Source organism: Pelodiscus sinensis, chromosome 7, assembly GCF_052426305.1.
Source record: "Pelodiscus sinensis isolate ZL-2025 chromosome 7, ASM5242630v1, whole genome shotgun sequence".
Lineage (NCBI taxonomy): Eukaryota > Metazoa > Chordata > Testudines > Trionychidae > Pelodiscus > Pelodiscus sinensis.
Genome location: NC_143058.1, coordinates 59,090,929 through 59,565,100, shown reverse-complemented (window position 1 = coordinate 59,565,100; position 474,172 = coordinate 59,090,929). Strand labels below are relative to the sequence as shown.

General features: G+C 46.2%; 1 protein-coding gene and 5 long non-coding RNA genes across 37 annotated transcripts; all 6 read right to left on the bottom strand.

The window, feature by feature from the left end:
• Positions 1 to 11,819: 11,819 nt before the first annotated feature.
• On the bottom strand, positions 11,820 to 343,509 carry MAP2 (microtubule associated protein 2). 16 transcript variants are annotated; one of them, XM_089779819.1, is made up of 19 exons: positions 343,386 to 343,509; positions 276,009 to 276,067; positions 193,374 to 193,441; positions 143,230 to 143,302; positions 114,957 to 115,229; positions 75,932 to 76,045; positions 73,851 to 73,928; positions 56,810 to 57,055; positions 50,600 to 54,394; positions 50,160 to 50,366; positions 49,653 to 49,787; positions 45,402 to 45,463; positions 38,658 to 38,843; positions 35,595 to 35,748; positions 31,156 to 31,499; positions 21,865 to 21,957; positions 19,693 to 19,774; positions 17,240 to 17,352; positions 11,820 to 15,879 (listed from the first exon to the last, which is right to left on the bottom strand). In XM_089779819.1, the coding sequence occupies exons 5-19, from the start codon at positions 115,207 to 115,209 to the stop codon at positions 15,664 to 15,666; spliced, it is 6,078 nt and encodes a 2,025-aa protein (XP_089635945.1). In that variant the 5' UTR covers positions 115,210 to 115,229; positions 143,230 to 143,302; positions 193,374 to 193,441; positions 276,009 to 276,067; positions 343,386 to 343,509; the 3' UTR covers positions 11,820 to 15,663. The 16 variants fall into 16 exon arrangements, with proteins under 16 accessions (XP_089635945.1, XP_075790010.2, XP_075790011.2 ...); XM_075933895.2 differs by lacking the exon at positions 56,810 to 57,055 and having other exon boundaries at positions 50,600 to 54,382; XM_075933896.2 differs by lacking the exon at positions 56,810 to 57,055 and having other exon boundaries at positions 50,600 to 54,382; positions 73,851 to 73,925.
• Positions 343,510 to 385,043: 41,534 nt separating this feature from the next.
• Positions 385,044 to 393,470, bottom strand: LOC142830230 (uncharacterized). Its single transcript, XR_012905314.2, has 6 exons — positions 393,426 to 393,470; positions 393,158 to 393,290; positions 392,921 to 393,052; positions 392,690 to 392,799; positions 392,453 to 392,557; positions 385,044 to 388,124 (listed from the first exon to the last, which is right to left on the bottom strand). It is a non-coding gene; the product is annotated as an uncharacterized LOC142830230 (long non-coding RNA).
• A 4-nt stretch (positions 393,471 to 393,474) lies between these two features.
• On the bottom strand, positions 393,475 to 441,411 carry LOC142830223 (uncharacterized). 17 transcript variants are annotated; one of them, XR_016350073.1, is made up of 61 exons: positions 440,931 to 441,411; positions 438,306 to 438,472; positions 438,069 to 438,200; positions 437,838 to 437,947; positions 437,601 to 437,705; positions 434,311 to 434,439; positions 434,062 to 434,214; positions 433,794 to 433,926; positions 433,557 to 433,688; positions 433,326 to 433,435; positions 433,089 to 433,193; positions 429,801 to 429,929; positions 429,552 to 429,704; positions 429,284 to 429,416; positions 429,047 to 429,178; positions 428,816 to 428,925; positions 428,579 to 428,683; positions 425,288 to 425,416; positions 425,039 to 425,191; positions 424,771 to 424,903; positions 424,534 to 424,665; positions 424,303 to 424,412; positions 424,066 to 424,170; positions 420,771 to 420,899; positions 420,522 to 420,674; positions 420,254 to 420,386; positions 420,017 to 420,148; positions 419,786 to 419,895; positions 419,549 to 419,653; positions 416,252 to 416,380; positions 416,003 to 416,155; positions 415,735 to 415,867; positions 415,498 to 415,629; positions 415,267 to 415,376; positions 415,030 to 415,134; positions 411,741 to 411,869; positions 411,492 to 411,644; positions 411,224 to 411,356; positions 410,987 to 411,118; positions 410,756 to 410,865; positions 410,519 to 410,623; positions 407,221 to 407,349; positions 406,972 to 407,124; positions 406,704 to 406,836; positions 406,467 to 406,598; positions 406,236 to 406,345; positions 405,999 to 406,103; positions 402,704 to 402,832; positions 402,455 to 402,607; positions 402,187 to 402,319; positions 401,950 to 402,081; positions 401,719 to 401,828; positions 401,482 to 401,586; positions 398,189 to 398,317; positions 397,940 to 398,092; positions 397,672 to 397,804; positions 397,435 to 397,566; positions 397,204 to 397,313; positions 396,967 to 397,071; positions 393,675 to 393,803; positions 393,475 to 393,578 (listed from the first exon to the last, which is right to left on the bottom strand). It is a non-coding gene; the product is annotated as an uncharacterized LOC142830223 (long non-coding RNA). The 17 variants fall into 17 exon arrangements; XR_016350081.1 differs by having other exon boundaries at positions 397,470 to 397,566; XR_016350086.1 differs by having other exon boundaries at positions 401,985 to 402,081.
• Positions 441,412 to 448,075, bottom strand: LOC102450425 (uncharacterized). Its single transcript, XR_016350091.1, has 3 exons — positions 447,841 to 448,075; positions 447,249 to 447,447; positions 441,412 to 441,678 (listed from the first exon to the last, which is right to left on the bottom strand). It is a non-coding gene; the product is annotated as an uncharacterized LOC102450425 (long non-coding RNA).
• Positions 448,076 to 448,079: 4 nt separating this feature from the next.
• On the bottom strand, positions 448,080 to 452,358 carry LOC149524081 (uncharacterized). Its single transcript, XR_016350090.1, has 3 exons — positions 451,810 to 452,358; positions 451,387 to 451,490; positions 448,080 to 451,177 (listed from the first exon to the last, which is right to left on the bottom strand). It is a non-coding gene; the product is annotated as an uncharacterized LOC149524081 (long non-coding RNA).
• A 16,305-nt stretch (positions 452,359 to 468,663) lies between these two features.
• On the bottom strand, positions 468,664 to 471,608 carry LOC112547519 (uncharacterized). The gene is made up of 4 exons (XR_016350129.1): positions 471,446 to 471,608; positions 469,614 to 469,701; positions 469,180 to 469,281; positions 468,664 to 468,745 (listed from the first exon to the last, which is right to left on the bottom strand). It is a non-coding gene; the product is annotated as an uncharacterized LOC112547519 (long non-coding RNA).
• Between the last annotated feature and the right edge of the window lie 2,564 nt (positions 471,609 to 474,172).

Below are 474,172 nucleotides of genomic sequence, written 5' to 3'. Positions count from 1 at the left end.
CGGATTTCTCTTTCGAAAGATCCGCCTGCAGTCTAGACGCGATCTTTCGAAAGAGGCTCTTTCGAAAGAAACCTGCAGTCTAGACAGCCAACAAGGGGCACCTATTTCGGCATCCCGCGGGTTAAGGGATGTCTGGGAATAGCTTTATTTCGAAATGTGGTGCAGTGTAGACAGCCCCAAATTTCAAAATAGCCTGTTTTGAAATAAGCTACGCAATTTGCAGTGCAGCGTAGACATAGCCTGAGAGCCTGCTGGCTTGAAGCTCATGTCCTGGATTCTAGTCCCAGGTTGGAGTCCACTTGCAGACGACTGGGGTCTGTGGGTGTTACACATACACGCCCCCCCTCAAGGGTGCTTGCTGGGTAACTACCAAAAAAGAAGTGCGATATATGAATCCTCACACTTGGGGGGGGGCATCAATAGGTGTGTGGGAGTCTTTTGGCTGGAAGAGGCAGGGGACTCAACTTGCTGTTGCAGTAAGGGATGAAAGGGAGGTCATCCCAGTTCTATATAGAGCAGTGGTCCCCAACCTTTCGTGGCTGCCGGGCACCCAGGGGCGGGGCCACTCACGTGCCGGGTGTCCGGGGGCGGGGCCGTTTACGCGCCACGTTTCCGGGGGTGGGGCCACACATTGCATGTGCTGCATGCCCAGGGCAGGGGCCGCCCATGAGCCATATGCCCAGGGCTGGCACCACGCATGTGCCTCACACTGGGGGCGGGGCCAGCCCAGATGTTTCGGCGGGTGCACATAAATGCCCCGTCGGGCACCATGGCGCCCGCAGGCACTGCGTTGGGGACCACTGATATAGAGCATGTTGTTTTCTGTTGTTTATAGAGCAGGGGAAGGAAGGGAATAATGACTTACTTTCCTGTTCCTTAACAACCATGCTTGCAAGCAGAGGTCTGCTCAACAAGTTTTTGGTGGCCCCTGAGTGCGGTCACTAACTCTTGCTGGTAAGGCAGCAGTGGTATGGGTGATAGTGGGTGACTTAGGGGCCTCAGTCCAAAGCCATACAGCCACAGGATGGAACCTGCTGAATTTTGTTACCTTCCCCTCCCCCCCACACACACTTCTCTTAAATGCCAGGGATTGCAGAGATAGTGTATAATATAAATCAGCAGAGTCCTAGCACTGGCTGGACTTACTAAGGAGTCCAACTGATCTGTGACCAAGAGGGCGTATTCTGAAATATTTTTGTATTAATCCTAGTCAGGCCTCAGTTTCCCTCTGTACAGTGCATTTCTATGATGTTGATGTAAAAGCGTTAACATGGTTCTTGAGACAGTTCAGGAGATATGTGTGTGAATTAACAGGATCACTGAAGAACTGGCTCAAACCAATAGAGGGTCCAAAAAGGCAAAAACATCCCAGTGACTGAACAATCAACAGCAAGAAACCCCAGCAAGGTGGGCTGTGGGAACAAGATATGTGGAAGAAGTGTAGTCCTTTTGAAGGGACTCTGGAGCCTGGACCTGTGGGAAAAGAAAGAAAGGAGGAACAGGGAGGGAGAACCAGAGATGAAATCCGTCACAGCATGGCTGGCTCCTAATGATACTAGTTTGACCAGGCAAACTGTGGTTTAACTTCTGCCCCTCTGTGTTAACCTAGAGACTCAGATTCAGATACCAGGTGACTAGTAAAAGGTTACCTTGTTTTGTAAAGGATGCCCATGTTACTGCAAAAACTCAGAGGGGCACAGAAGGATTTGCTGCAGGGAGCCATGGCGAGAGAAAGGGGGAAGACCCAGTCTTAGAGATCCTTAGGGGCAGGCCTCTTACCTCTGTGGGTGCTGGCACCTGGAAGGGATCACTCCCAAGAGACTGGTGACAGGCTGGGGCGTATACTGGATCTTGTAATGGGATCTGTCACATTCTCAGAGGCTCAGGATGATATAAAGCATACGTGGAAACCATTCTGAGTAGCCAGTCAGTCTCACCATTGAGATTAGGGATGTAAAAGTTAACCGGTAAGATGATGCTTATTGGGTTCTGTTACGGGTTAAACTCTGCTCCCTCCCAGTGAGCCAGCTTTGTTCCCATGAGCCAGCTGCCCTGCTCTCTGGGCTCTGCAGGATCACGTTGGCTATGCTCCTGGGGAGCCAGCTGCTGCTCTGTGCTTGCCAGCACCCTGGGAAGTACGGTTTGCAGAGCCCACAGCGTGGGGCCGGCGACATGGGACATCCCAGGAGCAGCTGTGGGGGCACCCTTCCAGCCTCCAACATCCTTCTCTCCCTGCTGCATCCACAGCAGGCCCCTGCAAGGCTCCCACTGGTTAACTGGCACCACTATCACCCATTAAAGGTGATGCTTCCCAGTTAACAGGTTAACCTTTCACATCCCAAAAGAGTATTGAACACCGGTGATTGGTGCTATGGCCTTGAGAGTCTCCACAGCTGAGAATGGCCAAGGGTCTTGGAAGAGAAGAGACTTCTGCTCAATAAAGCTTTTGAACACTTTTCCACAGGCCTGCCAGATGCAAGAGGTACAGACCAACTGAAATGGACAAAACTCTTTAGGATCAGAATTTGAGTAGATCAGGATGAATGATGAGGCTAGTGAAGAATCTGGAGCTGTAACTTGCTACAAACATTAGTTCTCATTTAAAGAGAGATGAAGGTCGACAATAAGTGTCCTGTTTCTTTAAAAGTGTGACAGCAAGCCAGGAGGGTGAGGGCTGTGGAAATTTCTAGGCAAAGGCAGAGAAGCTGCAGGAACAATATTATGTTCGTGGTTTAGTGTTAGCTAGTCTTTGCATTGTCACATGACAGCACTCAAGAAGACAATACAGAAGAATTGTAACAGACTTCCTCAAGCAGGGAGTCAGACAGAGCCTGTATCACCAAATCTTTTCCCTGACCCATCCACACTGAACAGTGTGGAGAGAACTGAGACAACCTGGCTGATCTCAACTGTCTTGGCAGACAAGATACCTCTTGCCAGAGGGAAAGACTTAAAGTATTTAAGCCTAATATATGGCTGGCTAATTAACCTAAGAGACTGGATGAATTCTCCAGGCAAACTATTTAAAGAGACCAGGTCAATACAAAAACTGACTAGTTGCAAAAGCCAGTTGAAGAAGCTAATGAAAGGGTTAATTGTGCAGTTTGTGTTCCAAAATTATTAACACAACTTTGACACTTTGGGCTAGCTACTCAGCTGGTATAAACTGTTGCAGCTGTTGTCTGCAATGGAGCTGTGCCAATTATGCCAGCTATTTGGCAGGTTTCCCCTGTGCAAACTTGTAAAGTTTCTACTACCTGTTCTACCCTACTTGCCATTTTAAGTACAGGGAATCTCAAGCCAATGGAAGAAGACTGAAGTGTCAGCATAAAGAGAGGATTTTAAAACATGGAGATTCCTAGATGCTAGTGCAAAAGCAACAGCGAGGAAGATGAGTTTCAGAGGACAATAACAGTGGATCTCAGATCTAGGTAAAGAATCTCTGGTCTGGCCAAACTGTAATTAGACCTAACAGACTTAACAGCATCCAGGAGCATAGCCCTAAATCAGACCAAAACCCCAAATAAATCCATCTTACGCTGTATAAAAGCTTTACACAGAGAAAGCTCATAAATTCAATCTCTTTATTAATGAGAGATATGTACAGATGCTGTTCCTCCCAGGTAACATTTATTTACACTGGGTTTGCTTCCCATCCTTTAAACAGAATTTCCCAGGGGCGGGAACTCTTTGTTCAAGTCTCCCTCATCTGTGGAAGAATAAAAACTTCAAGATGGATTCCAGCACCAGGTGGCATGGTCACCTGTCTTTATAGGACCAAGCACAATCCAGGCTTACAGGAAATACAAGACTATTCACAGAGCATTGCCTTGAGCACCAGGCCATTAAATTCCTTAAGTCCCACTAATGGCTTTCACTAGAAGACCTAGATGACTAAACTGGTTTACACTTCATATTTCTAACTTCATTTACAAGAGAGATACATACATATGAGTAGAATATAAACATTAAAGGACTAACAAGCGGTTGCATGATAAGTTACTTGTCTTGTTTTGCATAAAGCCAGGGAGGCTGACAGATTTGCCAGGCCTCTGGGCAAGATGAGGGGCCTGGATCCTTGCTCCTGGAAGGGGTGGAGCCTTGGGTGGCTGGAAAAGAGCTGGGCACAGCCAGTCCGCAGGGCTACCTGGAGTGTACCTTGCCCCCCTTTCCCCAGACAGCCCGCAGAGCCACCCAGAGCGGGCCACACAGTGTTCTGGGGTTGATTTAATGGGCCCAGGGTTTTGGCCACTGCCTCAGTAGCAGTGGCCAGGAACTCCTAGGCCCTTATGACTTGCAAAGCCCCAGACAAGATGCCCCTTCTCCCCACCCCCAGCGGGCCTGTATAAAGCATATTTGAGTTATGCATACTTATATGTGAAAACATATTTTCATAAAATATATGGGGACACTGTGTCACAATGTGGTTCCTCCATCCTGGAGCGGCTGCAGCCCAATTTGGTTCCTGCTACAATTTAACAGTAGCTGCTGTTCGGCAGGGATACCCTGGTTGGGAACAAAGGAGCCTGGGAAGAATGGGTCACTAAGAGGAGAGAATCAGATTCCAATTTAGGAAGATGTTTTCCATTAACCTTCTCCTATTTGTATTGGTTAATCAAAGCCACTGCTCACAGCTGAGGCTTTCACTCTCACTACCAGACACCACTTGGGTGCAGTTACATGCTAACAATAAGATGCTGCTCCAATATCTCATCGGGCCACCACAGTTTTCCTTGACAGCCGGTATCAGTTTTCTTCTTGATTAAAAAAAAAAAGGCAGTGACTCAGCTCAATAGATGTCAGTGATTAAATATCTAGAAAGAGCTCTGAATTAAGGGAAAAGCTTGTTTCCCCAGTTGCCTTTATACATCAGGGAGTATTTTTCTCTTGTGCTGCCTTGCAGCTTAGACATACAGGAAACAAATCAGAACAAAGTGACATGCAGTTGCTATGATACCTACCTGTGTTTTATGGCACAGTCACAGTAAATAGTCAGGATCAACCCGCATAATTTGAGCACGCAAGAGACACAGCTATAGAATAGATGAGTAAATCTGTTACATGGAGTGTCATGGCATAATACACTGAGCAGTCTAATAGCGTCATAAGCTGATAGGCTAGTGACCTGTTGTAAAAATGTACTCTTTTTGGCTATGTCTACACTGCCAGCTTTTGCTGGCGGAGAGTATACAAATGGGCAATGTCTAGACTGGCATGATTTTCCGGAAATGCTTTTAACGGAAAAGTTTTCCGTTAAAAGCATTTTCAGAACAGAGCGTCTAGATTGGCAAGGATGCTTTTCCGCAAAAGCACTTTTTGCGGAAAAGCGTCTGTGGCCAATCTAGATGCGCTTTTCCTCAAAAAAGCCCCAATCGCCATTTTCGTGATCGGGGCTTTTTTGCGGAAAACAAATCTGAGCTGTCTACACTGGCCCTTTTGTGCAAACGTTTTGCACAAAAGGACTTTTACCCGAATGGAAGCAGCATAGTATTTCCGCAAGAACACCGACAATCTTACATGAGATCGTCAGTGCTTTTGCGGAAATTCAAGCGGCCAGTGTAGACAGCTGGCAAGTTTTTCTGGAAAAGCGGCTGATGAAGTGCTGATTAGCATTTTGCCATGCTTCATTTGCATAATCGATTCAAGCTGGTTTTGCGCAAAAGCAAGCAGTGCAGATGTTTCCTTTTAGTCCCTCCTCGCCCCCAATTGGTTGATTTCTTCCTAGCCACCTGGAGGACTTCTCCATGGCCCTTTTGGCCTTATCCCTCTAACACAAGGCTCTTCCTCAGGATCACCGGCACTCCCACCCCACACTGCTGCTGAAAGTACCATTCAGACAAATTCTGAGGCACGCAGGCAGGGGGGAGAAGGAAGGGTTCTCCATTGTCTGCTCTCTTGCATAGCAGTGGTGTTGTGCTATTAGGGCCTTCCATGCAAGTGTGCCCTAGTCCAAAAAAGGTTGAGAACCACTGGCTTAAGGGATATCACTATATACTATTAAAAGGATGAAAGGGAATCACTAACTGAAGTAGCTAGCTAATCATTTCTCCTCATCTAACAGTGCCAAGACAGACTCTCCCCATCTTTCTCAGGGATTGCTTTAGCTGCTTCTGCTTAAAGTAGGATTTTTTCCCTCATTCACTGTTTTTTCCCCCCAGCGCTGATCTCTTCATTGGGGATGCTTCAGCTGTGTGAAAACATTCCCTCTTCCATTCAGTAGATGATTAACACCTCTGTGTGCAGGGCAATTCAGAGTAACACCTTCTAGTGAATGAGTGTTCAGCAGCCCACTTTAAGTCCTTCATGTCTACGATGCAGAATCATGGCTTCTATAGGTATGTCTACACTTGAATTTGCTTTGGTTGCTACCCCCCAGTAGCACAGACAGAACACGGTGGCAACAGAGCTCATAAGCTGCTTCTCTAATCCTGCTCAGAGCCAGCCTACACAACACACACAAAAACATTTTAAACACTGGGAGGCGTTTGCAAGGCTGTAGAGTAGAGTTTTGTGGAAAGATCAGTCTCTCAGACTCTCCCATCTTTATCTTGGTGACAATATACTTAGCTTGGAGTTATTGCTATATCATGTTGACCCCCCCCCCCACTTCCCTTTTGTATGCTTAAGTTTCCTTAAGATCACTAAGCAACTCTCAGGCAAGCACTGACATCTAATCGTCTATTGATTAAATAAGGATTTAAAAGAGTTCAAATTACAGGCATTTAAATCACTCAGTGTAGTAAAAAGAGGATTTAGGAATTATTGTGACTCCTTCCCTCCACCCCCCTCCCCCCCCTCCCGAACTCTACAACCATCTGGACAGCTGCAAGCAAAAGGCAAATAAGAGACTGCTTTGGAGTCTGAGGCATTCCAAAGTGATATCTAATGCTTTACAAGGCACTATATACAGTTGAAGCTCTGTTATCTGGCACTCAGTTAACCAGCATTTCTAGTATCTCCCAATACAAATCTTTAGTCTAGTAAATGGGACTAGTACACTGCCCAGCATGTTATGCACTTGCACACTCTGCACTCCTTTGCAAAAGAGGCAGAAGACAAGTAACCAAGGTGAAATCAGGGGATTTATTCAAAAAAGCAGCTTCCAGAGCTGGGCTGAATCTGTAAGGATTTCATCTCCTGAACCTTCTACATGTGCAATGATCACTGATGTTGATAATAACAACACTGTGGCACTGCAAGACCCTGAAGTGCCTTCTGAATCAAAGGAAGATTAAATTATGTTCAGTATAGTTTGGGTGTTGTGTATTTTTAGTGATCTGGGTGTAGGCCATGTACTGGCCATAGTGAGAGGCAGCGTCACTAGATAATCGACTGTATAGAGAACTTTACCTGTATACATGTAAGTGCTTCAAGAAACCAACCACTCTGCAGTGCAGTACCACTACTGGCTTGGGGGTGTACCTATATACCATTTTATACTTTATTCTAATCCTTTGAAAGCTGGTATTCCATCAGTAAAGCAGAACTCTCAATCAACCAGAATATTTAATTAACCAGCACCCTCCAACATGCTAAATAACTGAGCTTTTACTATACTAAGGGACTAGAGTACTCAGTTCAATTTCGGTCCCTATTTTAGGCAAAGGCTATGAGTGCTTTAGAGCCAGAACAAAGCTGGCGATCCCATGTTAAAGGACAGCAGTTACAAAGCAAAGCTAAAGCAGCAGCTGAATTTTTTCTTACTAGGAGCTAGGTGTACGGGGTGGGGGGGAATAAACTTCATTAGCAATCTAAAGAACAGATGAGGCCCTTTTTGCCCTTAGGAAGCTAGAGCTGAACAGGAAAATAGAAATGTCACCACAGATCAATTAACCATATGGCGCTCCTGAGGCCTCGATCCTGTAGGCCTCTCTAATGCCTCACAAAAGTGAGACTCTGCCTGTTATCAGTGTATGTTCAGGAGGATAGGGGCCCACATTAGGCCATCCAGGCAAATGGCTGACAGGAAGCAAGGAGATCCATTTTTATTATGAAGAGAGCAGCTGCTGTAGATACGGATGCAGCAGGGAAGTGGGCATGGGCCCTGCCTGCAAGGGACAAGCCAGTAGGCTCTGGTAGCTTGCATGTGTCTAGTAATTCCTAATGCAGGTCCATGCTTCCTGGTTACGTGTGCTCACACCTAGCCAGGGCAGTGAACAACATGGCTCACCACTGCCTAGAGCCAGCCGCTGTTCCCCTGCCTCATGGCTGAACAAGGAGCAATGGGCTCAAGTTACAGTGGGAGAGGTCCAGGTTGGGATTTTTTCCCTAGGAGGGTGGGGAAGCACTGGGATGGGTTCCCTAGGGAGGGGGTGGAATCTCCATCCTTAGAGGTGTTTACGTCTCGGCTTGACAAAGCCCTGGCTGGGTTGAGTTAGTTGGGATTGGTCCTGCCTTGGGCAGGGGACTGGACTCGGTGACCTCCCGAGGTCTCCTCCAGCCCAAAGATTCTCTGATTCTCATCCAGAGCAAGCCCACAGAGGCCAAGGGGTTCACAGTGCCCCTCTACACAGCTGCTTCAGGCAAAGAGGGGTAGGGAGGGCATTGGCCAGAAAAGTATCGGACTCCTCCTCCAGCTGCAGCCGAGCAGCTGTAGAAGAGGTCTCTGGCACCCTCCACAACACTCACGCCGTGGTGGGTTCTTTTAACAAACCACGGGGGTGTTGTTCAGTCCCTCTCAATTCTCCTCCTGCAGCCAGGGATCCCCCTGCCCAGATCACTCTACTGGGCCAGGGTATTTTCCTCAGTGACTTCACTGCTCCCGAAGGCTTCCCCCCCTCCGGCTCCCTTTGACTCAGCCACTTACCCAGCAGGAGAGGTGCTTTCTTTTGCTCCGTCAACCAGAGTCACAAAGACCAGGTGTAGGCCCAAGAGCAAAGCACAGGAACTCAGGCAGAGTAACAGCCAGATTCGAGTGTACTTTCCTTTCCTGCCTGCCAGCTTTTCTCTTCCCTTAGCGGCCTAAACTTTGCAGGGGCTCAGTGCTCCATCCACCCTCAGGCCTCCAGCCTGTCGCACTGAGGAGGGAAGGAGGGCAAAAGCTGCAGAAGGCAAGACAAGTCATGCCCATGTATTCCTCTGGCACTAGGATGACCAGACAGCAAGTGTGAAAAATTGGGCCACGGGGTGGGGGCAATAGGTGCCTATATAAGACAAAGCCCTTTAAAATCAGGACATCTGATCCCCCTATCTGGCATTCTCCTGGTGGGTTATGCTTCCAGCCTGGTTTTTAAACATGAATACTCCCCTCTGGGTTTGTCTCCCCTCTCTCTTACACTGTTGACTTCCGTGGAGTTGTTCCTGATTTGCACTGGATGCAAAGGGAGAATCAAGTCTTAATTCCCAAACATCCTCATTTGACTCTCCTTCGAGTCTAGGGGCTGACATCCAAGGCAGCTGGCAGACTTTCCACCCCTAGCGTTTTATGAGCTAACGGGCACTAAAAGGAGGGCAGTGGCTCCTCCCTGTCTTTGTTTATTGTGTTAGTAAAGTTTGTGTGTTGTTTCCCCCTCTCAAAAGCCAGAGGCTTCCATACTCTTCCCTTTGCTATTTAAAAACATTCCCTGTGCTAGCCACTCTGGGCAGGAATGGTGTCCCTAGCCTCTGTTTGTCCGGGGCTGGAAATGGGTGACCGGAGAGGGATCACGAGACAATTACAAATTTTGGTCAGTCCCTTTGGGGCACCTGGCATTGGTCACTCTTGGCTGACAGGCTACTGGGCTAGATGGACCTTCTAAGGTCTCTTACAGCTCTATGGTTCTATGATTCTATGACCTAGTTTGGCCGTTCTTATGTAACATCCCAACAAACCCAGGAGTACGCTCAAGGAAGGCAAAATAATTTGGGAGCAGATCTGTGTGATCTGATGGCAGAGGCAGGGAGGGGGAGGGGAATCCCTTCACTCATGACTCACACCGAAGATAGGCTCAGCCAGCTCTACAGCACCATCTTCCCTCTTCCTCCAAGCTGCACCAATGGCTTTCTACAGATTGGTGGCTCTGTGCGTGGAAGGGAGAAGGTCGTGGGTTTGGAGAGTGGTGGAAGGGCCAGGAACTCAGCGAGGACAGGATGCATTCCAGCACTACCGCTGCACTCCTTTAGAAAGGTAACAGCCCCGGCTTCCTGCTGTTGCCCCTTTATGAGGGAGATCCGCCTTTCGGGCGTCCACAGGGCAAGCTCCAGCTGATAAGGCTCAGAAGGGGGAGTTTTGTGGGATCTGTGCTGGTGGCCCAGAGGCAGCCAGACACTGATTCTCTCTGGTCCTTGCTTTCAAATGCTCCCCCAAGATTGTGAAGGCAGGACATGTGGTTTAATCTGGAGAGTGTTATCCAAGCCCCTCCCACAATGGAGAGTACCAATTTGAGTCAGGAAATTATGGAGATTTCTGTTCCTTTAGCCCTCTCCTGTGTGATTTTTTCCCCTATAGGAGCAGTTGGGATCTCAGTAAGAAAATAGATTTCAGTTGTGGGATGTGAGGAAGCTATCTTCAGTATTCTTCCTCAGTTCCATATGTGGAACTCACCCCTCTCTGTATCTTCTTCCTGAGAAAAAATTCCACCTGCGGAGCTGGGTAAGTAAACCTGCAGGATGTCTTGTTGCCCAGCTGGCTGTGTGCCTGCCATTCATGGTGTGCAAAAAAACCATGCTTAAACAGTTGGGAGGGTTTTCTTTCTTCTTCCCTCCAATCCAAGATGGGCAAGCTTCAGTGTGGAGTTGGAATAAGGCTGAGATCTAAATAAACAAACCAAGAATTCATGAGGGGTTGAGGGTTCCACTAAGGGCACATTTATAATTGGGCTTTTCTTCTCAACCAACCATCGCAGGGCCCCATTGACATTACTTTGTAAAGAAATTTGATGTATAGAATGTGTTAACAGTTCTCCATCCAGTTCCCGGCGGGCAAGTGTGCATAGGATGATTGGGTTCCAAAGAGAAATGGGCAAGTTAATGGAGGATAGGTCCATCAGTAGCTATTAGCCAAGAAGGTCAAGGATGCAACATCATGCTTGCGATGACCCTAGACCTCTACACCATCACCCTGCACTCCCCAGGCCAATGCCCTATCCCCCAGTCCACTCCAGAGTGGAAAACAGGCATGGATCACTTAATAATTACCCTGTTCTATATAGTCTCTCTGGGCCATTGTCAGAGACAGGATACTGGGCAAGATGGACTATGGTCTGACCCACTAGGACAACTCTTACATTCTTATAGAATAAAAAATACCATGCTGCTTGGAACTAATATATGCCTTTGGCAAAGACACCATGGGTTAAAAGGATTAGAGATGGAATGTATCCATTCTTCCCTACAGATGTTTTTTTCCAAATCAGGATTGAAATACTAGAGGGGAAGTATGGGGAAATCTGTAAAGCCACTGTCTGTGGCGTACATGTTTTGGGGTGCAATAGATGACTTCAACCTCCAGGGACATCTTCAAAAGTATTAAAGTCAGTCTAAAATATTTGAAGAATAGAGGAAAGCTGATTTACTCATAAGATCAGTTATTTATCTTGGGAGTCTAACAGTTCAATCCACAGTCAAGTCAATGAGCTAGAACTCCAATATAAACAAGAAAATAACTCATTCACGTGAAGCAGAGAAATATTTCCCTAAAGGCTGATGTGCTGGCTGTAAACTGGGTACTTGGGGGCAAGAAATAATGGAGAATAATGAAGAGCCACTACTTCAGCTGCTTTGACTCATCTTTACAAGACTGACTCTATGCATTGCTAGTATTGCTTTTATGAAAATATAAAATGATGCGCAGTGAGTGGATGGGGAAATGCTTTGCATTACAAATAAAAAATACAAGCGGCTAGAGGACAAGCAATTTTATTTTGCAAAACAATCACTATACAGCAACAAATACAATTGCAAATTGGATTGAAAAACATGAACTAACTACCACCAGCCATTCAAGAAATGTCTCTTTACGGTAACAGGCTCTAGAATTATCAGAGAAAACACAGATTTGTTACAGCAGTCTGTATTTCTCCAAATCCCAGCATACAGAATGTGATTGATTGGTTTTGTTTCTTTTTTTTTCTCTTTGCTAAAGTTGAAGTGGCTTTTTTGCCTGAACCTTCCAAGTCTGAAAGTAAATAATTTTTCCGCAGAGGGAATTGCTTGAGTAGGATGACTAGCGAGCGCGCGCTACACACACCTAGGCTAAAATCCTATATGCTTCATTTTATGTAACAAAAGTGATCTACACTTAAAGACATGTGTCTCTGAAGGGATGCTCATACTTGATTTTTTATTTCAGAAAATATTTTGGTCCAGCCCAGCAAAATCTTTTCTCATATACAGTAGTCCACATAGACTGCCTTTCAACGCCCTTTGGGTTGTGTAGTTAGGCTGGCTTATATATATATTTGCAAGCAGTCGTAATGAGGAAAGAAATGATGCTACTGTACATTAATATAGTGCTATCTGGCTAATCCCATTTACTGCTGTACAGTGAAAATATGTGTTGTCTAATGGACACAGGAGTATCCTCATCATTATTAAGTTCCTTCATTGTTGCTGAATGAATGAACCTGCTCAACTTTTACTGGATTTCTTTCTGCCTAGGATTACATAGAAACAGATATTTGCAGATGTAGAGACACCTAACGTGCCTTTTCCACTGTCCTATCACTCAACAAATATACTCAGCTTAGATTCTCCCATGACTATCCAATCTGACATAATTTTTCTATGTATTCACTGTTACAAATAGAGAGAAGTTGGCTTTTAGATGTCACTGACTGGCTAAGCCTGCCAATAGAATATAACTGTTAAAGATGTAAGATCCAGAAAACTAAGTGCTTGCAATGTTTTTAAACTGACACTCTTCTTGAAAAGTTAAGATTCTTATGAGCTTTTTCAGTGAACATCTAGGATTGCGTAACGTAACTCACATTTTATTTAACACAAACTCTTGGTTTCTTTTATCTTCATCTAGCTCCACAAAAGTTCTAGAACTCTTTCTATGGAAGGGCAATGATTAATTACCAGGACTTTGCTTGAATTAAGATAAGAAAGCTCATTTTGATGCACAAAGTAAATGACTTGGTGTGTTACACCAGCTGGACTTGGGATGTGTATGTGCAATAACAAAACTTCACCATCTAGATAATAATAATAATATTTTTTTAAAAGCTGGATAAAAAGTACTTGAGTCACAGGTTAAATACTGTTCTGACCAGCTTTGTTCAACTTCAGTGAAGCTCAGACTCAGTTGTACCTTAGGCTCTTCCTAACATTGGCAAAGGCATAATAAAAACACTGCAAGGCTAATTTTATTGATGGAGAGCAACGTGATCAGAAACACTGTTCCTCCTCCTTGTCTTGTTTTTCTTAAACAATGGCAAGAAATTGTTATGGACCACACCAAACATTATTTCCATGTAAATTTCCATTGGTTATTCTAAGCAAAAATACAGCAATTAGAAGGCAGAAATCAGAATCCTCTTGATGCACTTAACATGGTTGCTACACTCACATTTGTATAAAATAACTGACTGACAATCAGCTATAGCTTGAAAAAGCTTTTTGCAGAGTTGAAGTGTGGTGTATGGGGCTATTTAGGAATTGATTTTCAGTAAGGTGCATGGAGTTTAAGCCATATAATAATTCATCTTAATGCCACTTGGAACAACTGCTTAGTCAAATTTTTGATTCACCACACTGAAGATTTACTTTTTAGTATTTGTACAGTTTAATAGTGTGAATTTAATTTGGTGGACTCCTCTACTGTTAATTATAAGAAACTTCTGCCTAAACACAATGATATTTTCAGATCAGCTCCCAACACATAAACACGCATCAAGTAAAAAGAACAGATCGAGTACTCAAAAGCTTCCAATACACAAGGCTGACTTAATACACAGTTAATGTATATCGAACACAGTTCACTGTGTAAAGATTAGCTAGAAATTTCAAAAGAAAGAGAGCCAACAATCTGTAAGTGTGTCAATTTTGTGTCATTTTATAATGTATACTGTACATAACATCAGCAGATTTATTATCCACTGATGAGTAAAACAACCATATGACCTTCAGCAGTGTTTTCTTAGTGTCCATAATGGTCTGTTGGAGTTCTCACAAGTAACTCCTTTAGATCTGATGTTTATGTATCTTTGCAAGCCTAAGCACACTTTTCTTATACTTTTTATAGACAACATATTCTTGCTCCTTCTTTGTTGAGATTTAAAGATGTCCTACTTATCTATTTAGTCACCTTGGTGATCCAAGCTATTTATTTATTTATCTATTTAATTTATTAATTATAAGGTATTGGCATCTCTATAGCATGTACTGCCATATTACCAGAGTGCCTGAATGTACACATAAGACACTACTGAAGATATAGAATGACACCCAAATACTTTTTCCGTGTTTCAACTTTAGCAAAAGAAAAAAGAACCAATAAAATAAATCCAACATTCATTATCACTACAGAAATTTTTTTAAAAAAAAGTTAAAATCAAACTCTTTTTGATGAAAAAAAATCCAGAATCTAAAACCACCTCATTGGAAATCTTTTTTCTAAACATCTGGACCTCACAAAATCAGTCTTGGGAGGAAAAGGAGGATGGGGAAAAGGAATAATTTTTCTAGCATCACAGAAAAGACTTGCATCTGACACTAAAACAGGGCCACGGCTTTTAGTTGTTACAGAAAGCAATTCATGCTAAACGTTTTTGTCTTTTTATGTATTTTTTTCTGAATAGGGAAAAAAACCCTGCTAACATCTACTTTACATACCTAAAATTGCAACACCAAAGGGTGCAAGGGACACAGATACTGTGAATAAAGAAGTATAATATTCAAGTATATGAGGGCGTATCACAAATGGCCACAGAGAAATATATATATCTATAATACTGTATCAAACAGATGGAAAGGATGAGAAACCGGTAGTGTATACACAAATCTAGCCGCTGAACCGACATTCTAATCAGACACAAGCCCATTAAAGTAGAAGTGCTCCCTTTCAATAGTGTTTTTGTTTTAAAAATGCCACTTCCTCAAGCACAATTCAAATGGTTCTCAACTACTATTTTTAGTTATCAGTTAAATAATTTATTGGCATCAGCATTACACTGGCATAATTATCCAGGCCCCAAAATGTTAATAACTTAATTCAGTCTTTCTCCTTCTGTCCATTTATACAAAATAATACTTTTTTAAATTAAACTTGATTTCCTTTATATGCCCTTCCCATCCAGTAACTAGACTGTTCAGTATAATTTAACCTGTAATAAGTTAGAATGGGTGACTGCCCCCTAACCCCATGAACAGAACCCTGAAATGAGCAACTTGGGATAGTAACAAGTCAGAAAGAGGTGTATGGCCCTCAGGCACATGGAAAGGTAAAAATAGTACGGTACTCCATGCAAGACAGAGCAGAGCAACAATAATCGTCCAATGTCATACACTGCAATTGCATACCCATGGAAAGCCAGTGTCTTCCTGCTGTAAATGGAGATCAGGCCAATTTTTGCATCTATTTAATTATTTTGGGATTTTTTTATTGTATGGTTGCTACAGTCTTGGGAGGTGACTTAATTTTAGACATGGTAAAGAATGAATGCAACACCTGCTCTGAGCCCATTTTTGCCAAGAGCTCGTGTCTAAATATTATTACTTCATACACTGCTAAATGGAGCAAATTCATAAGCCCTGCTTAGCAAAGGCAGCCGTGACATCTTCAGCAAGGGTAGCAAGCTGAGGGGATTCCAGCAAGTTGATGCTTCCGGAGGAGGAGACGTTGCTGAGTCGGCGTGGTGAAGGCACGCTGGACCTGCCTGGCGACTGCGTAATGATCTCAGCGCCGTGATCTACACGGGCTTTAGCATGCTCTCTGAAGTTTAGCTTCTGGCTGTCAATCTGTTCAAGAAAAACAATGCATTTAGACCTTTGCTTTTAAGTAATGACCCCCAGCCCTTCTGTTGCAGATGTGATTCTCAACTCTTGTCTTGTGTCGTGATTCTCTTTCCTGTTCACACACCATCCCATCTTTTCAGAACTCTGTCCTTCCCACACAGGACCCTGGTCATATGGTGGTGAACACCCTCAGTTCCTGAAGTCAGTGGGGTTACGTCTACACAGTGGAGATATTTCAAGATACCAAGGTATCCCAAAATAGCTGCCTTAGAAACGTGCATGTTATTTCAAAATATTTTTCGAAATAATGAGTGTGCTATTTCACCATCCCTGGAAACCTTGTGGCACGAGGGTTATGGGCTGGTTCAAAATAGCCTATTTTGAAATAGACTATTTCGAGGGTGTTGTGTAGATGCACCCTTCGAGTGGCGAGGACCCAGCCTCACAGCACTGGACTCCAGAGTCAATCGCCATCTTTGCCTGGGTCACTTCCTCTAGCAGATGGGCTCTGCCAATGATTCCCACTGAGGTGAAAGCATTTTTTTTGGTCTGAAATGTCTTTTAAAAAACTCATGAGGATTGAATGTGAGTGTCTCTCTGTGACTATTCAGTATTTGTAATGGGGAAAATCCACCCTTATGAAGAGCACCAGCCTAAGGCTTTAAGTGTTACTTGAGTGGCAGCGTCGCATGGAGCCTAGGGTACAGGCTCTGTGTGGCACTGCCGCTTTGAAATGCCATGGTGACGTTTCAAAGGGGCAGCACCGCACAGCTGATCCTGGGCTCTTTTTCAAAGGAGGAATGCAGAAGTGCCTATCAACAAGTCGAGTAGCCGATGGAAATGCCATCGACTACTCAACTAGTAAATTAATCAATATTTATCATCCTTACTAGAAAATAAACAGATCCTGCTAGTCTGCCTTCTGTTTTCAAATTTCATTCACTTTCACTTGTTGTGATTCTACACTTCTACTTACTCAGAGAACCCTGGAAGAAGGGAGATTTGAAGACAAGATCAGGATTACTAGACTGACTGAAACCTCACTGTGGATTTGAAATAGCAGCAAAAGGAGAGGGCTGGAGGAAAACCAGAAGTTCAGCTGGGGAAAGGGAAAAGCACTGGGCTTCAGAAGAAGACTAGGAGTCACTGGTTTCAGGCTGAGAGGATCTATCACAGAACAGTAACCTGTTCTTGCTTGTTTTCCTGCTGCACTCTCCTCTCAATCTGCTGTGCGTAAGTTACACTTGTTTTTCTGCTCCATGTATAGTGGCAGTGTAATTTACACCGCAAGTCATCTCATTGCTAGCCAGGCTGCCATGCGTTCTGCAACGGATAGGCTCATTTCATCAGGCGGATTTCTTACCTTCACATTGCCACCTCCAGGTGTATGGTGGGCATTTTCAAGTGAACCAACTTTAGCCTGAGCTTTTTCTTTGAAATCCAGTTTTACACTCTCAATTTTCACACGTCCTCCACCTATGCCAGCAAAAAAATATAAAATAAAATAAAAAGTAAGCAGATAAAATAGTGCACTTCCGAAACTGCAAATACAGCTATTTACATGTAGGAGAGCTGGACACTGGGGCACTGCCTTTCCTGATGTGTCTAATTCTGGGGTGCTACCTGCATGCTACAGTTCCATTACCTTCAGTGAGATTTAAACACCTGTTTGTGTACTTTGCTGAAGAGGGATGGGCTCAAAATCTGTATTAATGGTTTAGATAATGGCACAGGGTGAACACTTACAAAGTTTGTGGATGATTTCCAAAGTGCTTTGGTGGATAGGATTAGCATTCAAAATGATCTGGACAAACTGGAGACATGGTCTGAAGTAAATAGGATGAAAGTCAAAAAGGACAAATGCAAAATGATTCCACTTAGGAAGGAAAAATCAGTTGCACACACACAAAATGGGAAATGGCTCCCTAAGAACGAAAACTACAGAATGGCTTCTGGAGCTCATAGTGGATTAATAGTGTAATACTGTGTCAAAAACAAAAGCAAACATCATTCTAGGATGTATTAGCAAGAGTGTCGTAAGCAGGACATAAGAATGTTTCTGCTCTATTCAGTGCTGATAAGGTCTCTGCTGGAGTATTGTGTCAGGTTCTGGGCACCACATTTCAGGAAAGATGTGGACAAATTGGAGAAAATCCAGAGAACAACAACAATGATTTAAGGCCTAGAAAACATGACCTATGAGAGAAGACTGAAAAAAAATAGGTTTGTTTAGTCTGGGGAGGAGATCAAAAGGGGTCGTGATAACAGTTTTCAAGTACATAAAAAGTTGCTACACAAAAGAGGAAGAAAAAATGTCCCCTCTAACCTCTGAGGACAGGACAAGAAGCAATGGGCTTAAATAACAATAAAGGCAGTTGAGAACATTTGACATTCGGAAGAACTTCCTAACTGTCAAGGTGGTTAAGCCCTGGAATAAATTGCCTCGGGAGGTTATGGAATTTCTATTATTGGAGATTTTAAAGAGCAGGTTAGACAAACAGCTGTGAGGGATGCTTTAGTTAATATTTAGTCCTGCCATGAAAGCAGGGGGTCTGAATTAGATGAACCTTGAAGTGAGGCTCAGTGGAGAACTTGTAACTCCCACTTAGGTCAATGGTATAGTGTGGTAATAGGTTCCACAGATTAAATTTGAGCTGTGTACCGAGAATTGTTATCTAGCAGTTTAAACAGTGTCCCCCTTGTATTTGTATTATGAGAACAATTAAATAGGTGCATCTGTGTGGCACTAGTTTATATCTCTCTCTCATGTATTAATCTCACCTCTAAATGATCTCATCTCTAAATTAAGCAGTCCCAAACTTCATCAATCACATGAAACACTTCTGGCGATTTGTACTTGGATTATTTATTAAGAGAAGATTAGTGACTACGATCTTTCTTTTGCAGATGAACAAACTCCACATGTGGAGACTTGTAACATATTCATTGGACTTGAAGTCTCTAGGATCACATGGGATTTGCATCTCAATATATGTGTTAGCTTACATATGTGAAATAACACACAGGCACACACACGTGTGTGTGTGTGTGTAACCACTGAGTTCTTTATTGACTGACCATCTGAAACTTGTGTACACTAGATATTCCAGTACACTGAGTATGTGAAATATTTCATGTTCTGGTTTCAGACAGGAGCGAGTATGTAAATAGCTAGGCTCAAATTCAGATTTGGTGTAAGGCAGTCCGCTGACCTCTATCTCTGATTTTAATCCCTACTTATGTGTAAGGGCAAAAACTTCCCATGTGAGGGAATCATGCACCATTTTCATCATTTTGAGCATATCCAATGTCTATTTATTGGATCTAGGTAATGCACTTTCTAGTGAAGAAAAGCTTTGCATGGAGGATGCTTGCTGATCAAATACTATTTCTGAGATTATGTATTTATAATTATAAAACTGGAAAGGAGTTCATAATGTTCCAGAATGTTGTCACTTAATAATTAGCTCATAATAGACTTCAAGCCTCTTTATCATTTCTTCAAGCACCTACCAATTAGGATTTTGAACTGTGGGTCTGAGCATGCATTGCTCAACACTCTAGCCTTGAATCAGCAACGCATGTAAACACATGCTGAATTTTAAGAATGTGAGGGTTTATCTAGATTAGGCCAGAGTGCTTAGCTCCTTGCAGGACCCAGCCCCGAAGAAGTAGGTTGCATTAGAGAAACTCCACTTATCCTGCTCACAATACTTGCACGAATAGCAGCTTGCTTCAGTGGGTCTATTCACATGAGATAGGCAAACAGGATTTGACCCTACTAGGCCACGTTAACCCAAATAACTCCTCCATTACCTGGTCTATGACGGATGTTCTTCAGAGAGCCACATTTTGAAGTGACATGGCTCAAATCAATTTTCTTGGTTACAATTTGTACCTGTTGAAAGCAAAATACATTTTAGGAAGGAAAAAAGGCAGAGAGGAAGAGTGCTAGCTTCAAAAAACACTGGAAAAGAAGAAATAGTTAACAGAGAACAGAGCATGCCAGAAAGGTGGTAAACATCTGAATTAATGGAGCAAGCTTCCATTCCACCCAGGAACCTGACAGCAGTGTGGTAAGTCTTCTCATTAGTAAAGTAAAGGAGAGAATCAAGAAGATAAACCAGGGTTATTTTCTGGGATGCTTCTGAGCTTTCCTCTTGTGATGAAAGGCCATGTCTCTCTTCATTGTATGTAACATGATACATATTGTTATTCCAGTCTTTGCTCCTTTATTGAATACTTATTTCTTTGTTCCTTTATTGAATACTTATTTCCTGGGAATTAGGTTTATAATACAGTCCCTTTCACATGGCTCATCCTGACTTTCAGATTCAAATCTCTTCCAATGTCCCTCTGCTCTGTCCCAAGAAGTAGTGTAAACACTGAGGGTATGTCTAGACTGCATCCCTCTGTCAGCAGAGGGATGCAGATTAGGCAGGTTGACATTACAAATGAGGCAGGGATTTAAATACCCCGTGCCTAATTTGCATAAAAATGGCCATCACGTTTTGCCGACTCAGCACTTTGTCCGCAAACAGCGGCAGTCTAGAGGGGGAATCTGCCGAGAAAGAAAGTCTTTTTCGACAGATCCTGTAAACCTCCTTGCAGGTGGCATACGGGATCTGTTGAAAAAGGCTGTTTGCCAACAAAGTGCTGAGTCGGCACAGTCTAGACATACCCTGAATGTGATTCACTACTGAATTACTCCAGATTTAGGGTACATCTATACTGCACACTTATTTCAAAATAAGCTATTCCAGAAGAAATACTCTGAAATAGCTTATTTCAAAATAGCACATCTACACTATAGGGAAGCCTCAAAATTAGTCTGAGGCAGGCTCCCGTAATGTGGACGTGCTACCTCGACTACTACTAACTACTTCCAATGGCCCTGGGGAGGAGCTATTTTGAAATAGCTGCAGTGGAGCATCCACACTACGGCTAATCCGAAATAGCTATTTCAGAATAGGCGTTATTCCTCGTGGAATGAGGTTTACAGAAGCTGGAATAAGCCCTCCGTTATTTCTAATTTATTTTGAAAAAGCAGAATTGCTATGTAGATGCTCATATTGTTATTTCAGAATAATGGAGATTATTCCGAAATAACGCTGCTGTGTAGACCCACCCTTATTTATATCTGACTAAATAGGGTTATGCTGCATAAAGCAGGAGTCTCATGATGGCTAATCAGAACTTCTGTCTGCATTCTCTTTATCTTGGCATTGTGTTTCTTGTATCTGTCCCTGTCTGTTATCGAACTCTGTTAATTTTATATAGTCTTGAGAGAGAAAGACTGACTCTGGGATAGAGGAACATACCCAACCTTGAATGACAGATGGGATTCCTTTCAGTCTGTTACTTTGTCTGAGATGACCTAAAGAAGGCAAATGTACAGATACGCCCGATAGCCAGGCGAGGCTTCTCCTGGTATTTGCAAAAAATTGAATGCCTGCCTTCTTAGGAGCTGCGAGCAACTTGGAATGAAGCCACACGACAGCAATGTTCATCAAGGCAGTCTGGCTTTTTTACCGGGGAGCGAGGGAGACAAAGTATGCAGTGTCAGAACAATGCAATACGTGAATTGTGTGTTTGTCACTTCCTTGAAATTAGTCACTTTGGGCCAGATCATGTGAGTGCTGAGCAATCTCAGCCCTCCTTGGGCACCTGTTCTTGGGGTACGTGAAAGCTGTAACCACTTAGCACCCCAAGGGGTACTCAGCTCCTTTCAGGATTAACCCCACAGCTGCAAAGACCCATCTGCTTCCTCCCTTTCTCGGCTGGGTCCTAAGCATTTGCTGTGGTCTGTGGGGAAGGATCAGAAGCCCACCACCGAACACACAGGGTTGACAGACTACCAGACCAAGCTAGCATGTGAAACATAAGCAAGAAGGAAAATAGTGCTTGGAAGGAGGGGAGACAGAGGACTGGCTGTGCAAGGTAAGGTATCGCAGTCAGGACGTCTTCTGAGACAACGCCACTACTTACATTTCCTCCCCCTGCAGAATGTTTGATGTTATCCTTGGAACCACATCTGGATTGAATATCGCTAAAATCGATCTTCTTGTTTAAAATCCTAACCTAAAAGGAATTGGAGGTAACTTACTATGCTGCACATGTGTTAATTCAGTCTTCTGGTTAGAGGACCCAGGATCCTGAGTGCTACTGTTGGTGTGGACAATTAGGTTTAAATGTTGGCTGAATGGATACTGCCAACGATGGGGAAAAAAACGCTCAATATTAAAATAAATCTATTGCTTTTTTCCCCTCCTCCCAAGCTGGATGCTGAAATATAATCAGCAATTATTATATTCTGGGACTTCTCCCTGTTAGTCCTAAAAGGATCTGGGTTTGTCTCCAAGTCATATAGCCATTAACCTTCCTTGCTGAGAAAGACGGTCGTAGATCCTCTTGGGAGGTTGCCAACACCCCTTTTAAGTTGGCTAGAGGGAGTCCATGTGGAGAAACCTGGGACAAACTATTGTGCCTCCTGGACAACAGCCTCAGATCCAGCCAGTGCAGGGAGCATGCAGGCAGGAGTTGGATTCTAGTCTCCTGCTTAGCCCTCAGTTTGTTTACAGGTGTGACCAGTGATAGCTATCGCCATTTTACAGATGGGAAAACTGAGGATGATGGGGCCCTTACACATGTCAACAGATTAAACTGTGACAGGGAAGAGGACATGGTGCAGCACCTGACCTGGGAGATTATTACCTTTGTCACAATTTCCTGGTCACTGGGAGGAGAACGGCCGCCAGTGAGATTTCTTACACCTATATAAAGCGTAACCAGTGCTGCCTCGCTATCTGGATAAGACTTCTGTGGCCACAGCAGGTGCTCCTCTGTGCTCCCCATAATTGGCAGCCTCATACCTGGGGCCAAAGAGCTCTTTGTACCTTTCTCCTCACACACTCAATTGACCATCATTTGTCCCTGTGTGTCACACCCCACGCCAATAAGCCAGCGACAGAGACAGAATTAGAATCCAGATCTCCAAACACCCAGCTGCACATTCAGCCTCTAGATGACAGCTGCCCCAATCATATGCCTCCCCCCACTACAGCAGCATTTCCATCTGGCAAAAGGAGGAGCTTGTCGGGGCACCAATAATTTTGCTTTGGTAATTGTGCTTCTGTTTTTCCAATAAACAATGCAGGGCAAAATTGTGGGGGCCCCTGCCCAGAGGAGGGTGCAGGCTCCATCCTGGACTTGTTCCCTGGCAACATTATGCTTGGCTATTCCTGCATAGTCATTATGTCTCCAGCCACAACCACCCAGCCCCAGTAGTGCAGCCTCTGCTCACACAAGCTGTACGCACCCCGGAGCATCTGAAACAAAGCACTACGAGTAAGATGACAACAAAGAGTCCGGTCACACACAGGCCTTCGATATTATAGTAAATTACGGCCTCAGACAGACGGATAGATCAGAGAATCAGAGAATCCCAGAATTCTAGAACTGGAAGGGACCTCGAGGGGTCATTGAGTCCAGTCCCCTGCCCTCACGGCAGAACCAAGCACTTCTAGATCATCCCTGTCTAGATGAGATAAGATGGATGGTATCCACCACGGAAGATCCAGCTGGTGCAGTGGAAAAGAAGAGTTGGAGTCTATGAAATCAGGAATATGAGAAGATGGCTGACTTACTGCCAGTAAAAGAAAGAAGATGTTAGGAGAAGTGGAAGGGGTGGAGGGTCCACTGGAAGAACAGGCAAGAACCACACACGTGAGGCTGAGACAGGACATGTGTCATCTGTGACTCACGTTTGCAATCCAGGAGTTTTATTACATGCAAGGCTGCTCTTGGAGCACCCAATAACAGCTGTAGCCAAAAAGGCAAGAGCATTTCCATCAGCACCTGGCTAGGACAATGCAACCTTTCCTTTCACATGTCCGCTGGTAGCTTAATCCACACCTCTCACCTCCAGAGGGGGAAATTGCAAGGAGATCTACTTGGGACCCCCCTCTGGGACCTCTCCGAAGCTTATGCTGACTGCAGCTGAGCCTGAGCCATCACACAGGGAGTGTACTGCACTACTGCTCCCCCGGAGCTGCACCGGATCAAGGCACTGATGGAATCTATAAAGCCCTACCTCATCTGGGATCTGGGTATATGAGGAAACTCCTTTCTACTGGGGTCAAACTGCCACATTTGCCTAGCATAGTGTTTCTTAAACTGTGTTCCGAGGCAGTCAGCGGTGTGCCGCGGAGAACAATATTGTTCAAAATGGCCGCCCTTAAAGGGGAAAGCGACTTTTTTTCCTCAATATCTCCCCCCCCCCCCCCCCCACACACACACCAACCCTTTTTTTTGGTCAATAACTTTTCCCCACCTCTTCCCTCCCCTCCACTCCCCCCCTTTTGTTGCTCAATAAAAAATCTTTGATGTTCCTCATTAACAGGGCTTGACAAACCGTGGTGAAATCCACTCGCCAGCCCTACACTGCTCATGCACCAAGACCCGCATTGCACATGTGTGTGCCGCTGGTGAACGGGGCGACCGGCTGAAATCTACTCGCCACGGGTGAGTAGATACACTGATCACGCAAAAATCACGTCCATATTGGAAATGTGGAGATTGGGGGGAAAAACATGCGTGTGGCCAGACTCTTTCCTGACTCATGGTAGCTCTGACATGAACCAAACTAGCTCACTGCATGGTTCTCCCACCTAACCACCACATACCCACATTTTATCTTTGCATCCCAGTGGTGGCTAGAACTCTGTGTTGGGTCTCAGTGGAGCAGTGCTGTCATAGCCTTTGTTACGTTTTGCTCTCTAACCAGATTCTCAGCCGGGATAAATCAGAGTCACTGCACTGACTTCAATGCCAATAGAAAACAACTGAGCGGCCCCAGTGAGGGATTTCTGCTTAAAAAACTGAATTCATAATGTAGCCCAATATCATTCCTTGGAGCCACCTCCCAAGGTCTTTTAATCAAATATTGCATGATTTTTATTCAACTAGGCCGCAGTAAAATAAGGACCTCAGGATCTGGCTTGCGAATACTGACATATTGTGAATTTGCAACGTCTTTCCATGCAAGATTTACATATTGGAAGGCTTGCTGATAGACATTTCCAGATCACTCTGCAACACGGCATTCATCACAGTCATGTCTATCATGTAGCTGAAAGGCAGAATAGGAAACTCTCTGGTGACTGACTGACATTTAGAAGGAAGAGAGAGGGTGGGAGAGGGGAGGGCAACTAAAATGATCAGAGGTTTGGAACAGGTCCCATATGAAGAGAGGCTAAAGAGACTGGGACTTTTCAGCTTAGAAAAGAGGAGACTGAGGGGGGATAGGATAGAGGTCTATAAAAGCATGAGTGGGATGGAGAGGGTGCATCAAGAAAAGTTCTTCATTAGTTCCCATAATAGAAGGACTAGAGGACACCAAAGGAAAGGAATGGGTAACAGGCTTCAAACTAATAACATAAAGTTGTTCTTCACAAAGCAAAGAGTCAACCTGTGGAACTGCTTGCTGCAGGAGGCTGTGAAGGCTAACGTCCGTTAGTTCGAATTAACTTTGTAGTGTAGACATACCCTGACTTTCAAATTAAAAAAAGCTCTCGGATTCAGATATCATTTCCAAGTTTCAGTCTGAAATGAATCTGTCCAGTTATTTTCTTAATTCACAAAAACAGATTCTTAAGGATGGAAATTGTGATTGGGTGATCCAATCTCACTATTATAAACATGCAAACAGAGACAGTTGAGCTAATGTCTAATTAAATGGACAAAATTGCCTTATAGTAACATGCTAGTTAAGTACTTTGGTCATAGTTATGTTTCAGAGTAGGATTATACCCTTCAAAATTTTCCTGTGGTGTCTCTGATTCAGCAACGCACTTACTCACAACTTTAAGCACATACTTAAACATATACATCATACATTCTCCTGAATCGAGGTCCAGAGGGTTATGTCTCAATGATGTCTCCCAGAGCCAGAGGGGGTTGGTAGGGGTAAAAGGCGAAGAAGATTTATGCCTGGGTAGAGCACAAACAGGTATAAAGGGCCAGATTATGCTCTGAATGGTAGAAGAACATAAGAACGGCCATACTGGGTCAGACCAAAGGTCCATCTAGCCCAGTGTCCTATCAGCTGACAGTGGCAATACCAGATGCCCCAGAGGGAGGGAACACAACAGGGAAACATCACGTGATCCCTCCCCTGTCATCTATTTCCAGACAAAAAGAGGCTAGAGACAACATTCCTACCCATCCTGGCTAATAGCCATTGATGGACCTAACCTCTATGAATCTATCTAGCTCTATTTTGAACCCTGTTAAAATCATAGTCTTCACCACATCCTCTGGCAAGGAGTTCCACAGGTTGACTGTGAGCTGAGTGAAGAAAGACTTCCATTTTCCATCTTCTTTACTGTTTTCAGTGGACTTATGTTGATGCAATGGAAAGTTTGAATCTAGCATATTGGCGCCATTGATGGGGGCTCTAAGGAACACACTCATCTATAGCCATAGCCACAACCCATCCAGATATACCCATTATACTTGGAGAGTCCCAGCTGCAGGACTGTTTCCTGTATGGGGGTTCTCTGCACATGCCTCACCTACTAGCACATTAATGCTGAAGCAGCAGGTAAATTGCTTTTCTCCTGTCATTAGTGCATGTTCAGACTCACCTCAGGGGCCATACTCCTCGTCACTAATGTGCATACACCTCAATGACGATGCAGCCCCTGATTCTGACATCCTTATGCACTCATAGCTCCTCCTGAAGTAAAAAGGACTGGGCACAATAAAGAACAGCAATTCTGTGTGGCAGGATAGAACCCTTAATGTACACAGCCTCTCCCTATCAATTCTGCGATGCTTAGTTACATCAGACCTCCTTCTCTACAGTCAACACTGTATCACTTGTGAGCATACCAATATTCCTTTTCATACAATTCCCATGGTTTCTGGGCAGGTTTTACCCTCAATTGAATGTGGGCATGTAATAGGGATAGCCACCTCAACCAGGCTCCCTCATTGACAGAACTCTTCCTGACTCTTTTGGATCAACAAGGAAAACTGGAAAAGGCTGAGTTTCCAGTCCAATAACAGCCTCTCTTGGAGTTCCGGTTTCACTAGGACAAAGTTTCAAAATAACCATGAAAAGGTGTTCCATCCCAACCTTACACTGGGCACAGCCTCACCTCCCTGAGGAACTCTCTTCCTCTGTTCTCTAAGGCCTTGTCTCCACTTACCAGAAGATCGATGCTGCAGAGATTAATCTCCCTGAGGTCGATTGAGCAGGTCTAATAAGGACCCACTAAACTGACCACTGATCATGCCCCCATCAACTCCAGTGGGTTGCGAGGAGTAAGGGAAGTCAATGGAAGAATTTCTCCTGTCAACCTCCTACACTGGGGATATGGCAGAAAATCAAACTAAGGTTTGCCAACTCCAGCTATGCTATTCACGTAGTTCAGCTTTGTGTCCTAGTGTAGACCTGGCTTAAGTCTCTGGAGAAAAGCCAAGGCCAGGCCTGCCTTCTTTGCTGTGTTCCCAAAAGGAAACCAAAACATACAGCTGGGCCTTTCCATCCAGGCCCCCGTTTTCCCCAGGGATTGCTGGAGACTGACAGTCTGTCTCAGTCTCTCTCTCGCAAACTCTACCATTTCACTCTGAAGTCCCCCTGGGCTATCCTCAGGCCTCTGTTTTTCTAACCCTGCAGATACCTGCTTACCCTGTCATGTGACTGATTTCCTTCTCTCCATCTGAGGATGCAAATCAGCTACAGGATAGGGGGGCTGAGACCACTATCTCCCTTTTAAAAGGTCCGTCAGCCTATAACATGGTACCATATTTATACTGAAACATGGCTAAAAGCAATTTGTCCTTGGGCAAACAATGAATTCCTGTCTTGATCTGCAAAAGAGCTTCTTCAGAAACTCCATTCCATTGGAACGTAAGAGGGGCCATAGTGGGTCAGACCAAAGGTCCATCTAGTCCAGTATCCTGTCTGCCAACAGTGGCCAGTGCCAGATGCCCCAGAGGGAGGGATCACAACAGGTGATTGATCCCTCTCCTGTCACCCACCTCCAGAGAAACAGAGGCTAGGGACACCATTCCTACCCATCCTGGCTAATAGCCATTGATGGACCTAACCTCCATGCATCTATCTAGCTCTTTTTTGAACCCTGTTAAAGTCCTAGCCTTCACCACATCCTCTAGCAAGGAGTATTCATACTGGGTTTGGATACACACTTTTTTCTATTTGCCACATTGCTCGTTACCAATGACTTTGCTATACCTGAAGTTAGTGATGCTAGTACATACTTAGGACCAAATTCTCAATTCAGGTAAATCTGTGTAATACAATTGACTTCACTAAAATGTTGCTGATTCACACCAATGAGGATCTGGCCTGTGACTTGGATTTGACTCCAGCACTTTACAAATTTATTTGTAAACATTTGGATTTGATACATTTTTGGATTTGTCATTGATTGCTGCCATGTGGCGCTTAACATATATTCCATGTCAGCAATGTTATCAATGTTCTTTGGTACACTAAGTATGTTCACAAATATCTTCTCACATCCATGGTTAGAATGTCAAGAAGAATACTTACAAATAGCAAAAACAGAATTGATATCTGTAAGAGAATTTCCCCCCATTCTTCCCTAAGGCCATCTTAGAAAGAATATACGCAAATTAGTTTCTTCTGAAAACACAGTATTTCCTTCATGGCTGAGGCAGCGCTAAAATCCACTCAAACCCAAAAGACGTACCGCTTGCAAGCTGTGTCTGAGCTCTGCCAAAAATGATATAGTTCATAATACTTTTGTATAAAAAGAGAAAACTACCTAGTAGTTAACCTCACAGAGCACAGGGCCCCCTCAGTTCTCAGTACTGCCAACCACCCATTAACTACTTCTCATACTGCATGCTACTAGTAGAAACCTACCAAGTTGCTGCATGAACCTACCAAGTTGCAGCAGTATGTTTTTTCTGTCCTAGAAAGCCGCTTTCCTTTTTTTTTAAGGGTGAACCAGAGCTGAATTTAAATGAATCTGTTGGCTGATGAGCTTCTAAAGAGATTCAGGGCTGAAACTCTGTGTTTCTTTCTTGATTTATTTAACATTCAAACACCTCATGCTTCTTCCATGATACACATCAAATGCTGGCACTGTTGCAATGCAACTGCTGTCCCTAGGATTGCTGGAAGCTAAAAGAATGGACTTTGCGTTAGGTTAACCTATGCCTCTGGTGAAACGAAAGATGATGTCTTTAAGTGACACTTTAGGGTTGCATATCTTTACTCTTGATGTAATTTTCCTGTCATGTTTGGTTACTTGCCCAGACTGTTTTTCTGCTATCAGTAGTGAAACTCCAGGTCAAGTTATAAAGCTAAAGCTGCCTTCTATTTGTTTCATACATCATCAGTAAGAGCAGGGAGCAGAACATTTCAGCCACTGTAATGTAACACTGCTAGACATGATATAGGAAGACATCAACAAAGAAAAATAAATTTGTGTTCACATCGTTCCATGACAGGCTGACACTGTAAGACTGAACAATGGAAAAGTAAAGAAAAAACCCCAAACTCTAGTCTAGACAGAAGGATGATCTAGAGAAAGCACAAAGGAAATACTCCATGAGTCATTCTCTTTGCTCAAGCCACTTAAAATGGTTACAAACTACTGAGGAAGAACGTATCTGAATACTTTTGTTTCAATCGTATTTTTTATATTCATCTGTTACATTTCCCCTGTGATCACCAGCTGCTGTATATTACTAAAGGATTACTTTGAAAAAAATCTTAGCATATGTGGGCCACAATATCTGGCAGAAAAAAAGCCAAAATTGTAAAGGTGTGTACAATACTATCAGAAACACCCCTATACATCAAAAACTGTAAACCCTGGTGAGTCTCATGGTGTTAATCCACAAATCCGGTTTAATTTTTCATAATAACAAAGAGAAAAACAACTACTTTCAGAGCCCTTACAGGTTAGGAAAGATTTTTTGCTACATAAAATTTGCTAGAAGTCAAAGTTTGTTAGGGTGCTATACTGAGGTGTTGGACAGCTTTTATAACATGTACCACCAAACATGTATGAAGAGAGATGAAATATTGTCAGAAATAATCAAAAAGATGTGTCAAAATAAACAAAGAAAAACATTTGGTGATGCATTATCCTTATTGGGCTTCTTTGACTAGTTGGTTCCAAGCCCAGTCTTGCTAGTAGCTGATCACCGTAAAAGCATGTGACAGGATCAGAGGCTACATACTGAAAGCTGCGCTATGATCTATTACATCAGTAAGCATATTTTCACTCCCAAATATCTGCAACGAATGGATAAAATGATAAGATCCAACTTTTCTTTATAATTCACAAAAGGTGAACCTGAGTGTTTTGTAGGTTTGGATAAATATCCCAAAGCTTGGATATTCCCCCTTCTGACTGACAAATGTTCTGACTCTGCATGTGTTTCCAAGCTGCGGAACTGGTCTCAGAGTCCAAAGGAGCGATAGACACTCAGTGTGCTGTTTGATAAGGTGCTGAGCACCCTCTGCTTCTAATGAAGCCAATGGGAACTAAGGCTGCATGTAGAGTACTTTGTGGGGAGCAGTCAGACCCTTGCAGATTTTGATCATATGTCAACATGAAGTGTGGGTGAACATTTTGTAATACATACACAAATGAATCACATTTTTACAACCTCAAAAGGAAGCTTAATTTGATCCATGATTTGGGCAAATATCTGAGTTGGTTTCAGTTTTACTGATCCAGCTTGTCCAGTCCTATACAAAACTGATTTCTGAAACAATATATCAGTAATTAAAACAAACCTAATCAAACTGATTGTCATCGCCTCTAAGTTACAAGATAACACAACGGCCTTTTGGGAGTGGAAAGCTTGCTTCCTTGCAAATAATTCCGGCCTCTACTGATGTATGAACAGACATTTCCACGTGCCACAAAAGGAGATAAGGAACAGGAGTAGCTGTTGCTAGGGCATCGTAAGAGCTACACAGTCCAATCTCTGACCAAAGGTTATAGCTATTGGAAAGCAAAGTGTGAGGTAGCAACATGTGCATTAGTAAAAGGGAATTAGAGACTACACTCTGTCTAGGAATATAGAAATTACCAGGCTGACCTAGCCCTAAGATCTATCTAGTCCTGTAGCTGTGGCCTGTATCAGGTGCTTCAGAGGAAGGTATAAGGGCACCACACAACAGATGTCTGTTTATGAAGCATCTCAATTTGACTGCCTTCCCAGCACATTAACGTTCACCAGGCATTTAGAGTAAATCCTTACCTGTCCCCCTTTAGGCTGGTATCTGATGTTGTCTGTCGACCCAATTTTGGACCTGACATTCTTGAGGTCCGGCAGAGGCTGGTTAATAAGTCGTAGCTGCTTAGGTGTGGCTGGAGATTTTGGAGGCGTGCGTATGATGGCAACTTTCTTCTCAGTGGGCACCAGTATAGCAGACTTGGGAGTGCCTGGAGTATGAGGGGTTCTGGAATAGCTTGGGGTCCCAGGAGTACCAGGGGTACGGGAGGAGTAGCTTGGTGGAGTACCAGGAGTGATAGCCGTGGATCCAGGGGTTGTGGGCGTCGAAGTGCCACTCCTTCCTGTCCTGCTGCGAATCGGCTCCGATCCTATATTGACGAGACAACGGCATTAAAACCACACACACAAATCTCTCTTTTCTTCATATTGTGACTCCAGATTGTGGCACCTCCAACTATAAGTATTCCTCAGTGAAACATTTAAAGCCTGAAGTGAAGCCCACCAACTCAATGGAAAGACCCTGACTGACCTCGGCGGGCTTTTGGATTAGGCATTTAGTCTACATAGTGAAGACGGGTTTGATCATACATTTTTGAACTGTAGATTCCAAAAGCCTAGTTGCTTTTGGTCATGTACCATAGCTAGTAGCCTTGTATCTACAGTAGAATCCAGAAGGTACATGCTCCATTTGTCCACTGACTTCAAAAGAGCTATGATCATCCATGTATGGACCTGTCTCCAGGTGATTATTGTTTCATTGGAGGGGCGGGGGGCAGGACAGGAATCGGCCTGCTAAGCCACCAGATCTGTCCTGTGGCTGTCTAGCCGAAATCCTTACCTTAGAGCAGCTCATGCTACTTTAAACATCTGGCTGCTCTCAGCTCTGGATGCTGGGGAGGGAGGAGGGAGACTTTGCGCTGTCCCTGAATCCCCTCCCAGCAAAATCTCTCAGCACCCCTTGGCCGGTTTCCAGCCAACAGGAGCTAAGAAATTTTGCTGGGGACAGGGGCAGTGTGCAAAGCCTCCTTCCTCCCTCCTGCCACTCCTGCTCAGAGCCACGTGGAGCAACCAGCCATTTTGACCAGTCTGAGATTATAGCAGACAGGAAGGGAGCCCATCTCAGGTTCCTGCAGGGCTGCTGGCTGGGAGCCACCTAGGTAAGCACCTCCCAGCCAGAACCTGCCTCTGGTACCCCAGCCCCTCTCCCCCCCCCCAAAATAACTGCTCCAGGCCACCACCCAAACCCTCTGTACCCCTTCTGTCCCCTTCTCCAGGACACAACTCCCTCCCAGAACCTGCACCCCATCCTAACCCCTTCCCCAGGCCAGAATCCTCCCCAAGCCCCTGCCCCAGATCACAATCCCCTCCTTCACCCAAACTCCCTCTCAGACCCCACACCTCTTCTGCACCCTAGTCCCCTACTGCAAACTACCTTCTGCACCCAACCTCCATTCCAGACCCTGCACCCCCTCCATAGATGTGCACCCTTGACAACTTACTAAAATCTTGGAGTGGCCCCAATCAAAATTATTGCCCACCCCTGCATTAGGGCAACTAAAGAAAGTAATTATAGCAAGAATACCTCAATTATTATTTACCTCAATTATTCTTTAATCTATACTCAGAATAGGTGTCGTATTCAGATTACGTCCACATCTGGATGAAACATTTTGGAGGGTTTCTGCCAAGTGCTAAATGCACGCCCAGTCCTTTCCGACATGAAAAGACCTTTCTCTCAGAGAATCCTTGTACCCACACATGCCGGCTGTGTCTACACTGGCATGGATTTCCGGAAGTGCTTAAAACGCAATACTATTCCATTTTAAGTTTTTCCGGAAAAGGAGCATCTACATTGGCAGGCTGCTTTTCCGGAAAAGCCTTTTTTCCGGAAAAGCATCTGTGGCCAATGTAGACGCGCTTTTCCGGAAAAGAGACCCGATCGTCATTTTCGCGATCGGGGCTTTTTTCCGGAAAAGACTACTGGGCTGTCTACACTGGCCCTTTTCCGGAACGGTGTTCCGGAATAAGGACTTATGCCTGAGCGGGAGCAGCGTAGCTTTTCCAGAATAGTGGCTGATTTTGTACAGTAGAGCGTCATTGCTTTTCCGGAAATTCAAGGGCCAAACAGCTCGCAGCTTATTCCGGAAAAGCGGCTGATTTTCTGGAATAAGTGGCCCAGTGTAGACACAGCCGCCCTGTTAAGCCCAGCCTTGAAGAAAGTTGCCTGAAGGCAATACAAAGAGCAGCAGCCACAGTGTGAAGTGTGTCCCCCTTTCACTGCGATAAAATGTTCACTTCACAGCTTAGTCAAGACGATTTTAATTCTAAAATTATTAAACCTGGGGAAAAAACTGGAGTGGAGTCAGAGGTCTACATTGTATTCCCTCTCCTTGCTGTAGGGAAGCGCTTTCTTGGCTTCCATTGAGTTCTGAGGGGGAACGGTAAACCTCCTGGGCCTACTCTGCTCAAAGGGGACACAAGAATGCCCAGAGAAGTCAATGAGAATCGTTCCATTTATTTCACTGGGACTGGATGAGACCCAAAGCATGGGTGCTTCTGGGGTTAAGGAGAAAGTCTCTTTGCTGAACACGACATATTGAAGGGATTTTACTCTCAACTCCACTTTTTCCTGACTGGACTCTTTCTTTCTCAGCCAACCATCAATCAAGCTTCTTCTCTCTCAGAAACTGGCTATGCAGGAAGGAGAATGGGATTTTCCTGCCTCCCTGCATCCTTTATTTTTTATTCCTCAGGCTTCCACCCTTTTGGCAGGCACATTCTGGTATGCAGCTGCCCTAGCTGGAAGGATGAAGTTGTTCATTTGCTACTGTGCCAGCCCGGGGTCACTGTGAACGGAGAGGGGCTACACTTTGCCCCACTGGAACTGAAGCTGCAATTTTCAAAGGATTTTCAGTGGGATTTGGGTACCTAACTCCCTTCACATAACACAGCAACCAGGGACACCTCAATGCACTTACCAGGTGGCAAGTTTAAAAGAAACGTAAGGTAGCACCTTCCTCATGCAACACACAGTCACCCAGTAGAACACATTCCCAGGGGACATTGTGAAAGCTGAACATATAACTCGGTTCTTAAAATAATTAGGTCATGAAGGACAGGACCATCAATGGTAACTAGCCAAGAGGATCAGGGACACAACCCCATGCCCGGGGTATCCCTAAACCTTTGGCTGCCAGATGCTGGGATTGGACAGCAGGGAATGGATCACTCAAACTTGCCCTGTTCTGTTCTTTTCATCTGAAGCATTTGGCAGTGGCCAGTGTCAGATACAGGATACAGGGCTACACCGACCATTGGCCTGGCCCAGTATACCTGTTCTTATGTCCGGAGCCTTCTTTAAAAAGGCTTGTCGGAATGGCTTCTGAAGAGGCGGGGACAGAAAAATTCCCATGGGACAGGAGAGTACGAAGTCTAGGTTCTACAGCTTGGGCTGAATGCCACACCAACAAGGGAGATGTCTAAGATCCCTGGTCTCAGGGTAATTTGTTTAGATTTGTGGTTTTATAGATTTGCTCCTGTGAAAACTGGTCCCCCCTTTACATCACAAATACCTTCCATTAGGGTACTTTCACTAATTCTCTTTATTATTGCTTTCTCCCTTGGGCTCCAGGTATAACATAAACATGGGGGAGCAGCTAGAAGAAGCCCGCTTTCCAGCTCATTGGCTCAGTCTTTTATACAGCTTGCTTTCTTCTCTCTGCTATCCTGCTGGAGAGCTCAAGACCACATTAGGTTCTCTACAGATATAAGTGCTCTTTTTTAACCTTCCAAACGTTCTTTGACTTTAACCACCCCCAGTACACCGGGTACTAAGTGTTGGCTTTTCTAATGCTCTATTTATAGCTGCTAAAAGCACTGTCGCATCGTGATAAAAAGACCTTGCTGAGTCTTTCTTCTGATGAGTGACCCTAACAACTTACATGGAACTATTTTTAGGTAAAGCTTCTTTCTGGTTTGGCATTAACTAACCACCAGGTAACATTAAACCAAAGCAACAAATTAACAATTCTTGGTATTTATTAGGTAAGCCTCCCGTTTTCCTGAGATCATCAGAATTTTTTTTTTAATTATGCTACTCACATTAAGTATGTTTCTTTTTCCTGTTGGTTTATAAATGGCCCATATTAAATATGTCACACAACTAAAAACCCATATGAAGGGATAGTTTGTTTAGACAAGGGTCTCAAATGCAGCCATTAGTGTGAATATCCCTGACTTTGGGGAAAATTAATTCCGTATCTGAAATGAAACTTTTGTCTCTATACTGCACCCTCTATGTGAACTTGGCCAAATTTTGGGTGCAGATTTCTGGTCCTAGCATTACAACTCAGGTCTATTTCCTACATGCAAAGGAAAGATAGGGATGGATTTAGCAAGTATGTGAAATTCATAACAAGGGTGGGTGAAGGCACCAGAAATGTTAAGGTTGTAGAGAAACATACGCGTAGTCCGTCGTAGTGAAGAGGAGATGGAGCTATTGAGGGAGAAAGAATTCTCATCTCTGTCTCGGTCTCCTGATACACCCCTCCGAGTGGGGATGATAGAGGAAGGTCTTGGTAGAGAGGAACGCTTTTCGGGACTCTTGGTTACTCCATCCTGATTGGTGCAAAAAGGAAAAAATCGGCTTTGTTTGTAAAACATCGAAAACATATTGGTAATTATCCAGACTAACACCAGTGAGATTCCATGGTAGTCCCTGATTCACCCCAGTGCAACTGAGATCATATGATGCCCATTTCTGTTATGTTTCATGCAGGGAGCTCTGATGGCTGCCCAGCTCTGATGTATCATTTAACTTCCTTGGGATTTACTGAATACCGTAGATTTTCAGTTTGCCTAAGACAATCCAACAAACTCACTTTTACAAAGCTCCTTAAATGTCTATTGCCTACTAAACTCCTCCTCTATTTCCTAACTTATCTGAAAATAGTTTCACTGATATGACCAAAAATGTATCAAGGCTTGTTTCCACTCCCACTGAAGTCAACGGCAAAACCCAACGTAAAAGAGGAGTTTTGGTCAGCAAGTCATGAAACAAGAAATACTCAAAGACTATTTAGTATAATGGGCTTTGTTATGCAAAGATCCAGGGCCCAATCCTGAAGTCCCATGGGATTCCACCTGCAGAAGAATCACAAGATCAGCCCCCTCCCCGGATGTTTCACGCTCCACATTATTAGAGAACAGGAGGGCTGAAATGCCTTTTGAGGCACTGAAGGTGCATTACATTTTCCCCAAAAATGAGATATGTATAGAATTTAGACTGCTGATTACATTTTCAAAGGAGGGATATTAGTCACTGGACCCTTAGCCTATTTTCTTCTGTACCGATCTTGTCTATGTTTGATTCAGTTTGTTTCTGCTTCTCTATCTCATTTAGATCAGAGCACATCTGAGTATGTGCAAATATTTGCTAGGACCAATATGGCTATGACAGCCCTGCAAAACCCATAAGTTGTACTTGTGGGGCCAGACCACCCTTGGTGAAATGGACAGTGCTCTCCTGACTTCAATAGGGTTGTGTCTATCTACCAAAGTAGAGGATCTAACCCTGGACGTAAATTGGTCATAAAATAAATGTAGGTGACTAAAGACACCAGCACCAATTTGCCTTTCGGTAAGTTTGTAACCCATTTAGTATTCTCTGGGGACCAGATGCAATCCCTAGCATAAGAGGACACAACTCTGAAGGAAAGCTTAGCCCAGTTACATCAGGGGCAAAATTAGCCCTACAGGTTTAGAGGGTGCTGCATGATATATTGCAGGAAGAGGAGTTTTCTATGTCTTAATGATGGCTTTCTCTTCCAGTCCCCCCATGTATACATTTTACTTGGTTTACACACCCACTGAAGGCCAAGTTGGTGAATTTAGCCACTGTGCCCCACTTACAACCATTTTCTGACCAACCCACACCAGATGTTTTTTGCACCAGTTTGGATAATTTTTGAAATTGGATTTGGGAGATACCGGCGTATGCCAGGCGGCATTTGGCTACTAGTCTCACAAGGAGAGACAGGAAATATCTTTTCTGAGACCAATTCCTGTCGGTGAGAAAGAGCTACCCAAGAGCGCTTCTTTTAAGTCTGGGAAAGATACTTAAGAGTGTCACAGCCAAAGATTAGGTGGAAAAGATAAGGAGTTGCAAGAGACCATTCAAAGTGAAGTGGGCAGTTAACACCTCAGCTGTCACAGGATAAAAGAGAGTTGAGTTATCCTCCTGAAAAATTGGTAACAATCTCCTTTGTTTCTAGACATCTTGGCTGTGTCTACATTGGCACCCCTTTTGGAAAAGGGATGCTAATGTAGCACTTTGGAATAGGCAAATCCACAGGGGATTTAAATATCCCCCACGGTATTTGCATTAACATGGCTGCCGCTTTTTTCCGGCTTGGGGAAAAGCCGGAGAAAAGCGCCAGTCTAGACGTTATTCTCCGGAAAATAAAGCCTTTTCCGGAGGATTTCTTATTCCTACTTGAAAAGGCTTTATTTTCCGGAGAATAACGTCTAGACTGGCGCTTTTCTCCGGCTTTTCCCCAAGCCGGAAAAAAAGCGGCAGCCATTTTAATGCAAATATCGCGGGGGATATTTAAATCCCCCGCGGATTTGCCTATTCCAAAGTGCTACATTAGCATCCCTTTTCCGAAAGGGGTGCCAATGTAGACACAGCCCCCGTCTCCAAAGCTAGTCTATAGCCTGGATCCCATGTCTCCTTCCACGGGATAAGAGTAGCTCTCCAAGTATCTTCACTGAGGCTTTGTCTACACTCACACTTTTGTTGGTAAAGCCTGAACCACTGAGCAACATAGTCATACCAGCCTAACTCCCAGGGTAGACAGCACAATGTCCATGGCAGAGCTTCTCCTTTTGACATAATTATTGCCTCTCTGGGGAAGTGGATTAACTACACCAATGGGAGAAGCTCTTCACCAAGTGCTGCAGCTGTGCGACTGTATGTGATGACAAACCCAAGTAACTTCACTGAGGGTGCGTCTACACTGCACCGTTATTTCAAGATAACAAGTGTTTTTTCAAAATGACAATGTGAGCGTCTACACAAGCATTCCATTATTTCAAACTAATTTTGAAATAACGGATGGCTTATTCTGAAATCGGTAAACTTCATTCTAGGGGGAATAATGCCTATTCCAAAATAGCTACTTTGAAATAAGACGCGTGTAGATGCTCCACTGCTTCTATTTCAAAATAGCCCCTCCCCAGGGCCATTCTAAGTTAATCCACCCCAGTGCCTCCTGGGGCTCTAAATCAAGATAGCACGTCTACATTAGGGAAGCCTGCCTCGGACTGATTTTGAGGCTCCCCTGCAGTGTAGACATGCTATTTTGAAATAAGCTGTTTCGGAATAACTATTCTGGAATAACTTATTTTGGAATTAGCATGCAGTGTAGACGTACCCTGAGATTTGCTCAGCTGTAGCAGTGAGAAAATAAGATCCATGGAATTCACTTGTGCACCTCTCTGAGCTACCTCTAACTCAACTACCTTACCTTAGCATCTGATTTTGAGTATGGAAAGTAGTCTCTTGGGCCCGCTGAGGAGGGCCGTACAAAGTAACTGTCTGTATCGAGAAAAGCAGCCCTTTTAGTAGTTAGTGAGCAAGCTGAGCTGGGTCTTGGAGGAAGTAATGACTTCGCTCTAGACTTTGAGGCAGGAATCTTTGACAAAGAGGCAGTCTAGTGATGACAAAACAAACAAAAGAAACATGACATAAAGGTGGATGAGGAGATGAAAGGAAAACACAGGCAACATGGATCAATGAAAAAAATACCAACTATGAACAAAACTTCCATTTTCCAGCTGGAACATGTACTATTCTACAACACACATGCAAGTAGGTATTGGGTTGCTGAAACGCAGCTGTGGCTCTGAGAGAGCAACTTACTCTCTGGGTGCATCCACATCGCAGATGAGAAATAATTTCCAGCTCAGGTACATGTACCTCCGTTCAAGCTTGTGCCTAAAAACAGCATTGTATGTGCAGTGGTTCAGGCTAGCTGTCTCACTATGCATCCTGGGAGCCGAGTGGGATTGTCCTCAGGTGGCTAGCCTGAACTGCTACCTGTGCCACCAATATACCCTGGCAGAGCTCGTGTGTGTTCGTCTACCCAAGCTGGAAATCACGTCATCAATGCTGTGTCGATGTCCCCTAAGAAGGGCCTCCATACAGCCCTCCTTTTCTGCACAGGCAAGTTTGTCTCCTCTAATAACCGCAGATGCAAAGGCTGCCTCGTGAGCACTTACTGTAGGTGGAAATTTACAGGACCAGAGATAGAGCCTGCTTTTTAAAAATCAAGTTTTGTATATGAAGTATCTCCCTGTCTGGGAATAGTCCACAAATATGTTAGTACGGGGGTGGACAATAAAATGGTGGCAGTTCACCAGGGTTACCCCAGGCGAACTACCACCACTACATTTACATGTGCCTCCAAAGGTACAGGCAATTGCAGCTCTGATTGGCTGTGGATCACCATTCCCAGCCAACGGGAGCTGTAGGAAGTGGTGTACCTGTCCGTGCTGCTTCCCAAAGCTCCCATTGGCTGGGAATGGCAATCCATGGACAATGGGAGGTGGATTGACCAGTATCTATGGAGGCGCAGGTACATATAGCAGCATTGGCCTGCCAGGTGCTAACCCTGGGGAATTAGATCTGGCCCACGAGGTGGTATTTACCCACCCCTGTGTTAGTAGGAGACTTAGAAAAAAATGTGGCTATAACATGATAATGACACCTCTTCTATCTTATTTACACTTAAGAATCCAGCATAAAATGCAATTTTATACTCTGTTTGAAATATTTTCAAATCATTATGGGCCAGATTACAAACCCCATACTGGCCCCGGCAAGCAACTATTACCAGAGCTAGTTCTACTGATGACACTAGGACTACTTGGGCCCTTAAGTAACGTAAGGGGTTTACAATCTGGCTCTCATTTTTTTTCCTTACAGCGTATAAGATATAATGAAAAAGAATAATTGGAAGCTAGTATCTTGGCAAAGAAGGCTTGATTTTGCAACACTTTACTCGCATAGGGTATGTCTACACTACCCCGCTAGTTCGAACTAGCGGGGTAATGTATGCATACCGCACTTGCTAATGAAGCCCGGGATTTGAATTTCCCGGGCTTCATTAGCATAAGCGGGGAGCCGCCATTTTTAAATCCCCGCTGCTTCGAACCCCGTGCAGCGCGGCTACACGGGGCTCAAACTAGGTAGTTCGGACTAGGTTCCTATTCCGAACTACCGTTACTCCTCGTGAAATGAGGTGAACTGGTAGTTCGGAATAGGCACCCTAGTCCGAACTACCTAGTTCGAGCCCCATGTAGCCGCGCTGCACGGGGTTCGAAGCAGCGGGGATTTAAAAATGGCGGCTCCCCGCTTATGCTAATGAAGCCCGGGAAATTCAAATCCCGGGCTTCATTAGCAAGTGCGGTATGCATACATTACCCCGCTAGTTCGAACTGTAGTGTAGACATACCCATAGAGATGAAATTGCTCATGCAAGTAGCTACAATAGGACTATGTATGTGTAAAAATGACTCGGCACAAGCAAGAGCTGCAGGATTGGGCTGTTAACAATGCATAGTAGCGCTGAAAAAATCCACACTGTCGACACTACGCAGAATCAGGGTACTGAACATTTTCACTTATGAAACATTGAGCCTAATCTCTTTGCCCTGCTCTAGTTGTATACTGATGTAGCTCCATCGATGATAGCAGAGTTGATCCCAATTTATGCCACATTAAAAGAGATCAGAATTGGGCACATCAACACTGCTTAAAACAATTTTTAAATTGTGAAGTGAAATAAAGGCATTCCCGTGTGGCTTGGGAAGGTTCTAAATTCTAATGCTTTCTTTCCGGCCTACTGCATTGTTAGACTGGGCCTCTGTAGAAAATATTGTTCATTTTGGAGCCTCTATTGTGGGAAACAAGCTCCGTTCAATGACTAGAGACACTTTAATATTGCAAGAGTTTATTTCTAAAAACCCTCCGCTTTTATGGCCACATATTATTGATTGCCAAATATTTATTATTTTGCTATCTAAAATACAGGGAGGCATATAACTGATTGTAGTAAGATGAGGGCCTGAAACAAAAGTTCATGTAGCACAAGCCTGATTTGAGGCCTGAGGCCTGAGACTTAGCTAACAATGGACAAAACATGGCTAACATAAAGGACAGGAAAGCCAAGCTGTGAGCAAGAGGCAGGCCCTGCTCACAGAATTTGGCAGGATCAGGGCTGAGAGTGCAAAACACTAACTGGTATTAGGCCCAGGTGTAGAACAGTAATTGGGACTGGTCATAAGTAGAAAGAACATTCCAAAAGGATGATACCACCAGCTCATTAAAAAAGACCTTGGTACCCACACTCCCCACAGATACCAACCCAGGTTCGGGAAATGGTCTAAAATGACAGCATGATGGATAGAGATGATCTAATCAGACCATGAGGTGCAGGGTGATGGGGAGTATGTAAGTAGTGTCAGAGGGTGGCAACCTGACACATCAGGAGTGATGGGTAACTTGTGTGCAGTGTCTATAAAGTTGTGTTGTGGAGGGACTGTTTTTATCTGGCCTAGGGGACAGTGGGACCTCCCACTGACTGAGCTGAGTCCATTGTTATGGGGTACAAATGCATAGTGCAGGGGTGGGGAACCTCAGATCCAGGGGCCAGATGGGGTCTGTGGCTTGCATGGATCCAGCCCCTAAGTCTCAGAGCTCTGCCCCCCCAGCATTGGGGAGCCTGCACAGGCACTCAGACCCACCACCATCCCCCCACAGGGCTGGAGCACACAAAATCTACTAGCCTGGCCCCCCAGCCTCTGGTGTGCTTTCTCATTCTCAATCAGGGGCCACACAGGTTGTTTTGTTTCTTTGTTTGTTTGGTATTTTGCTTCTCACTTGCTGATTTTTTCTCTAGGTCAGTGGCTCCTGACCCAAAATAGGCTCCCCAGCCCTGGCATAGTGATTCATTAGCATCTACTGACCACTACTACTGAACTTCGCTTAACAATAAACCTGGCTGGGCGCCTTCGATCCTTATCTGATTTGTGGTCTTTGGGGGCTCTCTCAGAGTCTGCTGTGTTGACGAATTGCACAAGTCAACATGGCCCACATCACTGAGCACACACGCACACAGCCTTTTGGTTCTCATCCTTGATGGAGCAGGCGGGCTGTCAGGACACCATGGCAGTAAATCCTGACCCACTACACTGACCAATGGTGAGTCCACTTGAAATAATTTTCATAAAACTGTGCCATTTTAAACGTTCACCTAGTCTGGCCTGCCTCCATCTTCAGGTGCCCAACCTTGGGCTGGATTTCAAAGGATGTTTAGGTGCTGTGGGATGCAGAAAGTCAGTGGGAATTAGGTACCTAATGCACCTGGGCACTTTTGTAAAGCCAGTATCTGTCTGCCCATATCTTTAGGCATCTAAATACCTTTGCAAATCTGCACCGAATTTTGAGAGGGCTGAGAACCAGCAATTTGGTGGCTACAATCTAATTAAGTGCTTTGATACCCTCCATATCACAGTAGTATCTGAGCACCTCGTTAAAAACAAATGAATTTATTCTCACAATACCCTTAGTAGGAAAGGTATTACCGATGGGGAACGAAGGCACAAAGCGGCAGAGGCTGCCTCTCATACTTAAATTGAGTAGTATCTCACTCCATGAGTACCTGCATTGTATAAAAAGCACATCTAGTTTGGGTCCCAACACAGCCAGGACAAAATAGCTTCCTGTCTTTCACAGGGCGCAGTTAAGGAGAAAGGATGATCTTGTGGTTGATGAATCACTCTTGGAAGTATGTGATGGAGTCCAACCTATCCTTAACTGTGCCCTTTTCAAGATGGGAAGATATTTTGCAAAATCCTGTCCTATCTGTGTTTTTAGGGCCAAACTACATGTGCTACTACTTTCAAACAAATGCCCATTGAGGGCCATATGCTACCATCAGTTTCCATCTGAACTCCCTCTGCTGCAAAGGCAGGCAGCTTATGCAGGACCGAGCCTTATCTAGCACTTACAATAAGAATCAGGGCTTGCAGTGGTTGAGAGACTACTCAAGATGAAACATGAAAACTTCATTTTATTTCACGAGCTAGCTAGAAAGCAGGCACAGTGTGTCCTCCCTGATATGAATTAGCCAATGTTCTTAATGCACAGCTGGGATGAGGACACGATCCTCCCCAGCAGGGTAGAACTGCTTAGCTTTTCCTGAGTTCTGTTTAGAAGTACAACAGGTACGTTGCAGTCAGGTACTAATGCTCTGCAAATGAGTGATGAGTGTAATCAGGCACAATGTGACCCAATGCCACAGCTGGAATGGAGTAGGGGGACTGCTATGAGAATGTCTCTTCGGGTGGATGGAGCAGGACAATACATAACAAAGTTGGAGGGAATGCAACAGTAATAGGGGATAGGTGCTTGAAAGTTCAGAATATGGACTGCCCCAGGGAATTAGGAGAAAAGGTAGAAGGAGAAAGGATGTTTCTGGAAGGGGATGCACGAGGATGATAGAATCATAGAATAGTAGGGTTGGAAGAGACATTATGAGGCCATCAAGTTCAACCCCCTTCTAAAAGCAGGAATTGAGAAGGAAGACAAAAGTGAGAGCAAGAAGAGACTAGATTTCAGGTCCTTGCCCTAAAACAATTGACAGGAAGAATAAAGAAGATAAAAGACAGGCGACAGACCTAGCAGAAGAATGCACACTGCTTGTTTATGTGTCATGCTCCAAGAGCACTTAAGACTTTGGCAACAAGCAGATACTAAATTCTGCTAAGGTGAACTGACCTCAGAGGAAAATGACGCTTGCTATTGACCCACACAGGAAGTCAATATATGCACCTGCCTCCTATACCTCTGAATATTTTACTGAGAAATATCTACAGATCTCTCAGCTATAGCTAGAGATGGGCCAGAATTGTAGCACCAGATCACATGCTCCCTTTGGGGGAATTCAGATCTGGATTTGGATCTAAAGAGGCACAGCACTCATGATGACAGCTAATTACTTACGTTGCTGCCATCAACATTATTGATTATTCAGAAATATAATCTATTACTGTTGGCTAAGTGTTGACAAGATGTTTAACGCATTACATGGTCCTTTGGTCTACTCAGACAGGCAAAACAAATTGGGCTTAATACACAATGGAAGATGCAGAAAAATGGTTGAACTTAGAAAACTTTGTGGGGTCTTGTTGGTTGGTAATGGATTAGTCACCACAATGATACAGTTGTGAGCTAGCATGTGTGGGCTTCTTGGAAAAAGAGTTACACAGTGGGGTTTGAAGGAAAACAAGTCAGGTGCTTGGAGTGCTTGGATGGGAGAGGTATATGGGTAACATGGGAGAAGGGGCTGGACAGAAAGCAAGACTAACGGGAAGGTGGGCAATACTCACTGATGGGTTTGTAGGGTATCAGAGGTGTGGCGTGGAAGACAGCAGAGATGTAAGTGGTAGTGTAGGCTGAGCTGAACCTTGAAGGTGAGGACAGGAAGTTTGAAAATTTTGTTTAAACCTAACGTTCTAAGGTGGAGAGAGGTCCGGGACATGACCTCAGCTAAGCTAATTGGGGGGCATATTTGCATATGAGATGTCATTGGTTAACATTTTCCAGAACTCCGTGACCTCTGAGGAGGAAAGCAACAGAAATGCAATGAATCGCCACAAGACTCTTTTCATCCAATCTTGAGGCAGGATTTCCTTCTTGTATGTAACAATCCAACACAAGATGACACCCACAGCCAGATCATCAGATTGTGTAAATTAGTGCAGCTTTGGGGGCTCCAATGGAGCTGTGCCCATTCACACCAGCTGAGGGCCTGGCCTTAAACGTTTAACAACACTAAATGTTATTGCAACTCAGAGGCTGTGTGTAAACTGTGAATTGAGGGACTGTCTTTTGTTGTGTGCTTGTACAGTGCCTAGCACAACGGGATCCTTGTCCATGACTGGGGCTCCTAGATGATGCAACAATACACATAAATAAATAAATAAATAAATAAATAAATAATAATAATAAACCACAATCAAAGTCTCTATATACTTATTTTTGTAATTCAGAAGCTACACAGGGACAGTGGCTGTAATAAAAATTAATATGACAAATGAATTCTAAAGGGAAGGCACAGTTATTTACTGAAATTAAAATAAAAGCACTCAAGACAGGACAAAAAGAGTTTTTGAAAGATAAATGACAAGAGGATTAGTTTACTCACTGAAAGTTTTTCCTTTGCTTGTTTAAATACACCGGGAGCCTGGTTTGTTTCACCACCTGCCGCTGTTAAACCCCAAAAAGAAAATCCTGATGGTTAAAAATAATCATTTTGATTTTCTGAACACCTTTAGTATAATCAATTGTCTTTTAAGCACCGTGCAAAGCAATGATGTGGTGAATTACTGTATGCAGTATATGCAGCTGCCTTAAGAAATAAAAGAATACATTGTTACAATATTTGTTACCATATTTGTGATAGTTCCAGTTAATTCATGAATTTTAGACAACAAATCAGAATTTTGCCCTTCTCTTCTTAGTGGTCTAGGATTAAGAGCCAAGATTTTGAAGAGAGACTTGTGATATTGGGAGCCCAACATGAGACATCCCAGTTTCTTAATGTTCAGAAAATGCTGAAGTTGCCCTCTGAATATCATGCCCCTTTAAGGAATCTCAAGCAATCTCACTAGCCACTTTTCAAAATCTTGGCCAAGAACCCTAACTGAAAAGAAACTGATTCGCTGCTGCGAATTCACTCCAATTTGTGCTGCTGTAATTCCACTCACGTCAATACAGTCACACTGGTATAAAAGTGGAGTAACGCAGATGTCAATAAAACCCTCAGACTTTAGTTTAATATCTTATTATTCAAGCTGCTGGCACCCATGATAGTTACCATTTTCTTTTAGTCATTTGAATTTCATTTGAGGTGAGCTGGATATCGTGTGACTTGGACTCCATCCTAGGAGAAACACTAGAAACTGAAAAGCTTTTCAGAAATGCATGTACTAAGTATTCGCTATGCTGTTGTGCAGGAAGCTGTGTGATATATGAAATCTAGCTACTTAGGACTTTGAGTGGGTACAGAAGGAAGGTTGAGTGGTCAAGGCTGAGTTCATTTAGCTACTGTCCCAACTATGTTCATCTGTGAACCCAACGGCAAAACTATGTCCAGCAATGATGGCTTTCCACTGGGCCTTGCCAGTTGTCCCAACACATCCCCTTGCTGGGATTAAATCCTGGCATTCTGCAATCGATCTCCATTGTGAACAAGGCTGCCTTTCCCACTCGATACTTTTGCCCTCTTAACTAATGTTCTTGCCTTGTTCTTTTTCTTTGATTGTAACTTGAGGGAGTAGGAGAGAAAACTTGAGATCAGAGAGCTGACAGTTTAAGTCTGCATGTATTAACACGTTCAGTAAAAGCCTCCTGCATTACATTTTACCACATCTGTTACTGCTGTTTGTTGTTTTTTAAATCTTCCTTCCCTCCCCTTTGGTACTGAACTCCAGTTGCCTGTGGCTATGAGGTAAAGAGCACAGTTGTGTTTCTGTGACTGACTTACCTGACAGCATAACAACTCCTCCATCTGAGCAAAATACCTGGATCATGACGTCACACTGTCCTTTCGTGCTCTGCTACCAGCTTAATCACACAGTAAACATATTTAAGACAAGGAAGACAAACCTAATGCATGTTTGCCCAGTTCAAAGGCTAAGCAACTGTGCTGGCCTATCCTATGACATCCATGATGTGATGTCACAAAGGCAGCAGTGTCTTCTAACTTCAGCCAATCAGACAACACAATGAAAACTAGCATAAAGGTCAGATAATCAAATAAAACTGTCTTTTCCTTCTGCCTTCTTCCTCTTTTCATGCTCCAAGGAAGGCGTGTCCTTTAACAATTATAATTACTGAGAATCCCATTCTTGAAGAGATTGTGGTTGCCATTAAAACAGCTCCTGCCTACGGTTACTACACAGTGACATCGGAATTATTTTCGATATGTTGGAAAATCCTGTGACATCGCCTTCATGGTCTCCCTGCATGGTCAATGTGGACACATTTTGACTTTTTAATGGAGACATTTGTATCCCGCAAGACTGCTCTTTGGATGCGTTTCATTTTTAAAGTATAGATAAGGCTAACAGATTTTTTGCTGCTGAGAATGTGCTCAGAGTTATACAGAATATACTCTGGGGGCACTTCTGGATAGGCACCTAATTTGGCACTCCCTGAAACCAGAAGGAAAGCTCACACTGACTTACATGAGAATAGACACCGGCTTCAGACGAATTGTTTTATAGTCAACATAAGGAAGAATGGAAATCATCCTTTTGGTTTACAGCATTCAGCTAGGAAAATATATGTCCTCATGTTCCCTGCTCCTCAACATGCCTGGGGTGGTTCCAGTCCCTGTATTGGCTAAGTCCACCACAGGGGTATGCATATTTAATCCTGGATACCTACACCCCAAAGGGCAATTCTACGAGATATCCATCCATGTCCCCTTACCCGCCACAGCTGCACTGATATAGAAAAGGGGAGAAAGAAGAAAATCACCTTGTGATTTTTCCTCCCCAGCTCTCTTGAAGATGTCCCAATGTTAGGTTGTGGAGACTTTCTGTTCATTCAGTGATTTGGTTCAGAACAGACTTAAAGTTCGGTTCCAGACCAAAATGTTCTCAAATTTCAGATTCAGCATTTTGGTTCAACCATTTATAAAGGCCACAACTTTTTTAATCTGATTCAGAGCTCTCTCAGTCTGTGGATGTTTTGGGTGAGGTGTTTTTCATTTGTCTCAGCTCCTGTAGTGTGAATAAACTTGGGGTATGTCCTTAAATTATATTTTCTACTTTGGCTACTTATTGGGCTTATTTTTAATGTGAGTGAACTCCTCTATATATTATGGAGAGGGGCAGGCAATGGCCAGTATAAATGTCTCTAAGGCAGCAATGGGCAGATTTCCTCAGGTTTTTCCACTGGCACAAGTGAATTCTGACTAGAAGGCCATAGGAAGCAAAAAAATGCAGAGGGTTAGAAATAGTTCATGTGAGGAAATAATAGCTAAGCAAGAGACGAAGATATTAGTCTTCATGGCCTAAAGCTAGTGCTTTAGGCCATGAAGATGCACTTCACTGTTTTAGCCCTAAGCTTCCTTAAGTTGCAATCAAATCATGCCAAATAGCTAAAAATAATCTTGTATGACCATTGCAGAATACGAAACCTGATCTGCAAAGGTGAAGGACAAGAGCATTAAACCAACTTGCGCCATGTCGTCCCTAATCCCACAGCACACTTTGGGTTCTCTGAATAATCTTTGACTTTACGGGTAACAGCTTCTGGTCACATTAAGCCGTGTTTGGTGAAAGATGGGAGGGAGTGGGGAGATAAATTGGTTTAAGCCACCTTTACTCTCCTTTCTCTTAAGGTTGGGAGCTGGTTGGAGAACACTGGAGGCTACTCTAATTTACATCTAACTTGTTGACCAAAGTAATAAACATAGCTTTTAACTTCTGAGCCAAGAAACATACATTTTAGAATGCTGTACCCTGAATTTAAACTAGTGAAGTCTGGTTCTTTTCTCACTCTCTCTGGTATAAATAAGGGACAACTGCACTGCAGTACACAGAAGTGTCAAACTTTGTTATAGGAAAATCATGCCTCAACTCCTTTTTCAAAAAATAAATAGCCAAGCCCAATACTGATCTTTCCACCCTGATCTGACCATTAAGAATAATGCCATAAGACTGGAGTGAAAATGTTTTAATTCTGAATAATGACATATCTATTTAGATATAGAGAGAGCCACTGGTTTTTCCTTCTCTCATCTTCCCCTATCAAATACTAAGATTTTGAAAACCGGTTTTGCTCGAAATGCATTCGTCGACTAACCCCAAATTTCTTCTCTCTCAGCATCGTACTCCGCATTCCAGATTCGCCCTGTGGGTTTTGGCTTGAAGGCATAAACATCAGTAACAGATTTGGAAGTGCCAATGCAGATAAGTATTTAATGAGCAACATACAAGTCTTGTTATTATGCATGAGAGGAAGAAAAAGCAAAATCATGGATATGCATACCGTGGTTTGAGCTGTCAACACTTTCCCAGCATAGAAATTCACCACAAAAATAAACAAACAAACGGATAAATAAATAAATAAATAATTTGAGAGGTTCCTACAACACCACATTCAAACACAATGCCAAGATACAATGACGGCACTTGGAGGGCCGAGCAATGACAAGCATCCATGATCATGGTCTCTGTTAAATAAATAAATAAAGGAAGACCGAAAAAGACGAATGATACGAAACACTGAAAATATTGTTCATGAAGGCTGATATTCTTGCAGGAAAAATTTAAAAAAATAAATAAATAAAAAAAGAGAGAGAAGCTACTGTAGCAATGAGATTTAAACAAAAAAGTGTCTATGTTTGCCAGCCACATTGCATAACTGAACACCGCACAGTCACCTGTCTGCTTCCGTTTAACACAGGAGAGATGAGTTGGTCTAGTATATTTGATAGCAGGTTTTAAAATGATTTTCCTGGAAGGAGAGTGGGTCTGAACTTCAGATTTTTTAGCAAGTTCAGCTTTCTTATACACTGCTATGGACAAGAAAACACAAAAGCACACAATCAGGAAAAAAGCCCAAACAGCTTGATATGACAATAAATCAACCAGGGGCCAGACCGACTGCTCTCTTACTCCAATTTGATGCTTTCGGACTGAATTAATGAGTTAATTAATTGGCAGAGGCAAAGGACTAATCCATTCACACTCAGCTGTGCTGCCTCGCCCACTATCTGAGCATGAAGCTGGAGTAAACAGTGGTGATCTTAGCACCTTGTTTTATATGTAATTGTACAATGTCTGATTAAATAGTATTAGTACTATCACCATATTCAACTTCTACAATAGAGTAACCGTACAGTACGGTACAACAGCAAAAATAAGGTAATAGTGAGTGTTAAATGAACCTTTTTTCCTTCTCACTTCATCTCTGGAGAGTGTGCTAGGTTCCTTTTTAGCTATTTTTCTTTCAGGAGTAGAAATCCTGCCTCTCCCAGTTTTAAAAGGTTTCTCTTTTTTATGCTTATCGAGAGATGATCTTCGCAATTCTTTCTCTGCCTTCTCCTCTTTAGGAACAGTCTCTAACTGTTCTGTCATGATGCTCCTATCATCATCTGTAGGGTCAGAGCAAATTGTAACAACAAACAGAAAATTAGTAACAAATGTTAACAACACTTTGATGGAGGGAAAAGCAATTTGAACACACAGCATAGGGTCTAAAATAAATTGCAGATTATTGTATATCATTTCTGAAATGTATTGAAATTATGATTACTATATTATTATTATTATTGATATTATTATTGTTTGTTGGGAAACATTTAAAAAAAAAACGGATAATGCACACCTTGAGTGTCTGCCCACAGGCTGTCTGTGTCCATGATGGAGTCATCGATGGTTGTTTCATCTTTGTAATCATCGTATGTCTCTGTCTTGTAATCGGTGAGCAGGATCTCCTCCTTCTCGGGTGAAGCGGGAGCTTCGGGCGAGCCCTCTTTGGGCTCTGCCTGACCGTCACTGGGCTCCTCCACCTCCATCTCCACTTCCTCTTCAGGCAGGAAGTCCCCTCTTTCCAGCTCTCCCTGCTGCGGGGCTGCAAAGCGCACGCTGTGAGAGGCCAATTCGCCCTCATCCACCGTCGTCTGCACCACTGTGATGAAGTCGTCCTCAATTGTCACAACAGACTCGATAACTCCTTTCAGTTCAGGCATTTCCTCAGGGCCAGACTCAGTCAGCACCTCTTCTGCTGCTTCTAACTCTGTTTCTTGGGGTGGTTCTGACATGAGTTGATGCTTCTCATCTTCTTTTTCTTCTTTTTCTTTTTCTTCTACATGCTCTTTGACTTGTACAGACTCATGGGTTACATCATGCACTGGCTGCTCTGTGGTTTCTGCAGGTCCCACGACCATGTCTGGTGTCGTCTCTTTCACTTCTTCTTCAGGGTGTGGTATGATCTCCATTTGGATATCAGCTGCCTCCTCCTGCACAGAATCGGGTTTTGAAACAGCAAGCGGGATGGAAGGTTCTCCCACTGGTAATTGTGATGTAGTCTCTTCTTCTGAGACAGGTGGTTTTTGAGGTTCTATTTTGCTGTCATCGGGTTTCAAAGATTCTCCATTTAATTCTTCTTGTATTTGATCATGTTCCCCACTAGACTCATAAGATTCTTCTTTATCTACTGCTTCCTGATGCACCAGATCAGGCTTAGTCACCTTCTCCTTAATTTCAGTGTCAGATACTTTGGTGCTGTCCTTCATTTGACTAGGCTCAGTCCTTGAAGGAACATCAGCCTCCTTTGGTTCTTTGGGCTGCTGAGGTTCTTGGGTGTCGGGCTCTGCGGTTTTTACAGAATCTGTGTCCTGCTTTAAACCAGCTTCCGCAAACTCACTGATCTCAGTATGTGTCCGAGTCTGGTATTCTTGTTCAGCTTGCCTGGCAGCAACATCCATATCATGTTTTATAGCATCGTAGTCTGGCTTGTGGGGTGATTCTATCTTGGCTTCCTTTGGAGCAATGCTAAGAGGCTTTTCCTCCTTTTCAGTCAATAAAGAAACAACGTCTTTTTCTTTCGATGCCTCTTTTGCTAATGCTTTGTCATGTGTGGTATCAACCTCAGGCCCAGCCACGTAAAGTTTATCAATGGCACCGTCTTCTTTTCTTTCCAAAATTGCATCGGGCATCTTTTTTTCATGTTTTGTATCTTCAAGGGAATAGGCTTCTTTGGAATCGACCTGCTCTTCACATTTTTCTAGCACAGTATCTAGCTTATCAGAGCCCCTTTTCTCCAGTTCAAACTCCCTTCCCAGAACTGTTGGGTCACTAGAGATGTTTGGACTCAAGTCTCTTTCACTAAATTCTTTAGACTTTTCAGCTGCTGCCAACTTCACTTCTATCAGAGAGAGGTCAGCTACCAGACCTCTTCTCATTTTTTCATCCTTGCCTTCATAAAAGGGGCAGGTTTCACCTGTTAAGCTCTCGCTGTCCTGCACTGGGGAAGGCAGTGGCACTGTGTACTTATTGAAAACACAGTAGCCTAAGTCTTCTAGCTGACTTTCAGCTTTTAGGGTTATATGGTTTTCATCAGTCAAAGGGGTCAGGGGTGCCCCACTGTCTTCTGCATCAGCATCAGAAGGAAGAGATTTTCTTTGTGCCACCTCTGCGTCAGTGCTCACAGAATCTAATCTAGACCTCGTGCCTGCCAGGTCTAACATTTCAGGCAAATCAGGGGCCATAACTGCCCCATTTTTGTAATAATCTTTAGCCAGGAAGGGTGACTCACATAAGGATTCAACTGGCATATTTTCTTCTTCCATTGCTTTTTCCTCCTCGATGATTTCTTCTTCCTCTTTGCTCTCTATAGGGAAACAGGGAGCTCTCTCAAATGCTGGGGTGGTTGCTGGCAAGTAATCATCTCCTTCATCCATGCTCCCACTAGTGTTTGTTAGAATATCTGAAGCAAGGGGGGAGAGATCCTGAGCACGGCCAAAGCTGAACCCGAGTGCTATAGAATCTAGACAGGACATTGGCAGGTTAATTGACATACTCCTCTGTTCTATTGCAGATCTTCCCCCTAGTCCTAAGCTCCTACTCAGAGTCAAATCATCTTTATTTTTACTATGGATTTCTCTCTTATCCCCATACACTTTGGGATCAATCGTGAACATCCTTTCCTGTGGAGAGCTAGGTTCCTCAGGCTTATCGGATGGAAAACTCTGAGCAAGAGTACTATATCCTATCTCATGACCAGGGACACTGGATGGTTGATCTGTTTCTGGTGGGAATTTCTTGTCTTCCATTTTAGATATTAGAGGATCTGCAGGATAACGTTCATACATACTTTCCTTAGTATCACTTAGTTCATAATAATCACTGCCTGGCGGTTGCATGTCACTTTTTATTGCTTCCTCTTTCAAAGCAGATGTTTCAAAATAAGTGGACATTCCTGACCTATCTTCCTCTACCTGTATTTCACGTGTAGCTGTATCTGAGATATGGAATGTTTCCTCCTCAGACTTCTTTTCAATATCTCTGTCCTGAGAAAGTTCGTGAGTTGGGCCCTTCTCGCTTGTTAACCTTGGCGCATCAGGAGTTTTTTCTGTTTTAGATAGCTGGGCTGTATCTATTGATATTTTTGCTTCCTCAGAAAATGAGTCATGGCTTAACTCGCCAGTGGGGGTTTCTGTGCTCTGCTGCTCTTCCTTTTTGACATCTAATACTGCTGAAACCCCAGTTCGATCAGTCTCTTCTTCTGTTCTGAGAACATCAGAGGGCTTTTTAGTTTCACTAACAATTGCTTTATCTGGAACAATTCTTTTATCTTCCTGCTCTGTATAAAGTTGACTATCATCAACTGCTTTGGAAGGCTGCCAATCCAGGAAGCCATACCTTTCCTCCTCATCGCTCTCATCCCTTGTCATGTCCTTTTCTTCCCCCCATGTAGAAACTTTCTGGGTGAGTGTTTCCCCTGTAGTAGGTTTGGGGGCATGTGCAGCCATTGCAGCAACTTCCTCTCCCACTGGCTTTTCTGTGTTGTCTTTGTGGATCTTTTCATCTTTTGAAAGCTCTTTGGCAGCCTCTGTGTCAGTGGGCTCATGACTTGTTTTGCAGCTGTCTTCAAGCTGCAATTTCTGTGGGACACTCACAGGAATTTCTGAAGGAGTTTCCCTTGGATCAGCACCAGATACGTCCATTCTAAACTCTGAAGGCAATGAAGCAAGATGACTTTTCTGGGTATCTGTAAAGTCATCTTTATATTTTAGGGGTATAGCTTGGCTGGATGGTATCTGGGTATCTGTACTCCTTCCATCTGTTCTACTCTCCTTCAGCAGGTCAACTGACAGGTCCCTGTGTCCTTGAGATATAAGAGGCTCTGCCAAACTTACTTCCCCTTTCTTTTGCAGATCTGCATCCAAAATCTGTCCTGACACGGTTGGACTTATTTTCTCTTCTTCTTTGCCCCATGAGTCCTTTTTAGCTAGAGTCTCAGTTTTTGCTGGCTGTGGAACTAAGGCATCATGTTTAGGTTGCTCACCGGTCTTACTGTCTTTCTCTGACTTATGCTCCTTTGTGTCTAACGGTTCAGCTGTGAAAGGGCCTTTGCCCTCCTGGTCACGGATTTCCATCTTCGAGGCTGTAAGTAAATCTGAAGTAGTTTGGTTGGGTTTTATGACAAATCATATAAAGCACTTACAGGCAGTCATTTAGCTTACAATGAAATCTTGATATGATTAATGGAAGGCAGAGTGGAAAATATGCAACCATGCAGCAAGGCTATTCAGTTAGCAATTTGTTTCAAAGTGTTGTGCTCTCCTCTCCTCTTGATGCACAAAGTGTTACAAGTGCATTAATGACAACGTGAGTTACACATGTAAATCTGTCTCCACTGGTATGAGAGACACACCCTTTTGTTTCATGTGACTTCTTCTCACTCATTACTTGTAACTGTATCATTGCAATATATCCCTCAATTAGTATTTAAATACTTTGCTAGACTCTGAAATCAATACAAATTTTGCTTTAGAAAGGTCTGCAAGATTTGGCCAAGTAACAGTATCCTTGTAGATGTGCTCAAAATATACAATGTATGTATTTACATAATACTCCATCTCTATTTAAACTATGAGGTTTTGTGTAATCAAAGGAAATATTAAAATATGCAGCATATGGACTAAGTATAGAATGAGGAAGTTCATTTACTAATATTACTGATATTTTATATTTTTAGAAAAAAAGCAGAAAGTGGGTTATTCTCATGAAACTGACCTCATACGACTCTGTGGACCTGTTCATATTTCCAAAGCGGGGGGAGAAAGGGGTCTGGTTTTCAGAAACGCAGAGCACTCACAGATTCAAATGAAGTCAATGGAAATCAAAGGGGTTCAGCATCTCTGAAAAGGGGGCCCTGGATTATTTTAAAATTGAACTGAAATGTTACTCTTACATCTCTAGCTGCTATATTCTTAGCATAGTTAATATTCTTTGGTAACATTTTTTTACATAATTTATAGGTGATTTATTAGTAATTAATAGATTGATCTTTCCTTAATGAATTACAAGACAAGGAAAACAAAATCTATGCTAGAATGTGTTAGAACATTGTCTAATCGGATTTTAGTTTTTTAATGCATGTTTCTAAAACATGCTGTAGCAGATCGTGGGCAAATAAATTTGGAGCTCCATCCTCACAGTTGAACACAATGATACCATTTATGTGAATGCGGCACACAGGTCTGGGCCCTTTATTCTTTTTAAAGGAATTTGAATGAATCTGTTCATCATTATTCAAATAGCTATATATTTAGCTTAAAATATTAACTATTCTTCTGAACATTGTGAGTGGCATGTAAAAACATCCACACCTGCTCTGCTTTTTCTTCTGCTTTTTAAAGATTTTGTGGGTGTTATAGCAGTGGTGGTGGTGATTATTCACAACTTATATAAAGTGCAAAAGGAACACCCATTAGCTACTTTAACTGTGGTTTCATTGAGAATAACTAGCTAAATGCTGTCTCTCTTCGCTAAACTATTGCATCTCGGATGGAGATGCTGATGCACATATCAGAAAATTTTAGCAGACACAATACCAAAGGCATTTCATCTTGCTCCACTAGGCCAAATTGGGTGTAAACCCAAGCCTCTCACACCCCAAATCTCTTCATTCGGAAAGATATGGCTCATCATTACCTCATACTAAATGCAGTCTATGTTTCCCTCTGAAACAACGGATGAGAAATACTGTCAAAAGGACAAAAGCTGAAGACTTACTTAATTCTTACTCAAGCAAAACTACTGATTTCAATTTATCAAAGCTATTGAGTCTTGCCTAAGTAAGCACTTTAGGATTTTACTCTAAGTGCTTCACTTCCACACTTCATTACAAAGGCAAAAACCCCATTGAGATCGATGGGGAACTGTGCCTGAACAGGTACTTCGTGTCGGGCCATCAACTTGTAAGAAGCTAAAATAAATGAAAACTCAAAGTTCTGGCAATGATCAAGGAGAGAAGGGGGTTGATTGCAATGAATGGCGAATATATGGCATAAGAAGCAATAGCCTTACAGAAACAAAACCGGAATGCACTGAAGCATAAACAAATAAATAATACTGCACATTGCAAGCAAAAGTAGTTCTATGGTGAAAGCTTCTTTATGTCATAGGCTAAGTCAATAAACATCCCTTTTTGCAAGAAAAGCAGATGGGCCTCTGCACCAAAACGAAAAAAAAGTATATACATTGAGTAGCAATGTGACTGGCAAACACATCGGAGATGGGGAAAACAGACTGATGCAGCAGTAACAGCTTAACTGCAAAGCACATTGTATCATGGCAAAGTAAACAAAAAAAATAATAATCAAGAATCAGCTGCAGCGGTGGGATACTATTTGTTATATAGCATCTATGCAACCTGGGTTACCCGACACAGACTCATCGAGCATTATAACAAGAGCCATCAGAATAATAAACTACAAGAGTAGGAAATGGGGCAGCCTTGGAAAGCACTGGAGAAAGCAGGAGAACTCATTTGCAGCCAACACATGCAATCCGAAGGCGGACACACCTTCCTCGGCCAAGGAAGGTGGTTTTGCTTTCTGAGGCACCTCCTGGACAACTGTTACGCTTTTCCCGCCGGGTGCCACATTTAGTACACTGTCTTCATGAGACACTTTGGCCTCTGAACCAGAATCCAGCTGGCCTGCGGCCTGTTCTGAAGGCTCAGCAGGCCCACTCTCTTTCGCCAGCACCTTTCCAGGAAGAGCTGCTGGTTTCTCTTCTTCAGTCATTGGATTCTCTACTGTGTCTTCTTCTTGGGGGGATGGAAAAGGAGGTGACATCAACACCAGCACACAACACAACGTACAAAGTTCAACAGGACTGTTCTTACAGCAACACTTTCAGCTCTCTACATGGGTTAGATTGCCAATCTCATGGCCGTGTCAGCTTCATAACAACATAAGAATGGCCATACTGGGTCAGACCAAAGGTCCATCCATCCCAGTACTCTGTCTGCTGACAGCAACCAATGCCAGGTGTCCTAGAGGGAGTGAATCAAACAGGTAATGATCAAGCGATCTCTCTCCTGCCATCCATCTCCACCTTCTGACTAACAGAAGCTAGGGACACCATTCCTTACCCATCCTGGCTAATTTCAGGTACTGGGGAGTGAATCTGCCTTAGAACAAAAAAGGATGTGTTGTTTTCTGGTTGCCAAATTGAGCTCTGCATGGTAACACTTAACAGCATCGTTTTTCTCCTTGAGAAGCATGTGTAGGTTGTAAAATCAGAGCTGAAAGTGTTTTACAGACCTGCCCTTCCAACATGGGGATGACTGTAGATCGAACAGCTTGAATACTTGTTGGAAATGGGGATTGTACCGGGTGACAGATAGCCATGTAAAGGCTAATGCATCAACATGCTCACAAAGGCCACACAAGATTATTGTAGGGGAAGGGGATTGTGGTGCTGCTACCCTTACTTGTGCTGCCTCCAGAGCTGGGCAGTGGGAGGACAATGGCTGGTGGCCAAGAGTCCAGCTCTGAAGGCTGAGTGGCTGCCAGCAGCAGTGCAGAAGTAAGGATGGCACAGGATGGTATCGACACTCTTCTGCATTGCTGCTTGCACTGAACCCTCAGCACCTCAGTCAGCTGCCGCCGCTGCTGCCTTGACTTGTGCATGGCTGCTGGTGAGGTGCTGCCTTCAAAGCTGGGTACTTGGCCACCAGCTGCCACGCTGCAGCTGACCTGTTCTGAAGGCAATGCCCATGTACAGGTGGCAATAGTGCCACCCCATTACAATAACCTTGTGGCCCCTTGCAACTCCCTTTTGGGTCAGGACCTCTGATCTGAGAAACTCTGGACTCCCCTGTGAAATCTGGGTAGTGTAGGGCAAAAACACACAAAAAACCAGATTTCACATAAGACAGGGATCAGAATTCATAGGGGTGAGGGCCAGATTTCATGGTCCAAGATGCAATTTTCACGGCAGGGAATTTGGTACGGCCCTATTCATGGAGATCAAAGAGAAAGATTCTCTCTCTCTCTGAAATGTCTCCAGATAGGCCACAGTATGGCCATTTCCAAACATATGCATATGGAAGCCACTCAGCATGACGCTAATGTAATTATAGCAAAGTTAAGCATATTTTTTGTTCTTCTCTTACCACAGCAGAAGGCTAACGAACAATTAATGACATGTGCCTTACGGGCTGAACACCGGCACTCTTCCTCAGGCTGAATAGCACCTGACCCCATGAGTCGGGCTACGATTTTGGAATGGAGGTCCTGGATTCCGTGATCTCTGTGAATTCCAGCCTCTTGCAGCAGTGGGGCTTGGGCACGCAGCCCCCCTGAGCAACAGAGCAATGTCTGTCAGCCTGGGGTGCCAGGGCTCCATACGGTGGGGCAGAGGATTCTGTTATGTCTTGTTTATTGCCCAAGTCCTGCCTGTGAATGTTAATAAAATCTTGACCTTACCCAGGAACACTGCCTATGATAGCAACTGAGAGTTCAGTGCAGTAAGGTCCTTAAACACATGCGTAGTAGTCCCACTGAAATCAACAAGAGTACTTGGGTGCGGTCAGGTGCTATTGAACCTGAATAACAATGGCTGTAAATGGCCCTGAGTTATTGATTATGATAATGGTATGTTTGTCAGCCCTATACTGAGAAAATAATTATTCAAGGTACAGCATTTTTTATTAAAATGTAAACATGAAATTACATTTACCTAACCATCTCAACAGAAGCCCAAAGATTCAGAATTAGTGCTGTAAGTGTGTCTTTCACCCAATCCTGCTGCCTGTGTGTTGCAGGGATCTTTAAGCTCAGGTGAATATAATCTAACATGGAAATGTAATACACTGGCAAAATAGGGTATGCTAATGATGGTGTTCAATGACAAAATCTTTATTTCCTTGCTTAAATACGTCACTTAACTTTTTTGCTTGGTTGTCTTTTGCATTTGTGTATCTCTCTAAAATTGAAGGTAAAAAAATGCATAGGACCCAATTCTCTACTCCATTATGGGCTGGTGTAATTACATTGCTATTGCTGAAATAACATGGCTGTAGAATAGATGGAACAAAGTGAACAATTTGGTTCAAAGGAAGAATAATTAGCTCAATGTTGTAAATAAATGTCAACAATATAAATCATAATGGCTCCTTCAGTATTATTACAGCCCATCATACCAATATTATTTTGAGAACATAGTTAAAAAAGAAACACTATCAAAAATGGTTACATGAAATATCTTCTTGTATGCAATCTTTTTTACATTGAGGGGGAAAATACCCTACTCCACCAAGATCATAGAATTTTGCTTTACTAGTGAGCAAAGTTTTATCATTGGGTTACAATCTCCAAAACATGAGGTTTATAATGGAAACATGTATATAGCCTTCATTATAGCTGCACTATTGGGTATGTCTATACCTGTAGAGGAAAAAAAAGATTTTCTACTAGAATGAACAATATATCTTCAGATATACATAACTATGCATACAAAAGTCAAATACTAGTTCCACCTAAAATATATATTGAAACATCTGACTTTTTTATTAATTTCCCCCCTTTCTAAGAAATATATTTACCTATCTGACCTGCTGAAATTATAATATTAATTCCACTCTTCAATATCAAGATAAATTTTCCCGTGTGGTAACCTCTTCTTTGACATGATATCCTCTGTTCTTTTCAGAGGTTTCACTCAACAATTACAGGTACTCAGGTATATTCTCCGGTGGCCTAAACCTCTGCAGAATGTTGTATTGTCACCATCCTTCAGATCCAGTTTAAGCCCAAGGTTGATTTAGCACAACAGAGTTGCGTGTGACATTGTCTATTTGGTCTTGGCTAAGAAGCCAGCACTCTTTTCACAATATGGAATAGGAACTGATGCCACAAAATTCATCCCATTATTATTTTCTGTTGTATTAACAACAGGCTTAGCTGAGGTATCAAATGACCACCATGCTTCCCACACCTTCTCTGGCAGGGATCCCATTACAAAAGGAGAAGGATGCTTCTTGTAATAAGCTGGTCCTTTCACTGCAATATGCGAAGCCATTTTACTGCAAATTATGGACTGACTCCAACTCTGGCGGGTGTGGGAGCTTTGATGCTGGCCACCATGGAGTCGGGTCTGTTTACAGCCATGCTGCGTGTGACTCTAATGCTGCCAGCCTTCCTTTGGGGCATGTGGGTTCCTGAGAAATTCTGAGATTTCTCCATGTGGAAAAAAATCCCAACGGCTCCCACAGAAGCAAGTTACACTGAGGCACAATAATGGGATGAATATCATGGAGCAGGACCAAAAGGAGGAAGAACAAAGAGGGACCATGCTTGGTTCACCTTCATCATGGCCTAGCAAGGCATCTACACTCTGCACAGTAGCACTGGAGAATTAGCCCACTCTGCACTGGACAAAGGCTGTTCATAGTGCTCTTTGTTTGAATGGAAGGGATCTTCACTGGGCAGAGACACTGAATTGGAGGGGGCTAGGTGTTTGTGCCTCTCCCCACTGGCAGCAGAGCCACAGCATGGTCAGCTGTGTAGAGGACTCCTCTTTTCCTCTGCCCCTTCATCTACAGACAGACACACAGGCTGTGTCTATACTGGGCCACTTATTCCGGAAAAACAGTCGCTTTTCCGGAATAAGCTGCGAGCTGTCTACACGGGCCCATGAATTTCCGGAATAGCAACGATGCTCTACTGTACAAAATCAGCTGCTATACCGGAAAAACTATTCTGCTCCCACTTGGGCATAAGTCCTTATTCCGGAACACTTTTCCGGAAAAGGGCCAGTGTAGACAGCCCAGTAGTCTTTTCCGGAAAAAAGCCCCGATCGTGAAAATGGCGATCGAGGCTCTTTTCCGGAAAAGCGCGTCTACATTGGCCACAGACGCTTTTCCGGAAAAAGGGCTTTTCCGGAAAAGCAGCCTGCCAATGTAGACGCTCCTTTTCCAGAAAAACTGAAAACGGAATAGTATTCCGTTTTAAGCAGTTCCGGAAATTCATGCCAGTGTAGACACAGCCACACAGAGGAAGAAACTGCCGGGAGAACTGGACAGACAAAGGTCAGATAAGACAGACGGACAGGTGCGTGGACACATCAAGCTACAAGGTCGGTGGTTTTCAATCCTTTTTCCATGTGTAGACTCTTAAAAATTTTGTGAATTGAGGTGCAGATTCATGAAGAAATCGTTGACATCCTCTGAGGGCCCCCAGCGAGCCACAGACCACAGGTTGAAACCCACTGAACCATGCCAGACAATGAAGTGGATGAAACCAGCCATGCTAAACAATGGAAGACATGAGGTTTACATTAATTTAAGGTATTGTTTATGTATTTATTTCCTGTCACTTTTAATGCTTATAATAACAGTACCCAAGCATCATACATATATGTGAATTCAAAATGCATTCTTAGTTCATAGAATCATAGAATCATAGGACTGGAAGGGACCTCGAGAAGTCATCGAGTCCAGCCCCCCGCCCCCAAGGCAGGACCAAGCTCCGTCTACACCATCCCTGACAGATGTCTATCTAACCTGTTCTTAAATATCTCCAGAGAGGGAGATTCCCTTGGCAATTTATTCCAATATTTGACCACCCTGACAGTTAGGAATTTTTTCCTAATGTCCAATCTAAACCTCCCTTGCTGTACTTTAAGCCCATTACTCCTTGTCCTGTCCTCAGAAACCAAGAGGAACAAATTTTCTCCTTCCTCCTTGTGACACCCTTTTAGATATTTGAAAACCGCTATCATGTCCCTCCTTAATCTTCTTTTTTCCAAACTAAACAAGCCCAGTTCATGAAGCCTGGCTTCATAGGTCATGTTCTCTAGACCTTTAATCATTCTTGTTGCTCTTCTCTGTACCCTTTCCAATTTCTCCACATCTTTCTTGAAATGTGGCGCCCAGAACTAGACACAGTACTCCAGCTGAGGCCTAACTAGTGCAGAGTAGAGCGGCAGAATGACTTCACGAGTTTTGCTTACAACACACCTGTTGATACAACCTAGAATCATATTTGCTTTTTTTGCAACAGCATCACACTGTTGACTCATATTCAACTTGTGGTCCACTATGACCCCGAGATCCCTTTCCGCCATGCTCCTTCCTAGACAGTCGCTTCCCATCTTGTATGTATAGAACTGATTGTTCCTTCCTAAGTGGAGCACTTTGCATTTCTCTTTATTAAACTTCATCCTGTTTACCTCTGACCATTTCTCTAACTTGCTAAGGTCATTTTGAATTATGTCCCTATCCTCCAAAGAAGTTGCAACCCCACCCAGTTTGGTATCATCTGCAAACTTAATAAGCGTACTCTCTATCCCAATATCTACGTCATTGATGAAGATATCCCTTTCCAGCAGGATTTAGCACCGCTAACTACAACTCTCTGACTACGGTTATCCAGCCAATTATGCACCCACCTTATCGTGGCCCTATCTAAGTTATATTTGCCTAGTTTATCAATAAGAATATCATGCGAGACTGTATCAAATGCCTTACTAAAGTCTAGGTATATGACATCCACCGCTTCTCCCTTATCCACAAGGCTCGTTATCCTATCAAAGAAAGCTATCAGATTAGTTTGGCATGACTTGTTCTTCACAAACCCATGCTGGCTACAGTGAGCCCTCGCTACTTCGCGGTTCGACCATCGCGGATTCACGACTTCGCGGACTTTTTTCATTACGTATGTATATATTATAAAAGAATTATATCGCGGATTTTTTTAATATTTGTGCCTGTTTTAGTTTAAGGTACTGTAGTACATGCATTAAGTGTTCTGTACATTAAAGGGTGGTTTGTTAACAGTACTACGTAAAGGGAGGGTTTTAAAAGTCTGAATATACATGTTAAATAAATACGTAAATATGGTGTCCCTACTTCGCGGATTTTCAGCTATCGCGGTCGGGTTTGGAACCTATCTACCGCGATAAACGAGGGTTCACTGTATTCCCTATCACTTTATTACCTTCCAAGTGTGTGCATATGATTTCCTTATAGAAGGGCTATCTGCTACACTCAGTTCACAATTCGCAACTTGTATGGGAGTCAATGGAAGTTACAAGCATAGAGAGTAGAGAGTAACCCCAGTGTATCCCAGTTCCAAGTTGTATAAGCCCTTCAAAAATAGTGGAAACTTTTGAAAGTACAAAATCAAAAAAAGCTATTTTCATTTAAAAAAATCAATTCCCTGTGCTTTGGTAGCTATTGTGTTTGTTTTTGAAACCTCTCCGCACATCAATACATGACAACTTAACCCAAAGAAAGAAGCTTGTTTTAAAAGCTGGAGACTCTCTTTCCTGTGTTAAAATACTCCTATGTACAGCTGCCTTTAAGCAATTTCTTTTAGTATCTATTCCTGCCCTTATTTTGCATTGCCACGTTCCTATAGCTGACCTGGATCTCTGCTGGGAGTTTTCCAATGCACTGGAATGAAGGGGTTAGTCATCCCCCTGTGAAACATTAGAGCAGTGGCTCTTAACCTGCGTTTTTTTTCTGGTGAGAAATAAAATAATTTTGATGAGATTTAAATACAGCAATTTTTTTCTTTGTTATTTATGACTTCGGAGATTTAAATGAGCATGCACCTTGAGGGATAATTTAGCATATTTCAGGAGGTAATAAGTTTAAAATACAATAGGTTCTCAATTTGGTTCAACATAATGTATGAGAAAACGAAATACAATGAAATGATTAATCATAATTTTCTTGTTGTCTATTGCCATTTTAAAAAGGAGGAGGCGGTAATTTTGGTTTATTGGTTAAGCTTAAGGGGTAACAGGGCCAATGAGGTTAAAAACCACTGCATTAGAACAGTGTATCCTCTCAGCTACTGATATCAGGAGGAGTTTTTAGTAACACAGGTTAACGAATAAAGCAGCTGCAATAAAATAAATAGCCAACTATCAAACGTATTAAATAGAACAAGTGTGATCTGAGATTTCACATTGTTTATGGTGCACACTGAACTTTAGTGATCTCACGAGGAACTCAAATTTTAGTTTTCTCACTACTAGAATTGAGTCTAAGGTTGACCATTCCTCGAGTGTGATAACTAGTGACTAGTTAACCACTTTATACATAGGATGTACTCTTCAGTCACTATCTGTAACTGTTTATTACTCGTTGGCTTTTCTGCCAGCATGACACTTGCAAAAACAATTTTTCTTTTGTCTCCTTCTTTGATATAGGGTCCTGAACCCAACCCCACCCCATTTCTGCAATGAAGAAATTAAGCAAACCAGTTAAAGTTTAGCATTTTTCTAACAGTCGTGTACAAACATTGTTCTCAGTTCCAAATGGGTGAGAAAGCAAGCTAGCTGCCCACCAAAGTCATCCAGATCTGTGTTCTGGAGCACGCCATGGGCCTTATTAACTTCAGTGGGTCTGCTACCATAAGGGAGGCTCAGTGATGTAAAGCAGGATTGAATAATCTAGCACTAAAGAGATTTCGAGAGAGTATCCAGGCAGGTGTAAGCCACAGGTTAACGGGAAAAATATGATGCTTTGCACAAAGAGAATCCGGGTTTTGACCAACCATAAATGTCCTCATTTTTGCAAATGAAATAAGTCATTATTTAAAGTGCATTTGTGGTGTTTGTCATATGCGCCCTCCCTCCATTTGGCAACAAACTACTGATCTCATCTGATGTGCACTTAAAAAGTCTTGGATGGACCAAGACCCCCTGCATCCAGACCCCCGTTCCTCCACCTAGACCATTCTAGGAGTGGAGGTGGAGCTGGGACAGAGCAGGTGAGAAAATAGGTGGCGTGGGGCCTGTGGCAGAGCAGGGGCTATCTCAGACCCAACACTGCCCTAGGGATGACCCTGCACACAGCTCTGGAGGAGGTTTCACCAGTGCCTTGTAAAACAATAATAATACTTTACTGTCTCCACTCTCCTTTAGTCTTTTAGGATTGCAATAGGTTTTTTCATGGTTGCATCCATTTAGCAGCTTATCGTCATCTTGTGATCAGCCAGTACACCCAGGTCTCTCTCCTCCTCTGGGGCATCCATCTGATAAACTCTCAGATTATAATACAATTTCTTCTTGTTAATTCCTAAATGCCGGATCTTGCATTTTGCACTAGTAAATTTTATCCTACTTCTATTAAGCAATTTTTCAAGGTCGTTCAAATCTCACTTTTTTACCATATGGGTGATTTATCTCACAGCATTAAAGAAGTAATCTCATGCAAAAACTGTCGTCAATAAAGGAGGAGGAGAACTTGTGTTGACATTAACTGTACCATTCCTGTGACTCTCTAAGCAAGTGTTCTATGATGGGGAGGCTACCATTGCTTATTTAAGAGATGCCTATTCCTGATCAAATGACAGCAAAAGCACATGATTAACTGCTGCAGCTACTATCTCAACATGCAACTATAGCCACATAAGGGGAATATGGGACAAAATATCATTGAATATTATAGGCTGAGTAAAGAGAAATCTCTAAAGATAACGCAGGCTAATATTCTGTTGTTTTTTTAGAAGAGGATGACACATTTTCTGCTTACTACAAAAAATAAAACGATACTTTGTGTGTGCCTGTGTACATATGTAAGATATATCTACATGCAAATACACAAGCTTTGTAAGCACATGAAAATGTATGATTTATTATTAATTATTATTATTTCCTAGTTTTTATATAGCATTTTCCCACCAAATATATATATGTCAGGGATTATTAGTAGCACCATTAAGGTCATAATAATAAAATATGATGGTTTCCATTTATAATGGCTCTCGGTTTTTTCATAGCAAGTAGTAGGCAGTTTTAAATTAATCTTCAGGCTTTAGGATCCTAATTAGTCATTTGGCTTAAGTTCCTCAGTTGATTTGCAGATTTCAAATGGTGACCTGTATTTAAAATTCTTGAATATTTTTTGCAGATACATGTATAAACATAATGGAACAAACTGTATATATAAGAACTATGTCATGCAACCTGCACTTCACTTACAATTATACGCTCTGGTTCTCCAGATACTTACTTGCCTGCTTAAGCACTGGCAGGTTTGGGGATTTAGATTCTGAGCAAGGTCTCCAATGTCTTTCCTTGTCTTCATAAACTTATATTTTGCATCCATCTATATTAATTTTCCAAGCATGGGTTTTTGAAATGTATGTGCAGCTGAAGAATCTCTTTGCTAGTAAACATTTTAGGCATTAAAAATGCATTCACATGCAGGATTCATTTTACAGTACACCACGAGAACCCAACCTCTATTATTTTTAATTAGATGCTTTTTGCTTTCTGCAGCAAAGTGGTAGCAACTGACTTGTGATATAATGATATTTATTCCTTCCTGCTGCAGGAAGAATGCAGCATGTGGGCCTACAATGGGAGCACAAACTATTAATTAGCCACAATACCATTAGCTCCAATCTGCAGTATTTTGCTTTAGAAAGGAAGATTATCCAAAGTTAAGATTCTGAGTCATACTGTTTTATATCATTTCTGTCCACAAAATAATGTCTGGTTATGTGCAGTGTGCAAAGTCTCTGTTGAGACTATATCTATCAGTATCCCACAGTGTTTGCTTTAAATGGACCATTTTAACACAGGGCAAACAGGTTATCAGCATCAACAGTGGGGTAAAATGTTTAGGATTCTTTTGCTGCTTATTCTTTTAAAAGTATTTCCTACTAATAAATTACTCCGAGTATGCAAAATGCTGTAAGATCCTGCAAGTATCTATGTGTTAATCCACTGGCAGGTCACATTCATGTAGGCCTTCTGCTGTAAGTCTGTTGAGTGACATCAATGATGAATATGGAGCAAGATGGCTATGTGACGGACGTTAACGACTGCTCTTTTCAAAACTGCCTCCCCCACTGAAGAAAAAATCTGAATGAGCTTCAGGAAAATCAACTTTCCAAAGAAACGTTACATCCAATGATCAAAACATCAGCAGGGATGGCGGGCTGTGCTACTTGCTTGGAAAACGACTTTTCGAATTGGTGATCTGTGCCAAGGTTATGTCAAAAGAGGATGTATGGATAGCACAATCAGTAAGAGGCGCTCAGGTCCAAGCCGCCACATCTGGAGTATTGTGTCCAGTTCTGGGCCCCCCACTACAAAAAGGACGTGGACGCATTGGAGAGGGTCCACCGGAGGGCAACCAAAATGATTAGGGGGTTGGAGCATATGACCTATGAGGAGAGGCTGAGGGAGTTGGGTCTGTTTAGTCTGCAGAAGCAAATAGTGAGGGGGTATTTGATAGCAGCCTTCAACTTCCTGAAGGGAGGTTCCAAAGAGGCTGGAGAGAGGCTGTTCTCAGTAGTGACGGATGGCTGAACAAGGAGCAATGGTCTCAAGTTGCGGTGGGAGAGGTCCAGGTTGGATATTAGGAAAAACTATTTCACTAGGAGGGTGGTGAAGCACTGGAATGGGTTACCTAGGAAAGTAGTGGAGTCTCCATCCCTAGAGGTGTTTAAGTCTCAGCTTGACAAAGCCCTGGCTGGGTTGATTTAGTTGGGATTGGTCCTACCTAGACCAGAGGGCTGGACTTGATGACCTTCTGAGGTCTTTTCCAGCTGTATGATTCTATGATAGGAACTAATGACAATTCTAGGTTTCTGTAGGTTTCCAAAGCTTTCAAATGAAACAAAGAACAAATAGGTTTGATGCCTTTACAAAGGCTTTCTTGCATGTTGGGAAAGGATGCCGCTAATGTACACTAATCAGGGACTTGTGATGTGTATATTAATTGAATTGCTAAGACAGCTAATTCACTCGCTAATTTCCTGTTCATTTTAGTATTTTGATTAAAGTCTCAATTGAAGAAAGCATTATTATTCACGAGTATTGTTAAGTATGTGCTTAAGTTTGAACTGAAGTCCAGTCAAAGTTAAGTATGTGCTTCATTGCTTTCGCTACCGTAATAGGGAGGTATAGAAGTGAATGTGTGATAGAAGTTTTTATGAATCGGGTATAACTAAAACCTTATGGGTTATTATGCAAGTTAACCAGATTTTCACTGCTGTAACAACTGATGATGTTCAAAAACCAGCACACTTGATAAAGGCCATGGAGCCAAATAGATGAAATGTCATTTGCGACTATAGTTCAGTAATATTTGTTAAATTCTTTTTCAGTGATAAATATATTTAGTTAAATATTCAGATAATGTTTTGCTCTTACTTTCTCTTCAAGAGGTAGATTCTGAGAAGATAAATGATATTTCAGTGATAAGAAACAGATAGATGGAGGAGACTGACATTGCTAAATCTAAGCTCATTAGTCATGTGATTTTAGATCACAGGTTGAGATGCTAGGTACTGAACTTGTACTGAATGTCAATGGAAGATGATTGCCTAACTCCCTCATGCTCCTTTGACAATACAGGTTGAACCTCCCTAGTCTGGCACTATCTGCTCCTGCAACATCCATGGTCCAGCATGATTTTAGTTAGCCAGATGTCCACTTATCATGGGTGTGGCCACATTTCCCGCGGTCCCATAAAGTTTGCTTACAGCCACCAGTCCTGGCTTTCAGAGTTTTGTGCTGTTGTTTAGTTCTAACTTACCCCTAAATATCTTCTAAGAGCCTAGTAAACAGTGGAAGTCTTGGTAATGCTGCTAGACAATATTTACCTCCCATGGTTCGGAAAATTCTCTGATTCATAAGAATGGTCATGCTGGGTCAGACCAAAGGTCCATCTAGCCCGGTATCCTATCTGCTGACAGTGGCCAATGCCAGATGCCCCAGAGGGAGTGAACAGAAACAGTAAATCATCAAGTCATCCCTTTTCCTGTCATCCATTTCCAACCCCTGATAAGCAGAAGCTAAGGACAATATTCCTACACCAGCCTGGCTAATTAGTATTGATGGGCCTAACCTCCATGAATTTATCTTGATCTTTCTAGAACTCTGTTAAAGTCCTGGTCTTCACAATCTCCTCTGGCAAGGAGTTCCACAGGTTGATTGTGTGCTGCATGAAGTAAAACTTCCTTGTGTTTGTTTAAACCTGCCACCTATTAATTTAATTTGGTGACCCCTAGTTCTGAGGGTGCCAGACTAGAGAGGTTCAACCTCTACCAGACATAAGTCTTTACTGCAGAAGTTCTCAAACAGTGATCCTCATTGTACTTAACAGCTAAAACGCATGAAAGGCACCAAAGAAAATACATTAAAAGGCATGTTTGTCAGAAATGCTCAGCATGTGTCTGACTTCACTCTCAGTGAAGTCAATAGTAAAATTTCCACAGGAGCAGTTAGGTGGGTGCTGAGAACTGCTGACTTACCAAACAATTCCTAATACTATTTTTCTATGTAAGGAATCCCTATAGAATCATAGAACTGGACGAGACCTCAGGAGGTCATCAAGTCCAGCCTCCTGCCCAAGGCAGGACTAATCGCAACTAGCAGGTAGTTACCACCCAGGGTTGTTACATCATCACGAATGGGAAGGGAAGAGGCCTGCAGGACCACAAAGTAATGTGGGAGGGCATGGTCCAGGTGACTATTTGTCTGTTAAAAATGAAGACATCAGAGAACATCTACCCACTTCAAACGTTGTTAACTGCCTATAGCCAAGAAAATACAGGCCCTGCTCTCTGAAATATGAATGGAACTACCGTTTTATCAAAGTCTGTAATGACTTATATTGTTGTTTTTGTGTTTTAGTTTTAGGTTTTTTGTAGAGCTGTATTGTTCACTCATAACAGCTTTAGTAAAGATATTTTTAAAAATTATCACAGGACAATTTCTTAAGAAGGGAAATAATGTTTTTAAATGCTAATCTGATTTATTTGCTTTCTTAATTATTTCTTAACAAGAATGTAATCTTCCTTATTTTGGTCTCTTCTAAACAATTCCCTTTCACCTTAATGCTCAGGCAAAAAGATAATATATTTTAAAGTCTATGATAATTTTTTTTTACCCAAAGGCTAATTCAGTTTTAGCTTATGGGTTTCTTTTGAAAACAGTTTAGAAAGTCCCCTTTAGCTGGAAATAATCTGTTTACAGTACTTGGTTCCTTTCAATTTGTAAAATATACATATTTTGGTTTAAAAAAGCTTATTCCAAAATACATACTTTAAAATGTGGGCTAGTCTATCAAAAGCATTTAGATTCATTTGTTACATAGGACAACAATACAAAGCAGCAATAGTAGCAGCAGCACTGTTTGTCCAACTCCTTTTGATAAAACAATTGGACAGCGCTTGGTAAAATTTCAACTTCTGGAAAAAAAATCACATTAGAATATTTACCATCACCAAAATAATTTCAGTAAGAGTGAATTAGTTATCTTACCTCCAGCAGTACTGCAAAGAGACCTGCTCATCTGAATGTTTATCTGTGGCTGAATGAAAGAATCTACCCTCATTCACTGACTCTTTTCTCTCCTGAAGTATATGTGACCCAGAAATCTCTCTCCCTTTCTCTTTTCTCTTTCTTTTTTTTTTTTAATTTGTGTTTGCTGCATGGCTGGCCACATCTACCTTTGTCATGTCTACAATGCAGTGATTTCAACCCTGATATGACGAAAGGAATCTTTTTTGGTTTCCAAGCAATGCAACGCAATGACAACAGCATTTGCAAAACATTCAAAAGGAAAATAACAACAACAACAGCAAAAGGAAAAGGAAGGTATATACACAGAGCTACCAGATGGGTTTATCATTTTTGTTCAACAATTTCAGAACTGAATTAATTTTGTAACTATCACTGCATTCCACAGAGCAGACAGACAGAAAAAAGATTCACACAGACAACTGTGTAGCAGTAGGTCCTGAGGGTTTAAAGAGGTACTATCCACAACGGGTCAAACCTTGCAGTCTTCACTCATACAAAGTTCCCATTAAAGTCCATAGGAGCTTTGCTTGATTAATTGGTGCATCCTTTGGTTTATTAGTCGTTAACATTATCAAGCAATCCCGACTTCGGGCAACAAAAGTTCAATATAGCTATAAAGCCTAGATCAATAGAACAGGTGAATAAGAGATTTGCTAAATCAAGGCCTACTGCACAGAAAGATGTACAAAACAATATTATGTAGAGCTATTTGAAACTTTTCAGCTTTCAATGGAAAACTAGACAAAATTTGTGGTGACAATTTTTTTACAAGCATTTCCGCTGGGTTTTTTCCTGCCAACTAACTCTTATATGAACCACCTCCCAAGAGCCCAACATAAATGAGGAGCTTGTATTATTTAGGAGCTCTGTCAATATTTCCCTTATAAACCTGTGTTTTCAGGAGGTTATAGAGAAGTACAATGAAAATGGAAAGTTAGCAGAAAAATTTGTCAAGAAACATTTTTTTAAAACCAACCTTTAAAGCAAACAACATGAATGTAGCAAGTATATAATGCATTACATCTTCCAACCACTCTACAGTCATTGACTCTATAGTCCTCACAACACCCCTGTGAGGTAGGGAAGCAAGCTGCATTATCTCATTTTTACATAGGAGGAAAAAGAAACACAAGGAAGTTAAGTGATTTTCTGAGTCATTTGCAGAACTGGGTCTACTAGATCAAAGAGACTTGTTCTGTCACTTCCTTGCATTGATACAACTAACAAAATGATTTCCATTTAAAAGACATTTGGCAAGAGATTAACCCATAACATTCTGTCAATTTTTTTAATGTATAAATCCCTCAAAGTAATAAGCAATAATATGGTGAATGAAAATGGTGCAAAGCCAGTTCCAAACCCAGCACAAAGTTGGGATATTAAAATTGATCTGAAGCCTTTCATTCTGTTACCAAAAATCCAAAAGCACACCCCTGAACAGTAAGATAATCAAATAAATCAACACAAAAAGAGCATTGAAATAATCAAAATTCCCCTAACAATTCTAAAAACCTTTGCCAGCGTTTAATAATAATAGGGTGGTTTTTTTTTGTTCTGATGGCTTTTATTTGATTACCATTACCTGTGAGCAGTGTGTTGAGCTGACATTGTAACATGTGGTTAGCACCAGGAATGTGAATGTTATGATAACAAGGACCAAGAAATCAAAGTGTATCTATTGGTTATGGCACATGCCCGGTAAGTATTTTCAATACAAAGTACCTAAAGATGTGACATTTGGCAATGTATTTAGGAGATGGATTGACTCAAAACTCATGGAGTTTGGGTATAAAAAAGTGCCTAATTTCAGAATGCCACATTAAACTCAGAGCTAGCACATATAACATCACACAAAGAATACACATTTCCAACACTAGTACAGATTATAGGTTATATCACACATGGCATGTATTCAACAGACAGTAACAGCGTATTTCCATGACACAGTAATTTTCAAGATATTCATTTTAATAAAATGAAAAGATAGTTGATATATAAAAACTATATTAATATCATGATACTGCCAAATGTTTCATTTAGTTCACGAAGACAAGAGAATTCACAGGGCCAAATTCTTCAGATCCATATGGTAGGGCTCAGAAGTAATATTCTACTCTTCCTCTGCTAAGATTAATGGGAGAATCAGGGTGTGTCTAGACTGCAGGGTTTTTTCGGAAAAACGGCCATTTTTCTGAAAACTTCATTTAAGTCCACACTGCTATTGCATTGTTTTGAAAGAAAATTGAAAGAATGCAGGGGTTTTTCTGACACTGGTAAACCTCATTCTATGAGGAAGAATGCCTTTTCTGAAAGAGCTCTTTCAGAAAAAGGTGTGTGTGGATGCAGAAGAGGGAGTTTTTTGAAATAAGAGGCCTCCAGGAAAAAGCACAGGTGCCCTGGTGGCCACTCCATCCATAGTAATTGCAGCTTACATGCGAGAGAACGTCCAATGAGTGTGGACGCTATCTTTCAAAAAAGCAGATCGCTTTTTCGATGCGCTTTTGAAGTGCGGACGCTCTCGTTCAGAAGAAGTTTTTTCGGAAGATCTCTTCCAAAAGAGCTTCCTTCAAAAGAAGCTTGCAGTGTAGATGTACTCTCAGATACACAGGCCCTGATTCAGCAGGCCACCCCTATTCAGCAAAACATATAATCATGGCCTTATTGTTAGGCATGTCACTTCTGTGGGGGTTAAGCACATGAGTATTTGCTTTCTGAATTATGGCTTCAGCATCAGCAGAATGTGGGTTACTGAAGATGAGTACTACTGTGTGGATCAGAGAGTATAATTTGTTTTTAGACTAAAAATGTCATGTTGGCCCCTTTGTATAGAATCCCCAGATACACCAAGGCACAGAAATATGAGTTAAAGCTGGAAAGCAGAAGGAATCATCTAACTCTGAATCTCCTTGCTTGCATGGACTTGGATTGTGAGACAACATTAATGCTGGTTAATTTTCAACTACACGCATCTTAACAGACTATGGTAATCAATATTTTAACACCATGTTCAGTGCCCACACTTGGAAAATCTCACTAGTTAGACAACTTGGCTTTTAACATCTATTAATGGTTATTTTTTGTGTATATGTAAGTATCTCATTTGTGTGTCACACACAGTTTCCAGAGGGCACTTCATTGCTGGAGAATGCTTACTTTTTAAGCTGCAGCTGGCAAGAAGTATTTCTGCTTATTATTGCGTGCCTCCTCTCCCTTCCCCCATATGAGTGGTTGTTCCCTTCCTTAACAGACATTCTCTGAAAAGTCCCGTGGACACTTACCGTCCTCCAGGGTTCCCATCTGTTCTGAGGCTGGTGATGGAGGTGGGGAAGGAGGGAGATTAGCTGCTTCTTCAACTGCTAGAGATTGAACAATGGAAATGAGAAAATGAGATACAGAAATTAATTTCTGCGCGACCATTAGAGGCTGAGTACAAGCTGCAATTCTGGCCTGTTCGGAGAATACTTCAATGGAGGTTGTGCCTCATGGATTTTCACTTATAATGCCTTTTTCCAATGCATTATCTCAGGACCATAATCAAAGGAAAACCTTGCAATACATTCGAGTCTGGTACCAGGGTACAACAGATATAAAATAAAATATAAAATTATCACTCCTTTGTGTTTGTGTCCCATCTGTTAGCCAGATCAATACTATTGTTCATACATGCTCTTGAGAAAGCTTCATTCACAATATGATGGCAACATGTTTAAATAACAGATTTCATAGGTTTGTGTTGATAAACTGGAGAAGGGAGAAATAGTCACCCAATCCCATGCTTAATTTACCTTTCGAAAGCTGGACTAACAGCACTTTGCTGAGTTCTTACATGATTAGAACCTGGATTTTTATTTTTTTAAATTTCTGCTGTGTTCACGGCTAGCTACATAATATATGCAAATGTTCCTTCTAAAAGTATGAAAGCTACCAGCTGAACGCATCGCTAAGCAAGGAACACAACAGGGAACTTCTGTCAACCATCTGATCATGGTATTTAATCAGAGAAAGTCACTGTATAGAAGTCTAATCTTCTAAGGTTTAGATTAATTCCCAATTAAGGGTCTTATTCTGTTTCCACTGAAGTCAGAGGAAGTTTTGTCACTGGCTTTATGGGCAGCAAGATTAAGCCCTAACTAAGGTAACTCTTAAATATATCTGCATCTGCATCTGCATCTGTATCTGATGTCACATAAATAGTGTGTATTTCTTTAGAGTCAGCACTAGAATCTACCAGATTTTCAGAACTTATGCCACAGTATTTCCTGGGCTGAAAACGATTCCAGCAGGTAACTAGGCTAACTAGCTCTCAATTTATGATGTAGGGCTTGATCCCCCAGACCAATTAAATAAAGGAAAAGACTAGTTGACATCAATGATTTTGGACCAGACCTAGTCCTTCAAATATTGCCTCTTGAGACTGGCTTTTTCGATTACCATACAAGATGAACCTCCCTAGACCAGAACACTCTGGTCCAGTAACATCCGTGGTCCAGCATGATTTTAGTTAGCTGGATGTCCACTTTTATCGTGGGTGAGGCCAAGTTTGCCGCGGTACCATAAAGTTTGTTTACAGCCACCAGTCTCTCAGTGTTCTGTGCTGTTATCTGTTAGCTCTAATTTACCCCAAATGTCTTCTAAGAGCCCAGTAAGCAGTGGAAGTGCTAGGAACACTGATAGACAATAATGCCCTTCCACGGTTCGGCAATTTCTCTGGTTCAGCACCAGTCAGGTCCTAAGAATGCCTGACTAGAGAGGTTCAACCTGTACAGACCATACAACCACATGTAAATAACTCACCGACACACTTTCATACCTGCAGCCACTGTAACAGAACTCATTGCACATATTATGTTGTTTCTCAGAGGATGCTGAAGAATGTCTCAACATACAGGATGCTTGCTTAGTTCTGCCCTCACTTAGTCCCAACTCAGGAAAGGAGTTGAGTGCATGCTTAAATTCCATTGATCCCAATGGGGCTTAGGCACATGCTTAAAATCGGGCATGTGCCAAGTGCTTTTGCTGAAGGAGGCAAAATTGCAACTCAGTGAACAAGCCGCTACCATAATAAACACATTAATAGCAATGGTTGAAGATGCTCAGAGAATGTAATACAGACCTGGTGTGAGATGGATTTGTGAGGAGCGGGCCAGTGAGGGCAGTCAAAGGAACATGTTAAATGAGGGAAGTGTGGAATTTTATTTATTGCCTGGTGACAGAATTTATCTCAGGGTTCTATACTTAATCCATTAATATCAGCACATCTATATGCATTATATATTGTGACTTGATATTAATAGCTCTATTTATATACATTGGCACATACGGAGATACCTTCACCACTCTTGCAAATGCCTTGTTTTACCTAAAGGTAATGGTCCAGGCTGATCTTTGTGCTGTGCTTCTTTTTCCTGTTCACCTTTCAGGACTGCTACAGCTTCAGCTGTTACTACTTGGACTATCCTTGCAGACACTTCCTCTGTGATAGGAGCAAAATTAACAAACCAAAAAAATATGTATTAAGAGAGAGATTTTAAAAACCGAAATATAGTCTGGCTCAAACATCCAGAGCCAGAAGATCTCAGGAACAGCCCTCCCTCAGAGTGAACTGCTGGGTGTTGAGAATCTAGAAATGTAAAAGTCATTCTAAATCCAGGGAGCGAGGACAGCATTCGACATTCCTGTTAATCATGGCTTCTCATTTCTGATATGGAAGATAGATGTAGGAATTGCAGAATTTTAAAGTAGTAATTTATTAACTGTCCAGGAAGATTTTTCATGGGCAATTTTGCAAGCATGGTATTTTCATGGCCAGGATGACAAGCTGAGATGGATTTTCTAGCCTCTAATATACTGACTTATCTGTATTTTTACAAGCACTTTTGATTGTATTTTCTTTTATTAGCATACAGTTGGTATGCTCCAAGGTCACTGAACCTAAAGACATTGATGGATATGTTGATGTGGGACTTAAAGACGAGCTAATGACTTTTCAACAACACAGAAATGTATAATTTCTCCAAGCTGCAACCTACAGGCCACCCGATATTGAAATTGCAAATCTGAGCTCATGCAAATATTCTCCATTTGATACCACTGTCTGGGATGATGGAGGTTCATCGCAATGTGTGCAAGGTGCAGATTGTGCCTCCCGCCCACTCAGTCCTGCCATTGAAGCTCAGCCAAAAGCAAAAGTCTGTGCAGAATGATACTGCCCCCCAGAGGAGCAGATTCGTGTCGAGGGGTGCTGAGGTAGGGTCATGACCCCACTTCTCCCCACTCCCTTCGGAATGTTGTCTACCAGTGGAGGAGCACAGAGGGAGGAGTCACTTTGCTCTCCTTAGTGCTAGGAATGCAATTGATTTTGATCCTTACATATGCCGGAAATCTCTGCATCCTCCTTCCCGCTCCTGCGCATCTTTTTAATGTGGCCAACATGCCCCTAGTTCAGGGACCGATCCAAAGCCCAGTGACGTCAACAGAAGTCTTTTCACTGGAAAGGGCTTTGGTTCAGAATCTTATTCCACTCTGAATGCCCCGTATGGTTTCACATCCAGCACATTCATTTTGATGGAACTGCCAATGCTATCAGCAGATGAAGATCACTGAAGAGAAATTAGTTGGATACTGTTGAAGCGCAGCATCTATTGCTTTGTACGACACAGCAACGAGAAAATGGTGAAGAAATCCATTCTGTGCTACTTACAACATGGACATCTTGTTTGCTTTTAGTTACTGAGGATGGGATTTTCAAGACATTTTGGGATTTGGATACCAGATTTTAAAGGTATTTAGGCACCTAAATCCCACTGAGATAAATTAAAATTAGGTGCCTAAATATATTTAAAAATCCGGTCTTTAGAAAAGCAGTAAATTGGATAGTTCATGTATCCAATAACAGAGCTATTTACAAAATAGATACACATTTGTCTTTTCTCCCATGCAGTCCTCCCATTTGGGAGGGGCTCCCGGAAACAACTGCAAAGCTAATTTACTACCCTCTTTCAAAACCCTCTTGGAAACTTGACTTCACCATGAGCCCGAAAAGAATTGGAGAATGTTTTGGCTTCTGGTGTGCTGACCACAGAGCTTCCACCTTGGCCAATACTATCTCATTGGTTCTTTGTACTTCTTAACTCTCTCTTTCCAGCTCTATCTCTATTTTGTCCTATACTTAGATTGTAAATACTTTAGGACAGAGACTGTCTTCTTGTTCTGTGTGTGTACAGCGTCTAGCACGGGGGGTCTAGGTGAGACAAAAATACAGTCAGTCACGCAAGCAAGCACTCAACATTCAGAGAACAGTCGTGGGTTCCACATCTGCTTATCTATCTACACTCCCTGGCTCATCAACATCCATACTCCTTTCTACTCCCAGCCATAATGAATGTATATAAACGCTCTATTTCCCACTATTCCTGTCAGCAGGTGAGACTTACTTTTGGACACTGAGGCCAATTCTACATGGCTAACTGGTTACATCCATAAGAACATAAGAACGGCCGTACTGGGTCAGACCAAAGGTCCATCTAGCCCAGTATCCTGTCTGCCGACAGTGGCCAGCACCAGGTGCCCCAGAGAGGGTGGACTGAAGACAATGATCAAGCGATTTGTCTCCTGCCATCCCACTCCAGCCTCTGACAAACAGAGGCCAAGGACACCATTTTATCCCCTGGCTAATAGCCTTTTATGGACCTAACCTCCAAGAAATTATCTAGCTTCTCTTTAAACTCTATTAGAGTCCTTATGTTCTTATGTTATGTACATCATGCCAGCATCATGGAAGCTTTGAGTCTTCAGAAATTTCCTGCTCTCTCCCCCCTACCACCTGTTTAACTGCAAACATATTGTCTTCCTTTTTTTTTTGCCACTGAAATGACAGCAGCAGGTACTGAGTGTCTCAACATGAGTTTCTTGAAGGCACTACAGATTCCAGATACACGTAACATTCTTTAAACTTCAAATCAGAAACACCTCCTGATAAAAACAAAACATCAACAAAGGAATGAGCCCCAGGAATGTAGGGAGGAGGGGTTTAGATTTATTAGGAACTGGGGAGACTTTTGGGAAAGGGGGAGCCTACACAGGAAGGATGGGCTCCACCTAAACCAAAATGGTACCAGATTGCTGGCACTTAACATTACAAAGGTCATAGAGCAGTTTTTAAACTAAGGGCTGGGAGAAAGCCAACAGTGCAGAGGAGCACATGGTTCATACAGAGACATACCTTAGGGGAAGAGCTATTGATGAAGATGTTCTATGTCCTAGTAAGGAAGAGAGGATGGAAGATGGTAAAATACAGACCGTATCTAATGAGAAACAGTCAAACAAACCACAGTAGCTGTCTGCCATTCAGTTACATGTAATATCACATGTCATATAATGGCTGACAGCTAAAAAGTTAAAAGTTTTTAAAAGTGTTTATATACCAATGTGCTACCCTGGATAAACTACAAAGTGAAAGAAGCAGTCAGAGGGAAAAGGGCATCCTTTAAAAAGGGTAAGTTAAATCCTAGTAAGGAAAATAGAAAGGAGCATAAACTCTGGCAAGTGAAGGGTAGAAATATAATTAGGAAGGTCAAAAAGAATGTGAAGGCCAGCAAAGACTCAGAAAGTAAGAGCAAATTTGTTAAGTACATCAAAAATAGGAAGCTGGCTAAACAGTTGGTGGGGCCACTGAACAGTCAAGCCGCTAAAAGGAGCTCTCAAGGGCTGTGTCTACACTGGGCCACTTATTCTGGAAAATCAGCCGCTTTTCCGGAATAAGCTGCGAGCTGTCTACACTGGCCCTTGAATTTCCGGAATAGCAACGATGCTCTACTGTACAAAATCAGCCGCTATTCCGGAAAAGCTATTCTGATCCCACTCGGGCATAAGTCCTTATTCCGGAACACTGTTCCGGAAAAGGGCCAGTGTAGACAGCCCAGTAGTCTTTTCCGGAAGAAAGCCCTAATCGCAAAAATGGCGATTGGGACTCTTCCGGAAAAGCGCGTCTACATTGGCCACAGACGCTTTTCCGGAAAAAGGGCTTTTCCGGAAAAGCAGCCTGCCAATGTAGACACTCCTTTTCCAGAAAAACTGAAAACGGCATAGTATTCCGTTTTAAGCATTTCCGGAAATTCATGCCAGTGTAGACACAGCCAAGGAGAATACGGCCACTGTGGAGAAACTAAATGAATCCGCTGCACTGGTCTTCACAGCTGAGGATGTGAGGCAGATTCCCAAACCTGGGCTGTTCTAACCGAGTGCCAGGCCTGGGCCTCTGACGTCTCACTGCATCATGGGTAACTTGGGGAGGGATGGTGACTCAGCGACACACAATCCTTCCCACAGCAGTAGAGTTCACGGTTCCGAGCAAACCGACCAGGCTGCGAGTAGCCATGTCTCCTAATGTTCTTTGTGCGGCGGGGGTGGAGAAGGGGAGTGTTGTGTGCCTGTGAGGAGCATAGTGGGAGCAATCCCAGCTTCCCCACAAAAAGAGAGACTGCAGTTGCGTCAGGCCCTCTTGCAAACCATGTAAGGGGGGGGGGGGAGCTATTCCCATGCCCTCAATCTCCAAGCACCCTTGAATGAAATGTTGCAATCCAACCCAGAGGTTTTCTGTGTACATTTTGGCAAGCACTGAAACATAGTGGGCCCAGTCAAAGATCTTGGGGCCCAGTCAAAGTAGCTCAAGAGGGACCCAATGAAAAGTTGGCTTTTACATCACTCTGTCTTGACCCTGGGCTCCTGGAGCAGTCCTCTGGAATGTGACAGAGAGCAAGGGCTGACTGCGCCCCACCCCCACCAGGGCTCTGCCAGCATTTAACTTTAACCAAGGTTAGGAACATCCCTGCCATTTCCTCCGCACCATCAGAAGATTCCCCTGCATGGAGAGAGAGGCTACTTCTAGATTGCAGCGCTTTTCTGGGATACCGGAGGCAGTGCTAAAATCACCGTCCTGCATCCGACACCCATCTAAATGGGCAACACAACTTTAATGGGGTTACACCTATGAGTCTGGTGCACTGATTTCAGTCATAAAGATGTTGATGCCATGGGAAGGAGCCTTTTTGTGCTAAAAGCCAATTCAACATCCAAAGTGAAGGATGATGTGAAGTCTGACAGGGATGTCTGCCTGAGATGGGGATGGAGAATATTGGTTTAGAGATGGAAAAGGAATGTTAGATCACTGAACCCACTCTGGTGGAAATGCAACCTGCCGTCTCCTGATAGAGGACACATCACAGAAGACCTAGGTACTGGACTGGGCCATTCGGTGTCTTTTCTATACCAATACAACCTATCTGTGGAAGTGGTTTTCAAACCACAGGTCATGACTGAATACGGGATCATGGAATGCTGGGTATTGGGTCTCGTTGTTGCAGGTGACCAGCTAAGGGAGCTCCCTGCCTGTCCTGGCACTGCTGACTGTGCTGTGCCATAGAAGTGGCCAGTAGCAGGCTCAGCTCCTAGATGTGGGGTGGGGGAGGGGCCCACAGGGCTCCGTACACTGCCCCTGCCCTGAGCACAAACGCTGCACTCCCATTGGCTGGGAACCTGCTGCTGGCTGGCCCTGACCCTCCCTCTCTCCTACACTCCACAGCTCTCATCCTCAGCCCCACCCCGGAGCCCACACTCCGGTCACATTCTGTTGAATTACAGGCATCAACAATTTTCTTCAGCTGGGTCATTAAAAAAAAAAAAGTTTGAAAACCGCTGCGCTATGGTACGGGCAGAAGTTTAGCTGCAAGGCACAATGAATGCTCCAGGAAGAACTTGGAAGGGAGGGATGCTAGCAAGGGGAATTTAGGGGAAAAATGATCTAAGGAAAGAGACAGAGGTCTGAGTCCGATAGCACATGTATTCACAAGCCATTAACAGTGATTTGGATGCAAGTGAAAGAGAATTCATGCTGATAATTTGCAAGCAGAAATTAAAATAGGGTTAAGGAAAGATACAAATAGCTCCAAAGGGGAAAACAACAGCCCCCCTCCCAAGTTTAGTTGGGGTTGGTCCTGCCTTCGGCAGGGGGCTGGACTCGGTGACCTCCTGAGGTCTCTTCCATCCCTAGGATTCTATGATTCTATGAATTTTGCTACATTTTAGGCAAACACAAGAAAGGCATGGTGAAGAAATGAGCTGCATGTGTGCTCCTGGAATGGGGAAAACAAAACCATTTCACACAGAACAGCTCCTGTCAGGAATCTCAAGAGTGCAGAACGGTTTCCTAGGCAACCAACGCTAATTGGTGCCAACGTGGAAATAAGCCAATAATGAAGACGACGAGTAGGTGGCAGTTCTCAGCTAAACAAACATCCTCAATAAATTCCTTGAACAAGGGGAAGAAGAAAAGTTGCTATTTGTTGTCTGTGACTGACTTGCAATGCAAACGGGGCTTGGGGAATTTCTGTTTTGCTGCACTGCAATTCTCAGTGAAGGCATGAAGACCAGATAGCCACCCTGTTTTTGAGAGGAGCATTTGCCGACAGGAAATAGGAGTCACAAGCCAGGCCTCTGCTGCTGCGAGGTAGCCTAGCTTTGCTGACTTGAAAAGAGCAGTGCTGAGCTAACCAGACTCCAGTGGTGCATCTGGCCCCATGCCTCAGTCTATTTGGTCATGTAAAATAAAACACGGGGTGCAAAAAATTTTACCCCTGCCCAGCATCTTGTGCTATTAAATATCCCAGTGCAAACTGGGTGTAAAATGTCACCAAAATCAGGATGGTAACCAATATTCCCTGTAATCTGTGTGCTTGGGTGGCCACCTAGTAGAGATTTATATGCCACCCAGCTGATTGGCAGAGTGCCCATCGCTGGCAGCATGTGTTTCTATTGGTGATGCACATCCACACATGGTTCAGTGCACATAACAAAAAGTATTCTGCACATGGATAGAAAAAATTAGAGGGAACATTGATGGTAATACCTGGTGAAAGCTCTCATATCAGAAGAAAAACTTCATCACCAGAGTAGCCAAGAACTGACCGGGGCAGAGACTGAACTAGCTTCTCATTCCTAAAGGCACTGTCCATTGAGCTAGGCATATCAGCAGGGTATGGTGGGAAAGGCAGCACACTTGTGCTGTGGATAAATATAGGGCTCCAGACGTCTTGGGTCCCCCCCCCCCCCCACCTTAAGGACAAAATCCTCTCCCCTATGATAATCCAAAGTAAATAGGTTTAGCAAGGGGGTGTTCATCATGGGATGTAATCCGTTTTCTCCTCAGGCTTTGAAGTGCCTGCAATGTCACTTCTCCTGTAAGCTCTGCAACTCTGCTCAGTTCCTATGACAACTGATTTTGTCCTGTTGGGAATTCAGCATCCCTGTATCTTCAGAGTAAATGCAACAGTGAACCCCTCCCCCTCCTCCCACATACTCACTGCCCTGCTGGAATTTCAAATAAAGAACTCTCCTTTCACTTGTAATCCTTCTGCCTTGACCCTCCTGGCCTGTAGGAAGTCACCCTAACATGCATTTTTCTCTCTTCAGCAGTCACTGCACCGAGCCTTGCCCAACAAGGCTGATTTTAGCACAAATGCCTTTCCAGCTAATTGATTTTAAACGCTATTTTTCCCTTAAAAATGAGGGATAATGTTAGGAATTAGATATCTGGCATATCATGCCCTGCTCTAGAGAAAAAAAGAAACCATCAACTCCTCCAGCAGAGGGCAGACAGCAGGCAAAAGAATGCCACAGGCAGGAAGTAGAGAGTGAAACATGAAAATTAAGAATTCACCAGACTTATGTGACAGACTACCCAATAGACAGTTTTACCCCTGTATCTTTTGTCTGTGGAGGCACATCTCCATTGCAGGGCAAAAGTCGGATTAAGCTATGAAACTTGGGCTATGTCAACTGCGTAGCTGAAGTCAAACTATCTTAATTCAGCATTTGGCGCTGTCTATATCGCAGGAAGTTGAAGGAAGAACACTTCCTCCAACGTCCCTTGCTCCTCGTGAAATGAGGGTTACAAGAGTTGGTGTAAGCAGTCCTCCATGTCGACAAGATGTCGAAATAACATCAGTTATTCCGAAATTATGCTGCTGTGTAGACGTGCCCTGGGTGTGCAATACTTAGCCCTTTTCATTCAGAGATCACAAAGCCAGGAAATATTACCCGAGTGTAACAGCTCAGGAAATGGAGGTGCTAGGAGATTAAGGACAAAAGAGGCCACTAATTCTAGGCAGCTCAGTTTCTGACAGAGACACTTTGAGCCTGATTTTCATTAATGTGGAGTTCCCAACACTAAAAGTAAAGGCAACAGAACTGGCAGATTAGGTGCTGTGTGCCTCTGAAGAACATGTCCCAAGGCGGCTCAAACTGAGCACTCAAAAATCAAGGCATTCGTAATCAGTGGTCACGTCTGAAAATTTCATAGTGAGTGACTAACTTAGAAAACCAATGGTAAATCCAGGAATAAAACACAGACCTCCTGACTTCCATTCCTGGACTCTCATCAAAATAAATAACCAAACAAGCACACAAAAGAAACACCTTGTAATGTGTTTATGAAACAAATCCTAGAATGCCGTGATTTATTGTATTCAGATTGCAACACCACAAATCTTAGTAGCCCTATTGGGGTTGCTATATCTGAAATTAAAAACTAATTCTACCCTTGACTCTGTAATCACTTATACCAGTGCAAATGGAATACAAACTAGGTGCTACCATCATGGTTTTGATTACATTTTATACCCATCTTGCACGGGGATATTTGACAGCACAAGGTGCAAGGCAATGGTGAAACTTTTTGCACCTCACGTTTTATTTTACAGTTTTTCATGGGAGGAACTGGATGGCTTCCCCAAGGCTTTTGAGTGTATTTGTAAGAAGAACCTGGTGGAAATTCTTCTGCTTTGGAACATGTGTCTATCGCGCCGTTTAGACCCGGAAATAGCAACGTAACAATTTTCACATGACACAGCATTTCTAAAAGGATGATTGTGTTTCTCATTCGAGGGAGGTATCAACGTACTGCTCTTCACAGTTCTTGGCCCTTGTCAATAAATTTAATATTTTGCAATTGACTGAGGTGAAAGCTTCAAGCAGTTTTATTGGACAGCTTGAATTTTATTTCCTGAGGCTGAGAGACTGTGATTCCCCGAGGAAAGATTCTTGACCCAAACTTTCTCTCCTTATGATCTTAATCATCTTTATTTGTGGGATCAATGCCTAAAAAGCTCCAGTCTTCCCAGAGTCTTGGGCCTTCAGTCTCTCTCTCTTGCTAGATTCATCTCCTGGTCCATTGCAGGCCTGGTCTTAGGGCAAGGCGAGCAAGGTGGTTGCCTTGGGCCCTGAGCCTTCAGGGCCCCACGCTGCCCGGTGCCTGCCCACCCAGCTGCTCACTCATTGCCCTGGCTGGGAGCTGCCCAGCCACCGGGTGCAGCCAACCACAACATGCTGCCTTGGGCCCCGCAAACTCTTTGACCGGACTTAGTCCATTGATCTCCTTTCCTCTTCAGTCTGTTCCTGCCCGGTTCTCCATCTCCCACACACTATCTCCTCTCCCAGTGTCTATCCTTTACCCACCACTTCACTTTCTCTCTTTTAGGTATGTCCTGGGCTACACTCACAGACTCATTTCCTGTCTTTTAGTCTACTGTTTAGTGTATCCTAGCTTCTGTTCCAGAATCTTCCTTCCGTTCCTTCTCACCTGCCACCTGTCTTCAATTCTAGCTGTTCAGTTCTGCCCCCTCCTTCAACTGGATCTCTCTGTGATCATAGTTCTCCACTGTTTCTCCTTGGTTTGGCTCCATCACCATCTATTGGCTCTTCTCAGTATGACTTACAGCTTAATTTCCCTCCAGTGTTTTTCCCTGATCCCTGTCAGACTCTTGAGTGGTTATTTTAAGGTTGTCCATCAAAAATTCCAAATCTCAAAGACACACAAGCGGCCAAATACACAAAAGACAACTTCTCTTGTGGTCCAGGAGCCATCTCGAAAGCTTTGAGTAACCATGCCTACCATCTCCCCAAAGACACACAAGGTAGGTCCGTTAATCAAACATGATCTGTTGCAGTGGTTTTCAAAATAGGGGTCGCAACCCAGGACTGGAGCGTGGAATGTTGGGCGCTGGGTCGCATTGTTGCAGGGGGATCAGATGAGCCGTGGGGGAGGCTAAGGCAGCTGCCTGCCTGTCCTGGCACCACAGACTGTGCTGTGCCCCAGAAACGGCCGACAGCAGGCCCAGCTCCTAGGTAGGGGGAAACGGGAAGCCTACAAAGCTCCATGCACTGCCCCTGTCCTGAGCACCAGCTCCACAGTCCCATTGTCTGGGAACCTGCTGCTGGCTGCTTTTGAGGGGCAGCACGGTCTGCTGTGCCAAGAGAAGCAGGAAGTTGCCTTAGCACCTTTACTGAACTGCTCAATGGGAGCTGCTCAAGATAAGCTCCTCCTGTCCCAGTCCTGACCCCCACCCTAAACCCAGAGCCCCCTCCTACACCCAAAGTTCTCCTCCTCAGCCCTACCCCAGAGCCCACACTCCAGTCAAATTATGTTGGGTTGCGAGCATCAGCAATTTTCTTCAACTGGGTCATGAGAAACAAAGTTTGAAAACCCCTGCGCCATTGGCTGCAAAACAGAGCATCGTCAAGCTTATTCCTTAACCATCTCCTTAAAATAAAAAGGTCAAATAAATGTTAAATAAAATGATGCTTTAGAAATAGCTCCTCATTACTGTACATATTTGGCTCTCTGTGTCCTCTCAGTCACATCTTCTTAAGTTTATTGTCTATAACCCTGCAGAGCCAATACAGAGGCAGGAAAAACAAGCTGTATTTTATTCCTGTCTAATGCATCATCAACACAATTTCCACCTAATGTGTGATCTCCAAAGCACTGCAGGCCAGATCTTCAGCAATCACAAACCAGCACAGCTCCATGGACTTCAACAGAACGATGTTGATTTATGACTGCTAATCGTGAGATTAATACACAGGTTGAACCTCTCTAGTCCGGGACCCTTGAGACCTGAGCAGTGCCAAACCAAAGAATTTGCCGGACCACGGAAGTTTAGCAGCATTGCCAACACTTCCACTGCTTACCGGGATGTTAGAAAACATTTAGGAGGAAATCAGAGCTAAATAACAGCACAGAACACTGAGAGCCAAGACTGGGACTACAGAAACTTGGCCACACCTGCGGTAAGTGGACATCCAGCTATCAAAAATCATTCTGGACATAGATGTTGCTGGACCAGAGAGGTTCAATCTGTATAAGAAAACAGTTATATTTTTCTATTCCAAATCGAGGCTTCAGTACTCACAGAGGTAAAAATGCTTTGACTTCAAAACAGCAAATCTGATATAGAGTTTGAATCCTTTGAGGGAGATTAAATATGGGAAAACCAACATCTTGCTTTTACTCTTACTTTTCGGATCCACAATGCATTTTAATGCTTTTAAATAAACAGAGTTCTAGGGCCAAACTCTCTGCCAATGCATATGGATGAACCACAATTGAAGTCACTGGACTTGCCCTTTACCCAAGCAGATTATTTGACCCTCAAAGCTCCATTTCATCATCCTGCATAGATAATTTTAATTACATTTCATGGAGTTTCCTGCAAGCTTTTTAAAAATACATCTACAAAAGAATGTCACACAAGCCAGGGAACATGAACATTAATGCCCAGCCTGCGTGGTTTATTGTTATCCCTTATTTCCGAGACTGAAAACAATGTTCTGTCTATGCAGCTTAATTCCTACACTTCTCACTAGAGGCACAGTAAAATGCAGTAGTAGAATGCCCTTTTCCCCTGAAGATTCACCCTACAAGTCAGACAGTGCTTAAACAACTAGCCCTGCAATGCAGCACCAGCTGCACAACTAATCGGCTCTGAGCATTAATTCCCAAAGTACTACCCTGACTGCATCAAGCCAGACGTCCCTTTCTTACTGATTGCAAGGAATGATGCTGCATATTTATATGCCTGCACAGAGGGCACATCCAACAGAGCAGATTCCATCAGAATTTTGTGTACAAATAGTTGGAAGCCCAAGGCAGACTCCAAAGACACAAGGTGTTAGATACGTTTTTAGAACAATTTTTCTCCCTTCTGAGGTTTCTGTCCTGCTCATGTTTTTTTGTACGGCCTCTGTGTGGGCGCTGTTCGCTCAAGACAGGACTCATTAAGGAGCCTTACCTGCTAGGTCATTAGTCAGGATGCAATAGTATAATTGATTAGCCAATTAGCCGATAAGCAAAAGCTTATAGGTTACTTTCCCCCCCTCCCCTGTCAGTACATTTTTTAGCAGTCTGGCCAGCAGTCCGGCTCAGTCCTGGCTCATGCCAGGTCTGGGACCCACCCCTGCTACAGCTCTGCATTTAAAGTGTATTAGGGGGCAGGCAGCCCAGCTCAGTTCTAGCTGGTGTCAGGTTTGGGAACTCAGACCTCCCCTGGACAGGGGCTGCTGCTACCCTACGCTGCTGCCTCTGTATAAGAGGCAGCAGCACAGGGTGACAGGCAGCCGGTCTGCGAGGGAAGCTGGATTTTAAACTTGCCCCCCTATCGATCAGCTCTTGCCTGGCACCCCATCCTGCTGCCGCTCATACAGAGGCATCAGTGCGGCATGGCAGGAGGATCCTCAGGAGTGGGGCTGGAGCACACTGGCTGCCGGCCTCACCCCCGGGGACTAGAGAATAGTCGAGTAACCAATAAGAATTCATGAGGGTAATCGACTATTCAATTAACAAATATTTAACATCCCTAGTTATTATCCCTGACCCAGATTGGATTCCTGACCATTTCCAATGTCATTTCCCACCCCAGCCCCCACCTGAGTACAATCAATGCCCATCCCCTTCCTCCGAAAAAAAGGATCAGAGAAGATTAAAACGGATGTAAAGGGACCTTAAGATACACTTTTTGATCCTCATTCAATAAAAGGATTCTGTATGGCTAATGAAGGGGAAATGGGCTATTATCCAATCTCTTCCATTTAAAACTATGTGTCAAGGCAATAATAAAAGCAACACTGCACCAAATTCTGAGCTGGTTTAATCTGGAAGTCTGTAGCACATAAAACACCATAGAATCATAGGGCTGGAAGAGACCTCAGGACCAACCCCAACTAACCCATCCCAGCTAGGTCTTTGTCAAGGGAGACTTAAAACACTAAGGGATGGAGATTCCACCACCACCCTAGGGAACCCATCCCAGTGCTTCCCCACCCTCCTAGTGACATCATTTGTCCTAATATCCAACCTAGACCTCCCCCACTGTAACTTGAGACCATAGCTCCTTGTTCTGCCATCTGTCACCACTGAGAACAGCCTCTCTTCAAGCTCTTTGGAACCTCCCTTCAGGTAGTTGAAGGCTGCTATCAAATCTCCCCTCACTCTTCTGTAGCCCAAATCCCTCAGCCTCTCATCATAAGTCATGTGCTCCAGCCCCTTCATCATTTTAGTTGCCCTCCGCTGGACTCTCTCCATTGCATCCACGTCCTTTCTATAGTGGGGGCCCAGAACTGGATGCAATACTCCAGATTTGGCCTCACTAGTGCTGAGTGCAGGGGAATAAGAACTTTCCTAGATCTGCTGGCAATACTCCTACTAATGTATCCCAATGTGCCATTAGCCTTCTTGGCTACAAGGGCACTCTGTTGGCTCATATCCAGCTTCTCATCCACTGTAGTCTTCTGGCCCTTTTCTACCTAATTGCTGCTTAGCCAGTCAGTCCCCAGCCTGTAGCAGTGCTAGAAATTTTTCTGTCCCAAGTGCAGGTCTCTGCACTTGTCCTTGTCCATGTCACTAGCTTCCCACACTGTCAATTGATCCTGAAGAGAACCACGACCAGTATGGAAAAAGGCAAGAAATACATGCAAACACACACACACGTCACTACTCTAAGCAACTCTGCATGCATCTCAAGCAGAACCTTTTCCTCCATACACCCAGGGACATACCATAAAAAAGTGAGGAAAAGCTACGAAAGGACCTGTGAAAGAATTGGGTTTGTTTAGTCTGGTAAAGAGAAGCCTGAGAGGAGACATAAAAGCTTTCAAGTACCTAACAGGGTGTTACATGGAGGAGGGAAAAAAATTATTGTCCTTAACTTTTAATGATAGGACAAGAAGCAATGAGCTTAAATTGCAGCAAGGTCTTTTTCATGAGTCTATGAAAGCCCAAAGGTGTGGAGGGAAGGGGAGAGGGGAGCAATGGATGATGAAGGAGATGCAACTAGAACAATGAGAGAACACGGAATATAGCTATAGGAAACGTTAGTGAAAACTGACAGGAAAATAAAAGAATGAGGAACTGACACAACAATCAACTAAAATATCAATATATATTTAAATAAAAGGGGGGGGATCGTAGCAAGAGAATAGCTAGGTAAGAACAGTTTCTCCTGTCTTGTTTATCTTAACATCACAACTGACCATCAGTGAGCATGGGCACCATTGCAATGGGCTCAGCACTGACATTAGGCCATTACTAGTGGTTGGACCTGCCCCTTTTCTAGCATCGAGTATAACACATCATTGCACTAATGAAATCAGTCTCGATGTCAGCGTGGTACAGGCAGCAAAAATTGCTGTTCTTTATTAATCCTAGAATCATAGAATCGTAGGGCTGGAAGAGTCCTCAGGAGATCAGAGTCCAACCTTCTGCTGAAAGCAGGACCAATCCCAAATAAATCATTCCAGCCATGGCTATGCCAAACCAGGACTTAAAAACCTCTAGGGATGGAGATTCCACCAGCTCCCTAGGGAACCCATCCCAGTGCTTCCCCACCCGCCTAGGGAAATGGTTTTTCCTAATATCCAACCTAGACCTCCCGCACTGCAACTTGAGACCATTGCTCCTTGTTCTGTCATCTGCCACTGCTGTGGACAGCCTCTCTCCATCCTCCTTAAAAAAACCCTTCAGGTAGTTGAAGGGTGCTATCAAATCCCTCTTCACTTGTCTCTTCTGCAGACTAAATAAGGCCAATTCCTTCAGCATCTCCTCTTAAATCATGTGTTCCAGCCTTTTAATCATTTTCATTGCTCTCCACTGGACTCTTTCCAATTTATCCATATATTTTCTGCAGTGGGGAGACCAAAACCAAATGCAAATACTCCAGATGTGACCTCACCAGTGCTGAATAGAGGGGAAATAATAATTTCCCTCGACCTGCTGGCAATGCTCCTACTAATGCACCCCAATATGCTGTTAGCCTCCGTGGCTACAAGGGCACACTGTTGCCTCATATCCAGCTTCTCACCCACTGCAACTTGAGACCGTTGCTCCTCACTCTGTCATCTCTCACCACTGAGAACAGCCTCTCTCCAGCCTCTTTGGAACCTCTGTTCAGGTAAGTTGAAGACTGCTCTCAAATCCCCCCTCACTCCTCTCTTCTGTAGACTAAATATGCCCAAATCCTTCAGCTTCTGCTCATATGTCATGTGCTCCTGCCCCCTAATCATTTTCCCTGCCCTCTGCTGCACTGTCTCCAATTTGTCTTCAATTGTTTCTATAAGCGTAAGAACATAAGAACGTAAGCATAAATTATGTGGAAGCCGGAGACTGAAGTTAGTTGTATCAACACTTTAGACAGAATGGTGCTTGAAATCTGCATCACGCAGACCATGCAGTGGCAGGGATCAGTCTCGAGGAATGAAATGTCACCTGTTTCTTCCCCCCACCTTGCTAAAATACACACTGGTTCTGACTGAAACTTAGTGCCAAGTGAAAATGACTTTCTGAAAATAGCTGTCAGGTTTCCTTGGCTCAGAGATAATGATATATCATGATCACTTTCCACCCCCTTTGTGTGGCTGCCTGCAGATTGTGTTTCCAAAGACTGGAAGAGATTCATTCACACAATCTGATTTGTACCATTGTGGTGCAGTATCTTCATTTTGTGCGCATCAATAAACATTTCCTCGCATTTGACAGTTATTTTGCACAAATCTGCTATATATTTGACAGAGTGTGTGTGTGTTTGTGTGTGTGCCTCTGTCTGTGAGTCAAGAACTTCCCGTAAACAATACACCTTGATCCTTTCTAGGGAGTTATTTTGAGATAACCCCCCTTATTTCGAAATAGCATTAGTGTGGAATCTCTGCTGCTGCTATTTTGAAATAACTACTCCCCAGACTAATTTGAAGTAATTACTCCCCAGCGGTTCCTGGGGCTCTAAGTGAGGTAGCGCGTCCACATTAACAGAGCCTGCCATGGACTAATTTTGAGGCTTCCCCATAGCGTGAACATGCAATTTCAATTTTGTTATTTCAGGAGTTATTAAATCAATTTTAGTTATTTCAAAATAGTTTCCTAGTGCAGACATGCCCTAAGAGTTACTACCATCACATTTGGTAGGCAGCTTCCTCTTAAGACAACTTAAAGCCAGGTCAGGGTTTCGTTGAGCCAGGACAATGAGATGTGTCTGGAATCTGATCAAACAGAAAGGGAGGGCTCTGATAGCAGAGACAGTAACACCCCAGAATGACCACAGGAGGGCAGCAAGCACTCCCGCCCTGGACAGCAGTCATGGGTTGGGCAGCGCAGCCTCTGCTGCTCTGACCTGCCCTGGCATTGGGGAACAGCTGCCGGCCAGGCAGGAGTGGCCCCTGTGATCCTAGGCTGGCCCAAGGGAGCAGCCACCAGCTGGGCGGCCCGTCTCCTGCCACCTGGGATAGTCCCAGGGAGCAATCACCAGATGCCCCCACCCCCTGCTTTGACTCCTGCACCCTCCACACCCTGCCCTGACTCTCGCACCCCACATTCTATCTTGAGCCCCCTCCCCCCACACCTTCCAAAGTCCTGCCCTGACTTCTGCATCTCCATCATCCCCACCCCCTACCCTAAGACTCCCACCCCCTGCTCTAAGGCCCCCTCCCCATTCAACCTCCTGCCCTGACTCCTGCACCCCCAACATTTCTGCTCTGAGCCCCACACCCCCTGCCCTGACTCCTGATTCCTCCACCCCCTGCCCGGAGCCCCTTTTCATTCCCCATCCCTGTCTCCCCCTCCACCACATTCCCAGCCCCCTGCCCTGATCACTGGGTAAATCTTGTAGTGGAATAACAATAAATAAATCAAGACTTTGCATTTCTGTAGTGTCTGACCTGCAATGTGCTTTACAAACACAGCTAATCTAGCCTCAGAACAATTCTGAGAGGAAAATGCCCTTATTGCCATTTTACAGACGAGAAACCAATGTACAGAGAGATTTAAATGACTTGCTCAAGGTCACACAAGGAGTCAGTGGCAGAGTCAGAAACAGAATCCAGAACTTCTGGCTCAGCGTCAACTTTTTTCCAAGATGGCAAGGGGAGGGACAACTAATTTAAGGTAGCCATGTCTCATTTCATGCCAGATTGTTTGCATGTGCTGTCACTCCTTCAGTTTCCAAAGGCGTGCCAAACTTTTATGAAGTATCAGTTCATTAAAAATAATGTGTTCTTTCAGCACTGAAGGATCGACACAAAACAAATCAAAAAATCACCGCATTCCCAATTCTGCAGTGTTTCAGGAAAAACCTCCTAGGGACTTCCTATGTATCCTGACTCCCCTAACCTTGTGGAGCGAGTGTTGAAAAAAGGTCACACTTCCTTTGACAGTCCGTCTGATTCTGGCTCAGAACCTTTGCAGAGAGACTGTTCGGCTTGCAGCGGCTCCACTTCTGAATGCTAAATAAGCTCCCAGACTACCTCCTTGCTCTCAACGGAGCTTAAAAAGAAATCTCAGACAGTGCACCGAGATGTTGGCATGGCAACGTGGAAGAGAAAAATCTGCACCCTCTGGCATTCTTAGAGGCAACAGCAGCTTGTTTATATGACTTGTTATTTTTCAAACGATTTGATGTCAGCTCTCTTTGCTTGGGGATAGTGGGGAGCATATCCTTGCATTAATCTGTGCATGGTACCTGCATTTAACCAGACATACATCTGGGGTGGGGCCGAGGAAGCATGTGCAGCTGGTGGTGCTGGAGAGAGGCTGGTCTAACTCACATGCCTGCCTTTGGACTTGTGATTGTGGTTAGCAATGAATGACTAGCGTGTCAAATCTCGACCCCTCCCCCCCAGACATTAGTTTCCATAAAAGGAAAATGAGAGAAAGTGATTCGAAATGAACATATTGGTTACTCGGTTAATGACTAGCACAGGGATGGTGGTAAACACTGGCAGAGCCTCCCCGCACCAGGATCCTCGGGGAACACAAAGCTCTTAACTGCCCATGGCTGCTAGAAAAGGACACAAAGGCATCAAAATGAGACAAGCAATAAATACCAAATCCTCTTGGGGCCCAGTCAGCCTTCGCAGCCAGTGGAGTTACTCCTAGGATGAATTTGCCTGATTCTTCAGAAGGAGACATAAAGGAAAACCTGCAAAAATTCACCCACCTAGCCATTTTAACTCAAATTCTAACAAGCACTGCCAGAACCACTGCAAAGCAAACCTTTAAGGTTTGCTAACTGACAGTTAACCAAATCCTCTGGCCACCGACCTGCACTTGAATGGGAGATTATACCCTTACACGGCCCAAGATGATAATGAAGCTTAATGATAATCTAAAGATCCTCCCTGCTGAACTCTGAGAGATAGCCTGGCATTTTTGCCATGCTGCCAAGCAAACAGGTTTTGTTCTGCTTGAATGAGAGACACAAAAGAGAAACTGCCCTTGATAGAGCAGGGTGTGTCATGAAGGCTATGTCTGCTTTGTGAGCCAGCTGTGTCGTTTAGAGCCACCGGCAGCCATCAATTGAACTACATCAGACAGAAAACTTCAGCTTCTCTCAGCAGCACGCTGTGAATGCTAAATCAGCTAGAATGGCCATAAGAAAAAGGGTCACGTCATTTTGTTCCCCAACAACTTATGTGCATGGCCCCTGATTCAGGAAGGGCCCTTAAAGCACCTGCTTATCTTTGATGCCAATGGGACTTGATAACAGAGTTAATGTTAAGCACATGCTTATGTGTCCTTCCAAAATAGGGTTGCTTTCCAGAACCAGGGCCACACCTTTTCTCTCCTGTTCTTGTGTCTCCTACTCTAACTTAGGGCACGTCTACACAGCAGGGCTAAAGCCAAAATAAGCTACACAACTTGAGCTACGTCAATTGTGGAGCTTAAGTAGAAATAGTGTCTTTTGGCGCTCTGCCTCCGACTTCCCTTGCCCCTCGTAGAATGAGGGTTACGGGAGTTGGAGTAAGAAGTCCTCTGGCTCGACATTATATCGAAATAGTGGCTTGCTGGGTAGACGCAGTTATTCCAAACTAACGCTGCTGTGTAGACATAGCTGTAGACTGCAAGTGCTTCAGGGAGGGAGACAGTATTTTCCTATGTGTTTTATGATGCACAGCACAAAGGGGATCTCTGACTAGCCCAGCTGCACTAGGGACTGGGTGCTGCTATGATGCAACTTAAAAAAAATTATGACCTTCTCAGCCTTCTTTATGCAAGTGAAGAATCAGGTGGTATGCAGGAGATGCTGAGTCAGAGCATCATCAGCTCTCCTGCTCCAGGGTCATTTGCTCTCAGGTGATGAGCGGAGGGGGTTGAGAAGGGAGACAGGTGCAACCTTTAATAGTACCAATGTTCTTGGCATCACACAAGCTCACAAAGGAGCATGCTCTTGGCCTCAGAGGATGAGCAAGACAGTTGCAGGAGACTGAGATATGCCTCTTATGGAGGGACAGTGTGACCCAGCATATGGGCCACTGGGAGTCTGGAAGCTATTTCTGGCCCAGCCACTGTTCTGCTGTTCAGCCCTGGGCAAGTCACTTCATCTCTCTGTGTTGCAATTTTCCCTTCCTCTCTTTGTGGGGCTTGTCTATCCAGATTACAGTCTTTAGGGCAGGAACTGTCTGTTACCATGTGTTTGTACAGCCTCTAACACAATGAACCCTGATTTTGATTAAAGCCTGAAGACACTACTGTAATATTAATCAGACTCCTTCTTACACTCTAGTAATGGAGGAAACAGATTGGTCCATTACAAGGAATGAGGAGAGAGTGTCAAAACTCCAACTGGACCAGCTACGAAGGTGGGACAGAAACAGTAATGCTGGAACACAAAGTTCTGTCTGAAGATGGAGACAGGGATTATCAGAAATAAATAAATCAGCCCTCAACTGTGACTATGGGCAAGGTCTGCCTCTTTGTTGAGTACACTGTAATTGACAGGTTGTTCCTCCTTCACAGGAGAAGGATGAAGCACAGAATTAAAAGCAGCAGTGATCTGTCGGTTTCATGTCATCCCAGTTGAAGCTGCCTATGCCACCATAATAAGAGACATTTTAAAAAGCCAGTTTTTGGGAGTACAGGTGTTAGGCTATATCATGCATTAATAACGTGGTTGGAATTATAGGTTGTCGATGTCTTTTTATGTGTATATACACACGGATTCCACCCTTGCTATTCCAGTTGTTAAATCAAAGGTTTCTCCAATGCCGTTATTGATGATGTTGTCCGGGAACATCAACTGCAACACGTTAGCCTTCGGGTTGCCATGACTATGCAGTTAGTGGTATTCTGCTCGCATCTCTACCCTTAAAGAGTCTTAGCTATTTATGTCTGGTTCTCTTCTAACATTATAAGAAATGTGCCTCAGTGAAACTTCCATGGAGTTATTGCACGAAGGCTGGTTCAAGAAGAGATTGTCAAAAGTGCCTCTGAGTGACTGGAAGGACAGACTGGAATTTTTGAAATAGTTTTATGGCGTTGGATGAGTAACAAGTGAATTTCAATGCCGAACTCCGTAGGCATCTTTGAAACCCCAGACACATAAATATTTGTGCTGTTAAGTCACTTAAGAGCTTTGGAAACCAGAGGCGTATCCATGGGTGAGCCTGAGTAGGCCACGGCATCCAGGCCCACCTAAAGCCCGCAAATCCACAGCTGGCCGCATTGCTCTCAGGATTAGCAGAGCACAACCAGCAGCATGTATGTTGCTAGGTCTCGCTGCTGCTGCTCCAGAGACTTTCACCGAAGCTGTTCAGGAGTGCTGCTGTCCGGGTGTCCCCCTGCCTCTGCACCCCGTCTCTGACAAGGAGAGAGGGTACAGACATGGCCGCTGAGGAGGACTCAGAACTTGCCGTGTGCAGTCTGGGGTGAGCTGGGTGAGTGCCTGCCTACCTTGCTTGATTTACATTCGCTGTCTGTTCTAACAACGAGGAGTCCTGTGGCACTTCAGAGACTGACAGATTTAGTAGGGCATAGGCCTTCGTGGGTAAAACCCATTCATCTCTCTGTCCTGTTTGTCTCCTCCGCCCTACAGACACTTTCCCCCTGACACAGTGTCCTCTCCCTCTGTCACACACACAAAATACTGTCCTTTCTGTGTCATACACACACACGCACACAATCCTATCTCACTCTCTCTCTCTCTCTCACACACACACACATACATACACACGGAACAGCTACAGTGCTGCACTAGTTCGGGATACTTCCGAAATAGCTATTCTGCGTCTTGATAGCACATCCGTTATTTGAAATATCTTTCAAAATAACAGGCACGCTATTCTGACATCCCTCCAAACCTCATTCCATGAGGATTAAGGTACGTTTTGGAATAGAAGTTTATTTTAAAATTTGGCGCTGTGTAAACAACGCCAAATTACCAAATAAGCTATTTCGAAATTAACTCAAAATAAGCTATGCAATCTGAAGAAGTGGGTTGTACCCATGAAAGCTCATACCACCATCTACATGTTTTGTTAGTCTTTAAAGCACTACCAGACTATTTGTTGTTGTTGTTTTAAGTTTTTCCTGTTACAGACTAACTCGGCTACCCCTCTGAAGATTCTAGGTAATGTTATTCTTTTCAAGTGTGCTGTTTTAGGGTTTTTCACTGGTCTATACATTTCACCTTTTTATTTCTCTTACATGTTACATTTAATTCTTTGAGTAGTGAGTTCTAAAATGCCCCAGCTGTCCTGGCTGGAGTAATTATCCCTCATCTGCACGTACCTTGGTGCACATACAATGTATTGCTCACAAAATGAGAATAACTAGGGAAATTGCCAGAAGCGCTGCTGGCAGCTGTTTGCAGAGAGACAGCAGTGCAGGTGCAACTTCGTCCAAATGTCAGGGTCCTTGTTCTTCCCACCCCTCTTGCCATGGCCCTGGATCCCTTCTGCACCCTCTCCCCTTCTGCCCCTCTCCCCAAGGCATCAGTCCCTTCCTACCTCCTGCCTTTCCTGCCCCTCTCTCCAGAACCCTGCTTCTCCTGCACACCCAATCCACCCTGCCGCCCCCCCCACCAGGGGCCTCCACCCCTCTCTTCACCCCCTATTATTGTCCACCCACCTGAAAGCTGGGCCCATCCACTTTTCCTATCCTTGCTGTGCCTCTGTTGGAAACCCTTCCACTGGGCATTCATGGACAGACTTTCCAGAGGTGTCAGTACCTACACTGGGGCCAGATTTCTAAAGACCTCAGTTCCCATTTAGGAATGGAAGCACCCAGATTTTCCAAGGCGTTCATCACACGGTGGCTCTCTCTGCTCTCAACAGGAGCTATTGGGTGCTGGGGAGTTTGGCAAACGTGACCATTTCCTGATGGGTCCTGAACTCTTCGAAAGAGTCTGGCTGCGGATTTTCAAAAATCTGCTTCCTTGCGTTACTACACATTGAAGCAGACAAAGAGTCAGCATCCAGGCATCCTGACAGCCTTGTCAGCTCAGAGAAGAGACAGGATCGTAAAAGCTGCACTCGGTGATGAAAAGGGGTGGCAGAGAGATGAAATACTACAAGAGACAAAAAACAGGACTATGTAGCACTTTAAAGACTAACAAGATGGTTTATTAGATGATGAGCTTTCATGGGCCAGACCCACTTCCTCAGATCAAATAGTGGAAGAAAATAGTCACAACCATATATACCAAAGGATACAGTCTTAAAAAATGAACACATATGAAATGGACAAATCAAATTTCAGAACAGAAGGGTGATCATAGAATCATAGGATTGGAAGGGACCTCGAGAGGTCATAGAGTCCAGCCCCCCGCCCCCAAGGCAGGACCAAGCTCAGTCTACACCATCCCTGACAGATGTCTATCTAACCTGTTCTTAAATATTTCCAGAGAGGGAGATTCCACCACCTCCCTTGGCATTTTATTCCAATATTTGACCACCCTGACAGTTAGGAATTTTTTCCTAATGTCCAATCTAAACCTCCCCTGCTGCACTTTAAGCCCATTACTCCTTGTCCTGTCCTCAGAAACCAAGAGGAACAAATTTTCTCCTTCCTCCTTGTGACATCCTTTTAGATATTTGAAAACCGCTATCATGTCCCCCCTTAATCTTCTTTTTTCCAAACTAAACAAGCCCAGTTCATGAAGCCTGGCTTCATAGGTCATGTTCTCTAGACCTTTAATCATTCTTGTCGCTCTTCTCTGTACCCTTTCCAATTTCTCCACATCTTTCTTGAAATGTGGCGCCCAGAACTGGACACAGTACTCCAGCTGAGGCCTAACTAGTGCAGAGTAGAGCGGCAGAATGACTTCACGAGTTTTGCTTACAACACACCTGTTGATACAACCTAGAATCATATTTGCTTTTTTTGCAACAGCATCACATTGTTGACTCTCATTCAACTTGTGGTCCACTATGACCCCTCGATCCCTTTCCGCCATGCTCCTTCCTAGACAGTCGCTTCCCATCTTGTATGTATGGAACTGATTGTTCCTTCCTAAGTGGAGCACTTTGCATTTCTCTTTATTAAACCTCATCCTGTTTACCTCTGACCATTTCTCTGAGGGTACGTCTACACTACAGAGTTAGTTCGAACTAACTTAGTTCGAATTAGTTAATTCGAACTAAGCTAATTCGAACTAACGCGTCTAGAACTAAAAACTAATTCGAATTAGTGTTTTGCTAATTCGAACTAGCATGTCCACATTAAGTGGACCCTGAACAGGGCTTAAGGATGGCCGGAAGCTGTGCCGGCAGGGCATCAGAGGAGGACTCAGAGCGTGGAGATGCTGTCTCAGGCTAGCCGAGGGCTCTGCTTAAAGGGACCCGACCCCCACCCCGGACAGACAGTTCTCAGGGGTGCCCCGCTTGAAAACCAGTCCTGGCTTGGAGTGCCCGGAGTGCCCACACTGGGCACATCACACCACTCGGCCATCAGCCCGGCTGTACTTGCCGCAGGCTGCCATCTGGGGAGAGGGGACAATTGGGGGGCTGCAGGAGAGCTTCCACCTCCAGAAGCCAGCAGTGCCAGCCCAGTCCTCCCCATTGGTGGTGCTTACCCCATTCCTCCCTCACCTCCTTCCACTTACCCTTCCCTAGCCCCTTTTCTTGATGTACAAAATAAAGGACAATTGTGGTCAAAAATGGAATCTGTCTTTATTGAACAAGGGAGACTGGGAAAAGGAGGTGGGAGAGGGGAAGAGAGAGGCTGGGAGAGGGGAGGGCAACTACAATGATCAGGGGTTGGGAACAGGTCCCATATCAAGAGAGGCTAACGAAACTGGGACTTCTCAGCTTAGAAAAGAGGAGACGGAGGGGGGACAGGATGGAGGTCTCTAAAAGCAGGAGTTGGGTGGAGAGGGTGCATACAGAAAAGTTCTTCATTAGTTCCCATAAAGAAGGACTAGAGGACACCAAAGGAAAGGAATGGGTAGCAGGCTTCAAACTAGTAACAGAAAGTTGTTCTTCAGAAAGCAAAGAGTCAACCTGTGGAACTCCTTGCTGCAGGAGGCTGTGAAGGCTAGAACTAGAACAGAGTTTAAAGGGAAGTGAGATCAAGTCATGGAGGCTGGGTCCATGGAGTGGTATTAGCCAGGGGGTAGGAGTGGTGTCCCTGCCCAAGGTTTGTGGAAGGCTGGAGAGGGATGGCACGAGACAAATGGCTTGGTCACTGTCTTCGGTCCATCCCCTCCAGGATCCCTAGGGTTGGCCGCTGTCGGCAGACAGGCTACTGGGCTAGATGGACCTTTGGTCTGAACCAGGACAGCCATTGTAAGCTCAGGGTTCAGGGTCGGGGGTCTCAGTGGACCCCCTTGATTTTCATGCACACCTGCTCCTCGGTGGCCAGGCTGGCAGCTCTCCTGCCCAAGCCGGCCACTTTCCTGTGCCTAGTGCGGAGATCGTGGACAAGGTCCACGATCTCCGCACTAGCCCAGGCGGGTGCCCGCCTCTTGCAGTCCCGGGCAAGCTCCTGGGAGCCGCCAGGCTGGTCCCGGGAAGAGGGGGAGGGCTGGGGAGCATCGGGTGGCTGGCTCGAGCCGTGCCAGGTGCAGGGTCTGCTGGCTGGGTGCTGGCAGGCTTGCACCTGGCACGGGCACCGTAGCCAGCCCGTGCCCCTTTAAGTGCTCCGGGGCCGGGAGGGGGGCATAGAGTTTCCCTGGTGTTGGCCAGAGTGGCCACCAGGGAAACCTGGGGAGGGCTAGCCTCCCACTAGTTTGAATTAAGGGTCTACACAGCCCTTAATTCGAACTAGCTAGTTCGAACTAGGCTTAATCCTCGTAAAATGAGGTTTACCTAGTTCGAACTAAGCGCTCCGCTAGTTTGAATTAAGTTCGAACTAGCGGAGCGCTAGTGTAGCGCCTGTCAAAGTTAGTTCGAACTAACCTCCGTTAGTTCGAACTAACTCTGTAGTGTAGACATACCCTAACTTGTTAAGGTCATTTTGAATTATGTGCCTATCCTCCAAAGAAGTTGCAACCCCACCCAGTTTGGTATCATCTGCAAACTTAATAAGTGTACTCTCTATCCCAATATCTACATCATTGATGAAGATATTGAACAGTACAGGTCCCAAAACAGACCCTTGCGGAACTCCACTTGTTATCCCTTTCCAGCAGGATTTAGCACCGTTAACAACAACTCTCTGACTACGGTCATCCAGCCAATTATGCACCCACCTTATCGTGGCCCTATCTAAGTTATATTTGCCTAGTTTATCAATAAGAATATCATGCGAGACCATATCAAATGCCTTACTAAAGTCTAGGTATATGACATCCACCGCTTCTCCCTTATCCACAAGGCTCGTTATCCTATCAAAGAAAGCTATCAGATTAGTTTGGCATGACTTGTTCTTCACAAACCCATGCTGGCTATTCCCTATCACTTTATTACCTTCCAAGTGTTTGCATATGATTTCCTTAATTACCTGCTCCATTATCTTCCCTGGGACAGACGTTAAACTGACCGGTCTGTAGTTTCCTGGGTTGTTCTTATTCCCCTTTTTATAGATGGGCACAATATTTGCCCTTTTCCAGTCTTCTGGAATCTCCCCTGTCTTCCATGATTTTTCAAAGATCATGGCTAAAGGCTCAGATACCTCCTCTATCAGCTCCTTGAGTATCCTGGGATGCATTTCATCAGGACCTGGTGACTTGCTGACATCTAACTTTCCTAAGTGATTTTTAACTTGCTCTTTGTTTATTCCATCTTCTAAACTTACCCTCTCTCCGCTTGTATTCACTACGTTAGGCACACTTCCAGACTTCTCGGTGAAGACCGAAACAAAGAAGTCATTGAGCATCTCTGCCATTTCCAAGTTTCCTGTTACTGCTTCTCCCTCCTCACTGAGCAGTGGGCCTACCCTGTCCTTGGTCTTCCTCTTGCTTTTAATGTATTTATAAAAGGTCTTCTTGTTTCCCTTTATGCCTATAGCTAGTCTGAGCTTATTTTGTTCCTTTGCCTTTCTAATCTTGCCCCTGCATTCCCGTGTTACTTGCCTATATTCATCCTTTGTTATTTGTCCTAGTTTCCATTTTTTATATGACTCCTTTTTTATTTTGAGATCATGCAAGATCTCCTTGTTAAGCCAAGCTGGTCTTTTGCCATATTTCCTATCTTTCCTACACAGCGGAATTGTTTGCTTTTGGACCCTTAAAAATACTCTTTGGGCTCTTTGAAATACTTCCAACTCTCCTCAGTTGTTTTTCCCTTCAGTCTTGCTTCCCATGGGACCTTACCTACAAGTTCTCTGAGCTTATCAAAATCTGCCTTCCTGAAATCCATTACCTCAATTGTGCTGGTCTCCCTTCTACCTTTCCTTAAGATCATGAACTCTATTATTTCATGATCACTATCCCCCATACTGTCTTCCACTTTCAAGTTCTCAACTAGTTCCTCCCTATTTGTTAAAATCAAATCCAGAACAGCTTCTCCTCTGGTAGCTTTTTCAACCTTCTGAAACAGAAACTTGTCTCCAATGCAGTCCAGAAACTTATTGGATAGCCTGTGCCCCGCTGTCTAGCCTGTAGTAGACTCCTAGCATAACATCACCCTCATTTTTTCCCCCTTTTAGCTTAACCCAGAGACTCTCTACACAGCTATCTCCTACGTTCATCTCCACTTCAGTCCAAGTCTGTACATTTTTAATATACAAGGCAACCCCTCCTCCCTTTTTTCCCTGTCCTTCCTGAGCAAGCCGTACCCTTCCATACCAACATTCCAATCATGCGTCCCATCCCACCAGGTTTCTGTAATACCAGATGGGCGGGGGGAAGGTAAATGTCTGTGAGCTAATGATATTAGAGGTGATAATTGGGGAAGCTATCTTTGTAATGGGTAAGATAATTAATGTCTTTGTTTAAACTTAGGCGTAAAGTGTCGAATTTAAGCATGAATGACAGGTCAGAGGATTCTCTTTCAAGACCTTTTCAGACCACACTTGAAAGAGAATCCTCTGAACTGTCATTCATGCTTAAATTTGACACTTTACGCCTAAGTTTAAACAAAGACATTAATTATCTTACCCATTACAAAGATAGCTTCCCCAATTATCACCTCTAGACTCATAGACTTTAAGGTCAGAAGGGATCATTATGATCATCTAGTCTGACCCCCTGCACAGTGCAGGCCACAGAATCTCACCCACCCCTCTTAGAATAATCCTCTCACCTATATCTCAGATATTGAAGTCTTCAAATACTTTGAAGGCCCCAAGATACAGGGAATCCTCCAGCTGTGATCTGTGCCCCATGCTACAGAGGAAGGCAAAAAACCTCCAGGGCCTCTGCTAATCTATCCTGGAGGAAAATTCCTTCCCGACCCCAAATATGGCGATCAGCTAAACCCTGAGCATGTGGGCAAGACTCACCAGCCAGAAAGTTCTCTATAGTAACACCTTTCATTCCTCCATTGACCTATTTCCCACTGATAATGAATGGTCAATTAGTTACCAAGATCATGTTATCTCATCAAACCATCCCCTTATCACAGAATCATAGAACTGGAAGAGACACCAGAATGTCATCAAGTCCAGCCCCCTGCTCTAGGCAGGACCAATCCCAACTAAATCAACCCAGCCAGGGCTTTGTCAAGCCGAGACTTAAACACCTCTAGGGATGGAGACTCCACTACTTCCCTAGGTAACCCATTCCAGTGCTTCACCACCCTCCTAGTGAAATAGTTTTTCCTAATATCCATCCTGGACCTCTCCCACCACAACTTGAGACCATTGCTCCTTGTTCTGCCATCTGTCACTACTGAGAACAGCCTCTCTCCATCCTCTTTGTAACCTCCCTTCAGGAAGTTGAAGGCTGCTATCAAATCCCCCCTCACTCTTCGCTTCTGTGAACTAAACAGACCCAAGTCCCTCAGCCTCTCCTCGTAAGTCATATGCTCCAGCCCACTAATCATTTTGGTTGCCCTCCACTGGACCCTCTCCAATGCGTCCGCATCCTTTTTGTAGTGGGGGGCCCAGAACTGGACACAATACTCCAGATGTGGCCTCACCAAAGCTGAATAAAGGGGAATGATGACATCTCTGGATCTGCTGGCAATGCTCCTCTTAATGCAACCTAATATGCCATTAGCCTTCTTGGCTACAAGGGCACATTGTTGACTCATATCCAGCTTCTCATCCACTGTAACCCCCAGGTCCTTTTCTGCAGAACTACTACTTAACCGGTTGGTCCCCAGCTTGTAACTATGCTTGGGATTCTTCGGTCCCAAGTGCAGGACTCTACACTTGTCCTTGTTGAACCTCATCAGATTTCGAGTGGCCCAATCCTCCAATTTGTCTAAGTCACTTTGGACCCTATCTCTTGCCTCAAGCGTATCTACCTCTCCCCCTAGCTTAGTGTCATCCGCAAACTTGCTGAGGGTGCAATCCATCCCCTCATCCAGGTCATTAATAAAGATATTGAACAAAAGCGGCCCTAGAACTGAACCTTGGGGCACTCCGCTAGAAACCGACCGCCATCCTGACATTGAACCGTTGATCACTACTCGCTGGGCTCAGCCTTCTAGCTATCTTTCTATCCATCATACCGTCCATTTATCCAATCCACATTCCCTTAACTTGCTAGTAAGAAGAGACCGTACCAAAAGCCTTGCTAAAGTCAAGGTATATCACATCCACTGACTTTCCCATATCCACCGAGCCAGTTACCTCATCATAGAAGCTAATCAGATTGGTCAGGTACGACTTTCCCTTTGTGAATCCATGCTGACTATTCTTAATCAATTTTCTCTCATCCAAGTGCCTCAAAATGGATTCCTTAAGGATCCCTTCCATGATTTTTCCAGGAACCGAGGTAAGACTGACCGGCCTATAGTTCCCTGGATCGTTCTTCTTCCCTTTTTTGAAGATGGGCACTACATTTGCCTTTTTCCAATCATCCGGGATTTCTCCCGATCTCCATGACTTTTCAAAGATAATAGCCAAAGGCTCCTCAATGACATTTGCCAACTCCCTCAGTACCCTCGGGTGCATTAAGTCCGGACCCATGGATTTGTGTATGTTTAGCTTTTCTAAATAGTTCCTAACCTGTTCTTTACCCACCAAGGGCTGTCCATCTTCATCCCATCTTGCGTCACTTAGCTCAGAAGTCCAGGAGCCGACCTTTTCCGTGAATACAGAGGCAAAGAAAGCATTGAGTACTTCAGCTTTCCCCATATCATTTGACACTAGGTTACCTCCTCATCCATTAGGGGCCACACACCCTCTCTGATCATCTTCTTCTTGTTAACATGCCTGTAGAAACCTTTCTTGTTATCCTTCACATCCTTAGCCAGTCGCAATTCCATTTGTGCTTTCGCCTTCCTGATAACCCCCCGGCATTCTCGAGCTATACATTTAAACTCCTCCCTAGTCATTTGTCCAAGTTTCCACTTTTTGTAACCTTCCTTTTTGTGCTTAAGTTCACCAAGGATTTCCCCTGTAAGCCAATTCAGTCTCCTACCATGTTTGCTTCTCTTGCTATGCGTCGGGATGGTTTCTTTCTGTGCCTTCAATAAGGCTTCTTTAAAATACTGCCAGCTGTCCTCGACTCCTTTCCCCTTCATGTTAGCATCCCAGGGGATTCTGCCCATCAGATCTCTGAGGGAGTCAAAATCTGCTTTTTTGAAGTCTAAGGTGTGTATTTTACTACTCTCTCTTTCCTTCCTTTGGTCAGGATCCTGAAACCTACCATCTCATGATCACTGCTTCCCAGGTTGTCACCCACCTCCACTTCCCCTATTAGTTCCTCCCTGTTTGTGAGCAGAAGGTCAAGCTGCGCATGGCCCCTGGTCGGATCCTTCAGCACTTGTGACAAGAAGTTATCCCCAACTTTCTCCAAAAACTTCCTGGATTGCCTGTATACTGCCGTATTGGTTTCCCAACAGATGTCTAATATCATTAGCTCACAGACATTTACCTTCCCCCCACCCATCCCCCTTCTGTTCTGAAATTTGATTTGTCCTTTTCATATGTGTTCATTTTTTTAATTGTATCCTTTGGTATATATGGTTGTGACTATTTTCTTCCACTATTTGATCTGAGGAAGTGGGTCTGGCCCACGAAAGCTCATCACCTAATAAATCATCTTGTTAGTCTTTAAAGTGTTACATAATCCTGTTTTTTGTTTCAGCTACACCAGACTAACACGGCTACATTTCTATCACTATTCTACAAGAGACAGTGACTGATTTATGAAATTCCTCAGATGGAGGGGGAAACCCACACCCAGCTGAGAATGAGCTGAATCGAATATCTACCAAAGTTAACGAACGATCCTGTAAGCCACAGAAAAACCCATTCGTAGCCATTATTAAACAAACAGGGCCAAGGAACAGCCATTTCAGACAGTGGGATGGAGAATTTCCCAGGCCTCATTCCCAGCTGCCTCCAAATGAACCATAGGAGAAGGAGCTATCCAGGAGTCTTAACTGAGAAAAACATTGCCCAGGGACTACAGCAAGGAGCTTGTATTCTACAGCTTCTCTCTAAGCCTTCTCCAACAGCACAATCTGATCGGCTGTGTCTACACTGGCATGAATTTCCGGAACTGCTTAAAACGGAATACTATTCCGTTTTCAGTTTTTCCGGAAAAGGAGCGTCTACATTGGCAGGCTGCTTTTCTGGAAAAGCCCTTTTTCCGGAAAAGCGCCTGTGGCCAATGTAAACGCGCTTTTCCGGAAAAGACTACTGGGTTGTCTACACTGGCCCTTTTCCGGAACAGTGTTCCGGAATAAGGACTTATGCCCGAGCGGGAGCAGAATAGTTTTTCCGGAATAGCGGCTGATTTTGTACAGTAGCGCATCGTTGCTTTTCCGGAAATTCAAGGGCCAGTGTAGACAGCTTGCAGCTTATTCTGGAAAAGCGGCTGATTTTCCAGAATAAGTGGCCCAGTGTAGACACAGCCATCATGTCTTCATATATTCAGATATCTCTGAGAAGGAGATTCGTGTTACTTCTAACAGGCAATGCATGCATTGCAGATCTGTGAAATGCAATGAATGTTGCTTGTGTCTATCAGTAAGCAAAATGAACAGCACACAGTAATTACAAAATCGTCATTCCCCAGGGAAAAGGAGGGAGACTGGCAGGCTTAATTAAAGCTCTGTCCCTATGGGACTAACCCGTGAAGCAATAAGAAGCATTCTTGGAACGTGGTAAAAATAATGAATGAAAGATAAATGAAATTTGTCTTTAGATCTCACTGATTTTCCTTCTTCCGAGCTCTTTCCTTCGCTGCTCCTGCCTCTTGCACTTTATTCTAAATGTATCCCAATGGAAAATGCACGCTGGAAACAAAAGGCAGGGAGGTTTCTCCTGCATGCCAGACACGATACAAGTCACTTAAGTCTATTAAAAGCAATGTCAGCTTCAGAACTGCAAGGACTGGGGTGCAGTGTGAGCAGCTGAACAAAGAGGAGAAACGCTGCAGTATCACAGGCATTGCCAAAATCATCCTCTCCCTCTGCCCAACATCCCTTAGAGTGCAGAATGGTGCTGCCAGAATCATTATTAGTACCAGCTCTGTGTGTGTGTGTGTGTGTGTGTGTGTGTGTGTGTGTGTGTGTGTGAGAGAGAGAGAGAGAGAGAGAGAGAGAGAGAGAGAGAGTAGGAGGGGGGTGTGTGTGGGAGAGAGAGAGAGTAGGAGGGGTGTACGTGTTTGTGTGTGAGAAAGACAGAGAGAGAGAAAGAGCAGGAGGGGGTTGTGTGTGTGAGAGAGAGAGAGAGTAAGAGAAAGGAAGATTAAATTAGGGAAGTGATCGGAGGGAAAAAGGTCTGAATGTATAGAAGGACAAACTGATTACCAGGCTGAGGCTGGTGTGCTCATCCCACACATCCCACTGTACTCATGACACGGCAGTTCAGCCTCTAGACTCTCCTAATTAGGCCTAACAAACACAGCCACTTTTGGAAGTAGGTGTGCAGATGCCCAGGAGGCACAGCGGGGAGAGGGCGCTCTGGCTCTCTGGGAAGCTGCTGGCCTGGTCAATGGAAGGTCAATGGAAGGTTTCCTCATTGGTTTTTAGTGGGAGCTGGCTCAGGCCTAGCCGACCAATAAGCGCTAGAAAAGATGATCCAGACTCTGAATCGCCTGACCAGCACAAGCTGAATCGCTGCAGAGTCAGCACAAGCAATTGAGCACAAGTGCTCTACCTGCCTGGGCGCAGACTCTGTTGGCAGGGCCATATGTCCGCATCACCCTGAGGCAGACTGCAGGGCTTATAAGGAGGGAGTGCAGGTGCCAAACAACTTGGGTTGCCAGATGGTTTAACCAAAAAAATTGAACATCCCTCCCTGCCCACCACCAAAAAAACCCAACCCAAACCACTGGGGAAAAAATTCTGTTGAGAAAAAAAAGGGGGGAGATCAAAGTTGAGCAATAAACAAACAAACAAACAAACAAAAAACAGCATGGCCCCTTTAAGAAATGCTTCTGAAGCTTTTTGGCCCTAACATTTTAGGTATTCGGTATTTTCTGAATTTTTTTACTGGATGGGAGGTGAAAATACTGGACTGTCCGGGTCAATACCGGATACCAGGAAACCCTACAAACACCAGAATGAGAGCAAACCCCTGCGTTTTACTTGGTTTTACTGCAGCACTATCATAGCTGACCCACGGAGGACAGTGTCCTCAAAGGCTGTGGAGACACAGCCCTCAGCAGAGCTTCCCCCAGCCCCGGCTGACCGTGGCTGTGTCGACAACCCTTTGAACCACTCCACAGCCCTGTTCATTCTCCTTAGCCAATTGGGAAGCGTACGCAGCTGCGGACAGGGTGCAGGAAACCAGTTGTGTGGCCGGAGAGCTTTGTCCACCTGGCACTGTGTGGTGGCTCAAGTGAGTGCGAGCTTGCTCTCCCTCATCATCTCTCTTCTTGGGTCATGACAGACTCAAAGCCAACTTTACAGGCCCAGGGCAGCCCTTCAGCACCGCTTCTTTGGAGACAGTTAATGGCTGTTTATAGAGAAGTGGATCATGGAAGAGTTTTGTAAACCTATTTCTTAAACGTCCCCTGGGGAGCTCGGCTGAACAAATCAGCAGTGAGCATGATAAAATAAACAGCTCCATCAGGCAGTATGTTAATTCAGAGGACTTGCTTCTCCCCAGGTTTCTTTTCCAGCCCTTCTCCCGTTACTGCCCTGAATTTGCTCCCCTGAGGCATTGCACACTGTCACACAGGATGTGCTGTGTCTAGCAAGGTGCTTTCATCCCTTTCTTTCTACCTCTTTTTTGTGTGTCTCCTTTTCTCTACCATTTTCTGCCTCTTCCTGGCCCCCTCACTCTGCCACTTAACTCTTTCTCTCTTTTTTACTTTCATGCCCTTTCCCTCACCTCAGCCTCTGTATCCCTCAACATCCTTTTCAGCCTCTCTGCTTGAACCCTAAATTCCTTCCCAACTCCCATTACCTCCCTAATTTCCAGTATAAGTTCTACATTTCCCATCCTACTGCCCAGGTTTTACCACTCTCTGGACCCACCCACATACGATATACCCCCACCGCAGGGACACCCGTCTATCATGTGTTCCCTTCCACACACCTCTCTAGTGGATTTATATTTTCTTGAGAGGGAGGCTGAGCTAGTCATCTCACTGCTGGGCCATGGTGTTTGCAACAATTTTTCAACAGAGTGGGGACTCTTTCAGCTCTCTCGCATTGTTAGCCAGTAATTCATCAGGTAACTACATAAGTAATGCAAACCCCCAGCCTACGTCCTATCCCTGTCTGTAAACTGGGGCTCCGCCATCTTGCCTGCCAGCACATCGGTAAGTAGGGTTGTCAGGTGTCTGGTATTCTACAGGACAGTCCGGTATTTGCGCTTTTTGTCCGGTAAAAAAAATCAGAGAATACTGGACATGTGCGATGTGCAATGATTTTTCTGATTTTTCCGGCTGCACACCGGGCAGAAGCCTGGCGTGGGCGGGGGGAGTGGCTGGAAGGCGGGGACATGATCGGCGCTGGGAGCCTGTGATTGTGCGGAAGTCAGGGGAGACAGACTCCCAGCCACTTCCTCCACCCCCGCCAGGCTCCTGCGCAATCACAGGCTCCCAGCACCGATGGAGGCCCCGCCTCCCAGCCTGGGAGTCCCAGCTGGGAGACGGGGCCACAATCGCCGCTCTGGGCATCCCAGAATGGGGGGCTTATTATCCCGCGATCCTTTTTTTTTTTTTTTTGCTTGACCAAAAAATACCACGTATCCAGTATTTTTTGGGAGACCATCTGGCAACCCTATTGGTAAGTAGCCTCCCTGCCTCCTTCCCCCGCTCCCAGGCCTTAGCCACAGTGAAGGATCCAGGCTACACCGGGCAAATCTTCTAGTTAGATATGTAATGAAACAAGCGATTAACTGAGTCATTATACATAATGACACATTAAAACTTCTTATGAGAAAAGATTTTACAATGATTCCAGCTATTTTTACCTCCAATTATAAAAATTGGACAGGTTAGTCATCACAACACTGTATGTTAAAAAAGAGAAATTCAATAGCACATACATTTTAAACATACCAAACAAGGGTCTGCTGACATGTTTGTACTTATACTTTCAGGTCAGATATTTTTCATTTTTGTCCTGTACTTCTAGACAACACCAGCAGTGTTTCTTCTGGTTTATGTTATAGTGGTTGCCCCCAGGTAAAAGCTCTATAAATCTGAAGCCCCAGTTTGGTTTAATTAAGGAGTTTTGTTGGAAGGTCAGAATTCACCTCCCTGCTCTGCCATAGATTTCCTGTATGACCTGGGACAAGTCACTTAGGGTACGTCTACACTGCATGGCTATAGCTACCCTGTGTCTACACAAGCCGCCCGTTATTTCAAAATATTTTTCTAAATAACTTTGACTCCTTGTGCACTTTCTCCTCAGATGTTTAAATCCAGACCCAACTTTAGCTTCTTAGAAGAGTATTGTATTTTAGGTTTTTATTAATTATTTGTATTACAGTAGCACCTAGAAGGCCTGTCTGAGTTCAGGGCTCCATTGCGCTAGAAACGGTCGATACACATAATAACAAACAGTCACTGACTCAGAGCGCTTGCAATGTAAATTTAAGATAAGAGAGAGCGTGGGAGGGCAAACAGAGGTGCAGAGAAGTACAGCAGCCCATCCAACCTCACACAGTGGCAGAAAGAGGAATTGAATCCAAGTCTCTTTACCCCTAGTCTAATGCCCAGGCCAATGAATTATACTGCTTCACCTTCAAATGGCTTATTGGCCAATTCTTTGCCTCAGAAAAATCACCTAAATTACTAAAGGTGTTTGCTGATCTGCACTGCCAGAACTTTGCCCTATCTCATTCTCCATCTTTCTACTGTACACTTAGATTATAAGGCCTATTTTGGGTACTTATATGGCTCCCATCACTGTAGCATCTGAGTACCTCATGCTCTTCAGTGTGTTTCTTCTCATGATCCTTCCTCCCTGCACACACATACAGTGAGGCAGAACAGTGGTACTGTCCACATTATATAGATGGGGAATTGAGGCCCAGAGAGACTAAGGGTATTGTCTACACAGCACCCTAAACTGAAAATAAGATACGGAATTTGCGCTACGCAAATTGCGTATATTATTTCAAAACGATTCTGAAATACAGGCAGTCCCCGGGTTACGTACAAGATAGGGACTGTAGGTTTGTTCTTAAGTTGAATCTGTATGTAAGTTGGAACTGGCATCCAGATTCAGCCTCTGCTGAAACTGATCAGTTTCAACAGCGGCTGAATCTGGACACCAGTTCCGACTTACATACAGATTCAACTTAAGAACACCAGGCGTCCCCAAGTCAGCTGCTGCTGAAACTGATCAGCAGCTGATTCCAGGAAGCCCGGGGCAGAGCAACTCTGCCTCGGGCTTCCTGTAGTCAGCTGCTGGTCAGTTTCAGCAGCAGCTGACTTGGGGACGCCTGGGGCAGAGCAGCTCGAGTGCTGCTGGGTTGGTCCAGTAGCATGGCCGCTCCTCGGCGCTACTGGACCAACCCAGCAGCACCCCAGCTGCTCTGCCCCAGGCGTCCTGATTCAGCCGCTGCTCAAACTGATCAGAAGCAGCTGAATCAGGACTCCTGGGGCAGAGCAGCTGGGGTGCTGCTGGGTTGGTCCAGTAGCGCCAAGGAGTGGTGCTGCGGGACCAACCGGCAGTGCCCCACCTGCTCTACCACAGGCCCCGGGCTTTGCTCCATGTCTCCCTGGTCTGCTGGGGGGGGGGGGGCACTAGCTGCGTCCCCCCCTAGCAGACCAGGGAGATGCGGAGCAAAGCGGCGGAGGACCCAGGCCGGATCGCGGCGCTTCCAGATCAGCGCCGCGATCCGGCCCGGGTCCTTCGCCACTTTGCTCAGCATCTCCCTGGTCTGCAGACCAGGGAGACGCTGAGTAAAGCGGTGGAGGACCCGGGGCCGGACCCCCGGCACTTCCAGATCAGCACTTTCAGATCAGCGCCGCGGGTCCGGCCCGGGTCCTCCGCCGCTTTGCTCCCCGTCTCCCTGGTCTGCTGGCTCCCCCAGCAGACCAGGGAGACGGGGAGCAGCTTTTCTCGCCCCGAGGAGGCGGGCGGCGGGACCAGGTGTCCCGCCGCTCCAGTCCTCCGGGGCGAGAAAATCCCCGTTCGTAACTGCGGATCCGACATAAGTCGGATCCGTGTAACTCGGGGACTGCCTGTAGCTTATTTTGAAATCTGGCACATATACACAGCCCCAAATGTCGAAATAATGTGCTATTTCAAGCCATCCCTTAACTCCTGGGCAACGAGGTTTACCGGGATGGCAAAATAGCGCGACCGTTATTTCGAAAAATATTTTGAAATAACAGGCGGCTTGTGTAGACGCAGGGTAGCTATAGCCGTGCAGTGTAGATGTACCCTAAGTGACTTGCCCCAGGACATACAGGAAATCTATGGCAGAGTAGGGAAGTGAATTCTGACCTCCCGACAAAACATAAGACTGAGGGAACCTTTGAAAACAGCCTCTGAATAGATATAATGTTGTTATAAGGGGCTGGTGATTAATTGTTCTCCATGTTCACCAAGGGCAGGACATAAATTACTCAGTTTAACTTGCAGCAAGATAGATTTAGGTTAGATATTAGAAAAAACTATCCTACTATTAGGCTGGCTTAGCACTGACCTAGGCTTTCAAAGGAGGCTGTGGAATTCCACCATTAAAGGTTTTTAAGAGCAGGTTAGATGAACACCTGTCAGGGATCATCTTCCTGCCTCATTGCATGGGGCTGGCTTCCAGCCCTACATTTTTATAATTCTATGTCTCAGGATGGATCTGTAACCACTGGACCATCCTTCCTCTCCTACTTAGAAAGTGCCTATCATACAATATAATAATACATAATGAGCTGAGAATGTGGCCATTTGTGGTTCAGTACAGAAAGAAGTTGTATGATTGGGAAGAAAAAGGGATCGTTCTACTCGAAGGACAACCGAGAACATGCCTGCACTAGTGCTCAAACATTGGGTTTGCTTTATTTCTGGGCTCTTGAATTGTTGCTATCCACAAGAATAATCTTTCAACATTACATAGACCTGTCATTTCCAGCACACTCTCTTATGAAACTACAGGGCCACAGATTTAGAACTGTCCAATTGCTGAGAAATTAAGGGTGGTATAAAGTACTGCCAATGGCCAGTAAATAGTGCTAAAATAATTCTCCTTGCATGCATGAATGCATGCATCTAGAGCAGCAATGTCTGTAAGAGAGAGAAATTCCCCTTGCATTGTGCTCTGGGGTCTTAAATTGAGAGTTTTGCAAAGGAAAGTGTGACCATTACTTCTAAAATAAGAATCTCGTCCTTCATATTTCATTAATTTAGACATAAGAAGTTTTTTTTCCCCATCAGGCCAGATCCTAAAGTTTTATTCAGTTTATACACTGATGAAGCTCCCAATGTTTGCAAAGGGATATATGCCTATATAAAGTTACAAAAACCTCACAGAAGGACAGAATATGGCATATTTAGGGTATGTTTACATTTGCACTTGATCGACAAAACTTTTGGTGTTCACAGGTGCTTAACACACCCTGCTCACGTGAACAATGGAATTTTGCTGTGGCAAGCGAAAGTATAAATGCTACAAAATCCCGTTATGGGGGGGTGGATGTATTTTGTTGGCAAAAGTGCAGACAAACAGCATTCACACAAGCTGACTTTTAGCGACAAAGCAGCGTCAGCTTTGTAAGCTCTGTTGCTAACATCTGCACAGTGTAGACCTACTCGTATGCATGGGAGTAATGCCTTTCCCCATGAGTGATCCCACGGATTTCAATGAGATACTACTCAGTGGAATATGGTAGAATCTGGCCCTGAGAAAAGACTTCGGGATTTGTCCTAGCAAAAGAAAAAGGGCTTTCCTTTTCTGATTGCTTCATGATATCGCAACAGGCCTGACTCTCATCTCCCCTCCCTCTGAATTTCCACCGAGCTCCTTGCGGAGCTGAATGTCACCAGTCAGAAACCAGGCTCAATATCAGATGTTATTTAAAGCTTACATTAGCATATTGCCAGCTGGCCTGAAGCAGGAACAGGGCCCCGCTGTGGGGAGCATGGTACCTACACAGATGAAGATATGGTCCTTGCCATATAGGGTTAGGACATAAGTTACTTGTTTGCAGTGGAACCACTGAAAGGATAGCCCAGGAAGTACTTAAAAGCCGACACCGGGGCTTTGCTCTTTGAGCGCTAGTACCGCACATGTGTGACAATGCAAGGTGCTCACCCGCAGACCCCAAGGACTTCAAAGCAAGACATTAAGGGGAAGGGGAGGGTGGGCTGGAGTGCGGCGTTATCACCTGCTGTTTCTCTATCTCCTGTGGACAGCTCGCCATTGATCCCATTCTCTTTGGTTCTAGAGTACGTGCCCTGTTGCCCATATCCTGCTTCCTCGTCCTCTCTGTAGGGAAATCCATTGGCACTTCTGACCAGTCCGGCACCTGCGCCAGCTTGCTCCTTAATTTCAGGAGAATGCGGGTGTGACGATGCCTCCGTTAGCTGACTTGAAGTCCAGTGCGGTGCCTTGGCTTCATCTTTCCTGTTATCGGCCATCTTCCCTTTTTGTCTCTCTCCTGTAACGACAGCAGGTAAGATCAATCAGCCGCGATCAAGGGATGGTTTCCCGGGCTCGCGCTTCACAACTCTAGCACAACACATATGCATTTCCCAACCACATTGCCAAGGGATCCCAGATGACAGCCAGGAAAAGGGTCTAAAAGCAAATCAAAGTTCACGCAGCACGAACTTAAAAAAAAAATCTTCACATTTATCAGACAGATTCAGATTGACTTCAATAGATTACACAGATTTCTGCCACTCCTTTCTTGATGGCAGATCTTTCAAGTTTTTGTTGCAGTGATTTATTTTAGAAATTGGACACAAATAATGGCAAATGAATCATTCCTCGTGGAAACAATGACATCACCTGGTGATGAAGGAGGAGAATGTGATAGTGACTCTTCTGCTACAGTTATTATTAATTATTAGTGGTAATGCAGTACCACTTAGCAGCTCCCGTCATGAACCAAACAAAAAGATGCCCCCTCACGCCAAAGGGCTGATACTATACTGATAGACATGGTAGAAACAATATTTGTGAATATTCATTTGGATTCTGAACCTATGTTTGTTTTTACCACATTTAGATCCTTTCTTAGTCACGATTTTCAAACATCCCCCCCCTCCTTTTTTTTTTCTTTTTTTGTTCAATAAATGTTTTGGGAATAGTTACTCTTCATGCAGCCCAATTGGAAATAAAGGTATTTATGCATGAACACCAATAATATATCGCTATTTCTCATCTGCTATTCTCCTATTCAAAGTGTGTCAGTTCATCCCATCTGGAATGGGAAAGCACCATGGGACTTTGGCTTTGTCTCACTGCACAAAAAAGTGGGATTTTGTATCAAGAGTTAGAGGTCTTAATGGACAGTCCTAGTAGAGACAAGGTATTGTAGTTTTTACTAAGGAAGACATAGGGTTGATCTTGATTAATTAACTAGCTATGTAAAAGCTAAACATTACTTATACCTTGTTTCTTAGTTTAAAAAAAAAGTGTTTCTAGCATCAGTTAAGACAAAGACAGAGTTGGCCAATCACAAAGAGCAAACAGTCTAAGAAAGGAGTTTGTGAACAACTGGAAATTCCTTGTTAAAACTATTCTGTAGATAATTAGGATAAACAATGCGTTCACAGATATCAGGATCAGTTTGCACCTGGCTTTCAAACAGAACAAAAGGCGAAATGTATCTGATAATGTATACACAACAAATAATTTCAACCACTATTCATACACTGGCACTCTGAGTTATTAATTTTTCTTTTAATGAAAAATCATGTTGAAATAAGAATATTAGTGTTCATTTACAATAACAAAAATCAGTCACTAGTTTTAAACCCCATATAAAAATGACTAACGTGTATACTCACCTGCAGAAATGTAACACCATACATTAGGTACTAGATAGCATATGTCAGCGGGGAACATTGATTCAGTAAAGACCTATAATATTTTCGCTTTGCTGTAGTGAAAATGGGAAGCTTAGGAAAAACACATGGTGCATTTCAGATAAACAAAGGGACTTATGCAGCAAGTCAGCACAGAAATATGATATTGTTTTATATTAAATAGAACTTGCCCTATGCTTTCTCACAGAGCCAATGCTAGGCCTAAGCGGACTAAGCATTCTAGGGGAGCCCCCTATTTGCTTTGTATTATTATTATTTTCATAAGAACTTGGCTGTTTCACAACTTTCTCCTCCTCCTTTATTCTCTATTGTAAGTCACACCAAATTAGGTTTCTTGTTGAAGAGATTTCAGCTCACACGACGAGTGCCACAAAGCCATGATGCAGTCATCACAAGATAAGCAGCACCCTGGAAAATGTTATTGGTGGCATTAACAAAGAGAACATACAAGCAGGAGCCCTTCTGTATTTGAGACAGTCCTCTGCCTTTAATTCTTTTCACAATATGAAATTACAAACATTTTGTGATCAAAGCTCTTTCCAGAAACATGAGCATATAAGGCAAAGTCTTCCCTGTGGAGATAACACATTAACATGTGGCAAAAATCAATGGAGTTCAGTAAGGAGGGTCATGTATCTGAGGGCAGCATGTAGCCTGTTCTGTTAAAAAATACAAACTCAGCTGTGTTCCTTTATTAAAATGAACAAAAGCTAACAGAAATATTGACTCAAAGATTTCATCCATCCATCCATGGTACTTAGGGGAAGATCCAAAGCCCTTTGGGGTTAATGAGAGTCTTTCCATTGAATTCAAAGAGCTTTGGATCTGACCTATGTATCACATTCTACTCCAAGAGGTTATTGTCTAGAAAAGTGAACATAATATCAAGAATCATCATGTCAAGAAAGGGTTTACACAATAGCAAATACAGGGGAAGAGTTTCTGACCATCATTTTAATAAAGGTAATGGTTACAGTCGCAATTCTAATGCTATTCTCTCTGAGTGTCCTTTCCCCTTCAAGTTTTACACAGTTTTCATTCCCTTCAGTTTCTGTGGGAAGGGTATTTGCATTCTTATCCGTGCTACAGAGAGTCCTCTCTGAAAGTAACAGAAGTGCTTTCATCTTTACAAGTAAATACAGTGGGTGGGTTTCAATGGGAATTATCTGTATCTGGGGGCAGAACTTGGCTCAGTGTGCATAATAGATGGTTAGAGAGTGAAACATGGATGAATTCATTCTAGACTCTGTTATTCATAAAGTGCTCTTACAGTTTATAATGCTAGTAGAAACACTGGGAGTGAGTCACAATACTTCTTTGTATTCACTTCAGGGACGACTACAACCCTCAATGTACAAAATGCATCCCTTATACAAATGGATAGACTCAGAGCGCAGGAGGCATCTTGTCATGCCCACGTGCACTTTTTATCGTGCTATGTTTTTGCTATTGAATTGATTTAATTCGATAGCAAATTAATTAATCAATGAGTTAATTCAATTAGTAACACAGGAAAAATGCAAAGCGGTTAATCATGGTGGCAGTGTTTAAATAATTTTCTGTAAATATATGAAAAGAATAAAAGGGACCATCAATCATATAGTTAAAACACATCATTAGTAGAGATTTTTAAAGGCAGTTTGCCTTTTACACTATAGTTTTCTGTTGCCTTTCTGAACTCCTATGAAAGCATGTGAAAATTACAAAACCAGACAGCGCATCCCTTGAAATGTCGTTTCCATGGTTAAAATGAATTGTGACATTTATCACCCCTCACTGTTCTCTGATTCCCATGTTAGCTAATTAGGAAGTACAATCTTAAGGGCATATTCTCTCCCTTCTTTGTGCAAGTGCCCAGGTCTGGCCGGGTTAGGAGAGGAGACTCAGAGGCCTCCCACCAGCGCTCCCTGGGCCTGGCGATGCGGGGAGAGTCCAGGGCTGTGTTGCCCGGCCCTGATGGTGCCCCAGGGGAGGAATGTGGTAGTGGGGTTTCCACACACACCCTGGGCAAGTACAGGGGGCGAAGGCCAGAGGTGAAGGGTTTTGGGTATGGGGGCCACTTACCTGGGCCGGTGGTCAGCAAGATGATGAGCCCCATCCCCGTCTGGCCATTCCCTTCCTGATATGGCTGCCCCAAGTAGTATCTCAGCAGCGTAACTATCCCTGCCCCTTGCTACCCCCAGAGGTGACTATCGCATCCCTCTGATCAGTCCCCTCCCTTGTCATGTTACAGAAAACAATCAGATTCCAGGCACCTCCCATTCTCCTGCCACAACCAAATCCTTGCCTTGCTTTAAGTTAGGAGAAGAGGAATCTACATACCAAATTTGAGGGTCCTAGCTGTTACTGTTTAGGAGGAAAAACTATAGCTCATCCTCGCTAAAAGTCCAAGATACGTTCCAAAAAATTTGGACTTATAGTGAAACAACTTAAAGTGGGGAATTTTTTTTCCCACAGCTGACTTCCAGTTGCATAATTTTTTTGCGTGCGACTTAATAGTGGGGAATGGGAGGACTTATAACGCATCAGTTCCTACGAACGTTGACTTTAGTGCGGAACAGATGTATACCGGGGCGACATAACAGGGACGCCCTGTATTTCCCTAGGAGGGTGGTGAGGCACTGGGATGGGTTCCCTAGGGAGGGGGTGGAATCTCCATCCCTAGAGGTTTTTAAGTCCCTGGCTGGGATGATTTAGTTGGGGTTGGTCCTGCTTTGGGCAGGGGGGGTTTATGATTCCATGAATGTAGTGATAGTGGGAGAGTCTGTATTGACAGAATTAGCTATACAAGCCCTCTGCTTACCTACAGAATAGCCATCCGGGAGAGGAGTCAGTGGTGAAGTAGCAATGACACTGGACTGAGACATGAGAGCGCTCAGTTCACATCCCTGCTCAGTCACATTCCCCGTCCTGGGACCAAGCACTTTATTGCTCTGTGACTCAATTCTCCAGTCTTAGAATGGAGGTAATTTCATGCCCTTTCTCTCTCTCGTCTATTTAAAAGGTAAGCTCTTGAGGACAAGGATTCTCTTGTGCTAGTGTATGTACAGCACTTAGCCCAGTGGGGCCCTATCTCACCGGGACTCTCTGGGCACTACTATATTACATCTACATGACCTGGAATAGGTACAGTCCTATCAAAACATTGCTCTGAACCCTTGTACCTTTAACAATACAAGGTAATGAAACCACACTGTGCAAAGCCAGAAATAACTCTGGGGTTAATTCTTTCTGATGTTAACTCTCCTGCAATGTGTTCTGTGATCACATTTCTAAAAATTTTTTCAAATATGAGATTTCTCAAAAGCACACAGAATTAGCCCAACACTGCTCATGATCCAGAAGAAGCAAGTTAATTAACAAAATTACCAGTTGATTGTAAAGTTAGAGGATGCCTCGACTCTATGAAGAAATATGTTTCAGGGTAGATTTATTCATTGCTCAGTCATAATCATCTCAAGTATCACAGGAACAAACTAACTCCCATAGTCACATACACCATACTTTTTTCTCCTCACTGTTCAAACTGCTAATTTGCAATTAGTTCTCTCTTTCTTTACAATAACTGCAAGATTATGTACCTAAATATAATTTCTTATTTGTAAAACCTGCACAGAATGTTTATGTTAGTCACATTTATGATCATTTCTTTGAGAGTTTTGTCCAAATAAATTGTAAATGTTAGCCAATTGCTGTGAATTTCTCATAGACTATTTTGCGTTTCAAATATTCTCTATTTTCACTGTTCCTCTGTCTACAAAATAGATGGAAAAACCCCACGAAGGAGCTTGAATTGTTAGCTGAAGAAAAGAACTTCACTATGAGTATTTGCGGCAATCTGTATCCTTATCCGAGCTGAAAACCAAGAATGGCTTAATTCTCCCAGGTGGTTTATGAGACCTATAAATTGGCATTGCAGTGAGCAATTAGGAAGGCAAGCAAATTGCTGCTCATTTTCTAGTATCCCCTTAGTGCATCTTAAGCTTTAAAACCTTCCCTACGTTTGCTATCTTCTGGTCTAGAAAGCAGTGCATGAAGAGGGGAAGAAGATGCAGGAAGGGGTGTCACATGCATCTTTCTAGCTATGTTGTCTGCATATCCATGGGCTAGGGGTGTGGGAATTGTTATACTCTTCTGGCTTGGAGTCAGACTTTTACCTTTTAAAAAGAAAGAAATAGTTAATATAAGCCAAAGGAAAACCAATCACACTGCTTAAAAAAAAAAGTCTGATTAAATGGGTTTTGGACATACCAGTTCACTCTTGGTTGATCTTTTGCTGAGCTGGAGAATTTAATTACTGTGCAGTGTGTTTGCTCTACTTCCCATAATCTACTGTTTTCCATGTGCTTAGTTAGAAACAATCAGAGGTCTTCTTTTAGCCTAGATATTCTGCCTTTCCATCAAGTACGAAGGGCTGAATCCAAAGTCCACTGAAGCCCAAATAAAGATTCTTACTGAGCATTGGGTGAGGCCCAAACGGAGTCTACAGACAAGAACAACAATGGAAACCAGGAAACCAAAAATTATAATCTAGGCAAATTGTCAAAGATTCCTGCTGAATCACAAACTTAAAGGCACAAAATTGGAGATCTTATTTGATTTTTCCCATTACAGACGATCCTTCAAATCTAAGGACTAGGGGTTACTAAATAAAATTAATAAGTAGCAGGTTTAAAACAAACAAAAGGAAGTTTTTCTTCACGCAGCAAGCAGTCAACCTGTGGAACTCCTTGCCAGAGGATGTTGTGAAGACCAGGATTTTAACAGGGTTCAAAAAAGAGCTACATAAATTCATGGAGGTTAGATTCATCAATACTTGTGAGTCAGGATGGGTAGGAATGATGTCCCTAGCCTCTGTTTGTCAGAGGCTGGAAATGGATGACAGGAGAGGAATCACTTGATGATCACCTGCTCTGTTCACTCCCTCTGGGCATCTGGCATTTGCCACTGTCAGAAGACAGGATATTGAGCTAGATGAACCTCTGGTCTGACCCAGTATGGCCGTTCTTATTACGAGGGGCCTTATTCTGATTTCACACTAGTTTTACAACACGGTAATTCCATTAACATCAGTGGAGTTGCTATCGATTAACTGTGGTATAAAAGCAGAATCTGGCTCTTTGATTCTTGGAGTCTGTGATTCACCATTTATGCTGCCAGTAGTGCAAACAGGAATCAGAACTGCACGTATGCATGGCTTGCCTACTTATTGTTGATGGTGGAAATATCAGGTGTAATGAGCGAGCACCTTCCATAGAGATTTGCTTGCTCAAAAAGTGGAGCCCATAAAAACTACAAATTCTAAGTGATTCAGGAATTATTAAAGTAAGAACTCCGGACAGGGTGTTGACATAGACTGATATTATCTGGAATATCCTTTCCAGATGATCTCTAAGAGTCAGTGCTTGGTGGTAACTGCAACCCTTCAATAGCAGCCTGACCCTCTTTTGAAATACCGGATGACTGCAACCAAACTGTTCTTCCCGTGTGACGGTAGTGGGCTGGCAGTTCCAGAGGCATCCAGTGAGGCCCTTAACTGGCCTTCTGAAGCCATGGCCTGCAATGCATTGCTGGTCTCTTGAGGAACTTCTCAGCCCATTGTACAACCTCATCCCGCTGCATAAAATCATCCTAAGCCAACAAAGTGCGATAATTGACCCTACAAAAAACCACAACGTAGCAGTTTCTCACCAGCAGATTCACCTGCCATCCAAATGGAAGAGGTTGAGGTTCCACAGAGGCTAACAGGGCCACATCTGTGCCCCATAAGAGAATGGCCAAATGATACCATGAAGACAGGAACCAGGGAGAGCGAAGCGTGAGGTCTATAGGAATAGGAACTTCCTTCAGGGACACACTCAAGGATTAGTCTAGGTGAAGGTGGTGACCTCCTAGAAGAACTCTTATTACCATAGAGAGATGAGGATGTCAATACCCAAAATTCCTATGACTAAGAAGTACATCTCTGAGATATCGGACAAAAGAACCTCGGATTTTACATGAGAGGTAGCCACCAGTCTTGTCCAGGTTAGACAGATATTTTCTTCTGCAATTCTGTGGATTCCCATGCCCGGCAGCGTCCTGGATAGAGCAAACAAAGGAGAGGTATCTGACAATGGGGACTCTGGTTCCAGAGTAAGTGTAAGCCTTGTAGGACATACCAAAAAGGTCTTAGCAGAGAAAAGTGGCAATTCAAACCATGATGACCAGCACCGATTCTAGAGTCCCAGAAAAAGACAAGCCCAGATGCAGCGCTGACAGCTATAGGGTATATAGTACCAATGCAGTACCAGTACAGTGATGCTGCCCACCAAAGTTTCAGAATGCAGTACCACCTCTGAGGAACACAATATCACCATTTCAGAAGACTCGTGGAACTGATGCTATTTCAAAGGAGACTGTCATCATAACAACTCTCAGCCTTCTTCTTGGTCACTACTGGGGAGGGTGATCAGTGCTGAGCCCTTCCTGGAAATCTTTATTTTTTTCCCCTGCCTTGGGCAGGTGGGGCCACTGACTGACTGGGAGAAAGCTGATGAGAAGGGTTTGCTAACAGCATGAGGTCTCTCACAGCAGGGGTTTTCAAACTATTTTCCTCATGACCCAATTGAAGAAAATTGTCGATGCCCATGACCCAGAAGCGGCCAGCAGCAGGTCCGGCTACTAGGTGGAAGCATTCAAGCAGCTCTGTGCGCTGCTCTCACCCGCAGGCACTGCCCCCAGCTCCCATTGGCTGGGAACTGGCCAACAGCAGTGCGGAGCTGGTCCTTGAGGTATGGACAGCTGGACCTGCTGTTGGCCACTTCTGGGGTGCAGTGTGGTGCACGGACAAGCAGGAAGCCTGCCTTAGCACTTGCAGTGGTCACCTGGTCACCCTTGAGCAAGGCGACCCAGTGTCTTGGAATTCCATAATGCAGCATTGGGTCGCAACCCGGAGTTTGAAAACCCCTAGATTCATACCAGATATAGATCTGGCCATACATGCACACGTCCAAACAATTTCAAACAAAAGACTCAGTCTAGGTTGGTTTCAAATTCAGGGAAAGATTCGTAGGTTAGTTCTTAGTTAATATGAACTTGCTCATCATCCTTGCTACAACATCTGAATTCCAATAGTGACTCAGACCTCCAGGGATGCATCAAGACGCCGCTTTGTGTTAGGGACTGCACAAACACAAGAACAAGGTTACTTATTATTAACTGAAATGGGAGAGGAGCTTTCTTTACCAATTTGCTACCTAGTCCTGCTCAGCCAGAAAGTGACTAGAAGCCCAGAAGAGAACTTTCCTATTAGAAATACACTAGCATTCTTTGTGTAACTCCCCACGGCCAGCTTGCCTGTCTTTAATTTTACTGGAATAATCTAACTGGAAATTAAATCTTTCTACATAGTACATTTTGGTTCTTGCACAGGATGAATAAATGGAGATTTTCAAATCTGCATTAAAGTCTTAGTTAAATATGCATCTGTCCTGATGACTTAGTCCTTATTTGCATTTTTATGGTCTGGCTATTTTTCACTACTAATGTAATTATAAAGGATTCCTGCCCCCACATTCAAAAAACAGGAAAGTACAAGAAAAACCCCTTCACTTAAGCAGATTTACCAGTTTCCGGAAAGAAAGATCCAAATAGTTCAATTGGGGTATGTCTAGACTGTGGCGCTATTTCAGGACATTTCCAGTATCCCAAAATAGCAACATGACGTCTTTAAATGCTCCCACTATTTCCCGAAATAACAGGCGTGCTATTCTGGCATCCCTGTAACCTTCGTTCCATGAGGGTTAAGGGATTTGTCAGAATAGTGCCTTATTTTGAAATTTGGCGCTGTCTACACAGTACCAAATTTCAAAATAAGCTCTTTCGACCTAGACTCAGAAGAAGCTATGCCATTTGCGTAGCGCAAATTGTGTCGCTTATTCCGACAGAAGGGTGCTGTCTAGACGCACTCTTACAGAGCATGTTGCCACGCCATTTGTGCCCTGTTGTTTTCCACAAGGCCACTGTAGAACATTGGCAAGGAGAAACTCTACTTTCCATTACAATGTCACACAAGTACAGTATCCTTGAGAGTGGGATTTGCAAGATAAAAGAAAACAACCTGCATCTTTACTGCCCTTGAAATTGGGGATGGTCAATTAACCAATAAGCCAAAGCTTAGAGGTTAATGCTATAGACTACACGCATTTCCCCACAATCCCATGCCAGTAAATTTTTTAGCAGCCTGGCCAGCAGCCCAGCTCAATCTCGGCTTGCACTGGACCTACCCCCACTGCAGCTTTGCATTTAAAGTGTATTAGAAGCCAGGTGGGCAGGCAGCCTGGCTCAGTTCCAGCTCATGCCAGGTTGGGAGCTCAGACTCCTGTCCCCCTCTCCTCCGCCGGACAGGGGCTGCCCAGGGACTATAGACTAGTCGACTAGGTTAATCGCCTATTCAACTAACTGATATTTAACATCCCTACTTTCAATAAGCATAAGGCTTGCCCCTTTCACCACAGAAATAAACCTGGGCGTCAGGGGAGGGGAAATCTAGACTCGAGCACGAAAAAGCAAAGGTATGTTGGTACGAGGAGGGCTCATTCTCTGTTGCCAGAGAAAACTGATATTCAACTGCAGATCTCTGTGGGTGAAACTCACCTTCTTATCCTTCCCACATGAACTTGTCCTAAAGCCTGACGAGGATTCAAGAAAGAATTCAACATAACGTGCAGCTGATACTGCTCTCAAAGAGAGTCAATGAGAAAACTTTTCAGTGGCAAAACTTGACAGCTGCAGGAACAGCACTGGGATCTGTCTAAGAGCAATGCTGGCAAGAAGCTAGCCCGGCACTATGTGACATTCAGCGATGGTGCATTCTCTTGCTCTTCATCAACGTGATGAAGCATTTTACACTTTGGGAGAAACGCTCAGCTGGTTCAAACTGTAAAAATTCCACCCACTGTAATGGATCCGTGACAATTAGCACCAGCTCAGGATCTGCCTCTTTTTTTTTAAGTGAACTGATTAACTCCATAACAAATTAAATGGACAGCCACTGTTTCATAAAAGGCAGTATCCCAAAAGCCGACATCAAATTCTTTTGGGGGCCTAATGCATTGTCCATTGAAATCAACAGAAAACCCATTCAAGAGTCTAAAAATCATGGAAACCAATGGGCTTTGGATCATGCCCTGTATTTGGATGGGGTTTCATATATCTCCTGTTAATTATCCTGTATTAGGTGACATTTAGCACCATTTTAGAAATATTGATAAATACTTTCCACTTAAGAATACCAGCAGCAAAACATTTTGTCTGGCTTCCAAGAGCTCAGCATTTGTGCCAGCTGAAATCCTGCCTGAAACAAACATTGGCTTGTTAAGAAACAGTGAATATAAATTGGGTTTTTAAAAAGTATCTTTTTTATTACAATCTTTCATGGGAATGCAGAGCTTGTGAAAGCTGCAGTACTGACAGCCCTGGTGACATCACAGTTCTCTATTTATTCCAGATGGGTACAGGGGGCACGAATTGTACTGTGCTGGGAACAGTCTACCACCTGCTAACATTCAGGTCCACAACCATGGTCTCTGAAACTGGGCCGACAAAATTGTGCTTACATTTGGATGTGCATGTGAGCTAAATAGCTGGGCACCCTCACAATTTACGTATCTGTAAATGCTGATTTGTGAAGATGGGGCATGGGAGGGAGAGTTTGAACTATTGCTAGGGTAACATTTTAGAAAACCCTCTTGAAAAGTTGACTTTCATTGTTTTTTGACCTGTTTTGTCAGGCATGTTGACTTGGTTTTGTGTCTTTTCCCTCAAAAGGGCTCTCTGATCCATAGCAGCTAGGATTTGGTTGCTGGGAACATGTTTAATTGAACTCATGTATATTCTCCAGTGACCGTTCCCTTCCTGCAGAGCAGGAGTAACTCTTACTAAGTTCAGTGCCCTGGGAGGTATTCCTATCTTGGGAACAGCAGGCTCTTGGAGCAGATGTGCTGCATACTCTATCGGTAAGCAAATGCTCAAAACGAGGCCATTAATGATACTAAAAGGTATTATCCAAACCCCTGTTCATGCGAATTAATATATTTTATTTTGTTCAATGAAAACTGAAAAAAATTGTTGAAAAGGAGTAACTCCACATATACATAGATTTGTATTTTTGGCTTGTGAAGAGCCCGTTTTATTTTAAAATAACTGATTCCTTCCACAGCCCTGCAAAATACAAACAAACAAACAAAAAAAAACCACTTTGAAAAGATCCCAGGCACTTTCTTATGATGATCTTCACAGCTCTCACAAAGTCAAACACTTTACAGAAGAAACATACATGCCTAGGGACACAGCCAGGCTGCCTTTTCCATGTAAGCACATGCCACGAAATAAACAACCCCGAGCAGAATTCTGATGTGCAACTTTTTTCTCATTCCAGAATCTCCAGGCGAACTCACAGATCTTACACTCCACAAATCCCCTGGCAGCTGGACTGCCATGGGATATTGTGCAAGTGGTCTGAATTGAGAGCATTTTTGATCAATTCTCCCTGATTTAACCCCTCCCCCCCCACCGCAAATTACTTCTCCTCTTCGGAGGAACACTTTGTGGGATGTGGAGAGACTCTGCAGGCATGAGACAGTAGCTGGTTAGGAAAGAGGTTCACATTGCTGCTGCTTTTGCACCATAAATATATGCATGTCTCTGGGTTTAGAGGGGAGAAGGCCTGAAGGAAAATGCTGGAAAAAATATTTTGAATTATTTCTTCTATGTGAAAGTGTCACCATACTCAATGGAATCCAGGTGATCTATTGGCCATGAAATTAATTAGGCTTAGGAGCCAATTCATATATATATTATTATAATGTTTGAAACATTTTTAGAGGGCAACACATTTCCAATAGGGATGTGAGTGGTTAACTAATCGGTTAACCAGTAAACCTCACTCTCAACGGGTTCTGGTTAATTAGTAGCGACTGGAGCAGATGAGAAGGGGGCTGTTCCAGGCAAAGGCTGCTCCGGCCAGTCGGCGCAACCTTTGCCCACGGCGGTGGGGGGGAGCAACCTGCCCCCTTTTAATTGGTTAACTGGTTAAGTGGGATTTTACATCCCTAATCTCCAACCCTTTCAACAGTTAGGACTCCCCTCACACCTCTGGCAGGTTACCTCCGTTGAGAGCCACCGCAGACTTTAGAAAAGTGAGCATCAACACATGGATTTAAACAGCAGATGGCCTTGAACATAATTCACAGTGTCACATTCTTGATTAAAATCCAAGATGGCAACACTGAAAAGCAGAGAGAGCACCAGGCCTTGCTCAGTTGTCTTTTGTAACTTAGACTCGTTCCTGAATTTCATTTTGCAACTGCCAAACACACAATTGCCATGAGACGTCTCTCAGTCTGTGCACACAAGGTATGTCTTCCCTGCAGTTAGCTCAGGTTCATGCTATGGACACATGGTACAATTACATTGTTAAACCTGTTAACTGAGGTCTCCCCATTGGGCCAGCACAGGGCAAATGGGGCAGGGGTCCCACCAGGGCTGTGGAGCTGGCTGTGGTCCTTCCAGCCAGGTGTAACGGGGGCTGCACCAGGTTGGCCTGCCTGCCATGCACAGGGCTGGGGCCGCTCCAGCCTGCCTGCCCAGCTCACCACAGCCAGGTTCCCGCTGGCCAGGCTGTCCAGCTGCCGGGGTTCGGGAAAGGTCTGGTTCACCAGTAAGCATTCTGGTCAGCCTAATGCTTGCCAGTTAACCTTTTATGCCCCTAGTACATACTTGGGGTGTCCCTAGTGCCCCTCTCTTCTACACACACAAACCTCTCACCTGAGTTGGGTGGGGCTTTCAACCTGACCTCACTGGCACAACGCGCGGGGTGGGAGAGACCCTGGATTCTACTCTCACTCGGGATGATCATGCGCCTCCCTCATTTTGCTGTGACGACACAGGCAAGGCTGGCAGGTTTGCAGACATTTTGATGGTGCCCCAAATGCCCAGGGCTCTCCCCTTGCCCCCACTCAAACTGCCTCTCCACCCACTCGCCTGAGGCTCTGAGAGGGAGTTTGGGTGCGGCATGGGAGCAGGCTCTGGGCTGCAGTCCAGGCAGGGGTGGGGCTAAGGGGCTTGGGTGGAGGCGGGAGGTCTGGGGACTGGGGTGCAGGAGAGGAGCTGGCTCTGAGAGGGAGTTTGGGGGCTGGAGAGGGGGAGTTTGGGGTCAGTGTGGGGGACTGTGTATAGGCTCTGGTGGGAGTGGGGTGCACAAGGGATCCCTCTGGATGGGGCAAAGGTCTCCAAGTGCTGCTGCCCACCTGCTGTCCCTGCATGCCCCCCCTCGTGTCCCTCGTCCCTGTCTGCTGCCGATGGGAGACTTAAAATGCCCCAGGGGGCCCCCCCACCACCCCTGGCAGTGCAGCAAGACCAGAGCTGCTTCCTGCTGCCTGCTCCCAGTAGGGTCGGGGAGGGGTGTCTCCATGCCGTGTGGTGCACAGAGTCCCTTTCACCCAGCCACGGGGATGCACATGCTAATATCCCCTCCCCTGAACAACGTGGCCAGAGGAGCACAGCAAGCTGGGGCCATTGCTCTGCTCACCCCACCACTGCCAGTGAGTGTGGAGGGGGCCGGACCCCTGCTCTGGGCATCAGACAACCTCCCCACTAGTCCCCCCAGCTGCAGCGTTTGGGGGGCAGGTGCCGCCTGTGCCGTGAAAGGTGGTGAATTCAAAGCGCTCTCTGCCCCAGTAATTCACCTAGGCATGTATAAATAGAGGTGGCTTTGACATGTGCTTTGGGAGGCGCTATGGGCCTAGATTGTTTCAAACAAGTTCTAAAGACCACACCAAGCAGCTGGCCGCCGTAGTACAAGGACTCTGCTCATGCTGGAGGTTTTATTCTATCTGCTTCTTTCCACAAGAGTTTCAGCCACTTTAATGTTTTGGTTTAAGTCTTAAGAGACCTAAAGTATTATGGTAAAATGACTGTGATTGGGCCAAATACTAAGCTATGCTGCTCCTCTCATGGCTCACTTTCCAGTGAATTATACACACCCGTTGTGAGACATGCCGTGTGACTTTAGCCGTGGTCAGTAGAGCCGAGTAATACAGCAGCAATTACAGAGGGCTTAGTGCCCAGTTACAGTAAGTCCCTTTTACCTGGCCAGCACAAGCTTAATGAGAGCCAGGCATTGAATTTATGCCTGTGAGTAGACAGGACACTGGCCATGGGCCAATCATGTCCCGTTTCATGCCTCAGTTTCCCCTCCCACTGTTTGTCGGTCTTGGCATTTATAGAAGAAGGGCACTTTATAGACTTTATTCCCTTGCTTGAGTTCCAGCCAGCAGGCCTAGCCCGGGGGCACTCACTGCGAGCAGGCACGACAGTGAGCTGCAGACACAGCTCGTGCCCACCCTGTTAAAATGTTACATGCCATACAAGGCAGCACTGTGGGAGTTGATTGGTTGGGCATATTACAAAAAAAATCAGCTGATAAAACAAATGTCTTTTGCAAAGAGAAAAAGCACGAGGAGCTAGGTAGACAGATGGGCAAGAGACACTTCCAGGAGGCCCAGGGGATGCACTCCTGGCTGCGGCTTGCAAGAGACGTGTGAGGAGACACTAAAATGCTAATGCTTTATATCTTTATAAAAGCCTGAAGCTGCAGCAGCGGCAGCGGAGACTTGTGTATTTTCTTTTTTCATTGAGTCAGAAGCTCTGCCCTCTCAATGACCTCAACAGGGACCCCGAAGGACTGTCTGGTTCAAAGATGATTCATGCACTCCGTTAGCTGAGTGGGATGAATAGGCAGAATTCTGACTGCAGAGCACTTATCAACTGGGAGTCCCTTAAAAACTCAGGTTCGACATGACTGGGTCAGTGAACACGCGCTTTTGTTCCTATCTCCTTGCACAGAAATGTCTCTTTGCATCCTTCAGTGCTTCCCACAAATCAGGTCGATTTTTATGGCTTGCTAATTATTACTGCTCTAGACTTCTGCTGGCTTTCAGAGTGAGATGGAGAGTTTTCTTGAAGGCTCTGGGCACAAAACTTGCAAAATTAATCACCATCTAGTAGGCAGCAGCAAATGCCCAGCTGTGGTAATCATTTAAATTTGCAAATGTGCCCAGTGTTACACTTTATGTCTTCAGTGTTACACTCATCTGAAGAAGTGAGCTGTGCCCACGAAAGCTCATGATACCATCTACATGTTTTATCAGTCTTTAAAGTGCTACCAGACTATTTGTTCTTTTTTAAGTTTATTCAGTTATAAAAGAAAATATTTGCTACCCTTTTTGTTGATCAGGAACATTAAGGACAAGCATTAATGTAAAAATATATTTCTTCTTACTATTAGTTGACTTCTGCCCAGAGATATATAGACATATATTACACTCAAAAGACTATGTTAAAAGAACATGATTCAGATTTCAAAGTCAGGCACTCGAAAATTAGGAAATGCTAGAATTCAGGTTGTCTATGAAACCCTAATTTAACCACTTTGTGTGTATGCATTATGATACAGTCTTTAATTGCATGGTCACATGCTATTTTTTCTATAGAATACCTGTCTTATTCAGTGCACAGGATGGGCAGTGTTCATTTAATGTGTAGCTAATAATCTGTTTTCACATTCTTGTACAGTCTTTGGCTTCAGGCATTACTTCCTGCACAGTATCTGAATCCTGCAGACGTAGTTATTAATTTCCTCCTGGGATTTTCTATGATTCGTACAGTATCTGAGGGCTTCACAAATAATGACCAATTTATTTTTACAACACCCATGTGAGATGAAAGGATAGTATTATCAGCATTTGACAGGTGAGGGGCTGAGGCAGGGAAAGATTAACATCAAAAGTATCCACTAATTTTGGGTACCAAATGTGGGACACCTAGGATTAGATTTTGCAGCGTACTTAGCATTATGAGTACTTTTAGGCTGTGTCTACATTGGCACCTTTTTCCGTAAAAGGGATGCTAATGAGACACTTCGGAATTGCAAATTCCACAGGGGATTTATATATCCCCCGCGGCATTTGCATGAACATGGCTGCCACTTTTTTCCGGCTCGGGATTTTGCCAGAGAAAAGCGCCAGTCTAGACGGGATCTTGCGGAAAATAAAGCCTTTTCCGAAAGATCCCTTATTCCTACTTTCAAGGGGCTCTTGCTCTTCTTTGTTCACATCTCGGCAGCCTGGCTGTCTCCGCGCCCCTGGTGGCTGATGGATAGCTGAGGTAGGTGCTCTGGTTCCTTTTCCCGTCCATTGCCTTTTGTGGAAGGATGGCTAGGTAAGCACCATAGGTGCCTTGGGCTGTCTGGGCTCCCCTCACAGGGAGGAAAATGTTATTTACTTCTATCCTACCCTACACAGAGCTATCATGAGGCTTCATCCCCTCCAGTTGCTACAGCAGCCAGCTCTTTCCCTTCCCCCAATCACTGTGATTACTCAATGCCCAGCGCTGGGTGGTCCTAGACATGCACACATCATTCTTGGCTTGCAACTGGCTCTTCTGCCATAGCCATCGGGCTTCAGGTGTGGCAACTCTTCTTTCTCTTCTCTGGCCAAGCCCCCAAGGGTTGTGTGGGTCTCAGTCACTCAGCCCAGGTAGATATTTGATCTCCTAAGGGTGCCTCCATTGTGAAGCCTCCTCCTTCAGGGGTGCCAGGCTAATATTTTAATTGCAGTTTTACTTTCTCGGGTGGTGCATTCCCTAAGACCTCAAATTAGTGGGGGAACTGCCTCTACAGGAAACAATCTGAGCACAAGCTGATGGCTGAAAAGCAATCCACCATCGAAAAATCAGAAGCAAGGAATTTGTTTGCCATCGCATTACAAAGGGGAGGAGACGGCTAAATTAGTCAATAAACTGTTGTCTGGGAACAGTTTGCTAGGCTCTACCACTTGTATTTCAGGACTGAAAGTCTCACACTCCTCAAACGCAAGTGGTTATAGGCACAAATCCTATAACCATTTGCTAGGCCTGGCACTGTATTCACTCAAGAGCAGATGTTGCAGTCCTCAAGGACAATGTGAGGTTCTTTGTAAGACTTGGTGGTACGGAAGACAGACCCCCTCCATCCCCACAGCCCATTGTTTTTAGATAGCAGACTCTTTGAAAGTACAAAAGAACTTTTTAGCTCTATGAAAAAAATGCTGACGATTGTTACAGCTATATCCATCCTGGAATATGAGAGCGAGAAGGTGGGTGAGCTTTTATTGAACCACCATTTTGTTGAATTTTATTGAATTCCTGGTCCTCTGCTCAAACTACTAAATCACTGATTGTCAGACGGTGGCCTCCGAAAAGCTGGCTGGTCCATGGCGTTCACTCGTTTCTTTGTCTTCGCCATTAACACCGGCTAAAATGTATTACATGTTTTTCCTAATATAAGTGTTCCATTTGGGTGATTGCTGTAGGTCCCTCAGGGAAGTTCCTTTTCCATTCATGGTCAAGTAAGGGTCTGTGAAACAATCTTTCCATGAAGATGTGGGCCACAATATGAAGAACGTCAGAACCTTGCCACTAGCCCATCCCCAAACAGACAACAAAGGCGAAAACTGAAAAGGAGAAGGAGTGGCATGGGAATTCCCACTTAACTATTTAAAAAATAAAGATTTTCTCTGGAGCAGGAAGTTCTAAAAAGTGTGCGTGAAGCTACAGAGGCAGAACAGAACAGACAGGGCTCTTCAGGAGGGAGGGCCCGCCTCCCTTGCCTGTGATTGACAGGTCTGGTTCTGCCTCATGAGTCACAGGAAGATGACCCCTGGTAATGGATTACTCATGCTGCACAGAAGAAAAGTGGTTTATTTGCGACGCAGGAGCCCAAGAAAAGTGGTAGAAGCTACATTCCTCGAATTCGAGGTACAGTTGGTCCTCTCCTTACCCTAATCAGCTGAACGCCATACTTGTGTGTCCTTATACAGAGTTGCCAGATGGCTTAGAAAAAAATACCGGACACACTTGATCTCAGATGGGGAGGGGGCGGAACCGGCCATGCGGGGGAGTGAGGCTGGTCTGGAGGGGGTCGGAGGGAGTGGGGCTGGCCAGGGAAATTGGGAGGGAGAGGGGAAACTAGCCAGCAGGGAGCAGGGCTGGCCAGGAGGAGGTCAGGGGAGTAGGATTGGCCGAGGGAAAAGAGCGGGGAGGAACCGGCCAGCGGGAAGTGGGGCTTGCCTGGGCGCACGCAGATCCAAGGGCGCTGCCCATACCGTGCATGGTCCCAGCGGAGCGCACAGGCGAGTCCAGCCCCGGAGATTCCATCCCGCCCAGGTCCCGCCTTCCCCTCTACTGCGTAGTTGCATACTGATACTCATGATAATAATAAAACTTAACTAAAAATACCGGACATTTATATTATATGTCCAGTATTTTCTCAATTTGTTTCCTGGACAGAAAGCTCAAAACTGGACACTTGGCAACCCTAGTGTCCTAATATCTTTGTAAATCCCATATATGGTCATTTTCTGACTTTGTCCTCACTGCCAAAAGGGGCATGTTTTCACTGCAAGATAAATCATGTGCATTAGCTATCCAGCTATAAAATCCTCACAGAGACAAGGCACCTGTAAACTCACCATGAGGTCAACTCCGTGAGGTCAGTCATGGACAATTTTTACAGCACTGACCTCGTCTACCTGCCTCAGCAGGATAGGTAATGTGTGCTAGTTATCCTGCTATTAAAAAACACCCTTTTTTTGCAGTTAAGACAAAGCCATAGACCTTGATCCTGCAAATACCTAGGCCCCACATGAGATGATTCACCTGCATACAGTTACCCATTAGCAAATTTGTAGCATCACAGAGTGGCCGAGATTTATTAGGTGTTTAACCCCTTCCCACTAAGCATAAAGAACAGAATGTCATTTAACACATGCATAGTGTGTGCTGCAAAGGAAGAGACACCAGCTAAAGAGCATGTACTCTCCTAACTGCCATATGCAGCACCCATGCTTAACTATTCTGATATTTCAAATGTATTTACAAATAAAGGGGAAGCAGCCACTTCTGAAACGCCTGCTCTAGTGTCTTATTTTTTTTAAACAGTTCACAGTTCAATTTGCTTCTGTCTGCAAACAGAAAAAAAATGACCTTCTTTAGTAGGGTTCCCCATTTCCAAGCTTTTCCATATTACTTTTGATGAGTGCCCATATTTTCAAGGCATGAACAAAAATACCACTGCCTGTGCTAGCAGTTAAAAGACATGACATGATCTTCTGTATGTTGTACCTGCAGGAACCATTTAAAAGACTTAAGTACCACAAAGTTTTATTTTTAATCACTTGCTCTTTTAAAAATGTGTGAAAATAAGACCTGGTGAAGAGATTATCCAGATTTTCTGCATTCAATAAACACTTTATTCCATTTTCCTTTTCTCATCATCTCTGTACCAGATATGCCAAAATAACCAACACTCACTTAACACCCACTTTAAACCCACATTGGAAAAGACTAATTTTCTGTTGGATCCAGCACTTTTAAATTATGTTTGTTACCATGAGAACTCGATTAAAAATGTCACCCACATGCTTGCAGAGAAAACAAACAAACAACAAAAATCCATTTTTAACCTTTCAGGAAAAGCCAGTGATAGTATGCCTGCTGCATTGCAGTATTTTTATAAAGTCCAAAACATTCCTCAGTAACCAGCAGTAGAAATGCCCAGACAGATTTATTTTGCTGAATACCTTCTTCTGGAAAATATTTAGCCGACAGAACAGCTTTCATCCAATGCTGTCACACAATATTCCATTCAAGAGGCATAGACACAGAAAGGCACTTTTCATTCCATACTAATACAGGATACGGCTTGAAAATAAAAGGGCTACTGCTCATGTTCTCAAATCTTGCAGTTAGTCAGAATGGCACAGGTAGATTTTTTTGGCAATGTGAAAGATGTGTCATAGGTATGATACAGTCTAGTCTATTTGCTTATTTTTCTGTGGTGGATTTGGTTTTTTTTTAGAGCATAGTATTGTATTAGTGAACAGCTTTCTAAAACCTACACACTATGAAATAATGAGAACTCTTTAAATGAGGCAAAATAATAAACTATGCAGGTAAGAGAACATTTTTAACCCTTTCACTCTCACTCTTAGAATGCACTAAGCTCTAGGATCAGATTTTCCATGGGGGTAAATCAATGCAGCTTCAGTGAAGGTGATAGAACTATCCTGATTTACATGATCTTAGAATCTGAATCCAGGTTACTTCCTGTAAAACTACAGGATCGGCCCAATTTTGCCCTCAAATTACACCTGGGTGTAAAGCCTTTGATGTCAGGACATTTTACTTACGTGTAGCTGAGGGCAAAATTGGGCCCTATCAACATAAGCAAAACTTGATTCAGTGCCTTCTGAAATCAGTGCGAGTTATCCTATTGACTTCAATGAGAACTGGATCAGACTCTTATTAGGTTAACAATAGGTAGGAGAATGTTAAATCTCCCATGGCCTCAGAGTGTTTAAAAACAACCCTTTCTCTTTTGTGTTCAAGAAATAAAACTCGACTTTTTTGGCGGGGGGCATGGAGACTAATGACATTAAAGCACTCACGAGAGACTGTGTCTAACAAGATTGCCCCTTTGTTATCGCTGCATGGCTGAGAATATGATTGTGTCATCTCTCGGCCAGACTACTGTCATTTATTGGTAATTCGCCTTCTTCCCTTAGGAAAGCTACATGTAATTGACCAAAATTGGCCAAAGGATTCACAGAGAACTGACCATTTTCGTCTCTGCTGAAAGTGCTGCACCTATTAGACGGATTTCAAGATTGCCCCTTTTCAATAGAAAGCTTATGCGGCTGTATATTTACTGTATTCATCCATACAGTATAAGCACTCCTTAGAAAAGGAAGGATAAACTTAGGGTCAAAGCCCTGCCACAGGAGGATGTGGGTTAAGTTCCTGGTTCAGATACTAACCTGTTGTGTCACTTGAGCCAATCACTGAGAGCTTCTCTGCACAAACATTTATGGGTATGTCTACACTACCCCGCTAGTTCGAACTAGCGGGGTAATGTATGCATACCGAACTTGCTAATGAAGCCCGGGATTTGAATTTCCTGGGCTTCATTAGCATAAAGCCGGCGCCGCCATTTTTAAAAGCCGGCTAGTGCAAACCCCGTGCCGCGCAGCTACACGCGGCACGGGCTAGATAGTTCGAACTACGTAGCCATTCTGAACTATCTGTACTCCTCGTTCCACGGATAGTTCGGATAGTTCGGAATGGCTACGTAGTTCGAACTATCTAGCCCGTGCCGCGTGTAGCCGCGCGGCACGGGGTTCGCACTAGCCGGCTTTTAAAAATGGCGGCACCGGCTTTATGCTTATGAAGCCCGGGAAATTCAAATCCCGGGCTTCATTAGCAAGTTCGGTATGCATACATTACCCCGCTAGTTCGAACTAGCGGGGTTGTGTAGACATACCCTATGTTAGCAGCAAGCAGGGGAGTGAATCCACCCCCCCTTAAAACTCCACTAAACTTCCACGTGCATTAACAGTTTGTTAATGTCTCTGAAACAAGTCTAGAGCAAAGTGCATTAACAAACTGTTAATGTACATCAGCAGGGTGCACACTGACAGCTAGCGCGCAGGGCACTTGTGAAGGGTAGATTTCCATGCTTGCTTTGAACTGAACATTCAAGTAGACAAGCCCTATGTGTCTGTGTGCCTCAGTCTGTCATCTGAGGCAATGCAGATAATAATGCTTCATTTGTCCGTCTCGCCTCTTAGATGATCAGCTCTAAGGGGGAGGGGCTGTCTCTTACCGTGTGTATGAGGGCTCCCATTTGAGACCTCTAGATGTTACCAGAATATAAATCAATAATAAGTTCCATCTCAAGGAGGAAGGATATTTTTGACTGGGATCAAGACCCACTGGTATATTCCATTTGCATTGTCTCTACAGAACATTTCCTTTTGCCACAATTATATAATAGGCCTTCAAAGTTTGCTCATCGCATTAGATAGGATTAGAAATGGCAGTTGATTTGCTCCATGATCTATAGGTTTTTGGACATACAAGGAGTTCGGCGCTATCTGTTCAAAAATATTGCAGCCAAACTCGCATTTTAAAAAGTTGCACTTTTGCACCATCATCTGAAAGGATGAGCTACGTTCAAACCGGATTTGAAACCAAGCTGAAGGCTCAGGCATTCAACAGCCCAGATGTTTATCTGCAAGAGGCACAAATTCACCTGACTATCTTTGGGCAAGAATGTAGGTTGAAAGAATCATTCTGTTGAGATTTTCTCATGACATTACCGATACTGTCACTACCAACGTTTTATGTAAGCCAGAAATAGGATGAAACTTAAAAAAATATATGACTCAAATATTGGGCTACTGTTTGGGTTGGTTTATAACGGATTTGAGCTATGTTGCCCAACTGGTCAATATGTGATAATAATTGTTTCATTGCTACATTAGACCAAATTAATCCCTGAGGTAACTCCATTCGAGACATCTCTGGGTACATCTACACTGCAGAGGAAGATTGAAGCTGCTGCTGTCGATCTTCCAGGTTTCAAATTAGCGGTCCAGTTAAGATAGGTAATTCGGAGTGAGAGGGCGCTATGGCCGATGCTGGTAACCCTGCTTTCACGAGGAGTAAGGGAAGTTGAAAGGAGACTGTTCTTCCTTCGACTTCCTTCAGTGTATATAGCGCCAAAAGCCAAGTTAAGCTATTTTGACTTCGGCTATGCAATTAACATAGCTGAAGTTGTGTATCTTAATTTGACTTTGTCCCATAGTGTAGACTCACCCTCTGTGGCCAGCTGTTGTCTCTTGCCTTATATTTTGACTATAAGCTCTTTGGAGCAGGGACTCTTTTTTTATTCTGTCTGTTCAGCACCTGGCACAGGCGGGTCCTGTTGAATGACTGGGGTTCCTAGGTGCTATGCGTACTTGAATAAATACCGTATTTTCCGGCATATAAGACAACTGCTTATGCTAAAAAACATCCCCCAAAAATCGGGGGTCGTCTTATACGGTGGGTATACAGGCAGTCCCCAACTTGCAGGTAGGAACGGGGCATTTCTCGCCCCGGAGGACACAGACTGCGGGACCTCGTGGTCCCGCCGCCCGTGTACTCCGGGGCGAGAAAAGCTGCTCCGCGTCTCCCTGGTCTGCAGACCAGGAAGACGCGGAGCAAAGCCGCGGAGGGGCTCCGGCAGCGGGGCAGCCCAGACGCGCCGCAGCTGTCCTGCTGCCGGCGTCCTCAGAGGCTTTGCTCCCGCTGCTGTGGCTTTGCTCCCGGTGCTTCTGGTCTGCTGGGGACCGTCTCCAGCAGACCAGGGACACCGGGAGCAAAGCCGCAGCTGTGGCGGGGTCCCACGCCTCTGAGGCTTTGCCAGAGCAAAGCCTCAGAAGCACGGCACCCCGCCGCTGCTTCGGCTTTGCTCCCGGTGCCCCTGGTCTGCTGGGGACCGTCTCCCTATTTCCATCGTTTGGTGAATGTGATGGTCACTTAGCCTACTATGTAACGTTCTGATCACTATAATTGTTATTATATATTAGCATCAGCACACAAAGGCACTCCTCCCCTCGGCCGCTCAGCAACTATGAGGGCATGTCTACACTGTTATTTCAAAATAACAAGGTGAGCCTCCATACTGCCAAGCCTGTTATTTCGAAATAGAAACTCTTGCTTGTGAAGAGGAATGAGCTTATTTCGAAATAGTTATTTCAGGAGTTATTATTTCGAAATAAGTTATTTCTAAATAGCCTGGTAGCACAGACATAGTCTGAGTGATTCCTTCTCAAAAGCCAGCAGGTGGGCTAGTAGCTACTGAATAGACGTAACACATGTCAGATGCTTACGGCAGCCTGTTATAGGATGGACTTCAGACATGTAGGGTGGAGGGAAATGCATGAAAAAAGTTGGCAGCACAAACTTAGCCTCGTGCTGTTCTGGAGCAGAATATCTTTTGCTAATAATTTTCTGTCGGTGTCCCTATAAATCTAATACTCAGCAAGACAGGAACAAAGATATGCATGTATAAGCAAATGCATTTAAAAAAGGATAATCCCTTCCAAAGACATTAGCAGCATCAAGTTGACATAGCTTTGGAGAGTGCTATAAGTCTTTGTGTTATCTTGAAATGGTTTACAGGCAGCGAGGTACCTGATCCACATTTAGGTAAGTAAGTTGTCATTCTATGTGAAATCCTTCACCCCTGTCTACTGAGGAAAGCCTTGATCCTTTTTCATGAGAAATTGACTCTGCTTAGAGGCTCGATGCTGAAAGTTCTATGCCCTAACAAGACACTTAAGTTTCTGCTGTTGCCATGTTTTCCCCTATTTTGCTATCACTCAACAGCTGGGTTATCCTCCCACAATATCCAAATAGATACTTTCCTTTCTTTGGGTATTTAACTTCTTTTCCAGTGTTACCCAAGTACCTGCCTCTAAGATACTGTCTCCATTGTCAGGACTAAAATAACTACTGCAGGAACAAAAGATACCTAAGACACTGCACAATTTTAAACATAACTAAAAAAGATGTTTAGGGAGATTAAATTGGTCTGATAATTTCCTCAGTGAGATCTCAGCTGCTATAAAATGCCATTATTTCTTCTTTAACACTGCCACAGTGACCTGTGCAAAAAGATAAGTGCTGTGCCATTGTTCTTCCCACGGTTTGAAAAGCGAATGTGTACTATTTAAATTACCTCTTGTTATGGCACCTTTTTGCAAGGAGAATGCGAAGGGAGACCAGCAATACCTCCTCCGCATTCCAGACTAGAAATTCAGAGCAATCATTTAGTATCTGAAGAGCCATCTTTAGGTTTATATATGAGCTCCAGTGTGCACTGGAATGAGACACCTTTGGCGTTTATTTTATTTCAGGTGGATTATTAGCAATGGAAGAAGAGTACTGGAAATGAACCTGCTTGGTCTTTAATACCAAGACGTACAGGCAGATTCTGGCTTTCATCCCAGCCCCTATACACTGCTCCAGTGATGGGACCTGCCAGGGCTCGGAAGAATTGCCATGGACAGGAACAGGATAAGCAACTCTATGCTGCCCCTAACCCTGACAGATGGTTTATGGGAATTCTAAGCTGGAAATAGTCCACTTGGCAGCACAGGGGGACTCAGAAATGAGAGCTTCTGCTGAGAACAGTTCCTGCCGCCGTTTCTGCGGCAACCCGGAATCCAGAGGGTACATCTCCCCTCCTGCTGGTTCGGGCTTTCTCTGCTGCTTCTCTCAGGAGTTGTCCCACCAATTCTTCCCAGTAGCAGAAAAATGAAAGAGCCCTAGAACCTGGGACACAGCATATGCTGGTATCAAAACAAAGCCAGGGCTAGATTGTGCCAGGTAAGTGCAGGTGCATGTGGTGTCATGTTGCACTGCTTTACAGGAAGCTCCTGCAGGGATTGACACCAGGAGGCAGGGCTGGATGGTGCAGAGGGTGTCTGAAGCCACTGCCTCATTTTGTGTGGGTTAAGTGCCAGTGGCTGCCCAGAGGGAGGAGTCAGGGAATGCAGAGTAAGAGTTTGACTTTGCATTATGCATCAGTTCAATAAATCCCTGAATACCTACATGAGCCAAATTTGTGCCCTGATGTCAACGATGGACTTGTAAGGATGAGAGTGGGTCAAAAAACCAACAACATGCAAAGGGGGCTCACCCCTCTTGTTTAAAAATAGCTGGATTTGTGTGTTGAACATGGTGTCATGTCAAGTTGACTCCTCTCTCTCTCGCTTGCGCAGCTCTTATGCTATTAAAGCTTTTCCCCTCCTTTTCGTCAACTAAGAGCCTCGTATTTTTCTAATGCAGGGGTTGATGTTTGCCATTTTTAATCTTTAATTCTCTTAGTAGTCTGAAAAGTAGGGCATGGATTACTTACAGGGGAGTAGGAGAGCATTATTTCAGTCACCAGCGAGCAGACAAAACTTGCAAGATATAAAATACTCCATAACCCTAGGGTCCCTTGAATAACTCCTCGATAATGTGTTACGTTTATCTCACAAAGAGATGTCAACTGTTCTGAGTTGGGTCATCAGCTGGACCAAATGGGCATAACTCTACCATTGTAAATGCCACTCCGACTATTTCACTAGCTGAAGATCAGACTCTCTCTTTTAAAGAGGCTTTTTAAAGTGTAAGTTACCGTGCACAGTTTTCTAACCTTCCTGAGCAAAGACAAAACGCATTAGGAATAGAAAAGGACCAACCAGCCTTTGAATCATTCTATGTTTCTGCTTGCCCCAACATGCCCAAGCGCCCTTCTTTGGGTATCTCTCAAACTCCTCTATAACCTGCCCTGGTCCTGCTTCTCCATTGCCAGGCACCTTGTGAAACACCTGCATGAAACAAGGGCAACAGGGGTTTAAAATGCTACTGAAACAGAATGGGAGCCCTTCACACCTGCTCTGCACAGGTGCACATGGCTGTTCCTTCAGTCCGAATCCTCTTCCACTTCCTAAAATTAAATATTCTGCCCCTTGGGTTCTGATGCCATTTGCACGCATGGATAAAGCCTCTCTCTGGACATACTCTACACCAGGGCTACTCAACTTTGGAAGCCCCGGGGGCCACCGTGATACAGCACACGCCGAGGGCCACAACTTAAGTGTGGCTGCATGTACATGCAAATACATATGCAAATATATGCAAATAACTTCTTTCACGCTGACAGGCATGAATACAAAGCACTTCCCACAATTCCCCAGCGCTCCCAGCACCTCCTCCCTAGAGGCTAGAAACACCAACACCTTGTGCCCATCTGTTCCAGCCAGCCCGTTCACTTGCATCTATCAGTGTTCACCCTGTCTGGAAGATGCCTCACCATTGTGGCACGTGTTCAGAGTGGAGGCCATGTTCAAAGGAGCCCACCTGCGGGCCACGTGTTGAGCCCCATGTAAACCCAAACCGCACCGCAGGCCGCAAACAAACAGGCTGCGGGCCACGTGTTGAGTAGCCCTGCTCCACACTGACCTGAGAGGCATGGAGGGTGGCAGCACTAGAAATCTAATGTCTTTAGTTACCTCTGGAACACGTGCAGCATGGGAGGTATATTCATAATCCTAAAAACTGGCCTCCTCCAAGTTTTCCAAGGAGGAGAATAAGTACAGCTCATTCAATTAGCGTCATTATTTCAACTCTTGAGATGAGGTAACATCACAGTTACCCTAGCTCTGCTCTCTCCAGATCATCAATGTCCTTTCTGTGGGGCAACTGGTCTCTACAGGCTGCTCCAGATCGGGTCAAACAGTGTCCCAGGCAACAACAGTATCTCCTCCCCCTTTGCATTCTATCCCCGCGTGACTAAAGGTGTCTCGTGTTGTCTTGCCGCAGATCTGTAAACTAGGTTGTGGCAGGCTGAGGGACGTGTTCAGACTGCAGCGGGCGGGACACCTCCCACCCACAAGATATAAAAGGCCCACAAAGTAAAACAAAACGAAGGGGGCAGAGAGGCAGGAATTAAGCAATGTAAAATAAAATAAGCCAGATGGTGGCGGGAGGAGTTTTCTCTCGCCTCCTTCCCCAAATTCTCCCTTCCCGTGAAATCAGACCAAACGTGAGGGGCATTAGCCCCATCACCCACGTGCTAATGGAAGCCACTCATGGGCCTATCGTGATGAGGACAGTGGGACTCCCAATTGACAAGTGAAAAGGCCTTACCTGTTTAAGCCGAGGGTAGAGTTTCAAGGCTGCTGTGTCCTATGGTTAAAGAACCAGGAAGGCTCTCTGGCTCCTGTGAAGAAATCCACAGCAATAAATGCCATTTAGTCTCAGATGATATCACAGATGATACAAACTTAATAATGTCCCTCGCCTGGTCATTTCCCCATCAGCATTTTCAAGCATTGGTCACTTAAGACACAATAATCCAGATCCTCTGAATGCAGCAGACGGGGTAGCACTGAGGTGCTGTTTGTAGACTGTCCACGGGAGAGACTGTTTTAAACAAAGCCAGTTGGTAACGTCCCCAAAAAGACATTTATTGGATGGGGGCTGCTAGAGCACAGCCTGCTCCAGCCATGCCTTCTACACTGGGGAGCCTACCCTGTCTGAGGACTTCTCCATTTCGGAGGAATTTCAAGCAGTGGAGAGGCAGCCGGTTAGGGTGCAGAAGGAAAGTACTGGCAGAGGGCAAGAACCTGACCTGATATTTTAGAATCTCTCAGAATCCTGAGGCTCACTCTTCCTTGACAATCCTCCATTCACAACATCACCAGCTGGCCGACAAGGGCTGGATAGGGTTCCCACTGCAGTCCAGCCTCCCACACAGCAAAGGAGGAGACGGATCAGGCTGAGGTCTCAGATTCAGATAACCCCCATTGGTGCAGACTGTCCTACTAGAAGGTCACTAGGGACTGGCCACAACCCTAGTGCATTTTATCTTTAGTATCTCACTCATTGCATTTTGCCAGGTACATTATTAAACTGGAAGTGTAAACTCCCTGGATGGGTTTGCTACTCCTGAAGATCCTGTTGTTTTTAAATACGTCCATGAACTTGACACGGGGTACATCTACACTGAACGGCTATTTCGAAATAAGCTATTCCGGGATAGTTCTATTCCCTGCAGTGTGACCTTGAGCAAGTCAGTGTAGTCCTGTGCCTCTGTTTTTCTTACACTGCAGGGAAGCCTCAACATGAGTCCGAGGCAGGCTTCCCTAATGTAGATGCACTATCTCGATGTGGAGCCCCAGGAGGCACCGGGGAGGAGAATGGCCCTGGGGAGGGGCTATTTTGAAAGAGCAGCAGTGGAGCATCTACATGCGCCTTATTTTGAAATAGCTATTTTGGAGTAGGCGTTATTCCCCGTAGAATGAGGTTTACCGATTTCGGAATAAGCCATCCGTTATTTTGAAATTATTTTGAAACAACAGAATGGCTGTGTAGGTGCTCACATTGTTATTTCAAAATAATGCTAGTGATCTCGAAATAACAGTGCAGCCTAGACACACCCTTAATCTTCTTCCTGGAACCCTTTCTGTCCCACCCCATCCCTTTGTCCATCTATTCCCTGCTTCTTCTCTGTCCCTTGCTACTATCTCACCGCTATTAGGTTACCCACTTCTACTCTGCAGCTCCTAGCATTGGGGCAGCTTTTCTGTTTGTTTGTTTTGGGGTTTTTTGCCTATTGACATTCTGGGCCATACATCAGCTGGTGCCTAACACTTCCTATTAGGAGATCCTGCTTTTAATTGCTTATAACTTTATTAAATGATTCAGGCTATAAATTTTTTTACACTCAATCATAATAGATAAGGGGACTGAAATAAAGTTACAGGGGCAGCTTAAATTTGGTTGCTTCCTAACTTTTCAATGCTTGACTACATTTTACAATGTACTTTTACATCGAGGTTTTATGTCTGGTGGTGTCTCATATTCTTGGCACAGGTCTCTGCTGTACACCAATTTGTCTCATTCATTTTTAGCTTTGTTCTCCAGCAGCTGACAGATTTTGTTTCTTAACTTTTATACCTGGAAGAGGACGGTTTCATAAAACTTTGGCAGCAAGTTAATATCAAGGGACTGCTCGGTTCGACTGAGCAAATCCCACCATTCACCTCTCTGCAGTAATTAGTGACAGTGCAATTAGCACAGTGGAAACAAGGCTCCGGCCTGCATTGATTTTACCCACCCGCTGGATGCAGAGGAATTTTATAATAAACTAATTAAATTAGCTCTGGCCCTGCAGAACAATCAATGCTTTGGAGACAGATGAGCATTTTCAGCCCTTACAGCCCCACTAGGCATTCTGACGCTGGGCGGATGCAAACTAATGCTCCAAGCTGTGCTCCGGGGGAAGGGAAATAGAGCTATAAACATCAGACTGAGATTTTAGACATGGATACAAACAAAATCAGGGACAGATCTGAATTGTGTAAATTGAGTCACTGGGTGACAGTAATAAGAAAATGAGTTTTGCCAGTGAACAGGTTTTTGTTTTCAATAACTAGCATTTTCCAGCTGTCCCCTAAGGCCAAGGTTCGACATATGCTCTAATGTGCCCTAAGCTGTATGAAGCCCTATTTTTTCTTGATACTTGTAAATATTTACTGCATTGATGAACTGTGGAACAGTGGAAATCCTAGGTGCAAAAATATACCAGGCTAGAATTTACCACCCGCTCTTCCTTATACCCACATCATCCTCTGTGGCTCAGACCCTCCACCACCGAGCTGTGACAACGTACACCAGCTCATGATCCACCCAGAGCCTTTGTCCCTACGACTTTGAAAAAGAAAACTTCCTTTATCTTCCTTCAACTTCCTTTATCATTTTACCACCACTGTCCTGAGGCAGACAGATATGCTCACTTACCACAATGAAATAACTTTCTATTTGTACACTGAGCAGATTATTTTATGTGCCTGTAAAGCATAGCAGTGAATGAGGAGTGTTGCCTAATAGCAAGAACATTGGACCAGTTCTAAAGAAACACACGTTCTGGTCATGTGGCCTTGGGCAAGTCAGTGTAGTCCTGTGCCTCAGTTTTTCCATCTGTAAAGTGGGAATAATGATCCATCCTTCCTAATACAGTGTTGTTATATCAATCTCTATCCTCAAAGATGAGCTGTACACTTTCAAAATATGCACCTCAGAAATTAAATACATCACTGCAGCTAGACAATAACAATCATGGACTGAACATCCTCAGAATTTATAGTTTATTACAACAACCTGTAACCCACTGATCCCCTTTTTGTCCTATGATAGCAGAGGTGTTAATAGGCCAGGCTACTTCAAATGGTCCCTTAAAATATGTGCTAACTGCTTAGCTAAACAATCTGTTCCATCCAGGGCATGATTAACACTTCTGGGGTCTCAGAGCTATTCGATTACGTGGGGTTCAGCGTGCAGGAGGTGGATGCAGGTTGAGGCAGGAGGAGGGGGCTCCAGGTTGGGGCCAGGGGGATTGGTGTGTGGGAGCAGGCACAGAACAGGAAACTGTATGTGGGTGCAGAGGGATAGCTCAGTGTTTGAACATTGGCTTGCTAAACCCAGGGTTGTGAGTTCAATCCTTTTGGAGGCCATTTGGGGCAAAAATTTGTCAGGGATGGTACTTGGTCCTGCTGTGAAGGCAGGGGGCTGGACTTGATGATCTTTCAAGGTCCCTTCCAGCTCTAGGAGATAGACAATCTCCATTAATTTTTTTTGAGAGTCTGGGAGGAAGTTAGGAAGCAGGAGAGGGTTCAAGGCAGGGGTAAAAGTTCAGGTGTAGGGTCCGAGAGGGAGTTAGGGTGGAGGAGGGGTCTCAAAGGAGCAGGTTGGAGTGCACAGTCTGGGAGGGAGTTAGGCTGTGAGAGGGGGCTCAGGGCTGGGGTGGGGGAGGAGGCTGGGGAGCTTATCTGGAACAGATCCTGTCGGGGGGGGGGGGTCAGGTGGCACTAAGCGGCCCCATGCTTTCCTGCAGGCACCGACCCCGGCAGCTCCCATTGGTCAGGAATTGTGGCCAATGGGAGCTGTGGTGGCAGAGCCACCAGGCGAGGGCAGTGCTGGGGCAGAGTTTCCCAGCACTCATGGTGATGCAGCTCCAGCTTGGGATGGAAAAAGGGGAGAAACAGCAGTGCATGGAGCCACCTCTCCCTCTTCCCTGCCAGTAAGGGACAGCCCAGAACACAGGGGCTCTAGTGGCTGCAGGCCCAAGCGCCAGGCTAAGGGCCCCACAAACCTCTTTCTTACTGCGGCCCTGGTTCCACCTTGCATGTAGGCGTGACACTCAGAATACCTCCCCCAAACCTGAAGAAGAGCTCTGTGTGGTTTGAAAGCTTGACAGACAGCAGAAGCTGGTCCAATAAGAGAGACAGCCTCACCCACCTTGCCTCTCTAATTTCCTTTCTAAGGCACTTAGACATCCTCTGATGTGGTCATTCAATATAGAGGTGCATCCATCTTTTGCTACTGATATTTAACACGCTTTTTTTAAAAAAATTCTACCATTGTAACACCCCCTTCAAGCAAATACACTGAGACCCTCATCCTGCAAGCTGCTCCATGCGGCTGGATCTCTGCATTCTTGCAGAGCCCCATTAACTGCACAGAGGTGCCTGCAGTCTGCCGGGAGATTAGGACTGTAAATGCCTCTTGGCTGGGACCTTGTCTCTGTCTTCCTGCAGACAAATACAAACAAGTAACAATGCAAAATGAAATTACTCCCCCTTATTTTACAGCTTTTTTTTTTAACCAACAATACTTCATAAACAATACTTCATTAAACTCCATTAACACAGAAGCTTTCATCATATTTTCCCCATTCAATAGACAGACTGCAATGGGCTACTGTTTTTCTTCACTGTAGCAGAGATCTTAGCTCCAGATGCAAAACTTCCATTTCAAACAGACTGTAAGAACCTTTCTATACCTGGGAGACACCACGCAGGGATACACTGTTATTCTTAATTCATTTGCCAAGCGCACCAAAATGAAGGTCAATCACATCTGAATTTTAGATGGTGCTGATGAGAGCTTCACCAAAAGGCTAAGATCTTAGAGTCCCAATAATGAGGTTCACGTGAATCCCAATAAACGAGTCCCAATTAATCGAGGTTTAAACGAAATTGAGGGAGTTACACAGATTTACACTACTTGAGAAGCAGGGCTTGAGTTTTAGAAAAGTTTTGCAAAGTGGTTCTACTTCCGAACCACCCTCAGGTCTCAGAAAATCAGATCTAAAAGGAAACTATTGTCACATATTTGCTGAACAAATATATTCTATTGGTGTATGATGAGTTTATAATTCAGTGTACTTCTGCTTGCTACCAACATTTCTGCCTCTGAGAGCTGGATCATTAACACTGTTGGAAAATACTCACTATCCAGCTAATCTATTCAAACACTAACACTCCAAAAACAAGCAGCACACGACTTGCCAACACAACTCTGTTTATTTTAAAAGCTATTAAATTATTTCTAGGGTTGGAACGACTAGCTGACTCAAACACTTTTTAATTCCCAGTGGTTATAGAGCAGCACTTGTGCAATGACATGAAAAAGAGACATTAAAAATCTTCTTTACCCTCTAGCAGGGCTACTCAACATGCAGCCCATGGGCCATTTGTTTGTAGCCCATGGTGGAATTTGGGTTTGCGCGGGGCTCAACACGTGGCCGGCGGGTGGGAGCCAAAACAAAAAAGTAGTCAATATAATGATTGTCTGTTGAGATGCATTTTAGTAGTTAAATTCCTGGACTGTTGTTACTCATTAAAAGTGCTGTCATATGCATGGAAATCGGGTTAATGTTGCATTTTATTAATATCAGCAGAACTGACTTAAATGGGGCCCGTGTGTTGTGCAGTCTTGCCTTAATATTTGTATTCATGCCTGTCAGTGTGAAAGAAGCTATTTGCATATATTTGCATATAGATTTGCATGTATATGCAACCACTCTTAAGCTGTGGCCCTGGGCATGTGCTGGCAGTATCATTGTGGGTCCCGGGGCTTCCAACGTTGAGTAGCCCTGACATAGAGTAACCCATGTCAAATTCTTCACCAAACAAGACCCTGGAGAAAAACGTGCTGGTGTGAAAAGACCTCTCCTCCCCACAAGGATTCATTTGAACACACCGTGTCTGAGATGCCACGACGGAGACTGAGGCAGGGTTTGGCTTGCCATGGTATGGAAGAGATACAACTTTCTCAGTATCCAAACAGCCCTCAGCTGCCGTCTCAGTTCCTGCTAAGTTGGGCGGCTGTGCAGCTTCCCATTCAGCCCTGTGCAGGGGCTCAGAGTGGCAGTGGGAAGAGATGACTGTTCCCAAGCCCCTAAACTGCTATGGCCAGTGTGTGTGTGGGGGGGGGCACCTCTCCCAGCCAGCCGCAGCAGAGAGCAGCCTCGGCTGGGGCCAACTGTGCGGGGCCTCTCTCCCCCAGCTGAGGCTGCTCCCTGCCCCGGCCAGCAGGGAAACAGCCAGTGCAGCAGGTCCTGTTCCTAGATGTGAGGATCACGGGGCTCCACTCGCTGAAGAGCCTCATGCCCCTCCCCGCAGGAGCTGGACCCACTGGCTGCTTCCAGGGCACAGGGCAGTGCACCAGGCAGCCTTCCTTAGTGCCGCTGGCCAGGAGCTGCTCAGGTGAGCCCAAGCCCCAAGCCCCACAGCACCCTGATCCCCCTCAACCCAAAGCTATTACTTGCATTCCAGGCCAAAGCCTGTTCCCCCTCCTGCAGCCCTGAGCCCCTCCTGCATCCCAACCCCTCATCCTTAGAGCCCTTGCACCCTAACCCTCTGTCCCAGCCCTAAGCCTATCATCCCCAGCCCCCACCGGAGCCCACACCCCCACCAAAGTGCTCATGCCCCTGCAACTTTGAGCCCCCTCCCACACTCAGAACCCCACCACATAAATTTTTGTACGTGCATCAATATGAAGGTGATGTGTCGCACATAGCCTCTGTGTGGCACATCACCTGCACGATGGTGCACGCAACAAAATTCATTCCGCTCAGGGTTGGGAAAAACGAGAGGGAAATATATACTGCAGGCAGCAGACAGTGTTTCACCATTTGTCAAATAGAGCTGTCTTTGGGGAACAACCTTCTCAGCCTTTTGGCAGGAAATAACTTTGCTATATTAGTGGGAACCCATGAGAAAGTAGCAAAGAAATGAAATGGAGAAGAAAGAAGATGGCAAGAGTAAAATGAGTATATTAAATTTTTTTCACAGCTTGCTTGAACTGCCCAGCTAGTACCCAGAGGGGACTGGAGTTTCAGGAAAAACACTCACTGTTTTATAGAGACTCAGACAACTGCTGCAGTTGATGGAACTATAAGGTGTCTGCTTTCTACAAATGGCATATCCGTTTCTATAATGAGGAGCCAGGGAAATTGTAAAGATGATAATAGTATTGATGTACTAGCACATTTCTGCAGGGTATCACACGGTAGATGTGCCATTAACATTCCATCTCTTTTAACTACAATTTTCCCCCCTTTGTAGCCAGTCTGGGACTGTTTTCCAAATGTTGTCAAGAGGAATTTTAATACATTGCTTGAAAAATACGCTGCTTGCCATTTTATTTCTTTAATGTATTGTATAACGAATGCCTATAAATTCCTATGGTAGCTTAAGAGACTAGTAAAATGAAACTGCTGACTTTTTGCTCTGTTCATCGGCAAACCCGGAACAGATCAGGTCAATTTTAGCACTTGGTCACAGGTATAGTAATTTTTCACTAGCAACCCTAATATATGTTTGGTCTCTCAGAGCAAAGTATAAGCTTGTTACTGCCACTGAAGTGCCACTGCTGATACATAAGTGGATTGCAATTTTTTGCCATTCACTCCTAGGTGTTTCAGCCTCCTTGAGATAGCCATTAAATCAGTAGCATCTATCGGGGGAAGAGGAAAACGAGTCAAGGATACAAAAAAACCCCATAAACTTTCATATTCCCTGACCAGGAAACACAGATTGTACTGTGGAAACCTCACAGGAAAGCACATTTCCATAGTGTGAAAGAGAAAATTCCTTGGAAATGCCTTTTCAGAAAGAGTCTGAGGGTATGTCTACACTACATGCCTCCGTCGAAGGAGGCATGTAGTCTAGACACACCCAAAGAGTCTGAGGGTATGTCTACACTACCCCGCTAGTTCGAACTAGCGGGGTAATGTAGGCATACCGCACTTGCAAATGAAGCCCGGGATTTGAATTTCCCGGGCTTCGTTTGCATAAGCGGGGAGCCGCCATTTTTAAAACCCCGCTGGTTCGAACCGCGTGCAGCGCGGCTACACGGGGCACGAACTAGGTAGTTCGAACTAGGCTTCCTAGTTCGAACTACCGTTACTCCTCGTGAAATGAGGAGTAACTACCTAGTTCGTGCCCCGTGTAGCCGCGCTGCACGGGGTTCGAACCAGCAGGGTTTTAAAAATGGCGGCTCCCCACTTATGCAAACGAAGCCCGGGAAATTCAAATCCCGGGCTTCATTTGCAAGTGCAGTATGCCTACATTACCCCCCTAGTTCGAACTAGGAGGGTAGTGTAGACATACCCAGCGAGACCTAAAATGAGTCCCTTGGTAAGATGGAGAACCACAAAGCCAGCCTTCCCTGCATTTAACACTTCATCTACATCAAAACCTAAGTATGGGACACTTCCAGCCCTCTCAATTAGCCTCATTAGCACTGGTCCTACAATTGACAGGTATCTTCCCCCCCCCCCCTTTTCTGTTATGAATTCTGGGATCCTGTTATTTCCACTCCGGCTCATCTGAGGAAGTGGGTTTTGCCCACAAAAGCTCATGACACTAGACATATTTTTGTTAGTCTCTAAGGTGCCACAGGACTACTTGTAGTTTTCATAGTAGTGCTGTAGACTGGCGTTTAAAGTGAGCTGAACTCTTTTTGGTTTGCTGAGGAACAGAGGAAAAAAAGAGTGAAATTCATTCTATTAGATGCTTAAGCTACATAGGAATTACATAGGCATTTCCTCTACAATAAATTATAAAACTAAACTAGCAGGTGGCACATCTTTCAAATAACATTCAGATTCCTCTTCACAGCATCAGGAAGAGGCTGTGATTATCTGAAGACTGCACCATCAAGAGACACTTGGGTAATCATTATCATTCCATTTCTACAGACTGAAATCCCATCGCAGTTCTGTGAGCATTCCTCATGTCTGGCCACTCAGTACTGAATCCTCCCAAAATTCCAGTGCCAAGAGGGTTATGAGACATGAGTGCATACATGTCCCATTTGTCATGGAAGACCAGAGAGATACCAGAATACTGGGAAAGGGTAAACAGAGTCCTTGTGTATAAAAAGGACAGCCCAGGAAACTACAGGTCAGTTAGCTTAACTTCTGTGCAAGGAAAGATAATAGATCAAATAATTAATGAATCAGTTTGCAAATATCTAGAAGACGTTACTTTCTTTCAGATAACTAGGAAAATACAATTTAGATGGGTCTTCTATAAGTATGGTGACCATTTTTTCTGAACAAAAATTAGGGACACGTTAGCCATCCCCCCGACCTGTTAGCCATGCCTGCTCCCACAATACGTCCCACCCCTGGAGGTAGTATTCCCAGGGGTCAAGATGGGCACATGACCAGAAGTAAAGGGTGTCATATGACCCCTCTAAGAACTCCACTGTCCTCCTACCAATAGGGATGAGTTTGCCCCCCCCCCCCAGGATCCCCCAGGCAACTAGCCTGCAATTGCATGAACCCAGCTTGCATTGCATTAACTCAGGGGAGAGGCTGTGGGAAGTGTCCCTCTCAGATTTTCTGCCCATGAGCGGAGTGAATTTTGTCTTGTGCACCAGTGCTGAGTTCATGTGTCTTGTTTGGATGTGCCACTGTGGCACCCAAGTTATTTATAAATCTCTTATAACCCTCTCCCTTTTCCCTCTGCTGCCATGTCCCCTCCCTTCACCCCATCTGCTCCCCTGGTGCCTGCTGCTGCTCCTCACCCCGCTCCTCCTCTGCTGTCCTGGCTCCTGCCCTTCTCACTCCCTTCACCCCTTTGGGGACCTGCTCCCCTCCCCTGTACCAGCCCTTCTCTAGCCCCATTCTATCATGTGTAACTACTCCTCCCCATCCCCTCTTAACACCTCCCTCGCCTCTCTCTCCTCTGGTGCCCATCCCTCCTCTCCATGGGTCTGCCCTTTTGCTTTACCCCCACAGTCCCCTGGCACCTTCCCTTACCCCTGCACCTTCCTGGTGCCTCCCCTTCCCTCATTGTCCCTGCCCTCCTTGCCCTTTTTCTCCCTGGTGCTCACCCCCTCACCACCCTCTGCCCCAGTCCTCCTCATGCCCCACCGCTCCCTCACACGACTTGCTTCGTCCCCCACCTTCCTCATGCCCACCCCTCCTTTCAACTCCTCTTCTCCTGGGACCCACTCCTCCCCTCTCTTCTTCCTCTCTCTTGCCTCCACTGCCCCTCCTGTCTCCTCTCCCAGCATCACCCTGTCCCACTCCCTTCTCCCACCCCCCTTGCCACCTTCCCTCCTCTCTCCTCCCCCCTCCTGACCTTTTCTTCATTGTCTGCTCTTGGCCACATGGCATTTATCTCTCCTCCACCCTGCCCCTGGTGCCTTCCCCTTTCTTCTCCTGCCCTGCCCCCTTTCTCCCCTCCCCTCAGCGTGAGCCCCTTCCTCCCTTCAACTTCACCTCTCCCTTAGTTCTCCCCTTGAGCCTTCCCTCACCTTTCTGGGATATTTCACTACTCGATGGAACACCGGGACAAAGTATTTAAATTCAGGACAGTCACAGAAAAATCGGGAAGTATGGTCAGTATAAGTATAAGGTGGATGCATAAATGGCTGAATAACCATTCCAAGAGAGTAACAGTTCACAATCATACTAGAAGGACATAAGTGTGGTTTCGCAGGGATTCATTTTGGGACCAGTTTTCCGTTCAATATTGTCATCAATGATTTAGATCAATGTTTCTCAATCAGTGGTACGAGTAGCCTCCGGGGTACTCAAGATAAGTCTGGGGGAGTACGTCAACACAACTGAAATTTGAAGAAAACTGAATTTTTGTTTTAAGTTTTGCAGAATTTTATTATTTTTGTACTTTTTACACCTAAAAATTTCATCAAACGCCCGGCTACCAGTAAATTGTTTAAACAAATGTGTTGCAATGATAGAAAAAAAATGTTGTAGATCTGAAAACTGTAGGTACTGGGGGTACTTTATATATATATATATGGGGGTACTTACAATTTTTTTTTTTGAAAGGGGGTATTTTATAAAAAAAGATTGAGAAACACTAATTTAGGTAATGGCATACAGAGTACACTAATAAAGTTTGCAGCTGATACCAAACTGGGTGGGGTTGCAAGTGCTTTCGAGAATATAATTCAAAATTATCTGGGCAAACTGGAGAATCAGTCTGAGGTAAACAAGGACAAATGCAAAGTACTCCATTTAGGAAGGAACAATCAGTTTCACAAATACAAAATGGGAATCGACTATCTAGGAAGGAGTACTGCAGAAAGTGATCTAAGGGTCATACTGGACTATAAGCTACAGATGAGTCAATAGTGTGCTTTTTTTTTTTTTGCAACAGTTTCACATTGCTGACCCATATTTAACAAACATCATTCTGGGATGCATTAACAGGAGTGTTGTAAGAAAGACACGAGAAGTAATTTTTCTGCTCTACTCTGTGCTGATTAAGCCTCAGCTGAAAAACTGTGTCCAGTTCTGGGTGTCACATTTCAAGAAAAGATGCGGACAAATTGGAAAAGAGCAACAAACATGATTAAAGTTCTAGACAACATGACCTCTGAGGGAAGATGGAAAGAATTGGGGTTGTTTAGTCTGAAAAAAAGAAGACTGAGAGAGGACATGATAACAGCTTTCATGTACCTAAAAAATTGTTACAAGGAGGAGGAAGAAAAATTGCTCTCCTTACCCTCTGACGAAAGGACAAGAAGCAATGGGCTTAAACTGCAGCAAGGGAGGTTTAGGTTGGACATTAGGAAATACTTCCTATCTGGGTGGTTGAATAAATTGCCTGCAGAGTTTATGGAATTATTCTCCTTACCTCTGATGACAGGAAAAGAAGTATTGGGCTTAAACCAGAGGTAAAAGTAACTTACATTTCTTAAAGGTACTGTCATTTTGAACCTCCCGGGGAGACAGGGGTCAGGGCAGGAGGTTGGGGGCAGGGGGAGAAAGTTGTGGTATGATAGTACCTGTAAGAAAGTTAAGTGTTGGTAGAGTGCAGTGGGTTCAGGATACTGGGCTGGGAGGGGGTTCTGGGCAGGAGTTGAAGATGTGGGGTGGGGGTGCAGGAGTCAGGGCAGAATCTTAGGGTGTGGGGGCTCAGAGCAGGAGTCAGGGTTGGAAGCTTGGGAGGCTCAGGACACAGGATTGGAGTGTGTTGGGGTGCAGTAATCAGGGCTGGGGGTGAGGAGGGTTTCAGAGCAGAGGACTGGGGTGGGGGTGCAGAAGTCAGGGCTGGGAGCTGTGGGGAAGTCAGGATAAGGGGATGGGGCATGTGGAGGGATGCAGGAGTCAGGGCTGGGGATGTGGGGAGCTCAGGGCAGGGGGCTGGAGGTGCAGGAATTGGGGTTGGGAGTGTGAGGAGGGGCTCAGGAAGCTGGTTGGGAGTGCATCGTGCCACCTCCTGCAGCCGAGAGCCCCAGCCAGCAGGCTCCTTTCTGGCGCAGCACACTGGGGCACACCACCTTACTTGGACTTCTCGGCTTAAACTGCAGCAAGGGAGGTTTAGGTTGGACGTTGGGAAAAACTTCTTGCCTGTCAGGGGGGTTAAGCACTGGAATAAGTTGCCTGGGAGGCTGTGGAATCTCCATCTCTGGCGATATTTAAGAGCAGGGCCAGCCCGAGCCATTTTGGCGTCCCAGACTCGGGCGCATGGCGCTGCCCCTGGGCGCACGGTGCATGCTTGGGCCTGCCCCCCTAGGGTGCACGGGCCCGCCCCCCCTAGGGGGCACAGGCCCGCCCCCGGGGCAGACGGTGCATGCGCTGCCCAGCCCGGCCTGGCCACCGCTACTGGCGCACAGCCCGGGGCGGGCTGCGCCTGGCCGTGCAGGGCCCCACAGCCATGGGGGAAAGGCGCTGCTGACCGGCGCCGCGGGGATGGGGGGGCGACGCTGCGGGAGCTGGGCGCGTGGTGCCTGATGGCTGCTATAAAGGACACCGCACGCCTCTTACAGCTGCCATCAGGCACCCCCAATCGGTTGGCGCCCCAGGCAGCTTCCCGGCTCGCCCACCCCTTAGTCCAACCCTCTTTAAGAGCAGGTTAGACAGACACCTGTCAGGGGTGATCTAGACAGTGCTTGGTCCTGCTGTGAGGTTCCCTCCAGTTCTGTAATTCTAGAAAGCTGCGATGCACCAGGGCTCTCACTGGCTCAGCCGTGAGTGATATTATCCCGAGCAAAGAAAACGCACCAGCCTCTCCCACTTCCTGACGGTGCAGCAGCCGTTAAAACAGTTGGTCAGTCTAGGGAGTTTTGACATCAACAGCACCATTTCCCGGGGCTCAGGTAACAGCAGGAGACACCGGCGGGTTGTGCTGCAGCTGGCAATGAAAGAGGCGGTACTGTGGGGACACAGAGACAGGGAACCCACCTGGGGAACAGTGCTGGGAATCAGGAAGGATGTAGGGTTAGGAAGAAATGAATGGGGACTTCCGGGCAGAGGCACTCTCGGCCTTTCCTCCCATCTAGCTGGAAATCACTCACCCATGTCCTTGAAGAAGTGCAAAGGAACAGCTATACAGCAGCCATCTTGGGAACCAGAGCTACAGACGGGGTGACCCGTCTCTCGGTGCCAGAGCCTGAGACCAATCACCCACAGAGCTCTTGTACAGCGCTGTAGAGTGAGCCCCAGATGGAGGCCCAGACACTGAGAAGGGCTTCTGCAGGATCCTACTGGTGGGGCAGACCTGCCCTGTAACACTGGCTCCCTTTCCAGCTTTTGAGGGTCCTGCCTCTGACTCATACAGGGAAGCAGTCCCATAAATCCAACTGCAGAGCCTGGGGCTGAAATACTGTAAAACAGAGAGCCAGCTGGTTTAAAAGAAACCCTAGAAAATCCCCAGTTTAGCATTCTCACATATTCTCAGACCCACTGGAAGAGAATCAGTAGCATTGTCAATCTCTGGCCACGCAGGAGGCCCTCCAGGAAAATTGGGGGTGTGGTCTCATTTCACAGCAGAAAGGCGGCGGCTGCTGCTGCTTCTGGGGGAGAAAGGAAAAAAAGAGAAAAAGGCCAGACAGAGGGGAAAGACAGAAGCTTCACTGTCTTGGCTCCTCCCCCCCAAGGATCCTTTTGTTTTTTTCCCTTCAGAGATTCCTGTGGTCTGACTGTCACGGTAGGCCTTTTCTCTTAAGATCATTGCATGCCAAATTGAGAACAATATTTCGGTGATCGGACAGACGGGCCAAATACCAAGACATGCTAAAAATACTTTGTACTTCCACAGATGCTTTTATGTTAATTAGAAGGATCCCACAGCAATGTAAAAGAGCTAAATAATTAATTAAGACCCACAAGAGGATTATAATGAAAACATGACAACGCCCATTTTATGGGCAAGAACACTGAGAAAATTTCCGTGATTTGCCCTCACTCACAGTGAGTTACTGTCTGAGTCAGGGCTAGAATCAAGATCTCCTGACACCAAGTTGCCTGCTCTAATCACTAGGCTCACATGCACAACTCCAGTTACTTCTTGCGCTTTGTGATGTACAAATCTGAACTCAGTCTTTTCTGGCATGTGCATTAATGCAAACTGCATTTTATGAAGAGGGGAATACAGAATGCTATAGAGTTAAGCATTTACGTGGTAGTTTTAATGTGTTTGGAAATATATTTGGGAAAGCTACATTAGGGAATATTTAGAGGGTTTGGGTTTTTTTAATCAGCTGGCTAAGTCTTTTTGCTCACCCTAAGGCCCGTGCAGTTGGATTTATGGTAACTCAGTCTTGTATACACAAATATTAGCCCCCACTGTAAAACCAGGGCGAGCTTCAAGTCAGCAAACAGCACGGCAGCATTGTTACCCACATTCACATGTTTGTTCTGCTGCAGGTATACTTATGACCTCAGACCCCCAGCTTAGAGGTAGAGGAACATGAAGAGGGTTCTGAGGTCCCCACACAGCCTCTTAAAGTGTGGATGGTAGAGCAGTAATAACATTCGCAATAGCATCTAAGTTCCTATTTCTGTAAAATGTGTGGCAGATGCAGAGCGCTCTGTGGTGTGCCACACGAGTTTTACTGGGTTCACCAGAAAGGAACTACATAACTTACTCATTGCGTAGCACATCATGCCAACATATAGTACCTACAGAGAAAATAGCAACTGCCGCTGAGAGCTGCTAAATCCCTGAGCTTGTAAATCACCTTTCAGCTGTTTATCTCTGTTAGCAATCTGGCAGGCGGAAGTGGCTCTACCAAGGGACAAAGCAGAGGTAATCAAGGGAAAGGATCTTGAGAGCCTTCTGGGTTTTGCCTCCAGGTTTGTACATCCGTCCCATAGTGTCTCAAGATATCGCCTCCCTCCTTTTCCTCTGTGATACAGCATTGCCTGAATTTTCTGAGCTTTTAGAAATCCGATCCTCTTACATCTGTAACACCCAGCAAGCTACGGCACCAGACAAAAGACAGCAGGCTGTATCTTCTGCTGATATGCATCCATTCCATGTATCTCCACTGATATCAGTAGAGTTGGGCCAAGTTACCCGAGTTGAGGACTTGTCCAAGTGTGTCTCACCTTTTGTAAGAATGGGCATCCTAGTACACACAATTTTAAGCATGTCAGAAACCTTCAGAGACGCTTCTGGAGTGGAGAGATTTCCCAAACGATGTCTCGGCTCTCAGACTTGGAGTATTCTCCTTTATACTGGGGTGGACTGCCTGGCTGAGGAACTGCATAAAGTTTCTTCCCGGTGCGTGATTCTGAAGCAATCTAGGACCTGTTGGCAACCCCTCACCTCCTCTGAACTTTTCTTCACAATGCTTCATTACAGAACCATGGAAGGCAGCAGGTAAGAATTTGACAGAAGGAGTTTGGTGACATTGTTGTATGATAGGTTGAAAAATCAATGTTTGCATTAGATAAAAAGAGCACCCGACTCATTCGAGACACTGTGAGCAGACCAGATTGGCCTTAACATAAAAGATCTCTTTGACCTACCAACCATGCTTCGAGGGGCTGTGTGGGGACCTCACAACCATCAGAGGCCCCAAAGCTGTGATTGCTTCATAGCATCAGAAGAGTGTGCCCAAGTGAGAATGCTTCATGGGAGAAACAACCCAGAATGGGGTGGAGAGAGGAGAAATATAGTTGGCCTAGAGGAGGCAAGTGTGGCTGTGGCACTGATGTCTGGAGAAGAGGAGGTGGCCTTAGTTTCCAAAGTCTCGGCCCATGGCAAAAGCAAGAGAAAGGCAGCCAGATGCAGGGCAGCCATCAGACACAGGACACACTACTGAGATGTTAAATTTAGTTTAATCAACTAATTGACAAGTCGATGGAATTTCTATCCATTAATCGATAAGCGGGGGAGCCACAGCAGGGTTAGCTCCCAGCCCGGGAGCTAACACTGCTGCGGCTCTGCCTTTTAGTTGTATTAAGAGCCAGCAGGCTCCCCTCAGCACCGGCTCCTGCTCCTGCTGCCTCTGATAGGCACTTGTCAAAAGGCACGTGCTCTGTTGCTGACTCTGCTAAGGAACTTCCGCAGTGCTCTGTGCAGCTGAGGAAACCGACAGGAGTGGGTGTGAAGCATCTTCCTCATCTGGGCAAGGGGAGCACCAAAAAGCCTCCCTCTCCCATGTGAGTGTGTCAGCAGTCTGCTGACAGGACACCCCCCCACAATGAAATTCCTCCCAACATCAATCCAATAGACATGTGGCGAGAGGGATGTTTTGAGAGCTTTTGCCAATGAAAGTCTCGCCACCTGCGTGTAAGAGTGTGGCTCCAAGCGCTCACCAGTGGCAGCCACACACACGATGTGAAACAGGCAGAGGTAATGGAGTGCTCATTTGATCTTAGTTACATAGGCCTAGCAAGCAGGGACAACATTTGTCCAACCTCAGGCATTTGGACTGAAATGCAGATTTTTAGGGGATTTCTCAGATACTGCTGCCAAAAATTTCTAGACTTTTATAGGCACCGTAGTTGTGGGGTCTGAATTGCCACTGTACCTAGGTAAGTGATTAGGGCTGCCAGAAGGTTGAAACAAAAATACCAAACACTCCCCCTCACCCCAAAAAAAAACCACCAGCAAAAAGGTCTGTTGAAGGGAACAAGAAAAAGATGGTTTGCTCAGCAAAAAAAGTTGCTCAGCAAAAAAAAAAAAGGACTCCAAAAAAGGACTTAAGCCAAAAAAAAAAAAAAAACCAGCATTAAAACAGCATGTCCCCTTTCAGAGTGAGTGCAGGGATAGGGACAGGGGAATGGTTGAGTGCTAAGACCCAGGGGAAAGCATTGCTTCCCCTAGGTCTTTTGGACGGCAGCCATTTTGTGCCAGCAGCCTTGGGGAACCAGGTAAGCATGGGGGCTGGGGTCGGGGAGGGGGGCTGGGGATGTGGGGGCTCGGGCACTGAGTGTGTGTAGGGTTGCCAGGTGCCCGGCATTTTTGCCTCCTGGGCGGGGAAAAATTCAGAAAATACCCGACATCTCAGGTGTCCAGTATTCTCTGAATTTTTTTACTGGACAGGAGGCGAAAATACCGGAAACCTGGGAACCTTATAAGTGATGCTGAGGGAGAAAAGAGGTGAGCAGAGGCATAGCGAGGGTGTTATGAGCCCGGGAGCAAAGGCAAAATTTGTGTCCTTCCACCCCCCGCCGTGCGGCAGGGCCCCGAACCTGGTGCACAGCTGAGCCCGACTCTGGGAGGAGTGGGGGGAGCTTGTACTGCATCTTCCCCGGCCCCCTCCAGTTTGGGGCTGGGCTCCCGCACACACTAACCCGCCAGTGGAGTTAGAGGAGGGTTGGGCTGGGGGCAGCGGAGAAGCGGGGAGGAGGCTCCAGCCGGTGACAAGCTGAGGGATGACAGGGGGAGAGGAGGGGAACTAAATTGGTTCCTCCCCCCCCCCCCCCCCACGTGGTGCCTGGGGACAACTGTTGCCTCTCTACCCTCCTCTTCACTATGCCACTGGAGGTGAGCTCTGTACACACAGGCTGCAACAAGACAGTAATTGAATCCTTGAGACCCACCTGGGCCTGAATCCATGTAAAATGGAGCCTTGTTTGAATGTTCATGATTTGAAACCCAATGCTGGCAATCAGATTTCCCCCAAATGGCCACGGAGGCTGACACGAAGCTTGAGATTTTCCTGGGTTCCCAGTGTAGGCAGGTAGAGGAGGAATGAAACAAAGCTATAAATATCCCGGCAGGATCGGACAGAATTCTGCGGCAAAATGGGATTGCGAACTGGGGCTAGCGCCTCCAGACCAGTCACACAGCTTTGGGGAGGCTTGCAACCAAGCGCTTGGATTTCCCCTGTCCAATACACACCCATCCAATGCACTGTGTAGCAGGTTGAACATTTATTGATTGGCTCATCAGCCTCAGTGAGATTCAGACACGTATGGTTCTTTTATTCAAAGACTTTGTTCAAAGGCAATTACAGTCACCCAATCTGATCTCCTGTAAAAACACTGGCCACAAGAAAGGATCCGTGTCCCAGTTCAGCACAGGCACCTCTGTCTCTTCCCTTTCCTCACCGTGCTCGTGGAGCCAAACACATTAATTCCTCACTACATCTAGTCCTCATGAGTCCTGGGAGCTGCAGACTCAACCCATTCTTTGAACCCCAGAGCTCATGCAGAGCACTGCAGCAGAGGGGTGTGTTAATCAGCAACACTGCCATCACTGTAAGTGGCTCAGAGGGACACGCTTACAGCAGGGAAATGACAAAAGCCCTTCCCGGCTGTGTTTTGCTTTTGTGGGCACTTGGACATGCATTCTACCCTCACTCCGCTCTTGCCGTCCGCTCCGTTCTCATGAGTGATCCTTGCTTGTATTTCATGCACAGGATGGAGCAGGCAGACAATCCACACAGAGGGAGACCATGATGGGTCCACAAATAAACCTACCAACCTGGATTTGCTGCTATCAAGTTGCCTAAAAGCAAAATGCAAAATTTAATAACATTGCTGCCCTGTTATTTTTCTCTTTCTTAGGCATCTCTGGCTTTGATATCTAAGAGTATGTCTACACTACAAAGTTAGTTCGAACTAACATCCGTTAGTTCGAACTAACTTTCATAGGCGCTACACTAGCGCTCCGTTAGTTCGAATTTAATTCGAACTAACGGAGCGCTTAGTTCGAACTAGGTAATCCTCATTCCACGAAGATTAAGCCAAGTTCGAACTTACTAGTTCGAATTAAGGGCTGTGTAGACCCTTAATTCGAACTAGTGGGAGGCTAGCCCTCCCCAGCTTTCCCTGGTGGCCACTCTGGTCAACACCAGGGAAACTCGTATGCCCCCCTCCCAGCTCCGGACCCCTTAAAGAGGCACGGGCTGGCTACGGTGCCCGTGCCAGGTGCAAGCCTGCCAGCACCCAGCCAGCAGACCCTGCACCTGGCACGGATCAAGCCACCCATCCGATGCCCCCCAGCCCTCCCCCTCTTCCTGGGACCAGGCTGGCGGCTCCTGGGAGCTTGCCCGGGACCGCAAGAGGCGGGCACCCACCTGGGATAGTACAGACATCATGGACCTCGTCCACGATCTCCGCACTAGGCACAGGAAAGTGGCCAGCTATGGCAGGAGAGCTGCCAGCCTGGCCACCCAGGAGCAGGTGTGCATGAAAATCAAGGGGGTCCACTGAGACCCCCGACCCTGAGCCCTGAGCTTACAATGGCCGTCCTGAGTCAGACCAAAGGTCCATCTAGCCCAGTAGCCTGTCTGCCGACAGCGGCCAACCCTAGGGATCCTGGAGGGGATGGACCGAAGACAGTGACCAAGCCATTTGTCTCATGCCATCCCTCTCCAGCCTTCCACAAACCTTGGGCAGGAACACCTCTCCTACCCCTTAGCTAAGACTACTCCATGGACCCAGCCTCCATGACTTGATCTCACTTCCCTTTAAACTCTGTTCTTGTTCTAGCCTTCACAGCCTCCTGCAGCAAGGAGTTCCACAGGTTGACTCTTTGCTTTGTGAAGAACAACTTTCTGTTACTAGTTTGAAGCCTGCTACCCATTCATTTCCTTTGGTGTCCTCTAGTCCTTCTATTATGGGAACTAATGAAGAACTTTTCTGTATGCACCCTCTCCACACCCCTCATCATTGTAGTTGCCCTCCCCTCTCCCACCCTCTCTCTTCCCCTCTCCCACCTCCTTTTCCCAGTCTCCCCCAGTTTTGTTCAATAAAGAGAGATTCTATTTTTGACCACACGTGTCCTTTATTTTGTACATCAGGAAGGGGAGTTAGGGAGGGGTAAGTGGAAGGAGGTGAGGGAGAAATGGGGTACGAGCCCCCGATGGGGAGGACTGGGCTGGCTCTGCGGAATTCTGGGGGTGGAACCTCTCCTGAAGCCCCCCAATTGCCTCCTCTCCCCAGATGGCAGCCTGCGGCAAATGCAGCCAGGCTGATGGCTGAGTGGTGTGATGTGCCCAGTGTGGGTACTCCGGGCACTCCAAGCCAGGACTGCTTTGCAAACGGGGCACCCCTGAGAACTGTCTGTCCGGGGTAGGTGTCGGGACCCTTTAAGCGCAGCCCTCGGCTAGCCTGAGACAGCATCTCCACGCTCTAAGTTCTCCTCTGATGCCCTGCCGGCACTGCTTCCGGCCATCCTTAAGCCCGGTTCAGGGTCCACTTAATGTGGACATGCTAGTTCAAATTAGCAAAACACTAATTCAAACTAGTTTTTAGTTCTAGACGCGTTAGTTCAAATTAGCTTAGTTCGAATTAACTAATTCGAACTAAGTTAGTTCGAATTAGTGCTGTAGTGTAGACATACCCTAAGTGCTCATGAGTGGATACATATTTCCTTCCAGAATATTACATGATTTCTATACTGGTTCATTTGGATGTTAAATTTCCATCGACTACTCGATTAGTCGATAAGTGGAGGCATAGTGGGGAATCCCTGCAGTCCCTGCTCGAACCAGATTCCCCTCTGCACCTCTGGCAGGTGGCTCTTACTACATTTTAAAGGGAGAGGCACAGCAGTCGGTACCTGGGGTGGGTGGGAACTGCTTCAGTCCTACGTGTGTCGGGTTCCCTGCTGTGCCTCTGCCTCCCCTGTTTCCACCCTCCTCACTGCGGGGACAGTGCTGGGGGGGATCTGGCTTTTAAGCTCAGCACTGGCTTCTGCTTCCCCCCACACTTGCTTCCTCTGATACAGAGGCAGCAAACGGGGGTGCGGAGGGAATACAAGTATTCAACTTGACTACCTGATAAGCCTAGACTTATCCGGTAGATGACTACTCTTTTACATCCCTATTTAGAACTACAGGTTGGACGTCTCTGCTCTGGCACCCTTGACACCTGAGCTGTCCTAAACCAGGGAGTTTGCTGGACCAGGGGAGGAGAGGGTGGACTTCTGACTCAGTTTCTCAACTTTTACCCCCAACACTGGTTTCCGTAGGAGAGTATGAGTCCAAGACACCTTACTGTAACTTAAGGGTCTTGGAGTTTGAGACCTACCTGGGTATTTAATAAGGCTTGGGAGGTTATAAGGAGTAGTGCCTCTGGCCTCCAACCACGGTGTTGTCAAACACTCAGAAAACTAAGCTCTCGTAAATCATAATGGAAGCATATGTTAATATAATCTCCTATGGAGGCAAATTGGATAAAAAAAGTTTTAGCCAAGAAAGAGCCTAGAGATATGGTGGAAAAAAACTTTTAAGAGTAATGTTGTGAACAAGAACACAAAACTACTCATAATAATTAAGTCCAAAGTTATCTATGAAGAATTAGAAGGGGACTTCACAAAACTGGGAGAGTAGGCTACAAAATGGAAGATGAAATTCGATGTTAATAAATGCAACGTAGTGCATATTGGAAAACATAATCGCAACTTGATGTACGAAAGGATGATAGAGCCTAAAGTAGTTGTTACCACTCAAGAGATTTTGGTGTCATTGTGGATAATTCTCTGAAAACATCTTCTGAATGTGCTGTGGAAGTCAAAAAAAGCTAACCAAATATTATAAACTATTAGGAAGGGCATAGATAAAACAGAAAATATCATAATCCCACTATATAAACTCATGGTAGGCACACACTTTGAATACTGTGCACAGTTCTGGTCATCGAATCTCAAAACAAAAACTAAATTTGGAAAAAATTCAGAGAAGGGCAACAAAAATGGGGTATGGAGCAGCTTCAAAATGAGAAGACATTAAAGAGACTGGGACGAATAAACTTAGACAAGTGACAATTAAGGTGTGGAGGAAGTGAAAAAGGAAATGTTATTTACCCCTTTAGATAGTACAAGAACTAGGAGTCACTGAATAAAATTAACAGCCAGCCAATTAAAAACAAACATGAAGGTGCATTTCTTAATTCCATGCACAAACATCTTTCCAGAAGATGTTGTGAAGGCCAAAATTATAAACAGGTTCAAAAACAAATTAGACAAGTTAATGGAGGAAAAGTGCATCAATGGCTACTAATCAAGGATGAAAGCACATGCCCAGGGTGTTCCTAAACCTCTGAAGCTGAGACTGGATGGATCGCTTGATAAATTAACTTGTACTCTGAAGCATCTGGCACCCGCCTTTGTCAGAAGACAGTCTACATCATATTGGGCTAGATAGACCATTGACCTGACCCAGAATGACTATTCTTATGCTAATAAGAAATATAAAGACTCCCAAGAAAAGGGATTGTGTGTGAAATTACATATGTAGTGGTTTGTTGCAGTGGGACAAATTAAAGAATTAATTAAAGGAGTTAAAGAATTCTGCAGACAAAGGCTGCGCGACCAATGACCAGGTGACAGCCATAATATTTGCTCTCAATAAAAATCACTACGCTGTTTCACTGAGAAACTAAAAGCAATTCAGAATATGCAGTTGTTGGACAACAAAACACCTGGTGATACGAACACAACCACAAAGGGCAAGCAAACTAGAAAAATTGAAGGAAATGTAAAAGCACTTGGCACTACTGTGGATTTGCCTTATCAGTATCTTTCAGCAGACAGTAACGGCTAGCCTGTTTGTATTCCTGCTCTCTCCCACAAACTCCCATGCCAAAATAATGCCATTGCTAATGTTCTTGGCCTGTTATGTTGAGAGTTTTGTGTTAAATCCTGGAAGGTACTGGATGTGACTCACCATTAGGATCTATACAAGTATGCCTGTTAAGTGTTTGTGCTACAAACAGAGAAAAATGATTGAGTGAAACTGCTGTTCAGAAGAGTGAGCACCTTAAATAAGTCAGCATCTGCAAAATACAAAGAAAAATCTCCCAGAAACATCAAACCCCAATTCAAGGGGAAGGTATGTGTACAATAATTTTCAAAGAATTCCACAAAAATCCATTTACTTTAATTGTCAAAGAGTTAAATTCTGTCATGTTTTTAGACACGTAAATTGCAAATATGTTAAATTGCTCATAGTAGTTGTACTTTAGAAAAACTCTAGTTCTACCTGCCTATTCTTATTGCTTAGGTATATTCCACAGTTTGATTTTTATTTATGTTGATTCAGTTTTCCAACTTCCCCCCTCTGAGCAAATAGGATTATATGGTAAGTAAGTTAAATCTCTTTTATATTTGGTCCTAGTTTAAAAACTAACAAGGAACAGTGAAAACTCGCTGGGAAGCAGGTATCATACTGTGGCACACTGGTCAAGAAAAAAAAATGTAGAAAAAAGCAAGTATAAAATTATTTAAATCTGAAAATAAAGTACTAACTAGATAAGTTTTCTGAACCATTTGTTTTATAGTTTTTGTTGTTTACAGGGGTTCCAAAAAACCAGGATCCTGGATAAACTTCAGCTAAAGAGCGCATATTAACTCAAACAGGTTTTTTTACTCCTCTTTTAGAAATCAGCTGCTTGTTACAGCTGACTTACATGTTTCTCCAGATTCCTCCCGCCTCCATTAACTTTTCTATATTTCTCACTCAGCTTGATATGATAAATTGTTCATAGTAGTACTTTAGAAAAACTCTAGCTCTACCTGCCTGTTCTTATTGTTTAGGTATGTTCCACAGTTCGATTTTTATTTATGTTGATTCAGTTTTCCAACTTCCCCCTCTGAGCAAATGGGATTATATGGTGAGGTGGTCTGAGGAGTTCTCTTCTAGTCCTATGTTCCTATGTCCTAACACAGATAGCCAGTAAAAATATATTGTGTGCTTGTTGAACTGTTGGCAATTTCCCCCCTTGTCTCATATTATGGTGTTCTGTAGTAGCTCCTTCTCTTTGTATTCAGTTCAAAAGTGTTCTGTTATTACAATTTAAGTGATTTACAGTTAAGCAAAAACACATATATCTATGATGACAAGAACCTGAGGCACCAAGAAGTGGAAAGCATTATAACCCTTTATCTCCCCCCTCAAAAAAACCAGAATTGCATAGTAAATCTGAACAATCAAAATGAGTGGCGAGCTAACAAAGAATGTAGGGTAAAGACAGATTTCTAAATGATCTCATATAAAGCACTCCATGGACAATTCTTTTTCCGTAGCACCATTGTGTGCTGCTGATTTGTATCAGAATACATTAATATAATGTTGCTTTTACTAGGATGTCCAAAAGATAGGTAATTGATGAGTTAAGGCTGGAAGTTGTACTCAACTGGCCTGGTTCTGCCTATGTAACGAGCTGTCTTGTACCTTTTCACTGCATTGTTTTCTCCGACAGATGACAATGCTGATGGTAGTATTTGCATGTAGATGGAACAAGGTGAGTCAAAAATAGCATTTTGATCTTGAGAAGATGAATATCTTCCCTCATAGGTCAAGCATTTATTTAGTCAATTCTTAAAATTTGTATGTAAGTACTTTGAGAAATATGTTACATTTACCCAATGAACTCTAACATCTTTTTCCAAGCTATTATGATCTATAATGTAAATCATAAAGGAATTTTTTTTAAATAGAAGCTTTTTACTCAGAAAGGCAAAATAGCTCCTTTAGAAACACTGCACTGTATTGTATACATCCCTGTGAAGGGATTTTTTAAAAAGTCCAGATTACTGACCTGTCTATCCATAGGGTTCTGTCTTACAGAGCTCTTAGGCACTCTTTAGATCAAATGTCTAGCAGTCCCCTATAGGACAAAAAGTCCTCAGAAAATATCAGTTCTTCGAGAGTCTGCAGATGCTTCTCCAAGATACCTGGATGTGTTTTAATTCTCACTATGCAAATGGATCGGAAACACAGAATTCACATGTAACTGAGGCCCATTTGATTTAATACATTGACATATAGCAGTGACATTTAAGGAAACCAAACAACTCCCCCACCTTGGATTTCGGTGACAGAGAGAAATATAATAGAGCTCAGATTTCAGTCAGGATTTTTAAAGGCAAAGATAAATGTTTCGAAAATAAGTGTAAAATGAAAATGGTTGGTGAACCTTTAACATAGCAGAATAAAATGCAATGTTTAAGTGACAGAAGCAGGATCCCTTCAATATGGGTGCATTTTCCTGGGGAAGACCTTTCTGCATAGCCCTACCCTTTTGATAGAGTCTGAATGCCCACAGGTACTGACTAGGGCAAGGAGCAGCTGCTTGGTGCGAAAATAATGAAATAAAGCCACCGAAGATTAGTATCTGACTATTTAGGGCTAGATTCTCATGACTTTATTTACTCTCACCTCACTCCATTATTAGATCTACTGAATCCATGGGATCATTCATGGAGTAAAATGCTCTTCAACATGAGTAAGGGTCACAGAGCATGGCCACACCTTTTAGGAAGCAGAGGCCAATATTTCTTTTATAACACAAGTTGAGTCAAAGAGCTAAAGATGACTAGTTTAATCTATCTTAACTTGCCAGCATCTGCCTACTGCCAGTACATCTTCAATGGAAATAGAAAAAAATTCTGTTCTTCGCATCCTGAAAATTAACGAAATAGGCACGCGCCCATCTCCATAATTATTAAATGCAACCGCACTCTTGGCATGTCCTAAAATCTGAGTGGTTCACTTTGCAACTTTCATCATGTCCTTTTAATGCAGGGTGGGAATGGATTATTATGTATTACAGAGAATAGTAGAACAAGCAACAGCCTAAATTCAGGGAAGGGAAAGGATGAGCCACATAATTATCATGAGACTGTGTCATTGTCATTGCCATTGAAAGCAGTGGGGATGTTAAGGATTCATCCCATTCGTCCGTTAGTTCGAATTAACTTTGTAGTGTAGACATACCCATATATATTTACAAGAGCTAGTCATGACTTTCCTTCTGCAAGGTTCAGTTTGTGTGTTCACTTCCCATGAACATTCTCATGATGATCTAGTTTTATAAGACAATAGAGGGTCTCAGAAAGTGAATATAAAAATCATATTTGTGATAATACATGACTTACCTGTCCAGTCCCAATATACCAACAAAGCTTGGACAGTTAACACTGACTCAGGGTGACTGAGTACAAGGGCATTGGTCACATAACCACCCCCCAACCCAGGGAAGGACCAGGACCATCCCCCTTACCCCACGTCCCGCCTCTCCCCCCTGCTCCATCCCCACCCCACCTCTTCCCTCAGCCCTTTTCCCCAAGAGATGCAGCTCAAGAGACTAGCAGGGTCAGGGGACTGGCAGCAGTGGTCCAGCCTCAGCGGCAGGAGAAGCGGAGCTACATGGCTCCCCCAGCCACGTCACTGCTTCCCACCGGTGAACGCAGAGCAGTCCCGTACCTCCCCTGCGTGATGCGCCAGGAAAGCAAAGCAAACTGGGGTACTCTGCTTCCCCCCACCCTACTGCTGGGGAATGCTGAGACCTTCGGCAGGTGTCTTAGGGTGTGTCTAGACTACTGAGTTTTGTCAACAAAAGTGGACTTTTGTCAACAAAACTATACCTGCGTCTACACTACCGCTGAGTTCTGTCAACATAACTTCGACAGAACTCAGCAGTTTTGTCGACTCTGGTAAACTTCATTTTACGAGGCATAACACCTTCTGTCGACAGAGTTCAGTCGACAGAAGGTGTTATTGCCTGTAGGGTTGCGTCTAGACTACAGGGTTTTGTCGACAAAGCAGCTTGCTTTGTCGACAGAACTGAATGTGTCTAGACACTCTATGTCGACAGAAGTTTTGTCGACAGTATCTGTCGACAAAACTTCCGTCGACAAAACCCTGTAGTCTAGACGTACCCTTAGTCCATTGGATGGAATGTTTGTTGTGAAATATTCATTCAGCTTGGATTCCTACTAAGAAAAATAACTCAGACAGTGAAAGTTCACTTGGAGATTGAGGCGCAATGACTTGTGGGGGAAATTCATTCATCCTGAATTCATTCCCCTCATCAAAGGAACCTTGGCCAGTAAAAAAGGCCAAATCTTGCTCTGGATTGGAGGTGTGTTGTAGGAGTTATGGGCAGCCTCTTTCTTCGTATAGCACTCGGGATTATAGTATAGATAGTCTTCCGGGCATTATGGCAATGGAGGGCCTACAAATCCCTTGGAGAAAGATACACGGAGGGGCACCTACCTGGTGTTTCAGAGGGCCACTGTTACCACATCACAGGCCCCAGGAGCATGGCTAGGTGCCTAGCTCGTTCCCTTTAGTGCGTGCTGTCTGTTTAGCACAATGGGATTGCTCCTGTTCTGCCCAGCTAAACCCGTTGCAGTAGAGGAGGTCGAGAAGATTGCCTCTGAACTACACTGGCATCATGCCCAGGGCAAAGGGCCCTCCACCGAGAGGGACTACTAGAATATGACTGTTCACTGGTGTCATTATTATTATTATTATTATTTGCAGATGCTAATGACAAATGAGAGAGGGACACAAACCCTTTGCAAGGCAGCGACTGGATTGGTAATGGAGCTACTCTCCCAGCGCCCAGGGAATTTAAATGGGCCCAGGGCATTTAATCCCTTAGGGGAGAGTAAATTCCACCGTGTGTGAAAGTCTTGCTGCAGTCCCGCCATCCTATCCTCACACCGATGGATGACCTAATGCGGATCGATCCTACCTAATTTCTATGCTATGATCCTAAATGCATTTAACCCCTCTCAAAGCCAGCTCCAAAACAAATACTGTGTGTTCCCTGTGTTTGCGAGATTGGGAACACGTGTTCACTGCCCCCGGGGGGCCTACTCCTCGCTGGACACAGCATTGCAGGGGATTTGGGCTCTCCCAAGCCTTCTAGTGGCTACTTTTTCAGCCACAGAGACCACTCCCAACTCCCACTGGAGACATCCTGTGGCTTGATTCCCCTAACCAAGTCACATCAAATTCAAACCCCGCCTGGGGTACCAAAGCCAAGTGCAAATAAAGATGCGAACTAGCAGCACATTAACAGCCCTTCTGCCTCTCCCAAGCTTGATAGAGTCCCCTTTGTCCCCTTTTTGGTGTCCTGGCTGTTAAGCACAAGCCCCGGGTTTCTCTCCATCTCTGCCTGTCTCCCGGGCAGTCTTTCCACATCTGAGCTCCCTTAGGCCAACATCTGCAATTAGCTACTCCCCGCTGCAGTGTGGAGCTAGGTGCTTTGCCCTGTCTTGCAGCTGAGCCCCCGGACAGAGAGCCGAGTTGGATGAGACCCCACATCCCAGGTGGGCTTTATGGGAACATACGAAGAGACGAATGTCGATGGGATTTCCAACAACAGGAGTAAACAATGAGCTGCACTATAGGACATGTCGCCTCCCTTTTGGTGGCATATGTTCTAATGCACCGCTTGTGCCCAGACAATAAGACCCCGCAAATCTGTTTTAACGTAGCTCAAATTCTAAGTCTGTGCCCACACAGTTTGCTGGCGGTTACTGAACAATAAAGGAGAAAACGTGTGCTTTAATTTTTTCCCCAGCCAGCCGTTTTTGTATTTGTGGCCCTTTCATTTTAAACGGTAAACATTTTGCAAAGTGTATTACAGCTTCCTGCATAATAACTCTAATTATAACAATGCAAAGCATTAGTAGGGAACCTTTCACCCCAAAACGCGTGTCTGACTATATACATACACAGCACCGCCAGTACATTTAGCTACCAGTAGGGTGGGTGCTATGCCTATTGACCCCAGCTGAGTAGCTAGGCCTACAAAGGGTTTACAATATTTGGAACTGGTTTCACCTTTCTGAAATCTGCAAAGTTGCGGGTTCTTTGCCTCTGTGGGTTTTATTAGAGCAGTGGTCACCAATCAGTAGATCGGGATCTACTGGTAGATCTTGGGACATTCACGCAGCTGGAGTCACATACCTTAGTTCAAATTTGTCCCCTAGTGTAGACCTGGACTAAGAAATGCAAAAAAACTGTCAGAGATTTATCATCCTCACACAGGACTCCTCGTCGCATCCTTACACTAGTTAATCAGAAGAGGAATTTTACTGGCTAAAATTGAACAGTAAAATGTTTGGTATTGCCAACATCATGAAGCGTGTCAGAAAGCTACAAAACTACCACCAGTTGCAATCGGCTCTGAAGTGACCATTTTAATTAACTTTCTTCCAACACATCCGGCAGTTCACAGTAGCACCCATTAAAAATACATTTTATGGTGTCTTGTTTCAGAATATGATCCTGAAACAACATAGGGAAGATTTCTTCTTCGTCAAGTGGGTCACATCATCTCAGCTTTGTCTGTCTGATACTGGGCCTGGGCGCTGCTGGAACAGAGATACCAACCTACCTTTTGTCCTTGAGGAACGCTGCCTCTCTTAGCAGTGCCAATGAGTTCATAAAGCAGTCGTTTTCCTGCCCGGGATTGGTATCACAGCAGAATACAATCTTCTGTAGTACTAATTACCCTTCGCCTTATTGGACAAGCCTTTCCTAAATCAAAGCACCCTTTCCTTCCTGCTTAAAACAGCTCGCCAGGAACTTGGTGCAAAGACCATTGAAGTCCACAGACTTCTTTGGGCTTTGGATCTGGCACTATGATACCTGTTTGGGCCAGATTCTTTGCTCCGGATGCACTTTGTTCAATGTAAGACCAAGAGAAGGAGATAGACGGTGGCTTTAAGCTACCCTTCAGTTTCTGATGCAGCCCCTGACTTGCTTGGATCCAGCCCTCAAGGCTCAGGGCCCACTCCCCAGCATTGGGGAGCCCACGCTAGCACTCCAGTCTCACTGCTGACTCCTGCAGGGCTGGAACACACAAACTCTACTAAGCTGGGCCCCACTAGACTCTGGTGTGTGAGGGGAATGTCATTCTCCTCAGTCGGGGACCACGTTAGTGAGGGTTTGTGGGGGTTTTTTTGCTTCTCACTTCTGTGTGGTCCCCATTGATTTTTCTGTGGGGCAGTGACCCCCAACCCAAAAAGGTTCCCCGCCCTTGTCTTAGTGGATGCCCAGCTCTCCGCCCCAGAGGGCCATTATAGCATTGCGGGATTGCCAGGGCACAAAGACACACTAGCTGCTGACCAGTGTGTGGGGATTATGCTTAGTGAATTTTCAGAGGGTCCAATCTGTTGCCTTTCTGGTTGGCTTGCTCCACTGCAACAGAACACAGCAGCTGCCGGGGGGGCTGAGAATCAGTCCCCGCAGTCAGAAACAATGGAGCTCTTCTCCAATCAGTGCACAGGTATGCCTCCTGCTGGCAGTCACTGGAGTTACTATTAGGGCACGTTGATGCTACGGGGAAGATAGATGCTGCCACAGTCGATCTTCCGGGGCTCAATTTAGTGGGTCTGGTGAAGACCCGCTAAATCGAACTCCGAGGGTGCCCCCAGTGGCGCCAGTACTCCCGATCCTTGCCAGGAGTACGGGAAGCTGATGAGAGCAGTTGCTCCCATGAACTTCCCACTGCATGGACGGTGATTTAAGATATATGTCAACTCCAGCTACACAATTAACATAGCTGGAATGGCATATCTTAGGTCGACCTTCCACTCGAGTGTAGACCAGGCCTGACTTATCAAAGGGAAAATACACTCTCAGACATAACATCCCAATCAGGAACTCAAACAACAGCACGAAGATAACTTTGTCCTGAGTAACTCCACAGGGTGGAAAGGAATAAAGGGGAAATGTGCTCTAGAAGGAAGGAAACTTCAGGGTCTCTGGAATCACAGAGCAAAGAGAACCTGTATCGCTCATCCTAGGGCAGGTTACCATGGCAGGACCCAACCATGATAATGTTAGACACAGTTGTTGTGTGTAATTTTCACCAAGGGGTGGGGAGAGGGTAACCCGCACAGATTTTTAACACCAATCCTACAGATGGCAGAACGTATGTGCCTCCCACCTAACATGACTGCTGCAGAGGTGACTTCTTCACAAACAACCACTCCTTCCCCGCCCATCTCCATCTAGAACAAAACGAATGTCAATTTAACAGGGGCGATGACTCAGCAGAATAGAGGAGAGCGCTCAAATTGTGAGATTGCTCTGCTGAGAGAAATACTGTGCATGAATCACAGCCATGATCTCAGGCACTGTGGGGTAAATAAAGAGCTGAGTATATGTTAGACTCCCTCACGCTCCCCTGCCACCTACTTAGCCCCACTCTGCCAATAATGGAAGGGAGTTGGTGTCACTTAGGGTATGTCTACACTACCCCGCTAGTTCGAACTAGCGGGGTAATGTATGCATACCGAACGTGCAAATGAAGCCCAGGATTTGAATTTCCCGGGCTTCATTTGCATAAGCCGGCCGGCGCCATTTTTAAACGCTGGCTTGTTCGAACCCCGTGCCGCGTGTAGCCACGAGGTGTACAGATAGTTCGGAATGGCTTGCTAGTTCGAACTATCTAGCCCATGCTGTGTGTAGCCGCGCGGCACGGGGTTCGAACAAGCCGGCATTTAAAAATGGCGCCGGCCGGCTTATGCAAATGAAGCCCGGGAAATTCAAATCCCGGGCTTCATTTGCACGTTCGGTATGCATACATTACCCCGCTAGTTCGAACTAGCGGGGTAGTGTAGACATACCCTTACTCCTTTTTCTAGTTAGTGTGGAAGTTAAATTCAGGCTATGTCACCTCTGGCAGATGCAACGCACTGGTAGTTACAGTGCTGCTCACAAAGCACTGCAGGGAAACTGCGGTTGTCCATCCACGCTGTGCTCCTGGGGGTGGAGGGGGAGGCAGCATGTCCACATTAGCGGCTCTTGCAGTACCACAGAGAGCAGTGCATTGTAGGAACTAACCCACTGTGCATCTGGCTGCAGGGTACTTTGGGAAGGGTTTGCAATGCCGCACGGGGCAGGCAGCATCACATGATGCAGGTTTCCCAGTCCCATTGCTCCAGGGTCATCCTACTACACCAACAGCTGCTTTTCAACACAAGTCCAGAGGAAGGCGGGGGACTGCGACAGGGAGTATGTGGGAGGAAGGAGAGTGCGGAGGGAAACAGTGGGTTTCACTGGCGGTCAGAATGCAGAGGCAAGGGGAGGGAGAAATCCCAACATCTCAGCTCCTCCCCCATGTCCCTTCCCATCTCATTGCATGGCAATCTGTCTCTCTCTCTCACACACACATACACACACACACACACACACCTCTGCCTCGGTGTTCAACAGCAGAAATATTGCACTTGAACGGTTTGTTCTGTGTCTCACAGCAAATCAACACAGCCTGCCGGCTGGCCAAAAAAAAGAGCTCTGAAAGGAGATTTGTGCATGCCTATAGGGCAGACACACAAGTTCCAAACAAAGAACAGAGGTGACTTGCGGGATTATGGGCCATTCCTGAAGGTCAGTCACAATGCAACAAACAATGCAAGAGTTCACACTGCCCTACCCAGTGCTGTATCCAGAGTGCAGCAAGCTCTACACATCTCATCAAAGTGGCTCACCTAAGAGCTCAGCAAGCAACTCTGGAGCTAGTGTGCACTAAGTGCCTTGCCTGTGTGGACACCTTGGGAGCTACAAAGTTGGAAGCTGATTTACTGCATTATAATTTGCCCGAGTAGACCTGGGCTTAGTGACATGAGTGTAATCTCCTTTGCACACCGGTAACGTGATAATAAGTAGCACTCAGAGGAGCAAGGCCAGGACTACACATAATTTTTACACCATTCTAACTATTTGGGTCAGAAGGTGATTTTTACCACACTAGCTGTGCCATTACAACCCTTAGTGTAAGCAGCTATACTGGTATAAAGGTGCCTTCTATCAGTACAGCTTCCCGCATGGGTTATATGTGGCCTGTGGGACAGATGCAGTTCACCAGGGTTTGCCTCTGGCAGGTTGTCAGACGTTTGCAGCTCCCGTTGGACACAGTGTGCTGTTCCCAGCCAATGGGAGCCAGGGGAAGAAGAGCAGGCTGGGCCAACTAATATCGGGGAGAGGGCCCACCTTCCTGAAAGGCCACAGTTCTGATAGACGGCGGCACCATGAGCTCATTTTCTGGAACCCAGGTCTTGACTGTGTGCACAAACTAGAAATATTTTTTCCCATGTCAGCAGTGAGTATGAACAACTTTTATTTATTGTGCCAGGAAACTACTAACTGCAGACATCCTGGCAACTCTGCTTTTCCTTTTAAAGTGATTAAACCCCCAAATAAGATCCACCTTTGAAGTGGTTTTCCTCACAGCTTTAAGAGCCAAGATGCCAGCGAGCATTTTAATATAACCGACACTGTACAACAGTTCTTCAGCAGGTTTTGAACTGGTGCTTTTACAGCAGCTATCAATGAATTAAACTGCTCTCACATTTATTAGGTAAGGTACTAAAAAGAAAATTGGCTATTTCTTTTCCAAGTGCTTCCTAACAAACTCATCCAAATGCTGCTGCTCGTAGTGATTCATTTGCAAAGCATGCTGTTTTAATTATTTTTCTTTGCATTTACTCTATCCCTGGCTCAGTCACACAGTGATAGCTTTAGCGTCTGGACTCCTTCGAAGGGAAAACTGCAGACAGCTTTGAAATCATGAAAAGGGGCTGGCCCACTCACCATGGGGAAGCGTAAGATTTGGGTAAGTGCATTAATACTTAGCATTTACATTCAGCAGTTTTCTTCCACGCCCCTGAAGGCCACTTACAAAATAAAGGGTATTGTTACCTCAGTTTTACAGCTGAGGAAATGTGACCATAGAGCGGTTACGCATGGGTGGCAGGTAGACTAGGCCAGGGGAGGCCTGGCCTCGCTCACACTGCAACCTCTCCCCGAAGTTGGCAGCAGCTCACCTCCAGCCGGAGATTAGCAGGTGGCTGTGGCCAGCCGGCAGCCCATTGCTGAGGCTGGCTGGCGGCCCATGGGTGTTCAGCCAGGGCTTCTCCGGCCCAGTGAAGAGGGTGGTGCTCGGGACTTTGATGGGCAGAGCTCCAGTGGAGCTGTGAGTCTAGCCTCTCTGAAAAGGAGGCTCCCGTGCCTGCCAGGAGGTTAAGTGACCTGTCCCAAGTCACAAAGCAATCAACAGGAGCCCTGGGATCAGAAGCTGGGTCTCCTGCTACCCTCTTCCACAGTACAAGGCTGCCTCTCTTGCTGTCATGTTTATTAACAATTTGCACTATGGTAGCACCTAGAGATGAGACTGGACACACACACCCCATTGTGCAAGGCACTAAGGGTACGCCTACGCAGCAGGCAGTTATTTCAAAATAATGTTGAAATACTGTCAAGCAGGAATTCTTACTCCAACTCCTATAACCCTCATTGTACAAGGAGTAAGGAAAGTCTGAGGAAGATAGGCTTGCCAGATGCTTTCGTTCTGAACATGGCAGGAAAAAAACTTGGTTGAGCCAAAACAAACAAACAAACAAACAAACAAACAAACAAACAAACAAACAAAAACGGGAGATCAAACTTATTGAGGGGGGGAAAAACCCAGGAGACGAAAGTTGTCGAGCAAAAAAAAAAAAAGGTCGCTTCTATCCAAGAAAAACATTTTTCATGTCCAATATTTTCTGTTGTTTTTTACCAGACTGGGGCCAGAAATAACAGACTGTCTGGGCGAAAACCGGACAGCTGGCAACTCTCGAGGAAATGCGCTCTATCTCAAAATAAGTGCTGTGAAGATGATCCCAATTTCAAAATAAGCTTGCAGAAATTTCGTAGCAGAATGATCAGAGCAATGGTTGGCAAATGTTGGATTAGTTTAATAATTGTTGTTTAATATTAGTTTTATTTTTACCTTTTTTTTGTTTAGTGGCGTGGGTCTGGGGGTTTGTTTATAACGAGTGACTTAGTGACAGCACAAGGAAAAGGCATCAGGAGCTGGTTGGAACCAACACACCAAAGAGTTACAACAACCAGATATTTCTATAAATCACACATGGATATTTGAGCTTTTCTGAGGAACTATCCAATTTTATGAGCTTCACAGTCTTTCAGAGTAAAGCTTATAGAACTGTCCCCCATCATCAATGCTCTCATAAGTCCCTCTACAAACTCTTCTTCTAATACATATCTTTACAGTGGGAAACTTCACAATAAATAAGGATGTGACAAATAGTGATTGTGCCTATATTTGTTATAACTTTCAAAATAAATTCTCTGTATGTTGAAAAAATCATTTTACCAGAAGGAATATATTTCCCCTTTATTCTTTGGGTAACCATCATATTTCAAAGTGCTACCCTTTTACTACATCCCTTAGCACCTGCAGTCATTTTTCTACCAATTTATTTTTCAAATATAAAAAAATATATTTTGACTCTCAATTCCATTTGGAATAATTCAGACAGCTGCACCGAATAAAATTTCTATACACTATGATTCAGAAAAAAACATTAAATCTCAATGAAAAACTAAGCACTCGCTTATAAGATCTGCTGAATACGGATGGTTTAAGCATGTTCTAAGTGGTTTTCTGATGGTGCAAGGTCGTGTGGAAACAAGGGGCCCATGTACAACAGGGAGACATTATTTTCTGTCAAAAAATGTACAGTTATTTTATCCAGCAAGGGATGTGTACTTGCCAAAGATTAAGAAGCACAATAAGATGTGGTTTTTTTAAAAAAAGTTAAGTGATTCTGCATGAAAGAGGGCAGATGGCAGCCACACAATAGCCATCAACTTTATTTAAACAGATAAGCATCCTCACTGCTGCTGTAGATGAGTTAAAATAAACACATGCTCTCTGTGCACAGAACCTTCTGACCTTCTGAGGAAGGTGCAAGGGCATGCCGCCTCCTTCCACTTTATCATTTACCATTTGTCTATTCTGTCTGACAAGCCAAAAGTAACAAAAGCTTCTAACGGCTGCCTTCCACTGGTTACAATAAAAAATGCATCCATTTTGATTGCCTTCCAAGCATATGGACGAGAGCTCCGTGACTAAGGGAGGCAGGTCGTAAGAGGCAGAACAGCGTGGAGGTAGACGGCAGATTCCTGTCTCAATACATTCAATGTTTTGTCAAGATATTTCTGAGTCACAAAGGAGACAGCTGCCATGTGGAAGGCAGGGCCATATGAATTACTGCAGACCTAGTCCCCATTTCAAAGATGCAGACTTTCCCAAAGCAGAGTTCCTGTGCAGAGGAAGAAGGAAACAGGCCAGAAAAAGAGAGGAAGAAACAGAAAACTACAGACCTTGCTATCTCGGCCTAGGATGGGGGGAGTGGACAGATTGTGGTGAATTTTGAATGGTTGATGTGCATAATAAATGAAATACTTAAGCCCCACTAAGCAGCTAAGGAATCTGGATTCCGGGTTGATTTCAGTGCTATTTCTGTTGTTAGATGAATCACCGCTGTCTAAAGGTACTGATCTCGCTGAGAAATCAGAAGCCAGGGACAGCTGGATAATCTGGGGGACAGGAGAGGGCAAAGAGCTGAGAGAGGAATAACAGGAGAGATTCCATCAGCAAGTCATCGTTCTTACCCCCACACTGCAGTGCGCAGGCCCTCCCCCGGAGACACGCAGAAAGACTGTGGCTTTTCGTATTCCTAGGACCACTTCACTTCACTGGCTTAACTTTCCTAGCAAAACTTCACAGAACACGAGGGCTACTGCCTCACTGCTGCCCAATCAGCAGGACTAGACATCAGCTCCAGCCTGATAAGTTCAGCATTTCAGGAACTTCTAGCCACTAATTGTTTCAGCTAGTCCTACCCATGTGATTTATATTTCACACTTCTTAATCTTTATATATCCATTTTCCTAGGATCTCGGCAGACAGCATACCTGGGAAATGAAAGCACTTGGCCTTTCCATCATATAAACAAACAAGGCAGCAAACCCAGACAGGCCTTCTGAGTTAAAACACATGGCTTTCCTTCACAAGATGTGGGTAACTTATGGTGTAATTTCTTCTTATTTCTTTTACAGGACTTTGTTAAAAGGAGGACCGCAAAGACAGCAATGCCGAGGGACCACTTTCCTTTGGGCAGCACAAAAGAAATATTTTCAGACAACAGTAGCTGTGCTGGAGGGATTCTGACAATCAACTATGCCCTCCTATTGAGGACTGTAAATTAAATAAACAGTGGCACAGATGTGAAGAGGCTTGGTCCAAGAAGGGGGTCACTGGTGGGCCCCATCCACAACCTGGTGAAACTAAAGGGAGCAGTTTCATTGAATTGTATCAGGCCCAACGGAACCTACGTCATGACTTTTTAATCACTTTTATTTCAGGAGTAATATTTTACTCCACTGACAAACATTCCCTTGGGAGCGCAGTTTAAAAAAAGAACTAGTCTGTATTTAAACAGAGCAAAAGTGCAGGATGAATGACAAAAAGTGCATTCAGGTTATTAAAATATTATTTCAATTTAGTGATTTAATTTTCAATATAAAATGACAAGATATGGATTTAAAATAGACCTGCAAATCCATATCATAGAGGACACATACACACACAAAGATTGGACCTAAGTCATCGCTCACTATTGAAGTCAGCTGAGTTACCTCAGGAATGAATTTTCCCCATGATTTTTATCCTGACAATATCCTTTGAAACAATCATTTTAATTCCAATGTTGTTCTATTTTTGATCAGGATCAAGAGTTTATGTTTATATGTTCCCTGACTGTTTTAATACCCCAGAAAGGCATTTTGTAGGGAAATCAGAGTTTTAGTACAGGCTCATAAAATGCTACTGGGGGCATAAAAAGAGTCCTGAGAAATGTAAACATAAATGCTAATAAAATACACAGAAAGCAAATACTTGGCCACAGACATAATGTTTGATGGTGGATATATTTGAAATTCTCTATTTTTTCATGGATTTATTTGGAGTTTGGTGAATACTGGGAAGGAAAATCTCTTGCAAACACTCTGGCAAAGGGAAAACCACATTTCAATGCACTGTGTATCTTTGTTTGCCCTTTCGTAAAGGAGATAATGGAAGAAAAATTTTGTTTATTTGACTGGTCATAGGAAATGAATTTCAGGGCCCACAGACAAAATTTGTTTTTGATAAGCAACAAGATTCACTTATTGGTCACATTTCAAAATGTCAGCGAGATGTGGGTCTTTCTAAAAATCGAGATATAGACGGTCCCCGAGTTATGAATGGTCGATTTACAACCGTTCGTACTTACAACCAAACCTCCCATTAAGCGGTCATAAAGGCGGTTCCTGAGTTACGAACGTGACCCGCACTTACAAACAGCGTGGTCGCATGTAAATGAATAGGGTCCAAGTTACGAACACTTCGAGTTACGACCAGTGTTTGGTCCGTAACTCGTTCATAAGTCGGGGACCGGCTGTAATTAACTTCCTTCTCCCATCCTCTGTTTTGTAAGCTCTTCTATGCAGGGAATGTCTTTTTTGTGTGTGTGAACTGTGCCTACCCCAATGGGACACGATCCTGGTTGGGGCCTTTAGATCAGTGTTTCTCAATCTTTCCCAGACTACTGTACCCCTTTCAGGAATTTGATTTGTCTTGTGTTACCCCAAATTACACCTCACTTAAAAATGACTTGCTTACAAAATCAGACAAAAATGTACAGAAGTATCACGAGGCTATGTCTACACTGTACGATTATTTTGGGATCAGCTATTCCGGAAGAAATACTGTGAAATAGTTTATTTTGAAATAGCATGTCTATACTACAGGGAAGCCACAAAATTAGTCCGAGGCAAGCTCCCCTAATGTGACGTGATACCTCGATTTAGAGCCCCAGCAAGCACTGGGAAGTAATTATGTTGAATGGCCTGGGGGAGGAGCTATTTTGAAATAGCAGCAGTCCACATTACTACTATTCCAAAATAGCTGTTTCGGCAGAGGCATTATTCCTCATGGAATGAGGTTTACAAACGCCGAAATAAGCTGCCTGTTATTTCAAAATAATGGGTTAGCCGTGTAGACACTCACACTGTTATTTTGGAATAACAAATTTTATTCCAAAATAATAATGCTGTGTAGACGTCCTTCACAGTACACCGGGGCGGGCAATAAAACAGCAGCGGTTCACCGGGTTCCTGAGAAAAAGCCTTCCCCCTGCTTCACAAAACAGCTTTTCTTGACATTGACACATTTTGGAAATGTTGTTTGTTGTTTTTTGTGGACAGATAGAGATGAAGGCTGAGGTGAATGCACTAGGGTCTCAAAAGCTTGAGAATGACCTCAACACAACACATGCAAGTCAAATTACAGTACTATTAGTCAGGCAGGTATGCTGCATGGAGCCCAAAGACTCCCGGACCAAAAAGAATATATGGCGCGTGAGCAGAATGAGACCAAGGGGTTGAAAGCTAGCTATACTTCACAGCTCCTGGACAGCTCAAGAAACATTCTAGCCCCTCAAAAGCTAAATAGTTCCCAAGCACTGAGAGTTCAAATCCAAGGTAGGCAGAAATGTGAAATAAAATGAGATATCTTGCTATATCTGCCTCTCACCAACGGTGTTTTTTATTTTGCATAAAAGGAAATAAATCAGACATGCAAATGCTCGCTGGGAGGGGGGAGGGCAATCGGAGATGAAAGTGGAGGCGAGAATAAGGAGAAAAAGTCTGGGGGACAGCAAGGAAAGGGGCCATTATATGAAGGGACAAATGAGGATGGCCAGGTAAAAAGGGGGGGCATGGAAAGGGAGACATGTGGAAAACAAGGAGAATAGGGAAAAGGGGGGGTCTCTCATCATTTCTTCCTCCTTTGGTGGGTCTGAGCACCTCCCCCCTACCTGTCTGTGTGCACCATGTGTGACCAAAGGCTCTTGTGTAAACTACATTGTCATGGGATAAGAGGGTCCTTTCATGGACTGAGAAATGGTTGGAAGACAGGAAACAAAGGGTAGGAATAAATGGTAAATTTTCAGAATGGAGAAGGGTAACTAGTGGTGTCCCCCAAGGGTTAGTCCTAGGACCAATCCTATTCAACTTATTCATAAATGATCTAGAGAAAGGGGCAAGCAGTGAGGTAGTAAAGTTTGCGGATGATACTAAACTGTTCAAGATAGTCAAGACAGAAGCAGACTGTGACAAACATCAAAAAGATCTCAAAAAACTAAGTGATTGGGCAACAAAATGGCAAATGAAGTTTAATGTGGATAAGTGTAAAATAATGCATGTTGGAAAAAATAACCCCAACAATACATATAGTATGATGGGGGCTAATATGGCTACGACAAATCAGGAAAGAGATCTTGGAGTTATCATGGATAGTTCTCTGAAAACGTCCACACGGTGTGCTTTGGTGGTCAAAAAGGTAAATAGAATGTTAGGAATTATTAAGAAAGGGATAGAAAATAAGACACAGAATATCTTACTGCCCCTGTATAAAACTATGGTACACCCACATCTTGAGTACAGGCAGTCCCCGAGTTACGCGGATCCGACTTATGTCGGATCCGCAGTTACAAACGGGGCCCTCTCCCTGGTCTCCAGTAGACCAGGGAGAGGAAGCAAAGCGGCAGAGCACGCGGGCAGCGGACAGCCCAGACGCGCGTCTGGGCTGTCTGCTGCCCACGTGTTCCGCTGCTTTGCTCCCCGTCCTTCTGGTCTGCAGACCAAGGGGACGGGGAGCAAAGCAGAGCAAAGCCGCGGAGCTCGAGGGCAGCAGGACAGCCACGGTGCGTCTGGGCTGTCCCGCTGCCCCCATGCTCCGCGGCTTTGCTCCAGATGCCTGTAGTACAGCAGCTGGGGCGCTGCCGGTTGGTCCTATAGCGCAGCTCTGGGCGCTACTGGACCAACCTGGCAGCACCCCAGCTGCTCTGCCCCAGGCGTCCTGATTCAGCCACTGCTGGTCAGTTTCAGCAGCGGCTGAATCAGGACGCCTGGGCAGAGCAGCTGGGGTGCTGCTGGGTTGGTCCAGTAGCGCCGAGGAGCGGCGGCGCTACTGGACCAACCCAGCAGCTCCCCAGCTGCTCTGCCCCAGGCATCCCCAAGTCAGCCGCTGCTGAAACTGACCAGTGGCTGACTGCAGGAAGCCCCTGCCCCGGGCTTCCTGGAATCAGCCGCTGATCAGTTTCAGCAGCAGCTGTCTTGGGGACGCCTGGGGTTCTTAAGTTGAATCTGTATGTAAGTCGGAACTGGCATCCAGATTCAGCCGCTGTTGAAACTGATCAGTTTCAGCAGCGGCTGAATCTGGACGCCAGTTCCGACTTACATACAGATTCAACTTAAGAACAAACCTACAGTCCCTATCTTGTACGTAACCCGGGGACTGCCTGTACTGTGTACAAATATGGTCTCACCTCAAAAAAGATATTTTGGCCTTGGAAAAGGTTCAGAAAAGGACAACTAAAATGATTAGGGGTTTGGAACGGGTCCCATATGAAGAGAGGCTAAAGAGACTGGGACTTTTCAGCTTAGAAAAGAGGAGATGGTGGGGGGATACGAAAATCATGAGTGGTGTGGAGAGGGTGCATACAGGGTCTATAAAATCATGAGTGGTGTGGAGAGGGTGCATACAGAAAAGTTCTTCATTAGTTCTCATAATATAAGGACTAGAGGACATCAAATGAAATTAATGGGTAGCAGGTTTAAAACAAATAAGCGAAAGTTCTTCTTCACACAGCACATAGTCAACCTGTGGAACTCCTTGCCAGAAGAGGCTGGGAAGGGAAAGTGTGAAGCCCTTTCTGCATGGGGAAGGCAGTGTAATGGCAGATGATGTGGAAAAAGCCAACACACTCAATGGTTTTTTCTACCTTCACCTTCACAGACAAGATCAGCTCCTAGACTGCTGCACAGGGCAGCACAGGATGGGAAGGAAGTGACCAGCCCTCTCTTGTGAAAAACAGGTTAAGGATTATGTAGAAAAGCTGGACACGCACAAGTCCATAGAGTCGGATCAAATGCATTCAAGGGTGCTGAGAGGCTTGGTTCTTCTTTGAGCTGAGGGTTGGACTAGATGACTTCCAGAGGTCTCTTCCAACTCTAATCTTCTATAATTCTATACTGAATAGGAGCTACCTATATATGAACAACGCTGAGCCCACACCACAGAAAACATCCCCTCTAAGTTTTACAACTCCCTCAGCAACTTTCACAACCTCCTCAGACTTATTCACAGGATATCAAACACTGTACTTTCCACTTACCCGTCCTTAAACCACACATCTCACAAACCACAGCTGCTGACAACCTCCAGGGCAAGAAACCCTAGTGTCCAGGTCGTAACGCCACCTAGACAACACAGCAACAAAATGAAGCACATGGGATTTCCCAAGGTTCATACACTTCTTTCCTTTGATCACCCACACAGGGATCAGGGAGAGCGGCTCACTCCCACTGTAGCCCCCAAGATCACTATTCCAACCCTAACTCTTTCAAGAGGCTCCCACTTCTTCCTCCACCATTCAGTACACCTACACCTAACAGAGTATGCAGCAGAAATGCAATGCAGATAATTCCCAGTGGCTATTGCTGGTTCCAGGGAGCAGAAGGGCAGGCAGAGTTAAGGTTGTGTGGGCAAGTATCTTAACTCTGCATTTCCTGATTTTACGAGTTTGAGTTTTGCTGAACTTGACATTAAGGAAGGGCACAAACTATCACCAGGCAACGTTAAGTGAATCAACGAAAGCCAAAGGGTCTCCAGTAAGAACCCACCATCTGTTTGCCTTGTAAACAAAATCATCTCTGGCAGGTTGCTCTGAAAAAGCAAACTGCTGAAAGGCTGTGGCAAGTTATCAAAGAGTGTTTCCATCTCTACCTCTTCCCTCGCATCCCTGTCTTCTGCAACGCAACTCTCATGTTCATTCCTCATGCTGCTGCTTCTCTTTCGCAGAGTAACTGGGCACCAGTATCATTACCACCTTTCGCAAGAACAAACCTACAAGTGAACATTCTTCAGATGCCCTGACCTCATGTCCCTGTGATTGGACAAAAGCCTGTACCACATCTATTGTTCTCCACTCACCATTCCCAGCGACTTTCTGTGCCTAGTTAAAGGGCTTAGCTCTGCAGTCACTGCTAACTTCCAGATCCAATATTTCAGTGCAGTACATGGCTGTGAGCTGGCTCTAGCAGACGTACCTTCGGATGCTAGTGGTGCCAATATTTGGATTACCCCCTGCTACGTGCACAAGGCGTAAATGTGTGTTTTTGGCATACCTCCTCCTCCCACTACTACCGCCTGTTCACTGTGCATGTTGATAACCAGCAAAGTCAATTTAAAAAACAACACAAGGCAGCAAGAGAGGTTTTCTAAGCTGTTTCCCTTTGAACCGAAGCTCTGCTTTTCCAAATCAGGATTATGAACAGACATGCAGGCCACAATTACTAATTTCTTAGTGACTAGAACTATTGTGAATTAAAAGTAGTAGAGGCAGAAAACTGAAGACCAGTAAAGTGTAAAAAAGCCCTTCACAGAGATAAATATTGCTGTGTATGGGATGAGACACAACAGCATGCTACAGGCACTAAGGGTATGTCTAGACTGCATCCCTCTGTCGGCAGAGGGATGCAGATTAGGCAGGTCGACATTGCAAATGAGGCAGGGATTTAAATATCCTGTGCCTAATTTGCATAAAAATGGCTGCTGCATTTTGCCGACTCAGCACTTTGTCGGCAAAAAGTGGCAGTCTAGAGGGGGATCTGTCGAGAAAGAAAGTCTTTTTCCACAGATCCTGTAAATCTCCTTGCAGGAGGCATAAGGGGCTAATGGCAATCCAAAATTCATATTGCTGTTGGTTAGCTGCAGTTTGACATTTGCTTTGAAGTGGTCCCATGACCGAGCATTAGAGCCAAACATTAACTTTTCATGAACATTTCCACTGGGAAAAATGTACCTGAAAGTAAGTTTGTGGAAAGCAAACAGAAAAGCAGTAAGAACACGGTTCTAGTGCAGACACTGAAGACTCAAGTGAATATTTGCAGAAATGCTTGTTGTATTTGCCCAGCTCTGATCTCTAGATGTTGCAGGACATATAACTGTAGGATCTACTTCTGCAAGCCTTCTGTGGCTGCTGTTCCTGTTAGTACTTACTGGTGTTAATGCAGTGCCTCAGGACCGCCATTCATGGGAAAGGGCCCCTTTGTTCTAAGCTTTGTAAATGCAAGGAATGGCTATATTGTCAAAAAATGTAGAAACAAACACACAAACCAACCCTGCTGCAGTAAGTCTCAGGCCTAGGCCTACAGACTGCAGCTTGAGCTATGGCATCAAAAACAGCCATGTCATTCTTCCAGGCTTGAGAGTCTTTGCTCCAACCCAAGCTGGAATATCTACATGGCTACTTTTAACATTCTAGTGCAAACTCAAGGCTCCAGATCCCGTCTCTGAGACAGGCTGCCATAGGGCTTTCACATCTCTCTTTTTTAGAGTGTGGAATAATTTGGGAGAGTTTGCCAAGGGCTATGGTGGATTCTCCATCATTTACCATTTTTAAATCAAGATTGGATTTAATTAGATGGAGACATTTTTCCAAAAGATCTGCTCTAGGAATTATTTTTAGGAAGCTCTATGCCCTTTGCTATATAGGAGGTCAGACTAGATGATCACAGTGGGACTACTGAATCTGTAAATCAGTAAGTCTAAAGCTCTTTTAGATGTATGTTAATAAATCCAGTACAGGTTGAACCTCCATAGTCCAGCTCCCTTGGGACCTGGCCGATGCTGAACCATAGAATTTGCTGAACCATGGGAGTTCAATATAGCCTAGCAGCATTCTCAACACTTCCACTGCTTACTGGGCTGTTAGAAGACATTTTGGGGTAAATTAGAGCTGAACAACAGCACTGAACACTGAGAGCCAGGGCTAGTGGCTGTAAACTTTATGGGACCGCAGGAAACTTGGCCACACCCAGCTATCTAAAATCGTGCTGGACCATGGAAGTTGCCAGACCAGACAGTGCCAACTAGAGAGATTTAACCTGTATAATTTAACAGCAGTTCTGTGTTTTGTCTTAAAGGATACATTGCAACAGCTGAATGCTTCAAATGCACGTTAACAGCATGTATTCCAGATTATGACTCCATAACAAACTTTATGCAAGAACATTTTATTATTGTAATATTAAAAAATCATGTATCTAGCTGTACACATTTACATGATTGTCATATGAAATCAATGATAACATTCTCTTTAACTTCTGTGAGAGCACAAAAAGACATGAGACTGTAAATGCATTTGGGAAGGAAATATGCAAGAAGCTAAGGCCTGATCCTGAGATGTGTTAGGTACGCCCTCACCCCGAGAAGACCAACCCACCCTACAGTATGCAGCACCCATGCAGCATCTTGCAGAATCAGGCCTTGTGAGTAATGACATGTCTGTTTAATAACAGCAGCTTAACAAGAGGCGCAATTTAAAATTGTTTAAATCAGCACAAATAGTTGCGTGGACACCCTTGAGTCAATGTAAACATGGCTTATGGAGAGTTAAATTGATTAGGAACATCTTGAAGCTAAATAAAAACAAGCCCTCTTGACTCATATGAGGACAATCTGAGCAGAGTTTTGCAACTGGTTTGACTTGAGGGTAGACAAATCCTAAATCACGTTGCCCAACCCTAAAGAATTTACAATCCAATGATTTAGTTCTCCTCTAAGTGAAGTCAAATAGAAAGTTGCCATTGATGTCAAGGGGAACAGATGGGGTGCTTTGTCTTCAAAGGGAGGTTACAATGTGTTTATTTGTGTAAATGTGTACCTGCTGAAATTTTACACATGTTTACACATGGGGCAGCAGCATGGAGGATGGAGGGAGGGGCAGGTGGCTCCACTTTTAAACCGGCTCCTAGGGAATGCTGTCCCCCTCCCCTCCCCACTGCCTCTGTGGGAGCCAATGGGGGAGGGGTGACAGGAGGTTCATGGGAGCTGGGATAAAATCCGGCTCCCCATGTGCATTGGCTCCTCCCTCCTCCCCCCGCTCCCCGCTGCTTCTGATACAGAGGAGGGGGGTGGTGCATGTAACCAAGAGATGAGTAAAGGCTCATTGGTTAACCATGTACTTGGCTACATGTTCATGTTCCTGCTTCAAACACATTCACAAGCAGAGCCAAAACCGTTTTCAAAAAGATTGCCCATTTGTCTGTGGTAATACTACATGGACAGGAAGTATTTTGTATTTCAAATTTCCTGATATGACCACATGGCTCTGAGGGAGTCCAGGGATAGAATTTGTCCCTTTACACAAATGCACTCCAACAACTTTTCAAATCTTTATAGTTCTACCATTTTTCTCCCTACCAGACATTCTCTTATATGGCTCCATCCTACATCTCTCCGCATGTGACAAACTTTTAAGACAAGAAAGGCTTCAAACCACCATTGAATCAAAATAAGGTCAACACTCCTTCTTTTCCCCATTCTGCTAAGCAGCATAGAAATTACAACAAAATACTATTAGTACATTTGTGCATTCATAAAAAACCCCACAAAATACAATTGCAAGAGAAAAGTGATCAACAGTCAATTTATGGCTCAAAATTTCAGGACCCAATTCTGGTAAAACGATTTTGATTTGTACCTAACTTTCCACATTGTGAATTGCCAATGGGCCAGCTCATGAGACATAAAGAAAGACACATGCATAAATCTGTGCAAGATCCATGTGTTAAATCACACGCTTGAGTCTGGGTCTGAGGTGATGCAGCATAGCTCTGTGGTTTGCAATGGAGCGAGGCTCATTACACCAGACCAGCACCTGGCAGTACACTTTTGCGCTGTCGTGTCACGTCACCCGTGTAAACAGTTATGGTGGCAAATCATTCTAAATTATCCTAAGCCTGATCCTGATCAGATCCCTTTTGCAGTCTAACAAAAATAATGGACACGTTGGAGCCAAGAGGTATTTTTGCAACTGCCTCCTTTTATTCCAGTACTTTGGAGAATGTCAATGATCATAAACGATCAGGAGATGAAAGACACTGACTAGAGGTCGATAACTGAGTATCTTGCCACATGGCTGTGTTACGGACTCTGAACCCTAACTAATGGCTCATCTCGGAATGAGCAACATGGTCATGGGAGCAGACAGAAGAGAAAGAATGATATAAAACACTGTAGAGTACCCTAGCTCTGAATGAACTGGAGATCTAATTTTCCAGCTGTCCTCCCCAATGCTTCCCTTTCTAGCTATGCGCCACATCAAACCATTTTGTTCCACGCATACAATTCCCATCAATATGCCTCTGAACTTTGCACAAAGGCTGGGGTAATATTTTCAGAAGTAAGAGATATGAGTATCCAACTACTTTTGAAAATTTTAGAATTCGAGGATCTCTGCTCTGTCCCATGTTCCTTTCCCATCAAGCGGACTCATTTTTGTTTAATGCAATCAAGCGGCATTTTAATATTTTCAAGCTGCCAGAATCAACAAACTAACTGGATTCAACAGTCACAGGCACCTAGTCACCTCCTTGCAAAAACTGTGATGACTCAGAAAATGCTTTTAGAGCAGACTGTCACCCAATGTACTAAAATAGATTGCCCACAATTTCTCACAAGCTCTGCAATAATTTACTACTAAACTGGCACTGAAAATGCTGCATTGCACAACTATTCAGAGGTTTCTTTTAGTGGCAGTCAAGTGAACGGTCTTCTGACAATAAGAGCAATTGGAAGAAGGGCTGAGCTTTCCTACCTAGCTTTTAGAGAATGTCACAGATTTTTGAATTATGAGTCAGCTGTATTCTTTACTTGTTCCTGCCGGCGCAATCCCTTTTTGGCTTTCCTAGCTCCCACATACTAAGCTAATGTATCTCTGACAGCACAAGCACCTTCGCAAGTAAGCAAAAATATCTTGTACAACATGGGAATAGACTCACTTCTATATATCATGTGTACCTGAAACTCACTCAATACTGTGGAATCACCACGTATGTAATTTACTGTGAAAGGAACCTTATATGGAGCCAAGTCATTCACCAGTAGATTCCCAGGAAAATAAAATTTCAGCCTCGTGTATTTGTACCATTAATTAATTAATTATTATTATTACTAGTACACCCAATTCTAAGATCAATGCAATATATGGACTCCCATTATTGTGATATTTAGGTGCCTTAATTCAACTTTACATTTACATAGTTCCCGTTGCCTGAGGATTTCAGAGTTTTTTATAAACTTTAGGACTTCAGCTCCCCATAGAGACAGACAAGTGTTACCACCCTGCTTTTTCAGGGTGAGAAAAGTCCAGCACAGACACATGCAGTGATGTTTCAAAAGACAAGGAGCAGCCTGCAGCAGTAGAAGTCAGGCCTGTGGCCTTAATCACCTTTCTTTTCTAGTTAATGGTGCCTGGGTTTAGCTCGTGAACCAGTCTCACATGTTAGTTGAGAGTAAAGATCCACAACTTTCATTTGGTTTACATGTTTTTCTGACATCCTAATATGTGGCACCTGGAAATTTTACTGGAAATCTCAGGACACTGTTTTTTTCACAAAGTTTCCAATATTCCTGCTTTTACCAGACTGGTAATACCAAAAGCACTCCCTTTCCTGCTGATTTTGGGTAGGGGGAGAAAAGAAGAATTGGAGAGCTTCTGATATCTCCCGAAGACACCATGAAACAGAACAACAAAGACATACGTGAAGTGTGGGCCTTAACTTTAAACACACACACACACACACACACACACACACACACACACACACACACACACACAATTAATTCTAAGTACATGAGTAACACCATCAGACAATTAATTTTAAAAGTAAGTTGAACTTTTCTGAATTCTAAATTGATTTAGGGTCTGGGTTTTTGGGGGAGGGGCAGATTTTTATCATTTCTTATTTCAGTCATTCAGTCCGCACTGATATTGGCATAACCAGTCTCTTAACATCTAAAAAAACAAGGTGTAGAGATTACGTGAATGAAATCCCATTGCTTCTAGGAAGCTACTGTAGGTTGAGAGACATGACTGCAGAAGTTAAGCAAAATTAACACACTTCTGAATTTGTGTTGGGCTGTTGGAGTTCCCCATAACATCTGTTTGTTTGTTTTTTAAGATATTCATAGAGACTTGACAAAGCCCGATCAATTTCCTGACAACTGAAAGGCAGCCCATTTGGAGGTTTGGCTTGCTAGAAGCTGGGAGAAGTATGGCACATAAGGGGTTAACAAATGGTGATCATACATAGTATCTCCACAAAGACAGAGAGGCAATTTTGACCAAAAAACCCCATTACAAGTGATTTAGGAACGTGAGTGCCACTGAAGAAAATCCATGTGGCTTGTGCTCCTAAAACACTTTGATCCTTCCAAAAACATCACCCAGTTTTCAAGCGCCATCACAGAAGCGCTCCTTACCCCCAGTGGCTTCCCAAGAAAGCCTCTAATGCCACACAGAGTGTCTCAAAGGTTTAGAGACATGAAAGAAAAGGAGAATATATTTCTCATTTATGTTTCAGAAAAAAAAACTTAAAAAATAGCAGATTCTGCTGTTTTTGTAGCCACGTGTAGGAAGAGTCTCTTGTGTGCTAAATGATGTACTTCATAAATACAGGGAATGTGCTCCTTTAGTGTTGCCTCATATTAAAATTCCATGCACCAAAACCGAAGCTGAAGCACATGCATTTTCTGGCCACAAGGTGCCTGTTACCAGCAATTTCCCCTCCCCGAAAATGATACAGTATTAAGCCATCCATATGATTCCAGTTCTAAGTTCTGTGATAATTCATTAGCCAGGTAAAATCTAACCCTTTTCTTAGTATCATATAAAGCTTTCAGTTCCCTATTTAAAACCCCTCTCCTGCCCCGTTTCTAATGCTATTAACTTTCAGTGCGGATGGAGGATTCTGAACAGCTTTCATAGGGGTTCTAAATCCACAGAACAGGTAAACAGACATTAGAATTCACCCTTTAGTGGCCACTGTGGTTGAAATGACTGATCTGAGGAGGTAGTCACCAAAGATGAAGCCGTCTAAGCTTATACCTACATATTAAAAGTAAATTACAGTCTGCAGTGAGATCAGATTGAATGCCAGACTAAAGCTGTAACGTAGCAGGCTATGACAGAATGAAGCAGCACATACATTTCTAGACTATCTTAGGAGTATTAACCCCACAAGCCTACTTGTTTATAAATATATTAAAATATAACGTGCCTTACCTTTTTTGATCTGTGAAATAAGTAGATCCTAATCTGGGCACCACGTCAGAGACAACAGGATGGAGAATCTATTAAAAGGAGTGAAAATATTTCATTTTTGATCCAACAAGATATTTTCTACAGCTAATGGGGGGGAAGGGGTAAACCTAGTTGTTTTTGTTCTACTAACCTGGATAGATAGATAGATAGATAGATAGATAGATAGATAGATAGATAGATAGATAGATAGATAGATAGATAGATAGATAGATAGATAGATAGATAGATAGATAGATAGATAGATAAGCATGTGCTATAGACACATCTTGAATTGATCCAATGTGCACAAATGCAGCACTTAATATCCGGCAGACTGAATTTGGTATGCTGCAACACAATGGTGGTTTTCTTTTAATTTGCTGAAATCACACCACGCTGACATTCTAAAGAGAAAATCATTACCGGCTCATCGGCTGCCACACCACAAAAACCTGTCCTTAAATAACTGCTGTCTAATCAGTCTCCCGGAGCATTGCGACCCGTCCGCTCGCTGCCGATCTCCAGACAGACACAATCTGCAAGCCACCAGCTTGTCTCAACCATGTGTAGGTTGGGAAAAGGAAAGCGGCGAATTAGAAAAAGTCCCCGCAGTGGTGAAAAGGAAAAGAGGGCGAGTGGGAGAGGAAGAGGGAGCTCACTGTCCGTGGAATTTTCCAGAATGATGACAAGGCAGCCAGCACCGCCATCATGTACTTACAATAGGATACTGCGTTTGCGTCTGCTTGAGCAGTCTGTCAAGGGGTTTCTGGTATCAAATGCCTGACAGGCATTTTAATTGCATTCAGCCAAGTGTGTCCTCACGACTCAGGCCTCTAATCCTATGAATTTCATCAAAGGGCTTCCTTTGCGGCACTGCCAAACACACACACGTGCACCCACTACACACGGACAGCAGCATGCGGTGTCTCTGTAGCTATACTCATCCAAATCCTACTCGGGTTTTACATACTGTACATGCTGGAAAGGAGGTCTCATGTGCTGCGTGATGGAGTGGGAGTGTTTTAATTTTCCTGCTTTATTTTTCTATTCAGCATTTCTGTTGGTGTTTCATTTACTCAGTTATTTGAGCTGCAGCTTTGACAGAGAAAGACGAGGAATTCTCACCAGAGCTAAAATGTTGTCAGTAGGCACCTTTTTTGCCAGTATTTCTCATTAATAGTCCAGAAGTCCAATTTTGCTACCACTGCCCTATAGTTTACATGTTGGGCTCAAAATCTGTATGTTAGAAGTGTGTATCAGAAGCTAGCATAGTTGTTGTTTTTAAAGCTACATTTGAACAAAATCAGATTAGATTCTTCTGAATTATTACACCCTATACACTGAAGAAAAAAAAGAGTTAATTTGTCAAACTTGTTTTCAAGATGGGGAGAGGAACTTCCTAGCAAAAAAAGGACAAAAGAAGAGCTCCAACTCGGGGTATTTCTATACTACAAAGGTTTTGTCGAAGAAACTGCTGTTGACGTGCAGAGGTCACCAAAATAAGGTGCCAAAGCATGTTTACACTTGCTCCCTCTGTCAACAGATTGCGTCCACATCATTAGCTCCCTGTCGACAGCAATGCATTGTGGGTATGTAAAAAGTGCCTGACAAGCCCATCTGTTGCTAGGTGTTATGGGATCATGGAACAGAGCGCAGGGCATCTGGGGACTGTGCAAAACACATTCCCTCTGCTTTCTTCTGCACCCAGGAGCTGTTCCAAGTGCCCAGAGCTGGCCTTAAGAATGGGCAACTGTGGCAGTTGTCAAAGGAACTTAGGGGAGGTTCAAAATGTTTCCCCTCATGAGTGACAAAACACCTAGGGGCCAGGCCTTCCTGGAAGCCCTTCTTCCTCACCAATCACCACACCCCCAGTGAAAGGGAGGCACAACAAAACGGAGGAAGCTGGTTTGAGGAGGGCACGCGTGGGACTGGAGTTATGGAGAGCATGAGGAGATGGGGTGGAGCAGGTGTCTTGCTGGCAGTTACAGGGGACGGAGGATCTGGGATGATTGAGTTGGGGTTGGTCCTGCTTTGGGCAGAGGGCTGGACCTGATGACCTCCTGAGGTCTCTTCCAACTCTGGGATTCTATGGTTCAATGTGAGAAGCAAGGAAAGCGACAGGACTCTCCCAGCAAGCCTCCTGTGTCTCATCCAAAGGGAGTCTAGTCTCATGGCTGCCAGCTAGAGGAGGTTTACCATCTGCAGAAGCCAGGGAGGGTCCAATACGTTGCTGCCTTCACCTGAAGCATGGAGCTGCTCTTCTGCTCCTCCACCTTGGCTAGTAGCAGTACCCTCATGGTCCTCCAATTGCTCCCACAGCTCCACTCCTCTAAAGACTCCCTCAAAGCTTCTAGTGCTTTGGGGGAGCCCATAAACATAAAACATGGAGAGCAAGGGTCAATGCATCTCCACAGATGATCCTTGCATCCCAATCTTACAAGGTGTGGGCAAATCAGATTTCCCTTCTTCAGGCTTCAGGAAATCAAGCAGCCTATAACTTCCTTAGTTCCTGAGTTCCAGATCAGAACTATTACAAAAAATTATGAACTTTTGTGCATAGGAAGCTAAAGCTGTAAGCCCAGATCAACAGTAAGTGTACACTACCTTTAGGGAAAATTAGAGATCAGACTATAAGCCCAGGAAAAGCAGAAACGAGGTTGCTTCTCAAACCAGCCACCCAAACTACTTCAACTCTGCCCATGAAACGATGTCTTGAGAAAAAACAAGCCATGGAATCTGTCCACAGAAAACAATTTCATTGCATCAGTCTTCACAAAAACCTGAGTGCCTGACTCAGAAAGCATGTGACACTCCAACTTTCCTTAAGATCATAAATGCACGTAAGCAAAAATTTCACAAATTCCTGACCCGACAGAGAACATCCTCCAATGCAATTGATATGGACCTGATCCTGTCAGATGCTGAGGGCGTTCAGCATATGATCAGCACCCCCGATCGCCTGGCAGAATCCAGCTTTATGATGCACATTTCTAGCAGCTCTCCAAGTATCATTGGACATAAAGCTAGCTTGTCTCCACAGACAATCCTTGCATCCCAAGTTAATGAAACTAGAGTGCTTAAAGGTTAGCAAGACAACGAATCCTCCTCCTTTCACTGGAGGTCCATATTTGTGAAGCAAGTCATAAAACCTAAGTTCTGCTGCATAGGGATGTTAAATATCGGTTAACTGAATAGTCGAGTAACTTCATGAATTCTCACCAGTTAGTCGACTATTCTATAGTTCCCAGGGGCGAGGCCAGCAGCCAGCATGCCTCAGCCTCACTCCGGAGGAGCCTCCTGCCACTCCATGCTGCTGCCTCTGAATCAGAGGCAGCAGCGCGGGGTGCCAGGTGGGAGCTGGTCTGCAAGGGGATCCAGTTTAAAAAACAGCTTCCCTCATGGACCGACTGCCTGTCACCCTGTTCTGCTGACTCTGATACAGAGGCAGCAGCATGGAGGCAGCAGCACAGGGTGGCATGGCTGCTGGCCAACCTGCTAAAAATTTACTGGCGGGCGGGGGGAAATGCGTGTAGTCTATAGCATTAAGCTATACATTTTTGCTTATCGGCTAATTGGTTAATCGACTACACTATTACATCCCTACTGCTGTATACATTTCCTATACCCTACCCATAGAGAAGGGAGAAAGGGAGACTAAAATATATGGGTGCGTCTACACGGTATCTGGAATGGTGCTTTCCAGCACAGGCAGAAAGATGCATGCTAGCTCTGCTCGAGATAGTATATGACAGCATGTCCTGACTACAGTCCTCTCCAAACAGACATAGTCTGCAAGCCACCACCCATATCCACATGGCTATTTTTAGCACACTAGCTCAAGCAGAGCATGTGTGTGCGTCTACTCAAGCACCCTCCCAGCTGCAATGCAGACTTACCCCAGATAGGGACAAGAAAGTGAGTCTCCCTTGTCTTCTTTGCTCAGTGAAGTCTTAATTCTGCATCTTCTGGGTTGTTAGGTTTGAGATGAGGCACCCACCCACACTGGCACCTAAAGGGTTAACCTCAACAGGGCGCAGGGCAGGGGAGTCCTCTGAGTGGCCGAAAGAGGCTGCATGAGGCACAGCCAATCAGGGAGGACGTGCAGGGAATAACCAATCAGGGCCTGTCAGACTCAGGTAAGAGAAGCTTTAGGACAGGGCTGGCTCAGTTGCTGTTGGAAGCGCAAAGTGTGAGGAGACAGACCCTCCTGAGCTGGGACCTGGAATAGTGGGTGGGCCTGAGTCCCCCTCCCCACTTGCCATGGGGAAGTGGCATGATTATGGGACGGATACACTAACTCCAGAATATGGAAATAAGCATGGTAGTATGGCTGGTGGTTCCTGAGGTTGAGAGAGGGGCTACAGGCAGACAAGGGGGACAGACCAGAGGCATCCAAACAACAAGAGGGAGGGCATTAGCCTTGAGCTAATCCCAAGAGTAACTAGGAGGAGGTACTGGACCAGCAGGAAGTGACACGCCTTGTGGCAAGCTTTTTTTAAATTTAGTTAATTTTTATTATTGTTTCTAGAACTGTAGATTAGGGTGCCAGTAGAGTATCACCCTCATTTTAGAGACAGCATCTAGAGGCAAGGAATGATTAAATGACTTCCCCCAAGGTCACACAAGAAGTCAGTGGCAGAGGCAAGAATTGCATCAGTTTGATAAAATTACCACTAGACTATGCTATGCAAATGACTGCTCTCTGCCTGCAACAATCCTTTAATCTTGACAAAAGGGGTTTCAAACGGAGGTGTGTGTGTGTGTGTGTGTGTGTGTGTGTGTGTGTGTGTGCGTGCGCCTGGTTAACAGTTTGTGGTGCCTAAAGTGGCATCTAATATGATCTTGACTGTAAATTAAAAGGTGCCTTGTGAATACAAAATGTACGTTCACAAGGCACCCAAAGGCCAGACTATTTTGTTTTCAAACTAGGGATATGAATAGTTAACTGGTTAAATGGTAAGCAGTGCCCTTATTGAGTGATGCTTACCGGTTACAGTTAACCCCGGGGACTGGAGCAGCCCCCCAGCTAGTGCAGGCAAGGGGTGCTCCAGCCCCACTAGAGCACCTCCCGCCCACGGTGGGTGGGGGTCTGTTCCAGCCCCCAGCAGTTAACCATAAACGGTAAGCATCACCTGGTAAGAAGCGGTACATCACAGGTAGTGGCACTCTAGCCCAGCCAGAGCTGCCTCCATCTGCCCCCGTGTAAGTGGTTAACCAGTGAAACATAACGTTTAACTGGTTACCTGACTTTGTATCCCTGTCTCATACCTCCTTGTTTGATCATTTTAAGCAGTAATGGAAGGATGGCCACAAGACCTTTTTTCAGCCCTAAAGCTGCAGGGTGCAGCTGGAATCCCATCATTGTCAGTTTGTCGACCATAGTCAGAAGCATCAGAATATGCCAAATTTGACAGTGCCCTGCCAGGAGGCCAGCCTGGGGGAAGATCTGGGATCCTCTCTCTTTCCTTTGTCCAAGGAAACAAAACTCAATGAATTGTGCGAGGCATTTGCATGCCCGGTACTGTCAGCGCCTAAGCCTCTCAAAGGGGCTCCGCAGCAAGGAACGTTGAGACAGGAATCAGCAGCATCACTATTGCCATGGTTACTGGTACAGCATAGATTAAATAAATGGGATGTGAGATGAGGAGCCAGGAAAAGCTGCAGCCTCCATTACCAGCGGCCTCCTTTGACAGCTCCACTTTCGATAAAAATGAAACCTTGAATCAATCTCCCTCTGCATATATTAGAGTGTGTCTGTCAGTCTGTCTGTGCCTCCGTTTGTTCAAGAACGTCTCCTACACGGAAGGAGCCAGGGCCACCAAATTTGGAAGGCAGCTTCCTCTGCTCCTAACTTAACGCAAGCCCAGGATTGGGTTGTGCCAGGAGACCCAGAAGCCCCAAGGAAGGGGCAGATTTCCATGACATGCAAAGGGAGGAAGGGCTGCTGTTCGCAGGGACGAGATATGAGAGAGGCCAGTGGAGGCAGCGAACCCACAGAGGGGAGCTATCCTGCTCAGCGCCCACTGGGGGCAGCCGCACCACCAGGGGAGAGGCCAGCAGGGTTGGGGCTCCACCCCCTTGCCTGCCAGCACCCTGAGTAAATAGCCCCCTACCCTAAACCCCAAAGCCACAGCACGGGGGGAGAGAACAGGCCACTGGCAGGCGGCAGGGGACAGGGAGAGTGAACAGGCCCCTGGTGAGCTGGAGGGGACTGGGGCAGAAGAGAACAGGCCCCGGCAGGTGGAAAGACCTAGAGGGGAGAAGCAAACAGGTCCCTGGCCCCCAGCTTCCTCCCCTCCCCCCTCCCCACACACACACCCCTGAAGGACCCAGGCAATGCCGGGTAAGTCTGCTAGTTTTACGTGACTTATGGTCACAGTTTCTCTGAACCCTCAGAGACAGGATTCTGGAGTCAGGACATCATGAAATGTGTGTGAAATATCTGCCAACCACCTGCAATATCATGCCGGCTAGCATGGGGGCTTCAAGACTGTCTGGTGTCATTTCACCTGAGGCTGGAGGACATATGTAAAAGACAGGAGTTAATTCCTTTTATGTTGTCTCTTTTCTCTCGGGGAGGCAAAGTTACATAGGCTCACATTACAGCAGAAGTAAAGGACTGGGAGACTCAGCCCTTGGCATGCAGCCCATCAGGGTAATCTGCTGGCAGGACACGAGACAGTTTGTTTATGTTGAGAGTCTGCAGGCGTGGATCCTGCAGCCACCAGTGGTCACGATTCACTGTTGTCAGCCTGCGCCACTTCCCACAGCCCCCATTGGCTGGGAACACAGAACGGGGAGATGAGAGGGTCAAGCCTGCGGAGTGGTCGTGCCACTAGGAGTTGTGGGGGTCATGCCTGCGGACGCTCAACATAAACAAACTGTCTTGCAGCCAGCCAGCAGATAACCCTGACAGGCTGCATGCCAAGGGCTGCCAAAAGCCGACCACTCATTTAGCTAATCCCATTCCAACAAAACCTCTCCACAAACTCACTTTTAATAACCCAGACAGAAAACAAAATGTTGGCAACTCCCATGACACTCGCAGACCATCACCATCTCGACGCTGTTCATCTGTTACCTCCCTTTCCCCTTAACCCTTTGCCTGTTTTGTCTCTTAAGATGTTAAAATCTTTAAAGCAGGAACAGTCTCTTATTTTATGTTTGTACAACGCCAAGTACAATGGGATCCAATACCAGTTGGATACTCCAAGTGCTACCAAATACTACTAATTAGCACCAATAGACGGATGCTCTCACAATCAACTGAGATACCTTCAAGGGATCCAATCTGCAGAAAGCATTGAGCACCCATCGTCTGCCAATGAGGTGTCTCAAATTAGGCACCCAAAACCTGAGGCATCCAAAAGTCATTACAGGAAACCCCCCACCTTATGATGGCCCGAGTTGTGACCCCCTGCACTTACAACCATTTTTGTAAGTGCGGAAGGGGCCGAAACCCCCCGACTTATGTCCTCCATCTGCATTTACAATGGCCAATCAGATTTCACACGGCAATTAAAAACTAATACAGGCAGTCCCCGAGTTACGCGGATCCGGCTTATGTCGGATCCGTAGTTACGAATGGGGCTTTTCTCGCCCCGGAGGATGTGAGCGGCGGGACGCCCAGATGCGCTGCGGTCCCACCGCCCGCGTCCTCCAGGGTGAGAAAAGCTGCTCCCCGTCTCCCTGGTCTGCTGGGGGGAGCCCCCCCCCAGCAGACCAGGGAGACGGGGAGCAAAGCCTCGGAGGACGCCGGCAGCGGGACAGTCTCCCCCCCCCCCCAGCAGACCAGGGAGACGGGGAGCAAAGCCTCGGAGGACGCCGGCAGCGGGACAGTCTCCCCCCCCCCCCCCAGCAGACCAGGGAGACGCGGAGCAAAGCCGCGGAGGACGCCGGCCGCGAGAACGCGGCACGTCTCGGCAGTCCCGCCACCCGTGTCTCCCTGGTCTGCTGGGGGGGGGGGGCGCACTAGCCCCCCAGCAGACCAGGCTTTTCTCGCCGACGACACCTGGGGTAGAGCAGCTGGGGCGCTGCCGGGTTGGTCCTGCAGCGCCGCTCCTCGGCATTACTGGACCAACCCGGCAGCACCCCAGCTGCTCTGCCCCAGGTGTCCCCAAGTCAGCCGCTGCTGAAACTGACCAGCGGCTGACTACAGGAAGCCCGAGGCAGAGTTGCTCTGCCCCGGGCTTCCTGGAATCAGCCGCTGATCAGTTTCAGCAGAGGCTGACTTGGGGACACCTGGGGTAGAGCAGCTGGGGTGCTGCCGGGTTGGTCCCTGCAGCGTTGAGGTGCGGCGCTGCGGGGACCTACCCGGCAGCGCCCCAGCTGCTCTGTCCCAGGCGTCCAAATTCAGCCGCTGTTGAAACTGATCAGTGGCTGATTGCAGGAGCCCAGGGCAGAGAAACTCTGCCTTGGGCTTCCTGTAGTCAGCCGCTGGTCAGTTTCAGCAGTGGCTGAATCTGGACGCCAGTTCCGACTTACATACAAATTCAACTTAAGAACAAACCTACAGTCCCTATCTTGTATGTAACCCGGGGACTGCCTGTACTTTAGCTTATTTGACCTTAAATAGGTGCTGATCAAGAAGTCCAATGCAAAATATACGTTTTCTCTTCTACTCTGTCCCCAGGTCCATGACAGCATTTAGATATGTACTTTATGTCCGTCCCTGTTCTGGCCAGCTATAAGCATGTATTTAAATTCCATTTACTTAATGGACATTATGGGACTTAGCACACGTTGAAGGGCAGAATGCTTTTCTGAATTGGAGACTATATTGTAAGCGCCTCATGGTATTCGGTCTTGCAGTGAATTATGCCAATAAACCAGTGTAAGCTAGCAACCTCTACTCAGCAGCTGAGAATGTTAGTTGCAAAGTTCTCCACTGTTTTTAAATTACGCTTTTTTCAGAGTCAGTAGCTAGCTTGGGTAGTTAAGCATTTTCTTCCATATCCACCCGCTCCCTCAAGAGATTAAAAACATGTGGTGGTTCATCTAACTTGTGACTTATTTGATAGGGAAACCAAGTAAACCAGCAAATGAAAATGAAATAACATGTAGTACCATCTACTTGAATTAGTGTGAACAATTCCTCACTTAGCAAACCTTTATGTAACACAGGCAATCCAGTAGAAACCCATGCAAGAATAAAATTGACTGTGTAAGAAGAGAAGGCTACAACTCGGAAATAAAAGAGCATCACTACTATTTCGTGGGGAGACTGCAGCAAAGAAAGGACAAGTAACCAGGCAAAAATCACACACCAGGTCAAAATTAGAGATATAAGGTAGCGAAGCATGTTTCTAAGGTTAAGGACCTGAATAGTCCCATCAACTTCAATGGGTCTGCTCAGGTCCTTAATGTCATGTAAAAGCGACGAGGAGTCCTGTGGCACCTTATAGACTAACTGAAGTGTAGGAGCATGTCATATAGGTAATCAAGTTCCTCTGCTGAATTGGAGCCCAGTCTCCTGTCTTAATACAGTGCCTTATTTGATGGACCAAGCTGCCTGCTTCCCTTTCTCCACAGATCTCGAACTTCCCTTTTAAAAATGAGCATGCCAGCAATGTCAGCACTCTACTATCTGGAAAGATAAATCATAATTTTCCCTATTTCTTCGTTAATGAGTTCATTTTAGGATGTGGTGTTTTCTAGAATCATTTGCTAATATCAATTTCCACCTAGAGTCAATAGTTCTGCCTGAGGCTCCAGGCCACTAAAGAAAGAGGTGCCTAAAAATCTCTGGAATGTCAATACACAGAGGCATGTCTACTGAGAACTCTACAAGTAGACAATAAACAAGAGAGGCCCTCTATCCCTTGAAAAAGATGGTGCCTGCTGCTGAGGACAGTGTGTCCATGATGGCCTTGCTGAAGAAAGCTGTTGTAATCATAGAGACCACCGCTAAACACAACTACATCTTACCTCAATTAACACCTTTCCGTGAGTGTTGACAGCATAGGTGAATGAAGCAGAAAGGAAAAATCTGGAGTGGAAGATGAGGTACAAGGGCTCCCTGCCCATGTGCAGAGATGCCTCACTGATTCATCTTCTCAAATTTGAAGTGGCAGGCCCACAGGTCTCACCATAATAATGTGAGAATGGTCAGAGCACCTGAAAGAGCAGAGAAAGGGAAGCCCCTAGGATCCCCAGGCTCCTTTCAGAAATGCTTGGTGACAGAACACATAGGCCCCTGGTTTCTAAGTATCAAACCTGACTGTCAAATGTATCAGATTTACTGTAAAAGAAAAAAATAAGAGAGCTAGCTCCTGGCAGAAAATGTTTATTCCTCAAAAAATGAGGTTTACAGGATCTTGCGCAAAATGGTTTTTTTCCGACAAATGGCCCTGTCTATGCAGGGCTTATTAACACAAAAACCTCTTCCACAAAAAGGATCAGAAGAAAATATGCAAATGAAAGCACGAGATTTGCAAACGAGCACTCCATTTGCATTTCCTCTTCCAACAAATTGCCGCAGTGTTGACATAGCCCAAGTTTCCTTCCCAGTTATGTCTGCCTTACCTGCCCTTATGAACCTATCCAATTACCGTAACTAACCTGCCTACTTGGGCTAAGGCTTCTGCTCCATGCTCACATTTTACTAACTTTTGGGATGTGTATATATCAGTTCTTATCTAAGGACTGAGTGTGAAATGCCCCAGCGGGGAAATTAAGTGAACACCTCATCCCAAACGGATATCACTGACTGTGGAAAGTATTTATTTAAATAGTTTGCTCCTGTATTAGTGCTGGGGAATTAATGAAACATTTGATGATCTCTCACCTAGACAGATCAGCATGAACCATTCGTTTGTGACTATACGAAGCTGGTGTGCTAAGAGACCACTGGGGCCTCTCCATGGCTCTGTAGAAATGTGAGGTTTCCAATGCCACTTTTAAAACCTGGTGCTAAAGGCTGTGCCACCATGCCTTAGTGCAAGGCGGCTTTGAAGCACAGCACCTCGATCTCCCCTGTGCTGGAAGTGGGAGAGGCGGCTCTCCTCCCTTTAAGACATCATGCAAAGTTTGGCAGCCATTGGTCATCATCCCATAGTTTCATAACTATGCGGTTCCATCAGTCTGTGCTTGTTTCCCGGTCCAGAATCGGCGTTCCACTGTATCAGCATGCCCGATGGCTGCCAGTATATGCCAATTGCTCCATTCCATGGGTTCCTCCGCGTCTGTATGGGGGGCCTCCTCGCATTCTTCCTCGCACCCGCAGCTCCAGGCTAAGCTCTGGACAAACTGCAGAATAACATGCAAGTTGTTTGCAGTGCGTGCCACAGCCGCATGCAGCTGAGCAGGGTCCATGCTTGCTATGTTATGCATCTGCATGGATAACCGGGGGGAGGGGGATGAAGGGAAGGGTGTGAAACGACCGTTTGCCATTGCTTTCAAGCAGGGAGGGAGGACAGAGATCAGAGCATCACGGGAGGCTAATGACACGTATCCAGAACCACCCGTGATAATGGTTTTGTTCCATCAAGGAGTGGTATCCTCACCCAGAATTCAAATTGGCAGCAGGAACTGTGGAATGGCTACCCACAGAGCATCACTGTTGGAGTTGAGGGTAGCCCCGGTAGCGTGGGCACACTCCATTGACCTCATGTACCTAGCAAAGACCTTGTAAAATTGTCTGCTAAAATGTCAACCTTTTCAAATTCGATCGAATTTCATAGTGTAGACATAATTGTAGAGTACCATGAAAAATTATTGCCAAGCTATTTGTGCACAAGTATGACTTCACCTGCCTCTGGAACATCGTTGCCTCTGGGTGAAAAGCAGCAGCTGTTTAATTGCACAATGTAACACTATACCAGAGTTTTGGGTCGGAAGTGAAGAATGTCCTAGCAAATTGAAATGAATAGGGATATTTTAGGAAGGTAAAAAATAACAAAGTCAAACCTCATTAATCAGAAAGGGATGGGAGCCATGCAAGCAATTAGGATAAATGAGGTTCTGGACAAGTGAGGGACTTTTGAATGTATTTGATACTCCTCAGTGGACATAATCTTTTTTTAGGCTAAAGAAGTCCTTTGGCTAATTGAGGCTTGGATAAAGGACCCAGAGCTAAATACTGTCAGGATACTAGAACTAGCACTCCCACATGTTCAAAAATTGTCATGAGATCTCTTACTAGTAAAACTGGCCTGGATATTGGTTTTAATTGTATTCAAAAGAGAGTACCCTATAGCTGAATAATGACCTCTATAACTACGCAAGAACTGGCTGAATAATGATGCAGAGATAAGAGGGGAGAGAAACCTTCTGAATGACTAATTCCACCTCTTGCAGTACTGCACAAGGGATTGCCTTAGAAACCTTCCCTCCGGACACTGACCAAAGAAAGGAATGGAGCAGCTGGTACATTATAGCTCTAAAGACCTCAAGGTAGATTCTATGCCGGACTCCTGAGAGGCACAGAACACAGCCCAGGCGAAGGGGGTCCACTCCAGAGGTGGCATTAAGACAATCTTTGCACAATCCAGATTCTGTCTGTTATGTGCAGTGGTGTTGCCTTCAGCAGAACTTCAGAGCAGCCTTAGAAGTTATTCCCATTTACAGAAACCAATGGGCTGTTCTGAAATGGAGAATCTGAAACCATGGCACTGGGGTCACTCCCCAGAGCCCCCCAGAACTACACTGGGGACTTGGGAAGGGGGCAGCATCAGATAGCCTGGCAGCCCTAGCAGCAATTTCATCCAAGAACTTTCCTCCTGGCTGTTGTGCCCCATTTTTCACACCAGAGCACAGTACAGGGCCTAGCTCTAGCCCCTGGTTTTCCAGAGTGTCACAGAGACACCAAGTGCAGATGAGGCAGCATGACTATGACACTCATGTGGCAATCTCCCCATCTAGCCAATCCAGGTTGCGGGACTGATGCTGTTTTGGTGAAGACCGTGTGCCCATTCGGGTACAAGATGAACATGTTGTTCCACCCCTCATGAGGTAAATTTCAGAAAGGGGAACTACACACAAATGAGGAGGTTAGGTAAACAGAAATTAAAAGGTACAGTGCCAAGACTAAAATCTCAGCAAGCTGCATGGAAACATTTCAAAGACCCCATAATAAAGGCTCAACTTAAATGTATACCCCACATTCAAAACCATAATAAGAGAAACAGAAAAGTGCCAACGTGGTTTAACAACCATGTAAAAGAAGCAATAAGACATAAAAAGGCATTGTTTAAAAAGTGGAAGTTAAATCCTAGCGAGGAAAACAGAAAGGAGTGCAAATACTGTCAAAGGAAGTGTAAAATTATAATTAGGAAGGCAAAAAAGGAATTTGAAGAACAGCTAGCCAAAAACTCAAAAAGTAATAGCAAAAAAAATGTAAAATGTCAGAAGCAGGAAGCCTTCTAAACAACCAGTGTGGGCCAATGTTGATCCAGATACTAAAGGATCACTCAAGGACAATAAGATTATTGTGGAGAAACTAATGAATTCTTTGCATCAGGCTTCATGACTGAGGATGAGAAAGTGATTCCCAAACATGAGCCATTCTTTTTAGGTGACAAATCTGAGGAACTGTCCCAGATTGAGCTGTCATCAGAGGAGACTTTGGAATAAATTAGTAAACAAAACAGTAATGAGTCACCAGGACCAGATGGCATTCACCCAAGAATTCTGAAAAAACTCAAATGTGAAATTGCAGAACTAATAACCATGGTTTGTAATCTATCCTTTAAATCATCTTCTGTAAGGAGGATAGCTAATGTGATACCAATTTTTAAAAAGGGCTCTAAAGGAGATTCTGGGAATCATAGTCCAGCAGGTGTAACTTCAGTACTGGACAAACTGGTTGAAACAGAATTTTCAGACACATAGATGAACATAATTTGTTGGGAAAAAGTCAACACCGTTTCTATAAAGGAAAATCATGCTTCGCCTATCTACTAGAGTTCTTTGAGGGAGACAACAAGCATTTGGACAAGAGAGAGCCAGTGGATATAGATTTCCAGAATGCCTTGACAAGGACCCTCACTCTAAAGCAAAGTAGGCTGTCATGAGATAAGAGAGAACATCCTCTTATGGACTGATAACTGGTTAAAAAGATAGGAAGCAAAGGATAAGAATAAATGGTCAGTTTTCAGAAGAGGTAACTAGTGGTATCCCCCAGCAAAAGGAGTAAACAGTGAGGTGACAAAATTTGCACATGATACAAAACTGCTCGAGATAGTTAAGTCCAAAGTAGACTGTGAAGAGCTTCAAAAGGATCTCACAAAACTAGATAATTGGGCAACAAAATGCCGCAATGCAAAGTAATACATATTGGAAAACATAATCCCAACTATATGCATAATATGATGTGGGACTAAATTAGCTGTAACCACTCAAGAAAGAGACCTTGGAGTCATTGTGGAGAGTTCTCTGAAAACATCCCCTTAATGTGCAGCAGCGATCAAAAAAGCAAACAGAATGTTAGGCATCATTAAGAAAGGGATAGAAAATGAGATAGATAATATCTTAATGCCTCTATATAACTCTATGGTACGCCCACACCTTGAATACTGTGTGCACATGTGGTCACTTTATCTCAAAAATGATATCTTGGCATTGGGAAAAAGTTCAGAAAAGGGCAATAAAAATGATTAGGGATATAGAATGGATGAGGAGAGATTAATAAGACTGGGTTTTTTCAACTGGAAAATAGATGATTGAGGGGTGATATGATAGAGGTCTATATAACCATGATTGGTGTGGAAAAAGTGAATAAAGAAGAGTTATTTATTCTTTCCTATAACACAAGAACTAGGGGTCACCAAATGAAATTAATAGGTAGCCAGTTTAAAATAAACAAAAGTACTTCTTCACACAACACACAGTCAACCTGTGAAACTCCTTGCCAGAGGATATTGTGAAGGTCAAGACTATAACAGAGTTTAAAGAAGAGCTACATTAATGGAGGATAGGTCCATCAATGGCTATTAGCCAGGATGGGCAAGAATGGTGTTTGTCAGAATGGTGTTTGTCAGCCACAGTTTGTCAGAAGCTGGAAATGGATGACAGGGCATGGATCACATGAGAATTCCCTGTTCTATTCATTCCCTCTGGGGCACCTGACTTTGGCCACTGTCAGAAGACAGGATACTGGGGTAGATAGACCTTTGGTCTGACACGGTGTGGCCATTCTTATGGTAAAATGGTGTAAGGCTGTGATTTTTCAAATGGATCTAAGAGATGTAGGCACCCATTTCTTTACGATAGGACCGGAGTGCCAAATTCCCAATGGTCCTTGCAGAAATCCCACCTTAAATGAGTAAATAAAGTGCAAGGCAAGACAGAATGAAATGCAAACAAAACCACACCTCATCATTCTTTAACATTTACATTTCAAGAGCCCCTAAAGGCCACAGGTAGGTCATGACCCCATTGTGCTAGGTGCTGCACAGACATATAATAATTGACAGCCTTAACCTCAAAAGAGCTTACAATCTTACTGCGGCCAGGTATTAATAAGTAAAGATAGAAGAATCTGGTCCCAAACAAAATTAGAGAGAGGAAAGATGGTCCAGTGGTTAGGATACTGTGACTTGGAAGACCTGGGCTTCATTCCCTGCTCCACCACAGACTCTGTGTGACCTTGGACAAGTCTTACCATGCTTCAGTTTATCATCTATAAACTAGGAGTAAAGAAGCACTATTCTCCCCCTGAGGTGCGAGGAAGATGAATATGTAAGAGTCTATGACATGCTTAGAAATGATCATAACATCCTAGGGTTGAAAAAGTCACTGAGTCCAACTCCCTGCCCAAAGCAGGACCAACCCCAAGTAAATCATCCCGGTTATCTGAAGAAGTGAGCTGTGCCCACAGAAGCTCATGATACCACAAAAAAAGCGACATGTTTTGTTAGTCTAGAAAGTGCTACCAGAGCATTTGTTGTTTCTGAAGTTTATCACCATGTAAGTGTAAGGGGACTGTTACCCCTTACTAAAACTCTGTGGGAGTTTTTTGATTTACCAGTTTCAGAAGGGGAAGGGTTCATGAGACTGACAGACCCCAGAGACAATGGAAAGCAGTCAACACTCCAGCTCAGCCTGACTGACAGGTTGTAAGTGAGGATTGTTCTGGCTCTGTCTCTGAACAAACAAGCTGTGTGCAGAAGAGGTCCTGCAAAGACAGAGAGCTGAAAGAGGAGGACAAGAAGAAGTCCTGCAGCGACAGAACCAGACACAGACAGGCCAAGCAGTGCAGACCCTGTGTTGAGCAGCAGACTGGCAGTGCTCAGAAAGCCAAAAGGAACAGAGAAGCAACACAAGGAGCTGGAACAGCCAAGCAGCACAGCCTGCAGCTGGATGTGGTGAGCTACTGGGACCTGCAAAGTGTGGGGAAAGGCTCTGGACTGGGAGAGGGGTCTGGCCACTTAGAGACTGAGGCTGTGTGGTCACTGCCAGTGCAAGCGTGTCCAGCCTGCAGCCCCTTGCAGCACATCCAGGGCTTCTAAGGAAGAGACTGTGAACTGTCCTTACACTCTGCAGACTGCTGTGTTGATGTCCCTGTGCTACAGAGCAGGGCTGTGTGTTCTCATTTAACCATTCTCATTGTTTCTTATTCTATTCTCTTTAATCAGTTGATGTTTAATAAATTGTATTTGCTTTGAACCTTATGAAGTGATCACTGGGCCAAGAAGGCCTGCAGTGTAAAGAGAGCACCTCGGAGTGGGGACACCCTAACTCCTGCCCCTAGTGACTACAAGGTCAGGGATTAAGCCCCAGGAAACCTGGGCCCAGCCTTGTTGGGGTTTCAAGGGCTCTGCTACTCAGGAGAGTGGAGGGGGAGCCCTCAGGATCAGGGAGCCGTGGGGTAAAGGAAGTGGGAGCGGGGACTCAGATTTCGCTGGTTCATTTCACCGGGGTGTATAGAAGCCAGGAAAGTTCCCCACAAGAGCGGGACCATTCCCCCGCTTACATAAGTACACAGATAATAACGTACCTGATCTATATACACGAAGGACTGCAAAACAGGGCAGGTTCTTCGCTCATTGAAAACAAAATACTGAAATGAGGCTCGGGACAAGAGAATGGCTTTTACATACACAAAGCAACATGCAAACCCTACTGGATGTGGCTTGCTCAGTCCACTGAGAGAGAATTCACATTGGGGGAAACTGTGTGAGCCTTTGCTAAGGTTTAATATTATTCCAGGGCATTTGATTCTTTTCTGTAAGATGTCATCTGTGTAGAGCACCAAGGCATGGGGAATTCTAGAAATAACTCATTCTAAGTGTTTCTGAATCTGTGTCCACTGTTTATATCTTGGCAGTAGAAATCCAGTCATCTGTGTTCAACCCTTTGTGGCACTGTGAAACACTCTTTGCTCTTCTTTTGTTCTTCAAAGCCTCTCTCCTCTCCAACAAATACTGATTCCCTTCTCGCTGCCAATTCTTCTTCTCCAACTTACAAGATCTACCCCTCCCAGCTCTCAGATTAACCCCTCTCTGATCACCATCTCTATAGCAAATTCTCTCCCCCCACTCCCTGCTACCTGCATCCACATCCACATCTCATACCTTGCTTCAGTTCCCTGAGTCCAGCTCCAATCGCAGGGAGGCAGGACACATGAGGAGCCACAATTGGTGAGGAAGAATCAAGTAGGAAGCACATGGTTTGGGGAACTTATTCCAAGCAAGAGTGAGCTGCCAAAACACCTTGCTGATCCCAAAGGTAACATCTCTTACAAAGCCCCCTTCCAACAGAGTGAATGATAGTTTTTCCCTATGAGCTAATGCACTTTAAAAATGTAATATAAAATCCAATCTGCTGCTTCTTTCAATGTTTAAAAAATAATGAACTTTCAGATCAGACTTGCTTATCTTCTTCCCCCCACTTTCCATTTCCTGATGGATCTTACAGAGAAGACACTGGCTTAGTAGCTACTGTACTGGGATACAGGATCAAGTCCCTTTGCCAAACTCCTCTGTGGCGCCAGCTTATGTATTAGCCCTCCAGGAGTCTCCGGCAGGACAGGACTCATGGAGGACCCTCAGGAATACCTCTAGCCAAAATTGGCAACCTTTAAAGAACTCTTTCTGTAGGATTCCATTTTTATTTTTAGACCATTCACGATCTCCTGATTAAGCTAAGGTGTGCTTTTGCCATACATCCTATCTTTCCTACGCAACAGAGTAGTTTCCTCACATACTCTTAATAATATCTCTCTGAAAAATAGCCAACTGTCTTCAGTTGTTTTTCCTCTTAGACTCGCTTCCCATGGGATCTTTCCCACCAACTCACTGAGTTTGCTAACGTCTGCCTTCCTGAAATCCATAGTCTTTATTCTGCCATTCTCTCTCCTACTATTCCTTATCATCATGAACTCTGTCACTTCAGGATCACTTTCACCCACATCTACGTGTGCTAGTGAAGGCACATACCCAAGTTGGGAGGCTTCCCAACATGTGAGAAAAAATATTATTAGAACTACTGTTAGGGTAAGAAATTGGATGTAACAAGTTTCATAGAGTATTAAGCTTGGCTGGAGTGTTTTATTTTATTTTGCTTAGTAACTGACTTCGATCTGTCTGCTGTTATTGCAACTGCTTAAATTGCTTTTGTTTATTATTAAACCCTGTGCAAATAATTGTTAACAGGAGCAACAGCTGTGCATATCTCTCTTTCGTTGATAAAGGGGGCAAGCAGCTTATGAAGTCACACTGGATAAACTTTATGCACAGTGAGATGGATTTATTTGAGGTTTTGCTCTCATTGGAACCGGGCACCCGGGTGCTGTGTCAAATCCTCTGACTGAGGAGCTGCTTTCAGTGTCTGTGTTACTCTGCTGTAAGCTGTGACCCCAACTCTGTGCCTTCAGTGGGGGAGACCAGAGATTCTGACTCAGGAGGACAAGGGGACGGGGCACCCTAGAGGGCAGGTAGGCAGATTCAGTGGTATGATTAGCCCATTAGGGGGATCTCTGTGACTAAGCCCATCACATCCTACTTCCTCTCCTCACACTGGGTAGCCCACAGCCAAGCTCTCAGGAGTGGAGCAAATGATTAGGAGGACCAGGTCCAAAGCCGCTGCTGCTGAAGCCTTGGGCAGAGGAGCAAACTCTGCCCTACAGGCAGCCAGCTGGGAATGGGGAGGAGCAGGCAGGGGGAGTGCTACCTAGCGGCTGGGAAAGGCTCTCCAAGCGACACGGTTACAACAGGTGGATTCTGCTTTCCGGAGCTGCAGGCTACAGACAACAGGCACCGTTGTTATAACAATTGAGAAAAGAAAATGAGTCTGGAACAGACTTGTGGTAACTTCAGGTAACAATGGTCTCCCATGGAGATTGGCCGTGTACCCTCTGCATACGCTCAGGCATGAGAGGACACTGTCAGATGTCACTAGTAACGCCAGTGTCCACCATCCGCTCCTGCTCAGCATGTAGCCCCTCAGGGACTCTAGGGAGAACACTGACACCACTGCCCAGAAGATCAGAGGCACAAAGTATGTGTGGGAGATGGGGAGCTGGGTGCTTGTTTTGCTATCCATCAAGCTATGTGTGTGAAGATTTCCAGGTGAATGGGGTACATCCGTGTGTGTGGAGGAGGATGGCATTGGAGAACTACAGGCGACTGGGGGAGGCTTTGGAGTATCTGATTCAAAGAAAATATCTCACAGAATCTGAAATTCCCAGGAAAGCTCCCAGGTTGGACCTTCCAATGGACCCGGCTGTTTCAGTTCACACAATGCAGCTGAACAGACACCTACCTCATTTTCTCCAGCATTCAAACCCTGACCTAACAAGGACACTTGGGTTCTGTCTCTACCTCGCTATGTGGCATTGGCCATTATCCTTAGCCTATCTGTTTGTACCAGGAAGGCTGGCAAAGCAGAGGAGTTCAAGAATAAGCAGCTAAAATGAATAGGGGATATAAGGGATGATCTGATGAGGGAAAATTAAAGAGATAAATATGTGCCAGATGCCTGGGCTAAGTAACAGCAGTGGGAGAAGATGGCTGGAAGTATTTGCAAAGTATAAATGCTAAGGAGAGATGGAGGGGAGGCCAAAAGAGGCGGGAAAGGTAAAAATAAAAACAATGGGTTGGAACTGAGGAAGGGTTTTTGTAGGCTGACTAGCAGGGAAATCCTCCCAAATTTTAGGCTATGCAATACTCCCCCTAGAAAGACAGTGGAAGTGTGGGTTTTTTTAAAGAACATTTAATAAAGCCATAAAAAGAGTCATATAGGGAACAACCCACCGCAGGCCGGGGAATCTGGCAGCTGAACTAATAGGTTTCCTGTCTCTCTAGTTTCTTTGGTTCTGTGACTTAGTTTACCTCCACATGGCTATAACACCCACTTAGCCATCTCACAAGGGTGCTGTGAGGCAGCTAATTATTGCTTTATAAATCAATTTTAGAGCCTCAGATGAAAGGTTCTACATATGCACCATGTCCTGTGAATGTAACTGCCTTCAAAAATAACCAGCAGAGAACACAAAGAAGCTAGTACTCACTACTCCTTTGAATGGCTGCGGAAAGATTTAAACACGCATTTTCAGAAAGAACTTACAATAAAAATATTACCTCCTTTTTCTTCTTGCCACCCATTCCACCCTCCCTTCCCCCTCCCCCCTTTTATTTTTGTAAATGCTACTCAATCTTGACTGACTCTATCTTGTAACCAAGGGAGCAGGATGCAGCATTTTTGAATGCAAGTCATTTTACACCTCAGGAACCTGCAAGACAACTAATTGTGACCAACTCATCCATTCCACCCTCAGAGATGATTTGTCAAACGCAGTTACAGTGATAATAGGAGGATACCACCTGGAGACAAAAGTCTCCTGACAGCCTGTCCCCAATTTCCAAGCACAGAGCAGGTGCTTACCATCTGATAAAGCAAACAACGAGCTAGATCAGATGAAAAAGCTTAAGGCCTTTTCTCAGTCTAATTTTATTTTTATTCACCACATCTCCATATGTTGCTATTTAATTTCATGGCTCAACATTTTGTTTAAAAAATCATTTTTGCATTAATTTTGCATTTCTGGGAAGCGCTGACTCTCCCTGTGTATCAAGAGGGAAAATAAAACAAAGGGCTGTGACAGGTAATTTTCCATGCTGCCCAGTCAATTATTATTATTTATTTATATTACTGAGTCCTAGAGACCACAGATGAGTTTAGGGTGTCATTGTGCTAGGCGCTGTACAAATATATACAAGGAGACACTTAGTGCCCCGAAAAGCTTACCATCTGAATATACAAGACAGAGGATGGGATTGGAAACAAGTTCAGAAAGGGGAGGTGACTTGCCCAAGGTCATTTAACAGGTCAGTGGCAGAGCTAAGAATTAAACCACAAGTCCAACACCCCATTTGAGTAGATCATGATTTCTCCCTAAGCTGTCTCCCAGTCAGTGGAAGTGCCACTTCCAGGGGCTGAAAAAGACATCTATTTTCCATGCCTGAGTCATCCATTTTCCAGTTCTTCACCACTCTGCTGAAACTTCCAGGAAAATTGCCAGTAGTGCTGGTGGGTTTCGTTATTATTTATATTGCAGTAGCACTCATGAGCCCTAGATCAGGTCTCTATTGTGCTAGGCACTGACAACCACAGAACAAAAAGACAGTCCTTGGCCCAAAGAGTTTAAAATCTAAGGGCTTGTCGCCACTACAGGGTGAATCAGCACTGCAGCGACTGATCCACCAGCAGTTCATTTAGTGAGTCTAGTCAAGATCCACTAAATTGACCACCTGATTGCTCCCTTATCAGCTCCGGTTTTCCAGCGGAATGAGATGAGTAAGGCGAATCAAAGGAAGAATTTTTTCTGTTGAGCTCCCACAAGTATGAACTCTGCAGTAAGTAGATCTAAACTATATCGATTTGTGTTACACTATTAACATAACTCAAATTATGTAGCTTAAATCAACTTGTCCTTGCAGCGCAGACCTGCCCTAAGTGTCAGAGAAGCAACAATAAGTGGATACAGACAGATGGGGGGAGTACAAAAAAACAATACTAATCAACATGATAAGTAATGATCTCAGAACTCTGGGAAGCCACTGTCGAGTTTTTGGTAGGGATCATAGCAGAAGGAGTTTTATGGAGGGATCTGAAGCAATTTTCCTTCTAACCTTTTCCATCCATGTGCAGATTTTTTCCATCCATATGCGGAATAATTTTATGCCGAGGTATGTGCATGTACACCACCAACAGAAACAAAAAAACCTAGCTATGAATGCTTGGCTAATCAGCTAGGTGGCATTTGAATTTCTCCTGAGCATCTGCACAAGCCCCAGTTTACAGAGAACATTGATTTGAACCACAGTGAGGCAGTTCTACAGATGTTTGTGGGGGGAAGGGGTTTCTCCCCATCCATTGGGATAGCACAGCAGAAAGCCCAAACATGCTTGCTTGAAATTTTGCGTATGGACACCTATGCACTGAGAACTGGACAAATCCCAAAACAATTTCCGAGACAACTGAAGAGTGAGAAGATGCAAACAACCCTCAGCCACTATCCAAGGCGGCTGGTTTTGAACTACTTGCCATTACCAATCCCTCAGTCAGCCAGTCCCTCTCTAGTCTATCAGATTACAAACTAGAGTACAGCATGCTTTTCTAAAAAGCCCTTTTAACAGCACAGTCACTCCTCAGACACACACATTTGTAAGGCAACAAAGAAATGGACCGATAAAAGAGCTGAATCCTGCAGTCGTTGATCAGCAGCACTCATCAGTGGAAGTTTGGCCTGGGGAAGGACCAGTGGCTGCCCAAGAGATGTACACAATACACATGTAGAGCATGGACATGGGCAGCCCCTTTCGAGCAGAGATAAACAGCAGTGCAGACAATAAGGCCATGCTTCGGTGAGTAAAGATCTTGCATGACGCTGTGGGGAGATACTTGTGTTGACATCCACACTAGGGATGTTTCGTACCGGTTAACTGAATAGTCGAGTAACCTCAAGAATTCTCACCAGTTAGTCAACTAGTCTATAGTCCCTGGGGGTGGGGGCCGGCAGCCAGTGCGCTCCAGCCTGACTCTTGAAGAGCCCCATGCCTCTCTATCTGAGGCAGCAGCGCAGGGTGCCAGACGGGAGCTGGTCTGTGAGGGGAGCCAATTTAAAAACCAGTTCCCCTCATGAACCAGCTGCCTGTTGCTCTGTGCTGCTGCCTCTGAAAAAGAGGCAGCATCGCGGCATGGCAGCAGCCCCTGTCTAGTGGGGGTCTGAGTTCTCAGACTCGGTGTAAGCCGGGCTGCCTGCCTGCCTGCCTGCCTGGCTCCTATTTTAAATGCAGAGCTGCAGCGGGGGAAGGTCCCAGACCCGTCACAAGCCAGGACTGAGCCAGACTGCTAAAAAATTTACTGGCAAGTGGGGGAGGGGGAATGCATGTAATCTATAGCATTAACCTATAAGCATCAGTTAATCGACTACACTATTACATCCCTAATGCACACAGCTCTCTACTCTCTCTAAGCAGTGCATCCTGCTGCCTTCGCCGCAAGGAAAGGCCCCTGTAGCAGGGAGCTGCTGAAGCCTTTTCCCACTGCCTTCTCCTGAGAGAGGTTTTCCACTGGCCCCTGTAGCTATATAACGCGGCATGGCTGGAGCTTGCTTTTCACCGGGGCATGTAGCTACACAGACCCTACACATACTGTGTAGATGCAGGCTGACTCTGTACACCCTTCTCTATGTACAGGCTATGGACGGGGGATTCTTACTACAGGGTGAGGGCTCTCTCATCTGAATGCGCTGGGACTGCTTGAGTAACAGCCCCCTAACGAGAGTAGGGATTCCACAATCACACCCGCAGACCCTTTAAATACCACCTATTGGTATTCGTGGGAGCCCTTGCCATGGGCCAGCAGCCCCCGGCACTGCACACTGGACAAAGAGAACACAAAGCTAGCCTTGGCCCAAAGAGTTGAGGAGCATGCTGAGATTTCTATGTGGAGAGCTTACTTGACAGATGGGAGATTTGAAGGGAAGTCGGAAGAGGGCTGAGTGCTGCATCAGGAGCAGAACACTTGTGAGTGCTGTGTTATTTGTATTCCAGTCACACAAAAGTTCCCAGGCAGGCGGGGGTCCCACTGGAGCAAGATAAGAATCCAGCCCTCTGCATTCAATCCCGTAAGTGTATCTGCAGAATTCCAGGCATCAAACAGAGAGGCTGGAAACCAGAAACGGAGCAGTCCAGAGGGAACTCTCTCGTTTTGTTCTTGGTCACAAAACAAAACTCCAGCTCCCAGCTGCCCCTTGCACAAAGGATGAATCGCCCATTTCTTCCCTCCGCCCCCCCCCCCCCCACACACACACTTGTGCACCTGCTCCAGGCAGCCGGAATTCTGGAGCACCACGTCCTCCCACTACAGCTGTCACTTACCCCCTCCGGCGGCGGGTCCGCCACAAGCAGAGCACATCTGCCCTCTGCCCCTTCTCACACCAGACGGGGGCTGGTAATGCCTCGATCTAGCACGGGGGAATCAAGTGCCAGAGATCGTCCATCTGTGAAACAGCCATCTGTTCACACTGAGGTGCTTCACCCATAGTGAATTCAATGAAGTGAAGAGGCAGGAGAAGCTGGATCTGGCAGGGTATCTTTCCCCCTCCCACCTTAGTCTCACTCTACCAGACAGAATGCCATGCAAATTCCTGAACAGATCATAATGCAACAGATCTCGTTTTAAACACAGATTAAGGGAAAGTGACGATTCCATGGCACAGTGTTAACTTGGTCTGAAAAACATGGACCTTCACTACTACTGGCAAGCCAGTTTCCAGCCCTGGCATCTATCCTTAAACTCCATTACACTTATGTACACACTGAAATAAATCTCAGTTTCCTTTGGAGTCACTCAGTGATACTTTGCGAAGAACGTGTCACATCTGAGTTACCAATTCGCAGTTTTCACCCCCACTGCTATTGTTCTGGAGTGCGACTTAGCTGTATGACTGCTAAGTAGGGTGTCTGGGTTTCATTTTCATGCTCATAAAAGCTTTCTTTTTAATTGCACGTGGAGTGTCATTAATTTGAACCTTCATGATGAAGAAAATGGACAAAGGAAACTTCAGTGACAGGCTCATAAATCATATGCTGCCCCGAGAAATATAGAGGAGAATCCATACACATTTTTGTTCTCTTGTATCAAGAACGAGTGCCTGGTTTTATTTCCAAACAATTCCTTTATCCTCTTGAACCCAATTACATAATAGTGGAATCCTGTTATAAGAAATGACTTGGACAATCTGGTTTGATTGTATCATCATAAACACTAACTTTTGACCCACAAGACATTTTCAAACTAGACACACACAGAGAGAAGCAAAATCTTCATCTTGCAAGAATACAGAAAGCTTTGCTAGGCATTGAAAAACCAAGGTAGATCAGGTAGGCTATTAGCAGCTCTCAATCCATTAGCTTTAGCATTCTTTACTTGTAGCTATGTGGTTCAAGACGTTTTTCCCCTCTACCTTTGAAAATCAAAGAAACTATTTCTAATCTGATCTTTACAACCACATGCTCACTTAAAAACGCCCTTTCAATTCATTGGACTTTGAATCAGGCCCTATAATTTTGGAGCGCACACATCAAATGCCACTGAAGAGTAATATTCTTTAACCTATAAAGGCAAATTGTCACTAAAATCAAACTCCGCTGCGTCTTTTTCCAGCTTTAATTTAATAATTACAGGAACAGCAAAATATGCACACAGAGGCATGTATGGTTTTCAAACCAGCTCATAAAATTGTGTCCACAATTACTTTTTTGACTTTACCATGGAGATGTAGATACCAGTTATGCAAAAATGAGAAATGTGAAACAACTCAGCATTCCCAACCATGGCTGCAAGGATGAATAAACCTGTAGCTCCCAGAGGTCCCGGAAGAAAGGTTGTGTGCACTTGGGCAACCTGGGAAACAGCTTTTAAAGTGTTTAACAAGGGCAGAAACCGTAACTGATGGGTCACAAAACAGTATCAATTACCATGAAACGGCTACTTCGTTTGACTATGCAATCTATCTAAGGCTGTCTCCCTCGTGTAAAGATTGCATATACAGAACCGAGGGCTATAACAGTTATGCCATAGCACTGCAAGCAGTTAAGGACCTCACATTTCCAAGTTTGTATAGATCCAAATAATCTCTAGCTATGCTGTCATGAACATTCTCTGTGGGGTCAGTAACTTTTGAAAAACTCTGGTGGCTTTTCCCGGAACTCCGAAGTTCTGCAGGGTTCTGTCGTATCTTCCGCATGCTCCTCATATCAAGTGTCCATCTCTTCATAGCTGACTGAGGGAGTGGGGGCAGGGGGCGCAAAAGGGGCAGCTGCCTTGGGGCCTGGCAATTCCAAGGGGACTGGAGCTCCCAGCTGCTGCTGTAGTGGTGGCGGCTACCAAAGCCCCGGGGCCCTTTAAATCACTGCTGGAGCACTGTGCTCCAGAGCCCCAGGCAGTATGCTCCTGACAGCTCTGACAGCTGGGGGCATAGGTGGGGGCATGGTGTGATCCTGGCGATGCTGAGAACTGGCTGCCCACCCCCCCATCATGCGGAGCCATCCCCACACACACCTTGCCTGGCAAAGCAGTCGGCTCCCCTGCTGTTACCCCATGTTCTTCCATCGCTAGGTGCTGAAGACTTGTTTTTATTTTCTTGGAAATAACAGCAGCTCAATGGGTCTGAATGTTTTTAAAGGGGGCAAGGCCGTGACATGGATTATGTGCCCCCACAGAGGGAGCAAGAACCTCCCTTTATACTCCTCCCTAGGTAACCTGGACCTTGGATCAAGGCATAATGAGAAAGCCGGGCTACCCATCTGCTACTCTTCCACCTGATCAGCTCGGTGGGAATGGACAGAGGTAGATTCCCCTGGCTGCTAGCCAGAGTAGCTGAGCTTGTTCAGGGGGTAATGAGAAGATACTTGTTTGTTCCCAGGGAAGGCCAGTAGCAAATTAACGCCTCCTGGAAACAGGAAAAATTGTCACACAGAGAGGTGTCAGGCACAGCACCTCCAAGGGTTACATTTAGATTAGTCCCGCTTACTGAGAGCTGTGCCTAAAGTCAAAGTGGGGCACTTTGTTAGGTCTAGCAAAGCCTTGTAGAGGCCATATGTTCCTTTGGCTCACTGAGTACTCGGCTCATTCCTTTGCTTAGCCGAAAAAAGAAGGGGTGGAGGGCTGAATACATTCAGAAGCTCTTGGCAGGCTCGCATGCCTTCTGATGCCATCTCCCCAGTATCAAAATAAAGACACAAGCTCTACAGATGTAGCTATTGGGCTGCTAACTGACGTGGTTTAGTGTCGATTTGGCCCTCTTCTATTATTATGAGCGTTTTGTGAAAGTATTCAGGAAATACCGCACGGGTGACGCATGCTTCCTCAGCCAGATTTAGCTTGGAAAGCTGAATGACTGACAGTGGGAAAAAAGGGGGGAAATTTCAGCATCCCACATGCACCCAGTTTAAACAGCATTTCAGGAGGGGTTATTACTATCTGATGGGAAGAAACAGGTCTAGAAATAATCCCCTCTCTCCCCCCCTCCCCCGCGTGAACATTGTCTCTGTGGCTTTTTACTGGAATTAAAGAAATATGCTGTTCAAGTGAAAGAAAAGTTGTTTTTATGTAATGGGGAAAACCTTCTGTTCACATACAGGCCTAATATAGAACTCACCACCTCCCCGCCCCCTCCACACACACAAAATTAGATTCAATGATTAACGAAAAGTGACACTCCTGAGTCCTACTACTCCACCATAGGACACGCATAACCCTCAGTGATGTCCATGTGAGTTACTTCTATAGGCAAGTGCTGGAGGGGGGACTGAAATATGCTTGGGTCAAGCAAAATAAATCTCTTTTAAGGGGTTCACCACCATATTAAAATAAATCAGCGCACTGAACAAGTTCTGGGACAGATTACACGTCCTCGGTCATTTAATTAATCATCTCCCCAGTTTCCCCTTTTCCCCAGTCTGAGTGCTGGAGTTGACTTACATAAAGAATCCATGTGCAGTGGATCGCAAACATAACTATTATATAAATGATACATACATCCTAGTGGTGGCTTGTCTAGGATGGATGTGTCAGGTCCAAAAACTAGGTCTATACTCTTGATCTTATGGGACAAATCAAGATTGAATGCCTTTCCACAACAGATGCTTTATCATGATGAACTTCTATGGCCTGTTTTGTAGAGAGACAAAATAGATGATCTTCCAGCCTTAAAATCTTAGCATGCTGTAGTTGGTAGCAGAAGCAGGCCCTATATCTTCTGTTGTGAGGTACTGGAGAATACCATGTACTCACTCATGTACACGAAGCTAGCATATTACATTCTCTCCATCAGTTAGACAAAGCTTAGGTTGAACATTTGAGGTTCACATTTCAAACACAGGTGCCAATCTAATGAATAAATATCTGTGAACACAAGGCACAATTCTCTCTCTCTCTCTCACAAACATCCCCCCCCCCCCCCACAAAAGTCGGGACTGGCAACCCAGGTTGTTGTTCTCCAGAAACTCAAGGCTTTACTACTTCAGGTAAAGGAGAGCTTCAGCAGCTGCTTGCATTAGGTTATCCTCCTCCCTACAGGTCCCTCGACCTGTTACTCTTATAGCCAGTACAATACTCTACCCAGGGCTGGCAACAGACTTCTCTGGGCCCTGTGTGAGGGGGCATGAGGTCTCATCTCCTGGCTCCTTGGAAGGGATGGGGCCTCAGGCAGAAGTGCCAGCCAGCCCTCAGTGCCATACAGGGCTCCAGCAGCAATTTAAGGCCTGGGACTCCAGCCACTGCTGTTGCCACAGTAGTAGTGTCAGCGGCAGCTCGGAGCCTCTGGCCTTTTTCAGTCACCAGGCCCTGGGGCAACTGTCTCCTTTGCCCTCTCAACCCTGACTCTGCCCTCGATGTCTCTCATTTCTTCAACACCTGTAGTGTGATAATGCTCTTTTTTAGCTCTTCCACAATTACCTGCAAACTATTAGCTGCTATTTAGGGTACACACGGCTCTCTACATGAGAACAGCCATACAGGGTCAGACCAAAGATCCATGTAGCCCACTGTCCTGTCCTCCGACAGTGGCCAGTGCTAGGTATTTCAGAGGGAATGAATGGAGCAGGTAATCCTCAAGTGATCCCTCCCCTCTTGCCCATGATCACTTCATTACATATTGCATGACAAACTCGCTCTCTCAGAGGGATTTAAGCTCTATGTTTCATAGATATCGATTTTTTTTACTGCTACTAATCATTGTAGTATCTGAGTGTCCTCTGTGCAAAATCCATCACAACAGGAAGTCCTTATTACATATAAACACTGCATCAGATATAGCTAGAATTTGATGTGCAGTTCTGGACCCCCACTATAGAAAGGATGTGCAAGTATTGAAGAGGATCCCACAGAGGGCAACAAAAATGTTTAGGAGGCTGAAGCACACGACTGAGGGATTTGGGCTTATTTAGTCTGCAGAAGAGAAGCAGGAGGGGGGATTTAATAGCAGCCTTCACCTACCTGAAGGGATGTTCCAAAGAGGATGGAGAGAGGCTGGTCTCAGTAGTGCTGGATGGCAGAACAAGAAGCAATGGCCTCAAATTACAGTGGGGAAGGTCTAGGTTGGATGTTAGGAAAAACTATTTCACTAGGAGGGTGGGGAAGCACTGGAATGGGTTCCCTAGGGAAGTAGTGGAGTCTCCATCCCTAGAGGTTTTTAAGTCTCAGCTTGACAAAGCCCTGGCTGGGATGATTTAGTTGAGGTTGGTCCTGCTTTGGCCAGGGGGCTGGACTTGATGACCTTCCAAGGTGTTTTCCAGCCCTAGGATGGCCCCCAACTTGCGATGCTATTGGTTCCGGGGGAAGCATCGCGAGTCGGGGGCGTCATAACTTGAACCCTCATTTATGATAGGTGCTGTGTGCCATCGTATGAGTGGGCTGAGGATGTAAGTCGGGGGTTGTCGGCCCCTTCTGCACTTACAAAAATGGTTGTAAGTGTGAGGGGCCGGAACTCAGGTGGTTGCAAATCGGGGGTCTCCTGTATGTACATAGGTTCTCAATTTTAAGATTTCCTGAACTAAATAATTGAATGCAAGAGCTGTTTAAGAGTGCTTAATTGTTTGAAAATTAGTATTATGTGGTTTATTGGTTACATTCCTGATCCGCTCCAGTCTAATGTTTTATGAACCACTTTACTGTCACACTTTCTTATACTCTCATAAATCCTCAGCTGAAACAAAACCCTGTTAATCATCCACTCATGGTTTGTTATTTCATTTCTCAAGACTTCCTTATGCCTTTGCTCAGTGCCAAGGTGGATAGAAACCACAGGTGCATGCTACATGTGGATTTGGGAACTGCAAGATTTACAGTCATTACTAAACCACATAAATTAATGTGTGGATCTGGAAACATGCTATATTATACCATGAGGCCAAATACATCTGTTGCTAACACAGAAATACAAGGAACACAGAACAGTTATCCAGTTTTTCAGAAATAAATACGGCAAAGATTCTGCCGATGGGATATTGCTGCTTATAATTCTTTGAAGTCTAATGTCACAGAATTGGTGTCAAATACAGTGAATTACTAAGTGTAATCTCGAAGAAACGAGCATCCATCACCATATTCGCTGTCACACAACTCAGCATTTTGAGCACCAGAGACGTGCTGCATTTCTCTGACTTGCAGACTGGGAGGATGAATTGCTATAGAAACACAGAGGACCAGGCCCCCAACCTGTGGAAACAGGCACAATGCGACTGCAGTAGCTTGCACCAGCTGAAGCTCTGACTCAGAGAAAACTGCATGCTAAAGTCACAGCAAGGTATCCTTAGCAATTTCCCTGCCACCCCAATAGCTGGGGAGCAAGAGAACCTATTGTTTACCTAGAAAGCAAAACAATAAGGCTATGTCTACACTGGGCCACTTATTCCGGAAAATCAGCCGCTTTTCCGGAATAAGCTGCGAGCTGTCTACACTGGCCCTTGAATTTCCGGAAAAGCAACGATGCTCTACTGTACAAAATCAGCCGCTATTCCGGAAAAACTATTCTGCTCCCACTCGGGCATAAGTCCTTATTCCGGAACACTGTTCCGGAAAAGGGCCAGTGTAGACAACCCAGTAGTCTTTTCCGGAAAAAAGCCCCAATCGCAAAAATGGCGATCGGGGCTCTTTTCCGGAAAAGCGCGTCTACATTGGCCACAGACACTTTTCCGGAAAAAGGGTTTTTCCGGAAAAGCAGCCTGCCAATGTAGACGCTCCTTTTCCGGAAAAACTGAAAATGGAATAGTATTCCGTTTTAAGCAGTTCCGGAAATTCATGCCAGTGTAAACACAGCCTAAGTGAATAGAATCTGAAAATGTAATTCTAATATCAACTCAAGGTCAGTTCAACATTGAATTAACTAGCTCCTTTGGTTGCTGTGATAGTAGAACTGCACATTTAGATACAGTTGCTAGTTAAGACTCCAGACACACACACACAAAACCTACCACTTGCAATCCTGCCTTTTAAAGCTCCATGGACCTTCGCCTGTATGACAGAGATTTAACACTAGAGTCCAGCTAACTTCGTTATATGGGAGGAAGAGTTGTGCTCTTGTTTCTACACAATGACAAAGCTCTTGATGCTCTTGAATCATTTATTCATTCATTTGTATGTCTGCCAGAATAGGATCCCAGAATTGTAACAGCCATGTTACAAGGAAAGGCAGTTTAGAATAAATTACTGTAGTTGCTTTAAATTAAACATGATAATTTATCTCCCTCTTTCCCACCCAGCCTAGACACAAAAGTTCCCATTTGACAGAAACAAACCTAGGACAAGCACATATTATTCACCACCCAGAAAATCTGGCTTCTAAATCAGGAGTGGCTGAAGATTTAATTCTCCAAGACAATTTGTTCCAAGTTGAGATAAAGCTGACACCAGGGAATAAACAGCTCAGATTTAAGCAATCACTTAGCTGTTAAAGTGAACATACCTTCAGATGCAACTTAAAACATTATGGGATATTATTTGGTTTCATTGCTGCCCATGTAGGTGCATCCCACACACCATGCAGTTGAGAGAGAGAGAGAGAGAGAGAGAGATAATATTATGAGCTTTTGTGGGCAAAACCCACTTCTTCAGATGATCTTGAGTGGAGAAAAAAGGGGGACTCTAAGAATTCTAACAGAAAAAAAAAGGAGAGGGAAAAAATATGTCTATCCATTGTAGTACCAGTGCTAAGAAGGCTAATTGAGTGGGCTGGAAGTATCCCATACTTACCTTTTGATGTCAATGATATAGGCAGATAAGACTTACTAGGAAGAGAAAAGAAAACTTAAAAATGTTTAAAGAAACTTTGGAAAACCCACAAAACTTTTATGAGGCATTTTCTTTGCCGTTGCCCATGTGAAGGGTTGCTAGATTCTGCTAGTTTCCATCTGCATGTTTTCCTACAGGCAGTACTAAGGCGACACACACGTAAACCAAGGACATGTGAAGTGAAGTGCGTGCTGATTGCAAACAGCATGGACTGTGCACTCCCTCTGCACCGAATCGAAACGCTACTACGGTTCAGTCTGCACCCTCCTCCCTCAAAAAATTCTAGGCATGCAAGAGCGGTTAGCAAAACTATCCTATCCTGGGCAACTGTCTTGGTTATGACGGTCTTGTGGCCCACTGAGGTGAAGGAGGCCACTCACTAACCTACACCCTAAAATTTAAAACCAACAGAGAGAGAAAAAAATCGGAATGAATACAAAAGTATAGAGTGCATTTCCATTCACACATCCGCAGTGCTTGGGCCGGGTGCAGAGCCTAACCTGATCGTGTTTAACACCATCCCCTCCTGTGTGATAGGAATCATCATCTGGGGTGTGCAACCCAGATACCCGAAGCCATACTCTTTTGCAATAGTGGGGCACTGCTAAATAATAAGGTCTTTGTCTTGGTCACAGTACTCGGCTGTTAACTGAAGTGACGGAGGGCCTGATTCTTCACCATGCTTTGGCAGTGTTACGCTGGTGTAACAACTGAAAGTAATGCCACGACCCCAGCATAAAATGGGATTAACATTGCAGTGACTCCATTAACGGGGGTATGTTATCACATCATCATCTTGATAGCCCTACATTTTAAGCCATTTGTATTTGCTCAAAGTTGAGGTTACTTTAAAAGCTTGCTCTCTGTTGTGGTACCAATGCCATGTTACATAAGCTCCTTGAAAGTTTTGACAGAGGACCCATTCAACATGCTAGTATCCTCTCCACCCCTCCTCCCAGCAATGGGTTTAATGAAGGCTGTTTTCCAGCAGGGTTAGATGGCAAACAATTCTCTCTTTTAGTTCTGTGAACACATAAATCAGTTGAAAAAGGGGAGGGGGTAGAGATGGAGTGGAGAGGAGGAAATGGGAATGTGTATTTTTTTTCTGAATGTTCCTCTGAAATGTTGGTAACTAATCAAGTACAAGGGAAATGTGATGGGAGCTGGAAAAATCTGAAGAGAAAATGCACATCATTTGAATTTAAGTCTTTTTTTCCCCTCTGAACCCAAGACATTTCAGTGAAACTAAGACAGTTATTTCTGAACAATCGCTTTCTTCCCTGAAACTGTGCATACTGAGCTAATCAAACAGACACAAAGAACCTTTTTTGAAGGGGCTAAGGATTTCCTCAAAGGAGAAAATTTGAAGTTGCTCTATTGGCTGCAGATGAGGACTTGCCCTATTGGATCCATACTTACCGAACAGCATTCCCTGTTAGCTGAGCACCTGGGTGGTTGCCCAGGAGAGATTCAGGGGCTGCCCAGCTGATTAGTGGCGCTCCCACCGCCAGCAGCATGTGCTTCTACTGATGGTGCACATCCCCACATGCCTTGGTGCACATAACAAAATGTATTCTGCACATGATGGACACTATCCCTGGCAAACCTCTTCCAGCCCACAGGCCAGGTATTGCCCACCCCTGCTCTAAGCAAACAATCTAGCATCCCATCATTTGCATGGAACGTTAGCCACCAGAGCATCCAAGAAGGAGCTATATGTTATAGCTGCCACAGTGTCTCCGTAGTATGACATCGTGCTATGCATAATTTTCCTTCATTGCTAGGAAGGCCAGAAGCACAGAAGAGACAGAGGATCTCCATTTTATCAAGGTTTTTACAGCACTGCTCTGAGTTTTAAATGTTAGTGCAACAATACACTGTACAATTCCATTGAAAGTTGTAACTCTGCTGAAACTGACACCCCCCCAGAGTGCATATTGCCAGTCAGAATGGTCACGAGGGATGGATCATAAATGAGATTTCCATGGAGAACTCTGCTTCCTACTTTACCACCTAACCATTCATTTTACTGAGGCAGAGACAATGTTAATGACTTGTCAGGATTGATGGCCTAGAAAATTCCATCCACCTGCAGAGTAAACCCATGCTGCATTTTTAAGCCACCAGAATTCAAAAAATCCTTAAAAAAAAAATAGGCAAGAGCCCCTGCTATTCACAACATTTCAGGGGCGAAACACTGCCAGTTTGGTAACACACCAAGAGCATTCTTTTTATGGCTTGACAATAAGAAGTGCCTAGTGACTTACAGGATCAAGCCCATAAATACCAATTTATAAAGCACTATACCCATCCTTAACTTCAAGCACTTGCTTAAGCCCATCCCTATTCAGCAAAGCACTTACAGCTAAGAACATGATTAAGAGCTTTGCTGATTCAAAACCTTAATTCTACTTCCTTTTGGCTACATCTTCCTCAAACTGTATTCATTAAACAGTGTGTGGCATAGGCAGATTCACAGTAAATTTCGCCTTCCTTTCTGAAAATAAATGGTTAAAAAAACAGAGTATTATATACCATACATCTCTCACATGAAGTACATAAAAGGTGTTGATTGGGATCAGATGTTGGCAGCTGCTAGTGAGCTGGTGTTAAAAAGAAATGTTTATATACATAATCTTATTTAGAAGTTCTCACTCATTCAGGAAAAAGCCACTTAATATGCTGGGGGGAGGAAATGGTGAACAAAAGTCCTGCCTAGTTTGAAGGCAGATGTATATTATTAATTAATGACAGCAGCAGGTACAATGCTGTGCATCCGTATACTTACTATGTGCAATGCTAGACCCTCTTGTTCTGGCACACTTTTTAATTATGTATTAGTTCTTCCTTTCATGCCCATCCCTATTGTTTAGGTTGTGTGGTTTGGTTTTATTTGGGTTCTCTCTTTTCTGTAAGTGAGTTTTTTGTGGCATTCGTGCTCTGTTCTCAGCAGGCACTGAGGTTTGTGGTTTATCTTCACTTCTGAGGATGAGTTCCTGATACTTGTATAAAAAAAATGTATATAAGAGGCCTGGTCCAAAGACTGACTTCCCAGTGGTTTGTTGACTTTGAACAAGCCCATTTTGCTGACAGTTGTGCCCACTGCCTTTCCTCCAACATCTGCCTCCTAATCTGACCTGAGAGCTTGAGCTCCTGGGTCAGCAACCATGCCTTCACGAGTGTCTGGAAGGGACCTTGCACACACAGGGTGTGTTAGCATAGACAAACTAACAACAACGGCCCTGATTCAGGAGCTACTTAAGAACCTGGGGGTGCTTTCGGGAGTCGGGGCTGAAAAAACGCATAAAAATACAACAAACAATAAATCAAATGATAAAATCATGTGTGTGCGATGGGCTGAGAGCTCCATCTCACAGGCACTGTCTCAGCAGGCTGTAGCAGACATGGGAGGTCGCGACCACCTAGTATGAGGTTGTGCCTCATGGACCTCAAGACAATCCCATGGACAGCTTTGAAGATGAGGACTGAAACCCTGACTCTGAACTGGAAACCAGCGAAGAGGGCCCAGTACGGTCCTGGCAGCAGCTTGTGCTGGGTTCTGAACCCAGCTGCTAGGTTCTGAGCCCAGGGTAGCATTGCTGAGACTGGCAACGTCTTACTTAAGCACAGGAAATTACAACAATCCAACCTGGAGGTCACGTGTATGTGAACTACCGTGGCCAAGCTGGAACATGACAAGAGAGGGATGAATCTCCCCCCAGCCAGTGGCAGCCACTAATGGGAAAGAGGCATTTGACATGGCCTTGATCCAGCAAGGGATCCAAGAGAGTCCAGAGTCTTGACAATGTGAAAGCAGACAGCTTCTTCCTCAGTAGGGAAGAGATTTCTAAGGATGGAGAGTTCTTTGGAGAGCTTCCATTTTCCCACCAGCCTTCCTAGCTTTGAGCTTCATCCAGTTGCTGATCTCAGCCTTAGGTGACACCCCACTGGATTGGTAGTACTAGGTTTGTTGATAGAGATCTTTACTGAGTAAAGAGTAATGGGTAACTGCTATGGTATTGATTGGCAAGCCACTGGCAGCTTAACCCCCCAACTCTATTTAAGTCAAACAAAAACTGTACTCTGTGCAGAATTGTAAACAGATGGTCTATGTTAAAGGAACATTATTAAGGCTGCAATGTCAAGTACTCCAAAAATAGGAAAAGCCAGCATTAAGGCTGCAGTATTTACCACACCTTACTCACACCCTGCTCTGAATTATTAATTTCACCCTGGACTTATTGAGGGAGCCCATCACTCTAGTACGGGGGTGGGCAATAAAAAAACCGCAGGGTTAGTCCCTGGAGGGCCACCGCCACTGTGTTTACCTGCACCTGTGGAGGATCGTATCAGAGGGATAGCCGTGTTAGTCTGATTCTGCAAAAGTGGCGAGGAGTCCTGTGGCACCTTATAGACTAACCAGAGTGTTGGAGCATAAGCTTTCATGGACAGGGGCAGATGACCATTTTGCAGGGCCCGGGGCAGCATAATTCCACAGGGCCCCCCCTTTGCCACGGCACATGCGCGGGGCTTTCTGAAGCGCGAGGCCCAGGGCGGCTGCCCCGTTCACCCTGCCGTATATCCGCCCCTGTTCATGGACAAAGACAAGACCACAAAAGCTTATGTGTTGCATCTGACGAAGTGGGTCTTTGCCCACGAAAGCTTATGCTCCAACACTTCAGTTAGTCTATAAGGTGCCACAGGACTCCTCGCCGCTTCTGTGGAGGATCGTAGCTCTGGTTGGCCACAAATTGCCATTTGTGGCCAATGCGAGTGGCAGGAATCACCACGGACCGGGACACTGCTTGCATTGGCCGCAAACAACGATTTGCAGCCAACCAGAGCTGTGATCCTCTGATACCTGCGGAGGCGCAGGTAAACATGGAGGTGGGAGCCCACCTGGGACTAACCCTATGGACCGGATCCAGCCCACAGGCCAAAATTTGCCCATCCCTGGTCTAGTACCTGAATTCTTCAGGCCACTAATGAATTTACCTTCACCACACCTCTTTAAAGTAAGGGACAGTATCATCGCTATTTTACAAATGCAGGAAACAAGGCAGAGAGAGGTTGATTTCAAAAGCGTCCACTTATTTTGGGTTCCCACTGCGAGATGCAGAGGACCTCACTTTTCAGCGTTCTCACCACCCTCTAGCACCTCACATGTTTAAAGCACAGTTCCCACATTCCCACTGACTTCAGTTCCAGTTGGGGTGCTCACATACTTCTCTACGTCAGACCCCTGCAGGGGATTTACAGCAAATCCCCCCTCCCCAATAATCTGTCCATTTCCAGATGAAAATGTCGCTTTTGCAAAGCGAGAGCTGCTTTATTTTTGTTTTTTTCCCCAATGTCCACTACCACCATGTGAGACTGCAGGGGAGAGGCTTCATTGTCAATGGTTCACATTCCACACACCCATCAACACACCCATGACGACAGAACTGTTCTTCAAAGGGCACCTGGACCAATGGGATAAGCAGCAATGGAAGAGCAACACAGGACATTAAAAGGGCCAGACCTTGACCAGAGGACATGAGTGAATTAATGTAAAAGAGATTCTTCTTGGTGGCCCCCAGAAACAAGATAACCGCATTTGGGGAAAAACTTTTCCCAACTCACATGGGATCAGGCCACAGAACAAGGGGCAGATGAAGAAAAGAATGGGATGAGAGGTCATGGCTTTTAGGACTGTAAATGTAGCCAATTTACTTCATTATCCATCGCTGTATTTTATTATTACATACCAGACAAGCTACTTCATAAAACATTAATACGCACATGGATCTTAGCTGATTTTTTCCACAAAGTAAAATTTTGGTCAAGTTAAATTAAACACTGAATAAATAAAACCTACTTCAGAATTTTACTCTGGCACTGCACTTAATAGCAGAGCTAGATCATGACAATTTAAAATAGTTAGCGACCTCTGGCCTCTATAATGTGCCAAAAGAAATCCCTGGATCTGAAGCCCTCTAAGCAAAAGCTGGATTCAGATCTGAATTTGGTATTTGGGGAACATCTCTGATACAGTCAGGAGAATGCTGGAAGAGCTTTGCTGTAACTAGTGATTGAATGAGTGACTCAGCACTCGGTGTGAGAGAGTCTCCTCTGCTCACTCAGACACGTGTAAATCAGGAAAATCAATCAACTCCCCAGAAAAATCAATCAACTAAGTCTCTGCAAAGAAAAAAACCTGAGAGAATCGGGCCCATTGAATGGAAAATGCCCTCACTTGATGGGTTATGCCTTATATAAAACGTTAAAGCTCTTTATAGGTTCATAAAAACTTGTGTTTTGTATCCTCATTCAGTAGTGTTTGCTGTCCAAATAAAAAAGGGACACAAACAGGGCAGATGATAGAAATGTCACACACAAATAGGAACGGAGATGGTTTTAGAATTCACACTAAGTTCAGTGAGCATTAAAGAAAGGATCAGAAAGATCGGAGCTGATGAAGGGAACAGACGATACAGATGGGGAAATACGAGTTGCAGAGCAGAGAGGAAAACAGGCATACAAAGATATTGGTACAGTCACAAAGGCTGATTCTGTCACAATTTACTTCATTTTCCATCTCTGTATTTTATTATTAAATACCAAACAAGCCACGTCATACAACATGAATACATACATGCATCTTAGCTGATTTTTCCATAAATTGTACCATACAAAGTAAGATGTTGATCAAGTTAAATTAGACACTGATGGAATGAAACACACTTCAGAATGTTACCCTGACCTGGCATTCAATAGCAGTGGTAGGCCGTGACAAATTGAAATAGCTGACTCTGGCCTCTATAATATGCCAGAGGGGGCACAGTCTGCTTGCAGCTGACCAATCAGGAATTCTCTCATCAAGGATTCTTGGCTGAGGTAAAGCCAACAAAGGCAGCTACTTTGCCAATGGTCCGTGTCTTCCCTGCAAAGAGAACTGGTCGCTAGGCCAGACCAGGCCTGGCCTGAAGAAAGTCCCTCTACCATCCCACCCCTGGTGGATCGGGGGGATTCCTTTATGCACAGCCCAGCTACTCTTCCCTGCTGCAGCCGTGCAGTTCTCCTTCCTGTGAAGGACTCGAAGCAGCACAGAGGAGCACCGCAGCTAATCAGCAGGCCTCTCCCTACTGATACATCTCCTCCAGTCATGCTCAGAGAGAGGAGACCAGAAGGCTTCTTTGAATGCTCTGGTTAGGGGATGGGAAGCTGCCAGCTGCATGGTACAAATGCAGTGAAGGAGGCAACTGACGGGCTACTAGAGGGCTGATAGTACTGGTGAACTGGCAAGTCGTTGGCTGAAGACTGGGTATTGGGTAAAGCCGCCCATAATTCAGATTGCCATCATGGCTTTGGCTGGTTCCTGCTACTGGCTCTGACTAGGACTGCCTCCTCAAGCTGCTGGGAACCTCAAAGGGTTTGCCCCGATTGCTCGTAGCTGAAGGAGCACTAGTATAGACAGCCCTGTGTGAATTTGTATGATGGGCTGCCACCCACACGAGGGCCTATAAAGAGGTGCCCTTTACTTTGCTGATGCATTACATGGGTTATAGACCTGTTCTGAGTGTAATCAGGTCTTTGCACACATCATCCTCACGCCTTCATTCGTGCTTTTTACACACTGCAGATAGGTTAGGATGTTAATAAAATGCCACACAGAAGAATCTCTTTCAGAGAAAGTAGCTGGAGAAAAGAAGAGTAAAAATAGAACTGGCTGAAAACCAGAAACCACAAGAGTTCACTTACAGGAAACGGCATTAACCAATTACCACACTGGTAATTTTTTCCCCCGCATATATTACTGAGGCAAAGCAAACCTCTGTAAATGAAAGGAATACCACATCACAAATGAATCTAGTTTGCAGACTGTATTGCTAGAATAGGTGTTTTCCTAATAAGCAAAGCAAGATCCTTTGGGTAGTTAGGTTCTCAAGCTGGATTTTATGGGGGCATCTTGTAAAGTTATTGCAACAAACGATCATCCAATATGAGGCTCTGGTAAGAAAAACCCTGAGTTATATACTCATACTCTTAACTCATATACTCATAACTCTTAACTAAAGGTCCCATTGATTTCAGCAGCAGTATTGATGTAAATGAACCATATTTATGTTAGTAATGGTTTGCACGCTCAGGCCCTAACACGAATATTAAACATACTTTTGCTCTGTCATCCCTATGACGCTTAAAAGCATATTATTTAACCTGGTTTGTGACTAAAGGCATACCTTGCCTATTCTACCTATCTCATGGAACTGGAAGGGACCCTGAGAGGTCATCCAGTTCAGTCCCCTGCCCTCACAGCAGGACCAAGTACCATCCCTGACAGATTTGCCCCAGATCCCTAAATGGCCTCTTCAAGGATTGAACTCACAACCCTGGGTTTAGCAAACCAATGCTCAAACCACTGAACTATCCCTGCCCTATTTATTGTCTTAATATAAAAAGTTATAGTATCAACAGGATAGAAAATCAGCTTTTTCCCAGGAATAGTTATATTTTGCATGGGGATTAACAACACTATTTTCTCAATACTGTATCTAAGACACAGATGACTACAAATCTGGCAACGGCTAAATTCCCCGCCATGCACCCCACAACAGAGAACTTTTGTGACACAGACAGTCCCAGTGTGGCACAGCTCCTACTAGTTTTTCTGTGACCTGTTTCAGCGCTACCTGTACAATAAATTGTGGGCTTCCATCGAGGATTTTGAACTGCAATTTGCAATTCAAATACATCAGAAAATATTATTATTTACAGGAGCAATAAAGAATAATAGTAGAGAAAAAGAAGAAAAAGGAAAAAGAAGAAGAAAAGAAAAGGAACGGGAAAAAAAGAAAAAGTCATCATCCAACCACTTACCAATAGCACTCCAACCATGTATCTGGATTATGGTATAAGTATAATTTAGTAATAAATTAATAACTAATCATAATAATAAATGATAAAATAAATATCAAATTAATAGCTTAGTAATAAACAAGTAAGTAAGTATACTTTAGGGATGTAAAAACTGCCTAAAATAGTTAACCAATTAAGTGATTTGTTTAACAGGTTAGCCACCGGCAACAGGCAGGAGGCTGCTTCGGCTCTGGCTCGTCACTGCCGCAGGTGGCAGGGGCCGCTCTGGCCCTACTGGCCCACTGCACCTGGAGTCCTGCTGGGGTCTGGGTAACTGTTTAACCTTTTACATCCCTAGTATAGTTCCCCCTGATTTACAGAGGGGAACATGGTGGCACAGAAGAAATGAAGTTGCTCAAGGTTGTCCATTAAATCAATGGCAGAGTAAGACCTTGAACCAAGTTTCCTGATTCTCATTTTCCGGTCCTCTCTACTGAGCATGCATAAAGATACAGCACTACATCATGTCATGAGCTATGGGATTAATCCAAAGCCCAAAGTCCAAAGGAACACGTCAACTGATTTTGGACCAAGCCCTATTTTATAATAGTAAAAGGTCACCCAGCAACAAGTGTTTTCAATCATGCTGCAAATGTCCATAACAATATCCATTCCTTTGAGGCTCATTCTACTTATATCTATTCCTCTCTAGGTAGTCAGTTATTGTTCAGCTTTGGAGTGAAAAGTTAATTCCTCCTTCCCATCCACTCTCAACCAATGACAGATTTTCAGCTAAGTTTTATTATTGGTTGGTTTTCTTTAGTTTCTAAGGTTCCATCATCCTTACTCACGGTGAATACTAGAACTGGAAGGGACCTCGAGAGATCGAGTCTAGTCCCCTGCCCGCAGGGCAGGACCAAGCACCTTCTAGATCATCCCTGGCAGATGCCTGTCTAACCTGCCCTTAAATATTTCCAGAGATGGAGATTCCACAAGCTTCCTAAGCAATTTGTTCCAGTGTTTAACCACCCTGACAATTAGGATTTTTTTCCTAATGTCCAACCTAAACCTCCCTTGCTGCAGTTTAAGCCCATTGCTTCTTGTCCTATTCTCAGAAGCCTAGGAGAACAATTTTTCTCCCTCCTCCCTGTGACACCCTTTTGGATACTTGAAAACAGCTATCATGTCCCTTCTCAGTCTTCTCTTTCCCAAACTAAACAAGCCCAATTCTTTTAGTCTTCCCTCATAGCTCATGTTTTCTAGGCCTCTCATAATTGTTGTTCTTCTCTGGACCTTCTCTAAGTCTTTCTTGAAATGTGGTGTCCAGAACTGGACACAATACTCCAAATGAGACAATCAGTGCAGAGTAGAGCGGAAGAATGACTTCTCATATCTTGCTCACAACTCTCCTGTTAATGTATCCCAAAATCATGTTTGCTTTTTTTTTTTGCAACAGTGTCACACTGTTGACTCATATTTAGCTTATGGTCCGCTATAACCCCTAGATCCTTTTCTGAGGTACTCCTTCCTGACAGTTACTTCTCATTCTGTATGTGTGAAACTGATTGTTCCTTCCTAAGTGGAAAACTTTGCATTTCTCCTTATTTAAACATCATCCTATTTACCTCAGACCACTTCTCCAGTTTGTCCAGATCACTTTGAATTATGACCCTCTCCTCCAAAGCACTTGCAACCCCTCCCCACTTGATATCATCTGCAAATTTAATAAGCGGACTTTCTATACCAATGTCTAAATCATTGATGAAGACATTGAACAGAACTGGTCCCAAAACAGACCCCTGCAGAACCCCACTTGTTATGCTCTTCCAGCATGACTACTCTCGGAGAACAGCTGTCAAGCCAGTTATGCAACTACCTTACAGTAGCCCCATCCAGGTTGCATTTCCCTAGTTTATTGATAAGAATGTCATGTAAGAGCGCATCAAATGCTTTTACTGAAGTCTAAGTATACCATGTCCACTGCTTCTCCTCTATCCACTAGACTTGTTATTTTATCAAAGAAAGTTATCAGATTGATTTGACATGATTTGTTCTTTACAAATCCATGGTGGCTGTTACCAATCACCATATTATCTTTCCGATGTTTGCAGATGAATTCCTTATTACTTGCTCCATTATCTTCCCTGGCACAGAAGTTAAACTGACTGATCTGTAGTTTCTTGGGTTGTTTTTATTTCCATTTTTATAGATGGGCACTATATTTGTCCTTTTCCAGTCTTATGGATTATTTTTTAAATATGCTAGCTAAGGCTCAGATACCCCCTCAATCAGCTCCTTGAGTATTCTAGTACCTTACTTGGTGAATAGTCCCATTGGCTTAAATGAAATCACTCACAGGGTAGTGATAGCAGAAATCTGGTTTTATAATCATAGAATCCTAGAGCTGGAAGAGACCTCAGGAGGTCATCGAGTCCAGCCCCCTGCCCAAAGCAGGACCAACCCTCCCATATTTTCCTTCTTCCACCCCCCTTCCCTTCTCCCCTATTTATTTGGTCCTGGACATCGAACACTCTCGTCATCTGAAGAAGTGGGCTATGCCCATGAAAGCTCATGATACCATCTACATGTTTTGTTAGTTTTTAAAGTGCTACCAAACTATTTGTTGTTTTTTTAAGTTTATCCTGCACAGACTAACTCGGCTACCCTCTGAAACTGTATAACTCTGTATAATTCTACATGGACTAGAATAAAAACAACAGAGGACCAAGACTAGCTCTGATTCAGCTTCAGGGAAGTTAATTGAATGGCATTCACTTAAACCGGGGTTGAATTTTGCCCATAACAACAGATTTGTTTGTGAATAGAGGGAGAAGTCACATGGAATTTTGCTGTATTTTATTTATGCATAATGTTAAGTGTATACTAAACAAAGCAAATGGATAAGTACATGAGCCAGGATGCACAGCTCTGAGATCTAAGCCTGCATGAGTGCATAGCAAACACAGAGTATCCAAACCTCGCTCTTTCGCTTGCATCAGAGCAGATCTGACAGCTAATTTTTTTAAGCAAAAATCTTTTAATCTATATCTGAAAAAAAAAAAAAAACTTTCAGAGAAAAACCCACCACTAAGGGGAACCCACTAATTATAAAGTACATATTAAAGCCTGTGGAGATATAATCAGATCAGAACCCTTTTGCTAATGAAATTTTTTATATTCCATCAATCAGCACACAAACTGTGTGATCTAGGGGTTTCCAATGCCATTGGAAATTCCGCAGTGGTTTGGGTTCTGGATACTTGAGAGGCTGCCTGTCTCTTTGCACTGTATCTGGAGCACTGCCGCCAGCTGCAATGCTTGAGCTAGCCCCCGTCACCTCCTCCTGTTTTAATCAAGATGAGCCTTTGAGAATAATTTTCCTCTTTGATCCACTAGAGCTGGAATTTGGTGACTCTCACAACATGCCGCAAAGCTCAGTTGTTTCCCAGATCATCTTCTGAGTGTTGTCAGTTTGGCAGGGCCGGCCGGGTGGGTTCCTGCTCCTGGCGGTACCAACCTTTTAGAATGTGCTTTCAAGTTATGACCAGTACCAAATACTGTTTTACAATTGGTACCTAGTGCCAATGACTGTTCTACACCCGGGCCTAGTTTTACACACTCAGCCTTGTTTGTGCCAAATTCTGGGAGCAGGAGCCTGACTCTTGCTCTCAGCTTAGCTTTGCTTTACATTAGCCAAGCATTGTCCATTGTTAGCTAGGCCTCAAACCAGGACTGTGCTACATGGGCTTTTGTTTTAGGCCTTTATCTTACTACACTGGGGAAAGGAGTGATAGGTAAAACGAGAGAGTATTTAGTTCTATACACAAATTTGTTTCCAGGGGATTGATTTTCTAGCATGAACAAGACTTGGGGAGACTTACTTCTTCCTATATCCTATATAGACTCATAGGACCAGAAAGGACCTTGAGAGGTCATCTAGTCCAACCCCCCGCATTCCCGGCAGAACCAATGTGCGAGGCCATCCCTGACAGGTGTCTGTCTAGTCTGCTCTGTAGTCAGATATCCTCAATGTGGTGTCCTGACAGGTATCGTGCTCTGTCCAATGATGAGAACCGTGAGTAGGGTTGCCAGGTGTCCGGTTTTCGCCTGGACAGTCCGGTAATTGTGTCTTCTGTCCGGTAAAAAAACCCCAGAAAATATCAGACATGCAAAATGTCTGGTATTTTCTGTTTTTCTCAGACAGAAGGCCGGTGGGGTCATTTTTCCCCTGCTGCGTCTGGCAGGGGAGGGGGCAGGGCATCCCTGGAGCCACTTAAAAAACTTCCCCCAGCCTCCCCTGCTGCATGGCCAGATACTTCCGGTTCCTCTCCTGCACGTGGGAGAGGCCGCACAGGAGATCTGGCCCGAGGGAGAAGCTCCAGGCTGCCACTGCTTCCCAGGCTCAGGAGGCTGCCAGCAAAACTCCTTTTGCCGTGAGCAGAATAAGAGGAGAGGGAGGGGATCCATTCCCAGAGTGGGAGGGAAGGGAAGCCCCATAGCCCCTTCCCTGCATGGGGCACCTTTTGGAACTAAGGGGAATCCACAGCAGGGCCAGCTTCTCCCCTTTCCCCCCCCCCCCCCTTCCCTGAATAGGCTGGCTAGCCTCTGGCAGACTGGAGCCTTACCAATTAAGGAGGCATGCAGGATGGGAGGGAAGGAGCGGAGGGGAGGTGGGGGATACCTTGCAGGAGTGGGAAGGAAGAGAATCACTCCCAGCCCCTTCCCTGCATGGGGTGCACTTAGGGAGGAAGGGGTGGCCACACCTGGGCAAGCCCCAGACCTCCTTCCCCGCAACAGGCTGGCTGCAGCAAGGAGCAGTGTCTTGTAGCCCTAGCTAGCCCTACACTGGCCGCAATGCCTCCTTAACAGTTAAGGAACCTGAAGGAAAGGCTGGGGGGGAAGAGGGGAGAGAGGAATCCCTTGCAAGAGGGGGAGGGAAGGGAAGCCCCCTCCCCCTTCCCTGCACAGGGTTAGGGTTGCCAGGTGTGCGGTTTTCACCTGGACAGTCCGGCAATTGTGTCTTTGTCCGGCCTAACATCCCCCCACCCCAAAATACCGGTATTTTCTGTTTTTCTTGGATGGAAGGCTGGTGGGGATATTTTTCCCCTGCTGTATCTGGCGGGTCCTTTTTTTGTTTGTTTGTTTGTTCAACCAAATTTTTTCCCCATGTTCGGTATTTTTTGTGAAACTATCTGGCAGCCTTAACCGAGAGGCTGTGGGCGTGTGCTCCCCCTGTTCGCTACACTTGCTCTGCACAGGGAGCCAGCACAGCAGACGCCGAGAGAACCCCCGAAGACCACAACATTAGATAAGGGACAAAGGCACCAGGTTTATTATCACTGAAGCACGGTCCTAGTATCCAGCAGACTCTACCAGACCACTAACACATGTATGGAACAGCTCAATCAGTGGCAGGACTTTCTGCTGCCCCTTGGGCCTGACACAGACAAATCCCTCAGGGTACATTTTTACACGTAGGTAAAAATAAGTTTTTGACATACCAGGGTGCCATTGTCTGACATTATCTGTGTAACCACCCGTTATCTTGTATATGCTGTTTCCATCAAAACACTGCTACCCACCATGACCTTTGAAGGAAGGCTGAAAGAATTGGGTTTGTTTAGTTTGGAAAAGAGAAGACTGAGGGGGGACATGCTAGCCGTTTTCAGGTACAGTATCTAAAAGGGTGTCATAAGGAGAAGGGAGAAAACTTGTTCATCTTGGCCTCTGAGAATAGAACAAGAAGCAATGGGCTTAAACTGCAGCAAGGGAGGTTTAGATTGGACATTAGGCAAAAGTTCCTAACTGTCAGGGTGATTAAACACTGGAATAAATTGCCCAGGGAGGTTGTGGAATCCCCATCTGTGGAGATATTTAAGAGTAGGTTAGATAAATGTCTATCAGGGATGGTCTAGACAGTATTTGGTCCTGCCGTGAGGGCAGGGGACTGGACTCTATGTCCTCTCGAGGTCCCTTCCAGTCCTAGTATTCTATGATCATTTTAGACCATGTTCTGAATCTGGGTCCACATCTCCCAGTGTGTGGGTACCAAGATGTTTCTAAATGAGATGTGCCATTATCATCCCATTCAGTCCCACCACAGCTGTCCAGTACCACCCACAGATCCTCACTGCATAGCACCACAGCACACAGATCTCCCCACCTCCCACTCTCCTGCATCCTTCCCCAGAGCATCACCACCACAACCACAGCACCTCATGCAGACTCCCACTGCCTAGCACCCCAAAATACACAGACCTCTCCCACAACCCACACATCCAAGCATCACTCACCCAGACCCACGCCCCCACACCCTACCCCAGGCTCTAATGAGCCAGTGCAGAGCATGTATCCCTCCTCCCAGGGGGCAGGACAGTGGAAATTTGGGAGCAGAGAGGGACCCCATACTCCAGAGCCCTACCAGCCATACTCGCCTGGCGCTGGTGCTCACAGTGGAGAAGGTGTTTCATGGCCGGGGGGAGGGAGCAGCCTCCAACTTTCCCAGCCTGCTGCTACCAGAGAAGCAGGGAAAGGTAAGCCCCGTCCCCAGGGACTCCAAAGCTAGACAGTCACAGATCTAGAGCAGCAGCAGCTGAGAGTTCCTCCCTGTGCCTCCTTCCTCCCCGGAAGTCTGCTGGGTGGCAGGAGCAGAGAAGAGCCCTCAACCAGCCACCAGCCAAAAGCAGCAAGCAGCGGGCAGGGGGAAGGATCAGGACTGGGGAGAGAAGCCCTGGCCCAGCTAGGCAAGAGGAGCAAGTGGCAGTGAGGAGAAGCAGAGGAGTGGAGAGGAGCTGGCTGCTCTGGGTGCAGCACAAGTGAATGGGCCGGGCTGGGGCCCCTTTTGCATGGGCCTGGTGCCATGCCACTAGCAGCACCATTATGACTCCAGTACTGATTGTTCCTTCCTAAGCAGAGTCCTTTGCATTAGTCCTGATTGATTTTCATCCTATTTACCTGAGGCCATTTCTCCAGTCTGTCCAGATCATTTTGAAGTTTAAGCCAATCCGCCAAAGCACTTGCAACCCCTCCTAACTTGGTACCGTCCACAGACTTTATGAGCATGCTTTCTCTGCCATCATCTTGCGAACAGGTGAGTGTAACAGGGAGTTTAGAGAGGGAGTTCTCCAGGTAATGGAGAGGCAGATACAGGATTCTTGAGGGAAGTGTGTGTTGTTATTGGGGCTCTCTAACTGTGTGCTGAGCTTGTGTGTGAGAGTGAGGGTTGGTGTGTGGGTTTTGTTTGTTTGTTTGTTTTTTCCCCTGTGTTTGAGAGTGAGGCTTTTTTTTTCCCACTTCCCCTTTGCCCTCCCCCTCCCCTTCATGGAGTGTGTTCTGTGATTGGCAGGAGGAAACTGTTGACTTCTAATTAAAGTTTGAATTCTAAAAGCCTCTGCTGATTGGCTGAGCCTTGGTAGGGGGAGGGACTTTCAGGCACTCCAGGTCTTTATAAGGCAGTGGGCAAGCGACCAAGAAGCTTGCGAACAGGTGAGTGCTAACAGGGAGTTTAGAGAGGGAGTTGGGAAGGGCGGGAGGGTCTCTTGCCTTTCTTTCTTTTTAAATCCCTTCTCCAGGACAACAGCGATGGATGGTGATAGGTTTGCTGTTATTACCTGCACGGAGTGTACCATGTTTGTCTTCCTCCCAGAAGAAAGAATGGATTTCATCTGCACTAAGTGCAAGCTGGTCGCCATTTTGAAAGAAAAAATTAGAGGACTGGAGGCCCAAGTGTCGACCCTACACTCGATCATAGAGGATGAAGACTTCTTTGATAGAAGGCAGCGTTTAGTCCTTCAAGCACAGTAGGTGGAAGAACCAGAGAGGGAAGTACGGTACCAGGAAGAGAACTGGCAGCATGTAACTTCTAGAAAGGGAAAAAGGCCAGCATGGGAATCCCCCAATGCTATAGAGGTGAGTAATCACTTACAAGCTCTCTCCACAGCCTCTGCAGTGCTGAAAGCTCTGGAAGGGACCTCACAAGGAAGAAATCGGAAGGGAACACCATCTACTGGAAGGCATGGGATGTGCAGTCCTAGGGATGGGGGTTCCACGGCCACCACCCCCAAAAGAAAACGACGGGTGGTGGTGGTCAGGGACTCCCTCCTAAGAGGGACTGAGCCATCCCTCTGCCATCTGGACCTGGAATCTCGAGAGGTGTGCTGCTTACCGGGAGCTCGCTTTCAGGATGTCACTGAGAGGCTTACCAAGCTGATCAAACCTTCAGATCGCTACCCCTTCCTGCTTCTCCACGTGGGAACTAATGACACGGCCAAGAATGACCTTAAGCATGTTACTGCAGATTACGTAGCGCTGGGAAGAAGGATCCAAGAATTCGGAGTGCAAGTGGTATTCTCCTCCATCCTCCCTGTTGAAGGGAAAGGACTGGGCAGGGATTGTCGAATTGAGGACGTAAATGCGTGGTTGTGCAGGTGGTGTCGCAGAGAGGGCTTTGGTTTCTTCGACCATGGGACTCTGTTCCGGGCACAAGGATTGTTAGGAAGAGATGGGATCCACCTAACGAAGAGAGGAAGGAGCATCTTCGCGGGCAGGCTTGAAAACCTAGTGAGAAGGGCTTTAAACTAGGTTCATCGGGGGACGGTGACCAAAACCCTGAGATGAGAGGGAAAGTCGGGTACCGGGAAGAAATGCAGAGAGGAACGAGCAAGAAAGGAGGACCCCTGTCTCGAATGGAGAAGATAGGGCAATCAACTGGTTACCTGAAAGTGTTTGTACACTAATGTGAGAAGCCTGGGCAACAAACAGGAAGAACTGGAGGCCAGGGCCAAGAAATATGACTTAATTGGGATAACAGAGATTTGGTGGGATGACTCGCCTGACTGGAGCGCTGTCATGGAAGGGTATAGACTGTTCAGGAAGAACAGGCAGGAGAGAAATGGAGGAGGAGTTGAGCTATATGTAAGAGAGCACTACGATTGCTCTGAACTCCAGTATAAAGAGGGAGAAAAACCTGTTGAGAGTCTATGGGTTAAGTTTAAAGGAGCAAACAACAGCATTGATGTTGTGGTTGGTGTCTGCTATAGGCCACCGAATCAGGTGGATGAGGTAGATGAGGTTTTCTTTGGACAACTGAGTGAAGCTGCCAGATCGCAGGCCCTGATTCTCGTGGGGGACTTTACTCACCCTGACATTTTCTGGGAAACCAATACGGCAGTACACAGGCAATCCAGGAAGTTTTTGGAGAATGTTGGGGGTAACTTCTTGACACAAGTGCTGAAGGATCCGACCAGGGGCCGTGCGCAGCTTGACCTTCTGCTCACAAACAGGGAGGAACTAATAGGGGAAGTAGAGGTGAGTGACAACCTGGGAAGCAGTGATCATGAGATGGTAGATTTCAGGATCCTGACCAAAGGAAGAAAAGAGAGTAGTAAAATACACACCTTGGACTTCAAAAAGCAGAATTTGACTCCCTCGGAGACCTGATGGGCAGAATCCCATGGGATGCTAACATGAAGGGGAAAGGAGTCCAAGACAGCTGGCAGTATTTTAAAGAAGCCTTATTGAAGGCACAGAAAGTAACCATCCCGACGCGTAGCAAGAGAGGCAAACATGGTAGGAGACCGGATTGGCTTACAGGGGAAATCCTTGGTGAACTTAAAGGAAGCTTACAAAAAGTGGAAACTTGGACAAATGACCAGGGAGGGGTTTAAATGTATAGCTCGAGAATGCCGGGGGATTATCAGGAAGGTGAAAGCGCAAATGGAATTGCGACTGGCTAAGGATGTGAAGGATAACAAGAAACGTTTCTACAGACTTGTTAACAAGAACAAGGTGATCAGAGAGGGTGTGCGGCCCCTACTGGATGAAGGAGGTAACCTAGTGACAGATGATGTGGGAAAAGCTGAAGTACTCTATGCTTTCTTTGCCTCTGTATTCACGGACAAGGTGGGCTCCCGGACTAATGCGCTAAGTGATGCAAGATGGGATGAAGATGAACAGCCCTTGGTGGGTAAAGAACAGGTTAGGAACTATTTAGAAAAGCTAAACATACACAAATCCATGGGTCCGGACTTAATGCATCCGAGGGTACTGAGGGAGTTGGCAAATGTCATGGAGGAGCCTTTGGCCATTATCTTTGAAAAGTCGTGGAGATCGGGAGAAATCCCGGATGACTGGAAAAAGGCAAATGTAGTGCCCATCTTCAAAAAAGGGAAGAAAGACGATACAGGGAACGATAGGCCGGTCAGTCTTACCTTGGATCCTGGAAAAATCATGGAAGGGATCCTTAAGCAATCCATTTTGAGGCATTTGGAAGAGAAGGAAATGATTAGGAATAGTCAGCATGGATTCACAAAGGGAAAGTCGTACCTGACCAATCTGATTAGCTTCTATGATGAGGTAGCTTTGTGGACGTGGGGAAGTCAGTGGATGTTATATACCTTGACTTTAGCAAGGCTTTTGATATGGTCTCCCACAATATTCTTGCCAGCAAGTTTAGGGAATGTGGATTGGATAAATGGACAGTAAGATGGATAGAAAGCTGGCTAGAAGTCCAGGCCCAGAGGGTAGTGATCAACGGCTCAATGTCAAGATGGTGGTCAGTTTCTAGCGGAGTGCCTCAAGGTTCGGTTCGAGGACCGGTTTTGTTCAATATCTTTATTAATGACCTGGATGAGGGGATGGATTGCACCCTCAGCAAGTTTGTGGATGACACTAAGCTAGGGGGAGAGGTAGTTACACTTGAGGGCAGAGATAGGGTCCAGAGTGACTTAGACAAATTGGAGGATTGGGCCACAAGAAATCTGATGAGGTTCAACAGGGACATGTGCAGAGTCCTGCACTTGGGACGGAAGAATCCCAAGCATAGTTACAAGCTGGGGACCAACCACTGAAGTAGTAGTTCTGCAGAAAAGGACCTGGGGGTTACAGTGGATGAGAAGCTGGATATGAGTCAACAGTGTGCCCTTGTAGCCAAGAAAGCTAATGGCATATTAGGTTGCATTAAGAGGAGCATTGCCAGCAGATCCAGAGATGTCGTCATTCCCCTTTATTTGGCTCTGGTGAGGCCACATCTGGAGTATTGTGTCCAGTTCTGGGCCCCCCACTATAGGAAGGATGTGGACACATTGGAGAGGGTCCAGCAGAGGGCAACCAAAATGATTAGGAGGCTGGAGCACATGACCTATGAGGAGAGGCTGAGGGACTTGGGTCTGTTTAGTCTGCAGAAGCGAAGAGTGAGGGGGGGATTTGATAGCAGCCTTCAACTTCCTGAAGGGAGGTTCCAAAGAGGATGGAGAGAGGCTCTTCTCAGTAGTGACAGATGGCAGAACAAGGAGCAATGGTCTCAAGTTGTGGTGGGAGAGGTCCAGGTTGGATATTAGGAAAAACTATTTCACTAGGAGGGTGGTGAAGCCCTGGAATGGGTTACCTAGGGAAGTAGTGGAGTCTCCATCCCTAGAGGTGTTTAAGTCTTGGCTTGACAAAGCCCTGGCCGTGTTGATTTAGTTGGGATTGGTCCTGCCTAGAGCAGGGGGCTGGATTTGATGATCTTCTGAGGTCTCTTCCAGTTCTATTGTTCTATGATTCTATGATCTACATCCTTGGTGAAAGTATTGAACAGAACCAGACCCAGAACTGATCCCTGTGGCACATTATCAGCTAACACATACACACATCAGTGTAGGACCGATAAAAAAAATGAAGTGTCCTGGTATATCATTCAACGGTGCTTTTTAAACAGTGTCTTGTACAAACCATTAAGAGTGGCAACTCCTGTAGAGGAAATATGTGAGAGTAGACACCTGTTAAAGGTTTGACATTGGGCAAGCTTATCATCCCCATTAATTCAAATAATATGCACAAAAAGTCTCCTCATCAGGCTCTTAAAAGAGAGACATTACCTGTGGAATCCTGATACCCGAGGGGATACCTGAGACACCCACTGTTCTGTGGTATGGTTCATGTACCCCTGTCTATACAATAGCCTCATGATTGTTTAACTTTGGTTGTCTCTCCCTCTCTACAATTTTTACTACCTCTTCCCCCTGATCCAACCTCATAATGGTTAACGGTCACAGTCTGTGGCTAGGGGCATGTGGAGCATTTGTGTACACTGCCCCGATTTAGCAGTATTTTCCTTGCCTTTGCTGTTCCAAATTATATCCCATCTCCGCATCACTGTGATCTCTCATTTCTTTTCTTCTTTGTCCATTCCACCCCATTTCCTGGGCAGCACCAAATTCTTCCCTATTGAGACTTCTATAGGCTTCCAAAAGAGAATTTTTATGCACCAGCAGCTTTGCTACAATTCACTGATTTCTTCAAAAAGGAGTCTAACAGCAAAAACACAACTCCACAGTGACGACCACATGCTCTGATGCCTTCCCGTTGACAACCCCTGCAAGCCTCCTTGGGCAAAGTTCCTGAAGTTTGAAAGCATATTTTGGGATGTCTGAGGAGAACTTCTATATGTGAGACCAGGCTTAGACCAGCAACCGGGGTGTGCAGAGATTCAGGGCCTCAAAGATGACGTGCTTGGTCTCTGCACGATGGGACGGGATGTGTGAGGTGATGAACCAGCAAATGTAACAGGCATCTTCTGCTGACTCAGCAATGTATCTGGGGGCAGTCTTAGGGAAGGCTGTCCCGTCCGGACTGCCCTGCTAGAGAAAGGGCTCCTGTGGAAGTGATATTTTAATCTAGGGGGAAGCAAAAAGCTCTCTATGCAGGCCCACTGACAGGGGAGGGGGGAAACAGGGGCAACTGCCCTGGGGCTTGGTGATTTAAAGGGGCCTAGAACTCCTGGCCTTCAGCACTGCTATTGCTGCAGCAACTCCCTTGGCGAGGCAGTGTTAACAGTGCACTGAGGCAGGGCTGAGAAAGCCACACCCCTTCCGCCTCCCTGGGCATGTTCCAGCGGCACAGGGAAATACAGACACATCCCCACCCAGTCTGAAGTTGAGAAGCTCCCAGAGGCCTCCTGGGGTCCGGAGACACCAAGAAGTAGACAAATTGCAGAGCAGGGAGAGAGACAGAGACTGCACTGCAGCTGGGGGGCCAGCGGCAGGAAGTAGCCCAGGGGAAGGCGACGTCTAACAGGGGAGTGAGCCGACACCGGGAGTCAGTGTGTTTCGGTGGGAGATTTCCCCCCTAACTCAGTGGCTGGAGCTACAGCTACTAATAGGGCCTTGGTCTGAGGTCCAGTGGAAAGAGAGGGCCTGGACCCTGCCAGGGGATGTAATAACACTCCCTCCCCAGCTCCTCCCTCTAACCAGAGAGCTACCCGGCCCTGTGAACTGGGGCAAGCATTGATTCTGGCTGTTGGGTCACGCTGCCCTCCCAACTGGGGCGAACTTACTGACTTTGGCCAGCGGGCCTCCCTGCCCTGCAGACCGGGGCAAGACTACTGACTTTGGCCAGTGAGCCACATGCCTGTGGGTGGAGCTATCGACACGGGCTGGAGAGAGCAAACCAGGGAACTACACGCACGCTCCACAAGGGTGACAGGCGTACTCACCCGCACTGGGTGTAGTCTTCCCCAACCGCATCACAAGCCGACATTATGCATGAGACAGGCTCATGTTGTGCTGTTTAATTACTTAACGCACACCCACTGCAGACCACCAGAGATTATGGCTGTGGCCCTTTCTAACTGTTGTTAACAGGACTCCCAAAGCCCTTCCCTCACCTCTACCCCCCCCCCCCAACCCCCAAGGCTCCACACCCTGCTCCATGTCTTCCTCCAAGTCCTTGCTCTCAGCAGTCACTCCTCTTCCTCCTTCGCACTGGATCATCTTCTCCTACCTCTCCTCCCTTCCCCCCACCCCCGACCCTGCAGCTGGATTTTCTCCGCTCCAGGGAGGGACAGGAGCTGCTGCCACCTGGGAAGAACCCTGCTTGCAGATAGGAGGCAGCCCTGGCTGAGCAGGGGCAGGCATGAGTTAACGACCCGGTGCCTCTCTCATGCTGTGGTAACTGGGCTTTTGGTGTCTGGTCAGTACACCTGACGGGACACTGCCAGGTCCCCGAGTCAACCGCACTTCACTGTCAAAAACTGCAAACCTGGCAACCCTAAATGGCACCCAGACACAAACAGAGAAAGCCAGGCTGGAAGGATAAAACCCGGACAGGTGCCAACCCTACTAAAGATGGGTTGAAATGAGACCCTCAAAACCGAAACACTTCACATGAGAGGATGTAGAGGGAACAATACAAGGTGCTGAGTTTGAATCTGCCCCTTGGGCCTACTTTCTGATCCTTGATGAGATGCTGATGAAATCTCATGAAAGTGTTTGATCTTGTGAGGTTTCTCCCACTGTGGGGCCACAAAATTCTGATGGGAAAAGCCTGCTGCATTTCTGTACCTAACAATGCAAACCAAAAGCCAACCACTCACACCCCACATGCTAGCTTAAGGGGACTCTAGATCTGAACTCTTAACTGCTCAGCCAATTACTACATGCCAGCACCGCTGCCTAATCTAGAGGGACACTTCTGTATGGTATTAAGGCTAATGACATGTTAATCCTCTTTTAACCCTACTGTGGAAGTGCAGGCACACTGCCTTGGCCATACTCTCAAGGCAGACTACCCTCTGGGGGTATGTCTACACTAGAAAGTTAGTTCGAACTAACGGACGTTAGTTCGAACTAACTTTCCTATGCGCTACACTAGCGCTCCGCTAGTTCGAATTTGAATCGAACTAGCGGAGCGCTTAGTTCGAACTAGGTAAACCTCATTTTACGAGGACTAACGCCTAGTTCGAACTAGCTAGTTCGAACTAAGGGCTGTGTAGCCCTTTAGTTCGAACTAGTGGGAGGCTAGCCCTCCCCAGGTTTCCCTGGTGGCCACTCTGGCCAACACCAGGGAAACTCTATGCCCCCCTCCCGGCCCCGGACCCCTTAAAGGGGCACGGGCTGGCTACGGTGCCCGTGCCAGGTGCAAGCCTGCCAGCACCCAGCTAGCAGACCCTGCACCTGGCACGGCACAGAGCCACCCACCCGATGCCCCCCAGCCCACCCCCTCTTGCCGGGACCAGGCTGGCGGCTCCCGGGAGCTTGCCCTGGACCGCAAGAGGCGGGCACCTTCCTGGGCTAGTGCGGACATCGTGGACCTTGTCCACGATCTCCGCACTAGGCACAGGAAAGTGGCCGTCTAGGGCAGGAGAGCTGCCAGCCTGGCCACCCAGGACCAGGTGTGCATGAAAATCAAGGGGGTCCACTGAGACCCCCGACACTGAGCCCTGAGCTTACAATGGCCATCCTGGGTCAGACCAAAGGTCCATCTAGCCCAGTAGCCTGTCTGCCCACAGCGGCCAACCCTAGGGACCCTGGAGGGGATGGACCGAAGACAATGACCAAGCCATTTGTCTCGTGCCATCCCTCTCCAGCCTTCCACAAACTTTGGGCAGGGACACCACTCCTACCCTCTGGCTAATAGGACTCCATGGACCCAACCTCCATGACTTGATCTCACTTCCCTTTAAACTCTGTTCTAGTTGTAGCCTTCACAGCCTCCTGCAGCAAGGAGTTCCACAGGTTAACTATTTGCTTTGTCAAGAACAACAACTTTCTCTTACTAGTTTCAAGCCTGATACCCATTCCTTTCCTTTGCTGTCCTCTAGTCCTTCTTTATGGGATCTCAGGAAGAACTTTTCTGAATGCACCCTCTCCACCCAACCCCTGCTTTTACAGACTTCTATCCTGTCCCCCCTCCGTCTCCTCTTTTCTAAGCTGAACAGTCCCAGTCTCTGTAGCCTCTCTTCATCTGGGACCTGTTCCCAACCCCTGATCATGTTAGTTGCCCTCCCCTCTCCCAGCCTTTCTCTTCCCCTCTCCCACCTCCTTTTCCCAGTCTCCCCCAGTTTTTTTCAATAAAGACAGAGTCAATGTTGGAAGAAACGTTATCTTTATTTTGTACATCAAGAAGAAGGGGGGCTAAGGAAGGGTAAGTGGAAGGAGGTGAGGGAGGAATGGGGTACGAGCCCCCGATGGGGAGGACTGGGCTGGCTCTGCGGGCTTCTGGGGGTGGAAGCTCTCCTGCAGCCCCCCAATTACTCCCTCTCCCCAGATGGCAGCCTGCGGCAAGTGCAGCCGGGCTGATGGCCGAGTGGTGTGATGTGCCCAGTGTGGGCACTCAGGGCACTCCAAGCCAGAACTTCTTTGCAAGCGGGGCACCCCTTAGAACTGTGTGTCCGGGGTGGGGGTCGGGACCCTTTAAGCGCAGCCCTCGGCTAGCCTGAGACAGTATCTCCATGCTCTAAGTCCTCCTTTTATGCCCTGCCGGCACTGCTTCCGGCCATCCTTAAGCCCTGTTCAGAGTCCACTCAATGTGGACTTACTAGTTCGAACTAGCAAAACGCTAGTTCGAACTAGTTTTTAGTTCTAGATGCGTTAGTTCGAACTAGCTTAGTTCGAATTAACTAATTCGAACTAAGTTAGTTCGAACTAGCGCTGTAGTGTAGACGTACCCTGGATTAGTTATAATGTAAAACTTTCATCCTCGGCTCCTGCCTCACAAGCTGCTGTGTGGAGCTTTATTTCATCATGTGATCCCTCTACTTTTATCCATTTCCAGACAGAGGCTAGGTACACCATTCCTACCCATCCTAGCTAATAGCCATTGATGGACCTAACCTCCATCAATTTGTCTAGCTCTTTTTTGAACCCTGTTAAAGTCCTAGTCTTCACAACATCCTCTGGCAAGGAGTTCCACAGCTTGACTGTGTACTGTGTGAAGACAAACTTCCTTCTGTTTGTTTTAAACCTGCTGCCTATTAATTTCAATTGGTGACCCCTAGTTCTTATGTTATGGAAACAAGTAAATAACTTTTCCTTATTCACTTTTTCCATACCAGTCATGATTTTATAGACCTATCCCCCCTTAGTCTCCTCTTTTCTCAGCTGAAAAGTCCAAGTCTTTTTAATTTCTTTAAAGAAATAGTAAAGAGACCTTCCATTAGAAATACGACCATTATTTCTAGACACATATGGCAAATGCATGTATAATGCACACAGTTTCAACCAATGATTGTGATTGTGCTGATCAAATGGACAACCAACCTTTCTTGTGGGGGTTCAAACAAGAGGCTCCAAAAATGCTGCTACAAACAGCATGACATCTTAGAAACATCACATGATCAAGAAGAGTCTTGGCACTAGGGATGTTAAATATCGGTTAACTGAATAGTCGAGTAACCTCGTGATTTTTTATTGGTTACTCGACTATTCTATAGTCCCTGGTGGTGGGTCCAGCAGTCCCTGTGCTCCGGCTTCATTCCCAAGGAACCTCCTGCCACTTCATGCTGCTGCCTTTGTATCAGAGGCAGCAGCGTGGGGTGCTAGGCAGGAGCTGGTCCACAAGAGAAGCCAGTTTAAAAACTAACTCTCCCTTCATGGACTGGGTCCCTGTCGCCCCGCACTGCAGCCTCCAATATAGAGGTGGCAGCAGCTCCTGTTGGGAGGGTGGTCTGAGCTCCTGGCGTGAGCCAGAACTGAGCCAGGCTGTTTGCCCGCCTACCTCTGAATAACACTTTAAATGCAGAGCCACCATGAGAATAGGTCCTGGGCCCATTGCAAGCCAGGACTGAGACAGGCTCTTGACCAGCCTGCTAAAAAGTTTACTGGTGAGGAGGAGGGGGAAAATTCATGTAGTCTGTAGCATTAACCTATAAGCTTTTGCTTATCAGTTAATTGGTTAATTTACTACACTATTACATCCCTATTTGGCACACAAAACACACAAGTTTGAACTGTCACTCAACACTTCCAAAAAAGACAGAAAGATGGATGAATGCAATACAACCACTTTTTCTGCAAAGCAATCGTTTTTAAAATATTGGCTTAGTTCTGAAGTCCATTAACATTCTTATTTGCGCTGCCTTTGGTGAGCACCTACTGCAAATGTAACTGTATAAAAAGCAAGCAAACAGCTGCAAGAGGTTGGGCCAGTGTTTTCCAAAGCGGCGAGTGATTTTTGGATGCCTCAAATTTTGAGTGCCCAGTCTGAAACCCCTTACGTCCAGCAGGCAGGTATTCAGCATATTGACACTCAAGTCCTTTACAGAGGTTTCTGGTGGAGTACTCAAAAATCACTGATCATTTTGGAAATTTTAGGCCAGTCATTGATCATGCACATACATTTCTGTGTTCTATTCTTAGCCTGGTTGACACTTGGCTTCCCTTTCCACAGGAGCAAGTTTTGCACCCACAAAATGAAATGAGGCCATAAAGATGACTAACTCTGCCTCTAAGCAATTGTTTCAAGCCCACAGGATGGTTGTCAGATATAAATACTCAGCGTTGCACCCACTGCAAAAAAGCAGGGGCAAGTTGCAATCTCGTCTTTCTATAGATGTATCCCCTATGCAAATCTCCCTATGCTTTTCCTCCTCCAAATCAATCCGTTCAACACACGTAAACCAATACAAAACCAATTCACTCTCAGAAGTCTACAGGTTTCTTCTTGGCATTTATGCATACAGTATTCTGTCCTTCTATATGCAAACATACATCCATGCAAAAATATGTCCTATTGGGATTCTGGAAAAAAAAACAACACGTCACTAATAATAGTCCTGATCAGTTTATAACTGGCAGATGCTTGCTCAGGGTGTAACAGTGAAAGAGCTCTCGGAAAGCTTACAGTTATAATAAGCGAAATCACGTGATTTAGTTACATGACCCAGCTAGAGAAGCAGATGGCATTATATTAGCATTTGAATAAGCCCAAAGAGTTCTCCCTTGAAAAAGACATGCTATAAGTACTCCAATGGCCAGCCAATGCAATTTGTCAAATACTGACCTTAAGGAGCTGGTTTAGGCCTTGCTAGAGGGCACGGTCTTCAACAAACAACACAAGTATCTTCTTTGCTAACTAAAGCAACTCTCTTACTCCTCTGAAGCAGCTAAGGGAGCTGCCAAGAAAGAGAAACACGACTGGCCAAGGTAGCAACTGTTACACATTAGTATTCCTATGATTAAATATATATGCCTTCGATACTACATCACTACCACCACTATGCATTGGTGTAATTCCAAATCAACCTGGTAGCAGCAATGCAAAGGTAGATAATTTGTGTGGCCTGGAATGAAACCCACAGGAGAGAACTAATTCAATGGCGTTCATCTCCCTCCCCCACAGTAAGCAGACTGGGAGGCCTGTCCTCAAACTGGGCACAGCGATTAGCGGCCCACTCTCTTAGGAGGCATCTACACTGCATCCTTACCTCAAAATAAGCTACGCAATTTGCGCTACACGAATTGTGTAGCTTATTTCGAGGTAATTTCGAAATAGCTTATTTCAAAATTTGGGTCCTTCTCCCCCAATTTCGAAATAAAGCACTATTCCGAAAGGTCCCTTAACCCTTGTGGAACAAGAGTGACAGGGACACCAGAATAGCACGCCTGTTATTTCAAAACATATTTCGAAATAACAGGCTGCTTGAAAGACGTGGAATAGCTATTTTGGGATACTTCTGATATCCCAAAATAGCTCCGCGGTGTAGACATAGCCTCGCAATGCTGTCTCAATTAGACCTACTCCCCCACACCAACTACAGAAGCCCTGGTGGCATCTCCATATGAAAGAGGTATAGACCCACAATGTATTATTTGTTCTGAAGCGGAGAAGGTGAGGCCATCATAGACTCCTGACGCATTTTTATTACCTGTTTGTGTGTTTCAGCATCTGATAGGATGCCCACAAAGCTGCAGTGTGTGAAATTCTCAGTAAGATACCTTTACACTGTTCCTTTGGCTTTTTATAAAAGGAATCTTTGGAGGGTGGGGGGGGGAAACCACTTGATCTCTGTGTCTCTGCTTTCCCATCCAGTAATGGGAATAATGTTGCTGACTTCTTTGTAAAGCATTTTGAGAGCGACACATGAAGAGTGCTAGGGGTAAGTATCTATAATACACAGAGCTATGCCATACTCAAGGTTTTGTGGTGCTACGTGCTGAAAAAACAAACATGGGGAGAAAATCTTTGTATCACAGAACTTATTATTTGAATAGGTCAGATAAAGGGTGGAAGAAAAATGTTGTGATCCCCATTTTCAAGATACACCGAGAGTGGAAAGACGACAAAGAATATAGAGAATGAATGGGAAGAAGTGGTATCCAGAAGCTAAATTATGACAATGAGCATCAGAAAGACCTGGTGGTATAAATCGCACAACTGGAATTAGGGATCTAAAGGGGTAACTGGTTACCAGGTAAGCATCTGGGTTGGAGCAGTCCCCTACCTGCAGTGCAATGCGGGCAGGCCCGGTGGGGCTGAAGCAACCCCTCACACACAGCATGGTGGGCCCAGCTTGCCCCCCCCCACACACTTGTGACACACTGAGGCAAGCTCGGCCTGGCCCAAAATGCCCCCGCCCATGGCGCAATGGGCTCACACCAGCCTGGCCGGAACAGCACAAGTGTGCCGTGGGCGGGGGGAGAAGGGCTACTTCACAGTTAACCAATTAAACTTAGTGTTTAACCGGTTAACTTTTGAAATGACCATTTACATCCTTGACTGGAGCATTGGTATTAGAGGGGACAGCTTGTTCAGGAAGGACAGAGCAAGGAAGACAAGGAAGATGTTGCATTATACATCGGAAACACGCACAACACTTTGCTGAGCTCCAGGAGAAGAGGAGATGCAGACCAGTTGGCAATCTTTGGGTTGGGGGCAACATGGGGGGGCATAAAGGGTCATGTGCCTCCCACGTTGGGGGGGGAAAGGGCCAGCAAGCTGAACCATCCCCTCCATTGGATGACGTGATGGTTTGGTGGGCCCCATGGGGCCAAGGACTAGCAAGGAGTCTGGCACCAGTAATAGGAGTCTCCCGCCCTCCACTTCCCACTCTCACTGGTGGCAGGAAGTGGTACAACCCAGCCCCAGCCCGCTCTGCTCCCCTGGCTCCCAGCCACATCACTCGGGGGAGGAGCCTCAGGGAAAGAGGCAGGACCCCGCCCCGCCCCTGCACTTACTGGTGGCAGGAAGGGGCATGATCCCACTGAGAGCCGGAGGAACAGAGAGGGCTGGGACTGGGCCGCTCCACTTCCTGCCACCATTAATGAGTGTGGAGAGGCTGACATGACAGTTCCATGAGGTTTAACTGTTAATTCGAACTAAGGGGTTTATCTCGGAATCGTGCTTCTCTGCTGCGTGTAGAAGTGGGCAGTTACTTCGGGCTAGTCAGTTTCCAAAATGGTGACTGGCCAGGAATATGCTAATCAAGCGCAGGATATTTAAATCCCGTGCTTCATTATCAATTTCGGTTGCCCTCATTAGCCTCCCTAGTTCAAACTAGGGGGCTAGTGTAGACATACCCTGTCTTATTTTCTATCCCTTTCTTAATAATTCCTAACATTTTGTTGCCCAATCACTTAGTTTTGTGAGATCTTTCTGAAGTTCTCCACAGTCAGATTCTGTCTTTACTATCTTGAATAGTTTAGCATCATCCTCATAGGTCATATGCTCCAGCCCCTTAATCATTTTGGTCGCCCTCTGCTGGACAACGTATTTATTTTTTTAAGCAGTCTTTCGCAAGCCCAGAAGTGGCAGGCAAGGTCCTAAGGGAAGAAAATGTAAAGGGATAGAAGTTCAGAAGAGCTGGCAGTTTCTCATGGATAAAATATCAAAGCTGCAACAGCAAACTATTCTGATGCAAAAGCAAGGTGGGAAGAATAAGCAGCAGCCAATACGCCCTCAGGAGCTTTCTTTATAAATTTAAATGTTACAGTATCGGATGGCAACAGACCCCTTTTTATGCACTGTGCTGACAGCAGAGACCTTGGCGGCCCCGCCATGGACCAAAGCAGAGAAGATGCAACGGAGAAGAAAGTAGGAGGAAACAGGGAGGATTTGTTTTGTGAAGTGCTTAATCAGCGAGCGAGCGCGCGTGTCGGGGACAGCACTTTGAATGGGAGCCGCACAATCGCAGAGACAACCAGGCCTTGGCCCACTAGGGAGGCCACAGAATGCATGGTCAGTGAGGGAGGAACAGACTGAGTCAAGCAGAACAGCCGCCAGCATATGTTCATCCAGCCCCAGCCGACTCAAACTTCTATGTCCAGCAATCACCCCTCCCACCCACCTGCCTTTACGTCCAACACATTCCTCCCCCCCTCAACGTTCCCTGTAAGCGGAGCACTTGGGGAGAGTCAAATGCTGCTGGTTGTGAGCGCTCTGCTCATCAGCGGGGCAGCATGTGTTTCTACTGGTGGTGCACATCTGCACAGGTATTGATCCCCATTAAATTTATTCTGTCCATGGATGGAAAAAATTAGAGGGAACATTGTGTGGGAGTACTCCCACCTCCCACCTCTGGTTATGATACCTGGACCGCCACACGTTTGTGAGTTATAAAACTTTGCCAGCACCTCCCTTACTGGCTGTCAGGGGTTCTTGAACATAAGAACGGCCGTACTGAGTCAGACCAAAGGTCCATCCAGCCCAGTAATCTGTCTGCCGACAGTGGCCAGTGCCAGGTGTCCCAGAGGGAGTGAATCGAACAGGTAACGATCATGTGATCTCTCTCCTGCCATCCATCTCCATCCTCCGACAAACAGAGGCTAGGGACACCATTCCTTACCCATCCTGTCTAATAGCCATTTATGGACTTAACCTCCATGAATTTATCTAGTTCTCTTTTAAACCTTGTTATAGTCCTAGCCTTCACAACCTCCTCAGGCAAGGAGTTCCACAGATTGACTACGCACTCTGTGAAGAACTACTTTTGGTGCACTGTTTTCTGATGAATAAAGTCACACTTTTATAAGTGTTTCAATGTTTTTATTTACTGCTCAGGCATCTCACAGACCAATCACTGTAATCCCAGGTGCAGGCTTTAACAGCATGTTCTTGGCTCTGTGTTGCATAGGATGGGGCTGGAAGCAACTGTAAACGAGGTTGATATCAGTACCTCTCATTTTCAAAGTGCGCCCTCAAAACCTCCCTGATGTTAACAGCAGCCCTGTGCGTTCTTCTGAAAGCTCTTGTGTCTGGCTGCTCAAACTTGCAGCCTAGCATTGTGCAAATGATTCCCCCTTAGAGTCACACCAATTATGCAATGTGCATCAAGCTGCGATAACCATGGGAACATTGTCCTCGGTGAGGGATAGCCTGCCAGAGAGACCCCGCCCTTTAGACTTCAATCGCCCAAGGGCGCATTCAACCACCATGCAGCACCTACCAAGCCTGTTTTTAAAAAACTCCTTACTGAAGTTTAGGTGCCCGGTGTGCGGTTTTATGAGCCAGGGCTGCAAGGGATAAGCCGGATCTCTCAGAATCACAATGGGCATTTCCACATCCCTCACTGTAATCTTGTGGTCTGGAAAGAAAGTCCCCACCTGCAGTTGTCTGTACAGGCCAACGTTGCTGAAGATGCGTGCATCATGCACCTTTCCAGAGCCCCCCGCACCGATGTCTGTGAAACACCCCCAGTGACCACACAAGTGCTTACAGCAACATTGAGAAGGATCCCTTCCTGCTGCTGTACTCGGCAGCAAGATGGGACGGTGCTATAATCAAAATATGTGTATGTCATCTATTGCCTCCTCCCCCCCCCCCCCACACACACACAATTGGGAAATCCCATGTCCACAAATCCAGCCACTATGTCACTCACATTTCCCAGAGTCACAGCCCTCCACAGCAGAATGCAACGTATTGCCCCACATGCTTGCAGCAGTACAGCCCCAACAGCCGACTTCCCCCCGCCAAACTGATCTGTGACGGATCGGTAGCCACTGGGCATCTCCAGCTTCCAAAGAGCAATGGCCACACGTTCTTAACCAAGAGGACAGCTCTCGTTCGAGTGTCTTCGTGTGCAGATTGGGGGCCAGCCCAGACCAGCGCTCCAGGAAGGTTGCCTTACGCATCCAAAAGTTCTGTAGCCCCTGCTCTTCCTCCCACACCCGCGTGACGATGCGATCCGACCACTTGGCGTGGGTTTCTCTAGTCCAAACGTAGCCAGTGACTGCCGAATGCAACAACAGGTTCTCGCCATCCATGTCACGCACCCTGTCGGGCTCCTCTAAGTCTCCTCGCCACGGTTAACAGAGCATGTGAGAGGAGAGAGGGATCCATTCTCTCTCGCTGCAGATTTCGGCGGGCACAGCAGAGTGGTAGTTAGAAAAAAGGTGCAAATGAGGCTGGAAGCCCCTGAACAAAGAGGTGCCTGATGGGACATGTTGCATGGTCCCAGATACCCCATGCTCTGTTCCACAGTCCCACAACAGGTAGTGACAGATGGTGTCGCCAGGCACTTTGGGATACCTACCCATAGTGCTCTGTTCCCACTGTTGACAGGGGAGCTAAAGATGTGGACACAATCTGTCACCAGAGGGAGCAAGTGTAAACCCGCTTTGACACCATTTTTGTGTGTGTGTGTGACTTCTACATATCAACGGTGGTTTCTGTAACAATTTGGTAGCATGGACATACTCTAAGGAAGACTCCGACACAAAATGAGGCTATGGTTGTTACTGCAGTTGTGCAGCTCCCTTGCCAAGCATTGCTCCCAACATCTGCAAATCAGTCGCTGCCTGATTTCGCATTTTGCAACGCGAACCCTCCCTGAGTTTTAGGGCACTTGCTTACCTGTTGCAGCTCTCTGACGTAGTCCATCAAGTCCTAGATTGTAGCATTGCATGTACACGCCCCTTTCCCACCACTTCCTCTCACTTTCACACTGACCCTTGCAAGGAATGCATCTGGCAAACACCAGAACCATGGTGACGGGGTGGAGGTAGCAACTCTCAGAAACACAGCCAACCCCCCCTTCCCCAACACACACTTTCCCAGGCCCTCAGCCCTGCATTCCAGAAGTCACAGCCACTTTCCCTGTGTCTCTTCCCCTGCTTCCTGGTCCAGGGAAAGTAGCTGCTCGGACTATGTCCACAGCAATGGAAACCAGTTCCTGGTTGCCAGAGTCACCCCACAACCCCATGGAGAGCCCCTGGTCCTTGTCTCCCTCAACCTCTTTATCTACAATTTCATCCTCCAGGTTAGTCCTGCTGCACACTACCTCTATGCCCCCTGAAGTATCCATGTGGCTCTTGGCAGGGGAGATGGGGTCACAGCCCAGGAGAGCAGTCAGCTCCTTACAGAAACAGCAGGTTTTTGGTGAAGCACTGGTTCCCTTCATGGGCCTTATGATATTCAGCGTCCCGGTTCGTGCCACTTCCCGCAGTTGCCATTGGCCAGGAACGGTGATCTCTGACCAATGGGAGCCGCAAGTAGCCATACCTGCGGGCACCGAGGCAAATAAAGTGCTGGCAGCCCATAAGGGGCTAACTGTGGCAAACCATCTCTGATTTATTACCCACCCCAACCCAGGGGATAATGTAATTATCAGGAATATCAACATGGATACGTCAAAAACAAATCACGCCAAGCCAACCTGAAGGAGCAGCACTTAGACGTGATATACTATGAGTTTAATAAAGTTTTTGACAGTCCCACGTGACATTCTCATAAACAAATCAGGGAAACATCATTTAGGTGAACCTGCTTTGGGTATGAGAATGTCACTTTATTATAAAGTGGGTGCACAACTGGTTGAAAGTCCTATTCAAAGAACAGTAATCAATGAATCACTGTCAAATGGGGAAAGCATGTCCAGTTGGCTCCCACAGGGGTCAGTCCTGCATTCAGTAGTAGTCAATTTTAGAGAGTATGCTTATAAAATCTACAGATGATACCAAGCTGAGCGAAGATTATTAGGATTCAAAGTGATCTTAAGTTAGAGAATTGGTCTGAATTCAAGAAGACGAAATTCAGTAAAGATACGTGCCAAGTACTCCATAAAAGAAGGAACAAAATCCCAAAGCCAAATGCTCAACTACAAAAATGTGAAATAATTGGCTATGTGGTAGCGAGGTTCAAGAGGATCTGGGGGCTATAGTGGATCACAAACTGAATATGTCAACAACTTAGCATAGCTGCAAAGAAAGGACTAGTAACATTCCAGGAGCATTATATGCACCACACAGGAGATAAGCATCCTGGCTCCTCTCACCACGGCTGCAGCCTCGGCTGGTGTCCAGTAGTGGGTTCTGCACTGGAGGAAAGATGTGGATACATTGGAGAGAGGCCATAGAACAATAACGATGATTAAATGTTTGGAAAACCTGATCTACACGGGAAATCTGGTGACAGCCACAGAACTGGCCCATTAAATTTAGGCACATCCATTTCTGCTAGGAAGGGGAAGAATTTGATAGCGTGATCTGAACCCCCACTCAAAATTCACAGAAATAAAAGATCAAATGAAAAAACAGACCCATGAGGCAACAACAGTGCTTCTTTATAAACAGTTGCATGTTTCCCCACTTACTATCTTTATAAACATTGACTTCTGTGGGAATAGAGTGAGTCCTGCAGTAAAATAACAGTCATCCTTGGGCAACGCTCATTTACATAAACTGTATGTGCCCTCTTCATTTTTGTGTTTCACTTTCATTGACAAGAACATGCCGCGTGGCTTCATTTGACATGCAACAGAACTCTCTCCCCCTCCACCTGATTTCATTCATCGTTGGAGTTCTGGACTCTGGAGAACATGGGGAAAATAGGGTCAACATTTCCCTATGTTGCAGATTTCATTTCATTTTGCTAAATTGAAGTACAGTCAAAACAGGCATTCAAAAAACTGACTCAGACCCAGATGCTGGTTGCAGCTAGACACAATCGGTAGCTACTCTCCCTTCTACTTCACTGAAAAAGAATGTCATTTATTTATTTTATTTGTTTGTTTATTATAGTAGGTACCAGAAAACGTACCAAAAAAAAAAAAAAAAATAGAGACTCAGCGTAGGGGGGGAAGAAACCTCCCACAATCCCAACCCACCATAATTTTTACTAAACTTCCTTGAATCGGTCTCACACTTTCTTTCATGTGAACACCAACAACTATTTTGCATTTTTTAAGCAGATGAGACAGCTAAGTTGGAGTAGCACCTTGGAGAAATCTGGAAATATGGTATGTTACAACCCTAAGAGCTGCACATAGAGTAAAATACAATATGTCTTTGAGATATCTGCCTGGTTTTGCACTTGATCCACTCATATAACTAAGCATATAGCAGCTAAGTTTAATTAATTTGATTCGTTTGTGGGTGACTGTCAGACAAGACAAAATATACAGGCTAGATCATCAGTAGTGTGGCACTAATTTACACCAGCTGAGAATTAGGCTCCACGGTTCGTGCACATCATACAGACTGCTCATATTTAATTACTGTTCTCTCAGCCCCTTGTGGCTAACTCTTCTCTGTGTGAATACGCACTTCACTTTGGAAGAGGGGTGGAAAGGAAATGGTTGCACTAGAATCAAAGGCCCTGCGTTGAGATCAAAGTGTAACACAGTGAAACCCTGCTGCATTCACATTCACAGCAATGGCGCAGCTGAATACCAACTCACTAATGGCAATACTCTGTGAAGTCAAGTCTGCCTAGACAGAACAAACAACTTTGAATGCCCTATTTTAACACTGAATGTGTGTCCCCAACAAAAGGGGGCAAGCCTAAAAAATCTCCATAAAGATCGGTGGGAAATTTCTCATTGACCTCAATGGGGCCAGAGTTCCACCCAAGAGGTGGAAGCAAGTCATGAAGGATAGATCTCTCTGATCCTTTCATCATTCTTATTTATCCATCTGGATCAGGGTAGAGGTCTTTGTGATGTTACACTACATATTCTGTATGGAAATATGGCTATGAATATGAATATGACATAACCCAAATATGCTTTATGCAAAGTACTTCATTAACATACCATTTTAAAAGTTATAATCTACTGAGATACAATCTGCTGAGAAATTGTGTTACCCTGCCCCCACCCTCCAGCAAAATCTCTCAGCTCGCATTGGCTGGTTTTCAGCCAATAGGAGCTGAGAGATTTTGCTGGGGGTGGTGGTAGTGCGAGAAGCCTTCCCCCTCCCTCGACAGTTCAGAGAGCCACAGAGAGCAGCCGGCCACTTTGACCAGCGCTGCTCTGTGCCACAGGGGCAGGCGGGCCGGATTAAAAGCATTTGACAAGTCAGATCTGGCCCTTGGGCTTCATCTTGCCCACCCTGATCTAGTCATCCTGTAAGCTCGTCAGAGGCAGGAACTGCTGGAAGTAGGGTTGCCAGATCGTTTCAACAAACATTCTGGACACACTTGACATTACATCACAATCTACATTGCATCTTATTTAGAAAATACCGGACATTTCTATTTTCTCAGTTTGTTTCCCGAACAGAAAACTCAAATACTGGACTGTTCAGTTCAAAACTGGACACCTGGCAACCCTAGCAGGAAGGAAGAGAGAGGAGGTGCTCTGGAGGTGATGGAGCTCATATAGGTATGGCAGTTTTATAAACAAAAAGAGAGACAACCCCACACCATTTTAAAAGACGTTTTCATTTTTAAAGTTTTTAAATTAGTGTCTATTAATCTCTAAGATGTTTCTACAAAGATTTCAGGACAATTTTGTCAATTTACTCCTAACAGTTTGTCTCTTGTATTTAAGAGTTTTCAGGGACAAACAAAATAACTAAAATAATCAAACATTTGTGTGCAGGGTGGCAATACTTAAGTCAATGCACAGCACGTTAACAACATTCTTCATTCAAGAGTGTATTGTTGTGTAAAGAAAAACACCAACTAGTAATTCATTCCATGCAGTCTGGAATCTAAAATTATTGTATTTTGATGCAGATTATTCTTGAATTGAGCAAAAGTAATTTTTTTCCAACCTTTGGTCTTAATGCAACATATGATGTTCTTCAGTGTCACTATGCAAAGATTAATCCATAGTTTTTTTCTTTTTTTTTTTTTTTAACTGAGGTGCCTAAAGACACCTAAGTAACGGTGTCCTGATTTTCTGAAGAGCTGACCACTTGCAGCAATCACTAAAGACAGTGATAGCTTATCAACAAGCTAGAGTACTTTGCTTTATGTCACTCCCCCCCCCGAGCCCAATTTAGGCAGTTGGGTCTGTAAGTTTTGCCCTAAAACTTTTAAGCAGTTAAGATAAAGTGGGTTTCCCATGCAACCACAAACCAAACATGAGAATCTGAAGGAAAATACTTTCCAGTAAGGAGGGCAGTTCCACCTTAATCTAATAAAAGTAATACAGTATTTGCATCATTACCTAGTTTGTATTTTATAATTATAGCCTCTTAAGGATACTCTTAGCTATTTCTCTAAAGCGAGGAGGAATCACACTGCCAGACAATTTAACAATCTTTGCAAGAATGCCCCCAGGGAGTTTTGCTGAAAAGAAAACAGACCCTCCACTGTAGGATCATTACTGAAGCTAACTTACAATACCAGCAGTGATAAAATGCTTGTTGAGGCTTCTCTGTTGCTATGTTACCAGTGCTGCTTTGCACTTCCTGCATTTCTAGAGATCAGGGGACAGATTCTCTCAGCTGGGACTACAGTGGAGTGGGATCAATTGTGGCCAGATGAGGATCTGGCTCCAGTGCTTCAAGCTGCCAAAAACAATCCCATGGCAATTGTATGAAATGCTCGCCTTGAGCAGAGAGAACAGTACCCGGTACTCAGGCCTCTCTTGCCCACTAGGAAAACGTTGGCATTTAAAACTTGTTGCAGACAGAAGAGGAGTCTGAACTGCATTTACGATTCTGTATTTTCCTGGACCAATCCTGCACTAAGTAACACCGGAGTTTCATCTGAACGCAAATGGGTATTTCTGCCTGTGCATAGGCTGTCATGGGGGTGGAGGGAGGAACGACAACGCATGGAGCCGCCTCCATCTGCTCTGTCCCCCACCAGGATGGGCTGGCCTAGAACATAGGGGCTTTAAGAAACTTCTTTCTTAAGTCAGCCCTGCCAGTTGGAGCCCTCACCCCACACCCACCCTCCTGCCTCAGCCCACAGCCCCCCCTTGCACGCTGAGCCCCTCATTTTTGGCCTCACAGGCTTGGAGGTCCCACAAAATCTTACCACCCCGAGCCTCCAAAAGAGATAATCCAGCTCTGAGACATGGGCTTTTCCAACTCCTAGCCAGAGCAATTTGCATTTTCAGCAGAGAAGAGCAGCAACACCTCTTCGTTTAAGGCAGGGGTGGGCCATAGTTTTTGAGGGGAGGGGCATTCCAAGATTTTGGACAGTGGTCGAGGGCCGCACTCTTCCAGGACATTAATGGAGGAATTCCGGGGCCTAGGTTGGGTGCAGAAGGGAGCTTTGTATAAGGGATTGGGGTGCAGGAGGGAGAATGGGGTCTGGGAGGGAGGTTGGGTGAAGGAGGTGGCTGTGGCCTGGGGCAGGGAACAGAGGTACAGGGTTTTGGGATGTGACCTAGGGTAGGAGGGAATTGTGATCTGGAGCCGGAGATTGGGGTTCGAGATTTGAGCGGGAGTATGGGTACGAGAGGGGGCAGAGAGCTAGGGAAGGGAGGGGCTGGGGTGCCAGAGGCAGGCTGTGGCTGAGAGAGGCTTACTAGCAGAAACCTGAGGCAGACTGTCTGCTGCAGGCTGCTCGCTGCTCCATGTGGCTCTGTGCCAGGCATGAGAGGGAGGGGTGGGGAAAGAAGGAGGGAGGGAGAAGGCTTCCCTGCCCAGCAAACCTTCTCAGCTCCTATTGGCTGGAAACTGAGAGATTGGCCAATGGGAGCAAAGAGATTTTGCTCAGGAGTTTGGGGGGGGGGCAGGAACAGCATGAGAAGTCTCCCTTCTCCCTCCCCAGCTGTCCAGAACAGAGAACAGCTGGCTTTTTAAAGCGAGAGCTGTTCTCTACCTAAGGGTTCTGGCAAGGCAGCCATGGGACAGATCTGGTGGCTTCGCGGGCTGGATTCGGCCCGCTGGCAGCCTCTTACCGACCCCTGATCTAAGGGAATATTTCCCTGGGTGACGGGTGTGAAAGTAGAAATAATTATACTGTAAGAGACAGATGAATTGTGCTGTAATAATTGAATAAGTTGAAGGAATTCTGTTTGTCTTTTAAGAGGAAGAAGAAAAGTATGTTAATGTTGATTGTAGGTATGCAGATCAACGTGCTAGCCAGATGGGCCTGAGTTAACAGGAAAAGGAACATTAGGTGTTAGGCAGAAAGCTATTCGAGATAATCAGGGAGATATGGACAGGAGATTGCTGTGTGCTTGATATTGAAATGAAGATACTTAACCACACTAATAATGTGAAGTTTTGCCCCTCTTTTTGATCCTGTTAACTTGGCTTTTTTTTGACTGTATAAATCAAGGGGTTTGAACCTTGTATGGTGCTCACATTTTCTGGATGCATTTTAGCAGAGCTTTGCTGAATAAACAGAGCGGTCTGACAAATCTGTGAGTCCTGTCTGACTTTGACACGGGTTATGTACCTATGTGTACTTATCCTCAAAACTTTAGTGGTAGTCACAGGCATGTCCTCATGTTCTAGTTAGGAACTGTAAAAGAGTTCTCTATTTGCAACCCACTTTGCTGTTCTGAAAAGGTACCGGGCTAATTAGCAGTTGTTACCTCAGGATAATATATTCATTAAATGGGATGGTGCAAATTGGCACTTTGAGAGCACTTGGGAGACCTGGGTTCACTTGCTGATTCTGCCACAGACTCCTGTATAGTGTTCCCTGTAAGCTGAGTGCTTGGGCGGCCATCTAGATGAGATTCTAGTGCCACTCAGCTGATTAGCCGAGCGCCCAAGACCAATGGTATGTGTTTCTACTGGTGGTGCACATCCACAAATGCCTTGGTGCACATCATAAAATGTATTCCACACATGGAAAAAACAGATGGAACACTGTCTGTGTGGATTTTATTCAGGCCCAGATCCCCAGAGGTTTTCACTCACCAAACTGCCATTGAGTCTCGGGTTCAGTGACTCTTTCCTAAAGGTTGGGGGCGGGGGGGGGGGTATTTAGATGCCAATGGGCTTGCGCCCTCCAGCCTCCTGGAGTTTTCAAGGCAGCCATTGATTTCAATGGAAAGGAGGAGCTAAAACACCTCCGAGGACTATGAGACTGACACACCTGGAAAACGACTAGAATCCACAAACCCCACGTTTCCAGCTGAGACTTCCTTTACAATGAATGGGGAGAGAGGATCCTCAGAATGGGATCTGTGAAAGACAGCATGCTAGGTGAGCAGCCACTCAAGCCAACCAATAGAAGATGCTAACAAGAAGGGTGTGTCCTTAGCTCCGCCCCTTCCAGAATCTTTTCCAAAAGGGAGATTGCACAAAAGTGCTTGCCATACTTTATTAACTAAGGGAATAATTAGGGCTGAGGCATCATATTTTGAATGCACTACAACGATACAACAAAGAACGCCAGTTCTGGGCTTTTTTATCAGAATATCCGAAAAAAACAGCTACTTGTTCCATAACTGATATTTGAGAAGTTTTGCTTATGTCCATTCCACAACAGGTATGCGTTTTCACCACGGGCAGGGTACTGAACAATTTTCCCCCAGCAGTATCCATAGGGGAGCACCTCTAGTGACCCCCTAGAGTGACACTTCCCTGCTGTGGTATAAAGGGCGCTGCCCTCATCCAGGAGAGTCTTAAAGTATTTTCTAGCTGCCTCTGGGAGGGAGTTTTCGAACTTGGACATATTCTGCCACAGGTTGAAGTCAGGCCTCCCCAAGAGAAGTTGGTGGTTTACCACTGAAAACTGTAGGATGAATAAATTTCTGACCAAAGAGGTGTAGCATCCTGGAGTCTTTATTTGTAGGGGTCACTGCCGCTTCCCTGAAATCCGCCGTCAAGGAGCTGGAGGCCCGAGGGGAGTAAATCTACTCATGACCGATTAATGGGACAAAACACTTGCATTCTGCCTAGAGTCAGGAGAGAGGAGGGTTGCCACAGGGCCTGCATGCCATCCATTGAACAGGGTTGTGGTGGGAGACCACCCCCTTCAGCAGTTCTTGGTGTCTTCCTGAGGCACCAGGAGGGACATGATCACCTTGTCCAAGGAGGAGGAGGAAGAAGGCTCTGCTACTGGTGCCTCGTCTGGCAACATGGGCACCGATGCTGGTGCCTGCTCTTCCTGTGGGTCCCATTACCAGAGCATCCAAGCACTTCCATTCTTTAAGCTATTTATCCTCCCAAAGCCCTTAGGTGGTGAGCAGGATTATGCCCATTTTACTGATGAGACACTGAAGCACAGAGAGGCTAAATGAGTTGCCCAGGATAACACAGGAAATCTGGGACAGAGCAGGGACATAAAGGCTGACTTGCCCATGACAGAATTTGAACCGGCAGTTCTCAGCAGCCTAGGTACTTCAAACCCGTGATTATCACAACTGAACGGATCCCTCGGCTCTACGCATACAAACAGATTCAGCAGGCTATTTGTATGTTCTCCAAGACATGGATGTTTAGTTCTTTTAATTTTTAAAATAACCAGATGGCAACAGTATCGAAAAGGCAAACCCATTCACAAGGAAAGATATTTTTAACTGACTGTTTACAGAAAAAGTAGAATTTCCGCTTAAAACCATGGCTTTGTGCACTGAGCTGTCAGGAGCGGCTAGTCAGCACTACTTCTTCCAGGCTAGGGCATAGGAATTTGGTGTGCTACTCCTACCAACATGTGCAATTCCCCATGCACCCAAGTGAGAGTCTTCCCATTACAAGTCACCATCACACCTCTTTGTGGTGATGCATTTTTACGCCTGTACCCATTAACAGCTGACAGTAAGAAAAATAAAAATAGCCAACTCTCCCTTTAATTGTCATCACATTTTTCCTTTTCTGTCTGATGTGTTTTCATCTTGTGAAACTTAATAGACTTTACAGACTTGCAGTATGGAAAATCTGATATTCCCTCTAGACTGCTGACCCAGAAACCTCCCTATTCTACCCTAGCGGGTCCCTCATATAGCTTAGAGCCCAATCCTACTGAAGTCAAGAGAAAGACTTCCATTGTCTTCAAAGGGAGCAGCTTTGTATAGGTTGGTCATTGGGGTTGCTTAGGTATATGTTGGTCATTGGGGTTGTTCTTTTAAAAGTTTTCTCTGCATGAAAACATGGAGGACAAATCTTTCGTCTATGTAGAAGAAGTAAATAAGTCTGAATTGGTTGTAAGTCCCAGAAAAGCCTCCAACTGTGAGCTAACACCTGATATTGAAATGTTCTCTCCCCATTAATTCAATCTACACATTTCATGCTGGACTTAGTTACGATGTCTCTTCCTTAATATTGTCCCATTGCACTTTATGTAAGATGGCAGTATTGCCTAGTAGACAAAGCATTGGAGGAGACCAGGATTTTCCTCCCAGTTCTGCTACTAGCTGGATGAGTGACCTTGCACAAGTCACATTACTGCTCTGTGCCTCAGTTTCCCCTCTATAAAATAGGGGGGATGATACTAACCTTTCAAAAAAAAAGTGCTTTGAGATCTACTGATGAAGAAAGATTTATTATAGGAGGATTTATTCTATTTTTTAAAAAGTCATTGTCTTAGGTAACATCTACACTGCACGCTTATTCCAAAATAGTTTATTTGAAAGCCTCAAAATTAGTCCGAGGCAGGCTTCCCTAACGTAGACATGCTATCTCGATTTAGAGCCCCAGGAGGCCCTGGGGAGGAATAACTTAGACTGGTCCTAGTGAGGGGCTATTTCGAAATAGTAGCAGTGGAGCATCTACACACGCCTTATTTCTAAATAGCTATTTCAGAAGAAGCATTATTCCTTGTAGAATAAGGTTTACAGATTTCAGAATAAGCCGTCCGTTATTTTGAAATTATTTTTAAATAATCGAATGGCTGTGTAGACGCTCACATTGTTATTTCAAAATAACGCTAGTTATCTCGAAATAACAGTGCAGTATAGAGGCATCCTAAGTCCTATTGCCATTTGAGTCAATTGCACAACTCCCATTGATAACTCTAGTGCAGGGTAAACTGCCTTTACATGTTATCCTTCTGCCCACCAGACTGCTGGTATGGCACATGGCATTCCACACAGGGTATCTTCCATCCCTAATGAGCAAGTATAGTAAGGGGAAAGTAGCATCAATACAAGACCCTAATGATCTCTCCTGTAAAGTATTCACGACCCCATACAAACCCCATCAAAGCTTAGCTTTTACACTGAGCCTTAACTGGCAGCAGATGGTTTGACTTTGGCAATACGTTGTTTCCTTTTCAAAGCCTTGTACCACCTGCTCCTTTTGCTCATTGTTTCTGCTTGAAGAAGTTGCCGGCAATGGAGCGTGCCATCACAAAAATCTAGAACACAGACTGTGAAGTAGCCAGCACAAAGGAGCAGCGGGCCTGGCCTTGAAATGGAGAGTTCAAAGGCTTGCCCTCAACAACATATTTCTGGGCCTGCCTCTGGGTTCCCCGATCTAGCAATCAGATGTGGCGTCTGACTTTCATTTCAGCCTTTGCTCTGACCCTCAGAACGCTACTCCACTATGTAATTTAGAGCAGGCGTAGTCAATAGGCAGGGTGCATGCCAAATCCATCCCACCAGGCACTTTTGAATGGTTCCCAATGTCTTTTTATTTACTTCTCATTCTTGTGATTTATTTGTATTATTTCTACTGGACCTTCACTATACTTTGACCTAGAAATCTGGATTGTGACCAAAAAAAAAATGTTGATTGCCCATGGTTTAGATCAGAGGTTCTCAAACCATTCTGTGGGCCCATTTCAGGAAAGCCGCTAGCAGGTCCACGCCAGTTTGTTTACCTAAAAGCTCCATAGCCACAAAGCCTCATGGCTCCTATTGGCTCCGGTTCACCGTTTCCAGCCAAGGAGCGCTGCGGGAAGCAACTATTTCCGTCTGCTCTTAGAACTTTAAAATGGCCAATCAGGGTTCGGCCACTTCATCGATTCCAAAACCAGAGGGGGTCACTGTGACCATCTAGTCTGACCGCCTGTTGGAACGCAGACCACTGAACTTCCAAAATCATTCCTAGAACAGGTATTTTAGAAAAACATCCAATCTCAGTTTAAAAAAATTGCCATCCATATGACCCTTGGTAAACTGTGCCAGTGGATAGTTACCCTTTTAAAACACGTACGCCTTATTTCCTGTCCAAATGTATCCTGCTTCAGTTCCCAGTCATTACATCATGTTCTACCTCTCTTAGCTAGACTGAGGAGCCCATTATTCAATATTTGTTTCCTATGTAGGTATTTATAGACTCATCAAGTCACCCTTTAATCTTCTCTTTATTAAGCTAAATAGATTGAGCTCCTTGAGTCTACCACAGTGAGGTGGGTTTTCTAATCTTTTAATTGCCCACAGCTCTTCTCTGAACCCTCCCCAATTTACTGACATCCTGCTTTAATAGTTGACACCAGAACTGGACACGATTGCAGCGATTGCACAGTGCCAAATCTTCTGTATTTCTACTTCAGTTTCCCTGTTTGTGCTTGTGCAAACAAAGAGCTATAGTCCATTTCCAGCTAAGGTACATAGCAGCCCCCCCCCTCCACTCCCATTACCACAGTACTGAGTACACAGTACTCGGTTTTAGTGCATATAGCCACACAATATCCCCTTCACTTCAATATCCCCGTGAAGTGAGGAAGTGCTATTGTCACCATTTTAATGATGGAGAACAGAGAGACCATGGCCCAGATCTTTAAAGCTATTTAGGTGTTTCTGTGTTCAGCATCATGATGCCAAATGGATTTAGGAACCTAAAATTCTTTTTCAAAATGCATTTAGGAATCTAACGTCTCATGACTCACCCAAGGGCAAACAGGAGCCTGCTGCAGAGCAAGGATCTGAACCCAGATCTCCCCAAGTTCTAGGCTAGCACACTTTGCCTTTGCGCTTTGTCCTCACCGCCTCATAAATGGTAGTCACAACTAGGGTTGCCAGATGGTTTAGCCAAAAATACTGAACAACCCACCCCTCCCCCAAAAAAAGAAAACATGGGGAAAAAATTCTGTTGAGGAAAAAAAAGGGGGGGGGGGAGACCAAAGTTGTTGAGCAAAAAAAAAAACCCAGCAGTTATTAACCAAAAAATAAATAAATAACAGAATAAAGAAATTAAGGAGTAAGGGAAGCTGACAGGAGATTTTCTCCCAGTGGCCTCCCATTACAAAGACACTGCCAAAGACAATTTGTCTTAAGGTAAGCTGACTCCAGCTACGTATCCTACGTAGCTGGCGTTGCGTACCTTAAGCTGAGCTGCTGGGTCTAGTATAGACCTGGCCTCAGAGAAATCAAAGGCTATCAGGAACATCTCAGAAGACATCAAACTTATATGTAAACAAATGCCTTTAAAAATAATGCAACTGTTAATTCTTGGATCCTTATAAAACAGAAACAGATACAATTACCAATTGCATTAAAAAAAGATAAAACACAATCTGAATCATTGTGCATAATAATCTAGCACAGACTATATTTTTAATTATTACTGCATATTAACATATAAAATATAGACATTATCATTAAAAACAGAATAAGTGAGACAGTATTACTTTTGTTTGAGACAATGAATTACACCGCAGATGAATTTTGTTGGCACTGTATTACCTGAGAAAAGTGAACTACTATTCTGTGGTGGGATGAGGATGCTCCACAGCTAGACGACAGAGCAAGTTCTAGTTATTGCTAAGCTCTGTCTGGGAGCCAGCCGCTCTCTGACCATCAATAGGACTTAAACAAGGAATAGTCTCTGCAGCACCTTAGAGACTAACAAAATACAGGACTATGTAGCACTTTAAAGACTAACAAGATGGTTTATTAGATGATGAGCTTTCGAGGGCCAGACCCACTTCCTCAGATCAAATAGTGGAAGAAAATAGTCACAACCATATATACCAAAAGATACAATTAAAAAAAATGAACACATATGAAAAGGACAAATCACATTTCAGAACAGAGGAGGGATGGGGGGGGGGGGAGGGGAAGGAAGGTGAATGCCTCCTGTGAGTTAATGATATTAGAGGTGGGGAAGGGTAGATGTCTGTGAGTTAATAGTATTAGAGGTGATAATTGGGGAAGCTATCTTTGTAATGGGTAAGATAGCTGGGGTCTTTGTTCACTATTTGATCTGAGGAAGTAGGTCTGGCCCACGAAAGCTCATCATCTAATAAACCATCTTGTTAGTCTTTAAAGTGCTACATAGTCCTGTATTTTGTTTCAGCTACACCAGACTAACACGGCTACATTTATATCACTATTCTTAGAGACTAACAAAAACTGTAGCTGATATCATGAGCTTTTGTGGGCACAACCCAGTTCTTCACCCCACAAAAGCTCATGATACCATCTACATTTTTTGTTAGTCTCTAAGGGTATGTCTACACTACCCTCCTAGTTTGAACTAGGAGGGTAATGTAGGCATACCACACTTGCAAATGAAGCCCGGGATTTGAATTTCCCGGGCTTCATTTGCATAAGCGGGGATTTTTTTAATCTTCATTTTTAAATCCCCGCTAGTTCGAACCCCGTGAAACGAGGTGTACCGGTAGTTCGGAATAGGCACCCTAGTCCGAACTACCTAGTTCGAGCCCCATGTAGCCGCGCTGCACGGGGTTCGAACCAGCGGGGATTTAAAAATGGCGGCTCCCCGCTTATGCAAATGAAGCCCGGGAAATTCAAATCCCGGGCTTCATTTGCAAGTGCGGTATGCCTACATTACCCCGCTAGTTCGAACTAGCGGGGTAGTGTAGACATACCCTTTGGTACTGCAGGATTATTCAGTGTTTTTAAAGTTTTTTTCTATTACAGACTAACACGGCAACCCCTCTGAATCAATAGGATTAATTGTTTTTGGCTTGGGCCTTGTGGAAGTTACAAGGAGCCAGAGATAATCAGGAAATGCTATTCCCCTTCCTCACTGAGAAATGCTGATAAAAAATATTTTAGTCCAAGTTTTTTCAATGAAAATTTCCAAAGAAAAACACAAAACCAAAAAAACAAAAATTACGTTTAAAAATGACTTTACAGGTTTCAGTTATCTGTTTTTTTGATTACATGGAAATTTGAACAGAAAAAGTTGAGTTTTCGTGATAATATATCACATTTTCATAGACAAACCAAACATTTTCCTTATTCAAAATGTTCAATCAACCTTATAGAAAGTTTTTAGGAGTGACCTGGATGGCTTGGTGAACTGGGTGGGGATGTTCCAAGCAAAGGGGTTACATAGAAAAAGGCACCCAAGTTGCTGCACTGAAATTCATTGCTGGTAGAGGACAGAGGTGAGAAAAATGCAGTGATATGAGTTTTGATAAACAGATCAGAAAGAAGCATTGAAGCTTACAAAATGTAACCTCCATGGACTTCGGGCAAGAGGGAGCTAGCCAGCACAGATATCCACAAAATGGTGAAACAGGGTCAGATTAACAGAAAAAGAAAATAATTTTTGTAGCTGGTATAGGTAGGGAGTAAGGCTGCAGTAATGCAGGTGATAACAATCAAGGCAGAGACATATTATTCACCAGTCAAAAACAGAAGCGGATAGCTGAAGTTTTGTGTGTATCACAAAGATGGAAACAGCAGGATTTGAACATGGCCTGGATCGTAGGGAAGGAGAGGAGAGGAGAAAAAAGACAAGGAGTTGGGCAACTGATAAAATTTCGACTGAAAATTTTTCATTTGGTCTTGCACGGTGTCTGCCCTTGGCAAATAGACAGAAATTGCTGTTCTGGTTTACTAAAATGCAATTCAAATAACTGATTACTACATTTAATTAAGATACATTTTTTTCTTCCTTCTGTGCAGAGAGCAAAACTTCTCCACGTAGTCAACCATCTGGATGCAATCAGATCAAGCATAGTCTATGATGTAGCTAACTGGACAGTGTCACTAGGTTAATAGCAAACGTCAGAAAACTGAATCAACATTCTTCTGAAAACATCTTGGGGAAACACAGTCCATCCTTTAAAAGTTCACTTAACAGCTCATCAACCTGTACGAACCATAGTGCAGCAGCACCTGTATGGTTCCATGTACCTTGGTCATAAGCAATCTTTACTGCATCATTCAAATTAGGAAATGCACCATGAAAATTCATGGTCTCATGTGCATGTGTGCATGCCCATGTGAATGCATTAAGTGGAACAAAAGGAGCTAAAGACGACAGTCCACTGCCAGATACTCCGAAATGTTCTGCACATCTCTCTCCAAAATTAGAAAATCTTGGCTCCTCATTTAAATGCTTACAGGCTACCTGAGCACTTCTGAAAATCTTACACCACCTATGGGATCGAAGATCTTCTGAAAAATCTGGCCTATATATGCAGGAGGGTTTCTGGAAACATTCAAGTATTTTCGTTTCTATTGACTTAAGTTAGAGTGTGGTAGAATTAAGTCTGCAAAAACCAATTTCAAAGACACTGTTTCCTAAGGAAGCCAGGCTTAGCAGATCAATGTATGATCTTTGGGCTAAGGATTCTCTCATACTACAGGTTGAACCTTTCTCATCCAGCATTATCTGGTCCGGCAACTTCCATGGTCCAGTATGATTTTAGTTAGCCACAGTCCTATAAAGTTTGTTTAGAGCCATCAGTCCTGCTATTTAGCACTAATGTAACCCCAAAATGCCTTCTAAGAGCCCAGTGAGCAGCGGAAATGTTGGTAATGCTGATGGACAATATTGAGTTTCCATGGTCTGGCAAATTCTCTGGTTTAGCCCGATCAGGTTCTTAAAAATGTGGGTGTCAACGTGCACACTTGTTTAAACAATGTAAAAGGCAAAACTCTGGTTTCAACAGTGCACTTTTAAAGGTGCATCCAGTGAAACAGAGTACCCTAGTTTTTAGGGGCAGATCCTTAGTTCACATACGGACATACCTCCACTAAAATAATTGCCACTGCAGACAAGTTCCCCTTTGCCACACAGTGACTAAAGTTCAGTCCACTGAACAATTTTAACTGAACATGTGCAAGTCAGCAATGAGATGCTGTGAAAGGAAAAAAAAATCATGCCTGCTTATTCTTCTATCGAAGTCATGCAGAGTTTTGCCGTGGATGTAGAGGCCTGAGGATCAGACCTAATGGCTTGCAGGAATTTTAACAACCTCTTTCCCATCATTCAGTGGAACCCATTTATTCATCTAGTTGGGTACATCTACACAGCAGCGCATACCTCAAAATAAGCTACACAATTTGAGCTATGCAAATTGTGTTGCTTATTTCAAATAGCTTATTTTGAAATTTGGTGCTAATTTCAAAATAAATCGCTATTCCAGAGTCTTCCTTAATCCTCGTGCAAAGAGGTTTACAGAAAGCTGGAAGAAGAAGCCTGTTATTTTGAATGTATTTCGAAATAACGGGCATGCAGTTACGATGTGCAGAGTGCTATTTTGGGATAACAGATATTATCCCGCAATAGCGCCGCTGTGTAGATGTGCCCGTTGAAGCTAGGACAAGATAAGATCATCAAAGATCGGCAAATTCACTATGCATTTTTGCTTTCATTAGAGTTTCCTCTGTTTCAGAAACCCATTCACTATAAGGCTGAGTAAATGTGCTTATTTCATTTAAAACACCACTAAAATACACGTGTGCACACATACACAGAACTTTATGAGAAAAAAAACCTTAACGTTACTCGGGTGGCCATAGTTATTGGCTATGACCAAACATAGTAAATTTGGGGATATACCGTGCTGTCCAAACTCTGGAATGAGGGAATCTTAGACCAATAAAAACAGAACACACACCTCTTATTATAGCTGAGAAGTCGTCAGTCACAGGACAGTGTAGATCAGGTTTCCAGAGTCTGAAACAAAGCGAATACCCCAGTCAGTTACAGCTACTAAAGAAAAAGGCCTTTCAATATTCAACAGTCATTTAAAGCAGTTGAGGTAACGGAGGTGTCTTGCGAAGTGGGTGCTTTATTTTGGTGCAAAGCATCCCTGGAAGGGGCACAGCCAGCTATTACAGAAAGAACCCATAAATATAGGGTGGCCTAGCTGTGAAGTGAAGCCCGTGTTGTAGCTCCTGACACCAGCCCCTTGGTTGCCAATGCAGACGAGGTGGTCCAGGCTTTCCCCATTGAGACGGTTGGCAGGAAGTGCAAGTCAGAGCAGCTCCACCTTACGCAGCACTGGCTCATGGCAGGGAACTGCAGATCCAGGATTGGGGGAGCACAAATGGTTTAAAGCCACCTTCACGTATCTACTCTCCCTTCTGAATTGCTGCTCACTCCTTATCCAGAGCTAAGGGCTTGGGTCAATCTGGTTTTTGTGGGGAGTGAGAGAGAATCCCTTAGTTATGTTCTCACTGGATAAAACATTTGTGACTCTATAGGTAAGAAAAGAAAAATGCCGGCAATTACAACACGAGTCAACTAAGTGAATTAATAGCTGTATTACAGCAGCCTCTACAGTCCAATAAACAGAGGCCCCATTGTGCTAGGCCATGTACAGACTCCCCAGCGACAGACTCTGCCAAGAAGAGCTCTTATTAAGCAAAGGATGAGAGGGGAGGTGAAATGACCTGCAGGTCTCCATCCAATAACCTACCCACTGGACCACACTGCCTCTCTGAAGTAATTTTTCAGGGCCCATTTAGAAGCGGTTCATTTTCTCTGTGCAATGTCCAGAGCTATTTCCTTCTCAGAGGAGCAGCCTTTCCCCCTGGCTACTAGGGACTGGTCCAATAATGGAGCATAGGTCTGAAAGGATTTAGATTTGAAGATACTTAAAGTTTGGCTTCCAGGCAAGTCCTTAGAAAATTAGAGTTTATTGCTGGTCGAATCATTATTAAATTAATAATAATGGGGTAAAATGCAGGACTATGTAGCACTTTAAAGACTAACAAGATGGTTTATTAGATGATGAGCTTTCGTGGGCCAGACCGCAACGCCCCCGCGGCTTTGCTCCGGGTCTCCCTGGTCTGCTGGGGTGGGGGTGCAGCTAGTGCGCCCCCCCTCCCAGCAGACCAGGCTTTTGTTGTGGACGCCTGGGGTAGAGCAGCTGGGGTGCTGCCGGGTTGGTCCTGGGGGGACCTACCTGGCAGCGCCCCAGCTGTTCTGTGCCAGGCTCCAGATTCAGCCGCTGTTGAAACTGATCAGTGGCTGATTCCAGGAAGCTGGGGGCAGAGCAACTCTGCCTCGGGCTTCCCGTAGTCAGCCCCTGGTCAGTTTCAGCAGCAGCGGCTGAATCTGGAGCCAGTTCCGACTTACGTACAAATTCAACTTAAGAACAAACCTATAGTCCCTATCTTGTACGTAACCCGGGGACTGCCTGTATACCAAAGGATACAATTTAAAAAAATGAACACATATGAAAAGGACAAATCACATTTCAGAACAGAAGGGGGATGCGGGGGGGGGGGGAAGAAGGTAAGTGTCTGCGTGTTAATGATATTAGAGGTGGGGAAAGGTAGGTGTCTGTGAGCTAATGGTATTAGAGGTGATAATTGGGGAAGCTATCTTTGTAATGGGTAAGGTAGTTGGATGAAGGACTAAAACATAAGACCATGCAGCACAGAGGCCTAAGGCCTAGCTAACAATGGCTAAAACATGGCTAACAAAGCAAAGCTAAGTTACGAGCAAGAGGCAGGCCCTGCTCACAGAACTTGGGAGGAACAGGGTTGAGAGTGCAAAACACTAATTGGTAAGAGGCCCAGGTGCGGAACAATAATTGGTGGTCATAAGTGGAAATCACATAGCACCACCAGCTCATTAAAATAGACCTTGGTACCCACTCCTCACAGATACAGACCCAGGTTCAGGAAAGGGTCTAAAATGACAGCATGATGGACAGAGATGATCTAATCAAACCACGAGGTACAGGGTGATGGGTGGTATCTAAGTAGCATCAGAGGGTGGCAACAGTCACCAGTGACTGTCAGCAGTGATGTCTGATTTGTTTGTACCTGTAAAGTCGTGTCTTGGGGGACAGCTTTTGTATGACCTGGAAATTTCCCACCGATTGAGTCATTCCATTGTTATGGGGCACATATGCATCATGGTTCAGTAGAGTCCACTGACAACTATTACTGTACTTCACTTAACAATAAACCTGGCCTAGCGCCTTCGATACTTATCTGGTTTGTGGTCTTTGTGGGCTCTCTTGGGGTCTGCTGTGGAGACTAAGTGCACAAGTCGACACGCACACATCACTGAGCACACACACAAGCAGCCTTCTGGTTCTCAGCATCAACAGAGCCAGAGACCTGTGAGGACACCTCAGCAGGAAATCCTGACCGCCTCCTTAATAATGGCAAGCACCAATGTATGGTACCATCTAAACAACAAACTGATCGCTTTCCTCGCTTCGGATAACATCAGTAGTTTAAAACCTGCCTAACAACAAGGGCTAGGTCATCCCTTCTCACCCTAACCCATCCTTTCACAGGTATCCCACCATACTCTCTCTTCCACTCCTGGGAGGGACCACAAGGCCTTCCCTCAGCCAGGCAGATCCCCAGGAAACCGGAGCCCACAAGAGTTCCACCTCCTGCTATTCTAGCTCTATCAAGCTACAATCCCAGGGGTTCTCGCAGGCCATGGTCACCCTCAGAAAATTGCTTTAAAAAGACAGTGCTGCCTCAGGCGACGTCCCTTTCTGCCTCAGGGATTCTCTATGATCATTTTCTACACCTCCACCCACGCCGCCCTTTGCTCTGCTCAGTCTCCTCCCTCCTCACTAGATCTGGACCTATGAGGTCTGGAGATGGGCAAGGACAGCACTGGGGGGAAATAAGCAAAGCCTCTCCCTTCCACACGGAGGAGAGGAGACCTATGCATAGGTGGTCTCCATCACAGGGCATAGCTGCTGACTGTAGGTCAGCAAACACTCTGTACCTCAGTTCCCCTTCAGCTGGGTTTCCTGCACCTCCCAGGCATTCCTGTGGCTCTGCCCTCCTGCTGGGTCACTCACAGTCCAATTCCCTTCCAGAGTATCACAAGTTTTTTCCACCCAGCTTGGGCTCCTCTTCAACCCGTCTGCTGATCTCAGCTCCCTGCTTTCACTCTCTGCTCTGGGATGCAGCACCAACTTCCAGTCACGTCACAAACCTACCTTGCTCCCTGGAGCCTCTCTTTCAAACTCTGTTTTCTCATCCCTTTTCATCACCTGTATTGAAGGTCAGTGAATGAAGAAAAATGTGGCTAAAATGGCCGTCTGGACTGACCACTCTACTGCCCATGGATTCATCTCAGGGAATTCTATGGGTAATAATGTGACAAGGCCTAGTACAGAGTCTGCTCCTTCATGCTCATCCGATAGCAGTGCCACAGAATATCTTTAAGGAAGTGGTCAGAAGAGAGACTGGGAGTCAGGACTTCTAAGAGCATTTCTGGGGCTCTACAACTAACCTGTTGTGTGACCTTGAGGAAGACATGTAAGATCTTTGTGTCGTGGTCCCCTCCCCCCCCTGCCCATGTTAAATGGGTACAGTAATACCTACCACGCCACATGAGTATCATGAGGCTTTGCAGTTCTTGGAAGGAAAGTAGCTACTATCCATATAAGCAACAGGTTAAGTAGCGTTATTTACTAGCATTACCCGCCCCGCTGTGACGGTAGACGTACATGTGGCCTCCCTCCACACTGGTCCCGGGGCGGGGGGGTTGGGCCTGTTCATCCTCTTTCCTTCCCGCTGCTCAGATGCGCTCTTCCCCTCCCTGCAGAGGGGGAGGGGCTATAGGTGGGGCTGGGAACCTGCCTCCCCCTAGAAACCTCTCAAGTCTTCTCAAATGTTCTCTGAGACAGACAGCGTGAGGGATGCCTCCCCTTTTATCACAGGATAGATATAGATGCATTGTCTCGCATTTCACTGACTACGTTTCCCTTTCCAGCTTGAAGCCAAGAACAGCAGGTGGCATAACAGGAATGCCCACAGCTGCACTGCCGTCCAGATGACTAACCACTGCCAGAAAGTGCCCGTGGCAAAAACATCTCTGCTATCCAGTCATCTTGACTGAACAAAAACATATTAAAAAATACTCATCGCTATGCACAGGAGGGGTGAGAACAGACAAGATGACCAATATTAACTGGAACAAAAATTCTCTCCTCCTCCATCCAACTCTTTAAAGCTGTTACGTCTCACAATACTCTAGGGAGGGAGAGATGATTATAGCTCCATTTTATAAAGGGATCCGATGGGAGTAGAAGATAGGATACGTGGCTGGCCAGGGAAAGCGACAGACTTGCCACGCCCAGGGGCAAGGTGGGGCGGGCACCGACTCCATGCTTTTGGAAGGGGCGGAGCCTCCAGCAGAAGGGGTGTGGCTAAACCTGGCAGCCCTCAGCACCGTGCCGCACGATTTAAAGGGCCTAGGACAACGGGCTTTAATCATTAGACAACACTCTTAAAAGAGAAACAGGCCATTTCATGTGTCAATTATATCAATATTACTTATGAGCGAATGCAAGGGTTGAGGCATAATCAAGAGGGGGAAAAACCTGCTGATCTGCCTCCTCCCTCCTCTCGGTATCAACCAATGAAAAATCAGTCTCCGCAACATGTCAGTTGGGAGGGACCCGATTATCATTGTTTAACTCCATATGCTGACAAGGAAATCAGCTCTAATCCTGTCCGACTCGTTACAGATGTGTCTCCAACAGCTTTACTGGCCCCACCTTACGAGGCAGTACTGGATGCTGAAGATTTGAAGATCTTAATCAAGGCTGCTTCTTGTCCTGAAACATTCAGTTGCACCAGTGAAGAAATGCTGTCTGTTAACTTGTCTCTAACTTTCCTTTCCTGGGCAAGATGGGTGAGCTTACAATGGACAACCCTTTTCCAGAACCCATGCCCTGTGCCCGTATCTCAGACCCCTCCCAGTCAGGTTCAGAAGAGGAGCTGGCTGTTGAGCCCGAGTTGACTGTCTCCTGGTGTAATTTTCTTGCACTTTGGTCAGACACAAAGTAGACAACATGGAGATATAATTGAAGAGGCTCCAATATATATGAATTGACCGTATCTTTTAGGCACAATCCACACCAACATGTTTGCTCATGGACAAAGACAAACACGTAGGCTAATTGTGTGGGATCTGCTAGAATTTTGACCCCCTCAGTCCTGAGATGTTGCTGATAGGGTGAGGTCAGACCACAGAATTCATGGAATTTTGGAAGTCTTGATATACTATGGTTATGAACACAGTATACAAAAAAAATAAAAATAAAAAGGCAGGCACCTGTATGCCTGTCTTCTTCATTTACAGTAACTAAACTCTTCCACTTGTTTTACCGCCTCAAGGGCTTTAAGAATTACAGGCCTTACTCACTGGTTTTTTATGCACGCCCAGTGCAAATTTAGGAAACGACTCCTAATAAACAGAGCTACGCCAATGTCTCTGACTCAGAGCAAAACAATTAGCAACTCTTGTGTGTTGGCATTTTTCTCCACACCTGGTGACTAATAAAATGAGAGGTGTTTTTAAAAGACGCACCTATACTGGATTCTTACCCTCCTTTCCCTAAATCAAATTGGGCAATGCTATCATTTTGGTGTGAACAGCAAGGGAGAGGTGAGAACGACAGCTCTGGTGGTTGAAGACTTCCATCTATCCAGCATTGGCAACGACAGTGCACGATTCTCCCAAGCCAATAAGGACCATCGGTGGGTCTCAGCCAAGCTCTGGAGAGGATACCTGAACATTTTCCATGCTAGAAAGATGGACAAATACTGGACAATTTGTAACAGATGTGGAGATAAGATCAGCAAAGCAGACCATAGCAACTGGACTGAGACCACCCTGCATTTCTCAGAGACACTGCAATGTGCCTCCTGCTAGTTGTGGAAATGTCTAAGTCAGCTTTGTCCCATGACACTCTCAGTCAAACAACAAAGTGAGACAATGAGAGACTGTTCTCCAAAGACCCTTCCCTAGGAAACCCACAGGGCTAATTCACAAGATTCATGTCTGACCAAGGAGCATGTCTGAAGCCCATTGTGACAGCCAGGCATACTCAGAGTTCTATGTGGAGATAAAATAAATGCAACTTCTGTTACTTTTTTAAACCAGAATTTCCTTGGAAGCACAACTGTATTTCTGTTTGGGGGAAGGAGATTCTCAATTGCTTTAATATTTTCTTTAGCCTCTCTGAGGCACTCAAACAAGAGTTTTACACGTGGCAAAGAATTTAAAGAACAAATTTGGACTTTTCACACTCTAGGAGCAAAAACTGAATGGTGGAGTGTATCCAAAATAATTAATTGAGATTCCTTACAGTTACTCACAAGCTCTGATCTGGCACCCTTAAAAAAAAAAATCAATGGCAGGTTTGCTATTAAATGAAATGGGAACCTTAAAGAATATACAACACCAAACAATTAAATGAATGAAATATAACTCTGAAAAGTGTGCGCACTAGGTAAGAATGACATTTTCTGACTCAATAGATCTGCTCCCTGAAAGTATTAAAGGTGCTATTTATTGACTTTAGTGAGGGGGAAAAAAGTTTTTATTCCTGTTCTAGATGGCTTCAATTCACAACCTATATTGTATTTATCTTCAGGACACCCTTGAAAGGTAGGGAAATGCTATCATCACCATTTATACGTGATTAGCTGAGAAAAGGAGAGACAAAGGCTCAGATCCAGGCTCTTATCCCCAGTGAAAGAGAAGAGATTAATTAGAGTGGGACTTTTCAGTTTGGAAAATAGATAACTAAGGGGGGATATAAGAGAGATCTATAAAATCATGAGAAGTGTGGAAAGAAGTCAATAAAAATAAAGACGAGTTATTAACTCCTTCCCATAAACACAAGAACTAGAGGTTGCCACATAAATTACTAGGTAGCAGGTTTTGAACTAACAAAAGGAAGTCCTTTTTCACAGTTAACCTGCACAGGTAATCTGTGGAACTCCTTGTCAGAGGATGTTGTGAAGACCAGGACTTTAACAGGGTTAAAAAAAAGAGATAGATAAATTCATGGAGGATAGGCCCATCAGTGGCTATTAGCCAGGATGGGCAGAGAGGGTGTCCCTAGCTTCTGTTTGTCGGAAACTGGGAATGGGCAATAAGGAATAGCTCACTTGATAATTGTTTGTTCTGTTCAGCCACCTTACACTGGCCACTACTAAAAAACCAGGATACTGGGGTAGACCCACTCTGGCCATTCTTATGTTCCTTTGAAATCAATGGGAATTAGGCACCTGAATACCTTTGAATATCTGGACATAAGTGACTTCTCCTATTTCTATGTCTATGCGCCACAGTAGTGCCTGAACTAGGTCATCCTTCCTCTTCTACAGAAGAAAGAGAGCTTCAGTATGTTTGGAAATGACACATTACCACGTGAATTTTTCCTACTTTTTAAAGGTGAAGTTTTCTACACCTCTGGGAAATCCAACATGGAACTTCAGTGAAACAAGGTGAGTGATTTTAATGTGAGTCAACCACCTCTATTTTGAAAATATTACCCTAACGTACTAAGCAAGGGGTGGGGAACCTCCAACCTGGGGGGACGCATGCAGTTTATTAGGGCTAGCCACTGGTGAACTGCCAGATGGTTTGTTTGCCTGTGTGTCTGCAGGCATGAAGCCCCACAACTCCCAGCACCCATGTTCCCAGCCAATGGGAGCTGCAGGAAGCGGTCATCCAGCCTGTGATGCTTCCCGCAGCTCCCTTTGGCCAGTAATGGTGACTGGACGGAGATTCCCCACCTCTCGTCTATGAAGCTAGCTGCTGGAACAATTATTCATCTTATAAATAAAACAAATTCATGCCAGAACCTGCAAACTTTTATGCATGAAAAAAAAAATCCCCCCTCACATCAGCAATCCTATTAGTTTCAAGATAAGGGCTTGCCAGACTGATACCTCAGTCCCTAACAAAGAAAAATGAAGTTTTGCACCCAAATTACGGAATACATCATTTTATTTACAATGGTGCATAACACTTTCAGTTTCCTACACAGGCCCTGCAGAATAATCTCTTTGGAAGTACGGTTTTTAATAGGTTTGGGGTGAAAAGGGTTAGAAGCAGCATGTGTAACAGGAATATTAACAAAATTGTACGATAATTAAAGAAATTACAGAAGATGTATTGAGTCAAGTCACAGAAGCCTTCTGACAGGGCAAATGGCACTCACCCATGGGGGCAGAGGAACGAAAGACGCACACAGGCTGAGGCAATTTGAAGTGATTACGTAACAGCACCCATGTCAAAGAGCACAGGGTTTATGTGAAAACTATAAATTGTTAGATTCATAATCCTTTCCCTTTACAATTACTAACAGATTAAATAAAGGGAGGAGAATTCCTGGAGCAAACTGTGCTAAGGGTATCTTTAAAATAAAATAACTTGAGAATTAATCATCCAGCTCTCCAGGTACTCTGGAATCACTATGTAGTTCCAACACTGTCGCAAGCATATTCCTTACCCTGCTCCAAACACAACAGACACTTCTAGAGAGTGAAAATGATATCGATCTCGTTCCTCGGCCGACGTAAATCAGTGTGATGCTCTGCTGATTTACCCCAGTTGAGTGTTTTGCCCCTTATTTCTCCTTTTAAGAACAGGCTGATGGACATTCTGCACCTTTGATAACTCTGAGGGTTCGATCTTCAGTGGTGGTTTGGGGTGCGCCAACGTCTCTCTCAGAAGGCCAAATAATGTCCACATGGCACATTGCTGCTCATAGCTTCCAGTAGCACTGAATCAAGCCAATGAGCGGCATGTCACGGTACTGCTTATGCTGACACCATGTAAATCAGGAAACATTTTGTTCATCTCATTAAGTTTGATGAGTCTTATCTATCATGGGGTTTGCTATAATTATAGGTTTCAGCAAGTAGTGAAAAAAAAACCAGTAAGATTATTATTACCATAATGTCATGGGGGATGGCATAAAAAAGAAAGAAAATTCTATTGCTATTTCAATGAAAAGTCCATATGCAAAATTCTAATCTTCTTCACCAACTTGTAGCTAAGCCCTACAGTTGTGTTATGCCTACAAGTTGGAGAGGCCTAAACTTGGGCACCCAAACTACTGTTACTGGCATCTAAACTCTTATTGTGTGTCCAAATTATTGAATGCCCAAAAACAGCTATTTAAGACCCTAAATATTGATCAAGGCACTTACATTTATACACCCAACCCTAAAAATTTACCTCTAAGTTCTTTTGAGACTGAAACTTTGATACAAGTAACTGTTCAGCTTTTCACCTTCACTGACCTTCAAGCCAAGTTGAACTGTTAAAAAAAACAGTGTCCATACATGATCCCTTATGAAACTTTATTTTAATGATATTGCAATGCAATGTCACTGTACCCTTAACTTTATTAACTATCCTTCCTGATTTACGATTAGCTTACACATAAATAAGCAAACACTCTTGCAGATAGGGCCATAAGCCCTGATCCTCAACAGCATTTCATTTCAATGAAAGTTGGGCACCTTTGAGCATCTGGGCCGTCTCATTGTTAAGGGTCATTCTGGTGACCTTTTCCTGCCACCTAACTCTAAATCTACCTAGTTGCACCTACAATGTATTTGTATCTTTCAGTTTACCTCCTGCTCCCAAGAGAATCCAAGTGAGTCGCGTCCTGCTGCCTGCCATCAATGATTTGTTTGACCAAACCCATTCACAATGAGCTCATGCTGCCAAGAGCCTAAAACTCTGTTTCATCTGGGCCACACCTTTGCCATCCCTAATAATACCTCAGATTTCTCCCTCAGGTGGAAATTCAACTTCCTAGTCTGTAATTACCAGCCGCTCCCATCTCCATTAGTGCTATATTAGTACCGCCTTCCTACTACAGTCTTCAAATGCCTTTTCCCATACCAAGCGACTCTGGCCAGCTTTTCAACAGCATTATAGACAAATGTAGTCTGGTTCTTCAAACATTTCTTCACTGCTTTCAAAATCCCTACCAAACTCGCAGGCCTGGTGTTATGACAATGGGTGGTGGTGAGCACATGACACAGTGGATGAAATGTGAACATGGTTTTCTATATTTTTTTTTTGAAGTTACGACTGGCAACATTTTACCTCAAGAGTTTCAAGTTACAAAGCTCAAGATGCACAGTCCGATATCTCTGATGTACGGATGCCTCTCCTTGGGAACTGATCACAATAGCACATTTACTCTGACAAGCGACACCTGCCGATTCTAGACTGTAGGCGGGCATGTGATAAATTGAACAGTGATAAGTTCTTTCTCGGCTGTCCTCCTGTAAAACTCTCAGTGCACAGCTATTTCACTGAATTAATGAAGATTACTCAAAGCAGGACATTCCTGTACTTGACCACGAAGGAAAAAAAAAAGAAGAGTCCAAGAGAGTAAATATCCAGATAATAAGCAAAAAAACCCAGAAATCATGGGATGATTTTAATATTGATATTAATCAAATTCAGTTATAATTACATGCACGGAGATACCCGCAGGGCCTGTATGGAGGACAAAAGGAGAAGGAAGAAGAACCGTGACCCCTCAGCACCTATCCCGGATCAGACCTATATTTGCAGCCGTTGTGGCAGGACCTGCCTGTCCCACATAGGCCTCGTCAGCTACCAGCGTGCCTGCAGAAGACGTGGATTTCCTTCCTAGATCTTCGTTCGCGAAGTCAAGCCATGATGACATGCACGGATACATCAAGCTGATACATGTATTTAAGGGTAGCACTTATTTGGGACTCTCTAACTTAAAGGCAATCCACATGACAGTGAGAGTAATTGAACTGTAACTGGGTCATTCTCCCCAAAGAGGAAAAACTATAGCAAGGAGCGCAGTCAGCAGAAGGAAAGATCTGATATACGAACTGGCCTCACTACCACCAAGCATTTTGATCATCTCGCTTCAAGTAGGAATAAGAGATCCTCCAGAATAGGGCTTTATTCCGGAGGATCACGCCAGTCTGGATGCTCTTTTCCGGCTTTTCCCCAAGCTGGAAAAAAAGCGGCGGCCATGTTTATTTAAATCCCGCGGGGGATATTTAAATCCCCTGCGGATTTCCCTATTCCAAAGTTCGAAATTAGCATGCCTATTCCGGAGAAGGGGCCAGTGTAGACGTAGCCTGTACAGAGTCAGTGGCACCTTTTAAACAGTTTGGTAAACAGGTACTTTTTTCAAAATTTTACCCTGAGGCACTGGGAAAGTGACTAGCGTTTCAGCACCTAAATCATGTTTCTGCTTTTGAAAAATTTATCTTCAGGCCATTAGTCCTATAAAAAAAATTACACAATTGAATTAAAAGAAAAAAATGCTTCAAAATGTATTTCTAAGACATCTGTCGCTTTGGTAACTGGGTCTTACAAACAGGACAGTATCGGTACTGCATAGTTTCTGGATGTTTGTATTCTCAAAAGAACAGGGCAAGATGTTTAAGGCAAATGGTATTGTCAGTACAGGAGATATAACTGTGTTACAGGTAACAGGAAATCTAATCAATGTTAAAGTACAGCAACCATGACATCTTAGGTTAAAACTGATACGAAAAAAACTTTTTATGTGCCAGGAATTGAGTCCAGGACAGGGCTCTAAGTTTCTCCTACGTAGTTAACAGCATCATTCAGCTATAATGAACCAGACCTCTGTATTCCTTTCACAGTTTTAAGAGCTGCTGATGTCATCAGCTGTTGCGTAAGAAATAGAACCCTTGTCAATTAAGTACAGTGCCAACATCCATCAAAGCACCTAACCTTGTGCTTAATTTTAAGCTGTGAGTAGTCCTAGCAACTTCAGTAGGACTACTCACAAATTCAATATTAATCACAAGCTTTATTTTGCTGAATTGCAACCTAAATAAATTACATTCCAAATGTTGGGTTTTTAAGTGCAAATTTAGCAAACCAATCTTTTTATACATGTTAACACACTAATATAATATATAAAACTCACCTGTGTGTGTTATTTGGATATGCTGTGTACACACAGGGTATGTCTAAACTGCATTCCTCTGTCCTCTGTCCGCAGAGAGATGCAGATTAGGCAGGTCGACATTGCAAATGAGGCAGGGATTTAAATATCCCGAGCCTAATTTGCATAAGGGCTGAGAAAGCCTTTGTTGAGAAAGAAAGCCTTTGTCGACAGATCCTTCATGCCTCCTTGCAAGAAGGTTTACAGGATCTGTCAAAAAAGACTTTCTTTCATGGACAGATCCCCCTCTAGACTGCCGCTTTTTGCCGACAAAGTGCTGAGTTGGCAAAATGTGGTGGCCATTTTTATGCAAATTAGGCATGGGGTATTTAAATCCCTGCCTCATTTGCAATGTCAACCTGCCTACTCTGCATCCCTCTGCCGACAGAGGGATACAGTCTAGACAACCCCCCCCCCCCCCACACACACACACACATATATATTTCCTTCCTAAATTTCAGCTTGGCAAGTTAGGAGTGGTTCAGACAAGGATCTTTTTTATCCAGCTACCAAGAACTGGGAGCCAGGAAGAGAATATATGGTACCACGATAATAATTCTGGCACCATTTCTACTCAAAATGGGATCTAAATTTGTAGTATTAATCTGATTCCTTGTGAACTTTACACTGATAATTCATCCAATAGAGACTAAATTCCACTGTGGCTATCCTACTTTCATGTTCTACTCTAGATCTAATGGCGGGGGGGAAAAGTCACCCATCTAATAATATGCAACTGAGTTCTTTCCCCACAGATGCAAGTGCTGGATTTTCCCCTACACTTGGAAAATCTCAGTGGGACACCTGCATTCAGGGCTGTTTACATCAATCTAGAGTTGTCTACAAAGTCCCTCAGTTAGATGCCAGATGTGTTCAGTGAGTTCCTGGTCATGCCAACTGTGAATGGAAGGGAGACAAAGAGGAGACAGGATAAAAAATATGAGCAGAATTGTTGTGTTTGTATATTTAGTGAACTTGGTTGCCCAGTTAAACACGTGGAACAGATTAGAAGGCCCGCCAACATGTCTCTGCCAGGGCCTTTGTAATGAGGGAGATATCTTGAATCCCCAGGAAATCAAAGCGTTAAGCTAGATCCACAACAAAGCTATGCAGATTTTCACCAGCTGAGGTTCTTGCCATCATTTCAGTGAACACAAAGCAGCTGGAGTGTGAGAAGTAAATAGCATACTTATATGGGCGGGAGGGGGAGCCTCATGACCTGGGAGCCACCTATGCCTGCAGGTGTGGCAGGCTTGTTTGGACTAGCCCTGCTGGAAGTAGACATAGACCTGAAAGAGATGACTTAGATCAGGCTCGTGGGAACGAACAGCATTCTCTGTGTAGTAAGGGTTGGTTGGTTTGTTTGATTTTTTTTAAAAGAAAAATGTAAAAGGCTAGCTGGCCTCACTAATGCAGTGGGCTAAGCAGCTCTTTGATGGCTGAAAAACAGTTTTGTGGAAATTTTCGAAAAGATGTTGACAAAAAGTTGGTTTTTCTTCTAAATTTTGTAGATTTTTTTTAAAAATTTTGAAACAATAGAATGAAAGCCCAGATATATCAATGAATATTCCTGAGGCACCTTAGAGACTGGAGAGAAAGAGAATTAACCATGAGATTTCATGGGCAAAACCCACTTCTTCAAGATCATCTCATCTGAAGAAAGGTGTAGTACACCTCAGCTACCAAGATGCTCTCCCCAAAAGGCAGTGTGCAGGTACGTCAGTGAGTAAGCACAAGTTTTGTTTCACAACTAATAGGAGAAGTGCGTCTGCTTTTTCTGTGCTACTTCCAAAGACAAATTATTTTGTACAGCGAAGTTTAAACACTTGGTTAAGAGAGAACAATTTAAATAAATTAACATATTTGGGTGAGCACTGCGGTCTGAGGAGAAACGGGGAGTTTCAATCATATTGATACGGTTTCTTGTTTGAGAAATAAAACCTTCCATGGTGTCCACCCAGCCTGTAAAGAGTAAACAGCATTTATTTCTGTTCTTATTATGCATGGAAACTGCCCTGGAGAAAAGGTGCATTTATAAAGTGCTTCAGATTCTGCTTAGGTCCTGGCAAGAAGGAAAAGACATTTCATAAGTTGCTACCTCCGTTACAGTACATTCACTGCAAGACAATTACTGGGACCCCCTTGCATTATGCCACTGCTTGTAATACTGCCATTTTGCTCCTATGCAACAGCAATCTAACAATCATTTACTATGGGGCACAAGAGAATTATTAGCCTAGAGCAAGGGGGAAGCAATGAAAGAGCCATAACTCATTCTGTGGGATGCTCCGGGGTGGTTTGGTAACAGGATCCCTAAAGGCTATGTCCTTGTGCCACAATATATGTATGAAATGCAACTAAGAGGGGAAATGAAGGTGGGAAGTCTCTGGCTGCCTTCTCTAAGAAATCTCTAAAAAGGGATTTAAATAATTTCTAAATGGGCATGTCACTTGGGGTAGGAAAATAACACAGATCGGTTTTCTTTTTCAAAGACACTTTTATTTCCCTGACCACTTCAGATAGATCCACTGTCAGATGTGCAGAGTAGAATCAGTTACAATTTTTAGAAAATCCATTTTGGGGGAATTTTTCATAACATTTCAAATTTTGACCCAAGCCCAACTAATTTTAATGATTTTTTTTTTAAGTTTTCTCATCGGCAATAAAGTTCAATCAATTTTAAAACTAGATACAAAGAAACTGACGACTTTTTGACTTTTGAAAAAAATACGACAATTTTCTGGAAATTGTTTCCCCCAGTTTCAAGAGCAGCTCTAATTCATAATTTGAGGGTCTCATAATGCAGATCCACCCCGTCAAAAAGCAGAGGTGCTCAAATATTTATAAATAGACTTTACTACATATATTGTAACATGAATGGAAAGCAAGTATACAGCAGGGTTAACATACGTGGTTCGAGCACTCCTTGGTTTTCTGTACAATAACTACCATCATAAGATATGTGTCAATAATGGTAAGAGCATAATGCCAGGGAGAGAAACATTTAGATAATGAGAGAGTGAAAACTCTTAGGATACTGCTTTTGAAAGACAAATGCCTCTGTTGTATCCATGTTTTAAGTGATATCCTAGATTTTGTATGGCAAACTGAGCTGTCTAATAAAACCCTAGATGTTTGAGAAGCAATAGAATTATTCACATTCAAGTTACAGTAGTGCTTTAATTTAATATGTTTTCTGTTCACATGTATGTTTGGGGTTGTTAATATCTTTATTTTCACTTTTGAAATACTGTCCTTGATGCCGGAATCCCTGAGATCTTTATTTCCCTTATAAAATTCACTCCGTTTCGCTGTCATATAAAATAAAGGGCTTAAATGGAGGCTCTGTGTGCCAACGTTGTAAACATGAGTCATTTTCTATGGAAATTAAGCTCTACTGGGGAAGAATTTCATTCCTTCTGATATTATCACTCCGGTGGCAATTATATTAAACTCATCATCATCTAGTGTTGACAATCTTCCCATTTTCTGTCCCTGAGATACCTTTTGAAACTAGAAATAACATTGGTTTACCTTATTTCTTCCTTATGTATACTTGCAGCATAGTGTATATTAGTGTAACAGTAAGGCTGACTATCATTTAATAATAAAATAGATACCGTAAATATTTGGGGGTCCGTGTATGATGAGGGAAAGGGGGTCAAAAGCAGCTTTAAACCACCTTTGCATTCCCCTACCGGGGACTGCCAAGGTGCCAGCCAAATCCCTGGTGTAAATCAGAGAAGCCTAAAGGTTGCTCTAATTTTGGATAGATTGTACGCAGGCCTAAGGGACCATTCCAAAAGCTGGGGACTGCTGGGGCTTAAGGGTGCCCTGAGTACACCTTTGGTCCCGGGAACACTCCTACTGGTGAGAGCAAAGCAGAGCAAGATGCACCTCCAAAGGTTTATTTTTATATAACGGGGAATCACTGGAGCTGCTCAAAACAGCCATCACACAGCAAAGAATCTGGCCCCTCTCTCCTTTCCATTCTAAAATGAGAATTACTATATGAAGAGAGAGAATGCCATTTAAATACAGAAAATGGTGCCCACACATGCCGCTGGGAGATAGCACTAAACAAGCATTCTGAGTGTAAAAACACATCAAGCCGGCTGCATTGTTTGGGCAGGATATGTATGTGAAACGCTGTCTGGGTGTTTGTTTAGCGGTCTCTCTTATGTTGGCCTATGGTAGCCAGCACCATTTTATTCTAAGCACTGAGAAACCAGCATTCGTATTGTACAGTCCTTTTTAATTGCTCCATTGTGTTTTGTACTCTGTATTTTTCAGAACTTTGGTCACCTTTCTTTTGAGTTGGCCTCATCTGTGCACTCTCAGTCAAATCACTGGTACAACCTTTCACTCAACCTTTCACTTAGCAGCAGTATCACATGAGTTTTTACCCTTGCTCCTCATCATGTTAGCAGCAGTATTCTTTGAGAAGCCCATTCTAAGGTTAGCGTCATATCAGGCTTCACTTCAAATCACTTTTTCTTTCAACCCAGGAACACCAAATTGCGGATTGACCTACACGTTTCGCTTGGATTGTTCTCCAAGTCTAAGTCAGACACCTCTGAAAACGATCTGGAATAGTTTGATGTAGACATGCCAAAGCTACAGTAGCTATATTGGCCCAAGAGGGCACCACCTTGATCCTAAAAGAAGCAAAAAGTCAGATACCCAGCTGTTGCCAGTTACTGATGCAATATGACTCAAAGGCGGATTTATACCAATTTAGGTTCTGGTCCTTTATTTAGGTACTTAGATACTTAATCACCATATATCGGAGGGCCAGAATTAGAATCATAGAACGCTAGAACTGGAAGGGGCCTTGAGAGGTCGAGTCTAGTCCCCCGCCCTCACAGCAGGACCAAGCACCATCTAGACCATCCCTCTCAGATGTCTATCTAACCTGCTCTTAAATATCTCCAATGCTGGAGATTCCACAACCTCCCTGGGCAATTTATTCCAGTGTTTAGCCATCCTGACAGCTAGGAAGTTTTTCCTAATGTCCAACCTAAACCTCTCTTGCTGCAGTTTAAGCCCATTGCTTCTTGTCCTATCTTCAGAGGCCAAGGAGAACAATTTTTCTCCCTCCTCCAGTGTTTAGACAACTTCCTAATCTTACTAGCCTTCCTCATAGGAAAATTACATGTTTTCCCATCCAGTTTACACTGCCATAAAAACAAGGACAAAGGGATTAAAGTGCAGCTGTCTCTTTGCTATTATTTCCCCCCTAAAATATAAATACCAAGCTGGCCTGATTTGTACAGAAAATCCCTGCCTACAGACATTTAGCACTTTGGAGGACATCAAGCAGCGTATACCATCCAAGAGTGTCTCTGAGAAAACTGAATGCAAAAGCTTACAAAAAGGGAAACCCGCCCCTCCCCAACAAACAGAAACATACAAAACAATTTAAATAAAAATATTTTGGCCCAATTTAGCATAGTTAAAATACTGCAAGCATTCTCTTTGGTGTCCGCTGCTGTCGGACATACTTAAGCTAATGAGCATCATTTATTACTAAAGCTGGCCTCTCTTTTCAAGTGACTGCCACCGCATATTAACCCTCACATCCCTGTGGGAATGACGGGAAGAGGTGGGATTCAACTGATGAGACTAAAAGTGAGAGAAAAGAAATTATGAACATTGCAGGAAAGAGAGAGAAAGAGGGTGGGAGAGGAATAGAAAGAGTGTGAAAGATGGAGGAATCTTGCTACCAAAATATCTAATGCAAAGTAGAAATAACTCATCAGTTCTTTAGGCAAGAAAAGTCTGTTCTTTCAGTAAGAACACATGCTGCAAGAATTCAGTTTCAGATAGAGCCTGAAACGGTACAGGGAGTAGCTGGTACAGCATACAGCATCGTACCTTGGCAGCCACAAAGGCTGGCAAGAACACATGACACCTGGATCCCTATTTGCTTCTGAGCTCAGAGTTCTCTCCCTAATCAATGAGGCCCTGGGGGCCTGATTTTTCAAAGAGGAAATTAGTAAAAACTCTAGGCACGCAGTCCTTTTGAGTCAGGACATTCATGGATTGGACCTGCCTAACTCGGAGCGCAAATGACTGTCTGTGATCCTTCACAACAGCTACACGCTACAGCAAAGATACAGCTGGACAGACAAGTCCAGGTTATCAGGCAGAGATAGCGTGGTGAGCATGACGCGGGACCAGGAATCAGTGGATCTGAGATCTATTCCTAGCTCTAACCCTGACCTAGTCAGAACACAAGAACTGCCACAGTGGGCCAAACCAGTGGCCCATCTAGCATGGTGGCATGCACCAGAGCTTCAGTGCAGAGAACAGAGCAACTGGAGGGATTCACCTGTCCTCACCTGCTCACAGTCAAAGGTTGAGAGTGGCTCTGACAGAGCTGCATCCCTGCCTATATTGGCTAGCAGCTCCATGAACTTATCCAATTCTTATTTGAACACAGCGACAGTTTTGGCACCATCACCTGGCAACATGGTGCACAGTTGGACCCTGTGTTGCATGAAGCAGCACTTCCTTTGTTTTAAACTTGCTGCCTGCTCATTTCATTCGGTGACACCTGGTCCTTGTGTTACATAAAAGGGTTAATAATATTTCCTTATGCACTTGCACCATTCCATTCCTGAGCTTACAGACCCATCATATCCCCCCCTTACTTGTCTCCTCTTAGCTGATCAATCCTAATCTTTTTTGTCTCTCTGCATCAGCAAGACATTCGATGCACCCGGTCAACTTTGTTGCCCTTCTTTAAACCTTTCCCAGGATCACTATCTCCTTTTTGACATGGGGCAACCAGGCCTGCACATAGTCTTCCATGTCTCAGCATAGAGCGGTTTTATAAAAAGCCTGTTGTGTGACGTTGGTCAAGTATTTGTCTCTGTTTCCTCTTCCACACTTAAACTCTCTAACAAGTTTTTCAGAATAGCAACTGTGTCTTACTGTGTGTTTGTTCAGAGCCTAATTCACACAGCCTCAACTTTCAGATGGGGCTTATCTGTGTTACTGTAACGAAAATAATTTTACAGCTAACATTTTTTTAAAAGGTGACTTCAGAGCCAAAGTCCCATTTTCAAAAGTCCCTTGGAAGCGTCCATCTCATTGAAGGATACTGGGCTCATCGACCGGAATCTCTGCACACTTGGAATTCCATCTGATAACATTTGTCTTTTCTTGTTTTGGCTTAAAAGAGTTTCTTCTGGTTTCTGGAGCTAAGCAACATCTTCAGACTCTGCAGTGTTTAACCATGAAAGAAAACTGCACCTTGGCAACATCAAAACTGTGCTACAATACCATTGTTGAATTCCCAAGCAGAAATGCCCTTGTTGTCTTGTCCTAAATAAGCGGCTGAACTCCAACGTGTATTTCTTCTCCATTCTCTCAGCTTGCTGACAGCCCCATTACATCTCCTCATTTATTTCCGTCTCATGCCTTCTCAGATGGGCAAATCATCATGGCTTTTTTTATTATTATTATTTCTTCTCTACTTGTTCTTTTCCTCACCGCGAGAAGGCTCTTCAGAAGGATTAACAACTTTCTCACTTGACATGCAAGCTGCTTCTATGCTTTTTTATCTTTTTAAAACAGAACAAGTTTATTGATTTATGACTAACAACTGTGTTCCAGTTTCCTTTTCGGGAAATACGTTATTTTCTCATCTACTGTCAGAATTATGCCCCTTAACACGATTGAGAACTGACTCCATGGACTGCAGTTTGGAAAAGAACACACACCAAGCCACAGAACCAAATGTAACTGCAAGTTGAACCTCTCTCATCCAGAACTCTCTTATTCAGAAATATCCGTCGTCCAGAATGAGTATAGTTAGCCAGATGTCCACTTTTCATGGGTGTGAACACGTTTCCTGGGGCCCCATAAAGTTTGTTTACAGCTACCAGTCCTAGCTCTCAGTGTTCTGTGCTGTTATTTAGCTCTAATTCACCCCTAAATGTCCTATATGAAGAGAAACAATAGGAACACTTTGAATAGGGTTTGTCTGAAGTGTCCATAACATATTTGATGTTTGAGTCTCAATAGAAAATCTTTAGATATTCTTTTAACTATTGATCATCAAATGGGCAGAAATCTTTCCTGCTTTATAATGATCAATAAAGATCTACGAGGGTTTTATCCTTTAAAAAAAAAAAAAAAAAACTCCAGTCCTCGCATTAACAAACAATAAATGGAAGCAAAATGGATCATAGTTGGTTATTTCTCACTTTCATCCACACAAACATTTCCTTCTCAATAAGAATGAATAATTAATGGCAGTAAATGGTTAGCAAATCAACTGTAGTTTAGCAACTGAAGAAATACTTGGTTTAAATGTTACTGTATACAGCTTAAATAAAGTACTGTTACATTCAAAACTGAGTCCAGCTGAAGGTACATACAAAAGCACTTACTACGTGCAATGCATTTGTTACCTTTGCCATAACAATACGTACCAGAGGAAAACAATTTATCCCCATGCTGAGACATCATATATAACTTTAGACCTCATACAACATTTAGAGCTGTGTCATTACCCATAGCACAGCATATATGAGAAAAATAATGGTAGTGCCTGCAGGTACCAACTGAGATCAAGGCCCTAATGAGTGAGTTAGGACACATCTCCATTTATCACACTGGAGATCAATCTTCTGATGTCTGATTTAGATGGTCTAGTTAAGACCTGCTAAATCGAATGCTGAGGGCAGCTCTGGCTGGTGCCAATACTTCTGGTCATCACAAGAAGTAAGGGAAGCCAATGGGAGCAATCAACCAAGCTCAGCTTCAGGTAAGCCAACTCCAGCTATGTATTTTATATAGCTGGAATTGCATAAGCAAGCAGCTAAACGGAGCTGCTGCCTACTTGAAACAGAGCAGGTCCCAGAGCAGGTCAAGGGAGATAAGAGAGAATAAGTGGCTGGGGGAGGGAGGGAGTGAGTCAGAGGGGAGGAGAGATTGGGGAGTCCCATTTATGTGAGGAAAGGCAGAAACTCAGCACTCTCAAGCCTCCTGGGAAGGGGGAGGTAAGGGGCTGACTGTATGGGGTAAGTTGGGGAGAGAGCGGGTGGATGGGTGCTGGCATCTGTGCAGTGAGGTGAAGGCAGGGGGTGTTTGAGGTGTCGGACTCACTTGCTGCAGTGCTCTCTGTCTGACTTGGCTGGGGGGAAGCAGGCTGTATGAGGACATCGGCATGATTGCATTTCAAACAAAGTTTACATAGGCATTAATGGCTTAAGGTAAGAAAAAAAAGATTCTTTTAACAGAATTTTTTTTTGAAATATTGCACATATCTAAAACTGACCTTAATGATTTTTTAAAATCCCATGTTACTAATTAATACATGGTATATTGTATTGCATTGAGGCCAGATTTTTGCTATGTGGTAGAGTTCTAGCTCTTATGAGTCAGAAGTAGCTACTACTAGCTGTGATGCTAGTGGGTTTGTAGGATGAAGCCTTATTTGCAAGATTTTTGAAACAGGCATCTGTCTACAAACCCTGAAGCCATATGTTAATTTGTTCTGGGGCTTCTACTCTGCGTTTTGTTATTCTCTAAGGTGCTGCAGGACCAGTCATTGTTTTTTAAATTTTTTCAGTTACAGACTAAGACGGCTACTCCTCTGAGTCTGAGTTGGTGACACACATAAGGTGAAAGTTTCAAATCAGGAGAACTTTTATCTGTTTTTATAGCATGGATCCTAAACATTCCCCAGATAAATGTATAAGTCTTAGTGAATGCTTTTTACTCTCCTTTCAAGTGTCAGTAAATATTGTACTAGTCATGTTCCCCTTGCAAATACTATTTCTAGTTGACTCATAGATTTGTTTAGCAACTTAAAGCTGAGTTGTGTGGGGATAATATACATTTTGGTGTATTTCCTTACTTGAGTTGTACTTCAAGGGTAGTGTTAATTTTGTTTTTTATTTGATTTCATATTAAATAACAAAGAGCAATGCTTATGATAACTATCCCTTGTTTTAATATATTTTATTCCACATATGGACTGCTTAAAGTAAGTGTGTGTGGGGGAGGGGAGAGAGAGGACACAGTCAGGGTTCCCCTGATCCTGCACCTCTGTAGCAGCAAGAACAGATTTCACCAGCAGTAGAATAGCGAGGTTTTATTGCTCCTCCAGGATACAGCACAGCATAGACGTGGTGTGTTTACAGGATCCGGGGCCAGGGTGTTTCAGACCCCTTGTGTTAGGGGTTTATCACCCCTAGCCCTCAGCCCCAGCAACCTCAGTCTGTCTCCCTCACAGTTCCAGCCCTAGACTGCCACTGCCCCTTCACCCAAAACCTGGTGTTGGTCTCTGCCTCCCTGCCTTTGTCTCTCTCCCTGGGAGGCTGAGCCTACGTGTCTGGGTTAATACACATTTGGATGAGTCAGTGAGAATCTCACATCACAGTGCAGGGAGACACGGGGTTACAGAGCAGACAGCTCCCCGTTATGCCACATCATGTATATATGTGTGTGTGTGTGTATTTTGTTTGTATTGGTGGTGCAAAGCCACACTATACTACCTCAATATTGGGGTTGCACATAGGAAATTTCAACCTGCCCAAAAGAAAATTCAACTCACTCAAGGATAGAAAATGTTAGGGGAAACACTGTTTCAGACCCATCAGTTAGCCAATTTTTAATTCATTTAGTGTGTGTTATGTTAATTATCTCTTTCTTGTTTCTTAATCAACATGTAGTGCAATACCAAGTCAAATGCCTTACAGAATGCTCAGTATATATTATGTCAACACCATTACTTTTACCAATCAAAGATGTAATCTCATCCAAAAAAAGGTATCAAGTAACTCTGACAGGTTGTTTTCTATAAAACTATATTGATTGGCATATGTTATATTATCTTTTATTCTTTATTGAGTCCCATATCCACTGCTCCATTGTCTTGGCCCACTATCAATATTAGACTGACAGATCTATAATTACCAAGATCATCCCACTTACCCTTTTAAACAATGGCATAATGTTAGCTTTCCTCCTTAGGTGTCATACTGCCACTAGCATCAGTGCATGAAGTCTGCCTCTTTAGATGCTTAAATACTTTTTCAAGTCTGGCCACTAAGGCCCTAAATCATTCTAGAACTTTTGAAAATTCTACCCGATAAACAATTCATTTTACTCTAACAAGGCACAGCCCAGAAATGCCTTTTCCCCCTTTCAAGTTGTCAGTTTCTGCAGCACAGAGATGAATCTGAAAACGATAAAATTTGTGAGGGGGTGGAGGAAACAGGGGGAATAGTTTAAAAAAAAATTCTCTCAATCTAAAAATAAACAAGTTGATTTTTTGAATGTAGTTAAACAAAGTCCTGTCCTAGGCTGACATATTTGAAGCCAATTTAACTCACTGCACATTTTTTTTTTATTGCCAAGATTTTATAATCCTGTAATCCCTAGAGACCTTTATAATGGAAACACAGGCTTAACTACAGAGAAATAATATTCTTATAGTCCAACATGTAAATTACATATTTTTTAAACTGATGTCCTATGCAAAATAGTTCTCCTTTCCAGTTTTCCTGACACTGCAAATCCTTGAGTGTCAGACAACCCTGTGCTCTGAAAAATAAAAACTCCAAAACTTACCATAACAGGTGGTTTCCACAAGTAGAACTACCTGATCTGGGAATCAAGCCAAAGCAGTTTTACACTAAATCAACATTTATTAAACAAAACGTTTTGCTTTTTAACAGAACAGAAACTGATGTCAGAGAAAAAACACTGTGCCAATCTTCTTGCATCCTTATAATGAAGTCAGAAATGTGAACAGGGGTGATATATGCAGACCAATTTAATTAGCATTAGAAAAAACTTAATAGAGCAATAAGCCTGCAAAAGTGCACATCTATCCTCCCGAACTTAAAAGAGCTTACAAATTGTTTTGCTTATTATAGCTCGTAAACTGAAATCTTGCCTGGTCTCTCATGAGCTAACATTCAGCTCATTTATGCCTGATTCTGCATTACCAATGTCAGTGTGCATTTGACTTCAATGGGAGCTGAGTCGAACCCTAATCCTGCAAATTATTCTGGGCCCTATGTGACAGTGCCTATCCAATTGTAGGATCTGAACCCTCCTTAATGCACCCACTGGGCCTCATTTTCTAACCCCATAGGCCTTGTACAGTCTACTCACAACAGGGCAAAGTGTATTTGAAAGGAAGCATTTTATACCCACTCTGCTCTCCCTCAGCACTATGTGCACCTGGCTACATAAAGTTCAGGAAAACAGATTAGACGTGCATAAGATTAGCATTTAGTCAGGGAGGGGTCAAAGATTCCCACTGAATTCAATGGACTTTGCAAGCCTAATTCCCTTTGGCCTTGTGTACGAAAGGTTTAGGTCACGGGGCACAGATGCGAAGCCACACTATGTTAGGCTGCCATGCACTGACTGTCCAATGTAGAACCTGCTCGTGCGGGTTAATGGCTTACCACCATGCTTTGATCTAAGCTTCTTTGAAATAGGACAAATCAAAACATACTAAGGAACTGCTAGCATGCATCAGCAGTGTCCACACAGACAGCTAGTGTATGGTAAACCAGTGCATGGCAGATTTACATCCCCACTTACTACAAACTAAATATGCACACTAGCCCTTCGCTGCCTATGAGAATCCCAGCCTTACATATTTTGTCCAATTTATTTATAGGTATACAGTGAGCAGATCTGGGGCCACATTTCTACCTGCTAGAGAATCAATGCTCTGGTGATCAATCCTCTGCGGTTTGATTTAGTGAGTCTAGTAAAGACCCATTAAATTGAACACTGAGGGCACCTCCATCAGTGCCAGTACTTCTCGCGAAGAGAAAGGGATGTCTACAAGTGCATTTCTCCCATCCATCTCCCATTGTGGGGCCACCCCAGAAAATCAGTACAAGGTATGTAGACTCCAGCTATGCAATTCATGTAGCTGAAATTGCCTTCCATTGATTTTTCACGCCTGTGTAGACCTGGTCTGGGTGTTTACAAAAAAAAAAAAAAAAATCAAACTTCAAGTCTCACATAAGGAAAGCTCATATGAACCAGGGGCATGAACATGTAAGTTGTTACTATTATTGTAATAAAAACCTGGAGTTCACATAGCTGTTACTTCTGTTCTGAACTGTGTATGCAGTTATTTTGATTTTTTCAATGGTATTTTGCACCTCCTTGTGCTATTAGCTACACAATAAGTCAGTCAAGCAGAGAGTTCACGCAGAGTTAATTATAAAGCAAAAACCAAAGACCGACAAATGGGAAACCGAGAACAAACTCTCCTGAACTTCAAGCTTCCTAGCATCACAGTAGTTTTGACTTGAGCACGTTATTGTGTCACACTGAATTCATCACTTACCAGTAGTTCTACGCTACTGGTATGAGAGATTACGCAGTTATTCCAAGCACTGGGAAAATCCATAGGCTCGTGTACTCCTGGAAGAATAAAACATGGTCGTCATGTATTTATTTCCACCCTTATAATGATGTCAGAAATGAGAAGTGGGGGATGATACATGCGGACCAATTAATCATACCAGATCAGTAAGACTCCTGCTCAAAAACAAAGCATTACAGATGTATTTGGGAGGAGACCCTGAGCTTAGGGCCCCATTTTTGTCAGCCCTTCTTACTCACATTAGTCTCACTGATTTCAAAAGGGACCACTCGTGTGAGTAAAGCAAGCAAGATTTATCCTACTATCGCTGAATGGAGCAACAGTGAGTGAGAATAAGCGGTTTTCATTGCCACGATCCACAGCTCTAACAGCAGTAGCCCAACAGAATAAAATGTTTGCATTGCGCATGACCCCATACTAGGAAGATAGGTCCTCACTTTACAGATGCAGGAAAAGGCAAAGAGAAACATCTTCCTTAGCTATGGCTCCACTTTATTGAGTTAGTAGCTCTGTTTAAGTTCCATTTTCCCCCATTAATGGAAAAATGCAATTTAACTAGAGACTCTGCGGGAACATGTACAGTCCATTCAGAGGTAAATGAAACAACTTTTTTTCTGCTTTGTTTCAGGGCTGTAGGGCAGGTTGCCATAAGTGCCTGAATTAGGTCATTCTTTTTGTGCTTCAATACTTCCACTACATGCTAAGTGTGTAACTCCACATTTTAAGCAGACTGTACTTGAGGCAAGCCATAAAACATCTTTACAAGGGCCTTTGCTATTCAATGTGTCACAAAAAATACCTAGAATAAAGATACATAAAATGAAAACCAGTTTCTAAACACCACGAGGAGTCTTAGTGTCTCAAGCCTATTATATTATTAATCATTTACTAGTGGGCTGTGCCCTCTGCTCGCTACGCTTGCCTACCCCCCTATCTCCGGCCACTTTCACTTTGCTGAGAGAGCCTGTTGACACCAATGACATGATGATGTCATCCTGTCACCCGGCAGGAACATTCTGTTGTCCATCAGGAAAAAGCTTTTTTATATAGAGAGAGATACTGAGGTCACATCTAGCATGACCTCCATCCAGTCCGGGTCCCACTGTGTGTGACAGGCCCTCCTTTTGTAAGAGACCAACACAGACCATGAAAAGAGCAAAGAGCCAGAATATGCACAGATAAGGACATAATGTCCTGTGCTGCTCATAGGACCTCTGGCTTGGAAGGCACGTGGAGATGCCGAGGACACCCACCACTATTCAGGGCAGCAGGTGGGGAATAGGCTGGGCTACTCTGCTCAGCTTGAGCCGGGACCATCACGCTCCGCTGAGGTGAAGAACTGCCTGATACAGAGCCTTGATCTCCCCCAAGATTTGTCCTTTCCCTGATGGAACACTGGAGATCTTCTTCTCCCCATCTTCTTAAGGTTCTTCATTGGAGCTGGTTCAGGGCTGATAGTATCTGCAGGGCATTGCGCACCAAAGCCACGGTGCTTGTGTGGCATCCGAGCACTCCTCCAGCAAAAGGGCCAGGGCAGACTCTGTAAGAAGAGCTTTGAGCTGAATGTCTCTCCCCTTCTTTGTCCTGGGCCTGAAGGATTTGCAAATTCTACACTTACCAGTGATGTGTCCTTTGCCCAAACATTGTAAAAAACTACTGTGTAGATTGCTTCATGGGCATTGGCCTCCTGCAGCGATGACAAGGTTTAAAGCCTGGGAACCAGGGCATGCCCTGTCCTGAGGCAAATTAGCAACGGGGAAGCTAACAAGTCACTAAGTACTATGGGTTTTTGAATGACAAGAGATGGAAACTACAAACAACTGAAGAACAAGATCAAGGAGAAGTGACAGCAGTAGCTGCAGTAACACGGTACCAAGCTCTGTCACTGGCAGCAAGATGAAACAGAGTGGGGGAAGCTGGTGGCACCCTATACCACAGCACGTGTGTGACACTCCAAAGAGCACTCGAGCTGGTCCCCTACAGATGCTGCAGAGGGAAAAACCTTCTGGCCCTGGTGCATGTGGCAAGCACACATGTCCAAGTTGACGGGACATGAGTAAGCACTCAAAAGAGGACTAAAACCTATCTTCCAATCATGGTCACATGAAGAAAACTGGGCTGGTCAGTATTGCATGCAGAGGAAGAGTGGAACCAAATGCCTTCCCTAGAAAGGGGAGCAAGCTGAAGGTATATTTTGACTCATTCTTCCCTGGCACACCTCACGGAAGGCACAGAGTTCTGCCAAAGATGATTTGCACCCAACAATCCTGTTTCCCCCAGGGCACCATTTACGGGGAATTTGAGCCCCTCCTAGGTGTCCATCTCCTGCCTCCCTTCCAGCCAGGAGTGAGAGCAATGCAGGCAGCTTTCTTGGTTTACTCCTCTCCCCATCCCTGGAGTGAGAGGACTGCAGGCTCACCTCAAGCACAGCAAAAGGCCCAGACCAGGCCAAGTGCTGCTTGGCGCCCGGCTGAAATGAGGAGCAGCTGGATTAGACTCAGAGCTCCTGGGATACTGGTTCCATTCTTGGCCAGAACAGAACTGCAGCAGCAAAATGGAGATGCAAAGATGAGCAGTCATGGCGCTTGCTGGCCTCCTTTGGCTCACTCTTCTCTCCTCCCCTGCCAGCCCAAACCTGCCAATGCAGCTGTTCCTCTCCACACACGCCCTCAGCCACGCGGACGGAAAAGCTAGTTCCCTCTCCTCTCCCCTTCCCCACGGTTCGTTATTCTTTGCTCTCCTCACAGGAATGCAGAGGAGTGTCTGGCAGATCCAACAGCTGGGAGCTTCTGCAGCCATTTTAAAAATCCATTGAAACAAGCAGGCTCAGGGAGTGGTAGGTGGGGAAGGAGTTCATCATGCTCTGGCCCCACAGGTCACTATGTTATAAAGGCTGGGAGGAGCAAGCCCCTTGTGAAGCCAGCAGACACACTGCTGCTCAGGCAGGAGATGGGGCTGCTGCTCCAGGCACGTCCAAGTTAGCCCAGCTTGGGATGTTTCAGTGCTTCACTGCAAGAGCAGCCAAGCTAAAGAATGACCTTCTGGGATCTCCCCCTGCTGTCAAAAAACAAACATGAGCTGTCAGAGCACAAACATGGCTTCAGTTACGTGTCAAACTTTCTCTTTTTTTCCAACTCTCCAATGTTGGGGGGATGGCAATACCCCAGGGCAGCCATCCTATTCTTCTATTTAGTCCCACTTGTCTGTGAGTCTTTCCTTTGACTCCAGTGGGCCCTGGGTCAGGTTACCAAGTAGGGCTCATTCACATACGTTGATTCCACAGTAGGCTGCAACTGCACTTTTTAATTCTAAGGGTTTTTCCCAGAACACCTTCCAAAAACTGCTGGTTTTTTACATGTGCTGCCCTATACAGCCTGTGTCTGCTATGCTGTAAGCCCTTCTCTTCCAACTGGTAAGTCTCCTGTTGACTTACTCTTCAATATTTCTGAGGGTGGCAGAGTCTCACAAACTTCAGTACCTTCAGTGAATGTAATAGAGGTGATGTTTACTCTCAAATCCTCAGAGCAACACACTAAGGACCTCCTTCCAATCTAGAGGGTTGTCTGCTTTTTTCAGTCATTTATTTACTTTTAAATGGTCCCGCAAGAAATTAACTCTCTCATTCTCCTCCTCAAAATGTGGACTATAAGACATTTAAAAAATAACAACAAGAACATTAAAAAAAACCCAATACAAAATAATTCTATTTCTCTCTACTAAAGATAGCGTACAAAGTACCATACTTGTGGTAAGGCTCCACAACTGACATCTCAGGATTTGGGATTGGAAATATCTTGCTGTTGATTGTTCCAAATTCACAAATAAACTTAAAATATGGCTTTAATTGTCATTTGTTATATATTTTTTTCTTTATATAAGAATTAGGAACACTGTTCCTGGCAGTTAATTTCTAAGCTATCGCTTGCAAAAAAAAACAAAAAACAAAAAACAGTAGTTTTCAGGTGTCTGTGTAGACTCTGGAATTGAATCATGGTTAAAAGCCACCTCCCCCTACCAAAATCTGAAATGTCACCCCTGCCTCCCTCTACCTAAAACAAGGGTGGGGAACCTTTTTTCCACTCAGGGGCTACTGACCCACAGAAAAATCAGTCGAGGGCCACACACAAGGAAAAAAAAAACCTACTCACCCACTCCCAAGAGAGAAATAAAAAAAAACACTCACTACTGCCTGCTCCCAGTGTAGGAAGCAAAAACGAAAAACAAACAAAACCAAACCACTCCCCCTCATTCACACTTACTTCGGCATGTGCTGTGCTCCAGCTTTGCTTCTGGCCATGGGCTGTAGGTTCCCTACCGCTGACTAAAAGATATAGTCCTAAAATAGGCTACAAAACCCAGGAAGCGTTTCTCTTATAGAAAATAGTGACCTCCAGAAAGTTGTATGCTTTTAACTTAAATTTTAATCTTTGCATGTTCCCCAACATTGTGCAATACAACTGTATTCAAAAAAGTATCTGAAAAACTGCTTCTTGTGCTTTGATGCGTCAGTGCGGAATACACGAACATGCTGTTTAAACCCAAGAATTAATCAGAGTAATTTTGCTGGGACTTCTGGGTAAAAGGCAGAATGGCTTGTGGAATCTTCCAACTGATTAATGTAAGCACGTGGTCCTGACAGTAACACACAACTTGCATAAACATGACAAAAATAGCTCAATTACAAAGGTAATGAAGGAAATGACACTTCGGCCACAATACTCTTCATGCTGCATTTACATCCTTGGAGATGATGCACCTTGTCTGTTCTTTTCCTTGCAAACAGAAGCAAAGTATTCCTAAGAATCAGGAATGCCTACTTTATGTTCTCTTCCACCTACCTTCCTCTGGCAGCATGGCCAGGCTATTTTGTACTGTCTGTGTTGAAAAACCTGTAGCACATAGCCTTGGGGATTGAGAGAGTGTCAAAATCATCAAACCATTTAGGGGCTGCTTCTACTCACAGAGAAGGCAATGCCTTACTGCCTTCCAGGGGATGATGGACCACCAATTCAGCAAATCAATGGGACTGCTCATAAGTTTCATGAGAGGCACAAGCACACGTACACTGCTCATTCAGGACCTGAATATGAGATAATATGATTAATTTGGTGATTTTTCTTTTACAGAAGACACAAAACCAGTGGGCTGGATGGCTTAAAAGATTTTAGGGCTTTATATACCAAAGAGAGGGGAATACACTCCTATCCATAGATCCTAATGGAGACCTATGAAGAAACCGGCCAGAACTTTGTGGAGTGTCACCTCATCCAGCAGAATTTTCTCCTGCCACTCCAGAGGAGAGAAGGTGCAGACTTCTGCAACGAGAGATATGGCGGACATGGCTGTTCTCTACATCAGCATCCCCCTGATGCTGAGCCATTTGCAAATATCTTCTGTGGCGTTTCCTTGTGCTCCGAGAAAACTCGATTCCCCCAGAATGGTTTCTGGGCAGATGCCAGCAGAGATACAGTATGGTGCCACGTGGCCAGGGGAGAAATATAGAAGCCCAATGCAAATACACCTGTCTTCCAAGGGTACCTTGAGATAAGCACTATTCCCTTAGGGATGTAGGAGCCATGCTTAGGTTTGACAGGTCATACTGCCTCCACTGAACACAATGGGACTGTGCATGGGTCTGTACAAATAGGTTGCTTTAGAGGATCAAAGCCTCTGTAGTCAAAACTGTAAATAAACCCAATGTGATTTATATTAACAGATATAAATTAGTTAATTTAGGTATGGCACTTCATTAATGAAGGTATGAGTAGATTAAAAACTAACTAACAAGTTCAGGCGTGAACTTCACTTGTAGCTAAAGAGTAAGTAAGTCTTCTTAAATAACATTCAAGTAAAGGGTCTTGTGAGCAAAAATATATTTTGGCTATGCTCGGGAATATTGCACCAACCTATTCACAATAAAGATTCTAATGGCTGCAGGGTAAACTGAGTAATCCTTTGCCTCTCCTTAGTACACTGTAAAAAAAATTACGATCCCCAAACATCTATTAACATTGAAACTATTTGACCAGATTCTCAGCTGGAGTAAACTGATCTTGCTCTGATTTGTTACAAGAAGCATTTAGATGCAAGAATGCATAAACGAATCCTAAGCATTCATCGTTAGCATGGATCACATGAGTAAGGAAGAGGCTAAGTATACTACTTAATGTGGTGTGACATTTAAACACTGGTGAGCTGGAGTATGATGTTGACAAAGATTTCAGCTTTCTTTTCTACACTCCCCTTTCAAAGAAAGATGCTCTCAGGGAGCCCAATCTAAAACTAATGCACTGAAAATTTACCCATGCAACTGCTCTTTGTGTTAATGGGAATAACTTTCATAAATCCACAGACATTAATGAACAAGTAATCTTTTGTAGGGATAGCTAGGGATTTGTATCATGCTGAAGTTGTAACTCCAGGTTGGCTTGGCTGGTCAGAAATGGCCAATTTGCCATGACTCACACGGGCAAAAATACTGAAAATCACTAGTAATTTCGGCTACCCCTTTATTGCACCTTTCATTGGTTTTGTAGAGCATAAATGCAAATTGCAGTCTGTATCAATGTATCAGATATATTCTAGTGGGCCTAATATTTTTTCCATTTGTGGCTGTTCTTTAAAAGAATTTCCTTTATTTTTCCAAAGCCCACTTGTAGAGTATGTCTCAGTGAGCAAATGATTGTGCGATGGTTTAAATATTGTTCTCATAAAAAACATAAGATCAACTGGAATAGCCAAGTTGTTTTCTAAAGCTCAGAGAGAGAGAAAGAAAAGTAGCAGAAGTGACACCTGTCAATTGCAGGACCCATATTAACAAGGCTAATTAATGAGGCTGGATGTGTCCCGTTCGTCACTTTTGATGTGAAAATGGGGATGTTAAAGGCAGGAGAAATTGGTTTTGTAATCCGCCAACCTGTTAATGTCAAGCCCAGGGTAACAATGTTGAAGTGTAGATCTGAGGAAGTGGGTTTTGCTCACGACAGTTCATGACACTATACATCTATTTTTGTTAGTCTCTAGGGTGCTATAGGACTACTTGTTTCTTTAAAAGGTACAGACTAACATGGCTACTCTTCTGAGACTTTTACATTTGTAGATGGATTCTGCTGTCTCTCTGTAATTGGTTAGTCAATCTTGGATTTAAAAGTAGCCATTCTTCTACAAAGGAATTTCACTAACCAATTACAAGTGTCATTGGTAAAGCTTTACATTTAGGGTTCTTCTATAGATATCAGATGTACAGCTATTGTCCAAGTAAAGTGAATGTAAAATGCAAAAAGAAGTACAGTCAGCCACTGACATCCAAACAAAATGTAACAAAATGACATTGATAATAGAGAGGTAATTATATTTCAGGAAAATTCCCAGGGGGATGGATTTGGCGCATCAATGGCATTCTTTTACTGTGTGCTGCTGAAGTAAAAGCCGTTTGTGACAAAAGCAGTTTGTTCCCAGCAGCATGGTTCTACAGTTAGATCCTAATCCTGCAAACACTTGTGTGTGTAGTACCATTCATCACAATGGGGCTACAGATGTGCCTAACGTGACTCGTGTGTGTGCTTACAGGATGAGGGGGTCAGCGAAGAGATTTTGGAAGAGAAATAAGACATCTGTTCATCTCCATTCTGGAAAAGTCTTGTAGTGCTCAGCAGACTTGACTCTAAAATCCTATGGAATTTAATATAAAATGGGATTCTTTCTACAGAGGCTTTTAAACCAACCTATAGAATTGTAGAACAGGGATCTAATTCTCCTGTATATTCTATAGCTTGTTTTATAATGGTTACAGTAAGCCAATTATTCTCCACAGAACTTTCCCATAATCCTCAGTCCCCTCAACCCCAACTTTCCTCCATTCCCTCCCTCTCCCACCAAAAATAAAAAAGCTGAGTCACAGCTCAGGATTCATCAAGAGAGGATTTAAAGTAAATAGTTGTGTCTCCAGCAGACTTTTGAAAATATGAAAGCTGCTGAGAATAAAGCATAGGGTTAGCCCAGCCAGACTTTTCCCAACAACACTGACATTTTATGCAGATGTACTTTTCTGTCTGACAAATGGACTTTCAAGGATTGTCTTGATAAAAATCAAATAGAAAAATACACATTTTTTAAAAGTCAGAAGATACGATTTAAAACAAATATGTTTGCAATGCTATGTTCTGTGGACACATGCACTACAAAAAATGCCATAATTCAATCAAACCTACAATACCAAAAAAAGCTAACTGTCTTCAGGTGGTCATTGTCATGTCCACGTCGAGTCTCAAGTCACTACAAGTCTCAAGTCAAGTCTCGAGTCCCTAAAGTCACTTTCGAGTCAAGTCCCAAGTCCAGTCTCAAGTCTTAATTTAAAAAATGTCAAGTCACTTTTGTACAAGCCATCAATATTGGCATTTTTGGACAATTTTTTCATCAAGTCGATTTAACAAAATTAGCAAATCTCAAGTCGAGTCTCAAGTCACAAACAACGAACCTGAGTCGAGTCTCAAGTCAAGTCACCTAGGCGACTTAAGTCGGACTTGAGTTCAAGTCGTGGTACTCGAGTCAGCAACTCTGCTAGCTGCCCCTTTGTCACCTAACATGCATTTTTTCTTTGAATGTATACATAGGTAATAGCCATGAGGTAACTGTTACAGAATTATCATCCACTTTGATTGACCATTTTCTAGTAATCCCTGATATTGGTCTCATTGAAGAAAACAGCACAACCTCTCGTTCACTTGAACATGACTGGACTGAGGATTTTCCAACAATTTTCCAAAAATTTCCCAGTCCAAAAATAGCCATTAAGCTGCAGTTACACGAGTTCATGGATGTCAATTAAAATTACAGATATAAATAATATCATATAAATATACTATCTGGATATAAACAGATGTTAACATCTCTGAAAGCCTGGAAATTCAAATGAGACAAGGTGGATGAGGTAATGTAATTGATCGGTCCAATTTCTGTTGATGAACGAGAAAAGCTTTCAAGCTCTGAACAGCATGTCTCTTTCCCCAACAGAAGTTGATCCTGTCAGCCAATGATAATACTTCATCCACTTTGTCACTCTCATATCCTGGGACCAATACGGCTAGAACAACATTGGAAAATCAATCATGCTGAAGTTTTTTAATTATGGCCACTTAAAGTTAAGGCTCCAGTATTTTAACAATGATGTCATCTCAGTGCCCACCTTGATAGCAAGGTGTTAGAGAGTACCAGATGCCTTTACCTGAGGAGGCCCTCTATATCGCCCTTTAAAGAGAGCCAGGGAATTTGAGTTTGACAATGACCTATGCATGGATTCAGCTAATCTGGTTCCTAACATGAGGCCAGCCAACTCTGAGGAGACTAAATGAATGTGTTATTTTTAAATGTGATTCTAACATTGTTTGTCTCAGTTTGTCCGAGTCAGGTGGAATTTAGGTAGAACCATGTCTAACCTAAATCTAACTGTTCTCTAAGGCCATATCCCCACTAGCCACACCAGAAATCTATCTTCAGGCATTTGATTTAGCAGGTCTAATTAAGAGCTGCTAAATCAAACACTGTCATGAGGCATAAGGGAAGCTGACAGGAGCATTTGCTCCCATCAACCTCCCAGTGTGAAGATGGCACCAAGTTCGGCGTAAGGTAAACAGACTCCAATTATGTATTTGACATAGCTAGAGTTGCTTACCCCAACCTTCCAAGTCGAGCATAGACCTGGTCTGACTCAGTTCAAAAGCCAGTAAAACAGATCTTTTCTACTTGATAAAACAAGAGGCTGGTATTAATAGTAGCAGTTAGATTAAAAATCTCAAGTTACTTCAATATCTGTTTAGATCACCAGTGTCTATATGGGTATGTCTACACTACAAAGTTAATTCGAACTAACGGACGTTAGTTCGAATTAACTTTGATAGGTGCTACACTAGCGCTCCGCTAGTTCGAACTTAATTCGAACTAGCGGAGCACTTAGTTCGAACTAGGTAAAACTCGTTGTAAGAGGACTAAGCCTAGTTCGAACTTACTAGTTCGAATTAAGGGGTGTGTAGCCCCTTAATTCGAACTAGTGGGAGGCTAGCCCTCCCCAGCTTTCCCTGGTGGCCACTCTGGCCAACACCAGGGAAACTCTATTGCCTCCCTCCCGGCCCCCTTAAAGTGGCACATGCTAGCTACAGTGCCCATGCCAGGTGCAAGCCTGCCAGCCCCCAGCTAGCAGACCCTGCACCTGGAACGGCTCGAGCCAGCCACCCGATGCCCCCCAGCCCTCCCCCTCTTCCCGGGATCAGGCTGGCGGCTCCCGGGAGCTTGCACGGGACCGCAAGAGGCGGACACCCGCCTGGTCTAGTGAGGACATCGTGGACCTCGTCCACGACCTCCGCAGTAGGCACAGAAAAGTGGCCATCTAGGGCAGGAGAGCTGCCAGCCTGGCCACCCAGGAGAAGGTGTGCATGAAAATCAAGGTGGTCCACTGAGACCCCCGACCCTGAGCCCTGAGCTTACAATGGCCATACTGGGTCGGACCAAAGGTCCATCTAGCCCAGTATGCTGTCTGCCGACAGCGGCCAACCCTAGGGACACTGGAGGGGATGGACCGAAGATAGTGACCAAGCCATTTGTCTCGTGCCATCCCTCTCCAGCCTTCCACAAACTTTGGGCAGGGACACCACTCATACCCCCTGGCTAATACCACTCCATGGACCCAACTTCCATCACTTTCATCTCACTTCTCTTTAAACTCTGTTCTATTTCTAGCCTTCACAGCCTCCTGCAGCAAGGAGTTCCACAGGTTGACTCTTTGCTTTGTGAAGAACAACTTTCTGTTACTAGTTTGAAGCCTGCTACCCATTCCTTTCCTTTGGTGTCCTCTAGTCCTTCTATTATGGGACTAATGAAGAACTTTTCTTGATGCACCCTCTCCACCCCACTCATGCTTTTATAGACCTCTATCCTATCCCCCCTCAGTCTCCTCTTTTCTAAACTGAAAAGTCCCAGTCTCTTTAGCCTCTCTTCATATGGGACCTGTTCCAAACCTCTGATCATTTTAGTTGCCCTCCCCTCTCCCACCCTCCCTCTTCCTGTCTCCCACCTCCTTTTCCCAGTCTCCCCGAGTTTTGTTCAATAAAGAGAGTTTCTATTTTTGACCACACGTTTTCTTTATTTTGTACATCAGGAAGGGGGGCTAGGGAAGGGTAAGTGGAAGGAGGTGAGGGAGGAATGGGGTACGAGCCCCCGATGGGGAGGACTGGGCTGGCTCTGTGGGCTTCTGGGGGTGGAACCTCTCCTGCATCCCCCCAATTGTCCCCTCTCCCCAGATGGCAGCCTGCGGCAAGTGCAGCCAGGCTGATGGCCAAATGCTGTGATGTGCCCACTGTGGGCACTCAGAGCACTCCAAGCCAGGACTGCTTTGCAAGCGGGGAACCCCTGAGAACTGTCTGTCCGGGGTGGAAGTCGGGTCCCTTTAAGCACAGCCCTCGGCTAGCCTGAGGCAGCAGCTCCACGCTCTAAGTCCTCATGTGTCTGTTCTGGCGGCTGGGACCGGGACCTGCAACATGGTTGGGGGGGGGGGGGGGAGAGGTTCTGCTCCAGTAGTTGGGAATGTGTGTGTGTGTGTATTAATAAATTAGGTGCCATGGTGGCACCCATCCAAATCAGCTCACATGACCTCAATACTGATACACAAGCCAAAACCCTCTCCGCTCATGGCTGCCGGCACTTCTTCTGGCCAGCCTTAACCCCGGTTCAGGGTCCACTTAATGTGGACATGCTAGTTCGAATTAGCAAAATGCTAATTCAAACTAGTTTTTTAGTCCAGATCCGTTAGTTCGAATTAGCTTAGTTCGAATTAACTAATTAATTTAGTTTGAATTAGTGCTGTAGTGTAGACATACCCTATCAGCCCTAGCAGAAGAGGGCCCAGCACTCTGTTACACCAATGGGATGCAGCAATACAAAATAATTACCAACAGAAAATGGTGGAAATAAGATGACTGGTCTCCATGGTGAGTTAAATGGTGAATATTTTCATTCCATGTACCAGAATCAACATGCAATTTGATGCAAGAGTGTCTCCGTAAGAGAAAATCAGAAGCAGAATAGCAGGAAGGTTGAGAAGACCTGAGCTGAATTGGCAGACGTGCTGGAGGTGCCAAACACCCAAAACTCCACCCCCATTCCATAGCACCATGACTATTCTCAGCACTGCGGCCATAGTTTCTGCTAAGGTGTGCGCTCATGCACAAAAACAATTCTTCCCCCACCCATCTCCTCTGGAGAGCCATGTGGCAAGCAGCTGCTCTGGCGGGTGGGGCCAGCTGAAATGGCATGGTGAGGGAGCCGCTAGGATGGAGGCCTGGGGCCTGCTGCAGCCACATGGCGGGGGGGTGTATGTGGAATACCTGCTCCAGTGGCTGGGGATGCCACTTGGCGGGGGGACCAGAGCCTGTTCTGGCAGTTGGGGCTGGGAATGGGACCTGCTGCATGATGGTGGGGGGGGGTCCTACTCCAGCAGCTGAGAATGTGACATGGTGCATGGCGCGGGAGGTGTCTGTTCTGGCGGCTGGGACCGGGACCTGCAACATGGTTGGGGGAGGGGAGGGGGGAGAGGTTCTGCTCCAGTAGTTGGGAATGTGTGTGTGTGTGTGTGTGTATTAATAAATTAGGTGCCATGGTGGCACCCATCCAAATCAGCTCACATGACTTCAATATTGATACACAAGCCAAAACCCTCTCCGCTCATGGCTGGAAATTCTTAGAGGAAACACTGCACTGAGACAGTTTGTGCTGTCCAGTGAGTGGTGAATTCCTAACCAAACTGGCACATTTCCACGCTCTTTTCTTTTTCTTCCAGCAAATGTCTATCTTCACAAGGGGCATAAAGTCAATTGAAAGACTCCCATTGACATGAATGGGCTTTGGATCAGACCTCATGGCCCTGATTAATCAAGGAACTTAAGCATGTGACTCTCCATTTTGATTTGCAAAGCCATACGCAATTACAGCACAATTCACATCAACATCTGGGACTCACTCTACACTGATGTGGTACTGGGACAGTCATTCTTTAAACCCACAGGCACAAGTCAACAGCAGCTTTTGATTTGGGGCAAGTCTACACTAACCCCTGCTGTCAATCTCATTGATGAGACTTCAGCTCCTCAAATAGCATGGCTGAAGTTGACATACTTACTGCGGCATCTTGAGTACGGTAAGGTCAGTGAGGTCGACAAGGGCTGGTCTCCCATCAACACCGGCTACTCTTCCCAACCTGGTGGAGTACCAGCATTGGTGGGAGAGCACTTGGAAATTTATTTATCACATCTAAGCAGATGCAACAAATCAACAGCCAGTGGATCGATTGCTGGAGTGTCGATTCCCGGCATAGTGAGGACAAGCCCTTAGTAACAGCAGAAATGGTAGGGATTAAAAAAAAAAAAAAAGACAATATCCTTGTTCTATTCCCTCCTTGTCTCAGTCTCCCCATGAATTCTTTCTGCATGCACTTGTGATTCCATACCTCCCCACCCTGGTTCAGCAGTCGACTATTTCTGTGCTGATATAACTGGGGTAGGCAAGGTAGAGTCCACGGGCCAGCTCCAACTCACCAAGTAGCCCTGCTGCTCCACCACCCCCAGATCAATTGAGACCAGGGGATGGGGAAGCACCCAAAGCCCAGGAGCAGCAGAGGCAGCTGATTCGGGAGCTCTGCGACTGACCCTTGGCCCCAATGGGGGAAGGGGAAACGACAGCGGGCGGCACCCCCCAGGCGCCGATCCGCCTGACCAAGATAAGTACCTTGGACGACCCGGAGGCCTACTTGGTGACATTTGAGCAGGTGGCGGCGGCGGCCTGATGGCCCAAAGAACAGTGGGCGACCATGCTGGCACCCTACCTTAAGGGCCCAGCCCAGCTCGTGTACCGTGGCCTGTCGGCAAAGGACGCACTCCATTACCACTGGGTCAAAGAGGCTATTCTGGACCAGCCGGGTGTCACCCCGGAGACCCAGCGGCAGAAGTTCCGGGACGTGCGATATGCCGACAGGGCCCGCCCCCGGGCGGTGGCGCAACGGATCCAGGAGGCGGGGAGCCGTTGGCTTGATCCGGAGGGTAAGACCGGTCCTCAAGTTGCCTAAATGATGTACTTGGAGCAGTTCACCCACATACTCCCGCCAGAAGGGCAGCGGTGGGTCCACCGACACCATCCGGGGTCCCTCGACGAAGCGGTGGGCCTCATGGAAGACTTCCTCGCCACCGAGGGGATTGACGAGCCCGGGAGACCATGGACAGGGACCCCGCGCTCCACGCAGCCGAACATGGGGACACGGAGGGCGAAGGAGGGACCCGCGAGAGAAAGCGCAACATCCAAGGGGGGAGACGAGAAGAGGCATCTAGCCCCGGTATGGCCCCGGCCAGCCCCGAAGGATCCCACCAGCCGGGGAGGGGGGCCGCCCCTGGAGGCCCCGCGCCACTCCGACCCCGAGCCCAAGAAAAACCTCTGCTTTGAGTGCGGGCAGGAGGGGCACTTCTGGCGAGACTGCCCATTTATGGACTGCTCCTTCGGACAGGCACTCACTACGTTCCAGGGAGTACCCGAGGGGAACTCCCAATTGACGGTCCAGATCCGCCTCGGCGCCATCCAGGTAGAAGCCCTTGTCGACACCGGGAGTAGCCAGACCCTTGTCCGAGAGGACCTCGTGGACCCTGCGAATCTGAGGGGACCCCTGGTGAGGATGCAATGCGTCCATGGGGATGTCCGCGAGTACCCCACGGCCTGGGTGAACCTGACCGACGGGGGGGGAGGGGGAACCCGGTGACTGGTGGCCTTAGCGCCGCGGCTGCCCTACCCCGCGATATTGGGACGCGACTGGAGGGGGTTCAAACGCCTGTAGCCGACGTGGCGACAACCCGAAGGGGCCAAGCCTGCGTGGCTGAACCCGCAACCCTTGAGGCCCCCACCACTACAGACGCCACCCAACGGATCGACCGAGGCGCCGAGGGGTGGTGGCTACCAACGACAGAGGGGGTCCTCGAGGGGAGGGACTTTGTTGAGACCCAGCGGGCCGATGCCTCCCTCCGGTGAGCCTGGGAATACGCCACCGACAGGACAACAGACGACCCCGACGGCGGACGAGACGGACCCCAGTTCGAGGTACATGCAGACCGGCTCTATCGCGCTTTTAGGGACCCGGTAGGCAGGGGGGAACAGAGACAGCTACTCATCCCGACCACCCATAGAAAAGCAGTCCTGGAGTTGGCCCACGACAATCCGTGGGCAGGGCACCTGGGGACGGAAAAGACCCTCCAGAGAATCCCGCAGAGGTTCTACTGGCCCGGGGTGTATAGGGAGGTATGAGACTTCTGCCAGTCCTGTGAGGTTTGCCAGCGGACAGCGTTGGGGAGGGTGCCTAGGGCCCATCTAGTACCCATGCCACTAGTGAGTGAACCATTCGAGCGGATTGCCCTCGACCTAGTGGGGCCACTCAAGCGTTCAAAAATCAGGAACAAGTACATTATGGTGGTCATAGATTACGCCACATGGTACCCCGAGGCGGTCCCACTAAGGAACACCACCGCCCCTACCCTCGCCACCGAACTGGTGAGAATATTCGCAAGGGTGGGGATCCCCAAGGAGATCCTGACGGACCAGGGCACTAATGTAACCTCCCGTTTAATGGCCGAGCTGGGTAAGCTGATAGACATCAAACTCCTCAGAATATCGGCCTACCACCCCCAGGCTGATGGCCTGGTAGAACATTTTAATCGGACACTGAAAGCGATGCTCCACCGGTTTGTGGACAAGGACTCCAGCAGGTGGGACACCCTCCTCCCCGCCTTGCTGTTCGCGATCTGGGAGGTCCTGCAGGCGTCCACGGGGTATTCCCCCTTTGAGCTCCTGTACGGGCGAAGACCCCGAGGGATACTGGATATCCTGAGGGAAACCTGGGAAGAGCAGAGCCCGAGGGGAACGAGCATGGTCTGCTACATCGTACAACTCAGGGAGAGGTTGCAAAGGTTGGCCGAGTTCACCAGGGTTAACCTTATCCGGGCGCAGGAGAAACAGGCCCGGAACTACAACCAGGGCACCGAACGGAGGAGCTTCGCGAACGGGGACCAGGTGCTGGTGCTCCTCCCCTCCCAGGAATCAAAGTTGCTGGCCAAATGGCAGGGCCCATTTAAGATTGTTCGTAGGATCGGGGAAGTACACTATGAGGTACGGCGGGAAGGGAAGAGATGGACCACACAGATTTACCATGTGAACCTGTTGAAAAGGTGACAGGTCCGTGAGGAACTTCTGGTTGTCCCGGAGGACCGCGAGGTGGACCTGGGACCGTGGGCCAGAGACCTAGCCCCTGCCACGCCGGGGCGGATGGACACGACACTAACGCAGGAACAGCAAGCCAACCTGCGCACCCTGCTCCAGCGGTTCCCGACAGTACTATTGAGTATGCCGGGAAGGACAGCGGTGACAAGCCATCACATCGCGATCACACCCGGTAAGAAGGTCTGCGACGCGATTTGGCCCCTCCCGTGAAAGATGTGGGATACCATACGGGGGGAGTTCCAGGCGATGCTCGAACTAGGGGTGGTGGAAGAATCCCATAGCGAATGGAAGAGTTCCAATTGTCCTCGTCCCCAAACCCGACGGAACACTCAGGTTCTGCATAGATTTTAGAAAGGTTAACGCCCTCTCCCGGTTCGACGCGTACCCCATGCCACGGGTAGATGAATTGCTGGCCCGATTAGGGGGAGCGCAGTATATCTTGACCCTCGATTTGACCAAGGGGTACTGGCAGATCTCCCTTACACCCGCCTCGAAGAGGAAGACAGCATTCTACACCCCTTTCGGGTTATTTCTGTTTGTGACAATGCCCTTCGGCCTGCACGGCGCTGCGGCCACCTTCCAAAGGCTTATGGACAAGGTGCTACAAGCAATACGCAACGGCCTACATTGACGATATAGCCGTCTTTAGTAGGTTGTGGGCGGACCACTTTCGGCACCTCGAGGCTGTCCTGAAGGCCCTGCAGGGAGCCGGGCTGGCGGCCAACCCCAAAAAATGTTAGTTCGGGAGGCAAGAAGTCACCTACCTCGGGTACACAGTCGGGGGAAGGACGCTGAAGCCACTCGTAGATAAGATCGAGGCACTGAGGGACTACCCAGCTCCTAAGACAAAGAAACAGGTCCGCCAGGTACTTGGGCTGGCTAGATACTACCGCTGGTTTGTGCCGGACTTCGCAGCCATAGCCGGCCCCTTGACGGACCTGACAAAAAAAGACCAACCGACGAAGGTAAGATGGACCCCCCCAGTGCGACAGGGCCTTGCAGGTGCTGAAGGAACGACTGACACATGCGCCAGCCCTAAGACACCCGGACTTCGCCAAGCCCTTCATAGTCCAGACAGAGGCCTCCGAGGGGGGGTTGGGAGCCATCCTTTCACAGGAGGTGGACGGGAGCAAACACCCCATACTTTATCTAAGTAGGAAGTTGGTAGCCGGGGAGCGGAATTACGCCACTATAGAAAAGGAGGCGCTGGCGGTGAGATGGGCGGTTGACTCGCTAAGATATTATCTTGTAGGCAACAAGTTCCAGCTCGTGACAGATCATGCACCGCTCAGATGGATGAACTCAATGAAGGACAACACCACAAGGGTCATGCGGTGGTACCTCGCCCTACAGCCTTACCAGTTTGAGATCGTGCACCGGCCTGGTAAGGCACACGAGAACGCAGACTTTTTTTCCCGGGTACACGAAATAACAGACATGGAGGAGGGACCAGAGCCAAGGGGGGGGGGATGTGTGGCGGGGCAGCCTCCGTGCCCCGCACTAACCGGGCACTGTCCCTCACATGCTGGGGCGAAGCGGCGGCTCCGCACCGGCTCCTGCCCTGCGCGGCTTGTTCTGCCGCGGGCAGGGCCGAGCGGGGGACCCGACCAGCTACGCCTGGCTGCTCCCACCACGGCCCTGACCGGGCAGGAACACCGGGGAGCCGACACTGCCCCGCGGCGCCGACCGGCGCAGGCGCCCTGGTGAGGCAACTCCCTCCGGCGGAGGAGGCGTCCCCGCCCCACCATGGAGGACATCATTGTGGTGGGACACTCAAAAGGAGCGCCGCTGCCAGAACAGAGGGGAGGAAGATGCGCAGACAGATGGCGGGCGAACCAACAGAGGCATCTTGGACCCCGACTGCGGAGATCCTCGGGACCAAGCCGTCACGGTGATGCGGCAAGGGAGGTAGGAAGCGACCCAGGACAGGGGGTTAGTGTGTTTAGGGGACTCCCTCCCCCACCAACCAGGGCTGAGGGGGTCAGCGCATCCCCCCCCAGACCTTAGGGCCCTGGGTCGGGGCTCGGAGTGAGGGCAGGCCCGAGCCCCCCTACCTCCCCACGCTGACGTGAATGACACTAACACTCGACTGAGCGTGGACCGACCCTGCCAGACTCGGGGCAGGGCTCCTGGGTGATCAGGGAACACGAGGGGAAGAGACCTCGGGTGAGGGAAACCCGAGGGGACGGGGTAGGGGGGACCCTGCATGGCCCTAAGAGAGGGTAGCGCCGACCCCGCGCCCCTCCACAGGGCCAAATTCTGCCCCAATATTTGGTTTCAACAAGGCTGCATAAATCAGGAGCAGCAGGTTTCCACAGGCAGCTCTTCCAAAAACAAGTGCAAAATATTTACGGCTGTGGCAGATGTCAAAACTAATCAGGGCTCAGGATATTAAACTCTGTGCTACAGGAGTGGGGGTTGTTTTTTAATTTGTGTTTATTGACATTTTGTAGCAAAATATATTTGGTACAGAGCAAGTCAAAACTATAGACAGCACAGCGCGCTCCATTAGTGGAAGCAGTAATATTCTTTTGCAGAATGGCCTCCCTCCTGCTCCCTCTGGAGAGATTTTATGACGATATTAGTGGATCTAGTGCCTCTTCACCTTCACTAATTGTCTACATAAATTGTTGAGTGGAAAAAAAAAAGAAGACAGTTGACTTGTGGGGTTTGTTAGGAAAGCGAAGTAAGAATGTCCCAAAGGACACTGTCACAATTCAGGCAATGGGATATGTTTCACCCATTATCAATCAGCTGTTGAAAGGGGTTGGCTGCTATTACTTTCAACCCTCTATTTAGAGGATGCACAATATTATCTTTTGTTAATAGCAGAATAATGGCAACGTAACGACTCCTTTAAACCTCCTTAGGTTGCTGTGCATGTTTCCAAAAAGGGGTGACAAGTACTGGTGTCAAGTACAGCCACAGGATTTCCATAGTCTAGTTTTGGGTTTTAATCCCGTGAGACAGCTAAAAGCTAGATTGTGCCTTTTAGACACAGCACCGGGTAGCTGCAACACGGAGCCACACAAATAAATAAGCACTACGTAACTCTAACAGCGCTTTTCATTAGTGGCTCTCAAAGTGAGTCAACAGGGTGCTCTTGCAGCCAAGAAGGCTAATAGCGCATTGGGGTGCCTTAGTAGGAGAGCACTGTGATTATTCCCCTTTATTCGGCCCTGGTGAGGTCACATGTGGAGTATTGCATCCCATTCTGGGCCCTCCATTACAGGAAGGATGTGGACATATTGGAGAAAGTTCAGCAGAAGGCAACAGAAATGATGAGGGGGCTGGAACACATGACCTATGAGGAGAGGCTGAGGGATTTGGGACTTGTTTGGTCTGCAGAAGCGAAGAGTGAGGGGGGATTTGATAGCAGCCTTCAGCTACCTGAAGGGGGTTCCAAAGAGGATGGAAAGAGGCTGTTCTCAGTGATGGCAGATGGCAGAACAAGGAGCAATGGTCTCAAGTTGCAGTGTGGGAGGTCTAGGTTGGCTATTAGGAAAACCCATTTCCCTAAAGAGGGTGGTGAAGCCCTGGAATGGGTTCCAGAATCGCCATCTGTCAAGAAGGCTCCCCACTCAGGGACTTCGAGTACAGAAGGTGCCCCGGCCCCCCGAGACTTTAAAAATACCTTGCCTCTATAGGCTTCTGCCTAAAAACTTCCTAGTGTACCACAGATTTCAGGGAATCTGTGGTACGCTGCCACCACCCACGTGCACCGCTGCACTCCAATCCCCTATCCTGATCTCCTTTCCGCACCGACCTTCTAAGATAGGGATGTGAAATCCCATTTAAACATTGTCTAACTAGTTAACTACTAAAGGGGGCATGAGTGAGGCCAGGCCCTGTCTGTGGGGCACCCCTGCCCACAGTGGGCTGCTCCATTCCCCACTGGTTAATGATTAACCAGAACCAGTAAGCATCACTCTTAACCTTTCACATCCCTTGTCCAGGACTCTGCACCCTCTCCATTAATATCATAGAATAGTGCAGCCCTGGACCACTCACCAGATTCTTGGATTGGCTCCCCACCAAAAATTACTGCCTACCCTTGAGCAAGTGACTGATCAGCAACATGAGACACTCTTAATCTGGCCCTAAGGGTCTACCCAATCCTTCCCAGACTCCAAAGATTCTCAATACTGACCATTTAAAAACATCCCGAGTTCATCCTTTAGGGTCACAGACATATTGGGAGGAAACAAATGACAGACAGAATGTTGCCACACGAGACCGGGGTAAACAAACATCAATCATGGTACAAAATGGATGGCTCTGCCTTAGCCAATGGTCAAAGTCAGGATATTTATCTGCATCACAAGCGAACAGTCCACACAATGCTGGTCACACCCTTGGGATCCCACGTTATTACTGTGGCTAGCAACTCCCACTTCACTCCAGCCCCCCTACCTCCTCCCTGCTGCGATTCTTTTGAGCTGCTTTGTGCATCCAACTGACATGCACAGGGGCTCTGTTTTATGCATAGAAAACATTGTTCTAGCCTTGCACAGTAATCATCTCTGAGCCTTAACATTTCAAGCACCTCTCATTCCGATTCTGGCTCACACCTATCACTCAGTCCCTTGTCCTCTAAAAATAACTCGGGTTTAACAGTAACTGGCTGCAATTTTCTAATTCTTTACAACCCCAAACCTCAGTCTAAAACCATTACCCAGAGAAAGCCACCATAATCCTTAATGAGGGTGTGGGTCCAGTAAAAAAATGCTAATAGCCATCTGCTTGCCAGGTGCTTTCTGGCTTAGCTCCTGTCGCATACCCCCTCTCCCTTCCCCTCTTATTCCAAGGAAGGCAATTTCCACACCAGGACACTGAGGTGTTAAAGATACAGGCAATGTCCTTTTTTTCAAATGTCAAATTATCCTAAGCCAGTCAGCAGCTGGGCCCAGCACTTCAAAACCTGCTGGGCAAAGGCAGCTTCTGATTGTGTTGTCATCCCCATCTGACTGGATTCCCATTATTGCACCAAAACAAGCCTTTCCATGGATGGTCCTTCGTTTATAAGGCCAGGTGTGACTCTTCAGTTCAGCCTCCGACCGTGTTTCTCAGTCACTGCTCACAGCACACAAGGTAATTTATAGATTTAAGGCTGATTTGGGAAAAAAAAAACAACAACAATGGGCCATATCCTTAAGCCGGTGTAAATCAGTAACTTCAAGGGACCTGAGTGCTGATTTTCACCAACATCACATTGGCCCACTGTTTGCTGTTAAAGGATACTGCCAACTTGTTCAGAATCCTTACCATAAGACAAGGTAAAATCTCATGCCTCGAGAAAAACATAAGGCTCACCAGACTGGATCTAGTCCAGTAGACGATCTTTGACAGGAACTCTGCTGCAGCTACAGGTCCTGCTTTAGGCAGGGGGCTGGACTTGATGATCTCCTGAGGTCTCTTCCAGCCCTGAGATTCTAGGATTCTTTGATTCTAAGCTACAAGAAACCATGTACAAAAGCTTCAGAGGGGTAGCTGAGTTAGTAACAGAAAAACTTAAAAAAAACCCAAATAGTCTAGTAGCACCTTAAAGACTAACAAAACATTTAGATGATATCATGAGATTTCACGGGCACAACCCACTTCTTTAGGTGACTGGAGTATAATAAATCCAGATTCAAGAATAAATAAGGGAAGGGGGGGGGGAAGAGAAGGAAAAAGGGGAGAGGAGGCGAGGGGAAGGGAAGGGAGGAGAGAAAGAAAAAGAGAGACAGTGAGTAGATAGTTCAAATAGTTACAAGTGTAGTAAGCAGTTATGGGATATCCGAATATCCAGGACACAGCCTGGTGGGGCTACTGAGGAGAGTAATTGCTAACCCATGCCAGCAACGGGTTCACCCCCATCTAGCCCTGCAGCAGCAAAATTATTAGAGCCACCAAGTTGTGCCTTGTCATCAAGCGCACCTGGAGGAGAAAGCAGCTTTCTGAAAGCAAAACTTTCAGGTGCTAAGTTTTTAATCCTTATTGCAACAATTCTGGATAGCCTCAGTATTCATCTGGTCTGCTCTCCTGACATGTTCCCCTATGAGCTTCCTCCCCCCCACACACACACATCGTGCTGATACTGTTACTGGGAGTTTGTACACGTACAAGAGAGAACAGCGTGCCAGAGCAGATATCCATCGTAGGGATCTCCAAGGAGCGTTTTGCCGTATATTCAAGTTGTGGCAGAGCCAGAGAGTAATAGGGATCTATTCTGCTGCCCTTATACCGAGCTAGTAGGCTGGAAGAAAACAGAAACATGCCAGCTCCCATGGAAGAGAAACTGAAAGGGCTTTTACTAGGAGGCAGATTTAATTTGCAGAAACCACTCATTTCCCATCCCTAGCAGGGTGGAAGGCTGCACTATTTGCAGTTTCTTTGTGTTCTGTTCTGGGAACAGAAATTGATTATGTAAAAGAAAGGCTGTATTTATATTCAAATGTGAAAGGCATTTATAGGGAAAGTTGAACACCCTAATCTAATGGCAGGGACACTCAGATTGGATAGGGAGAAGAACCAGGCAGACTCTGCCCCTAAGGGCCTGACACAAAACCCACTGGGACTTCTTCTCTTGACTTCAGTGTTTTTGGATCAAGACCAAAGTGGCTTAGCCCAACTGAAGAGGGAGTCACCTCTCAGATGGAATCCCTTTCTACCAAATTTGTGCTTAGCCTACTAGGCCACACTGCCTCTTATGCTGTACAACAGTCTTACTTGTCAAAGAGCACTGGGAATACTCCACAAGGGAGTAGCTCATAATTACAAAGACAGGTACAATGGGAGAATATCAGTTCTTGTTCTGTGGTTTCTTTTAATTATTTTGCAATTTAATTCTGTGACTTTCATGATGGGCTTCTTATCTATGTTGAATTTTCCACAAAGCTGTGCTTAAATTTAAAATTTAAAAAAATTTAAAATTAAGGTCTACATGCTGATGTGCACTAGGCAACTCTTAATGCCCAACAGCAGTGTAGGGTCTACATGGACCAATAACTGCACTTCAGAAATCAACCTCCCCGTTAGCACGCATTGGTGTGTTGCGAAGACACGCCTGGAAAGCACCGCGGGAACATGATGGAGGCCTGAATGGAACATGACTTAAATTAGCCTAAACCTACACTACAATTAAGCATTCTCTTTAGAGTTCAAACATGAGTCCACACCGGAACTAGGCCAAATACTTGACCTTTGTGGTTCTCGCTTGCTTGCTTGATTATATGCACATGCTGAAACCTCCTCGAAATAAAGTTTTGGCCTGACATTACTTTTTTTGCAGTTCATGAAAATTCACCAAAGAGCCATTCGTCTGCTTACTAAACAGGTAGTTGTCACTAACATAAGAGTTTGGCTCAGTGCAAATTGTGCTCTGCCCCACAATTAAATGAGAGAGAGAGAGAGAGAGAGAGATTTACAAAGGTAAATTTAAGTTTTGTGTACTGGGATCAATTTAAAGGGGGAAAAACAGACAGCTGCTCCTTTATCTCAAGTACAACAGTTCCTGGGAATCCTGGAGATATAAATTCTACTCCCACTGTTGAGTCAACTCTGAAAATAAACATACCAATCAATGATCAAACATCCATACTCAGAGCTAGCCAGTTTTTCAGCTGAAATGGGAATCTGTGCATAATAACTCTTCCATTGCCTATTTAGAGCTCAGCTGCCCCCTGGAGGAAACTTGACTCTCCCCTGGAGCCAGAGAACGGAAAAAGCCAATGAGTTTGCTGGAGTAGACACAAAAGCAGGCTATTTTAAAATAAACAAACTCATTGTGCACTGTACGATGGGATATATTTTCTGTCAACGTTCCAAGAAGGGTAGAAGGATGACTATGGGAGAAAACCCTCTTCCTTCTGCCAGGATTTTGACAGATCATTTACCCTATCACACACTGGAATAGACAATGTTGCTCTAGCTGATTTGCAAATAACCTAGAGTGTCGAAGAAATTTTGCCCTCTTTTCAAAGGCAGGCATATAGATGTGCTAGGGGAATGTCTATCCTAATTCATACAATAGAATACACTGAAAGAATGAATAACAAAATTATGCAACCTTGAATAAGGTAAAGCTAACTATAGAAACCTCAGGACTTCTGAAACTCACCAGAGAATTGTAATAAACTCCTTAATATTCAAGGTGGTTAACTACAATTGTACTTTTGTAAAACATCTGAGGGCTGTGATAACTTTGGGAGGACACTGTCAAACCTTAGCAGGAACAAATTATTTGATTAATTTAAAATACCAAGACACTTGTACTGGAAAATCCTTAACTACATCAGAAGATCATTCCATCAGGAATGATACAGATTGTGTGCCAAATCCCAATTTACGTGCAGCAAAAATGCATGACCATGACAACTCTCCACCAAGTCTTAGGCAGAAGATTGTTCCTGGTGTCTGGGCTATTCTTTGAAAGGGGGGCAAGCAAGCCCCAACGAAGATGAAACAAAGACAAAAGTTTGTCAACCCCCAGCCATCACAATTCAAGGCATCTTCTAGCATGGGTCTGGTTTTCCCTGAGGAGAGCTCACATAGGTGGCAAGGTCCTTGCCACTGTTAGTCCCTGTTTAACCTTAGGCCTCAAGTCTCCCACTTCTATTTCCAGAGAACTCATTCCAGCTCTGAGATGAAATACATAGCAGATGGAGCACCCCAGACGCACCTTTTGTGAGGTCTTATGTTGTTCTCTCTCATGCTGGAGTTACAGAATATAGGTAGAGCTGGCAATCCTGATTGGCCCAGATTTCAATGAGGCTCCAAAAGGGTGTGGTTATTAAAATATGCCAGACAAGTTGTTATTTTAATATTTTTGTTGGTCACTCCTCTGCACTCACCCATGAGTTGAGAGGAAGCACACAAAGCCCAGAAAGGGAGCACAGAGAATGTCAGGCCAAAACAGATAAATGGTGGGTTTTGCCCTTTTTGGCAGATGCGTCATTCAGAGGAAGGCAAGTTACCCTTTTGTCCCTTAATGCAAACTAAATGAGACTTCCGGACCGCAACTGTTGTTCACAGTATGCCCTAAAGCATCAAGACGGAGGACCTTTATAATGTTAGCTTTGGCTGCTTAGCTGCAGATGTTGTTCATATGCAGGAATCCCAGAAATCTTCTTTCAAAACTTAACAAGGGATTTGATTCCTTGGGGAGAACCCCCACAGCCTTTGGGCTTCCTTTTAATGGATTTAAAACACTCAAAAAAGCTAAATTTAGATACATCTAAATACAGCTTCCATGATGGCCCAACCACTTGGAGAACCCAACAAAAGAGCAATCCTAAAACTGAGAGAACTCTTGTCTGTTGATTAGCTCAAGGAGAGTCCTAGCACAGCACTAGTCCTACTCAGAACAGTTAATACAGGCCCGATCACAGAACAGCTACCGGTCAACATCACCATACTCAACCCCTTAAAAAAGAATCCCTGACAATCAAGAGATTCCCATGGCAGGTCAATTGATGGAATCACACATACAGAGAGAAAGGAATTTAAGTAACGACTGTATAACTCTTCTCAGCACTTCTGAACCCAGTGCGTACAAAAACTCAGTGGCAAGAAGATTGTGATGATTAGCTAGTAGAAAACAGGGATTAGCCCTAAGAAATACATACCAGAAAACCAAAGCAAACCTCAATAGCACAACACAGACAATTCTCAGTAACAGAAGTTGCATTTCTATTCCCAGTATGCCATCACAAGAAAAACCCAAGGAGCTTTCCAAATACATAAAAGGAAGACAATTTTCTAAAGCTCTACAATGAAATTATTCTTAACAATAAACACATCAATTTGGAGCAAAGAATGGAAATCACCATCAATACCATTCCATGCTATCTAAGGACCAATATTACAGTGTTATACATACATGTAACTGCACATTCCATGGGGGTGGATGATGTGAAAAGGTTTATCAACTTGTCAGCCCATTTTCAAGATGGAGGCCAGATCCTCAGCTGATGTAAATCTCCATTAGCTCTACTGAAATCAATTTACACAAGCTGGGAATCTGGCTCAAAATTCCAAACAAAAGCACAATCTCAACTAAGCAACTGGTGACTCAATCTAGTTGCCTTTATGATATGTGGACGCACTAAGGCTATGTCTACACTGCACCCTTATTTTGAAATAACTCGTTATTTCAAAATAACAGAGTGCACGTCCACACGGCAAGCCCGTTATTTCAAAATAATGGGTTTCTTACTCCAACTCCTATAACAAGGAGTAAGGCAGAGGCGTAGTGAGGGGGGGCAGAGGGAAGCAGTTGCCCACGGGCGCCATGCTGGGGGAGGAAGGGCACCAAAATTTAGTCCCCTTCCGTTCCCCCTATCATCTCTCAGCTAGCCTGATCCTCCTCCGCCTGTAGCCTCCTCCCCGCCTCTCCACCCCCAGCCTGACCCTCCTCCATCTCCACCAGCAGGTTAGTGCATGTGCGGGCCCGGCCCCAAACTGGAGGGGGTGGGGAAAGACGCGGTACAAGCCCCTACCCCGCCCCGGGTCAGGCTCTGCCGTGCGCCTGGTTCGGGACCCCGCTGCACAGTGGCAGCTGGAGGAAGGGCACAAATTTTGCCTTTGCCCCCAGGCGCATAACAGCTTTGCTACACCTCTGGAGTAAGGGAAGTCAAAGCTGCAGTGTAGGCAGCGCTAAAAGCCGAATTAAGGTACTTCGACTTTGGCGACGCAATTAACGTAGCAGAAGTTGCGTAGCTTAACTCGACTTTAGCTCGCAGGGTAGACGTGCCCAAAGAGATAGAAATATTAATATTTCTATCTAAGTGGCATGCAAATGCTGACTACTTAATTGAGCCTCAAAAAGTATTATTAGCCCCACTTTTTAATGGAAAGCACAGAGATGGAATGCTGGGGCAAAGGGATTCAGAGACTTATAGACTCATAGACTTTAAGGTCAGAAGGGACCATTATGATCATCTAGTCTGACCCCCTGCACAGTGCAGGCCACAAAATCTCACCCACCCCTCCTAGAATAATCCTCTTACCTATATCTCAGATATTGAAGCCTTCAAATACTTTGAAGATCCCAAGACGCAGAGAATCCTCTAGCTGTGATCTGTACCCCATGCTACAGAGGAAGGCGAAAAACCTCCAGGGCCTCTGCCAATCTACCCTGGAGGAAAATTCCTTCCCGACTGCAAATATGGCGATCAGCTAAACCCTGAGCATGTGGGCAAGACTCATCAGCCAGACACCCAGAAAGTTCTCTGTAGTAACTCCTATCATCCCTCCATTGACCTATTTCCCACTGATAATCAATAGCCAATTAGTTACCAAGATCATGTTATCTCATCAAACCATCCCCTTCATAAACCCATCTAGTTTAATCTTGAAACCAGATAGATCTTTTGCCCCCACTACTTCCCTTGGAAGGCCGTTCCAGAACCTCACTCCTCTAATGGTTAGAAACCTTTGTCTAATCTCAAGTCTCAACTTCCTACTAGCCAGCTTATATCCATTTGTTCTTGTGTCCACATAGGTATTAAACTTAAATAATTCCTCTCCCTCCCTGGTATTTATCCCTCTAATATATTTAAAAAGTGCAATCATGTCCCCCCTCAGCCTTCTTTTGGTTAAAGTAAACAAGCCAAGCTCCTTGAGTCTCCTTTCATAAGACAGGTTTTCCATTCCTCAGATCATCCTAGTGGCCCTTCTTTGTACCTGTTCCAGTTTGAATTCATCCTTCTTAAACATGGGAGACCAGAACTGCACACAGTATTCCAAATGGGGTCTCACCAATGCCTCGTATAATGGCACTAACACCTCCTTATCCCTACTGGAAATACCTCGCCTAATACATCCCAAGATCGTATTAGCCTTTTTCATGGCCATGTCACAATGGCGGCTCATAGTCATTCTATAATCAACCAGGACTCCGAGGTCCTTCTCCTCCTCCGTTACTTCCAACTGATGTGTCCCCAGCTTATAACTAAAATTCTTGTTATTAATCCCTAAATGCATAACCTTACACTTCTCACTATTAAATTTCATCCTATTGCTATCACTCCAATTTACAAGATCATCCTGATCTTCCTGTATGATATCCCGATCCTTTTCTGAATTGGCAATAGCTCCCAACTTTGTGTCACCTGCAAATTTTATTAGGACACTTCCACTTTTGGTGCCAAGATCAGCAATAAAAAGATTAAATAAAATTGGCCCCAAAACTTGTCCAAACACAAAAAAGGAATCAATACCCAAAACTGGGACTAGAATTCAGGAAATTCTGGCTTCCAGCCCTTTGCTCAGGCCACTAGTCTACAAAATCGGTTTCACACTAGGGATGTCAACGTGTAGAGATGCTTTTGGCTCTCTGCACGTGCCAGCTCTACGGACCTGCAACCCCCCCTACAGAGGCAGCAAGTAGGGGCGGGCAGGAGCCAGTGATGTGGGGGGAGCCACTTAATAGCTGGTTCCCCCCAGCACCAGATCTCCAGTGCCACCTGCCCCCCACTTCTATGCAACTGCCTCTATTAGAGGTGGCCAGAGGTAGGCTACCACGAAGCAGCCTCTGTCCGCGGTGGCCCGGGCTCACCGTGGACATCTGCATCCCATGGAGCAGTCTCTGTCCACTGGGAACTTGGACCCACCCTGGAAAGGGCTGCTGCCTCTGTATCAGAGGTAGCTATGGGGGAACTGGTTTTTAAACTGGCTCCCCTCGCGGACCAGCTCCACCTGCCACCCTGAGCTGCTGTCTCTGATACAGTGGCAGCAGCATGGGTGGCAGGGGTTCCCCGGGAGTGCACTGGCTGCCAGCCCTGCCCCCAGGGACTACTGAATAGTCATGTAACCGATAAGATTTCCATGCGATTACATGACTATTCAATTACACTAAATCTAACACCGCTATTTCACACTGCACATTATTTCTGTACGGATAAATTTTTATTATATACAAATATTTCTGAATCTAGTTCACAAATACGTTAATTATACATTGAGCAAGAGGAACATTTTTATGAAAATGCTACTAAATCACGTGTTCCAATTACTGCCAGTATTGTAAATAGCATTCAGTGCTATGCCATTTTAAACATTGATCTAAAAAATGTTAATGCTACTATATATAAATCACTGCTGCTAATTTTGGCAAACTATGCGGAATTTAAAATTATAGATATTAAATTTGTCATGTTACTCAAAACATCTTTTATTCAAACTCACAGACAGAATTTTATCACATCTCTTTAATGGATACCACTGAGTAGTCACAAGCATACACATTCAATATTTTGCTAAGCCTTGTGCAAAAAAAAAAAAAAAAAAAAAAAAAAAAAAAGCCTCTTCTATTGCCCCAAAAGCTTAATTCTAGAGAACACCAGATGACAAATGCTCCTTATTTTCTCCAATAGCCTTTGCTCTTCAGCATGAATAATATTTTTTAATTCAGATTTTTTTCCTTGGGGATTTCAGCCAAATTACCTTTACAATACAGCAAAGTATGTATTTTTGATCTTCCTAAAATAGCAGAAATAAGTTTATATACAAAATTTTCCTATTGATTTATGGATTTTTATATCATTGCCCTCATGGCAATTTTCTTTAGGAGACATCTAATCCAGAGATTTCAACCTGGGGATACACAATGTATTTTGGTTGGGGGCAGTGAGAAAAAAAAAAAGTGTTGAACACATTCAGATCTGGGTGGCTAGAGAGCAGCAGCTGCCAGTCAAGCTCCCAGTTCTGAAGGCAGCGCTGCTGTCAGCAGCACCACACAAGCAGGAGTGGTACTACCACACCACTTTACATCTGTGCTGCTGCTGCTGCTGCTGGAAGTGGCACTGCTGTTGCTCTCTGCTCTGCCTTCAGAGCTGTGTGGCCGGACAGCATTGGCTGCTGGTTGGGTGCCCCAGGGGACATAAACTACTACAAACACAAAGGAGGAAGGTGTGGACAAGTAGGTTTGAGAACCACAAATCTAATCAATCCCTCTGAAAAGCAGTGACTATAATGAATAAACCAAAAAGCCAAAACAAAATGCCAAATAAAAACTTTGGGCTCAAGTCTGTCCTCTTGCTTGTAAAGGGAGTAACTCCCCCCCATCAGTGAACCATCCCAATGCATCTGCACACCTTTCACACACACACCAGTGTAAATCAGGAGTAACTCTGTATGGACGATTGGATTCTCCTCTCGTTTACACCAGAGAGCTCCCTCTGCTTTCACAGCAGCCTACAACTAGGTTCAACAACCAGGAGGGAGTTACCAATACAGTTCATTACATGCTCAATTCCACATTTTGGGCTTGTTGTTAGTGGAATTTGGCTTACCATTTTGTTTTTTGGGTCACTTATTGCTTGGTTTTGGGGTTTCTTGAGCTCTTTAAATAACTTGTTGTAGTCCTGCGCTTGGAACAGAAGAATCCCAAGCACTGTTACAGGCTGGGGACCGAGTGGCTAAACAGCAGTTCAGCAGAAAAGGACCTGGGGGTTACAGTGGATGAGAAGCTGGATATGAGCCAACAGTGCGCCCTTGTAGCCAAGAACGCTAATGGTATATGGAGCATTGCCAGCAGATCTAGGGAAGTGATTATTCCCCTTTATTCAGCACTGGTGAGGCCACATTTGGAGTACTGCATCCAATCCTGGGCCCCCCATTACAGAAAGTATGTTGATGCATTGGAGAAAATCCCGAGGAGGGCATAAAAAATGATGAGGGGTCTGGAGCACATGACACAGAATCATAGAGCTGGAAAGGACCTCTTTTTATAGATGGACACTATATTTGCTCTTTTCCAGTCTTCTGGAATTTTATGAGAGCTGCGAATCCGGTTCAAAATTCCAAACAAGAGCACAGACTACTCTAAGCAACTGATGAATCAATAGTGTGGCCTTTATGAGATATAGACACTAAGGCTATGTCTACACTGCACGCTTATTTAAAAACAACTCTGGTTATTTCAAAATAATATTGTGCGAGTCTACACAGCAAGCCCGTTATTTCATTTCAAAATAATGGGTTTCTTACTCTGACTCCTGTAACCCTTATTTTACAAGGAGTAAGGGATAATATATCCCTACAGCTATATTCTTACTATTGGAGCATAGAACTACTATCCATAGAGATTCTATGGAACATTTTGGCTCATGTAAGATTTTTACTTCGTTTGATTCTACACTTTCTTTCACGTATAGTGCCACTCCCCCACCAGCATGACCTGTCCTGTTCTTCCAATATGTTTTGTACCATGGTTACATTAAGCACTACCAAGTTTCCTGTTATTGTTTCTCCCTCTTCACTGAGCAACGAGGAGCAGCTGAGAGTTTGAAGCCTATTTAGTCTACAGAACCAAAGAATGAGGGGCAATTTGATATGAGCCTTCAACTACTTGAAGGGAGGTTCCAAAGAGGATGGAGAGAAGCTGTTCTCAGTGGTGTCAGATGACAGAACGAGGACCAATGTTCTCAAGTTGCAGTAGGGTTGAGGGGGAGATCTAGGCTGGATATTAGGAAAAACTGTCACTAGGAAGGTGGTGAATGGGTTACCTGGGGAGGTGGTAGAATCTCCATCCCTACAGGTTTTTAAACCTTGGCTTGACTGGCTGGAATGATTTAGTTGGGATTGATCCTTCTTTTAGCAGGGGGCTGGACTTGAAGACCTCCTGAGGCCTCTTCCAATTCTATGATTCTATGTTGCTTCTTTTGGGCTTCCTGTGTTGCTTCAACATTTTTTTTTTAATTTCCCAGTAGACAGCATGATTGGCTGGCTCCTGGAGAGACAATCCTTCCACCCAAAAGAAAGGTCCTGGAGGACACTGTAGATTGACCATCCCCAGGGCCAGTGGGGAAAAGCCAATGTTTTAAATCAGCCTGATTGACAGGAAACAATAAGACAATGAAGGAAAGGATTCTGGGAACCAAGAGCCATCAGAGGAGGGAGAGGTGTGACTCTCAGGATGCATTTTTTGCCAGTCAGTCTCCATGCTGCTTTTTTTTTCTGATGTCTCAGAGTCAGACTCACACAGGGAAGACTCAGGCTGAGGCAGGACTCATTCCTCCCTACCCCCAAGGAGCTATGTGAGGCAGAGCAGTGGACAGGGGAGAGCGTGTGGTTGGGAGTTGCTTGTTGGTTTGGTCAGTTCGGGGGAGGGGTTGGTTTGGGAGGGACTGTGTCTGCTCACTGCTTTGTGTCTGAAATTTAAAAAACAAATCCCTTTTGAAGTATGGCTTGTTTGAGGCTTATTTGAGTTATGCCAACCTAAAAGGGAATTTGGCTTGTTTGTTGCCAAGCAAAAATGGACGAGGCTCATTTTGGACTTGTTTTGAGAGAGAGTGTTTGTCTGTCTGTCTGGTTTCACTTCTTTAAACTCATGAGAGCTGGCATCGGACACTAGACCTTCACAGATCTGCTAAGTCCTCTATTATAATTGATAGTTAATTTAGCCAAGATTGGGGGGCTTTGGAAAGACGAAGCCAGCCTTGAAATTCAGAGCCAACTACGCTTCCCTAAAGTTCAAGGGTCTTTAGATCTAGAGCTTTGGTTTGGCACCATCTCTGCTCAGACACAGTCTTCAAACTCCATGCTGCAGCACCATGTTAACCAGTGCAGTGCCTATTACTTCCCGTCAGAGCCTAGAGTAACCTGAGGGGCCTACAATTCACATTACATACACCTATTGCATAGATTGAGGAAGAGCGGAGAAGAACTAGGCCCGGTTCCTCCTAAGGCCCAGCTTTGTTTCTTTTCTCCCGAGTGACTGATTTTTGCGGGGGGACAATCAGTTGTGAAGACTGGCTTACATTTATTCCAAGCAAGACTGCTTTTCAGCCTGAGAAGTACCACACAGAGGAGCTCTTTCAAGAGAGATCCGCAGGCACCTTTGCTGTTCATCTCAGTACCAAGCTGGGCTTTGAGGCTGGAATTCTCAAAAGCATTAAGCAACGGGCTAGCTCTGCTCCCACTGATATAAGTAAGTGGTTGGGTCAATTAACATGATTTATGACATTCCGTGCCTCAGTTTCTATCTTTCCCATATTTTCTATAACCCCTCAATCAGAAATGTTCAGACGTTTCACCACACTGTAATGGTGCAGAACACCATCACAAAGATAACCGTTTTCATGAATGAGATACAAAACTTCTGACCGGGTTTTGAGCCACAAAACCAGCTGCTACCAATCTCTGGAGAAACTGAAGTACAACAGCAGGGCTCATTAAATCATTATAATTGATAGTTAATTGATGAGACTGGACTATTGAAAACAGGTGGTGGTTTTGGGGTGGGTTTTTTTAATTACTGTTCATTCAGCTGAACAAAAGAACTTCCAATATCTCAAATTGATCCTGGAAACTTAAAGAAAAAATACAGATTGTCCACATTAATACTCAACTGAAATGGGTGGAATATAAAAGACATTTATCATCAGTACACAGACAGGTGGGTTCACTCTTTTTCTTGAGAACAACAGATCTCCTGAACAGAGGAGGGGGTTTTCATAGACTTGCCTGGCTGAAAGCAATTAAGATCTAATTGCATTACTGTCACTGGTGCTGATCCTATGAGATTCTCCCTATGCCTTTGTGGGGCTTAACATTCCCCTGACTGCACCCCCTCAACTCCCGTGGGCTTCAATGGAAGGGCAGGCTGCTGAGTACTATGTACAAGGGCGTAGCACGTTGTAATCATAAGCACAGAGCCTGAAGCCAAATCGGTTTGCTTTAAAAGCACAGGTAGCCTTACTGACCACTGGGAATACGTCTGCCTGTATAAGGGGAGTGAGATTTAGAACATGTGCTAAACTCACTCTCTGCATTCATCATATCTAAACTGATCATGTCCATGAACTGGAAAGCACACTATATTTTAAAAAAATTAGAAAACGGTATCGGCTAGCTTCCCATCTGGTATAAATTCACACAGTTTCACTGAAATCAATGGGGCCTCAGTGATTTACACCAGTGAAGGATCTGGCCTTTAATACACTCACTGTCTATATTTATTTCCAGACATTTGAAAGTGTTTGTTTTAAAAAACCACATATTTATTACAGCCCAGCCACATTACAGCGCCAAAACAAGAAACAAACAAGAAAAGAGGCTACATTTCACAAGCACCAGTACAGCTGTAACAGTACCAGTCTGTCTCAGACACTAAATGGAAAGAAAGATCTGATAAATCTTACAATGATTTGTGCTTAACTGAGGTCATTCAAATCTCACCTTTTTGCAATACTCTCTTGCAACTAAGCACACGAACAAGCAGAATAACACAATCAATGCACTGACATTGGGACCCCCCAGCCTGTTATTTGGAAGGAAGAGTTATTCTCTGATCACATAAAGGAAGAGGGATTGGTTTTGTTTGTGGGATGTCCCTGGAAAAACATTAAATGGGTATAAAAACTGTGCAGAACAACAGCATTAGCTCATCTGTTCTTAACAAAGCAGCAAACAATTAGCATTTAGGGAAAATGGGTCAATAAAGACCTCAAATCTTCTTAACAGCTAGCACAATCACCCCATGTGACAACAGCAATCTCAATTAACACCAGAGAGATGTTAGTTCTTTCTTCCGAAATCTAAAAAGCAATTACAAATGTCACATCGAATCTCATTTTAAAACACTGTCCCGCAGTTTAGCAGGGTAGCCTGTAATTAGCCTATCTTCCCCCACTATTCCCCCCACCGAAGCTTTTTACTCTGCTGCGGCAGATGGCTTTGGAAACCACCCCCTTATTCATATCCCAGTCGTTCTAAACCTGCTCCACTCTATGTAAATCCAACCCATGATGTTTAGCTTAGCATCTTGGTGCACTAAGGATCTTCTAGACCCCCTTTTTTTATTATTATTATTTATTTAGATCCTTTGCACAAGTCAAAGAATTAACCAGCCCAGAGCCCCAACTTATAGGGCTCCATCCTGCAAAGCAATAAATGCCCTCACATCCCGCTGACATCACTGGAAGGGGCCTGTGCTCAGGGCCTCACAAGTGTACGTAGCACCTTCCAGGAATGAACCTTGAGTGAGCTACACCTTCGTTCAGAAACCCATCCCTATTCAGGAAAGCAATAACCACATGCTTTGTTTCAAGCATGTTGCTTAAATCCTGCCGGTGTTGGGACTCAAGCACCTGGTTGACCTGCCATGGACTAGACACACACATTTAACTGCTTGGCTGAACTGTGGCCCTGATGGCCGCACCCCAACCCTGCTCACAAATAAGCCACATATTACTTTCCTCAAGTGAATAACACCATTGACTTTAAAGGAACATGAAGTTACTCCTGTGCTTCATTATTTGCAGGATCTGGCCCCAAGTATAAATTTGCCAGTTCTTGGACTTCTGTCTGTTCCATCTGGCTGTACCTCCTTCATATGCATTTAAATGCAGCATTCTCTGACTGCTTTTTAACTATGACCCTTATCCTGCAATGAACTCCCTATGGACAAGACCCTGGATCTCATGCGAAATGGGAATGCATACACAGGGGGATCTTGAGTAGGAGCAGAGAGGCTATTTCACCTCTGAATTTAGCACTCGTATGATCACTACTGGAATACTATGGCCAGTTCTGGTGCCCACCATTCAAGAAGGACTTCGATGAATTGGAAAGGGTTCAGAGAAGATCCATGAGAAGGATTTAAAAAACCCCTACTTTGTGGTGACAGACTTAAAAATTTGACTTGATTACAGTCTATAAGCATCTACATGGGGAACATTTAACCTAAGGCTCTTCAGTCTAACAGAGAAAGACATAACATGATCTAATTGGTAAATATCTTGCAACAAATGAACCATAAACTTATAACAATGAGGGTAATTAACCACAAATCAGGACCGTGATGAATTCTCCACCACTTGCTATTATGTCAGGGTGGTTAAACACTGGAATAAGTTGCCCAGGGAGGTTGTGGAATCTCCATCTCTAGAGATATTTAAGAGCAGGTTAGACAGACATCTGTCAGGGATGGTCTAGACAGTACTGGGTCCTGCCATGAGCAACGGCGGATTTGGGGCAGGGCAAGCGGGGCGGCTGCCCCGAGCCCCGCGCATGCACTGTGTCAAAGGGGGGGGGGCATGAAAGTGTGCTGCCTGGAGCCCCGCGGCACTCTCATCCGCCCCGGCCATGATGGCAGAGGACTGGACTCGATGACCTCTCAAGGTCCCTTCCAGTTCTAGTGTTCTAGGATTCTATGAAGCCTAGACCAGATGGTTTTCTAAAAGACCTGCTATGTTATGCAAGAGATCAGACTCCACAATCACGTGGCCTTGGAATCTATGGCTCTGTGAAACTAGATAAAGCCCAAATAGGGCTCTGTGAGGGTGTGGGCAGCTGCTTAATTGCAGGTAATTGCAAAATCAGGGTCTGCCCGATTAAAAGGCATGGAGAGGAATAATTTCCCAGTGGAATTGTATAGGCTCATTATCCCAGATGAAATCTTTTTTGAGCTGCTCAAAGCCTTTTGAAGTCAATAGAATAGCTGCTATTTACTTAAAAGGCCTCTGCATCAGGTCCAAAATATATAAATGCCGTGTATCACCGTCAGGGCTCTCTCTCCCTCTTCTTAATCTAATTTGTTCGTACTAATCTCTTCATACTTATATGGTAGATCAGATTCCAGACTACACAGATGCTGCCTTTGTGCACACCGTTTTGTCAGTAGCTTTCTGAGGCTATAAAAATCAAATGCAGATCACATACCGAAAGTCATTTTCATGTCATCCTTTTGTGCTGGATTTGTGTTTTTCTTGAAGAAAAATCTCTCTCTGCCATTGTATTTTAAATACTCCAGTGAGATTGAATGGGATACATCACAACCCCAGGCTGTTTCAATACCATCCGTTTGATTCTTCCATTGAAGTCACAATGGGCTTGATTCTTGACTCACTCACACCACTGTTTATGCCAGTGTAACTTCATTTATTTGGGAGTTACTCCAGATGTAACAGCGCCATGAGGAGGAAATCAGGCCAAATGGCTCCAGTGTAAGTGCACCTGGAAGATAGTGAATCCGGGTGCAATAAGTTTTGGGAGCATTCATGCAGCATGGCACCGACTGAACAGAAAAGCATGGTTCTGAAAAGAATTCTCTTATGACCAAGAAGTTAAGTCACAAACTGTATCAGCTTATTTAGGAGCCATTATAATCATTCATGTCCATGCACTTTAGCCGATGGCCTTTACATGAGGACTTCTTCTGTGATGTCAGTGTGTATTTAACAAGCATTAAGAATATAACAGCCACCATACTGGGTCAGACCAATGCCAACAAGTGGCCAATACCAGATGCCCCAGAGGGAGGGATCACAACAGGTAAACCTCACGTGAACCCTCCCCTGCCACCCACCTCTGGAGAAACAGAGGCTAGGGACACCATTCCTACCCATCCAGGCTAATAGCCATTGATGGACCTAACCTCCATCAATTTATCTAGCTCTTTTTTGAACCGTTAAAGTCCTAGCTTTCACCACATCCTCTGGCAAGGAGTTCCACAGATTGACTGTGCGCTGAGTGAAGAAAAACATGTTCATTTTAAACCCTACTGCCTATTAATTTCATTTGATGATGCCCCAGTTCTTATATTGCAGGAATAAGTAAATAACTTTTCCTTACTTGCTTTTTCCACACCACTTCTATCATATCCCCCCTTAGTCTCCTCTTTTCCAAGCTGAAAAGTCCTAGCCTCTTTAATCTCTCCTTATATGGGACCCGTTCCAAACGCCTAATCATTTTTGTTGCCCTTTTCTGAACGTTTTTCAGTGCCAATATATCTTTTTTGAGATGAGACGACCACATCTGTATGCAGTATTCAAGATGTGGGCATAGCGTAGTTTTATACAAAGGCATTAAGATATTCCCTATCCCTTTTTAAATTATTCCTAACATTGTTTGCTTTCTTGACTGCCGCTGCACACAGAGTGGATGTTTTCTGAGAACTATCCACAATGACTCCAAGATCTCTCTCGAGTAGTTGTAGTTAAATTAGCCCCCATCATACTGTACATATAGTTGGGATTATTTTTTCCAATGTGCATTACTTTACATTTATCAACATTAAATTTCATTTGCCATTTTGTTGCCCACTCACTCAGTTTGGTGAGATCTTTTTAAAGCTCTTCACAGTTTGCTTTGGTCTTAACTATCTTGAGCAGTTTGGTGTCATCTGCACATTTTGCCACCTCCCTGTTTACCCCTTTCCCTAGATCATTTATAAATAAGTCAAATAGGTTGTTGAATAGGACCCATTGCTGCCTGGGTACTGACAATAACATCCCACAATTACTTCAGAGCCTTTCAAATCTAGGGAGTGAATGGGAGCTTGCATGACAATAACCAGGGCTCACCAAACAGCGGCGAACCCCTCTTGCCAGCTGCGCGGTTCTGCGCTCTGCGCATGTGCAGATCGCTCTGCGCTGGCTCTTCCGGGTTGTAATCTACTGGCCACAGGCGAGTCGATTACATTATTTGTTGAGCCCTGAGAATAACAAACCACTTTTGCTTGCCAAATATACTATGCTGCACCTTGTGCAGTAAAGAAGTCCACAGACATTCTTTACCGAAAAGCAAATTACTTTATATGTGCACTAACGGTACTTTAACTCTATCACAGCTGGTTTGTTTGGACTGATATACAAAGGAAGTCACCCATACCACAGAACAATGACTTGCAGAATTTCACTGACCAAACCCAGCTCATCTCATTCTCATAAATAAAGATGATAGCGGACCCAGTGTTTAAGCTAACCCCATCCCTGTTTGCACAGGGAACCTTTCCGAACCTTTCCTGCCTGTTCAGACAAAGACTTAGGGACACTACAAAACTAGAGATAGAGATGTAGCCGTGTTTTTGTTTCAACTACAAAACTACATTGACCTAATTTACATCGACACACAGCCACCACAGTAATAAAAATCACTTCTGCATTTCCCCATTATGCTCACTGTGTTGGTGGTGCACCTCCTTGAACCCACTGAGCTGGCAGTGTTGGGCATTATGGTGCAGCGTCTGCAAGCCTGCAACAGTCGACGTAAGCAATGGGGCGTCTACAGTGACAACTATCAACCTGGGTTGACCTAAGTGCTACTCTGTTCAAGGAGGTGGAGTTATTAAGTAAGTATAGTAGACAGGCTACCTTGGTGGGAGTGACACTTTACTGTAGACCAGCAGTTCTCAAACTGTGGGTTGGGACCCCAAAATGGGTTGCAACCCCATCTTAATGGGGTCGCCCAGGATAGCATTTTGTCTCCCTCCTGTGGTCATGTAGTAATTTTTGCAGTCCTTCTCACCATAGTTTAAGAACTCCTGGTGTCGATGCTTAAAGGACTTAGATCAACATAAGCTGACTAGACTTGACCTACAGAGCCTTGCAAATCCATGAATAGCTGCTTCATATTGTGGGTATTTGCATCCAGCCACAGCTCATTTTTGCAGATACAAATTTTGTATCTAGAACCCTGTGAATCTGTGGATATCCCTGTGATGAAGGGGACCACTTTATATCAGCAGGTATTGCAAATATCCATGGCTCATCTTTGCAGATACAGATGCTGATACAATTTTTGTATATGCACAGGGCTCTAACGGATTCTCTCTGTAGTGCAGACCAGGGCTTATTCTTGTGCTTACCTTTATGCACTGGTTTCAGTGACTACTTACAGCATTCAAAATTCAGCACATGTAAATCTTTGCCGGACTGGAGCCTCTACTCCTTGGTGTCGGTACAGGATTCATTTTGAGTCTTGTGTAGCACTAAACTCATTGTCAGCACTTTATACATTAGTTTAAAAAAAAAAAATCACAATTCTAGGTAAGGAATTGAATTGCTCCCGGACTCAACAGCTCCTGCCAACTTCGATTTTAATGCATCCATTTTTAATAACAAGCCCCCTAAAAATAAACATTAGTGGCAGAAATGGTAGTGCAAGCACAAGCTCTGCTGGTTGTTTCTATAATAGCGTTGAGGGATGATGCCCAGTCTTGTTATTTGTGAGACACCTCTCATAGCGACCTATGAAGTAATGACAATGCCAGTTTCAGTAAGTAATGCTCTCTCAGCACTTTCTATCTTCCCAGCACCAGCTGAGACGATGTGATCACGTCATCTGTTGGGGAGGGAACAGAGAGCGGCTTCAGAAAACAAGTCAGTCCTGCAGCTGCGTCTCCTCCTAGATGCATTGGCTCTGAAGGCTGCTGTCTAGACGTAGCTACAAGTTTAAACCAGCGCAGGTGCAAGAAACACCTTTCACAGGGAGACTATTGGGAGTAGGGAGAAAAAAGAAAATGGAAATGCACTCAAAACAGGTGAGAAAAATCCTTTCTGAAAACAAAAAGGACACTTCTTCTGAACTGTAAGCCACACAGTTCCCTGTTAAATGACCTTTTTTTTTTTTTTTAAGAAAGGGGTTGGGGAAACAAGCCAATGATGGGAAAAATACGAAAAAACTGTGAAATAGGATAGTGAGATCCAAAGTAAATAATCCACATTGAAATCTGACACGTAAAAATTAACCCAAAAGGCATGCACACATAACCACGCCTCCATATATATATATATATATATATATATATATATATATATATATATATATATATATACACACACTACTTTACAGAAAGAAACATAATTAAATAAAAATTCACCAGTAATCCAAAAGGGATCTTTATTTGAAAGAGAAACGAAAATTCCAGCATCTCTTACAACCCATACACCCACCTTGTTCCATAAAACCTGCCTCATCAAATGGCAGGTCATCAGTTGTACCAAACATCTAGGCAATGCATCCAGTCAAGCAGTCTTTATTTGGTAGCTCACATTCGATGCAACACTCTACCTGCAGCAGCTCGAGCTTGGCACATTTTGCATCACTCTCTCTTCTAGGAAAAGTCTTTGTTCTCCACCGCCCCACTGCGGCTGTAAGCCCCCTCTCTCTGTTTGCAGTTGGTTCCTCTCCACTGCTGATCTTTTCAACACCGAGTTTTTTTTCTCCAATGCAAATTAAAATTGCTGGCTCCCCCTCACACCCCCACTTTGAACAATGCTCTTTGTCCATCCGTACAGAGCCTTTTAAAGGCTCTTAAGGGTGTGGGGGGACATCTGTGGTGGTCCAAAGAGGCTGGAAATCCTAAAATGAGTTGACAAAAAGTATCCCCTGCCTATTAAGGTGAACACAATGGCTAGAGGATGGGGCTTGTGCTACTCCCCAGGGCTCTGCAAGGAGGGGCGCACCAGAAGGCTCTTGACACCCTTAGGAGGGGCTGTTCCGTGTGCCGAAGCTGATTGCCCCCTTGCCCACAGGGAGGAACCACGCCCAGCGGATTGCCCCTGCTGCCAGGCGGAGCGCGAGAGAGACCGAGCTTAGCCCGGTCCCCGCATCCTCGCTCTCTTGCAATGTCCATCCGTAAGCCAAAGCGGGGCTGCATTGCAGGCGGCCCTGCCAAGGAGCCGGGGGGGGGGGGGGGGGAGGGGAGCTTTGGCTTCTGAAGCCTCCCAAACCTCACAAGAGCACGGGGGGGGGGGGGTTCCCAGCTGCCCGCTCCCCTTCTTCTGGGGCTGCAAACTGGGGCCCGCGCGGGGAGCCTCCGTCCCCAGTTTGCAGCGCGAGGCCAGGACCCCCGGGGCGGGGCGAGGCGGGGACGCGCTTACCTGGGCGCCGGGACAGGAGGGCGCGAGGCTGCCGAGGCTGCGGCGGGCGCTGCGAATGCTCCGCGGCTCCCCCGCCGCCCGGCTGCGGTGAAGCGCGCCCCGCCTCCGGCCCCGCCCAGCCCCGGCCCCCGCACCCGCCCCGCCGCCCTGCCCAGCGCCGCGAGCAGCAGCACGCACGTGTGCTCGAGCACAGGGGGTGTACAAGAGATGGGGGAGCAGAGGGGTGTGCACAGAGCACAGGGGGTGTGCAAGAGATGGGGGAGCAGAGGGATGTGCACACAGCAGAGGGGGTGTGCAAGAGATGGGGGAGCAGAGGGGTGTGCACAGAGCACAGGGGGTGTGCAAGAGATGGGGGAGCAGAGGGGTGTGCACACAGCAGAGGGGGTGTGCAAGAGATGGGGGAGCAGAGGGGTGTGAGCACAGCAGAGGGGGCGTGCAAGAGGTGGGGGAGCAGAGGGGTGTGAGCACAGCAGAGGGGGTGTGCAAGAGGTAGGGGAGCAGAGGGGTGTGCACAGAGCACATGGGGTGTGCAAGAGATGGGGGAGCAGAGGGATGTGCACACAGCACAGGGGGTGTGCAAGAGATGGGGGAGCAGAGGGGTGTGAGCACAGCAGAGGGGGTGTGCAAGAGGTGGGGGAGCAGAGGGGTGTGAGCACAGCAGAGGGGGTGTGCAAGAGGTGGGGGAGCAGAGGGGTGTGCACAGAGCACAGGGGGCGTGCAAGAGATGGGGGAGCAGAGGGATGTGCACACAGCACAGGGGGTGTGCAAGAGATGGGGGAGCAGAGGGGTGTGAGCACAGCACAGGGGTTGTGCAAGAGATGGGGGAGCAGAGGGGGTGTGCAAGAGATGGGGAGCAGAGAGGTGTGAGCATAGCAGAGGGGGTGTGCAAGAGGTGGGGGAGCAGAGGGGTGTGCACAGAGCACAGGGGGTTTGCAAGAGATGGTGAGCAGAGGGAGTGTGCACAAAGCAGAGGGGGTGTACAAGCGATGGGGGAGCAGAGTGGGTGCGCTCAAAGCAGAGGGGGTGTGCAAGTGATGGGGGATCAGAGGGATGTGCCCGAGCACAGGGGGTGTGCAAGAGATGGGGGAGCAGAGGGATGTGCACACAGCACAGGGGGTGTGCAAGAGATGGGGGAGCAGAGGGATGTGCCCGAGCACAGGGGGTGTGCAAGAGATGGGGGAGCAGAGGGATGTGCACACAGCACAGGGGGTGTGCAAGAGATGGGGGAGCAGAGGGATGTGCCCGAGCACAGGGGGTGTGCAAGAGATGGGGGAGCAGAGGAGGTGTGCACACAGCAGAGGGGGTGTGCAAGAGATGGGGGAGCAGAGGGGGTGTGCACACAGCACAGGGGGTGTGCAAGATATGGGGGAGTAGAGGGGTTTGCACAGAGCACAGGGTATGTACAAGAGATGGGGGAGCAGTGGGGGTGTGCAAGAGATGGGGGACTAGAGGGGTGTGCACACAGCAGAGGGGGTGTGCAAGAGATGGGGAGCAGAGGAGTGTGTGCACAGCAGAGGGGGTGTGCAAGAGGTGGGGAAGCAGAGGGGTGTGCACAGAGCACAGGGGGTGTGTAAGTGATGGGGAGCAGACGGGTGTGTACACAAAGCAGAGGCGTTGAGCAGAGGGGTGTGCACACAGCAGAGGGGGTGTGCAAGAGATGGGGGACTAGAGAGGTGTGCACACAGCAGAGGGGTTGTGCAAGGAATGAGAGAGCAGAGGGGTGTGCACAGCACAGGGGGTGTGTAGGAGTTGGGGGATCAGAGGGGTGTGCACATAGCAGAGGGGGTGTGCAAGGGATGGGAGAGCACAGGGAGTGTGCAAATTATCAGTGGTGGCAGGTCTTTAGAAATGTCGGTGCTGCCCATGACGCTCAGACTCTTTTCCCCAGTTTAACTCCCTCCGGGTACGTCTACACTACAGCGCTAATTTGAACTAATTTAGTTCAAATTAGTTAATTCGAACCAAGCTAATTCGAACTAACTCATCTAGAACTAAAAACTAGTTCGAATTAGCGTTTTGCTAATTCGAACTAGCGCGTCCACACTGATTGGACGCAGGGGCGCATTTAAGGGCGTCTGAAACTGGTTCTGGCAGGGCATCAGGTCAGTAGTTGCTTTGTGTGGCTGCTGTCTGAGGCTATCTGAGGCTCGAGCTTAAAGGGACCCCCCCTGGACAGCCAGTTCTCAGCTTTTCCTGCTTGCTTGCCAACCTCGCCGAGGGACAGCAAAGCATTGGTCTCTGTGCCCGTCTGTGTCGGTGTTTCCCTTCGGGGACGCCGCCGCAGGTAGCAACATGGAGCCAGAGCTCACCCTGCACCTTCTGGTGCACTTTCTGGACTTGCTGCTGCAAGCCTGCCAGCAATGGCTCGAGGCTGCCTGGCACCACCTGGTGCACGTCAGCCCTCTGCCTCTCCACCTGGCCGCCTGGCGTCTGGACACCAGCAGTGACTGGTGGAACCGCATCGTCCTGGAGCGCTGGGAAGACCGACAGTGGACCCAGAACTTCAGGATGAGGAGGGATACCTTCCTGGAGCTCTGTGAGTGACTCGCCCCTGCTCTGCGCAGAAGGGACACTCACATGAGGCCCGCCATCCCCCTCCAGAAGCGGGTGGCCATCGCCCTCTGGAAGCTCTCCACACCGGGAACCAGTTCGGCGTGGGGAGATCCACCGTCGGAGCAGTGCTCATGCAGGTATGGCACTCGTCGGCCACTGCGCCGGGGGGAGGGAGACTGCAAGGAGGGGATGGGCCACCCCAGGGACAAAGGGGGGGCGGGAGGAGGCGAAAGCGCCCTGCACCGGAGGGGTCGGTCTGTCCCGGCCGTACTACACGCCGCCAGGGGGGTTGCTTCTGGGAGTGGGGCGCGGAGCACTGCCAGGGCACGAATGCTCCCAGCCACCCGGGCGCCCCACTGATTGGCGCTTTGCTGTGTCTCTCTCCGCAGGTGGTCAAGGCCATCAACCGTGTACTGCTCCGCAGGGTGGTCCGCCTCGCCGACCCGGACGCCGTCATCCGGGGATTCGGCGCCCTCGGCTTCCCCAACTGCGGGGGGGCCATCGACGGGACGCACATCCCCATCCGTACCCCGGAACACCAGGCGTCCCGGTACATCAACCGCAAGGGGTACTTCTCCATCCTCCTGCAGGCCGAGTGTGACCACCGGGGACAGTTCACGGACATTAATGTGGGCTGGTCCGGCAAAGCACACAACGCCCGGGTGTACCGCAACTCCTCCGTGTGCCAGCAGCTGCAAGATGGGCCCTTCTTCCCCGACTGCCACATCAGGGTCGGGGACGTGGACATACCCGTGTGCCTGGTGGGGGATGCCGCCTACCCACTGCAGCCGTGGCTGATGAAGCCCTACACAGGGCACCTCAATCCCTCCCGCCAGGCCTTTAATGCCAGGCTGACGAGGGCCTGCATCGTGGTGGAGGGGGCCTTCGGGCGACTGAAAGCCCGCTTTCGATGCCTCCTCACCCGTCTGGACCTGGCCGAGCACAACATCCCTCCCGTGGTGGCAGCATGTTGTGTGCTCCACAATTTATGTGAGAGAAAGGGGGAGGCTTTTCTGCCAGCCTGGATGGCTGAGGCTGACCGCATGGCTGGCCACTACGGTCAGCCCCGCACGGCCGCCATCCGGGAAGCCCAGCGGGGGGCCGTCCAGATCCGGGAAGCCCTGCGGGAGATCTTCCTTGTGGTGGAGGAGGACTGACCTCTCCCTGCATGCCCCACTGGGGCCTTCTTCCACCCTACCCCCCTTCCCCTTTCCCCTCCCTACCTACTGTCAAATAAAGACACCTGTTTTTCAAACAAAAACGTCTTTTTATTTTACGTAACTGGGGTGGGGGGAGGGAGGGAGGAAGAAGGATGGGAGAGGGGAGGGGGAAACCTGGGACGAGGGAGCTGGAAGGGGAGGGAAGGGAGGAAGGGAAAAGAAAGCTCAGGGGTGGGGGTCCAGCTGCCTCTCCTGTCTCGCAACACTGCGGGTCCGGAGGCATTGGTGGGGAATGGTTGTGGAGGGTGGGGCAGGAGGGACAGGGGGTGTGGAGGAAGCAGGAGTGGGAGCAGGAGGGGGAGCAGGGGGAGGAGGAGGAGGAGCAGGAGGAGCAGGGGGGGAGCAGAGGGAGCAGGAGGAATTGGGAAGCGGTCGAGCAGGCTCTGGAGGTGGCCTCGCAGGGCACGGCCCTGCTCCTCCAATGCCTCCAAGCTCCTCCAGTGTAGCCTCAGGTCCTCCTGGACCCAGTGGTCCTGGATACGGATCTGTTGCTCCAGGAACCAGAGGTGCCACCTCTGGTACTCCTCCTGGTTCCTGGCTCTCCTGCTTGCCCGGGAGCGGGCGGCTGCTGCAGGCTGGGTGGTGCGCCCTGCAGTCCCAGGTGCTGCTGCTGTGGTGCAACAAGAACAGCGGTCAATTACCCCAGGGGCCCAGGTGTGTGAAAACCGAGCTCCCCTCTGCAAGGCCAGGGCCCCTGCAGGATCCCCAGCTGCTGCTCCATGGTGGGCAAGCCAGGCGCAAGGTCCCAGGGCTCCCTCTCGCCCCAGCCCCCCGTACACATAAGGGGAGCATGATGGTACTCACAGGTGGATGCCTCCCCAGCCTTGGACGACACAGGCGAGCAGCTCTGTGGGGTGCCTCAGGGTCCTGGGTCCTGGATCCTGGGCAGGCTGCCAGCAGGCTCCTGGCTCTCGGAGCCCTCCTCCTCCTCCTCCTCCTCCTCCGCCGTCTCTTGGAGCGGTCCCTCTGCCCCGGCGTCTATCATGTCCCAGGGGGCAGGGATGGCATGAGCCCCCAGGAGGCGGTCCAGGGTGTGAAAGTGGGGGCATGCCTCCGGGTCAGCCCTTGGCAGGCAGGCCCGGGAGTAGGACTGCCGCAGGTCCTTGATTTTCCAGCTCCCGGCTGCGCTGGTGGCCCCTGGTGGCCAGGCTGGCAGCCATGCGGCCATAGACTGCTGCGTTCCTGTGGCTAGTGTGGAGATCGTGGACATTGGAGGCTTCCCCACAAACCTCGATGAGGTCCACGATCTCCGCAATAGACAACACGGGCGCCCGTCTCTTGTGGCCCCGGGCAGGGTCCTGGGAGCCGCCAGGCTGGTCCCAGGAAGAGGGGGAGGGCTGGGTGTCATCGGGTGGCTGGCTCATGGGTGTCAGCTGCTGGGTGTGCTGGCACGGGTGATGGCAGCCTTGCAACTGGCACAAACTGTGTAGCCAGCCCGTGGCCCTTTAAGGGCTCTGGGGCCGGGAGGGGGGCAGTAGAGTTTGCCTGGTGTTGGCCAGAGTGGCCACCAGAGCAAGTTGGGGAGGGGCTAACCTCCCACTAGTTCGAATTAAGGGTCTACACAGCCCTTAATTCGAACTAGTAAATTCGAACTAGGCTTAATCCTCGTGGAATGAGGATTACCTAGTTCGAACTAAGCGCTCCATTAGGGGGTGCAGGCTCTGGGATGGAGGCCGGGGGGGGGAAGGGAAGGAGGGGCTGAGGGGTGCAGGCTCTGGGATGGAGGCCAGGGGGTGGAGGTGTAGGAGGGGCTGAGGGGTGCAGGCTCTGGGAAGGAGACCAGGGGGTGGAGGGGCAGGAAGGGCTGAGGGGTGCAGGCTCTGGGATGGAGACCAGGGGGTGGAGGGGCAGGAGGGGCTGAGGGGTGCAGGCTCTGGGATGGAGGCCAGGGGGTGGAGGGGCAGGGGGGGCTGAGGGGTGCAGGCTCTGGGATGGAGGCCAGGAGGGGAGAGGCGGGGGGGGCTGAGGGGTGCAGGCTCTGGGAAGGAGACCGGGGGGGAGGGGAGGGGCAGGAGGGGCTGAGGGGTGCAGGCTCTGGGATGGAGGCCGGGGGGGGACTTGTAGCGGGGGCTGAGGGGTGCAGGCTCTGGGATGAGACCGGGGGGGATGTGTAGCGGGGGCTGAGGGGTGCAGGCTCTGGGATGGAGACCAGGGGGTGGAGGGGAGGAGGGGCTGAGGGGTGCAGGCTCTGGGATGGAGACCAGGGGGTGGAGGGGCAGGAGGGGCTGAGGGGTGCAGGCTCTGGGATGGAGGCCGGGGGGGGGGGAGCGGTAGGAGGGGCTGAGGGGTGCAGGCTCTGGGAAGGAGACCAGGGGGTGGAGGGGCAGGAGGGGCTGAGGGGTGCAGGCTCTGGGATGGAGGCCGGGGGGGGACATGTAGCGGGGGCTGAGGGGTGCAGGCTCTGGGATGAGTCCGGGGGGGCGTGTAGCGGGGGATGAGGGGTGCAGGTTCTGGGATGGAGACCAGGGGGTGGAGGGGCAGGAGGGGCAGAGGGGTGCAGTCTCTGGGATGGAGGCCGGGGGGGAGCTGCAGGAGGGGCTGAGGGGTGCAGGCTCTGGGATGGAGACCAGGGGGTGGAGGTGCAGGAGGGGCTGAGGGGTACAGGCTCTGGGATGGAGACCAGGGGGTGGAGGGGCAGGAGGGGCTGAGGGGTGCAGGCTCTGGGATGGAGGCCGGGGGGGAGCTGCAGGAGGGACTGAGGGGTGCAGGCTCTGGGATGGAGACCAGGGGGTGGAGGGGCAGGAGGGGCTGAGGGGTACAGGCTCTGGGAAGGAGGCCGGGGGTGGAGGTGCAGGGGGGCTGAGGGGTACAGGCTCTGGGAAGAAGGCCGGGGGTGGAGGTGCAGGAGGGGCTGAGGGGTACAGGCTCTGGGAAGGAGGCCGGGGGTGGAGGTGCAGGGGGGGCTGAGGGGTACAGGCTCTGGGAAGAAGGCCAGGGGTGGAGGTGCAGGAGGGGCTGAGGGGTGCAGGCTCTGGGAAGGAGTTTGGGGGAGGGAGGGAATTTAGGAGAAGGGGGCTGGAGGCCAATGCACTTACCTGGGGCACCCTCCCCCCCCCCTGGCAGCAGCTCCTAGATGGGAGGAGCACACTGCTGCCCACAGGCACTGCCTTCCACAGCTTCCCATTGGTGAGGGGTGTTGAGGGCAGGGGCAGCATCTGGTGACACAGCTGCCTATCCCTGGGCTGCAGGCAGGCCAGCGACAGTCTCGCCAGGACCCTGGGAATGGGAGAGGAGGCCGAGCTCCCAGAAGGGGGGGGCCTCTGTAAGAAGAGGTGGGGCTGCGGCCACCAGTCCTCTCCTTCCCCCTCTCTCCCTCCTCCGCTGTGCATCTGGGAGTGTGCCACCTGGGACTCTGGCAGTGACTGAAAGGGCCCAGGGCTCCGGCTGCCCTTTGAACCACCAGGCCCTGGGGCAGTTGCCCTCTCTGCTCCCAGGACATACTGGCAGCGGGGCAGCAAGAAGCTGCTCTAGCCCCACTGCGCTGTCAGTGGTGTCAGCAGGGGTCCCTGGGCCACTTTCAAGTGGCAGGAGGGGCCGCAGGACAAGCAGAGAATGAGCGTGCGGGTCTGCCAACACCTGCTGTAAGGATCTGTGGTAGTCACCACCCAGGTTTGAAAGAGTTGGACCCCGTCTTCAGCTCGCTAGCTCTCACGCTCCTCAACATGCAAACAAAGGCATAACAAGATCCAGTGTTTGGAAGCTGAAATGCATCCTGGGAAGGTACCTCAGCATCACTTGCATGGCATCCTGTGGATGATCCAAAGTTGCAGATGTGAGCTTTATCCGCTGTACCTTTGCACAGGAGAATAGTTTTGAGGCAGAAGAACACAATGAGCAGGACTGTTTTTGCAGGTCAAGAATAGAATACAGACCAAATGCTCCGAAGCAGTCACGCCAATACAAATAGAACTTCTCTAGAATTATTTCCTGGATTGTGGCTGGATAGAAAACAAGAAAAGGTATTCCTTGTCAACTTTCACTAATTTCCCAAACTGAGCTGCAACTCCTTTTCCCCTCAGAGTATCTGTTACTGTCTCAAAAGCCTGGCCTGCATCTAAAACTTAGGTTGACCTAGCTATATTGCTCAGGACTGAAAAATGTCTTGCCTCTGCATGAGGCTAGGTAGGACATAGAATTCTTCCATCAATCTAATTGCCATCTCTCAGAAAGGTGGATTATCTACATAAATGGAAAAAACCCTCGTGGCAATGTGCGAAGCGTCATGGAGAAATCAATGCATCCAAATGCAGGTGCAAACGTGGAAATCATGTCATTTTCAGCATCTAGACAGAAGGTGAGTCTTGAAAGTTGTCAGTCATCTGTAATTCTGACCCCAAAATGATCACAGAACCTTAGAAACTAAAGATGGAAAACACCACCTAAGGCATCCGATCCAACCGAATCAGGATGGAGGATTGTTCTCTACTGGCTAGAGCAGGGCTACTCAACTTCAAAAGTTCCAGGGGACACAATGTCAGGAAACTGATAGATGAAGACCACGTTCTTCTATTATTCTATCAGTTCTTAGCGGTATAAATTTTGGCCACGTAGATATTTGGATTTCAAAAGAGGAAGAAAACATTTCATTTCTTAAATAGACAGTACACAACACATCATTTAAGTTGGATGTATGAACAGAGTAGTCAAGTCAGAGGTAGCTAATATTTAGTCATGATTAGGAGAGTTATAAATATAAAAGGGAATTTTAAATGCATGTAAAATATTTATGACATCCTAAACACTTTTCTACTAGCTTTTTTTTCCAGTCTGTTTGCATACATAACAATTGGGTTGCACAGTTTTTGCCATTCTCACTTGAGAAGCCTCTAGGCTAGGATGAATGTGAAAGGCCAAAATCAGTATTATTCTGCTGCTTCTGGTAAATCTCCCTGTAGTATCTCTGCTGTACATCGAGTCTATGAAAGCCTATATGGGGAACAAAAATTTGACTGACAGCTCTTCAACCTGGTAGACAACAAGATCCAGTGTTTGGAAACTGAAATTAGACAAATTGAGACTAGAAATAAATTTCGTTTTTTAAACAGTGAGGATAATTAAACATTGGAACAATTTATCAATGCTTATGGTGCATTCTCCATCGCTGGCAATTTTAAAATTAAGATTGGATGTGCTGAAAGATCAGCTCTAGTTCAAACTGGAATTAAGTCAGGCAAGTCCTCTCATCTGTTTTTACAGGATGTCAGACTAGATGATCACAATGGATCCTGATAATTTATGAACCTATTCATCCAGGGCTATAGAGAAAAATCTGAGCTGAAACACCCATGTTTAATATATCCAGACTGGATTATGGTAACTTCCTGATCTGAAGGTGGAGGCAATGTAGAAACTCCAGCGTACAAAGGATGGAACTTGAGCTTACATATTTATCAGCTTTCCATAAAGATTTTCACAGTGGCGTTTTCTATTTTCTTCGTTTGGCAGCATTTACTTACTGCAAATAATGTATTGGAGGAATGTCACTTGTTTCTGTGTTAAGTTCTGGTCATTGTGGGAAAGGCTATTGCACACAGATGAGACTTGCAGCTTTCGCTGAAATCAGATATGCCTGTCCTCAACCTTCTCTCTTCTGCTAAGCCTTTCTAATTGAGACCTTGCCTCTCTCAAGAGCTTTGTTATATGTTCAGATAGCTGAATTTTCCAGGGGAAGCATAGGTCTGCACGGACACAGGAATTAAATTATACTCTTAAAAAGATGATTTTATTAACAAAACAAAGAAGATATACTTGGTAAAGCATACTTGGTTTTTTAGGAACTAAAAAACAAATTAAAAGCACAGAGAATTGCTTCCCTGTTTCAGTTATAGAGTACAGGGGAGTTTAGTATAGTGGAGTTTAACCAAACTAAATATAAAGAAAATAACCTGATTGCATCTAACAAACCATTTCCTGTTCTACTTACATCTGTTGTTCCATAGTTTAGGTTTCTTTCCTTAGACATAAATATGGCTGGGAAATCTATGCCTTATTCCTACTCAGTCCTTTTTTCTCTCCCAGCTCTGCTCTGAACTCACACACAAAGGGGAAAACTAAACCAGCCAAAACTTCTTTCATTTAAAAAAAACTTTCCCTCTCTTCTCATTGGCTCTCCTGGCTCCCTGGCAACACTTCCTGAATACCCACTGTTCTGATTTTAACCCTTATGTTACTGAATGCTGGGATGTCTAGAAAAGGATACTATCCCTCCTATCCATTGCAATGGGCCTGGACCCACATGTGAGGAGGAATGGACATAGTTTCCAAGCAATCCATGTGTGGAAGACTTTCTCATCATAGTGACTTGAAACTAGGATCAGGTACTCCTAGATTTCAAACTTCCTTGACAAAAGGAAGGCAAGTGCATTTCATAGGGGGGAGGTCACTGTGTTTCCCTCTTCCTACCAGTATCATTCAGCCTGGAGTGCACTCAATTTGAACCAGCTACTATTCTAGGCTCTAATCTAGAACCTGGATGACACCCTGTAGCATGCTGGTGTTGGTTGACATTGTTGAGATTACAGCAGAAGATTTCAGTGTATACCCTCGAGGTGTTTAAGTCTCACCTTGACAAAGCCCTGGCCGGGTTGATTTAGTTGGGATTGGTCCTGCCTAGAGCAGGGGGCTGGACTTGATGACCTTCTGAGGTCTCTTCCAGCTCTATGGTTCTATGATCCCATGAACTTTCCAAAAGGTGTTGCATAGATAGTCAATAGAACAGAAGGATAGTATTGACCCTTCTGAAACACAGCATTGGAAGGATCTGAGGTATGACAAGCTGTTGACTCTAGTTTAAGAGGAGTAATTGGGGCTATTATAATGTTGCACCACCCAGTCTGGAGAGAGCTTCCAGTTGGGTCTTCTAAAGGGAATTCTGTGATTATCTATATCAAAAGCCAAGCAGAGGATAAGCAGAATAAGCATTGAGGCTTAGTAATGAATTCTGTATACCTATTGTATCAGTAGGTGAGCAAAAGATTTGAAAAGAGTTGCTTTTTTGCATGTGAGCCAACATTAAAAAAAACCTTTTCTATATCAGAGCTGGCCAAAAAAAATGGACATGTGTAAAAATTTCATTTCCTTTTTTGTCAAAATGTCACACTGACATCTCTGGAACATATGTCTTTTTCTTACCCCGTAGTTAAAGAGCTTGGAATTAAAATAATTCTAAGATGCCTACACAGGGCGGATCTTTAGTTGAGCCTGCTGGTGCACTTGAAACTTGTTTTATTAATATGGAATTTTTAAAAAATCCTTTACTTTTTTTGTGTGTCCATATTACTCATGAAAAATATTCACACATGTAAACTTAACTACATTTTTCAGCACAGGATTCAACTCTTTTGTGTAAAATGTGCTCCTGGTGAGGACTGATGCACTGAAGACTAGGTCAAATTTTGAAAGGCACAAAGAGGGGCCCCCCAAAATGCACAAATTATTACCCTACTTGGGCTGATGGCTGATTTTGACCCCAGGAGCTACAGTCCTAAAAACATGAAGTGGTAATGTTTGAGCTATAGAATTAACTCAGCTGACAGCTGTAATAGACTCTCAACATCTTCTGTGGGCTAGCCACTAGGGGAAAACCAAGACCCTCAATGATCTAATGTTTGTTAAATACTTCCCCTGTCTGGGAAAGCTTGTGTTTAGTGTCTGAGGACCAGCAGAGTTCAAGCCCCCCTTTCGGTGTGCCATATTTTATAACAACTTCCTGACTTGGGCAAAGAGGAGGGTTTGTATCTACCATTTACAGCATTAAGGGTACGTCTACATTATGGAAAAGATCAGCCCTCCAGAGGTTGGTCTTCTAGCATTCAAGTGGCTCTAGTGTAGACTTCTAGTGGCTCTAGTGTAGACTCCCAAATCAAACACTAAGGAAGAGTAAGGGAAGTAGACGAGAGCACACACTCCCATCAGTCTCCTGTAGTGAGACATTTTATATAGCTGGATGGCATATTTTAAGTCAACCTGCCTGGTCTAGTGTAGACCTAGGCTAAAAGTCTTTAATGAACTGGTAGCTATAGTAGACTTATTTTCTTATGTGAACCAGCCAGTAGAGGTAGACAAAGATCCACCATATCCTAATGTGGATTACATGCAAACTATCATTCTCATGCATGCATATTCCTTTGTGTGTGCAAAGGGAGTATTTGAATGTGCACACTAGTATGTGTTTGAGCATTTACCCAGGATGCAGGGGAAAATACAGATGTTTGCAAGTAAAACATGCACTTGCACATATAGCAGGTACATCTATTGCATCCAGCTCTGGAAATGTGACGGGAGGGTTACTTTTTGAAAGCAGAACTGAAGAAACTATTGGCTGTGATTGTCCAAGGGGAGATTAAGGCAGTTTGTCCCCAGTTAGTAGGCCAATGGTTTATTATAAAGAGAAAAATAATTCTTAATCAGAGCTCATCAAATCCACTATCACTGTAGAAATCACTATTTCATGCAACCCTTGCAGTCATATACATGTCGTGCATTTAATACACTTCTCTGCTGGTTGCTCATCTGGTAATTGAATGGTTATTTTAAAGATGTGAACAGTAGAAAAAAGTCAACAAGGTAACATGGGATGCTAATTCCTGTCAACTACATAGGAAAAGAGTCCGTGTGCATACATCAAGCATGGGTTAATTCTGCCAGGGGCCCCGTTCTTTCAAACTGTGGGCACAGAGGAGAAGCCATGGTGTGAAATCACATAGTCTGGTGAAGATAGATGTATCGCAAATGGCTATGACATAGACATGTACACACATTGTATGAAATGAGTGCCTAATGCTATTCAATATATATGATTTTTAAAAGTCCTTGGATGCTTGCACAGGCTGGTGTGTTGCCATGGAAACAGGGGAGTCTGCATTGAAGCTGCTACTAAGTGGGCTGATCTATTTGTGTGCTTCCGAAATGAAGAACAAGAAAATAACAATCCCAGCATTTGGGAGGCGCTGAGAGAATGAAGTTGGGTATTACAACAAAGTTAATCCCAGCGAGTATTTTCAGGTTCATTGTTAAATAGCAAGAAGGCAGACAAGCAAAGGAAAATGGCTTGTGGAGCTGTCCAACTCTTGCAGCAAGCCCTAGAGGAAATGACTGTGTAGCTCAGCACAAAGAATCCCAATGCAGTAACATGTCAGTTAAGTGTTTGTTTAAGGCAATCAGCAGATTGAATTATTTTTCCTCCCTAATGGACCATCTTCTTTTTCTGATGCAGCAGAGACAAAGGAGCATCAAATGTGAGAAGACAGAACATGTAATACCCAACACTTGTATAGCACTTTTCAGCAGTAGCTCACAAAGCAGAGTCAATATCATTATCCCCATTTTACAGATGGGCTGTGTCTAGACTGCATCCCTTTTTCATAAAAGGGATGCAAATTAGACATATCGCAATTGCAAATGAAGCGGGGATTTAAATCCCCCCCACTTCATTAGCATAAAAATGGCTGCCACTTTTTTCCGGCTTGGAGCTTTGCCAGAAAAAAGCACCAGTCTAGACGCAGATCTTTCGGAAAATAAAGCCTTTTCCGAAAGATCCCTTATCCCTCTTAAAATAAAATAAGGGATCTTTCAGAAAAGGCTTTATTTTTCAAAAGATCCGCGTCTAGACTGGCGCTTTTTTCTGGCAAAGCTCCAAGCCGGAAAAAAGCGGCAGCCATTTTTATGCTAATGAAGCGGGGGGATTTAAATCCCCGCTTCACTTGCAATAGTGATATGTCTAATTTGCATCCCTTTTACGGAAAAGGAATGCAGTCTAGACACAGCCATGGAGAAACTGAAGCACAGCAAAGAAAAGTGAGCAGTCCAAGGTCATCCATTAGTAGAGCTAAGAGTGGAACTTAGGTCTCCGGAATCCTAAGCCATGGTGTCCACTAGGTGCCTCAACTGAATTTTAAAGTGGCACCTATTAGTGCTCATCTAAAACATATATTATATAGCATGCACCGAATACATTTGCAGTAGGCATAATGATCAAAGAACCAGAAATGTTGTCATAAGAAGTTCTGACACTCATTTCATCCTCAGTTGGACAAACAGTGAAAATATCAACACTTTTCATGGAACACAAAATTCCAAACATGTTTAGTTGGAAAAGTCCGGAAGGTGAACTGGCAAGTTTCATTTTGATGAAGTGGGTTTTACCCACAAAAGCTTATGCCCCAAAAAATCTGTTAGTCTTTACAGAACCACAGGACTTTTTGTACAGCCAGGAAGGAGGACAGCCTGGGAAGTGACAGAGCTAGAGAACACTTGGGAAATCAAATGAAGTAACTGGGCAGCATTCCAGGCCATTTTCAATTTCTTAGTTTTTTGTTGATGTTAGAATAGCCTCTTTAGCTTATAGGTCTGAAAACAGAGCTTCCCTATCCATTGATGCTGTGTGTTATTAGGAGGCCACACATGCCTTTTCTGCTTAATGGAGTTTTCCTTTTTTTGCATCTTATTTTTAAAGGAAATCTACAGATATTAGTGAAGTCACAATATATTTATTTTTTAGCTTTCTTGGCCCTGAATTGCAAGGGTAGTGAATAGACTCTTTCACGAAGAGGTATCCCCACCCCATCTTTCTACCCTCTCCATTCCAGATATTCATAGCACATTGGAGTCTTCTCAACATATATGCTACATGACCAGGATGTTTGTTAACATAAATGAATAATTAACTCAGGGTTAGATCCTGAGATGCTGTAAATCACTCTCAGAGGGCTCGAGTCTGTATTTGCAAAAACAACAAGAAGTCCTGTGGCTCCGTAAAGACTAACAGATTTTTTGGGGCATAAGGTTTTGTAGGTAAAACCTACTTCGTCAAAATGAAACATGCCAGTTCACCTTCCGGACTTTTCCAACTAAACATGTTTGGAATTTTGTGTTCCATGAAGAGTGTTGATGTTTTCACTTTTTGTCCAATTGAGGATGAAATGAGAGTCAGAATTTCTTATGACCAAATTTCTGGTTCTTTGATCAACTCTAATAAACAATATGCATCATGTGCAGTGCTGGATTTATCTGCAAGCTAAGTAAGGTGCAGTTTAAGGCCTCATAATGAAGGGCCAAAAAATATCAGAAAAATGACTGAATTTCATTGGTTTGGTCATGATATGGGGCCTCTTAAACTTGACATAGCTTTGGGCCTCAGCATGTCTTAATCTGGCACTGATCATGTGGATTAGTTTTAAATAATTCCTATCACAATACTATGAATATTGACTCTTGACTCACTTCACTATAAATAGATCAGAAAAGTGATAAAGGTTCAGAGTGGTGTACAGGGACTGAACTGTATAGTTCTTGTTGACATAGCAGTCTCAGTTAAAAACCTTGTTCAGCACTGTGAAATTTCATTAATAATAATTTGGGCTATGGTCACATTTAAAGGCCTCTTACAAGACTGGAGTCCAGTTCTGCTGGGGCATTGTACAAACAGGCTGTAAAGTATCCTTCCTGCCACAAAGAGTTTACCATCTAAGTAGACAAAACAGACAACGTTTGGGAAGGAAAACAGGCAGAGGGGGTAGTGCCTGGCCTAGGGTCACACACAGCATGTTAATGAGAGAGGCAGAATTAGAACTCGGGGCTCCTCACTCCTGGGCCAGTGCCTGACTTGTTACCACCCCCTCCATATCTAATTTATTGCTTTTAAAAATATTTTGATTGACATACACTCTTGAATTTGTATTGCAAAGAAAACTATTGTAGCTAATACATAAATATGAATTCCAAATTCTAATTATTTTAATTAATGATTGCACATATTGAAATGTGACTATTATTGTATCTTAAATAACAATGATAGAAATGTGCATGATTTTGGTTGGGTCTTCTTGATCAGGGTAGGTTTCCCAGTAAATTCTCCCCATCCTAAAAAAATAGTGTCTTTCAAACTTGAAGAACCAGCTAGTGTTATCTGTCCCTTCTTGCCTTACATTTAATATAATTATCTAGTCTCCCTGGGCTGTCATCTGCTATACATTTGCCATAATCAGGAGTGGTGATGACCAGCACATGGTGACTAAGGGGTCAACTCGGGTACTTAGCAAAGGTGTCATGCAGTCAGCCAATAACAATACATGTAGGAAATTCAAACTGGAAAAGGTGGCTTTCTTTCTCTCTCTTCTTTGAGATCAGAGCAGTTTCTCCCAAGGATTGAGGGAGATGGGAGACACTTCTCTCTCCAAGAACAGACTTCTTACAATGTGTAAGTAGGGTTTATTGTTTTCCTTGTCTGGGGCGGTTGGAAATCAGGTCTGAGCTGGCTAAATGTTTTCTCTTTTGTAACTAAGCATTACTGCCCAGGGGCTTTCCCTGAGTATCTCTATCAAATGGTGGCTCTTTGCATCTAGCCACTTTACTATGCTTGCAACCATAGTTTGTTTCAATAGTAAAAGATTGGATTTTTCTCTGATTAACTGGTATTGGTTGATTATTGTGTCCTTAGGACTCAGTGCGTAGTTACAAGGGCAAAGTCCATTGTCTGTGGATTTCCTCAGTTTTCCCCACTGCCAAGCAAAACGGGGATTGGGGCAAGAGGAAGAGCTTTACCTTAGGGAGGGGATTTCCCATGTGATCTCTTCCCTGGTTTTCTTGGAATTACTTGGGTGGTAGCAGTGAGTCCCCCCAACTCTGGATATTCAGATTTTGTGGGGGTGAAGTTTTTGCACCAGGGCCTGTAGAGGCAACATTCTGAGTGCTCTTGCAGGCCTCCAACTTCTGCATTAGTTGTGACAGAGTGGGGAACAGCCTTGACAACATTTGAGAGAATCTGTCTGTCTGTTTAAGAACACCTCCTAAAAGGTAAGGGTTTGGTTGTCCCACAAGAATGGGATGTGCTTGGAATGGGATTGCGTCTCATAAAACTATACAGAAGAGACAATCAGGCAGGTGAAACAGGCTGGCTGAGGACACACCCCACCTCCACCAGGGACTGCCCCACCCAAGCCTCTCATCCCTCAGGTGCACTTTAGGGAGGGGAGAAATTCCTCACCCCCCAATTTGTACAGGGCCATTGCTGGCTGTTCCCCTTCATCAGGAAGCAATGGGAAAGTGCCCCATTTGCTGCATTCCTGACTCTGGCTGGAGAGCGCAGGGGCACAGATGAACCTGGACCAGCCCCAGCTGGGGGACATACACCTTTCCCCAGCTGTGCCCGCTGGAGCTGCAATAGCAATGAGAGGTGCTTCTCATCTGGCCCCACGCTGCAGCAATGAGGGGGGGTGGGGTAGTCCTTTCTCCCCAGGGAGCCTGAATACCAATCCCTCCCCCCCCCCCCCCCAGAGCAACGATTTCAACAAAGCATGCACATTTTCATTTTATTTTCCAAAAAGCAAAAATGAATTGAGTTGAGGACCCGAGTAATGCTGGGTAAATGTTCTAGTTTCGAGATAACAGGCCAATTTTTGCTCTCACTTATGCTGGTATAGTTCCCCTGAAATAAATGACATAGCTGTGAATGTTACAACAGTCTAGTTGAGAGAAAATAAATGGGCCCAAAGGGATCTAATCTGAGCTGCATTAAAAACCACTATTTTTTTCCTAAGCATAAATCAGATGAGAAAGTGACTGAACACAGCTTGCCTCATCTCATTTACATAAAATCTCCATTCACGCACTTGGAGTCCTGCATACAGCAGAACTCAATGCACGTTTGTGACGCAACAAGGGATATGAATGTCCAAAAAAGGAAGTAGGAGGGAAATAGAAAAGTGGGAGGAGGATCAGGTCCAGATGAGCAGCCAGTACCTCATCCACCAACTAAATGTAGACATACTCACAAAATCAAAGCTGCGCAGAAGAGGTCAGTTTAGCTTGCATGACTACTGGTTACATGGCCGATAACATAAGATTCCATTAGCTTTATCAGCATTAAATGCTGGGTTTGATGGAAAGCTGACTATTCTCAGTTACTTTACTAATATATACGTGGTTTGTATTCAGTGATGCGCTAAATTCTTCCTTTGAATATTCAAGCAGGGTGTGATTCACTTCTCTGCAGCAGGCCGGCACAGGTTCCTCTTTTATTGCTATTTTGAAGAGACTGTTAAAAGTCAGGGTGGAAATAATATGGAGACTGATTTTTCTTCCTTAGTTGAAGCAGCAGGTCACCCAAGGCCAGACTGGCATGTATTAGTAGTACAGTATAGATAATCTCCTCTGCAATTCATTGCAGCACTCACAAATAGAGCCACTTGCTGTGCTGTGTAGAATCACTCTTGATTTTCTTATACAGTGGAGAGAAAGATGTATCAATAAACTGACATCTTCCTGGCTGGTGAGCTAAGACTGAAGGATATGCATGGAAAGGGTATATTTTGTAGTAGAGGAGGGAGCTTTTAGAAGCATCAAGGAACAGTGTTCTTGGTAGGATCAGCCAATGAAAGCTTGATCTGATGATGAAATACATCTTAATGTTTCTTTGGCTCAGCATGCTGTCACTCAATATCTCCCTGAAGAGCTTTAGGAACTGCCACATTAAATGAAACCTAGGGTGTCCAGTATCCGGTCTCCTACAATGGCCAGCACCAAGTGCTTCAGAGGAAGCAACTTTTCCTAGTGAAATTTTCCTCCTGATCCAGCTTAACTAGAAGCTGTTTTGTACACTGAAGCATTAAGGTTCACCTCTTCCAAAATACTTGGTTTGGGGGGTTTTTAAATATATATCCTTACTACTGTAGTGCTATTGGATTCTGTTGAAGCTCAGATAATTTTCTGGCTAATGGGAACCAAAAGGCAATATGTCCTGTGGAATCAGAAGCATTTATTTTCATAACACTGCCAAAATGTAATCACATTATGTGGGTACTCAGCAGTGGAAAATGGGAGGGAAGAGGTGATGTGTGTCACTATTGCAGACAGATTGATCAATACCCACAGCAAGTATATGGATATTTTTGCAACTCACATGGGTAATATATTATGTAACCTATCACTAGTAACCAGGATTTAATGTAGGGATCAATTATTCTGTAGTGAATAGTAGTTCAATGTTAAAGCATGGTGGGTAGATGTTGGCTTAGTCACTTCTGGGTTACAAGATCTGAAAGTCACTTAAAAAATAATTTCAAGTTACATACTTTTTTCGCAAGTCTGCTATTGGAGTCTATGGTGTTCAACCAGTTCTGAAGCAAACTAGTCACACTCAACCAGCCAAATAGCCACATATGGCTAGAGGCTAGTGTGTTGGACAACCTGTTTTTACCAGTGAAACTGGAAGCTTGGCTAAAAGTAGTAACAAACAGTTTGGACCTTCCTAAACCAGGACTGCTGGACCACAGATGTTCCTAGGCCAGTGACCCCTAGTGGCCAAGAGACAGGCAGCAGGAGGGCTGGGAGCCCTGCTGGGTTGGGAGCTGGTGGCAGCCTAACAGTGAGGCTCAGAACGTGTATCAGAGGGCATATTTAGTTCAGTCACTGCAATCGAAATTTGAGACCCCATTAAGGTTATTTGGCTACGTAAAGATTAAATATGCAGTAAAGATAAATGATCCCTTGGAATTTCATGTTCTTCAAATGCTGTCACTGTGGGTGCTCCACTGTAGGTCTGTCGGTCCCTGTACCTTGAACCGGAGATTTTGGTAGCACACTCGGCCTCGAGGTGATCTAGTGAGGGCTCTTCAAGAGGCGTGGCCCTATGGGTGGTCCACAAACCACCCTCCTCCCCTCTACTTTATAGTTCTCTATCAGGATCTGTGGTAGAGAAGGAAGTGAGGGGCTTTTGCCTGCACAGTGCAAGAGAACCTCAAGGCATACCAGGACGAAGGGACAGCACATGCACAAGCTCAGTGGACACTGCTACCAAAAAAACTCCAGTTACACATACACCTACAGCAAAGCACCCATAGGGACGCCCCTCTTGAAGAACCATTGTTACTGTGCAAGGTAACTTCCTCTTTCGACATTCAGGACCCACTGCCTTATCACATAAAAGCTTCCATTTCTGAAAGATTGCCCTGGTGGCTGATCTGCACTCGACACATTGATGTCCCTTTTCAATATTCTTTATAAATCTAAGTCAGCTGACACTGCATTGAGTCAGGCGGCTTTTCAGACCAGATTGAATAAATGAGAGCCCTGCAGTTCTTCAGTGTAGAGAGGAAGATCTGGTCTACACCCAGCTCCTGTGAGTTACAGGGTATGATTTTTTTTTTTTTACTATTACAGCTGGCAATAGTATACCCTGGCATACGACCTAGTATGGATATAGGTACTGTGCTTGATTTTTGCCTTGAACAGGCTGAGAAGTGGTAAACATGTTTCCCCAAACTAGGTAAGTCATACTTTCATAGTGGTAGAATTGCATCTATAACAGGAGAGGTGCAGTTTTAACTATACTGGCATAGTTAAAGTGCCAATACTTTCTACTATAGAGAAGCCCTGAGTACCTGAAAGACAGATCTCTCTCTCTAGTGTCAGGGAGGCAGGACTTAAGCAGCATGGCCTGGGGTGTCAGACAAATCCAACTAGGCTCAAGTTGTTTTCAAAGGACAGTATTCCTAAAAAGTGTCCATGCCCATCATGGGCCGAGCACTTGCCACCGCAGCGCCTCCCACTGGTCCCTCAGGAAATCAGTGTACCCACTGCTGGTTGATGTCCCAACCTCTGTTGCAGGTCCCCTGCTGGTTCAGTCCCTTCTTGCCCACCGTGTCTTTTCCTCTTGGTACTGGCATATTCAGTGCCCCCATACTTTGGGGTCTCCCTCCCAGGGAACCTCAACTTCCCTGTCGCATCTGTAAACACGTGGGCTACGTCTACATTGGCCCCTTCTCCGGAAGAGGCATGTTAATTTCCAACTTCAGAATAGTGAAATGCGTGGGGGATTTTATTTAAATCCCACGGGGGATGTTTAAATCCCCCACGCATTTCCCTATTCTGAAGTTGGAAATTAACACGCCTCTTCCAGAGAAGGGGCCAATGTAGATGTAGCCCAAGTGTTTACAGATTTCTTTAATTACTTGCTCCATTATCTTCCCTGGCACAGAAGTTAAACTAATTGGTCTGTAGTTTCCTGGGTTGTTCTTGTTTCCCTTTTTAGAGATAAGCACTAAATTTGCCCTTTTCCAGTCCTCTGGAATCTCTCCTATCTCCCATGATTTTCCAAAGATGATAGCTAGAGGCTCATAACTCCTCTATCAGCTCCTTGAGTATTCTAGGATGCATTTCATCAGGCCCTAGTGACTTGCAGGCATCTAACTTTTCTAGATTTTTGACTTGTTCATTTTTTAAAATTTTATCTTCTTAACCTACCTCCTTCCCACTAGCATTCACTGTTAGGCATTCCTACATACTTCTTGGTGAAGACCAAAACAAAGTAGTAATTGAGCATCTCTGCCATTTCCAAGTTTCCTGTTACTGTTTCTCCCTCCTCACTGACCAGTGGGCCTACCCTCATAGGTGTTAAGGTCAGAAGGGACCATTATGATCATCTAGTCTGACCCCCTGCACAGTGCAGGCCACAAAATCTCACCCACCCCTCTTAGAATAATCCTCTCATCTATGTCTCAGATATTGAAGCCTTCAAATACGTTGAAGGCCCCAAGATGCAGAGAATCCACCAGCTGTGATCTGTGCCCCATGCTACAGAGGAAGGCAAAAACACCTCCAGGGTCTCTACCAATCTACCCTAGAGGAAAATTCCTTCCCAACCCCAAATATGGTGATCAGCTAAACCCTGAGCATGTGGGCAAGACTCACCAGCCAGATACCCAGAAAGTTCTCTATAGTAACTCCTATCATCCCTCCATTGATCAATTTCCCACTGATAATGAATGGTCAATTAGTTACCAAGATCATGTTCTCAAACCATCCCCTTATCATAGAATCATAGAACTAGAAGAGACATCAGAAGGTCATCAAGTCCAGCCTCCTGCTCTAGGCAGGACCAATCCCATCTAAATCAACCTGGCCAGGGCTTTGTCATCTCTAGGGATGGAGACTCCACTACTTCCCTAGGTAATCCATTCCAGTGCTTCACCACCCTCCTAGTGAAATAGTTTTTCCTAATATCCAATCTGGACCTCTCCCACCATAACTTGAAACCATTGCTCCTTGTTCTGCCATCTGTAACTGAGAACAGCCTCTCGCCATCCTCTTTGGAACCTCCCTTCAGGAAGTTGAAGGCTGCTATCAAATCCCCCTTCACGCTTCGCTTAAACAGACCCAACTCCCTCAGCCTCTCCTCATAAGTCATATGCTCCAGCCCCCTAATCATTTTGGTTGCCCTCCGCTGGACCCTCTCCAATGCATCCACATCCTTTTTGTAGTGGAGGGGCCTAGAACTGGACACAATACTCCAGATGTGGCCTCACCAGTGCCAAATAAAGGGGAATAATGACATCTCTGGATCTGCTGACAATGCTCCTCTTAATGCAACCTAATATGCCATTAGACTTCTTGGCTACAAGGGCACACTGACTCATATCCAGCTTCTCATCCACTCTAACCCCCAGGTCTTCTTCTGCAGAATTACTACTTAGCTGGTTGGTCCCCAGCTTGTAACTATGCTTGGGATTCTTCCATCCCAAGTGCAAGACTGTACACTTGTCCTTGTTGAACCTCATCAGATTTGTGGCCCAATCCTCCAATTTGTCTAAGTCAATCTATACCCTATCTCTGCCCTCTAGCGTATCTACCTCTGCCCCCAGCTTAGTGTCATCTGCAAACTTGCTGAGGGTGCAATCCATCCCCTCATCCAGGTCATTAATAAGATATTAAACAAAACCAGTCCTAGAACCGAACCTTAAGGCACTCTGCTAGAAACCGACCACCATCCTGACATCGAGCCTTTGATCACTACCCGCTGGGCCCGGCCTTCTAGCCATCTTTCTATCCATCTTACCGACCATTTATCCAATCCACATTCCCTTAACTTGCTAGCAAGAATATTGTGGGAGACAATCAAAAGCCTTGCTAAAGTCAAGGTATATCACATCCACTGACTTCCCCATGTCCACCGAGCCAGTTTCCTCATCATAGAAGCTAATGAGATTGGTCAGGCATGACTTGCCCTTTGTGAAGCCATACTGACTATTCCTTATCAATTTCCTCTCATCCAAGTGCCTCAAAATGGATTCCTTAAGGATCCCTTCCATGATTTTTCCAGGAACCGAGGTAAGACTGACCGGCCTATAGTTCCCTGGATCGTCCTTGTTCCCTTTTTTGAAGATGGGCACTACATTTGCCTTTTTCCAATCATCTGGGATTTCTCCCACTCTCCACGACTTTTCAAAGATAATGGCCAAAGGCTCCTCAATGACAGTTGCCAACTCCCTCAGTACCCTCGGGTGCATTAAGTCCAGACCCATGGATTTGTGTACGTTTAGCTTTTGTAAGCAGTTCCTAATCTGTTCTTCACCCACCACGGGCTGTCCATCTTCATCCCATCTTGCACCACTTAGCGCAGAAGTCCAGAAGCCGACCTTATCTGTGAATACAGAGGCAAAGATCGCATAATAAAGGAAGACCCTCTCTTTGGTCTTCCTCTTGCTTCTAATGTATTTATAAAAAGTCTTCTTGTTTCCCTTTATTCCCGTAGCTAGTTTGAGCTAATTCTGTGCCATTGCCTTTCTAATCTTGCCCCTTCATTCCTGTGTGGTTTGCCTATATTCATTCTTTATAATTTGTCCTTTCACTTTTTTATGACTCCTTTTTTATTTTTAGATAATGCAAGATCTCATGGTTAAGCCGAAGTGGTCTTTTGCCATATTTTCTATCTTTCCTACACAGCAGAACAGTTTGCTTTTGGACCCTTAACAATGTCCCTTTGAAAAACTGCCAACTCTCCTCAGTTGTTTTTTCCCCCTCAGTCTTAATTCCCATGGGATCTTACCTATCAGCTATGAGCTTACCAAAATCCGGCTTCCTGAAATTCGCTGTCTCTATTTTGCTGTTCTCCCTCCTACCCTTCCTTAGAACTGTGAACTCTATGATTTCATGATCACTTTCGCCCAAGCTGCCTTCCACTTTCAAATTCTCAACCAGTTCCTCCCTATTTATTAGGATCAAATCTAGAACAGCTTCCCCCCGGTAGCTTTTTCAACCTTCTGAAATATAAAGTTGTCTCCAATGCAGTCCGAGAACTCATTGGATAGTCTGTGCCCTGCAGTGTTATTTTCCCAACATATATCTGGATAGTTGAAGTCCCTCATCACCACCAAATCTTGGGCTTTGGATGATTTTGTTGTTTTAAAAAAAGCCTCATCCACTTTTCACCTGGGTAGGTGGCCTGTAGTAGATTCCTAGCATGACATCACCTTTGTTTTTTACCCCTTGTAACCTAAACCCAGAGACTCTTAACACTTCCATCTCCTATGTCCATCTCCACCCCACTCCATGGCTGTGTCTACACTGGCCAGATAACCCATAATAGCTATGGAAATGAGAGAAGTCAGAATAGGGAAATGCGCACGGGATTTAAATATCCCCCGCAGGATTTAAACAAACATGGCCACCGCTTTTTTTCCGGGTTGGGGAAAAGCCGGAAAAGAGCATCCAGACTGGCGCGATCCTCTGGAATAAAGCCCTATTCCGGAGGATCTCTTATTCCTCTTGCAAGTAGGGCTTTATTCTGGAGGATCGCGCCAGTCTGGATGCTCTTTTCCAGCTTTTCCCCAAGCCGGAAAAAAGCGGCAGCCATGTTTATTTGAATCCCACGCGCATTTCCCTAGTCTGACTTCTCTCATTTCCATAGCTATTATGGGTTATCTGGCCAGTGTAGACACAGCCTGTGTGTGTTCATTTTTAATGTATAAGGAAACACCTCCTCCCTTTTTTTCCCCCCGTCTATCCTTCCTGAGCAAGCTGTACCCTTCCATATAAACATTCCAATGTGTATTATCCCACCAAGTTTGTGACGCCAATGTCATAATTGTACTTATTTATTAGCACTTCCAGTTCTTCCTGCATATTTCCCATACTTCCTGTATTTGTATATAGGCATCTAAGATCCTGATTTGACCTTGCCTCCCAGTTTTGCACCCTGACCCTTCCCTTCTTCTGGAAGAAGCCCTGTTTTACAACACTATACTGTAAATTTACTTCTGGAAGAATGCTCATGCAGTGTAGACAGCAAGGTTTTGCAGAAAAACGACTGTTCTTCCGCAAGAAGCTGCCAGTGTAGGCTCAAACCCATGGGTTTGAGCGAAATAGCATTTGTGCTGTCTGGATCTGGAAAAGAAAGTTTCTCAACAGGCACTGTATCTGGAGGTAAACCATGCTAGACAATGAAAGACCCTAAGAGAACCATAAAGAAGTGACTGCCAGGCAAAACACCAGTTCTACACTTTCCTGTGAGAAACAGCCATTCAAAGTGGTGGTCTGCAATATGCATTTATTGCCCTTTCACTAGATGGAGAGGAATTAGTGGAACTGGTTAAGTGGAAGTGGTTAAGAATGGATATGAAGTTTTCCAAGACCCAGGAGAGGTAAGAACAGAAAAGTGATTTTTGCCTACTCATACGCAGCCATAGAACAGATAATGCTTTATTTGGGGGGTAAGGATAGCAGCAGCAGCCTAGAAATGCCTTTCAGGTCTTTAAATAGACATTCAAACAAAATTTTCCTTGCTTTGAGGGAAGAAGGGTCATTGTTTCTCTCAACAACTTCTTGTGTTGATTGTTAATTTACTCTCTCAAGATGCTTCTTAGACTGAGATCCAACCAGCACTGGTCATTAAAATCATGGGATGGGGAGAGGGGTATGAATTCTAGCTTGGCTTAGGAGAACTTGGTAAAAATTTAGATCTGAATTCTGCTAGAGTCATGCTAAGCAGGGAATTGCTGCAGCCAAGTAATGTAAAGCATGCAGATCATCTCTGGCAAGAAGTTCTGAAGTTTACTTTTTTTTTTGGGGGGGGGGGGGGGTCTACACAGAGTTCTGAAGTATCAATGAAATGCCATCTGAGTGCATTCCCAAAGCACAGTAAAGACATCACCGCCTCCAACTGCAAGAGTGATATTCCAGCTTCTGCCTACTGTGATATTACTTTGCTTCTAATATCACCTTCCATCCATTGTTCTCAAAGCATTTACAGAGACCTCAGGAGATTCATTTTCTTACTAATATCTTTGTTGAAGAGGAAGGCAAAGTATGGTCCAGTAGTTGGCATGCTCAACTGTGACCCAGAAGACTTGAATTCAAGTCCCTTCCCCAACAGAGACATCCTGTGTGAGATTAGGCAAGACACTTAGCTTCTGTCTCAGCGCTCCATGCTGGAAGTGAGTATAACAGCCCCACCCAACATCCCAAGGGTGTTGCTAGATTTACCCCAGTGAACTGCAGGGGGCTGTGCAGTCAGAAATCAAAGGGATAAGTCCCTGCCTAGAGACTGGTGTCAGCTGGACACTTAAGACCAGCTGAGATGCTCATGGAGTGAACCACGAAGGGGAACATTCAGGTAGCATTACTCTGAAAATTAGATACCCACCTCTCCGCCTATTTTGCCAAACAAAAGCCAAGTATTCTAAGAAAATTAACTTAATGTACATAAGGTACAATGTTATCTAAAGCTGATTTTTCACCATAAAAGATTTAGAATACTTGCAAGTATAATGGGAAATCAATAGCAAAAGTCCTTCATGGGGAACTATTAGTTAACTTCCACTGCCCTGTGACACTGATTAAATAGGTTTGCTTACATTAGCAATTGTTTATATAATTCTGTAGGTCTTCTTCCAATTCTTTGGACTTAGACTAAAGAGATCTAGGTTCAGTCCAATGTACCCTGGCTTCATGTATAACCTACTGCTTTAGGCCCCCATCTGTAAAAGAGGAGTCTTCCTCTTTTCCATTTGTTGTCTGCCTTGTGCATTTGGATTGCTAGTACAGGGATTGTCCCATATGTATTTGTATGGCACTTAGCAGAATAGGCCCTTGGGCAGGTGGGTCCTTCAGCTGCAATAATGTAAACTGCAGAGCAACTTCCTGGTATGCTAATATGAAAGATCAAATAATTAGAGTTCTGCCCCTTTAACTTTTCTCCTGTAGTACTAGGGCTATATCTACACTACAGGGGTTGACTTGGAAAAATTCCTCCACCTTCAGGGAACATTTGCTCTTCTGCTTTCTTTTGTGGAGGAGCAGACATGCTCTTCAGAGGTAAAGGGGCTCTGCTGAAAGAAGAGTCTTTTCCAAAATTTGGCCCAGTGTAGACAGGCCAAATTTTGGAAAAGCCTCTTCTGAAAAAAAAACTATCAGAAAAAGGTGTGCAATTTGCATACCTTTTTCCAATAGTTCATTGTAGTATAGACATAAGCTGGGATTTTTTTAAACTAACAGGAACCCAGCTGTATTCAATGGTACGCAACCTGCACAGAACAGCATCTTATATAAGAATTAATGTAAACAGAAATCACTTGACTGGGCTGGAAGTTGCCTGCAGCACAAGAGCTTAAAGGATCAGGGTTGGAAGTGATTACTCTTGGGTACTTTACCAGACCAAGCAATGAGTGGCTGTATGAGAAAAGCAAAGAGTAACTTGCAGGAGAGACAAGCTAAGCATAGATTGCTCTAGCTTGGTCAACAGAAGCTTGCAGAAGGCTTAGGTACTAGAATTACTGCCTTTAAGACTGGCCCAGTTTAAGTATCCTCTAACCTGTGGTAATGTTCAGAAGCACATCTCTAAGTCTGTTAGTAGTCCTTTTGACTCCAACAAGACTGGGCGTGTATTTAAGTAGCTTACTGCATCAAGGGCAAAAATGCATACATTGGAAATGTTTCTAGTTAGTTAAAACCATAGTCATGTCTTGTCTTCCCAGACATGGATTTTATTCATCAGAGTTTACTAGCTGGAATTTACAGTCTCTGGTCAGTAGGTCATTGCAGAAGCTCTCCCACAGGTACAAGTACACAAGAAGGGAAAAGTCAAGCCTAGGTGCCTTGTCCTTTCAATTCTGCTCTTTAGTGCCATGCAATAGATAATCCCATCATAACACTAGGCAAATTGATGCATTTCTCCATTGTTATGGCCTAAACCACTGTTGTACAGAGCAGCTTTTTAAGATGGCCTAGATATTTTCATGAGAATACAGAAAAATTAGCTACTATAAATGTCACGCAAGAGCTTTAAACAGACCTGATGTCTTTGTATAAAAGATGTGTTCGTGTTCTTGTTAGTACAATGGCCAAACTCTGGCTTTGCTGCAGAGATCACTAGATGAATTAAGCCAGAAATCAGATTAGAATTTAGGGGATCTTGATCAGGGATCCCCTTCTGACTTTACGGTCATGATGAAGTAAAAATATTTTGGCTCTTCAGTTATTCAAGAACAAAGAAAGTAGTGAAAGTTATGGATAGAGGGTAACATTTTCAAAGGTACAATAAATCTCAGTTTAAAAAAGCAACACCCGTTTAGGAGCTAAAATCTCATTCACAGGCCATGAGATGTCCCTAAGTTAATTCTTAAATGTTTTACCCACAACTGTAGAGCTTCAAAACACTACTTTTCCTTATCTGGGATTTTATGCCCTATTAAGTGAGCTCCTTTGAACCACATTCAGCTCCTGTTAAAAAGGCATTGGCGCTCTACCTGAGGGATGGAATTTTAAATCTCCAGGACTGCGTGTGGTAGGTGATGAAAATATGAAGACAACTATAGCATTTTTAGGTTTCTTGTTTTAACCTAGTGTAGTTGAAATTTGTGATAATGTAGGACAATTCTAGACTCGGTGATTTGTCATTGAAACTGTTCCATAAGTTTGTCAACTCTATGTATTTTAAAACTAAGCTTGGGGGGAAAAAAACATGCCCCCAAAGTCTTTTCAAAGCCCTTTTCACAGTCAATGAAAAGATTCCCATTGGCTTCAGTGGGCACTCAGGAAGTCAGTACAAGACCGATATTATTGTGATCAGCATTAAGGCTGGCTCACTAAGGTTCTTCTAGACATACCTACCCTAACATTTGATCAGTACCATTAGGATTACTCTCCTGCTTAGAGAAAGATATACTTAAGTACCTTACTAAATCAGAGCCTAAAATAAGTCTATAAATATCATACCTCTTTTTCCTTCAGTATCTCCAAAGAGTATTTATGGTAGATATGCATTTAGTATAGTCTATGTATAAACATATAATTAAAAGTCATTGTATTATATTTTCCTCTATATGTATACTGACCCCTTAGTATACCAGAAAACTGCACAAAATCAAGTACAAGGCATTAAACTACAAATCAGACTTTCCATGATTAGAGTTTTGCTGCAAATGCCAGGATGATTACTTTGTTCTCGAACATTCAAAACACCTTTTAAAAAGAGAAAAATTGTAAACCTCCCACAGCGCACTTAGGACAAAGACTAAAAACAAGTGAGTCACTGAAAGATCGGCTGCTGAATCTAACAGAGCTCGGAGGCACTTTGCTGACATCTCCTGGAAAGCAGTGACAACTTGATTTGAAAATCACAACGTACATCTGAGCAGAGTTTCAAATGGAATGTGAGATCTCTGGCACTAAATATTTAAGTTACTCATATCTGTGTGAATATTGGATTTTCTCATTTCACTGGCAGTTGTTTTTTCCCCATTGAAAGGATGCAGTAACATTCACATGACTTCACAAAATATTAGGTATCAAACCTGCTCTCCCTCCCTCCCACCCCCCAAAAAAGTTAGCACATTTCCTTCAGCTCTGAGAGGGCAATACAACAGGAATTTGGGATCTGTGAGAGATTAGTGCTGACACTGAGCTTAATTTTTTTTGTTTGGTATCATTAGAGGCTCTATATTATCCCTTTTGGATCTGCTCAGATCCTTGTACGTAGGTGAGCGCCTGCCACACAAAAGTGAGGAGCTTGGCTCAACAGAAATTCAACAGCTACAGTGACAATCCCTGAAAGCTGCATGGAAACTTTTCAAAGACACCATAAGAGGTGCCCAACTTAAAATGGAGACCCCCACATTAAACACACAAAAACCAAACCAAACCCAAAGCCACCACAGTAAGAGAACCAAGAAAATGCCACCGTGGCTTACCAAGCAAAAGGGGCCAGGAGAGAGAAAAAGGCATCCGTTTCATTCAAATGAAAAAGTTAAATCCTAGTGAGAAAAACAGAAAGGAGCATAAACTGTCCAAAATGCTCTCCCTCTTATGTGTAAAAACACAAGAGGAAGAGCCAAAAAAAGGAGGAGTCTGAAGAGCAGCTAGCCCAACACTCAAAAAGGAAGAGCAAAATGTTGTTTCAGTACATCAGAAGCAGGAAGCCTGCTAAACCACAACGGGGGCCACTTGGCCAGCCAAATGCTCAAGAAGCACTCAAAGATGACAAGGTCATTGTGGAGCTCTTCCCTTCCATCTTCATGGCTGAGGAGGTGAGTAGGCAGGGTCCCAAACCTGAGCCCTTCTCTTTAGGTGACAAACCTGAGGAATTGTCCCAGATTGAGGTGTCGCTAGAGGAGATTTTGGAACAAACCAGTCAACTGAACCAGAATAAGTAACTGGGACCAGAGGGCATTCACCCAAGAGGGCTGAAAGAACTCCACGTGGAACTGTGCAACTATTCACCAGGGTTTGTAACCTAGCCTTGGAAACCAGCTTCTGTCCCTAATGACTGGAAGATAGCTAATGGGACGCCAATATGTAAAAGAGGGCTCCAGAGGCCATCCTGGCAACCACAGACGGGTCAAGTCCAACGTCCATACCGGGCAAGTTAGTTGAAACTATGGTCAAGAATAAAATTCTCAGACGCACGCATGAACATCATTTGTTGGGGGAAAGCAGTCAATGTGGTTTCTGGAAAGGGAAGTCAGCCCTTACTAGAGTCCTTTCAGCTGGACCAAGTGGATAGAGCATCCTTAGAGATTTCCAGAAAAGCCTCTGAAAAGGTCCCTCACCAAAGGCTCAAGGCCAAGGAAGTGGTCATGGGATAAGAGGAAAGGTCCTCTCATGGCCTGAGAGCTGCTTACAAGACAGGAAACAAAGGGGAAGAATAAAGGCACTAGCCGTGTCCCTCAAGGGTCTGTACTGGGACCAATCCTATTCAACCTAGTCACAAAGGATCTGGAGAAAGGGGTAAACAGTGAGCTGGCAAAATTTGCAGCTAAAGCAGACTGCCAAGAGCTTCAAAAAGAGCTCACAAAACTGAGGGACTAGGCAAAAAAGAGCAAATCAAAGTTCATCTTGATAAAAGGTAAAGTAAGGCACACTGGAAAAAGTAATCCCGATGATACGTACAAGAGGATGGGGACTCATTTGGCTAGACCCACTCCCCAGAGAGTCCTCAGAGAAAAAAAAAACATCCACTCCATGGGCCGCAGGAGGCAAAAAACACACCAAATGCTAGGAATCCTTTAACAAAGGAATAGAGAAGACAGAATCTCTTATCGCCTCTAGAGAAAGCCAGGGTACACCCACATCTTGCATATAAGCCTACAGATGTGCTCGCCTCATCTCTAAAAAGACCAACTGGCACAGGAAAAGGTTCAAAAAGGCCAACAAAGTTGAGGGCAGCTTTGGAATGCTTCCCCATATGAAGAGAAATGAAAAAGACGGGGACTCTTCAGCTTAGAAAAAGCAGAGACCCAAGGGAGAGAGGTCTCAAAATCAGGACTGAGGTGGGAAAAAAGTCAATATGGAAAAGTTACTCATTCCCATAGCGTAAGAACTAGGGGGTCACCAAATGAAGTAGCAAGCAGGTGCAACCCATAAGGGAACTTTTGCAGAAGAACTCCCCTGTTGGCTGCTCACTCAGTTGCCCTTTTGGCTGTCATTGGTATGGGACCGCTAACTACGAGTAGGGGAGTCCCATCTCCAGAGTCTTGCCTCCCATCCCCATTAATCCCTAAATAGAAACTGCAACCAAGCACTCCCAATGCACCCTCTTGAAACAAACCCACAACCAATCCCAGTGAAGCAAGTACATGGAAATTTCCATGCTTAGCCCCTCCAAAAAGCCACACTTACCAAGCTGCATTCTGACTTCCCCCAGGCCAACTGCTCACTCAGTTGTGTGTGTCAGCTGCAAGCAAGGGGGCTTGACTCAGACTTGCCTCCAATCTAGTCCATCTCTGGAGGCTCACCTGCAGCAAAGCACTCCCAAAGTACCCTCTTCCAACAGACCTTACAAGGAACACCAGTGAACAATTGTTGGGGAAATCTCGCTCCCCTGGGGTACAGAGTCCCCAGAAGGGTCCGAGGCAGGAGGTCTAAGCAGTGAGGCAGGAAAGAAATCTAGAAGGAAAATTATGCATGCAGGCAGGCTGACAGCTACCAGAGAGCAGCAGCAGCCCTGAGTTTCAGGGATCCTTTATACAGTATGTTCAGACAGTTTAGTTGTTGATTGTTTTCTTTAACATATCAAAGTCTCAGAAGAAGTACTCAGATGTTTCTGGTCACACCAGAAGTGCTAGAAGTAAGTTTTACAGAACAAAGGCACATGAGAACTTGAGTGAGGAGTCTACAAGGCAAACTATGACAAAGATAAGAGTTTACATGGCAATTTGTGACAGACTAGGAGTCTCCATGAATTTGAGATTGGAGGCATTGTAAGGGTCTTCATTAAAGTTAAGATGATTTCTCTGTTTCAGGGAGAGAGGCCTGGAAAACTTTTAACCCTTACAGCAGTTTTCTTTTAGAGAATTTTGATTTCCTCCACAGTCCCACCTTAGACAATTGGAGTTATTTGATTTTTCCCCCACAATTCCCCCCTTTAATACTCCTATTGGAGTCTTACTCAAAGTTTATTCTGGACATTATGTATTCTTCTTTTGCTAGGATGAATTCTCATCTTAGAGGGAGGTAAATGACCCACTGCCCATTTCCTGGATTTAACCATACTCTAAGATAGCAGGTATTTTCCGGGATCCACCCCAGATCTTTACCAGTGCCAATTTTGTTTTAAACACACAATGGAAACATAGTCCCTGATGGATGTAATTCTTGAGTTAGGGGAATCCCTGAGGCAATCAGATTTTGACGCCAAATCTGCCTGTTCCCCCCATAGAGTCATAGACTTTAAGGTCAGAAGGGACCATTATGATCATCTAGTCTGACCCCCTGCACAGTGCAGGCCACAGAATCTCAACCACCCCTCTTAGAATAATCCTCTCACCTATATCAAAGATATTGAAGCATTCAAATACTTTGAAGGACTCAACATGCAGAGAGTCCTTCAGCTGTAATCTGTGCCCAATGCTACAGAGGAAGGCGAAAAACCTCCAGGGTCTCTGCCAATCTACCCTGGAGGAAAATTCCTTCCCGACCCCAAATATGGCGATCAGCTAAACCCTGAGCATGTGGGCGAGACTCACCAGCCAGACACCCAGAAAGTTCCCTATAGCAACTCCTATCATCCCTCCATTGACCTATTTCCAACTGATAATGAATGGTCAATTAGTTACCAAGATCATGTTATTTCATCCAACCATCCCCTTATAGAATCATAGAACTGGAAGAGACCCCAGAAGGTCGTCAAGTCCAGCCCCCCGCGCTAGGCAGGACCAATCCCATCTAAATCAACCCAGCCAGGGCTTTGTCAAGCTGAGACTTAAATACCTCTAGAGATGGAGACTCCACTACTTCCCTAGGTAACCCATTCCAATGCTTCACTACCCTTCTAGTAAAATAGTTTTTCCTAATATCCAATCTGGACCTCTCCCACCATAACTTGAGACCATTGCTCCTTGTTCTGCCATCTGTCACTACTGAGAACAGCCTCTCTCCATTCTCTTTGGAACCTCCCTTCAGGAAGTTGAAAGCTGCTATCAAATCCCCCCTCACTCTTCTCTTCTGCAGACTAAACAGACCCAGGTCCCTCAGCCTCTCCTCGTAGATCATATGCTCCAGCCCCCTAATCATTTTGGTTGCCCTCCGCTGGACCCTCTCCAATGCTTCCGCATCCTTTTTGTAGTGGGGGGCCCAGAACTGGACACAATACTCCAGATGTGGCCTCACCAAAGCCAAATAAAGGGGAATAATGACATCTCTGGATCTGCTGGCAATGCTCCTCTTAATGCATCCTAATATGCCATTAGCCTTCTTGGCTACAAGGGCACACTGTTAACTCATATCTAGCTTCTCATCCACTGTAACCCCCAGGTCCTTTTCTGCAGAACTACTACTTAGCTGGTTGGTCCCCAGCCTGTAACTATGCTTGGGATTCTTCCGTCCCAAGTGCAGGACTCTACACTTGTCTTTGTTGAATCTCATGAGATTTCTAGTAGCCCAATCCTCCAATTTGTCTAAGTCACTCTGGATCCTATCTCTGCCCCTAAGCGTATCTACCTCTCCCCCTAGCTTAGTGTCATCTGCAAACTTGCTGAGGGTGCAATCTATCCCCTCATCCAGGTCATTAATAAAGATATTGAACAAAACCGGTCCTAGAACCGAACCTTGGGGCACTCCACTAGAAACCGACCGCCATCCTGACATCGAACCGTTGATCACTACCCGCTGGGCCCGGCCTTCTAGCCATCTTTCTATCCATCTTACCATCCATTTATCCAATCCACATTCCCTTAACTTGCTGGCAAGAATATTGTGGGAGACCGTATCAAAAGCCTTGCTAAAGTCAAGGTATATAACATCCACTGACTTTCCCATGTCCACCGAGCCAGTTACCTCATCATAGAAGCTAATCAGATTGGTCAGGCACGACTTGCCCTTTGTGAATCCATGCTGACTATTCCTGATCACTTTCCTCTCATCCAAGTGTCTCAAAATGGATTCCTTTAGGATCCCTTCCATGATTTTTCCGGGAACCGAGGTAAGACTGACCGGCCTATAGTTCCCTGGATCGTCTTTGTTCCCTTTTTTGAAGATGGGCACTACATTTGCCTTTTTCCAATCATCCGGGATTTCTCCCGATCTCCACGACTTTTCAAAGATAATGGCCAAAGGCTCTTCAATGACATTTGCCAACTCCCTCAGTATCCTCGGGTGCATTAAGTCTGGACCCATGGATTTGTGTACGGTTAGCTTTTCTAAATAGTTCCTAACCTGTTCTTTACCCACCAAGGGCTGTCCATCTTCTTCCCATCTTGCATCACTTAGCACAGAAGTCCAGGAGCCGACCTTGTCCGTGAATACAGAGGCAAAGAAAGCATTGAGTACTTCAGCTTTCCCCACATCCTCTGTCACTAGGTTACCTCCTTCATCCATTAGGGACTGCACACCCTCTCTGATCACCTTCTTCTTGTTGACATGCCTGTAGAAACCTTTGTTATCCTTCACATCCTTAGCCAGTCATAACTCCATTTGCACTTTCGCCTTCCTGATAACCCCCCGGCATTCTCGAACTATACATTTAAACTCCTCCCTAGTCATTTGTCCAAGTTTCCACTTTCTGTAAGCTTCCTTTTTGTGCTTAAGTTCACCAAGGATTTCCCCTGTAAGCCAATCTGGTCTCCTACCAGGTTTGCCTCTCTTGCTACGCGTCAGGATGGTTTCTTTCTGTGCCTTCAATAAGGCTTCTTTAAAATACTGCCAGCTGTCCTGGACTCCTTTCCCCTTCATGTTAACATCCCAGGGGATTCTTTCCATCAGATCTCTGAGGGAGTCAAAATCTGCTTTTTTGAAGTCCAAGGTATGTATTTTACTACTCTTTCCTTCCTTTGGTCAGGATCCTGAAATCTACCATCTCATGATCACTGCTTCCCAGGTTGTCACCCACCTCTACGTCCACTATTAGTTCCTCCCTGTTTGTGAGGAGAAGGTCAAGCTGTGCACGGCCCCTGGTCGGATCCTTCAGCACTTGTACTAAGAAGTTATCCCCAACATTCTCCAAAAACTTCCTGGATTGCCTGTGTACTGCCGTATTGGTTTCCCAACAGATGTCAGGGTGATTAAAGTCCCCCATGAGAACCAGGGCCTGCGATCTGGAAGCTTCGCTCAGTTGTCCGAAGAAAGCCTCATCTACCTCATCCACCTGGTTCGGTGGCCTGTAGCAGATACCAACCACAACATCACTGCTGTTTGCTCCTTTAGACCTGACCCATAGACTTTCAACAAGTTTTTCCTCCCTCTTTATACTGGAGTTCAGAGCAATCATAGTGCTCTCTTACATATAGTGCAACTCCTCCTTTTCTCCCCTGCCTATTCTTCCTGAACAATCTATACCCTTCCATGACAGCGCTCCAGTCATGCGAGTCATCCCACCAAGTCTCTGTTATCCCAATTAAATCATATTTCTTGGTCCGGGCCAGGGCCTCCAGTTCTTCCTGTTTGTTGCCCAGGCTTCTCGCATTAGTGTACAAACACTTCAGGTAATCAGTTGATCTTCTCCATTCGAAACTGGGGTCCTCCTTTCTCGCTCCTTGCTGTATGCATTTCTTCCCGGTATCTGACTTTCCCACTCCCCTCAGGGTTTTGGTCACCGTCCCCTGACGAACCTAGTTTAAAGCCCTCCTCACTAGGTTTGCAAGCCTGCCCGTGAAGATGCTCCTTCCTCTCTTCGTTAGATGGATCCCATCTCTTCCCAACAATCCTTGCGCCCGGAACAGAGTCCCATGGTTGAAGAAACCAAAGCCCTCTCTGCGACACCACCTGCACAACCACGCATTTACGTCCTCAATTCGACAATCCCTGCCCAGTCCTTTCCCTTCAACAGGGAGGATGGACGAGAACACCACTTGCGCTCCAAATTCTTGGATCCTTCTTCCCAGTGCTACATAATCTTCAGCAACCCGCTCAAGGTCATTCTTGGCCGTATCATTCGTTCCTACATGGAGAAGCAGGAAGGGGTAGCGATCTGAAGGTTTGATCAGCTTGCTAAGCCTCTCAGTGACATCCCGAATGCGAGCTCCCGGTAAGCAGCACACACCTAGAGATTCCAGGTCCAGACGGCAGAGGGGTGGCTCAGTCCCTCTTAGGAGGGAGTCCCCGACCACCACCACCCGTCGTTTCCTTTTGGGGGTGGTGGCTGTGGAACCCGCATCCCATGCCTTTCAGTAGATGGTGCCCCCTTCTGGTTTCTACCTTGTGAGGTCCCTTCCAGAGCTTTCAGCACTGCAGAGCCTGTGGAGAGAGCTTGAAAGCGATTGCTTACCTCTATAGCATCGGGGGAATCCCGTGCTGGCCTTTTTCCCCTTCTAGAAGTTACATGCTGCCAGTTCTCTTCTTGGTCACGTACTGCCCTCACTGGATCCTCTGCCTGCCGTGCTTGAAGGATCAATTGCTGCCTTCTATCAAGGAAGTCTTCATCCTCTCTGATCAAGCGTAAGGTCGACACTTGGGCCTCCAGTCCTCTAATTTTTTTCTTCCAAAATCTCGACCAGCTTGCACTTCGTGCAGATGAAATCCGTACTTTCTTCCGGGAGGAAGACAAACATGGCACACGCCGTGCAGGTAACACCACCAGACCCATCATCAACCATCGCTGCTGTCCTGGAAAAGGGATTTAAAAAGACAGACAAGAGAACCTCCCACCCTTCCCTCTCCCCTTCCGAACTCCCTCTCAAAACTCCCTGTTAGCAATCACCTGTTCGCAAGCTCCTTGGTCGCAAGCTCCATGACCATGTACTCCTGGTACAGTGTTGTTATTCTGGGCATCTACCCACTCCCGCTCTCCTGTAGAATACTGACTACCAGTAAATCTGAACTTTAGGGGTCTGGTCCACAGGGAGGCAGGAGTTGGGATAAACTGTAATGGTAAAAGGCCTTCAGAACCTTTGACAAGCTGTTCACATATCCAACAGTCACTTGTATTGGTGAGGGGGACAATCTTCTGTGAGGCTTCCTGATAAGGGTGGGGAAAGTTATATACCAAGGCTACCGTGACTACTAAAAAGAAAACAATCCCCATCCTATTATAGTATCTTAAATCTCTAAAGTAGAAAGGATAATAATATAGTAATTAGCTAGCACCTAGCAAAGCAGTCTCTCTAACTAAGCTTAATCAGTTAGTATTGTTTGGCTTGCTTCTGCAGGCACTCTTTGAGACTTTGTAGTCTCTCAGTTCACTCAATACTGGAAAGGATTCCCCTTTGTGAGAGCTACAGGGTGCCAGGCTCACCTGTAGGTCTTTGCTGGCACAGTCCTACCTCTCAGGATGTACCTTGAAGCTCCTGGTGGAGGGCCATTTGGTAACTGTCTGGTTTGAGAGTCTGCCACCTCCATGTGCTGAACCTCATCCTCAGGTGAGTCCTCCAGTGCGGGATCCTGGGTGACAGGGTCAATCAGCTCTGTTGGATCTGCAGTTCTGCGTACATGACTTGCGTGGATCCACAAGGGGCGCTCCTTCATCTTTACTGCTGTGGGGTGATGAGCAGCACTTGGAACAGTCCTTCCCACCAGGCTACTAGGCAGTTCTGCGACGTTCCTTCACAAACACGTAGTCCCCTGGTTGGATGTTGTGGCACAGTACATCAGTAGGTACTGGGAGGGCTTCCTTCACCTGCAGGTGCAAGCTTTTCTAACAGGCATTTTATGTCTAGGTTTCTTCTTTGTATGGCCACTAGCCTGTGGGTCTCCTCCTGCAACATTAAACTGCTTACAAGTCACACATGAATTAGATACCCTTGCAGCTTCTAGGTGCATGCCTGGGGCCTACTATTGTTTTAGAATCTGTGAGGCCACCCCCCTTTTATTCATGTGTCATTTGATGAGACACCTGAGCAAGCTGCCATGTGAGAGATCTTGTGGCAACTGGGCGGCCATCAGGCACAACCATTATCCCCAGCTGGGGATAAGGAATCATCTGCTTTCTCCCAAAGGTTTCTCTCTGCAGGTTGAGCAGCTTGCTGTAGTTCTGTCAGGTCCTGCAAAGCAACAGGGAGAGAAAGAGAGACCAGAATCTGAAAGGGAGCCAGAGGTCCATGTGCTGCTGCATGTCTGGCTGTTGCATCAGCTCTCATTACCAGAGAAACAGGATCGGTAGCACCTGTGTGGGCTGGGCAATGGGTAATAGAGAGGGATGTGGGTAGCTGAATGGCATCAAGAAGTTGGGAGGTAAGGGGACCATGAGAGATAGCAGAGCCAGAACAGGTAAGGAAACTTCATTTCCAAATTTGTCCTGTGGCATGACAGAGAAAGCATACTTTGAGTCAGTATAAACAACAGCAGACTGTCTGGAAAATAAGAGGGCAAGCATAAGTTAAAGGGATAAGCTTGTGACCCTATCCAGCAAGACATGTTAACATATGCAAGTTATCAGTTTTACACCCTGTTTTTCTAGCAATTAACACATCAACATACTGAACCAACACAGAGCTGCAGGGAAGAGGGATAGAATTAAGGCCAGCTTTTAAAAACTTAGAAAACGGAGTAGGGCTTTCATAATAACCTTGGGGAAAACGTGTCCAGGTTAATTGACGACCCTGAAAGGAAAAGGCAAAGAGAAATTGGGCATTCTTATGCATTGGAATAGAAAAGGTAGAACCATAAATCTATTACAGAGAACCATTTAGAAGTGGGTGGAATAGAGGAAAGAATAGTAGGAGGGTTAGGTACTACTGAAAATCTAGTGATTACAAACTTGTTAGTGGCTCTTAGGTCTTGTATAAATCTATAGATTTGCTTACCCTGGCTGTAAAATTTTTCCTCCTTTTTCACAGGTAGTATAGGTGTATTACATGGTGAAGTTGTATAAACAAGTATCCCTTGTTCAAGGAGGGAAGAGATTATAGGCTTAATGCCCTCTTCTGCCTCCCTAAACAATGTCTCTGGGACATCTGAGGGGTCCAGGAGGGGTGTATGTCCTGAGAGCTCAGATTCCTCTGAGAGTAGTAATGCCATCAAATTTGGAGCCTGATTTGGGGGGGAGGGGAGGTCAACAAATATCCCTTCCTCTCTACAGAGAAGGTTTGCACCCAATTTACACAACAAGTCACGTCCCATAAGGTTTACAGGAGAACAGGAAAGAATGTTCAGCTGACAAGGGTCCAAAGCAGGGTGGGGGTGCAGATGGCACATCTGGGGAATCAAGCTGTTTCTTTAGAGTAGCCAATTGTTGCTGCAGCTTTTCAATAGAATCTTTTTGGCTAGCCATAATGCTTTGATTTTTTTCCCTCTGCGCCACATGATCCCAGAGGCACCAATATTCCATCTGGTTAGGACATTCTTCCTCGAGGAAAACTCTAAGATAAGCAAGCTTTTCTAAGTCAAAGCTATCCTCTAGTGGCCATTTTTTCTGGGAATTCCCCTGAGTATAGCCATTCCAAATGCTTATTAATTTCTTAAGTCTCCTTAGTTTCAAACCTGCCAGCAATTTACCTAGCTGACTGTAAATTCTTATCTGAGACAAGGGAGTCCCAGGCTGTGAGAAACCTTTCCCCTCAGTTGGAGACATACTTGAGGGAGCAATCCCACCCATGTTAGCACTGTCTTGTCCAAGGACAGCGCAGGAGCCCAACAGTACTAACCTCTCCAAGGATAGCACAGGCATCCAGCAACACTACCCTCTCCAAGGATGGTGTGGAAGTCCACACAAACCGTCAGCTTCACTCACTCCTTATGTGCCAGGGGAAACCGCCCTTGCTTTCAGCAGCTGTTCAGTGACACTGACAACACCGGTGTGGCTGCGGTCCCATTCTGGACTTCACTCACTCAGAACCATGTGCTTGGACTCACCACCAATCAGTCAGCAACAAAAGCCAACCCCTATTTGGCTATACCCAGCGTTTTCATTTTAAATCTCCCTCAAGCCTCTTAAAGAAAATTTTGGAGCAAAAGATGACTCTTACCACCAGCCAGTCCAGCTGGTGATGAGGACAGGGAGGCAGACTGGGGGATTTTAAATGGATCCCTTACCCTCCAGATGCATGCTGTAGTCTGTTCCTGTTCCCCATCATCAGCCTTTCCAACTGGAGTTCTAAGCCATCCCACTTCTGACACCAAATTGTTGGGGAAATCTCACTCCCCTGTGGTACAGAGTCCCCAGAAGGGTCTGAGGGTAGAGGTCAAAGCAGTGAGGCAGGAGAGAAATCTAGAAGGAAAAATTATGCATGCAGGCAGGCTGACAGCTACCAGAGAGCAGCAGCAGCCCTTGAGAGAGTTTCACGGATCTTTTATACAGTATGTTCAGACAGTTTAGTTGTTGATTGTTTTCTTTAACATATCAAAGTCTCAGCAGAAGTACTCTGAGATGTTTCTGGTCACACCAGAAGTGCTAGAAGTAAGTTTTACAGAACAAAGGCACATAAGAACTTGAGTGAGGAGTCTACAAGGCAAACTATGACAAAGATAAGAGTTTACATGGCAATTTGTGACAGACTAGGAGTCTCCATGAATTTGAGATTGGAGGCATTGTAAGGGTCTTCATTAGAGCTAAGATGATTTCTCTGTTACAGGGAGAGAGGCCTGGAAAACTTTTAACCCTTACAGCAGTTTTCTTATAGAGAGTTTTGATTTCCTCCACAATCCCCCCCTTAGACACAATTGGAGTGATTTGATTTTTCTCCCACACAATGTACACAAACATTTGGATACTTATCCCAACCACCTCACAGCACAGCCAAAAGCTACACACCAAGCTCCATTCTGACTTTTCCCAAGAGACTCCCCTGTAAGCTGCTCATTCAGGGCTCTCTGGTTGCCAGCTCCAAGAGAAAGGCCCAGCTTATGGCACGGTCTCCAATCCAATCTGCCCCGAAGTCCCATCTGCAAGCAACCAATCCAGTCAGATTCTTCCAGACTTTCTGCAACACCAGTGATGAAAGCAAACAGACATTTGCATATTTTGCCCAGCCACCTCACAGCATAGCCTCCCCAAAAAGCCACACTTAGTGGCTCTATCCAACTTTTCCCAGCAGATTCCCCTGTAAGATGTTCACTCCCTTCTCTCCAGCTGCAAGCTCCAAGCCAAGGGGCCTAGTTAAAAGCCTTGTCTCCAATCCAGTCTGCCCCGAGATCTCATCTGCAAAAACCCAATGCAGTGCACCCTCCTTTCACCAAGCCCTCCAACCAACACCAGTGAAGTGTACAGACATTTGGATACCTAGCCCAACCACCTCACTGCAATCCCCCCTAAAAAGCCATACTTACCGCAGCTCGACTTGGACTCTTCCCAGGCAGGCTTCCTTATTGAACATTTCACTCAATTCTCTCTGGGTGCTAGCTCCAAGCAGGGACCCCGGCGCAAAGCCTTGCCTCCCATCAAGTCTGCCCCCAAGTCCCATCTCCAAGAAAGCAATGCACTGCACCCACTTCCATCACTTCACAGCACAGCCTGCCCCTCAAGAAACACATATACCCCAACTCCACTCTCGACTTCCCAAAGCCAACTATTCTGTAGGCTGTGTCAAAGTCAGACAGGACTCACAGATTTGTCAGACCGCTCTGTTTATTAGCAAAGCCTCTCTGCTAAGTGCACCCAGAAAATGTGAGTGCCATACAAGGTTCAAACCCCTTGATTTATACAGTCAAAAGAAAGCCAAAATTAACAGTATTAAAAGAGGGGCAAAACTTCACATGATTAGTGTGAGGCTAGTCAAGTATCTTCATTTCCACATCAAGCACACAGCAATCTCCTGTCCATATCTCCTTGGTTATCTCACTTGCTTTCTCCCTAACACCTTATGTTCCTTTTCCCATTAACTCAAGCCCACCTGGCTAGCAATCTGATCTGCATCCCTACAGACAACATTAACATACTTTTCTTCTTCCTGTTCAGAGAAACAATATTCCTTCAACTTATTCAATTACAGCATAATTCATCTTTCTCTTACAGTATAATTCTACTTTCACAATCCCTCCTTTTGGTCAAGCCATGCCTATGACCAACAATTACTGGGTTCCACAAATTAACCATTCTTGGTATCTGTTCATCAGTGATATTTAAAATGATCAGATTAGCTCTCTGGTTAGGGGCAGCTAACTGTGTGACATGTCTTGCACAGTATTGGATACAACAGGAGATTAAACTGAAAACGTACAAAAATAATTAAGATCCCAAATAGGATAGTCAGGGCTCGCTGAAACAACCAGTTTCCTAGGCCAGAGAAATTGTGCAAGTTACTTAGCCATTTCCACTGGGAACTTGGCTCTTCGTTGGGAAGGTATGCAATCTGTTCGAAGTGGCTAGCACGATCTATTACATCATTGGTGTTGTCAGGTATATACACACACAAAACATTCTTTGCCAATGAGAGCACAGGTCCCTCCTTTTGCTGCCAGAACTATATCCAATGCCTGACGGTTTGAGGGCCATCTGTCGGATCGCTCCTGTTTCTTTGGCCAGGGCCCTTAGACTTTCTCTAGTTTCATTTACCATGATTTCAACTACTGCTTGTAACCTCAGAAGCCTTTTTGCATTATGTATTACTCCCCCAAATGGGATAAAGGAACCACCAATAGTCTCTTCCCAAGTTAAGGGGCTTGTGATTCACATACCATTGGGCATCTGACAAGTCCCTTCTTTTTCGCCTAAAATTATGGAGGCGTTCTCGTGGGAAGGACTCTAACACTCGGAATTGTGGGAAGTGTTGGGCGGGATAACAGATACCTGACCAGTTAACTGGTAACGCAGTATAGGCTTTTGTCCCGCAGACCCAATGATGCCTTATCAAAGTCAGGAACGGTCAGCTGCACCTATTTGCCATATAGGTATCTACAAAGGAGTAATATCCCCCAAAAGGCACACTGATTCTCCTTATGGGGAGTGGTGTTATTTGCATGGCATTGAAAGATTGTACTGTTCTCACTAGGGTGGCTGTAGGGGGAGCATGAGAGTGACTTCCCTGTTTGATCCCAGGTTGAGAAAAAAAATTCATATCTCCATACCCAGTTCATCATTCTCCAATCTTGTTTGAATAATCCTACACACCATTGGTTAAAATATGCTGGAGACAACTGCTCCTCCCCAGATTCAGCCCCATCCCATTACACACCCAACACCAGTGACCTTTTCCCTCCTCCACACATCCATTTAGATACATTTATTCCCACTGCTTCCCAAGTGTCATTACTGTTCCATGTCTTGTTAAATGGATGAGGTCCTCCGGTGCGGCCTGGGGAATTGAGTGGGCTGGGATGTGGCTGCAGACCCAGCAATTAGCAATATTAAGGGTCTGAGTGATCCAGACTTGCTGGTGGATAAAAGAATGGTCATTGTGGATTCCCCAGATCTTAAGACACCAGTGGCCGAGGAACAGACCCCACCAAAGGCACATGTTGGAGGCAAGACCCTTTTGGTTCGGACAACCTCAGCTGAGGGAACCGCAGTCACGGTTTTGTGTCCGCCAGGCAGCAGGCGCTAGGCTCACTACTGCTTCTTCTTGGGCCTTCCTTTTGGTCCTCATCTGCTTCAGGAAACCCTTATGCAAACGTAGGTTGTAAGGTATTGCAGGCTGTTCCTCTAAGTCTTCTTCCGGAGTCAAAATTGACTCTGCGTGGTCCTGAGTCAATGATTGGTCCGCTGGGGGTGGTGCCTTCTTACACTGCGAAGCCTGTATCCATGCTGCGATGCCAGATACCTTAACAGCTGTCTGGGTAGTGAGCAGCACCTGATGCGGGCCCTTCCACCGGGGCTGCAAGGCGTGTTTGATGGTGGTGTCATACATAAGACCTAATCACCTGTCTCAAGAGCATAGCAGGCATCAGAAGTGGGTTCCATCAGCCAGGCAGCTTGAACCTGTGAATGGAAGTGACTTACAGCTTGCATTAGTCCCTTGCAGTACTGAAGGAGTGTACTGAGAGTTAAGTTCAAGTCTGAGACTGGAGTAATGGTAGCCATTGTTCACATAGGGCGCCCCATAATTTCAAAAGGATTTAATTTATGTCTTTGGGATGGGGTGGATTGAATTTCCATAAGGGCCAACAGCAAGGCTGCTGGCCAGCTTAACCCTGTAGAGTCAAATTTTTTGCAAGCTTATTTTTTAATCACACCATTTCATTTTTCAACTGCACCTGCACTCTGTGGGTGGTAGGGACAGTGCAGCAGGTGTGTGACATGTAACACGATCCAGGCGCTGAACAAGTTGTCCAGTAAAATGTGCACCCCGGTCACTGGACAGAGTGGCAGGAATTCCTTTGGCAGGCATAACATGATTTAACAAACATTTGGCAATAGACAGTGAATCAGCTTTGCGACAAGGAAAGGCTTCAATCCAACCTGAAAAAAATCAACATACCAAAATGACTTAGGTATTTGTACAAAATCAAGCTGCCAATGCAAGAAAGGTGCTTGGGTCAGGCCCCGGGAACCCTTGAGCTACCTTTACAGGTTTGCCAACATTATAGCTTTGGCAAGTGGTACAGGTGGCACAGTGGCAGGCTGCAAAACACCTGAAATGTGGGGCTCACCATCCTGCCTTAGTTATAGCAGAGAGCATCCCCTCCTTTCCGACATGCAAAACACTGTGAAGCAGGGCGGCCAGAGAGGGGTAGAGTGAAAAGAGGGCCACAAAGGCACCAGTAGGAGAGTGCCAAAGGGAATCGGGGTACAGAGAGCAACCCTGGGCGACCCAAGAGTCTTTTTCTGCTTCTGGGGCAGAGTCTTGGAGCAGGGTGAGGTCAGAAAGGGACAGTGGTGGTACAGAAACAGAAAGGGAACGAAGAAACACACCTGGGGAAGATTCTATGGCAGCATTACTCTTAGCAATGTCAGTATCTGCTGTGGAGTGACCAGGGCACTTAATAGCTAATGCAGATGGGAATAAAACTGCATACAGGAGAGCAGCAATATAAGGGCCATTCTTGATCAGGGTACCAGCAGAGGGAAGGAAACCCAGAGCTTGCCAGAGGGTGCCAAAGTTATGTACAACCCCAAAAGCGTAACGAGAATCAGTATAAATGGTGGCAGAGCGCCCCTCAGCCAGAAAGCAAGCGCAGGTTAGGGCAACTAGTTCAGCGACTTGCGCTGTCACAGAAGGTAACGGCACAGCTTCTAGGGTTTCAGAGAGTGATAGCACAGCATATCCTGCAAGGAGACGACCTTGTCTATCTTGAAAGCAGGAACAGTCAGTGAACACAAGGTCAGAGTTAGAGAGAGGGACATCAGAAAGGTCAGGGCCTGGGACGGTGACAGCAGAGACAGTTGCAAGGCAGTCGTGGGGTTCACCGTCATCGGACAGAGGAAGGAGAGTGGCAGAGTTCAACTGAGAACAGCGCTTTATGGTGATATGAGAAGCCAAAAGCAGTAAAAGTTTCTACCTAGTGAGGCGGGCGGAGAAAAGGTGAGCTGTATTACATTGTAGTAGGAGAGAGTTTCTACAGAGTGAGGGACCATGAGAGAAAGAGGAGAGCAGAGAGACAAGGGACTCAGACATTTCGACCAGGCATGCCACAGCAGCCACAGCATGCAGGCAGGGGGGTAAACCCTGGGCAACAGGATCCAAGGTGACAAATAAGCCACTGGACGATTTTTGTCACCATGCTCTTGAGTAAGAACCCCAAGTGCACAACCAGATTGCTCATGGCAGAAAAGAGTAAAAGGCTTACAGTAGTTAGATAACCCTAAGGTGGGGGCAGTGAGAAGCACTAAAGAGTCAGTTTGAGGCAGATAATGAAGGGGAACAGAGGAGTAGATCATTTACATATTGATCAATGAGTACCCAGAGGAGAAGACCAGGTCAGCAAGGTCTCTGGCTAATGCTTGGGAAAAGTAAAACGGGCTTTCTGTGTACCCCTAGGGAAGCATGGTCCATGTGTACTGCTGCCCCTTGTAAGAAAAGGCAAAAAGATACTGGGACTTACGGTGAACCAGGACAGAAAAGAAAGCACAACACAGATAACAGTAAAATGAGTTGCATCTGGTGGGATAAAAGCCAGAATAGTTGCTGGGTTAGGGACTACAGGAAACGTGGGTACAACAATGCAGTTAATGGCTCGAAGATCCTGAACAAACAGCCATGATTTCCCATCAGCCTTTCTAACTGGGAGAATAGGGGTGTTACAGTGCTGGAATACAGGACAATAATGTCTTGTTCCCGCAGGGTGGATATGACCGGAGCTGAAAACTCTAAATCCCAAAAAACCCAGTTCCACGACCCCTTCTCAGACCTCATTCCCATTCTTGGTACCCTTCCCGTTCCCGGTACTGTCTGCCCTGCCCTGAATAATGCTGTATTTGCAGAGTCATTAACTTTTGGGAGGACTGCTCCTCTTTCCTTTTAGAGTGCGGTGGCAGTGCTCTGCCACTGTTTGCAATTTGTCCATACTCTTGGCCTCCCATCCAACACTTATCTGCTTTAACATACTGGTAATAGATAGGAGGCCATTAACAAACACATGCACCAGGGCACCCTGTCCATTTTCACCCCGTCGCTGTATACCAGAATGTTGCGGGGAAAAAAAAAAAAAAAAAAAAAAACGTCAGTCGGGTGTGATAGCTGCCCGGGTTCTCTCTGTTGCCGTTTACAGCAACGTATGGCCGTCCCGTTGATTTTTTTTGGAGTCCATACTTGGGGAATGGCCTCATGCAGGGGCTTAGCTTGATTTACAGCATCTTTTAGAAAAATTTCCAATCTTGATTTACTAGTGATAGAGAATTTAGACAACCCTTGTTACATTGTTTCCAAGTTAATTACAGACCTTGTTATACAATGGTGAAAGGCAACTTGATTCTTACATTTGTTCCAGTAGGCAGCGTCAGGACCAGTGTCTGGCAAATTAGAAGGACGCTCAGTGGTGGGCCAATTTGCTATCAGGAGCCATTTTTTTTTCTTGCTCGCTAGGGGTTATAAGTAGCTTACGCAGTTGCAGGAGGTCTGCTTCAGAGGATTCATAGGCATTGCACACTAGCAAAAATTCCTCTGCAAATTTGGTAGGGTTTTCCTGGGGCTCTGGAAAACCTTTTACAATTGAGTGGAGCTCCGTGTGGGTCCAGGCTTTATAGCTCCAAGTGGGACAGGTCTGAGTCTTCTCGGAGGACGGGGTAAAGGGAAGCGCTTGGTCTGGTGGTGGGAGAGGAGGTTTCCAATAAAGCTTTTTACTTATAATTAGAATTTTTAAGGGAGGCGAACTTCGATTCAGTCCATCTAAGATTTGCCTCGGCCCACCACTGCATGAAGCAATCTACCTCTCCTCTAGCCAATTTAGTTTTGGGACGGCCAAGTTTGTCTTTTAAGACGTCCACTTGGTCTTTGTTCCAAGATCCTAACAGTGGCCACTGAGTTTTGGGATCCCCCAGAGTCAATCTAGATCATTTTTCCAGAAGTTTACAGGGGTCCGGACCCTTTCTAAAATATATAAGCTGAGCCGGGGTCCCTTGAGGGAACTGCCCCCCGCTTAGACGTCTGGTTACCCATACAGGAGGGCTTCACACACCAATCACACAAGGAGGAAATCTGGGTTCATCAGAGCGGTGCCCAGTGCAACACACAAAAGAAGCCCACAGGCTACTGCCTCAATCGCCCTTGTGTTCACTCCAAGGATTTTATCCAAGATGCGGTGCGGCTGCGATAGTACAGATTCCAGTCACGCAGACCGCGGGGACAGGAGCCCCTTGGGTCAGCCAGTCCCTGGACAGGGATGGCTCCCAGACTCACTCACACCACAGGGAAGACGGATAGTCACAGAGACAAGACAGTCCTCAGTCCGGACAAAACACAGAAGTGACGACCTGACCAGAGTCCTGATGTTAGATCCCGGGATCCCTACCAGAACCGAGCGGGAACCAACAGGTTCCATGGCGTAGACTTCGCTGTGGTTGTGCACCTTTCCATTCTGGCAGAGGACCGCTCGGGCCAAATGCCCAGGTGCCGGCTGCCACGGTCATCCTGCAAGACAGTCAGGGATCACACAACCTCAGCAAAGACGGTTGCCATCTCGGTGGGACCTCCAAATTGTCAAAGTCATACAAGACCCAGATTTGTCAGACCGCTCTGTTTATTAGCAATGCCGCTCTGCTAAATGCACCCAGAAAATGTGAGTGCCATACAAAGTTCAAACCCCTTGATTTATACACTCAAAAGAAAGCCAAAATTAACAGGATTAAAAGAGGGGGCAAAACTTCACATGATTAGTGTGTGAGGCTAGTCAAGTATCTTCATTTCCACGTCAAGCACACAGCAATCTCCTGTCCATATCTCCTTGGTGATCTCACTTGCTTTCTCCCTAACACCTAATGTTCCTTTGCTAGCCAGGTGGGCCTGAGTTAATAGGAAATCTGATCTGCATCCCTACAGACAACAACAACATACTTTTCTTCTTCCTGTTCAGAGAAACAATATTCCTTCAGCTTATTCAATTACAGCATAATTCATCTTTCTCTTACAGTACAATTCTTTCTACTTTCACAGCTGCTCACTCAAGTCTCTCTAGCTGCCGGCTCCAAGAGAAAGGCCCAGCTCATGGGCCTTGTCTCCAATCCAACACTGCAAGAAACAAATCCAGTCAGATTCTCCCGAAAGACTCTCCAACCAACACCAGTTAAGGACATGCATGGATATTTGGATCCTTAGCCTGCTTCTCCCCAACCCCAAAAAAGCCCAAACTTACCGAGCTCCAGTCGGACTTTCCCTCAGCCAAGTGCTCTGTGGGCTGCTCACTCAGGTCTCTGGCTGCAAGCCCTGCCTCTGATCTTCGCTGCCCCTGAAGTGCTAGCTGCAAGAAATTACCACCGATACACCATCTTCAAACAGACCCTCCAACCAACACCGGTGAAGGAAGGGGACAGACATTTGGATACTTAGCATAGCCACCTCGCAGCATAGTGCCCCGAAAAGCCACACTTACTGCAGCTGCATCAGACTTTCCAGGAGACTCTTCTAAGTTGCTCACTCAGTTCTCTGGCTGCAAGCTCCAAGCAGAGGGGCCGGTCTCAAAGCCTTGCCCGCAGGTACCACCTGCAAGACACCAATCCAGTACACTCGCTTCCATCAGGCAACCAACACCAGTGAACAAAGTGCGGGGACATTTGGATACTTAGCCCAACCACCTCAAAACACAGCCAAACGCCACACTTACCAAACTCCACTCCGAATTTTCCCCAGGAGATTCACCTGTAAGCTGCTAAGTCAGTTCTCTCCAGCTACCAGGTCAAAGACAAAGGCCCGGCTCATGGCCTTCTCTCAAATCCAATCTGCCACAAAGTCCGATCTGCAAGAAGCCAATCCAGTCAGATTCTCCAACCAACACCAATGAAGGAAGTGAACAGACATTTTCATATCTTGGCTAACCACCACAGCCAAAAGCCACACTTACCTGAGCTCCCAGGCGACGCCTTGAAGTTGCTCACCGAGTTCTGCTTCTGGCTGCTTTTCGTGTAAGGCTGCCAGCTGCACATAGAGGCCCGTCTCAAGGCCTTCCCTCCAATCCAATCTGCCCTAACTCATGTCTGCAAGAAACCAATCCAGTGCACCCTCTTCCATCAGACCCTCCAACCAGTATCAGGTGAAGAAAGGGGACAGATATATTTGGACACTAAGCCCAGCCACCTCATGACATAACCCCCCCGAAAAGCCACACTTACCACAGCTCCAGACTTTTTCCAGGAGACGCCCCTGTAAGCTGCTCACTAAGTTCTCTCTGGCTCCAAGCTCCAAGCAGAGGGGCCCAGCTCAAAGCCTTGCCCCCAGGTCTCCTTTGCAACAAAGCAATGCAGTGCACCCTCTTCCATAGGATCCTGCAACCAACACCAGTGAACGAAGTAGACAGACATTTGGATAGTTAGCCCAACCGCCTCCCAGCAGAGCCCTCTCCCCTTCCAAACCACACTTACCGAGCCTCACTTACAGCGGTTGGCCTCAGGAAAGTCCACGGGCTGCTTACTGAAGTCTCTCTGGCTCCCAACACCAAGCAGGGGGCACGGCTCAAAGTCTTCCCTCCAATCCAGTCTCCAGGGACCTATCTGCAACAATTCACTCCCGATGCAGCCTCTCCCATCAGGCCCTGTAACCCATACCAGTGAACCACGTAGACAGACATTTGGATACTTAGCCCACACACCTCCCAGTAAAGCCTGCTTCGCCCCGCCCCATAGAAACCCCCACACTTACCTATCTCCACTCGGACTTTCCCTCAGCCAAGTGCTCTGTGGGCTGCTCGCTCAGGTCTCTGGCTGCCAGCTCCAAGCCAGCAGCCCAGATCACAGCCTTGCAGTCGATCTCATCTGCCCCTGAAGTTGCAAGAAGTTATTACTAATGGACCATCTTCAAACAGACCATCCAACCAACACCAGTCAAGGAAGACATTTGGATACCTTGCCCAATCACCTCTCAGCACAGCAAAAAGCCACACTTACCTGAGCTCCTCTTACATATTTTCTACACGACTCCTCCAAGTTGCTCACTGAATTCCACTTCTGGCTGCTTTCCATGTAAGACTGTTAGCTCCAAGAGAAAGACATATCAAAGCCTTACCTCCAATCCAGTCGGCCTCCAGAACTTAACCTTCAAACACACACTCCCAATGCACCCTCTTCCAACAAACCTTATAACCAACAGGTGAAGCAAGTGGACAGACATTTGGATACTTAACCCAGTCACCTCAAAGCATAGCCCCCCCCCCTACCCCTCCCAACCAAAGCCACACTTACCACAGCTCCATCAGACTCACCTGTAAGCTGCTCGCTCAGTTCTCTCTGGCTGCATGTTTCAAGCAGAGGGGCCCATCTCAAAGCCTAGCCCTGAAGTCTCACCTGCAAGAAACCAATGCAGTGCACCCTCTTCCATCAGGCCCTGCAACCAACACCAGTGAACCAAGTGCTCAGACATTTGGATACTTAGCCCAATCACCTCGCATCACAGCCTCCCATTTCCCCCCCCCCCCCATCCACATTAAAAAAGCCACACTTACCACAGCTCCACTCTGTCCATTTTCACCCCGTCGCTGTATACCAGAATGTTGCGGGGGAAAAAAAAAAAAAAAAAAAAAAAAAAACCTCAGTCGGGTGTGATAGCTGCCCGGGTTCTCTCTGTTGCCGTTTACAGCAACGTATGGCCGTCCCGTTGATTTTTTTTGGAGTCCATACTTGGGGAATGGCCTCATGCAGGGGCTTAGCTTGATTTACAGCATCTTTTAGAAAAATTTCCAATCTTGATTTACTAGTGATAGAGAATTTAGACAACCCTTGTTACATTGTTTCCAAGTTAATTACAGACCTTGTTATACAATGGTGAAAGGCAACTTGATTCTTACATTTGTTCCAGTAGGCAGCGTCAGGACCAGTGTCTGGCAAATTAGAAGGACGCTCAGTGGTGGGCCAATTTGCTATCAGGAGCCATTTTTTTTTCTTGCTCGCTAGGGGTTATAAGTAGCTTACGCAGTTGCAGGAGGTCTGCTTCAGAGGATTCATAGGCATTGCACACTAGCAAAAATTCCTCTGCAAATTTGGTAGGGTTTTCCTGGGGCTCTGGAAAACCTTTTACAATTGAGTGGAGCTCCGTGTGGGTCCAGGCTTTATAGCTCCAAGTGGGACAGGTCTGAGTCTTCTCGGAGGACGGGGTAAAGGGAAGCGCTTGGTCTGGTGGTGGGAGAGGAGGTTTCCAATAAAGCTTTTTACTTATAATTAGAATTTTTAAGGGAGGCGAACTTCGATTCAGTCCATCTAAGATTTGCCTCGGCCCACCACTGCATGAAGCAATCTACCTCTCCTCTAGCCAATTTAGTTTTGGGACGGCCAAGTTTGTCTTTTAAGACGTCCACTTGGTCTTTGTTCCAAGATCCTAACAGTGGCCACTGAGTTTTGGGATCCCCCAGAGTCAATCTAGATCATTTTTCCAGAAGTTTACAGGGGTCCGGACCCTTTCTAAAATATATAAGCTGAGCCGGGGTCCCTTGAGGGAACTGCCCCCCGCTTAGACGTCTGGTTACCCATACAGGAGGGCTTCACACACCAATCACACAAGGAGGAAATCTGGGTTCATCAGAGCGGTGCCCAGTGCAACACACAAAAGAAGCCCACAGGCTACTGCCTCAATCGCCCTTGCGTTCACTCCAAGGATTTTATCCAAGATGCGGTGCGGCTGCGATAGTACAGATTCCAGTCACGCAGACCGCGGGGACAGGAGCCCCTTGGGTCAGCCAGTCCCTGGACAGGGATGGCTCCCAGACTCACTCACACCACAGGGAAGACGGATAGTCACAGAGACAAGACAGTCCTCAGTCCGGACAAAACACAGAAGTGACGACCTGACCAGAGTCCTGATGTTAGATCCCGGGATCCCTACCAGAACCGAGCGGGAACCAACAGGTTCCATGGCGTAGACTTCGCTGTGGTTGTGCACCTTTCCATTCTGGCAGAGGACCGCTCGGGCCAAATGCCCAGGTGCCGGCTGCCACGGTCATCCTGCAAGACAGTCAGGGATCACACAACCTCAGCAAAGACGGTTGCCATCTCGGTGGGACCTCCAAATTGTCAAAGTCATACAAGACCCAGATTTGTCAGACCGCTCTGTTTATTAGCAATGCCGCTCTGCTAAATGCACCCAGAAAATGTGAGTGCCATACAAAGTTCAAACCCCTTGATTTATACACTCAAAAGAAAGCCAAAATTAACAGGATTAAAAGAGGGGGCAAAACTTCACATGATTAGTGTGTGAGGCTAGTCAAGTATCTTCATTTCCACGTCAAGCACACAGCAATCTCCTGTCCATATCTCCTTGGTGATCTCACTTGCTTTCTCCCTAACACCTAATGTTCCTTTGCTAGCCAGGTGGGCCTGAGTTAATAGGAAATCTGATCTGCATCCCTACAGACAACAACAACAACATACTTTTCTTCTTCCTGTTCAGAGAAACAATATTCCTTCAGCTTATTCAATTACAGCATAATTCATCTTTCTCTTACAGTACAATTCTTTCTACTTTCACAGCTGCTCACTCAAGTCTCTCTAGCTGCCGGCTCCAAGAGAAAGGCCCAGCTCATGGGCCTTGTCTCCAATCCAACACTGCAAGAAACAAATCCAGTCAGATTCTCCCGAAAGACTCTCCAACCAACACCAGTTAAGGACATGCATGGATATTTGGATCCTTAGCCTGCTTCTCCCCAACCCCAAAAAAGCCCAAACTTACCGAGCTCCAGTCGGACTTTCCCTCAGCCAAGTGCTCTGTGGGCTGCTCACTCAGGTCTCTGGCTGCAAGCCCTGCCTCTGATCTTCGCTGCCCCTGAAGTGCTAGCTGCAAGAAATTACCACCGATACACCATCTTCAAACAGACCCTCCAACCAACACCGGTGAAGGAAGGGGACAGACATTTGGATACTTAGCATAGCCACCTCGCAGCATAGTGCCCCGAAAAGCCACACTTACTGCAGCTGCATCAGACTTTCCAGGAGACTCTTCTAAGTTGCTCACTCAGTTCTCTGGCTGCAAGCTCCAAGCAGAGGGGCCGGTCTCAAAGCCTTGCCCGCAGGTACCACCTGCAAGACACCAATCCAGTACACTCGCTTCCATCAGGCAACCAACACCAGTGAACAAAGTGCGGGGACATTTGGATACTTAGCCCAACCACCTCAAAACACAGCCAAACGCCACACTTACCAAACTCCACTCCGAATTTTCCCCAGGAGATTCACCTGTAAGCTGCTAAGTCAGTTCTCTCCAGCTACCAGGTCAAAGACAAAGGCCCGGCTCATGGCCTTCTCTCAAATCCAATCTGCCACAAAGTCCGATCTGCAAGAAGCCAATCCAGTCAGATTCTCCAACCAACACCAATGAAGGAAGTGAACAGACATTTTCATATCTTGGCTAACCACCACAGCCAAAAGCCACACTTACCTGAGCTCCCAGGCGACGCCTTGAAGTTGCTCACCGAGTTCTGCTTCTGGCTGCTTTTCGTGTAAGGCTGCCAGCTGCACATAGAGGCCCGTCTCAAGGCCTTCCCTCCAATCCAATCTGCCCTAACTCATGTCTGCAAGAAACCAATCCAGTGCACCCTCTTCCATCAGACCCTCCAACCAGTATCAGGTGAAGAAAGGGGACAGATATATTTGGACACTAAGCCCAGCCACCTCATGACATAACCCCCCCGAAAAGCCACACTTACCACAGCTCCAGACTTTTTCCAGGAGACGCCCCTGTAAGCTGCTCACTCAGTTCTCTCTGGCTCCAAGCTCCAAGCAGAGGGGCCCAGCTCAAAGCCTTGCCCCCAGGTCTCCTTTGCAACAAAGCAATGCAGTGCACCCTCTTCCATAGGATCCTGCAACCAACACCAGTGAACGAAGTAGACAGACATTTGGATAGTTAGCCCAACCGCCTCCCAGCAGAGCCCTCTCCCCTTCCAAACCACACTTACCGAGCCTCACTTACAGCGGTTGGCCTCAGGAAAGTCCACGGGCTGCTTACTGAAGTCTCTCTGGCTCCCAACACCAAGCAGGGGGCACGGCTCAAAGTCTTCCCTCCAATCCAGTCTCCAGGGACCTATCTGCAACAATTCACTCCCAATGCAGCCTCTCCCATCAGGCCCTGTAACCCATACCAGTGAACCACGTAGACAGACATTTGGATACTTAGCCCACACACCTCCCAGTAAAGCCTGCTTCGCCCCGCCCCATAGAAACCCCCACACTTACCTATCTCCACTCGGACTTTCCCTCAGCCAAGTGCTCTGTGGGCTGCTCGCTCAGGTCTCTGGCTGCCAGCTCCAAGCCAGCAGCCCAGATCACAGCCTTGCAGTCGATCTCATCTGCCCCTGAAGTTGCAAGAAGTTATTACTAATGGACCATCTTCAAACAGACCATCCAACCAACACCAGTCAAGGAAGACATTTGGATACCTTGCCCAATCACCTCTCAGCACAGCAAAAAGCCACACTTACCTGAGCTCCTCTTAGATATTTTCTACACGACTCCTCCAAGTTGCTCACTGAATTCCACTTCTGGCTGCTTTCCATGTAAGACTGTTAGCTCCAAGAGAAAGACATATCAAAGCCTTACCTCCAATCCAGTCGGCCTCCAGAACTTAACCTTCAAACACACACTCCCAATGCACCCTCTTCCAACAAACCTTATAACCAACAGGTGAAGCAAGTGGACAGACATTTGGATACTTAACCCAGTCACCTCAAAGCATAGCCCCCCCCCTACCCCTCCCAACCAAAGCCACACTTACCACAGCTCCATCAGACTCACCTGTAAGCTGCTCGCTCAGTTCTCTCTGGCTGCATGTTTCAAGCAGAGGGGCCCATCTCAAAGCCTAGCCCTGAAGTCTCACCTGCAAGAAACCAATGCAGTGCACCCTCTTCCATCAGGCCCTGCAACCAACACCAGTGAACCAAGTGCTCAGACATTTGGATACTTAGCCCAATCACCTCGCATCACAGCCTCCCATTTCCCCCCCCCCCCCCATCCACATTAAAAAAGCCACACTTACCACAGCTCCACTCTGTCCATTTTCACCCCGTCGCTGTATACCAGAATGTTGCGGGGAAAAAAAAAAAAAAAAAAAAAAAAAAAAAAAACGTCAGTCGGGTGTGATAGCTGCCCGGGTTCTCTCTGTTGCCGTTTACAGCAACGTATGGCCGTCCCGTTGATTTTTTTTGGAGTCCATACTTGGGGAATGGCCTCATGCAGGGGCTTAGCTTGATTTACAGCATCTTTTAGAAAAATTTCCAATCTTGATTTACTAGTGATAGAGAATTTAGACAACCCTTGTTACATTGTTTCCAAGTTAATTACAGACCTTGTTATACAATGGTGAAAGGCAACTTGATTCTTACATTTGTTCCAGTAGGCAGCGTCAGGACCAGTGTCTGGCAAATTAGAAGGACGCTCAGTGGTGGGCCAATTTGCTATCAGGAGCCATTTTTTTTTCTTGCTCGCTAGGGGTTATAAGTAGCTTACGCAGTTGCAGGAGGTCTGCTTCAGAGGATTCATAGGCATTGCACACTAGCAAAAATTCCTCTGCAAATTTGGTAGGGTTTTCCTGGGGCTCTGGAAAACCTTTTACAATTGAGTGGAGCTCCGTGTGGGTCCAGGCTTTATAGCTCCAAGTGGGACAGGTCTGAGTCTTCTCGGAGGACGGGGTAAAGGGAAGCGCTTGGTCTGGTGGTGGGAGAGGAGGTTTCCAATAAAGCTTTTTACTTATAATTAGAATTTTTAAGGGAGGCGAACTTCGATTCAGTCCATCTAAGATTTGCCTCGGCCCACCACTGCATGAAGCAATCTACCTCTCCTCTAGCCAATTTAGTTTTGGGACGGCCAAGTTTGTCTTTTAAGACGTCCACTTGGTCTTTGTTCCAAGATCCTAACAGTGGCCACTGAGTTTTGGGATCCCCCAGAGTCAATCTAGATCATTTTTCCAGAAGTTTACAGGGGTCCGGACCCTTTCTAAAATATATAAGCTGAGCCGGGGTCCCTTGAGGGAACTGCCCCCCGCTTAGACGTCTGGTTACCCATACAGGAGGGCTTCACACACCAATCACACAAGGAGGAAATCTGGGTTCATCAGAGCGGTGCCCAGTGCAACACACAAAAGAAGCCCACAGGCTACTGCCTCAATCGCCCTTGCGTTCACTCCAAGGATTTTATCCAAGATGCGGTGCGGCTGCGATAGTACAGATTCCAGTCACGCAGACCGCGGGGACAGGAGCCCCTTGGGTCAGCCAGTCCCTGGACAGGGATGGCTCCCAGACTCACTCACACCACAGGGAAGACGGATAGTCACAGAGACAAGACAGTCCTCAGTCCGGACAAAACACAGAAGTGACGACCTGACCAGAGTCCTGATGTTAGATCCCGGGATCCCTACCAGAACCGAGCGGGAACCAACAGGTTCCATGGCGTAGACTTCGCTGTGGTTGTGCACCTTTCCATTCTGGCAGAGGACCGCTCGGGCCAAATGCCCAGGTGCCGGCTGCCACGGTCATCCTGCAAGACAGTCAGGGATCACACAACCTCAGCAAAGACGGTTGCCATCTCGGTGGGACCTCCAAATTGTCAAAGTCATACAAGACCCAGATTTGTCAGACCGCTCTGTTTATTAGCAATGCCGCTCTGCTAAATGCACCCAGAAAATGTGAGTGCCATACAAAGTTCAAACCCCTTGATTTATACACTCAAAAGAAAGCCAAAATTAACAGGATTAAAAGAGGGGGCAAAACTTCACATGATTAGTGTGTGAGGCTAGTCAAGTATCTTCATTTCCACGTCAAGCACACAGCAATCTCCTGTCCATATCTCCTTGGTGATCTCACTTGCTTTCTCCCTAACACCTAATGTTCCTTTGCTAGCCAGGTGGGCCTGAGTTAATAGGAAATCTGATCTGCATCCCTACAGACAACAACAACATACTTTTCTTCTTCCTGTTCAGAGAAACAATATTCCTTCAGCTTATTCAATTACAGCATAATTCATCTTTCTCTTACAGTACAATTCTTTCTACTTTCACAGCTGCTCACTCAAGTCTCTCTAGCTGCCGGCTCCAAGAGAAAGGCCCAGCTCATGGGCCTTGTCTCCAATCCAACACTGCAAGAAACAAATCCAGTCAGATTCTCCCGAAAGACTCTCCAACCAACACCAGTTAAGGACATGCATGGATATTTGGATCCTTAGCCTGCTTCTCCCCAACCCCAAAAAAGCCCAAACTTACCGAGCTCCAGTCGGACTTTCCCTCAGCCAAGTGCTCTGTGGGCTGCTCACTCAGGTCTCTGGCTGCAAGCCCTGCCTCTGATCTTCGCTGCCCCTGAAGTGCTAGCTGCAAGAAATTACCACCGATACACCATCTTCAAACAGACCCTCCAACCAACACCGGTGAAGGAAGGGGACAGACATTTGGATACTTAGCATAGCCACCTCGCAGCATAGTGCCCCGAAAAGCCACACTTACTGCAGCTGCATCAGACTTTCCAGGAGACTCTTCTAAGTTGCTCACTCAGTTCTCTGGCTGCAAGCTCCAAGCAGAGGGGCCGGTCTCAAAGCCTTGCCCGCAGGTACCACCTGCAAGACACCAATCCAGTACACTCGCTTCCATCAGGCAACCAACACCAGTGAACAAAGTGCGGGGACATTTGGATACTTAGCCCAACCACCTCAAAACACAGCCAAACGCCACACTTACCAAACTCCACTCCGAATTTTCCCCAGGAGATTCACCTGTAAGCTGCTAAGTCAGTTCTCTCCAGCTACCAGGTCAAAGACAAAGGCCCGGCTCATGGCCTTCTCTCAAATCCAATCTGCCACAAAGTCCGATCTGCAAGAAGCCAATCCAGTCAGATTCTCCAACCAACACCAATGAAGGAAGTGAACAGACATTTTCATATCTTGGCTAACCACCACAGCCAAAAGCCACACTTACCTGAGCTCCCAGGCGACGCCTTGAAGTTGCTCACCGAGTTCTGCTTCTGGCTGCTTTTCGTGTAAGGCTGCCAGCTGCACATAGAGGCCCGTCTCAAGGCCTTCCCTCCAATCCAATCTGCCCTAACTCATGTCTGCAAGAAACCAATCCAGTGCACCCTCTTCCATCAGACCCTCCAACCAGTATCAGGTGAAGAAAGGGGACAGATATATTTGGACACTAAGCCCAGCCACCTCATGACATAACCCCCCCGAAAAGCCACACTTACCACAGCTCCAGACTTTTTCCAGGAGACGCCCCTGTAAGCTGCTCACTCAGTTCTCTCTGGCTCCAAGCTCCAAGCAGAGGGGCCCAGCTCAAAGCCTTGCCCCCAGGTCTCCTTTGCAACAAAGCAATGCAGTGCACCCTCTTCCATAGGATCCTGCAACCAACACCAGTGAACGAAGTAGACAGACATTTGGATAGTTAGCCCAACCGCCTCCCAGCAGAGCCCTCTCCCCTTCCAAACCACACTTACCGAGCCTCACTTACAGCGGTTGGCCTCAGGAAAGTCCACGGGCTGCTTACTGAAGTCTCTCTGGCTCCCAACACCAAGCAGGGGGCACGGCTCAAAGTCTTCCCTCCAATCCAGTCTCCAGGGACCTATCTGCAACAATTCACTCCCAATGCAGCCTCTCCCATCAGGCCCTGTAACCCATACCAGTGAACCACGTAGACAGACATTTGGATACTTAGCCCACACACCTCCCAGTAAAGCCTGCTTCGCCCCGCCCCATAGAAACCCCCACACTTACCTATCTCCACTCGGACTTTCCCTCAGCCAAGTGCTCTGTGGGCTGCTCGCTCAGGTCTCTGGCTGCCAGCTCCAAGCCAGCAGCCCAGATCACAGCCTTGCAGTCGATCTCATCTGCCCCTGAAGTTGCAAGAAGTTATTACTAATGGACCATCTTCAAACAGACCATCCAACCAACACCAGTCAAGGAAGACATTTGGATACCTTGCCCAATCACCTCTCAGCACAGCAAAAAGCCACACTTACCTGAGCTCCTCTTAGATATTTTCTACACGACTCCTCCAAGCTGCTCACTGAATTCCACTTCTGGCTGCTTTCCATGTAAGACTGTTAGCTCCAAGAGAAAGACATATCAAAGCCTTACCTCCAATCCAGTCGGCCTCCAGAACTTAACCTTCAAACACACACTCCCAATGCACCCTCTTCCAACAAACCTTATAACCAACAGGTGAAGCAAGTGGACAGACATTTGGATACTTAACCCAGTCACCTCAAAGCATAGCCCCCCCCCCCCCCACCCCTCCCAACCAAAGCCACACTTACCACAGCTCCATCAGACTCACCTGTAAGCTGCTCGCTCAGTTCTCTCTGGCTGCATGTTTCAAGCAGAGGGGCCCATCTCAAAGCCTAGCCCTGAAGTCACACCTGCAAGAAACCAATGCAGTGCACCCTCTTCCATCAGGCCCTGCAACCAACACCAGTGAACCAAGTGCTCAGACATTTAGATACCTAGCCCAATCACCTCGCATCACATCCTCCCATTTCCCCCCCCCCTCCCATCCACATTAAAAAAGCCACACTTACCACAGCTCCACTCTGTCCATTTTCACCCCGTCGCTGTATACCAGAATGTTGCGGGGAAAAAAAAAAAAAAAAAAAAAAAAACACGTCAGTCGGGTGTGATAGCTGCCCGGGTTCTCTCTGTTGCCGTTTACAGCAACGTATGGCCGTCCCGTTGATTTTTTTTGGAGTCCATACTTGGGGAATGGCCTCATGCAGGGGCTTAGCTTGATTTACAGCATCTTTTAGAAAAATTTCCAATCTTGATTTACTAGTGATAGAGAATTTAGACAACCCTTGTTACATTGTTTCCAAGTTAATTACAGACCTTGTTATACAATGGTGAAAGGCAACTTGATTCTTACATTTGTTCCAGTAGGCAGCGTCAGGACCAGTGTCTGGCAAATTAGAAGGACGCTCAGTGGTGGGCCAATTTGCTATCAGGAGCCATTTTTTTTTCTTGCTCGCTAGGGGTTATAAGTAGCTTACGCAGTTGCAGGAGGTCTGCTTCAGAGGATTCATAGGCATTGCACACTAGCAAAAATTCCTCTGCAAATTTGGTAGGGTTTTCCTGGGGCTCTGGAAAACCTTTTACAATTGAGTGGAGCTCCGTGTGGGTCCAGGCTTTATAGCTCCAAGTGGGACAGGTCTGAGTCTTCTCGGAGGACGGGGTAAAGGGAAGCGCTTGGTCTGGTGGTGGGAGAGGAGGTTTCCAATAAAGCTTTTTACTTATAATTAGAATTTTTAAGGGAGGCGAACTTCGATTCAGTCCATCTAAGATTTGCCTCGGCCCACCACTGCATGAAGCAATCTACCTCTCCTCTAGCCAATTTAGTTTTGGGACGGCCAAGTTTGTCTTTTAAGACGTCCACTTGGTCTTTGTTCCAAGATCCTAACAGTGGCCACTGAGTTTTGGGATCCCCCAGAGTCAATCTAGATCATTTTTCCAGAAGTTTACAGGGGTCCGGACCCTTTCTAAAATATATAAGCTGAGCCGGGGTCCCTTGAGGGAACTGCCCCCCGCTTAGACGTCTGGTTACCCATACAGGAGGGCTTCACACACCAATCACACAAGGAGGAAATCTGGGTTCATCAGAGCGGTGCCCAGTGCAACACACAAAAGAAGCCCACAGGCTACTGCCTCAATCGCCCTTGCGTTCACTCCAAGGATTTTATCCAAGATGCGGTGCGGCTGCGATAGTACAGATTCCAGTCACGCAGACCGCGGGGACAGGAGCCCCTTGGGTCAGCCAGTCCCTGGACAGGGATGGCTCCCAGACTCACTCACACCACAGGGAAGACGGATAGTCACAGAGACAAGACAGTCCTCAGTCCGGACAAAACACAGAAGTGACGACCTGACCAGAGTCCTGATGTTAGATCCCGGGATCCCTACCAGAACCGAGCGGGAACCAACAGGTTCCATGGCGTAGACTTCGCTGTGGTTGTGCACCTTTCCATTCTGGCAGAGGACCGCTCGGGCCAAATGCCCAGGTGCCGGCTGCCACGGTCATCCTGCAAGACAGTCAGGGATCACACAACCTCAGCAAAGACGGTTGCCATCTCGGTGGGACCTCCAAATTGTCAAAGTCATACAAGACTCAGATTTGTCAGACCGCTCTGTTTATTAGCAATGCCGCTCTGCTAAATGCACCCAGAAAATGTGAGTGCCATACAAAGTTCAAACCCCTTGATTTATACACTCAAAAGAAAGCCAAAATTAACAGGATTAAAAGAGGGGGCAAAACTTCACACGATTAGTGTGTGAGGCTAGTCAAGTATCTTCATTTCCACGTCAAGCACACAGCAATCTCCTGTCCATATCTCCTTGGTGATCTCACTTGCTTTCTCCCTAACACCTAATGTTCCTTTGCTAGCCAGGTGGGCCTGAGTTAATAGGAAATCTGATCTGCATCCCTACAGACAACAACAACAACATACTTTTCTTCTTCCTGTTCAGAGAAACAATATTCCTTCAGCTTATTCAATTACAGCATAATTCATCTTTCTCTTACAGTACAATTCTTTCTACTTTCACAGCTGCTCACTCAAGTCTCTCTAGCTGCCGGCTCCAAGAGAAAGGCCCAGCTCATGGGCCTTGTCTCCAATCCAACACTGCAAGAAACAAATCCAGTCAGATTCTCCCGAAAGACTCTCCAACCAACACCAGTTAAGGACATGCATGGATATTTGGATCCTTAGCCTGCTTCTCCCCAACCCCAAAAAAGCCCAAACTTACCGAGCTCCAGTCGGACTTTCCCTCAGCCAAGTGCTCTGTGGGCTGCTCACTCAGGTCTCTGGCTGCAAGCCCTGCCTCTGATCTTCGCTGCCCCTGAAGTGCTAGCTGCAAGAAATTACCACCGATACACCATCTTCAAACAGACCCTCCAACCAACACCGGTGAAGGAAGGGGACAGACATTTGGATACTTAGCATAGCCACCTCGCAGCATAGTGCCCCGAAAAGCCACACTTACTGCAGCTGCATCAGACTTTCCAGGAGACTCTTCTAAGTTGCTCACTCAGTTCTCTGGCTGCAAGCTCCAAGCAGAGGGGCCGGTCTCAAAGCCTTGCCCGCAGGTACCACCTGCAAGACACCAATCCAGTACACTCGCTTCCATCAGGCAACCAACACCAGTGAACAAAGTGCGGGGACATTTGGATACTTAGCCCAACCACCTCAAAACACAGCCAAACGCCACACTTACCAAACTCCACTCCGAATTTTCCCCAGGAGATTCACCTGTAAGCTGCTAAGTCAGTTCTCTCCAGCTACCAGGTCAAAGACAAAGGCCCGGCTCATGGCCTTCTCTCAAATCCAATCTGCCACAAAGTCCGATCTGCAAGAAGCCAATCCAGTCAGATTCTCCAACCAACACCAATGAAGGAAGTGAACAGACATTTTCATATCTTGGCTAACCACCACAGCCAAAAGCCACACTTACCTGAGCTCCCAGGCGACGCCTTGAAGTTGCTCACCGAGTTCTGCTTCTGGCTGCTTTTCGTGTAAGGCTGCCAGCTGCACATAGAGGCCCGTCTCAAGGCCTTCCCTCCAATCCAATCTGCCCTAACTCATGTCTGCAAGAAACCAATCCAGTGCACCCTCTTCCATCAGACCCTCCAACCAGTATCAGGTGAAGAAAGGGGACAGATATATTTGGACACTAAGCCCAGCCACCTCATGACATAACCCCCCCGAAAAGCCACACTTACCACAGCTCCAGACTTTTTCCAGGAGACGCCCCTGTAAGCTGCTCACTCAGTTCTCTCTGGCTCCAAGCTCCAAGCAGAGGGGCCCAGCTCAAAGCCTTGCCCCCAGGTCTCCTTTGCAACAAAGCAATGCAGTGCACCCTCTTCCATAGGATCCTGCAACCAACACCAGTGAACGAAGTAGACAGACATTTGGATAGTTAGCCCAACCGCCTCCCAGCAGAGCCCTCTCCCCTTCCAAACCACACTTACCGAGCCTCACTTACAGCGGTTGGCCTCAGGAAAGTCCACGGGCTGCTTACTGAAGTCTCTCTGGCTCCCAACACCAAGCAGGGGGCACGGCTCAAAGTCTTCCCTCCAATCCAGTCTCCAGGGACCTATCTGCAACAATTCACTCCCAATGCAGCCTCTCCCATCAGGCCCTGTAACCCATACCAGTGAACCACGTAGACAGACATTTGGATACTTAGCCCACACACCTCCCAGTAAAGCCTGCTTCGCCCCGCCCCATAGAAACCCCCACACTTACCTATCTCCACTCGGACTTTCCCTCAGCCAAGTGCTCTGTGGGCTGCTCGCTCAGGTCTCTGGCTGCCAGCTCCAAGCCAGCAGCCCAGATCACAGCCTTGCAGTCGATCTCATCTGCCCCTGAAGTTGCAAGAAGTTATTACTAATGGACCATCTTCAAACAGACCATCCAACCAACACCAGTCAAGGAAGACATTTGGATACCTTGCCCAATCACCTCTCAGCACAGCAAAAAGCCACACTTACCTGAGCTCCTCTTAGATATTTTCTACACGACTCCTCCAAGCTGCTCACTGAATTCCACTTCTGGCTGCTTTCCATGTAAGACTGTTAGCTCCAAGAGAAAGACATATCAAAGCCTTACCTCCAATCCAGTCGGCCTCCAGAACTTAACCTTCAAACACACACTCCCAATGCACCCTCTTCCAACAAACCTTATAACCAACAGGTGAAGCAAGTGGACAGACATTTGGATACTTAACCCAGTCACCTCAAAGCATAGCCCCCCCCCCCACCCCTCCCAACCAAAGCCACACTTACCACAGCTCCATCAGACTCACCTGTAAGCTGCTCGCTCAGTTCTCTCTGGCTGCATGTTTCAAGCAGAGGGGCCCATCTCAAAGCCTAGCTCTGAAGTCACACCTGCAAGAAACCAATGCAGTGCACCCTCTTCCATCAGGCCCTGCAACCAACACCAGTGAACCAAGTGCTCAGACATTTAGATACCTAGCCCAATCACCTCGCATCACATCCTCCCATTTCCCCCCCCCCTCCCATCCACATTAAAAAAGCCACACTTACCACAGCTCCACTCTGTCCATTTTCACCCCGTCGCTGTATACCAGAATGTTGCGGGGAAAAAAAAAAAAAAAAAAAAAAAAAAAAAAAAAAAACGTCAGTCGGGTGTGATAGCTGCCCGGGTTCTCTCTGTTGCCGTTTACAGCAACGTATGGCCGTCCCGTTGATTTTTTTTGGAGTCCATACTTGGGGAATGGCCTCATGCAGGGGCTTAGCTTGATTTACAGCATCTTTTAGAAAAATTTCCAATCTTGATTTACTAGTGATAGAGAATTTAGACAACCCTTGTTACATTGTTTCCAAGTTAATTACAGACCTTGTTATACAATGGTGAAAGGCAACTTGATTCTTACATTTGTTCCAGTAGGCAGCGTCAGGACCAGTGTCTGGCAAATTAGAAGGACGCTCAGTGGTGGGCCAATTTGCTATCAGGAGCCATTTTTTTTTCTTGCTCGCTAGGGGTTATAAGTAGCTTACGCAGTTGCAGGAGGTCTGCTTCAGAGGATTCATAGGCATTGCACACTAGCAAAAATTCCTCTGCAAATTTGGTAGGGTTTTCCTGGGGCTCTGGAAAACCTTTTACAATTGAGTGGAGCTCCGTGTGGGTCCAGGCTTTATAGCTCCAAGTGGGACAGGTCTGAGTCTTCTCGGAGGACGGGGTAAAGGGAAGCGCTTGGTCTGGTGGTGGGAGAGGAGGTTTCCAATAAAGCTTTTTACTTATAATTAGAATTTTTAAGGGAGGCGAACTTCGATTCAGTCCATCTAAGATTTGCCTCGGCCCACCACTGCATGAAGCAATCTACCTCTCCTCTAGCCAATTTAGTTTTGGGACGGCCAAGTTTGTCTTTTAAGACGTCCACTTGGTCTTTGTTCCAAGATCCTAACAGTGGCCACTGAGTTTTGGGATCCCCCAGAGTCAATCTAGATCATTTTTCCAGAAGTTTACAGGGGTCCGGACCCTTTCTAAAATATATAAGCTGAGCCGGGGTCCCTTGAGGGAACTGCCCCCCGCTTAGACGTCTGGTTACCCATACAGGAGGGCTTCACACACCAATCACACAAGGAGGAAATCTGGGTTCATCAGAGCGGTGCCCAGTGCAACACACAAAAGAAGCCCACAGGCTACTGCCTCAATCGCCCTTGCGTTCACTCCAAGGATTTTATCCAAGATGCGGTGCGGCTGCGATAGTACAGATTCCAGTCACGCAGACCGCGGGGACAGGAGCCCCTTGGGTCAGCCAGTCCCTGGACAGGGATGGCTCCCAGACTCACTCACACCACAGGGAAGACGGATAGTCACAGAGACAAGACAGTCCTCAGTCCGGACAAAACACAGAAGTGACGACCTGACCAGAGTCCTGATGTTAGATCCCGGGATCCCTACCAGAACCGAGCGGGAACCAACAGGTTCCATGGCGTAGACTTCGCTGTGGTTGTGCACCTTTCCATTCTGGCAGAGGACCGCTCGGGCCAAATGCCCAGGTGCCGGCTGCCACGGTCATCCTGCAAGACAGTCAGGGATCACACAACCTCAGCAAAGACGGTTGCCATCTCGGTGGGACCTCCAAATTGTCAAAGTCATACAAGACTCAGATTTGTCAGACCGCTCTGTTTATTAGCAATGCCGCTCTGCTAAATGCACCCAGAAAATGTGAGTGCCATACAAAGTTCAAACCCCTTGATTTATACACTCAAAAGAAAGCCAAAATTAACAGGATTAAAAGAGGGGGCAAAACTTCACACGATTAGTGTGTGAGGCTAGTCAAGTATCTTCATTTCCACGTCAAGCACACAGCAATCTCCTGTCCATATCTCCTTGGTGATCTCACTTGCTTTCTCCCTAACACCTAATGTTCCTTTGCTAGCCAGGTGGGCCTGAGTTAATAGGAAATCTGATCTGCATCCCTACAGACAACAACAACATACTTTTCTTCTTCCTGTTCAGAGAAACAATATTCCTTCAGCTTATTCAATTACAGCATAATTCATCTTTCTCTTACAGTACAATTCTGTCTACTTTCACAGCTGCTCACTCAAGTCTCTCTAGCTGCCGGCTCCAAGAGAAAGGCCCAGCTCATGGGCCTTGTCTCCAATCCAACACTGCAAGAAACAAATCCAGTCAGATTCTCCCGAAAGACTCTCCAACCAACACCAGTTAAGGACATGCATGGATATTTGGATCCTTAGCCTGCTTCTCCCCAACCCCAAAAAAGCCCAAACTTACCGAGCTCCAGTCGGACTTTCCCTCAGCCAAGTGCTCTGTGGGCTGCTCACTCAGGTCTCTGGCTGCAAGCCCTGCCTCTGATCTTCGCTGCCCCTGAAGTGCTAGCTGCAAGAAATTACCACCGATACACCATCTTCAAACAGACCCTCCAACCAACACCGGTGAAGGAAGGGGACAGACATTTGGATACTTAGCATAGCCACCTCGCAGCATAGTGCCCCGAAAAGCCACACTTACTGCAGCTGCATCAGACTTTCCAGGAGACTCTTCTAAGTTGCTCACTCAGTTCTCTGGCTGCAAGCTCCAAGCAGAGGGGCCGGTCTCAAAGCCTTGCCCGCAGGTACCACCTGCAAGACACCAATCCAGTACACTCGCTTCCATCAGGCAACCAACACCAGTGAACAAAGTGCGGGGACATTTGGATACTTAGCCCAACCACCTCAAAACACAGCCAAACGCCACACTTACCAAACTCCACTCCGAATTTTCCCCAGGAGATTCACCTGTAAGCTGCTAAGTCAGTTCTCTCCAGCTACCAGGTCAAAGACAAAGGCCCGGCTCATGGCCTTCTCTCAAATCCAATCTGCCACAAAGTCCGATCTGCAAGAAGCCAATCCAGTCAGATTCTCCAACCAACACCAATGAAGGAAGTGAACAGACATTTTCATATCTTGGCTAACCACCACAGCCAAAAGCCACACTTACCTGAGCTCCCAGGCGACGCCTTGAAGTTGCTCACCGAGTTCTGCTTCTGGCTGCTTTTCGTGTAAGGCTGCCAGCTGCACATAGAGGCCCGTCTCAAGGCCTTCCCTCCAATCCAATCTGCCCTAACTCATGTCTGCAAGAAACCAATCCAGTGCACCCTCTTCCATCAGACCCTCCAACCAGTATCAGGTGAAGAAAGGGGACAGATATATTTGGACACTAAGCCCAGCCACCTCATGACATAACCCCCCCGAAAAGCCACACTTACCACAGCTCCAGACTTTTTCCAGGAGACGCCCCTGTAAGCTGCTCACTCAGTTCTCTCTGGCTCCAAGCTCCAAGCAGAGGGGCCCAGCTCAAAGCCTTGCCCCCAGGTCTCCTTTGCAACAAAGCAATGCAGTGCACCCTCTTCCATAGGATCCTGCAACCAACACCAGTGAACGAAGTAGACAGACATTTGGATAGTTAGCCCAACCGCCTCCCAGCAGAGCCCTCTCCCCTTCCAAACCACACTTACCGAGCCTCACTTACAGCGGTTGGCCTCAGGAAAGTCCACGGGCTGCTTACTGAAGTCTCTCTGGCTCCCAACACCAAGCAGGGGGCACGGCTCAAAGTCTTCCCTCCAATCCAGTCTCCAGGGACCTATCTGCAACAATTCACTCCCAATGCAGCCTCTCCCATCAGGCCCTGTAACCCATACCAGTGAACCACGTAGACAGACATTTGGATACTTAGCCCACACACCTCCCAGTAAAGCCTGCTTCGCCCCGCCCCATAGAAACCCCCACACTTACCTATCTCCACTCGGACTTTCCCTCAGCCAAGTGCTCTGTGGGCTGCTCGCTCAGGTCTCTGGCTGCCAGCTCCAAGCCAGCAGCCCAGATCACAGCCTTGCAGTCGATCTCATCTGCCCCTGAAGTTGCAAGAAGTTATTACTAATGGACCATCTTCAAACAGACCATCCAACCAACACCAGTCAAGGAAGACATTTGGATACCTTGCCCAATCACCTCTCAGCACAGCAAAAAGCCACACTTACCTGAGCTCCTCTTAGATATTTTCTACACGACTCCTCCAAGCTGCTCACTGAATTCCACTTCTGGCTGCTTTCCATGTAAGACTGTTAGCTCCAAGAGAAAGACATATCAAAGCCTTACCTCCAATCCAGTCGGCCTCCAGAACTTAACCTTCAAACACACACTCCCAATGCACCCTCTTCCAACAAACCTTATAACCAACAGGTGAAGCAAGTGGACAGACATTTGGATACTTAACCCAGTCACCTCAAAGCATAGCCCCCCCCCACCCCTCCCAACCAAAGCCACACTTACCACAGCTCCATCAGACTCACCTGTAAGCTGCTCGCTCAGTTCTCTCTGGCTGCATGTTTCAAGCAGAGGGGCCCATCTCAAAGCCTAGCCCTGAAGTCACACCTGCAAGAAACCAATGCAGTGCACCCTCTTCCATCAGGCCCTGCAACCAACACCAGTGAACCAAGTGCTCAGACATTTAGATACCTAGCCCAATCACCTCGCATCACATCCTCCCATTTCCCCCCCCCCTCCCATCCACATTAAAAAAGCCACACTTACCACAGCTCCACTCTGTCCATTTTCACCCCGTCGCTGTATACCAGAATGTTGCGGGGAAAAAAAAAAAAAAAAAAAAAAAACCGTCAGTCGGGTGTGATAGCTGCCCGGGTTCTCTCTGTTGCCGTTTACAGCAACGTATGGCCGTCCCGTTGATTTTTTTTGGAGTCCATACTTGGGGAATGGCCTCATGCAGGGGCTTAGCTTGATTTACAGCATCTTTTAGAAAAATTTCCAATCTTGATTTACTAGTGATAGAGAATTTAGACAACCCTTGTTACATTGTTTCCAAGTTAATTACAGACCTTGTTATACAATGGTGAAAGGCAACTTGATTCTTACATTTGTTCCAGTAGGCAGCGTCAGGACCAGCGTCTGGCAAATTAGAAGGACGCTCAGTGGTGGGCCAATTTGCTATCAGGAGCCATTTTTTTTTCCTTGCTCGCTAGGGGTTATAAGTAGCTTACGCAGTTGCAGGAGGTCTGCTTCAGAGGATTCATAGGCATTGCACACTAGCAAAAATTCCTCTGCAAATTTGGTAGGGTTTTCCTGGGGCTCTGGAAAACCTTTTACAATTGAGTGGAGCTCCGTGTGGGTCCAGGCTTTATAGCTCCAAGTGGGACAGGTCTGAGTCTTCTCGGAGGACGGGGTAAAGGGAAGCGCTTGGTCTGGTGGTGGGAGAGGAGGTTTCCAATAAAGCTTTTTACTTATAATTAGAATTTTTAAGGGAGGCGAACTTCGATTCAGTCCATCTAAGATTTGCCTCGGCCCACCACTGCATGAAGCAATCTACCTCTCCTCTAGCCAATTTAGTTTTGGGACGGCCAAGTTTGTCTTTTAAGACGTCCACTTGGTCTTTGTTCCAAGATCCTAACAGTGGCCACTGAGTTTTGGGATCCCCCAGAGTCAATCTAGATCATTTTTCCAGAAGTTTACAGGGGTCCGGACCCTTTCTAAAATATATAAGCTGAGCCGGGGTCCCTTGAGGGAACTGCCCCCCGCTTAGACGTCTGGTTACCCATACAGGAGGGCTTCACACACCAATCACACAAGGAGGAAATCTGGGTTCATCAGAGCGGTGCCCAGTGCAACACACAAAAGAAGCCCACAGGCTACTGCCTCAATCGCCCTTGCGTTCACTCCAAGGATTTTATCCAAGATGCGGTGCGGCTGCGATAGTACAGATTCCAGTCACGCAGACCGCGGGGACAGGAGCCCCTTGGGTCAGCCAGTCCCTGGACAGGGATGGCTCCCAGACTCACTCACACCACAGGGAAGACGGATAGTCACAGAGACAAGACAGTCCTCAGTCCGGACAAAACACAGAAGTGACGACCTGACCAGAGTCCTGATGTTAGATCCCGGGATCCCTACCAGAACCGAGCGGGAACCAACAGGTTCCATGGCGTAGACTTCGCTGTGGTTGTGCACCTTTCCATTCTGGCAGAGGACCGCTCGGGCCAAATGCCCAGGTGCCGGCTGCCACGGTCATCCTGCAAGACAGTCAGGGATCACACAACCTCAGCAAAGACGGTTGCCATCTCGGTGGGACCTCCAAATTGTCAAAGTCATACAAGACTCAGATTTGTCAGACCGCTCTGTTTATTAGCAATGCCGCTCTGCTAAATGCACCCAGAAAATGTGAGTGCCATACAAAGTTCAAACCCCTTGATTTATACACTCAAAAGAAAGCCAAAATTAACAGGATTAAAAGAGGGGGCAAAACTTCACACGATTAGTGTGTGAGGCTAGTCAAGTATCTTCATTTCCACGTCAAGCACACAGCAATCTCCTGTCCATATCTCCTTGGTGATCTCACTTGCTTTCTCCCTAACACCTAATGTTCCTTTGCTAGCCAGGTGGGCCTGAGTTAATAGGAAATCTGATCTGCATCCCTACAGACAACAACAACAACATACTTTTCTTCTTCCTGTTCAGAGAAACAATATTCCTTCAGCTTATTCAATTACAGCATAATTCATCTTTCTCTTACAGTACAATTCTGTCTACTTTCACAGCTGCTCACTCAAGTCTCTCTAGCTGCCGGCTCCAAGAGAAAGGCCCAGCTCATGGGCCTTGTCTCCAATCCAACACTGCAAGAAACAAATCCAGTCAGATTCTCCCGAAAGACTCTCCAACCAACACCAGTTAAGGACATGCATGGATATTTGGATCCTTAGCCTGCTTCTCCCCAACCCCAAAAAAGCCCAAACTTACCGAGCTCCAGTCGGACTTTCCCTCAGCCAAGTGCTCTGTGGGCTGCTCACTCAGGTCTCTGGCTGCAAGCCCTGCCTCTGATCTTCGCTGCCCCTGAAGTGCTAGCTGCAAGAAATTACCACCGATACACCATCTTCAAACAGACCCTCCAACCAACACCGGTGAAGGAAGGGGACAGACATTTGGATACTTAGCATAGCCACCTCGCAGCATAGTGCCCCGAAAAGCCACACTTACTGCAGCTGCATCAGACTTTCCAGGAGACTCTTCTAAGTTGCTCACTCAGTTCTCTGGCTGCAAGCTCCAAGCAGAGGGGCCGGTCTCAAAGCCTTGCCCGCAGGTACCACCTGCAAGACACCAATCCAGTACACTCGCTTCCATCAGGCAACCAACACCAGTGAACAAAGTGCAGGGACATTTGGATACTTAGCCCAACCACCTCAAAACACAGCCAAACGCCACACTTACCAAACTCCACTCCGAATTTTCCCCAGGAGATTCACCTGTAAGCTGCTAAGTCAGTTCTCTCCAGCTACCAGGTCAAAGACAAAGGCCCGGCTCATGGCCTTCTCTCAAATCCAATCTGCCACAAAGTCCGATCTGCAAGAAGCCAATCCAGTCAGATTCTCCAACCAACACCAATGAAGGAAGTGAACAGACATTTTCATATCTTGGCTAACCACCACAGCCAAAAGCCACACTTACCTGAGCTCCCAGGCGACGCCTTGAAGTTGCTCACCGAGTTCTGCTTCTGGCTGCTTTTCGTGTAAGGCTGCCAGCTGCACATAGAGGCCCGTCTCAAGGCCTTCCCTCCAATCCAATCTGCCCTAACTCATGTCTGCAAGAAACCAATCCAGTGCACCCTCTTCCATCAGACCCTCCAACCAGTATCAGGTGAAGAAAGGGGACAGATATATTTGGACACTAAGCCCAGCCACCTCATGACATAACCCCCCCGAAAAGCCACACTTACCACAGCTCCAGACTTTTTCCAGGAGACGCCCCTGTAAGCTGCTCACTCAGTTCTCTCTGGCTCCAAGCTCCAAGCAGAGGGGCCCAGCTCAAAGCCTTGCCCCCAGGTCTCCTTTGCAACAAAGCAATGCAGTGCACCCTCTTCCATAGGATCCTGCAACCAACACCAGTGAACGAAGTAGACAGACATTTGGATAGTTAGCCCAACCGCCTCCCAGCAGAGCCCTCTCCCCTTCCAAACCACACTTACCGAGCCTCACTTACAGCGGTTGGCCTCAGGAAAGTCCACGGGCTGCTTACTGAAGTCTCTCTGGCTCCCAACACCAAGCAGGGGGCACGGCTCAAAGTCTTCCCTCCAATCCAGTCTCCAGGGACCTATCTGCAACAATTCACTCCCAATGCAGCCTCTCCCATCAGGCCCTGTAACCCATACCAGTGAACCACGTAGACAGACATTTGGATACTTAGCCCACACACCTCCCAGTAAAGCCTGCTTCGCCCCGCCCCATAGAAACCCCCACACTTACCTATCTCCACTCGGACTTTCCCTCAGCCAAGTGCTCTGTGGGCTGCTCGCTCAGGTCTCTGGCTGCCAGCTCCAAGCCAGCAGCCCAGATCACAGCCTTGCAGTCGATCTCATCTGCCCCTGAAGTTGCAAGAAGTTATTACTAATGGACCATCTTCAAACAGACCATCCAACCAACACCAGTCAAGGAAGACATTTGGATACCTTGCCCAATCACCTCTCAGCACAGCAAAAAGCCACACTTACCTGAGCTCCTCTTAGATATTTTCTACACGACTCCTCCAAGCTGCTCACTGAATTCCACTTCTGGCTGCTTTCCATGTAAGACTGTTAGCTCCAAGAGAAAGACATATCAAAGCCTTACCTCCAATCCAGTCGGCCTCCAGAACTTAACCTTCAAACACACACTCCCAATGCACCCTCTTCCAACAAACCTTATAACCAACAGGTGAAGCAAGTGGACAGACATTTGGATACTTAACCCAGTCACCTCAAAGCATAGCCCCCCCCCCCCCCACCCCTCCCAACCAAAGCCACACTTACCACAGCTCCATCAGACTCACCTGTAAGCTGCTCGCTCAGTTCTCTCTGGCTGCATGTTTCAAGCAGAGGGGCCCATCTCAAAGCCTAGCCCTGAAGTCACACCTGCAAGAAACCAATGCAGTGCACCCTCTTCCATCAGGCCCTGCAACCAACACCAGTGAACCAAGTGCTCAGACATTTAGATACCTAGCCCAATCACCTCGCATCACATCCTCCCATTTCCCCCCCCCTCCCATCCACATTAAAAAAGCCACACTTACCACAGCTCCACTCTGTCCATTTTCACCCCGTGGCTGTATACCAGAATGTTGCGGGGAAAAAAAGAAAAAAAAAAAAAAAAAAAAAAAAACGTCAGTCGGGTGTGATAGCTGCCCGGGTTCTCTCTGTTGCCGTTTACAGCAACGTATGGCCGTCCCGTTGATTTTTTTTGGAGTCCATACTTGGGGAATGGCCTCATGCAGGGGCTTAGCTTGATTTACAGCATCTTTTAGAAAAATTTCCAATCTTGATTTACTAGTGATAGAGAATTTAGACAACCCTTGTTACATTGTTTCCAAGTTAATTACAGACCTTGTTATACAATGGTGAAAGGCAACTTGATTCTTACATTTGTTCCAGTAGGCAGCGTCAGGACCAGCGTCTGGCAAATTAGAAGGACGCTCAGTGGTGGGCCAATTTGCTATCAGGAGCCATTTTTTTTTCTTGCTCGCTAGGGGTTATAAGTAGCTTACGCAGTTGCAGGAGGTCTGCTTCAGAGGATTCATAGGCATTGCACACTAGCAAAAATTCCTCTGCAAATTTGGTAGGGTTTTCCTGGGGCTCTGGAAAACCTTTTACAATTGAGTGGAGCTCCGTGTGGGTCCAGGCTTTATAGCTCCAAGTGGGACAGGTCTGAGTCTTCTCGGAGGACGGGGTAAAGGGAAGCGCTTGGTCTGGTGGTGGGAGAGGAGGTTTCCAATAAAGCTTTTTACTTATAATTAGAATTTTTAAGGGAGGCGAACTTCGATTCAGTCCATCTAAGATTTGCCTCGGCCCACCACTGCATGAAGCAATCTACCTCTCCTCTAGCCAATTTAGTTTTGGGACGGCCAAGTTTGTCTTTTAAGACGTCCACTTGGTCTTTGTTCCAAGATCCTAACAGTGGCCACTGAGTTTTGGGATCCCCCAGAGTCAATCTAGATCATTTTTCCAGAAGTTTACAGGGGTCCGGACCCTTTCTAAAATATATAAGCTGAGCCGGGGTCCCTTGAGGGAACTGCCCCCCGCTTAGACGTCTGGTTACCCATACAGGAGGGCTTCACACACCAATCACACAAGGAGGAAATCTGGGTTCATCAGAGCGGTGCCCAGTGCAACACACAAAAGAAGCCCACAGGCTACTGCCTCAATCGCCCTTGCGTTCACTCCAAGGATTTTATCCAAGATGCGGTGCGGCTGCGATAGTACAGATTCCAGTCACGCAGACCGCGGGGACAGGAGCCCCTTGGGTCAGCCAGTCCCTGGACAGGGATGGCTCCCAGACTCACTCACACCACAGGGAAGACGGATAGTCACAGAGACAAGACAGTCCTCAGTCCGGACAAAACACAGAAGTGACGACCTGACCAGAGTCCTGATGTTAGATCCCGGGATCCCTACCAGAACCGAGCGGGAACCAACAGGTTCCATGGCGTAGACTTCGCTGTGGTTGTGCACCTTTCCATTCTGGCAGAGGACCGCTCGGGCCAAATGCCCAGGTGCCGGCTGCCACGGTCATCCTGCAAGACAGTCAGGGATCACACAACCTCAGCAAAGACGGTTGCCATCTCGGTGGGACCTCCAAATTGTCAAAGTCATACAAGACTCAGATTTGTCAGACCGCTCTGTTTATTAGCAATGCCGCTCTGCTAAATGCACCCAGAAAATGTGAGTGCCATACAAAGTTCAAACCCCTTGATTTATACACTCAAAAGAAAGCCAAAATTAACAGGATTAAAAGAGGGGGCAAAACTTCACACGATTAGTGTGTGAGGCTAGTCAAGTATCTTCATTTCCACGTCAAGCACACAGCAATCTCCTGTCCATATCTCCTTGGTGATCTCACTTGCTTTCTCCCTAACACCTAATGTTCCTTTGCTAGCCAGGTGGGCCTGAGTTAATAGGAAATCTGATCTGCATCCCTACAGACAACAACAACATACTTTTCTTCTTCCTGTTCAGAGAAACAATATTCCTTCAGCTTATTCAATTACAGCATAATTCATCTTTCTCTTACAGTACAATTCTTTCTACTTTCACAGCTGCTCACTCAAGTCTCTCTAGCTGCCGGCTCCAAGAGAAAGGCCCAGCTCATGGGCCTTGTCTCCAATCCAACACTGCAAGAAACAAATCCAGTCAGATTCTCCCGAAAGACTCTCCAACCAACACCAGTTAAGGACATGCATGGATATTTGGATCCTTAGCCTGCTTCTCCCCAACCCCAAAAAAGCCCAAACTTACCGAGCTCCAGTCGGACTTTCCCTCAGCCAAGTGCTCTGTGGGCTGCTCACTCAGGTCTCTGGCTGCAAGCCCTGCCTCTGATCTTCGCTGCCCCTGAAGTGCTAGCTGCAAGAAATTACCACCGATACACCATCTTCAAACAGACCCTCCAACCAACACCGGTGAAGGAAGGGGACAGACATTTGGATACTTAGCATAGCCACCTCGCAGCATAGTGCCCCGAAAAGCCACACTTACTGCAGCTGCATCAGACTTTCCAGGAGACTCTTCTAAGTTGCTCACTCAGTTCTCTGGCTGCAAGCTCCAAGCAGAGGGGCCGGTCTCAAAGCCTTGCCCGCAGGTACCACCTGCAAGACACCAATCCAGTACACTCGCTTCCATCAGGCAACCAACACCAGTGAACAAAGTGCGGGGACATTTGGATACTTAGCCCAACCACCTCAAAACACAGCCAAACGCCACACTTACCAAACTCCACTCCGAATTTTCCCCAGGAGATTCACCTGTAAGCTGCTAAGTCAGTTCTCTCCAGCTACCAGGTCAAAGACAAAGGCCCGGCTCATGGCCTTCTCTCAAATCCAATCTGCCACAAAGTCCGATCTGCAAGAAGCCAATCCAGTCAGATTCTCCAACCAACACCAATGAAGGAAGTGAACAGACATTTTCATATCTTGGCTAACCACCACAGCCAAAAGCCACACTTACCTGAGCTCCCAGGCGACGCCTTGAAGTTGCTCACCGAGTTCTGCTTCTGGCTGCTTTTCGTGTAAGGCTGCCAGCTGCACATAGAGGCCCGTCTCAAGGCCTTCCCTCCAATCCAATCTGCCCTAACTCATGTCTGCAAGAAACCAATCCAGTGCACCCTCTTCCATCAGACCCTCCAACCAGTATCAGGTGAAGAAAGGGGACAGATATATTTGGACACTAAGCCCAGCCACCTCATGACATAACCCCCCCGAAAAGCCACACTTACCACAGCTCCAGACTTTTTCCAGGAGACGCCCCTGTAAGCTGCTCACTCAGTTCTCTCTGGCTCCAAGCTCCAAGCAGAGGGGCCCAGCTCAAAGCCTTGCCCCCAGGTCTCCTTTGCAACAAAGCAATGCAGTGCACCCTCTTCCATAGGATCCTGCAACCAACACCAGTGAACGAAGTAGACAGACATTTGGATAGTTAGCCCAACCGCCTCCCAGCAGAGCCCTCTCCCCTTCCAAACCACACTTACCGAGCCTCACTTACAGCGGTTGGCCTCAGGAAAGTCCACGGGCTGCTTACTGAAGTCTCTCTGGCTCCCAACACCAAGCAGGGGGCACGGCTCAAAGTCTTCCCTCCAATCCAGTCTCCAGGGACCTATCTGCAACAATTCACTCCCAATGCAGCCTCTCCCATCAGGCCCTGTAACCCATACCAGTGAACCACGTAGACAGACATTTGGATACTTAGCCCACACACCTCCCAGTAAAGCCTGCTTCGCCCCGCCCCATAGAAACCCCCACACTTACCTATCTCCACTCGGACTTTCCCTCAGCCAAGTGCTCTGTGGGCTGCTCGCTCAGGTCTCTGGCTGCCAGCTCCAAGCCAGCAGCCCAGATCACAGCCTTGCAGTCGATCTCATCTGCCCCTGAAGTTGCAAGAAGTTATTACTAATGGACCATCTTCAAACAGACCATCCAACCAACACCAGTCAAGGAAGACATTTGGATACCTTGCCCAATCACCTCTCAGCACAGCAAAAAGCCACACTTACCTGAGCTCCTCTTAGATATTTTCTACACGACTCCTCCAAGCTGCTCACTGAATTCCACTTCTGGCTGCTTTCCATGTAAGACTGTTAGCTCCAAGAGAAAGACATATCAAAGCCTTACCTCCAATCCAGTCGGCCTCCAGAACTTAACCTTCAAACACACACTCCCAATGCACCCTCTTCCAACAAACCTTATAACCAACAGGTGAAGCAAGTGGACAGACATTTGGATACTTAACCCAGTCACCTCAAAGCATAGCCCCCCCCCCCACCCCTCCCAACCAAAGCCACACTTACCACAGCTCCATCAGACTCACCTGTAAGCTGCTCGCTCAGTTCTCTCTGGCTGCATGTTTCAAGCAGAGGGGCCCATCTCAAAGCCTAGCCCTGAAGTCACACCTGCAAGAAACCAATGCAGTGCACCCTCTTCCATCAGGCCCTGCAACCAACACCAGTGAACCAAGTGCTCAGACATTTAGATACCTAGCCCAATCACCTCGCATCACATCCTCCCATTTCCCCCCCCCCTCCCATCCACATTAAAAAAGCCACACTTACCACAGCTCCACTCTGTCCATTTTCACCCCGTCGCTGTATACCAGAATGTTGCGGGAAAAAAAAAAAAAAAAAAAAAAAAAAAAAAAAAACGTCAGTCGGGTGTGATAGCTGCCCGGGTTCTCTCTGTTGCCGTTTACAGCAACGTATGGCCGTCCCGTTGATTTTTTTTGGAGTCCATACTTGGGGAATGGCCTCATGCAGGGGCTTAGCTTGATTTACAGCATCTTTTAGAAAAATTTCCAATCTTGATTTACTAGTGATAGAGAATTTAGACAACCCTTGTTACATTGTTTCCAAGTTAATTACAGACCTTGTTATACAATGGTGAAAGGCAACTTGATTCTTACATTTGTTCCAGTAGGCAGCGTCAGGACCAGCGTCTGGCAAATTAGAAGGACGCTCAGTGGTGGGCCAATTTGCTATCAGGAGCCATTTTTTTTTCTTGCTCGCTAGGGGTTATAAGTAGCTTACGCAGTTGCAGGAGGTCTGCTTCAGAGGATTCATAGGCATTGCACACTAGCAAAAATTCCTCTGCAAATTTGGTAGGGTTTTCCTGGGGCTCTGGAAAACCTTTTACAATTGAGTGGAGCTCCGTGTGGGTCCAGGCTTTATAGCTCCAAGTGGGACAGGTCTGAGTCTTCTCGGAGGACGGGGTAAAGGGAAGCGCTTGGTCTGGTGGTGGGAGAGGAGGTTTCCAATAAAGCTTTTTACTTATAATTAGAATTTTTAAGGGAGGCGAACTTCGATTCAGTCCATCTAAGATTTGCCTCGGCCCACCACTGCATGAAGCAATCTACCTCTCCTCTAGCCAATTTAGTTTTGGGACGGCCAAGTTTGTCTTTTAAGACGTCCACTTGGTCTTTGTTCCAAGATCCTAACAGTGGCCACTGAGTTTTGGGATCCCCCAGAGTCAATCTAGATCATTTTTCCAGAAGTTTACAGGGGTCCGGACCCTTTCTAAAATATATAAGCTGAGCCGGGGTCCCTTGAGGGAACTGCCCCCCGCTTAGACGTCTGGTTACCCATACAGGAGGGCTTCACACACCAATCACACAAGGAGGAAATCTGGGTTCATCAGAGCGGTGCCCAGTGCAACACACAAAAGAAGCCCACAGGCTACTGCCTCAATCGCCCTTGCGTTCACTCCAAGGATTTTATCCAAGATGCGGTGCGGCTGCGATAGTACAGATTCCAGTCACGCAGACCGCGGGGACAGGAGCCCCTTGGGTCAGCCAGTCCCTGGACAGGGATGGCTCCCAGACTCACTCACACCACAGGGAAGACGGATAGTCACAGAGACAAGACAGTCCTCAGTCCGGACAAAACACAGAAGTGACGACCTGACCAGAGTCCTGATGTTAGATCCCGGGATCCCTACCAGAACCGAGCGGGAACCAACAGGTTCCATGGCGTAGACTTCGCTGTGGTTGTGCACCTTTCCATTCTGGCAGAGGACCGCTCGGGCCAAATGCCCAGGTGCCGGCTGCCACGGTCATCCTGCAAGACAGTCAGGGATCACACAACCTCAGCAAAGACGGTTGCCATCTCGGTGGGACCTCCAAATTGTCAAAGTCATACAAGACTCAGATTTGTCAGACCGCTCTGTTTATTAGCAATGCCGCTCTGCTAAATGCACCCAGAAAATGTGAGTGCCATACAAAGTTCAAACCCCTTGATTTATACACTCAAAAGAAAGCCAAAATTAACAGGATTAAAAGAGGGGGCAAAACTTCACACGATTAGTGTGTGAGGCTAGTCAAGTATCTTCATTTCCACGTCAAGCACACAGCAATCTCCTGTCCATATCTCCTTGGTGATCTCACTTGCTTTCTCCCTAACACCTAATGTTCCTTTGCTAGCCAGGTGGGCCTGAGTTAATAGGAAATCTGATCTGCATCCCTACAGACAACAACAACATACTTTTCTTCTTCCTGTTCAGAGAAACAATATTCCTTCAGCTTATTCAATTACAGCATAATTCATCTTTCTCTTACAGTACAATTCTTTCTACTTTCACAGCTGCTCACTCAAGTCTCTCTAGCTGCCGGCTCCAAGAGAAAGGCCCAGCTCATGGGCCTTGTCTCCAATCCAACACTGCAAGAAACAAATCCAGTCAGATTCTCCCGAAAGACTCTCCAACCAACACCAGTTAAGGACATGCATGGATATTTGGATCCTTAGCCTGCTTCTCCCCAACCCCAAAAAAGCCCAAACTTACCGAGCTCCAGTCGGACTTTCCCTCAGCCAAGTGCTCTGTGGGCTGCTCACTCAGGTCTCTGGCTGCAAGCCCTGCCTCTGATCTTCGCTGCCCCTGAAGTGCTAGCTGCAAGAAATTACCACCGATACACCATCTTCAAACAGACCCTCCAACCAACACCGGTGAAGGAAGGGGACAGACATTTGGATACTTAGCATAGCCACCTCGCAGCATAGTGCCCCGAAAAGCCACACTTACTGCAGCTGCATCAGACTTTCCAGGAGACTCTTCTAAGTTGCTCACTCAGTTCTCTGGCTGCAAGCTCCAAGCAGAGGGGCCGGTCTCAAAGCCTTGCCCGCAGGTACCACCTGCAAGACACCAATCCAGTACACTCGCTTCCATCAGGCAACCAACACCAGTGAACAAAGTGCGGGGACATTTGGATACTTAGCCCAACCACCTCAAAACACAGCCAAACGCCACACTTACCAAACTCCACTCCGAATTTTCCCCAGGAGATTCACCTGTAAGCTGCTAAGTCAGTTCTCTCCAGCTACCAGGTCAAAGACAAAGGCCCGGCTCATGGCCTTCTCTCAAATCCAATCTGCCACAAAGTCCGATCTGCAAGAAGCCAATCCAGTCAGATTCTCCAACCAACACCAATGAAGGAAGTGAACAGACATTTTCATATCTTGGCTAACCACCACAGCCAAAAGCCACACTTACCTGAGCTCCCAGGCGACGCCTTGAAGTTGCTCACCGAGTTCTGCTTCTGGCTGCTTTTCGTGTAAGGCTGCCAGCTGCACATAGAGGCCCGTCTCAAGGCCTTCCCTCCAATCCAATCTGCCCTAACTCATGTCTGCAAGAAACCAATCCAGTGCACCCTCTTCCATCAGACCCTCCAACCAGTATCAGGTGAAGAAAGGGGACAGATATATTTGGACACTAAGCCCAGCCACCTCATGACATAACCCCCCCGAAAAGCCACACTTACCACAGCTCCAGACTTTTTCCAGGAGACGCCCCTGTAAGCTGCTCACTCAGTTCTCTCTGGCTCCAAGCTCCAAGCAGAGGGGCCCAGCTCAAAGCCTTGCCCCCAGGTCTCCTTTGCAACAAAGCAATGCAGTGCACCCTCTTCCATAGGATCCTGCAACCAACACCAGTGAACGAAGTAGACAGACATTTGGATAGTTAGCCCAACCGCCTCCCAGCAGAGCCCTCTCCCCTTCCAAACCACACTTACCGAGCCTCACTTACAGCGGTTGGCCTCAGGAAAGTCCACGGGCTGCTTACTGAAGTCTCTCTGGCTCCCAACACCAAGCAGGGGGCACGGCTCAAAGTCTTCCCTCCAATCCAGTCTCCAGGGACCTATCTGCAACAATTCACTCCCAATGCAGCCTCTCCCATCAGGCCCTGTAACCCATACCAGTGAACCACGTAGACAGACATTTGGATACTTAGCCCACACACCTCCCAGTAAAGCCTGCTTCGCCCCGCCCCATAGAAACCCCCACACTTACCTATCTCCACTCGGACTTTCCCTCAGCCAAGTGCTCTGTGGGCTGCTCGCTCAGGTCTCTGGCTGCCAGCTCCAAGCCAGCAGCCCAGATCACAGCCTTGCAGTCGATCTCATCTGCCCCTGAAGTTGCAAGAAGTTATTACTAATGGACCATCTTCAAACAGACCATCCAACCAACACCAGTCAAGGAAGACATTTGGATACCTTGCCCAATCACCTCTCAGCACAGCAAAAAGCCACACTTACCTGAGCTCCTCTTAGATATTTTCTACACGACTCCTCCAAGCTGCTCACTGAATTCCACTTCTGGCTGCTTTCCATGTAAGACTGTTAGCTCCAAGAGAAAGACATATCAAAGCCTTACCTCCAATCCAGTCGGCCTCCAGAACTTAACCTTCAAACACACACTCCCAATGCACCCTCTTCCAACAAACCTTATAACCAACAGGTGAAGCAAGTGGACAGACATTTGGATACTTAACCCAGTCACCTCAAAGCATAGCCCCCCCCCCCACCCCTCCCAACCAAAGCCACACTTACCACAGCTCCATCAGACTCACCTGTAAGCTGCTCGCTCAGTTCTCTCTGGCTGCATGTTTCAAGCAGAGGGGCCCATCTCAAAGCCTAGCCCTGAAGTCACACCTGCAAGAAACCAATGCAGTGCACCCTCTTCCATCAGGCCCTGCAACCAACACCAGTGAACCAAGTGCTCAGACATTTAGATACCTAGCCCAATCACCTCGCATCACATCCTCCCATTTCCCCCCCCCCTCCCATCCACATTAAAAAAGCCACACTTACCACAGCTCCACTCTGTCCATTTTCACCCCGTCGCTGTATACCAGAATGTTGCGGGGAAAAAAAAAAAAAAAAAAAAAAAAAAAAACGTCAGTCGGGTGTGATAGCTGCCCGGGTTCTCTCTGTTGCCGTTTACAGCAACGTATGGCCGTCCCGTTGATTTTTTTTGGAGTCCATACTTGGGGAATGGCCTCATGCAGGGGCTTAGCTTGATTTACAGCATCTTTTAGAAAAATTTCCAATCTTGATTTACTAGTGATAGAGAATTTAGACAACCCTTGTTACATTGTTTCCAAGTTAATTACAGACCTTGTTATACAATGGTGAAAGGCAACTTGATTCTTACATTTGTTCCAGTAGGCAGCGTCAGGACCAGCGTCTGGCAAATTAGAAGGACGCTCAGTGGTGGGCCAATTTGCTATCAGGAGCCATTTTTTTTTCTTGCTCGCTAGGGGTTATAAGTAGCTTACGCAGTTGCAGGAGGTCTGCTTCAGAGGATTCATAGGCATTGCACACTAGCAAAAATTCCTCTGCAAATTTGGTAGGGTTTTCCTGGGGCTCTGGAAAACCTTTTACAATTGAGTGGAGCTCCGTGTGGGTCCAGGCTTTATAGCTCCAAGTGGGACAGGTCTGAGTCTTCTCGGAGGACGGGGTAAAGGGAAGCGCTTGGTCTGGTGGTGGGAGAGGAGGTTTCCAATAAAGCTTTTTACTTATAATTAGAATTTTTAAGGGAGGCGAACTTCGATTCAGTCCATCTAAGATTTGCCTCGGCCCACCACTGCATGAAGCAATCTACCTCTCCTCTAGCCAATTTAGTTTTGGGACGGCCAAGTTTGTCTTTTAAGACGTCCACTTGGTCTTTGTTCCAAGATCCTAACAGTGGCCACTGAGTTTTGGGATCCCCCAGAGTCAATCTAGATCATTTTTCCAGAAGTTTACAGGGGTCCGGACCCTTTCTAAAATATATAAGCTGAGCCGGGGTCCCTTGAGGGAACTGCCCCCCGCTTAGACGTCTGGTTACCCATACAGGAGGGCTTCACACACCAATCACACAAGGAGGAAATCTGGGTTCATCAGAGCGGTGCCCAGTGCAACACACAAAAGAAGCCCACAGGCTACTGCCTCAATCGCCCTTGCGTTCACTCCAAGGATTTTATCCAAGATGCGGTGCGGCTGCGATAGTACAGATTCCAGTCACGCAGACCGCGGGGACAGGAGCCCCTTGGGTCAGCCAGTCCCTGGACAGGGATGGCTCCCAGACTCACTCACACCACAGGGAAGACGGATAGTCACAGAGACAAGACAGTCCTCAGTCCGGACAAAACACAGAAGTGACGACCTGACCAGAGTCCTGATGTTAGATCCCGGGATCCCTACCAGAACCGAGCGGGAACCAACAGGTTCCATGGCGTAGACTTCGCTGTGGTTGTGCACCTTTCCATTCTGGCAGAGGACCGCTCGGGCCAAATGCCCAGGTGCCGGCTGCCACGGTCATCCTGCAAGACAGTCAGGGATCACACAACCTCAGCAAAGACGGTTGCCATCTCGGTGGGACCTCCAAATTGTCAAAGTCATACAAGACTCAGATTTGTCAGACCGCTCTGTTTATTAGCAATGCCGCTCTGCTAAATGCACCCAGAAAATGTGAGTGCCATACAAAGTTCAAACCCCTTGATTTATACACTCAAAAGAAAGCCAAAATTAACAGGATTAAAAGAGGGGGCAAAACTTCACACGATTAGTGTGTGAGGCTAGTCAAGTATCTTCATTTCCACGTCAAGCACACAGCAATCTCCTGTCCATATCTCCTTGGTGATCTCACTTGCTTTCTCCCTAACACCTAATGTTCCTTTGCTAGCCAGGTGGGCCTGAGTTAATAGGAAATCTGATCTGCATCCCTACAGACAACAACAACATACTTTTCTTCTTCCTGTTCAGAGAAACAATATTCCTTCAGCTTATTCAATTACAGCATAATTCATCTTTCTCTTACAGTACAATTCTTTCTACTTTCACAGCTGCTCACTCAAGTCTCTCTAGCTGCCGGCTCCAAGAGAAAGGCCCAGCTCATGGGCCTTGTCTCCAATCCAACACTGCAAGAAACAAATCCAGTCAGATTCTCCCGAAAGACTCTCCAACCAACACCAGTTAAGGACATGCATGGATATTTGGATCCTTAGCCTGCTTCTCCCCAACCCCAAAAAAGCCCAAACTTACCGAGCTCCAGTCGGACTTTCCCTCAGCCAAGTGCTCTGTGGGCTGCTCACTCAGGTCTCTGGCTGCAAGCCCTGCCTCTGATCTTCGCTGCCCCTGAAGTGCTAGCTGCAAGAAATTACCACCGATACACCATCTTCAAACAGACCCTCCAACCAACACCGGTGAAGGAAGGGGACAGACATTTGGATACTTAGCATAGCCACCTCGCAGCATAGTGCCCCGAAAAGCCACACTTACTGCAGCTGCATCAGACTTTCCAGGAGACTCTTCTAAGTTGCTCACTCAGTTCTCTGGCTGCAAGCTCCAAGCAGAGGGGCCGGTCTCAAAGCCTTGCCCGCAGGTACCACCTGCAAGACACCAATCCAGTACACTCGCTTCCATCAGGCAACCAACACCAGTGAACAAAGTGCGGGGACATTTGGATACTTAGCCCAACCACCTCAAAACACAGCCAAACGCCACACTTACCAAACTCCACTCCGAATTTTCCCCAGGAGATTCACCTGTAAGCTGCTAAGTCAGTTCTCTCCAGCTACCAGGTCAAAGACAAAGGCCCGGCTCATGGCCTTCTCTCAAATCCAATCTGCCACAAAGTCCGATCTGCAAGAAGCCAATCCAGTCAGATTCTCCAACCAACACCAATGAAGGAAGTGAACAGACATTTTCATATCTTGGCTAACCACCACAGCCAAAAGCCACACTTACCTGAGCTCCCAGGCGACGCCTTGAAGTTGCTCACCGAGTTCTGCTTCTGGCTGCTTTTCGTGTAAGGCTGCCAGCTGCACATAGAGGCCCGTCTCAAGGCCTTCCCTCCAATCCAATCTGCCCTAACTCATGTCTGCAAGAAACCAATCCAGTGCACCCTCTTCCATCAGACCCTCCAACCAGTATCAGGTGAAGAAAGGGGACAGATATATTTGGACACTAAGCCCAGCCACCTCATGACATAACCCCCCCGAAAAGCCACACTTACCACAGCTCCAGACTTTTTCCAGGAGACGCCCCTGTAAGCTGCTCACTCAGTTCTCTCTGGCTCCAAGCTCCAAGCAGAGGGGCCCAGCTCAAAGCCTTGCCCCCAGGTCTCCTTTGCAACAAAGCAATGCAGTGCACCCTCTTCCATAGGATCCTGCAACCAACACCAGTGAACGAAGTAGACAGACATTTGGATAGTTAGCCCAACCGCCTCCCAGCAGAGCCCTCTCCCCTTCCAAACCACACTTACCGAGCCTCACTTACAGCGGTTGGCCTCAGGAAAGTCCACGGGCTGCTTACTGAAGTCTCTCTGGCTCCCAACACCAAGCAGGGGGCACGGCTCAAAGTCTTCCCTCCAATCCAGTCTCCAGGGACCTATCTGCAACAATTCACTCCCAATGCAGCCTCTCCCATCAGGCCCTGTAACCCATACCAGTGAACCACGTAGACAGACATTTGGATACTTAGCCCACACACCTCCCAGTAAAGCCTGCTTCGCCCCGCCCCATAGAAACCCCCACACTTACCTATCTCCACTCGGACTTTCCCTCAGCCAAGTGCTCTGTGGGCTGCTCGCTCAGGTCTCTGGCTGCCAGCTCCAAGCCAGCAGCCCAGATCACAGCCTTGCAGTCGATCTCATCTGCCCCTGAAGTTGCAAGAAGTTATTACTAATGGACCATCTTCAAACAGACCATCCAACCAACACCAGTCAAGGAAGACATTTGGATACCTTGCCCAATCACCTCTCAGCACAGCAAAAAGCCACACTTACCTGAGCTCCTCTTAGATATTTTCTACACGACTCCTCCAAGCTGCTCACTGAATTCCACTTCTGGCTGCTTTCCATGTAAGACTGTTAGCTCCAAGAGAAAGACATATCAAAGCCTTACCTCCAATCCAGTCGGCCTCCAGAACTTAACCTTCAAACACACACTCCCAATGCACCCTCTTCCAACAAACCTTATAACCAACAGGTGAAGCAAGTGGACAGACATTTGGATACTTAACCCAGTCACCTCAAAGCATAGCCCCCCCCCCCCACCCCTCCCAACCAAAGCCACACTTACCACAGCTCCATCAGACTCACCTGTAAGCTGCTCGCTCAGTTCTCTCTGGCTGCATGTTTCAAGCAGAGGGGCCCATCTCAAAGCCTAGCCCTGAAGTCACACCTGCAAGAAACCAATGCAGTGCACCCTCTTCCATCAGGCCCTGCAACCAACACCAGTGAACCAAGTGCTCAGACATTTAGATACCTAGCCCAATCACCTCGCATCACATCCTCCCATTTCCCCCCCCCCTCCCATCCACATTAAAAAAGCCACACTTACCACAGCTCCACTCTGTCCATTTTCACCCCGTCGCTGTATACCAGAATGTTGCGGGGAAAAAAAAAAAAAAAAAAAAAAACACGTCAGTCGGGTGTGATAGCTGCCCGGGTTCTCTCTGTTGCCGTTTACAGCAACGTATGGCCGTCCCGTTGATTTTTTTTGGAGTCCATACTTGGGGAATGGCCTCATGCAGGGGCTTAGCTTGATTTACAGCATCTTTTAGAAAAATTTCCAATCTTGATTTACTAGTGATAGAGAATTTAGACAACCCTTGTTACATTGTTTCCAAGTTAATTACAGACCTTGTTATACAATGGTGAAAGGCAACTTGATTCTTACATTTGTTCCAGTAGGCAGCGTCAGGACCAGCGTCTGGCAAATTAGAAGGACGCTCAGTGGTGGGCCAATTTGCTATCAGGAGCCATTTTTTTTTCTTGCTCGCTAGGGGTTATAAGTAGCTTACGCAGTTGCAGGAGGTCTGCTTCAGAGGATTCATAGGCATTGCACACTAGCAAAAATTCCTCTGCAAATTTGGTAGGGTTTTCCTGGGGCTCTGGAAAACCTTTTACAATTGAGTGGAGCTCCGTGTGGGTCCAGGCTTTATAGCTCCAAGTGGGACAGGTCTGAGTCTTCTCGGAGGACGGGGTAAAGGGAAGCGCTTGGTCTGGTGGTGGGAGAGGAGGTTTCCAATAAAGCTTTTTACTTATAATTAGAATTTTTAAGGGAGGCGAACTTCGATTCAGTCCATCTAAGATTTGCCTCGGCCCACCACTGCATGAAGCAATCTACCTCTCCTCTAGCCAATTTAGTTTTGGGACGGCCAAGTTTGTCTTTTAAGACGTCCACTTGGTCTTTGTTCCAAGATCCTAACAGTGGCCACTGAGTTTTGGGATCCCCCAGAGTCAATCTAGATCATTTTTCCAGAAGTTTACAGGGGTCCGGACCCTTTCTAAAATATATAAGCTGAGCCGGGGTCCCTTGAGGGAACTGCCCCCCGCTTAGACGTCTGGTTACCCATACAGGAGGGCTTCACACACCAATCACACAAGGAGGAAATCTGGGTTCATCAGAGCGGTGCCCAGTGCAACACACAAAAGAAGCCCACAGGCTACTGCCTCAATCGCCCTTGCGTTCACTCCAAGGATTTTATCCAAGATGCGGTGCGGCTGCGATAGTACAGATTCCAGTCACGCAGACCGCGGGGACAGGAGCCCCTTGGGTCAGCCAGTCCCTGGACAGGGATGGCTCCCAGACTCACTCACACCACAGGGAAGACGGATAGTCACAGAGACAAGACAGTCCTCAGTCCGGACAAAACACAGAAGTGACGACCTGACCAGAGTCCTGATGTTAGATCCCGGGATCCCTACCAGAACCGAGCGGGAACCAACAGGTTCCATGGCGTAGACTTCGCTGTGGTTGTGCACCTTTCCATTCTGGCAGAGGACCGCTCGGGCCAAATGCCCAGGTGCCGGCTGCCACGGTCATCCTGCAAGACAGTCAGGGATCACACAACCTCAGCAAAGACGGTTGCCATCTCGGTGGGACCTCCAAATTGTCAAAGTCATACAAGACTCAGATTTGTCAGACCGCTCTGTTTATTAGCAATGCCGCTCTGCTAAATGCACCCAGAAAATGTGAGTGCCATACAAAGTTCAAACCCCTTGATTTATACACTCAAAAGAAAGCCAAAATTAACAGGATTAAAAGAGGGGGCAAAACTTCACACGATTAGTGTGTGAGGCTAGTCAAGTATCTTCATTTCCACGTCAAGCACACAGCAATCTCCTGTCCATATCTCCTTGGTGATCTCACTTGCTTTCTCCCTAACACCTAATGTTCCTTTGCTAGCCAGGTGGGCCTGAGTTAATAGGAAATCTGATCTGCATCCCTACAGACAACAACAACATACTTTTCTTCTTCCTGTTCAGAGAAACAATATTCCTTCAGCTTATTCAATTACAGCATAATTCATCTTTCTCTTACAGTACAATTCTTTCTACTTTCACAGCTGCTCACTCAAGTCTCTCTAGCTGCCGGCTCCAAGAGAAAGGCCCAGCTCATGGGCCTTGTCTCCAATCCAACACTGCAAGAAACAAATCCAGTCAGATTCTCCCGAAAGACTCTCCAACCAACACCAGTTAAGGACATGCATGGATATTTGGATCCTTAGCCTGCTTCTCCCCAACCCCAAAAAAGCCCAAACTTACCGAGCTCCAGTCGGACTTTCCCTCAGCCAAGTGCTCTGTGGGCTGCTCACTCAGGTCTCTGGCTGCAAGCCCTGCCTCTGATCTTCGCTGCCCCTGAAGTGCTAGCTGCAAGAAATTACCACCGATACACCATCTTCAAACAGACCCTCCAACCAACACCGGTGAAGGAAGGGGACAGACATTTGGATACTTAGCATAGCCACCTCGCAGCATAGTGCCCCGAAAAGCCACACTTACTGCAGCTGCATCAGACTTTCCAGGAGACTCTTCTAAGTTGCTCACTCAGTTCTCTGGCTGCAAGCTCCAAGCAGAGGGGCCGGTCTCAAAGCCTTGCCCGCAGGTACCACCTGCAAGACACCAATCCAGTACACTCGCTTCCATCAGGCAACCAACACCAGTGAACAAAGTGCGGGGACATTTGGATACTTAGCCCAACCACCTCAAAACACAGCCAAACGCCACACTTACCAAACTCCACTCCGAATTTTCCCCAGGAGATTCACCTGTAAGCTGCTAAGTCAGTTCTCTCCAGCTACCAGGTCAAAGACAAAGGCCCGGCTCATGGCCTTCTCTCAAATCCAATCTGCCACAAAGTCCGATCTGCAAGAAGCCAATCCAGTCAGATTCTCCAACCAACACCAATGAAGGAAGTGAACAGACATTTTCATATCTTGGCTAACCACCACAGCCAAAAGCCACACTTACCTGAGCTCCCAGGCGACGCCTTGAAGTTGCTCACCGAGTTCTGCTTCTGGCTGCTTTTCGTGTAAGGCTGCCAGCTGCACATAGAGGCCCGTCTCAAGGCCTTCCCTCCAATCCAATCTGCCCTAACTCATGTCTGCAAGAAACCAATCCAGTGCACCCTCTTCCATCAGACCCTCCAACCAGTATCAGGTGAAGAAAGGGGACAGATATATTTGGACACTAAGCCCAGCCACCTCATGACATAACCCCCCCGAAAAGCCACACTTACCACAGCTCCAGACTTTTTCCAGGAGACGCCCCTGTAAGCTGCTCACTCAGTTCTCTCTGGCTCCAAGCTCCAAGCAGAGGGGCCCAGCTCAAAGCCTTGCCCCCAGGTCTCCTTTGCAACAAAGCAATGCAGTGCACCCTCTTCCATAGGATCCTGCAACCAACACCAGTGAACGAAGTAGACAGACATTTGGATAGTTAGCCCAACCGCCTCCCAGCAGAGCCCTCTCCCCTTCCAAACCACACTTACCGAGCCTCACTTACAGCGGTTGGCCTCAGGAAAGTCCACGGGCTGCTTACTGAAGTCTCTCTGGCTCCCAACACCAAGCAGGGGGCACGGCTCAAAGTCTTCCCTCCAATCCAGTCTCCAGGGACCTATCTGCAACAATTCACTCCCAATGCAGCCTCTCCCATCAGGCCCTGTAACCCATACCAGTGAACCACGTAGACAGACATTTGGATACTTAGCCCACACACCTCCCAGTAAAGCCTGCTTCGCCCCGCCCCATAGAAACCCCCACACTTACCTATCTCCACTCGGACTTTCCCTCAGCCAAGTGCTCTGTGGGCTGCTCGCTCAGGTCTCTGGCTGCCAGCTCCAAGCCAGCAGCCCAGATCACAGCCTTGCAGTCGATCTCATCTGCCCCTGAAGTTGCAAGAAGTTATTACTAATGGACCATCTTCAAACAGACCATCCAACCAACACCAGTCAAGGAAGACATTTGGATACCTTGCCCAATCACCTCTCAGCACAGCAAAAAGCCACACTTACCTGAGCTCCTCTTAGATATTTTCTACACGACTCCTCCAAGCTGCTCACTGAATTCCACTTCTGGCTGCTTTCCATGTAAGACTGTTAGCTCCAAGAGAAAGACATATCAAAGCCTTACCTCCAATCCAGTCGGCCTCCAGAACTTAACCTTCAAACACACACTCCCAATGCACCCTCTTCCAACAAACCTTATAACCAACAGGTGAAGCAAGTGGACAGACATTTGGATACTTAACCCAGTCACCTCAAAGCATAGCCCCCCCCCCCCCCCTCCCAACCAAAGCCACACTTACCACAGCTCCATCAGACTCACCTGTAAGCTGCTCGCTCAGTTCTCTCTGGCTGCATGTTTCAAGCAGAGGGGCCCATCTCAAAGCCTAGCCCTGAAGTCACACCTGCAAGAAACCAATGCAGTGCACCCTCTTCCATCAGGCCCTGCAACCAACACCAGTGAACCAAGTGCTCAGACATTTAGATACCTAGCCCAATCACCTCGCATCACATCCTCCCATTTCCCCCCCCCCTCCCATCCACATTAAAAAAGCCACACTTACCACAGCTCCACTCTGTCCATTTTCACCCCGTCGCTGTATACCAGAATGTTGCGGGAAAAAAAAAAAAAAAAAAAAAAAAAAAACACGTCAGTCGGGTGTGATAGCTGCCCGGGTTCTCTCTGTTGCCGTTTACAGCAACGTATGGCCGTCCCGTTGATTTTTTTTGGAGTCCATACTTGGGGAATGGCCTCATGCAGGGGCTTAGCTTGATTTACAGCATCTTTTAGAAAAATTTCCAATCTTGATTTACTAGTGATAGAGAATTTAGACAACCCTTGTTACATTGTTTCCAAGTTAATTACAGACCTTGTTATACAATGGTGAAAGGCAACTTGATTCTTACATTTGTTCCAGTAGGCAGCGTCAGGACCAGCGTCTGGCAAATTAGAAGGACGCTCAGTGGTGGGCCAATTTGCTATCAGGAGCCATTTTTTTTTCTTGCTCGCTAGGGGTTATAAGTAGCTTACGCAGTTGCAGGAGGTCTGCTTCAGAGGATTCATAGGCATTGCACACTAGCAAAAATTCCTCTGCAAATTTGGTAGGGTTTTCCTGGGGCTCTGGAAAACCTTTTACAATTGAGTGGAGCTCCGTGTGGGTCCAGGCTTTATAGCTCCAAGTGGGACAGGTCTGAGTCTTCTCGGAGGACGGGGTAAAGGGAAGCGCTTGGTCTGGTGGTGGGAGAGGAGGTTTCCAATAAAGCTTTTTACTTATAATTAGAATTTTTAAGGGAGGCGAACTTCGATTCAGTCCATCTAAGATTTGCCTCGGCCCACCACTGCATGAAGCAATCTACCTCTCCTCTAGCCAATTTAGTTTTGGGACGGCCAAGTTTGTCTTTTAAGACGTCCACTTGGTCTTTGTTCCAAGATCCTAACAGTGGCCACTGAGTTTTGGGATCCCCCAGAGTCAATCTAGATCATTTTTCCAGAAGTTTACAGGGGTCCGGACCCTTTCTAAAATATATAAGCTGAGCCGGGGTCCCTTGAGGGAACTGCCCCCCGCTTAGACGTCTGGTTACCCATACAGGAGGGCTTCACACACCAATCACACAAGGAGGAAATCTGGGTTCATCAGAGCGGTGCCCAGTGCAACACACAAAAGAAGCCCACAGGCTACTGCCTCAATCGCCCTTGCGTTCACTCCAAGGATTTTATCCAAGATGCGGTGCGGCTGCGATAGTACAGATTCCAGTCACGCAGACCGCGGGGACAGGAGCCCCTTGGGTCAGCCAGTCCCTGGACAGGGATGGCTCCCAGACTCACTCACACCACAGGGAAGACGGATAGTCACAGAGACAAGACAGTCCTCAGTCCGGACAAAACACAGAAGTGACGACCTGACCAGAGTCCTGATGTTAGATCCCGGGATCCCTACCAGAACCGAGCGGGAACCAACAGGTTCCATGGCGTAGACTTCGCTGTGGTTGTGCACCTTTCCATTCTGGCAGAGGACCGCTCGGGCCAAATGCCCAGGTGCCGGCTGCCACGGTCATCCTGCAAGACAGTCAGGGATCACACAACCTCAGCAAAGACGGTTGCCATCTCGGTGGGACCTCCAAATTGTCAAAGTCATACAAGACTCAGATTTGTCAGACCGCTCTGTTTATTAGCAATGCCGCTCTGCTAAATGCACCCAGAAAATGTGAGTGCCATACAAAGTTCAAACCCCTTGATTTATACACTCAAAAGAAAGCCAAAATTAACAGGATTAAAAGAGGGGGCAAAACTTCACACGATTAGTGTGTGAGGCTAGTCAAGTATCTTCATTTCCACGTCAAGCACACAGCAATCTCCTGTCCATATCTCCTTGGTGATCTCACTTGCTTTCTCCCTAACACCTAATGTTCCTTTGCTAGCCAGGTGGGCCTGAGTTAATAGGAAATCTGATCTGCATCCCTACAGACAACAACAACATACTTTTCTTCTTCCTGTTCAGAGAAACAATATTCCTTCAGCTTATTCAATTACAGCATAATTCATCTTTCTCTTACAGTACAATTCTTTCTACTTTCACAGCTGCTCACTCAAGTCTCTCTAGCTGCCGGCTCCAAGAGAAAGGCCCAGCTCATGGGCCTTGTCTCCAATCCAACACTGCAAGAAACAAATCCAGTCAGATTCTCCCGAAAGACTCTCCAACCAACACCAGTTAAGGACATGCATGGATATTTGGATCCTTAGCCTGCTTCTCCCCAACCCCAAAAAAGCCCAAACTTACCGAGCTCCAGTCGGACTTTCCCTCAGCCAAGTGCTCTGTGGGCTGCTCACTCAGGTCTCTGGCTGCAAGCCCTGCCTCTGATCTTCGCTGCCCCTGAAGTGCTAGCTGCAAGAAATTACCACCGATACACCATCTTCAAACAGACCCTCCAACCAACACCGGTGAAGGAAGGGGACAGACATTTGGATACTTAGCATAGCCACCTCGCAGCATAGTGCCCCGAAAAGCCACACTTACTGCAGCTGCATCAGACTTTCCAGGAGACTCTTCTAAGTTGCTCACTCAGTTCTCTGGCTGCAAGCTCCAAGCAGAGGGGCCGGTCTCAAAGCCTTGCCCGCAGGTACCACCTGCAAGACACCAATCCAGTACACTCGCTTCCATCAGGCAACCAACACCAGTGAACAAAGTGCGGGGACATTTGGATACTTAGCCCAACCACCTCAAAACACAGCCAAACGCCACACTTACCAAACTCCACTCCGAATTTTCCCCAGGAGATTCACCTGTAAGCTGCTAAGTCAGTTCTCTCCAGCTACCAGGTCAAAGACAAAGGCCCGGCTCATGGCCTTCTCTCAAATCCAATCTGCCACAAAGTCCGATCTGCAAGAAGCCAATCCAGTCAGATTCTCCAACCAACACCAATGAAGGAAGTGAACAGACATTTTCATATCTTGGCTAACCACCACAGCCAAAAGCCACACTTACCTGAGCTCCCAGGCGACGCCTTGAAGTTGCTCACCGAGTTCTGCTTCTGGCTGCTTTTCGTGTAAGGCTGCCAGCTGCACATAGAGGCCCGTCTCAAGGCCTTCCCTCCAATCCAATCTGCCCTAACTCATGTCTGCAAGAAACCAATCCAGTGCACCCTCTTCCATCTGTGGAAGAAAACAAGCCTTCACTCTGCGTTGTGTTTAAGCAACAAGTAGCCAGAGGCAGTTTATTCGAGCAATATTGCAAGGGAAGATGTCCATAAGCGCATCTTCAAATACAAAACAATTAAAAGCCAATATATACACTTTTTCTATTACATATAACATTAAACAATTACTTCCCTGCCCACTCAGTTCCCATCAGACACTGTCTTATCTCAAGGCTCTCACTGAGGTAAGCATTCCACTCTTATCAATAGTGGGAGAGACAGAAAGGCGAACACAGCCTCTCTTCTGGCTCTCATGTTAAGAGGAGTCAGAGTGACCCAGACTCTTGCTCTGCTACTGACAAACTCTGAAATGGTCACCCAAATCCCCTTTCCCTTAGTCCTGCTTCCACAATCCCCCCTTTTGTGCTCTAGGCACAATTACTTCTTCAAATCTCTATATTCATTAAACATTGTATTTCTGTTTTAACATCGAGAGGATTGACTTCACAGGTATGGATTGATTGCAATGGTAATATAGGATTAGTATAAACATGAAAATTATTTCTATTAGTACATCCTCTATAACAATAAAATAATCCTACAATAAGCAAAAGCAATATAATCATTAATATCCCCGCCATAACTCTATGATGGGGTCGCTGCATAGCCTTAGTTACATAACACGATACATCATAATTAGTACACAGGAGGGATGTTCTATAAACTGTGTGGAAAGCATGTGCCTCAATATGATAGGTATTTTGGAGAACATGAATTTGACCTTGTAATTCAGAGATTTTCTGGACCTCTGGTAGGAGTGAAAGTAAATTCTGGAATCGGTCAGGTACTAGGGTAGTCCAGTCGAGGGGTATTTGGAATCTAAGGGCTGTTTGTAGGACCTTGTCTGCGGGCCAATAAATGACATGATTTCCCATAACTGTGGTGAGATGAAAGTGCATGTCTTGTAAAATGGTGGTATTAGTGTGTACACAGCTATCATTGGCCTGAAAGAGCAGATGTCCTATTAGGGTGCATCCTTGTCCCATACCTTCCCAGCAAATGCTGTCGTGCACAGTTACAACTTCACCTGGTCTCAGCTTTCGTATGCACTGAAGCTGAGGGGGTTCTAAAGGCCAAAGCATCCATTGATTTCCTATCCCTATCCAAATATCAGGTGTTATTCCAGGAGCACTGACTATGAACCGGCCGGGCGCACCAGGTGGTTTAATTTCCCAGATGTCTCGGTGAATCACCCAGTCCCACATGCATCCTCCCAACGGACCCGGCAAGATTCGGTATGTGGGGGCCCACACCCCTCCAACCGGCCCGTATGCTTGGAAGGAGCACTGTGAGTGCCTGCATCTCCACCCTGAAAATCTCCAAGTGTGTCTCCAGGGCCACAGTTCTGACAGTATCCCTGAGGCATTTGCAAGGGCAGTGGGCCAGGTCTGATGCCCAAGATCACTCTGAATGGCCATTAGCTGGTCATTCAGGAAATCCTGAATTTCCGAACAAGCCAGATCCCACTGCAATTCCTTCTCTGCCTCAGTGATATCCAGTATCATTTTTGTTAGCAATTCCTGGGTCCTTGAACTGAGGGTGGAGATAACATGCAATTCACCAATTCCAGCCTGAACTTGGGTTAGCTGTGCTCCAGTAATAAGCCCAGTGGCTTCCCTCTATCTGTCCTCATGAGCCTTTCCTCATGTTGTTGGCCCCTGTATATGTTCCACACTGCTGCTGCACTATTGGCACCATCCCAGAGATGGTCTCCTAAGTCCCTTTTCCTCCTAGTGGAAACCCATGCCCTCTCTTGTGCCAACCGAATGGCAGCCCCTTTAGAACAGTTTGGATACAAAGAGGTGACCTGAAAGCTGGGCAAAGGCAGTGTAAATTTTACAGACCCTAGTGTGGCATTAACTATGGTCCATCGATATCCTAACACATCATCTCTTTTAGACACAGTATCATACCACATCTGTTGATTAAAAACCTCTAATATAATTTTTAGCAACATTAATATCAATAGCATAAGAAGGAGTATATTGCAAAATAGCGCAGGCAAAATTATCAGTTAAGGGAATTATCTTAGTATAGGTAAAATTTCCATTAGGTGAACACATTCTCTGAATCTGAATTTGGCCTTTTGCTAACTGGGAAACCAAACAACAATAGGGCCCTCTTCCTGTCAACAGATTACAAACCCTGGGGATGGCCATCATGTCAACCCCATCAGAAAACCCCCTTACCTCAATGCTAGAATTTAGTGGCTCACGTTCATATACAGTAATATCATAAACCCCTATCTCCACTGATCCATCTGACTTCCATTTAATTGTTCGCTCAAATGAAAAATTTGGAACCTTGAAAAATAGATTTTCTAGACAATACTTAGCTATGTCACTCAGATGTGACGGCCTTGGCCATTGAATTTCATCAGAATACACAATATCATCAGTATTTGGGTATGTTACCGGAATGGCAGTGGAGGTGGAGGAGGTAGTGAGAGCGGTGGCATCAAGGTGCTTTTGGTATTCATCGTCCGAAAGCCAATTGGGGAGTGCAGTACATTCTGCTGGTATTTGCCCATAAGCACAGATCGCAGCTCCTGGAAGAAACCCACCAAACCACTCAACACCACACTCCCAACTGCGAGTCCCACAAGTCCCTCCTTGCCAGTGTATAATGCTCCGCCTTTTCCACCAGGGCCAGTTCTTAATGTCCTTTGTTGTTAAAAAGTTCTGGACTCTGGCAGTGTAAGGGGAGTGAATTTTTCTTCTTCCTTGAAATAGTAGTGATTCTTCTTCATGCAGGGGAGAGGTTACTAGCACATCACCCTGTAACAATTTGGTCCTTCTGACATATACCAGAGGTATATTAGTTCTGTTAGTGGGCAAGGGAGAGGTTACTAGCACTTCACCTTGCCCTCGTTTCCTGCTATTTAGTAGGAGAAGAAACAGGAACAGGAAGAGGGACAAACCCATCAGTAGTCGAAGTTGAGTCATCTCGAGGTGGAGTGGTCCTTTTACAGTGAGAAGTATGGGTCCAAGTAGGCAGCCCTTGGCACTTCACAGCGGTGTTGGTGGTCAGCAGGACCTGGTAAGGGCCTTTCCAGCATGGGGCTAGAGCAGTCTTTCGCTGATGGACCTTTATGTAGACCCAGTCGCCGGGTTCCAACAGATGACACGGTTGCTCAGGGTCCTTGGGTAACGCTTCTTTTACCTGTGAATAAAAGGACCTAATACTCTTCATTAATGTCTGGCAATACTTAAGCATAATATCATCCACTAAATGAATGTCCATTTGAGCAAGGGTCAGCGGGGGCGCTGCTGGTAATCTCATCGGGCGCCCTGTCAGGATCTCATGTGTGCTAAGTCCAGTTTTCCGATTCGGGCTGGCCCTCATGCTCATTAATGCCAATGGAAGGGCATCTGGCCATTTCAAGTTAGTTTCTGCACAAATCTTGGCCAGTTTGTTTTTCAAAATCCCATTCTGGCGCTCCACTGTCCCAGCAGACTGCGGGTGGTGGGGGCAGTGGAGGTTGTGCTGGATCTGTAAAGCTGTACACAATTCTTTTACAATCTGTCCAGTAAAATGAGTACCACGATCACTGTTAATACTAACAGGTATACCAAATCTGGGTATAAAATCCTTAAGTAAAAGTTTCACCACAGTCTTGGCGTCTGCCTTCCTACAGGGGAAGGCTTCAATCCAGCCTAAAAACACATCAACTAATACTAGTACATATTCATAATTACAGCATTTATACAATTGAATAAAATCAATTTGAATATTTACAAATGGTCCCCGCGGAGGGGGATGTGCTGCCTGTTTTACCTTAACAGCCTTACCAACATTGTGCTGTTGGCAAATCGTACACTGTTGGCAGTAGTGCTGGGCCACAGGAGAAAAATCTGGTGCAAACCAGTCTCGACTAACAGCATTAATCATCCCCCCTTTGCTCACGTGTGCCACCCCATGGTGCACGCGAGCAAAATAGGGCAAGAGCACCCTAGGCGCAACCAGGCGGCCGTCCGGGGAGCGCCAAAGGTGATCAGGGTGTAATATGCACCCAGCAACACTCCAAGAATGTTTCTCAGCTTCTGGTGCCATCTCCTGGATCCTAGCAAGATCGTCTAGGGAAGCTAGAGGAGGTTGTTCCATTAAGGCAAAAGTACATTCAGCCCGAGGGGGGGGCAAAAAGGGCCGCGTGCTTGGCCGCCTTATCAGCCAAAGCATTCCCACGCGTAACTTCATCATGAAGGGTTTGATGTGCAGTGCACTTTACAACAGCAATAGCTTTGGGTAACAAAAGGGCATCTAAGAGAGCAGACACATATTGACCATTCTTGATAGGGGAACCAGAGGATGTAAGAAAGCCTCTGTTTCCACAGCAAACCATAATCATGTACCACTCCAAAAGCATATCGAGAATCAGTGTAAACAGTGACAGTTTTATGCTGAGCCAAAACACACACCCTAGTCAAAGCAACGAGCTCTGCAATCTGAGCCGACAGGACAGAAGTCAGAGCAGCACTTTCAATCACAGTATGCAAAGAGCATACAGCATATCCAGCAATTAATTTCCCCTTAGAATCACGCGAACAAGAACCATCTACAAAGTATATACGATCAGGGTTCTGCAGGGGCATGTCAGTAAGGTCATCCCGTGGACGGGTAAGGAGAGAAGTTACAGACACACAGTCATGAGGTGAGCCGTCTGTCGGCCCGGGCAGAAGGGAAGCCGGGATTAAGACAGGACAGCGAGTCAGAGTAATATGAGATTAGGTTAACAAAATAAGTTCATATTTAAGGAGACGAGAAGTAGACAGATGCTGTGTTTTGGTTTTTAGCAAGAGTGCTTCTACTGCATGAGGCACAGCAAGCGTTAAAGGTGAACTTAAAACTATAGCTTCAGATAATTGTACAGCCAAGGCTGCTGCGGCCACAGCCCGAAGACAAGGGGGTAAGCCAATTGCTACAGCATCCAGAGCAGAGCTGTAATAGGCAAGTGGCCGGTGTTTATCGCCGTGTTTCTGTGTCAACACAGCCAAAGCAAATCCATCACGTTCATGACAGAAAAGAATAAATGGCTTAGTATAGTCAGGGAGGCCTAAAGCAGGGGCACTAGAAAGGGCTTAATAGCCACAAAGGCTTGTTCAGCCTCTTGGGACCATGGAAGGGGTTCAGGGGTACCTGTTTTAATAAGCAGTTGTAACGACTTAATTATTGCTGCATAACTTAAAATCCATTGTCTGCAGTACCCAGTCATGCCCAGAAAGGTTCTCATCTGCGAGATAGTGACAGGTTTAGGCATTCTTAAAATGGCTGCAATGCGAGCATCTGATAAATGTCGAGTACCAAGTGAAATATCATGACCCAGATAATGAACCCTAGGCTGGCACAACTGAAGCTTTTCTTGGGAGGCCTTATGGCCTTTTGTAGCCAATGCTTTCAAAAGAACCAGAGTATCAATTTTGCAGGATTCAAAAGAAGGGGAAGCTAACAAAAGATCATCCACATATTGTATGAGTACAGATTTTTCTGGAAAGACTATGTCATCGAGGTCTTTCTTTAAGATTTGAGAAAATAGAGATGGGGATTCAGTATACCCTTGAGGTAACCGGGTCCAAGTATATTGACGTTCCCTATAGGTGAAAGCAAACAAATATTGGCTATCTTGATCAATAGGAATAGAAAAGAAGGCTGAACAAAGGTCCACAACAGTAAAACAAGTGGCTGTAGAGGGTATACAAGAAAGAATGGTAGCTGGGTTTGGAACCACTGGAAAAGATGGCAGGACAACAGCATTAACTGCACGGAGATCCTGCACAAAACGATAGGTATTCTTTCCTGGTTTTTTTACAGGGAAGATAGGAGTATTACAAAGGCTAGAAACAGGAACAATTATACCCTGTGCTATTAAAGAGTTTATTACTGGAGCAATCCCTTCTTCCGCTTCAGGGCGCAGCGGATACTGTGGCACTCTAGGAAGAGGCTTCAAAGGATCAACAAGAATTTTAACTGGTTTAGCTGTCCAAATCTGCCCCACCTCATTCACATGTTTGGACCATAAGTAAGAGGGGACTTGTGATAGTAACTCAACAAGTTCGTTACTGAGAGGCAAACCCTGCTGGGCTGGTTCCTCGGTTTGCAGGGTAGCCAGCACTTGATTGGTATTCTCCTCAGGGACATTTAAGAACACTCCATCTGGAGTACAGTAGATAGTGCAGCCCAATTTGCACAAAAGATCTCGTCCCAGTATATTCACAGGGGAGGATGGACTAAGTAAAAAGGCATGCTGATCTGAAATGGGTCCCAAAGTAACAGAAAGGGATTTTGTGACAGGATGAGGAACGGGTTGGTTCGAAATACCAACAGCAGTGACAGATGAGCATGACAAGGGAACAGAGGGGAAATCTGCTAGCACCAGTATCTACAAAACAAGCTACAGACTGACCTGCTATTTCACAATTAACATATGGCCCTGCTTGAGAAATGGGGAGCAAAGGATTCATGATGCAGTTACGTTCCCTCAGGCTGTCCTAGTAAAAATTAACTTGCGGAGAAAAGGCAGGTGCAACAGGGTTTGGGAAAGGAGGAGGGGGAAGAGGCAACGAGGGGTGTGGAGATGATAGGTTCGGGCACTCATTTCTCCAATGACCCTCCTGGCCACAGTAATGACATGCCGTACTCCTTTGCTGGGGAGGGCATGAGGAAACTCTTCCTCTCCTCCGTGCTCCACCCCGGGCTCTTCCCCCCCTTCTTCCATAGGTCTGTAACCGTAAAGCCATAAGCTTTGATTCAGCATTTTCCTTCTTCTGCTCTAAGCAAGCTGCACAATGATTTGCAACTACTACCAATTCAGAAAGGGGCTTGGCTTGCCAGCCAATGCAAATTGTCTTTAGCTGTTGCTGAACCTTTGGCAAAAGTCCCTGTACAAAAGCAGCCCCTACTGCCTCTTTGGCATTATCAGCTGGTTGGGCAATCCCGGAATGTTGCTCAAATACCCTTGTTAGCCTATCTAAATAATCGGCAGGGAGTTCGCCTTTGTCTTGCTTACAGCCACTGATTTTTATCCAATCAGTTTTCTTCGGGCAAACCTCTGAAACGGCGTCCAACAGACGGCCTTTAGCGTCAGCCAGGGGTTGCCCATTTCCAGGGTCAGCATTTGGCCAGTTTGCCTGAGCTGTGAGCCGTTTTTGGGCTTCAGGTGGCAATATGACTCGTAAGAGCTGGTTAACGTCAGCCCATGAAGGATCATAACATTGGAATACTATCTTGAGTTCTTCTTTAAATTCCCCAGGTTCCTCCCTGAATTTTGGAAATCCCTGAGCTAGATTAAGGTCCCCTGGTGTCCAAGGGGCATGTACAGTAACTAGGACATCTCCAGAACCAGGTAATTGTCGTAAGGGAGCCATGACTAAAGGGGTACCCTGGACTGTTGTGGCTATTTGATTTCTAGTGCGTGCTGCAATTGGGGTGTAGGACCCGGTAGAATTAAACGAACCGGGGGACTGGTCAGAATCAACCCCCCCGGTTTGTTGACTGCTAGGCAGTGTTGGTGAAGAAAAACTCTCTCCAGAAAGATGAATCTGTGGGGGTGAAGCCTGGGCTGATGAGTTTGATGCTACAGCCAACTGCTCGGGAGAGACAGCCTGCCAAGAGAAAGTTGAAGGGGGATGGACCGGCGGCGGCGGCCTTTGAGCAATGCTAAAGAAATCCACTATATCTTCAGCTGTCTCTTCCTCCCTCTTAGTCTTAATTAACTGGGGATACAAAGGAGCCAAGGGAGCTAAGGAGGTGGATTGGATGGGAAGACATCCAGATGCCTTACATTTTAATTTTAAATCCTGTACTTGTGTTTTTAGTTTTTCCTGAGAGTCCTTTAGACTCCGCATTCGGGACTCATGGAGTCTTTGTGGCTTCCTCCCAGCAATAGACAAATGGTCCCCACTGCTCATTTGGGATTTTTGGTGAACTAAGGGTTTCTCTGAGGTATAGAATCTTATCATAATCAAAAGTACCCTGGACTGGAAACTGTTTAGATGGATTACCACTTGTGAAAAGATTCCAATCATTCAAACACCTGCAAGTGTTTGAATTATAATGCATGTACATATAATGCGCAGGGGTGCCTTTCGAAGGCGAAGAACCTTGTTTAGACTGACCTCCCCCCATCCTAGTACTTAAGATTTAGACTTTAGCAGCAGTTCGTAAAATAAGGAGAGTCGTCACTCTCTCATATATCCGCTCGGTCTCGAGGTTCGGCTGACCCCCCTTGCTTTCAAAACTCCCTCGTGGGAGAGCCCTGGTGCGGCTGGAATCAGCTTACTTCTCAGAGACCTAGGCAGCGGCATTCATACTCATTACATTTACACTCAGCATGCTTTTTACACAGAAATTTCTTAAACATTTAGATGCATCATTCTTTGTGGACCTCGTCCACATTTGGGGCGGCAACCAACACTGTTCCTCCCAGGGGCAGCAAACAACACGTTTCCCCCCAGAACCACAGCAGTTCCCAGCACTGCATAAACCTAGGTGCCTTACGTCCGGACGCAATACAATTTCCTCCCGTACCCGGGGCGGCACCACCAATACCACAGCAGTTCCCAGCACTGCATAAACGTAGGCCTACTCGGGGGTAACAAAACAACCTCCCCCTAACCGATTTGCGTCTGACCTTGTTGCAGATTCAAGATGTTCGGATGGCGTGAGCCCAACGAGGCAGACGGCTCGACGGGCAGTCCTCCCTCTGACCCCCTCAGAGATTTCAAAAGGTCTCTTACCTCTCGCAAGGCGCCTTGGGGTTAGCAGGGGAGACGGCCCGCAGGAGCTGCCGCTGCCCTCACCCGGGCGTTGCCATCCGAGTCACAGCACCAAATTGTGGAAGAAAACAAGCCTTCACTCTGCGTTGTGTTTAAGCAACAAGTAGCCAGAGGCAGTTTATTCGAGCAATATTGCAAGGGAAGATGTCCATAAGCGGATCTTCAAATACAAAACAATTAAAAGCCAATATATATGCTTTTTCTATTACATATAACATTAAACAATTACTTCCCTGCCCACTCAGTTCCCATCAGACACTGTCTTATCACAAGGCTCTCACTGAGGTAAGCATTCCACTCTTATCAATAGTGGGAGAGACAGAAAGGCGAACACAGCGTCTCTTCTGGCTCTCATGTTAAGAGGAGTCAGAGTGACCCAGACTCTTGCTCTGCTACTGACAAACTCTGAAATGGTCACCCAAATCCCCTTTCCCTTAGTCCTGCTTCCACACATCAGACCCTCCAACCAGTATCAGGTGAAGAAAGGGGACAGATATTTGGACACTAAGCCCAGCCACCTCATGACATAACCCTCCCGAAAAGCCACACTTACCACAGCTCCAGACTTTTTCCAGGAGACGCCCCTGTAAGCTGCTCACTCAGTTCTCTCTGGCTCCAAGCTCCAAGCAGAGGGGCCCAGCTCAAAGCCTTGCCCCCAGGTCTCCTTTGCAACAAAGCAATGCAGTGCACCCTCTTCCAAAGGATCCTGCAACCAACACCAGTGAACGAAGTAGACAGACATTTGGATAGTTAGCCCAACCGCCTCCCAGCAGAGCCCTCTCCCCTTCCAAACCACACTTACAGCGGTTGGCCTCAGGAAAGTCCACGGGCTGCTTACTGAAGTCTCTCTGGCTCCCAACACCAAGCAGGGGGCACGGCTCAAAGTCTTCCCTCCAATCCAGTCTCCAGGGACCTATCTGCAACAATTCACTCCCAATGCAGCCTCTCTCACCAGGCCCTGTAACCCATACCAGTGAACCACGTAGACAGACATTTGGATACTTAGCCCAATCACCTCGCATCACAGCCTCCCATTCCCCCCCCCCCCATCCACATTAAAAAAGCCACCCTTACCACAGCTCCACCCTGTCCATTTTCACCCCGTCGCTGTATACCAGAATGTTGCGGGGAAAAAAAAAAAACGTCAGTCGGGTGTGATAGCTGCCCGGGTTTTCTCTGTTGCCGTTTACAGCAACGTATGGCCGTCCCGTTGATTTTTTTTGGAGTCCATACTTGGGGAATGGCCTCATGCAGGGGCTTAGCTTGATTTACAGCATCTTTTAGAAAAATTTCCAATCTTGATTTACTAGTGATAGAGAATTTAGACAACCCTTGTTACATTGTTTCCAAGTTAATTACAGACCTTGTTATACAATGGTGAAAGGCAACTTGATTCTTACATTTGTTCCAGTAGGCAGCGTCAGGACCAGTGTCTGGCAAATTAGAAGGACGCTCAGTGGTGGGCCAATTTGCTATCAGGAGCCATTTTTTTTTCTTGCTCGCTAGGGGTTATAAGTAGCTTACGCAGTTGCAGGAGGTCTGCTTCAGAGGATTCATAGGCATTGCACACTAGCAAAAATTCCTCTGCAAATTTGGTAGGGTTTTCCTGGGGCTCTGGAAAACCTTTTACAATTGAGTGGAGCTCCGTGTGGGTCCAGGCTTTATAGCTCCAAGTGGGACAGGTCTGAGTCTTCTCGGAGGACGGGGTAAAGGGAAGCGCTTGGTCTGGTAGTGGGAGAGGAGGTTTCCAATAAAGCTTTTTACTTATAATTAGAATTTTTAAGGGAGGCGAACTTCGATTCAGTCCATCTAAGATTTGCCTCGGCCCACCACTGCATGAAGCAATCTACCTCTCCTCTAGCCAATTTAGTTTTGGGACGGCCAAGTTTGTCTTTTAAGACGTCCACTTGGTCTTTGTTCCAAGATCCTAACAGTGGCCACTGAGTTTTGGGATCCCCCAGAGTCAATCTAGATCATTTTTCCAGAAGTTTACAGGGGTCCGGACCCTTTCTAAAATATATAAGCTGAGCCGGGGTCCCTTGAGGGAACTGCCCCCCGCTTAGACGTCTGGTTACCCATACAGGAGGGCTTCACACACCAATCACACAAGGAGGAAATCTGGGTTCATCAGAGCGGTGCCCAGTGCAACACACAAAAGAAGCCCACAGGCTACTGCCTCAATCGCCCTTGCGTTCACTCCAAGGATTTTATCCAAGATGCGGTGCGGCTGCGATAGTACAGATTCCAGTCACGCAGACCGCGGGGACAGGAGCCCCTTGGGTCAGCCAGTCCCTGGACAGGGATGGCTCCCAGACTCACTCACACCACAGGGAAGACGGATAGTCACAGAGACAAGACAGTCCTCAGTCCGGACAAAACACAGAAGTGACGACCTGACCAGAGTCCTGATGTTAGATCCCGGGATCCCTACCAGAACCGAGCGGGAACCAACAGGTTCCATGGCGTAGACTTCGCTGTGGTTGTGCACCTTTCCATTCTGGCAGAGGACCGCTCGGGCCAAATGCCCAGGTGCCGGCTGCCACGGTCATCCTGCAAGACAGTCAGGGATCACACAACCTCAGCAAAGACGGTTGCCATCTCGGTGGGACCTCCAAATTGTCAAAGTCATACAAGACTCAGATTTGTCAGACCGCTCTGTTTATTAGCAATGCCGCTCTGCTAAATGCACCCAGAAAATGTGAGTGCCATACAAAGTTCAAACCCCTTGATTTATACACTCAAAAGAAAGCCAAAATTAACAGGATTAAAAGAGGGGGCAAAACTTCACACGATTAGTGAGTGAGGCTAGTCAAGTATCTTCATTTCCACGTCAAGCACACAGCAATCTCCTGTCCATATCTCCTTGGTGATCTCACTTGCTTTCTCCCTAACACCTAATGTTCCTTTGCTAGCCAGGTGGGCCTGAGTTAATAGGAAATCTGATCTGCATCCCTACAGACAACAACAACATACTTTTCTTCTTCCTGTTCAGAGAAACAATATTCCTTCAGCTTATTCAATTACAGCATAATTCATCTTTCTCTTACAGTACAATTCTTTCTACTTTCACAGCTGCTCACTCAAGTCTCTCTAGCTGCCGGCTCCAAGAGAAAGGCCCAGCTCATGGGCCTTGTCTCCAATCCAACACTGCAAGAAACAAATCCAGTCAGATTCTCCCGAAAGACTCTCCAACCAACACCAGTTAAGGACATGCATGGATATTTGGATACTTAGCCTGCTTCTCCCCAACCCCAAAAAAGCCCAAACTTACCGAGCTCCAGTCGGACTTTCCCTCAGCCAAGTGCTCTGTGGGCTGCTCACTCAGGTCTCTGGCTGCAAGCCCTGCCTCTGATCTTCGCTGCCCCTGAAGTGCTAGCTGCAAGAAATTACCACCGATACACCATCTTCAAACAGACCCTCCAACCAACACCGGTGAAGGAAGGGGACAGACATTTGGATACTTAGCATAGCCACCTCGCAGCATAGTGCCCCGAAAAGCCACACTTACTGCAGCTGCATCAGACTTTCCAGGAGACTATTCTACGTTGCTCACTCAGTTCTCTGGCTGCAAGCTCCAAGCAGAGGGGCCGGTTTAAAGCCTGCCTCCAATCCAGTCTTTTGGGAATCCATCTGGAACAAAACACTCCCAATACACCCTCTCACATCAGGCCCTGAAATCCACACCGGTGAGAGAAGTGCGGGGACATTTGGATACCTAGCCCAACCACCTCACAGCACAAACCAAAGAGACACTTATCTGAGATCCTCTTAGGTATCTCCCATGGGACTTCTCTATGTTGCTCAGTGAGTTCTGCTTCTGGCTGCATTTTGTGTAAGGCTGCCAGATCCAAGAGAAAGGCCCAGCTCTAGGCTTTGCCCTGAAGTCTCACCTGCAAGAAACCCTCTTCTATCAGGCCCTGCAACCAACACCAGTGAACAAAGTGCTCAGACATTTGGCTACTTAGCCCAGTCACCTCACATCACAACTTCCATTCTTCCCCATCCACCCCAAAATAGCCACATTTACCACAGCTCCACTCTGACTCTTGCCAGGCAGGCTCCCCTATTGGATGGTTATTAAATTCTCTTTGGATACTACCTGGAAGGAGGGAGGCCCATCTCAAAGCCTTGCCTCCATTTCAGTCATCCTCCAGAGGCCTATCTTTAATGAAGCACTCCCAGTGTAGCCTTTAACAACAGACCCTGCAAACAACAGCAGTGAAGTAAGTGCTCATTAGGGTAATTAGCCCAACCACCTCATACCACAGCCCCTCCCCAGAAGCACCCTCACACCGCTCCACTCCCTCTTTCCCCCGGCCAGCTGCTGTGGGTTGTTCTCTCAGTTCTCCCTGGGCACCGGCTCCAAGCAGGGGGCCTGGCTCACAGCCTTGCCTCTTGGCCACACTGCCCCAGCCCCAACTGCAGGAAACCAACCCAGTCAGTCTCTTCCCCCTCTACCCAGCGGGGGAGGAGGGATCCCTGCGCCCCGCCCCCTCACGCTGCCCCCAAAAGCCGCACTCACCGCTCGCCACTGCAAGGCCAGATGCTGCGCGAGACCAACGCGCGTTCTTCGCGCCGCCATGTTAAGCCAGCCCAGGAGGGAGCCGCACGCGCCGGCAGCCCCACGCGCTGCAGCTGGAGACCCGGGAGCGGGCGGGGCGGGGCCCTCGCTGGGAGCCGCGGGACCGCTCGGTGCTCTGATCCCCCGCCCGGTCATTCACCAACCGGAAACATGAAGCCGGCTGCTTGAAACATGCCGCACGAGTCAATAACCAACTTTCTGCCAGGCAGCTAGCGGCACGTGCCAGGACAGCGAATCTGTTCCTGTGTGATGAAGCACGCGCCAGACCGGCCCTTTTATATGCTGGGCGATACCATCGCCTCACGAGGGCGGGGTTGGGGGAAACAGGTGGTGTTAATCCCGTTTAAATGCCCCACCCTCTTTTGGCGCGAAAAGGTGGCTCTCGCGCCTGCGCAGTTGGGGAGCGTCTCTGTGCGCCAGAAGTCCGGCGGGGGCACGTGCTATGAGGTCAAGTCCCCGAGCAGGGGGACGCCCCCGCGGCGCGTGGCCCAGCGGCTCCGGGACCTGTACAGCCGCGGGCGAAGGGGCTACGCGGCGCGGCGGACGCGCAGGGCCTGGGCGGGGGTGAGGCGGCGGCCGGCAGTTTCCAACGGGCGGAGGGACCCGCCGCTGCGGCAGGGCCAGGGGGCCTTCGGGGGGAGCGGGGCGCGTTCTCCTGCTGGGGGTCAAACCCGCGGGGCGTCTCCTTGTCTCCGCTGGGCTCCTCTGTTGCCGGGGGGAACTGCCCTGGGGCGGCCCGAGACGAGCTGCTGGCAATCGGCGCCCCCATCTCCAAACCTCTCCACGATATTGGGCCGCCTAGTTCTCCTGTATGGACGGGCGCCCCTGATTGCCCCCCCCCCCCCGCGCTGTGACCCATTTCCACTGTCGCTTTGCAAACGTTGTTTCGGTGACTCCTTACTCTGTGCAAGGTGTGTCCCTCTCCCATTGGTTTGTCTTGTAATGGCCAATGGGAACAAACACAGGAGCAAATAGTAGGGACTGATTTTAGCAAGTCTTTCTGTGATTCTCTCATCTGCTGTGCTCCGGTTGGTTTTGTTATAGGGCTGCATGCTAGAGGGCATCATGTCCAGCCATGCAGACTCATGGAAAAATTGCTCCCTGCCCTTCCCTGTCTCTGCTTGCACTAAAGCCAGTCAGCAGACATCGGGGAAGACCCCCTTCTTCCCCTGCACCCCCCAAAGCTCCAGTAGCCACATGCGCATTGCTGCATTGTATACAGAATGGAGAACAGAAAGCTCAACAGAGGAACTGCACTGAAATCAGGGAAGCATTGCATGATGGGAAATCCCTGCTCCAGCTGATAATGACCCCTCACCTAACTGCACCCAGCTGCCTAATGATCAGGCCAATTCTAGGAATAAGTCCTTTGATATCCCAAACACTGAAGCTGCCTAATTGTATGATGAGGTCCTTCCAAGGCACTATTTGACTGGAGGGCCTGCAGGCTGGAATGCTCTATTCCCGCCCCTCCCCTGCAATAGGGCAACGCTGCATTGGTGCTCCAGCCATGTGGGGGGAGGAGCTCTGTGGCTTGTTGCCCCCTTTATCCTGCATAGCTGCAGCACCAGCATGTCTTGCCCTATTACACGGGACCATGAGCTTGATAGGCTGAATCCTGCACTATGTGCTCCATAATATAAAGCTCACACTGCACAGCCTTCGGCTAGGAGCCGGTGCCTTCAGTGAGGAGCCGGCTTCCAACTTGCAGCTGGCGGCCATGCTTCAAGGTAGCCAGATTCTCTACAGTGTAAAGCTGCACAGTCTGGAGTGTGTATGATTGGGTAACTAGTAAGATTTTAACAGTTACATGCTTAACATTTTAGCTGGTGTTTACATCCCTAATGTATCAGTATTTGCACACCTATGGGAGATGTCCCAGGTAATTGGCCCTCTATCCCATCCTGTCCAGACCCTGCAGACCCACACTTTTCCAGACCCTGCACCTCCACCCCTTAGCCCGCTCTTGCACCCCACGTCATGCCCAGACTGCCCATCTGCGCCTTGTTCTTGTACCCTATGTCCCAACCAGACCCTGAATCTCCACCACCCTAAGCCCACATCTATGCCCTAATGTGACCCACACAACTCGTGTGGTTCGTTGTCCCATGCAGTGGCACTTAGGCCGCTTACAGCAAGAGATAAAAGTGAGTGGGCTCTACAGCCTAAGCTAAGAGCCAGCTTGCTTTTAGCTCAAGCTGTAGAGGTTCCCACACTAAGCTCCAGAGGGCCAGGTTCAAGTCTGCCCAGTGGCAGACAAGTGGGCATTTCACTTCTTTCACTGTCCATCATACAGTCTCCTCTAAAAACACAACTCAGAGAGAATAAACATGGCACAGACATCAGACTGTTTCCCTGATCAGGAGAATGCTTCTGAATACTTCCCCAGTCCTTTTACTTTCCAGTAGGGAGGTAGGGAACAAAAATATCTTGAGATGGAAGGTCAGCATAACCCCCATTCATAGCAGTGGGGTTGTCAGCCTCTAGTGGCTGGACCACACAAAGAGATTTATGAGACGGTACATTCCTCACAGGTGACCCACCCAAATGGGTTGTGACAAACACTCAAGCTACTTCCCCAGACTTCTTTCCTACAGAGCAATGATCTATGATAGGAATTCCTTCCAAGCCCCTCCCCATCCTTATAATCCCAGGAAGAAGGGTCACCAAGCCCCTAAGCAATCCTTTTGCTCAGTGCTGCAAAGAAAGGCAAAAACCCCTTTTATGAAAAATCTAGGCACACTAAACAGATATCGGGGGCTGGGGGAGAGGAATAACTCTAAGGCTGTGCCTACACTGGCATGAATTTCCGGAACTGCTTAAAATGGAATACTATTCCGTTTTCAGTTTTTCCGGAAAAGGAGCGTCTACATTGGCAGGCTGCTTTTCCGGAAAAGCCCTTTTTCCGGAAAAGCATCTGTGACCAATGTAGACATGCTTTTCCGGAAAAGAGCCCCGATCGCCATTTTTGCGATCGGGGCTTTTTTCCGGAAAAGACTACTGGGCTGTCTACACTGGCCCTTTTCTGGAACAGTGTTCCGGAATAAGGACTTATGCTCGAGCAGGAGCAGAATAGTTTTTCTGGAATAGCGGCTGATTTTGTACAGTAGAGTGTCGTTGCTTTTCCGGAAATTCAAGGGCCAGTGTAGACAGCTCGCAGCTTATTCCGGAAAAGCGGCTTTGCTTGGCCTGGAGTCCCTGCCCCCTGACTTTTGGGCAATGGAAAGGACCTGAAGCCGATGGGAGGGTGCTGGGGGCGATCCTCCTCCCAGAGTTGGAGGCTTAGAATTCACATAATATGGCTGGCAGCTCCTGGCCCCCCTGCTAATCTGTTGCCTGGCAGCCACCCAACAGGAACAAAGCCCTGTGAACAGAAGCAGTTGAAAGGGCTCATGCCTCCCAGGCAGCTCCCAGGCAACAGGCCAGTGGGGCTGTGAGCCCTTTCAGCTGCTTCTTTTCAAAGGGCTGGAACCTGCCAGGTGGCTGCCAGGCAATTCAGCTGCCCAGCAAGCGCGAGCGCTTTAAATAAGCGGTTGAAAGGGCTTGCACGTGTCTGTCTCCCGGACAGTGCACTAGGGCAGTGGTCAGCAACCTTTCAGAGTGGAGTGCTGAGATTTCTATTATTCACCGCTATGTATGGGTCCAATTGCCAGTGATACTTTTTAATGTCACTAACAGTACTACTTACAGCAGCTTAATTAATAAATTAAATCCAGATCTTACCTTTTAGTGCAGAGGTCTGCAACCTTCAGAAGTGGCGTATTGAGATTTAATTCATTCACAGATCTGTGTGCCGAGGGGAGAGGAGAGGCCAGGGCAGGCTGGGTACGGTGACCTTATTATCTGAACCAGGTGCAACTAGTGAGAACGGATTAAATTATGAAACAGATTAAGCGTTTTAACTGTCTAATGTTAGTTTATCAAACTTCATTTTAAATAAAGTAAAATATGTCCAACACAAAAGGTTTCAATGTTTTCTTTATTTATGGTAGGGGTGTGGAACCCTTTTTGGGTCAGGAGTCACTGACCCACATAAATATCAGTTGGGGACCACACAAATGAGAAGCAAAAAACTCCTCTAAAAACCCTCAATGCTCACTGATGTGGCCCTTAACTGAGACACTTTACTCCTTTGGTGCCCTAGCCTCATGGGATGAGGGGAAAGGAAGTGGGGTCTGAGGTTCAGGGCTTCCCATAGACCAGATTTACATTTCTGGGGTTCTGGAGTTAGTGGATTTCATGGACCACCCTAGGCTCTGGGGTAGGAATCAAAATGAAGGGTACAGTGTGCAAGACAGGGCTGCCAGCAAGTGGGATAGGGATGGCATGCAGGATCTGAGAGAGAGGTGGGGTGCAGTGCTTCATGGGGCTCTAAATAGAGGTAGCATGTCGACGTAAGAAGAGCCTACCTTGGACCAATTTCGAGGCTTCCCTGTAGTATAGACGCACTGTTTTGAATGTTTCTTCTGGAATAGCTTATTTTGAAATAAGTGTGAAGTGTAGACTAGGGATGTAGTAGGTGGTCAATTAACCAATAAGCTACAATTCACTGAAAGCAGGCAGAAAACACTAGCACATAGCACGAGTCATAGGGTGTTAGTAGCAGCACTGATACGATTATATAGAACCAAGTGAATAGATATGCTAATTCGATTGTTGCAAGGTAGAAAAAGAAACTATTACAAAACACAGAGAAATTGCAACAAAAAATAAAATGTTGTTATACAGTTGGCTACTGCACATCCCTCAAATTTCAGGTCTTTTCTCTTCCAAAGAAGCAACACACCAACAGGGAACTGGAAAACAAAAATGATAGAACACAGTAGACAAATTGATGGGTTCAACTGTGGACAATTAATCCTCAAGGTATTCAGTGCCAAATGTCAACTATTTTTATAATGTTCGTCATAGAAAAAATGTAACTCATGTTAACAAAGTGGAAGTGTAATTAGTTTGCAGAAACATATCTACAGTTTGAAGACATCAGCAGAATACAGACCACATGAATGGCGCTAACTACAGTCAGAAGAAAAATAGCAATTTTATTAATGAAAGTCAGGTAACAGTAACAGAGTCACATTCTTAGTGGGATCCTAGCATATAATACCAGTATTAGTTCTCTACTGGTGGTTCTGTATGAATAATGTTTGGAAATACTATTTAAAATGTGGTGGGAGTGAAGGGTGCTATAGATACAGCAGGGAAATCTCTTTGGATACTATTATAATCACCATCATTAAACCAAAATGGGTAGAAACATAGGCTGGGTCTCCAAATATAATTTGACCCATGAGCCCCACTCTCAAAGAAAAGTTTGCAAAAGAGTTAATTTGTAATGGAATTGATGCTACTGAATAAATCAAGATTCTATTTAAAGTTTACATTGTAACCGTGCTTTGTCCACCTTTCATTGCTTTGTTTCAGAGAGAGCAGAGGACTATTGTTTATATTGCAATTCTGTGACTAGTAGTTAAAAAAAAAACAGCTGGAAGGATGTTAAGAAATACAAACTGGTGTGAGAAATTGAGCCCTGCAAATCCACAAACATCCGATTTGGATCCGGGGGTATCCACAGCCGCGGATGCAGATATATGCAGTTCATTTTTGTGGACTTAGATGCAGATACCAATTCTGTATTCAGAATGGAGTCTACTGAGAAAAACACAAGCAGTACAAGCACAAAGTTGGTAGCCAAAAATGTAACCAGTTGCCTATTGTGCCAATGTAATAACCTGTTTAAGGATCATGTTTCATGTAATACATTTCATAGACTCATAGAATACTAGAACTGGAAGGGACCTTGAGAGGCCATCAAGTTCAGTCTCCTGCATTCACGGCAGACCCAAGCACCATCTAACTTATCCCTTACAGATCTATATCTAACCTGCTCTCAAATATCTCCAGTGATGGAGATTCCACAATCTCCCTAAGCAATTTATTCTAATGCTTAAACACTCTGACTGTTAGAAAATTTACATTAGCAAGTATTTCTTCTCATGTGCAAAGTCATCTTCAGTGGGGATTATCTGATGAAGAAATATTATTTTGTAATGTTTACCATTTTGTGAAAATTTGTATAATTGTGACTTTTTAATTTAATTTTCTCATGTATTATCAAGGAGAAGTGTGACTTTTGTGAGCATATGTGCCCTGCACTCCAGAGAACTGAAGAGAACCTGAGTGATGAGAATAAACAGTGCAGATGCAAGAAATGTGCATAGTCCCATTTTATGTAGCTAAAAGGTACATTTCACAGGGACTCTGAAAAGTTTTCTGCAAATAAGACTTCTGATTATATAAATGAGAACTAGAGATGTGTAATGTTGCCCTATACTTCAATACTGGAAAAACTATGAATAACTATGTAGAAGGACCAACATGATTATCCCTCAAGTATCAGAGGGGTAGCCGTGTTAGTCTGGATCTGCAAAAGCGACAAGGAGTCCTGTTACACCATATAGACTAACAGATGTATTGGAGCATAAGCTTTCGTGGGCAAAGACCCACTTCATCAGATGATTATCCCTTGAGACTTTAACTATCTAGAAGTATGTGCAGATGTTTGCTGTTCCAAAAAAGTTGAAATGAAAAATAAAATGTTCCAGTATATATATGTCTTATAACAATAACAGTTTTATATTTTAAAAAAATACCTCTATCATAGTTTCCATGTGTAAAACTGACTGTTCCTTCCTAAGTGAAGCATTTTACATTACTCCTGATTGAATTTCATCCCCTTTAACTCTAATAATTTGCTACAAAGGCTACGTCTACACTGGCAAGATTTTGTGCAAATACTTTTAATGCAAGAGTTTTTGCATTAAAGTATTTGCGCAAGAGAGCATCTACACTAGCATATGCTTTTGCGCAAAAGCATCCGTGCCAGTGTAGATGCTCTCTTGTGCAAGAAAGCGCCAATGGCCATTTTAGCCATCAGGCTTTCTTGCGCAAGAAATTCATGTTGCCTGTCTACGCTGGTCTCAAGAACAGTTGCGCAAGAGGGCTTTTTCCTGAGAAGGAGCATCATAGTTCTTGCGCAAGAAGCACTGATTTCACACATTAGAACGTCAGTGTCCTTGCGCAAGAACTCCCCGCCAGTGTAGACAGGCAGCATGTGATTGTGCAAAATCATGCCAATGTAGAGACAGCCATAGTGTTTGCCTGCACCTCCAGCCACCCTGGTCATGAGGAAAACCTGAAAGTGGTGGCCCACGGGGAGGGGCGCAGGGAGCTGCCCCTGTCCTTCAGCGAGAGTGAGCTCAGGGCCCTAGGGTTGCCAGATCGTTTCACAAAAAATACTGAACATTTTGGGGAAAAAAATTGATTTGTTTTTTCACTGGACAGAAGATTAAAAAACCAGACACCTGGCAACCCTACAGGGCCCAGGGATGAATATTTAAATAGCAATCATTAACCATTCCGTTTCCCCTGTGAGCACAGAGAGGGAAAGACACAGCCCAGCCCCACTCCTGCTCGTGCTGTCTCCCCGCCACAGGCAAGTGCTGGGGGGGAGGAATGGTGGTCTGCATTGTTAACCCCAGTAAAAAGGAGCCAGTCCCAGAGAGCCCAGGAATGTGTTCTTGTCCCACATGGGGAGCCCCTTGGAGCTAGTCAGCAACACCAGCCTGTTCCAAACACCCACCGTCCCCTGGGACGGGCCCTGCTGTGTCCTTTCGGTGACTTCCATGGACGGAATTTCCAAGAGTCCAAACACCTTCGCCCCGGGCTGGTCCCTATGCGGTTAGGGCACGTCTACACAGCAGGGCTAACCTGGAAAAAAGCTGCACAACTGTAGCTATGCTAATTGCATAGCTGCAGTCGAAATAGCTGATTTCGAATTTGGGAGCGTCTGCACCGTACTTATTTGGAGATGGAGCCCTCTGCCCCGACTTCCCTTACGCCTCGTGCGAGGAGGGTTCCAGGAGCCGGAGTAGCCGCCCTCCAGCTCGACAGGATTTCGCCATTCTGTTGTAATATTGGCTTGTGTGTAGATGCAGGCCGTGTGATCTCAGAGTAACGTCCATTATTCCGGAATAACGCTGCCGGGCAGATGGATGGGATGGGAGGGGCAGGGCGGAGCTGGGCAGGGCTTAGGGGAAAGGGTGCAGTGAGGGCAGAGCAGGGATGGGAAGAGGCAGGGCTGGGCCTGCAGGGAGGGGAGCTGTCCTGGGCCTGGGGTGTGGAGCAGCCACATTCCTGCCCTGACTCCTTGCTCTCACTGGCTGGAGGGACCATTCAGGGGCCTCCTGGACGTTTCCCCGAGTGGCTGCGGGAGGCAGGGCCCTGCGCGGAGCCGGGATCTCTGCTCCCACGGTGCCTGTGGGGTGGCCAGGCCGAGCGGTGGGTCGCTGTGTTCATGCCGGAGGCTGCTGGGCATGGCGCTCGCCCCCGCCCGACAGGCAGGTGATGGCTGTGTGTCACCCGCTGCCCAGCAGGAGAAACTCCAGGAGCCCTGGTCCTGCTGAGGAAGGCGCTGGTGAAGGGCCTGGCACTGACGTCTGAAGAGAAGACGAAGACCATGGAGTTGCAGGTGGGTGTCTGGGTTTCTCTGGCTGAGCTCTTCCCCCGGCAGGGCCCCAGAGGTTTGAAGGTGCGAAGCTCCCGGACGAGGCTGCAAACCTGCTCTGGACACTTGTCACGTGACAAAGGCCTGGTGCCGGCAAGATCAGGCCGTGTCTCCGGCAGGGGGGCGGTCTCAGCACAGCTGCTTCCTGGCCCTGCTCTGGTGGTGGAGACTCACCTCCAGCCTCTCCCCTGGGACAAATTCTCACCAGTGGGAGCAGGTTGTCAAAGAACAAGCATCACCCGCATTCTGCTGTGATGGCTCCCATGAGTGGGTATGCGCCTGGCCCTGGACACCCAAATCCCCCCCCAGACACCCTATGCAGCCCCCTGCACATCACCTCTGTGCCCTCAGTTTCTCCACTATGGAGCTCTCTGTGAACTCCGAGCTAAAACAAACCCTCTAGGGTTCAGAGAACCAGGAGTCTGGACTCCTTGTTTCTGGGGCAGCAACTGACCGGTCCCTGGCAGGAACTTTCTGGTGCATTTCCCAAGGAAGTAACTATCCTCCCACTCCTCCCACAGATCGGATCTCCTCTACTTCTCGGGTGCCTGTTTGCTCTCAGCTTTTCCTTCTCCAGAGGGAAGTACAGGCGAGGCAGGAGACAATTGCAGCTGGATTTAACAAGCTGCACATGCTGAGGAGGGACAAGGAGCAGCTGCTTCTGCAGAGGAGCAGAGGGATACTCTGCTGACCCCCATGGCTGGGTGGGGTTCATGGCCAGGGGAGTTAATGGCTGAGGAGAGTGGGGGGGGGGGGCAATGAATGGCTGGGTGGGGTTAGTGGCCAGGGTACGAATGGCTGAGTTGGGGGTGACAGGACAGGGTCGTTAGCTGTCAGGTGGGTAGGGATGAGGTTACTGGCTGAGGTGGGAGGGTTACATGCCAGGAAGGTTAGTTGTTGAGGTGGGGGATTTGAGTGCTGGGAGGGTGATAATGGAGTTGGGGGGGTTAGCAGTGGGGGAGCTAATCACTGAGGTGGGCAATTAGCAGCCTGGGCGGTTAGTGGCTGAGGTTTGTGTGGGGAGGCATGTTACAGGCCAAGAAGGTTAATGGCTGAGGTGCGGGGGGGTTAGTGTCTGGGGCATTTATTGGCGGACAGGGAGAGCTAGCGGTCAGAGGAGTTAATGGCTGATTGGTGGTTTAGTAGCCAGGAGGGTCAATGGCTGAGGTACAGGGGTTGGTGGCTGAGGTGGGGGAGAGTGGTCAGGGGGACTCATGGCTGAGGTGGAGGGGTTAGTGGCTGGGGGGTTAAAGTCTGAGGAAGGGGGTTACAGGCTAGAAGGATTAATGGCTGAGGTGGGGATTTATTGCCAGGAGAGGTAAATGGCTGAAGTGAGGGGGTTAGTAGCTGTGGCAATTAATGGCTGGGTGGGGTTAGTGGCCAGTGTGGGTTAATATCTGGGGGGAGTTACACACCATGGGGGTCAGTTGCTGGGTGGAGGGAATAATGGCTGAACTGAGGGGGTTACAGGCCAGGGGGTTAGCGGCTCAGATGGGGGATTAGAGGTGAGAGGGGTTAGTGGGGGGAGTGGTTAGTGGCTGAGATGAGGGGGTCAGTGGCTGGGGCGGTTAATGGCCGGTGGGGTTTGTGGCATGGGAGTTAATGGCTGAGAAAGGGGGATGCATGCTAGGAGGGTTTATGGCTGAGGTGAGGGGGTTAGTGGTTGGGTCAATTAATGGCTGGGTGGGGTTAGTGGTTGGGGGGTTAATGGCTGTGTTGGGGGACAGACAGGACAGGGGCGTTAGCTGCTGGGCAGGTAGGTTATTGGCTGAGGTGCTGGTGATAGAGGCCAGGAAGGTTAGTGGTGGGGGGGGAGGAATTGACAACTGAGTTGGGGGGGTTAGCAGCGGGGGAGCTAGTGACTGAAGTGGGCAGTAGCGGCCTGTGCGGTTAGTGGCCAAGGTGAAAGGGGTTACAGGTGGGGGGGGGGGTTAGTGGTTAGTGGCCGGGGCATTTAATGGCTGAGGGGAGTGGGGTTAATGGCTGGGGCTGTTAATACCTGAGTGGGGTTAGTGGCTAGGAGGGTTAATGCCCGAGGTAGGGGGATTAGTGGCTGAAGTGGGGGGGGGGGTTTACAGGCCAGGAAGGTTAGTCATTGAGATGGGGGGGGTGAGTGGCTGGGGGGGGCTCATGACTGAGTTGGGGAAATTAGCAGTGGGGGAGCTAATAGCTGAGGCGGGCAGTTAGCAGTGGTTAGTGACTTAGGTTTGTGTGGGGAGGGATGTTGCAGGCCAGGAGGGTCAATGGCTGAGGTGGGGGACATTAGTAGCCAGGGGGGTTATTGGCAGGGGGGGCGGTTAGTGACTGGGACAATTAATGATTGAGGTTGACGGGGGTAGTGGCCAGGAAGGCTAATGGCTGATGTATGGGGGTTAGAGGGTAGGCAGGTTATGGTGGAGGTTGGGGTTTAGCGGCCGGAAGTGGGGGGTAATGGCAGTGTGGCCCAATGGCCAGCGTCAGTACCTAGCCCCTTTTCTAAGGGCTGTGTGGCCCAATGGCCAGAGTTAGCCCTTTGCCCCTTCTCTCAGGGCAGTGTGGCCCAATGGCCAGTCAGTAGCTTGTCCTGTTTCTCAGGACAGTGCGTCCCAAAAGCCAGTGACAGTTTTTTGCCCCTTTAGTCAGGGCTGTGCAGCCTAATGGCTATAGTCTGCAAGCTGGTCTTGACTCACGAGGTTGTGCAGGTCCCTGTCCAGGGACAGGGGATGGGTGGGTGGTTCCATCCCCCGTGGGGGGCAGCCCCCCCCCTCCTCTAGGGCCCGGCAGTGGCAGCGGCTCCAGACCTGGTGTGATCCCGCCGGCAGCTCCCTCCCCAGCTGCCTGGGGCAGCCCCTGCTGAGTTGTGGGCACCTGGGGCCAGGGTCATACGGGGGGAGCTGGCGCATCCCTGTGGCCGGGCTCCTCCTGTCCCAAGAGAGCAAGGGCCTGTCAGACTCAGTGTCTGGGAACCAGGGGGGCAGTAGGATGGGCGCAGTGCCGCTCTAGTGCCCCCAGGGCCAGACCGCTCCCAGGCTATCAGCATAGGAGTTACTGATGCCCTACTCCCACCCAACTCCTGCCCCTCTCTCTCCTCCCCACGCCAGCTGTTTCCCTCAGCTTTGTCTGGCTGCCCCATGGCCCTGGCTGGGGCTGGGTTCCCAGTGGGATGCCTCACTGGCCCCACAAAGAGCCGGCGCCTTGGTGCCTGGGAAGGGGCTGGTCCTACATGGAGCACAGGGGAGGGGAGGGGAGGGGAGAGAGACAGACTCACCCTCCCGTGGGGCCGGTCCCAGAGGCTCTGGTGCGTAGCGACAGGGCTCCCATTCCCTGAGAGGGGGGCAGTCTTGGGGGGCGACATTTCAGTAAGGCTCCTGGCCTGGCATCTCAGTGTCAGTGCTCGGGGGCCCGGTGCCCAGCGGGGTCCCTTACCTCTGGCACAGAAGCAGCGGGCAGAGGGGCCAGACCCCTCCCTGGCCGGCCGGTGTCCTCGGCTGGGCCCGAGGGACAGTCCCAGCTGGGCCCCAAGCTCCCTAGTGGGGGCTGTGCTGAGCTGGGATGGAAGGGAGGAGACGGGCCTCATCAGTGTCCTGCTGCCAGCTCCCAACCCCCCTGGGCCAGCTGCCTCCCTCCCCATGTCCCTCTGCTGGAGCCACTGGGGAGAGGAGCTTACGAGACTCCCAGCTCCTGGAGCATACGAGACTCCCAGCTCCTGGAGCAAAGGGGGGTGGGCAGGGCCCTCGATGGGAATTTGTACCCCCAGATGCTCCAGGGGGACAAGGGCCCAGGTCAGGGCAGGAGACTGGCTGCAATATGGGCCCTTAACGTTCCAGGGTCTCTCCTGAGCCAGAAGAAGATGAACTGGGCCCAAGTCTGGCTCAGGCCTGGGGTTGCCAGATGGTTTCAACAAAAATACCCGACACACTTGACCTTCCATCACAACCAACATTCCATTGTCCTCGGGAAATCCCATTGTCTCATTTCTATTGTCTCCATTTCTGTCCCACACAGAAACCTCAAATACTGGCCTGTCTGGTTCCAAACCAGATGTGACGGCGCGTTGGGGGTTCCCCGTCTCCTGCACCCCGAAATGGCACAAACAGACTGCACCAGCCAGTGGAATTGAGGGTGGTTTATTGCTCCTCCAGCACAGCGCAGCACAGATGTAATCTGGTTACAGGAACTGGGCTAGGATGCCTCAGGCCCCCCTTGAGATGGGGGAGACTGGGCCCCTAAACTCCAGCTCCTTCTCCTAGGCTCTCCTCCATGCCCTCCAACAGTAACTAACCAACTCCCTCACTTCCAGCCCTGCCCCCCAGCCAAGGCAGCATTCCACCTTCCTTTGTTCCTCTCCATGGGGGGTGTCTGGCCACTGGTTTGCATAGTGACTCATCCTGTTTTGCTGGGTCGTGGTACCCACGGCAGCCAGTGGGGGTTCCCCCAGAGCCAGCAGCATAGAAACCAGCCAGGTACCCCCACTACGTCACAGTTCTCCCCCCTCCGAGAGCGAACTGAGCAGGGTCACTCCGCTCGTGACCTAGGGAAGTTCGGGTCCTCTGCGTGGGAACCCGCCCTGGGGACATGGGTGCTCCCCTTGACTCGGGCCGGCCGTGGCGAGGCCCCACATGAATTGGCTTCCCTCTGTCCACTCGCCGCCCCGCTCCAGGGTGACTGGCCCAGGCCTGTCCTCGGGGGTCACACCCACCCTTCCGCTGGCCTTGATCTCTGGCCGGGGTCTCTCGGGCCGGGGCCATGAGCCCAGCGAGCCTTCTCTGGACAGCCAGGGCGGCTCCCACCCCCGATGCTCCATCCAGGGAGGACTTCCCCTCCCATAACTCTCTCAGCCAGCCCAGAGGGTCTATCTGGGGTAGAGACCCCCAAGCCGCTTTCCTCCTGTCTTGGGCCTTCCTGCCCCTCTGGCAGGAGTCACAGGACCGGCAGTACCGCTGCACGGCTGTAAAGATTCCCGGCCAATAGAAGTGCTGGAGCAGCTTCAGCCGGGTGCTCCGGATCCCCCGGTGGCCCCCAACGGGGACATCGTGGGCCAAATACAGCAGCTTGAGGCGATACTTTCGGGGGACGACCAGCTGCCGCTGGACCCCCCATGCCCTCACCTTCCTGGGGGGGAGCCACTCACGGAACAGGAGCCCATGCTCCCGCAGGAATCTCTCCTGGCCACCTCTCCCCCGGGACTGAGCTGCATGGAGGCCAGCCTGGTCCCTCAGCCTCTGCAAGGAGGGGTCTGCCTGCACCTCAGCCTGGAATTCAGCTGCTGAGGCAGGGATCGGGACCTGTCCCCCACCTCTGCCTAGGTCCGGAGTCCCAGCCTGGCTGGACCCCGTGTCCACTGGGATGGGACCCTGAGGACGCTGCCAGGAGTCCTTCCCTGGACCCACGTTGTCAGCCCCCCGCTGGCTCTGGCTCCGGGTAGTGACTAGAGCCCGCTGGGATTCATGGGGCCACTCCTCTAGGTCGTTCCCCATCAGCACCTCGGTGGGCAAGTGCGGGTGCACCCCCACTTCCTTGAGGCCTTCCTTCGCCCCCCATTTCAGATGCACCCTGGCTACAGGCACCTTAAACGGGGACCCGTCTATGCCCTTCAGGGTCAGCTGCGCGTGGGGTAGTATCCGCTCCTGGGCCACTATGTCAGATCGGGCCAGAGTCACCTCCGCCCCCGTGTCCCAGAAGCCCGTCACCTTCCTACCATCCACCTCCAGGGGTATGAGGCACTCGCTCCGCAGGGGCCGTCCTGCCCCCACCCGGTACACGGAGAAATCCGCCTCCTGAGAATCCGACCTCCCAGGGGAGGTGCACTGAGCATCCTTCCCCTCTCTCTGAGCTGAGGTTTGCCTGCCAGCCCCTGCCTCTGGGGCAGCCTGCCCTTCCTCCCGCCCCAGCCAGTTAACCCTGGAAAGTCCCCGGTCCTGGGACCTGGTGCACTGAGCCCTCTTGTGGCCTTTTTGCCCACAGCGATGGCAAGTTAGGCTTTGGGCTGTCTCTGTCCAGGCCCTGGCTGGTTCTCTGGGGCGCAGACGACCTGTTCCTTGGTCTCGCCCCGTAGTTGACTCCCTCCGTCGCTCAGCCGAGATCCGGTCTCTGCGCGGTTCCCTTTCTCTCCGGGACTCCTGTTCACACCCGGACCGGCTCTCCGTGAACTCATCCGCCAGTCTCCCGGCCTCCTGGGGATTCTCTGGTCTCCGGTCCTTGAGCCACAGCCTCAGTTTGGGTGGGCACACTTCATAGAACTGCTCCATCATGACCAGCTTGAGCAGCTCCTCTGCGGTCTGGGCTCCGACTCCAGACACCCACTTGCGGCAGTATTGCGCCAGGCGGGAGGCCAGGTCCACATAGGTCTCCCGTGGCCCTTTCTGTACCCCCCGGAACTTCTTCCTGTACATCTCGGGGGTCAGCCCGAACTTGTGCAGCAGGGCCTCCTTGACTCGGTTGTAATCCCCTGGCTGTAGGTCCTCCAGCTGACTGAGCACTCCGGCCGCCTCCTGGCTCAGTGCGGGGATGAGCTCCTGCAGCCAGTCAGCTGGGGGAACCCGTTGCAGTCCACAGGCCCTCTCAAAGGCACTGAGGAACCCGTCTATGTCACCCATGTCCTTCAATTGGGCCACCACGAGCCTCTCCAAGTGGCTGGCAGCCCTGGGACCTTGGGGCCCATCCGCACTTGGCGCAGCCGGTGCCCCGCCGGTTCTCCGCTCTGCCATGGCCAGCTCATGCTGTCGCTGCCTCTCTCGATCTTGGCGCTCCTTCTCTCGGTCCTTGCGGTCCTTCTCTCGGTCCTCTACTTCCAATTCCCTGATCCGCAGCTGGATCTCCAGCCGCCGCAGCTCCGCTGGGCTGGCCCCTGCCCTAGATGGGCTACGGCTTGCAGGCCTCCCGGGAGACGCTGTCTCATCTCTCCGTTGGGTTCCAGCGCTCCTCCCCCTCTCTGAGCCTGACACACTCTCAGGGGGGGTCTGGCTGCTTCCCCTGGGGACAAGATCCTGGCCCTGTGGCTGGTCATTCTCTTCCAGCTGGGTAATCAGCTGGGCCTTGGTTGCTTTCTGCACAGGCAAGCCCCTCTCTCTGCACAGCCCCACCAGCTCTGCCTTCAAGAGTCGGGCGTAGGCCATCTGCCCGCTGGGCCCCTCGGTGCAGACTCACCAGTCTAGTGCTGCAGCGCCCCACGATTCCCAGGAACCGCTTCGCTCTGTCTCCAGCACGCCTGGCTCCAGGGCTCTTGCTTCTACTGCGCCTTGTCGCTTGCCGCTGGGAGCTTCATCCACGGGGTGCAGTGCATCCCACCCCTGACACCAGTGTGACGGCGCGTTGGGGGTTCCCCGTCTCCTGAACCCCGAAATGGCACAAACAGACTGCACCAGCCAGTGGAATTGAGGGTGGTTTATTGCTCCTCCAGCACAGCGCAGCACAGATGTAATCTGGTTACAGGAACTGGGCTAGGATGCCTCAGGCCCCCTTGAGATGGGGGAGACTGGGCCCCTAAACTCCAGCTCCTTCTCCTAGGCTCTCCTCCATGCCCTCCAACAGTAACTAACCAACTCCCTCACTTCCAGCCCTGCCCCCCTGCCAAGGCAGCATTCCACCTTCCTTTGTTCCTCTCCATGGGGGGTGTCTGGCCACTGGTTTGCATAGTGACTCATCCTGTTTTGCTGGGTCGTGGTACCCACGGCAGCCAGTGGGGGTTCCCCCAGAGCCAGCAGCATAGAAACCAGCCAGGTACCCCCACTACGTCACACCAGACAACTGGCAACTCTGCTCAGCCCCAGCTCTGACTCTGCCCTCCCCAGGGGTCGCTGCCAGCCCCCAGCCCTGCCACTGCTGGCCCTGTGGGAGCCACCTGCCCATCCCAGAGTCAGGGGGCCGGCTCAGAGGTCACTCACCTCCAATGCAGGGACGGGGGGAGTTACAACTGGGCTCTGCTGCTCCCTGGGGCCTTGGCTCTCCCCTAGGACACTGGGTGCGATACAGGAGTTGACGCGCTGCAGGGGAGAGAGGTGGGGCAGGGTCAATAGACCAGTGCCCAGGCTGTGTCAATGAGCTGCCCCTTCCCCTCCCCCCAGGTGTGTGGGATTTGAGGGTCCCTATCCCAAAGCCAGCCAGGCCCTGACTTCAACTTCCATCTCCTTCCCCTGTCCCTGATGGAGGAAAGTCCCAACACAGCCCTGCCCCAGGGTCCCCAGTCTCCCCTTCCCTCTCGCCCAGCACTAAGGGAAAACTGCCCCCCTGCCCCGCCCATGCTCACCCACCAGCTCTCCTGGCCTGTGTGGGGCTCTGCCCGCAGGTCCCCTTGCAGGGCCAGCTGGAGGCCCGACCCCGCTCGTGCAGAGCCTGCAAAGGAAGGGCGGGGGGTCACACCCGGCAATCTGAGAAACCTCCTCCCTGTCTGTGGCCCCCTGCTCAGCCAATCAACAGCGAGATTGGGTGAGGGGGCGGGAGAGACGTCTCAGGGACGCCCCAAGGGCTGGCCCAGGTCACCCCCAAAGGGATCAGTCTCAGAGCGATTCCAACTCAGCCTCTTCGGGGGGCTCCCACACAGCCAGAAAGGGTAGAGGGGGTGACTGAGGACCAAGCACTGTTAAGCCCATTGCTGCTTGTCCTCTTCTTGGAGGCCAAGGAGAACAGTTTGTCTCCTCCTCCCTATAACCCAATTTTAGGTACTTGAAAACTGCTCTCCTGTCCCCTCTCAGGCCTTGTGTATACTGTGGTATCCCAGAAACACCCCCCACACACCCTCACCCCCATTGCCCAGCGGGGTCCCTTACCTCTAGTGCAGCAGCAGTGGGCAGAGGGGTCAGGCCCCTCCCTGGCCAGCTGGACAGTGTCCTCAGCTGGGTCCCAAGCTCCTTAGTGAGGGCTGTGCTGAGCTGGAATGGAAGGGAGGAGACAGGGCCCCATCAGTGTCCTGCTCCCAGCTCCTGGAGCATGGGCCCTTAACGTCCCAGGGTCTCCCCTGAGCCAGGAGAAGATGAACTGGGCCCAAGTCTGGCTCAGGCCTGGCCCTCCCCAGGGGTCACTCCCAGCCTGCAGCCCTGCAGCTGCCAGCCCTGCGGCATGTCGGAGCCGCCTGCCCATGATGAGGTCAGGGGGCTGGCTTAGAGGTCACTCACCTCCAATGTGGGGTGGGGGTGAGGTAGTTACAACTGGGCTCTGCTGCTCCTTAAGGTCAAACTGCTTCCTCTCCCCCACCCATGCTCACCTCCCAGCTGTTCTGGCACCTGTCTGGGGTTCTGCCCGCAGGTTCCTCTGCAGGGCTGGCCAGAGGCCAGACCAGACCTGTCCAGAGCCTGCAAAAAAAGGGTGGGGGGTGGGGTGTCACTGCCAGGAAACTGGGAAACCTCCTTCCTGTAGCGAGACTGGGAGAAGCAGCTGGCCAAGAGGTCACAGGGGACATCCCAAAGGCAGGCCCAGGTCACCCCCGAGGGGTCGGGCTCAGAGCAATTCCAGCGCCCCCTATTTGGGGGGCTCCCTTCCCATGGCTGGTGTCCTGACCCCAGCCAGCCCCTTAGGACACATGGACAGTCAGAGCCCAGAGCTCTGAAACCAGCTGCAGCCCAATCACCGCTCATGGGCACCCGTCATCAAGTGTGTGAATTGCCCTGGCCCCTTGGAGAGACTCAGGAACTGTGCCGAGAAGCAGGAACTGCAAAGAAGCAGCTCAACCCGCCCCCAATCCCTGCTGCTCTGGGACTGATCGGTTTGGTCTGTGAATCACAGAACAGTAGAACTAGAAAGGACTTAGAGAGACCATCAAGTCCAGCCCTCTGCCCTCACGGCAGGACCAAGCACCATTTAAACCATCCTTGACAGGTGCTGTTCAACCAGCTCTTAAATATCTCCAGGGATGGAGACTCCACAAACTCCCTACGCAATTTACTCCAGAGTTTAACCACTCTGTCCAATCTAAACTTCCCTTGCTGCAGTTTAAGCCCATTACTTCTTGTCCTATCATTAGAGGCCATGGAGAACCATTTTTCCCTCTTCCTTGTAACACCCTTTTAGATACTTGAAAACCACTATCGTGTCCCCTCTCAGTCTTCTCCTTTCCAAAGTAAACAAGCCCAGTTCCTGCAGTCTTCCCTCATAGCTCATGCTCTCTAAACCTTTCATCATTCTTGTTGCTCTAGTCTAGACCTTCTCCAATTTCTCCACATCTTTCTTGAAATGTGGTGCCCAGAACTGGACACAATACTGCAACTGAGGCCTAATCAGTGCAGAGTAGAGCAGAAGAATGAATTTGTGTCTTGCTTACAACACACCTGTTAATGCATCCCAGAATCATGTTTGCTTTTTTTGCAGCAGCATCACACTGTTGACTCCTATTTAACTTGTGATCCACTCTGACCCCTCAATCCATTTCTGCAGAACTTCTTCCTAGACAGTTGTTTCCTGTTCTGTGTATGTGAAATGGATTGTTCCTTTCTAAGTGGAGCACTTTGCATTTGTCCTTATTCAACTTCATCCTATGTACCTCAGGCCATTTCTCCAATTTGTCCAGATCCTTTTGAATTATGACCCTCTCCTCCAAAGCACTTTCCACCCCTCCCAGCTTGGTATCATCTGGAAACTTAAGAAGTGTCCTCTCTATGCCATCGTCTACGCCATCGTCTACATCACTGATGAAGACTGAACAGAACCGATCCAAAAAAAGACCCCTGCAGAGCCCCCCCTTGTTAGGCCCTTCCAGCATGGCTGGGAACCGCTAACAATGACTCCCTGAGAACAGCTTTAAAGAGAACAAAAGGCCACGAGTCTCCCCCGTCAGTAACCACCTGCTCGGCCAATCCGCAGTGAGACTCTGGGAGCTGGGAGGCAGGTGGGGTAGGTCTCAGTACACTCCTAAAAGCACAGGCCAGGTCACCTCCGGCTCCCAGCGCTCTGCGAGCCCCAGCTCTGTGTGAGGCCTCCCACAGCCCAAACCCACCCACCCAACACCCAACACCCACCTACCCACCATGCTTGGTGGGGCAGGGAAATGGGAAGGGGGAAGACACAGGAGAAGGCGAGACAGAGGGAGGGGAGGGGACAAACCTCTCTGAGGCGCCGACCATCTTACTGGGCCCAACACGATCGGCCGCAGGGAAGGAGAAAAAAGCTGACGAGGCTCCTCCTGCCCCCGCCCCTAGGTCCCAATTGTCCATCTGACCCCTGCAGAGACCTGGGAAGGGGCCGCGCTGCTGCCAAGCCGCAGGAATCTCTGAGCTTGCCCCGGCCTTGCATCTCTGTCCTGATTGGCTGTTGTCAGGGTCTTTGTGAGGTCATCCCTGTCCCCAGTCAGCTGAAATTCTGCCACAGGCCTTTGTGATGTCACTGCCACCTCCACCCCTCCCACATAAGGCCACTGTCCTGACCCTGGCCAGCCTCTGTGGATATTTGAGGGGTTCCCTTGGAGCCCCACTGAATGTCAGCTGGGTGTGGGGCTGAGCAGGCCAGGCAGTAATACCCATGGGGCTGCTCCCTCGGACCCACCCAGCTTGTCAGTCCTTAGCAGAGTGTAAGGCCAGAGGGGCCCACTCTGGATTCACAGGGAAAGTTGCCCCTCCCCCCCTTGGCATTGGCTACCCTGGGGAGTCAGGGGTGGCCAGAGAGTGGCCAGAAGGCTCTGGAAGAGATGCAGCCCCCGTCTGACAGCCTGGAACTCACCTTGAGTTGCAGGCCAAGCACCAAGCCAACACCAGAGACATCAGACCAGTGTAACGAGGGGGGATTGTTAACGATACTGGTCTAAGCTCTGGCATGCACACATGGGCACTGCTATAAAGGGCCCTTCTCTTGCTAGAGTGTAATGTATGTCTTGTGCTGGAATCAGCCCCTGCTAAAAACTCTTCACATGGGTAGGACCTACTCCCTGGTAGTTTTTTCTTTCCTCCACTTTATCAGTAGTTAAATGATACATTGGCAATTGCCTTGAGCTTGCCTCATCCGCAGCGCTCAACTGACTTTCCAAAGGAGGGCAGGTTCATTATGGGGAAACTGAGGCATGGAAAACGGTGGCACCTTGCCCAAAGTCACCCTGCTGGAAAGTGATAGACCCAGGTCTGCTGAGTCCCAGTCTAGTAGATCATCATAATTACTGCCAGCTTGTGGTATTCCCCTGAAATGGCACTGAGATGGAGGATAAGCTTTTTTCCTCCTTCTGCCATGATTAAATCATTTCAGTTTCAATTCAACAAGAATAAGCTATTTGTCTCTTTTCTTCAGGAGACAGAAAATCTTGAATTTGGGTCCTAATATAGGTCCCGAGTCTAATGGGGGCACTGAACTATTAACAGATTCAGTAATTTATACCTGTATGCTTTCCTTTTTGGTTTGACTCCTGGCGGTAGCCAATTCGTGAAGAAATAGAGTTATTTTTTGAACTTTACCTGGTAGACCAAAAGGATGACAGGTGACAGGTTTGTCACCATCATGTTTAATTAGTTTTTCTTGTCCTCTGGGACTTGGTGACAGGTATACCTAACTGCTATAGTGGCGAATTCTATGAGACTTAAAAATAGTAAATAAAATATTGTCAAAAGCAATATCCACTGATCATTTATCGAGAACCCGAGATCCATTGAAGGCAAATCCTAATCACTATTACCCAACAAGCGAGGAAGCAGAGGATTGCTAAATACATTTAAATGACTTCCTTGTAAATGTTATTGACAATATTGTCTCCTGTGAATTTTATAGAATAGGTTTTTAAGTAACTGTATCCTGACAAATCAACCTGGTCTCTTCTCCCTCATTTTATGTGCTGGATGTTTCATGCTAGCCAATGTTTTACAGGGAGCCTGCACAGAACGCCTCTCCAACACTCTCCTTTGTTTATTGGGCAGGGTTGGTTACCGTATCTGGGCGGTGGTGAAACCCAGTTATCACTTAAAATAAAATGCCTTTCGGTATATTCTCCGGATTCTATATTAGTAATTTTTAAACGAAAAAAATTAGCTGTTTTCGCCAAGGATTAGTAGGATCGGACAAACTCGGAGTCAACAGACCTGCCGTGATGCCGGTCTTATTTACTGGAATAATCAGAGACGGGGATAATATGAAAATAGAACCCAAATCTATCTAAAGTGTTAGAAATAATCTGTTTTATTTTAGGGTTTCCTTCTAAAATTTTCTCCAATTGAGTATGAGCTACTTTGGGATTATCCCAATTATAGTCTGGATTACTGGTACAATACTCCTTCCACTTATCCTGACAGTGCTGACCTAAGTATATTACTATAAATTGAACTTTATTGCGAGTGCACTTACACTGATAAAACAATAGCGACACCCTTTGTCTAGGCATTAACACATCCTCATTGGGATCAAAAAATCGCCTCCCCATATCCTTCTGACTATGCCAAGTGGAATTTTGAATACCTATGCATACCAGTAGGAGGAGCTAAGGGCCCAAATCATGCTCTCCCTCTGAATCGTAGAGGCATTCAAAATTCCACTCCGCTCAAACTTTTCCCTTGTTGTCTGTAATTCACAAACATGGATGGTTTGGGAGCTGACCCCATTAAATCCTGCCACTGTTGCTTTTGGTAGGAAACAGCTGCCCCGAATCATTTCCCCACATACTGGATGTGAGGGTGCGTTAGATGTTAAACTGCCTATGATCAACTACCATACGTGATTAAATCCCTTCTCCTTTAGTTCTTAGTTATTGATCTGAAATACTTCCTGCTTAGCATCTTCAGTCTAATGTCCAAAAACTCATCTAACATGCCGTCAGCCCCTTTTCTCACTAATCAAATTCCAACATAAAATCATCTCCGA

Bases quoted from the DNA above. Each gene is read 5' to 3' on its own strand.
- MAP2 (XM_089779819.1), bottom strand. From the start codon at position 115,209: ATGGCCGATAACAGGAAAGATGAAGCCAAGGCACCGCACTGGACTTCA. The intron at 54,395-56,809 runs GTGTGTCCGCCT...AAACTACTTCAG, and splicing joins ACCTTCCTTGGCCGAGGAAG to ATTTACTTACAGCCTCGAAG. The intron at 21,958-31,155 runs GTAAGGATTTAC...AATTCCTTTTAG, and splicing joins ACCAGCCTAAAGGGGGACAG to GTTAGGATTTTAAACAAGAA.